The sequence below is a fragment of the Peromyscus eremicus genome, chromosome 19, assembly GCF_949786415.1.
Source record: "Peromyscus eremicus chromosome 19, PerEre_H2_v1, whole genome shotgun sequence".
Lineage (NCBI taxonomy): Eukaryota > Metazoa > Chordata > Mammalia > Rodentia > Cricetidae > Peromyscus > Peromyscus eremicus.
In genome coordinates, this window is record NC_081435.1 from 24,168,811 (window position 1) to 24,733,867 (window position 565,057).

Here is a 565,057-nt window from a genome sequence, read left to right on the forward strand (position 1 = left end):
TGAAATATGAGGCTGGGGCTTGGAGGTAGCCTTGGTTTAAATGTCAGCAAAGGCCAATCTAGCCCTCTGGGCTCTTTGGAGAGATAAGGCCAGGCCTACACATGTGATCAGCCAAAGTATGTGGGGTTGGCTGAGGATAAAAGCTCTCTGCCCTTTCCCCTAGAGCAGCCTTTGGGTTTCATGGCTCCTGGAATTCACTAGAAAAAAAGGCTGGGTTTGCTGCTCCCATGAGTTGGGAGGCAGTCTTCAGTACACCAAGGAAACCTGAAAGGGAGAGGGGTAAGCTCAACCACAGCCTGAGATCACTTTTGGGTGGATAGACTGTGTGTTCATACACACACACACACACACACACACACACACACACACACACACGTTCAATGCATTCATCTACACTCCTTATTAGACCCACAGGATGCCAGACCCATCCTGAACTCTGTGGCTATCCTGATAAACAAAGCTTCTGCCTCGCACGTCAGCCTGCTGCTGGCTCCGGAAGTCACTGGTTCCTCAGTAATGACGCAATCAATGTTCTGTTCCGAGGGGCCAGTAACAATTACTCGGGCAGCAGAGGTATGCAGACATGCCTCTCCGGCTGTTGCCCCTGCGCTGGATGGGTATACAGGGGCAGAAAGTCTACAGAATGCCTACGGCTCTCCTTCACACCCCTTTCAAGTTCCTGACCCCAAGGAAGGGTGTTCCTTTTACACACCCGGGCAGTGTTTATTGCCTTTGCAGTTCCTTCACATAATGAGTAGGACTTGGACGTGACAAATTCTTTCCAGACTGGTGGCGCAGGCTACGTAGGACAGGTTGTCCTGAAGTTCACTATCTGGCCATGGTTGGCCTGGCACTTGGTGTGTAGAACACACTTGCCTGGAATTTGCTATGTAGACCAGGCTGGCCTAAGGTGGCCTTGAACTCAGGATATGCCTGTCTCTGCCTCCTGAGTTCTGGGGTTAAAGGTGTGCACCACCATGCCTGGTGTTTTAATTGAGTGTGTACTTGTGGGCATGGTACCTGTGGGGAAATCAGACAACCTTGGCTATTGGTTGTCAGGCGTCATCTTCCTTTTGTTTTAGACAGGGTCTCTCATTGGCCTGGAACTCTGCCCCATAGTCTAGGCTGGCTGGCCTGTGAACTTCCAGGGGTACATTTGTCTCTGCCCTCCACCTCAGTCACCAGATTAGAGGCAAAAAATGTCTACCAAGAGCCTCATAGCCCAAGAGGTGCCTTTTTATTTTTTTGTTTTTTCTCTCTCGTGGGTTTTGTTTTGCTTTGTTTTTTTTTTGTTTGTTTGTTTGTTTTTTGTTTTTTGTTTTTGAGACAGGGTTTCTCTGTGTAGTTTTCGTGCCTGTCCTGGATCTCACTCTGTAGACCAGGCTGGCTCAAACTCACAGAGATCCTCCTGGCTCTGCCTCCTGAGTGCTGGGACTAAAGGCTTGCGCCACTGCCGCCCGGCTCTCTCGTGTTTTATTTTGTTTTTTAATTTTTTTAAAGATTTATTTATTTATTACAATATACAGTGTTCTGCCTGCATATGTCCCTGCAGATCAGAAGAAGTCACCAGATCTCATTACAGATGGTTGTGAGCCACTATGTGGTTGCTGGGAATTGAACTTAGGACCTTTGGAAGAACACCAGTGCTCCTAACCTCTAGCCCCCTCTCTGTGTTTTTTTGAGACAGGGTTTCTTTATGTAGTCCTGGCTGTCTGGGAGCTAACTATATAGACCAGGCTAGCCTTGAGCTCCTCCTGCCTCTGCTGGGATTAAAGGTTGCCCCACCACACCTGGTCCATGCCTGGCTTTTTATGTGCTGGAGCCCTAAACTCAGGGCCTCATGCTTACAAGGCAACAACGTCATAAACTAAGTTGTCTCCTCAGTCTCTTTGCTTTTTAAACTCATCATGTGACCCAGGCTGGCCTTCGATTTAGGGCAATCCTCCTGTCTCAGAGTCCTGAGTGCTGGGATTACAGGCATGCTCTGCTATGGCTCCCACTGTTAACTAATGTCTACCAAGAGCCTCATAGCCCAAGAGGTGCCTTCTTGAAGTGGCTGAGGAGAAACAGCTCTCTGGACACAAGCTGTGGTGTTCATCATCCCCAAGGCTCGCAACTGCTCTGCAGTCACATGGAGCTGGACAAAGACTGCATTCTTTCTCTTCCTCAGCTTCTGAGGACTTAGACGCTGATCTCAGGCTCTTGAGTGACAGGGCCATTACGGCTGTCCCTTTTGACACTGATGGACAGATGACGGTGAGGTACCTTGAGTCCTGTTCACTTGTTCCATGGCCACCCTATTAACCCTGTGGCCATGTAGGGCCCCTGGGATCAGGTTATGTGGCCAGGACACTTTTATAATTCCCAGAGGAGACTAACGCCATCCAGTCTTCTGTGTCAAAGGCTTTCTCACATGTGGTTCTTCCTCCATAACCCATTTTTTTGTTGTTCTTTGTTTTTTTGTTTTGTTTCTGCCTCAGGCACATTTTCTCTTTAATTTTTTGGAACCCAAATATAAGGGAAATCTCATTTGCTCCATTCTGACTCACTTACAATTAAATACACTTGTCCCCATCTGTGTCTGTATACATCTGCATACATTGAGCTATAGCATCACCCTTAATTTTGGAAAATGATGTGGCTGCTGTTATATTTTTATCCCGACTACCAAATTGGCTGTGAAGTCCAGTGGGCGTTCACCCACCCAGTGATGACCCACTCAGGCCTGTCTCTTGGGGAGGTGCTTTTCTTCCACAGACAGGACCTACAGACCCTCGGGCAAGACTGGCATCTGTGACTGCCTGGCTTAGGTGGGAGCTGGGCTTGCAGATTCTGAAGAAGGGTGACATGGACATAGTGATGCCAGGTCCCTGTGGCCCAGCCCCCGCCTAGCCAGACGAGCGGAGCAGACTTCATCGTTCACAGGGATGTGGCAGTGCCTGCCTCCCCTCTGTGCCTAAAAATACCACCGTGGTTGTCTCAAAAAGTTAAACAACACCTTACATTGGAAAGATACATGTAGTGAGACAGAGGTGCCCTTCAGCACACTTGAACCTTTGTATTATTATTTCATTGAATACTTTTGTTTCTATAAATATGCTACAGTAGAACTTGCCTGGTGAGAATCACAGGATTCAGGAAATAAAGTATCAACTACTTCCCATAAAAAAATACAAAAATAAAAAGAAGACAGGGCTGAAGAGAAGGCTCAGCTGTTAAAACGTTAAAACCATTTGCTGTTCTTCAGAGGACCTGAGTTCAACTGCAGCATCCATGACAGGTGGTTCAGAAGTTCCTGTAACTTCAGATCCAGGCGGTGTGATATCCTCTTTTGTACTCTGAAGGTACCCATACTTACCTTCACACACACACACACACACACACACACACACACACACACACACACGCGCGCGCGCGCGCGCGCGCGCGCGCGCGCACACACACAAACACATGTGTACAAAAAATTTAAAAATATATATATATTTTGGTTTTTCAACACAGGGTTTCTCTTTAGCCCTGGTTGTCCTGGAACTCACTCTGTAGACCAGGCTGTTCTGTCTGCCTCTGCCTCCCAAGTGCTGGGATTAAAGGCATGTGCCATCACCACCCAGATAAACAAACAAACAAATAAATCTCTTAATTAACAAAAAATTTTTTTTCCAAGGGAGGGTTTGTCTGTGTGATAGCCCTGGCTGTCCAGGCTGGCCTCTACCTCCTGACTGCTGAGACTAAAGGTGTGAGCCACCAAGCCCGACTTGAAAATATTTTTCAAACAGTTTATTTTGATCATATTCTTTTCCCTCCTCCAACTCCTCCCATATTCTCCCTACCTTCCTCCCCACACAACTTCATGTTCTTTCTCTCTCTTTAAAAACAAAAAACAGCCGGGCGGTGGTGGCGCACACCTTTAATCCCAGCACTCGGGAGGCAGAGGCAGGTGGATCTCTGTGAGTTCGAGTCCAGCCTGGGCTACCAAGTGAGTCCCAGGAAAGGCACAAAGCTACACAGAGAAACCCTGTTTCGTCGAAAAACCAAAAAAAAAAAAAAAAACCAAAAAACAAACAAACAAACAAAACCCAAAAAAAACAAAAAAACAAAAAAAACAAAAAACAAAAAATGAGAATCAAAACAAAGACCAATTAGACAAAATGAAACAAAAAGCACAGGAAAAAATATGAAGTCCAATTGGTGTGGGCATGGGACCCGTCCTGGGGTATGGCCAACACACCTAATGACACTCCATTAGAGGAAAGGGATTCTTCCTTCTCGGCAGGGATCAATTGCGAACAGCTTCTTGCTTAGGAGGGGGAATTTGTCTGCTTTCCCTCTCAGTGCTGGAATCTGTCTGGTCTGAACCTGTGTGGGTCCTGGGGGTGCTGTCATGGTCTCTGTGCGTTCATATGTCTGTCAGTCCCGTTATGTCTGGAAGATGATGTTTCCTTGGAGTCAGTCACCACATCTTGCTCTTACAATCCTTCTACCTTCAGCATAGATCCCTGAGCCTTGACCGGAGGGGTTTCATAAAGTCATCCCATTAAAGACTGAGTGCTCCCAACTCTCTCACTCTCTGCCCACTGTGCAGTTGTGGGGCTCTGTGATGATTACCATCTACCGCAAGAGCTTCTCTGATAGGGGCTGAACAATGCACTTGATCTATGGGTACAGCAGCACATCATTGGGAATCATTTTATTATTATTCTTTAGCAGAATAATAGTGGTGGGCTTTTCCCCTATGGCCCTGTAGTCTCACATCTTCAGCCAGGATAGCAGTGTTTGCAGTGGGTTCTATCTCACAGACTGGGCCTTAATCTAATTTAAAAAGTGATTGGTTACTCCCATAACCTGTGTGTCATTACTGCACCACTAAATCTTCAAAAAAAAAAAAAAAAAAAAAAGAGTTGGGCCTGAAGTGGGGTGTAGCTCAGTGATAAATAAAACCCTGGGTTCCAAAAAAAAAAAAAAAAATCAAACAATATTTGAGGGGCTAGAGAAATGGCCCAGTGGTTATGTTTTTGCAGAGGACCCAGGTTAAATTCCCAGCACCCACATGGTGGCTCACAACTATCTATAACTCCATTTCCAGGGGATCAACACCCTCCTCTAACCTGCAACAGACAGACACCAGGCACATGTCCTACACATACATACAAGCTGTCAAAAAACACACACAAATAAATAAAAATTATCTTTAAAAACCCCCAATATTTGAAGCAATACTTACTCTTTGCTGTCCTACAATCTTTTCTTGGGAAATATGGAAAGGGGAGTGTTGCTGCTGATAAACAGTCAAGACAACTAAGGGGAAAGGTGGGCTTCTGTATCTTCTTCCCTGCATCACTTCCAAAACCATGGAGAATTAACTGCACCCCGATGAAGAGAGAGTTTGGGATGGTACCAGAATTTATTCTAGAGTCTTCCAGTGGCTCCAGGTTTCTTTGGGCTGAGAATCCATGAGAACAAAATACAAGTCATTTTACCCAGTGTCTTTTTTTTTTTTTTCCAGGTTTTCAAGATAGGGTTCCTTTGTGTAGTCCTGGCTGTCCTGAAACTCACTCTGTAGACCAGGCTGGCCTCGAACTCAGAGATCTGCATGTCTCTGCCTCCCAAGTGCTGAGATTAAGGGCTTGTGCCATCACATCCAGCTGTCTTCTTGATGCTCTTGCCTTTGTAATGTGGGAATCACCCCAGGGTCTCACACATGCGTGCTAGGTAGGTGCTTTACCCAGTTGTCCCTCCAGTCCCAACGGTCTTTTTGATACTTGGTTATTTTGTGACTATAGAGAGTTTATTTCTTGGCCTCTATTTCCAGTACAAAGTTGTAGACCAATGAACTCCTCTCTTATGGTAGGTGTGTCAATACCACTGGGCGAGAATAAGACCACTACCACAATCTTAAGCCAAATCTGAATCGAGCTTTAATTAAATACTGGCTAGGTAGATGGACTCTGGCCAGGTCCACACCCAGATTCCCAGGAAAATGGCCATGAGTCACATCTTGCAGAGGCTTATAAAGGCAACCCCACAAGGCCAACTGTATTTCCCATCAGCTCCAATCAGAGGCAAGCACACATTCTGACATGTTACCTCCTGCCCACATGTGATCAAGCATATCCGGTGCACATGGGTCAAACAAACACAGGACAAACAGGAACTTTAAAAAAATTTTTTTTAAGATTTATTTTTTATTTTATGTGCATTGGTATCTCGCCTGCATGTGTGTCTGTGTGAGGGTGTCAGATCCCCTGGAACTGGAGTTACATACAGTTGTGAGCTCCTATGTGGGTGTTGGGAATTGAACCCCGGTCCTCTGGAAGAGCAGCCAGTGCTCTTAACCACTGAGCCATCTCTCCAGCCCAGGAACTTATTCTTACATTTTTCTTTTTTTTTTTTGGAGCTGAGGATCGAACCCAGGGCCTTGTGTTTGCTAGGCAAGTGCTCTACCACTGAGCTAAATCCCCAACTCTCCAGGAATTTATTCTTAACTGCAAACAGAGCTCTTGACCTGAGAGGTCTATTTTTCCAGTTTTGGTCTCACAAGTGACTGTGTATTTACTTTCTCCACTGATATCCTTTCCCAAGAGGCCTTGAATGGGATTAGTCCCAGCAGCTGCCACACAGCCATGAATGCTTGGTGGTTATGGTCAATCATCTACTCCATAAGCACCAAACCTTTTTTTTTTTTTTTTTTTTTTTTGGTTTTTCGAGACAGGGTTTCTCTGTGTAGTTTTGGTGCCTGTCCTGGATCTCTCTCTGTAGACTAGGCTGGCCTCGAACTCACAGAGATCTGACTACCTCTGACTCCTGAGTGCTGGGATTAAAGGTGTGCACCACCACTGCCTGGCTAGCACCAAACCTTTTATACGCAGGCTTTTTCCCTAATTTCTTGTTATGGGATATTTGTACAGTGCATGAAGATATATTGCTGTGATTGGTTTAATACAGAGCTGAATGGCCAATAGCTAGGCAGAAGGTATAGGTGGAACTTCTGGGCAGAGAGTGTTAGTAAGAGATGAATCTAGGTGTGGAGGAGACAGCAGGAGACATGGAGAGGAAACAGGAGGTACAAGGTGGAAGAGAGGTAAAGCCATGTGGTAGAACACAGATTAATAAAAATACGGGTTAATTTAAGTTCTAAGAGCTAGTTAGGAACAACCTAAGCTATAGGCCAAGCTTTCATAATTAATAAGAAGTCTCTCTTCTCCTTCTCTCTCTCTCTCTCTCTCTCTCTCTCTCTCTCTCATATTTATGTATTTTTTCAAGATACATAATCTGGCTGTCCTGGAACTTGCTCTGTAGACCAGGCTGGCCTCAAACTCACAGGGATCCACCTGCCTCTGCCTCCTGAGTGCTGGGATTAAAGGCATGCGCTATCATCACTTGGCTTCCTTGCGTTTCTTCACCTATAAAACCGGGGTGCCACACCGTACCTAATCACAAGCTAATCTACGTTGTTAGGACACGGCTCGCTATCAAGTATGCGGTATGCTTAGTATCATACAACTACCATGATAAGCTTTAGAGAGACTAGTTCAGAAGAGTCACCCAACAACCCTATGATTCAAGGAATGATTTCTAAGCTTAGAGTTGGGGAAAATGAAAGTTGACAAGGTCCCATAATTAGAGCTCTGCAGTCACAGGCAGTGCCGGGGTAGGGGTGGGCAATGCTGAATTCCCATCAGCTCTTGGCCGGTGCACTGAAGAGGTTGTTTGTTTTTAAGCTGGTCCTTTCTTTAGCAACAGCCTTTTTCCTCCTCATTATCAAAACTGCCATCATCTTCAGCATCATAAGCATCTTCCAAAATGGCTTTATTAAAAGCAACTAATTACCCATTCTGCTGTTCTATATTTTAGACAACAATAATTACAGAGACTTCTAGAAGCTTAGCGACCAAAGCTTGGATGAGCCAGTTAGGAGCGTCAAGGTAGCACACTAAGGGTACAGCTGTAGAGCAGGCCGCTCATGGTGGTTGCTGGACTAAGGCTCACTGACAGGATGAAACCCCACGCCCCCAACCCAACCTCTGTGAGATAAGGGTTGAGGATGGGCGTGGTGGAGTGAGAAACCCTAGCAGGCACTTTTTTGGACCTCTGATTGATCCTGCCAGTGTGGTAGTAGAACTGCTCCTGTATGCCTCTTAATGCCCTCTCCCACTCAGGAGTGTGGAGAGGAGGTGGTGACTGGCAGGTCACATCACTTCTTTTTCTGAGTTACCAGAATTGAATTGGATGTTATTTTTATTTTTATTTTTTTTGGTTTTTCAAGACAGGGTTTCTCTGTGTAGCTTTGCGCCTTTCCTGGAACTTGATTTGTAGCCCAGGCTGGCCTCGAACTCACAGAGATCCGCCTGATTCTGCCTCCTGAGTGCTGGGATTAAAGGCGTGCGCCACCACTGCCTGGCAAATTGGATGTTATTTTTTTGGTGTGGTCCATAGGGAAGGGCTACCGCTTCACTGTAGTATTAGGTTTACCAACCCTTCCTTCCATTGCTATAAAAATGACCACAGTTTCCTAATTTATGCTTCTGTAAACCGAGGAACAGTGAGGCAGCTGTTGTATCCTGGCTACCTGGGCTGTACTGGGCGTGGGGAAGCAAATGGGTGCTGTTCTTTAGGAACTCAGACAAGTCCAGCAGGTGCACTGTGATACAGCGAGGAGAGTCTTGACAGAGGTGTGTGCCAGGACTGAGTACCTGGGAGGACTTCAGAATTCGTAAGAAAAGTGAGAATAAACGTGGTGACGAGGCATGAATGACCAGGAGAGGATAAAGATGGTCGAAACTGAAAGAATGAGGGGCCTCAATTTTCAAGGCAGATCTAACGACCCTTATGGACCTCCATCTTCCAAATCCCAAGGAGTGAGTGCAGGAATGGAAAGGGATGATGTTGGAAATACTTGACAGGGACATATATTCATTTATTTACTCAGCATCTAAAAGGTGCCAATCATTTTTCTAGAAGTGAGCTAAATAGACAAGGTCATTGCTTTTAGGCCACACCCTGGAGGGAGAAGCCCAGCAACCAGCAAGTAGACAAATAATTTCCAATAGTGACATGTGCTATGAAGGAAATGTAATGCGGCGATGTGATAGGAATGGCTATTCAGATATCTCTGGCTGAGTGGCCCGGAAGGTCATTTTGAGGAGGCAACATCTGCATTAAGACCGTTGTGATAAAAAGGTGCTACTAACAGGTAGACACAGGAAGAAGAGTCCTCCCTGCATGCTAGGGGACTGAAGTGGAAAAGAGCAGAGTTTAAAGAGCCCTGTAGGCCAGGCTAAGTTACTGAGATTTACCTTATAGCTGAGACACTGGCAGCAGGACACACCCAGACTGCTCTGGGTTAGAAATCTCCCACTGGTCTCATAAAGACAGAAGCTGTATTTCCTCCTCACCCTCACATCTAGAGGTTCCTTGAAGGTCAGGGTAGGCAGAAGATACTTCTCATTACCAAATAAAAAGGTCTTTGGTAGCCGGGCGGTGGTGGCGGCGGCGGCGGCGGCGCACACCTTTGATGCCAGCACTTGGGAGGCAGAGGCAGGAGGATCTCTGTGAGTCGGAGGCCAGGCTGGTCTACAGAGCAAGTTCCAGGACAGGCCCCAAAGCTACACAGAGAAACTGTCTCAAAAAACAAAAACAAAACAAAACAAACAAACAAAAAGCACAAAAAACCAAAAAAGGTCTTTGGTGCAAATACCCAGACTTTTAGCTGAAAAAAGAAGGTAAGAGAAAAGCTTTAAGGGCAGATAGCAGGTAGGGGTGTGTGTGTGTGTGTGTGTGTGTGTGTGTGTGTGTGTGTGTGTGTGTGTGTTTGTGTGTAGGACAGCGTTACCTGAAGGAGTCAGGAGACAATCCATTGCTATCTGAAAGGACCTTGTATGTACTGTGTATTAAGAAGGCTTAGGAAATTGGGAGTGCTGGGGGGTGGGGGACAATCCCAGAAGCATGGATTATTTGTTTGACACTATAAGCAAATGACTGAATGACTCCTGCTGGTCCAGTGCACAGAAGCAGTAATGGGGTGGCAATTGTCACTTGCTAAACTGGTTTTTGCTTAGCTCAGAAAACATCAATAGGGATTCACGGAGGGCTTAACAGGTACTCTCAGCAGGATCTACTTCGTTAGATGAAGTGTGGAGCCTGTGGGATAGTGCCCAGTCTCCTGTCTACAGACAAAGCAGTTTCTAATGCTCATCTCTTCAGGTCACTATACTGTTTAAAATGTAATTCAGATGCTAGAGTGCTTGCCTAGCACATACAAAACCGTGTGTTCAATCCCCAGCATCACATTAAACCAGGAATAGTGCTGTTAATTTGTAATCCTAGCACTTGGAAAATGGAGGCAGGGAGATCAGAAGTAAGTTAAGATTATCCTCAGCTACATGGCAAGTTGGAGGCCAGCCTGGTGTACATGAGACCCTATGTTAACATCCCAAAGCTAAAATAGAACTCATAGAAAGCTGTCTAGCAGTTTCCGCTGCTGAGAAGGACATTTGAAAGATTTCCTTAGCACGGCCTGATGCTGATCTCACTCATCTTGCCACTCTCGTGGACCCCTCTGCCTTCCCATATTGCAGTCAGCCATACTTCACTTGCTGTCCCCCAGTACACTGTCTTCTACTACCCCATGCCTCTGACCAGGCTATGCTGTTGTTATGGGATGCTGCCTTTTCCTGTACAGTTCCTCTTCATTGGGCTAACTTCTGTTCCTCCTCAGCTCAGAAGCTGGAACCTTTCCCAACCCACAGTACTCATCCCCTAACTTCTTTTCCAGCATCTGGGCCTTCAGGTGCTAGCTCAAACAGTTTCTCCTGAATCCTCCCTCATTCATTATTCCAGGCTCCCTTCTTATACACTCTATTTCCCTTAACCACTCCATAAACAACAGCAGCAGAGTGCCTTATCGGTTTACTTCACCATTGTATTACAGCAGTTTAGAAGAGGAATGTTTACTACATAAACGAATTCTTTTGGACTCCCATAACACATGGAGGTTACTTATCCTTACTACAGCACTGTATTACCAGGACCCCACTTCTCTATCTACCCAGTTATCTTGTAAGTCCTTGTCTTCACTTTGCTTTCTATTGCTGTTATAAAACACTATGATTAAAAGCAACTTGGAGAGGAAAGAGTTTATTTTATCTTATACCTCTCAGGTCACACTCCACCACTGAGGGAAGTCAGGGCAGGAAGCTGGAGGCAGGAATTGAAGCAGAAACCATGGAGGAATTCTATTTACTGGCTTGCTCCCCAAGGCTTGCTCAGTCTGCTTTCTTATATAACCCAGGAATGGCACCACCCACAGTGGGCTGGGCCCTTCCAAATCAGTCATTAATCAAGAAAATGCCCAACACATTTGCCCACAGGCAGTCTGATGAAGCATTTTCTCATTGAGGTTCTGGAGCACGAATCTTAACAGGCCTTATTAATAAAAACAAATCCGGAGCCAGGTATTGGGATGAATGCTGGAAGAAACAAGCCACAGCTACCTCACCTTGCCAATTCCTCAGCTGATCCTGTTTCCTCAGACTGGAAGCCTCTCAGTCCTCATCCAGAATGAATCTCAGCTGAACTGTTGCTCAAAAGCCTAAAAGCTTAACCAGCCCTAGTTCCTGGTCCTCATGCCTTATATACCTTTCTGCTTTCTGCCATCACTTCCTGGGATTAAAGGGCTCACTTCCTGGGATTAAAGGCGTGAGTCACTATGCCTGGCTGTTTCCAGTGTGGCTTTAAACTCATAGAAATCCGGATGGATCTCTGCCTCCAAGTGATAGGATTAAAGGCGTGAGTGCCACCATTTTCTGGCCTCTATATCTAGTGGCTGTTCTGTTCTCTGACCCCGGATAAGTTTATTAGGGTGCACAATATTTTGGGGAACACAATATCACAAGGTTCCTCTTCCAAAATGATTCTAGCTTGTATCACTTTGACAAAACCTAACCAAGACACCCCTTGTTGGGAGGAAGACTGTTAGCTCACTGTCTGCCTGGTCCATTGCCTGACTGCTAGGAACTCAAAAAAGCAAAAACAAAACAATATGAAAATCCTTGTTGGATTCAACTGATTTCTCCCCTCCTGGAACAAGCATGAACTACATGTTTAGATTTCAATTTTGGGGATGGGGTAGAAGGGATAAGGGAGGGCATGGTGGCACGGGCCGTAATCTCAACACTTGAGAAGTGGAGGCAGGAGGATTAGGAGTTCAAAGCCAGCCTGAGCTACTTGAGACACAATTTCAAAAGACAGAACAAAAACTACAAACTGATCTTGTTCACTTAATCCTGCAAATGTTTCCCATGCCTGCATCAGAGCACTGGACCGCCAGGATTCCACTCCTCACCACCATGCAAGATCTTGTAGGATTTGGCTCCTGCCTGGTTTTCTGTTCTTATTACTGTTGGGCTTATCCCCATTCACTTCTGCTCAGCACACTAGCCTTGCCTTTGTTTTTTTGAGACAGGGTCTTGTTATGTAGCCTTGGCTGTCCTGGAACTCAGAGATCACATGCCTAGGTTTCCTTGAGTGCTGGAATTAAATGTGTGCTCACACTTAGTGCTCGTTTTTTTTTTGTTCCTCTGGACAGTCCTTCCACCGTGGGGCTTATTCTACAGGTCTCAGCTCAAATATTATCTTATCTTTTTTTTTTGTTTTTTTTTGTTTATGCTTTTTGAGACAGGGTTTCTCTGTGTAGTTTTGGTGCCTGTCCTGGATCTCGCTCTGTAGTCCAGGCTGGCCTCAAGCTCACAGAGATCCGCCTGGCTCTGCCTCCCCAGTGCTGGGATTAAAGGTGTGCGCCACCCCACTGCCTGGCCTTTAGGCTGGCTTTGAATTATCAGCAATCATCCTGACTCAGCCTCTCAAATCCTATGATTATAGAGGTTTGAGTCACCATGCTCAGCTTAAAAATATTTGATTGAGCAAATTAAATGGATAAATGAATGACTACAGTAGCCATTTGTGGCAGAGGGCAGGTCCTGTCATACTTACAATCAGCCGGAAGACTAATATATTGTGATAAAGAAATAAAGAATCTGGCCTGCTGTAGCTGATGAAGGGAGCCAGGATGAAACACGGCTTTGCCGGATTCCAACATCAACTCCCAGAATCTGGGACTCTCATGGCAAGCTCGGCTTGTCTGACTCCAGCCAACCCACAACCAATTTGAACATGGATGTACCAAAAATAGAGACTGCTTTGGGTTCTACCTTATGTCCTACTATATTCAGAGTGCCTATACTGGGACCAGGGGGCATGGGAAGATTCCTGACATACATGTGCCTGTGCTCTATTATAGCAGGCTTGCTTTTTCTTCAAGTTTCTTGGAACTAAGGGAAAAAAAATTGTTGGTGAGCAACAGAAACAATGAATGAAGACAGATGACTCATTTGCTGATGCATCTGAGATCTAAAATGCATTAATTTAATTCAGTTTATAGTACAATGTAACAATTCTTATTTTGATAGCCCTTTTCATACCCTGATGAAAAATCTGAAAATGCCATACAAAAAGAAATTTTAGAATAGTTGAATACACAGAGCCAGGTTTCCACAATAAAGCCCGTTGGAACTTCAAAAGACAGAAAGAAGCCCAGCCTCCCTCCTCCGTCTCTGCCTCCTTTATAATGACGTCTTTTTGGGTGTAATTTTGCTGTTGTCAGCCTTTTAACTTTCTCCCACACAGGTTCTCTACCCAGGCTGTTAGCAACAAAAATATGAACATGAAAGGGGAGGGAAGCATTTGTTTTTATGTACACATCTTTGATCACATCAGAGATGAAAGCGTGCATACCTGCTCCTGCTGCTTTTAAGAACTCACTCTTGAATCAGTTTTGTGAGAAAGATGAACAACATAAATAAAGAGATGCTTCCACATCTTCCCTAAGTGTCAAAGGCCCAGGTTGAACTCACCATTTCAAACCAGTGGTGTTCTGTTGGAGCAGGCCTAGAACAGATGTGTGGGCAGCTCTGCACTGGGTCCTCCAAGTCTCCCCCCCCCAAGCCTTCCCTGTCCCACCTCTTGACGCTGTGCACAAAGACAGAGTGTGTATGGCACAGCAATACACATTTCGATGACTCTCACAAGGGCATAGTCTTGGCATGAAAACTATTCTGAACGTGGCTTTACAATACATTTTAAAAAGTAAAACTGAGCTGGCAAGAAGGCTCAGTGGGTAAAGGCGCTTGCCACCAAATCTGATGAACCAAGTTCAATCCCCAACAGACTCTGCATTTAAAAAAAGTGCAACAGGCCAGGCGGTGGTGGCACGTGCCTTTAATCCCAGCACTCAGGGGGCAGAGCCAGGTGGATCTCTGTGAGTTTGAGGCCAGCCTGGTCTACAGAGCGAGATCCAGGGCAGGCACCAAAACTACACTGAGAAACCCTGTCTCAAAAAACCAAAAAAAAAAAAAGCAACACTGGCTGTCCAGAGACTAAGGGACTATTTGGGCAAAACAGCCATTTGGTTCTGGAGTTGGAGAGATGGCTCAGCCATTAAGAGCACACACTGTTCTCCGCAGAGGACAATTCAGTTCCCAGCACCCATGTCAGGTGGCTCACAACCCCCTGTAACTCCAGTTCCAGGAGGACGCAATGTCGCTGACCTCTTCCAGCATGTGCAGTGGCAAGGCTGGGCAGATGGTTCAGCAGTTAAGAGTATTTGCTGTTCTTGCAGAGGACGCGGGTTCAGTTCCCAGCACCCACATGGTGGCTCACAACCATTTGTAACTCCAGTTCAAGGAGATTAACTTCAGTTTCAGGAGCTCAGATGCTGTCTTCTAGCTTTATCAGGTACAGGCATGCATGTGGCACACACATATATGCAGGCAAACACTCCTGTGAATAAAGTAAAAGTACATAAATCTTAAAAACAAAACAAAACAAAACAAAACAAAACAAAAAAACAACTTCGCTTCTGGATTCTGGTCAATCCGGGTCTCAGTGCTGCTACATTATTAGTATAACCTAAGCCTTTGTTCTCTTACAGAGTGAGGAATATAATAGTAACAGATTCCATCTCAACAGGCTGAGTCAGCTTTACTGGAATATTGAGGAGCTTCAGTCTTCCTGCAGGATGAAGGTTGAGCACATTTAGAGGGGCTGAGGCCAGGTATATGTAGTGGTTAGCTGGTCTGTCTATGACCTTGAAGCACCACCCCTAGAGAGGCAGCAGGTAACTGCTCCACTTGCCTGTGACCTTGAAGTACATACCCCTGGGGCGTGGCCTCTCAAACCCCTAAGACCTGGGGTGCACACAGGCATCCCTCTCTCTGTTTTGTTTTGGATGCTGAGATGGATTAGGTGGAAGAACAGCATGGACCATAGCTTGGCTTTCCAGGAACTTATGATAAATCTCTTGTGCCGTAGTGAGTACTCATCCCCTAATAAATTTCTTGCCCTTTAAGCAGACTCCATGGATTTCTTGCATTAGGTATATACGTACACACACATACATGAGTAGCTACCAGGAAGTTACAGCTATTTCTTTGTGGTTTAACTGGGAGCTGAATGGGTTGTTTTCGACATCTGGGAATATTGTTTGTACAGGTGGTTGGGACAGGTCAGGCTGGGGCCAAGCAATTTTTTATGGCTAGGGGCTATTGCCCAGTACAGCCTGATTCAGTTCCTCATGACCTGAGGCTACTCTCCAACAACAAGGACACAGGAAACAAGAGTGGTTAGTTTTCATCATTCAGGGTAGTAAAACAATTACTATTGTAGGATGAACTCATTAATACATGCATTTTAAGCTTTTATGACTGCTCAGGCTGAGACAGTGCAATGAATTAGTGATTCTCAACTCTGGCTTAGACACCAGAGTCATCCTGAGAGACTTTAAAAAATGCTAGATCCCTCCTGAAGATCTGAATTTGAGCTGCTGGATGTGGGGCCCAGGTATGTGCTTTAAAAAGCTCACCTGCTGATTTAGTTGAGGATGACCTAGCTCTACAGACATGAGGAAAACATCCTGCTGCTACCTAAGCTGACAGAGGACTCTCATCCAAATCTAGCCTCTCTTGCTGGTTCTCCTGAGGGCCGGCTAAGAGGCCCTTTGGTCTTTTCTTTTGGGACTTGATGGAAGGTGACAAGTGACCACTTTTTTTGGGGGGTGGGTGGGTGGGTTGTTGTTTTTTGAGACGGTATCTCCTGTAGCCCAGGCTGGCCCTGAATTCATGATCCTCCTGCCTCTACCTCCAAGCGCTGGGCTTACAGGTGTGAGTCAACACACCAGCTCAAGATTTCGCAACTTTTACTACAAGCTGCAGAACTGGTTCTTGTTCTTTATCACTCTTGAATTTCACTTCTCATTCTGCCTTCCTTAGGGTTGTGGGTGTCTCAAAGGCAGTAACATCCAGGAAAGCGCTTTGTAAATTGTGAATCTATTTGCCAGCACGATGTAGGCAAATAATAAGTGTTCATGATGCAGAGCTTCTGTAAAATGGTCTTTGCTAGTTCATCTTTATTGACATTTTGATATTACTGTTTCCTTTTTTAAACCCCAAGAACAATTACATTAAGAGTTTAAGAAAAAAAACAGCACAGTTTAGGTTAAAATCCTGGCAGCTGCTAGGAGAGGCAGAAAGAAGTAGCTTATTAAAAGAGGCACAAGCACTCCTAAGAATGCAACTGGGTAGTGAATAAGGAGTCCCAAGGTCAGTATTACTGTTCCATTATATCCTGGACTCTTGCTGATTGACCCGTGTTTTTCTTAGTGCAGCATAAATAAACCTTGTGTGTGAACAACATTCAGCAAGGTAAAATCTGACGAACCCAGATGCCATCAATTGACATCAGCAACCAAGTCTGTGGTTTAAATGCCTGGTTTCCCTCCTTTACCCAGGGCCCTTCATCCCGTCTACAAAGCTCTTATTTGTTGCCGTACTGGGAAGCTGATCTGTGTTAGGCTTGTACTCTGCCATTAAGGTAAATTCCTCGCATCACCCCGCCCCCTTCTTTGTAGGTCAGTTGTTCTTGAATTCATAATCCTCCTGTGCTAGCCTCCTGAGGGCTTCGATTACAGACAGGAGTGCACCACCATAGCCATTTCCTTTTTTATCCCTCCCTCCCTTTCTGAGACAGGGTCACATTTATATCCCTGGGTGTCCTGGAACTTTCTAGGCAGACCAGGATGGTGTTTAACTCACAGCAATTCTCCTGCCTCTGTGTCCTAGGATTAAAGGTAGACACCAACAGCCAGCAAAAATATTATTGTTGAGACCAGGTCTTGCTATATAGCTCTGAGCTTGTGTTTATTCTGCTGCCCCTTTCTCCTGACCCGTGAAAATAGTCTTAATGTTTTTCCTTTTCATTATTTTATTACGTGTATTTGGCTGAATGCATGTCTGTGCACCACAGCATGCCTGGTGCCCATGGAAGCCAAAAGAAGGCATCAGATCTCCTGGAACTGGGGTTACAGACAGTTCTAATTTGCTATGTGGGTGCTGGGAATTGAACCTGGGTCCTTTGGAAGAGCAGTCAGTGCTCTTAGTCACTGAACTATCTCTACAGCCCCTACAAATAGCTTTAATGTGTATTTTATGTTCCATGGACTGTGCTGAATTATGGGGAGAGACTGAAAAACAAACATCAACAAACCAACAACCAACCAATCAAGCAGACAAGACAGTGTCCTTACGAAGGACCCTCCAATGGAGGAGAAGGCAAACTGCTGATGTGGGGCTGGCTCCATAGGTAAAGGGCTGGCTCCATAGGTAAAGTGCTTGCCGTGTAAGCACGAGGATGTGAGTTTGGATCCCCAGCACCAACATGAAAGTTAGGGGAGGTAGCATCTCTAAACCCAACCCTGGGGGTGGGGTGGATACAGGTGGATCCCGGGAGCTCACTCTCTAGCTAACCCAGTTAAATAGCAAATTCCAGCTTAAGTCAGAGACTGTCTCAAGAAATAAGTGGAGGGGCCAGTGGACATCTCAGCAGGTAAAGGCTTGACACCAAGGCAAAGGTCTGTGTTTGATTTCTAAGGACTCATACCACAGAAGCAGAGACCTGATGCCCCAAAGTTGTCTTCGACTTCCACACATGCACTGTGGCACAGCTCTCTCTCCCCTCAGAATAAAATGAATGAATGAATGAATGAATGAATGAATGAATAAAATGCCTGACTTCCACACATGCACTGTGGCACAGCTCCCCCTCCCCACAGAATAGGATAAATAAATGAATAAAATGTAACTTAAAAATATAAGATAAAAAGTGAGAAAAGATGCCAGGTAGTGGTGGTGTACACCTTTAATCCCAGCACTGGGGAGGCAGAGGCAGGTGGATCTCCGAGTTCGAGGTCAGCCTGGTCTACAGAGTGAGTTCCAGGACAGGCTCCAAAGTTACACACAGAAACCCTGTCTTGAGAAACCAAAAGGACTATGTACTCAAAATTATGATTTTATATGTCACAGGTAGGTGATAGAGGTTGCAACTTTAGATACAGCAGCTGAAAGGAAGTCTCGCTTGAGAAACCTGAGCAAAGACCTGGCAGAGACAAGGGAGTGAGTCAGGATGGTATTCCAGGCATTCTAGGCAGAGAGAAAAGGCCCTTAGGCGAGAGCCTACTCTGGAACAGTAAAGAGGCCACTGTGTCAGAGAAGTGTGTGGGGGCAAGTGAGCTCTGGAGGCCCTTATAAGGATCCCGGCTTTTGCTCTGACAGGTGAGAGCTACTGGAGGTTTGGGGCAGAGCTGGGGACAGTATCGGACGTAAGTTTTACAGGATCACTCACTCAGGCTAGATAGAATGAGTAAGGCGAGGGGGAGGGAGACAGGTTAGGAGTGAAACTCAGGCAGAGATGATGATGGCCGACTCGATTCATGACGGTAGCAGTGGAGATGGAGAAAGGTTGGTGGATTCTGAGTATATTCTGAAGTAGTCAAGTAAAAACATGCGAGAAAGAAGTCAAGGATAATTCCAAGATTTATTTTTTTAAATACATTTTATTTTATAATTATGAATGTTCTGTCTGCATATATGTATGTGTACCACATCTGTGTCTGATGCCTGTGGAGGTGAGAAGAATGTATTAGATCCCTTGGAACTGGGCTTATGGATGGATGTGGATTCTGGGAACTGAATGTAGGTCCTCTGTCAGAGTAACACACGCTCTTAACTGAAGAACCACCTCTCTAGGCCCCACGCCAAGGTTTCCGGACTAGAGTTTCTAAGGTAATGACGCCTGCAGTGGGGTAAGCAGGTTTGGGTCGTTATCAGAAAAGCAGTTTTAGATACGTCGTCATGTAAAGTTTGACATGCCTAAATGCCCATCAGAAGCCAAACGCAGAGAGCTCTCAGAGACCGGAATATGCTGAGTCTCAAATTCAGGGAAAAGATTTAAGGCGGTAATGTAATCCTGGACTTGTCAGCAAATTTATTGTCAAGTCTAGATAAGGTCATCATCAATGGCTTGACAACACATAGAAAAAGGCAGCTATGGGGCTCCAGGATACAGCAGTTCTTAAAGCTTTCTGAACTCAAGATCCCTTCAAGCTACTTTTCTTGTTTATTTATTTCCATTACTTGATGTTAACCACGTCTGGGCTGGTGCGACGTGAACCAGACTGGCCATAAACTTACAGCAGCGCTTCCTCAGTCTCCGGAGTGCTGTGACTACAGGCACATACCACCAATTCTTTCCATTCTTTTCAAGTTTATTTATGTGTGTGTGCACATGTGGGGGTCAGAAGACAACCTTTGAGAGTCACTTCTCTCCTTCCAGGAGGGCCCTAGATGTCCTGAAACTCTGTAGGCCAGAATTCAGAGAGCTACCTGCCTCTCCAAGGCAGTTTTTAATAATAAAGTTTTAAAAAAAGGTTTTGAGCCAATGGACTTTTTAACTGTTTTATTACTTTGAGCAAACAATAATTTTTTTTTTTGAGAAAAGTTCCTTCTAGTAATCCTCTTGCTTTAGCCTCCTAGGTACTAGGATTCTAGGTAGGCCAAACAAATATTTATTATGTGATTATTATGTTGACATAGCCACCTGAAGTAAGGGGAACACAGAACCACTGTAGTCAGAGGAGACAATGGGAGTCTGTCTTAGTTGGGGTTTCTATTGCTGTGAACAGACACACCATGGCCATGGCAACTCTTTTTTTTTTCTTTCTTCTCTGTGTGTAGCCCTGGCTATCCTGGAAGTCGCTCTGTAGACCAGACTGGCCTCAAACTCACAGAGATCCGCCTGCCTCTGCCTCCTGAGTGCTGGGATTAAAAGCGTGTGCCACCATGCCCGCCAATGGCAACTTTTATAAAAGAAAACATTTAATGGAGGTCTGCTTACAGTTGAGAGGTTCAGTCCATTATCATCATGGTGTGAAGCATGGCAGCATGCGGGCAGACATGGTGCTGGAGAAGGAGCTGAGAGTTCTACATCTTGATCCGCAGGCAACAGGAAGGAATCTGTTTCCACACTGGGGGTAGCCCGAGCATGGGAGACCTCAAAGTCCACAGTGACACATTCCCTCCATCAAGACAACAAAGCCACACCTCCTAATAGTGCCACTCCCTTCGGGGGCCACTTTCTTTCACACCACCAGAGTCAAAACCCCAAAGGTAGAAACAGAATAGAATGTAGTTGGACAAGAATGGCCTTTTAAATTTTCCTTTTGTAGTGCTGAGGATTGGACCCAGGGCAGAGCAGGTAAGCACTCTATCACCGAGACATCTCCAACCCACTTCTCTTAAAATTAAAATTGATCTTACTGATTATTATTGTGTGTGTGGGATATGTGTGCGGGTGAATATGAAACTGCACCAGAGTGGAAGTCAGAGGTCAACTTTGTGGCCTTCATTCTCTCCCAACTCAGGCTGCCAGGCTTGCATTGTTGGTAGGGGGCAAACCCTCTGACCCACCGAGCCATCTCCCAAAAGGCCAAGCGTAATGGTGCAGGCCTATAATCTCAGCAGCTGGGAGGTGTGCAGGAGGATCGAAAGTTTAACGGAAGCTGGCACTGGCCACCCAGCCCTGCAACCTGAGTTCAATCCCCAGGACCCACACGGTGAGAGAAGGGAACCACAAATCGTCCTGATTTCTACACAAGCACAGAGCATGTGCATCCCCCCCCCACCCCCGCCCAAATGTTTAAAAACAAAACAAAACAAAGAAGTTTTGGGTTATTCTTGCCGACACAGCTAGTTCGAGACCAGCTTGACCTACGTGAGACCCCACCTCAAAAATAAAATAACAAAACCAAAACAAACAGCACAAAACAAAAACAACAACAACAACAACAAAGTTTCTAAGAGTGGGATTCCCGTTCCACTCTCCTCGGGGAGAGCAAGGGGGTAGGCTGCCCCCTCTTCTGGGCGCCTCGGACTAGGGCAATAGGGTGACACTCGCCCCGGGAGTGAGCCCAGCGGGCCCCCGCGTCACCACGCCGGGCCCTGGGAGCCGGACGGGGCGGGGCCTCCCGGGGCCGCGCCCCGAGACTCACCTGAGTCGGGAGCCGTGACTCACCTGCCCTCCGCCCGCCCTCCCCGCCCGCGGGCTCTTCCCGGAGTCGCCGCCCCTCCTTCCCGTCGGGGGGGGCGGGTCCGGACGGCGCGCCCGGAGGCCACACGAAGAGGACCCTTGGGGGTCCCGGCGTGGAGCGGCCAGGCACCCCTCGGGGCGGGAGGCTCTCCCGGGGCAAGGCGCCGGCCGCGGCAGGCCGGGACGAGCCGGGGTGGAGGCCGCGGGAGGCGCCGGGAAGAGCGCGCGGAGGGAGGTGCCGGGAAGGGCGGGCGCGGCGAGGGGCGGGCCGGGGGCGGGGGCGCAGGGCGGCCCATTTCCTCCTGGGAGCCGGACGGGCGGGAGACAAAGCGGCGGCCGTCGGCTTGGCGCCTCCGGAGTCGTCCCGCGCTCGCCTTCGCTCGCCGCAGGTAACTCTTCGGACCTTCCCCGCGGCGCGCGCGGGGCCCCTGGTGGGGCGCGCGGGGGGCTGTCCTCAGGCCGGGGTCCCCGGGGGACGGCGCCGACTCTTCGGCGGCCGCCGCCCTGGGGGAGCGTCGGGCCCAGGGTGGCTTCCCGGAGCAGCCTGGGCCTGGGCGGGCGGAGCCGGACGCTCGGAGAGCGGAGCGACGGCCGCGGCGCTTCCTCGGAAAACTTTCTCCCTCTTGCTAAACTTTGTTCCCCGGGCGAGGCGCGCGCTCGCTCGCTCGCTCGCGGGGCCGGCGTCGCGCCTCCCTCGGGCCGCCTCCCCCACTGGGAGGGGACCGCGGCGGGTCCCTGGCCGTCCGGCGGCGGCGGCGGTGGGGTGGGTGGTGGTGGGACGCGATCGTGCCCCGGATTGGTGCCGGCCGCTCCCCTCCCCCTCCCCGCTCTCGAGACTTGGGGCGTTTGCGGGAGCGGAGGTCCCGGGAGCTGGCGTTCCCAGTCCGGCCCGCGGAGTCCCCGAGTCCTAGCTTCCTGTTCTCCGGGCGCTCCGGTCCTCCAAGGTGCGCCACGCCCGTGGGGACCTGTGGCGAGGAGTTTGTTAATCCCGACTTTCGAATTTACTCAGCCGCCTGCGCTGCCTCCTCACTCGACTGACTTCACGCTCGGTTTTCAGGAGTGGCGTCACAGTCTTGTCACTCACGGAGTTTGTGTTACCGAGAGCGGGTCTCGCCATACAGTAGCCCAGGCTAGCCTGGAACGCTCGGGCTCCCTGCCTCAGCTTCCCGAGGGCGGGCATTGCAGGCGTGCGATGTCAGTGCCCCGCCTTTCACTGTAAAAGGAACGTGTGTGTGTGTGTGTGTGTGTGTGTGTGTGTGTGTGTGTGTCTCAGATCGACGGTTGATCTCTCTTACGTTCTTCGTCTTCATAACATTTTTTTCTTCTCAAAACATTTTTATGTCTTTTGTATACAATTCACAATAATTTATAATGTAAACTTAGGCTTACATCACTGTATTGTGTATTGTATCTTTATGATATGTTTTTGAAGAGGATATTTTGTGCGTAGCACTGATTTTTTTAAAGACTACAGGTGGATGTTACTTTAAGAAACGGAATTTGTTGTTTACAAAAGGATGGACTGGGGAAATCATTTGAAGCCTCTGCTCAGTTGTTTATATACATCCTGACTCACTAAGTTAGAAAATAGGTTTTAAAAACCCTCTTTCTTTGAGGACCGGAAACTTCTCTAGTGTCTTACCCTTTTTCCCAGACTGGATCTCACTATGAAGCCCAAGATAGCCTAAGCTTCTTGAGTGCCGGCATTCAGACGTGTGCCATACGTAACACCTGTCTGGGTCAAATTGTGTATAATGCAAACGACAGACACTTGGACTAGGATGTTAATACGTCTATGAGAATAAGTCTGGGAGTTCTGGAAGGTGGGGGGCCTTTGAACTGGATGAACTGGACTTCACATGAGTTGAAGTCATGTGACAAAGTAGGGAAAAGCAGAAAAGGCCATGTAAGTGGGGTATCGTAATATTACTGTTTTTTTTCTCTTTACTCTTCACTCGCTCCTTTTCCTGCATGTGATTATATCCTGAGTACATTGGTTTTCAGTACCAGTTGTGTGATACTGCCTCCATTCCCATCAGAAACATTTTATATATTGATTAGAGATGAGGGGTGTCTTTTTTCCCCTAGTTGAGATTCGCTACCTTGTGCCTTCTATCAGCTGCGTGTCTCTCCCCCCACCCCCTTTGGGGAAACAAATCTAGAGCCTTGTTCATGCTAGTCAAATGATCTACCATTGAGCTGCACATCCCCTTCCTCTGCCGTCAACCTTAGCTGCTAGCATCCAGCTCCTCATTTTGAGTGTAAGATGTTTCTCCTGAGCCACATGGGTCTCCTTGTATATCCCACAGCTTCTCAGACTACCCATATCTGAAGTGAGACTTAATGCTGTTTCAGAGCTCTAAACCAGATGTGGAGAGCCAGAGTAACTGGTACCAACGGTCTTGAAGTTTTTTAGAAAGTCACATTAGTGACAGCACAGACCGCCCCTCTTGTTGAAGGTGGTGATTAAGTGTACTGGCTAAACCTAGACAGGAATAAAGGAATAGTGTCCCTAACAGGTGTCAGTGGCCTGAGTATTGGCACAGTATTTGAAGCCTACAGGTTTAGAGGCAATCTTTGTATTGTGAGTACTGAAGAAGGGAGGTCTCACCTAAGGTTGTCAGGGAAGGCAAAGGCCAGGTCACAGATGGCCATGTTTAAATTTTATTCTAAAGCTGTAAGAAGCCATTGTAGGGCCTTTCATGATCTGAGCAGCTTTTTATTTCTTGTTGGTGCTTAGAGATTTGAATTTGTGCGTGTCTAAAAGCAGGGAGTTGAGTGAGGAAGGTCATGTGGGTAAAGGTGATTAGGATGAGTGGAGCTGTGTTTTGGAAAGGACCGAAATAAAGATTGGTTTGGGGGTGGGGTCCAGGCATCTTGGTAAAGTTGGTTTTTAAGCATTGAGATCTCAGTCATGTCTCAAGCATTTCATTTCTGGTAGCAAACTGTGCTAAGTTTTCTTAGTAACTTTGGTTTGTGCTGTACCTTACTGATGTTCCTATCTGCCATCTCTGCTGGAAAGTGAGCCTTGTAAACCTATTCAAGGCTTGGTACCTGGCTAAGAGGGCCAGTTAAGACGCAGTATTGAATGAAGGAGGAAAGGTCTTTCTGGAGTCTAGCTTATGGTGGGTCACTGACAGGTGAGGCAGCTACTACAGTCAATCACATTGCTGCTTTGGGCAACACGAACTTTCTTCAACTTTCTCCCGTTTCTGTCTTTCTTCCCAGATCTCATCAGTGACAGAGTCCTCTCTAAAGTGTTTCATTCACATGCTTTTCTGGTCACATTCTTTGCTTCCACTCCAGTTTTAGACTTTTCTTGAGTGGTGGACCACTCAGTAGTATCTCAGTAAGCTGTTTAGTTGCTCGTCCTTATTTATTCATTTAGCAAAGGGTCTTGATTGAATTGAATGACCTTCCTGCCTCAATCTCTCAGATGCTGGATTACAAGTGTGCACCACCATGCTTGACTTTGCCTTCATTTTCTTTCCCCTGTGGTTTTCCTTTTGGACCATGTTGCTTTTTCTTAACCACCTGGCAAACTTACTATTTTTTTGAACTCCCGGGGTTTTCTCTTGGTGCTCAGTGTTTTGGTCTCTTGTACAGCTTCTGTAGTTGTATCTTTTATGCTGTTTGGTAAATATTTTCTGTGGATGACCTCCTCCAATCTGTCATTTCTTGGAAGTGGGGTGTGTGTGTCTAGATTTTATCTTTTTACTTTTATTCTTTTTTATTTCTTGAGACAGGGTTTCTCTGTATAGCTTTGTAGCCTGTCCTGAAACTCACTCTGTAGTCCAGGCTGGCTTCGAACTCATAGATATCCACCTGCTTCTGCCTCCTGAGTGCTGGGGTCAAAGGTGTGCACCACCACTCCTGGCTTAAGGCTTTATCTTTAATAGTAAGCCTTTTTGAAGTTGAAATACAATTAGAGAAAAATTATGAGCCCTGTTCATGAATTCTTATAAACTTAACACCATGTATATTCACGAGACAACAAATTGTTAGCATCCCAAGAGTTCCCACTAATAGTTGACTTTATGTGCCCTTCTGCCTCTGTGTTTGTTTTAAAACCAAGTCATACTGTGCTGCTCAGGGTGATTGAGCTCTTGAAGTTCCTAAAAGAAAAAAGAAAGCCCTTGAAAAAAATACACATCTTAAGCCGGGTGGTGGTGTCGCACACCTTTAATCCCAGCATTTGGGAGGCAGAGGCAGGTGGATCTCTGAGTTCCAGGCCAGCCAGGTCTACAGAGTGAGTTCCAGGCCGGTCAGGGGCACACAGAGAAACCCTGTCTCCCCCACCTCGCCTCAACAAACAAAACCACATTTTATTATTTTGTGTTTGTGTGCACAAGTGTGATGGTCAGAGGACACCTTGGAGAAGTGGATTTTCTTCTTCCAGTATGTGGGTCCCAGTGATCCTGCTGAGGTGGTTCCGCTGGTGCCTTTACCTGCTGAGCTACCCTGGCAGCCCAAAGCGTCCACTCTTACTTTTGAAACTCCAAACTGTGTAATCACATAGTGATTAGTTCTGGTTAGTCTTAAGGTGGGATTCAAGATCTTCTAAATTCTAGCTTTTACTTAAAATGTCAGACCAATTTTCTTTCATTAATTTTTTTTTCAGGGTGGGGGCTGATGTAGTGGCTCATACTGCAGAGGCAGAATTGAATTCAAAGTCAGCCTGATGTACATAGGGAGTCCCAGGCCAGCTAAGGCTGTGTGTGTGTATTAAGATTCTGTCTCGCCGGGCGGTGGTGGCTCACGCCTTTAATCCCAGCACTCAGGAGGCAGAGCCAGGCGGATCTCTGTGAGTTCGAGGCCAGCCTGGACTACCAAGTGAGTCCCAGGAAAGGCGCAAAGCTACACAGAGAAACCTTGTCTCGAAAAACCAAAAAAAAAAAAAAAGATTCTGTCTCAGAGCAAATTTTTTTCAGTAATTAAATTTATGATTTTGTGCATGTACACACACACACACACACACACACACACACACACACACACACACACGACAGCTTTTGTGAATTGGTTCTCTCTTTCCACCATAGGTTTATAGGTTTCCTGGGGATCTAACTTAGGTTGGCAGTCTAGTTAGTAACTGCTTTTACCCAATGAACCATTTGGAGGCCTGTAGTTCTTGTTTTTGAGACAGTGTCTCAGGTAGCCCAGAATGGTCTCACCTTTTATGTAGCTGCAGATGACCTTGAACTTCTGAAACTCTGGTCTCAAGGACCTGAGTGCTGGAATTACAGGATCCATCACCAGGTTTATGTGGTGTCGGGGATCAAACTCAGGGCCTCTTGCATGTTAGACAGTTACTTACTAACTGAGCTGTACCTTTGGCCCCCAGACTGATTTTCTGTGGTAAATTGTTCAAGACAGTGTTTCTCTGTGTAACAGTCCTGACTGTCCTGGAACTCGATTTGTAGACCAGGCTGGCCTTGAACTCACTGAGATCCGCTTGCCTCTCCTTCCCAAGTGCTAGGATTAAAGGCTTGTGCCACCACTGCCTGGCTCCTTTAGAATTTTTACTTTATGTGTATGTGTGCACCTGACCGTATGTCTGCATCATATGTGTGCAGTGTCCATAGAGAGGTCAGAACAGGTGTTTGACCCCCTGGAACGAGAGTTATAGACAGTTGGGAGCCATCATGTGGGTGCAGGGAGCTGAGTAGGTGTTTTGTAGTAAGACGTGCACAACTGAATTTACCTGTGTGTGTGTGCTCATTTACTCTAAGTCAGTACACATTATTATGCAGTCTTCTGTCTCTAGGGCTGTTTTCACCTGTCCAAAGTGAATTCTGTACTCTGTAGCTTTTCATTCACCTTTCTCTGGATCTTGGCAGCTAACCATTCGGTTTGTCTCTTTGAATCTGACCATTTTTTTTTTTTTTTGTGACCTTCTCTTTTCCTCGTTTTCTTTTTTTAAATTAAGTTTTAAAATTCTATGTGTATGGTTGGTTTGCCTGCATGGATGTCTGTGCCCCATGTACTTGGTGTCCATGGGACAAGAAGAAGGTGTTGGATTTCTGTTGGGAGCATAAAGGTCCTTGCGCTCACAGATAGAACTAGGGAAACCAGAATGTTAAGCATTAAGGGTTGTATTTTGAAAGGAAAAGATGTCTAACCTGTTTTCTGCCTAGAATGCTGGGAATGGTGGCTAATAGCTTAGGTGATCCTTGTGCTATCTGTAGGGCCAGGCCATACTAAGCTCCCATAAGTAGGACCAGAGATTTTTTTTATTGTCTAGGTAACTTTTGTGTTACTTGTATGGCCAGGGGTGCCCCAAGCTCCCACAACCAGAACCAGAGCTGGCTAGTAGCCCAGATGACTTCTGTGTTGCTTGTATGACCAAGACCACACCAGATCCTCCCCCAGGCCCTTAAGATAACACTTGTAGCCTATTTCTAGAACCCATCTTCATGAAGAAGTGACTTGTACTCTGAGAAGAGTTTGGATGTAATTATGCTTCCTTGTTTACAAGGCATTGTGTGACACCAAGAAACTTTTATTCTAAATTGTACTGTATTTAAATATGCCTCCAATAAACTAGCTAGTATTAGACTCCAGAAGTTTGAACCAACCGGCTCCTGAGTTGTATTGAACTGGATTTTCTTCTTCTTCTTTTTTTTAAATTTATTTATTTTTATTTTATGTGCATTGGTGTTGTGCCTGCCCGCATGTGTGTGGGTGTCAGATCTTGGAGTTACAGACACTTGTTAGCTGCTATGTGCTGGGAATTGAACTCGGGTGCTCTGGAAGAGCAGTCAGTCAGTGCTCTTAACGGCTGAGCCATCTCTTCAGGATTTCCTTCTTGTCCCATGTGGATTGTTGCTCTGTTGGCCCTGGTGGTTGCAGAAACCTTCCAAAGATTTCCCTGAAATTGGCAAGAGTTAAAGACCTCTGTGAGCTACCACGTGGGTGTTGGGAATTGGACACACAGGGTCTTACACATTCTAGGCCAGAGCAATACCACTGATCAAATCTCTAGCTTGGACTTTAAAAAAACAAAACAAAACAAAATTTTTTTTTTTTTTTTTTTGTAATGTGCTTAAGCTGTAGGTTTTTGTATATTCTTTTGTTGTTGCTGCTGTTTGTTTTTTGAGACAGGGTCTCTTTCTATATGCCTGGCCATACTGGAACTCCTTATGGAGATATATGCCCGCCCTTGCCTTCCTCAGTGATAAAGAATATATATATTCTGCAGCGTAATCCCATATCAGAGAAGTGATCTGTAAATACTTTCTCTGCTTGTCGTTTTACTTTCTGGTGATTGTGCTCCTTTGTTACAAAGTTTATAATTTTGATGATGTATAGTATGTGTTTTTGTTTCCTCTACTTTTGGAGTCATAGCTAAGAAATCATGAAATCTAAAGACTATTTCCCTTAGTGTTTCCTTTCCACCCCTCTCAGCTAAATGGTGAGGAGATGGTGAGGGCAGAAATTGTGTTATTCTAGCCACTTTACCTCTGTTCAGTGAGCATTGAAGTTTAAAAATATGCTGGGCGGTGGCGGCGCATGCCTTTAATCCCAGCACTCTGGAGGCAGAGCCAGGCGGATCTCTGTGAGTTCGAGGCCAGCCTGGGCTACCAAGTGAGTTCCAGGAAAGGCGCAAAGCTACACAGAGAAACCCTGTCTCCAAAAACCAAAAAAAAAAAAAAAAAAAAAAAAAAAAAACCAAAAAAACCAAAACAAAACAGACCCTAAAAAAAAAAAAAAAACAAAAAATGTAATTGCATTTCCTTTCCTTTTATTTTGAGACTGTTTCTCTAACTCAGGCTGGCCTTAGACTCAGTGGCTATTCTTATCACCTCAGTTTCCCCACCATACCTGGTTCAATAATAGAATTCTTAATTTTTTAAAATTTTACTTGTGTGTATATGTGTGAATGTATGCACACTGTGTGTGTGTGTGTGTGTGTGTGTGTGTGTGTGTGTGTGTTTGTGTATGTGTGTATGTATAGGTGCTCACAGAGGCCAGAAGAGGGTGTCCAGTCCCTTGGAGCTGGAGTTACAGGCATTTGTGAACTGCCCAATGTGGGTGCTGGGATCTGAACTCTGGTCCTCAATGATTGAGTAGCAAGTGCTTTTAACTACTGAACCATTTTTGCATCCCCTTAGTATATAGTTCTTCTAAGGTTAAACTAAACAATGGAGTTAGGATTTAGTGATGAAGTATTTCTTGTTGCTAATTTGTCATTGATTATATGTCTGTTATCTGATGAATTAGATAGTATGCTCTTCAGAGTTTTTAATCTTGTGAGATTTGGCCTCATAGTTTGAACTTTGTCATCTGTCTAATGAATAAGATGATTTATAAAGGGTGTTTATTTTAACTTCTGATGTGATAAAATGCTAATATAGTCTTTCTGTTACGCAGTGCTGGACAAGCTGTATTTTTATCCATATAAAGTGGCTTTTCTTAGGGGCGAATCAAATTTATCATTTAAATATTACTGTGTTGCTAACTTGCTTTCATTAAAATAATGATAGTATCAATTATTTCGCTAGCTGCTGTGCTAGATGGTAAAGTTCTTCAGGTCAATATGTTCATGTTCATCTTTCTGCTTCCTGTGTACCAGACTTGTTTCTTTGTGCATAGTAGGTACTATTCACTAAATGCTAAGTTACTGGCTTGGGTGATAAAGTGTTGCTGCATAAGTGTGTAAGCGTGAGTTCTGATTCTCAGTACTCATATAAAAAAGTGGGCACACTAGCATACACAGTCTAGCAATAGGAAGAGAAAGGGAGGCATGCATCACCATGCCTGGCTGCTTGTATATCTTTAAAATTTTTTTGTAATTTTTTTTTTTTATATATTGAACCGTCACTACCACCACCACCACACACATCCTCCTGAAGGCAGCATCCCTGTATCTTTTTGGTTTTGAGACAGGGTTTCTCTGTAACAGCTCTGTCTGGCTGTTCTGGAGCTTTGTAGATCAGTTGGCTCCGAACTCCATCTACCTCTGCCTCCCGAGTGCTGGGATTAAAGGGATTAAAGGTGTATGCCACCACTGCCCCGTGCATCCCTGTATCTTAATGACCTTTCATTAGACCTTACCTTTTAAATAAAGATCTACCCTCCCCTTTTGAAGATAGAGTCTCACTATACAGTTCAAGCTGGCCTTGAACTAATAATCCTCCTGCCTCAGTCTTCTCAGTGCATAGTAGAGTGCTAGGGATTACAGTCATTGTCACCATGCTGGGGACTTACACACTCAATCCATATGTAAAAGTAACTGAGGATCAGGAAGCACCACACTAACATTCTAATTACCTTCTTCCCTAATGTGATTGCTTCTACATTTTTTAAACCTTGTCTCCCAGAAGAGAATAAAGAGAAAAATTAAGTGGGAGGGGAGAAAGGTATTGGTTCATTACATTTGGGGAGGAATTATATTTAGCTGGAGGAGAACTAGCATTAGCAGAAAGAAGTGTAGTAGTGGATGTTCTTCTGTTTCTCTATCTCCCTGATTAGAAGCACTAATTAGCAATAAGAATACAATTCCTCAGTATCTGGAGGGCAGGACCCTTATTTGTCCACCTGGCAAGCTGTTCCTGTAACATGTGCCTGGCTCGGGGGATAGAGAGTTGCTGCTAAGCAAAGCTAAAATTGAGTAAATTTATCCAGTTTGCATATGGTTCAAGCCTTTCCCTGGAAGTTTTAGGACTTTTTTTTTTCCCCCCTCTCTGAGACAGGGTTTTTCCTGGCTGTCCTGGAACTCTGTAGACCAGGCTGGCTTGAACCCAGATCTACCTGTCTCTGCCTCTTTAGTGATGGGATTCAGGGCATGTGGGACCACATCTGGCTCTAGGACTTTTAATACTTAAGTGTTATAAAGTAGTTAAACCAGATAGATTCTGCCACTGTAATTTGTCTAGGTGATAGGAGTATTGGTGTTTCCTATAACACTGTCTTCCTAACACTTCTTCCAGAACTTTCCTTTTAAAGTTGAGTATTATTACATGGTATGTGTGTACCACATGGTGTGTATGTGTGGAGTATATATGCAGGTATAATATGTGTTCAAGTGCAGTTGTGTGTATGTAGTATGCATGTATGATATGTGTGTAGGGGTGTGTGTGTGTGTGTGTGTGTGTGTGTGTGTATGTACGTACACGTGTGTAGGCCAGAGGGCAACTTTTGGAGGTTGGTTCTTGTTTTTCACCCTTGTTTTGAGGGAACATGCTCTCTTTAAATTCCTTCCTTCCTTCCTTCCTTCCTTCCTTCCTTCCTTCCTTCCTTCCTTCCTTCTTCCCTCCCTCCCTCCCTCCCTCCCTCTCTCTCTCTCTCTCTCTCTCTCTCTCTCTCTCTGTCTCTTTCTTTCTTTCTTTCTTTCTTTCTTTCTTTCTTTCTTTCTTTCTTTCTTTCTTTCTTTCTTTCTTTCTTTCTTTCTGGTGTATGTGTGTGGATACATGCATACCATGAGTGTGGAGGTCAGAGAGCAAATTATGGGGATGATCTGTTTTGTCTCTACAGAGTGTGGGTTCTGAGAATTGAACTCAGACACCAGGCTTGGTGGTTACCCAGTTAACTATCTAGCTGGCCCTCTCATTGTTCTTTCTGTCGTGCTTAATACTCTAGGGTAGCCACCCTGGAGCTGCGGGTAGGTGAGTTTACTTCCATCACTCTGTAGGACTGCTGGGGTTACAGGCACACTTCACCAATTCAACTTGAAGTAGTTCCTTTCTTTTTTTTTTTTTTAAAAACTTAACAATCTTTAATGACAGTTGTGTGTGTGGTGCCTCTACTCCTTCATCTTCTCAGTCGTGTTTGCCCTTCTCCTTTCCTGCTGTCGAGACTTAGCTGTCCTTTCCAGGATCTTTTGGTGGTCTCTGTCCAGCTTTAGCCTGGTGATAGCCACCTTGCTGGGGTGGATGCCCACATGGACAGTTGTGCCATTAGCCTTTTCTTGCTGTACTCGTTCAGTGTAGATGACGTATTTCTTCCTGGACACTTGGACCACTGTGCCAGTCTGCTGGCCTTTGTAGTGTCCTCGGACAACTTGAACTTCATCATCCTTTCAAATGGGTATAGAGCGAACATTGTACTTCTGCCTCAGCTCTTTGGAAAGAGGGGAAGACATGATCTTTCTCCTAATGTGAGAAGGTGCATTGAAATGCTGTTTATGGTTCTTGTATTGGTCAGAAGTCACAGAGGGATTGAACTTCATTTTGGCAGCTGTGATCCAGCGAAGGCTGCAAAAGGAAAGAGGTCTATACGCCAAAATAATTTCTTTTCTTTTCTTTTTCTTTTTTTGGAGCTGAGGATAAAACCCAGGGCCTTGAGCTTGCTAGGCAAGCGCTCTGCCACTGAGCTAAATCCTCAATCCCCAAAATAATTTCTTACATTACATTTATTTTGTCTATGAGTGTTCCTGAGTGTGTATGTATGTGCACTGCATGCAGGTGCCCACTGCAGCCAGGAGAGGGCGTTGGATACCCTAAACTGCAGTTACAGTTGGCTGTCAGCTGCCTGATGTGAGCGTGCGCCCTAACTGCTGAGCCATCTCTCCAGCCCCTTCGTTAATTTATTTTGTGTGTATGTGGGCGTGACACAGGTTTGGAGATAAAGGACCACTTGCAGAATTGGTTCTCTCCTTCTGCCATGTGGGTCATGGAGATTTGAACTTAGGTCACCAGGCTTGGTGACAAGCACTTCACTTGATATGCTCTCTGACTGCCCCGTGCATCTGGCTTCTTACTTCTGGGGATTGAACTCAGATCACAAGGCTTGTTAGGCAAAAGCTTTTACCCACGAGCTGTCTCCTTGGACTTTATATGCCACGTTTTGATTATCTGTTCATTTGTTTGGGGACATTTGGGTTACTTATAAGGTAAGCTTTTTCTTAGAGCTTTAAAAACTTTTAGAAGAGGCATAGTGGCACACGCCTTTAATCTCAGCACTCAGGAGGCAGGTGGATCTCTGTGAGTTCAAGGCCAGAATGATCTGCAGAGTGAGTTCCAGGACAGCCAGGGCAACAAAGAGAAACTGTGTCAGGGGAAAAAAAACCTGGGGGTTCGGGGGGTGGGTGGTGGGTAGGTGGAGAGAAAGAATGGAATTGTGGAATTTACCTTAACTTTCATTTTTAGGATTTAAATTTAGTTTTTAGTTTTATTTACTCTATGTATATGAATGTTTTGGCTGCATGTATGTATGTGTACCATGTGTGTTCCTGGTACCATCAGAGGTCAGAAAAGAGGGAGTCAGATCCTCTGGATTAGAGTTACAGATGAAAGACTGAAAAGACATTACAAAATATCTAAATTTAGTGTTAGAAGTTTTTAATGATTAATCCAATTTAATCTTTTTTTAAAATTTATTTTTATTTTATGTGCATTGGTGTTTTGTCTGTATGTCTATGTATGGGTGTCAGATCTTGGAGTTACAGATAGTTGTGAGCTGCCATGTGGATGCTGGGACTTGAACCCCGGGTCCTCTGAAGAGCAGCCAGTGCTCACAATGGCATAATTTATAGTTTATCTCATTTCTGAATTGCTAATTTAAAGACTAATTCTTATCTGGATTACCTAATTTTCATTTCCTTTCACTGTATAAAGCTGTGGGTTTTTCCTTGTCTTTTTTTTTTTTTTGAGGTTGTGTTGTTAAATATTGGCAAAATAAGTGGAATGTCCATTGTCATGAAAATGTTTTAATTGCTACAGCTTGTGTTACTTTATTAGTGTTTGATACCAGAATTGAAGATTTGAGTTGGAAACCTGAGTAAGATGAGGTGATACAGTTCTGTACTGGTTTATTAGCTAGGTTAAGCTGCAGACTGTTTATTATGTATACAGTGTTCTGCTTACATGTATCCCTGCAGGCCAGAAGAGGGCACTGGATCTCATTACAGAGGGTGTGAGCCACCATGTGGTTGCTGGGAATTGAACTCAGGACCTCTGGAAGAGCAGCCAGTGCTCTTAACCGCTGAGCCATTTCTCCAGCCCGCAGACTGTTCTTGGAGCTGGAAGTGCTGTCGTAACTCAGGAAACACACTCAGTGTGGCCTGTTTCTGGAGACACGAGGGAGAGGAGCCTTTGCTAATAGTACATTTGCCCCGTGCAGTTGGCTCCAGTACATGCTTTCTTTCCAAGTAATCACACACCCTTACTGTTTACTCACACCGTGTTGAATATTTCATTATATTATACATTCCATTATTAATCTGGGCTCTTAATCACAGTTTATAAAGTATGGTGGAGTGAGGAACCCAGAGGCTGAAGGGAGAGCCAGGAGGCAGTGTTTTAGGGATTTTCTCTTTCTGCAGATCTCTAAATTGACAAAGGTTTCTTATAACCATGCGTTACCTTTTCTTTCTTTCAATGACCTGGGGGTCATTTGGTTCTCAGAAAAGCTTTAGACTGACTTTGAGGTGTATCTTTAAAAACCTGTCGTTTTACAGAGATGTGGTCAAATGAAATGTGAGTTTGATCCCTTGGGAAGGGGCGGAGTCCAAGGAAATGGAAGATGGTAACCCTGAAAAAAATGTAAGCTTATTTAAGACTAGAGAGAGAGAGGGGTTTCTAGGTATTGTTACTGAGTCTAAGGAAGTGCAATGCTGAATGTCAATAACATTTGGAGGGATTAACTTAAATACAGCACCTTCATTAAAAATCTGCCATGAGCAAGATGCTAGAGATGTTAAGCTTCCAGCTAATGAGATTAGCCCCGGTAATATCAGTGATAGATTGGGGTTGCAATCTGTGTCTATTTTTGCTAATCTTACTCCTTATTTCTTTCTGCATGTCAGTATTGCAAGATGAAAACTAAAACAATTTTGAGTCAGTTCAGTTAAACATAAAAAGATTACAAGCATGTGTCCCTCCTCCCGGCTAGAATGTTATTTCAGTTGAATCAGAAAAGTGATGGTGGGCCAGAGAGATGACCCATCTGCAAATGCACCTGCCTCCACGTAGGAGGACTTGAATTCCTGGACACTACAGAGTGGACAGGAGAGAACTAATAAAGTTGTCCTCTGACCTTCACTTCCCCTGTAAGACCAGTTGCTAAACAGTCCTCTCTCTCCGGAGCCAGATATTGGGGTAAAAAACTGAGATCAGAGAAATAGGACAAGTCATAGACAACCTCACCTCATTGACACCTCAGTCTCCAAAGAGACCTACTTCCTGTATACCCACCCCTATATGCCTTTCTGTTCTGCCATCGATTTCCTCTCTCCGCCCAGCTACCTCACTTCCTGTCTGTCTGTGCAGACCTCCAGACCTCCATGGTTAACTAGTGGTGGAATTTAAGGCATGTGCCACCACACTTGGCTCTGTTCCCAGTGTGGCCTGAACTCACAGAGATCCAGAAGGATCTCTGCCTCCTGAGTGATAGGATTAAAGGCGTGTGCTGCCATTGCCTGACCTCTCTGTTTAATATAGTGACTGGCTTTTTCCTCTGAGCCGCAGATAAGTGTTATTGGGGTTCACAGATAAAATATCACCACATTCCCCTGTAAATAATTTTCTCCTCAAAGGTAATTTTTTTTTTTTTTTAAACTGACGGTTTGTTGGTTGTGTTGGTACACACCTGCAATCCTCTTATCACTTGAGTGGGAGACTGAGGCAGGAAGATTGCCTGTGTTTGAGGCCACCCAGGGCTTAATGGCAAGATCTTGTCTCAAAATAAACAATGGAGATCCACGTGTGTTCACAGTGGCTCTGTTTTATAGTGCCTTGTGGCAAGTTCTGGGGGAATCTAGAGAAGTAGGGATAACCCTTTCTGTGAGGCAGAGGATGGGATGTATCTGAGTCTTGAAAGAAGGTGAGTAGCTTTCCAGTTGAAAAAAATCTGAAGGTGCTCTTGGCAGAGGAAAAGTAAATGTAAAGCTCTGGAGGCTCACCTGTTTCCATGGGTTGGAGACTGGGAAGGCTAACAGGCCAGTGCAGGTGAAGCTGGCCCTGTGAGGTTTTGGCTTTATCCTGTTTGTTCTTCTCAGAGAGGAGTGACCCAATGATGGCGATAACCAGAGCTGCTTGGAGAATAGCTGGGAATGTAGATTCATAGGTAACACGCCTTTCACACACACTCTTTATAAGCAGTTCTGGGAATGGAGCCCAGGGCTCAGCTAGTGCTAGGCAAGTGCTCTCTCTGTCACTGAGCTCTAACGCTGCTGGCTCACTCGCATACCAGACGGGCGATAAGACCCAGGCTAGATAGAGCTTGCAGAACAGTGTGTATTGTATCAGTAGGAGGATTATGCCATTAGTGTTGACTGAGGTAGGCAGAAAGAGGGAAGGGAAAAGAACCTAGAGTCTCCTTGTAGGGACCTGGTTGGTGGGGCTTTGGTCCACAGAGATGGGGAGGCCATAGGAGTTGGTAGGGGTAGGATTGTGAAAGGGGTGGGGTTGATGACTATGAAGTCTGAAGAAGTCAGCTCTGCAGTTAAGTGCTTGGAGAGATCCTGTAGACTTGTAGAAACATAACCGTAAGGACATTTTCTACTCTTACTTAAGTAATGGAAGAGGTAGGATTTGCTTGTACTATATAGTTGGACTCTGGAGTGTCCTTCAAAGGCCCAAGTGTGTGGGCATGGCTGTACATGCCTTGGCACTCAGGAGACCAAGGTAGGTAGATAGATCTCTTGAGTGCTAGTTCAGCTAGGGCTACACAGAGAGACCCGGTAGAAGCGTTTAGAACAATGGCTCTCAATCTTCCTAATGCTTTGAACCTTTAATATACAGTTTGTCATTTTGTGGTGACCTTCAACCATAACATCATTTTCATTGCTACTTCATGACTAATTTTGCTACTGCTATGAATCACAATGTAAATATTTTTGGAGATAGAGGTTTGCCAAAGGACTTGCAACTCACAGGTCAGGTGGAGAACCACTGCTTTAGGAGGTGGGTCCTAGTGGGAAGTCTGTAAATTACTGGAGGCACGCCTTCCAAGGGTTTATAGGTCACTGGAGTGTCCCCTGCCATTGGCCAGCAGACTTTATTTCACCATGTTTTCTTTGATGCATTGCCATAGGCCAGCCAGTTACAGACTAAAATAACTAAAACCGTGAGCCAACTTTTAGAAGTTGGTTATCTCATGTATTTGCTATAAACCTGACTCTGTATAGACTACTTTCCCCTTTGGTAAGGAATTGTTTTTAGCATTTTTCAAAATAATTGTTATAAACAGTGAGAATGGAATGGTTCTAGAATATTTTAAGTAAGGAGGAACAAAATTCAAACCTCTCTAATGGCTTATACTTTCATAGGTTTTGTTTTAGTGGTGGCTGCCTCCACCCACTCTATTTTTCAGTTATGCTATGGTTGCTAGGAGGCGCCTGTGTTCTTCACAACCTGAGACAACCACTTGCTTCTGGAGTGATGTCAGGTCTTCATTAGGCCTCCTCGATAGCTAGGGGCACCCTCTTTTATGCTTTAGAGCTTTTTCTTGTGCCCGAGTGAGAACTGGACAGCTTACCACTTTCTGTTGTGTTGTAACTGTACCTGGAGCATTGTTCTTTTCCTTCTGTTTTTTAAATTTTTTTATTTTTTGAGACAATAGTCTGTCTAGCTGTCGCAAACCTAGAACTCTTAGTAGACCAAACTCACAGATCCACCTGCCTCTGTCGCTTGGGTGATCGGTGCCACCATGCCCTGCTTTCCTATAATGGCCTTCTATTCCACAACTTTTGAGGGGAAATTTCCAAACCTAACAGAAGAGTTACAAGATAAGTATTAGTTACTTTGCTTATTGCCCTGACAAAATCCCCGACAAGCAGTGTAATGCAGGAAAGGCTTGTTTTGGCTTATAGTTTGGGAGTGTAATCATCACACTTGCTATATATATAGCACAGGTGAAGTTCTGATCTTCTTGCCTCCACCTCCCCAAGTGTGGGGATTTTAGACTGGTCTAGGTTCAGTTTGGCTGGTTCTTGACCTCTGTGGTTATTAAGAGAGGCCGGCCCTCTATGGACCCCGCCTGCTTGTATCATTACTGTAACTATTTTCCTCCTGGTGCTCACAGCATCTTACTTGTCTACTGCTTATGCCATCACTGCAGTGGTTTTTGTTCGTTTGTTTTGTTTGTTTTCTAGTCCAGGCCTGTTCTTTTGCCTCAGCCTCTTGTGCTAGATTCCAGGCGAGAGCCACCATACCTAGTCCTTTTTTAAGTATTCACTGTTGTCTGGAATAGTGTTCTAGGAGGAGGCACTCAAGTGTTTGCTGAATGCATGCTGCTTAAATTTTTGATTGATACTGTTGGATTTAGATTTATTGTTTGCTTAGTTCTCTTTGTAACCAGTATGTTTCCTGGTTTAATTTAACTGTTTTCTTTAGTATCCTCAAGAAAATTATAAAAGGGAAGATATGAATGATGGGAGTGAGTTTTTTTAAATGACTATTTTTTTTGAAGATTAAGTCAAGTATCTTTTTTTTAAAATCACAATTCTGTATAAATTGCAAGTAGAGTGACATCTATTTTATATTATATGAGCTATATGAGTACCTGATAGAAAATATACACTCTGGGTTGATCACGTAACATACGATGGACGACTCATTCAATCCAATTACTCTTCTATAGCAGGTAGGAAACTTAATTTTTTTTTTTTATTTTTAAGATTTGTTTTCTGTGTATAAGTGTTTTTCCTGTATGTGTGTGTGTGTGCACCACCTGTGTCCCTGATGTCTGCAGATGTCAGAAGGCCTCAGATCCCCTGGAACTCCAGTTTTGGATGATTGTGAGCCACCATCATGTGGGTGCTGGGCTCCAAATCCAGGTCCTCTGGAAGAACAGTCAGTGCTCCAGCTCCTGGGAAACGATGCCAAGTTTTTATATTACTTTTGCTTATGTGTATATGAAGGTATGTGCTTATGTTAGTGTTGTTGCCCACAGAGGCCAGAAGAGGGTCAGAAGTAGGGTCCCTGGAATTACATGTGGTCATTGTGAGCTTTGCAACCTGGATGTTGGGATCCGAATTCTTGGTCCTCTTCAAGAGCAATACACTCTTTCCGGCTGTATGAGAACTTTTTACTCTGGTTAGACCTAACCAAGATGATGATACTGAAATTTTAATTAGGAATATTGGCTATAATTATGAGTAAATAATTTTTGTTTATGAGGACTATCCATTTAAAACTTAAATATTTTCTTACTGCTTCCTTGATCTTAACTAGTTTATAGTGTGAAAAAGGAAAACTGGGGTTTGGAGATTTAGTCAAATAAAATTTGGTTTTCAGAGTAAGTTAATGATAAGGATTACCTTGTTTTGTTTTGTTTTTGGCAGTTACCAAGAGATTTTGGAGCTGAGGTTCCTATGGCTGTGTTAAGTCTGCTTAATGCGGATACAACCTGACATACCTATGGCTGTACAGAGTAATCCACAATCCTGGATCTTGTGCAGTGTGACAGTTAATGTTGCTTTGGGTACTTTTAATTTCTAAATCTCCTGATTTACATTTAAATGAACCATCCTAACATTTCATTAACATAACCTTGCTGTTTAAAAAATTGGCATTGACTAGCATCCTAAGGATAGAAAAGCTTTGGCAGAGACACATTTTAGGAATGATGTGACCATTCTGTTGTAAATGAACTTGTAATGTCTTGTGAGAATGTCTATAGCTCTTTCCACAAAGAGGCAGTTTGCCAACAGTCCGCTCCCTTGGGTTCTGATGGGACTGTGCTGAATTTCCTTTCTTGCTTTTCCTTTCATACAGGTTGCTAGACAAGCAGTTGAATCTCTTTCTGAATTTGTAGCGATATTTTGCTTTATAGACAAGATTACTATTTTTAAGGTAATGAAGACCGAATAACTGCATTTTAACTTTTCATTTCATGCCATTAAGTATAATTCCTCCTGGAAAAACTTGAGGTTGCTGTTTTTCATTAAGGCTGGCCAGCTCTAGCAGATTTTATAATAGATCTTGGAAAGGAGTGCTCTGTAAGTTAATTGGAAAACTGGAAGCTGCCAAGAGCTTTAAAAGTTATTTGTTTAGCTATTCTAAACAATACCATTAATTGTAAATAACCAGGAGAATATGACTAAGAGTAAGGCAAGAATTTTTTTTCTTGGTAGGCTTGTGAATATTTTCAAATGGGTTGCATAAATTCAGTTCTGCTTACACCGCTGTGCCCTTTAGAAAGTACTTTGCCAGGACCTTGTGGAATATAAAAATATCTAAGTATTGTTACCTTAAAACATGGAACACATATTAAGCTTGAGAAAATTAAGTTTAATAAAACAATTCAAAGGCTGTTGAGATAACGTAAGTCAGGGTTCTCAACCAGTGAGTGGTTCATAACCCCTTTGGATCATAACAACCCTTTCACAAAAGGTTGCATGTCAGATATTTACATTATGATTCATAGCAATAGCAAAATTGCAGTTATGAAGTAGCAACAAGAATAATGTTGTGGCCGGGCGGTGGTGGTGCACGCCTTTAATCCCAGCACGGGAGGCAGAGCCAGGCAGATCTCTTGTGAGTTCGAGGCCAGCCTAGTCTACAGAGTGAGATCCAGGACGGCACCAAAACTACACAGAGAAACCCTGTCTTGAAAAAACCAAAAAGGGGGAAAAAAAAAAAGACTTTAATTTTAGGTCTCAAAGGATGTAGGATATGAAATTTAACCTCTTTAAAATTAAAAATACATACTTTTATTTTATAATTAAGTGTATAAGTGTTTGCTGTATGTGCAGCACATACATGGAGTGCCTGGGGAAGTAAGGAAAGGTCATCAGATTCCTAGCCTGTAGTCACAAGCAGTTGTCAGCTGCTGTGTGGGTGCTGGGAGCTGAACAAGAGTTCTCTTAACTGCTTGGCCATCTCTCCAACTTTTAAATTTCTTTTATTACTTTTATTTACTGTGTGTATATATCTCTGTCTGTCTGCCTGTCTATCTGCCTGTCTGTCTGCCTGTGTGTGGCACCTGTGAAGGTTGGAAAACACTAGAGAGTTGGTTCTCTCTACCATGGGGGTTGTGAGGATGGAATTCATATGCATCAGGCTCCTCAGGAATCTTTATTGGCTCATCTATCTCACTGGCCTGTAGTTTTCTTTCTTTCTTTCTTTCTTTCTTTCTTTCTTTCTTTCTTTCTTTCTTTCTCTCTCTCTCTCTCTCTCTCTCTCTCTCTCTCTCTCTCTCTCTCTTCTTTCTTTCTTTCTTTCTGTGTATTTTTGGAGACAGGGTTTTATAGTCCTGGCCAGTCTTGATTGATGACTCTTTGGCTTTGGCTTCCTAAATTCTGGGATTGCAAGCATATACCACCATGTGGCCCACTCTTGTTTTGTTTTGTTTTATTTTGTTTTTCGAGACAGGGTTTCTCTGTGTAGCTTTGCGCCTTTCCTGGACCTCACTTTGTAGCCCAGGCTGGCCTCGAACTCACAGAGATCCGCCTGGCTCTGCCTCCCAAGTGCTGGGATTAAAGGCGTGTGCCACCACCGCCTGGCTTTTTTTTTTTTAAAGATTAAATTTTTAAAATTTACTTCTGTGTGTGTATGTATGTCTGTGTGAGTGAATGCTACAGTTGTGTGGGTGTCTACAGAGGTCAGAAGATGATGTCTGATTCCTTGGAGCTGGTGACTATGAGCTGCCTGATGTGGGTGTTGGGAACTGTACTTGGGTCCTCTGCAAGAACAGCAGATGCTCTGAACTGCTGAGCGATTCTTCTCGTCCTCCTCTTCTCATTTTGCAGATGAGAACGTTGAAGCTTCAGACAAGAGAAATAACTTCCCCAAAGTCAGAAAATAAGTTAGTAGAAAAGCTAGTGTCAGAAGCTGGTCTTCCTTCTGGAATATGGTCTTTGTAAATTGTAAGATCTATAATTTTGTTTGTGCCTTTCTCAGCAGTGGGCCATCGAAGGGCTGACTTGTTTCTGTAGTATAACTTAATATTGTTTGAGGTCACTTTTGTCAGGAGTGTGTGTGTGTACATGTGTATGTATGCACATACCTTTACTTACTGTGTATTTGTGTGGTGTGTGCACCATGGTGTACATGTGGAAGTCAGAGGACACGACTTTGAAGGACCCAGTGGCTCTCTCCTTTTACCACGTAGGACCTGAGAGTTGAACTCTAGTCTTCAGGCTCGCTGGTTGCTTGGCAGGGCTTTTGGTTAAAGATGTTGCTTGCACAAGATAAAGAAAATAGGCCATGAACTTGAAGGAGAGAAGTGGGGGTGGGTGGAGGTGTGGGGTGGGGAGTAATGCATGGAAGGTTCGGAGGGTGTAGTAGGTCTTTCTTTGAACTGCCGGCTCCCAAATAGTGACATGGAGACTTATTAATTGTGGAAGCTTGGCCTTAGCTTAGGGTTGTTCCCAATTAGCTTTTTAATTAATCTATTTATATTAATCTACTTTCTGCCCTGTGGCTTGTTATCTCTGCTCAGTACTGTGTTTCCTACTTCCTCTGAGTCTGGATGGTGAATTGTGCCTCTCTTCTTCCCAGAGTTCCTGTCTCTGCATGGAAGTCCTGCCTAGCTTTTGGCCTGTCAGCTCTTTATTAAACCAATCAGAAGGTGCCTTTTTGGAGACACATCTTCACAGCTTACAAAAAAGATTATCCCACAACAGGAGGGAGGAAAGGAAAGGAAAAGAAGAAACAATGTGATTATAATCTCAAAAAGTATTAAAAAGAATGAACGACAGCCCTCCACATTTTCTCTAAAGCTTGATATTTTTCTCATTTAATTGTGACATAATACATATTTATCTAGTGTCTGTAGCCTCTGATAAATTTACAGTTATTCATATTCTGATTTTTTTTCCCCCCCTGAGACAGGGTTTCTTTGTGTAGCTTTGCACCTTTTCCTGGAACTCACTTGGTAGCCCAAGCTGGCCTCGAACTCACAGAGATCCACCTGGATCTGCCTCCCGAGTGCTGGGATTAAAGGCGTGCGCCACCACCGCCCGGCCATATTCTGATTTTTTTATTCAAGGTTTGGAAGGTTGTGTTATGGAAAATACTTTTCAAGTTTATAAAATTGAACAAAATACAGTGTTATCTTTTCACTAATCTGTATAATTTGTAGTAATGGACTTTTTATTTCCAAAATTGATACTGTCAGGTCCAGAAGAAACCCAAGTCAAGGCTCACTCAGTGTTTGTGGCTCCTCCTAGCACTTCTCACCCCACCTCCTACCTAAACCTGGCTAGCTCAGGGGACTGAGCGTCTGTTCCCCAGCTTCTGATGGCTGTAGAAACCAGCCACTTTTGGCCTCGCTGCTCTGGCTCATGGCTCCTCTCTTGGTCGGCGGCTTCTTTCTAGGTCAGCTTGCCTTCTTTCCCCTCTCTCTCTCTCTCTCTCTCTTCTCTCCCCTCTGCTTTCTCTTTTCTCATGACCTGTTTAATCTGGATGCTTCCAGATGCCCTGGGCTGTTCTTTCTCTTATATCTACAATAAAACCCTTCTCCCCGATCATACCTAGAAACATTCATGTCCTCATGTTCATTCAGATACTTGTCTATTTTTATTCACCTGTCTATGGCTTAATACTTCAAAGTCAAACAGCCTTGAAATTATTTTCCTCATAAATAAAACTTTATTTTATTAAAAAGTTCTACATTAGGCAGCCTGCTTCTATTACGGTTTTTTGAGTCTTAGACAAGTTCTGTTTTCAAGTTCTCTAATCTGTTGTTCTCAGTGTGTGCAATTGAGTAATTTTCTTCAGCCTCTTTAATTAGGGTGAATGTCCATGAAGGAAGGCGATCTTCTTAGAGACTAAGAGTTTGTAGAATTTGGAACTGGAGATTGGGGAAGTTGTTGGTAACAGTTAAATTTGGAGATTTCAAGTAGAAATCTGTATGTCTGGCTTCTCTTAAATTCAGATCATTCTAAATAACTGAGTCTGTGATAATTGCCGGGAGTTGATCAGTTCGGCACAGCTTTTGAGTTGGTCTTTTTTGTAGGTCTGTTCTGTCCATCCCCCACCTGGAGAGGCCACGTGTCATTTTCATTCATTGTGTTTATAGTCCGCCTTTGGCATTGTTTCTGAAAGTAGCACAGCCTTGGCTTTCTCAGTGGAGCTCACTCTTAACACATGGGAAGCTCTGGGGCTCTGAAGTGTCAAAATCAGGAAAACAAAAGATTCAGAAGATTTTGGTTTTTTGTTTATTGTTTTGAGACAGGGTTTCATTCTATAGCTCAAGCTGGACTCAACTCAGTATCTAGGATGGCCTTATGATGATCCTCCCGACACAACCAAGTGTTGGCATAACAGGTGTAGACCACCATTTCCACCTTGTTAAAATAGTCTAACTTGGGAGCTGGAGTGCTTGCTGCTCTTCTAGAGGATTTGGTTTGGTTTCTGGTGCCCATGCAGCAGCTTATCTAGTTCCAGGCGATCCGATGCTTTCTTCTGGCTCCATGGGCACTCTGCATGTATGTGGTATGCATACATACATAAAGGCAAGATAAAACATAAAAATAAATCTTAAATTAATTTCTCTGTAGGTGTGGTGGTTCACACCCTTAGTCCCAGCACTTCAAAGGCAGAGGCAGGTTGATCACTGTGAGTTCCAGACCAGCCAAGGCTACATAGTGAGACCCTATCTCAAATAAAACAAAACCTTAAATGCCAAAACTTTTTTTTTTTTTTTTTAAATTGGTTTACCTGTATCTGGAAAGCATTTTATTTCAGAAAAATTAGAAGAATTTCTTTGGGAAAGTGAATTGTTGTTAGTAGTGGAGTAACAGACTCGCTTGTGTCGGGCTCTGGGTTCATTTCCAAGCACTCCTACCCTCTCCCCCAACAGTGGAGTGTGTTATGCTTGCTCAGAAACTACGAATTGCTTTAAATGCCCACTTAGAACTGTCTTTACTTAACTACAGGGTCTAGCCCTCTAATCCTGAAAGGTTCTTATTTGTACTGAAGCGGTCTCTTTGAAATGTTAGGGAACTAGGATCCACAGGGCAAACAATTTCTTGTGAAGTGTCTTATCTGTGACATTTGATGACATTTGCTTGAGCTGTTAGCACTCTTTAACAATCTAGACCATCCTCTCTCTTAAGGCTTACTGACTAGTGGACAAATAACCTTTAAAGACCGAAGTGCATAGGCTGGGCATAATACAAGCATAGGGAGCAAGTTCTCTGGAAACTGCTTTTTGTGTTGTTAGATTAGGCAAGTCTACCCCCCCATTCGCATTATGTGATTCAGTGTTTTATTGGTGCTTAATTAAAGTGAAATGGTGAAAATTTGGAAATTTAACATCAATTATTATGCTTATTAAAAAAGAAGAATCCGCCGGGCGGTGGTGGCGCACGCCTTTAATCCCAGCACTCGGGAGGCAGAGCCAGGCGGATCTCTGTGAGTTCGAGGCCAGCCTGGGCTACCAAGTGAGTCCCAGGAAAGGCGCAAAGCTACACAGAGAAACCCTGTCTCGAAAAACCAAAAAAAAAAAAAAAAAAAAAAAAAAAAAAAAAAAAAAAAAAAAAAAAAGAAGAATCCATTTTCAAATTTTATCTTAGGTTTCTTGACCTTTTCTTAATTTTGTGGAATATGCCTCACTGTCAGTTAGTCTGATATTTACTTAATATTAGACTGAAGTTATGTAGTTTTGTGATAAAGTACTACAGAGGCCACAGGTGTCAGATCCAGTGGATTTGGAGTTATAGTTGTGAGCTGCACGATGTGAGTGCTGGGTGATTGAACTTGGGTCCTCTGGAAGAGCAGTATGTGCTGGCTTCGGACTCACAGAGATCGCCCACCTCTGCCTCCCAAGTGCTGGAAATAAAGGTGTGAGCCACAACCATGGCAGTATTTACTTTTAACTGCTGAGCCATCCCTATAGTCTCTAGAATAATATTTTGTCTTTCCTAATGTATCATGACAAGAGATACATGGTGTCAGTTTGTCCTCTGTTACTGATGTTAATGTTGATAATTTGGTTAAGGGTGTGTGGTCCATGTTTTTTTTTATAAGGTAAAGTTAGTGTTCTGTCATAAATAATCTGGGTTTCTATGTCACCATGTAGTTATTCAGTATTTCAGTTACTGTCCATCTACTTGGTTTTAGGCTTTTTTTTTTTTTTTTTTTTTTTGGTTTTTCGAGACATGATTTCTCTGTGTAGTTTTGGTGCCTGTCCTGGAGCTCACTCTATAGACCAGGCTGGCCTCGAACTCACAGAGATCTGCCTGGCTCTGCCTCCCGAGTGCTGGGATTAAAGGTGTGTGCCACTACCGCCCGGTTTAATGAACATTTTTAATGTGGTTTTTCTGAATTGGTTATTTCGTAAGTGTAAAGTAATACATGCTATATTTTGAATACTTGGTGCCTAGATAAAATATCTCTAATAAAAAAATATATTGATGCCGGGCATTGGTGGTGCATGCCTTTAGTCCCAGCACTCAGGAGGCAGAGCCAAGGTAGATGATCTCTGAGTTTGAGGCCAACCTGGTCTACAGAGCGAGATCCAGGACAGGTACCAAAACTACACAGATAAATCCTGTCTCGAAAAACAAAAACAAAAAAATCTAAAACAAAATGAAATGAGGATACTGCAGTAGATGTGGTAGAATAATAGAAAATTTTCTGTATTAGTTTCTGAAGAAATTTCCTTCCTTCCTTCCTTCCTTTTTTTTTTTTTTAAATCAGGGTCTCACTATATAGCTTTGGATGGCCTGGAACTCAGTATGTAGAACAGCCTGGCTTCAAACTCATAGAGATTTGACTGCCTTTGACACACCCGCCCCCCAAGTGCTGGGATTAAAAGCATGTGTCATCAGGCTTGGCAGAAATTTCTTTCAAAATACCCTTCACTTTAGCTTTTCATGCTGCACCATTGTTGGACTGGAGAAACTGGAACTAGAAGTATCTTGGTATTAGAGAAGTCAAAATTGAAAGGTTCTCTGTGCTCAGGATTGTCCTTTAGTGTTTTTCGACATAAAATTGTTATGTACTAGAGGTCATTTTCAGGTTAGTTACAATTATTTCCTCTTGTAAATTCTTCTTTACTGATAGAAAAGTCTTTGTTAGAGGTTTATTTTATGTTTCTGTTTGACATTTGCCTGACTTTGGCTTTTTGTTTCTTAGAAATGACTGCCGTCCACACGGGCAACATAAACTTCAAGTGGGACCCCAAAAGTCTAGAGATCAGGACTCTGGCTGTTGAAAGACTGTTGGAGCCTCTTGTTACACAGGTAAGAATCTGGAAACGCAAATACACAGTTGTTCTGTCATTCTTTTGCAATAGGCCTGGCTAACAGACTCATGACCAAGGTTGTTAGCTCAGAGTCTTTATTGAATTGGTTGAGTTTAGTTAGTTGGATAGTACTTAGATGATTTGGCTCCATTACTATCGACACATATTTATTTATTAAAAATTATTTATTTTTATTTTATATGCATTGGTGTTTTGCCTGCATGTGTCTGTGTGAGTGTGTCAGATCTTGGAGTTACAGACAGTTGTTAGCTGACATGTGGGTGCTGGGAATTGAACCCAGATCCTCTGGAAGAACAGCATGTGCTCCTAACCGCTGAGCCATCTCTCTAGCCCCACATACATTTACTTAGTTCTTTTTGTTACTGTTTTTGAGACAAGGTTTTGTATCACCAAGACTGGTCTTAAAGCTCCTTAGGTAGCTGAGGCTGAACTTGAACTCTCTTGATTGCTGTCTTCACTGTGTAAATACTGCTTGGACTAGAGCTATGTGCCACCATGCCTAGCTTTAGTTAATTCTTTAGACTACAGCTGCTACCCTTTTCTAAAGTCTTACTGCTGGTAGTAAAGGTTGTTAGTTTGTAGTGCACATTTCCAAATGTTTGTGCTTTGCTGATAACGTCACCCTCCATTAGAGAGGAAATCAAGGAAGATGGAACTTGATTGTCATGGTGCCTCATTCAGCTTAGTCACCTTTCGTCGTGTAGGGTTAGTTGGCAGGTAACTGAGTTTGAGGGTGTGGGTTTGGTATTTTCTGTTACAATACATGTATCATAATGTGATGGCATTTAGTAACAGCAGCTAGCTATATATTTTTACTCTTGGCATAGCTAGTATATGTGTATATTTATGTATTAGAGGAGAGAGAAAATGAGAATGGCATTTACCGTCTTAAAAGATTGCCTTCCAAGTCATAAACTATTATTTTATGTATCTATATGTAGCTGTGTGGGGGTTAGGTGGAATATTTGCTTTCTTGAACCCAGTATATTCTGTACCTTTCAGGTCTGTGTTTGGCAGGTTTATACTGTAACAAATCTTTAATCATCTTCAACCTACAGATCATCTGGTATATTAAACTTATTAATGATGGCTAAAGTTCTGGAACTTTAAGCATCATCACAGTAGGCTTCTGTGGGCAATCTTCTTTTCTTTATTAAGGACCTTTACTAATTAATGCTAAGATTTGTGTTAATAAGCTTGAACAGACTTCAGAAGTAAGTTTTCTTAAAGCATTTTGCAGATTGGTAACAATGACTTAAGTAGCCTTCTGGTAAAGCGGAATTCATCATTCAGCTTTTTCTGGAATTTCTTCACTAAAAAAAGAGGCATTGCATTTATCACTAATCTTAGTTTCAGTCCGTGAAGTTATTCCAAAAACTAATGATTGTTTAAGAAATTAAAATGCATTACATTTCTTGTCTTACATATTAAGAAATAAATTGTTTTGGAAACTAAACATAGCATCATTTTTCTGTTAACAAATCTGGAAAGAATTGTGTTATGCTTAGCAAGCTCTCTAAATCTAAGTGTGATGCCTTACTTCCTTATGGACATAGGCTTGCTGTCTTTAAAGATATTAGTCTGTTAGTTTTCATTTTAAATGATTAATTTTTTTTTTAAACTTAAACTCTTAGGTGACAACCCTGGTAAACACCAATAGTAAAGGGCCCTCTAATAAGAAGAGAGGCCGTTCTAAGAAGGCCCATGTTTTGGCTGCATCTGTTGAACAAGCAACTGAGAATTTTTTGGAAAAGGGGGATAAAATTGCAAAAGAGAGTCAATTTCTCAAGGAGGAGCTTGTGGCTGCTGTAGAAGATGTTAGAAAACAAGGTAAGTCAATAATTGCTTTACATATGAAGAGAGATATGTCTTCCTAGAAATTCAGTAAAATTTAAAAGTTACATTTATTTATATCTGTACACGGACCTGTGTTTGTACTCAGCATGCATGTGGAAGTCTGAGGACAACTTGTGGGAGTTAGTTTTTTGTTTTTTGTTTTTAAAAAAAAAACAAACTGTGTGTGTCCTGGGGATTGAACTCAGGTTGTCAAGCTTGGAAGCAACAGCCTTTACTCACTGAGCCATCTCACTGGCCCTGATTGGCTTTTTTTCTCATGGGTTACTCACCAGGGGGAAAGTTGGCTACTGTGACATAAGAACACTCTGGGAGTTCTGTAGTGAGGAGGTAAAGCCATCAGCAGACTTTTCAAAGCATATGAGTAAACTACTTTGCAAATAGATATCCATTTGTCCCCTGAGGAGCGTACATGTTCCTTTGAAGCTACCATTGTTTTTTGGATGATACATTATTCAGCAGAAGAAAATATGAATTCCTTTCTCTAGAAGGTCTTTAGTGGTCCTAAGCCCTGATGTTACTTGTTTTACTAGTATATTAAATAAATGCTTATCTAAGAAAATGCCTTGTTGATATCTGTGGAAATATCTTGCTCCTAAAGGTAGTGTAAGGTATGTTTGCTCTGTATCAGTGTTGACTACTTTTGATTAGATAGGTGTTTCTAGATTTTTTTGGTAAAGGGCCAGATAGTATTTTAGTTTTACTGGCCATAGAATCTCTGCTGAAACTATTCAGCCCTGCTGTTGAGTTTAGAAAACAGCTATGGAGAATATATACACAAATGCACAATGTGTAATCTGATAAAACTTATAAAAGCAGAAGGTATGCTGTTTTGATATACAAAATACAATTTGCTAATTCCTAATCTAAGATTTTTCCTACACTGTTTAAAAAAAAACAAGTTTGCCATATTCAAAGAAGTATTTGTTTATACATTTATAATAAATACTTTTGAGTTCTAAGTCAGACCTTCTGTGTTTGGGGTTTGTGTGTGCCCTGTGCTTTCTTTTCTATACAACCATAATTAATGAACGCATACAGTTTTGTAGCATAAATTTCTTTCTGTATTAGTCCCTTATATGAATAACATGTATGAAAATTTGGGTACCTTAAAACACTACCTGCCATAATGCTATAAATGTGTCAGAAATGCCCACATTCATAAACTCGGGTCCATTTTCCCCTAGGGTAGTAAAATGACCAGGTGAGCCTCCTGTGGAAAGTGGGAGTCAGTTGTTAATTTCAGGACTTCTAAACTCCTATGGTCTCGGGTTGCATTATAATGACAGTCTGCTTAGGCTAGGTGCTGAGCCTTGTACAGGCTGACCCATACTGGTGTTTCTCATATGTGCCCTTTCTTTGATGAGGTCAGTCTTAGCTTTGTTTTTGTTTCTGTTTTTTTTCCCTAGTTCTTTTTATAGTGATAATTAAATGGGTTGCCCTCCCCTTTGCAGTTTATTTTGTAGTCTGGTGGTCTTTCTCTGTGGTACCTAACATGGTACTGGTTTGTGATAGGTACATGTTTTAGGATAAGTAACTGTTCCCTAGAGAGTACAATGTGAGTCTGTATTTCCTTTCTCAGAATTGGAGTGTTGTTTTACTTCTCGTTGACAAATATGAATGCTCTCATGTAGGTGAAGAATCATAAAAAGTTGATACAGTGCACATGGTGTAAGAGTTATCCTTTCAGTGTTTTTAGTATATTCACAGGGTTAAGCAGCCATAGTTGCTGTCTTTTTTTTTTTTTTTTTAAATTTTTTCTCTTATGGTTTTTATTTTTATGTGCATTGGTGTTCGACCTACATGTCTTTGTGAGAGAGTCGGATCCACTGGTCCTTGAGTTACAGACAGTTGTGAGCTGCAATGTGGGTCCTCTGGAAGAATAGCCAGTGCTCTTAACCACTGAGACATCTCTCCCCCCCATGGTTACTGTCTTAGGTTCGGAGCACTTCTGTTACCCACAAAGACACCTTTTACTCATCATAGGTCACTGATGTCTTGTGCACACAGTAGGTTCTTTTCTTTTAATTTTAATTTTTACAGATGGGGTCTTGCTACCTGGGTCATTTTGCCTCCATTTCCCAAATTATCATAACTGTGTGCCATCATGCCTGGCCCTATGCATATGTATTTCAACAGTTCATACAGAGGAGGTCTGCCTCTGGTTACCTTAAGAGTATTTTATGAGTCCTTGAATAGTAAGAGTTCTGACTAGAAAAAGAAAGCACTTAGCTGCCTCTGGGACATTCAACAGACAGATGAGAGGATTTAAGTGATTGCAAAAGGAGAGCTGGCGTGTACCATGGTCCACATTTAGAGTAGGTCTTTCTCAGTTAACCTAATCTAGATAATCCCACATAGATATTCCTGGAAATTTGTTTCCATAATGATTCTAAATCTGAACAAGTTGCTACTCAAGATAATTATTACATACCTTTTAATGGAATAGACTTTTACTTGATGGTTGTTGTGAGACTTGCCTGTAATCTTACCTCTTAGAGAGCTTAGGCAGAAACCGGGCGTTGGTGGCACATGCCTTTAATCCCAGCACTTGGGAGGCAGAGGCAGGCGGATCTCTGTGAGTTCGAGGCCAGCCTGGTCTACAGAGTGAGTTCCAGGACAGGCTACAAAGCTACAGAGAAACCCTGTCTCGAAAAACCAAAAAAAGAGAAAGCTTAGGCAGGAAGATCGAGTATTGCACCTGGGATACATAGTCAGCCCTTATCCTTAAAAATAAAGAACTAAGCTAAAACAGCAGCACTTGTAATATTGGGCCCCATTCAGCAGTTGGCTTTCAAAAGCTGATAGTAGGGACTTGTTCTAATACCAGCAACTTCTTCCCTGCTGCCCAAGCATCCACCTGGGTGAAGACTCAAAGAAGCAGAGGCACACCTTTGTATAATCTTTTATTGTTTCCAATAACATTGTTTTTCAGTAAAGAGGCCAAGTAGCTATCATGGGCTACAAAATGAGATGGGGAGGCGGGGTGGGGGGGGCACCGACAAAGTCCAGAAAGAAAATGAAAGAGGATTCAAATAAATAAATGATTGGGTAAAAGTGAATCTTCTAGGAAGAATATATGTTGGGGAAAAAGAAAAACCCAACAGAATGAGACTGGCCGGTTGATTATGTGTGTTCCTCTGACAGGGGAGACACTGTTCTAGTAGTGTCTTAGTTGTTTGTTGCTATACAGACACCATGACCAAGACAGCTTACAGAAGGAAGAGTTTATTGGGGACTTACAGTTTCAGAGGGTTAGCTAGAGTCCATGATGGTCATGGTGGGGAGCGTGGTGGCAGGCAGGCATGGTGCTGCTGGAGCAGTAGCTGAGTGCTGCATCCTTACTATAAGCATGAAGCAGAGAGAGAGACACTGGGAATGGTGTGAACCTTTGAAACCTCAAAGCCCATCCCCTGGACACTCCTCATCCACACCTCCTAATCCTTGCCAGACAACTCCACCAACTGGGCCAAACATTCAAATATATGACCTGTAGAGGCAAGTCTCATCCATGCCCCCAAAGCAGAGAGGCTGTTTTTTCTGTTTTGTTGTAGAACTTATAGTTGGGACAAATGGGTATGAAACATAAATTAATAGAATGAATATAGAAAGAATGATGAGAAGGTAATACCAGGTTAGAAATCTTCCATAATGTGTTAGAACATCCATTGGATCTTGAAGTGGAGAAGAAAAGGAGAATGTCATCCAGGGAAGCAGGAGCACATTCAAGTCATGCCTGGAGAATGGTGAGGACTCCTACTGCAGGAGAATGTTAATGGAGCACTGCTGATAGGAAAGGTTAGGAGAGGCTGGAGGGGAGGGCTTGGCTCACATGGTAGAGTGGCTGCTAAGCATGCACAAGGTGCTAGGCTGGATTCAGAAAACACACTTCCCCCTAAATAGTCTAGGAAATTATTTCCTGTGCGTTTTTTGTTTTCATTCTGTTTTCAGGCCCAGGCTGGCCTTGAATTTACCTTTCAGCCTCTCAAATAGCTGGAGTTAAGGGTGTGCTCTTGGCTTAGGGCACTGTTTTAGAGAGTGGCTTGGAATGCCAGGTGTGGAAGGGATGGACTTTTAGGGAATGATATAGAATCACAGGATTCTATTGTTGGGACAGGTTTACAGCTTCCCATATGTTCCAGTACATCAAGTGATGCAGGGCCCACTCCCTCGGGAAGCAGCTCTTTCCAGTATTGGTTTGTGTTTATTTTTAAAACTTAAAAAAAAAATTAAACTGAAATGTTTCTTTAATTTTAAGAAGTTCTACCATCTAGGCAACATCACATATAAGGAAAAGTGGTGGTTCGTGGGAGATTAGTCTCTGAGCTTTGCACAGGAAGGTTAGAGAGGTTGAGAGGTAGGAGAGAGTAAAGGCAGGACCCCGAGTCTGGACACCATTGTCACTGCTGCGTGGTAACAGGAGCGGAGGGAGAAGTGCAGAGCAGTAAATTGTCATGCAGGTTAACTCTTGTGCAGATAACTATTCTTTTAATAGATAAATTAAGGGACTTGCTACATGAAATACTGTGTAGTTTATTTTCTTGTAACCTGAATGGTGGGTGCTAAGAACTGAGGCAAATTCTTTTTTTTTTCTTTTTTAAGATTTATTTATTTATTATGTATACAGTGTTTTGTCTGCATGTATCCCTGCACACCAGAAGAGGACACCAGATCTCATTACAGATGGTTGTGAGCCACCATGTCGTTGCTGGGAATTGAACTCAGGACCTCTAGAAGAGCAGTCAGTGCTCTTAACCACTGAGCCATCTCTCCAGCCCCATGGGGCAAATTCTTTAAAGTTAGAAGTATTTGTTCCAGGAGCTTGGGTTGTAGCTCAGCTGGTACAGTGCTTGCTTTGCGTGCTTGAGACCCTGAGTTTGATCTCAACAGCACATAAAACCAGGCAGAAGTGGCATTCTCCTGTAATCTCAGTACTCAGTAGGTGGAGGCAGGAAGTTCTAGGTCATCCTTAGCTACATAGTAAATTCAAAGCCAGCCTGGGATACATCCTGGGACACATGAGACTGTCTCTGAACAAAAAAGAAAAGGGGGAAAAGCCCTCATCTCAGCATAGAGCCATTTGAATTCAGCTGTGCCAATTTCTAGTCAAGTTAGATTTCTTGGCAACATTTAGTCCAGTAATTTAGTTATACTAACAACAGTCAATTAATAGGTTGCTTTATTTTAACTTTTTATTTTGAAATAATTATAAATTCACTGGAAATTATAATGATAGTGGAGAGGTCCAGTGTACACTTCATCCAGCTTCTCATTTGTTTACATCTTTGATACTATGTATAATAGTGTGATTTCAAAATCAGGACACTGACGCTGGTTCAATGTGTATCTATAACTTTCCTTTTTATTACATCTGTAGATTTTATGTAACTACTGCTGCAGTCAAGATACAAGGAACCAGTTCATCTTCTTGTTGCTCATTCATGCACCTCTTCTCCTCTTTCCTGAATCACTTTGCAGTTCTGTCCCTTTAAGGATGCTACACTCATCTTTTGAGATTGGCTTTTTCTCCGCTGAGAACACTGTCTGATTTTGAAGGCCATCAATATAGGTGTATGTAACGAATGTTTAAACTTTTTTTTATTTTTTTATTTTTCAAGATAGGGTTTCTCTGTGTAGCCTTGGCTGTCCTGGAACTCACTCTGTAGACCAGGCTGGCCTCAAACTCACAGAGATTCTGCCTGGCTCTGCCTCCCAAGTACTAGGATTTAAGGCGACCACTGCCTGGCACATTTTTTTTTTTTTTTTTGAGGTTGTTTAAACTTTTAATTGCTACCCCATGGCATGGTTATAACTTATCCATGGGAAAGTAGAGATGTCTCTTGTATTTTATCCTCTTAACAGGGTTTTTTTCCTCTTTTGTTCATAAAGATTTTATTTTATTTTGATTATGTGCATATGTGTATGTGTCTGTATTTATGTATGGGTATATGTATGTTGGTCTAAGTGTACTTGAAGGCCAGAAGAAGATGTTGGATACTCTGGAGCTGGAATTACAGGCAGATTTGAGCTGCCTCATATGAGTGCTAGTAACCAAAATTGGGTCATCTGCTAGAAAAACCTGCAATCTTTTCTATTGAACCATTTCTCCAGCCTTTTAACATCTTTTCCCCCTACAGTAAAACTTTAATTTTGATTAAGTCTACTGTATTGGTTTCCCACACCATTTATGGATCTAAATTCTTCACTAAGTCTTAGCTCATGAAGATTTTATGTTTTCTTTTAAAAATTTTCATTATCATTCCATCCATCCACCCACCCATCCATCCATCCATCCATCCATTCATCCATCATCCCTCTATCAGTCATTGGGGGAGTTGAGACAGGGTCTCTCTATGTAGCACTTGTCCTAGAACTTACTATGTAGACCAGGCTGGTTTTGAACTCAACAGAGATTTCCCCCTGCTAGGATTAAAAGCATGTGCCACTACGCCCAGCTCTTTTTATATTTTTAAGTTACGTATTTAAATCTGAATTGTTTTTGGGTTGTATTTTTTATCAAGTGTGGCATTTAGGTCACCCTCCCCCCCCTTTGCCTATGCAGAATCCAGTTGTGCCAGCATTGTTTGTTGGAAATGTTGTCTTTTCTCAATCGGATTAATTTTGCACATTTGTTAACAATCTATTGATTATACTTGTGTGGAGTTAGATCTGGGTTCTGTATTTCCTTCCATTGGTCTTCCTTTTCCTTCTGCCAGTTCCACGCAGCCTTGGTTGCATAGTTCAATTACTTTTTACTTTTTTATTTCTGTGACTGAAGAAGAAGCGACTTAAGTGGGGGGGGAGATATTTCACCTCACAGTTCCCCGGGGTAGACAGCATCCTGTGGGGGCAGGGTGAGGGAGGAGGACTGCTCACAGCTGTGGTAGTGGACTCTTCTGGCATCTGGGTGGATCAGGAAACAGATGAGTGCTGGGGCATCCACCTTCCTCCTTTTCCTTCCTATTTAGTCCTGAGTTCCAGCCAGTGAGATGGTACTACCCAATCTCAGGGTGTTTCTCTCTATGTCACTTATCTCAGACATGCTTCTTAGGTGAGTTCAGATCCAGTCACGTTGACCACACATTAGCCATCACAATAGCATATTAGCTTTAGAACTGAGTCTTCTATGTTTACTCTTTTCTGAATTATTTAGCTATTGTAGTTGTTTTAGCTTCCTGTGTACATTTGGGAAAAATTGACACTTTTGCTAAATTGAGTGTTCAACCCACAAACAAGGTATTCCCTGTTTTGTTTTGATTTCTTTTGTCAGTGTTTAGCACATGAGTTCTCTATATACTTAGATTTATATGTGAGCATTGCATTTAAAATTCTTCAATTTTTTTTTTTTTTTTAAGAATTTTTTCTGGATGGTGGTGACACATGCCTTTAATCCCAGCACTCAGGAGACAGAGACAGGCGGATCTCTATGAGTTGGAGGCCAGCCTGGTCTACAGAGTTCTAGAATAGCCAGGTCTATACAGAGAAACCCTGTCTTGAAAAACAAAACAAAATATGTGTGTTGATGTTTTGTCTGCATATATGTCTGTGCATCATTTGCAAGACTGATGCTTTTAGAGGTTAGAAGAGGACTTTGGATCCCCTGGAACTGGAGTTACAGATGGTTTTGAGCTGGTGTGTAGGTGCTAGGAATCTAACCTGGGTTCTCTAGAAGAATAGCCAGTGTTTAACCACTGAGCCATTTCTCCAGCCCTTAAAATTCTTCAGAAAACTCCTTTATTTGTACCATGTAGGTCTTTGGGGAAGGTTTCAAACTAAATAACACTAATTATAGGTATTTAATTAAAAAAATATTCATCTGAGAGATGATGGTGCACTCTTTAATCCCAGCACTCGGGAGGCGGAGGCAGGTGGATATCTTGAGTGGAAGGCCAGCCTGGGCTACAGAGCAAGTGAAACCCTCTTTGGAAACAAACAAACAAATATATGTGTGTATACATATATATTTATTTATTAATTTTGTAGTGCTGGAAATTGAACCTTGAGGCCTTGTACGTGCTAGGCAACCACTCTACTATGGATTCACATCCCTATTCCTGGCTAGACCCTTTCATTGTATCATCTTCTTCCCATGCTACTAGATTTAAGATTAATAACATTCTTATTAAGGCTTTAAAAATATTGTGTATGTATATGTGTATGTTGTCTCTGTGTGTGCACAGGTATGTGGGTGCCTGCAGAGGCCAGAATTGTGGGATCCTCTAGAGCTGCAACTGTATGCTTTTATGAGCTGTCTAGCAAGGATGCCATGATAGGAGTTTGGGTCTTCTAGAAAAACTGCAAGTGTTTTTAATCATTTCTCTAGCTCCAAGAGTAATAATACATGTTTTTTTTTTAATGTTTTGAGTGTGTGTATGTGTGTACATGTGTGTATGTGTGTGTAAGAGATATACTCCTGCAATTGTGCACATGTGGAGATCAGAGGACAATTTGCAGGAATTGGCGTTCTCTCTCAGGGACTGAATTTAGGTCCTCAGGCTTGGTGGCAAGTTCCTGTACCTCATCCATTTCCATGGCCCAGCATTCATTCATTCATTCATTCATTCATTCATTCATTCATTCATTTATTTATTTATTTATTTATTTATTTATTTATTTATTTATTTATCTATTTATCTATTTATTTATTTACTTATTTATTTATTCATTTATTTGTTTGTTTATTATTATTATTATTATTATTATTATTATTATTATTTGTTTTTGCTTTTGTTTTTGGTTTTTCGAGACAGGGTTTCTCTGTGTAGCTTTGCGCCTTTCCTGGAACTCACTTGGTAGCCCAGGCTGGCCTCGAACTCACAGAGATCCGCCTGGCTCTGCCTCCCGAGTGCTGGGATTAAAGGCGTGCGCCACCACCGCCCGGCTTATTATTATTTTTATAAAAATGTTTTATGTGTATGGGTCTTTTCCCTGTATGTATTGCCTGGTGCCTGTGAAGGCTAGACAAGGGTGTTAGATCCACTGGACAAGTTACAGATGGTGTGAGCTGACGTGTAGGTACTGGGAATAGAACCTGGGTCCTCTGGAAGAGCAGCAAGTGTTCTAAACCATTGAGTTGTCTTCAACCTGGGGCAGAAAATTTTTAAAAAATAAAATGTAATAAGATATGAAAAAAAATACATAAATTCAACATACAGCTTGGTGAACTATATAGCAAGTTTCCTGAGGGGCATTGTTTCTAGGAATTTAAAGGATTTTTTTTCCCCCTCTTCCTTTCAAGATAAGAGTTTCTCTGTGTAGCCCTGGATGTCCTGGAACTCACTCTGTAGACCAGGCTGTCCTTGAGCTCACAGAGATCTGACTTCTCTGCTTCCTGAGTACACCACCATGGCTAAAGGATTATTTTGTAAATCCCTTTCTAGAAGAGTTTTATGTTCAATTTGGTGATGTTCATATAGCCTTAACTGTGTGCTATAGAAATTCATCTCAGACTTGTTTGAACTAGGAGGAAATTTGAACCTTTACAATCGGGATTCCTAAGAGTACCTCTTAAGTTTAGTTGTTGGTCAAAGATTCAGGGCCTTGAGGCCATAGGATTCTCTAACTTCTAGTGTTGGTAATTTGATTTGCCTCTGTTTTCATATGCACTGTGTACATGTACTAGTCAAGATAGTCATCTCAGTTAGGTCATCAGCAGAAAATCTTTCCTTCCTCAGTGTCTATAACTGGCCCAGCTTGACTCATGCTCTGTCTGGAATAGGTTTTCTGTTGGCAGAGGACAGTGAAACAAATCTGCATACATCTTTATTCCCCCCCCCCCCCCAGGACACTGGTGGAGAGTTCTCTAGAGGATCATGTATATTCCATAAAGTGATGTTATATAGGAAAAAAATGTTAGTCTTGATAAGTGCTGGGATAGTCCCATTGGATTTTTTTCTTTCGTAAGTTTAAAATGTTTCCTTTAAAAAAATTGCTCTGGGGCTGGAGAGATGATTTAGTGGTTAAGAACGTTTGCTGCTCTTCCAGAGAACCCAAATTTATTTCACAGCACCTACACTGTGCAGCTCACACTTGTGTGTAATTCCAGCTCCAAGGGATCCAGCACCCTGTTCTGGCCTCCATGGACTTGTACACATGTGACATACATACACATAAATAAAATGATAAAAATAAAATTGAAAAAATTGGTCTATTGGAGCTGGGGTGTAGCTCAGTAATTAAATGCTTGCTTAGCATACATAGAGGTCCTGAGTTTGATCTCCAGCAGCAGAGGAGAACTGCACTATTTGGTGGTACATGTGAATGCTCCTAAGGCGGTGCTGGCTGGCTGTAAACGTTAGTTCTCATTTGTTGATTTGTTGAAGCCTTTCCTTTTCTTAGTAATTGCAAATCTATTAGTTTTTTTTTTTAATTTACTTTTATTTTTTTTTTTTAATTTTTGGTGAGAGGGGGGAGGGGAAGAACAGAGGACCATTTTCAGGAGCCATTTCTCCTTCCAGGTAGAGTTGGAGATTGAACTCAAATTATCAGGCTTGTTCTGCAAGCACTTTTAGTTTAGAGTCAGGGACTGACTAGACTGGCCCTTGAACTCCCCATATGTAGGAAGTTGGCCTTGATTCCTGATCGTTTTCCCTCTGCCTTCTGAGCCTTGGGTTTAAAGGCCTGCACCACCTTGCTTGGCTGATAATGACTTTGTGACTATTATATACTTCTGTATGTACTGTTGTTCTTCTGGTGAGCATCAGAAAAACATCTTGATAAGTTAACTCAGCCTTTTCTCCAGTATCAAAGTAGTATGAACTTTAATCTCCTCCAGATGGCTAGAAGGCGAAGAGAGTTTGTTTAGGAAGTGACGGTGTCCAGCAGATCTAAAGAGAATGCTCTAATTGGCTTGCAGTATCCTTCTCCACTTCATGTCTATTTGTGTTTAAGTAGTAATTGTCTTAAGATTTGGGGGGAATTTCTTAAGTTCTGGCATTTGTGTCAGTATTCCATTTTAGATAAGTTTTGCTAATAATGCCATGCATTGTAGAGATACGATTTCAACTTACTGGAGGCAACCAAAATTGTTTTCTTCTGAGTATCAATCTTTACATGAATCTCTCCCTCCCTCCCTCCCTCCCTCCCTCCCTCCCTCCCTCCCTCCCTTCTTTCTTTTTGAGAAAGGATTTTATTAGTTCACACTGGCTTTGAACTCACTATATAGCTGGTTTTGAATTCTTGATCCTCGTCCACCATCTCCTGAGCTGTGAGGTAATAGGTATGCACCACTGTTCTAGTCGGTGGAGTAAGCCCTTTTTATGTAAAACATGACTGATTAGTTTCAAAGCAAGAAACTTTGTCTATCAAAGCGCATGACTTTGTAAACATAGTTGATTTGTGAACTTCTCTAATGGCTTAATTATTTCCAGGTACTTTTTTTTTTCCTTCGAGACAGGGTTTCTCTTGTGTAGCTTTGGAGCCTGTCCTGGATCTCGCTCTGTAGCCCAGGCTGGCCTCAAACTCACAGAGATCCACCCGGCTCTGTCTCCCGAGTGCTGGGATTAAAGGTGTGCGCCACCTCCGCCCGGCTCCAGGTACTTTTAAGTAGAAATCTGAAAATTTGTCTTAGCCATTATGTAGTAAGATGGGGAGCATCTTCCTTTTTTCAGTTTGAATGATTTGTATGTAGGGAGTGTTGTGTGCCATTGTATGTGGGCTTTGTTTGGTTTTGGAAGTATATCTGTGTGTTTGTGTGCGTGTGTGCGTGTGTGTGTGTGTGTGTGTGTGTGTGTGTGTGTGTGTGTGTGTGATGGTACATATGTCTCTGTGTTCACATGGGTGTGGAAAGCTCAAAGTTGACTTTGGGTGTCTTGACAGATTGCTTTCCAGTTGAGGCAGGGTCTCTTCCTGAATCCAGACCTTGCCGATCCAGCTAGTGCAACAAGGCAGTCTGCTCTGAGGATTCCTTGTCTCTGCTAAGGCTTGTAGGTTCTGGGTATCTGAACTTCAGTCTTCATGCTTGCACTTTACTCAATGAGCCACTTTCCTAGTCCCGAGATTTTTTTTCTTTTTAATAATTTTTTGGCAAGGAATTTTAAATGATGTATTTCATTCCTGACAAAAGGGATATTGAACACAAGCTGTCTGTTTCTTGAGGTATATGAGATATATTTCTTTTTTCTTCGGGGAGCTGACTAAAGTCACTTTTGAAGGAAGTGAAAATTGGGTCTGTGTCCAGTGTAGCTGTTGACAGCTTCAGACTGATGCTACCCACATCTGTGTAAACAGCCTGGATGATAGATGATCGCACATGTGATCAGGACAGAATACCTGTCAGTGACTGCTTTGAACAGGGTTTGAGAGAGAAACAGGAGTCAGGATGAAGTCTGACTTTGCTGAATTCATGATGTAGAGACAAAACAGCTACTTGTGTGGGTATGTGGGTCTTTTTAGTGAGGTGGAGGTGGTGGGCTTGATCTTACACAGGGGCCCTTTCTTTCACAGGAAACAATTCACAAGTGTTTTTACCTTGGAATGTTGATATGAGTTTCAAGACATGTTAATGATGCTCCTGGAAGAGCATGAAAACCTCCAGCATTTGGAAAAAGATGAAGGTTAAGTCAGTTATGTTTTCAGATTGGTGCAGTACCTTTTTCATTAGGTCCAATAAGTCAGCTGATTTTTCTCGTAGTCTTAGTGTTCTGACTTGCTCTTCACCTTTTTCTCTTTGCTGCATGGGTAAAATTGTCCAGCTTTTTCCTTCCTTTGTGTGTCTATCTTTATTTGACCTTTCATACCTGAATCTGTTAGAAGTACATCCATCCCATTTCCTACCCTTCATGTGTTCCTGAGGCCTATGATTAAGTAAAACGGAACAATTCTTCATAATGCCTCATGCCTCCAGTTTCATGACTTAATTTTTCTCTTGCTCTTCACTTTAGTTGAAAGCAAGAGGGAAAACAAAATATAAATTCTGGGAAATCACTAACTGGTTGTCACCTGGAAGCTTTATGTCTTAAGTTTTATGTCTGTCTGTCTCAAACTGTAAGTCTCTAGGGTTGAGACTACTCTCTGACTTGAGATGTGTCAAGGATGCTGTCTGCTTCTGGATCAGTGCCCTTGTGTGAGCATATGCTGCTCTGCAGAGATTCAAGTGCTAATGCAGCCAACTTGTAAGTGAGGAAAGAAGAGTGAAATCATTAAATTCTAATGTTTCTTACCATTTTGAAATGGTTCCTCTTTTTAAAGATCTGTCTTGTTAAACTTACAAAAGTAACACCCACTGAGATAATGGTCTTAAGTTATAGCAGGTAATATTACTGTCTTCACACATTTGCACAGTGCAGTAGGGGCAGTTATCCTAGTGTTGTTTTTAAAGATTCTCTTCTTTTTTAACACTTTTATTTTATGTATATATGTATATACATTTGTGTGCTATGTCATGTGCTACTTGGAAATCAGTGGACAACTTCTGGTATTTGGTTTTGTCACCTTACCCTGTTAGGTCTAGGATAGGAGTCAGGTCATCCAGCTTCATGGTAAGTACTGCTACCTGCTGAACCAGCTTGTTGGCCTCTTAACATTTTGAGATAGGGTTTTATGCCAACAAGACTGGACTCCAATTGGTTGTGTAGCAGAGGATGATCTTGAACCCTTGAACTTCTTACCTCTTGTCTTCCCTAGTGCTAAGAGTACAGGTGTGTGCCATTACATGGGCTTGGTTTTGTATTTGGAGATGGACTCTCATTCTGTAGCCCAGGCCGGCCTCAGACTTGGATCAATCCTCCTACCTAAGCACCCCGAGTGCTGGCATTACAGGTGTGCACCACCATACCCAGTGTAATTTAAGTGTTAACATTTGCCTTTGGCGTGACTTCAGGCATGATGTTGCAGTAACTTGCTTTCTACTAGTTAATTTCTTAAAGAAAGTGATTCCAAGTTGAAATGCGTGTTGTGCATTTATTTGAATGTGTAATCAGGAAGCAAGTGTCTCTCTTTGGAGTGTTTCTGAATAGCAGCAGGGCACACTTGAATTAGTAAGGAAAATGAGAACATGAATATGTGTGGTACTCTATTTTAATTTAAAGAAATATTCTGTCAACTATAAAAAGTGGAAAATGCACAGTTTCTTTCTGTGCCACCAGGGGTTGGGAGGAGGTAGATTGAGAGGTTTCTAGGCTCTGTGGATTCAGATTTAAATGACTTGGTATTGACCTGATGGGTTTGGGCTCACTTTCAAAAGATAAAGTGTTGTGAAAAGTACCTGCCAGAGATTTCTGGAATTGTGTGTTGTGTTTTCTGTAGTATGGTGTCTCCAGCGGTCCAGGGTCTCCTCAGATGTCCTTCAGTGAATACAGGGTGAGGGTGGAGGGTCTGGTGTGGTGGTAGGACTGACTGATTCCCTCTCTCCCTTCCCCCTCTTCCTCTTTCTCTTTTCTGAAATTCTCCATCTTCAGGTGTTAGGATCTGTGGCTTATGTATAAAGATGTTAAACTCTTAGGTATAGGATACTTTAGGTAGTGTTTTCTTTAACGTTCCTTTCTTACTACTCTGTTTTTTTTTTTTTTTTTTGGGGGGGGGGTTTGAGACAGGGTTTCTCTGTGTAGCTTTGCGCCTTTCCTGGAACTCACTTGGTAGCCCAGGCTGGCCTTGAACTCACAGAGATCCGCCTGGCTCTGCCTCCCGAGTGCTGGGATTAAAGGCGTGCGCCACCACTGCCGGCTTCTTACTACTCTGAATAGAATGAAAAAAAAAAAGATGGTTCTTTTTGGGGAATTGAGAGGAAACAAAGTCTTACCTTGTAGCTCAGGTTGGCATTGAATTTGTGATTTTTTTTCTGCTCAGCTTTTTGAATACAGACATTGTAGTCATGTACCACCATGCCTGGGCTTAATAAAAGTGTCGTCCGTGTCCCCCCCCCCCCCCCCCCGTGTGTGTGTGTGTGTGTGTGTGTGTGTGTGTGTGTGTGTGTGTGTGTCTGAACCTCCTAAATGCTGAGGTAACAGGTTCAGGCAGGAGGAGCATAAAATTGAGGCTAGCTTTGACTAGATAATGAAACCCTATCTGAAAGAAGAAAAGAAGAAATTAGCAATTTCTAATTTTGCCTTCTCAGTTTTAAAATGAGCTAGCAGCCATAAGAAGATTTTTATACCTTAAAAACAAAAATCTGAAACATATATTCATGTTTATATATATTCATGTATAGACACACACACACACACACACACACACACACACACACACACACGAGATGTTTGAGACAGGGTTTCTCTGTGTAGCCCTGGCTTTCCTGGAACACGTTCTGTAGACCAGGCTAGCCTCAAACTCAGAGATCACTTGCCTCTGCCCCCCAAGTGCTGGGATTAAAGGCGTGTGCCACCATCTCCTGTTGAATTTTATATATTATACACACAAATAACAGATATTTTTTTATTTTTACCATTTATATACCTTTTACTTTCAAAAAATATATTCATGAGGCTGAAGAGATGACTCAGTGGTTAAGATTACTGATGGTTCTTCTAGAGGACTTGGGTCCCAGTACCACCTCGTGATGCACAACCAACCATCAGAACTCCAGTTCTAAGAGACCTGAAGCCCTTTTCAGGCCTGTGAGGGCACAGGGCATACACTTGGTACACAGATATACATGCAGACAAAATACTAATAATATGTTATAAAATTGTAGAAAATCATCAGGAAAAAAAGTTACTCATCAAGCCCTACTACCTTTGGGTATAGACAGTCAATATTCTGGCATGTGTTAGTCTAGTTCATTCTTCCCTGTGGTATGCATGCATTGTGATCCCCCTTTCCACTGTGTAGCACTGGTTATTATATACCTGTTGTTTCAAGTAGAACGGAGAACAAATCTCATTAATAAAGACACTTGGGGCAGGAGAACTGTAATTTGTAGCCATGTTCCTCTACTGACCAAAAAAATGGGCATTCCCCCCTCCTACCTTGCCCCCAACTTTTCCTGTGCATCCCCCCTTCTTCCTGGACTTGAATATAGAAAAGTTCTGGTCAAGAAGCAAGCTGTAAGTATCTTTAAGGGGCTGGAGGGATGGCTCAGCCATTGCAGAGTACTTCCTGCTCTTGTGACCTGAATTTAGTTCCTCAGGAAACACTTGTGTCCATGCCTCACTACTGCCTGTAACTCCAGCTCTGGGGCACCAGACATTCTCTTCTTGCCTCCTGGGGCACACACACAAATACACATAAATAAAAATTAAATATCGTTAGTATTGTTTCAGACATGATAAACTTTGTTGTAGTTCTTGGAGTATCTTGGCATAGATTGCAGGTTGAGGGGGTGTGAAGTTGTTAATGAGATAGGTCAGTGAGGGAGATGAGAACTGGAGAGAATCTCGGCTTGGAAAGGCCTTTTTAAAATGCGGAGAAGCTGTTGAGTTGACTCAGCAGATAAAGACACCTGTGGCTGAGTTTGGTTCTGGAACCCATATGGTAGAAGGGAGAACCAACGTTGGCAGGCAGTTTTCTGACTTCATGGGTAACGTGGTGTCTGCATTTTCCAAATAATTAAATCAATAAATGTATGTAAGAAAACAGTGAAAATGTGGACAAACTAAGGGTCAGTAAGGTGAGTTTCTTCAGACTGATGATTCACAGAAGGACCAGCTTCGTTTTTAAAAGTGACTTTCTGTGCTGTGCAGGCGGAGTGAAGGAGGTGGCTGCTGCAGCATGTCCTGCTAAAAGCCAACTTGATGCTTAAGAAACTTGCAAGCATGACTGCTTTGTTTTTCTTTTTCTTTGCTCTTTAATACAGGGCCTCATGTATCCCAGGCTGCCTGGAACTTGCTATGTATCCTAGATTGGCATTGAACTTGTGATTCTCTTGCCTTGGTTTCCCAGACCGTGGGATTAGACATGTTGGGAAGTGGGGTAGCTCTGTGTGTCAGAAATTCAAGATCAGTCTCAACTACATAGCCAACCTTGTCTCAAAACAAAGAAACCAGCACACAAAGTACTCCCCACAGAAGTTAGCAAACAAACAAAAAACTTAGTACAGCATAATGGAGTCTCTTTGGCAGCTTGAGCCTCTAATCCTAGCACTGTGGGGGTGGAAGAGGCAGGAGGATGGGGGAGTTCAAGATCATTTTCAAGTATGTAAGAGTTTGAGGCAGCCTGGGATATATGAGACATGCTTTTTTTTTATTTATTTCTTGAAAAAATTGTTTTATGTGTTTGTGGATGTTTTTGTCTGATTGTTTGTCTGAATGTGTACCACTTGCATGCTTGATGTCCTTGAAGGAGGTAGAGATAACTGTAATCTGCTGTGGGTGCTGGAATGGGACCTGTGTTCTCTGGAAGAGCAGCCAACATTCTTTATCACTGAGCCATCTCTCCAGCCTGAGACACATACCTTTTTTTTTTTTTTTTTTTAAATTCCATTAAAAAAAGAAAAACCTAGCCACCTCCTTTTATAATCATTATCCCTCCAACTTCCTTTTCTACACTTGTTTGATTGCTTTGAGAGGATATAGTTAAGGTAATCGATCTTTCAGAAAGGTCTTGATCCTAACACTCAAGAGCCATGGGCTTATTTGTGTTTCTTTTCCCTCTTTCGTTTTCAACTCCTAGAGGAGCTTAACTCTTATCTTTGAACCAGAAGAAAGCGTATCGGGGCAGCAGATCTGGATTCATGGTAGATGATGGAATAGGAGAAGGGCCTCCCTTTTTTAAATCTTTAGTTATTTTTTTCTTCCATGATAGGGTTTCTTGCATGTATGTAGCCTTGGCTGCCCTGGAACTTGCTCTGTAGACCAGGCTGGCCTCAAACTCAGAGATTAGCCTGCCTCTGTCTCCTGAGTGCAGGGACTAAAGGCGTATGCCACCATTCCGAGTAACTGCCTTTTTTTTTTCCCCTTTAATTTTATGTGTTTGGGTGTTTTGTCTGCATGTATATCTGTGTGTCGTGTATGTGCCTGGTGCCCTCAGAGGACAGAAGAGGATGTCAGGTCCCCCGGAACTAGAGTTGGACGGTTGTAAGCTGAGCCAACCCTCTCTCCCCGAGGAGGATTCTGATGCTGGAACTCAAGTCCTTGTCTTAAAAGCACTTTGGCTCTCTGAGCTACCAAGTGCAAAGTTCTCTTAAGTTTAGTCTCCTTTATATCTTAGTAAATACCACGTGTGGTATAATTGACTAGGAGGTACGGGGAAACAGGGTAAGATTCTCAGTTCTTATTGTTGACCATGTGATCTGGGATAACTTTTTGTTTATGTGTAGGAAGAGCTTTGATCTCTTAGAAATATACTTTAAAGACTTACTAACAATCTGTTTTTATTCATTTATTTTGAGACAAGGTCTCACTGTATAACCCTTGATATCCTGGAACTCACTAATTAGGTCAATCTGGCCTTGAACTCACAGAAATATAGCTGCCTGTTTTCCTAGTGCTGAGACTAAAGATGTACACCACCACTTGATTGACTTATTTGTTTGTTTTTAAGCCACAGGGTCTCATGTAACCAGTCTGGGGTGAAGTGAACTTCTTATGTATTCAAAGCTGACTTTATGTTGCCTTCTCAAATCCCAAGAGAAAAATTATTCTTATTTATTTATTTATTTATTTATTTATTTATTTATTTTTTAAATTTTTCGAGACAGGATTTCTCTGTGTACTTTTGGTGCCTGTCTTTGATCTCACTCTGTAGACCAGGCTGGCCTTGAACTCACAGAGATCCGCCTGGCTCTGCCTCCCGAGTGCCGGGGTCAAAGGCGTGCGCCACGGCCGCCCGGCTATTTTTATTTATTTTATGTGTGTTGTAGGGGGAGGTGTATAAAGAGGCTTGCCTGTGTCGTGGCATGCGTGAGGAGGTCAGAGTTTGACTTAACGGGAGTTGGTTCTCTCCTTCCATTAGGTGGGTTCCAGGGATTAAATTCAGGTGGTCAGTTGTGGTGGCAAGTACTTCTATCTGCTGAGTCATCTTGCTGGTCTGCTTTAAGAATTGCTGATTAACTTTTTGCTTTTAATTTTTAAAAAAAGGTGCTTATTAAAATCTTACTGGGCTAGGGAAAAGGGCCAGTTAAAGTGCTTGTACTGCAAGTGTGGGCTTGAGTTTGGATCCTCAGAACCATGTGAGGTTTGGATGGATGTGGGGTGCCACTGTAGTTCCAGCACTGGGAAGGCAAGGGTAGAGCTCCAGAGTACGCTGGCTAGCCACACCAGAGCTCTGGACTCAGTGGAGAGACCATATCACCCACAACTCCCACCCCCACACGCGCCCCCCACATGTGAGAAAGAAATTAAAATAATCTTATTTATCTTACGGGCATGTTTTTTTACAGGGGTCGATTTTAAGTGGTCATTTGAACTTAGTTCGTTAGAGGCTTATTTATATATCTATTCATCATTTTGTGAATACAGAAATTGTTTTAATTAACTGTTTGGTTTTATTTATTTACTGGATTTTTGGGAGGTGAGTGATAGGGAGACTGGGTCTGACTTTGTAGCCTGCCAGCATTTAACAAGAGAGTCTTCAACTTCAGGAATGCTGGGATGACAGTTATGGGCCACCACACTCAGATGTCAGTGTGACTTGAATTTTTGTTTTGTTTTGTTTTTTTTTTTCTTCCTAAAAGGCACCTGATAGGAGATTAAGGAGTTGTTATGGCTGAAAGCTAGAAGATGTTACAGTTGATATAAATGTTTATCTGATTTTTTTCAGTCATTTGCTGTTATTTGATTTTCTAATATTTTTTTAATATCACCACTCTGCTTAGCTGTGTCTTTTTTTGTGTGTGTGAGGGTGGTGTATATTATCATTTAGTTAAAGGAAGAAGTATTTTTAAGCCTTTCTGTCATATAGTGTCTAGTCACTTTCTGGGTTTTATTTCTATGTTTTATCAGTGTTATATGAGGATGTTCAAGTGATTAGTACAAACTACAGGGAGAAAACAGAACAGTGCTCTATGTGATATCACGAGTGTGAGCTATTTTACCCTTGACATAAAGGACTTTATTATTTATTTTTGGTTTTCCGAGACAGGGCTTCTCTGTAAAATAGCTCTGGCTGTCCTGGACTATTTGTAGACCAGGCTGTCCTCGAACTCACAGATATCCCTCTGCCTCTGCCTCCTGAGTGCTGGGATTCAAGGCGTGCACCACCATGCTTGGCTTTATTTTTTAATAATAAACTATTTGGGTTAATTTCCGCTGGTTTTGGTTTCATTCTGCTAAATAGGAGATTTGATGAAGAGCGCTGCCGGGGAGTTTGCGGATGACCCGTGCTCTTCGGTGAAGCGAGGGAACATGGTACGAGCAGCCCGAGCTCTGCTCTCTGCTGTTACTCGGCTCCTGATCCTGGCTGACATGGCAGATGTCTACAAATTACTCGTTCAGCTCAAAGTTGTAAGTTTGGGTCTATGTCTAAAATGCTTTTTTTTGTATGTTTCATAGTGAAGGTGATGCCGACCATACTTAGTTTAGGATTAAAATTTAGTTTGGTTTTGAACCAGTGATGGCGTTGTTCAATTTCTTCTTCTCTATTTCAAGTATAAATACGATACTCTGCCGTAGGCCACTGTAGGCCACTGTAGTCTCCGTGTAACTGAAGAAACTGTAGCAAAGGTGTTGACTTTGACTCTCCCTTTTTGTAATACCCATTATATGTTTCTGTGTACTAATAATAGCGTTCTATAATTAGAAAACCAAAATAGAAACTGATAGGTGCCCCCACCTCCTTCGAAGCACACGTGTAGTAGGAGGGTTTATCAGCTACATATATTTGCTTGGATTGCTTGCTGAATAGTTGTTAAAGAAGACGGAGTCTTAGGATTTATTCATTTTATCTATAGATTTGTCTGTCTTGGAATTTTTACTTTTGGAGTTGTGTTTTTTAGGTGGAAGATGGTATATTGAAATTGAGGAATGCTGGCAACGAGCAAGACTTAGGGATACAGTACAAAGCCCTGAAACCGGAAGTGGACAAGCTGAACATTATGGCAGCGAAAAGACAACAGGTACAGGCGTGATTTGCAGACATTTTGTAATGTTATGTATTTCTTATTTCTTTGTTTGTTGAGACAGGGTCTTACTATGCAGCCCTGGTTGACCTCGAACTCACTATATAAAACAGGCTGGAGAGTATTTTATTATCTAGTGGAGAAGACCTGGTTTGCCCAAGTTTTCGAATGGTATCATGACTTTCCCCCGTTCATGTGGTTTCAGTAAGTGCTTAAATTAAGAGATACATTTTCAGCTTGGCTGCAGTGGCACACGCCTTTAGTCCCAGCACTCGAGAGGCAGAGGCAGGCGGATCTCTGAGTTTGAGGTAAGCCTGGTCTACAGAGTGAGTTCCAGGACAGTCAGGGACACATAGAGAAGTCCTGTCTTTAAAAAAAAAAAATATTAATAATTTTAGTACTATGCCAGTAGCAAAGCTATAATTAACTTTCACTCAGATTTTCATAATATGCTTCTGTTTTAAGTAGTTCAAGGCTGGCCTTAAACTTGTGATCTTCCTGTCTTATATATTCTCTCAAACGTTTGAGTGCTGGGATTAAAGGCATGCACCAGGATGTTTGGCTAGATGCTATTCTTGAGGTAAAACATAGCAGCAGTCCAGAATTTGTGTCTAATTGTAGAAACTTACTAGAAAGTAATTTTGCCTGAGTTAATTTTTCTGTGCCCTGAGTCCTTTAGGAGAGTTCCTTATATGTTAGTGGTTCTCAACCTGTATGTCTCCACCTTTTGTCGGATCTCTAGTTCTAAAAATATTTACATTACAATTCATAACAGTAGCAAAATTACAGTTATGAAGTAGCAATGAAATAATTTCATGGTTGGGGGTCACCACAACATGAGGAATTGTATTAAAGGGTTGCAGTATTAGGAAGATGGAGGACCACTGTTATACATGATCTCAGTGTATCAAAGAGAAATATCAGTAAAATGTTAAATGTTCTTGAAATAAGGTACCAGGAAATCTTCGTTTCTCTGTGTCTGTTTTCTACCCTTGTTTGCTCTTTCCTGCCTCAGGAACATAACCTGTCTGGATGTACCCCCAAGCTCCCTTTCCTTGGCTTCCTGTTGAGGTTTGGCCAGTGGAAACATGATCAGAAAATAGGAAGAGAAAGAGAGACTGAGGTGCTATGTATAGGCCCCGTTCCTGCTGCTCGTCCTAAGTGGCTAAAGGCACAGATTTTGGTGACTGCCACTGCCTCTTGTTCCTTCAGACCTAGTGTTCCATTAGCCTCATATTACCCCTCACTGTACATCTTCTTTGGAGCAGTCTTTATTGTAATTTTTCATTAAATTGCCTGTTTTCCTGTTGGGATTTTGAGTGATACATGCTTCATTTTCTTGGGTTGTCACAGATTATGCTGAATTCACCCTGTCCCATCCAGGGATTGGATTTAGGGTCTTGGCAAGGGTTTTACACTCAGCTACATTCCTGAATGTAGTTTGCTTAGTTCTTTAATTCTTTTACCTTTAGATTTGTATTTGGCTCATGGTTCTGGATGTTTGGGATGTCCAAGAGCAATGTGCCATTCTCTAGCAATTGAGAAGGTCCTTCTTCCTGCATTGTAAGCAGGCAGCCAGCATCCTTTGTCAAGACTGCTCGGGCCTATCTCTTCTTGCCTTACAAAGCCACTAATGTCACCATAGGGGTTTCACTTTTCATGAAGTATTTGATTTCTGTTTGCTTCCCAAAGGCCCCATCTACAATATTAATGTCATTTGGGGCATTGTTTCCAAGATAGAAACAGAGGGGTTGGGTACATGACTACCATAGCAAGAGTAAAGGTGAGGGCAGAGGGAAGAAGGACGGGCCTGTGCAGTTTTGTAGAGAGTGCCCTTGGGCCTCCCTGTTAGCTGTGCTTCCTCAGCATACGGAGTGTGTGATGTTCAAGTGTTGCCCGTTCAGATGCTGAAAGCTTTTTGAGATCTTTAGGAGAACTTAGTGCCTCTTACTCCTTAGCTACTTTGCCTACTCTGACTTGCGTGATTGTTTTCTGAAACTCCCGACAGCTGTTTGGTGATGGTGCTGTGGGTGTTTTACTTGTTAAAATCTGTGCTCGTTGGGCTTTTGGCACGTACCAGGTATAGTCACTTTTATCCAGAAACGTCTCGTCAGATGTATCGATGGCTACAGTTCTATGTGGTCAAGAGGGAAACGGGAAGAAAGTCTCACTTGGATTTCTGGTTCTTTTAGTAGAGTCTGTTAGATGACTTAGAGGTTAGCTTTTGTTTCTTGTTCCCAGTGTGTGGGATGGATAAGTCAGATTTATGGGAAGTAGTTTTTCCTGTGTATGTTTGCTAATTGTCCTTAGTTTGCTTGAGCTGTAACCAGGTTGGTGAAGTTCAGAAATCACGACACAATCGAGAACAGAGTTCTTCTGTAAGTAACTTGTCATGTTGCTTTATAGCTCACTCTTCACCAAAATTTATATTATTAATCAGCACTAGATAGCTTGAAGAATACTTTTTGATTGATTTATTCATATTACAACACTGATACTCACATTAGTGTCCATTTTCCTGTCTTTTAAGAAAAGCTTTGGGGGTTAGGGATTTAGCTCAGTGGTAGAGTGCTTGCCTAGCAAGTGTAAGATTCTGGGTCCGGTCCTCAGCTCCGAATAAACAAACAAACAAACAAACAAATAAATATATAAAAAAGGGAAAGACTTTTCTTTCTTTCTTTCTTTTTTTTTTTTGGTTTTTCGAGACAGGGTTTCTCTGTGTAGCTTTGCGCCTTTCCTGGAACTCGCTTTGGAGACCAGGCTGGCCTCGAACTCTCGAACTCACAAAGATCCGCCTGCCTCTGCCTCCCGAGTGCTGGGATTAAAGGCGTGCGCCACCACCGCCCGGCTGTTTCCTATCTTTTAACAAAAACCTTGTACAAGGTAGAAATGGCTCTAAAGAGGGAAAGTAGAACTTTAGAACTAGGATAAATGAGATTTGGTTGTTATTCTCTTCCTTGTTTAGAATTTATCCCTGATGCTTGGCAGATGAGAGTTTGTTCAGAAAATGTTCCCAGAGAAAATACATTCCAGTTATTTCAGCGTCATGATTAGCCAGGTGCCTCTTATACTTGATTCTTGAGATGATCACCAACTCTCTAAAGCCACAAGATAATTTTTTAATATTTAGCCTAATATAGTCTTTGGAAAAGTGGAAGTTTATGGTCCTAGACTAGTCAGTGGCTTAGGAAGGTACCTGTAAACTTTAGGTGACCGTGAGTCTGTGATAGCCTTTGTAAGGGACTGTGCTGCTGTATCTTTTTCAGGCTGATTGTACAGTACAAATGCTTAAAGGGAAATATGGCCCTAGGAGGCTTAAGAGGTTCTTGGCATTGTGGTGAGAGCAAAACATTTAGAAAATGCCCACAGAATGTTCATGCCACATGTTTAAGCCCAGTGTTAGCCACAGCCCCTTGTCATAACTTGGGCACTCCAAATAGGGTCCTGTTTCTGACTGTGTAGCCTAATGTAGTAACTACAAGTCATTCAGGGTGCCGTGAACTATTACTCAAATATTCAGGTTCTAAATGAGAAAAGAGTTCTAGGTAGAAAAATAAGCTGTCATTGTGCGAGGTTTGAATGAAGATGTAAACCCCCAAATGGAGATGAAGTTTCAGAAGAAACCTGTTTTTGTCACAATGTTTACTTAAGAAGTCATCTAGAAAAGAGAGCCATTAAATAGCTAAGTCAGACTTTTGAGTAAACTTAACTTTTCTCTTATTGTTCATACATGTAATACTAATCTTAAAATCCTTTAAATTAGCCGGGCGGTGGTGGCGCACGCCGAGTACCCAGTACTCGGGAGGCAGAGCCAGGCGGATCCCTGTGAATTTGAGGCCAGCCTGGGCTACCAAGTGAGTTCCAGGAAAGGCACAAAGCTACACAGAGAAACCCTGTCTCAAAAAACCAAAAAAACAAAACAAAACAAAACAAAAAATCCTTTAAATTTGTATTCTAGTATTTAGTGTCAATACTGAAAATTTAGGTTCATATGTAAAATACCGTTGGAGCATATTTAGAGTTTGGGGTTATTTCTTCCTCTGTAGTGATCCAGATTTATCAAAGATTCCTGTGTTTTTAAGTTTCAGTAATGAGTGGACGCCAGCAATGCTCCTTCCTGTCTTGTGTGTCCTAGTTACCTAGCACACCCATCCCACTTAGTGTTCTAGATGTCATTAGTCGGAACAATGCCAGCAGCCTCATGTCCTTGTAATTATGGGGTAGAGGAAATGAAAAAGGACATTTTTCACTTAGGACCACATTTACAGAATAATACTATCGTGGATTGAAATCATGGAGCATATGAGCCTTTACTTTGTGACTTAATGGCCAGTGACCTGATTGATCTTTCTTTATGAAGAGAGTATTGTTTTGTATTCTGGAATGTTCCTCTGGGTAGGAAAAAGGGAAGGAGGTGTTGTGTACTTAAGAGAACAGCTGGTCATATCCATCCCTAGTTGGTTTGCAAAGTTCATACACACAGAAATTTAGTTGTGTTCTAAATTTCATAAAATTCTTATAATGAACTTAGATAACTTAAATTCTCTTATTTTCTTTTAATATGTCTGTGGGGACTTGTATATCTATTTTAGTTATATGGACCTGATCAAGATGCTAAGTAGTTTTATGTTGTGACTTTTATTTCATGTCTTTTAGTACTTACTTGGTTCTAGGTGCTTTATATACATTATCCCATTTTATTTCTTAAAATGCTAAAAAAGCTATCGTACTGTTCCTGTTTTGCATAAGGAAGAACACCACAGTTTACAGTCGGGACACAACAAATGGCCAGGAAAAGGTAGGCTGAGATTCAGTCCAGGCTTGTGATGTCAGAGCATCGTCTTAACCTACTTCCAGGCTAGTTAACGCGGAGATGTCTTGATATGAGTGAAACTTGTAAAAACCCTCCAATTTTTATTTTATTATTTTAGGAACTGAAAGATGTGGGCCATCGTGATCAGATGGCTGCAGCTAGAGGAATCCTGCAGAAAAATGTTCCAATCCTCTATACTGCATCCCAGGCATGCCTACAGCACCCTGATGTTGCAGCCTATAAAGCCAACCGGGACTTGATATACAAGCAGCTACAACAAGCTGTCACAGGCATTTCTAATGCAGCCCAGGCTACTGCATCGGATGATGCCTCCCAACACCAGGGTGGTGGCGGCGGAGAGCTTGCATATGCTCTCAACAACTTTGATGTAAGTTATATTTGGGAGGAAACTTTGGGCTCTTCACCAGCTGCCAAAAGATAACTGGTTCCTGGGGAAATATAATCAAGGCTTGTGATGAAAGCCCATTTTTCAATTAAATTTGTAATCTAAGTAGAAAAAAATTGTTATGAGTCATAAGTGTACTTTATTGTAACTTGGCTTAAAGCGTTTTTCTTTTCTTTCCTTTTTCCAATGTGGTTAAACTTCTGCATTCTTTTATGCAACTTACGTTTCCTTGTGTGGTTGTTTTTTCCTTTTAATATGGTCTTTATTGAGGCTGAGTCTGGTTCATTCCAACCAGGATTTTGACCATCTGGCAAATGGACCTGGGATAGATACAGAAGCAAACAAAGTGTGTGGAGGCTTCGTCTCTGGGGAACTCATGGTCTAGTGAGAGGTGTAGATAGATTATACTGCTGCCTTCTTAACTTTACCTGACTCTGTAGATAGGTGGCTGTTCTCTGTGATTTGCTTTGAGCCATGAACACAACAATTTATCCACGTTGAAACAGATTTGAAATTCAATTTTTTATCATAATGCTTTTATAGATGATGCCCTAGATCTCTCCTGTGTATAGATGTGTACCTACTATCCTTGGTTCTCACATTAATGTATTGTGCTTTGTTTTTAATTCTAACCCAGAGTGAGTCATGACCTCCAGTAGGTGGCAGTAGTTTAAGGTTGTTGTTTTTTTTTCTTTTTTTCTTTTCTTTTCTTTTTTTTTTTTTTTTGAAATTGGGTCTGGCTATGTAGCCCAGGCTGGCCTCCATTCCACCACCCTGCCTCAGCCTCCTCATGCATCACCATGACTAGCTTTGTTTTAAACCAGTTGTTAGAAAAAACAGGTATAGATATCATCTTTCATAATTGAAATGTTTTGAAGTGTAGCATCAAGGTGACAGAATGTATTTTGTTTTCAACAGCTTTTTTATTTTTTAAAATTTTTTACTTATTTGTTTTTTGGCTTTTGTATCTTCTCTGTATTTGAGCATGGGTAATTGGCTCTTGCTGATATGCAGTGATTCAGGCCTTTTCATAAAGCATGAGAATAGAAGGTAGTGTTATGCCTAAAGACGATTGTATTGGAATTGAGCTTTTACATAGAGTTTTATTTTTTTGTATTGCAGAAAATTAAACTCAAGGTCTCATCCATTCACGCTAGGCAAATTCCCACTGAATTTAGCGTCTGGTTCTTCTCTCACAGAATTAAACATGAAATGACCTTTACAGTTGTTAGGATACATCTTGTAACATACTCCTACTATTGTTTTCTTCTGCTTCAGATTTGGTAACATTAGTTATTTGTCTTTTCAAGGTACTAAGGACCATGTTTGCACTAAATTGAATAGTAGATTAGAAAACCCCATTTTTTTTTTTTTTTTTTTTTTTTTTAGGGTGACAATGTCTTCATTTGTAAGATGAGGGGGCTGTACTAAATAATCTCTACATTATAGTTCTGTGACAGTGTCACAATCTGTGACCATTTCTCCACTGTTGTGGTCCAGAAGGTGTTGGGTCGTTCCTTCCCCAGGACTTGACAGTGTTAGAGGTTAAGTGCAGGGCCTTGCACATGCTTTGGCCAGTGCTCCACTGCTGAGCTACTTCTCCAGCCCTGTCTGCAACCTTGATCAGATAAGTCCTCTGATAACCAAATCCAGCAAGAAAAACAGTCTAATAATTAACTGGAGGTGTTGCATGATCACTTTCAAAACTGGAAGGTTCTTTGGAAGGAAAGAGAGAAATGTTTACTCTCTGAAAAATACCAAGCTTTTGGCAGGAAAAAAATTGGCATTTAAGTTGAAATTATTAAGGACATACTCTATGAAGAAAAGAAAAAATTAAAACCAAAAATATTTGTGTAGACATTTATTGATGTGAAGGTCAGTTGCATTTAATGGGCGTGTGAATAATTGATCATAAGTTCATTATAAATGCATTTCTTCAGGAGCAAAAGTCAGTATTTTAATTGTTTAAAATTTTTTATGCTCAAGCAGTTCTGTCTTATAGCAGTTACAGACTGCACATAAAGAGAGTTCTTATTTTCCTTATAATCATCATTTGATAATTTTAATAACCAATACTATGCAGGCTGACCTTTAGATGTTTAAGGAAACTAGTATGAACATGATACATTGCGTCTGCATTTGTGATATCATACTTTATTCAGGCCCTGTTTGGTTAATAGTGCCCTCTTTGTGATTGCTGAATGGGTTGGCAACGTACATGGGATGGCCTTTGTTATGAAGAACGAGTTTTAGGTGTTGGGATTACATCTTGATATTCCTGATCAATACTTTCTTTGCCTTTTGAATAACTGAGGGAATAGAAATGAGTATTAATATCAGTAACACTTTCTCTGTAGAAACAAATCATTGTGGATCCCTTGAGCTTCAGCGAGGAGCGCTTTAGGCCTTCACTGGAGGAGCGTCTGGAAAGCATTATTAGTGGAGCTGCCCTGATGGCTGACTCATCCTGCACGCGTGATGACCGGCGTGAGCGCATTGTGGCAGAGTGTAACGCTGTCCGCCAGGCTCTACAGGACCTGCTCTCAGAGTACATGGGCAACGTGAGTGTCAGAACTTCTCTTTGAACTAAGATGTCTGAAGAATGTTTTATTTCTGTTGGTGGCTTCCCAAAAAACGTTCGTTCGTTCGTTCGTTCATTCATTCATTCACCTAGAATGATGTTTTATCTACACGTGGGGCTGGAGAAATGGCTCAGTCTTTAAAGTCTTGCTATACAAGGGTAATGACTTGAATTCAGGTCCTTAGCACCTATGTAAAAAACTAGGTATGGTGGTGCTTGCCTGTAATCCCAGATCTGGGAGGTAGAGGCAGGTGGATATCTGGGTCTTATTAGCCAGCCAGTCTAGCCAAATCTGTGAGCTCCCAGCTCAGGAAGAAACCTGTCTAAAAAAGATAACCTGGAAAGCAGCTGAGGAAGACACCAGAGGCTTCCACACACATGGGCACATCTGTGCACCTGTACATCAGAAAGAAAGCAATGTTATAAAATTTGACTTTTTTAACTGTAGAAATACCGTAACTGTTGATTTTCTACCTTTATATGCTTTTCCTTCTCCTTCCCTTATACTTCTGCCACTCCAATTATTTAGTTCCAGCTTAAGATTACTGTTATTTAGACTGAATACCCAGTATTTTGCTGTTCTAAGGAAGGAATAAATAAATAAAAGTATCTTAAAGGATCGCCTGTGCTCCTACTAAACGGACTGCCCCATGCTGACACTACTTTGCTTTGTATAAATAACAGTGGATCTGAGTCTTTGGCTGTGGTGTGCTGAGAATGAATGACCTCATCCTTGAGCACTTGATATAGTGAAGATATTGTTACTGTGTACAATAGAGAACTGTTTCATTAACTATTAATACATTTTAATATTTTTCAAAATAAAGTGTTTTAAAGGGAGAAGTGATGAAACAAATTAGTTATTCCTAGTGGTTTTATTTTTGTTTTACTTATTTAATGAACACTTTTACAAATAAAGCTATTGGTCAGTGGTCTTTTCTCATATGTTCTTTGCTACACGTTTTGTTTTGTTCACTTACATGCCTTTATAAATGAAAGGGTAACAGTGAGCCATGATGCTGTTCCTCGTGTGAAGATGAGTGCTTTTCTGTTGTACCTAATTTAACCATGTTGTGAAGTTGGTGAAGTGTAATATTTTAAGTTGTTGCCATGCTTTGATTGTAGGGGGTGTGACTAAGAAAAATGAGATTAGAAGTTGAGTTAAATAGATAGTGGTTGATAGTCACAGTGGAAATATGGGATGCATTAAAAACATGCTTGTCTGTGCTTGAACATAAAAATATGAAAAAGTATATAGGTTGAAGAGTATCTGATAATGTAGGAATCATGAACCAGAGTGTGTATGTGGATCATCTGTTGTTTTGTATAGTGCTGAAGGTCATGTAGAAGTGTCTAGTGCATTTGTGATTAGGAAACCACTTTGAATATACTCCAATAGAAGTATGATAATATAGAGCTTTCTAAATAGTCTACAAAACAGCCCTTGAATTATGGGATTGCTCAGACTCTCTCCAGTCACTCTGGTCATGAGTAATCTGATTTCTTCCTTGGTTGTCATGCAAGTAGTGTTACTTTCTCTTTATGCTATGGATATAGGAAAATGTATGAACATTTATACTGAATATACACTCAGACTACAATGAAGCACTCTTAGGTGGGCACTAGGATAATACTTGATGTTTAGGCTAAAATTTAAGTATTGTAGTGGGGTCATGAAAGAACTTTTCTTGAGATTCAGATTGGGAAATGATGTTTGGCTATTTCTTTTCCTCATCAGTTCATGTAACATGGAAAGGCTCAGTCTTGTCAAGAGTTAATAGAAAGCCAGGAGCGATGGCCTACTCACTCTATAGGCAGTTGAATCTCTGAGTTCCAGGCTAGCCAGTAATACATAGTGAGACCCTGTCTCAAAATTAATGGAATTAGCATTGAAAAGAAGGCCCAGTTAAGTGTTGTTTGTTTTTTCTCTTTTGCGGGGGTGTGTGTTGAGGGGTGCTCACCACTCAGCTCTAAAATAAATCACACATGGAGGCCTATTCTTACTTATAAATGCCTGGCTTTAGCTTGGCTTATTTCTAGCCAGCTTTTCTTAACTTAAAATTATTCTATCTTTTGCCTCTGGGCTTTTCCTTTTCTATTCCAGTGTACATTTCTTTGTTTCTTACTCCGTGGCTTACTGTGTAGCTGGGTGGCTGGCCCCAGATGTCCTCTTCTTTCTCTGGCTGTTGCTTCTTTCCTCCCGGATTTTTCCTTCTATATATTCTCTCTGCCTGCCAGCCCGCCTATCCTTTTTTCTGCCTCGGTATTGGCTGTTCAGATCTTTATTAGACCATCAGGTGTTTTAGACAGGCACAGTAACACAGCTTCACAGAGTTAAACAAATGCAACATAAACAAAAGTAACACCTTAAAATAATAATCTACAATGATTAAGAGTGGTTAAGAGTGTTTCCTACTCTTCTAGAGGACCCAAGTTCAGTTTCCAGTACTTGTGGGCAGCTCACAGCCACCTGTAACTCCAATCTGATGCCTTCTTATAGTCTTTGAAGGCATTGCACTCAAATACACAAATCCACATACAGACACAAAAATGTACACATAATTAAAAAATAAAATAAAAGGTGGGGTTGAGGTGATGGCACATGCCTTTAATCCTGGCACTTGGGAGGAAGAGGTAGGTGGATCTCCATAAGTTCCAAGCCAGCCAGAGCTACATAGTGAGACCTTGCCTCAATAAAATCAAATGAAATCTTTTTAAAATAAGGAATCAATGTAGATAAGAATTAATGTGGTGAAGATAAAAGAGAAAGGCAGTGGAGCACATTGGAAGAAGGGAGAAGTGGCCCAAAGAATTATAAGCAACTGTACATAGGCTTTGCTTATGAAACACCTGGAAATATTTAAAACCCCTAAGAACAATCATAATTTAACTGGCCAGTTTTATATTAACATATGTTATATACAGAGCAATGTCTTGAACATCATGTAAGAGGAGATATGAGACTCTTGATTCCTCCATTTTGAAACAGACTGGTTCTCTACAAGGAGATAATAAGAATGTCATTAATGGCATAGTAAACATTTTATAGGAATTGGGGCCTGGAGAAATGGCTCATTGGTTAAGGGTGTGGGCTGCTCTTGTTGAGGACCCAGGTTTGATTCCCAGCACCCAGATATGGCTGATAACCATCAGTAACTCCAGTTTCAGATGATCTGAGGCCCTTGTCTGGCCTCTGAGGGTCTCTGGCATACACATGACAAGCAGGCAGGCAGACATCCATATAAATAAAAACAGTAAAAGAAAAAAATGCTAAGTGCTTAATTAACACCAGCACTCTCCTAAGAAAATGTCATAGGAATTGCAAGGAGGTTGAGAGTTGCGCCATTCATGCATTATACAGTTAAAAGTACTTATGCTCTTGCAGAGGATGCAGGAGTTGTCCATCACCCCTACCCCCGTTTCTTTATTTTAAACTGGCTTGAGTTTCTCCGTTTCTCTCTTTGGCTTGCTGGGTCAGACAAAGCCGAGCCTGTGTCTTCACTAGGACGTTGTTGGTTGTGTTGATGGAGTTCCCATGTTTCCCTCCATCTCTAGCTGAAGACAGTTTTAAACTGTACCGTTACTTACTATCTCCTCGGTGCTTCCAGTTTTGCACCTAATTGTATATATACTGCCTTGAGTTGTTACTTAATTGTGTTTCCTTTATTAACGTCATTTCTGAAAGTAGGTTTTAAACTTTTGGAAGCCTTCTGAACTATTAAAAAAACTCTTATGGTCTGTATAATGCTAGAAGAAGTACTCACTGAAAGGATGCTTAATGAATTCATGCTGATTTGGGAGAATGAGTAAAATGAACAATTTTGGATATTCATAGTGCTAAGAATTTGCATGTGTGGAAAAAGAAAAAAACCTCAATCTTACTCTTATAGAACGTGTGTGTGTGTGTGTGTGTGTGTGTGTGTGTGTGTGTGTGTGTGTGTGTGTGTCTTCTTGAATGTCTTGTTATACAGGTAACATTTTTTTTGGCGAAAAAATTAAACCCAAGGACTCTGAAGTAGGTAATGAGTAAAAGTAATGTCTTAGGTCAGAATGAGGTCAAACTTAAATTAGGTGACTACCAAATTCTGCGTTAAAGGCTCTAAGGGCAAGGAGGCCAGCAGCCTGTTTGCATCGTAGTTTGAAGGGATGAAAGGTTAAGTAGTCTTGTCTTTCTAGTTCACTCACTGTGTAGGCTGCAAATGATAGATAGATGCTGATGTAAAAGTAATACAGCTGACTCTCTTTCCATGGAAATGCCACAGATGCACGACAGTAGAGGGTTTAGAGTAGATCCTGGTGGTTTTACAAATGCCTGCTCAGTTCCATTAAAGTCAAACCTGCTGAATGCGGGTCAGCTTATTTTGCTTCTCATCTATCAGCCTAAAGTTGCACTGGGTATGGAGGTTCTAGAGAATAAAAAAACCAGCTTTGGATGAGTGTCATAATCTTTGAGATTTCAAAATAAGTGCATTGAAACAATTAAGCCTGGTGTGGCTGTGCATGCTTTCATCTGTCTCAGCGCCCAGGAGACTGATCTGCAGGAGGACTGACTGAGTTTGAGGCCAGTCTAGGCTATATAGTAATAAAACCCTGTCTCAAAGGAAAAAAAATTTTAAACCTTAGTACTTGGTTCTGTATATAAGCACAGAATACTTGCTTAAGTAGGATTTACAGTTTGCTGTCAGGTTAGTTTAACACAATGTTTAGGGCATAAAGGACACTCAGTTTTTGAAATGAAATCCCTTTGATTTTATCTTCAGCAGTCTTACTCAACAGTGTGTGGTCATATATAACTGGAGTGAGGGCTTGTAAAATTGGTGAGAATAAGCTTTATTCTGTGGACATACATAGCTCTAGCTCTGTGCTTTTTCTTGTGTTAGCCATTTGTATAGCCAGAATACTTGAAATTTGACAGATGATATATCTCTATCTATATCTATGTCTATCTGTCTATCTATCTATCTATCTATCTATCTATCTATCTATCTATCTATCTATCTATCTAGAGAGCTATAATGTATGTATAAACTGAATACTAGATTTCAAAGACTTAGTATGCAAAAAGAATGTAAAATAGTTCATTGATTAGTATCAAAATAAGTAAAATCTTGTTTTATTTTGTGCTTTATTAAAAATGAGCATTAGAAAATTTAAAGGTATATGTAGTGTATGTTTCTGATTTGCATATTATATCTGTTGGATAATTCTAATTGAATAACCAACCAGCTAAGGTGGGTGATTGTCCAGAATGGTACAGTAGTCCATGTATAATAGCCATTATACCTTGTATTTCCTTAAGCTTAGAACTTTAGTTTTAGGTTGCAGGTCTGTGTTAGGTCAAAGATGGTAAAGACATGTTTATTTGTATCTGTGTCTGCTTGCCTGCCTGCCTACCTGTCAGTCGGTCAGTCTGTCTTTCTCTCTTCTTCTTCCTTCTTTTTGTTTTAGTTAGTTTTACCATATGTTGCCCAAGCTGGCCTTAAAATTTAGGCATTCTTTCTGCCTTGGCCTCCTAGAGTACCGGAATTACAGATGTGAGCTACCACTGTGCCCAGCTAAGACGATGTTTTTTAAGGATACATTAAAACAAACAAACAAAAACCCTCAAGATTTATTTACTTTATTGTACGAATGTTTTGTTTTCATGTATATCTGTACCATGTGTGTGCCTTGTGCCCTTAGGTCAGATGAAGACTTAGGGATCCCCCTGAACTAGAGTTAAGAATGGTTGTGATCCACCATGTAGGTGCTGGGAATTGAACTTCTGTAAGAACAAGTGTTCTTGACTACTTGAGCCGTCTGTTCAGCCCCTTAAGGATACATTTTATCTTTGTTTTTTAAATATTTTTGTTTTATTTTATATGTCTGAGTGTTGAGTCTGCATGTATTTCTTTGTACCCCCTATGTCCCTGGTACCTGTGGCGGTCAGGAAGAGGGCATCTGATCTCGTGGAACTGGAGTTAATGGATGCTGTTAGCTACCGTGTGAGTGCTAGGAATTGATCCAGGTCCTCTGCGATAGCTACAAGTCCTCTAAACTACTGAGCTCCAAACTCTCTAGGCTTTATCTTTGTTTTTGTTTTAAAATGTGGTAATTGTAAGATCTCAAAAGAAGAACACAGTAACTGGCCATTTTTTGAATTGAACTGGACGCATACTGAGGAGACTTCATTATGCTAATATATCAGGCAGAACATTTTCATTTGGTTTGCTACTAGTTTGGTGTGGAATGCATGACTATAATGCAGTTAATATTCACTTTGCCTTATAGTAAGGGGATGCACTTAGTTTGGGTGTTAATCCCTTCTCAGTTTTGCAAATTTTTTCCTGGAATCACTCTCGGTCTGCCCCCCACTCCTAACCCCGTGTGTGTGTGTGTGTGTGTGTGTGTGTGTGTGTGTGTGTGTTCCTAACTAAATACGTAAGTACAACTCGCTCAGTCTGTATAATGTTACTTGTATGTATGTTTTCAGGGCTGACCATTTAGTATGGGATAACCAACTGGTGTCTCTTTCCTAGGTGGTTTTCTCCAGCTCTCAGAGTTCCTTAGTTGCCTGTAGTTCTTTGTGTGGGTGAAGCCTTGTGGGCTTTCCCCATCTGGTTATCATGGTTTTGTTCAGCTCATGTTTAGGCAGTCATGTTGGTGAGACTTTATGGTGTAGCTTGCTTCTGACATTCCTAGGAGACACAATTCCACAGCAAACTTCCTATTCCTCTGGCTCTTACAATCTTTCTAACCCCTGTTCTGCAACGAATCTCTAGCCTTAGGTGTGGGAATTGTATTATAGATGTATCCTTTGGGTCTGGCTCATGTTCTTTCTCATTCATTTTGGTCCAAGGTAGCTTTAGCTTTTGGCAAAGCTGTCATATATTTCTAATAATTTATTTAAAATCATGTGATTGTTTGAATATAACAAATTTGTGGTTTGGGGAGGCTACCTATTTATTTTATCCACAATGCCTTTATATGACAAGTATCTGAAACTAAAAGCTTGCTGGCTATTGTGTTTCACACTTACTATTCTATAACCCTGAAGAGAGAAACAGGAAGCTCACAAGTTTGAGGCTCACTTGGGCGACCTAGTAAGTTCAGACCAGCCTGGGCTACACAGTGAATCCTAGTCACAGCACACAAATATGCATTGTACATATAATATGCATACGTGACTGATAGCTTTCTATACTAATTTCTTTTGTTCATTCATCTAAAAATCTTACTTTTGAATAGTGAGGTGTTTTAGAGGGCTTAAGATAGTAGTACTCAATAAGATTATGGTTTATTTTATTTTGTTAAGCAGAGCTTGATGTAGGAAATGATGACTTTGAACCTTGAACTTCTGATCCTCCTGCTTTTACCTTCCGAGTACTCTTAAAGGATGATTGGGCTGGGATTAATAGTTCTTGTCAGTGCTCAAGCCAGCCATGGTGTGTGTGTGTGTGTTCTTTCTGATTTAGGGTGGCGTGCCCCTCCCCCAGTTCCCAAAATGCAGTTGTTTAGAATTGCATGTTTAGATGCTTTCTGACAGGCAGTTTCGGTTCTTCTGTAAGCACTGCTTCAGAATTGTCCTTCCCCAGGACAAACAGCCTTGTTTTTCAGGATGTTTCCAACCCTGACTTCAGGCCTATTGAAAATTGCCTTCTTGGTTGACACATCTTTGTCATAATACAAAATTAGAAGAACAAATGTTTGCAGAGTATAATATTTTTCTACTCTTGAGTGCATGTCCTCATTTTCTTGAGGTGGGATGTCTATGGTCACCTCTGATGGTTGCTAATTAGTCCTACCTGCTAATCACTAGCTAGCTTGTTTATTTGAAAGTGGAACACTTGGCATATTGAACCAAAGAATGACTGTTTCTTTGGTCATTCTCAAAAAATGGCTGTAAGGCCTTTTCAGAATGGGATGACCTGGAAGCTCACAAGGAAGATGTTTTCTTTAAGTTTGCTTCACGCTAAAGTAACATCTGACCATTAAGTTGTCTTGCAAATTTTATTTTCAGACATGTTGGAACAATCAGCCTGCTGTGTGGTTTTATAGTTATACATATTCTAATTTCTGGTTTTGTGATTATTGCAGTTTCTGTTAGTCTGTGAAGTAGAGTGCAGTGTGTCATCACATGCCATGGCTTCTTTGCTAATTACTCTTTAAAGTTAACTTTGAATTCATGGTTGGAGTTACTTTTCCCTGCATTGAGTCACATTTAATCTCAGAACTTGAGAGGCAGAGGCAGGTAGCTCTCTTGAGTTTGAGGCCAACTTGGTCTATATAGCAAGTACCAGGCTATACTGGAGTAGGAGGTGAGGAGGGGAAAATGCTATATTGTTGGTGAAAAATTGGACATGTAAGCTGAAATAAACCCTTTCTTCCCCAGGGTGCTTTTGGTCATGCTGTTTTATCACAGAAACCTGACTAGGACATGTTTGGGAAATCCCATTATGGAAAGTTAAGAAAATGATGTTGCTCATCATTATTGTGGTGGGCTGTCATTGTATTAGATGTTTGAGGATGCTGTTCTTGCCATCATTTTCTTCCTGCAACCACCAGCAGTTTTTATTTTACTCCTCACTTGGTGGACTTGCTAGTACCTGTGATGTTTGAGCTAATTCTCCTGGGATCTGTGTGCACATAGCAGGATGATGTTTCAGGGAGCATTGGACACCAAAGGGGAAGAGATGAGCAAAGTGAGGTGATGAGAGGCCGTGGGGAGCAGCAGTGTGAATGAGAAAGATAGCAAGTGTCGTCGTTGTCGTGTCCCGTCCCCCCCCCCTCCCTGTAGCCAAGGCTGACTGCATGCCTCATCTTCTTTCTCTACCTCCCAAGTGCGCAGACCACAGGCCATGTGCTGCCATGTTGCATTGTCACATCCAGCCTTAGTCATGTTTTTAAAGATCTACTGTCTGTGCCAAGAGGCGTGGATTTATTTGACTGTAATAATTTGTGGTCTTCATTTTCGTTATGGTTTACTAGATTTTGAATGAAATTTAATAAATGATAGTGATGGGGTAAAAGTTGTTATTTTGGGTAGCTTATGCCTTATGAATTTTTTTTATTGAGAAATTCTCACAATTTTAGGTGCTTTAAGCATTTAGGGGTGGGGAATATTATGGAGGTGTTGGGGATTGAACTGAAAATCTCCACTCATGCTAGGCAAGCACATTGCTCCGAACTACATCCCAGACCCATTGCTTTTCTTTTCAACGTGATTTTAGAGTCTTTGCTTTGGTTATTATTAAAAAGTAACACTCTTAGTTAGAGGGAGCCTTATTTGATAGCAAGTATCCCATGTGCAACTGTACTCATATTTGATTTCATTTCCCCATTTTGGAGCTCATTTTGGGGTACAAAATAAGAGTGAAGAACTCTGGCTTAAAACAGATAAATTAGTACAACAGAGGCAGTAAAGCACATTGCCATTCTAAGCACTGGAGCAAGTACTGAACTGTTGATTCTAAATAAGATTCACAAAGAGACAGAGGGTTGGTATTGGGAGGAGAGTGAAGAGGAGAATAGTAGGAGATAGAGTCAGGAAATCTCATGATCTAGTTAGCAAGTAACAGCAGCTATTTGGATTATTGGGAATTAAAACTATTTTACAAGCAAAACTGGCTAGCAGTCCCTTTTCTCATGCCAGTGAGTAGCTCACCAACAACATCGAGAGACTTTAGAAAATCTCTGTGGGGTTGTTTTCTTTTCCCCTTTCTTTAATTTACCTCTCTACAGAAGGTAAGACTGACACAGTCTAATGAAAAAAGGATTGGAAAGAGAGAGATGTTTTGATCGTCATTGTTATTATATTACAAAATTGTAGATTGCCAGCTTTCTTCTAGGGAGATTTAGTCTTTAATGCATTTTCTGAGGTCCAAGAAAATGAACTGCAGAAGTAGAAATGAAGGAAACAATTTCATTTATCCTCTAGACAGTGACACATTAAGGACTAATGACTGCCAAAAGGAAATGTCAAACACTAAGCTAGTCTACTTTTTTGGGCAGCCAAGAATCCGGTGAATCCACAGTTTTAGTGTGTGTGTGTGTATTTTAATGTGGGTGAGGAAGAGAATGTCTAACATTCCTTTTTTTTTTTTTTTTTTTTTTTTTGAGACAGGGTTTCTCTGTGTAGTTTTGGTGCCTTCCTAGATTTCACTCTGTAGCCCAGGCTGGCCTGGCCTCGAACTCACAGAGATCCGCCTGGCTCGGCCTCCCAGTGCTGGGATTAAAGGCGTGCGCCACCACCGCCTGTCCAAGAATGTCTAACATTCTTTAAGGTCCTGTTTAGATCACTACAGTTGGACTTGGAGCCTGTTTTTACTTTTCTTTTCTTTCTTTTCTTTTTCTTTTTTTTTTTGGTTTTTCGAGACAGGGTTTCTCTGTGTAGCTTTGCACCTTTCCTGGAACTCACTTGGTAGTCCAGGCTGGCCTCGAACTCACAGAGATCCGCCTGGCTCTGCCTCCAGAGTGCTGGGATTAAAGGCGTGCGCCACCACTGCCTGGCTGTTTTTACTTTTCTAAATGCAAGAAAGGCACACAAAACAGAATAAAGGTGGTTGTGGGGTTTTGTGGATGAATAAGAGAGCTTCGTGGATAAGAAGCAAGCCAAGAGGACCGGACTCCGAGTCTTAGAATCTGTGTAAAAGTTAAGCATGACTGTGTTGTGCCTGCAATCTCAGCATTAGAATGTGGAGACAAGTGGATCCTGGGAACTTGCTGGCCAGCCAGTTTAATTGAAATGGTGAACTTTAGATTCAGTGAGAGACCCTGCCTCAAAAAAATAAGGTGGAGAACGGAGGAAGAAAGTAAGTATCTGACACCCTTCTCTTGCTCACAAATACACACATACAGGTACCCACATCTCCATTCCATGTATACATTCACACACTTACACTCACGCGTGCGCGCGCACACACACACACACACACACACACACACACACGCATAGTAATATTAATAAAAAATCTAAAAGTAGATATTTGGACCATGCATGGTTAATCCGATCACTTGAGAGGCCGAGGCAGGCAGGTCTCTGTGAGTTTGGTGCTAGCCTGGTTTACATTCTGTTCCAGGACAGCCAGGGCTACATAAATGAGACTCTTGTGTCTGCCCCCTCTCCCACCAAAGGTAGGTATTGTGTAGATCTTTTTGGATAGGCAACATTTTAAACTTATTTATGGATTTCAATGTGTTTTTATTTAGTTGTTGGTAGATCTGAAGAAATGGTTTGTTTATATGTATGAAAACCATGTTCAAATATTATATGAAAAAAATACCATCAAAGCTGAAAGTGATAGTCCATGCCTTTATTTAGTACCAGCACTCAGGAGTCAGAGGCAGGCAGAGCTCTATGATTTTGAGTCCCGTCTAGTGTGACATTTTCTATAGGAATTCATGCAATTTGTCTATCCTGTATGAAGTAGAGAATTTTTTTTCTATTCTGAATATTACCCAAATCTGTTACAGACAAAATTATATGGGTAGTGTTTAAAGCCTGCATTGTGTGCAAAATTGGTCTACCTTTGTTTTGAATACAATAACAGCCTACAGTTTTTGGTAGCTATATAAATTATACAAATGTTGAGTACTTTTAAAAGTTGCTGAATCAAAAATTGTTCCTATCAGGGCAAAAATAGTTCAAGATAGCTCAGCAGGTAAAGGTACCTGCTGCTAAGCCTAAAGACCTGATTTTGTCTCCAGAACCAGGAGAGAAAAAATTCCCACAAGTTGTCCTCTGACCTTCACACCCACACTCTGGCATGAGCATGCCCTACACAGATCTATACACTAAAAAGTAAATAAATATGAAAAAAATAGTTCATGAACAGAGAAATCAGAAGTCTGGCTGACTGGTTTTCATTTATATTTTGTCTCCCTTGTGAAAGAGTGGTGGACTTGTAAAATGCAAATTGTTTGCCTTTAGAGTATTTTATTAAAAATTACGATCTTGTGTATGGGCATATGTGTGCCTATGTCTGCATGCATATAGAGGTTAGAGGTCAACTCTGTAGCATTGGTTTTCTTTTTGTAGGTTCCAGGAATTGAATTCAAGTTTCTAGGATTATATACCACCTGCTTTTACCTGTTGAGCCATCAATTAGACCCAGTTGCCATACTTTTAAATGTTAGGTTTTAAATAGAAAATTGTGTATATATTCACCTAGAATTTGACTGTAAAATTCTGAGAGCTGTGAAAAGGGCTTACCTTTATTATGTTAACTACATAGCTGGATTTGAGATGGGGCAGAGAGTGAGTCTAGAGATTTGGATTGAAATAGTGGTGCCTACTAGAACCTGAAGGACTTGGAAAAAGTGTATACTAGAGGTTGTGGGTTTAGTCTCTTTTGTCTCATCAGTGGTCCTTTGTCGATCTTTTTCAGCTAGCTCTGCAGGCCTTGTTTGGTCTTTATGATATACCCATGGGACTCCGTAGTCTAGGACTATCCAGTTAGGTTTGGTGTTGTCCAGTAGACCTAAGAGGCCATCCTGTCAGCTGTGCTAAACCCAAAGAGGGAGCCCCTTCTTTAATGGAGTAGTGGTTAGTATTGGCAGCTTCCTTCCCAAGCCTTTGTCACATGAGTTTGTTCTGTCTTATAAGATATTCTGTGTACATAATGTAAATATGTGTATAAATTAGAGAAACCGTTAATAAATATAAAAAGAATAGTTGCTAGTAGCAGGTCATGTTAACCATAACTAAATATTGCTAGGATTTCTTCATCAGTATTAACCTGCTCCATGCTTTGAAAAATTGATCTGTGGATGTTTAAAACCATACCAAAATTTATAAATTCATATTAAAGGAGATTTAAGAAAATTATTCCAGGGCCGGGCTGTGGTGGCGCACGCCTTTAATCCCAGCACTTGGGAGGCAGAGCCAGGAGGATCTCTGTGAGTTTGAGGCCAGCCTGGTCTACAGAGCGAGATCCAGGACAGGCACCAAAACTACACAGAGAAACCCTGTCTTGGAAAAAAACAAACAAACAAAAAACAACAACAAAAGAAAAAGTCAAATGTAATCCCTCTTCATTATTGCTTTATTGGAGTGAGTTCTCTCTCTCTCTCTCTCTCTCTCTCTCTCTCTCTCTCTCTCTCTCTCTCTCTCTCAAAAAGAAGCTTGATGGTATTTTTAGTGCTCTGGTGGGAAGTAAGATCTGTTTTGGTTGAGATTGGTGTGGGCAAGTTCTTATGGAGCTTAATTTTGAGGATGGACATCTCAATCGACATCCTGCGAGAAATAGCATGCTAGCATGCATCCTCGTTGGCCCCAAATAAGTCCCAATGAGCGATAGAAGGAGCCCGTGGCTTCAGTTCTGGGGTGCTGCTGCTTAGGGCTGCACACCACTGGCATTTCCTCTTGTAGGACCAAGGATCCGAAGGTAGAACTGAAGATGGCAGAGCCTGTGCAGGTCCGTGTGTCTCTAGGTGGTTGTAAAGCTGTCAGGAGTGCTTACTCTTACCTGTGTCTCTAGATAAAGCACGGCCTGGAGATGGCTCAGCCAGGGGAAGGCCTTGCTACCAAGCTGATGATCTGAATTAGGTCTCTGGAATCCAGAGAATAGGATAAAACCAATTCTTGACATCTGCATGCTGCACTATGGCATGCACTAAATAAATAAATGTAAAAATAGGAAAATTCTAATAAATTACATGAAAAAATTCACTTTGCCTTGGTGTCTTAGGGTTTCTATTGCTGTGAAGAGCCACCATGACCACGTCAGCTCTGTAAAGAAACAACATTTCATTGAGTGGCTTACATTTTCAGAGGTTCAGTCCATTATCATCATGGGGTGACATGGTGGCGTGCAGGCAGACATGGTGCTGAAGAAGGAGCTGAGAGTCCTACATCTTGACCCACAGGCAGCAGGTAGTAAACTGAACTAGGCACTTGAGCTTAGTGGACCTCAAAGCCTGTCCTCACAGTGATACAGTTCCTCCAGCAAGGCCACACCTACTTCAACAAAGCCACGCCTAATAGTGCCACTTCCTGTGAGTTTATGGGGGCCAGTTATGTTCAAACTGTCACACTTGGTGAGATTAGTTGGTTTTGTTTATGGGATAAACACACTCTCACTTTGAAGCTTTGTTTTCAGAAATGTTTGAATGACATGTTTATAAATACATGTGCATTATATTATTGTAGGAATAGTCTGTGGGGAGACTTTGTTCTGATGCTTGATAGCTACATTGAGTATGAAAAGTTACCGAAACTTGGTGAGTCTCTGTTGCTACCTCTGCGCATGACGACAGTGCCCATGCACATTACATGTTGTGAGGCTGGAGAGCTGCACCAAGGGCATGGCCACTCCTTTATAACATTGCTCCAGTTACTGAAACTGATCACTTGCTTTATAACTGAATGGTTCAAACATCAAGTCCTCTTTGTGATTTTAAACTTAAGATTTCCAAAGGTTATGTAAAATAATTGCATTTAACGTTCTGTTGGTAAAAGAGCGTATTCTCTTGATCCACTCCTTTGCTCTGCTTCAAGCTGTGGTCATTATGTGGACCCTGGGAATAAAGGCTGAAGACTGTATTAATTTTAGGAAGTATGTCCCCACTGACTATTGCAGAACTTATTTTATTGCACTCCGCTATCTTGAGTGAAGTGGTGGCCTCGTTCCCAGATTCATCTTATGTTCTTACTGTTAAAATGTATATTTTGCTGGAGTCTGGCATACTCCATAGTTAATTCTGAGTTATCGGTCATAAAGAAGCGAGACTGATCATCAATGTTCAGTCTCTGAATTGAGTTTTGAATAGGCTTGCTTCTCTGTATAAAAATCTCTTCATTATTCATTCCTACTCCTTTTTTATTTATTTGATAATTGAATTTGAAATGGACTTGCTATTTGAATACTATATGTTTCTTTTCTTATTCATTTTTATAGGTTATATTTGTATTTGTCCCAGTTTATTTAAGAAAAATCTAATGCTAGTAGGAAAGCTATTATGAACAAGCTTTTTTTCTGATTAAAAAAAAAAAAGCCCCCTGTACTGTTTCAGGGACTCGATAGCTGATTGAGTAATTAGTCACATATGATTTTAAACATGGTCTGTGTTACTAAAAGAGACAGTGGAAAGGCAGTATGAAGTCTGGAAGGTCGTTCTCCCTTTTATGTTATAATGAGTCTTTCTCTCTAAGGATTTTAAAAAGACCAGAGGAAGATTTTTTTTAAGAGAAAGTAGTATAGTTAGGTGGACTGACTGAAGGTGAGGCTTGTGAGCTTGCTGGTATCATCACTCTCTGCTTTTGAAATATGAACGCTTGCTGTCAGGTGTTATCTGTGCATTTATTACTCAGTGGTTAGTTGCTTTGGTAATAATACCCAAAACTAAGAATAATGGTGCATTTTCATACTTTGATAAAGATTTCAGTTTTTAAGCTGAGATTTTTTTTGTTATCTTCTCCTCCTCCCTCCATTTCTCTCTGAGACAAGGTCTCTGTATATATCCCTGGCTGGGCTGGAACTCAGAGAGATACACCTGCCCTTGCTTCTGGGATTAAAGGAACACACACACACCCCATGTCATTTCATTATACTGGTAAAACATTAAAAAAAGCCTTAAATGACATTCATTTATTGTGTTACAGCTTTCAGTTTTCCCCTTCCATCAAATTTGGGCCACAAAAGGTGCTTGGTGGCAAGCACCTTTACTCACTGAACCGTCTTATTGGCACTGATAAAAAATATTAAAAAAAAAAACCTTTAAAATTGGCATTGTATTTATAAGTTTGAAAATGTGAAAAGTAAAAAGAATATATAAAAAGAAGTCCTTTCTTTCTCCCCCTTTTATAGCCACTTATAGGTTTTCTATTTAGTTTCTTGTATCTTCGAAAATTATTTCATGTAGCTGTAGTAAACCACATGCACATACACACAAGTAATGCAAAGCTATTTTTTAAGAGGAAAATATATTTCCTTGAACTGCTTAGGTCTTTCTGTTCCTGTATTTATTAAGACATGATTTCATTGTGTGGTCAAGCTTGCCTGAGCTTGCAGCTCTCCCCCCAAGTCCTCTGGAGTGCAGGAACCTGTACACATGCAGCGCCACACCCAGTTCCTAAAGATACTTGTATTTTTTTAATGTCTTTTGGCCTCATAATGAGTCATTGATTGTCAAACAGATGTTATAATTTGAAGAAATGTTTTACTGTTCACTTTTTTAGGGCACTGAATTTACTCTACATCCCCCTCTTATCTAAAATGAGTTTCCCCCAAAGAAGCTAATTTCCATCCTTTGCTTGTCTGCTTTTGTGTTGGATGTTTGGTCCCCATGCTTCACTTCCTGTTCTCTCAGTTTATAGTCTCTTAACACAATGAACTATAATGGTCACATGTGGAATATAACCATTTTGTCTTCTTTCACATCTGAATTGTTTTTTTGTCATGTCATATTGAGTGGCCTTACGCTTAGTGATCTATTATAGATTGTTCTAAGTCATGTTGATACTTCTTAACCAATAATTAATAATCAATTTTAGTGTTATCTTTATAGCTGTTAGGCATATTCTTTCAGATGCTTTTCTTGAGGTGTCAGATCTGTTTACACTTTATTAGTTTATTAGCCTTTCTCATAAGTTGAAAGTTTTTATTCACTATAACAACTTTGGAAGTTTTATCTTTTTGAGTTTGCCCATCTGCTATAGTCTTTAACTCCTAACCCTGGTTCTTGTACATAAATGCATCATTGGTTTTTTCTTAATTTTTGGTTGCTATTACATCATCATTATAGCACAAACAAGACCCCACTCCTGTCTCATAAGTCCTGCTTTGTGAGTGGTGGCAGTGTCTGCCCTCTAATATTGGAATTACAGCTCTAACTACACTAAAAGAGTTTTTGTATTTGGTTTAGGGGATACTGAAAAAGTCATGAGAGAAATTGGATACTGTGCTCTAAGGAGAAAGAAGTGTGTATCAACAGAAGGTATTTTCTGCCATGTGCCAGCTGGTATCAGTAAAAAAACATGCAGTATAAATCTCACCAGTGATATGTTCAGGAAGTGGAGATTTAGGATAATTTCACAAAACGTGTTCTGTTTTGAACATGGCATTGATAACTAGGAGATAGGAGAACCTGCATTAACCCTTCCTTCTTTTTCTTTCTATTTATGTTGTTGGGTAGCAAACGTAGGGCTTAATGCATACTAGCCAAAATGCTTGACTACTTCCTGAGCTACATCTTAGTCTGCCTTCTTCAGTCTCTATTTGGGGACCTTGTTCTGTTCTGTTCTGGATGCTACTATGCCTGATTTCTGACCACAAGTCTTCTGGAATCCTTGACCTTACATTCTCTAGAATCAGTTCTGATATTCATGGCAGTTGAATCTACTTTGCCTGTGGGCTGTGATTACACGGTAGGGAAGAAAGGGTAGTTTCAGTCTCTAAGCTGGAGAGATATTCAGTATATGTCTATCCAATTAGCCTGGGGATCTTGATTAGTATTGTCATAGTACTGGACCAAGTTTGGGGTGGGGGGGGGCATCTATTAGGACTGCCACCAAAGCATTAAGTGCTTGAGTGAAGGGTGTGGACAGTTTGAGTACTTGTAAAGGTGTCCCAGTGTACTCCATGAGGTAAGCTTTGCATGTGAGACTACAGGGTGAGACTACATTTGACCTTTCTGCTTCCAGGCTCAGTTGAGGGATGTAGTTTTCCTTTCTTGAGCAGTTTTCCACAATAGTGATTCTAGCTTCTTTTCCATAAACATTCTTTTAATTAAGATGGTATCATTGCTTATTATCTTGCATGTTATTATTTAACAGCACTTGATGGAAAATGTTTGTTTGTTTGTTTTAAAGATTTGCTTATTTTGCTTTATGTGTATGAGTGTTTTTCCTGCATGTGTGTATATGCATTATGTGTGTGCCTGGTGTTCATGGGGTCAGAAGAGGCAAACAGATGCCTGATGCCGTCAGTTATGGGTAGCTGTAAACCACCATGTGGGTGTTAGGAGTCAGATCTGGGTCCTCTGCAACAGTGACAAGTGTTCCTAACCTCGGAGCCAGCTCTCCAGCCCTCTTGAGAAGACTTTAAAGTCATAGTCTTATTGCTGAGTATGGATTTATTTATGATTTACTAAAATAGAGTATTTTAACCGACAGTGTGGGTTTACTGTAAATTATTTAACTACTACTTTTTTTGATGAACATTTGCTTTTTTAATTGTTTTAAAAGATTGTGTGTGCTGTAGTAGTGATTAAGCTTGAAAGATATACTCTTGTATTTGGTGCTTTTATTTTTACATGAAAGATTCCCAATTTTATTTTTAGGGAGATATTTGAGTTGGGGAGGGAGGAGAAGAGAGGATTATTTTCCATAGGGGGGCTAAACCTAGTAGCTGTTGTACCACCAGTGTAAGAAAATAACTTCCATGCTCTCCCTAATAGTAGGTGTTCATGCTTTTATTTTGCCTGTGTGCCATGTGGTTTTTCTCCTCTGTCAAGTACTTGTAGTTAGCTCCCATTTTACTAATAGTACATAGATCTTTTTTTTTTTTAGAAGTGATTGAATATTACAGCTATTAATCCAGTATCCGCCATTTATTTTATATTTTCTCACCTTTTTTGTTGGTAGATCTTAAACAGTCACATTAAACTTTTGTTATTTTCATGCATTTTTGCTTACTTTTTGTCCTCTGGTAATGGAGTTCCTGTTAAGGATGAAAGCATCTTTCTCAGATTACTTGGCTGCACACATTTGAGTCCTTCATAGTTAAAGCACAAGGAGAGCCACATGGAAAGGGGTGTTGCACGTGCATGCGTGTATGCGTGCGTGCTTGCGTGCATGTGTGATCTATTGTAGAGATTTAATATATAATCATGGAAGTAGATTAAAAGTTTATATGAGGCTGTACTTTTATATGTCTTTTATAAAAGAAAAAGGACTTTTAAGCTTGGTGTTTCTAGGAAAGAATTGTCACATTTAAATGAGTTTCATATAAATTGACATATTCCAAATATAGATTCCTCTGAAAAGTGTCATGGTTGAATACAAGGTAGTAATTAATTGCCTCATTTTGAGTTAGATTTTTTTTTTTTTGGAAACTTCTTTTCACATAGACCTTTTAATTGTTTAGGATCAAAATTCTTTGACCTTGATGGCTGGAAGAAGCAGCCTAGTTATTTGTGAGTTGTTTTAATGATGTTTTTAGAATCTTTTCCTTCTGTGTGATAAGTCTTCCTTTCTAGCTCTTATTGGTACCACTTTTGCAGGATTTTATACATGTAAATGGTTTTTCATTTTTTTAGTTTTATGTGTGTACACTTGTGCATACACATGTATCCTGAGGCATCTCCTTGGCCTGACCTATAAATAGTTTTACTATTTAATTTTTTTCTGTCTATATTGGCAGAATTTTTCTGCACATTATTTATGGTTACACAAGTGCTGCCTGGAAATAGTGAATGCGACTACACACATATACATGTTAGGTGGATATTTAAGTGAATAGTTTTGTCTAAGTATGAGAGTCAGTACTAGATTAAAATGGAGATATTGGGGAGGGGCTGTAAAAGAAAAACTAACAGGAAGTGAGCTAAGTAGTGGGTTTCTCTTTGGCATTAATTGGGTTTTCGTCTTGATCAGTTTGCATCCCCTCTCTACTCCCTTAGATTTACACATTTGCATATATGATCCTGTTTTCCTTTCTCCCTCCCCCTCCCTTCCTCTCCCCTCCTCTCAAGTTTGAGTGGAAAGTATAAATTCTTGAGAGTTCTCAAGCAAAGAAAGACAAAGTGAAATGCTGAATGAGTGGGCTGCCAGGCATCACCAAAGAACTGTTGTAGGGGAGGAAGAGGAGAGAACAGTTTGGTAGATTCCTCAGATTGCAGGTGACTAAAATACAGAGCTTATGTGGGCATCTGAAAATAGGATGAAGGATGGTGAGAGCATAATTGATTTGACCCATTAGGGCTTTCTGGGAGAGAAAAATGCCATTAAGTCTCCATTTTTCAATTCTTTCTCTTTGGTTAATTTTTTCTGATACATACTTTTCCTTATTCTCTGTAGGTACTGTTCACTAAAAAGGGAAATAAATGGCTTATATAATAAAGTCATTTTGCATAAGAGTAATAAATACTCCGTGGCATATACTTTTCAGTGATTTTCCCTTAGTATTGGGAATGTATTTTGTATTGATACCATAGCTTTGAGACTTAAGTATGACCATTTGCAAGTACTGTCCATTTCAGAGAAAAACAAAGCAAACAAATGCAGAAGAAACATTGGGGTTTAGACTGTAAAGAGCAAAACTGGTTCACACAAAGACCAATCTCATGACTGGTTTTTTAAATGAGATGCATGAAATAGGCAGGGCAGGGATCCAGCTCCTGTGTTTCCTACCTGCATATACCATTGTAGATGTAGGGAAATGCAATTAACCATTAGAAGCCCTTGAATAGTAAGTGAAAGAAAATCTGATCATACTGGACCAAACTAAACCACCTCCCTCCTAAATTGCTCTTTGGTGAGTTATTTTGATTGGGAAGAAGAGGGTTTAGTTAGATCTTAGAGCAGTGTTTCTCAACCTGTGGGCCATGACCTATTTGTAGGTCAAATGACACTTTCACAGGGGTCACCTAATGCCACTGGAAAAACACAGACATTTACATTATGATTCATAACAGTAGCAAAATTATAGTTATGAAATAGCAATAAAAATTTTTATGGTTGGGCTCACCACAACATGAGGAACTGCATTAAAGGATCACAGCCTTAGGAAGGTTGAGGACCGCTGTCTGAGAGTGCTGCATGACTCATGTCCTAAGTTCCTTGTCATTACCTAGTGTCCAGGTGAGGCAAGTCCTCAATAATCTCCCTTACCTAGTTCTGAATGCTTGGGGGAGCAACAAGAATTAATTTCTGTTAAGTGGTCCTTATTTGGGTTGGTTAAATTTGAAGTAGAGTAGATTTTTACTGTATGGCCCTCTGATAATTTTTGTTTTGCCTAAGTAGAGAAATTAGAGTTGTGAGCTAGTCCCGATTTTAATAAAAATGTGGAAAGAAACTTATTTGAGTTGTTAAAGAGCCACTACAATTACAATGACTTCTGAATATACACGTTGCAAAGAAAAAGAAAGCATTTGATAATGAAGATAATTAGAGACAACAGAGTTAAATTTCAGTAAGGAATAAAGTGATTTTAAATCCTGAAACGTGTGGCTATTATGAAGTATAACTGTAAGATGTAATTTCCCAGTCTCGATTTCTGTTATTTAGTTGGGAGGTAGATAAAGGCTTCAGGCTTTTATTAAAATTTATACAGGTGGCCACATCACATCACATAATTTTATGTATATGGGTGTTTTGCCTGCATGTATGTCTGCACCACACACGTGAAGTGTTCGTGGAGGCCAGAAGAGGACGTCGGATTCCCATGGAGTTACAGATGGGTGTGAGCTGCTGTGTGGGTGCTGGGAATTGAACCCCAGTCCTGGAAGAGCAGTCAGTGTTTTTAATCACTGAGCCATCTCTCCAGCCCCATAATTTTTTTAAACAAAACCAGTAGTTCACTGAGTTTTGTAAGAGTGAAGCTGTTAATGTCTTATATATTAAAATATGCCTTAAGCCTTATAACAAGGTTCTTTAGTAGAAATAGAGAAGGAGCAAAATTAGTAGGTTATCATTACACTCTGCTGCTGCGCTCATATTTAGTGTTTATATCACATTGGGGAGAGCTAGAAGCTATTGCTCTAAAAATTTGAAACTTTATTTTGGAAATACTATAAGAACACATGGTTAAGATAGAAACCTAGGCTGGGCGGTGGTGGCGCACACCTTTAATCCCAGCACTCAGGAGGCAGAGACAGGTGGATCTCTGTGAGTTTGAGGCCAGCCTGGTCTACAGAGCGAGATCCAGGACAGGCACCAAAACTACACAGAGAAACCCTGTCTGGGGGTGGGGTGTGGGGGAAGATATGGAAACTAGTAGGTTTTACTAGGAGAAAAGGACTAGACCTTTTCCCCCTGTCTCCAGAACATACTTTACAAAGTAGACATTTGCTCTGTCTTTCCATGTGAGGCTGTCCTTACGAGAACTGGAAAAGAAAGCTGGAAAAACGGAACTGTCTTCAGAGACTATGTTACGTGTCTTTTGCAGGAAACAGTTTTAGATTGGAAATGAATAATCAACACTGAGAGTTAATGTAGGGCTGAATGTGGTGGCTCATCCCTGTGATCCCACCACTTAGTAAGTGGTTCACATTGAAGGCCATCCTGAGCTACATGGTGAGTTCTCGTAAAAAAAAAAAAAAAATGACAAATAGAGAGCTGGGCAGTGATGGCGCTATGCCTTTAATCCCAGCACTCAGGAGGCAGAGGCAGGTGGACCTCTGAGTTTGAGACCAGCCTGGTCTACAGAATGAGTTCCAGGACAGCCAGGGCTACACAGAGAAATCCTGTCTCGAAAAGCTAAAAACAAAAATTAACAAGTAGAGACAGGGAAGATGGCTCAACTTTGTTAAGATCACCAGATGTTCTTCCAGAGGACCCAAGTTTGATTCCCAGTGTCCACATGGTGGTTCACAACTGTCTGTAACTCTAGCTCCAGTGGATCCAATACCCTCTCTGGCCTCTTTGGGCATTTTATGCATGTGGTACACAGACATACTTGCAGGCTCATACATAGAAAGTTTAAGAAAAAAATTAATTAAGAAAAAACAATAGAGGTTGGAAAGATAGCTTTGGGGTTAAGAGCACTTGATGCTCTTGTAGAGGACTTTGTTTTAGTTCCCAGCACCTACATGGTGGCTCACAGCCATCTTGCCACTCCAGTTTCAGGGAATCTGATGCCCTCTGCTGGTCTCTACATGTATCAGGCATTCATGGTATACATACATACATACATGCAGGCAAAATACTTATACATTAAAAAAAATCAGAATTTCTTTGTACAATTTTTTTCTTTGTACATTTTGATAAATGAATGATTTCTTTTTTTTTTCCCCCAGAGCTGAGGACCGAACCCACGGTCTTGTGCTTGCTAGGCAAGCACTCTACTCCTGAGCAAAATCTCCAGCCCAAATGAATGATTTCTTACATATTTCCTCCCCCAGTGCCTCAATGTTTTAAAAATCTTTTAAAAAGTTCTTCCCTTATTTTATTATTTATCATATTCTCTTTATGTGAATGTACACACATACATACATATACATTTATACATATATATACACACATGTTGTGTTATTAGTATGGGTGTGTGCCTATATGGATAAAGGTTTGCCTATGAACGTATTTGGACGGAGGCCAGAGGGTTATATCCTGTGTCTGTGCTCAATTGCACTCCAGATTTATTTATTTATGCATTTTTTTCTTTTATGTATATGGAGTGTTTGCTTACATGTATATGTATGTACTACATGTTTTCCTGGTCCCTATGGGTGTCAGATCTCCTGGAACTGGAGTAAGACAGTTGGGAGGCTGCCATGTGGGCACTGGGAACAAAACCTGGATTGTCTGCAAGAGCACCGGGGTGCTCTTCTTAACTGTTGAACTATCTCTTCAGTCCCATCCAACTTTATTTTTCTATACAGTTTCTAGTTGTATCTGAGCTTCATTAGTTTGACTAAGCTGGCTGCTAGCCAGGGAGCTTCAGGGATGAGAGATCAACCTCCTCCCATATTTTTGGATTTATTCTCTTATATTAGTTGCTTGTTAAGTGTTTTATTTTTGGTTAGGTATAAATTCTTGAGGGGAAGTATCCTAGACCTCTGAATTTTATATATTAATTGTATAGTAGAGGTTGAAGAAGGATTTGTTGAATTAGTTGAAAATATTTAGTAATATTAGCATAACATAATAAAGGAACTTCGTCTTCTTCTGTATCTACTGTGTGCCAGGAATTATAAGTAGCTATATATAGTTTCATCTCATTTTTAAAGTATGAATTGGGTACTGTTAAAGCATAGTGGTTCAGTGACCAGTATAAGAACCACAGCTAGAAACTGGAAGTGTTGCATTCTGAACCAGGACGATCCCAGAATTTCTGTCCTTAACTATCATGCAACATTTTATGTCTTGTTGAGAGAAATAGTGTGTTAGATTGCTAATATTGTAAATTACAAAAGTAATATTTTCTGCCATCAATACTTTATTATGAAACACCCACATTTAGAGAGAAACTGAAGGAACTATACAGTGAACACACATTTTCTTTTTTGTTAAAGTTTGGTACATTTACCTTATCACATACTTAACTACCTTGTATCCACTTTTTTGGGGGGGGGGCTGCATTTCAGAGTCATTGGACAACATACAACTTGAAACACTGTAGCTTAGGTCATTAGTGAAGTTTTGTTTTGTTTTTCTTTTTTCCTATGATACTGGCTTGGTTCATAGCTAATGGTGCTTTGTAAGGTATTGGATCATCAATACTGACCCATTTGGTGGATTCATGATTGGATGATTATTGGGAGGTGGTAGAAACTAGGAGATGGGCTAGTTGGAGGAAGTAGGTCACGAGGAGTGCTCCAGAACACTAATGTGGTCGGGGGGGGGGGGGGGGGGGGGCCGCCCCGCCCGCCCCCCCCCCCCCCCCCCCCCAGCTGGTCTCTGAGTTGAGCAGCCTTCTCTGCCACATGTTCTTGCTGCCTCACCACAGGCCCATCCGCGCATGGCTTGAAGTCCTTTAAACCTCTTATTTTCTCAGGCTTTGAAAACTAGGTATGTAGCTAGTTAGAATAGTTGCCCAGCATGCTCGAGGCCCTAGGGTTGATTGTTAATACAGAAAGGGGGGGTTGGGGATTTAGCTCAGTGGTAGAGTGCTTGCCTAGCAAGCGTAAGGCCCTGGGTTCGGTCCTCAGCTCCGGTTTAAAAAAAAAATACAGAAAGAGGTAGGGTGGGGAAGGGTCCTCATCTCCATCAACATAACTAAGGTAGGGAGACAGAATGAGACGTCAAGTTTGAAGTTAAAATTTTGGACTGGTCAACTCGGTGATTGCTTTATCGATTTAAACGTGTTCTTTCTTGGGAAATTAGTTATCACCTTACAGATTCTTAGTCAAGGAGATAGAATGTGTATGTGTGGGAACCACATAGTTTAAGATGTGGCAAGGAAGAAATAAATTACTTACTCATTCTTGTAGACTTTTTGGGTTCCACCATGGCTGATCACAAAGCGTGTAGCACGAACCACTAGGCTGCTTACCAAGAACTGACCTGAGGAACAGGGCTGTTGATTTTCTAAAACCTCCTGAGTGGTTCCAGCTGACAGTTCTTATTGTTTCTACATCAGACTCCATTTATTTAGACCTTTGCATGTAACTCTTTCCTCTAAAGAAACCATTTGATTCTCTCTGTCTCTCTCTGTGTCTCTCTGTCTCTCTGTCTCTCTGTCTCTCTCTCTCTCATTGATTGATTGATTGATTGATTGATTGATTTGAGATAAGATCTTGCTCTGTTGCCCAGGTTGGCCTCTAACTTGGAATTCTTTTGTTTCAGCTTCAGAATACTGGGTTTACCATTCACCTGGCTAAAGCCTGTTTCTGTACCAGATGAAAGTTGTTTTTGCCTTAGTCACTAGGAAGACCAAGTCCAAAATCTATTTTATTGTTCTGTCAGTGCTGCCTAATCCTTAATTATGAATTACTTAAAAACACTCTAGGATTCGGTTTAATCTTTGCAGACACGCATAATATTGTATTAATTTCTAAAGGTTCTTGAAGTCTGTGAATCATATTCTGGACCTTTCAGGTTTAGAATACTGGCTTTTTAATCATTTGACATCCGATTTAGCTGTTCTGCACAGAAGAATGTATTCTACCATCTTGATTCTATAGAATTGGGCTCTGTAATTATAGCCGCATTGTTTTTTAAAGTTCTGGGCGCCGACCACTTGGCCTTCATTTGACAGCCACGACTGTGGGGCGGGAGAGGCAGCCCTTTCCCGTGCTAGGCAAGTGGTCTGTAGCTGCGCTGTATCCTGAAGGGAAAGGCTTTGGTTTTTCCACAAGAAGTTTTTGGCCCCTAAAATAACAAAACATGTTAGTCAGTATAAATCGCTATTAATTCTTACCTGATCATTTTTTAGAAAAAGCATTTGTAGCTTTGGTAACTCTACTTTAACTATAATTACCAGAGTCTAGGGTAGAGGTGTGCTCCCCAGGCACAGGTGTGAATGACTGTGCAGTGTAGTTTGTCCTTAACTACCACTCTTTCTGCACATCTTCCCTGTGCTTCTAGGTACAGTCTGTTGAAATTTGAAAAAAGGCATTGAGAATTGTTTCTGGAGCTGTGGCTTTAAAATATGGTTCCCACGGAAGAGATGAGTCACTGGCCGTTGTCAGTAATGTTGTTCAAGGTGCCGTTACTGCTCATTTCTAGCAGGGATTCCTTTGAGGCCTTCGGTTAGGCTTTGTTGCCAGACTGGGTGGAGGGCCCGGGGTTGGGAGGGGTGGAGGCATAATTTATGGGCTCTGCAGGTTAAGATTCTTCATTATACTTGCCTTGGAGATAGTGGAAGGAAGGCTAAAGATTTGTTTACAAATTTTTCTAAAACATCAGTTGGGGAAGAGGAAGGTCAAACTTGCATGGAGGGAAGCTGTTTAGAATAGTTAACACCTCACCTTTTCTTTCTCTGTAAAGATAATTGGTTGTGCATTTTGTGCAAGCATATTTGTACCTAGTTGGTCAGGCACATTTTTATAGAAGGAGTGTGGGATCACTTTAAAAACATTGAGAGAAATACCTTCTTTGTATTTCAGTGGGGACCTAAAAGTCTGTGGTCATCCAGGCAATCTGAAAACAACCGAGAGAAGTCAGGTGTGACTGCATGGGGATTTGAGGTTAAAATAAAAGAGAATTGTATTAATAAGCTCTATGTTTAGCGCCGTAAAGTATGGGAATTTGCTCCATCTGTAAGATGTAAAATCACCATTACTGATGCTAGCTAGTGTCAGTGGAATTATTCTTGATAGGAAAGTGTATGCTGTGCGTGTCCGTCATCCCCCCCCCCCCCCCCAGTAGTTACTGGGTTTCTGCCGTGAGAACTCTGAGAGCCTCTGCTCCCAAGAATCACTGAGTGTTGGGGAGGAGTTGGCTCCCCTTTGTGTATGTGGAGGGGTAGTGTGGTCTACAAGGTGATGCTGGGATCTCTCCACTCAGGTGGAGGCCAGGTTTCTCTTTGTGTGTACACACACAGAGGCAGAAGAGGCTGTGGGTTGTCCTTTTCTCTCTCTGCCTTGGACTTCTTTGAGGCCAGGGTTAGTTTTGAATCCAGAGCTAAGGGGTTTTTGCTGGGCTGACAGCCTGTAAGCCCTGGCAATTCTATCTTCCCACTTCTAGTGCAGGGGTTACAGGTGTGTAACATACTTGTAACACATGTGTAACATGCTTGGCTTGTTATGTGGTGCTGGGATCCGAACTCCAGCCCTTGTAAATGGCAACTCTCCAGCCCCAGGTTGGGCAACTCTGTCAGCCTTGGGGCTGGGTGAGCAGGAGGTTCAAACAGTGTGAGTCATTCATGGCAGTTGGTACCTAGAAGGCAAGTTAGTTTCTGCGTTAACACTGCCTAGACATAGCAGTCTGTCTGAGGTTATTTAAGCCAAACAAAATCACCAGTAAACAATCTTCTTTTCCCATTCATACCTCCTGAGCTAGCATCTAGGGTAGAGGAGGCCACACTGAGGCTAACATTCCTAGCATGGTTAGCACCTATGGACTGCAGGCAGGAGTGGTGTGCAAGGTGATCTGGGCATTTGTCCACTGAAGTACAGGCCAAGTGTCAGTTCATTAACACGTACTAGGGTGGCCTTTCAACTGTTTCAGGCTGTGGTAGTCTGTTGTCCAGGAGGATTCAGAGGAGCAACCAACCCCAGGGCTTATGAGCCCTACTTCCTATCCATTGGTTAAGGCTGTGATAACTAGATTTGAGTGGCAGCTTTTTAGTGTGGTTGGTTATATGTTGTGTCCCCCTCCCCCCCGCCCCCATTTCTTAGCCAAATTTTGCCTCTGAAAAAAGACAGGTAATGATTAGCTGCCCTTTTTTTCAGCAGACCCTTTTGACACTGAGAAACAGCATGGTACAGAACAGTTTGGTTTTTTTGTTTTGTTTTGTTTTGTTTTTGATTTTTTTTGGTTTTTCGAGACAGGGTTTCTCTGTGTAGCTTTGCGCCTTTCCTGGAACTCACTTAGTAGTCCAGGCTGGCCTCGAACTCGCAGAGATCCACCTGGCTCTGCCTCCTGAGTGCTGGGATTAAAGGCGTGCGCCACCACCGCCCGGCTCAGTTGTTCATTTTATTTCTGTCTCAAATGCTGCCTATTCAGGTTTTCCCTGTCAGCACTTGCAGATTTCAGGGGAAATTATAAACAAAGGAGACATTTGTTTTTTACAGTATACACAATTTTAATAACAAAACTTTCCTGTACACTGTATTATGGTTTCCTCACCCCGATTCCTTGTATAATAGTGTCCCCCCCATCCCCCATGGCTCTAAAAGATAATTGAACAAATGTGTTTGGACTGTACTTTGAGTTTCTAGTCCCATGTTCATAGATTCACCAAACATTCCATGTATCATACTGATTTTAAAAACTCAGGGAAGAAAAGGTTAGTTGAAGGAGTTGGAGACGTTTCCAGATGTCTGCAATAGTAGAATGAGAAAGCTTCTGTGGTCGTTTTCTGGTTTTGACCTTATTCAAGCGCTGTGAGTTTGCCCCAGGTTAGCTAAAGATATACTGATTATCTATAGATGACCCATGTTGTCTTAAAAACAAACAAACATCTTCTCTGGTTCAAGCGCTTTAACTGAGAAGATAGGAAGAATGTGTCCCAAACAGACTTGAGATAGTGCTGCCACCAGATTGCTGTATTAGGAAAATTATCATGTAAGTTAGCTGTTAAAATATTCTTTAAAATTATCTATAGGAGAGAGAGAGAGAGAGAGAGAGAGAGAGAGAGAGAGAGAGAGAGAGAGAGAGAGAGAGAGAGAGACTGATTGATTTATAGCCCCACCTCCTTAGAGCTACGTGTGGGAAGTATGACTTAAGAAAATAAGACTTTCCTATTTCAGAACCCAGACTAGTACTGCATAGAGCTTGCCCTTATTGGAAAGACGGGGTCTAGCTTTTAGTGACTAGTGTTATAATAAGAGATGGATTTTAATAATTAGTAGAATTAGGAAGTGCAGTCAGTTCCATTCATTGAATTGATACAGAAATTAACTTAGACTTATTAAGAAATTACATGTGGTAATGCAGTTTTTTGGCTTAAAAATTAGCTCCTGCTTTTTGATGCTGGCAGTAAGTATTGTGAGTTTTGTGTGGATTTTCAGACTTAACCAGCCTGCTCTTTTTTCAGAAAGGTAAACTTGAATTCCCTGTAGGCTACAGAAATGAGTAACAGAAGTTGCAGACTAGTTCTTAGTTCCTAGGGAGATACTTCATTTTTTCTGAGATGTTATTTTTCTTATTTTTGATGGTCATTTTCCACTAACCTTTAAAATTGGGGAGAGGGGAAGTTGGGTGGTAATGCTTAAGAGAATAAAACTCTACCCCAAAGCCCTCACATTTGTGACTTAGGAACTACATATGGTTTTATTGTGAGGCAGTTCTCCTCTGGCCAGTTGGTAGCACAGATACTGTAATACAGATATATATATATAATCTCAACTAAATGGACCCCTGCTTTCTGGAGGCAATTAGAAATGGCAATTTGTGCTTTAACTATTACCAAACTATTACCATTACCAAAAACATGGGAGGGAAAAAATAAACAAATAAATAAAAGTGTGTTCCCCCTGCCCCCATGCCTCAGTGGCCTTAGCACTGCTCTTCAGGTGTTAAATGGCTTGCTCTGCTACATATACTTTATTAACTATGCCCTTTAAGATTAATTGGAGTTCCTAGTTAACATTGCTTACATTTTAACTCACAGTTTGAATTCATTTTGGTTGTGATTTGAAAGGATGAAAAACACTCATCTTTTAGGGCCATTGGAATCTTGTATGCTCAAAGCTGTACTGGGAACAAGCTGTCTGTCACCTGACAAATGGCAGTGGTCACCATGATGCATGAGTTGGTAAATTTTAGCCCACCTTGGTAGGGAAGCAGTGTGCTGTGCTCTGTGCCGGAAAACCAGCATCTGTCTTGGCTCAGACAAGCCCAGCGTCTGGGTTATCAGGAGATGAAATGCTTGCCACTCAAGAGCAGTGGAATTGAACTGCTCTAAGGCTTTGCCAAACTAATCTCTCCACCTTAAAAAATAGAAAGAACATATATTTTCACTGTAACCTGAATATTGTCTGCTTTTTGCTAAGAGATTTGAAATGTGGGTGTCTTTTTCAGTGCTAAAGGAGGAAAATTGTGATTGAATCTAGGTCTGTACTAACATTTCAATTCAATCTTGGGGAGAAAATAAGCTTTAAGGGAAGGATATCGTGATAAACATACTTGTTAAGGAAAGGATGCCTCTCTTTTTATGTTAGTGACTTTCTTTAAGGTTTCATGCATTTTTTTCCACATAAGAATGCTTGTTTTTTTTTTCTGAACTCAAATTCATGATTTAATTTTGATTTTCTCCTATACGTGGAGCCTTCTTTGTAGAAAAATTCTACATGAATCGATTCCTTGAGTCTAAATGCCCAATATGCCATCGTTTGCCTTAAAGAAGTCACAGTTGAACACTTGGGTTTTCCTCGTGAAAAACTGTGGTGTCGCTGTCATTTGCTGATAGGACTGGAGTGTTCATATTTATCCCGAACATATTAGAGCCTCCGCCTGTATCGTATGGGTCCCTGAGCATCGCTTATGTGGTGCAAATTGTGCATAATCACATTTGCTGCTGCTTAACTTGCACTGAGCTGAGAGTCGGGCTTCCAGAACCTGTCTTTGCTCTTTACCCCTCTCTTTCACGCTCCCTTCACTTTCTGGTGTGTGGCTACAGGGCCTCTGGCAAGAGTTCTGCCTTAAGATTTGCCTCAGAAATAGGTTGGTTCTGTCTCAGAGGGAGCTAGCAATAGAAATGTGCATATTTATGAAAGGGCAAGCTTTAACATCACATTTTGAAAGTAATTTTTCATTGTTTCTTTATAACAAGAATCAGTGTTAGGCATCTTTAGTACCCAGTTATTTTTAATTTGGGTCTTTGAGGTTTAAAGATCAGAAAAAGGCAGAAGGAAGAAGCTTAGACAGTTTGTCAAGGCATCTTTAATCATGAGAGGGGATGTATTTTCAAACTGGATGGAGTGTATCAGGATTGTTAAGTTGACTCAGTTTTTCTCTTTCCCAAATGCAAGTTTTCACATAAGTATAGGATTTAGTAAGTTAATTAGTAAAATGGTAATTTAATAGTAGTTTAAAATAATAGTCTAAATGCCACAAAAATCATCATGTCCATTAAAAGTCAAACTAGAGTTGTATAAGAAGTCAGTGTAATGATTTAGTATTGATTTATTATAATGAGACCTTTTTTTTTTTTTTATAATTGCTTGGGTTTTATTGTTGAAAATTAAAGAGTCACCCGGTCTTATTAGAGTTATATAAAAGGTGCTGGTTTCATGATGTAACTTAGATAATGTCTATCAAACCAGGCCAAACTCTGAAAGAAGGATGTTTAATATTTACCAGTCTCAAGCACACATGTAAGTCCACCTCTCATCCTGGCAGTAAATTATAGTTGGAGTAAATACCACATTATCTTACAAGAGAACTTTGCTGTCTCCTTTTAAGCAGGAAGCCAGTTGTGGTCCATGGGATGGAGAATAATAATCAAACAGGTTTTCATCCCTGTCTATTTTTGTTTAGTAGCTTCTTTCGGAACTGTTTTCAGTAGAAAAAAAATAACATGGAGACCTTAGTGTAAATGTTTACATACAATAGTATATAATACATACATGAAATGTTTTATATTGAAGTAAGCATTTAGACTTTCCAACAAGAGTGCAAATTAATATGAGCATTGCTTCATTTAACACTTAAAATATGTTTTCATTAAAAAAATTAAAAATACTTCAACACTTCAAAAACTCAAGTCTCCACTTGGTTTGGAAAATTAGGCTTAATGTCACCATTGATAAAAATTAGATATGTATTTAGCCCCTACTATGTAAAATAGGTTACTTATCTGATGTGATTTTTGATGATGAGTAGATATTATACTTCACATTCTTTGTATGGCAGCTGCTGACACTTGCACTGTCCGTAACCATTAATGATGATGAAAGGTTCTTCATGGGTGGGTTCATACTCATTATACGGTCCTTGGTCTGACATATTTGACATATGGAGTCGTGTTTGGGATCGGAGCTGCCTGTGGTTCTGAATCATTGAGCACTGCCTAATTCTTCTTAAAGTGGGAGGGCAGCACTTCCTGGAAATGAACACTATAAAAATAATAAAAAAGAACGAAAACAATAAAGCCATTGTTCCCGTAATTACTCGCTGAGTAAAGATGGCATTGTCTGGTTCAGGAAAGTGTTCCTCTGTAGTAACAGCTATGCCTGCAGTAGTTGGAATTTCTTTGTCTCCTACATGGTAACTTGATGAGCTTATTCTTTTTGTATATTCAGTGGTTGGATCTCTATAAGTTGTAGCCATGGCCGTGACAGTGGTTGATAAATTCCAGCAGAGCTGAAACCCGTGGACTGCATCTAGAATATCCTCTCCTTGGGTGTGGTCAGGGCTATGGCATAGGATGGAATGCTCCCACCGACCTTGGAAACTGCCCAGCCAGGAGGCCAGAGCACATACTCGGGGGCTGCATTCCCACAGATTGCCTGAGAGGCCAACGGTTGTGAGGGATCTCAGGGAGTTTAAGATTTTGGAATCAAGACTGTTTAACTTGTTGTTATCCATGAGGAGTATTTTAAGATTAGGCATGGTTTCAAACACTGTTAAGTCGATGGCTTTGATTTCATTTCCAGTTAGGTCTAGCTTTTCTAAAGTGCTCCAGGTCCACTCCATTCCACACGTCAAGTTGCTGATTTTGTTCCATTGTAAGAAGAGTGTGTGCAAACTGCTTAGCCGGAGGAAATGAGCAAAATTAATCTTTGTCAGCTGGTTGTGCTCTAGGTGAAGCTCTCTCAGTTTGATTAATCCTGCAAATCCATTGCGAGCCAAACTTCGCAAACGGTTTGTGCTCAAATCCAGAAACTCTAGACTACGACAGTCCCAGAACAGGCGTACTGGGATAGTCCGCAGGGAGTTGGAACGCAAATGCAAGGTCTGCAGCTTCCGAAGGCCATAGAAGAGCTCAGGATGCAGAGATGACAGCTGATTAAAAGACAGGTCCAAATTTTGCAGGTTAATCAGTTGGGTAAAAGTTGTGTTTGGCAAGTAAAATATTTTGTTGGAACTTAAGATTAACTCCTTAAGTTTATATAGTCCTTGGAAAGCATCTTCTTTTACTGTTGAAATTTGATTGTGATCTAAGTGGAGCCAGGTGAGTTGACTGAAGCTGGCAAATTGATCTCTTTCAAGCGCTGTGATGTGATTGTGCCTCAGGGACAGGCCCAGAGAACCCTTGTCTGTGGCGTTTGGCACTGAGTGGAAGCCCTGAGAGTCGCAGTAGAATAGCAGCTTCTCACAGCGGCATTTGGGTGGACACGCCATACCCAGGGCAGGCAGCATTTTTAAAACCACACTCATTGCATATATTGCTGCCAGCATAGGGGCCCCTAATGGCCACTTGAAATGTAAGCCTGCAGAATATAATTTAAGGAAAACAAGAAGATAGGATATGTTTCAGCAGAACACAAGGACTGTTGAAAACAACAACATTGTAACATCATAATGAAAGATTTTACTGCAGGGAACATTTTTCATTTACTGCAGAAAAATTAACCTTGTATACTGGAACACAAAACTTAAACCCATGTATAAAAGACATTAAAACATGTCCCTTTCCTTAGTGTTATATGCCTTTACGTAAATCTTAAAATCCAAAAGCAAGTGATTTGCATCATAAAATAGGAATTCACTGGCTTATTTTATAAAAGCGTGATTCCTCTTTGATTGCACAAGAAATGCCATAGAAATGCATGGACTTACCCATTCTTCTGAGCACATTGGAGGCTGCATTCAGTCGAGGTTGTCAGACTCAACGCAGTGAGTCTGTAAAAGGCTCTAACATGCAGGAGCCTTTGACCGGTTTCCTGTTTTCTGTGTCCCAGGCTTTCCAAGTAAAATTCAGATCTGCCAGGGTGAACTGGTTTTTCCTTAGGATATTCCTCTGGATAGAATCGGTTTCATTTTCTGTGGTGCTCTGATCCCCTAAATCAGCTTTGATTATAAGTTAATAATTTCCTCCTCCTGATTACTGCTGATCATCGGAGCTTCAGGCTTTCCTTACCGCAGCTGTTAGTTCTCTCGGTCTTAACTTGTTGATGGCAGATGGGCGGCTTGTTGCAGAGAAGAGCTTCTGGAGCAGCATGAGTGCATTTACTGAAAAGCTTTTCCGAGAAACGGCACAAGAATGGATTTGCTTATGTGCTGCGACCACACAGGACTGTATATAGGCTGACGTCACCGGGTGACGTGTCTTTTGTTTGGGTTTTCCAGAAGCTTTACTGTTAAAAGGCACTGTGCTTTGTAACAGTGTCAGGGTCGTTACAAGACCCCCTGTTTACAATAAATTGAGAAAGAAGAACTCCCGACTTAAGAATTTGGTATTCCTTCAGTGTAGGAAGCAACAATGAGGTTGTAATAAATGCTGCATTCAAGAAGACCCATCTGAACAGTGAGTTGGTCTAGCAGAGTGATGGTTTTTAATGCGTGTGAGAGCTAGTGTTAGACTGCCGATTCCGCATAGAGATCATCTAAATGGGCACGATTGATTTATGAAGTGCTGATTGAATGCCAGCCTATGCAAGGTACGACGCCTCTGCTCTGGTAGTTCGAAAAGCTGCTCAATTGCCTTGTTGTCCTGCTTGGTAAAAAGCAAAGTATGACTGCGTTGGTAAACTAAGTGGGCTGAGGTTTTTTGTCATTAAGAACTTAACATTATAAAGCAGAACAAAGGGTAGCTTCCAAAAGAAACCATTTTGGCTTTTTTCCCTCCATTCAGAATTTCAAGGGAACTCTAAATAATCCTTTTCTGCTTATTATATAACAATGTTTTATTACCACACTGATTGGAAAACAGTGCAGAGTTGATCTTTGGATGTCCTACCAGAAGAGTGGAGCAGATTGACAACCATCATTTTTATACACGTGACCCAGATGTTAGCAGTGGAATAGACACAATTTTGAACAAGTATTATAGTGTGCTTAGATTCTGACACAGTCTTCAGGATTTCTACTTCAACATCTCACCTATTCCTTCACTGAAAGCTGCAGTTGCTGCTGAGATTGGAGTGTTGTAAAACCAAAATAACAGAGCCTTTGCACACTATCTCTTACTGGCACACTTATGAACTGACTTTCAATCTCATAGCAGCTCTTGAATTCCTCTCATGAATATGAAAGGGCATTTATATCGAAATAGGATTTTGTTTTGGTTGTTTTTGCTGGACAACTCTAGCTTCTCCCTGTTAGATAACTCTTCAGACATGAATGTTTATGGTTGTTGTTATATAAATGCATAAGATGTGTCTAGCATGTATCGGGGCTATATTTGCAGGCCAGACTAAGGGACTGCCTTTTACATATCTTTGTCTTGCTGATCTGGCTGCATGAACTTATTTTCCCCATACCATTACCACTTACCCTTAGTGAGCCTTGTTTCAAATCTGAGAGCAGAAATCTCAAAAAGTATTGATGTCCATGAAATAAGCACATCACTGCTCTGTGGTCTTCTGAGGACTTCATTCCACAGTGAATTCTAAGAAGGCATTATCTAAAGAGATAGAGTTTTGTGTGTGTTGGAATAGGGCTACCCTGGGGATGACCAGAAGACTCTAAGTCTCTTACTTGGGGTCATGTGTAAAGGTTTTGTGGAAACTCTAGTAATGCAAATATGTCCTTTTCAGCTTTTCTAAAAGTGACCCTAAGATGGGTTTAAAAGTGTAAGAGTTTTGTTGAAGGCAGTGAATGCCTAGACAGCATGAGAGAGAAGGCAGCCGTAATACTGGAGGGGTCAGTAGAGTCTTTAGACCACACGGCACATTGACACCAGTGAAGGGAGAGGTGCACAGACTGTCAGACTGCGATGCACTCTGTTTCCCTGGCCACGCTGAAGTTATCGTTCTCAGGGGTGAGCTTTGCTTCACAGTTACGTGTACCACCACGATGCCGACTTCTGTTGCCCTTCATCTTTCCTCTAGTACCTTTCTGTACTCTAGTGTTTCTTAACCTTGCTCTTTGTGTAGGTGGGGCTATAAAGTGTTGTTGCTGGTTGAGTTTTCTGTCGATATATTTTAATCAGATCCTACTGAGTCTGTGAGCCTAGGTTTCAGAAACACTGTTCACTGTGAGCTTGGCCCTAAAAGTTGCAAGGCATCATTAGTAGTTGAAAGGAAGCCCTTAGGATGTTGTCAGTGTCTTACTGAAGTCTGGCACATTCTGATGAAAACACGTACTATTCTCACGGGTCACTAACTGCCTTAGCTGTTTGGGTAGAAAAAGCATGTGAGTTAGTTAGATTAGATCATCCGTAGGAATGAGTTGTATGTGAAAACTGAGGAGGAGAAGTGTTTCCGTACTCTTAAACTCTGTAACACTTAGTTCCTTTCTGATTTTTAGTCTGTTTGACCTCCTGTTAATGTATTAGTAAATTGAAACTATTCAAATTCTATTACTGCCTATTGATGTGCCTAGTGAACTGAAACTTTTTGAATTACATTGTCTCTGCTGTTCTGTCAACTTTTGAAGGAGGGTGCTTGCTTAGACTTGCAATAGAAAGTCATGCTTTTTGTTTTGTTTTGGTTTGGTTTGGTTTGGTTTTTTGTTTTGTTTTGTTTTTAAGTAAACCAGCCTCCCAAATAGCTGCTATTACTGGAGCCTGCTACTACTCTGAAGGGGTGGGCATTCCTACTTTTTGCATCAGAGTGACTGAGGAACACAGCCTTTTCCAACCCAGCTTGTTTTTCTCACTTGCCTACTTTTTGGGTTTTGAAAGCTGAGGTTGTGGCCCAAAGACAGAATATTTACCTTAAAATTGATATGTGTGGCAGAGATATGCAGATGTCTGTGAGTTTGAGGCCAGCCTGGTCTACAGAGCTAAGTTCCAGGACAGCCAGGACTACACAGAGAAACTCTGTCGCGCGCCGCCCCCCCCCCCCCCCCCCCCCGACAAGCCAACAACAATAACAAAAAAACCCAACACATACACATATACATATGTATACGTACCCACAGGTCTCATTGATAGATTCATTCATTTTCCTCCATCTGGATATCATTGTTCTTTCTTTAAAAGATTTTTTTTTCTTAAATTTTATGTGTGCCAGTGTTCTGCCTGCATGTGTGTATGTGAACCCAAGCATGCTTTGTCCTTGAAAGGTGAGAAGGAGGGTGTCAGATCCCCTGGAACTGGACTTACAGTGGTTATTCATTGCCGTGTGGGTGCTTGGAACCAAATTCAGGTCCTCTGCAAAGAGCGGCAAGTGAACTACTGAGCTCTCTCTCCAGCTCCACCCTTGTTCTTTCTGAACTAGACTTTTTCTTCTTGACATGTTAGAGTAGCTTTATTCTGAACATAGATGCTTTTGACAGTGGCAGCTCCACTTCTGGAAGATGGTATTTATGTACACACCACTTCTGACTTCTTCAGATGTTAACATCAGGGCAGAGAAGGCAGAGATTAATCCAATGCTCGCCTATAAAGTGGTTTTAAGGAAACTCAGCAAGTGGTGGTTATAGTTACTTGCATTCTTCCGTGTGAAAGTTTGTTTTTAACAAATACGTAGATGATTAGAGAGATACTTTCCTGCTTGGAGTGACATACAGATATATAACACCATTTGTTTAATTGTGCCCGTCTTAGGGTTTCTATTGCTGTAAAGGGTGCTGCGGGCTATGTGCTGTGAGAGCACTGTCAAGGGACAGGGAACTCGGAACTTAGAGTTGAGGTTGGCCAGTGGAAGCTTCCAGAAAGAGATGACTTCTGAAGGAAAGATAGGAATCAGAATACAGTAAGAGAGAGAATGTGACAGATTTGGAGAACCAGAACACATATGGATAGATCATAGCATGGAGCATGGCAAGGTGATCTTAGTTGTCAAAGTATTGGAAATGGCAGGTTCCTGCAGGGATTGTATGTAGAATAAGAAGATGAGAGCTTTTGGCAGAAAAGCCTTAAGAAGACCATTATAGGTTCTTCAGCTGGGAACATTTCCCCCTTGTCAACAGAGGGCTGTTTTGTACTTAGGTTGAATAGGTTTGCTTTGAAATTTACAGACTAAACTGTGCCTTGAGGTGCTACCAACAATGTCAAAGCTTTTTGTTTTTTTTGCCTTTGTGGCTGTTGTATTTTTCATCCCTTTCATATCACGAGAGTTAAGAGTGGAGTCGATACCTGCTGGGTTGTGGTGGTCCATGCCTCAAGTGGTGTGGAGTGAGGCAAAGGCAGGTGGAGGACAGCCAGGGCTACGCAGAGAAACCCTGTCTCGAAAAACTGGTTGGGGATGGAGTTGAGTATGTAACTTTTTCCTCAATAAATTTTGACTACTGCTCTGACGTGGTATTTTATCATTAGGAACATCTATCATAGCACTCCATGATACTGGATGTTACTGAATTAGGCATTGCTCTGAATTATTATTGTTGTGTTATTGCTATTATTAATTATTGTGAGGCTGGGTCTCACTATATAGACCAGGCTGGCCTGGAATTCACAGAAATCTACCTGCCACCTGAGTGCTCAGATTTTTTTCCCCCCCAAGACAGGGTTTCACTGTGTAACTTTGGAGCCTGTCCTGGAACTTGCTCTGTAGACCAGGCTGGCCTCGAACTCACAGAGATCCACCTGCCTCTGCCTTCGAGTGTTGGGATTAAAGGCGTGCACCACCACCACCACCACCACCACCACCACCACCACCACCACCACCCGGCCAGAATTATTTTAGATTCTAAGTCCTCTGTGAAAAGAATTATGGTTGGTCTTGCTCATTTTAGGAGTATGAAGTAGGCATGGGAGTTTGTCTGAATAAGTAGTAGTTTGTGACATAGGAGGAAGTTCTAGCAGCTTCTCTGTTTGATGAGATGAATTCCTAATTCCTAATGAGAATTGTACTGTTAGAGATGGACCCAGCTAGTAACCTTTGCCTCTCTTCAGCTCAGCTGGTATTTACTTGCTGAAGGGAGGCTTTATCCTGAAGCCTGAAATATGTCTGTTTTCTCAGGAAGCCCTTTGCCACGGCTAAACAGAGATACCCATATCAAAATGAAGCAAACACCCAGAGTTCTTCATGCAGTGCAACACAGTTTCCCAGTAGCTGAGAGCTCAGGATGCTTGCTTTAGTTTCTTTGTTGTGATAATCGGCACACAATTTCAACATCCTTAATCCAAAAACTTTAAATTCTCCTGAATCCTAAAGTTTTTTGTAAAAAGTCTATACAGATATTTCAAAATCTAAAAGAAAAGAGTTCTGAAATACTTCTGGTGGCTGGCATTTTAATAAGGGATAGTCTATGTGTGCCCCCGGTTGCTTTTCTTAATGTTTATGTTTGAGTTACTTTATTTTATAGATAACAATTCACAGCAACTCAAATTTAAAAGAACAAATCCAATTTTATAAAGCAGTAAGCAGTTTTTTTGAGTTTTTAATTTTGTATGTGTAAATGTTTTCCATGCATACCGAGTACCTACTGAGGTTAGAAGAAAGACTCTGATCCTCTGAAACTACACAGATGGTTATGATCCACTGTGTGGATTCTAGGAACTGAGCCTGGGCTCGGCAAGAGCAGCAAGTTTTTTCTCTTCTTAACCCCTTAATCTCTCTGCCTTCAGTAAGCTGTTTTTTACCAAGCTTAGTGTTCAGGTTGTGAGTGGTGTGGATGTATGTGTGTTATATCCCAATTACGTTTTAGGGGATGACCGGAACCCTAAATGTGCAAACGGACAGAAAACCAGCAAAGAAACATGTTGACTTAAGCGCTCTGTCCAGCGCATTCTCCAAGGGTCAGTAACTGCATCCGAGCTAACTGGCCCTTTTTAGTTTTGTTTTGTTTTTTGAGATAGGTTTCTTTGTGTAGCCCTGGCTGTCCTGGAACTCACAGAGTTCCACCTGCCTGTCTCCAAAGTGCCAAGGATCAAAGGCGTGTGCCACCACCGCCTGGTCTGACAAACCTTTCTTGACTGAGGAGGCGTAACCTTTTGTTTCTACAGTAACAAAAAGACAGATGGACTTATAGTTTAGCAAAGGCAGAATTAAGATTTATGATGTGTGGTGGCATTGAGTCTTAAAGTGGGTGCTCCTGTGTCTATGTAATTTCCTCAAGTCAGTTCATGGGTGTGATTTTTTTATTTATTTATTGTTTTATGTGGATGGGTATTTTACCCACATATTTATTTGTGTGTACCTCATGAATACTTGGTGCCTTTGGAGACCAGAAGATGGTGTGGAAATGGAATTGCAGACAGTTGTGAGCCACCATGTGGGTGCTGGGAATTGAACCTGGGTCCTTTGGAGGAGCAGCAAATGCTCTTAACTATTGAGCCATGTCTCCAAACCCACATCTTACTCTTTGGAGATTGGGAAATGCCTCAGGTAAATCACTTGCTGTGCACACTCAAGGACCCAACCTCAGTTTGATTCCCAGCTCTTCTGTAAAAAGCCAGGTTTGGTGGTGTACTTTTCTCATCCTAAAACTGAGGAGATGGAGACGGAGAATCCCCGAAGCTTGCTGAGCTAAAATTAGCCAGCCTAGCTAAGCCAGTGACATATTCGGTCACAGAGCTGTCTCAAAAACCAGTGTTTGGGGCTGAAGAGACGGCTCAGCAGTTAAGAGCACTTGCTGCTCTTGCAGAGGACCCTGGTTGGTTTCCAGCTCCCACATGACAATTGACAACAGTCTGTAACTCCAGTTCTAGATCTGATGCCCTCTTCTGGCCTCTGGGGGTAAATATTCAGACAGAACACCCTACCCTTAACAATAAAATAATTTAAAAAATTTAAAGCCCATTTTACTGTTGGTTCTTTTTTATTTCAGCATTGCTTTAACGCTAAATAGAGACTTTGATTAAGATTTCTTGAAGTATACTCACACGAGCATCTCTTTATTCAGGCTGGACGCAAAGAAAGAAGTGACGCGCTCAACTCTGCAATAGATAAAATGACCAAGAAGACAAGGGACCTGCGCAGACAGGTATGCTTTACAAAAGTTACTTTTATTTCCTAAGTTCTCAGCTTTAGTTTTGATGAAAATTCTAATAAGTATAGGCTTTCATTTTTAATTAAGGGAAAGAGTAAGTCTTCAGAAAAGTGACTCTTTCTGTTCGGTTGCTAATAAGCTTATTAATGTCTAAAAAAATCTCAGATTATGTTGACTATTATGTTCCCTCTGGGGTGGACTGAATAAATTAGCTCCAGTGTGAAAAGAATGTATAGGCAGGAAAATCAGTTTCAGATGACTTGGGGACCTGTAAAAACAACCTCAGATGATCTCGTTGTGTTGGCTTCCATCCACTAGATTCCAGTTACTCACATGTCCACCCATTCTGTGTATATATTGTCAGTTTGTTCCCACTGCTGGAAAAGTCTTTCTATCTCAAGGACAGTAATGTTGGAGATACTGAATTTTTCATGTTAGTAAATTTAAAAATCTGTTCCTTTAATGATACATAATTCCCATTAACATTTTGAAGTTAAATTTTGTGTTAAAGTTTTTAAAAGAAGATAGAGTTGGCTTTATAAATATGTAATATAATGTATTAAGACTTAAGTTATAGTGAGAATTCAGACAGTTTTCAGGAATTAGTAGAGACATTTTATTGTTCATAGCAGATAGAAAACAAAACTAAAAATTGATGTGCCTTTAGTGAACCAAGTGTCAGCAATGATTAGAAAGATCCTATAGTGTAGATAAACAAGAGAGTGCTCTTTTTTCTTTTTTCATTTAATTTTAACTAATTAGGCTAATTACATATATTCTAAAGCTATGTACCAGTTCAATCCAGAACAGTGTTTTGATCCCATTTAGTATTGTAAGTTTTAAGGAAAGAAAAAAGGTCCTGTTGTGAGAACTGAAATTCTGCTGCTAAAGTGCTGAGTGTAGCGTAAAGCATGATCTCTGCAGTCCTTTCTTCAGGTTGTTCCAGGGCATTGCTTACATGGGGGACCTAGTTGTGTAAGTCCTGCCTGTCTTTCATAGGCTTCTATTAGATGTATTATACCACAGTTTAACTTCTTAGTAGAAATAAAATCAAATTTATACAATTGAATTATTAGCTTCGCAAAGCTGTCATGGACCATGTATCAGATTCTTTCCTGGAGACCAACGTCCCGCTTTTAGTACTCATTGAAGCTGCAAAGAATGGAAATGAGAAAGAAGTTAAGGAATATGCCCAAGTTTTCCGTGAACATGCCAACAAACTGATTGAGGTAAGTGCGTTAATGGTCTGTTTAACATAGGTAACTTGGTGAGTCGTCAGTTTTAATCACATGATTTAATTAGCTCTACGTTTTCAAGGGCTCACCTAATACACAACATTTGCAGTCTTTCAGTTATCACTGGGTCTCTATTAAATCACTACTGTTTGTCAGTTTACATTGATTACATGGATAGCTTTTGTCCTAGAAGCTTTTAACAACCACCACTTACTGGTAATGCAGGTAAAGTGAGACCACGATAGTAAGACTTACACAGTGCAGAAAGTGGCAGCAGCTGCGGCCTGGTGCTCTGCTGAGAAGAAGCATCAGCCGGGCTTCCATCCCAGCAGCTCACCTAATATATTCTCCTTAGTTCCTATGTCCTGTCTATAAAAGGAGGTTACTTATAATACCATGTTCTGAGGACCGAAAGAATGATAGGTATGTTAGATGTTTCACCTTATGTTCAAGGTAGACTCCGGCTCAGTCCTGTTTTAAGAGTAAACAAGCCCAACATCAGTTAAATTAGACATACTTTTATACTAGAAATGTGTGTGGAAATGGTTGGTTTGTAAAATAATTAGAAATGGTGAATTGCCACTTAAAGTTTCTTCATTTGTTAAATGAATTTATATTGATTAATTAATTAATTAGTAGTATAGACACACAAAACATAACATTAGTACAGAAACGAATAATTGATAAATATTTCAGAGGCCCATTGGTAAGTAAGTGGTCATTATTTAAAAGCAGAGTGTAAAATGTGATTTATAGTAACACTGCCCAAGTTAACACTATAAAAATACTCCAAGGACCTGGGTGGTGGAGCACGCCTTTAATCCTGGCACTTGGGACGCAGAGGTAGGCAGATCTCTGAGTTCGTGACCAGCCTGGTCTATGCAGCGAGTTCCAGGACGGCCAGGACTACACAGAGAGACCCTGTCATTCAAGGAAATACCAGTAATCACACTAAACACCTTACTAACTTTACACCTCATTTTCTTTGAATATCGACTCAAGTGTTTTTCTGAGCAGAATTATGTACAGAATGCATAGGTCAGCCTGTCAGTCAAGTTAATGATTCTGACATTTGGAACTAAAATTGGAGAGTTTCATTTGTATCTCCATCAAGCATAATTTGGTTCACAGCAGTCATGTGACAGTATGAGACGTAATTTCCAAGTGGACAGAAATTATGTTCAGGAAACCAGTCTCTTCTAAGTAGCCTACTTATTATAGAGTTCCTTTGAGTGATAGGCATCAAGGCCTGGGACATCAGTGTTTGGAGAGAGGGCAGCTCTTTTCTGTCCCCACATGGAGGGCCCTTTGTTAGGCCAGTTACCTCATGCTCTCTCACCAGCCAAACATAGTTGCTATTGGATGAGCACCTGTGGTATACAGCACTGTGTACTTTCTGTAATCCTTTTCACGTGGAAACAGGCTTGAAGAGCTGCTCCCAACTTGTACACCTCTACTGTGGCGAGGCTCTCCAGCAGAGCAGCTCCTGAGCTCATTGGTCCAATGGACTAACAGATTGGGAAATAATACCTCGGCTGGGCAGAGTGGTGCACGCCTTTGATCCCAGCACTCAGGAGCAGAAAAGGCAGACCTCTGAGTTCAAGGCCAGCCTGGGCCACAGAGTTAGTTCCGGAACAGCCAGCAGTACATAGTACGACCCAGCCTTGAAAAAAACAAAACGCAGTTGTGGGGAGAGAGGGAGACTATGAATCAATCATTAACTGCACTTGAGAGACTTTGGAAACTTTTCCAGACTCAAACATTTCATTTTGTTCTGCACATAGTCTTGGGAAGGTAGAATGTGCTGTTCCTCAGCACAGCTCAGTTCTAACCCCTTCTCACCTCTCTGCCCGCTGCATGCCCTCTACGCTCATTACCTTCTCCATCTTACCTGTATATTAAATGACACAGGATTTTCATTCCTTGAGGCATAACCCCAGGCTATGTAGTGCCGTTCTGCAAACAGTTATGATTATATTTATGATAATTGAGACAGTAAGATATATAATTACTATGTCCATGAAAAGGAAATTAATTTTTAAAGTGTTAGAAGCCTCGGATTCCTAACTCAAGGCAGAACTTCTTTTTCCATGACAAGACTTCTCCTCCCCCTACAACCTTTGTATTATAACGACACACCTTGAACTAATCAGAGCCTTGGTTTTTTAGCAAAGGTAAAATGCTTTGGTGTGTTTTATTAATCCCCTGATTTCATTTCTTTTCATTAGTTGCCTTCTAGCTGAGGTAAATGTCTACAGGCCAACTTTGATGTGAGGACCTCCTTTCCCTGTTGGTTCAGCAGAATTAAGAACAGTGTATAAAATATATACATGGCTGGTGGTGTATGCATATATATGTAACTGGAAAGGAGAAAGTCAGCTTCTACAACCACTAAGAGTATTTGTGGGTGTGTTTGGAAGGAGTGACTTTTCTGCAACAGAGTTCTGACACTAACTGCCAGGAATTAGTGTAAACCTGCAGGGTAAGGTCAGAGGCCCCAGCAAGATAGGGCTCCGAGATATTACCACACTGACCAGCTTGCCTCAAATCCTAGGTATTTTTATAACCTATTTCTGGCTTGATAATTGACTAGAACAACACATACATACAACATTTTATTTGAAAGGCAAACTTTTAGTCAGGACCAGTCAAATTAAGAGACACATAGGTTGGAGCTCGGGAAAAATTTTTGTCCCCCACAGATGGCATTGGGGCATTCCACCCGCCTGTGGCACTGGTAGGTATACCAACCTAATTGCTCCCATGAGTCTCTATGTCCAGAAATTTTGTTCAAGTTTCGTTATGTATGCGAGTATGTGATTGATGGATCGCACTCTCACTCTCTCCAAGTCAAGCTGGCCTCAGAAGCTCCAATTATTTAATCAGAGGGTTGATTCCCTATCCCAAGTAACCCCATTAGTGTAAACTATCAGTTTTGGCATGGGTAACTGAGGGACTACTTTTATAAATTCCAAAAAGTTGAGGAATATTTGGATTTTATGATGAATCAAAAGTAAAGCCAGGCACATTACATAATACACGGTACTGTGTGCTTCAGTGTACTGTGAAGTCACGTCACATGCATGGTTTTAGTAGGTATCCTGAGCACACAGTCGGCCTAGCCTGCTACATAGAAATCCCACAGCAGAGGTGAAGGCTGCTGAGTTTGTTTCCTCCCCAGGTCCATTTTATGATCCTCACCTATTTCCTTACTACTTCTCTTCCCTGGCACGATTGGCTTTGAGCTTTGCTTTCCTTTGGAGTTTCTGACTTTTAACAGTCAGATTTACTCTACTCTCCAGGGATCAAGTGGATTATTCAGTGTTTACTTCTCATCAAATCATAGGTTTTTATTCAGCCGTGTAAATCCCTTTCTGTGTAGCCTTTTTAAAGCATCATGTATGCTGAGTACTTGGGAGGCAGAGTCTAGGACTTCAAGGTCAGGCTGTTCTGTGCAGTGAGTTCCAGGCTAGCTTGGGGCTACACAGTGAGACTCTGTGTAGTCTATGCTTCCCTCCCCCGCCCGCAAGCTAAAACTCATGTGCCTTCTGGGACTCCTTCCGTCTTTCAGTCATAGAAAAGTCACTGTCTTCAAAGACAGTGTATGCCACTTGTGGAGTGTTCTCTGACTGTTAGGAGAGGGAAGCTGCCATCTACTCCAAAACCTCACTCTCCATCTTCTTACTGTTAAACACTTGGGAGTTGAAAGTATTTTCAGTATGAAATATATACTTTTAATAATATGAAAAAATATGAAAAAAACAAATTAGTTTCATTTATTATATGTTCAAATGATAACAGCTTTAGATTAAATGTATTTCACCTTTTTAGTTTTTTACGTCACTACTAAAACTTTCACAAGTCTCTGCTGGACAGTGCTAGATGATTTCCAGGCTTTTTGGGAGCGTTCTTGATCCCAGCTCTTCCCCGAGTGTCCTCCATTCAAGGCCAGCTGTCAGTGCACACCTGCTCCGGGGGCAGCAGACGTGGTATGGCAGTAGCCAAGGCCTTCGTCATTCTTCGTCATTTCATCTCTTAGGTAATGGTGGCGATGTGCTGAGATTCCCACTTAGTTCACAGTCACTTAGAGCTCCTAGGTTTTCCCTGGAGAGGGACCTACTCCATAATGGCCATCTACCAGGTCCATTTCTGTCAGTGTGGGTGCATGTGGGCATTTGTAGTTTTGATACTCGGTCGTTGTAAACTTAGATCTGGTCTAACCTTTTGTCAGAATTGCTGCTGTCATTGCTCTTTATATTATCAACTTTCCAAATGTGTGTCATTTCTTCTATCTCTGCTACTTAGTTTTAAAAAATATGTATCCTTTCTCCTTTCATCTAATCTGATGTCTTTAAAATGTTGTCTAAGATAAAGCATAAGATAGAACCTTTCAACTTGCCACCAGAAATCTCCTGATAGAACAGGTCTTGTGTATAATTGGCCTTTCAGCCAGTCAAGAATCCTTTTATTTTTATCTTGCTTAAGACATCTAGATAGGACAGGTCTACACTGTTCCCCTCATGTCCCTTCTAGTATTGAGCATGAGATAATTATATAGTTTCTCTGTGGCTCTATGCACCCTGTATTCTTCCTAGAACAGGTTCCTCTACTGTCCTGTCCAGTTTTCATGTCATTAAAAGTCCGTCTAGAAAATGAGAAACAGATTTGCAGGAGTGATAGAGAGCAGCCTCTACACAGTCCTATCCAGTTGGAGCAGAACTCATCGGTGTCGCCACAGAGCTGATGATCTGGTTCTCCTCTATGCTGAGCAGCATTGGTGTGCTTCCCAAACGTTTGGACCTGTTGAAAGTTGAAGCTCTTCGCTTCACTTTGGTTTCCCATGAGTACTTGGGTACTGCTGCTATGCACATACTGGGAACTGCCCCTGGAGTCAGAGGACAGCATCTCACACCTAATTCCTGAGATGTACAGCCTGATTGCTCAGGTTTTTAAAGAAATGTGCTCCAGATCTGGTATGGTGGTGTCTTAGGATTTCTGTTGCTGTGATAAAACACCATGATCAAATAGCAACTTGGGGACAGAAGGGTTTATTTCAGCTTATAGTTCACATCACAGCCCACCACTGAGGGAAGCCAGGGCAGGAGCCTGGAGGCAAGAGCTGATGCAGAGGCCGTGGAGGAGTCCTGCTTACAGGCACTAGCCCAGGTGTCCCCTCCACAGTGGGCTGGGCCTTCTCACATCAGTCATCGAGCAAGAAAATGTACCATAGGCCAATCTTGGTAGGGCCATCTTCTCAACCGAGGATTTGCCTCTCCAAAAGGTTCTTGGGTTTGTTTGGTTTTTTGTTTTGTTTTTCGAGACAGAGTTTCTCTGTAGCGTTGGAGCCTGTCCTGGAACTCGCTCCGTAAACCAGACTGGCCTCGAACTCACAGAGATCCACCTGTCTCTGCTTCTTGAGTGCTGGGATTAAAGGCTTGCGCCACCACCGCCTGGCCCCAAAAAGATTCTTAACTTCTGTCAAGTTGACATAAAACTGGCTAGCACAGTGGGTAGAGTGCTTGTCTCTGCCTTGTAAGCCTGCCTGCCTGATCCAGTCCTCCAGACATCACACTGAAAGGAGAGAGCCAACTCCTTAAAGCATCCCTCTGATTACAGAGCGGACAAGGTCGTCATACTGACGCAGCTGTTCTGTGATTACTGAATCGTAGGGTCCAGGGCACTAGCCAGGGTGTGCCTACACTTGTTTATGGCAGTGTTCTTAGACATAGTCTCCCTGCCCTCCAGGTTTTTTTTTTTTTTTGTTTTTTTTTTTTGGTTTTTTTTTTTTTTTGTTGTTGTTGTTGTTGTTTTTGAAAAAGTACAAGTCTCTGGAAGCCTGTAGATCTAGCCTGGTAGCTTGGGAATGAAAGTGCCGCTTTAGATGAGGTACATTTGTAGGACACCAGTGTTTTAGAATAGAACTTTTATCAGTTCAGTTTTAGAAACTGGGATGAGATTTTGAAGCACTAAAAAGAAAACACTGTATTAGAGAAATTCAAACCTGATTATGTTTTTCCCTTTTGTTGTTGTTACGTATACAAAATTGATCCCATAGTAGGTTGGCTGGTTGTTTGCTAAGGCAAATGATACTGTAACGTGCTGAAACGTAACTTGTCACCTCTCTCCTGTTACGGCCATTGCATGTGTTGTAGTGCACAGAGCACACCATTTTAACAGTTGGTTATTAGCTGTCTTTTTAACCAGTCCCTGCCATGAGGCTAAGTTGCTGTCTTGTGTACTTTTATTTTGTTTGCTGTCTCCTGCTCAGCTTCTCAAACCCAAATTCTAAGGCCTATTCTCAAACCTTTCCCCAAGTTCCAGATCTGACCAGTAAACTCCCATTTTCTTGGTGTTTAATTTGTGTGATCACATCTGTAGTATAACTGTCACCCTGTTGGATTTCTGCAGCAGCTCCTAACGGGCATTTGGCTTGCACTTTGATTCCTATCTAGCTTCTTTCCTGAGAAGAAAGCCAGTATGATCTCCTTAAATCAGATCATGCTGTTCCTTTGCTTCCGAACTTTTCTCACCTACTTTTGCCATGACTTCTAGGGACAGATAGGATACAGTCTGAAACGGCAGTTAACCATAGCTCACGAAGTGTCCTGTCTGCATTTCCAGCTGCCTTTAGTCCTGTGGGTCTCCTTGCTGGCCAGTCACACCTTTCTCTCCTGCAGGCCTGGATGTGCTCTTTGCCCAAAAGTCACCTCCCTAGATCCCCTCAGCTTATGTCCTTCCCAGCCTTCCTTACTATCTGAAATTAGTGTATTTACTTAATTTTCTTATTTATCTAGCCCTACCCACTCTAATATAATGTTCTTTTAGAATATGGGCATAGAGTGATGCCAAGTACATACTAAGTTCCAACAGCTATTAGACTAGTGAACTTTCTGATTCTCGTTAGCAGACGTTGTGCAGATGCTCTCTTTGGATTCAGCCAGCATCCAGACTCTGATTCAGTTGTGTGTAGACAGCTGATAAACACAGAGCTCTGCATTATGAATTTTACTAAAATCATCTTTGTACACATAGAACACTTGTATGTGTAGTGTGTTTATGTTTGTGCACACACAGAAGCCTTGAACCCCTCAGAGCTGAAGTTAGTGTGTCAGGATGCCTGGCTTATCAGTAGACCCAAAGTTGGGCCTTATGATCAGTGGCAAGCACTGATCTGTCTCTCCAGCCTGAATAAGATCTTTTGGGATGTGAAATTGAGAAAAATCTGGAGATTAAAAAAAAAGTTGAAATGACAGATTTAAGCAGTATGTCATTTATTCTCTTTTTTTAAAGATTTTTTTTTTTTTCTTTTTTGGTTTTTCGAGACAGGGTTTCTCTGTGTGGCTTTGTGCTTTTCCTGGATCTCGCTCTGTAGACCAGGCTGGCCTTGAACTCACAAAGATCCGCCTGCCTCTGCCTCCCCAGTGCTGGGATCAAAGGTGTGCGCCACCACCGCCCAGCGTCATTTATTCTACTTAGCTTCATTTACACTTTCAAAAACCTAAGCAAATTTTTTTATAGATTGAAAGAGCGAAAAAAAATGTAGAAACATTATGTTAGCAAACAGTTGTGGACTTCGTAAGCCAGGCATGGTTGGTCACACCTTTAATCCCAGCATTTGAGATACAGAGGTAGATGGATCTCTATGAGTTCAAGGCCAGCCAGGGCTACATGGAGAGACTGTCTCAAACAACAAAACAAAGCAGAGATGTAGCACTAAATAACAGAAGTCCTTACCTATGTGGATATTATCTTCTAGAGAGAGAGAGAGTGTGTATGTGTGTGGGGTGGGGGGATAAAATAAGTGCATAATTTATGTGGTATATAGACCTTGTATAATGCAGTGTGAAGTGGACTGAAGGAATATTTTAAAAATTTTATCCATTTTATCAGTGTTTGAAATAGAAAACTATTGAAAGTTTGAATTCAAAACTATTCTTTCAGTACTCTTCAATACATGACCAATATAAATTTGGAGCAGAGCAGATTTGTTGCCTCTTAGAAATCGTGTGTGTGTGTGTGTGTGTGTGTGTGTGTGTGTGTGTGTGTGTGTGTGTAAAATTTCTCTTTACAACATTAAAGGTTATAAAATAGGATACAAACTTCTTTAGTGTGGGAATGTCCTGTAAAGTTCTTCAAGTGGTATTAGTCCTGATATTATGGCTCCATTTGCTCAAAGGAGGGAACATCCTGTGGTGCCCACAGCAGACACAGTACGTTAGGAACACACAAGATCAGTTTCAGGTTTTAGCAACACAATTTAACTTCTCCAGTTTCTCTTAATGAGTCGTTACTGAAGCTCTCCTTGACTTGACTCTAGTCATAGTCGAGAGCTCTGTTGTGAGACCTCCCCACTGTTAGTTCTGAGGGCCGCCTGGGCTCTAGGGCCGACTCCCCACTGTTAGTTCTGAGGGCCGCCTGGGTTCTAGGGCCGACTCCCCACTGTTAGTTCTGAGGGCCGCCTGGGCTCTAGGGCCGACTCCCCACTGTTAGTTCTGAGGGCCGCCTGGGTTCTAGGGCCGACTCCCCACTGTTAGTTCTGAGGGCCGCCTGGGCTCTAGGGCCGACTCCCCACTGTTAGTTCTGAGGGCCGCCTGGGCTCTAGGGCCGACTCTTGCACTGTGGTTGTCACTGTGGCTGTCATTAGTAGAGCTTGTGGACCCCCTGCAGCATGGCTAGCCATTTTTTAATAAAATGTACATAGATGTCGTGTGTCCCCAAGGCTGTTGATGGGGAAGGAGGAGCAGGGGTCTGGAGCTGCTGAACTGGGTGACTTGTGTTTGCAGTATAGCACAGGGCCTTCTCTCATCTGCCTGTAAATAGTGAGGTAGTACTTCCAGGCAAAAAGTACCATTTCTACGTTTCCTCCCATATCAAGTTAATGATGTCTTCTTAAAAACAATTTATTTTTATTTTATGTGCATTGGTGTTTTGTCTGCCTGCATGTCTATGTGAGGATGTCAGATCTTGGAGTTACAGACAATTGTGAGCTGCCCTGTGGGTGCTGGAAATTGAACCCAGGTCCCCTGGAAGAGCAGTCAGTGATCTTAACCGCTGAGCCATCTCTCCAGCCCCATTAATGATGTCTTTATGTTAGTCTTTGACTAAAAGTATGCGAAGGTGGAAGGTTATTTGTTGTCAGAAATAGTAACCTTTTGTCACTAATGCAGCATCTGTGTGTCCTCTCTGATGACTTCCACTTTGTCCTCCTTCCTGCCCTCTTTGGCTGTGAGCATCAAGAGCTGAGGAGCAATCAGTATTTTTCACTTTTCTGAGTTCCTTTTCAAATTTATAACTTACGAGAGAAAAACAAGATGTTTCTGGTATCCTTGTCCGTTCAGCTTCAGATAGTCATTAAAATATCTTCTTATGATGGTGAATTTGCTGTACTCAGGTTACATCTCATTTGCTGCCTTGTGAATTAAGAGTTACAAAGTGAATGTAGCTCTTTTACTATTGAGATCCCTCTCTCCCACTTTTTTCTTTGTGTGGAACATCTTAGGGTATAGCTGCATTAGTTTGAAATGTGTATTTTTTTAACTACAAATTGAATGATCTGCATTATTTATTTGATTATTTTAAGATTTATTTATTTATTATGTATACAGTGTTCTGCCTGCATGTATGCTTGCAGGTCAGAAGAGGGCACCAGGTCTCATTATGGGTGGTTGTGAGCTACCCTGTGATTGCTGGGAATTGAACTAAGGACCTCTGGAAGAGCAGTCAGTGCTCTTAACCACTGAGCCATCCCTCCAGCCCCTATTTAGTTGATTTTTGTAGTGAATTCATATGTGGTAATATGGATCAAAGTGTCCTTGAAGGGTCTGTGAAGAATTTGTATTAAACATTGATCTTATATGACTGGTTGTGTATTTTCTCAGTGCTTCTGCATGATATGGCAGGCTGGAACTCTAGCAAGTAACAAATGAAGTTTCCATTTTCTGTAATTGTCGTGAAGTTGCATGAAAGAAGTGATGTGTCCGAAGAGACTTATGACCCTGGATTCCAGAAGAATTCTTAGTGTTGTGTGCTTACCCTTCTCATATTTTCCAGGCGCTCTAAGTTCTGCTGAAACTTAGCATGAGACTAGGGTGTCTTACTTGTTCCTGGGCCAGTCTTTCCCCTCTCCAGACTTGTCACCTTGTCAAGTTAACAAAGCAGACCCACCCTCCCTCCCTCCCTCCCACCCACCCACCCACGCACCATTTATTTACATGTTAGGGCTCACTTGCAGACATCAGAGGAAAACTTAGAGCAATGACACTTTCCTTTTACCAGTTGGGTCCCTTAGATCAAACTCAAGTCATCTGGCCAGGCAGCAGGCGCCTCCACCCAGTCATCTGAACTGCCCCAGAAACTCTGTTCTGAATGGGCCTCAGCATTTTCTTTTCTCTTGCAGCCTGGTAGGAGTGATAGAAGAACACTTTGCCCAGCCTTGGCTATGTTACAGTACAGATTAGAGGCCTGCCAGGCATGATTGTTCAGGCCTAGAATTCTAGTACTTGGAGGTAGAGGCAGGCAGATCCCTGTTTCAGACTAGCTCAGTCTACATAGTAAGCTCCAGGCCAGCCAGAAATGTATAGTAAGACCCAAAGAATGTAGGGACTCCAGTTTTCTCATTGGGAGAGGGGACTAATGATATCCCCCCCATGTTTAGTGAGGCACCATTTCTACGTTTACTCATAGATTAGGCAGTTAGGTAGACTAGAAATAGGGAACTTTAAAAATAATTTATCATTTAAGTAAATTCACTGTTATAAATCCTATTTTGTGTTTGTTACTAGTGATACTTATTTATACTCTGATTCTCCCTAAAATTAGATTAGCATGACTTATTTTGAACAAATATATATATATATATATATATATATATAAATGAAGTTATATGTGGAAAGCTAGGACCAAGTAAAGAATAGCAGGCAGTGTAATTGTCTTGCAGGAGTTTGGATTTCATACTGAACTACTGGGATTGGAGTGCTAAACAACCATGTAGGCTGAGGAATTCATGATGGTTTTTTTCCTGGGACATAAGTCCATCCAAAGACTAATTTCAGAAAGAAACCTTTCATGAGATTTGTAGATGAGGTGTCGAATGATTGATGTTCAACACTTTAATAATAAACATAGGACAAGTATTACTCATTAATGGCAAGGTCATGTGCTACCAAGCCACCTATGATGTGCAGAACTATCCAGTATGTGCCTTTATGTGAAAGAATTGAGAGCATTCATTACCATTGCTGATAGGTGGATTCATTTGTGCCATTAGTTTTTCCTTTTTCTTTCTTAATCCTGTTCATCTGTCACTCTTTCTCTATTCTTAACTCTTTTTTGATTGTGTTCTGTATTTTCCTCTTTTGTTTTGATACCACATACTTGCTGTTTTATCAGTAGAACCTGCCTCAGGCTTTCTGTATAGAAGGTAAATGCTCCCATGTTTCTTGTTTGTGTTTTTTTTATTCAGACTTCAGATATTCTTGACATCGCCCTGATACATACCACTACTGTGTTGGGATTGAACCCAGGACCTCACACTTACTACGTAAACACTCTCCACGAGCCATCCCCACTCCCAAAATACACACTTTGCTTTTACTTTTTAAAGATTTGAAAAACAGGGTCTTACTAATTTGCCCAAGCTATTTTTGAACTTACTGGGATTAAAACCTACGCCTTTAGGCCATGTGATTTGAGACAGGTTCTTTATTGTGTAGCCTAGACTGGCCTGGAACTCAGGGTCTTCCTACCTCAGCTCCTTGCTGCTGGGGTTACAGGGTATGCACTGCTGTACCTGTCAAGCTAAAGACTTCACACTGGTTTTATTATTTAATGGGAATGGGTGTTTTTGCCTGCATGCCATGTGCATGCCTGATGCCCCCAGAGGATGTAGATCCTCTGGAACTAGAGTTACACCATCTGAGCCACCATGTAGGTGCTGGGAATCAAACTGAGTCCTCTGGAAGAACGGCCCGCACTCTTCTAATTGCTGAGCTGGGCTGTCTCTCCAACAGACTGATTTTTTTAAAGTTGTATTGACTGCTGTTCCAAATCTAAAGGTGCAGATTTTCCTCAGTAAGAGGTGTGAAGGATTTCCCTCCCTTACTCCCTTTCAAGGTACCAGGTCTGGCACTGGGATATGAGTCTAGCCTCTCAGAGAGCTCTGGTTGAGATGTTGTATTTGCACATTGGTCATCGTGAGAAGTGAGTAGTCCTGGTCCTGGAGGGTGTATTGAAGCTTATTCATCCAGAAAAGACTGCCAGTGACAGGCGTCACTTCCCCTTCCCAGGCCTTCTAAAACAAACACTGTCCTCTTGTAGAGCATTACTGCTCTGATAGATAATACATCGGAAACATTTTAGAATAATGTTTTAAAACACAGGAGAAGTCGTCCACAGCCTTTGTCTTAAGATTTGTGTCAGGAAACAAGTGACTTGAAGAATTTAGCCGTTTTAGCCTTACCCCTCACTATTTTGTATTGGAATTCAGTCAAGAATATAGTACTTTACTTACTAATTTTGAAAATATTTGTAAGTTATAAGATTCACAAAATTGAGATGGTATAAATTGAAATAAATTGTTAGTGATGCGAGGGGAGAAAACTTAATTCTTTACTGAATGATTGTCTGAGGGCCACCTAGAGAGGACAGGGTGGGGCTGTGGGTCTTTCTGTGTCACCTCCCCAGGGCTTTGTGGTGAGCAGCTAGGTTTTTCTTTGTTTTCTAGAACACCCTCCCTTTCAGGTTGGTTTGTTTGTTTGTTTGGATGGTTGTTTGGCTGATGGGTGTGAGATAGGGTCTTCTCGTATAACCAGACTGGTCTCAGTCCTGTAATGCTGCCTCAGCCTCCCATGCGCTGGGATCACCGGAATTACCACCACTCCTGGCATCAAATACATTTGGAGTTTTAAGTCTTAAGTTTATTTTTTCAAAGTGTTCTGATAATTTGCAATGACTTTAAACAAATGATAATCTATAGAGCGTGAGCTTTTAGAGAAATACTTCTTTGCTCAGGTCAAGTTGATCACAGAAGGTGGAATTGTAAGCTTCTGGGATCTAAAATGTTATACTTGATGTGATTTTTAAAGGTTCTGGGAATATCAGAGACCACTTTCCAATTTTTATTTTGAAATTGCATGTTACTTCTGTTTTTCCTTGCTATTAGGTAAAATAGGATTCTGGTGCTTAATAGATAATAGTCTTAACTGTAATACTGCCAACAGTAGCCATAATAGTCACAATTTTCCTGTGCATCTATCCCACTGCCCGTGCCTTTATCATTCATACTCAGTTCATAGCTGAGATGAAGCTGTTTCTCAGCACTATGTAGTGGGCCTGGCATGGCTAACGGAACTGGCAAGGTTATAACTGTCTCAGCGTCGCTGAAGAGCGACATTCTCAGTGTAGCCAGAGTACTTGCAAGCTAAACTTTGACACAGCCTGTAAAAATCACTTCTGGTTATGTCAGCTGTGCTGTGGGGACTGTTGGGAGGGAAGGGAAAGATTTTCATTAAAGTAAACCCTGCCAGACAAGAAAGTCCAGCACCAGTGTCCTAAGAACTCAGCTGAAGGAGGCTTTGTTCATGTCTGGAGTTTCATCACCGTTTCCTTCCCATTTTTATGAGAGTGGTGTTGGATCCATCTTTTGTTTGTTTTGTTTTCGGAATGGAGTCTCACTATATAGTTCTGGCTGTCCTGGAACTCACTCTGTAGACCAGGCTGGCCTTAAACTCAAAGAGCTCCACGTGTCTCTGCCCCCTGAGTGCTAGGATTAGAGGCATGCTCCAGTACTCTCGCTCTTGGGTCCATCTTAATGTCACCTTTACGATGTTTTAAAAATCTTCTTAATTGACGTGTATTCAAATAAAACTTAACTTTATTTCTACATATGACAGGGAGAACAGCAGTTTGGAGCCATTTTTAATTTCCTTCTTTCAAGAACAGCTACAAAATTGATGATTTGTGGATACTGACAGTTCCTTTCTTGGTGTTCCTTGATTTTTCTTACATAATGTCTATACTAGACATCCTTATAGACTGTGTAGGCCAATTGAGCTCCTTCAGAGCCTGTGAGCTATCTCTTCTGATACCAGCCTACAGTGTAACATTGTGAAGTCCTTACTGTTAAAAGTGTGTCCTAATAAACTGTAATCAGTCTGAGAAGTGAAGCTCCATGGTGCTTTTGTTATCTCTCTGTTCTGGGAAGGCCAGAGTAAGAGGTAGGTACTGGCCTGTTTTCCAATCAAAGAGAAAAATGCTTACAGGCATTTTTATGTTCTTTTCTCTTGCAGGTTGCCAACTTGGCCTGTTCAATCTCCAATAATGAAGAAGGTGTAAAGCTTGTCCGAATGTCTGCAAGCCAGTTAGAAGCACTCTGTCCTCAGGTAACGTATAGCCAGCAAGCTTACAATATCTCCAGCGTGGGTTTTAGTAGAGTGGATGTGAATTTATTTTGTTAGGTTTGCTTGTTTTTCTCCTTCGTTTTCCTTCCTTTCCTTTCTCTTTTCTTTTTAAAGTAACCACTTTTTTTTTCTTTTTAAAGATTTATTTATTTATTATGTATATAGCATGTATGACTGCAGGCCAGAAGAGGGCACCAGATCTCGTTATAGACAGTTGGGAGCCACCATGTGGTTGCTGGGAATTGAACTCAGGTCCTCTGGAAGAGCAGTCAGTGCTCTTAACCTCTGAGCCATCTCTCCAGCCCCACTTTCCTTTTCCCTCCCCTCCCCTCCCGTCCCCTCCCCTCCCCTCCCCTCCCGTCCCCTCCCCTCCCCTCTCCTCTCCTCCCCTTTCCTTTAAGGGATTTTAAACAGAAATACTGATACAGATAAACCACATAGCTTGGAAAAATTTAAGTATCGTTTTCTCTTTATCATGTTCTACTGCCTCCTTGCCTTTCATTTAAAGTGCATACGAGGGGTCACCAAGATGGCTCAGTTCTGCCGAGTCTGATGACCTTACATTAACCTCTCTGCATGTCTTAGAAAACTGGCAGTGGCCGTAGACTAAGGGGGACACACAGAGGAACTGTAGTAATGGGCCAGCGGCTGCAGGGATAAGGTTTCTGTGTGAAGTCTGTAACCCTAAATGCTCTGGGACACTCTCACCGTGGCTCTTTCACGTGAAGGAGTACAAAAGACTCTGATGGACCAGTTACAAACCCCTACTGTCTGATAAACATTTCCCCAGCTTTATACAGTCATAAAATTTTCAGTCACTGATTGCTATGCAGATAAGTAACCCAGTAGATTTAATCTACTTCCAGGGTGACCAAATTGTATGAAATAAATTTAGAGTAGATTCTAAAGAAAAGACTTTCTTCCCTCAAGTTTGCCATTTTCTCCTCCCAACACTTTCATATCTTTGGTTCTCTGTTTCGTTTTAAAATGCTTGAAAAGCGACAATGCTTCCACATATCTTCAGAAACAGATGGTAGCATGCGCCGATCACACCTACCGGGAGTATTTATATAAATGATCTTAAAGCCTAGGGGAGAATCCCAGGGAGAGTCTAGTCAGTCCCTGTGACTTGCCCCGAGTCGCAGCACGAGCTTACTGCACAAAGCTTTATTTTTCTCCTGTGCAGTTTCACTTAAGATGGACACAGCACCCAAGCCACACTTGACGTTAGGGGTATGCCCTGAGTAAAAGGCCTTTTCTGGGGGTGATTGTTCTTTATACATGCAGAGCTGGGCAACTTCAGTATTGGCAGATAGAAAGTGGACAGTGTGGGCTGTTTATCTCTTTTAAGTTAATCCTAGTTATCTAGATAAATTGGCATTTCCCTGATGGCTAAAGGTGGTAAGATTGTTTTTCATGTGTTTACTACCCATTTCTGTGTATCTTTTGGAGAAAGAACTCTTCAGATCCTTTCACATATTCACTGAATGCAGTGGGAAATGGATAGTATGAAAATGACCTGGCAGAGAGACAGCAGGAAATGAGGAAGAGATGGTTAAAGCGCGTTATAGAGGGGAGTGGGCCGAGAGCGCGGCTCAGCAGTCAGGAGCACGGACTGTACTTGCACAAGACCCAAGTTAGGAGACCACTGGCAGTTATCAAGACTAGTTATCAAAAACTAGCAGTCAAAGAACACTCTGTAGGTAGTGTAGGATCTCTGTGACAGTGAAGATGGGAACATTGTACATCATGGCCCAAGACTAGGGGCTTTAGCCTTGAGGTGAGAAAGAAGACAACCATTCACTTTGGGGGCGGGTAACTTAGTAGTTAGAAGGTAGGGATGAGGAGGGAAGAGGAAAATGAGGACTAGCGAGTGCTTGCTAATACATTTTGGACCTTCTTTTTGGAGTGAAAAAAAAAGATAAAATTGAATCTGGTATCATTGTGACTATAGTTAAGTGTCATTGAATTTTATGCTTTAAATGGATAAATTGTATGAATTGTATCTCAGTAAAGTGTCTGTGTGTGTGCATGCTGTACTAAGGCTGGGATTTAGATCCCTGTACATACTAGGCAGGCGTTCTACCAGGGAGCTGTGTCCCCAGCCCTGTGTTTGTGCTCAGATGAACATGCTATATATTTTTATGGAGTTTTTATGAGTCAGATACACCTTTGTTAAAACGACAAAGAAAAAAGTCCTTGGAATTGGAATACAATACCTTTATCATGAATGAATTCAGGTAAGTTTGGCGTGTCAGGTACTGGGCATTAGTATGCATTATTGGACATTATTGCCACTTTTGTAATAGTGATGGATAACTGAGATGAGCCTAAATATCTCACAGCAGGAGAGTAACATGAGAGACCTATAAAATGGAATACTAAATAATGTCTTAATGTGTACTTAATGATATTGACATATTTAAAAGAAGGAACCGGGAGAGTTTTGTATGTGGCCTATAATTTTATTTTATTTTATTTATTTTGTTTTGTTTGTTTTTTTGAGTCAGGGTTTCTCTGTGTAGTTTTGGAGCCTGTCCTGGATCTCGCTCTGTAGATCAGGCTGGCCCTTGAACTCACAGAGATCCGCCTGCCTCTGCCTCCCAAGTGCTGGGATTAAAGGCACATGCCACCGCCACCTGGCCTATAATTTTAATTATGTAATTTTTTGATGGTGCATTTGTATAATTGAGGTTTTTTTTTTTTAAAAGCCTGAATTTAATGTCAAAAATTACAGAATTGCCTTCACAGATGGAGAAATTGGAGGAGCTTTCATTTGTTTTATAGTTGCCTGTTGTTTCCTAGTCAGACTTGCTGCTTTGGTGGTAAAGTCTAAAGTCTTATGTTGAGTATTTCCCCTTTGTACCAATTATGGTGGAGCACATGGTGTTTCCCAGTGACAGGGGCTGTTGCTGCTCTGTTGACCCAGTCACCCCATGTGATTGATCTCAGTGGCTTTGAGATAGAGTGAACCATGTGCTTTAATCTCTTCTGCAGGTTATCAATGCCGCATTGGCCTTAGCAGCAAAGCCACAGAGTTAAACTGGCCCAAGAGAACATGGATCTTTTTAAAGAGCAGTGGGAAAAACAAGTCCGAGTCCTCACAGATGCTGTTGATGACATTACTTCTATTGATGACTTCTTGGCTGTCTCAGGTAATGAACCTGGTTCGCTAGAGTGGCATGTGTAAGTATTGTCCAAGTCGGAATCACAGACAAAACACTTCAAATCTGGGCAAGTGAATTCTATCAGTAACATTCTGGTTTCCAGTTTTCTGGAGTTCTGACCTGTGTCCTGTGCAGGGGAGTTGGAACTGGAGCTGTTTTCCTCATGGTGGGGCTGATGTACATCCTGGAAGAATTAGTTACTGGACTAGCAAAACCTTTCACTGCTGGAATAGACTGAGACCCTCTGGCTGTGACCTGTGTAGCGTATAACATCCACCCCTCTTAATACTTCAGTTTAGACCTATGTCCTAGTGTCGTTGGTCACTTATAATGAGCCCGTGAAACTCAGGAGGAGCCTGCCAGCTAGTTTATTATAGAGAATCCTCTTTCCTTTCTTGGAAAGCTCTGTCTATCAGAAGTGATCGTAGTTTAACTGACTACTTCCCCAAAGACTCTGTCTGCCTGATACACAGAGAGAAAACAGAGAGGAAATATTTAAGTGCCATTTAATTATGAACTTGGAAAAAATAAATCTGAGTAATTCACCTCACAAAAACAGTTGATTTCATTATATAAACATAAACTGGTAATGACATAGTAAATTGCATTCATATAGAACATGTCTGTCAAATGCAATTTCGTGTTTATCTCACAGAAATAAATTTCAATCCTGTCTCCTTAGAGCTGAGTAACACTAAATGCATCCTCTATTTAACAGGGCCTCTGTTGCCCCTGGCTGTGTCTTCTCCTTGGAAATGCCAGGCTTCCTGAGGCTAGTGGCTGTGGGCAGATTTAGTGACTGGGTTCTTTTCGAGCTGAAACTACCTGTCACCCCGGGGAAGCACAGGCTGGAATGTGGAAGATGTGAGTGGCAATGGGGCTTGAAAGAGAAGCAGAACTTAAGTACATGCACAGCGCAGTCCTCCAGCAGTGACCTATATAGGGGACACTGTGTTCTGCATACCCAATGTGTCCCTGTCTTCGCTTTCTTTGGTTTAACTTGAGAAAGTGGGGTGTCGGCTGTCTGTTAGCTGCAGGAAGACGGGGGTAAACCGTGTTGCTGCAGGATTGCCAAACTGCAGATGCTGCCGGCTTTAAAACAAAAAATCCATCGTCCGGGGCACACTGCTGCAGGTGCCAAAGATGCAGCAATGGCCTTTCTGGGAAATCTCGGCCTTCTGTTGTTTTTCCCAATGAAGTGTGGAATCACTCTTTTTCATAGGTTTAGGGAAAAACATTCCCCTTCATAGCACATTTTTAAGCAAACAACGAATTTGGAAATCTAAATGCAAAGCCCCCTCTGGATAAATACTACATTCGTACAGTTTTTTTGGAATTAGGTTGGATATGTTTACCAGGCTGAGTCTCAAGGAATTTTCATTCTTTCTTATAGTAAAGTAGAATATAATAGAATCAAAATGTCCCTCATATAACACTCTTTAAATCAGACAATAGAAGGGATTCACTAGCAGCACTTAGTGGGATCCAGACAGGATTTTTAAAGTTATTTCATATAAAACAGAAGACCAGTAAAGAGAAATCAAATTCTTTAGCAGGCTCACTTTTATCTGATGAATGTAAATATGAGTTTAAGAGAGGACTGACTTAGCTGGGGCGGCAGTGGTGCACACCTTTAATCCCAGCACTCGGGAGGCAGGGCCAGGTGGATCTCTGTGAGTTCGAGGCCAGCCTGGTCTACAGAATGAGATCCAGGACAGGCACCAAAACAACACAGAGAAACCCTGTCTCGAAAACCAACCCCCCAAAAGGGGGGGGGGCACTCACTTAGTGCAGAGCAGTTGAGCCGGTTTCTATTTAGCAAATTCAAGCACAGAATTACTCTCTTGAAGAAGTAGTGGTATTTCAGAACATCTGAACTCTGGCTGTCTACTGGTGTGTTTTTCTATTGTTCTGTCATAAGCTTGCTGAGGGATGCAAGTGATTAGTAATCAAGGTGTTTTTTAGAGGAGTTGTCAAGGGCCGAGCAGGTGCCTGGGTAGAGTCCTCGTGTAGTCAGCAGTTAATTTATAGTACTCAGATCCACAGTGACTTCCCTTCCTCCGGAATCTATCAGTAGCCAGTAGTCTGGGAAGGCCTTGGGCACTGCAAGACCTTTCTCCATCCATGATTGACTCTTGACAGGCCCAGTGCAGGCAACTGCTGTGTGAGTTCATTGTAATGGCTGTCATGACCAGAAGATCGCGTGTCACAGGCCTTTTCTCTGTCTTCTGGCTCATACATTCTTTCGGTCCCCCCTTTCCATGATGTTCCCAAGCCTTAGAGTGGGTTGTCCCTGTTTAGGGCTGCGCATTCAACCATCCCTTGTTCTCAGCACCTTGAACAACCAAGTGTCTGTGTCCACTACTGTTCATTTCGAAGAAAAGGTCTTGTCTGTGTAATATAAACAAGCGTTGAGAAGGCCGTGTGATACCAGTTTAACTAAACAACAGTAGTGAGTTCCCCTTGAGGGGCCCAGAGCTCCTTAGCCATGGACTTTTGATTGGGTTTACACTCTGCTTCTTACTCAGTCTAAGACCCCAGATTGCCCTAGTGAGATGGGTCTTCCTACCCCCGTTAGCCTGATCCAGGCGATTACTCATAGGTGTGCCCATAGGCTTGTCTGCGTGATGAGTCTAGATCCCTTCCAGTTGACAGTCAGTGTTAGCCATCATTAAAACGTCTGTTCCCTGCCTTGTCTGCTTGTGATACAAAAGGACTTTGGTGCTTTTTTTTTCTTTTAGAGTAAAATAAGCAAAACCGTCAATGAGAATTTTTCTTTGGAGGAAGCAGTACAAGTATAGCTCAGTGACTAGAGAGAATATTGGTGTTTTTTCTTGCTGATGTGATCAGGAACCTGGATAGAAGCTTAGGAGGAAAGGGTTCAGAGTTCAAGGGTACAGGCTATTATGGCAGGAAAGCCCTAGCGGCTGGAGTTGGAGGTAGCTAGCCACTCTGTATCTGTAGTTAGGAAGCAGAGAGTAAATGGACTCAGCTCCCTTCCTTCTTTTCTTTTCTTTTTTTTTTTTTTTTTTTTAATTTTTATTGTTTTAAGATAGGATTTCTCCTTGTCTTGAAACTGGAACTTACTCTGTAGACCAGGCTGGCTTTGAGCTCACAGTGCTGGGATCAAAGGCATGCGCCACCTCTGCCTGGTTCCTTTCTCCTTTTAGTCCAGGCCAGGACTCAGCCCAGGGAATGGTCCACCTACAATAGATAAAACTTGTCACCCCAGTTAACCTAATCAAGGTAATCCCTCTCAGGCATGCCCAGATGCTCATCTCCCATGTTAGTGGAGAGCTCATCACACTGAGAGTGACACACATTCACCTTCTTTAAATGGATTTCCTTTGTTGCTAAAGAGTGGCATGCATAACTTCTCTGATGTGATCACAGATGGGGAAAAGTTAGGATGAAGTTATTAAAGTTGGAGCTTATTTTTGTAAACATAGGTATCTAGGTGATAGGTTTTGTAGAGTACATCACTGAGTCTGAGGTCTTAACCCCCTCTAAAGTGTTAACCACCCTAAAACAGGGATAAGAATTAAAAGAAATAAATCGAACAACACTGGTTTGTAGTTTTCTTAGAAGAATCTTTCCTTTTCTTTTGATGTTCTTACTTTGTAATACAAGATATATCTTCCACATTTACCTTGTGTTGGTTTCAGAAAAAGCACTTTCAACACTGAGGCCTTGAATGATGGACAGGCTTGGTATACATTGTTTAGTTGGTGTTAGTATGTGGGGGTTTGGATTTCAGGTCAGTTCCATTTCTTCTTCTACTTGGTATAAAGATCCTAAAATTTATGGTAGAAATTCTCTCTCTCTCTCTCTCTCTCTCTCTCTCTCTCTCTCTCTCTCTCTCTCTCTGTCTCTCTCTCTCTGTCTCTCTCTCTCTCTGTCTCTCTCTCTCTGTCTCTCTCTCTGTCTCTCTCTCTGTCTCTCTCTCTCTCTGTCTCTCTCTCTCTGTCTCTCTCTCTCTCTCTCTCTCTGTCTCTCTCTCTCTCTCTCTCTCTCTCTCTCTCTCTCTCTCTCTCCTCTCTCTCGTCTGTTTTTTGAGACAGGGTATCTTTGTGTAGCCCTGGCTGTCTTGGAACTCATTTTGTAGACCAGACTGGCCTTGAACTCACAGTGATCCTCCTGCCTCTGCCTCCGAAATTCTGGGATTAAAGGCGTGCACCACCACATGTGCTTTCATAGCGGGAATTCTTACTGTTTGTTTCGTAGCTTTCCTTGGAAAGACTTTTTGGAAACCAACCCATTTTAAAATTTTTCCCCTATCATTAATTACTGCTTTTTCCTCTTCTCCTCTTCCCCATGGTGTTGGATGGGATCCAGGGCTGTGCACAAGATAGGCAAGGGTTCTAGCATTACTAACCCTTGAATTGATCTTACTAGTTAGCCCAGGTTGGCCTTGAACTTGGCAGGCCTCCTGCTCCTGCCTCCTGGGCGCTAGAACGACAAGTAAGTGTGCACCAGTGTGGTTAGCTGTTTCCTTTTCTCATTTGTGAGTGTTCACTTTACACTATTAGTAACTTCTAAACAAAGACACCGTTGTAGTGCCCGCCTGCACGCTGGTAGGAAACTGTCAGGAGGATCCTGGTGTCCGGAGTCCAAAGTGTGACACTGCAGTGACTTAAGTTTGCTGAGTACCATTTGCTGGCTCACATCTAGAGGAAGTGTATAAATACTGTGTTTTAGTGTCTTAAGTCAGGTTGTTACCTCCTGTCCAGACATAGTCATGTGTAGCTTGGTTATGTGTATTAGGAGGGCCTGGGAAGGAAAGAATGATAGCTTCTACAGGTACTTAAAATAGAAACCGGTCCTGGATATTGACCTTTGGAAGCATAAATGGTGTGTGCCATCACACACACGGGGCCCCAGTGTGCTGCCTTTTTTTTAATTAATTTACTTTTTTTTTTTTTTTTGCTTTTGAGACAGAGTTTCTCTGTGTAGCTTTGGAGCCTGTCCTGGAACTCACTCTGTAGACCAGGCTGGCCTTGAACTCAGAGATTCGCCTGCCTCTGCCTCCCAGAGCTAGGATTAAAGGTGTGTGTCACCACCGGCATGTGAGGGTTTTTTTGTTTGTTTTGTTTTATTTTATTTTAGTTTTCGAGAAAGGGTTTCTCTGTGTAACAGTCCTGGCTGACCTGGAACTCGCTTTGTTGACCAGGCTGGCCTCGAACTCACAAGTGATTCACCTGCCTCTGCCTCTCAAGTGCTGGGATTAAAGGCGTGCACCACCACTGCCTGGCCCCAGTGTGCTTAAAACAGATTGCATTTGCTACCTATGTTCTAGCTCTTCTATAAGAAGCTCTCTCCACATGCTAGCCATACACTGTTGTTGGCAGGATACCATGTCTTTAACCGAAATTAACTTCCAAGAGCTGTTATGTGTCCCAGGAAAGGAGGAGGTCAGATTGCTGCCCAGCGCAGCCCCATCGTGTGTGCTGGTAGATCTGCTTCACCCTCTTCTGGTCTGTCCGTACAGTTCTGCCTCTACTGTCATGGTGCCTGTGTGCAGCTTGACGGTTCCCCTGACCCTTTGGCTTGCTTCCCCTTTGCTGTTACAGATGAGAACTTGCTCTAGGGTTTCTGAAAACAGTGTCAGGCTTTGAAAGGAAATGGTCTGGGGTCTTCAAATCTAACTTGTGCCTAGTAGGAGCTTCTTGTCAGTTAGCTGGATGTAGCACGAATCTTAAAAGGTCTTATTAATAAAAACAAATTTGAAGCCAAGTATTAGGGTGAATGCTGGAAGATCAGAGAAGCAGAACAAGCCACAGCTTCCTCATCTCACCAGTTCCTCAGTTTCCTCAGACTGGAAGCCTCTGAGTCCTCATCCAAATGGATCTCAGCTGAACTGCTGCTCAAAGCTTAATAGGAGTCTAGTTCCTGGTCCTCATGCCTTATATACCTTTCTGCTTCCTGCCATCACTTCTTGGGATTAAAGGCGTGAGTCACCATGCCTGGCTGTTTCCAGTGTGGCTTTGAACTCACAGAGATCTGGATGGATCTCTGCCTCCAGAATGCTAGGACTAAAGGCATGTATGCCACCATTTTCTGGCCTCTATGTCTATCTAGTGGCTGTTCTGTTCTCTGACCCCAAATAAGTTTATTAAGATGCACAATATATTGGGGACACAATATCACCACAGCTGGATTCACAGGTTTCCCTCTCTAGAGATTACAGATGTATTCTCTCAGTGCCCAGAGGGTCAGACCTGCCTTTCAGCACCCTCTGATTTCCATCTTGCTGCCTCCTAAACACTATTGGCATCTCTTGGAAGGCGAGGAAACTGGACAGGTGCAGCCTGGGATCGAACTGTTCTCCTGCCATTTGTTCAATGACAGTCAACAAGGAAGCAGTTACTGAAGGTGGTGGGCTTGTTTTTATTCCATTGCTCACTTGGGTGTGGGTACTTGGTGCCATGGGTGTTTTGGAGGACAGAGGACACCGTGCAGGAGTTGGGTTAAACTCTAGATTCTAGCTCCACCCTCCTGAGTGCCAACATGCAGTGTGTGCCTGTGCCCAGCTCTGCATGTAAAACTTTCGGCACCAAGCCTGCCCACTGTGCATAGAGCATGCTACGCTACACTGTCATCCTCTGTTAGAAGACCTGATCCTTCATTCAGCTTTTTGCTTGTTCCTCAGAGAATCACATTTTGGAGGATGTGAACAAATGTGTCATTGCTCTCCAAGAGAAAGATGTGGATGGCCTGGACCGTACTGCTGGCGCCATACGAGGCCGGGCAGCTCGGGTCATCCATGTGGTCACCTCAGAGATGGACAACTACGAGCCAGGAGTTTACACGGAGAAGGTTCTGGAAGCCACCAAGCTGCTCTCCAACACAGGTCTGAGGACTGTCCCTGCCCCAGTGTTCTCCCTGATCCCTACCATGGCTTAGCTCTGACATCATTCCACATCCTGTGGATTGCACATACAGAACTCAGCTCTGGTTTTACACACACTAGGTGGTTCATTGTACTAGTGAGAAGTTAGTTATTAGTCAGCTCACGAACACATTTTCCTCTGTGTGTCTGCGGTGAACTTCCGAGTTGTCTCCTGTTAGTGAACACACAGGAAATTAAGGTGGGTCCCTCCTCTTGCAAAGTTAGGGATTGAACCCAGAACCTCTTACATGCTAGGCAAGCACTCTACCACTAAACTACTATCCCAATCTTAAGGTCTCAAGGTAGTTAGCATCATTTCAAGTTCTCCCGAGTCATCCAATCCTAGCTCAGAGTCTAGTAAGAAGATGATTGAGTCCGTAAGTCACATGTGAACACTGTGGTTTATTTCGCTGGTGAGTACTGGGCACAAGAGTGGAAACACAGAGGACCTTTGTCATGAACCTGACTCTTCTGCCTGGTGGAGGAGTGCTTAGCTTCTGCTTAGCGGGACCTGCCTGCCTCTTGTCTCCATAGTCATGCCACGGTTCACTGAGCAAGTGGAAGCAGCTGTGGAAGCCCTCAGCTCGGACCCAGCCCAGCCTATGGATGAGAACGAGTTCATCGATGCCTCCCGTCTGGTGTACGACGGCATCCGCGACATCAGGAAAGCAGTGCTGATGATCAGGGTGAATAACCACATCCGGGACATTTCAGCAGCTTCTTTTTATCATTTGCTAACTTGAGCAATGCGTCATTCTGAAACTCAGCAGATACAGTGGCAGTATATTAGACCATGGGTCTAAGAGTGATAGAATGAGCTAGAACCCAAACATGGACCAAAAAAAGACCTAACATGAGTTGGGCTTGATGAAGGAATTTAGGGAATTTAGTTGGATAAACATAGAATAGTTTGAGTTACAGGGGAAACTACAGAAAATAGTCTCTTAAATTTCAGAGAAGGAGCTTTTTCTTAAGGTAGGTAAAGTTACTGTACTTCTGTCCAGAAGGAATGCTCCTCTCCTTGAAGGGAAACCCAGGCAAGACGTTGGAGTCTTTGTTCAGGATAAGGAGTGGCAGCCCCTGATCTCCATGGCTCATGGCCAAGTGGAAGTACTACCTCTGAGTCTTCTGTCACCCACCTCAGAAAAAGTGGCAGAAAGTCCTAGACCTCCCTATGAACTGGGGTGGGGGTGGGGTTCTGAAACTGCAGATTCTTCCATCAAACATGTCTTGGGCCTGTGTCTCCCAAACTGCCTTTTCCATAGGGTCTCTTGCATGTTGCTCTTAAGGTAAAAGAGCAGGGACCTGGGTCTCACTATCATCCTCCGTCTGTGTGCCCTGAGCTGTGCGCGCGCGCGCGCGTGCACACACACACACACACACACACACACACCTGCACGCTCTCTTCGGTGTTGGATTTACTCTTAGATTGGTCCCACTTGTCGCTTTTTACTCAGCTCTTCGGGTCTTTTTTTTTTTTCTTTTTTTTTTTTAATACGTTATTCTTGTGTGTGCATGTATGGAGACCACAGGACAACTTGTGGAAGTCAGTCCTCTCCATGTGGGTCCCAGGAATCAAACTCAGGTTGTCAGGCTTGGCAGCAAAGTGCCTTTACCCACTGACACATCTTACCAACCCAGGTCTTAGTTCTGAGACATCTCCTTTTCTTACACTTTATTTATGCAGTCTTAGTGTCTCTCATTTTCCTGCTGAGCAAAAACCCGATCAACACAGCCGTTCTGATGGCAGTTTCTGAGGCGGGACCGGGAAGGCCCTTGGTGTCCTGTTGGTTAAGTCACTCCTCCAGCTCTCGTCCTAGAATCTCGAACCTTCCCCCACCTGAACCTCTAACCCTGTGCCCGATCTTCCCAGTCCCAGTGGAAACACCAGGCCGTTGGACTACCTGTCCCCTGCTGCTGTGCCCTGTGGCCACTGCTTCCTTCTAGGAAGAGGTCCCCGTCAGTGTTGGTGGCTGAGGTCTCCCGGCACTGGATACGGCTACAGCGTCCTTTAAACCTGCTCGCTGCCTCTGGCTCCTTCCTATCTATATATGCTTATGTTCCTCATTTTAGGGGGGGGGAGACGGCAAAACTCTCAGCCCCTTGGCAGGGAAGCCCTGGCTTCTTTGCCTGCATTTCTTTGTAAAAACACGCTTTCTTTAGAGGCTGATTTTGCTAAATTCCATACTTACATAGCTAATTTACAACTTTTTATCAGTTACTGTGCCCAAGAGTGAGCCCCAGCCTCTGAAGCGAGATTACTCAGCAGTTAGCTCCTCTGCTTGCTCGGGTCCTCCCTGTGGCTTCCCCAGATGAAACACAAATCTGATAGTCTTTATCTTCCCTCTCGGGAATATGAATGTGTTCCCACCCCTCTGCCTGAAGGTGCCTTAGCCCAGGGCATCTAGGTCAGCCCCTGGAGCCACGTCAGATTGTGTCCTCTGCTGCTCCACACTCTCCTGAGGTGTCCACACCACTTGTCATCTGCTGCTGCTCTTCCCTTGGCTCAGAGTCACCTGACCTGGGACCCAGCCAGTGAGCCGGACCATCTTCTTTTCCTCTTTGCTCCTCCCTCAGGTTGCTACCCACCCTCCCCCACCTGCTCGGTCCCTGTCCCTGTTCCAGTGGGCACGACAGCTCCATTTGTTTATGGCGCTGCAGCGTCATGTCGTTGACTCAGTCTCTGCCATTGCTGCTGCTGTTCCCTGTTAGGATAGGTGGGGGTGAATGAACACAAGAGCTGTTCTTGGCAAGAACAGTGCTTAGGACCCAAATAGGCCGTGGGCAGGAAGGGAGCATGTCAGGTGCTGCTTTGGAAACCGCCCTGGACTTGGCACACCAGCAGTCTGTGGCCAGAGCTCCGAGGTACCGACAGGGTCTTTGTGCCTCCTCTGTGATCCTCACCCACTGCTGTTCTCACTTCTCTAGGGGCAGGCCAACCTTGGCTTGTCAGAACCCAAGCTCATGTCACTGAGTGCTTCCCACATGTTCTGTCATGTTGAGCTTCACAACAAGGCCCTGGGCAGGGCTTGACTTAAGGCCTAGTGAACAGGAGGCCTCGCTGCCCTCCTGTCATCCCTTCTGATAACTGTCAATCAGTAGCTAATCAGGAGAGGCTGGTAGGTTGTACTAACTAGTTACAGCAGAGAACAGAAAACAGCAGTCGTCCCTTTGGTGGCCACTGAACTCTCTCTCACTGCTGTGTTCTTTTGTCCTTTGATAAAAGTAAAATAAGGCTGTAGGAATACTATATTGCTTTGTTTTATTCCTCAAAATAGCCTTTGGCGCCCAGAGAGAAAGCTCAGTATTAACTTGTCCTTTTCTTGTTGTCCTAAAGTGGGACTTTCATGAGATTGCTTTATGTGGTATAAACATCCCCACCTGACGGGCTTCTGGCCCAGGGTGGTTTTTACCTTCGTGTGCAGGTGCGGAGCCCTTGGGAACTGCATTAAAAGTGAAATCTGTTACAGCAAGCCTTCATTCAGTGGTCAGCGGAGCTCTGCACCCTAGGAAACGAGCTTTCTTTAAAAAGTGAGGGTGTGGAGGCTACGCAGACCACTCTCTGGTGACCAGAGTCTGAATCGGGGCCTCCATGCTTTGGAGTTTGGAGACGTGGGACTGTGTCTGATTCATAGTCTTTTGTCTTGGCTGCAGACCCCCGAGGAATTGGATGACTCTGACTTTGAGACAGAAGATTTTGATGTCAGAAGTAGGACCAGTGTTCAGACAGAAGACGACCAGCTGATAGCTGGACAAAGTGCCCGGGTAAGGACACTCTCTTTGGTCCTCTGACTCGTTCTGTGAGGCTCCCTGGCCATTCTCTCTTTCAGGATATTCAACAGTATATCAGGGTGCCATTCTTACCTCTTTTTGGTGGTATGACTGAAATGAAATCCTAAATCATGGCATTCCGAAAAAATGCCTCTTCAGCTAAGGAGCAGGGCAAGAACCTGGGGGCCTCGACTACCCATTGGGCTGCCAGTTTATGGTACCCTGGGTCAGGAAAGGCTGCCAGTCTAATCAGAATAATGTTTGCTAAAAAGAATTGTGAAATACTCTACTCACTGCATTGATAACCATGGGAATGAACTCTTAATTATTCATGGCCCTTAAAAACTGAACAAAACCCCACAAAACCCATATTCGAGAAAACCAGACGGCACCATCGCATTGGGGTCGTTACATCTTCAATCGATAAGGTCCCTGCTTTTGGAAGGATGTCAAGAGATATTGCTAAGGAGCCTATTTTCTCACACCATGGAAATCTGTCAGAGAGCATGACCCTGATTTAGGCCTTACTGAGTCGGGAGCATTTGGAGAGCCTAGAGGATGGAGCCCAAGCTGTGGGCTTGACTTGGCGGCTGGTCTCCGAAGTGCTGCTTGTCAAGTAGCTAAGGTGTATGTTCCTCAGAGACTCTCTTCCACGACTACCTCTGGTGGACCTTTCACACTTGGACAGGTCTGTTCAGGGCTCCGCCCACACATCCCTTTCTCTCCTTTCATGTTGCCACAGACAGCAAGCTTGAAACTTGTCAGTCAGTCAGATCAGCTCAGGTGCCTGCCCAGCCTCCGAGTGCTGTCTCCCTCCACATTCAGACGTGGTTTGGAAAGTGGGTCGGGGATTTAGGTGCAGTCAACTCCTGTAAAGATGAGAAAATAACCCTCCAGGCAAAATGCAACCATTAAAGCCTTACCCTCGCTGGGGTGTAGATTGTGTTAGAAGTCTTCTTGGCTAATGCACTGTGAGAACTTCCTAAGGGTGCTTTGGCTTGTGATTGTAGGCGATCATGGCCCAGCTTCCTCAGGAGCAAAAAGCAAAGATTGCCGAACAGGTGGCCAGCTTCCAGGAAGAAAAGAGCAAGCTGGATGCCGAGGTGTCCAAGTGGGATGACAGCGGCAATGACATCATCGTGCTGGCCAAGCAGATGTGCATGATTATGATGGAGATGACCGACTTCACCCGGTGAGCAGAAGACCACCCCACAGGCTTCTCAGAGAGGGAGTGCACTTCCCCAGGACCCTGGTGCTCTGTAGACAACCCTTTCTCCATTCACCTCCAGCCAGGAGAGGCTTCATAGACAGGATCCTGTTCTCTTTTCAGAGGCAAAGGACCACTTAAAAATACGTCAGATGTGATCAGTGCTGCCAAGAAAATCGCCGAGGCAGGGTCCAGGATGGATAAGCTTGGCCGGACAATCGCAGATCATGTAAGTGGCAGTCTGTCTGAAAACCTGGCATCACTAAATCATGAAAGCCAACCTCTACTGTGACTCTTCAGGTCCGTCCACCCCTCCCCCCAGTCCCCCCTCAGAACTCCAGTTCTGGGCAGAAGCAGAACCTGCCCGCCCCAACACTGGCACTGAGGTGTGGGAGCCTCTTGCTGAGGTTTCTGTAGGACCTGGGAGCTCTGGGCATCTAGCGGGGCACAGGCTTCTCTGTCTCAGCACTGTGGCCTCTCCCCTCCAGGAAGCGTCCCAGCACACTCCTGTGGTACCAGGACTTAAGCTGTCCCTCACTACTCAAGCCAATGACTACTTCGACAGTCATTCTTGACTGCCCAGTAAAAAACTTTGTGGACCTGGTCCTTCCTGTCTGAAGTCAGTAGCTCCGTTGATCTACTGATCACCCGCCTGGACCACCGTGGTTATTACCTGTTATTACCTATTCTTTTCTCCAGTCTGCGTACAGCCACAACACTGTCATTATAAAATGCAAAGCAGACTTGAACCTGCCCTGCTTTGGTGGCATCTTAGAAAAAAGTTAAAAGCCTTCAGCATGGAGTATAGGCCCCATTTTATACCACACTACTGCTCACTTCACCCCCCACCCCACCCCACCCCACCCCTCGATGGAAGCAAGTGTCTGTTGTAAACACATCTGAGGAGACCCAAACCCCTGGGCTTCGGTGCGGTCTAGACAGGGCTGCACTTGTAACTTTGGGAACCGTCTGCCTAGAGTGTCTGTCGTCGGGGCTTGTTTTGGGGACCCTTGGTGAGCAGTGCCTAAGCCGAAGAAGTAGGTCTTAGGATGGTTACTTTACAGAGCTCAGAGCCCCGACTTACTTTCTGTGTGAGCAGGCCCTTTCTCTCACCTTGGAGGGCTAGGAGCTTCGCCCCTAGGGTGGAAACTAGGCGTAGGGCAGTAGTGTGCGACTGAGTGGAGGCTCAGGAAGTGTCACTGCATCCTGAGGCGGGGCTCCAGGAGTGACTTGCCTGGGGTGTCATAGACCTAGAGAACAGAACACTTCACCCCACCCCCTCACCCTTTGCACCTTCAGGAAGGGAGGAAGCATGCTAGTGTGCACAGGGAGCCTTTGAAAAACAGCCCTGGGAGCAGGGGATTGTGGGAGTGGGGCTGGGAGCAGTCAGAGCTGAGCTTCCTGTTCCGTCAGTGCCCAGACTCGGCCTGCAAGCAGGACCTGCTGGCCTACCTTCAGCGCATCGCTCTCTACTGCCACCAGCTCAACATCTGCAGCAAGGTCAAGGCTGAAGTGCAGAACCTGGGCGGGGAGCTTGTCGTCTCTGGGGTAAGTGCTGGCCAGGAGAGGGGTGGCCATGGGAGTCTGCTGACCTCTGTCTGCCGTGAAGGAGACTTGTCCCTCTACATCACCCACCTACTCCAGACACAGAAAGTATAGACAACAGAAACTGCAAGCCCAGCTGGTTCCTGGAACCCCACAGACCACACGCCATCTCTCTGAACTACAGCTCTACAGTAGCATGGCCTGGTTGGTGACAGATGGGACCATTACCAGGCCTCGTCTCTTCCTTCACTAGCTGTTCTTTGGGAAAGGGTGTTTCTATACACACACACACCACACACACACACACACACACCACACACACACACACACACACACACACACACACACACACCCCCACCCACACACACACCCCTAGAGTAATTAAGCCTGCTCAGAAATTACCAAGTAGAACTGTGCAGGCCTCAGTTTCTACCCACAAAGAGCTGAGTCGTAGCAGTTCATCAGGTCACAGTTCTGGGTCCTTCTCACCGTGGGCAAGAGGAGGAGACAACATTTCTCTGTGTCTGGAGAGAGCACGTCTCCATATTCTCTAATGGGGAACCAGACCCCATACCTGAGATCACTAGAGTGGGAGTTGTGGTGGGTGGACGTGACTTCATGTCTTCTCTGTTGGCGGGGCCGCTGCTACACAGCCTTGCAGTCTCTCAGCACGTCACGAAAGCCCCCAGCCCCAGGGGGCAGGGATGGTGAGGTGGTCCTCTGCTTCACTGGTGTCTCCATTCCTTCTCAAAGCCAAGTATTTGCAGGTTACGTGGATCAGGACTGCCATTGAGAGAGCAGTCACGGGATTCTGGAGACCCTCAGGCCTTTGTTCCTGAGGGGGGAAGGCCTAGCTGCTCTGGCCAGGCCTGCATGTATGCAGGGTTCGAGTCAGGCTCTTCACCACACCATCTGTCCCTTGTAGGTGGACAGCGCCATGTCCCTGATCCAGGCAGCCAAGAACTTGATGAACGCTGTCGTGCAGACAGTGAAGGCTTCCTATGTGGCTTCCACCAAGTACCAGAAGTCCCAGGGCATGGCCTCCCTCAACCTTCCTGCCGTGTCATGGAAGATGAAGGCCCCCGAGAAGAAGCCCTTGGTGAAGAGAGAGAAGCAGGATGAGACACAGACCAAGATTAAGCGAGCCTCTCAGAAGAAGCATGTGAGCCCTGTGCAGGCCCTCAGCGAGTTCAAAGCCATGGACAGCATCTGAGCTGCTCCACCGTGGGGCATTCTCCACATTCTTCACTCAGATGTGTCTGCTAAGTAGAGAACACTTAGATTCCACAGGGAGGTAGCAGATTTCCAACTTAACCAGGTGGTGAATTTTGCAAGGACATTTTTGTGTTAAAGCTGATTTAAAAAAAAAAAAGCTTTAGAATTCAGAAGTATATTTCTAGCTATATTTTTATAAGCTTAAATGGAAATAAAAGTTCCATAACCAAAGAGTACCACACAAACTTCTTGGTCACATTTCAGAGTAGGATGAGCTGTCTGCTTTCTAGGTAGGGGTGAGGGCCGGAGGAGAGAGGTTGCCTTCAGCCCTACCATTGAGCAGTATGGAATTAAATGACTAGGCGTGACCCAGGGTAAGCCACTGGGCATCCTAAGAACAGTCTGGAGAAGGAACCTCTTCTGAAGAATAAACCATAGGAAACAATAAAACATAATGCATTGTGTAGGAAATTGATTGCTTTCTTTATGAAACAAAATGGGAATTATAATGCATGGCTACAGTTACTAATGTGCTCTGCTGCAGGACATTAATAGACTTGCTTTTTCGGGCTAGAAAGATGTGATGCTGTAATCAGAACACGCTCCCCCTGTTATTCCAGCGTCAAATGCAAATTCATCCTCGGGCTCACTTCTAATAACCACAGTGTTTCCTGCCTTGAGCTGTCAAAGAATTCTGACAGAATAGTGTTTGCTTAGGCGATAATTTAGACTCCACCTTCTTTGTGATTACTAGAGCGATTACCATAGCTACAAGGTAAGAGTTCACTGTCTTATTTAAATTTTGTGAATCTAACTTTTTTACACTAATTTTCCCAATAAAGTCCACTATGAAACCAAGAATAAGAAGTTGTTTCTTTGCCTTCAAGAAGAGCCGCAGGCCTGTGTTCATCATGCCTCTGGGCCCCCCAGAGCCCCGCCTCCCAGGATAGTTGCCTAGGGAAGGAAGGTCAGGTCGTGTTCAGCGGCCCAGTCTTCAGGGTTCAAGTCACATCAGCACTTGACCATGACGTGGAGATGGCTGTCTCCATTCCCTAGCCTCACTTCCTGTCCCTCTCCAGTAGACAGTCCCTCTTGGGGCTCTTTAAGGAGGTGGCTGTAGCCGTTGTCACCTTACCGGAGTCTCTTCTTTCTGCCATTTTAATCAGCTCTTGCCCCCTCAGTTGCTGTCCCCTTGTCAAGGTGACTGCCTTCCCCAGTCTATCAGACTGGCCCTTTGTTCCCATCCTATCAAACCTGCTTGTGAGGGGGACACACTTCCTGAACACACTTCCCTCCACTGTGCCTGCACACACACACACACACACACACACTCACACACACTCACACACTCACACACACACACACACACCGCCCACACACGTCTCTGCACCTGGGGTGCCTGAACCTTGTCCTCCATGTCGCTTTTCTGATCTTACCCAGATGCCTGGCTTTAAATGACTGATGTGGTTGTTATTGGTTCTCTGCTTTTGAGCTTGATACTCGTAGATGCTCAGCCTGGCCAGAGAGCACCTGCTGTCTGCCCTCCATACCTCAAGTCCCTGCTATTTCCCACCTTGTCTGCGCTCCCAGTCACCTTTTCTCCGGCTAAGTGCCAAACTGAGACTGCCTTTAAACCGTGTGCAGGGTCTGCAGTTGGGACCACCCCTGCAGTAGTCTATTACCTCTTAGCAGACTTCCCCGACAACGCCTGCAGGTCATGACGTCACGCCGAGGGCGGGGTAGGCTTCATGGGCTGATGTGCTTCCAAGCTTGCTCAGGGTGCCATTGACAGGCCCAATTTCTTGTCGCACGGACCCTTCTATAGAGTGACTCACATGGCAGCCACCCGCCACCCCCCAATGGTCTAGTGTTCTGGAAATCCATTTCCCATCATCCCTGCTGAACTGTGCTAATGACTGACAGGGACCTGTGGGGATGCATTCCAGTAGGCGGGCTGCTGTTAACAACACGCCCCTCCCCTCTCTGGTTCCAGAGCAGTCATCCCTGTCCCAGGGAGCGGGAGGTCTGCACAAACCTGCAGGTGACTCCACGTCACCACATCTAGTCCTCAGTAATGGCTGTCTTCTCATCCCACTGGCTTCTCCACGCTTCAGCGTTCTGCACACATCCCTGGCATTCCTTCAACCTGCCAGATGCATCCTGATTTTGCCTGTGTACCGGCAGTTCCTGGGTAGAGTTCACACACACACACACACACACACACACACACACACACACACACCAGGCACCCTGTGCGTTATTTCATTTCCTTAAGTATACCAAGAGTCACCAGTGAGGAAGCCTTACCTGCTCTCTTTGTCACCACAGTGAACATGTCACCGTGCTTGTTTCTGCTGTTCACATGGAGTGACCTTGTTTGGATGACTAAGACCTAGGTCACTTGCTGCACATGGTAGGCTGTAGGGAGACAGGTCCCTATTACTGACACCACCAGAACCCCTGTAGTTTTTGTAGTTGTTTTGAACAGATCTTGCCTCAAGTTGGTTTGTAAATACAGCATAGGCCACCAACCATCTGCAAATGCTGTCCAGGGTCACACCAACACCAGTTCGTCTGCCTGGACCTTGGCAGGTGGTTCTCTGTGGGCTCACGCTGGAGCTGGAGCCTTGGCCTGGGTTTGGGCCCTGGGCTTTGGTTTGCAGCACCTGTGACCCTTGGCCATAAGCAACAAATCTGCTTCCCGAGCTTGGGGTGGGTGATGAGATCGGGGGTCAGTGAGGCTTACCTTGGGCTTCACAAGGGCATTGACGGCCTCTGCAACTCCCACCCCTTCACATCTTTTGCTTTTTAGTAATGAAGCACGTTCCTCAGGAACTTGAGGTCGACCCCTTAGAGATCCATCTGTGTGACGGGTTTCTGGATCTCCTCTCTATGCTCTCAGGACTGGTCGTGTGTGGTGTAGTTCTTGACCAGCTCTGCACTGTGACCTTCAGCACCCCAAGGGCATGGGACTGGAGGAGGAGGAGGAGCCTTGTATGTTACTGCCATAGCTTGTCAGCTAAGCTCTGCATGCCGTCTGTCCCCAGCCATTTCACTTGCCACACCCCAGCGAGTCCCCAGTCCCTATATCCGGTCTGCTTTCCAGCTCTGGCATTGCCATAGCCAAGTCCGAGGGCTAAGCAGCCTGCGGCCACACGGATCAAGGCCAGCTTCTGCATCAAGCACTTTGTGAGCCCGTGCACTTACCACCCATGTCTTGTGTCTGAGACTGGGGCCCTGCCATCTGCACCCCCACACTGCTCTCTGGGAGCCCACGGGTGTCACTTCATGTGCTGGCACGGTCTCTACTGTGTCCCCTGTCAAAGTTCTGGAGATTTTTGTAAAAAGCTAGTAACTGAAGAAGCCAGACCAAGATCTCGAAACATTTGGGATTCTTTGCAGATCCTCGGAGTGTGAGATAGGACTGTGTGGGGACTTTGTGATGATCCCAGGGAGGTGCTGGTCCCTGCCACCTGACATTCCTCAGGACACCACCCCTGCCTACATGGCCATACTCCTGATCTGGGTCCAGAGAGACATGCTCCTCTTGACCTGGTGCGGCCTGAGTGAGCAGGACAGAAGCCCCTATTCTGCATGTCACCTCCCTGTCACCTCCCTGTCATGCTGCTTCGCCCCTCTGATCTGCTCCCCACAACTACCTGTAGGGACACCGCAGAGCACCCAGGCCTCTCTCCCCCCCCCCCCCCCCCGCAGGGTCTGCATTCCACAGGCTGACTACACTCTAACCACCCTGCCACCTCTGTGCCCTGTCCCCAACTTAACCTCTGTGCACCACTGCTCAGCTGCCAGGCCGCAGGAAGGAAGGAGCTGCTGTGCCGAGCATACCAGAGTCCACGTCCAGTCCTCAGCATGTCACCACAGCTACAACATGGCAGGCGACATGTTCTCGTGTTCTCATCTCTTGAGCCCGCGAGCTGAGGAAGCAGATGCAGAGGCCAAGCCCCTCATCCAAGGCACCTGGCACCAAGTTGCTTGACCCCACTACCATCTTTAAGGTAGTCCCACCAACACACCCAGGTTCCAGCCAGCCCTGAGCTTCAGTTACGGGGTCCCTGCTCTAGGCCTTTGTGGTCTCACAGGCTTCAGATTCCTGCTCCTTTCTCAGCTCATCCTTGACACGTGGGCTGTTGCCATGGTACCGGACTCAGCCCTGGGTCTGCCGCTCCTGTCTGCCCCACCATGACGGCATACAGGCCCGAGGTGCCCACACAGTGCCCGCTGCTGGAATGTCCAGGGCAGGGCCAGGAGAGGCTCCACCTCTACACTCCATCATTTACAAGCAGTAAAGCATGCCTTGTCAACTCTGCACTCTCGGACCTCAGCCAGCCTATGCCGCCACCAGCAGATGACGTGAATGTTGTCTGACATTTCTGTTGACCTATTGGTCAGTGTTGCGGGGTCAGACGGTCATCACTCAGGGTGCTCCCTGCAGTCCCTCTGCCACCAACACCGCTGTACTCACACGTACGTTTGACCGGCAGTAACGTCTTCTGCCTTTTTTAAGTTTTGAGATGGTCTCGCTCTGTACACCAGGCTGGCCTGGCACTCACTATGTAAACCAGGCTGGCCTTAAACTTTGAACAGCCGGGAACTCCCGACTCCCGAGTGTCAGAGTTACATGTATGATGAGCCACCCTGTCGACCATCATCGCTTTCTTAGAGTCCAGCTTCCGTCTATGTATGGGGTGTTCCAATTTCTCTGGAACAGGTTCTGTTACGTCAGATTCCTGTCTGGTCCAGAGTGCTGTCCTGAACCAGAGTTGGGAAGCACGGCACAGGACCCCAGGCTGTGCAAGTCACCCCGAGACAGGGTGAGCAGCCTCCGGAGCACAGCATGCGGAAACGTAGCAATGGGAAGGAGGAACCTCCGAGGCTCGCTCTTGTTTTTTGCTTTTTAAAAATTTAGGTTGGGGTGGGGCTGGAGAAATGGCTCAGTGGTTCAGAGCACATTTGGGGTTTGATTCCCAGCACTCACGTGGGGGCTCATATCCATCTGTAAGCCATTTCAGGGGATCCAGCACCCTCTTCTGGCCTCTGCAGACACTAGGCACACACAATATACAGACATACATGCATGCAAAATAACCACATACATAATAAATAAAATTTTAAATTTTAAAAATAGAATTAAAATGAAAAAGGTTGGAATTTACATGTAGTAAAACCTACTCTTTTGGATGTCACAGGAAAGTCACACACTTCTTGTGCTATTCCAAGATAATTCCAGCACACCCTTCCTCTCTAGTGCCTCTACATAAATGAAATCCCCTTGTTCTTGGCCTTTGTCCTGTTACATTTGCATAGTGCATCTCGGAGCACGGAGCCTTTGAGAAGCACGACTCACTGTTGTGAGCACCTTTGCTCAGTTTTCAGTAGTGAGTAGTATTCCGTTAGAGTGTGCACAGTGTGTCCATTCATCCCTCCTATCAGGGACGGGAAATGTTTCTAATTTTTTTTTAATACATACATTTTACAGACGCATTTGAGCACAGGCTTTTGTATAAACAGATTTTTGTTCATCTCAAGTAAACACCTAGGAAGAAGGTTCTGTCATAGTAATGTTCAACTGTAAGAGACTTGCAAACCTCACAACATCACTCTGCGCCATTTTGCATTTCGCCAAGCAGCAGTGTGCCTGCCTCCAGCTGTTCCAACTCTGGCACTTGGCGTGCCCAGGCTGTTGGGTATAGGCGTACGGTATGTCTCAGTGTGGTTTATGTGCATTTCTCTAACAACTAAGGCTGTCGAGTGCGCCCGTGTGCTCCTCAGCCATCTGTTTCTTCGGTGAAATGCCTTTTCAAATCTTTTGTCTTTTATCGGGTTGATCTACAGATGGGCTCTGAAAGTTCCTACATATTCTGGATATAAACCTTTCATTAAATGTGTGATTTGTAAAGGATTTTCTGTTTGTGGCTTTTTTTTCTTAATTTCTTAATAGAAGTTTTTACTTGTAGTTCAATTTATGAGATTTTTAATTTTCTGGATGATAAATCCAGTGTTATATCTAAGAACTCTTTGCCTGACTCTAGATCATAAAGATTTGTCTATTTTTTTTAAATAAAAGTTTTAGATTTAGGTCTGTGATACACACATTGAACTGTGTATTAGTGGTGAGGTACAGGGGTCCACAGAGGTCCAACTGCTACAGCACCACTTATAAAAAGACAATCTTGGGTCTGTGAGTTCGAGGTCAAACCTGGTCTATAGAGTAAGATCCAGGACAGGCACCAAAACTACACAGAGAAACCCTGTCCCCCGCCCCCCCCAAAAAGACAATCTTTTCTCAACCTTTGTACCTTTGTGAAAAGTCAGCTAGCTGTGGTGACACATACCTTTAATCCCAGCACTGGGGAGGCAGAGGCAGGTGGATCTCTGAGTTCAAGGACAGCCAGGGCTATCTATATAAGAGAGCCTGTCTCAAAAATGACAAACAAAACCACTTGACTGTATGGCATTCCCTCCTCATTCAGTTTGCTTTGTCTTCATTTCAGTCACCCTTGGTCAACCATGGTCCAAAAATATTACATAGAAAATGATAGGAATTAATATTCTGTAAGCTTCAAGCTGCATGCTTGTGTAGAGTAATGGAACCTCACACTGTTCTGCTCCATCCTGCTGCGGTGAGCACTGGCCCTGAGCACCGGCCCTTTGCCCAGTGTATCCACACAGCATCTGCTACATGCTCATTAGTCACTGACTAACTGGTTATCAGAGGGCCCCCAGTCATGGTAATGTAGCTCTTATATTCAAGTATCACTTACTTTTACCTAATAATAATGGCTCCAAAGTGCATGATGGGTGAGAAATTCGGACACACCTCCAAGAAGCTTATCCAGTGCTCTCTGCACATGAAAGGCGATTCTCAACTGGAGGAAGAAAAACCACTAAGAAGCTGTGGAGGAGAATGAAAGAGGTTCTCATTCTACCAGTTAAGTCTCAAAGTTGCAAATCACAGCCATAGAACAGAAGTGCACCACTAAGACAGAGACAGGCAACTCTGTGAGTTCAAGTCCAGCCTGCTCTACATAGTGTGTTCCAGGCCATCCAGGGTTATGCGGGGAGACCTTGTCTCAAAACAAAACAAAACAAAACAAAACAAAACAAAACAAAACAAAAAGATAGAAAAGGCACTAGATAGAAAGGAAAGGAAGGGGCAGCTTTAGAGAGTTAGGCAGGTTCTGTGCTTCAGGCAGACTGGAAGGTCAGCCCTAACCACAGGGGGAGCTATTCGTGTTGGTGTCTGATTTATTGATCTCTATGTCTATTCTTTTTTGGAGACAGGGTCTCTCCACATAGCCCTCGCTGTCCTGGAACTCACTATGTAGATTAGGCTACCCTCAAACTCACAAAGATCCACCTGCCTCAGCCTCCTAAGTGCTGGGATTAAAGGCCTGCATTACCATGCCTGGCTATGTGTCTATTCTTTGATCAAAGCCATGTGGTCCTGATTCCTATGAGCTTGTAGTCTTAAAATTAGCTAGTGTGAGCCTTCCTCCTCCTTATCAAAATTACTTTAGCTATTCTAATGCCTTTGTGTTTCTACTTAAATTTTCGAACCAGACTCCTAACATCTAAACATAAAATTAACTTTGCTGAGGCTGACACCCCAGCTGCACTGAGCCTTCCAACCTAGGCGCTCAGGATGTCTCCCGCTTCTGTGACTTTCCTCTTTGGTATTTTACAGCAGCCGGCATGGATTCCTGCACCTTGGCCACCATAAGCTACACATCAGGTTTCTGCTACAGCTGTCAAGTGCCGCTTTCCAATTTAAATGTCTAATCATTTATGCCCAGTATAAAGACACACTGACTCGGTGCAGAGACCTTGCACCCTGTCCTTACAAACGTAGTAACTCCAGGAGACCTTCTTCTGTGGAGTCTGTGGGGTTTCACACACTGACCATCTGTCACCTGTGAACACCGTACAATCTTTTCTTCCTAATCTGTCGCTTCTCCCTTGTTTTGCCCAGGACTTCAGCACAATACTGGGGAGTTGTGAAGACGACCTTGGGGTTGATCTTAGAGGGGTGAAGTCAGTCTTTCCCCACCATCTGAGGATGGCAGCTGCAGGGTTATGTGGAGATTCTTACTGGTCAGGCAAGTTCCTTCTTTTCGTTATGGGTGGTGTGGTAGGGCTCCCCAGAGGGATGGAACGGGTAGGGTGATGTATGTACACACACACACACACACACACACACACACTTATTAAATCAGCTCACTTGCAAACAGCAACAGCAGCTGCCTAACCCCCAGGGGTTGAGAACCTGCTAACTGCTGGGCGCCTCAGCAGTTCTAAGCTGGTGCCAAAACCCTGGAGGTTCCTGGAGAGTCCCTGCCCCCAGTGATGGAAGCATGGAGATGCTGCTTCTGGTAGCAGAGGACTCAGCAGCAGCAACACCACAGATTAACCCGGCGGAGGGTGGGAAGGCCCAGGAGCAAAGGGCCAGGATCTGGCTTTCTGCCCTGCCCTTTTTTATTGGGGTGCTACCAGACCGTTCTGCCCACATTTGGGGTGGGTCTCCCCGCATCAATTGAGGCAGTTCCTCGGGTGAGGGTCCCTACTCAGGTGACTCTAGTTTACAGTAAACTGACATTAAAATCAACCCAGGCAGATACAACTGGGCTTTGTTACGTGTTCTCATCTATGAGGCAATTCCGGGGCCTTGTCTTCAGTGTGTGAATATGGGAATCAAACTGAACCCACCTTGCTGTCCGCGAGGCCCTGGCTTTGGCACCCAACCACAAGCAAGCACCCACAAAGTGGCAGGCAGGGACAGACGTTTTCAGAGTGATGCTGTGTAGGAGGAGCCTGGCTAGCTTCCTGTGGCTCCGAAGCTGGGGAAGGCCTGGGCACAGGCCCCGCCGCATCGCATGACACCTTGATTTTTGCTCCGTGAGAACTGGGTCAGACTTACAACCTATGAAATTGTAAGAAAGTAGACGTGAACGTTTAGAGCCCGAGTTCATGGAGATTTGTTGCAGAGCAATAATGGAAAGCGGCACAGTAAACCCATGCTTTCGAGGAACGGGCCGGCTGTTTGCTCCAAGCTGTCAAATGGACTGGACAGCGTGTTTATTTAGAGTTCTTGGTGGTTTATCTGCTTCTTACCTTTAATGCTGTGGATTCACAGTGATGGCCCCTTTCATCTCCAATATTGGTGATTTGTGACTCCTGTCTTTCACAGAACCATTTCTTAGCTTCATTCACCTTTCTCTATACCATTTGTTTTCAGTTTTATTGGTTTCTTTTTCTTTCTTTTGGGTTTTTGTTTGTTTTTTACTAATTTACAAAATTACCATTGACTTTTTAATGTATTACTGAACCATAGGTTATAATCATTGAATTAGTTAATTAGGGTTTGGTTTTGTTTTATTTGAGGCAGGGTTTCTCTGTTGTGTATTTCTGGATGTTTGGAACTCACTCTGTAGACCAGGCTGGCCCCGAACTCACGGGGAGATCCACCTGCCTCTGCTCGCCTCCCTCTCCGGCTGAGTGCTGGGATTAAAGGTGTGCATCAGCACCGGCTAGCATCACTTAATTGACAACAGAGGCTGTTTTATCCCCAGCTAACACATTTGTGACTCATGGGTTCCGTGTGGGTCCGGCCCTTCACCTCCTGACAGGGCTCGGCTCCCTGCAGTGCTCATTTGCCTCCATCTTGCTCAGCACAGGCCCCTCCCACAGCGGTAAGCCAGAACGTGTGTGCAAGACCTGAATGAGCGAAGGAGGGGCCTCAGCTAGGCCACTCCCCACTGTGTCAGGAGGAAGGCATGCTCCACGACGACGGAGTGACAGGGCACTGGGTCACCTGGTCCTTAGTGACCCACATGACCGCACCTTAGGCAACCAGGCCCTCTCACCCTTCCTCCAGCAACTCCAAGTGTGGGTTTCTCAAGTAAGCCCCCCACCTCCTCAGACTCAAGTCCTCTCTACCTTACCTGGGCTATTCTTCAAGTCTCAGCTTGGGTACCATCGATGTCTGGGGGGCTTTCTATGACCAGGTCATCTCAGAATCAGTCCACACAGTTTGGATGAAAAAATGAAGCAGCAAGTGAACGGATACAGTGGAGTCACGCACAGCTCCAGGGGTCTCAGCCTGCGACAGAGGTGGGCGGCACTCGGTGGAGGTGGTCACAGCCTTGGTCAAATCCACCAGCCTTGAGTCCTGGCCATGCTCCCTGGCTACCAACCCCAATAGCACGGAACGGCAAGGCAAAGAAGGGGTTTTCTACAGACCTGAAGACCCAGCCATTGCTGACCGGGGGAACAGGACCAGAGTCTACCCATGAGAAGCCTGAGCAGAACCCTGGCTTCCCACTGCAGTCCGGGAGACAGACCTGTGTGATGCCAAGCAGGCTACAGACTGAGCCCTCCTCCGAGGATGCCTTCGAGCCTAACTGGGTGGGGTGTGGAGGACTCCCCTACCAGGCCTGTGGCTCAGCAGCCGAGCACTGGGTCCGGCCCTGACCGCAGTCCCCAGAAGCTATTTCCCTGCCCCCAGGAGTCACACCCCAGCTGCTCTGGAGGTACAGATGTGCTCATCTGTGCATCACACACGAGGGCAGAAGGGACAGTGGGGACCTAAATCAAGCCTTTAGTGGTGGCACTCCTTTCTCGAGGGCTCGGTGTGTATGCTACCCCACAGGGGCCTGGCTGGGCCTCCTTTACAGCTCCCTGTGTTCCAGCCAGCCCTGTTCCAGCCTCCTGATCGTGCCCCTTTCTAAAATCCACTCACAGACGCTCTGAGCACATCTCCAAAGTGTCTGTTGACCTGGTCCTGGCCAGGTTCCGGCACAGCCCTTCTGAACCATGCCCTGCTTGTGGCCAAGACAACATCGCCCTTCTGAGCTGCTTCCTGGGACCACATGTATGTCTGCTCAGGCAGCACATACAGGCTCCCCGAGTCATTGTTTCTTCTCTGGGAAATACAGTACCACAGCTGTGGGTCTTTAAGGCCAAAAGGCAGTGGTGCCCAGTGGTTGGAAGGCTGAATTCTGATTCCCACAGCAGCATCTGTTTCTCTAATGACCAACCATCACTGCTTCTTTGTGGCTAGTGTGGGCAGAGGAGGGCTGAGAGGAAGACGCAGGAAGGGACTGCAAGGAAGGAGGCCACCACTTACCCCTGGTTTCTCTGGGTCTGTGAAGCTGAGCTTTCTAAACCAACAGTGACCTTCCCAGCTTCCCTTCCTGGGGATGGAGGGCCTCAGGAGCCAGCCTTTGGTGCATTGGGAAAGACTGAAAAACAAACTCACCAGAATCCAAATCAGGAAAGCCCAGAGCTGGGGTTGCCATGGCAACTTGCAGCAGGCTCCCAGCCTGGCACTCAGCCTCTCTGGGGTGGGGGTCGAGTCTTGCCAGGCTGGGTTTGCCCCTCCTTAGACTTACCCTGGACACTGGAGGGGTAAGGGCACAAGAGGGGACCTCCTGTTTAGCAGCCCAGCAGCTCTGGCTTGCCTGAGCATCCACTGTGAGCTGACGCAAGATTCCTTCTCTCCCAGCTCAATACCCACGTGCGAGGGCCACCCAGTATCCCCCCACCAAGCGGCTCCAGCAGCATGGGCCCACTCGCTGCCTGGTTGACAGGGCAGGCCCATGTGGACATGCTCTCAGGCCTCACCAGTGCCAGTAGCCTCTGGCCCGCGTAAAAGTATGAGATGATCCTCAAGGCCATCCTCATAGCTAGACTAGGGAAGGGACGAGCTTGAGTGTCCAGTGCTAGCACGTGCTTTATGCACATTCCCTGTTACTAACAGTGTTCTTTTCTTTTTTAAGATTTATTTCTTATGTACACAGTATTCTGTCTGAGTGTATGCCTGCAGGCCAGAAGAGGGCACCAGGTCTCACTACACATGGTTGTGAGCCACCATGTGGTTGCTGGGAATTGAACTCGGGACCTCTGGAAGAGCAGTCAGTGCTCTTAGCCTCTGAGCCATCTCTCCAGCCCCCTAGTATTCGTTCTTATCTCAGAGGTTAAATGACTTTCAAAGTGAAGTAGCCAGAGGTTGCCAACTCTAAGACCAGGCCTCTTTTCAGAAGCCTGTTACTGGAAGCCCTGGGTGACCAACATGTCCCTGGGGGCCATCGCCAGTAGCTCATATCCTCAGGCCTCCCAGGAACGGTGCCAGTCAGAGGCTAAGCCTGATGTGCACAGACAAGAGACAGACCACGGTCCTGATGTCTCTGTTTAATAACCATGCCAGCTCTGCCCAGATAAAGCTCATGCTCCAGTAGGGAAGCCCTCCCTCCTGGCTGATGTCCCCTGAAGAGCTCACCCAAGCTCTCACTGGCATCAGCCCAGTCCACTCCTGGTATCAGCGTGACAGCCTCATCTCAGTTCCTTCAGCAAGCTGTTGATGGAGGCCAACAGTTCCCGGAAGTAGCCCTCATCTTCGCCCTCCTGGAGTTCCAGTGAGGCCAGTGCTTGGTACTCGGCTTGGAGACTGCCTAGTGTCTGGCTGAGCTGGAGGTCTTGACGGTAGCGATCCCGGCAGGTGGCCAGGAGGGCGCCCAGCGTCTGCAGCACCTTCTCCCGAGCATCATGCTCTGGAAGTGCCAGGAGGTGGGCAGTGATCTCACACCAGCCTTGTTCCCGCAAGCCTGGTAGGAGGTGGACCTGGCGGTACTGCTGCAGCTTCTCTGGAGATGAGTCCTGGGTCAACTCTGCCTCCTCCTCAGCAAACATCTGCACAGCCAGGACCGGGGTGGGGGTGGGGGGGTGGAGAGAATGCCGACAGCGGTCACCTTCCCCTGGACTAGCTCTTCCCATTAGGAGATGCTTAGCTACTTTCTATGTGACTCTGGGCTACCTGGGGCCTCCAGGGGGGCAGTCAACTGCACTCTTGGCTTTTCACATGCTCCCTCAACCAAGTGGGTGTCCATCTGTCTGCCCACTCATACATTCATCAAAGCACCAGCACACAGTGTTGGGAGCTGGAGAAACCAAAATGGAGACCCAGTCCCCGCTCCCAGCATCTAGCAAGTGAATCAAAATTCCTACAGATGGCTGGTGAGAGGGCTTAGTGGATAAAGACACTAGCTCTGGAAGCCTGGCAACAGGAGTTCCATTCCCAGAACCACATAAAAGTGAATGGAAAAAAATGAACCCAATTACACATTATGCACATGCACATATATATACCACTACCCGCACTATTAAACAACTCCTAAAAAGCAAGAGTTTCTGTGCACCTCGGCCCAGTCCTGGGCTGGTGGACACCTAGGAAACCCTTGTGGAAGGAACCACAGGTGGGGTCAGCTCCATGACCATCAGCTCAGGCAAGCATACACCCACACAGAGGCCCAGACACGAAAGTGCTGCACTCGGTAGAGGCTCACCAATTCTGAGGCAGAGGAGGAAAAATCTGGGCTAGCTGCTGAGCCATCCAAGGCCTTGAGGTCTACATGGTAGTCCTTCCAAGCAAGTAGATGATGTCATCCTTAGGCCATTCTGGAATACCCACCCCACGTCTGGCTCCAGTTCTTTCTTTCTTTTTTTTTTTTTTTTTTTTTTTTGGTTTTTCGAGACAGGGTTTCTCTGTGTAGCTTTGCGCCTTTCCTGGGACTCACTTGGTAGCCCAGGCTGGCCTCGAACTCACAGAGATCCGCCTGGCTCTGCCTCCCAAGTGCTGGGATTAAAGGCGTGCGCCACCACCGCCCGGCCCAGTTCTTTCTTTCTTAGGGACCACATGAGGTTCTGAAGTCCCCTGGCTCAAAGTCACCACTGTCCTCCCTGGAGAAGAATGGCTGAATCCACAGCATTTACAGAGGAAACCCCAGAGGAAAGAGGTCTGTTCCTCCCTGGCAATGTCAGTGTGCAAGCTCTCCTCTGGGCCAGCAGGATGCAAACGAAAAGCCTTATACTTGGCTCTGAGCAGCACAGAACTAAGAAACGAGATTCCAGCAGCTTCGAAGGACAGAGACACACAATGAGAAATGAGACAAGCAGAGAAGGAGAGGGGGAGAGAGAAGGGAAGAGAGAGGAGAGAGAGAGGAAGACAGAGAGAGAGGAAGAAATAAAAGGGAAGAGAGAACAAGAGAGAAAAGGGGAGAGGAAGAGAGAGAGGAAGAGAGAGAGGAAGACAGAGAGAGAGGAAGAAAGAAAAGGGAAGAAAGAGAACAAGAGAGAAAAGGGGAGAGGAAGAGAGAGAGGAAGAGGAAGAGAGAGAGGAAGAGAGCAAAGAGAAGAGAGAGGAAGAGAGAGAGAAAGAGGAAGACAGAAAAGGGAAGAGAGAGGAGAGAGAAAAAGAGAAAGAGGAAGAGAGAGAGAGAGAGAGAGGAAGAGAGAAAAGGGAAGAGAAAGGAGAGAGAGGACAAGATTCACTACTTAGAGGAAAGATGGGTGGGATGGGAAGGCCTGCAGCTTCCAATGGTATACATCAAGCCCAGGACTAGCCAGCCCTGTCCCACCAGTCAGCAATGGGCACAGAGGCTAAACAGAGAGCCCACTGCAGAGGCCAAGAATCCCGGCCAACTTCTCTCTTCTCAAGATGCCTCCTAGGCTTGCAAAAACCCAAGTGGACTGGGCACCAAGTCTCCCCCAGGTAACAAACCATTGGGGTCCATCCTGAGCCCTTGCTCAGAGCCAGAGCTCCCAGAGGAAGTATGTCCAGGTTTCTAGAATCCTAGAGTTAGCAGCAGCCCGGCCTAGCTCTGGTCTCCTGGCTGCGGCATGCTCCCAAGCTCTGCTGCTGCATTCCTCCTCCGCCTTCCTCCTAAAGCCTGCACACTTGGCACTGACCATCGCTAGCACCTCCTCCCTCCCTCCCTCCCTCCCTCCCTCCCTCCCTCCCTCCCTCCCTCCCTCCCAGCCCTCGGGATCCAGCTGAGGTGTCATGTCTCAGATGACAGCGTCTTTGATACACATCTTTGCTCCCCATCCATTCACCTGTCCATCCACTCGGCTGGACAGAAGCATGGGGGGGGGGCGGCGCTTTGGTCCAACCACCAGAGGCGAGCACGGAGCAGAGCAAAGGGGATGGCAGAGCGGGCGCGGGCACTCACCTTCTCTGTGACCAGGTCATAGAGCAGGGTGACCACACGCACGGCCAGGACCTTCGCCGTCTCCTCTTGCACGAGACTCCTGAGGACCTGCAGCCCCCCGAGCTTCAGGAACTGCTGCTGGGCATAGGGGAAGTGGCGCAGCAGGGAACACAGAGCGAACAGGACCTGGGAGGCACAGGCTGGGGATAAGGGAGAGCCACACAGATCTGTACCGACTACGGATCCAGCCCAGCCTCCATTCTTCCTGGACTCTTTATTCCCTTGGGTCCATCTGCGCCCCAGAACTCAGGGTGATGGAAGCCAGGGGACTTTAACAAAACTGAGCAGGCAAATGATGGACAAACAGCATGGTTCAAGGGACTCTGTGTGTGTGTGTGTGTGTGTGTGTGTGTGTGTGTGTGTGTGTGTGTGCAAAGCCACTGAGCCACAGCTGTGCCCGGGCCTCCAGATGACACTGCCATCAGCTTTAGCTGGTGTGAGCTCTCCGTGACACCGGTGGACAGTGCTCAGGCCCCATGTATGGCATAAGTTGGAAGGAGTCTTTCCCCTTCGGGCCCTGCAGGTGTGCCAGCCACCGGGTGGGGCCGGGGCCAGAGACTTGCCTTCTTCTTGGCAGTGAGAGGCTGCTCTGTGGCCAGGATGACCAAAAGTTTCTGTAGCGCTCCGCCTTCAATGGCTTCCACCTGGACCTTCGGATTACTGTGGGGAGAAGAAGAAACTGTGATTCTGGGCCGGGCGATGGTGGCGCACGCCTTTTATCCCTGCACTCAGGAGGAGACAGAGGCAGGGGGACCTCTGAGTTTGAGACCAGCCTGGTCTACAGAGTGAGTTCCAGGACACTGGGAAACCCTGTACTGAAAAAAACCCAAAACCAAAACTCAAACCAAACCAAACCAAAACAACAAGAAACCGGGCTGCTTTACTAGGTCCAGGATCCAGGGAGAGACCTAGGGGCTAATACCACACCAACCTCCCTTGGAAGTGTCAAGGAATACAAAGCATGGCTCTTATCCTGGACAAGTATTACTCAGCTGGGGAAAAAGAGATAAATGTGTGCAGACCCACCTAGGTACAATGGGCTATGGCAGAGATAAGAGGACCAAGGGCCGCATGCCGGCCTGCTGCTCCCCAGAAGCCAACAGACTAGGCGTTCTAGGAGAGAAATCACGTCTCCCACCATCAGGCCATTCTGAAACTGAAACAGCACCCAGACGTGCTACTCCCTGTCCCCGCTGTCTGGAGCCAGGGTTGGGAGCTCCATCTCCCGTGACCCAGGCAGTCACCTACGAGGGAGAGCTAGTAACAGCTCTGCTTCCCAGGTGCAGAGCTGGAGGCCAGGCCCAGGAGCCCATCGTCTACCCATTCAGCACTCAGAACCTGCTAGAACACCACCTGGGAAGAAGCAAAGCAAGAGAGACCAGAGCCTCCGAATGCAAAGAAGATCTCCGTGCAGGACTACCCCGCAGTTCCACAGCAGACTCCACCAAAGCAGTTACCGTGACCGTCTCTGTCCCCAGCTCCTCCATGCTCAGCACAGAGCCTGCCACACTATGGCGCCTAACACACAGGGAGGGAATAAACAGGTACACCACCACGGACAGGCTGAGAATCTGGGAGGCATTAGAACCACCATCTCCATCCCTGGGATGAAGAGCTGGCTCAGCGCCCGTTTCTCTTGCAGAGAACCCAGGCTTGGTTCCCAGCTCCTACCTAGCAGTTCACGCTTGCCTGGAGCTTCAGGTTCAGGGGATCCTGCAGTTTCTGGTCTCCAGGGACTACATGTACATGTTGCGAACATATATACACGCGGACAGTCACACATATACAGAAAATAAAAATAGATAAATCCTTAACAAATATTTCAATCCCAGTCCTCCTGGATATAAGAAGGGTACCAGGCGGGGGGGGGGGGGGGGGGGCATGCTGGGAAACCCAGATAATGACATTCTTTCACATTTTCCCCTTCTTTTCCTCCTTTCTTTTCGAGGCAGGGTCTCTCTACAGAGCCCTGATTGTTCTGGTACTCACTATATAGACCAGGCTGGCCTTGAACTCACAGAGATTCACCTGCCTCTGTCTCCCGAGTGCTAGGATTAAAGGCATGCGCCACCATGCCTAGCACATTCCTTTGCTTTCTTTTATGGTTTTGGTTTGAGGCAGTGTCTTGCTGTAGCCCAAGCTAACCTCAACTCCACTGCAATTCTCCTGCCTCAGGCTCTTGAATGCCAGGATCACACACATGCATCAGGGTCCTTTGGTTTCTAAGATCACATTAATGACCAATTACGGAGCATGTACCAAGCACAGAAGCCTATATGGTCAGGCCCCTAGGCAAGCTCAAGGTTCTCCCACTCAGAGGCTCATGCAGGACTCCCCCGAGTTTACAAGTGTCCAGCCAAAGGTCAGAGAGACACATACACCCAGGCAGCCCATAAAGGGGTTCCAACATCTCCAGAAGTCTCTGGCTGGTTTAAGTTCATCACGGGGAACAAGTACCCCGGAACCTCCAAAGCACTCGCCACTCTCAAACTCTGAGTTCCTAGTCAGGCAGCCTCACAGTGTCCCCAACAGTGTGATGGGGCACAGAGAAGAAAGGACAAGTTGGAAGAGTCAGCTTCTGTCCTGGTCCAAAGTCCAGAGAAAGGAGGAAAATCAGTACACCACACTGCTGCCTTCAAAGAAGACCCAGCATCACTGGGTGCTCTTCCAGAGGACCCGGGTTGAAGTCCCAGCACCCACATGGCAGTTCACAACTATTTGTAGCTCCAGTTCTAGGGGACGCAACTCCTTCACACAGCATAGGTAGAGTCAAAACACCAGTGTGCACTAAATAAATACGTAAATCTTAAAAAAAAAAAAAAAAAAGAGGCCCAGCACACAACCAGTAACCCCAAAGCTGGACAGATGGAATGCTAGGGGTCACGTCATCCCCCGAAATGGCCTGGCCCTTCTGCTTCAAGGCTGAGAGCAGAGCTAGCACACAGTTTTCTTTCATGCCTCTCTTCTGGCATCCTCCCATCAGAAAGCATGTATGGAGCGTGCTGGCCAGTCCCATGACAGCTCCATCCTTGTGCATAGGGAGCAGCCTGGAGGGGAAATAGAGTTGTCCCAGGAGATGGCAGGCTGACAGTTCCTTTCCAGACAGGCAGGCAGTCTGTGTTGGGGGCTGGGGCGGAGCTTCTTCCGGGCCTCCATTCCCCTACTTGAGACAGGCAGCTGCTTCATCAATGTGTGAGCTAATTAGGGCCATTTCTGTCATCATGTGGCTGAGGAACATTCACCCACAACAGACAGGGTCTATGAAGGGAGGGCTGCCATGCTGGGAAATTCACTGCCATCAAGTGCTGCCTCCCAAAGAAGGGGGGGCTGCGAGGCCCGACAATGTACCAGCCCTAGAAAGCACCTCAGAGGCGCCCCATCCCCGTGGGCCCCAAGCAAAATCTGCCACAGAACCCACCGTAAGGGTCTTGGCAGATCAAGCAGGGTTAAGCATCAGAGCCCTTCCACGTCACACTGGACGCAGAACAAAGAATTCGCTCCTCAGGCAGGCTGCCGTAAACCAGGAACCGCTACAGTTGAGCCGACCACAGCCCACCCTTCCCAGGGAGCAAAGCCCATTTGGACTGCAGGGAGAACAGGGCTCCGAACAGAGATGAAAACCAGAGAGAAAGAGAAAGCTGGGGACTTCTCGAGTGGGCAGCAGGCCCACAGGCGGTTAGTTACACATGCCTGTGGCAAGACGCCGCATGGGCGGCCTGGGCCTGTGTGCTGCCCAGCCTTTCCATGTCCACATGAGATAAGGATCTACACTAACTCTGGGCCCCACCCCTGGGGTCTCATGCCCTCGGGGTCCCACGAAACACTCCCTAGAATGGGACGTTAGTGCTTTCCAGGCAAAGGGCTGAGGAAGCGAGAAGGGGGAAGGATGGGCCTGAGATTTCAGGTGGCTTTAGACTGTGCAGGCAGGGACAGACAGACAGTAGGACAGCTGTACAGACAGCAGAATGGCGTTCTGCAGTCAGCCCCGAGCAGAACAGACCTTCTCTCCAGGTAACCCAGCATGGGTCCTCAACGTTCAGAGCTCTGTGTGCTCTGCGGGAGACGCCTATAGCTCAGACTAAGCTCTAAGGATATGCAAGGGCCAAGGCCTGGAGGAAGATCAGAGGGGATATGTTAACAGTGGCCGACGACCTGGATTGGTCCCTTGATCGGTTCCTCACCTGGAATCAGAGCTGGGCCTAACCTCATTTTAAAGACACAGTGACTATTGAACATCACAATACTAAATAATGTGTTGTACCAAGACTATGATCACAGTGGACTTGCTTCACAAGGAGACCTGACCAAATCCTTGAGAGCAGAGCTGCATCCACGCCAGCTCCATCCCACTCATCCCATGGGCTCTGGACCAGAGTTCTGCCTGAGCCTGGAGAAGGCCAGTCCTGGTGGCTGGAAGGTGGTGTCCTCCAAAGGGGATCTGAGGGTGGTAAAAAGTTAGAAGGCTTCCTTGCCCTTTAGTGATGCCAGGACACCAGTGTACTCAAAGACAACAGAAGGACACTGAGATGGAGCTCGTCTACGCTGTGGCTGAGCTGGCCGGACTGAACAAATACCATTAGCACTTGGACCGTTGGGACGCTCACCAGCGAGTCCGCCGGCTGTGTGTGGAGGGCCGGCAGCAGCTGCTGCTCTGTAAATCTTAAGTGGGACAGGTAGGGAGAAGGGTGGATCTCAGAACTGGAAGTGAGTGCATTTGCGAAGACCAAACAGTTGGGTCAGGTGGCAGCAATATGCCAATTTGGCACAGGCCATCATTCATATTTTAGCTAAGCTGAGCAAGTGTCTGGCTGTCCCTGACTTTAAGAGCAGCCGGGCAGGGCCAGAGACCCCGTGAGAATGCTGCCTGACACAGTCTTCTTAGGCCTTGACCTTCAGGACTGGCGGCATAATTTTCAGGCCCAGGTAAACATGAAAATGTGGGCTCCTTCAAAGATTAGCAGTTTCAAGGTGGTCCCAGGAGAGCACTGGGTCACACGTGGGCCCTGTTGAGTGTGGGCTTCTGCGTCACTGCACTGGTCTCCAGGCCACCGTGTGGGGATACACAGAAACCCTGCTTGGGGTAATCTGACTGAAAGTGGAGTGTGACTCTGCAAAGAGAGAAAAGGTGGAGGAGGCAGAAGTCTGGGATGGGAAGTGGGGGAGGCTGACAACGGATGGGGCCAGAAAATGCTCAGGTACAGCCTGGAGCAGAGCTTGCAGCTGCTGGATTCCCAGATGGAGCATGGGCATGTCCACAGGGCACTGGACACACGCCAGGGCTCTGGGCATGTCCACAGGGCACTGGACACACACCAGGGCTCTGGCATGTCCACAGGGCACTGGACACACACCAGGGCTCTGGGCATGTCCACAGGGCACTGGACACACACCAGGGCTCTGGCATGTCCACAGGGCACTGGACACACGCCAGGGCTCTGGCATGTCCACAGGGCACTGGACACACACCAGGGCTCTGGGCATGTCCACAGGGCACTGGACACACACCAGGGCTCTGGGCATGTCCACAGGGCACTGGACACACACCAGGGCTCTGGGCATGTCCACAGGGCACTGGGCACACGCCAGGGCTCTGGGCATGTCCACAGGGCACTGGGCACACACCAGGGCTCTGGGCATGTCCACAGGGCACTGGGCACACACCAGGGCTCTGGCATGTCCACAGGGCACTGGGCACACACCAGGGCTCTGGGCATGTCCACAGGGCACTGGGCACACACCAGGGCTCTGGGCATGTCCACAGGGCACTGGGCACACACCAGGGCTCTGGGCATGTCCACAGGGCACTGGGCACACACCAGGGCTCTGGGCATGTCCACAGGGCACTGGGCACACACCAGGGCTCTGGGCATGTCCACAGGGCACTGGGCACACACCAGGGCTCTGGGCATGTCCACAGGGCACTGGGCACACACCAGGGCTCTGGTCATGTCCACAGGGCACTGGGCACACACCAGGGCTCTGGGCATGTCCACAGGGCACTGGGTACACACTAGGCTTTGGGCATATTCACAGGGTACCGGGCACATGCCAGGGCTCTGGGTATGTCCACAGGGCACTGGGCACACACCAGAGAAATGTGCTGTCTTATGGGGCCTTGAAGCACTCTGAAGCAGGGCAAACATTTCTTCTTTCCACTGTGTTCTAGAATCTGGAGATGTCATATAGCAGGGCAAACACCTGAGGAGGTTGTCCCAGTCTGGAGCCTGCATGGTTTTGCCTGTTGGAACCGTGCATTCATTTCCCTGCAGACAGTAAGGTTCTTTCTCTGGTGTCTTCACCGGGCCTAAGCCCGATCCGTGGCCTGAGCATCTGTGAAGTACTGTCCTCCACATGTGCAATCCTGTAAATGTGGGGAGCAGGAAGGAGCCATGCAGGCCAGTTAGGGACAAGTTAGGTGTGTAATCAATCACACAAGACACAGTCACCTGGGACATCTCTTTTTGTATGTCATTTCAGATAAGGCGCTGCAAATTACAGAAAAATAAGCCATGCACAGTGGCATGTACTATGATCCTAGAACTCAGGGGTTAAGGACAAAAGAGTCCTTTGAACTCATGGGTTCAAGACCCCATTTCAAAACAACAGCAACAAACAGAAAAGTAATTCCTTTTTTTTTTTTTTTTTTTTAATTTTTTGAGACAGGTTTTCTCCATGTAACAGCTTTGGCTGTCCTAGAACTTGCTTTGTAGACCGGGCTGACCTCGAACTCACAGAGATCCGCCTACCTCTGCCTCCTGGGTGCTGGGGTTAAAGGCATGAGCCACCACCACCCAGCTCAGAAAAATAGTTTACAGAGAAACTTCCCATCCACACACCCACACCCTGACCTGTGGTGGGTGAGGGAGCTGATCCTCCCTCTCACCAGCTGCAGCACTCAGGAGAGTGGCCCCTGCACCTTGCCTGGGCAGCACAGTAGCGCTGGCCCTGCTGACCCTGGTGTGGGAGTGAGCTGTGGGCCTGAAAGCAGGAGAACCGGCCCCGCCCCTTGCCCATCGCTGCATAGGATGAACTAGCCAGGGTAATGCTGAAGAGCCCACCCTGGTGGTGAGGACAGGGGAGCACTAGCCAGCTGACCAACACTGCAACTACCCAGGCTCAGAACCAGGGTTATGAGTTGGCCCACCCCAACATCCACCCCATCTGTGATCGCTGGAGCATGTGGAGGGGCCGGTCCTGCAGATCCAAAGTGGCAGGATCTCTACAACACAGGGCAACAACAAGATATCCAAGAGGAGTCCCAGTGAGGGCCCAGGATCTATGCGTAGCAAAAACCAGAGGCCTCGAACCAGACCAATGACTCTTTGCACACTTGCAAGTGAAGATCTGTGGACTAAAGGGTTTACTGCGTGACTCACTGTGTCACACTACAGCTTCCATGATGAGATTGAGTTTTCCCTTTTTTCTTCTTCTTTTTTTCTCTTAAATTTTATTTTATTTTGTGAGGGAGGTTGCAAGGGCAGAGGGGAGGATACCAAGGGATGGGGAAATGAATGGGATAGAGATGCATGATGTGAAAGACACAGAGAATAAATAAAAAGAAAGTTTAAAAAAATAATATAAGAAACAGCTCCCATCGACTCTCCGTTGTTAATGTGATCACATCAGCTTCTGTTGTTGTGCCCTCCCCTCCCCCTCCCATTCTCCCACTTGTCTTCAGTGCTGGGGTCAAACCAGGGCTTTGCACATGCCTGACAAATCCTCTGCCACCGAGCTGTACCCTAAGACCTCTCTCCTTAGACATTACACAGAACTTTCCCGATCATTTGTGAGCGGGCTGCAGACATGACATCCATTTACTCCTAAACACATCGGAATGGGTTTGGGAAGGACAGACCGTACAGATGCCAGGTCAGGAAACGAACTCCGATACAGCGATGTACACGGTGTTCAGTTTCCGCCAACCATCCCAAGAATTTCCCTTTTAGAAAAGCATTTTTTACCCCAGGTCTAGTCCAAGCCCACAGTAGTAGCATATTTTACTAGTCTCCTTTGCTCTGGAAGTCCTGTTTTGTATGACATTGACATTTAAGAGTGCAGGCCACTTGTACAATGTCCCTCAGTTTGGATTTATCTCATGATTAGACTGAGGTTATTCATGTTGGCAGAAATATCACAAAAACCATGTTGTTTATTTCTCAGTACATCATATCAGAGGACACGAGATGTCAATCAGTCCCACAGCTGGTCATGTTCACTTCGAATATTTGATTATGGAAGCGCTTGTCAGATTTCTCCACTGTGATATTATTTATCCCTTAGAAATTAATAAAGGTTGTGTGGAGACACTTGGAGATAGTAAGACAACCTTACTCATTGGTCTTTCACCGCTGGTTCTAGCGCTCACTGGCAGTTCTTGGCTAACTAATTAGTTCTGTGTTGTCCAATGAGAACTTGTACACCCTGCCATGGCTTCCGTCTTTGGCTGTTGGCGCTGTACCTGTGACAACTGGTCCGTCTGCCTTCGTTTGTTCAGTTACAATCAGTACGGGTTCAGGGACTCTCGTTTCACCTTTGTCAATATGCGATGCTCACACCATCCTTGAACCCATTACAGTCCTTTCACCATGCAGTATAGCTTTCCGACACGCCTGCTCTCTTGTTTGTTTTTCAGACAGGCTTCTCTGTGTAGCCCTGGCTGTCCTGGAACTTGCTCTGTAGACCAGGCTGGCCTCGAACTCAGAGATCCATCTGTCTTTGCCTCCCAAATGCTGGGATTAAAGGTGTGTCCCACCACCACCTAGCTCTGATGTGCTTTTCTCATTCTTTGCATTTTCTGACACAGATACTTTTATTTGAAATACTGTATTTCTTCTGCAACAGACATGTTGCAGTGATTTTTCTAAGGAGCAATGCTTTTGGGGCACTTTTTGAAAATACAAAATCTAAACCCTACCTTCAGATACTAAATTACAGTCTCAGAAGGTATCAGCCCCAAACCCTACATTTCTGTGTGTTTTGTTGTTGTTGTTGTTTTCCAGAGCTAAGGACCGAACTTAGGGCCTTGCACTTGCTAGGCAAGCGCTCTACCACTGAGCTAAATCCCCAACCTCCAAACCCTGCTTTTCTATGTGTGTTCCACCTGTCTGTATCCTGAGAAGCAGCGTTTGTGATAACTGGCCCGAAGCCTAACCGGTGGTCCTGTACATCACCTCTGATAACCTGCTGTCTAGTACGTGAAGATCAGGAGAGAGGTCGCCATCAAACAAGACCACTGCATGCCGGAGTTACTTCAGCTGCTATGAAACAGTCTTCTGACGTGGAGCTGTAGTCTACGCTCATAAGGCTTCTCCCCACCAACCCCAAGTCTGCCCTCTCTAAGTGGAAGGCGCCGAATTCTGCCATGATGACCACAGCCCTTCTGAGGCTCGGGGCACCAAATGCCCAGAGAAGGCTCCCACCCCGGACCTGGTACCACAGGGACTCCTGCCGCCCTGACTTCCCACAGGTGCTCCATGAGATGCTCCTCCATCCACGCTCAGGGACTCCAGCTTGGTCAAATCTCTCAGAGCCCAGTGGGCCCAGCCATCTCTGTTACAGTGTCACTCTGTCCCTAAGCTTGAGGCTACCTCTATGTTTATGGCAATACTTTATAGAACTGACTTTGCTTAGGTCAACTCCCTGGAGGCCGGTCACATGATCCTCTGATGAACCTGGGTTTTCCCAACATGACCCAGGAACTAAACATAAGGCTTTTCAGTTAGCCTTATTAAAGAAAAAAATGTTAAATGTATGTAAGCAAACATCGAGTTACAAATAGTATGAGTGTTACACCACATACTTACTTCTGGCGGCCAAGTTTTCTCTAAACAATGAATACAGGTTATTATATGTACTAAATAAATTGTTTGTATCATTTTACTGGCAAAATTAATTTTTTGAGATAGGGCTGAGCTCACCATGTAGCTCTGGTTAAGAGACTTGCCTGCCTCTGCCTTAGTGTTAGAATTAAAGGCAAATATTACCACACATGGCCTCTAAATTAAATGATTTTAAAAGATTATACCACAACAACAAACAGCATGGCATTAAAATCCCAAAGGTACAGTAATGGTACACATGCCTTGGCAGTAACCAACAGCTCTCTAATTGACTTAAGACCTGCTCAACAAAGCTGGGGGGTGGCACACGCCTTTAATCCCAGCCCTCAGGAGGCAGAGGCAGGCGAATCTCTGTGAGTTCGAGGCCAGCCTGGGCTACAGAGTGAGTTCCAGGACATCCAGGGCTACACAGAGAAACCTTGACTTAAAAAAAAAAAAAAAAAAAAAAAAAAAAGACCCACTAAACAAGTGAGAAACCATGTCTGGTACTGGAAACCTAGCCTTCACCCAGGGCTTTGAAGTCCCAGCTCCTGGAGAACTGACGACTGCCACTTTATAAAGCCAGAATAATCCCCAACTACATCTAAGGATGTGTCCTAACACCCACAGATGTGTAGGTCTCACGTCTCAAAGACACTTACTTCTCTTTACAACACATGGAGGCCATTATGGAAAACCACAACCAATCAAAACGCAGAGCCCAGTCCCAATGGACTCATCTACAATACAACTCACTTCAAGGCTCAGGGAATACTGTGGAAGAGGGCAGGAAGACTGTAAGAGCCAGAGGACCAGGGAGTTTGCTGTGAGCATGTCTCCTAGAACTATCAGAAGCCACACCCATAAAGTCCCCCACATGACGGCCTAAACAGGAGCTGAAGGACAGCAGCAATAGACACACAACGTGGATTGGAGCAGGAAGCCCAGGAGGCCTCGACTCCACAAAAACCAACAGGCAATCAAGGACTGCTGAGATTGAGCGTCTCCTAGGGAAGGACCCACCACTGGCTACCCAATACCAAACAGCCAGCCCTGAAAACATACGTAAGTAACATTACACAGATCAGACAGGTTACCCTTGTGTGTTTAGGAATACACATACACAAAACGTACACACACACACACACACACACAACGACAGTGAAAAAAGAGGCCATGAATTTGAAAAAGAGCAAGGAGGGGAGGGTTTAGAAGGAGGAAAGGGAAGAGAGAAATGTTGTAATTATATTATAATCTCAAAAAGGAAATAATCTAAAAATATGTTTTCGTTTTTATGTGTGAGTGTTTTGTCTGCATGCATGTCTGTGTACCACACGCACGCAGTGCCTTTGGAGGTCAGAAGAGGGCGTCAGATGACCCCCCCCCCCCCCAGAACTGAAGTGCCGCCCTGGAACTGAACCCTGGTCCTGTATGAGAGCAAGAGCTGCGCTCACTCACAAGCCTTCTCTCCAGCGGCCTAAAGTTAAAATTTTAATAGCAAAATGTAAAACATCTCTTTGCTCCTGGAGTCTTTCATCCCAGCCGTCACTTGGATTTTTTTGATCTTCCTTCTGTCATGGATCCAACATGCTAATTATTCACTTCTTTCTGTGGTATCTGTTGCCATGCCTTAATAAAAGCACCAAAATGAGGGAGGGAGGGAGATGGGAGGGAGGGAGGGAGGGAGGGAGGGAAGGAGGGAGGGAGGGAGGGAGGGAGGGAAGAGGGAGGGAAGGAAGGAGGGAACGAAGATTCAAAACTCAGACTGGACAGAGTGTGACAGGCACATTCCCCGTGGTGAAGGCCCTGCTGACCCCGAATCTCTGCTACAACTCTACACCGTGACCATCTTTGCTGTGTGCGTTAGATTACACTGGGACTCTAGCACGTTTTCTAGCACGTTTTTCATAAATGCAGACTTCCTCTGAGGCTCTATCACTGAAATCTCTTAGCTGGCAAGTTCCTCTGAAAAGGAAATTGAACGTAGGAAGGTGCCTGAGGGCGACTCCTGTAGAGACGGTCTGAGGTTTCTTGAATCACATCAGTGGCTGGACACGGGTATGTCACGTTTTGTTCCCGTGTTGTATGGATTGAGATCAATGAAACTGATATTTGTTTTTTTCATAAACAGAGTGGGAGGAAAGCGGGGAGGGAAGTGGGAGGGAGTCAAACATTAAACTGATCTGCAGGATTTGGTCTCCCTCCCCCTCCCAGTCCCCAATCCATCATAAAGATTCACGCGCACACAGGCCTCATGAAGATGGTCTCAGTTTTCCGTTGACATTTGAGTTTTCAGACTGTGATCCGGAGAAGCCAGAGGCTTGTTTGCTCAGATGATCTCATTTGCTCACACTCTTGACCTCCAGCTCCTCCTGGCTGTGGTTGCCTACTTTTTCCAGCAAAAGGAAGCCCGCTGCCCTTGAAAGAGAAGGCAGAGGCCAACGAGAATCATGGCCGCCCACCACACAGAGTCATGTGACTCAACAAGATCTGTGGCCTCCTGTACCCCTCTCTCAATGTCAGCCCCGCCAAGTCTCCTCGCCGTTCTTGCTCCTGCCTCCTGGCCTTACCCGTCCGGCTACTCCTGACAGGTTCTCAGAGGTATGTTGCTTTCCTACCTTTTCAGTTTTTAATCTTTTCAATGAACCCCACCAAGCCTGTGGGAACCTCAGGCAGCTCCTTCTGCCCCTGCAGCAATCACTTGGACTCTATTTACACAGTTCAGTTTTCAGACTGAGTCATTCTGCTGTCCAAAGGTCTGGTTCAGACATCATATCTACTTTTTTCTGGGACTTTCTAAAATCTGCTTTCCCTAAAACCTGGAGCCAGGGACTTTCTGCATCCCCCTTGGCCTCTCCAAACACAGTTTCTGCAAAAGTTCCCCAACCTTTCATTGCATCAAAGAATTCTTTTTGTTCACAATACAATTTCAGTGGGGATTTCTTCTTTGCTGTTTTCTTAACCTCCTGAGAGATGAAACTGTCAGAGAAGTGAGTTTAATTTGTGAGCAAGTTGGCCAGGGATTGTAGCTCAGATAAGAGTGTGTGCCTAGCCAGGCACTGGTGGTGGCGGCGGCGGCGGCGGCGGCGGCGGCGGCGGCGGCGGCGGCGGCGGCGCACGCCTTTAATCCCAGCACTTGGGAGGCAGAGGTAGATGGATCTCAGTGAGTTTAAGGCCAGCTTGGTCTACAGAGTGAGTTCCAGGACAACCAGGGCTACACAGAGAAACGCTGTCTTGAAAACCAAACCATGTATTGCCTACAATACATGAAGCCCTAGGTTCAATCCTCCAAATCGCATAAACCAAGCTCAGAGGTAGAAGCAAGAGAATCCCATGTTCAAGGTCATCCTTGGTTTAGAGTGAAGAGTGAATTTGAGGCCAGCTTGGAATATAAGAGACCTTATCTCAGGGGGAAAAAAAAGGCAAGGGTTGATCAGGACCTGTTTTCTGCAGAAACAGTTCTACCTGTAGATCCTCACGGATGCTTCTGAAGCAGGTTTAACCTCATTTGCGGTGAGGGCATAGAGGACAGTGATCCCAGCTGAGGGCTGATGAAAGCCAATGATCTGGACTTTTTAATTTTTCAACTCAAATCCCAACTTCAGCGAGCGAACTTAATGGAGAACTTAACTGGTCTAGAATTGGAGAAACCTGGGTTCGAATCCTTCACCCCCCCAGCATTTCCAGGCTCTATGTCCTCCACCCTTCTGGCATCATTGGTGATGAAAGACAATTAAGTTCTACGACATCCCTGACAATCACTGCTAAGAGAAAATGCCTGGGTCTTCTGGCTTCTCCGAAGTGGGAGGCTCTACCTGTGGCAGGGAACAAGGAAGAAGTATAGCTTCCAAGCAATGGACGTTTCTCATTCTCAGCTTCGGTGGCTGGACAGACCAAGGCGGTACTAAAAGAATCCAGGGGGGTGGGGGAATGTAATTAACGAGCTAGAGGGAAAGCCTGGGAGGAAGGATCAAAGAAGCTAATTAGACCGTGCTAGAGGGACACCACAGGGTGGGGAACATGGCCGAGAGAGGGCTGAAGAGAATTATCTGTGTTCTCTAATTATTCCAGGAAGTCTCCGTGCAATTGTCTCTGGCAGTGAGGGAGGTGAGGTAGAAAAACAAGGTTAAGCAGAAGAAAATTTAGGCTAAAGCATGGGGGAATTTTTTTTTTTTCCCCACACTGAGATTCTCAAGTTTAGTAGAGAGCTCAGAGAAGGTGTGCACTTAGGCACTTAGGTTATTTATACCAGGCAGTGGTCTGCCACCCCACAGGTGCTGGCGGCCGGAGGCACACGCTTTGCCAGCATGAGGCTCTTCCCAGGAGACTCTCAAGTCACCCTGGTCCATGCTACAGCGATCCCGTGTGGCTCAGGACAGATTCCCCACTCATCCAGACCTTGTTCTCAAGAGTTCTGAGATGTGCTCTGCAAGCCAATCCTTTCCCTTCGTCCCCTCCCCTTCTCCGCTCTGAAAAACTCGATAAACATAGCATATCTCAGTGTATGAAAATCGTCTCAATAGGAGTTGCTTTTGCTACACAACTGTAGAAATGTTTATGAATGAGCCCTCTCCTAATAGCAGAAGAAAGGCAGCAGCCGTGGGATGGTCTACAGCTTCATTTACAAGATTTGGAAGTCATATATCTACAAATGTCTCTGCTGTGCAACATACATAACAAGCCTCAAAATATCCTTTGTTTGCTGAGGTTTTGCTCAGATATTTAAGGTTTCTGACAGTTTAAATATGGTGAACAATATGGTGAACCATCCAAATATTTTACATCATCGGTATTGGAAGGATCTTTATAAACAATGAGTTCAGGTTCTGAAAGGCAGGCTCAGCACTGGGTTCCTGGTTTCCCATGGGGGTGGATCGACGTGGCCTCGGTGGCTGGCTGCAAGCTGCGAGGATGGTCTCACAGTTCCCACTGACATGGGTTTCCCATGCACCTTTGCTCACGTTGTAACAGAGGAGGGCACTGGGTAGCATGGCTCCATGGCCTCCCCACCCTGGCTCAGGGATCATGAGGAATTTGTTCTGGGTTACAAAGGATAAAAAGGGGCTGGAGAGATGGCTCAGCAGTTAAGAGCACTGGCTGCTCTTACAGAGGGGCTGGGTTTCCCAGCTCCCACATGAATGCTCACCTGTAGCTCCAGTTCCAGGGGAACTGACGCCCTCTTCTGGCCTCCATGGGCACCTGCGCACATATGGTGCACATACAGACAAGCAGGCACACATGCACACAGAAATAGTTTTGGAAAAGATGGCTAAAGAGCTCTCTTTCCTCTCTCTGTTTCTGTCTCTGTCTCTGTCTCTCCCTCTCTCATTTAGTGCCAAGGATTGAACCTACAGCCTTGGGCAGCTAGACAAACACTCTCCACTAGATCACACTCCTAGGCCCACAGCTCCCTTACATGCAGGAAGGAGGCCTGACCTTGCCAGAGGCCCCTTCCCTGATTCATCACACTAGGAGCCTAGAAGGAACAAAGGCTTCGGATTCTGGAGAAGTCCTCTAGAGACAGAATAACGGATGGTTTGGTTAATGAACATGCTATTTGCGTGGAATTCCTGGGCCAGTCAGCTGTTTTACAAATAGTGACTGAACTCGGCATGCAGTTAAGGATCTTAGGTCCACAGCAAAGAATGGAAATAGTTCCTGCTCCCATTAGGAAAAATCAATAGCTAACAACAGAGGTGTGTGGAGAGAAAGGGCTAGCTCATAATGGAATCATTCAGGAAGGACAGTCTTGGCAAAGTCTAAAGTCATTAAGAGCAGAGGAGAAAGGCTAAAATTCTGTTAACATTGTCCATCTGAAGTCAGATGAGATCTAGTTTTTGCTGGGTTTGGTCCTGCACGCCTTTAAATCCCAGCACTCAGGAGGCAGAGGCAGGTGGATCTCTATGAGTTTGAGGCCAGCCTGGTCTACAGAGTGAGTTCCAGGACAGCAGGGCTACATACAGAGACCCTATGTCAAAAAAAAAAAAAAAAAAAAAAAAAAAAAAGGAGGAGGAGGATCTTTTTCTTCTTAAGAAAATGTTAAAAATTGCCTTCCATAATCCCTTTAACTCTGTCTCTGATAAATCATTAAAAGGCCTTCTGCAAAGATCATTCTAATGTCAAAGAAAAAGTTACACTCATGAAATAGTGTCAGAATGTGAATGGTTTGTTTAAGATTCAGCAATTGTCACTGAATCAAATACAAAATCTCTGTGGCCCGAATAGCAAGGCAACAAAGGCTTGACATTTTAGTGTTCCTTACCGACTGAATTTCAGATCACAACTTAAAAAGAGAAAACATTAAACCAGTTCAGAGTGGACTGGCATATGCATGGCAGTTTTCAGCTGCCTGCAAATAGGACAAGGACAGCCTGCCTGGATGTGACTTGTGCAAACCATGGCTGGGCCTGGGCCCCAATCCCAGCACAGCCCAGGATCCAGGGCAGGGCCTGATGTAGGCAAAAACCTAAAATGGAAGACCCTAGGGAACCGGGATCAGGGTCCCACCAGGAGTTGAAGGTGGCACTGTGGATAAGGCCAAGCCTGGAGTCTGTTGGTGGGGGTGGAGGGTGGGGGTAGGGTGGTTAGGGAGCTCTGCCCTTTCTTGCCTTGTGTGTCAGATGCTTGAATGAAGCACAGTGGACACCTGCCCCATGGAATCTAAGTGCAGGCACACTGACCCATAATAGCCTTCAAGTCTGACCTCCCAGACAGGATTGTGGGACAATGCTCTTATCCACTAAGCCACAAAAGTGCTTTAAATTTTACCCTCTGGGATTGATTTTGAGTCTTATAGACACTTCAGTCTTTCAGGGCACCCTAGTAAAATGCCACTGCCCCTTAGTTGGGAGGAACAGTCACACTTAAGTAGGGTGGTCATATAATTTATTGATTATATGACCCACTCAAAATAACCCTCAGGTACCACGCCTCCTGGCCTCAGATTCCCTACACTGACCTCCTCAGCTCCTGGTGGCCAATGCCATGTCTACAGGGTAGACCATAGGGAGAAGTGACTTTCCAGTGATCGAACCCCATTCCTGGGGCCCTGGACACTGTCTGGCAGGCAGTGGCACACCCTCCTTAGCTCCTTGGGCTGCTGCTGCTGCTAGAAATGCAAGAATAGAGGCAGTGTGCTTCAGTCCTGAGGAGAATGGTTGCTGGGGAACCTCCATTCAGTTACTCTCAAGTATTTCTCAAATACTAGCTCATGCCCTCCCGTGATAACTCAATTAGGCAGAAGCTACTGTTCCCATTCTACTAGCCCACAAACTGAGTCACAGAAAGCCAAGTCATTTTCCAAGGTCACATAACTAAAAAGGGGCGGAGTCCTGAAAGCCCCAGCATGAGAGCTCAAAGGATTCTAGCAGGCATTCATGGTAAGCTGCTAAGCTGGAAGACCAAGAAGGTGGTGTCTATCTTACCTGCACCTTTCTGTCAAGACGCCAAGCTACTTCACCAGGGGAGCACTGTGAGTGTCACACGAGACGGGAAGCGGAATCACCGCACAGCACGGTGGCACAACTGCCAACTTCACCCATCGTTTCGTTTCAAAGCTTGACCCAGAATGGGGAGAAGGGACCACTGGCATGTCCTGCTAATCTACCTCTCCAGTTCTGACACCAGGCTTGAGACAGACGGCTCTGGAGCACGGTTCTTAAAGTCTGCTCTCTGGCCAGCAGCACTGGCAATATCCGGGAACCAGGCAGAAATGCATATCCTCAGGCCTCAAGCCAGCTTCGCTAGATCAGTAACTGTAGGGAAGGGGAGCGGCCACGGGCACTTCCCAGGCCATCCGGGTGCTTCTGATGCCTGCCTTGGACTGAGAAGCACTAGGCAAGAGTATCCCGACAGAACAAGCTGGGCTCTCATGCCTCAGGAAAGGCTAGCCTCGGGGCTGGCAGCAGAGCCCAGTTCTTGCAGAGACCAGGCTGTGAGGGCCACTGCCAAGAAGATGAAAAGCTCCCAATAAAACCCCGACCCACATGGCCACACTGATCAAAATACAATAAAGAAGAAAGTGAGAAATCTGACCAAAGGAAAACGCAGCTTCAGTGGAGGACACAATACAACAATCTTCCGTGGAGATGGGAAGCATAAAAGGGATGTTAGATGTTCAAAGAGCCAAATGTTGAAATGACAGAAAAACAGGAGAATAAAGACAAAGTGTGGACATCAGTGCCACACAGGCTGCAGTCTAATGATGGCAGTAGCAGGGAACGGCACCACCGCCCTCCCAGACTCGGCTTCCCCTCCCCCACCCCTCAACATGACAGCCTGTATAAATAGAGTCTTGAGGGAAAAAATACCAGCAATTAGTCACTGAATCCTGCTTGTTAGAGTGAGGGGAATTTGGAGAAAATCACCAGAGACTCTGATGACAGGAAAAGCGTGGCTGAGGCGGCCATGTGGCTGGGGCAGGAATGTGATCCCGAAAGGGTGAAGGCCTGTGGGCTGATCCTGCGGCCTTTGATGCCTGCCAGATTTTAACCAGAAAGGGAAAACTGGAGGGCCTAGCCACTGGGCCAGAGTGAGCTCCAGCCTGGTCAAGTCCTGGTTGGAAGTCCTTTAATGAGGGTTGAGGCACGCTGGAGCGTGTGTGGATAAGGGAAACCCAGCGACGCCAACTGAGCAGAGGGCTTGGTGGGGAGGCAGCAGAACAGAACCTCAGCAGAAGGCCTCCCAAGGAGGGTGTGCGGCACACTTCACTTCTCCTGGCCTGAGGCGTGGGCCCTGGAAGTGGTGATGGTGCAGGGACTCTGCTGAAAATAACTGTCAGGATTGTGAGGAATGGAGTGAGGGAGGAAGGCCTCCTTCTCCCAATGACGGCCTCAACTTCAATATGCTGGGCTCTCTGCAGCAGCTCCCGTCAAAGCCCTTACCTGTCCTTCTCCCTGGTTCCATCTTCAGCTGTCTAGTTCCTATTCCTTCAAGTCTCACCTCAAATATCACTTCCACAGAATCACAGTCAAGGACCATGTGGTCCTCACTGCAGCCCTGCTACGCCTTCCTGATGCCTTTACTCTCCTTCAACACTCTCAACAGTCCGATCGGTTAGCTTTGCAAACTATAAATTCCCTTGAAAATATGGACTGTGCTTTGTTGACTCTTCATATGCAGCCACGCAGCCTCGTTCCAGGTGTCCAGCCCAATGCAGGGATGTGGTAATGAGCCACTTAGAGAGATGACGTCACGCCTGTATCCTGTCTCCACTGAGATAACGAGAGCTGGAGTGTCCAGCCTTGTAAACTAGGTATGGAGATGGGTTTGTCACATGATCGCCCTCCCTTGCTGAATGCCTTACCACTCTGTGAGCTCACTGAAGACCATCCCAAGCAATGTCCTGAATTTTACCTTCTCTTCCCCTTCTCCTCCTCTGATTCCTTCCGTCAGACTCCTCATGTGCCCCCACCATCCTTGATTCCTTGGCTGCTTGAGAAAAGGGATACAGGATCGCTGTCCAACTGCCAGAGTACTACTCCTGGGAATACCTACATTTGCAAAAACTAATATTTAAAACCGATAAACTGATTTCTAATCATACTAATAGAATTTTAGGCAGGAGAAAGAGAAGCAAAGACTGGGAGGCTAGTAACCTCCACATGGCTCCAGAAATCATCTCTAATGAATTAAATGGCTGCCTCTGCCATGTAAGAAGGCAGCTGTGTCTCAATCCTATGGGTAGGCAGTGCACACACATGCCCACAGGTGGCCACTGTCACCCCCTTTCAGCCTGACTTCATCTGGCTGGCTGGTCCCCGATGAGGGCTCTCAGTGAGGGTTGGAGCTGTGCCAGAACGTCTGCTTCCTTTCTGGCGCCCCATCAGACTCTCCAGACATCTCTAAGGTCAGCTCGCACTCAGGGGTGGCTCCTTGGCCCTCTTCTACCAACCACCGTTCTAAGAGCAACTCGAAGTCAGCTTTGCTTGGGTTCTGACTGACTGACTGAGGCAGGGGACCCACTGAGGTGGCGGCACCGGGCCATACAAAGAGCAAGAACATCGGCAGAGGGCAAGGTCAAGTTGACAGATATCACACAATGGGAAAGAACTGCATGGACTGCAGAGGCATAATGTAGCATAACAGATGGATAATTAGATTTATTCCGAAAGCTGTAAAAGTAAGTAATTAAATAAAAATATGGAACAATGAATCTGCCACAGAGAGACAACTAACAGCTTCATGAGCGCCTTGCAGCTGGCACCAGCAGCCTGGGAGAGAAGCGGGGTCAGAATCCCTCACATTTCCCTGATGTTTAGGCACGATAAAGTAAGCACCAGCTCAAGATGGGTACAGGGGGGCGGCCTGGTCTGAGAGAGAGAGAATGAATGAATCATCCCCTGGCTACAAACAGTGCTATCCCATGGGAAAATGGTCTCTTGTCTACAACTAGAAGACCATGGCTGGATGGAACCAATAAAGTCCCCTCCATCAGTGTGGCTGGCAAGGTCCTCACAATGTAAGACTGACTGAAGTAGAGGCAGAGAGGGAGGGGACACACCCAGGAACAAATGACTGGATCCGACTTTCATTTCTTCCCAGAGCTGGTAGCAGATGAAGCTCAGTAAATACCTAAGGAACATGAAGCAAGTATCCACTGTGTGCAGGCCACAGACTAGCTATGAGACTGCACCAGGAAACAGATTTCCTGCACATGATGTCTGACAGTCGGGAGCAAACCAATCATCTGGAATCTGTTTTAAACAGGGCTATGGCTTAGTTGTTGTTGTTGTTTCGGTTTGGTTTTTTGAGACAGTTTCTCTGTCAACAGTCCTGGCTGTCCTGGATCTTGCTCTGTAGACCAGGATGGCCTTGAACTCACAGAGATCTGCCTGCCTCTGCCTCCCGAGTGCTGGGATTAAAGGCTTGTGCCACCACTAGTGACTAGACTAGATTCACAATCATCTAAGGACAATGGAACTTGCTGGGTCCCATCAAAAGGCAGGATGACAGAAGCAAGCACAGCTTATGTGAAACGAGAGGACCCTCTCAGGCTGTCTCTCTAGGTTCGGTTCCCTCTGGCCGCTTTCTCCAGGCAGGCATGAGTCTGCCGGCCACTGGCACTCACACACCAATCCCAGCGTAAGTGAATTTTCCTTTCCAGGAGAAGGACACTGGCGTTGTGGGATATCTGTACACTGTGTGAAGATGTATTGCTGTGATTGGTGTAATAAAAAGCTGAACAGCCAATAGCTAGGCAGGAGGTGTAGGCCGGATTTCCAGGGAGAGAAAGGAAGAGGAGGGAGAAGTCAGGAGACATGGAGAGGAAGCAGGAGGTGCAAGACGGAGGAGAGGTAATGCCACATGACAGAACGTAGATTAATATAAATGGGTTAACTTAAGTTATAAGAGCTAGTTAGAAACAAGCCTAAGCTACAGGCCGAGCTTTCATAATTAGTAAGAAGTCTCCATGTCATTATTTGGGAGCTGACTGGTGGGACACAAAAAGACTCGTTACACATAGACCCTGTTTATATCGTGTGCCCACCCTGGGCCAATCACTATACAAATGAATGGGAGTGAGGGGCGAAGCCCTATCTGGCAAGTGGATACACAGCCTCACCTGACCATATTGTGCTGGTGAGGACACTGTCAAAAGAAGGAAAGTATTGTTTCCCAAAGGGATAGCATAGGAATGTGTAGAGACCCAAACCTGTATTAATGAAGAGCCTTCAGAGGTCACATTGTTTTATACCCTCCAAACCAAGGTTCTAACTGGCCATTTGGGGCTTAGATTAGGAGGCAGGTCAGGGCTCTAGTTGCAGAGATCCAGTTTGACCCTAGGACTTGGAAGCATAGCAAAGGTCTTGCTGTTCATACTTTCAGTAGCAGCCTATCCTTGCAGACCTGACCCCAAGGCTCAAAGATAACACTTACATGGACAACAAATTATTCACTTAGGAAACTCATACAGTACTAAAACACTGGGGGGGGGGGCAGGTAGTCAACTCCTTGAAGTGCTCACTGAATCTCCTCACAGAGCACTGACTGCAGAGGAAGTCCTTCCTAACCTGTGAACATCAGCACCTTTGATAGAAAGGCAGAGTCAGGGTTAAGTTCCTCCCATCCACATCAATGGATCCATGGTGTTGTCTACCTCTTTGGAAGAAGAGAAGCCCTATCAAATTACCAATACACAAAAGTTGCCCTTTTCTTTAAAGTTTCTTTAAAACTGTAATTAATTAGAGTGGGGGTATCTAAGTGTTCATGTGGAAGGACAACTCTCCTTCCACTATGTAAGTTCTGGGGATTGAACTCAGGTCCTCAAGCTTGGTGGCAAGCACCTTTACTCACTAAACCATCTTGCCTGACCCTGTTTTTCTTCTATGATATAGGGATCATTACAGTATGCAGCCCAGGGTAGCCCTGAACTGACAATCTTCTAGCCTTAGCCTCCTGAGTGCTATGCTTACTAATAGTGTGTGTCACCACACACAACTTAAAAACTACCATTTTGCTCAAAGGGCTCACAGTGGGGTTCTCCCTGCCCTCGAGCTCAAAGGCAGAGATGATGCAGGCCTCCCTCAGCTCCAGCACCTAACACACACTCTAACTCTCCTGTCAGACTCCAGCCAACAGCCTGCCAACCTACTTAACAAAGCACCTTCCCTTCAAAGGTCTTCAGGGACTTAGGCCTAGCTTCATACATTACAGAGACACCCTTCTTTCAGCAGCTCAGAACAAGCTTATGGCTCTCCAGGAGCAGAGATGTTCAGGAGGCCAGCTAGAGCCAGGGGGGCATCTAGAGGCGGGGCCCAGCGGACTCAGCTCCGCATAGTCTTCAGTGATTTTCCAACTTCACTATGAACCTAGGGTCTGTCCTAAGGGGTGGTACTAGCCAACACCTAGCAAGCAAGGCCTTTCTATTGCCATTAAGCGTCCTCTGAGGCTTTCCCTAGAAATGCAAGAATGTGAAGCTAAGCGCTAGCATGGAATAATTAAATGCTCTGGCCAGACACTTGGAGTCACACTGCAGGGTCTGATTCAAAGCAGCTATCCGAGTCCTGATGTAAAAACCAGGGACTGGGCTGAAGGGCAGCCTGTGCGTGGATGGCCCTCTGGCCCCAAGTCCTCCAAGCTGGCTCTGCTCCGGTGCCGCTGACAGCGCTCACTGCTGCTGGTTAAGCTCTCCCCCAGAGACAAGCAGGTTCACACTCCCACTCTGCCCCTGGCCTTCCTCAGAACAGAATGAATCACTAGCCAGCGTCTGGAGTGAATCTTAGCTGCTATGAACCCCAGACTGAGTTCCTGAGCTAAAGCTTTTTTTTTTTTTTTTTCCCCAGCCAGTCCTGGAAACAGTTTAAAAGGTAGCTAACCTTGTTTCTTCAAAACCACTGAACTTGGGACAAAAGGAAACATAAAAACAGACTGAATTAAAACTTTAATAATCCTTTCTAACACAGCTGAGGAGTGGGCTGTGAAGTTAACAGCTGGTAAGGTAGGTCCAAGAGACCCTGACAGAGGGCTCCTGGGTCCCTCAGCTTGGGAAGGAGGGAGGCAACCTGGGGGCCGCACTGTGAGGAGGGAGGAGAATCCCAGTAAGGAGCACACCGCTCTGAGGTGCGCCTGACCACACTATCCCTGAGTAATGTCTACCTGTCTCCGGGCTGCCGGGATCTAGGCAACTGTTGAGTGCACCCCCAAACTCAAGCCAAATTCAAGGCTGTGGCACTGAGAGACCATGAGAGTGGACATGTAAATTCAAGGGACTCACGCCGGAAAACCTAACGGCATCTTTTACTTCATTTTACTACCTTCTATCTTTTAGTTAGAAAACAAGGTAGGTTCGTGCCATATAAGGGAGTAAAATAGAAAGAAAAAAATCTTATCCCTCTTTTTTTGTTTTGTTTTTTTCAAGACAGGGTTTCTCTGTGTAGCCCTGGCTGTCCTGGAACTCGCTCTGTAGATCAGGCTGACCTCTAACTCGGATCCACTTGCCTCTGCCTCCCAAGTGCTGAGATTAAAGCCCAGAGCCACCACACTCAGCTTTATCCCTCAATTAAAAATAAATACAATATACATTTATACCAAAATATTTGCCCATTTCCCTTTGATATGGGTCAGCACTATCCAGTACTTGTCAATCTAAAGACCCTACTTCCCAGGAGGGGAGGCTCCTCACACTCCCCAGCACAGCTCCTCAACACCAAAATGAGCAGCCACGAAGGACGACAGTGGTCAGCCACACTGTGAAGGACTCCAGAGGATCTGACATTCCAGAACCCAAAGTGTTTCTCCAGACAGTGTGAGGTGGCGTCAACAGGATCTCTCCCACTGGCCTGGAGGACAGTGAAGGAGTCTGTAAACAGACTGTGTGAGGTGGCGTCAACAGGATCTCTCCCACTGGCCTGGAGGACAGTGAAGGAGTCTGTAAACAGTTCCTCCCCGCATCTCTTGCCTACAGTGGGCAGCTCTGCTTGTCCCCGGCTACCCAAGGGCTCTCACTCTTTACTGACACAGATGTCACCACTGGTGTCCTTCCCTCTCTGAGCTGTCCTGTGGTCTCCAAGTTCCTCTGAGAAGCATCACTGACCGCGCTGAGCAAACTGAGAACAGGAGATGACCTCATGTTCTAGTGCCAACTCCCAATTACTTGTCCTGCTGAATAATTGAAAGAGGAGAATAATCCACTCAGCTGATTTGGGAAGCCAGCCAGTCACCCAGATGATCCCAGAGTGAATTATTCACACGAGGGATAACTGGGAATTGCCCGAGCTCCTGTCAGAGGCTCAGGCATCACATGGAAGGACACTGAAGATGGGAAGTAGGGATGCTAGAACAGGGAAGAGACCTCACTGCTGGGCTCAGGTTTCCTTTACGGTCGTGGTAACTTGCTGCCCCCTCTGCCGATGGCATGATGGCACTCAGTAGGCACGAAATGAACATCTGTTACGTGAGTAAAGAATGAGTACTGGGCATTTCTGCTCTGCAACTGAGCTACATCCTTCTACAACTCCAACTTCTTACTTCCACATCATTTTAATGTTTGAAAAGCTTATTCAGTGTGTATAACTTGTAAGGTCAGAGGAATAATCCAAATGAAATTAAAAAGAATTATGTGCAGAGAAAACAAAACTCTCATGGTTATGGGACTTTCCATTCTGAGCTGACTGAGGAAATGTTAGGGTGAACATAGAAAGGCAGCAGCACTTACGTTCTGAGCCCCACCTGCCAGGCACTCATCTGGAAGCTTAAATGCATCAATCATTAGATCTCCAAACACCCAACCCTAAGCAGATGCTATTGCCCCATTTTACAGATGCAGAAATTGCCTGCAAAATTGAAGTTTTCTCAAGGCTGCGGAGCTAATGATTGACAGTTCAGATGCAGCTTCCAGCCATGCAGCCCCAGCTTTGTATCTTACATATCACATCATACGGCCTCTCAAGAGCTACCGGGAGCCATAAAAAGAGCAGATATCAACACTGCTGTGGGGTTGTGCGTCTCCAAAATAGTAGCACCTGTACTACCCGATCCTGACCTCAGAGAAAATGAGTAGGTGTGCTGGGAGCTGGTGGAGACAGCAGGACTGCTCTACTCACCTTAGGGCCATGGCCAGAAAACCAGGTAGACACTACGGTCCTGGGCCTACCAGCCATATTCCTATGACAAAGTAATAACCCACAGAGACATCTCCTAATCTGGCAAATAATAACCTTCCCAGTCATCAAAGGCATCATAGCCATAAGGTCTAACACACACCTTGGTGAGAGGGTGACTCGAACTGGGTACCAGTAGAGAATTTACTAAGAGTGGAGCAAGGCTGGAGCCTAGACAGCGAAGGCTTCTGTCCACAACACGCTCCAGACTGTTTTAGCCATGAAAACCACATCTTACTACTCTCTTCATCATCAGACAATGCCCTGGTCTTGAGATGCACCGACTAAATGTACCGTTAGTTTCTTTGGATCACACATCACTCACTGGCTGCCTCTGACTGCTGTATTAGCTGGTTCAGCTTGTCCTTCCTCAGACCCTCCTCTGGCTGTCCCCTCTGCTTGGAAAGCTTTTAGCTTCACCATGTACACTGGGTCCAGAATGGCATCTCTTCAGAGAGTCTCCTTAACTAATCCATCCAGGAAACCCCTATATGCTCTACTTTCTTCATACATTTCACTACTGGCATTTGAAACAGCTTTATTGAGATAAGATTCACATATAAAATTTCCTACCTCAAGTATACAATGCAGGACTGGGTACCGCTCAGTGGGAACACTTCCTAGCATGAGACTGTGGCCCTGTCCCCAGCATCAGCAGAAATACTAAATACAGGGGCTTTTAATACATTCACAAGGTGTGCTATTTTTCTCACATAGCCTGCAAAAAACAAACAAACAAACAAACAAAAAACCCTTCTTTCTCTTAATAGCCACTCCCTTGGTCTCCTCAATCCCACCCTCCAAGCACCAGACAACCACCAATATATTTTCTGGCTGTACAGAGCTATATATTTTAGATAGTTCATATAAATGAATTATAAAATAAGAATCTTTCACAACCAGTTTCTTTGACTTAGTGTGTTTAAAAGTTTCAAGCATGCCAAATTTCAGAGCACACTTCAGTATCGGGACATCCTGCTGCTGACTGCCATCCTACTGTATGGATAGACACTGTAACCTACATTGTGTTCATCAACTGATGGTAGTCAGGTGGTTTCTACTTTGGGGCAACAATGAACAATGCTACTACCCACATTCATGTACATAGTTTTCCGGGTAAGGCAGCATATGTTTTTTGAGTTTTTTGTTTTGTTTTTTGAGACAGAGTTTCTCTTTGTAGCTTTGGAGCCTGTCTGGGAACTTACTCTGTAGATCAGGCTGGTCTCGAACTCACAGAGATCCACCTGCCTCTGCCTCCCGAGTGCTGGGACTAAAGGCGTGTGCCACCATTGTCCGGCTGTTTTTATGGTTAATAGCAGAGCCAGTGGAATGTTTTTCAAACTGGCTCTCTCATTTCCCATTCCCACGGACCATGTACAAGGTCCCAATTTCTCCACATCCCTGTCAACACTTGCTATCAGCTGCCTGTGAGCTAACAGAGCCATCCTACTGAGGAGAAAATATTATCTCAAACCTTCCTTGATTAGTTGTCTACTCAGATTCTCTGCTTTAAAAATGGGTTTGTCTTTTCATTACTGACTCGTGAAGCCGTCTCTACTGATTTGCAAGCATTCTTTATATATTTTAGATACATGTCCCTCATCAGATACATGTTTTGTAAAATTCTTCTCTGATTCATCCTACCAAAAAAACAAAAGAATAAATAAAAACAAGGAAGTATTTATTTTTGATGATAAAGACTTAAGAATTAATTTCTGATTTAAAGATAAGCCATAGAGGAAGAAGACCTGCTTTTCACCAGTCTGTCTTTGGTCAACAAAAGCACCTGGCACAGGGTAGACATCAGCACATAGTTTCCTCTTTTAAAGACTTTTCCTTTTTAAATTACGAGTGTATGTGTCTGCATGTGGGTCTGTGAACATGTGCAAGCTCACAGAAGTCAGATGAAGGCATCACAGAGGTGGAACTGGAGTTAACAGGTGAGAGGCCTCAAGTGACTGCGGGGAACCAAAATTAGTGCAGCTCTGAACCACTCCCCCGCCTCTCCAGCCCTGGCACATGGGCTTGAATGGATGGAACTTAAGGGCAAGCGAGGTGAGTGCTGCTATGGGCAGGGGTGACTCCGATGACGTCGAGGATTGTTTCTGGTCCAGAGACTCCAGTAGGAGAAAGAGATTATGGTCTCTATGGGAACATGAGAAGGAGCATGGAGGTATACTAGATGCAACATCTCTGGGAAGCAAACCTCATCATAACAAACTCATTTAAATGCTCAGGCGGTCACCCTCTCTTTGCAGCTATTCCCCAGTGTGAACAAAAACAAAACAATGGCTCACAGGTGGGGAAGGCCCAGGCTGAGTGACCTAGCCGCAGGGGAAGGTTCTCTGCAGATCCCTAACTCTGTGCCACAGCCCTGAGGCAGGCCCTAGGTTCCTTCAAACTCAGGCCTTGCTTCATGTAGCTGACAAGGGCTGGTTGTTCTGACCGGGAAGGCAAAAGCTGGCTTCTTACTTCCCTCACCTAATTTCTGCTAAGAACAGCAGCAAAAACCATCTGCAAGGCAAATGTCCAAGCCAGGGCTCCTTAGCAAAGCACCTCACAGATCCTGGACTTGACTGCTGGGCAGGCATTTCATCAGCCAGGCGAAGAGCTAGGAGGAGTGATATGAACTCAGGGTGAACTGAGTCCTGAACCTGGCAGACAGCTTAGATAATGTGCTCCAAGCCCTCAAGCCAGGGGAGGGTAAACCTAACAGAGGATGGGGTCCGAGCAGAGGTCTGGGAACCTGTCAGTGGCAGATCGGAGAGATTCAAAGACAAAGGGCCTTCCCTTTGCCCTGGCGCCCGCTGACTTCCATGTTACCGTTTCTGCCCAGCGCCGGGGATGGAACACAAAGCCACCCTATGCCCATGGGAAGCACCTGCTTCACCACTGAGCAGTAACAGCCCCAACAGGACATCCATCACCTCTTGTGCTAACAAAAGACACGGGCAGTGTGTGAAGTTCTGAGGCAGAAGTACATTTTCATGCACATGGAGTTGCCTCTGGGAGAGTAAGCAGATACTCACGAATAGTTCAGCGTGTGAACAAGGGCAGAGACGACAAATGGTACCAGTTAAAGAGAAAGGGTGGGTCTATTTTTAATGTGGTCGAAAAGCGATAAAGGATTGCCCCTCCAAAGTACCGCACTTGACTGGCTCGCCCACGGCTCCGGTCCTCTTCTTGCTGGGCAACAACAGCGGACCCCTCTCCTAGTGCCACGGCCTCATGCTTGCCTGAGGCTCACCCTGGACACCTGACGACAGCATAAGGGTATTTTTTGTGAGAAGCATCCGAGACTCCGATGTTGAAGCTGAGCTGGGCACTCAAATCCCAAAGGGAGCCTCAGTGAGTGAGCGGCGAGGAGAACGGAGCACTCCAGGACTTCAAGGGACAAGTGAATCAAGAAGGACAGGAGAACCCCCAGCTACCATCCCCAGGGATCAATCCAAACCCACCTCACAGCAGGGGTGCTTGACAGGGGCCATGCCGTGGGCTTGGGGAGCCACTGACATCAAGTTTCTTATCTGGTGCCCACTTGTGATTCACGGCCTGGGGTTTTCCTCCTGAGGGATATGCCCTGCTGCACACGGCAATAATGGACTGGATAAGCTGTTTATGACTCACAGGCAGAGAAAACAATAGGAATTCACATGAGAGGGGCCAGTTACGGTAAGCATGGGGTACTCTCTGGCTGTATCTCAAATACACGAACGACTGTGGAAGAAGACCATGTGTGGCACCCCTCCTCGATATTTACCACCACTCTGCATGACACAGTGGCAAGAGCTTGGCTTTAAAGTCACACTGCCTGGTTCCCGTCTTAGCTGTAGCACAGGCCATCTACGTACCCTAGTCAAGACCTCCTTAAGCCTCAGTGTCTTCATGCCTACAGTAGAAATGATAATTGTACTTCCTTCACAAGAGTATTTACTTGCCCTGATTCAACGAGAATTGTGGCAAATGCCTTGCTTTGGTGCCTGGCATATAGGTGCTCATATTTCTAAGCATTCTTCATTTCTTTCTCTAACTCTAAACATTTTGAAAGCAGTAGCTGTGCCAAGTGCATTTTCCTATCTCCTGAGAGTGTAACAGAGATGCAATTCAGTAAACATTTGTCCGATGAGCTGGCTTCCCTCAGCCTGTGTGCCGTGAGCAGTAAGCACAGTGACCAGATTCCTTCTCCTGCCCACAGCTCTGGCCGCTCACTACCTCAACACTTCCTCTACCCAGGAGGAGGTTTGCGGGGAAGGCAGCTTCTGTCCTGCAGGCTCAGGGACAGGGGAGAGTCAACAGGAAAACAAACTGCATGGGCAGTACAGCAGCTCCCCCGAGTACTGCCCTATTGATTTCCAAGTGTCACTACTAATAACACCTGGCAGAGACGGAACATTCCTCTTCCAGGAGAACTGCATCACTTCAGAGTGGCATCTCCCCTCCCCACTGCCCCAGCAGCTGTAGTAAAAACTTCCCCGTTGCCTAATGAGAGTGTGAGAGGCCAGGGGATTTGGCCAAGGTTGCGATCCTAGTCAGTGAGAGCCTGGTGTTTTTAGCCCTTCAGTCCCTCTGCATCCCTGGATGTCATATCTGCAGTCCTGAGATTTTCCCAGTATGGTTTTTTAGGGACACTTGTGAACGAAACTGTTTAACAAATACCCATGGTGGCAAACAGCATCCGGTACAATTCTCCAAAGCATCTAACTCGGCGGGAAGCCCTTAGTCATGACTGCAACTTGGCTGAGTCCTCCCCTTCCTGAGTCACATTCACCAAGCAGCCCAGAGGCCAGAACGCTATGCAGAAAGGGAGCAAGGCAAGGACAAGGCTGTTTTCTCTATGAGACAAAGACAGGAACCGTCTGTCATATGCTCGCCCGTCCTGCAGCCTCAGTCTACCCTAATGAGTATCCACCTGGATACAACAGAGAACAGTGGTCCAGAAGAGGATCAGGGAGGCCAGGAAGGACTGTGCCTGCAGATGCTAACAATGCGCATGCAGAGGGAGTCTCTCACACTGTCTTCTGCCAGGGACCACAGACAGGCCCCGACTACCATCCTATGAGAGTGGCCTCTGTTGGGAATAGGGCACATGGCAACTGGTACATATCTTGCCCACAGACGGGGGGGGGGGGGGGGGGGGGGGACAGGACAGGATGGCTATGAGTTGTGTCACCCTGGACTCCAAAATAAAAGGCTTTTAAAAACACTGAACTATACTGGAGGACTAGAAAAGGTAGCTAGAATGCTCTTCTGACCTAGAGAACCAGTTCCAATGAAGGCCCAAGAAATCAAAAGCTAAGAAAAACACCCCCCCCCCCAAATCCTCTTGCACTTTATATAACCAACAGAATAAGGAGTCTAAATGGTTCTCTGGTCCCTGCAAAGAGCAACAGCATTTCCACAACCCCAGGAGAAACAGCACCCAAGGCAGATGGAAGATAAGAACCAGGCTCACAAGGAAGCTCCCTAGACCCTGGATGGCAAGGGTTTCATGGTTCTAATGGAAGACTGATAGCGTACCACCAAGCTTCCCTCTCCGCTGCATTCTTGAGGCCTCCGAGTTCTAGGCAATCAAGAATAGCATTGCCATGCTCCCTGTCATTCCTTATACCCAGACAAAGCAGAGAGAAAAACCCGAGTTGCTTATTCTTGGGGCCCAGGTGAGGCTGTGACGGGGTCCCATTGGACTGAGCTGGAGAAGGACGCGTCTCTCATCTGGGCTGTCTCACACTCAGGGATTAGATACTTCTCAGTGCTATTGTTCACAAAAGGGACCTCAGCAAAATAGGCAAATTAAATTCCATGGACAATACAGTCAGAGCAGCCAGTGAGGTCAAGATAGCGCAGGACATGGCAGTGGAGACTGGAGCTTCACTATGACCCAAGTGTAACAGTCCCCAGACCGTAGCACAACTGACGCCATGATGGCAGTGCCATTCAGACCTTGAACCCGCATGCAGGCAGCACCACCCACCAAAATGAGAACAAAGACCCAATCCGCCAAAGTCCACAGCTCTGCGAAAGTTCTTAATGGACTAACCTTGCCTTTTGGCTTCTGTAGTTCTGCTTCTGGCTGTTTTTGTTAACCCAGAATGTGGTTTTGGGGCTTAAAGCTCACCCTGAGAAAGACTTAGGACTGTATTCAGGACCCAAACACCCAATGTAGGCACTGGCTGGTTAGCAAAGACTTTCTATTGTCTTGAACCTGTCTGTGCTCAGGTTGTCTTCTCTGGGAGATGCCTCACAACGCAAGGGTTGGGCATGGGTCTTGGTTTTAACACTGCTAATTCAGGAGCAAGGAACCTCCCCTCCTTCCCTGGGGAATACTGCCTTTTAAGTGTGCTCAGTGTGAGAAACAGCAGTGAGGATGAATTCCCCCTCGTTCTTTCTCCTTTCTTCCTCTCTTCTCGCCCTCATGTTGTGCTACTTCCCATCTAGGGGTAAGTGAGATCCCTTGATTTCCACTGACCTGCCTGGTTAGCGATTCAACAGGAAAACACCTCCCACCACAAAATGAAAGCAGACTTCAACTGCTTTCCTTCTGGCTGACTCTTATGTAAATGAGCTGCCTGCAGCCTGACTCACAGGAACTCAAAATGGAAAAAACGCTGAGAAAAACAGCATAGTTCAAAGGTAGGGGTGAGCCTTGCCTATGCAGCGAGGCTTTACAGGCTTACAGCCCTACGCTGCCAGGCCTTGGCATGGGGACCAGCACTTGAAAGACACCTCACTCACTGGCACATTTCTGGGGCCAGTAAGAGCCTTAGCTATCAAGTTCTCTTGTTTTTTACAGAAAAGAAATTAAAATCCCAGAGAAATAAAACGAGAACGTATCATCGGCTTTCTGTAGAACTGAGTCTGTACCCCATGTCAGTCTTCTGAACTCAGATCAGAGTCACTCTCAGGGTCTGGGCCCCTGTCTCACGGTCCATCTGTGAAGACTGGTCAGTGATGGTGTGCTAGGAGGGAATATGTGGCTTCCTCCCTCCCGCAATTCTGCCTGGCTATGAAGGCAAACACCAGGCTACCTAGCTCACCAGACAACGTTTGGCATTAACAAGGCCTCCTAGCGAGACCCCATGGCACCCATGGTCCTAACAGACTTGGTAATTAACATGACTGTGATCCCTACAGCATCAGGCTTTCTCCCTGCTTTGAAGGCCCCCACAGGCAGCAGCTGTCCTAGGTGACTGTTCGCTCCAAACATTAAAAAAGAACACACCCATCTATTCACTATGGAGAAGAGGCAGTTATTTTGAATCTATACATTATGCATCCTGCTGGGAGGGAGGGAGGGAGGGAGGGGGGGGAGGGGGAGGGAGAGAGAGAGAGAGAGAGAGAGAGAGAGAGAGAGAGAGAGAGAGCGAGCAAAATTACATTACAATCCTCTCTGGCAGATTTCTGCCCCCAAAGACAGAAAAGCAATCTGGAATTAAACACAGTTCCAACTCCAGGCAGCTCTCAGCTCTCAGCTCTCCTCTCCCCTGCTCCTAGCTGGACAGCTCCAGATGTGTCTGAGTTCCAGTGATTTACTCTAATGATAAAGAACCCTCAGAACAAATCATGGGCTCTGATTGATCCAGGAGACAACTTGCTCAAATGCCTGTGATCTGGCTCTAATCGTGTTTGTTTCCATTTCAATGATCCTGCACCAAGGGTTTAAAAATGGGAACTGTCTGCTGCATACATCCCGTCCATTTTAGTAGAGAATGAATCTAGGCCACGGTGCCCTTTTCTCTCCTTAGGACAGCACCAGACGTCTCAAGGCTCTGATTGGGCTGGATCAGCTTTAACTCTATTCCACTCTTAAAGGATCCAATTAATCATAAAGCCAATTCCATTCTGGGCTCCATCTGTCTTGCCTCCTTCAGGGACTAATAATCACTCACTGTGTGTTTTTACACACTAGTTGAACTGAAATTAAGACTGATTTCATCATGGTGTACTAAAAAAAAAAATATATTTCTTGAAAAAAATTTTCAGAGATATTTTAATTTTTTGTTTGGATAAAGATACTTTTAAATAAAAGAACTTTTTTTTTTATTATTTAAAAAGAAACCAGAATTCTTGACATCATAATTCTGCCCCCACCAAAAACAATCTCGAAGAGGAAGGCAGACCCTTGGAGAATCAGTCACTCCCAGAATTGAATGAGTGTCAACCCATTTTGATGGATGGATACATGGATACTCCAAAAAATGTGAGGGAAAAAAATGGAGCTGATTTGATATTTTATCCATTATTTTAAGAAATCTAATTAGTCATCATCTTGGGACTAGTGGACTTGATTTACATAAAGTTTAAAGTTACCTTTATTTTAAATAATCTGTTCAGGAGGGGAAGAGGGGACATTGCTTTAGCACTCAGGACCTCTGAAGTCCCCAGCTGGCCCCTGGGAGTCTCAGCCCTCCCACTCCTCTACAAGACAAGAAATACTGCCTTTCCCTTATAGAAGCAGCCTAGCTCTCCCCAAAGCAGCATTAGCTCTTCTGACAATACTTGGGGTCCCCCCAACTCATCCCCTAATCCTGAAGACAAGCAGAGAAGCAGCCAGGGCCTAGCCAATCAACCTTCTGGGGCTGAGAAGCACGCCTAAGTTACCAGTGGGTTTCAACAGGAAAAATGCACATCACAGGGCTTTTCACTCTTTTTCAGCTACGAAGTCCTAGCTCATGGCCTGTCCAGAGTCTACAGATCATGGTGGATGGGTCTACCTCCATGGACCTGCACTGGTTCCTAAAGAATGGTCCAGAAGGATTCAGTGCAGCAAGGAAGCCTGGCATGTAGCTTCTTTATGCCTTCACAGTTTTCAAAATAAGATCGTGAATTACACAAACTCCCAATCAGAACTAATGACAGTCATTCCAAACTTAACATCAAAGATGCTTTGTGAGTCATACTGGCTTTAAAAAGCCACCAGTAATCATTTCATAGACACAACAATCAAATACCTCCTTCATCTGAACAATAACTTTTGCCTAGTAATAAGTCTAATTAATTAGAGCACTGTCATTTTAAAATGTGTCAATGTAAGCATTCTCTTAAAAACTTCTAAGACATTTTATAATTACAAAAAAAAATTACCTCCTAAGAACATCTCCATGGATTGATAAAACATGACGTTCAAAATATATAATGAGGCATTATAGACTCAAGTCTATAAATGAGCAAACTACAAGAGTATATATAAGAAAATACTAACACAAAACTCATTATTTTGCACACCACCTAAAAAGTTAATTAAATAAAAAGAACTTAGTAACAAAGAGGAATCGTGTGTTTGCCTTTTATGTAGAAATGACTCAAATACGAATGAGCATCTCTGGCGGAAACAGCAACTGTTGGTGTCTTGAAGAGAAGGGACCTGGTAAGCTCAGGGCAGGCTGACTGTCAGCACACCCCTTGGTGCCCTTTGCCCTTTGAGCCATGTGACTACATTACCAACCAGAGTCGAAGATACAACGTTTAGGTAAATTAACTCAGACACTAATCAACCACAGTCCACGGGGAAAACAAGTCTTTGACATCTCTCAGCTGCACGGCTTTGGTGAATCTTCATGTACAGACTTCAAGAACACAGGATCAAGGGCAGCCACAGCAAGAAGACGACGTCCCTCGTGGTTATTAGGCCTATCTGTGGACAGGCTGTAGCAGCAAAGGGGAATATGGAGACCAAAGGAGGAGAGGGGCAGGGAGGGAGAGATGGAGAGAGGGGAGGCTGGGAACAGACTGAACTCTGTATAGCATGCCCAGCTGCCCCACTAAGCACCCCCTTTCTTGATCAGCCCCCAACAGTTTCTCACCTTTACAAAGTAAACATTCCTAGTGAGTCACAGGGCTTGGAAGGGGCTTTGTGTGATCCTTAGGGACACATCCCTGCAGATCCCAGGGGTTCTCTAACTGGGCAAAAAATGCCACATGAGAGCCAGAGCCTAGCCTGAAAGCTGGGCTTCTGACTCATCTCTGCATTCTGCTGCCAGCTGGCTCAGTGGTTTTGAACAAATCTCTTTAGCAGAGGCACTGAGTGGGAAGTGAGGCCTTCCACCCAGCCACCGATCAGCTGTTCTCAGCTCTTTGGCAAAGGCATCTAGGCAACCAGGATTCCATATTAAGTGACACATGTATGCTCCAAAGCTTACCCATTCGCGTCGTCTTCCTGGCTGAGAAATGTTCCACAAACTTACTTCTGGGCCATCCTCTCCTTGGCCTTTGCTGCTTCTCTTTGAATCTTGGCTCCCATTCTAAGTAGGGTCTACGCTAACCCAAAGGAGTTTCCCCTCAAAATAAGATTTTAAAACGACACTTGCTTAGAGTGTGGGTGCCAGAGTAAGCACTATGGTGTAGGCCCTCTAGGATCCCCAGAACTCCCAGTCTTTGGTCTCAATGTCCTGTTGTGGAAACGAAATGACTAGCTAATTACAGAGGTAACCGAGAGAGGGCTCCTGGGAACTGGACTGTAGCAGGAATCTTAAAGAGTTCTTATTAATAAAATCAAACCCAGGGCCAGTTATTGGGGTGAAATGCTGAATGGTCAGAGAGACAGAACAAGCCACAGCTACCTCACCTCGCCGGATCCTCAGCTGGTCTTGCTTCCTCAGACTGGAGGCCTGAGTCCTCATCCAGAATGGGTCTCAGCTGAATTGCTGCTCAAAAGCCTGAAAGCTTAACCAGGCCAAATGCTTCTAGTTTCTGGTCCTCAAGCCTTATATACCTTTCTGCTTTCTACTACCACTCCCTGGGATTAAAGGCTTGCTTTCTGGGATTAAAGGCATGATGAGTCACCATGCCTGTCTGTATCCTTGAACACATGGATTTCTGCCTCTGGAATGCTAGGATTAAAGGCATGTGTTACCACTGCCTAACTTCTATGTTTAATATTGTGGCTGCTCTGTCTTTGACCCCAGATAAGTTTATTAGCATGCACAATATTTGGGGGAACACAATACCACACTGGACAGGTGGTTTCATTTTATTTTTCATATGCTTTCCAGCTGGTTTTTTTGCTTTTCTTTTGCTTTGTTTCCTTCTAATAAGCTCACAGTCTTCTGTACTCTTCTCATTTTGTGGGTCTATGCAGAGAAGACTCCAGGAGAGGAGTCTCTATGGTCTAAATCATCTGCACTCTCCAGTCACAGTAGGATGGCCCACAACAATGTGCTTTCTGGCCTGGTGACCAGAAGCTCTGGGTGGAGGCTAGAGTCCTGGGGTCTAGCTATGACCTTTTCCCAGCAGCCTGGCTGTGTGGTGATGGAGTCACAGTAACTGATTAAATGCAGAGTAAAAGTGGAGAGAAAATGGAACAGAAATCAATTGGCCTTAAGCCTCAAGGTTGTGTATGCAAGTGAAATGCAGTGGGGGAAAGAGCCTGGGAAGTCCTCTTGGAGAGTTCTCTGAAACGAAGGGGATTATGGGTTGTCCAGTATAAGGATCCTTCTGTTCTGTAGTCACATGCCGGCCTCTTTACTCAATGCTGCTCATTAAACACACTGTACTTCTGATATAATGGGATACAGCCAACTTCCAGAAACGGGGGCTCCCCCACCAAAATGTCAGTGCAGGGCTGAAAAGCACGACGCTGATCCGCAGGTCACAGGGTCAGTATTTCCTGCCATCTTTTAATTACTGCCCTCTCCCTGGCCTTCACCATTCCCCTCTCTCAGTAACGGACACTGTTCCTGCAGGAGTGGAGTTGGGAAGGAAACTTTTAGCCGATCAGAATTGAACAAGTAAAACCTTAGGAAGGCCTTGACAGCATACTCCGAAGTGCACCGCCGGAGTCCCACGTACGGCCTTGGACTCAATACCAGAGAAACGCCTCTCAGAAGGGACATGGTGTTTATAAAGACAGACTTGCTCCAGTCAAATCAGGGTTATTTCTCTCTTCCCACGTGTGTGTGTGTGTGTGTGTGTGTGTGTGTGTGTGCGCGCGCGTGCGCGCGCGCCTTTATTTTTGAGACAAGGTCTCTCACTAAACCTGGAGCCCACTTAATTCAGCTAAGCTGGCTGGCTGGCAAGCCTGGGATCCTCCTGTGTCTGCTCCCCAGACCCACAATGCCATATCCTGGCTTTTTACATGGTGCTGAGGATCTGAACTCAGGTCCTTGTGCACATCACCACCTGAGCTACCTCCCTGGCCCCCCAAGAGGCTGGTCAGGGCTGTTTTCAGTGCTGACCTCCAATGGGGAGAGCCTGCACTGATCAAGCTGCTAATGAGGCTTTAGTCTAAGAGCGGCTCACCGTCACCTCCTGCGCTGGCTGGATTTAAGTCAGCTTGACACAAGCTAGAGTCATCAGAGAGGAAAGAGCCTCCACTGGGAAACTGCCTCCATGAGACTGGGCTGCAGGCAAACCTGAAGGGCATTTTCTTAATTAGGGATGAATGGGGCAGGGCCCAGCCCATTAGGGGTGGTGCCATGCCTGGGCTTGTGGTCTTGGGTTCTATAAGAAATCCCAACTCTTCTCTCTTCATATCATTCTCCATAATCTCCCAGTATCAGATTCAAATGTTATATAACCAATAAGGACATAAGAGACCTCATTCAAAACACTCAGAGGAGCGTCCGTCCCTCTCTGTGAGAGTCTGTCAGATCTTCACACTACACAAGAACATGGGTTTGGTCATCTGAGTTTACAGTTAACTCTTCCATAAATTACCTGTGGGCCTTTGATAATGTCCTTCTCTGTCAAACCAGGACACTGTTACCTCAGGTGGATACAGTGACTAAATGTCGTATTATACGGAAAGTCCTCACTCCACCCTCCTCACCCGCCTTCTCTCTAGAAGAAGAGAGAAGCAGCAGCCTATGAGGGGAGAATGTCTGGTTTACAGCTTACGCCCATCACAGTGGGAAGATCCGGCTGTAGTCACACTGGGTCTGCAGTCAGGAAGCAGAGAGATGGATAGTGACGCTTAGCTTACATTCTCCCCCCCCCATGGCTGCTACCACCAAATTCTGTGGGAGTCTTCCTCAGTTCAATCTCTCTACAAACACTCTCACAGGCACCCCCCAGAGGTGTATCTTTTGGGCGATTCCAAATCCAGTAAGAGTTGATGATGAAGATGAACCCTTATACTGGTAGAACATGTACTTGGCATAGACAATGCCCTGGGTTCAATCCCCAGTACTGGCACTAGATTGAAAAAAAAAAAAAAAAGAAGAAGAAGCTGAGTCACTGATAATGCCTTACCTTTTCAAATTTCAAAAACCAGGTAACTTTATGACTTTTTTTTTCAAAGCACAGAACAAATAGCCCTTATTTTACTCAAAGCTACATGCAGTAGAAACTCTCAGTGGTGCCCATGATCTGTTTCTGCATGTCTCCACAGTAGTAAAATTTTTGCTGAACAGATAAAGACTTCATTTCTTTCTCAACTCCTTGGCAGCTAGGGCTGGCCATGGGACTTAGTCTGGGCCAATATGACACAATCGGAAGTATTGACGGTCTCTGATACCCTCCCCAAGAGACTCTCAAGGGAGTCTCGTCTGTAGCTCTCTGCTTTCCTGATCTCTGGAGGAAAAGGAAACTTCTCAGACATGGCACCATAGTGTAACTGGAAGGAACTGAAGACCCCAGGGTCTACCTGAGAAAGAGCTACCACCTACCCTGGGTATCTGACCTAAAGGTGTTACACGGGAAAGAAATAAACGTTTTATTTATGCCATTTTCTATCACTTGCAGCCAAATTCATAATGTCTAGATTGAAACCATACATCCCTATCTAGAGTATGATGTGTGACTTGCCTCTAACTAACAGAACATAGGAAAGGTGACAAGATGTCTGTGATTATACTGCAAAGACTAATGGTCTAGTTACTGTCACGTAAGCAGGAGGGCCTGGATTTGATACCTAGCAAGCACATGACTACTCATGGTGGCACACACATAATCCTAGTGCTGGGAGGTGGAGACAGGAGGCTCCTTGGGTCTTACTGGCCTCATCATTGAGTCCCAGGGATGCTAGTGAGATGCTATACCAAGAAACAAGGTGGATAGCTCCTGATCAAGAACATTCAGGGTTACCACTGGCCTCCACAGGCATAGATGTACACTGCACACATACATGCACCATCACATACAAGCACACATATCTGTCTTGCTGAGAAATGCTATTCCTTAGTGGCTTTTTAAAAAGATGCCTTTTAATTAAATTTGTGTGTGTGTGTGTGTGTGTGTGTGTGTGTGTGTGTGTGTATAAGCATATGCATGTGATGAGCAAGGACAACTTTTAGGAGTTGGTTCTCTCCTTCCAGCATGGGTCCTGGATATCAAACTCAGGCCCCTGGGTTTCCACAGCAAACACTTCCACCCACTGAGTCTTTGCAACAGCTCACTGACTATTTGAAGAAACAAACTGGCATGGTGTGAGCAGGTTATTGGGGTGACATGTGACAAGGAGCTGAGAGAACCTTCCAGCAAGAACAAAGCATGCCGTTAGTCTGACAATCTATAAAGAACTGAGTTCCGCTCACAATCACACAAGCTTAGAGGAAGATGCTTCCCCATCAAATCCCACCTAAGACTCAAGCTTCAGGAGACACTCTGGGCTACAAAAGCTCAGAGGACATAGTTAAATCGGATGTGAACTCCTGACGCACAGAGACTGTGACAGAATACCTGTGCGGTGTTTACAATCCCTAAGTCTGTAGTTACTTGATAAGTAGCAGTATACAACAAATGTAACAACCAAGAACACTCATTACCAAAATGTAGGGACGATTCTCTGTTAGATAATATAGAAGTAAGCTCACCAAAAAGAAGGCACAGAAGTATATTATATTATAATTGATGGGAAAATAAATAAAATTCACCATACATTCCTAATATAGCCCCTTGATGAAAGTGAAACTGATGCATGCGTGCATACACACACAAACTTTATTATACCTACCTAAGCAAATATAAACACATATACAGATAAAGCACACACACAAACACAATTAAATGCCAGCATCATGCCCCACCATTAGACACATAGAAATCATTCTTGTCAAGAACAGATATAAATAAAAGTGCCTGTTAGGACCACTACAGTTAAAATAGGGTTTAACATTGCTTGTAGATATTATGAATCAGGTAAGTTTAAAAAAAAAAAAAAAACTGGCCGGGTGGTGGTGGCACACGCCTTTAATCCCAGCACTCGGGAGGCAGAGGCAGGCGGATCTCTGTGAGTTCGAGGCCAGCCTGGTCTACAGAGCGAGATCCAGGAAAGGCGCAAAGCTGCACAGAGAAACCCTGTCTTGAAAAAACAAAAAAAACCCAAAAAAACAAAAAAAAAACAAAAACAAAAAAAAAAACTGAATAGATACTAGAAATAATAAGACCAGTAATGTAGCTAGTGGTGTTTGATTTTTGTTTGATTCTTGGGCTTTAATTGTTTGTTTCTATCAATAGCCAATGGCCATTTCCAATAATATGCAGACACATCTATCTTTTGAAAAAAAACATGGTGTATATCTTTTAATGTTCTCATTGAGAAGTAGCATGGAAAGGCTGGAGAGAGGAGAGAGACGAGAGGAAAGGTGCACATAATACAATTACATTTTAACTTAAAAAAGCCTTTGCTTTTGATACATTCCAAATAAAGTCTTGCTATGTAACCCCCTCAAAAAATCTTCTCAATAGCATTAAAAAGCAACAAAATTCCCATCATACTGGATGCTAATGCAGGACTGACTGAACATCTGAGGCTAACCCGAGCTCCGTAAACAAGATCCTGTTTCAAAAAAGAAAAGCAACAAACCATGGAACCCACTAGACCAAAAGTGGAGAAAGAGGGGACCTGGGAATGGAAGGGTAGAACTGAAGCCGCTCAGGCCCGGGCAGTCAGAGTCAGTAAAACTGATTTTGGGTTTCTTCAACCAAACAGAGAAAAAAGCAAATATCCGAAGACAAGAGTCCCTTCCCAACACGGGACTCTTCTCCACATTTATCCTAGAGTTTAACGACTCGGGTCCTAGTTAAAGGTGACTCAGAGCAGCCATGTGAGCAGTAACTGGACAACAGGCACAGAGTGGGTGGAGGGCCCAGACCTGAGGTGAGCCACTCAAGCTGCCTCCCTGTGGCCTTTCCATCCCTGAGCGCCCGGGGAAGCGGCAAGCTGTGAGCTTCATGGACGACTGTCCTGGATCATTAACTGCAGACACCGGACAGAAGACAGCATCAATCCTTTCTAAAGGAAGAATCTTTCCTGACTGGCTTCAGATGATTTTGGTCAGGTGTGGCTGCACAGGCCTATAATTCCAACACCAAGGAACAGCTGCAAGTCTGAGGCCACCCTGGGCTATATAGTGAGTTCAAAGACAGCCTGCGCCTCAGGTCTAGACAGTCTCAAAACACCAAAAGGACAAAAGCAAGCAAACAAAAACTGAGCAGAAGGGAAGAATAAGCACAAGGGGGGAGACGGCATGGTGCAAACAGCGCCGTGACAGGAGACCCATGCTCACTGCCCTCCACGCAGGCAGCCTCGTAAGTGTGCACAGGGAACAAGAAGCCATGAAAAAGACACCAGATTCCGGCAAACAGAAACAAAACTTCTAAATTTAGAATTATAGCCCATGGCTAAATATTTAATGGACAGATTCCACAGTAGATTTGACACAGCGAAGGGAAAGTAAGTAAACAGAAAAACAAGCTACACAAAATTATCCAGACTGCATCAGGGATATGCTATAGAAAGAAACTAAGGAAACCCGTTAAAACACAGGACAACCAAGAAAGAAGGCCCAACATACAGTTAGTGGGAGCCCCAGGGATAAGAGAAACACAGAAGTGATGTTTGCGATGGCTAGGAATAATCTAGAAAGATGAAAGAAACACATTCAGACTGGGGAAGTTTAACAATTTTCAAGAAGGAAATACGCATTAGTTACAACTACACATGTAGTCATGCAAACTAACAGAAACTTCTGGAGAAAGGCTTCAGATTCATTGTGGGAAAGTGTCTTTCAACAGGAATAATGGAAGGAAGGCACAATAGAATGCATGTTACTTGTTAAAATAAATGCCATTTCTAGAATTCCATAGCCAAAGAAAATACTCATTGAAGAACAAAATTATGACATTTTTACACAAATGGAATTAGACACCTTACATAATATGTGCATTTCTACATGTAGTGTGTACATAATAAATATGTAAACATATATATACATGGATACATATATGTATAACACACACATAGGTTTGACTTACATATAGGTTTGGCTTACATTTTAACAAATCCGTTCTAAATTTAAAAATGTATTTAATAACCATATTAACAAACAGCTAAGTCACAACGTGAACAACTGCTGATTATCCACGACTGCCTTGTGACTGGGGGCTGGGCTTGCTGCTCAGGAGAACAACGGTGCTGTACCATTCGGCTAGCTGTACCAGGGTAAGGAAAATAAGACTTCACAATATGAACCATGGTTGGCATAAATGCATACTGTTTCTACACTATCACCAAGCCTTAACTTATATGGAAGGAAGGGGGTTAAGTGAGACGGAGATACTCTGTTCTCAGAGAAGTGAACGCACATTCTTTTTAGACATGTATCCTTAGGACATTTACAAAAAAGAAGAATTTACACTATTAGTCAGTCACATTATTATAATGAAATACCCGAGGGAGTCAATTTATAAAAAGAAAAGGGATATTTTGATTCATAATTCTGGATGTCCCAGTCTACCATTGCTCTCAGTCTCTGGTAAGTACAAGGCACATGTAAGTGGAGCAAACCACTGAACTTATGAGCCAGGAAGCAAGCAGAGACGGCATGTGGTCCTACAATCCCCTTCCAGGGAACATGTCAAAGGCATTACTCATTACCTGTGGCCCCACAATCCACTTCCAGGGAGTATCTCAATGGCATTGCCCACTAGTGCCCCCCACCAAGGGTTGACTACTTCCAAAGAGTGCCATCCTGCTACCCAAGCCTTTAATACGCAGACCTTTAGGGGGCATTCATCCAAACCATAACAGAAAACTAACCATATAGAAAATTTCAATCTATTTCAAATGACTAGTAATTAAGGGCAGTTATCCGGCTACAACCTCAATGTTCATAACAAAAACACTGACTAGAAACTTTCCACTGTATTTGGAAATTGAGAAATATAATTACATATGAATCAAAGAAACCACAATAAAAATTTAAATCATTTTAATTGAACAATAATCAAAATGCTACATAGTGAAATTTTCAATTCAATTGAAGCAATAATTAGCAGGAAACTCCCAGAAGTGAAAAATACAGTCATCTAATACTAAAAACTTCATGGATGTGATAAACACATTAAACACACTTCAGAAAAAAAAATCTGTCAAGTGAATGAAATCATCCAGAAAGACATAAAGACAAAGACACTTAAAAAGAGATCCTTTTGTGTTTCTAAGTGCGATGACTGGGTTTTCATGCTATTGTGTGAGATGTGTCTCCTCAAACTTTGTTATGATGTCAGCACATTATCCATCTGACATGGGAAAAGGAGGAAGGAAGAACACTTGAGAGATGTTAGAAGCAGATGGCCTAATATCATCCGCAAATAGAGAGTATGGGGGAGAGCCAATGAAGCGCACAGCACTGGTAATAAACCAGAAAATTTCCATAGCTGAAGCCTGCAGATTAAAATAGCACATGGAGAGCCAAAGAGGACATATTAAAACAAATCATACTTGGACATATAATGATGAAATTTGCTGATAATTAGATATGAATAAAAACATTTTTAAAAATTGTAAAACTAACTGCCCTTAGAAGGCAAAATCACAAAACTGGCAATATGCTCGTCCTGGTGGTACATGTCTGCATCCCCAGCCCTCAGAAGTGGAGGCGGGAAGACCACAAGTTCACAGCCACCCTCAGCTACAGACGGAATTTAAGACAGCCTGGCCTACATGAGGCCCTGTCTCAAAAAATGAAGTGGAAGGTTGGAGAGATGGCTCATCAGTTAAGAGCTCTGTTGGGGTCAACCCCCAGCTCCTGCAAGGCGGCTCACAACTGTGCCCCTCCAGTTCCATGGGATCCAAAGCCTTCTCCTGACTTCCAAGAGCACCAGGCACATGTGCTGCATGTGTATAGGAAGATAAAACATTCACACACACAAAAAAAAAAAATAAATTGATCTTAAAAATAAAAATACAGCTGAGAACCACTGAGGAAGACACCCAGGGTCAAACTCCAGCCTCCACAGGCATAAGAGTGAGCACACAAGAATGCACAAACACATTTATAGCATGTGGTCATTTGAGTAAGAATGGCCCTTAGGCTCCCATATTTGAAGGCTTGCTCTCCCCTCCCCCACTTGGTGTAACTGTTTTCAGAAAGATTATGAGGTGTGGCCTTGTTGAAGGAGGCATGCCACTGGAGTGGACTTGGAAGTTTCAAAGCCCATGCCAGGCCTAGTCACTCTCTCTCTCTCTCTCTCTGCTTCCGACTTGCAAATCAGGATGAAAGCTTTTAGCTACGGCTCCAGCACCAAGCCTGCCTGCCTGCCGCCATGTTCTCCACCATGATGGTCACAGACTCACCCTCTGAAATTGTAAGCCAGCCCCCTATTAAATGCCTTCTTTATAAGTCATAGACTCTTCACAGCAACAGAAAAGTAAAACATACCACATACACATATCTACACACACAAAGTCTAACTACGTGCTGTAGAATAAAAGATGTATCTAGAATATAATGTTAATAAAGACTGAAAGAAAGATGAAGAAGATATACCCCCCAAAATACAAGGTTAGTGGATGTATTAAACATCAAACTTTAAGACATAAATAGCTTCATAGGAGCAAAGATACTTTTAACTAATGATACAAGCTACAGGCATGAAGTTACTAGAACCATCTGTATATACATTTAACAATCATAGCTCAAAATAGTGGTTCACTTCCAGACTATAAAAGGTGCGTGGTCCTCAACAGAAGTGTATTCCAGAGCAGGCCTGGAAATATCTCTCATTGTACTCAAAGCCAAATGAACAACTCCTTTTTCTGCTGCTGTTTTTGGTTGGTCTGTTTGTTTTTTAAGACAGGGTTTCTTTGTGTAACAGCCCTGGCTGTCCTGGAACTCACTCTGTAGACCAGGCCAGCCTCGAACTCACAAAGATCCAACTGCCTCAGCCTCCCAAGTGCTGGGATTAAAGGCGTGTGCCATCACTGCCTGGCTGAACAACTCCTTTTGACTAGAAGATTTCATTTTTTATTCTCTCATTCGGAGGTCCTAAATTTTGTCTCCTGTAACTTCTGAGCTGAAACCGGAAGCTCTCGGCCACTAGAGGATGGCAATGTCCCTGAGGCAGCTGTCCATTCCAGTTTTCTGTGCCTCCTGGGATTTCAGTTTTATTTGGATTTAGGATTTCTGTACTTTCTTGCAGAGCCACCACAGAAAGGTTTGATGTTACTGATTTCCCCGAAGTTGTGCAAAGAAACTGTCCTACCATCTCTTGATTGCTGAAGTGAGCATGTAAAGAAACATTTAAATATTTAATCTAGCATTTCTAGGTATTTGAATTCTTAGAAAATTTATTAGATAAAGAAATCTCCTAGGTCTACTCTGCTTTGTTTTGTTACTGTTTTAATTACAAAAATAACTTATACTTAGTAGAAACAAACAAACAAAATGAAGTGTAGACAATGGTAAGTCCCCTGCTCTACGTGACTCCATTTTCCTCCGATTTTTAGTGATTTTAGTTTTTGTGTCAGACCATTCAAGCTTGAAGCCGCCGTGTAGACTTACGTTCTCTAAAGTGCTGTGGACTTGGGTTCCCATTCCTACTCTTCAAAGCATTCATTTTTGTTGAGGAAATAAATGAGGAAATAAATGAGAGAATTAGTGAGCTCCGAAGAAGTCAATGTATCAGAGTCAGTTTAGGTGTCCAGGCAACAGATGCTAATAAGACTGAAGATAAAGAAAAGAACCTTGTGGGCTGGGGCTATGGAAGGAAGAAATGAAAAGAAGTACTCAACAGTGAAAAGTCTGCAGGCAGCGAAGAAGAACGTGGAGGAGGCAGGAGCACATCAGAGACGGATTCCAAAGAAATCTGAGAGGACAAGTTCATTAAGCAAATAGTGCCTCCTTCCCCAGAACGAAGTCTTGATTTCTTCAGAACTCCAGGCAGCTGGTCAGGCTTAGAGCTCATTTCCATTGGTCATTAATTATCATCTGAAAAACACTAACTAGATTTTGAATGCAGCTTAGGAGCCACGGCTCTCCAATCGCCTGGGCCAGTCCTGGTTATTACACTAATCGATTTTTTAGAGACATGCTGCGTGCACCTCCCTTGCCACTGGAGGAGTGTGGAAAATTAAGAACTTGAGGCAAAATGTCAGATTAGTACTATGGGTCACATTTAAACTTTTATTTAAATGCTGGCAACTCCAACGTCTGACCTCATCCTAATCTCTAGTCGTCTATGTTCTGGGCCTTCAGCCAGTGGGGTAACACACTCATTTCCAAGGCTTTAGGTTTTAAAGGGTCAAGGTATGGCATCTGAATCATCCACTATTACATCATTAATAATAAAAACCACACTCTCCACTCAGCCGCATTCATTATCTCAGAAATAACTCATTTCCATTCATTTGTTTCTTCATTTACTCTTCCAATAATTATTTCCTGACCGTCTAGTTAATGCCAGGCCCTGTGTTATATAACAATGAGCTAGCAAAGTTCAAGTGTAAAGTTGCCTGTCCTCTCCAGTAAGGAGTCCACGTAGAGAAGCAAACAACTCTAGAACGGCAAACTGAGACAAGTACCTTGAAGAAGCAGAAGGAATACAACAGACTTAAAAATCTGAGAGGGATTTTGGATTATCAATATGAATGTAAGTTCAGTTACAAGGATCAGTTCAGAAATTAACTGTGATTTTAAAAAAAGACATTCAACTACCTTTCACAAGAAAGGCTGAAAATGAGTATGTCCAAATACCACTATAGTGTGTGTACACCATCAGGAAGGACACAGGCTCCTCCTGTCTTCTCTCATCCTCAGCTTCCTGGCTGATTCTCATCTCACTGGTCCCAGGCAGCTGCTGGGGCTCCAGGATAGAGGCAGTCAAGGCAAGAAGCAATGGGTGAGGCCTCCCTCTGAGCTTTTGACTTAAGGAGTAAAATCCTTCCAGAAGCTTTCTAACTAATGTCTCTCTATGCTGCATCAGTCGGAACTGAATCGTTTGCCCATCTCTAAATCAATCCACATCCATAGAGAAAGTGATTACCATGCTTGGTTTAGGTAGTCATGGCTCATCTCCTAGCACAGGGGAAGGAGCTCTCACTCTGGATAAGATTCTCTAAAGTCAACGAAGAAGAGAAATGGTACAGGAGATAGCAATAGGGAGATGAAACCTGCAAGCCCTGTTCACCGGCAGGAGAGTGAAGGGAGAGCACACACTCACACAGCATTCCAAAGCTTCAAGTTGGAGTAACTACAATCATTGTGACAAGAACAGACGAAAAAAAAATGTGGGAAGAAAAACATAGTTTGTGGAAAAACAAACAAACAAAAAACAAAAAAAACAACAACCAATAATGAATTCAATTTTCTCCTCTTCGAGTGTGAGGTTCAATCAGTATGGTGGAATCTAGGATGAGGAAATCTCAAGAAAAGGACTGGACTTGAATGTAGACTTTGTTGTGACTCACAATTAGAGGGTATTTGAAAGAAGAGGAGAAAGAGTTACTAGCAGAGAAGCAGAAAGGACAAGGCTGGAAGAATCTTGATGAGTAGCTACAACTGGAAGACAGCAGAGGAATGATGTTGCCGTAGAAGAAAAGGTGGACTGGGGATGTAGCTCAGTAGTAGAGCACGTGATTGGTATGTGTGAAGTCCCGGGTTGGATCACCAGCACAGAAAAAAGGAGGCAAAACGCTCACTTATGGACAAGAAAGTATAATGACGTATAGTTTCCAAGGAATGTCACGGCTAATACTGTTGACTGAAATAGGTGTCAGTGAAGGCAAAGTCCTCTTGATAACTTTCATGGATGGAGAAACAGAAACCAGATTGTAAAAACAGTGGGTTTGAGTATATTAATATAATGCAGCTCATTGGTATCCTATTTTATTTATTCTTTCAAGAAGTCTGGAAATAAGGGGAAGGAAAATAAACATTGTTAAGTTGTGCTGGAGGCAGAACAGAGTCAGTGTGTACTGAACACCGTGGTGGACGAGGAGGAAGATGCCTTAGAGGGGAAAAGCGTGAGGAACATAGGCTGCGATGGGCAAACGCACGGAGGGTACAGTCAGTCCACAACAGGGACAACAAGCATGGCCATAGGAGTGATGGAGACCTAAGACATAGAGAAGAGACATGGCGGCGGCTGAACACTAAGAGATACCGAAAGAAAACAGGAAATAAATTTCCAAGTTATCTACTAGATGACAGGAAGTAAAACAAATGGTCAATGAAACTGACAATGTTGGTCCAAGTGAGCCCACAAAGCAAGCCACCAGGAAGAGAAAGGAGAAGAGCCAGCCCAGCACAGAACTTCACTGAGGGATGCAGGGACAGAAACAACCTAGGAATTAAAGGCTAATGACAGAGATGGGTCATGGTAATAAGATACTGGCCAAATAGTTGAAAATTAATTGGTAAATAGGGCTGGAGAGCTGGCTCAATGGTTAAGGCCCTTGTCGCTCTTCCAGAGGATCCAGGTTTAGTTCCTAGCACCCACATGACAGCTCACAACCATCCATAACTCCAGTTCTGGGGAATCTGAAGCCCTCTTCTGACCTCCATGGGCACCAGACATGCATGTGGCACACATACATGTATGTGAGCAAAATACTCACACATACAATAATCTAAAAAATCATTTTAAAATAATTAGTGAAACACTGGGAAGAGCACAGGCAACAGAGCATGGTGGGCGGCATATGCAATGCTAGGGAACACATTCGTTCTCCAATGTCTACAACCCCAAATCTGCAGGGAGGTTCCAAGGAAGATACCAAGGAGAGTGGTTATGGAACACACCCTCTATGGCTGATAATACATGTATATCCCTTTATGTACTAGGTTAAGTTTCATTACATCAGACACACTATGGACAACTCAAATAAAAGCATTACATATGAACTTTTGTAAATGTATAAAAATTCATACATGTGTAAATATGAGTATGGGTCTGTTGTGTGACATTTTGTTTGTGTTCTGACAAATAAAGCTTGCCTGGAGATCAGAGGGTGGAGCTAGCCACTAGTTAACCATAGAAGCCACACAGTGGTGGCACACACCTTTAATACCAGCACTTGGGATCTCATGCCTTTAATCCCAGCACTTGGGAGGAAGAAGCAGGAAGATCAGGAGTTGAAGGCCACTCTGGGCTACACGAGATTAAACCAGTCTAAAAGAGAAACAGAGCCGCTCAGTGGTGGTGCACGCCTGTAGCAGAATATTTTAAGGTGTGTTACTTTTGTTTATGTTGCATTTGCTTAACTCTGTGAAGCTGTGTTAATGTGCCTGTCTAAAACACCTGATGGTCTAGTAAAGCTCTATTTTTTTTTAAATTTTTTTTTTTTTTTTTTAAGATTTATTTACTTATTATGTATACAGAAGAGGGTGCCAGATCTCATTACAGATGGTTGTGAGCCACCATGTGGGTGCTGGGAATTGAACTCAGGACCTCTGGAAGAGCAGTCAGTGCTCTTAACCTCTGAGCCATCTCTCCAGCCCCTAGTAAAGCTCTAAACAGCCAATAGCAAGGCAGGAGACAGGATAGGCAGGGTTGGTAGGCAGAAAGAATATATAGAAGGAAAAATCTGGGGAATGGAAAAGGAGCAAGGAGCCAGAGGAGGAGGAGGACTCCAGGGGCCAGTCACTTAGCTACACAGCAAGCCACAGAGTAAGAAACACAGAAAGGTATACAGGAATAGAAAAGAAAAAGCCCAGAGGCAAACAAGGTAGAAGGGATAATTTAAGTTAAGAAAAACTGGCAAGAAACTAAGCCAAGCTAAGGCTGAGTATTCATAAGTAATAATAAGCCTCCGTGTGTGATTTATTTGGGAGCTGGATGGCAGGCCCCCACAAAGAATAAAATACCAACAACACACACCTTTGATCCTGGCACATGGGATCTCATGCCTTTGATCCCAGCACTCGGGAGGTGGAGACAGGATCTGACGCCCATTCAGTTTGAGGATTCTAGAGGTAAGAAATCTCTAGGTGGCGGCTGCTCCACTTTGCTGATCTTTCAGCTTTGCTGATCTTTCAGCTTTCACCCTAATATCTGACTCCAGGTTTTTATTGTTAAGACTAACCTGCCTCAGGCTTCATGGGTCATTAAAGACAGATACAAAACAACACGTGCACGAGAAGGGGAGGTGTGAACAGCAGAGTCAGTCTCACTGGAGCAATCACACCAGTTTCTGAGTAGTTTAACTCTGGTAGAGGCTTACAAAGAGAAAATGGGAAAGAAAAGCAGCCAACCAGTTTGCTGGGAAGAAGCCAAACCAGATTACAGAAAGCTGTATGGCTTCTGAAATGCACAAGGCTTTCTAAAACGTCTTTTCTACAGAAGCACAAAGGACTTGTCTGAGACTCTGGTAGGTCGGATTGTAGACAGACATTAACAGGTGCTACTGTGGAATGAAATCAGGTCACAAAAGGCCAATGAAAATCACTTACTTGAAGAAGAAAGGGACTTTTAAAAGAAAGTAGCTATGAAAATATGAATCTGCTAATGGTCAGCATACACATTTCTGCATAACTCACACAGAACTTCACCTACCTTATTATACATGGGCAATACACAGCAGAAAATGAGTATGTGTGACCTTCAATTGGGTGTTAATCATGTTTAAATAAAGGAACAAATTTGATTTCAGTAGCCATGTCAATTATGTTTCTGCCATCCTTTTTCTTGATCTTGGAATAATTGATGTTTAACATTGGGGAAGAGATCTCTTCATCCACAGAAATGTGCATGAAAGAACTTATCAAGCAATTAACCCAGGTAGGCATACGAGCACTCCCTGAAGCAGCAACATTATCAGCAAGAGATGTGATGAAACATAAACACCTTAACAAACTAGAGATGACAGGGCTTGTACTATAGAAATAAATGATGGAAGAATTGCCCTGAAGGAAAACTGATATTAAAAAAGGACCCACTGTGATGAGGTAATGATGATGTGGATGCCACGCTATTATGGGCAAGTGCTTATTATATATTTTTATTTGCTATTCACCTTTATGAAGGGCACTGGGCACCAATTATTGTTCCCAGTTCAAAAGGTTGCCTACAAATGCCTGATTCCAGGATGTTATTTCTAGAATGTCCTTTGAGCAAAGAGCAAGCTTATCTAATCACTTCAACTGCACCTCTGATGGAGTCTCCAACAGTGAGGGAGGTGCAGACTCATCTTACTTAGGACATCGTAAGTAAGTAATGCATATCAGACAATACACCGAAGCCAGCCTCTCTGCACAGAAATAGTCTTCCTTGTGTCAAGCTTCTCTCTACACAAACCTTGACATTTTCCTGGTGTTCAGAAGCCTGCTGCTGGCTTCCAAAAGCTCTGGCGCCATACCATGCTGTCACTGTGACAGCCCTCCAGTGAGCTATCAAAATCCCAGCTAGAACATTTTGACTACAGTAGTGCGCTTGCCATCAAAACACTAAATAGCAATATTTTATATTTGTCTCTATTAATATTAGTGATGCTGTGTGAACGCTAATACGGTCTTACACTAACATAGTCCAGTCATGGAGATGTCATCAGAATACCACATATTGGCACAGCACGTGGGCGAGGTATGGTTTGCTAAGAATGTCTAAATGCATGCTTCTCAAGTCACTGAGTCCCCTTTAACAAGGAAGTGGTATGAGGATGCTACTGTTTTTCCAGAATCTATTTCCAGAAGCAATGGCAAGGGATATGTAGCATATCACATTCATACTGGAAATATTTTGGAATAAGACAGATTTCAAAAGTGAGTCTAGATAAAGGGGTTAGAATTTGACTTAATTCACTTCTGGCTTGAGAAGCAAACAGTGAACCTAAGTTCTCAAATCTCTACAGCCCTATGAGGGTGAGACCCTGGACTGAAACCACAGCTGTGTCAGTGGCTGGACAGGAGATTCCTCTGGGCTTTTTGGAAACACTTTGGCTTTGGAAAGTGAGACCGACGGAGATGTAGTTGTCCTGGAAGTGGGAGCCTAAGTGTCTACAGCACTCCACTCAGGACACCTAGACCTGAGGTGGGCAGTGATAAGGGAGCAAAGGCTGGCTAGCTCTTAGCTTCTCCCCCAGACAACTGTCCTTCATTTTGCTATGAAAAGAAAGGATCAGATTGAGATTCTGATTAAATAAGTGTAAGAATGGATAAAAAGGCAAAGTGTTTGCAAACAAACTCCACAATGGCATTGAGACCAGCCTTTCTCCCACCTCACCACAAACTATCTAAGCAAGGCAACATTAATAGTCAGGACCCTTGAGGCAAGAATCAGACTATCTGTTCCTATTTTAGGAATATAGATGACCTTATGAGCAGATTTTTTAAATGGACATAAAGACAGTATAAAGACATACTGATCTTTTTAAGTGAATACAATGACTTGATACCAACGTATTTCTCCACATCCATTCTTTCAAGGTGTCTGCTGCTTGTCTTGCCTTGTAAGTTTTCCAGCAAAGACAGACTAACTGAAATGCTAAAAAGACTCTCTCTAGAGAATGCAATAACCTGACTGCATGTTAATTGGTTCTATTGTGAGAGCCAAAGTTATATCTTAAGTTTTAATTACTGTGCCTAGGTGATCCATAAAACAAAAATTCTTCCACTCTGCAAGCCTCTTGCCCAAGGACAGATAGTTCCTGAAATTCTGGAGTCTACTGTTTATGGGAGATAACAAGCCACATTTTCATTCCCCTAAACAAGCTTGTTTGATCCATCTGTGCTGGATGGGCTTGATCATATATGGGCAGAAGGTTCACAGGCAGGAAGTACCTCAGGATGTATGCTTGCCCCTGATTGGACCTGATGGGAATTATGGGTTTTCCTTCTTAAGCCCTTGTAAAACTTGATTCGGGGCCATTTTTCTGGGGAACCAGAGATGGACCTTTGCAGAGCCCATCAACCTGGCCAGTATTTGATTAAAACTTACTTCAAATTTGGCTTTAAATTGTGGTAGTGGTCTTATTCTCGACTGGTGGGATTAATTCTAGCAACTAGGGGAAGCCACATCCCTCTCCAAAGGCCGTTCTTGGTCAGATTCACCCCTTATTCACTAGCTGCAGCTTTACTGTCCAAGGGATCAGCTCCTGGAGCTTCTCTCTCTTCTCACTACTTACTATATGTGGCTGATCCCTTTATTCATTTTTTCTAAAAAAGAGAATGTGACCTAAGATCTGCTCCCAAGTGTCCATATATACATAGGATGGAGGGGAAGACATCACAGAACAGGATAGCATGGGTGAAAACGGCTATTTAGAATAAAGTCTGACTCAAGCCTCAGCTTCATCAGCACCACACTGACCTGCGGGCAGAGGTATGGGTGTAACCTCTCCTCAAGCCAGTTAGACCAATGGCAATCCGTCCTGCTGCTCACCTGGAAAAGGCGGCCCCCAACACAAAGGCAGCGTACTCCTTCACCAGGGGTTCTGTGCTGTTGAGCCCGTTAATCACCACCTGAAGACCACCGAAGGACAGCAGGTCCTGTGCGTTATCCATCTGCAACGAAGGCACTGCTTAGTACAGGCTAGCCATCAGGGGAGGAAGCCTCTTCTGAGAGTTCTTCTTCTGGTGACTGGCCAAAACCAAAGGTAAAAGGCAGCAGAGGCATTTCTGAGTAACTAGAAAGGGTGTATAAACAACCCAAGTTTTAAAGTAATCTTACACTGGAGAACTTCTCATTCATGTAGCACCATTTATGAGCACCTGCGTGGGAATCGGCGGAAATGGCACCTAGCTCTTGCTAATGCCAAACATGCCTCAGAACATTCTAACGCTGCAATGAGTCACAAAGCTTACTCCAAACACACAAGCTGTTAACACAAAGAATCTGGCATCATGGCACCACCTAAACAGTGCCGTACTTCCTGTGGCTGTACAAACACAATGGGACCAGTGGAGGCTAAAAAAAGAGTTGACTTTTAATTAGAAACCAGGGACTATAAGAGGGCAGGGTGTGTGGGTGGGTGGTGGGGTGGGGGTGTTCTACAAGAGTGCTGGGAGAGAAGTAACGATATTATCCTTTTTTTTTTGTAATGTTGACTGAATCTGAGGACATTTATTATAAAATCTGTACAAAAGTCAGTTTCCCAAAGGCTTTAACCCAGGTCTGCTTTACTAACTAGGGGCCTAAATGCCAGCAATGCAGACTATTTCTATCATCACATAGCTGATAAGCTGAGTGACTTCTAACAATGAACCCAAGTGATTATAAAAATGTCTCATTACAATGAAATCAATAATTACATAGATGTCTTAGAAATCCTAGTTTGAGATGTAACAGGCATGCTGACTTTGTGGCACTTAGATTATTATTTTAAATTGCTATTAAATAACTATTTAGCCAGGTGATGGTAGCACACACCCTTAATCCCAGCACTTGGGAGGTAGAGACAGGCAGATCTCTGTGAGTTTGAGGCCAGCCTGGTCTACAGAGCGAGTTCTAGGACAGCCAGGGCTACACAGAGAAACCCTGTCTCAAAAACAAAACAAACAAACAAAAAAACCCCACCAAATTAAAAAAAATTATTTTACTAGTTAACTTACTAAATCCTATATTTGTGTATATATATGTGAAAAGTCAGATTCTTACTGCCTCCAAAAGGTGACCTCATCTCCACATGACATCACTCTACAGCAAACCGGGAAGGCTCAGAAGCGAGAGCCCAGCAGTGATGTAATGAATGCCTACCTTTCCCACCTAGAACCCAGAATTGGTTCCTTTCTAACTCTGTCCTAGCTTCTGCCTCCAAACTAGAAAGCAGGTTCTGAGAGAAAAAGCAGGCACAAAGCTTAGCTTAGTCTGACTCTGCCCATGCTCTTGGGTGGGCCTGGCCTACTTTCAGTACTTGGATGAAGACAGTCATACATTGACAGAACTTCCACAAGAGCAGGGGTTTCCATGCACTGCTATAGTCCAGTGACTAGATGAGTGAGGAGTGTGGAACTAGTGTGCCATGATGAACCCTGGAATTGAGAAATAAAAATTTGAACTATTCTCCATAGAAAACCCTACTGTGAATTTAAAAAACCAATCTATAGCGTCTGTGCCAACAGGTGCATGGGTCCTATTATTGCAAACCCAAGGAAGCCTCCATCCAGGCTACAGTGCAGCATCAGGTCTGGCTGCCAAGGGTTGTCCAAAGCCTCACAACCTGTCCCTGTGCAGAAGGATGACTACAGTCTCAAGGCCCTGCTAATTAGGAAGGCTTTAGAATGAGGCACTTTGCTGATATAGACATGCCCCTCCTTTAAAAACTTATCAATTCACACCTATCTTTTGATCCTCCTTGGGCCGGGTTTCTGTTGAAAACCCCATCAGGCCACATGTGAGATAGCCACTTAGCCAAACCTAGCAGGAGAGCTGCCCTTCTGTTGACCCCAAACCAACACAGCCAGAGTTACTGCGGATCTGTTCTAGATTCTGCTTATCTACATGGCAACAATTCCAGGAGATACAAGTTGCTTTTACTTCTGCAAACACTTCAGCCTTTGAAGGTATCCTATCATTATTTGACTAGGAATGAGAAAGCAAAGGTTCCTTCCGGCCCAAAGCTGGTTCTTCCCAGAGCTGCAAAGAAGACGGCAAGTTTAGAGCCAGAACTTTTCTCAGGCTGCCTCCAGGATGGCCAAGACCAGTGGAGAGGCGTGGAGGGAGAGAGCATCAGGAAGGGATGGAGGGAACGAAGCCAACACTCGGAAAACTTTGGAGCACTACAAGATGATGAGAGACCAGAAATCTGAGAAAGAAAGGTGGGGTAAATAATGGAGGAGTCACAGGAGAAAAGGCAGGTACTCTGCCCAGGGCAGAAGGGGCAGGCAGAGGCCTTTCTCATAAATAATTCACAATCTGTTTTCTACACACAAGGTTTTGCTTTTCACATATCCTGTTTTAATAATTAAACTACGGCTGCAAGGAACCCTTTGGCAGATCCAGTTCAAGTCCTTGAAGTACATGGCTCTTTAAACCTCTATTCAGTAAATTTAGAGTGGGAATCGATGGAAGGGCCTGGCTAGAAAAGTTCTATTTGCCTCAGAGTTAGCATTACATCACCCAGTTCTCCATCACAACCAGAAACCAGGCTGAGCTATGTATTCTGGAATCTCCCTGAGAAATCACAACTTACCAAGGTCATATGGTACCCTAGTAGACAAGCCCGAGTCAATGACTCAGAACACGGAGGGCATTTTTGCCAACAGAGTGGGTTTGGCCTTGACCAATGGAATGTTTCTGTGATGACCTCTGGCTGAGTCTGGTGATGTCCAAGGAACTGTGAGAGTGGAATGAGATGCCACCCTGGGGATGACATTGCCAGATGGGACCTGCAGGGAGAAGTTTTGTTGTTGTTGCTGGCTCATTGCTAGCTTAGCCTTTGTGTAACTCACTGCCTTCTAGGCATGGTAAGCCTTCTAGTGATTTTAGCCTTTCATGTGACCTAAAGCAAGACCCTCCAGAAAGCTGATACCTAAAGAGCTGCCCAAGGGTGTTAAAGATGAAAGAGTAATACAAGCTGTCAACATCAGTAACCCCTGGAAGCCTTGATTCTTTAAGTATCTCTAGTGGAAAACCAGGGAGGGGGTCCTTTTCACCCTAAAGAAAGGACTAGGAGGGGGAAGAGAACCCAGGTTCATTTTATCACCTCAGAAGAGGATCACAGTCTTGCTGTTTGGGGTCTGAGAAAGAGTGAGCAGGGGAAGAGGACGAAGTAACCCCTGCAGACAGCAGGGTGGGGTGAGGGGACAGGATGAGGAGGACACTGAGGCTCTATTCCGTAGGTAAAGATCTCATGCCTGAGATTATGACTGCACAGCCTTTTGGGCCTCTACTCCATTAGCTGTTTCCACCAAGGCTCCCTATCTCCAGTCAAATTCCCAACAACAGTTGGAGGTGTTTTTCACACCACCCTCTGTCCACTGCGCTCCAATCCCACTTTTCCATGGCCTAGGAGGGTCCATGGTCTCTTCCTTTTCTTTTTCTCTTTCTTTCTTTCTTTTCTTTCTCTCTCTCTCTCTCTCTCTCTCTCTCTCTCTCTCTCTCTCTCTTTCTTTCTCTTCCTTCCTTTTCTTAATTGTATAAAATAAATCTATTTTCTTTTTAAAATTTATTTATTCTATGTTCTTTTACATCATATATCTTGGTATCATTTATTTCCCTGTCTCTTCACATCTGCCTGCTGCCTCTGCACACTGCCAAATAAGACAAAATTTAAAAAAGGAAAAAAAAAAAAAGTAAAAAAGTAAGGGAAAAACTTTAAAATGTTGTCATGGAAGCTGCTGGTGACACGGTGAGTCATGTCATGAACCCCTCTGTCCATGTATCTTTAATGCAAGTGTTCATTGCAGAGTCATTGGTCTGGTTCAAGGCCTCTGGTTTCTACTACCCTCTGGATGATGGGCCTTGCTAGGACTCCTCCTGCATATCCTGCTGCTGTCCTGTGTTGTGAAGATCCTGCAGCTTTGGGTCTCAGGTCAGGTCCCTTCACATGCTCCAGCAGATCATATATAGGGTGGATGATGGAGTGGGCCAAGCCATATCCTTGGGTCTGGGCCTGGGCAGATGTAGGGTTGGTCCGCCAGATGTGAAATGGGGACAGCTCTCCCATGCTTACAACTTTGAGGCTGGATCACCCACACCTGAGCAAACAAGGTTGGCTCTACTGTACTACCCTGGCAAGATGCAAGGCCTGCTCTCCTGAGTGTTGCAGCTGGTGGGGGTCAGGGATAGTTCTCCTGTTCTTATGACCACAGGGTCAGCTCTACCACCTGCCGTAGATGTTGATGGGCTGTGTGTGTTGGGGGCGGGAGGTGGGCAGTTCTCCCATGCCCATGCCACCACAAGACAGATGGGTAACAGGGACAGTTCTCCCATGCTCACAACTTCGGGGCTGGCTCACCCACACCTGCACTAACAGGGTTGGCTCTGTTGTGCTGCCCTGGTGAGGTGCAGGGCCTGCTCTCCCAAGTGCTGCAGCTTGAGAGTCGGGGATGGGCCTCCCACATTTATGACCACAGGACCAGCTCTCCCACCTGCCACAGGTATTGATGGGCAGGGCTCTTCCTTTTAGCTCCAGTCAGAGTCAACTTGTATTCCTTGAATATACTTGTCATGTTCCCACCTCCTGTCTGAGATGCTTCTTAACACTACCAATTTCTATACTGTTCTTCCTTTTACTTTTTCATAGGTTATTCCCTTTCAAACAAATTATTTGGTAAATCTGCCTATCTGCCTCTGCTAGAAAGTAAGCTCCAATCTTGTTCATAAATCTATCTCAAGTGCCTGAAGAAATGAATGGTTTGCCTTAGCTCTTCTTTACCTCTATCTTTTGATCCTCATGTAAAAGGTACCAGTGTTCCATGAGATGTACACTGGTCAAAAATCTAAAATCTTAGGATGTAGGGTCAGACTGATCTTGTTACAAATCCTGTCTCTATCATTCATCAGCTTGATCTTCACTGTCCTCAGTTAAAGAGCGGGAGCAGTCAGTCAGGGTTTGCAATTCCCACTATTCAGGACCTTGAGGAGAGATGAATCCCTGGAGCCTTAAAATTTGAAACTATCCTGGATAACACAGAGAGACCCTACCTCAGAAACAAACAACAAACAACAATAAAAATGAGACTTACTTGAATCAGCAGACAGTGAAGACTGCTCAGTATTAGCTATTGCATGTCTGAAGGGTCACCATGGAGCTTCACACTCTTGGCTGAGTCTCAGGATTATGGGCACGATCCCCAAGAGTAAGAGGGTATCCCCAGCTTTCCCTCTCTGGCTCCCAGCATCTCTCCTCCCTGTCTGTGGTCCAGTCACCCCAGGCTTCCCAGGCCTTCCACCTTACCACGCTCATCTCTGCCCTAGAGTCTGGACACAGGTAACTTGCTCTGCTTTGAGAGCTCTAGTACATGGACTAGTAAACTTTTCTAAAGTTCCTAACAATAAGGAACTAACTTTCTCCAAATTCTTTTTTTTTTTTTTTTTTTTTTTTTTTTTGAGACAGGGTTTCTCTGTCTATAGCCCTGGCTGTTCTGTTTAGGAGCTCACTATGTAGACCAAGCTGGTCTTAAATTCAGAGATCTGCATGCCTCTGCCTTCTAACTGCTGAGATTAAAAGCATGTGCTATCATGGCCATCATCAAATTTTAAAAAATAAGTAAAACAATTTTACTAATTTTTGAGAATTTCATATGTGTATACAATATGATCCCCATTCTCCCCTTAACCATTCCCAGATTCACCCCTACCACCTCCCAATTCCAAGTCCTTAAAAAAAAAAAAAACAATAACCCAGTGAGTCCAGTTTCTGCTTCCCATGTATGATGGGTATGGGGCGTCCACTGGAGCACAGTTGAGCCACTAGGGACCACATCCACAAAGAAAATTTCCTCCCCGCCCTCAGCCATCAACTGTCAGTCGCTCCTCAGCCAGAGGTGGGGACTTGAGTCCCTCTCCTGCCATGCTGGACTGCTGACTGGCTCAGTTGTGTATAGGGCTTGTGCAGGCAACCACAGCTGCTGTGAATTCATGAGTGTGAGTACAGTCTTCTGTTAAGAGGACACTGTCTCACTCCAGCTCTCTCTGACCTCTGGCTCTCATGGTATTTTCATCCCCTCTTCCATAATGTTCCCAGAGTGTTCTGGGGAAGGTGAGTAGAACAGAGGTGATATGGATTAAGCAATAAATATTTTTGACTTTGCAAACATGGTCTCTGTCACAACTACTCAACTGTATCACCATAGCATGAAAATAATCATAAATACTGCAAGTGGGTGTAGCTATCACAATACAATGATATTCACAAATACAGACATTACACCAGATTTGGCCCCTGGGTAACAGCTGCCACCACCTTTTTAAGAGTTCCTCTTCTTCATCTAGCCAATTCCTATTCCTCTGAGAAGCCATCTTTATTGACTCTAACTAGTTAATTAGTTCTAAGTCCCCTATGGGACACTCCTACATCACTCTTTGAAGCCCTATTACAATCTTAAATTAGCTCATTATTTGTTAATTTGCTCAGTTGTTCATTATATCTGCTTCCCTTTCCAGACTATAAGTAACACAAGATTATGGTTATTTTGTCTTAATGTTTAAAAAAAAATAGGGGTAAAAGTTCAGCAGAAGGGCTGGAGAGATGGCTCAGAGGTTAAGAGCACTGACTGCTCTTCCAAAGGTCCTGAGTTCAATTCCCAGCAACCACATGGTGGCTCACTACCATCTGTAATGAGATCTGGTGCCCTCTTCTGGCCTGCAGGGATGTGTGCAGGCAGAACACTGTATACATAGTAAATAAATAAATTTAAAAAAAAAAAAAAAAAAAAGAATAAAAAAAAAAAAAAAAAAAAGTTCAGCAGAAAAGGTTTGTCCTCGCCTCCAAGAACACATCCAACTACCGTAGACATTGGCCTACACTGAAGTGTCTGTGCCATGAAGTAACACTGTTGACGCTGTTTCTCAATGTTTAGGGTAGGGTTTATGTTTGGCGTTATTAATTAAAAAGTCAGATTTATGGGCAAGGAAATACAATACCTGATGGACATAGTACTCAAGATCAAAGAGGGCAGCGACCTTCTCTTCTAGGCTAGAGCTGGAGCTGTTGAACTTGTTTATCAGCCGTACCATAATCTGCATGTCAGTCTCGAGAACAACATTCAGCTCATCAAATTCCTTCTTCAGCTCCTCAATGGGGCGGAAGAGCTGCTTTACCGTGGCCTGCCTTGCCTAAAGAGAACAGCAAAGACATGATTAATGGAAGGGGCTAGAGACATTTCCCTAAGCTCCACAGAGTCTGCTGTGGATGCCCATCCCTGCAAAACTGCTGTTCCAAGACTGGGGATCTAATCTGTTTCAAGAGAAGCACTGACACTTTCCAAGAGACTTAGACTTGGTTGGGGATTTAGCTCAGAGGTAGAGCGCTTGCCTAGCAAGCACAAGGCCCTGGGTTTGGTCCTCAGCTCCGAGGGGAAAAAAAAAGAGAGAGGGAGACTTAGAGAAGCCATCAGAATCTACCAGATAGGGCTCTGCTCCAAACACACACCTAGGACATCCCCAGGCATCTTATTCGAGTCTGGAAGAATCAGCTTGGTGCCGTCGCTGGGGGCAGGGGAAGCAAGGTGAGTTTACTTTCACCCTCGACCTCACAGGACGGCTGGAGTGAAGGCGAGAGGATTTACACCACCGTGCTCTGTCTTCCACAGTCACAACACCCTGGCCGAGCGCTGCCCAACCCAGTCACATTTTAGGGAAACCCGGATGTGGGAAACTGTGAGGAAGGGTTGTCAGAGCAAGAACAATTTGACAATGAAAATTAAATCACTGTCATTACCGTCAATCTAACCACAGGTGTACAATTTGTTCAACTGTTTGAAATGGCTAAATTACTGTATGTACTACACTCAAATCTCAAACAGTGTTCTCTCAATCCTCCCCACCCCACACACATACAAAGATTTTTAAAATGAAGTTACATTGGAGGTGAATAAAAGACTTTAATTGGGTATTTTATACATGTGGCACTCCACTTTCTCCCCAATTTTAGTGGATAGTGCTTTTTATAAAGAGTCTGGGAGGTTGCAGTGGTTTATGATCTATCTTCCAAGAAAAATTAAAAGGCATGGGTATTTATAAAAAGCAGGATGATGAGCACTTGTCAGCTCCAAATTACTCATCTATTACCTATGGTTTCTCTCCCCAGTGTAAGTATTCTATAGAAATACCAACCAAAGGTATGAATCAGCCTCTTAAAAAAGATGCTCCAGCAGAGTTATCACATTTATGAGGTACCATACTCCATCTTTGGGCTAAAACCCTGAGAAATGCTCTTGCAAACCTCAGGTAGAGATGCCTGGATGGTGAATAATGCCAGCGAAGAGGTCTGGGAAGGCTAAGGCACTTAGAGTCCTGGAACAGTACAAGCAACAGACAGGGGAGCATAACAAATAAGTGACCTCTCGGGTGGATCTGAGTTCGAGGCCAGCCTGGTCTACATAGTGAGTTCCAAGACAACCAGGGCTACAGAGAGAGACCTTGTCTCAAAACAAAACAAAATAAAACAAGTGACCTCTGCCTTACAAAGATGATAGTTCCTGGCTCTAAAGAAAGCCTGTTAAAGAAAAAAAAGGGCGGGGGGAGGTGGGAAGGAAGAAAAATTTAGTCTGAAATAATTATAAGCTCATGGGAAATATAAAAATAGAGAAAGAGTATCCTGTACTCTTTACTAGTGACATTTTATATAATGACAATCTAACATCAACAGCAAGAAAAGGACACAGGTACAATAGGTCTTATAAGTTTTATAACAGGTCTCATAACACAGTAGAAGAATTATATTGCACTACCTTTACATGTACACTTTTGCATGTATATTGCATGTATATATGTATCATCCTATACACTATACAGTTTTATTCAGGTTACAGACTTACGTAGCCATCAGTACAATCAAACTATAGAACTGCTCTACCCTACAGAGGAACCCACTGTAGGAGCTCTTTATAACTACATCTTGTGCTGCCACTGTGTCCCAGCCTGAAGCCTTGATAACCACTGATTTCTGTTCCCCAGCTCTGTAATTCTGACATTTGGGGAATGTTATATAAATGGAACTACACAGATTGGCATTTTTTTTCACTAAGCATAATGCCCTTGAGATCTACCCAAGATACCGCAAACATCAAGTGTTCGTTTCTTTTTATTGCTGAGTATTCCATCATATCTGTACAGTTTGCTTAATCATTTACCTGCTTAAGAACGTCCAAGCTGTTTCTAGGTTCTGGCTATTATAATACACCTGCTCAGCAGGAGAGATGGTTCAGTGGGTAAAGCACTTGCCACATAAGCCTGACAACCTGAATTTGATCCCTAAGATCAGGTGGAAGCAGAGAACCAACTCCTGAAGGTTATCTGCTGACCTCCATATGTACACTGTGGCATGGCACACCTCCTCTCTCTCTCTCTCTCTTTCTCTCTCTCTCTCTCTCCCTCCTTCCCTCCCTCCCTCCTTCCCTCTCTCTCTCTCACACACACACATCATATACACGATAGACAGACAGACAGATGGATAGACAGAAAGAAAGAAAGAATTGCTATGAACATATGAAGCCTACAGATTTTTTGCTTAAACATATATCTTATTTTTCTATGATAAATCCATAGAAGCACAATTGCTGCCTTATATGGTAAATATATTATGTTGCATTAAAAACTGGCAAACTGTTTTCCAGAGAGTATGCACCATTTTACATTCCCATAAGCTATGCATAAAATACTCTAGTTTAACCATATCTTCACCAGTATTTAGTACTATCATCATTTTTATGCCCTAATAACTATTTACTAGTATGTCTTTGTAGACTTAATTTGCATGTCTCTAATGGCTATGATGCTAAACAGGTTTTCATGGCTTTTCTACCATCTACACAGCCGCTTTGGTAAAATGTTTTATACTTTCCCACTTTCTAAGTAGGTTTGTTTTAAACTGTTGGAATTTTGAGGGTTGTTTATACATTCTAGATGAAAGTCCTATGTTGGGCTTGGTATATGGTAGGGCACTTGCATGGGTTTAGCACACCCAAGGCCCTAGGGTCAATGCCCACTACCATTAAATACATGGACTTCGTTAGATACAAACAGTCCCTCCTTTACATAAGCTTTCACATTTCAGCTACTACAGTATATTAACTGCAACTACCCTAAGGACTAATTTTTTAGGGTTGAGGATGTAGTTTAGTTGGTAGAGTGCTTGCCTAGCATGCATGAGGCCATGGGTTTGATCCCTAACACCACATAAATTAGATATGGTAGTGTACACCCACAATCCTAAGCATTCAGGAAGTGTAGCGGAGGGCCAAGGTTCAAAGCCATCCTCAGCTCCATTCTGAGTTTGAGGCCAACTGAGATACATGAGGCCCTGTCTGAAAAATAAACACTGGGATCAGAGAAAGGGCTCTGCAGGTAAGAGTGCACACTGGTGAAGTGGTGGAGCTTTTCACACCTCGCTCAGGAAGCAGAGCACGGGATCTTTGTGAGTTCAAGGCCAGCTTGGGCTACTCAGCAAGACACAGTCTCAAGAAGATTGCATATTGCCCTCCCAAAGAGGCTCACAAATACCTGTGACTCCAGTTCCCGGGGATCTGAGGCCTTGTTTTAGCCACCACAGGTCCCTGCACTCACACAGACAAACCCCCACACCTCCACACAGAGACAGACAGACACATAGACTCTCTTTCTCTCTCTCTTAATCAGTGGTTTTCAACCTTCCTAATGCTGCGACCCTTTAATACAGTTCCTCATGTTGTGGTGACCCCAAACCATAAAACTATTTTGTTGTTACTTCATAACTGCAATTTTGCTACTGCTATGAATTGTAATGTAAATATCTGATATGCATGGTATCTGATATGCAACCCCTGTGAAAGACCATTCCATGCCCAAAGGGGTCGTGACCCACAGGTTGAGAGCTGTTGCACTACATAAATATGTGTTTTAAATTTAAGAAGGGCTGAATATGTAGCTCATTGGTACCTATGAGGCCCTTGGTTTGATCTCTAGTACTGAAAAAGAAATAAATACATTCATAAAGTGACAGAAGGACAGCCTTCATGTCAGAGAAACTCTGAGAAGTTCCACAACACTGAGAGCTCGAGAGGTAAAATCCTAGAAGCTGATCCATGCTTAGAAAGGAGGTGACAATCCGCCAAGGCAGGAGAGACGCTTGCTGTATTTATGTCAGGTTCTATGATACAGAGCCAAGCAGCACAGAGACTGCGCTGCGCTTTGGGAAAGGCTTTTGTTTTTGTTTTTTTAAAACCAAGAAATGAAAACTTTCATTTTCAATGATTTTGGTATTTTAAATCACAGTGCTAAGGAAATATCGGTAGTACTACTTTTTCATTTCTGTATACACTTATACCTGACAGGAATTACTAGCATGTGTGAGGCCCTGTGGTTAATTCCCAGCACCACATAAACTGGTGGTAGCAGCTCATGCAGCTCTCAGGAGGCAGAAGCAGGAGATCAGAAGTTGAACTGGCTACATGAACTGTGACGACAGACTGACCTTACCCCACCCCCGCAAAAGAAAAGCTTGTAATGTTTCAAAAACCTGCTGGGATACTGACAGAAACTGCACTGAACTGACATATTTACTATGCTGAACCTTCCAGTTCATGTACACCGTATGTCTACCTATTGAAGTCTAAGTTACATCATTGTTCACCAACTCTTAACTTTCTGTATAGGTCCTATGTATGTCTTCTTGGCTTTATACCTAAATATTTTATTTTGGAGAGAAATGGCATTTGTGATTTTTTATGTCCATTTCCAGATATTCATAGCTAGTATACAGAAATACAACTGGATTGTGCTAGTTTTACACCCTGAGACTTAGCTGAATCCACTAGAAGGGTGTTTTGTTTGTTATGGGTTCTCTGGGATTTATACTTAGATGATCTCTGTCATCTGGAAAGGAGAGTTGGATTGATTCTGTTTTTCTTTTCCAGTTTAAAGGCCTTATATCTCCTCTCTTTGCCTTACCAACTTGGTTAGGACTGTTTTAAGTGAGTGATCTATTAGGCAGGGTTTTTAGAAGAACAGAACTTATAGAATGACTCTCTCTCTAGAGAGGGTAGGGGGGTTATCGGAATGGCTAATAGGCTGTGGTCATAGGCAACAGAAGGTCCAAGAATCCAGTAGTTGTTCAGTCCACAAGGCTGGATGTCTCAGCTGGTCTTCTGTATACACCAGAACCCTGAAGAAGTCGGCTGCAATGCTAGTGAAGAAATGGACTTGCTAGCAAGGGTGAGGAGCAAGCAGGCAAAGAGAGGGCCCGCTTTCTTCATTCATGTCCTTACACAGGCTTCCAGCAGAAGGCGTAATCCAGATTAAAGGTGGATCTTCCTATCTCAAAGATCTAGATTACAAATGGTCTTACCACTTCAAATAATTTAATTAAGAAAAAAAATTCCTCACAGGTGTGCCCAGGCATTTAGGTTTTAGTTAATTCCAGATATTGTCAAGTTGACAACCAGTAACAGCCATCACAAGTGGTGAGTGAATAGTCTTGCCTTGCTCCTGAGTCCACTGGCAAAGTAGTTAGCCTCTCACTGTCAAGTATATTAGACAAGTTTTTTTTTCATAGTTCTCTTTATCAAATGGAGGAGGGTTTCTATTCCTGGGGTTTTTAAGTTTTCATCATAAACTGGTATTGAATTTCTGTCACAAGTTCTTAATATCTCAACGGATATAGGATGAGGTAATTTTTCTTCTTTAGCTGTTGACTGGTGGTTACAGGGATTGGGTTTTATGTCCTGGTTTGCTTGTTTCTGATTTTTTTGAGACAGAATCTTGTTATACAGGCCAAGTTGGCCTCCAATTCACAACTGTCTGTACTGGGACTGCAGGTGTGCACCACCACACCCAGTGTGACTAGTTCAGTTACACAGAATAAAAAATAAGTTGAGGTACTGTTTCTCTATGCAGCCCTGGCTGGAACTCTATGTAGACCAGGCTGGCCTCGAACTCACAGAGACCTCACAGTGCTAGGATTAAAGGTATGCGTACTACGTCCAGCTAGAATCAATTTTTCATCTGTTATAAACCCCCTTCAGTTGTGGTGTCTTATTCTTTTTGTAAATTGCTGAACTTGATTTGTCTCTATCTTATTAAGGATTTTTGCATCTATATTCATGAGGAGTGTTATTCTGAAGAGGTTTTTTTTTTTTTAATACTTTATCTGCATTAGGTAGAAGTATAACAGCAGCCTCAAAATAAGCTAGCAAGTATCACTTCTGCTTCCATTTTTGGAAAGACTGTGCATAGTTGATGGTAATTACTTTTCAATGCTTGGTAGATATTGGCAGTCACACTATTTGATCCTCAAGAATTCTTTCTTGGACCATTCTCACTACAAATCAAATCTCCTTAAAGGATATGGACTCTGCAAATGGTTTCCTATGGGAAAGTAGAGGCAGCACATACTTGATTTCTTGCAGTGCTGGGGACTGAATTGAGAGCTGTGAGTGTGCGAAGCTTCATCCCCAACACTTGGTTTTCTGAAATGGGGGTCTCTCCATGTAGTTCAAGGCTGGTCTTCCACCTGCACTCTCCTGCCTCTGCCTCTCAGACACTGGGCTTACAGGGGTACCACACCTAACCAGGTGTATTTTCACTTGGGCTCAGTTCAACATGACTTTTGACCTCCCTTGAGACTCTCTCTTTAACATAGACATCTGAAGATATTCTTGCCATTATGGGTTTATACTTTGACCCCTGGATGAGCAGAGAGAATACTCTGTAAATTCAATTCTCATAATTTTGTTGAGATTTGTTTTATAACTCAAGGTGCAATCTAACTTGGTGACTGTTCCTGGATACTCGAAAAGAATGTATCTATACTGCCAGTGTTGGGGAGGACGCGCTACAAATAGCACATTGTTCTGGCTGTTAGTCAGCTTTTTCATGTCCTTTCTGGTTTGCTTTTTTAGAAATTCCGAGAAAGGGATGATGAAGTTCCTAAATGTAACTGTAGATTTTTCTGTTCATTCCTTTTAATTCTGTCAGGTTTTGCCTCAAGCATTTTGACATAAAAATGAAAAATACTAAGATTATCATGTGTTTTAGTGGACTTCCCTTTTATCATTATGCAGCATCCCTCTTTATCACTGGTCATCCTTTGCTTTGAAGTCAGTATCACCTGATGTTAATACAGCTATTGTCTTTTTGAAAAAAGTAATGCTTGTGTGATATACTTTCCATTTTTTCATTTTTGACCTACATCCTTTATTCTATTTGAGTGGGTTTCCTGTAGGAAGCATATGCTTGGGTTGTTTTAGTTGGTATAGACTATTCACATCTCATGTAATTAACTATCAGATTTCAAGTCTGCCATTTCGAGTTATTCTGTGGGTGTCCACTAGAGGTGGTGGTGGTTTGTTTGGGGTTTTGGTTGAGACTGTCTCTGTAGTCCAGACTGGCTTCCTGCCTCTACCCTCTCCAGCGCCGGTCTTTGTGCTTTAACTTTGTTTACCTTTCTTGTCTTCCTGTGACAGGCAACATACATTTTATAGAATCCACTTTGGTTTCTCTGTGGTGTTTTTGTGTGGATACTGATTTCTCTAAGTACTGCAATATACCTAAGTAACTGACTTGCTACTGGCATCAGGATCTTCATCTCTGAGTGAAGTACAGAAACTTGGTTTCCAATTACGTCACTTCCTTCTGTAACTGTCTTAAAATATTCCCAATGGGCATCAGGAACAGATCAAATGATATCGACAATGCTTGCTCTGAGTATCAATTTTACTATTCAAAAAGAGAGAGATCATATCTTTCCCTTGTTTGTGTTTGCTGATCTTTCTCCCTTCCTGATGTTCCCAGTTTCCTCCTGTGATTCCTTCCACCTGTAGAAAACTTTGTCATTCTTTTGGGGTAGATGTACTGGCAACAGATCCCATCATGTTCCTTTGCTCAGAATGTCCTGACTTTCCTCTCACTTCTGAAGGACATAGTATGGGCTACAGAATTTAAAAGAACGGTTCATTCTTTTTGTACCTCTGAAAAATGTAACACATACTTATAGTCCCTAAGCTTTCGATGAAAACTCACATACTTACAGTCCCTAAGCTTTCGATGAAAACTCACATACTTACAGTCCCTAGCTTTCGATGAAAACTCATTGTCCCTCAGTCAAGTTCCCTCATATGTGCAGTTCCTCTGTTGCTGCCTTGAGGGTTTTTCCTTCTTAGTTTTCAGCAGTTTTACTGTGCTGTCTGGGTGCCGGCTTCCTCAGTTTACCTCAAGGAGTCCACTTGGCTCCATGAACCTGTGGTTTTATGTCTCTCAATACATTTGAGAACTGGTTAGAATTTGTTACTCATGGTTTCTTCGGCTTGTTTCCCAGTCCCACACTCTTTCTCCTCTCTGCTCGGAAGGCCAATGACACAAACGTTAGAGCTTTTGTTGTCCCACAGGAACAGAACACTCTCTTCATTTCCCCCAATCTACCTGTAATCTAATCACTTTATAATTTTATTATCTCTTTCTATTCACTGACTATTTTCCCTGACACCTTTAATCTGTTATTGATTAATCCAGTGAACTTTTAATTTTATTTATTGTATTTTTCTGTTCAATTCATCACTTTTCAGTTACTCATTGTAACTATGGCACAAAGGTATTAAATAGAAAATTCCAAACAATTCCTTCTTTAAAAAATATTTTAGCCAGGTGGTTGTGATGGTGCAGGTCTTTAAACCCAGCACTCAGGAGGCAGAGGCAGGTGATTTCTGAGTTTGAGGCCAGTCTGGTCTACAGAGTGAGTTCCAGGACAGCCTGGACTACACAGAAAAACCCTGTCTCGAAAAACAAAACAAATAAGCAAATAAAATATTTTAATTATGTATGTTGTGGGAGATATATACTTACTCTCTCTCTCTCTCTCTCTCTCTCTCTCTCACTTCTTTGCTGACGCTCTGAGCTTTGATTCATTTCAAGAGTGTTAATAATTACTTGTTAGGCAATTTAAAAAACTGCTTTAAAAGCTGCTTTAAAAATTGTTACTAGATTTCTACTTTTGAGTTATTTCAGTGTTAATGGCATCTTAGTCTGCTCAGGTTACTATAACAAAATACCATAGATTGAGTAATTTAATAAACTTTTTCCCTCACAATTCTAGAGGCTGAGAAATATAAGCTCAACTTGTTGGCCAATTCAGTTCCCAGTTGAAGGACCCTTCCTAGGGTGCAGCTAACACAAGAGAAAAGAGGGCTGATCTCTTCTTATGAGAGCTGCACCCCACACTCATGGCCTACGCTTAATTATCTCCAAAGCTGTAGCTCCAACTGAGAGGATATTGGTGGTTAGAACTTAAACGAGTGCCTTTGGGGGGGGACATAAACATTCAATTCATAATACTACCAGTGTACTGTCTCAATTCTAAATTGTGGTTTTTCCAGGTTCTTGATTAGATGAATGATTTTCAAGTATATGCTGGATATCTGAGGTATGAGGTTATGGAACAGTCTACTTAATCTTCTTTATTAGTAGGCAGTCAGTCACCTGCTAGTTTTTGTGTGTGCTGGTTCTAGCATCCTTACCTGGGCTATGACTCACATGACAGTAGTTTTCGATGCTAGTCTGGCCTGTTTCCTTTGGGCAGACTTCCCCACTGTAGTCTAATGCTCAACCTTTCGCTGTGTAGAGGCTGCTGGTCAGTGTTTTCTGGAGATAAATGAAAGGTTATGTCTAGGGCTCATATGTATGTTTTAACTTTTCAGATTTACTCCTTCCAGACCAATCCTACCCTTCGGCCTAGGGTGGCGGGAGGGGAGGGCAAAGAGCATTCGGCTGCGCTCACTGGATGCAGGGTCTTGCACATGGAAGAGTAGTCCCCCTATTGGCCTCTACTGACACCACCCTTGTAGGGCAACTGGACGCTCCTTTTCAGAAAGGAACAGTTCCTGCTGTTTGCTCAGTTTCCCCACTGACCCTACCCCAGAGGGCTGTGTGTGTGTGTGTGTGTGTGTGTGTGTGTGTGTGTGTGAAATCAGGCTCCATGATTGATCTCTGCTGGTACACCAAGAAAGGATGCAGAGAGCAGCTACCAGGTAGAGGATAGAAACTGCTACACTCTCATAGACACCACACAGATGAAACACATTAATATTACCAACTGCCATTGCGATCGGTGCAAGTTCAGTCTCCCCGGTTAATGTCTGCTGACTCTGGTACAGGAATCAGAATACATAATTTTATAATTCTAGACTCTCTTACTTATCTTCTACTGGTTATGAATTTATATTATGGGGTGGCAGTCAGGGTCCCGTGGTTATAAAAAAAAGTTTGTTTTTTTTTTTATAGACTACTTACTCCTTTTCTAGCCAGAAAGTTTCTTTTAGTGTTTTAAACCTGCGACCTAAGCTAAGCTTAGCAGCACATGCCAGTACTTGGCAGGCTAAGGCAAGTGTATCACATATTTGAGTCCAGCCTGGGACACAATGCACTCCAGGTCACCCTAGGCTATGTACTGAGAATCTGTCTTAGAAAAAAATATCTTTTAAATTATCTAAAACCTGTTGGCATTTCAGCCTGAGATTCTCCAGTCCAGGGTGGAATATGTGGTGCTAAAAGAAGACCCGGAAAGATGCTGACATGCCACTCCTAAAGCTCCAAGGTCCCTGTGCAATATGCCACTTTCTTACCACTTTTTAGAAATCTCCATATTGCATCTATGCTTACATCCAGGGGTTATCTTGAGTGGGGCAGTAGAGAACTCGAGCCAGTCATAGAGTTAAAAACTTGAAGTCACACCATTTTCTAGTCACACTTAAACGTTTTTACATTTATTTATTTAATGTGTGTATATATGTGTATGGTGATATTTTACTTGTGCTGAAATGTGATTTTATTTGTATGTTAATAAATAAAGTTGCTGGGGATCAGAGCTAAGAGCAAGCCATTAAGCAGAAGTCTGGCGGTGGTGGCACACGCCCTTAATCTGATCACATGGCAGGCAGAGTCTCTGTGTGTTCAAGGACACAGCCACGCAGTGACCCTAACCTTTAATCCCAGTATGAACCATAGAGACCTGGAGATCTGTAGAGACAGGTGGTGATGAGGAAATCATGTGGTTGCGTTTAGAGCCAATGAGAAGGCAGAACAGAAAGGCAATAAAAAGAGAGGTCACGCCACGCCTTTAATCCCAGCACTTGGGAGGCAGAGACAGGCGGATCTCTGTGAGTTCGAGGCCAGCCTGGGCTACCAAGTGAGTTCCAGGAAAGGCGCAAAGCTGCACAGAGAAACTCTGTCTCGAAAAACCAAAAAAAAAAAAAAAAAAAAGACAGGTCACACAGGAGAGGTCTCTCTCTCAGGGGAAGAGAAGGCAGCGGCTGGTAAGCTAAAGGCTATTCGCTAATGCTCTGATCTCTTAGGCTTTAACTCTGTATTTGGCTCTGCGTTTCTTATTTACTAAGACCGTTTAGAATTTCATCTACATATGTGTGTGTACATACATGTATGTCATGGCATATGTATATGTGCATGCATGTGTGTGGATCAGAAGATAAACTTGCAGGATTGAACTCAGGTCATGAGGATTAATAGCAAGTACCTTTATATACTGTGGCATCTTGCCATCCCCGAGACAACTTTGAGGAGCAAGAAAATTCATCTAAATGTATTAAAGCAGCTATCAATTCAAGAGAACGGATACCCTTTCTCCTGCAGATTTCATGTCAAATCTGAGAAACACAATTGAGAGATATACCAATATCTGACAGGATTGTTTTTTATAGACAGAGCAAGAGTGTCACCCTGTTTCAACATAAAACAGACTTAAAAACTAATTAGCTAACAGTATGAATGGCTCTGTAGCCAGGAACAGGAGACCTGTAAAACACAAAACAAAAACAACAAACCCAAACTATTTCAAGCCAATCTGCTTGTTCCAGAGCCACTGCTGACAGCACACGGTCAATGAACTGAGTCAGTCTAGACCAGCTCCACACGAAAGCAGAGGACCCAGTTCCAGTACCTCTGTGCAAAGCTAACAACTTGACTCGACTTCAGCCTCCTGAGTGCTGAGATTCTAAAAAGGGGGAGGGGGGGTTTCCGCCCAGCAGCTACTAAAGTCTTGCTTTTAAGCTGCTCTGTGGATCCCTTTGCAGATGGGAATGGATTCTTTAAACAATGGAAAACTTACGATCTTTGCCCTTACATTTTTCAAATTTTTCAACAATTACTCATAGTTTTCCACACTAATTAAACTCTGAAAAGAAAATGTCACTGTCTGAGAAGGAAATTTCAATTGCACTTACCCAGGAAAGCCGAGAGAAGTAAGGTTAAGTGGGTTTTCATCCACAGAAGAATTGGACCCACGTGATACCCAGAGGGAAGGTGACAAGTGAGGTCTAAAGCCCTGGCCACAGGGACACCAATCTGGAACCCAGGCTCCCAGACACAGGCATTCTCCCGGCCTCTCCTTTACTGGGTGGCACCTTCGCTTCTCTTCACCTCTCTCTGGCCAACCAACGCAGCAGGAAGGCAGAATCCCGTGCATCGCTTTCTCTCACATGCTAAAGTGGTCATCCTTCCTCTTCCTTATTTTTTTAGATTTATATTTATATGTGTGTATGAGTGTCTCACCTGCATGTACATATGTGTACCATGTGTGTGCCTGGTGCCCACAGAGGTCAGAAGAGGGCACTGGATCCCTGGGACTGTAGTTACAAAAGGTTGTGAGCCACCATATGGATGTTGGGGATCAAACCAGGGTCCTACACCAAGAGTAACAAATGTTCTTCTCCACTGGGCCAAGTCTCCAGGGGGCTCCTTCCTTCTAACACACACTCTCTAGGATGGACATGTGATGTTGGTAAGCTAACTAAAGACATGAAGGCTTTGGGGGTTTGTATTGGTTTGGCTTGGTTATCTGAGACAGAGTCTCTATACAGCCCAAGCTGGCCTGCAAACTTCCTATGTAGTCCTGGTAAGCCTAGAACTCAAATGCTCCTCCTGCTTCAGCCTCCAGAGTGCTGGGTTTACAGCACTGGAGTTACAGGAGTGTGTCACTGTGCTTGGCATCTCATCTCATTTATAAATCTCTCCATTTTGACTGTTTTGGCCCTACGAATCTACAAGTGTTTTCAAATACATGAAGTCCTTGCTGACTTTTACTGTTGTGTTCTACAGATTAGCATACTGGTGTTTTGACATCTGATAAAATGCATTCTGGGTTAGTTTATCATCAGTTTTGTTAGATGGTCTTTGAAAGGAAAACAGTTGGATGCTTCACTGGGTTCTGAGGACAAATGTTGGGTAATACACAGAAAGACTCAAACGTCATAATCTTTTGCCTTGGCCTCCCTGAGATTACAAGTGTGTGCTTCAGTGTATCATAAGTAGGTCGGCACTGGCTCCACTCCGAAGGTTCATTAGTCTCAGAAACACTTCTAAAGAACCTGAAGGATTCCTGGGACTCACGTGGTAGAAAGAGAGAACCAATCCTCATAAGTGGTTCTCTACCTGTGTACATAGCTCGCACCTCCCCAAACATCCAAAGTAAATACATAAATATAATTGAAAACATTTATAAATCTAAAGGACTTAAGCCATTCTGAACTAACATACAAACTGTCCAGAACCTAATGCTGCCCTTTTAAGACTCTCCCAGTGTTCAAGAGAAAGCGCCAAGAGGCAGTCAATGGCAAACAGGGTCTGTGAAGAAGAAAAAGAGATCTACAAAGCAGCTGTTAAGGAAAGTTCTTTCAGGGCCACCAGGTCCCAATGGGAATACACAGAAATGTGCTGTGATATTCCCTGGAGAGCATGTGAACTCATGGTCCACACCAAAGTATTATTTCTTCTTGGCGTAGCTGTATCAGTGAGCTCTCCCAGAAATCAGGGGCACGAATTCTTCTGCTTTTCCTTCTTATACCTTAGCCTGTGTGGAGATTTAGGGCTAGTTGTTAGTAGTCATGTGGGTGCTAGAAACCGAACCCAGGCCATCTGCAGAGGCAGACAGTGCTCTTAACCACAGAGCCATCTCTCCAGCCCTATTAAAACAAAACAAGACCCAAATTTGTGTCTAACCTCATTGTTCAGTGAGGGTTCTGGGTTATAATCACTTCTGTTTTATTCTACAATTGCTCCAAACATGCAGAACATTGGATCCTAGCCTAAAAAAGAAATGCTCTGAGCAGTATTTTATTTATTTATTTATTTATTTGTTTATTTATTTATTTGTTTATTTATTTATAAGATTTATTTATTTATTATGTATACAGTGTTCTGTCTGCATGTATGCCTTCAGGCCAGAAAAGGGCACCAGATCTCATTACAGATGGTTGTGAGCCACCATGTGGGTGCTGGGAATTGAACTCAGGACCTCTGGAAGAACAGCCAGTGCTCTTAACCGCTGAGCCATCTCTCCATCCCTGAGCAGTATTTTAAAAATATAAAGATATATTTAAAAGTATATAAAGATGGTGGGCAGTGGTGGTGCACGCCTTTAATTCCAGTGCTCAGGAGGCAGAGGCAGGCAAATTTCTGAGTTCTAGGGCAGCCTGGTCTATACAGCAAGTTCCAGGGCAGCCAGGGCTACACAGAAAAACCAAAAACCAAAACAAAACAACAACAAAAAAAGTACATAAAGGCTTTTTTTAATTTGTCATAAATCCCTTTTCAAATTATTTTACATTACTCTAGGCCTACTACAAAAGCTTCCAGGAAATCAGTCTCTCCTGGCAAAAACTAACAAGAAAGACCATCATATACCTGCTCATCCTTTGACTTCTCCGTCTCCACTCCCTCCTTGAATTTGGCCAGTGCACTCTTGAGGTCCTGAGATGTGTAGGTGTTGGTGTTGATGTCCAGCCTGTCCACACAGAAGCCGAGAGTCAGAAGAGACGCACTTCTCCAAGACGGACAGTGCTGACTGGTGATTGGCTCCCAGTGTAAGCTTGGCCAGCCCAGCTCTAACTCTTAGTACACTGTCCTACCTCTGCCGTGGGGCAGCCAGAGCCCAACAGGATAACTGTACTTGAAGCCAAAATGGGGTTATTTCACAAGACAGAAGGAACGGAGGCCTACACTGGACTACTACTGGCTTGTAACTAGCTGCTCGGGGCGGAAGCCAGTCTGTGCTGCTGCCTTCTGAACCTGGGTCCTAGCAGAGTCTCCGGGGGCAATGGATTCAGACACAGGAGTAACAGGCACCCCATCTACAATCCTCTGGGAAGCAGAGCAGGGACCCGAGACCTCCAAAATATCCCAGACTTGATTTGACAAGCCAACTTGTCTTGGATAATGAAATGGGTAGATTCACACATTAAAGCCAATGTTTGAGCACAGAGGGGGCATATCTCAGTTCAACAGGGGAACAGAGACCCAGGAGGAGAATCACCAGCCACCTTCTCCAATCATCTCCAAGAAGATGGAGTAAAGGAACCAATCTGGCAGTGATCTCAAGGACCAATGGAGACGACAGCGGTTTCCTGCCAAAACCCCCAGGGCTGACTGGCTTCAGCCAGCCATCCTGACTGGAGAGAGAGCCTCTTCGGTGGGAACAAAGTGAGGTCCCATCCTGAGCTCTCAGCTCAGTCAGTGAACAAAGGCCAGATCAAGTGAGCTGACCTTTTGCAAGACTGTCCAGCTGTGGTTAGATTAAAGACACAGCAGGACACTTTACTGGTTGAGAAGGGGAGTACACAGACATCAGTTCTTAACACATGTACCCAAACTCTGAAGAGTCACACATTGTGTTCATGTACCCAAACTCTGAAAAGCCACATGTTATTTCTCTTTGAACTTAGTCCAGTGATGTTCCAGCCTCAAACTTGACAAGTTTTCCCTAAGACCTCACATAACAATCAAATGCTCACGATCCTCAATTCCATTGACTTACAATTGTATGTCACACACAGTACATACTCAAAATTTCCACCATTCACAGCACATTATCACAACTGTTAGGAAAATGGACTGCCATGACAGTTCTGATGGGGCAAGGACAGAGGAGTAGATTTTTGGGAAATGGTTTTACTAGAAACACGAGACCAGATCTAACTGAAAATATTCCAGACACAAATGCACAACTGAGATTCTGAACTGCGGTTTAATGTGCTTTGTGTTGTAGGACAGAAAACTAGCCCCTCTATGGAATGTTATGGTGATCTCACCAAACAATCACAGTCTCTCCTGATTCAGTATCCTGCTATTTTCTGGTTTACCAAAAAAATAAATGAACAGTGAATGGTTTAACCTCTTAAAAAAAGCATTTACACTTTAAAAATGGGATGGGATAGGATCCCCCCCTTCTAAAAATGTTTCTAGAGCTACTAAAAAACTCCTATTTACAAAACAGTTGATAAAAACACTCCTCCGGATTATACAAGAGGGGAGGTGGGGCCCGCTGACGGACAGGATGCACGGCGGGTCACACTCGGCTTCTTTCTCTTCTACTTGTGAAGCTGGCCTCCAGTTTTCCTCCTCTCCGTTTCCTGCAGGTAGATCTGCGGTTTGCTAGTCACCGCTGCAGACGGTCTGCCCTTTGCTCCCTCTTCCCTTTCGTTTGCACTGTTCTGTCTGATGATTTACCCTTCCCCTCAGCTTTTTCCACTTGCAGCCACCTCAGCAGGGGTGGGCTTGGCCAACGGCCTCATGGACGGAGTTGGGCTCCACCTTTGCCTCTCAGTCCATGCTGCTAACCTTCATCTTGGGCATCGTGGCAGCACAGGGTAGGAGGCATGTGCAATGCTGAACCTGCCACAGAATGCATGGCCTAGCTGCCTAGCTGCCAGCCATACAGAACTACTGGGGCAGTGAGAGAACAGGACATTTCAAAGGAAGGGGAATGGCTACTGTCCTGCTCTATTCCAGATTCCAACAGATCTCACTCAACCTTTATTAGAAGGACGTGTGTTCAGGACTCTCCTCATTCAGCTTTGATTCATCATAGAGTCCTTAGGGCTCTGAGGAAAATACTTGTTTTCTCTAAACCCCAGTCCCCAACTGAGTGGTACTATAGCTAACCACTCCCATTTCTTGAGCACTAACTCATGTCAGCAGGGGCTACTCCTTTAAAGGGCATTTCATTCAAATGATTAGCACTGTCTCAAAGTAGGAGAGATACAAGGTTCTCTCCCTCCATTGCCAAGCACATGAGAATACCACTGCTCTGTCTCCATCCTTGGGAGCTAAGGATTCAGGAGCTGCAGGAGGAACAGACACTCCTCCTCCTCCTTGACTTGGCAAGACTAATCCCATTTTTGCCTTGCATCTAATTCCTGACTAGCACATGAGAGACACAGGCCAACCTGGTCTATCTAGCAAGTTCCAGGCCAGCCACAACAAAACAAAAGACAGGGTGCCTCACTCTGTAGCTTTGGCTAGCCTGGAACGTTGCAATTAGACAAGGCTGGCCTCAAAGCCAGCCTGGAGCTGCCCTGTCTCCGCCTCCTGAGTGCTGTTTTGTTTTCATTATTTTTCTTCCTGTTTACATTGCCATTGCTCTAACGCAGATTCTGTCCTTACCACGCTGCTAACACTGTTCTGTTTCTGTTGTCTGTCTTTTTGGGGGGCAGGGTCTCAGACTTCTCAAGCTGGGCTCAAACATGCTGGGAAGCTCTGAGTATGATCTCGAACTTCTAATCCTCCTGCTTTTATATTGAACTAGAGACAGCCCCACAACTTCATGCATACGAGACAAGCCTTCCACCAACTGAGTACATCCCCAGCCCCTTACCCGCTGTCTAACACTGTTCATCCACTTACCTATGACTGATAGTTAAACCCAATGGATTCCCCACTTACTTCACGTTCCTCTACCAATCAGCAGCATCTGACAGCTTCTAACTCTCCTGGTTGTTACTATGCTAGCCTGGTCCATCATTCCCCCTCCTCCTCTTTACAATGCCTCCTCTCCTACCTAAAACCCTATATGCTGCAATGCCTCACAGTTCCGTCCTGAACAACCTTCTGTTTTTATCTCTAGGGTGAGGGAGAGGTGGCCATGGCTTGTTCCTTTGTTTCTCTGATCTTTCAGCATTTACCCTGATATATGGCTCTGCGTTTTTATTAAGACAAATTAGGATTCGTGCTACACTAGAGTGAGACATTAAAATATTTATCTGACAGTGATGCCCACACTAATATCTTTAGTTCAAACCCCTCCCCTCAAACAGCAGGATCTTATACAACTACCTGCTAGGATTAATCTTGATTTTCATGATTAATTTTCAACTTTATTTCATCAGGTTGGGTGGGCCCAGAAGGGGAGAGTGCTGAGGGGAACTGCTAGGGGGAGGCATTTCAGGGTCAGGCAGAAGTCTGGCACGGGGGAATCTCCCAGGAGTCTATGAGGAGGACCCCAGCTTTGACTTCTAGCAATATTAGGTAAGTAGCCTGGACTGGCCGTCTCCTATGACCAAATTGATGCCTGGCCCAATTGTCAGCAGACAGGCATCATCCAGCAACTGATGGCGGCAGATGCAGAGACCCACAGCCAAACATTAAGTGGAGTTCTGGAACTCTGAAGAGGAGGAGAAAGGATTGTACGAGCCAGAGGGGTCGAGGACACCAAGAGAAGGCTCACAATCAACTAACCTGGGCTCATGGAGCTCTCAGAGACTGAATCAACAACCAGGGAGTCTTCATGAGACTGACCTAGGCATTCTGCATATATGTTACAGTTGTGTAGCGTGGTCCTCTTGTGGGACTCCTAACAGTGGGAACAGGGGTTGTCTCTGACTTTTGGAACTCTACTTCTCATACTGGGTTGTCTTGCCCATGGGGAGGTGCTTAGTCTTACTACAACTTGATAGGCCATGTTTTGTTGATACTCATGGGAGACCTGTTCTTTCCTGGATGGAGACAGAAGAGGAGGGGATTGGAGGGTGGGAGGCAGGGAACAGGGGGCAGGGACAGGGAAGGGAAGATGGGGAAGGGGCGACAGCCGGGATGTAAAATAAATAAATGAATTTAAAAAAAAAAAAAAAAGAAATACCCAGGGGATTTTGCATACCTGTGAGTGTATCTGTGGACTCTGCTAGTGGCGGTTAGCTACTGAGGCCCTGTCCTAACCAAGGGCCTAACTTCTTGATGGATTTATAAACAATGGCACTTGGGGAGGTGACAGAGGTAGATCCCTGTGAGGGAGGCATGTCCTGAGCTATCTCTTCCTGTACCTGCCCTGCTCTCCACCATGTGAATCACTCTGCTCTGCCATGTCCTCCCTACCACAACGGTGTGACACTTCGAAACTTCAAGTCCAAATAAGTAATTCCTTAAGTTACTTCTTTCAGTGTGTGCTCACAGTAAGGGGGAGACTGGCTACTGTATTACCTCATGCGTCTTTGGTCTCAGAGGTCTTTTGTTCAAAAACACAACAATAAACACCCACCTACATTAATTTACTTGGGTACAGGTGTGGTTCCACAGCGTGTATGCGGGAGTTAGAAGTCACAACAATAAACACCCACCTACATTAATTTACTTGGGTACAGGTGTGGTTCCACAGCGGGTACGCGGGAGTTAGAGGACAACTTGCCGGTTCTGGTCTCTCCTCCCGCCATGGTCCCGGGGATAAAACTCAGGTTATCAGGTTTGACAGCAAGTGCCTTTACCCTCTGAGCCAGCCAGCTAGCCCATCCATGTGAATCTCAGATGTTTAACACATACTTCACACTTACTTAATAAAAAATATCACTCATGATACTCGTCTCTAAAAATCTGGCCCAACTGCAACTTTTCTATTTCAAAAAATAGCACTTCTAAGCACTCAATGGCTCAAACCCCCCAAACGAGGCCTTATTCCAAACCTTCTCTCCTCTTCACCCTCTACATCTGAGTCACCAGCAAGTCCTTTTAGCTACACTTCCAAACTAACTCTAAATTCACCCACTCTATATCATGATGCCCTGGACTTAGTCACCACTGGGTCTGGTCCCACGAAAATGGTGACCTGGTGGCTTCTGCTTCTTTCTCTGGTTTCAATCTCTTATCCAGACACAACGATTATTCTGGTAAGCTACACTAAGCCACTCTCTTGCCTAAAATGCTCTAGTTCCTTCTGCTATACTTAGAGGTGAATGGAGAGCATTCAGAACATTCCCTAACACTCCACACACTGTGTCCTGGCCCCACACATCTACCGTTCCATTCCCATCTCCTCTCAGTCCCCCAGCGCCTCTTCCTCTAACCATTTGAATCATTTTCCTGTTTGTCAAACCTGACAAAGCCTGGGGCTCTGCCTTTTGTTCCATCTGCTTGAAATGCTATAACCCCCAAACTTACAAGCATAATGCTTTGAGGGATTTAAATTCTCTTTCTTTAGCCTTCAGTTCAAATATGCTGATGAGGTCTGCCTTCCCAAATCATCCTATCTAACATGGGCTCCTGCAGAGACTCATTACCTTGGCTCATTTCTTCCCCAGAACTTATTATAATTTGTAATTATCTTACTCATATGTTTATTTTCTTGGTTTTCTGCCTCCACTCACCTCATGGAGGTTACCACTTGTCTGTTTCGTTTCTTACTGTTTCCCCAATGCCTGTCACAGGCATTCAGTAGTCTTTGTGAAATGAGTTAGTTCAGCAGGTAAACAGCTTGTCTTTGGTTTATCTCTTCACCACTATAGCAACCACAGCATGGCAAATGCCTGACCAAGGTGGTACAAGTCAATGGAGTAGAATCTGTCCTTCACTCCTCTAACATAGGAGGAAGTTTCAAAGAAGATTCCAGGGCAAATAGATGTTTGTTCTATGAAGATGTTGACAGGATGTAGAATAAAACATGCCTTTCATGCCTAAAAATATGCTTGAAGTCAGGTAGTACCAAGAGTACATGCCTTCTGAGATAGCCCTAAGGCAGGGTCTCTGCGCCAGGCTTAGAGCCCACAGGCATCATAGCTCTAAGTAGCAATGTGACCAGCAGGACTAGCGGAGAGGCTTGGCTCCCCTAAGTCTCCAGCCCAGGGGTTTACTGACTCATCTGAACAACCTGATGATAGAAAGCTGCATGCCTTGTCTTCCACAACACACTAATCAGATAACCAAAACACTGCCAATGTCAGGATGCTGGCTCTTACATCCTAAGCCTCTGTCCCCAGGCCACTGCTCCACAGTCAGGAAGATGCTGGGAAATGAGACTGGAGAATGTGGGATGAGGCTCTGTCTACAAAGGCTGCAACAGTTGAGAGAAAAAGAAATGCCCCGCATATCCTGGGGGATTCTAGGGCAAAGCTCTCAGAAGCAGTTCACAGGAGACAAGCAGAGGGAAAAGTGGGAACCAGTGTTCCTCCTCCTTATGGTGTCTCTACAGAAGGCTTCTGCTCTAGAGCAGCGATTCTCAACCTTCCCAACGCTGCAACCCATTAATACAGTTCTTCGTGTTGTGGGGACCCCCAACCATACAATTATTTTGCTGCTACTTCATAATTGTGATTTTGCTACTGTTATGAATCCTAATATAAATATCTGATATACAGGATATGTGATCTGTGACCCCTGTGAAAGGGTCATTCACCCCCCTCCCCCCCAAAGGGTCAAGACCTGCTCTAAAAGCACTGCTAAAAGGGGCACAGACAAAGTAGAAAGCGCTCCTTCTGAGGACCTGCAGTCGGGGGAGGGGAGGTGGGAGGCCTACAAAACAACAAACCAATAGCTCTTGATTAATCAAGTTCCGGGGTCAATATTCTTAAGCCAAGAAGGAGGTTGGCTTTTTCATTAAAAAGTAAGAACTGGACTAAGTGTGAGAGAAGAGTTCAAAGTGCCTTGATACACTGAAGCATGTGTATACGCATGCTTTCTGGAGGGGGAAAAGGTTAACAGGGTTGTACAATGATATCTGATTATTCTTATACGGCTGTGAGAAAGGAATAATTGTATGATTTGGGCCACTGCAGGTACAGGCCTATATGAAGAGAAGGGAAGAAGGAAGAACTTTCCTCTTCAATTAAATGCCTCCACTTTAATGTAAAAACTGTCCAAATCTGCCCATGCTCCTTTGTGGGTTTTGTGAGTGGCTCTTGACTAATCAAGCACACAGACCAGCTAAATCTCTTGGTCAGGTATGTTAAGGAAAGGTCTTAGAACTGGAGGGAGGACTCAGCAGTTAAGAGAGCATCGCTTCTCGGCCTTTTGGCTAAGATCAAGTGTAGCAGTTAAGAGAGCTTGCTGCTCTTGCAGAGGACCTGGGTTCAGTTCCCAGCCTCCATGGTGGGTGGCTCACAACCACCTATGACTCTAGTTCTAAGACATATGACACCCTCTCCTGACCTCTACAGGCACCTCACACACTCCACATATATAAACAAATACACATTTTTTTTAATGAAACAAAAAGAAAAAAAGAGTAGGGTAGTGGTGCCACAAGTATTTAATCCCCACACTCAGGAGGCAGAAGCAGATGATTCTCTATGCGTTTGAGGCCAGCCTGGTCTACAGAGTGAGTGCTAGGACAGCCAGGGTTACATGGAGAAACCCTGTCTCAAAAAAAAAAAAAAAAAAGAAAAAGAAAAAGAAAAGAAAGAATCAGATCTCTAACATCCCTTTATAAAACTGTAAAATTTACTAAGCTACTAATAATCAAAAAGCTGAATAGGACCTATTTAATGTACAATTAATTCCAAATAATTTACATGTTTCAGAAGAGGGTCCACACACTCCCTGTAATAACCAGTTAGTACTTTAAGCTTTAAGGCTGTCTCGACTCCACCATTATAGCAAGAAAGCAGCCACAGATGACATGTGAACAAAGGAGCATCTGAGTTCACATCATTTCCACAGTCACGACATACTCCTCATGGTTTTTCTAACCATTAAGATAAGAACCAACTTAATTCGTTGGCCATACCCAAACAGGCAGCAGTTCCAACATGCACAACCACAGGTGTCTGGTTCCTGGGTTAAAATGCTACATATAAATACTGAGAGGTCTAGAAATCCCAGCCACCACGTGCCCAAGTTTCCTTTCCTCTCTTTCAGGAAATACCAAGCAAGGGAAACTTGTTAATTCGAGGCAATTAACAGGAAAAATAGAAACTGTTAATTCTCTAAAATCAAATCGCTTGAACTGGTTATTAAAAAGTTAGGAACCCTGCAAGCACTGGGAAAGTGGTAGTTTCTACTCATGTACTACGAGAAAGCCTATTTTAACACTGACTAACGAGAGGAAAAGTTAGTCTGAATTAAAGACTTCTAAAGGCAATTTTATTGTTCACCAAGGAAGTATCACTGAAAAGCAGAAGGCCTAACAGGCCTGTTTTAATGAATAGATGACTCACTGGTAATCAGCACATTAATTGTTGGGATTCAAAGGGGTGCTCTTAGAGAACTGGGAAACAGCTTCACTTTGAAGACAGGTTAAGCATTCCCTACAGTACCTATTTTCTTTGCAAGATATTTCTTTCCAAAGATGGTGGAAGTAAATTCCATAAAACCCTGACAATTTTATCACAAACTCTACACTGTTAAATTTCAAATAAAAATTGTAACACACCTAGCCAGTCATGGCGCATGCCTTTAATCCCAGCACTCAGGAGGTAGAGGCAGGTGGATCTCTGATTTCAAGGCCAGCCTGGTCTACAGAGCAAGTTCCAGGACAGCCTGGGTTACACAGAAAATCCATGTCTCAAAATAACAAATAAATTCACACTCATGAACAGGGTAATATTGTTAGTATTTCCAAATCAATGTCATCACTAAGCCTCCTAGTCCCTAGGACCAATACAGTACCTTTTGCCTTTTTTAAATCCTTTCAAATTATTCTGGAATTTGTCTTCTTGTTGGAGTTTCACCTCTCTTGCTCCAGTCTGTAGATTCAATCGTACATGAGATCCTGCAGGGACAGCCTGACCTGAAAGTCAGGAAGAGAAAAGTTACATGGGGTACAGGAACCTTGGCGGGACAGTGGGGTGGAACGGCTGGTACACACCAAGAGGGCTGAGCATTTTCTGAAGGTCAGTTTACCTCTTTGACCCAGCTCTCTGTGTCCTGGCTCCCACACTCTACTCACAGACTCTTTTCCTGTTCTCTAAAAGAGTCTACAAGACGTTAAGATGGTCAAAAGGACCCACAATCTTAAGATCAACATCTGCTTATTAGAATGTGATTATGAAGTCTACTTTGTACCTTCTGTGAGCATGGCTAATAAGCTTTGCTGTATGCAGTGGGTAAATGCTGGATAACTGCTTAACCACCGTCACTACATGGTGACATTACTGTCTTTTTCTGTTACACCTTTCTTGCCCCTCCCTTGAAAGTCGCACAGCATCCAGGATATCCCAGAATGCTACCAAGCTTTGTAGCTCATCACCCTCATTTTTAAAACCAGGCTCTTTTGCACCTCTTTCCCCTGATCATAGGAACTGTATGACAGCCTGTATGCCAGAGGTTGGTATATAAAGTATGTGGTTCATAATACTCATGCATAAGAAAAAGGAAGCTGCCGGGCTTGGTGATGCAAGCCTTTAGTCCCAGCACTCTGGAGGCAGAGGCAGGCAGATCTCTGAGTTCAAAGACAGCCTGGTCTACAGAGGGAGTTCCAGGGCTACACAGGGAAACCTGCATCCAAAAAAAAAAAAAAAAAAAAAAAAAAGCAGCAAGATACAGCAGCCAAGGAAGCAGGCAGCAGAGCTAAGAGAAACTGAAAAACTACGCCCACTTATCTCAGAGGAACAGATCCATTAGCTGGGGAAACAAGTGTTGTAAATGGACTGGCTATGTGTATGCAATGCACAAAAGTACCCAGGGATAGTTTACAAGCAACTACGCCAATATCAAGTGCTACAAATAGAACATTACACTCATTCATTCAGTCATTCAGGGAAAATTTACCAGGCAACTATTACACACCAGACCACCATGGTAGCTTCTAGGAATATGAAAATAATTTTTCTGTAGGTTCTAGAAATAAAAAAATGATGTATTGTTCTCACCATGTAACTAGCTATCCTAGAACTCATTATGTAGCCCAGGCTAGCCTTAAACCCTTAATCCTCTTGCCTGAGCCTCCTAAGTGCTGGGATTACAGGCTTGTACCAAAACATCCAGCACGCCATCATAGAGATGATTATCAATGGCTGCAAATATTGACAATTCATAGAAGGAACTTTTTGGAGACTGGAAATTTGAAACAAAAATGATGCTCCTAAAACTGGGGGTGGTGGCACACACCTCTAACCCTGGTATTCAGGAGATAAAGGCATGAGATGAATGAGAACTTTTCTTAAAAAAAAAAAAAAAGATTAATTCTGACACTTGGTCTTTGCCTGTTTTCTCGGCCAGAGGATGGTCCTGTGTATTGGCACTGAGCTTGATTCCGGAACACAAAATAGAAAACAGGCATGGTAGTAATACCTCTAACCCCAACACTTAGAGCCTGAGGCAGGAGGATTTTGAGTTTGGGGCTAGCCTGGGTGCTCAGTATGAGGACACTCTGAGCTACATAGTGAGACCTTTAAAAGAAAAGTGACAATCTGAAAAATTCTTTGTAAGGGAAAAACAAAACAAAACAAAACATAGCACAAGCCCTCTTAAGATGGTCACAGGAACCCGGAGACTAAACAGTACTGAGGCAGCAGAGTTTGAGCGTTCTCAATGGTAGCAGGACCACAGTAGACTCTTGAGTGACTGTAGCCACTCTGCCTCTAACCAAGGAACTGGGACCACCACACTGTGACGTGTCCTCTCCATCCTGCCAGTCCACTGCATAAGGAGCGGCAATAGCGCTGGTTAAACACACAGAACCTACGGTCCACCTAAGCATCTGCTCTAAGGACAGAGTGTATCCAAGTCAGAGCAGGGAACATCCTTCCTTGGAGAAGCTTTCTAATAGACTTTGGCTGGGATCCCACTGGGGAAAAGGGATCCCAAATGAAAGGACCCCGTGTGCAAAGGCTTCCATCACAGAAACTGTCAAGGGCAAGGCTGTGGGATTCACATTGCTCCTCTATCACGAGGCCTGATTTCTCTTGCTGGAACAGAGAAATAAAACTAATGAGCTGAGTGTGATGGCACTTGTGAGGCAGAGGCAGGAGAATTGCCACAAGTCCTAGGTCACCCCGGGCTACACAGTGAGTTCCAGGCCAGTATAGGCTGCAGAGCGAAACTCTGTCACAAGAAAAAATTAAAACAAACAAAAATCCTAATGACATAAGATGGTTCCGGAAAAAGGTCAGGCTAAATACTGGCAAAAGCAGAGAAAATGTCCATTTCTATTCCTAACAGGTAATCCTTTATTATCCCTTCCTGAGCACAGGAGGGAGAGACGGTACTTCACCCAGAGAGATCTCAAACTAATAAACACAACGGTCCCTTCTGGGTACATATTACAGAGATTTAAAACTCACAACACAGCCCAGTTCGTTCCCGGCTGTGCGCTACGCAGACCACCTTTGATATGCACGTCTGTTTTACCATCTCCAAAACCTGTCCAATTTTTCTGCTATGTCTCGGTCTGTCTATCTGTCTCTCCTCTCTCTCCCTTCCTGCCCACTTTCAGTTTTATGAGACAGGGTCTCACTATATAGCTTTGGCTGTCCTGGAACTCACTCTATAGATCAGGCTGTCCTGGAACTCACTCTGTAGACCAGGCTGGCCTGGAACTCACTCTGTAGATCAGGCTGGCCTCAAACTCAGAGATTTGCCTGCCTCTGCCTCCTGAGTGCTAGGGTTAAAGGCATGCATCTTCAGGCCTGGGTGATAAATCTAATAAAATCTATTTATTTATTTGTTTATTTATTTTGGCTTTTCAAGACAGTGTTTCTCCGTGTAGCCCTGGCTGTCCTGGAACTCACTCTGTAATCAGGCTGGCCTCGAACTCACAGATCCACCTGCTCGGTCAACTGAGTGTTAAGATTAAAGGTGTGTGCCACCACCACCTGACTAATAAAAAAAATCTTTAAAAGGAAAAGAAAATTCAAAAATCAAGAATAAAACCAACTCCTCTTCTTCATCTTTCCACTGTTGCTTTGTCCAGACTACCATCATTTTTCACCTGGATGCTATCATAACTTCCCAACAGGCCTGCCCCGTCCCACCCTTCTGAGTGTGTGTGTGTGTGTGTGTGTGTGTACACACGTGCGCACAGACAAAGAGAGATGAGAGGGACAGAGAGGAGAGGAGAGGGAGGGAGTCAGAGAGAGAGAATTAACGAGTATACTCTCCACTTCAAACCTGATGGTTTCCTATTGTTCTTAGGAGAAAAGAGAAAATCGTTACCCTAGTCAGTGAGGTCCACCAGTGACCCCCATGAAAGAATACATACTCCCCATTAGAGGGCCATTTTACCTGCTGTTCTCTTTGCCTAGAACACTACGTCTAGTACCACCTCCATCTCACGGCTCCATCCGAGCTAAGGGTCAGTCACCCGCTCTGAGCAGCAGTCTGCTTCCTCAGACCAGATCTGTCTATCCAAGAGGTTTCACAGCACCACAATCATGTTATGGCATGCACCACAATCCATATTTATAAGTTTTTGAAGTTTATCTGGTTATATGTTCACCATTTTCTTCCTAGGGATTGCCTCATGCTTCAGTATACACTGAATGCTCAATGACTATTTGTTGAGTGAAAATTTTAATATAGAAAGAGGAATCTTTGTTGACTGAGAGCCTTTCACTGGAGCAAACAGACTCATAACAAGTGGTCATGTTAAGAGTTATTTTTGTAATAAAGTACTAATGTTTATAATAACAATAGTGACACCTTAATTTTTTCTGATTTTTGGTCTCAGTTAGAAGTAGGATAAAGAAAGGACATGAATATATAAGCTTCAGACATAATGGGTGGAAGAGAAATAGGATCTTATGTGAATAATTATTTTATTTGGAGAAAATTCCAAAATTGCTCTTTTCACATGAGCAGCCACAGGGGGCAAGAAGAAGCACAATAGTGTTGATCCAAACACAGGTTGAGCTCAGTTAGTCTACGAAGCCAGTTGTGGCAGCAGTCACGGGGCAACGGAAAACAGAGCATTTCAAATGTTTCCACCCCGCTGGGAAAAATGCCAAGTTGGAATGTGATCTGACCCGCATCTCCCAGCTTCTGTAAAGGAAGGAAAAAATAGCAAACAAACCAACCAACCAAGGAAGCACTGGGAAGAGCAGAGAAGTAACAAGACAGCCAGAAAAAGAGAGAGGCGATGGATGAAGAGAAGACAAGGGCAGAAGACTGGGATCCCAAACCCGTACAAGCCCCCAAAGCCTCCGGGGGCTGTTACTCCACCACTGACTCCTTGGAGGCAGATCCCAGCCTTATTAGCTCAGCCCACGGAGACCACATTTCTACAGAAAGCACCCACGCTCTCCCTCCCGAGACCGTCACTGTGCCATCACTAGGACCCAGGTACATGACGCCCGCTTTTCTCCTCTGGATCACAACGTTGCACCCATTTTCTCCCTCTCTGCCTGCTACTCTATACTATGTGGCCCTGCACGTCTTCCTAACTAAGGGCAGAGTGGACTTGCCAGTGGACTTGGCTTAGGAGATGCTTTGGCTAACAAGATACTACCCAACACGCTGTTTGGAATAGGCTTTTGTCCCCTGGTGTCCATTACCACCATAAGGAAATTTGTCACTCCTAGACTTCTGTCCAAAGCAGAGGAGAGACCCATGGAGCCAATCGTGGATGCAAACTGCAGGCTGGAGGTAGATCACACTAAGTATCAACATAATCAGCCATGTCAAGCTGAGCTGTAGGAATTTACTTGAGATAATTTTAAATTTGTTTAAAAAATTGCAAAAAGAGTACAGTTCCCACATATTCCAAATACCCTTTCCCAAAGTTAATATCTTACAGTCATAGGAAAATTAATATTAGTGTTAACTAATTAAAGACCCCCTTTAAACCTTACCAGTGTTCCCACTACCCAGTTGTTTCCTTGTTCTAGAAGTTACTATTGGGTTTTGTTTTTTTTCTTCCTCCCTCTTCTCATGTATATACATGTGTGGTGTGTATATCCATACATGCATGTTCACAGAAGTGTGGGTACGCAAGTGTGGAAGTCCAAGGTTAACATCAGGACTCTCCCTATTTCATACTCACACCTTACTCTTTAAGACAGAGTCTCTCAATCAAACCCAGAGCTCACAAATAAGGATTGTCTCAATAGCTAGCTTACTCTGGAAATCCCCTGCATATTTTGAGCTAACTCAAAATGGCCTTTTTTAATTTATTTACTTTTTATTTATATGCATTGGTGTTTTGCCTGCAGGTATGTCTGCATGAGAGTGTCATGTCAGATCTTGGAGTTGCAGTGTTGAGCATGTGGGTGCTGGGATTTGAACCTAGGTCCTCTGGAAGAGCAGTCAGTACCCTTAACCGCTGAGCCGTCTCTCCAGCCCCCAAAATGGCCTTTTGAAACTTCGAAGCCAGAGTGGCATACTTCCCTCAGCGAGGCCACACTTCCTACCCCTGCCTAAACAGGCACAGACTAGGGACCAGGTATGGAGGGCATCTCATTCAAACCACTGCAGCCAGTGTCCACCTTCCAAGGCTGGAGCTGAGGGGAGCCCCCAGGCTCACTTCATTTACCCGGACTCTGGGGCTCAGAGCTCTGCTTCTGTGGGTTCTGGGGAGCAGACTCTGCCTCTTGCTTAGGTGGCCCTCTCTCCAGCCCAAGAGGAGCAATTATTTTGCTGCTCAAAATGTTTCAACTTTAACAATGAGGAGGAGTTCCTTTGGTCGGCTCTCACGTTATCTTACCAAGTACCTGCTTCCTCAACACCATTTTCTTTTTCAAAGTATTTCTTTACTTTCTGATTCCTCAAGAAGTTCCATGTTCACCTTATAGTTTCTTTTTCTCAGCTCTCCTTTTTTTTTTTTTATTGGAAAACAGTGTTTAGAAACCAAGATTAATGCTAGAGTTGTTCATTCCCACTAGGGAGACGTCGCTTCTAGCACCTCAGAGGGACACAGATCCCTCATCCATGTCTAAGTAGAACATATACCCAAACACACCGATACTTCTGTTATGTGGGTGCATATGCTTTTGTGATAGGGTCTCACCTAGGCTGACGATGACTTGAGCTTCTGATCCTCCTGCCTCCCTTCTGAGTGCTGAGGTTACGGATAAGTGCCACAATGTCTGTTTTATATGGTGCTGGGGACTGAACCGGTGCCTCATGCTAGGCAAACACTCTACCAGCCCTTACCTATATATATTTTGAAACTTACAAATTTATACAAATACCACAGACTCCAGTCTAACATAACAGAATCATCTGTCTTCTCACTTTCCTTATCTATGACGATTTCTCCAACCACGAGAAACCTGGCTCTCATTATCTATGACACATTTACAATATATTAAACTCCACAGTGTAAAGCCGTGAGTTTCAAAAATGCCAACCTATGGGCTAGCAAGAGAGCTCAGTGAATAAAGGCACTTGCCCCACCCCTCACAAACCTGGGTTCAATTCCTGGGCCCCACGGGGTGGGAGAAGAGAACCAACATCTCCAGCTGTCCTCTGACCCCGTACAGGAGCTGTGGCACGTGTGTCACACGTGCACAGGCACATACCAATAACATATACCAACAAAAAGCTGTAAACAAAAATTTAACGCCAATCCATGTCTTTTTTTGATTGATTGTTTTTCAAGACAGGGTTTCTCTGGGTAACAGCCCTGGCTGTCCTGAAACTCTCTTTGTAGACCAGGCTGGCCTTGAACTCACAGAGATCCGCCTGCCTCTGTCTCCCAAGGGCTGGCACTAAAGGCGTGCGCCACCACGCCCGGCTGCCAATCCCTATCTCTATGAGAAACAGTTTCTCAAACTAGACCTTAGCATCACTGTGCAGCACTTCTGTCACTGGCTCTACACACACAGTCTCTTGGGTTGTCGTTTCTTCCCAACCTTCTCTGGCATTGTTCTGTACTGAATCTGTAATAGTTGGCTCGTTTTTGGTATTTACATTCCTTTTTGTGCCCCATCCCTCTGCATCCTGGCTGCTGCTTTACCTGTTTCTCTTGGGGGCACATGAAGGGTGTGTGAGCTATGACTAGTTCTAAGAGTCAGAGCTATACAAGAGGGAATTACTGTTGCTTTAAGCCGCCAAGCTTTGAGGTGTTTTGTTTATGGTGGCAATTCATCCCAATGGTCCTGAAACACGAAAGTTATGAGCAACTAATAAAATAATGATTCTTTTTAGTGTTAAAATGTCCTTTTGCAAAATGTGATAATGATGATGATAGATGCTAGTCGGTTTCTATGCTAAAGTCTTTAACTCAGCAGAGTAAAAAGTTGGCTTTTGTCCCCAGAATTTTCATTTGAAGTTTTTCTGCTCCATGGAACATCACAGTCTAGAAACTACCCTTGTATTCTGCCTATCTTTCTTAGGACATTTGAGAATTATTCCCACTGTACACTTTAAATGAATGAACTCGGTGGTAAACTCTCAATAAATTTGTTAAAAATTTTTATTTGTTTAGATAAAGACTACTGTCCTTTCAATCTTTGAGAAGCGATCAGTTTATCAGATGCAATCCAATGACAACAACTATTTCTAGGGGCCAAGGCAGCCTTTAAACTCAGAACTTAGAGACAGTCCCAGGAAGGCAGTTCTGGGAAGGACAGCAGAGTAAGAGTCAGGAAGTCTAAGACCATGAAGACCTGGGCAAAGAGACCTGGGAGAAGAGCAGGTAAGAAGAGTGATGCTAGCCGGGCGGTGGTGGCGCACGCCTTTAATCCCAGCACTCGGGAGGCAGAGGCAGGCAGATCTGTGTGAGTTCGAGACCAGCCTGGTCTACAGAGTGAGATCCAGGACAGCCAGGACTACACAGAGAAACCCTGTCTCGAAAAACCAAAAAAAAAAAAAAGAGTGGTGACCCAGGGGTAGGACACAAGTGTCCATGGGGTAAGGCTGGTGAAGAGAGAGAGAGAGAAGGGCCATCTGTGCGAACACAGAGAATGGCCGGGCCTGTGAAAAGTGCCCTTTCAAAATGCAGTCAAATTTGAACATCTGAAAGCTAAACAAAACATAGCTATAAATAGAATTCAGCCTACAGATGCCAATTTGTCACTGCTGGAAAAGATACATTTCACCCATTAACAAATGTTGCCTGACTCAGTATTTGTCCTAGCTCTTCCTAGGGCCCAGTGATTAAAATTTGTCCCTCCAGGGCTCAGAACCACAGAGACCTCCTCAGGCCATGAGACTGTGGCATCAGCTGGCTGCCCAGCCTCAGCAGACACAGCACCAACTAAGATGGATGCTCTTGTGCCTGCCTGGCAGCAGGTGTTTCTGTTTTGTGGCTTCAGGAGGGAAGAGGTATGAGGTATATTCTGTGGATCCTGCAAAGAGGTTCTCCACACCAGGGTTTTTAGATATGCCTGGATACAGAGGCATAAAGCCAAAAGGCTGTCCCCATTGGCACATCCAGTGAACTGTTCGTTTGTTTCACTCTTTTGGGGGGGGGGGCCTGCCACCCAGCTCCCAAATAAATCATACACAGAGGCTTATTCTTAATTATGAATGTCCGGCCTTAGCTTGGCTTGTTTCTTGCCAGCTTTTCTGAAATTTTCCCATTTACCTTTTGCCTCTGGGCTTTTTCCTTTTCTTATGTCTGTAATCTTACTTTCACTCTTTCTCTGTGGCTGGCTGTGTAGCTGGGTGGCTGGCCCCTGGAGTCCTCCTCTTTCTCTGGTTGCTTCCTTCTTTCTCCTCCCAGATTTCTTCTATTTATTCTCTCTGCCTGCCAGCCCCACCTATCTCTCTCTCTTGCCTTGCTATTGGCCGTTCAGTTCTTTATTAGACCATCAGGCCATTTTAGTCAGGCATAGTAACACAGCTCATACAGTTAAACAAATGTAACATAAACAAAAGTAACACACCTTAAAATAATATCCTACAACAATAAACACTTACAAAAACAACAAAAAATTAAGAAAACAAAAATGGAGTCACTGGCCTCAACATCCTGACATCAGAACATGCTGACATCCGAATGAGCACCTGGGTTTACCAGCAATGCCTGGGAGCCATAGCCAGTCAGAAGCAGGAACCAAAAAGTCAACAAGGACAAGGTGAGCCTCTGAAGGGCCCTAAAAACCCAGACTCCAAGCAGCTCAACAGACTGGTCTCTGTTGTAACTCAAGGCACACAGCCCCACACTTTAGCAACAAGGGACAGTTTCAGTGACTGCCTCTCCCACCAGGACGCCCTACCATTGGCCTGGCTCTGAACTTGGAAACTGCTGAGTGTCTGGGACTCCAGTTGGCCTGGCTAAGCACAACTGAGCCTTCTGTCTCTCTCAAGGAACATTCTCTGCCTTTCCCCCACCAGTAGATGTGGACGCAGCGGCTCGGTAAGCCCTGGGCAATCGGACTTCTAACCTGACCCTCTACCCACTGTTGGTGAGTGAATCCTGCCTCCAGATATTGGTTGCATCACTTAGTGCTAGATTGTTAGGTTGTTGAATTCATTTGCTGTGTGCTTTCCCTCTCTCTGGTGTGTGAACAATAAATCATGCACTTGAAAGAGACAACTGACCGCCTGCCTCTCTGTGACAAGTAAGTTGTATTAAGACACCACACTACCATGGGCCCTGAAACGCTGATACCCACGCAGGTTTGTCTTTGGTAGCCAGATACATTTAGCCAAATTCCTTTATCTTTCTGAATCTTTGTACCTTTATGTAACAAATAAAAAGAATTTACCACATCTGCTTTCCCTAATGTGCTATATGTTCAGAAGAAGTAAAAAGTACTTCAGGAAAGCAACCTGAAAGTCTCCCAAAAGGTAAATGTCAACCAAGATGAAACACACTTTATTTTTTTTTAAGGTCTTCAGGTATATATTAAGAGTAAAATCTCCCCATTAAAAACCTGAATTTCTGAAGGGCAGGGACCAATTACTCAGGCCCACAGCTCAGGCTCAGCTCCAGGGCACACAGTAGGCCTCCAGAACACCAGCTCCTTCTGCTACACCAGACAGAAAGGAATAGAAAGAATGTGCCACACCACACGCTTCACTGGGGCCGCCACCGCCTAACTAGGGCTGGGCAGCCCTGAGACAGCCCAGGCCTGGTTGCCATGACTACCACAGCCCTATCCTCCGGCTTTGCCTTTTTATTCAAACCCCAAACAAGCCCTGGCAAGGTCCCTGCTGCACACAGATGAGCATCTCTGTCTCCAAGGCAGAAGTTGAACTGAAGAAGTGACAGACAGGAATGTGTGCACAGATCTCTAGGGCACTGAACCCTGAACTGTACGTTATGCTGTTATTTCTTAAGTGGTTTACAAACAGAGACTTTTTTTTTTTTTGAAACAGCGAAACACTTAATGAGATATTCTGGGCTGTGGTTATACTGACACATTTTTTTAAAGGACTAAACAATGACAAACAGAGAAAAATAAAAAATTTCACCAAACTGATCTTTTACTCTGAGCCATAGACTCTAGACACTGTGTGGGGCCTCACAAGAGTCCTCTGAGATTGCTTCCAAGTGTGAGCAGAGCTCTCTGGGCTGCAGTAAAGCCCCTCAGAGAGCTACCTCATCACCTTTCGTGATCCTTCCAGAAAGAAGGTCCAAAAATCTCACTGCTGTCCCCACACCACTGTCTCCTTTCCAGGGCCCAGGCAGATGACAGCTGGTCTCCGACCTCTGTGACAAGCAGAGTTCACAGAAGAACATTCCTGAGATGGCCATGCTTGCCCATGCTTGCTAGTTCTACAGTAGAACTAACTAGAAACCCCAGGTTCTGGGCACACATGTGAGGGATTCTGCCTTAAGTCTGGATCATCTGAGGTCAGAAGACCTTCCCTAAATCAGGCCACACCTTCTGCTGACAGCCTATGTAAGGCTAGGAGAGAAAGAAGCTCCTGCTCCTGGCCTGCTTGCCCTTGCTCTGGATTCCCTGGCATTAGAGCCTGCTTCTTCAGGATTCCAATGTACACTGAAGAGCAGCTGAGACACCAGCCTCGTGGACTGGGGACTTTCTGCTGGGAGACAGACATTATTGGGTTAGCTGGACCACAGTCTGGAAGGCACTCTTAAAAAATCCCCATATATATAATATATACATTATATATATTATATATATATTAATTCGAGCAGTTCTGTTCCCCTAGAGAACCCTAACACAATCTCCAAGGACAAGTACTATGGAAGTCCCTCAGAAAACTCTCTCAGGGCTGAGGAACAGCTCCATGAGTAAAGATCTTTCTGTGCAAACATGAGCACCTGAGTTTGGATTCTAGCACTTCATAAAAAGCTGGGAGTGGTAATGGGCTTCAGGACTGGCAGAGGCAGAAGCAGGAGGATTCTAGAGGCTCATGGGATAGCCAACCTAACCAAACAGTAAACTCTAGGTTCAGTGAGAGACTCTGTCTCAAAAAAATGAGGTGAAGAGAAATAGAGGAAGAACGACCAACATTGGTCTCCATGGATATACATGTGGGCACATACAGCCACACACATGGGTACACTACACATACCACCACCAACAACAACAACCATAACAAAGAGAAGATTTCCTGTTACAACAGAAGTGCTGGAAACAGACAAGGGCTCTCCTGAGCATAACTGAACATAGTGAGCCCCCCCTCTCTACAACTAGCTTCTCAGTGAACACTTACTGAGGCCTGGGCAAGTGCCTAATGCTTTCTAGACATTCCTTCCATCACGGTCTACTGTGTATGCTCTGGATCACCTGTGTTGGTACCTACTGGGAGGGACATACCCATAAATAAGACCAATCTAGTTACTGAGGCCTAGTAAGTAAATGGGAGAGAGCGGTAAGGACACTTAAAATCCAAAACCTAAAGAATGCTTTCCTGAAAGCAATATCTGAGCATGTTTGAAGCACCTGGAACTCAGCCTGTAAACCTGGAGAATTCAAGGAGCAAAAGGCTGACAGGCCGGAATCACTGCCACTGTCCTCCCAGACACAACAGAGCTGGAATCACCACCACCGTCCTCCCAGACACAACAGAGCTGGAATCACCGCCACCGTCCTCCCAGACACAACAGAGCTGGTATCACAGCCACCGTCCTCCCAGACACAACAGAGCTGGAATCACCGCCACCGTCCTCCCAGACACAACAGAGCTGGAATCACCGCCACCGTCCTCCCAGACACAACAGAGCCGGAATCACAGCCACCGTCCTCCCAGACACAACAGAGCCGGAATCACAGCCACCGTCCTCCCAGACACAACAGAGCCGGAATCACAGCCACCGTCCTCCCAGACACAACAGAGCCTGAACTTGGGGAATGGGTATGAAGTGAGGAGACTGAGCAGTAATAAGGACCAGAAAAACTAGGATTTCTGCCACTGTCCCATCAGCATTCTCCCACAAAAGCATCAGACCTTTAAGCACATGCAGTAAGTCTTCCCATCAGCCCCCAGGGACCTATGGCAGCCCCACATTTAATAATTCAGGGGTGAAATAAAGGAGACTGGGATGAAGAAGGCAAAGAAGCCCATAGTACACATCTGTACTTAGTTCCCAGCCAGCTCACTGCTTATACCTCATCTCTCTGCCCTCTTTCCTGCTTACAGGACCAGGCAAGGAAGACCAGCAAGCACAGCAGCACCCCGTGATCTGGGCTCATGGCCTTCACCCTCACGTGGGGTATCTGGTTTTCTGGAAAGTTCACCACTGACTGCCACATCTTTTTGTAAGGTACAGTCCCCATCCACTCCTTGTTCCCTTATCTTTACAGAAACTGAACTTACTCAGACTTCACGGGAGAGGGCAGGGAGGGAGGGAGGGAGAGTTGGGGGTAAGGAGAGAAAAGACTAAAAAAATTAGAAAAAAGGAAAAGGTCTCATCCACAGACCCAAGGAAGTTGGGAAAAACCTGCTTCAAAGCTACTCAGTAAAATAAAGATCATTTAAAAAATTCTTGCCACAACTGAAGTTAAGCATGATACAGTAGCAACAAGCTTCATACATAAGGCGGAGGTGAGAACCAGACAACCCAGGAGGGAAGGAGTTAAACGTGCCTGTCTCTCAGGGATCAGAGGTGTCAGGTTTGCTACTGCTCATTTGCTGGAGGAGACTCCTGAGGACTCCGGAGTGCAGGCCTTTCCCACCCAGGCACAATTTCATTAGCAGCTCATTAGCAGGAACGACACAACCATTTCTGACTCTTGTTTCTCATAACATTCATTGGTTAATTGACACTTTGAACACGGGCTGACTGAGAACCAAAGAGTGCTAAACCTGCTCATTATCCAGTGTAAAGCACACAGGCCGCATTCCGCACATGTGTTTTGTCCTCATTTGTTTTCCTAAAGGAGAAATCATAATTTAATAAGAAGGTTAAAAGACCAAAGGGCCAAGGTATGGAGATTTCATTTTTAATCTTTTTCCTCTCCCTACCACATCAATCCCCAAGGAACCTGTCACCATAATTGGCACAGTTTGTTCTCTTCATAGCACATGTTACTTCCACAGCCAATGGTTCTAGGAATCATTTCAAAATAGTACCAAGTACTACTGACCCCTGTAGTTTCTCTACCACAAAAGCCCCTCAGTCCCTCCACTTGTATGCGAAGGGAGGAGCTCCATAGGGATGACTAGAGGGGCAAAATTCCCAGAGAATTTTTCTCTGGATTATCCATAAAGGAGAGGGACACCCGCCCCTCACTGCTGTCGCCTTGGGGTACAAGCCAGAGTAGGAAAAGAAGGCGGGACAACAGGTACAGTGTGGAAAAAACAGCCACCAAAACAGCTGGTCACAGATCCTTGCCCTTCCCATGGCAGGACCTGGAACAAATGATGTCAGCAAACTCAGCCTTCCTTCGCCTACAAGCATGAGGGGGATAATCCCAGTGTGCTGCTTCTTATCTCGACAGTTCGGACTACGGGTACTGAGAGACCCACTGAACTGTGCTCCATTTTCTCTTCATCTACAATGCTGGTTTCACCAGCCTGAGCTGCAGCGCTGAGCCATGCGGATGACGCCAATAAGTGCTCAGCCTAGGCGGCAGAGGAACCACTTGTGAAGACCCTGCTCCACCACTTGATAGCTCTGTTAGTCTGACATCTTGTACTAGTATGCTCTGACTCATCTACAGAGCAGACATCATGCTATCCATTTGACAGGGTTAATAAAGTTCACCATAAGGAGTAAAAAATACACATTGGAGACGCTTAGGGCTGACATTAAGGAGCTCTCAATATGGCGTTTTCTTTGTTGTTGCCTGATTTGTTCATTTTCCCAGCTATGAGCCAGGGACTAGAGCCATGATCGATGCTCAAACTGTGTTAACAATTCTCAACAAACACCTGCTTAAGTTCTATAGAATAGAGGTGAGCACATGATTTTTTGTAGCATTTTCATGCCAAACTGCCTTATTAAGGCTACAAAAAAAAATCAATAACAATGAAAGCTACAGGATATCCGAAACGAGAAGGCAACAAATAAGCTAGATAAGCCAAGCCAAGACAACACTGGAAACAGTACTACCGCCTCCTGCAGGTCACCAAACCTATCCAAAAATCAAAGAGGTCAAATCCAGCAGTATAGCTTACATAAATGCAGGAGTGAGGACTTACACAAGAACAAACGCCAACACCAGGGGAGAAGTTTCATGTTTCCCACTAAGCTTAGCTCAATCATGAGCTTCAGAGAGTTTTGTAACAGCAAACCAGAGAGACTAGAAAACAGCTGCCCGACTTTGGCTTTCTGCTCCTCACTGGGTAGTGCTGGCAGGTGCCACCCAAGCATGGGCAAGGAGGCCTGCATATTTCAGGCCAATGGGCACACAGGCAGTAGTCTAGCAGACCTGCTGGCATGCAAACCTCAGACAAGCTGTCCGCTTCACACCACAGGGCAGCTGCACAGGGGTCTATCCTCCAGTCCTCTGCAGCCTCACACCACAGAGCATCCGCACAGGGTCTATCCTCCAGTCCTCTGCAGCCAACACCACAGAGCATCCGCACAGGGGTCTATCCTCCAGTCCTCTGCAGCCAACACCACAGAGCAGCAGCACAGGGGTCTATCCTCCAGTCCTCTGCAGCCAACACCACAGAGCATCCGCACAGGGGTCTATCCTCCAGTCCTCTGCAGCCAACACCACAGAGCAGCAGCACAGGGGTCTATCCTCCAGTCCTCTGCAGCCAACACCACAGAGCGGCTGCACAGGGGTCTATCCTCCAGTCCTCTGCAGCCAACACCACAGAGCGGCTGCACAGGGGTCTATCCTCCAGTCCTCTGCAGCCAACACCACAGAGCGGCTGCACAGGGGTCTATCCTCCAGTCCTCTGCAGCCAACACCACAGAGCGGCTGCACATGGGTCTATCCTCCAGTCCTCTGCAGCCAACACCACAGAGCAGCCACACAGGGTCTATCCTCCAGTCCTCTGCAGCCAACACCAACGCTGCAACTGTTGTTTGATGGCAGACACCAACCTGTCGCGTACCTCAGGTCCCCTACAAGAACCCAGGCAGTACGCCATGTCCAAGAAATCCTCTCCACAGCACCTTCTTTCACCCTCCCTTTTCAAATTTATAAGAAAGATGTCGAGTTTCTCCAGTGACCCCAGCGTCCTGGGGAACAAGCCCGAGAGATCATGAGACCCTAATCCTTACTAGAAAGGTAAGTTTTTCGTCCTTGTACAACACCTCCTGATACTGCAGTCACATGACACATCCCGAGGGCAGCTCTGAGGGCGCCCCTTCCTCTCTCTTCCAGTCTCCTCGCTGTCCTCTCACATATCAGCACCCCTGCTAGTGTTCAAGAAGATGTCAGTATACAATTGTTGTTTTTCCTAAGAAGGTCCATATCTTTCACTGTCCCTTAAAGAGAGATGAATTTAAGTTACTCTCCAAGTATGTACATAAGCATGCATACCTTGGGCTTTGGCAATACAGACAGGGCCTCATTGCAAGACCTTGTCAGTAAGGATAAAAATTAGTAAAATGCTTTTGAGTATCTGGTAACATTAAACCTGACTACTTATTCATTGGATTTAGGGGGCTCCACTTAGAGTTCACCCAATACAAATGCCCATAGAAGTTCACAAAGATACTTTTAAATGAAAAATGATTTAAAAAAAAACAAAAACAGAAATGAAGTACTACAAGTCAAATAAGAACCAGAAATGAGTCACAACAGAAAATACCCTCTCAAGACTAAATCAGTGAAAAGGAGTAAAATTGGAAAAAAATACAGAGCAAATGGGGGGTAGAGATGTAAGTCACAAACAGGGCCTGGAGAGATGGCTCAACGATTAAGAGCACTGGCTGTTCTTCCAGAGGTCCTGAGTTCAATTCCCAGCACCCACATGGTGGCTCACAACCCCGTCTGTAGTGAGATTTGACGCCCTCTTCTAGCATGCAGACTGAACACTGTATACATAATAAATAAATCTTAAAAAAAAAAAAGGCTAAAAAAAAAAGAAAGTCACAAACAATGAAGACAGGCAAAGAAGACACAACAAAGGAAGGAAATCCAGATCGAAGTGGATCCCTAAGGCCATGTTTGTTTGTTTGTTTGTTTTTTACAAAAGTTCAATAAATCTCATTTCACATAAAATGAGCAAAAAACTTCCCTATGGTTTGAGAAAACTTTTCTAAAATAAAAAAAAAATATTTAAAATAGCATAATGCACACCTAATACAATGCCCGACAAGACATATTCTAGGAAATCATTGAATTTTAAAGAAAAAATGGGGGTATTAAGTAGAAAAATAGTTACTTCTAACAATAGGTTGTCAAGGGTGATTTCTGTTTGCTTGTTTGTTTGAACAGCAACACCTACTACCAGCGGGAGAGGGAGTATTTAAAGAAAGATATGCGAGGCAAGCCACTTTTGTATGAACACCACACTTAGACACAAGACCATGGGTAACGTTGTCTCAATGAGCCCCTCCTAAGGAATTTATCGGGAAATATACACTGTCAGACAGACTAGAACTGGTGGTGAGCATTACTTATACTTATTTGTAGAAATGAGATGAACTGGGGGTTAAAAAGAAAGTACACAAACACACTGACAGTTTCAATTCAGTACAGCTGCTTAAGAACAATGAGAATGCACAGACAGACAGACAGACAGACACACACACACACACACACACACACACACACACACAAAGAGGTTTCAAATTGTTTTCAATAATCTTGTCAGAGGAGGTAGTACTGCCATTCTGAAACTCTTTGTGTAGAATAAGAGAGCAGATGAGTGATTTTTAGATATTCTAATTGTATAATTCCTGTGTTCATAATCAAGACTTGCCAGAGAAGACATTAACATCAAAGAGATTAAATAAAGACCCCATAGTCCTGAATATAAGTAGGAAGTCCATTTAAATGTCTTACGGTTTTACTAGCACCTGGCAAAAGAAAGGCTTACACATTATGGCCAACATGGTTATAAAGACCTATCATAATGGCTAGAATTTACTCTTAAGGTATCTACTCTAAGTTTCTCACTAGGAAACTGAGGCTTTTTAGAGAAGAGGCAAGAAATAGACAAGATGAACTTAGAATATCTTGATGCACTTGACAGCAAGAAAGTGACCAGAATACTAGGGCAAGATCAAATGAGCCTACCTGAAAACCTTAAGCTGGTCCAAGATGGGACCATTTGAACTTCAGTGGTAGAGCACTTGCTTAGTGTATTCATATGAAGCTGTGGGCACAATCTCCACCATGCATGTGCATATAGCTAAACAAATGAATAAATAATTTTAAAGTAACTGTGATGAAATAAACTGAAATATGCCTAATTCTTTGGGTTTATAAGAAGAAAAAAACTTAGGGACTCTTCAGAGGATGATGAGGGACCTACTCATTACCATAAAAGTTGGTAAATAATGTGAGATGGTTTGAATAAGAATGGCCCCCATAGGCTCCTATAAATGAATGCATAGTCACCAGGGCCGGCACTGTTTGAAAAGATTAGAAGGATCAGGTGTGGCCTTGTTAAAGGAAGTGTGTCACTGGGGATGGACTCTGAAGTTTCAAAAGCCCAGGACAGGCCATGGTCTCTCTCGCTGGCCACAGATCAGGATGTAGCTCCCAGCTACTGCTCCCCAGCTTGCCTGCATGTTGCCGTGTTCCCACCACGGTAAAGATAGACTAAACCTCTGAAATGGTAATCAAGCCCCCGTTAAACGCTTGTTTTCTTTGGTTGCCTTGGTCATGGTGTTTCTTCACAACAAGAGAAGAGTGACTAAGACCTAAGGGACTGGAGAACTAGCTCAGCAGTTAAGAGTGCTTGTTATTCTTTCTGAGGACCTGAGTTCCATTCCCAGCACCCATGTAAGGCAGCTCACAACTGCCTATAAGATCCAGTCTGATACTATCTTCTGCCTCCATGGGTATCTGCACACATGTGACATGTGTGTACACACACATACACACACACACACACACACACGAAAATAAAAACAAGGACTGGGCATGATGCCTTTCATTCCAGCACTCAAGAGGCAGAGGCAGGCAATTCTTTGTGATTTCAAGGCCAGCCTGATCTAACTACATATAGAATTCTAGGACAGCCACTCTATACAATGAGACCCTTCCCCCACTTCAAAAACAACAACAACAAAAAACCACCAAAAAGCAAAACTATCAAACCAGAAAAAAAGCCATTTATTCTTTTCTTTCCTTTATGAACAGCACTAGTGGGTAACGAAATAGTACATGAGGGGAAGTACCTTCCTTATAAAAAAAGTAACATAGCCAAAACCTTATTTTAAATGATAGGTTTCGATATCATCATTCTTCAATTTCACAAAGTAGTTTCTAAAACACCATGTACTGCATAAAAAAATAAAAGACCTCAAACTACATATATTCTTACCAAGGGGACAAAGCTTGAACCAGACTGAGCCTCAGATGAAGAAAACAATTTGCAAAGAATGCCGACATCCAAAGACAATGTTGATGTGCGCCATGAATATGAAGCAACATTTAGTTTGGGAAGTGACCTAAGTTATCCAACAGACAAACTGTAAGAAGAAGAAAGGGCTACAGAGTCGGTACGCAGATTCAGAGACTCAAGATCTACTACAACTTTTTAGATGACAACATTAAATTACAGTCTAGGGTACACATGTAGGTGATAAATTACTTGAAAAATGCAAAGAAGTGGTTACTGAAAAAAAAAACTAATAATAAAAAAGGACAGTGTTTGCATTTGGAAGGAGAGAAATATAGTCCATATGGCCATGAGAGGGACTCAGGAGCCCTTAGCAATGTTCCTTCCCTCTTCCTCCTCCTCCCCTTCTCTTTCATTGCTGTTGATGGAACCATGGACTCCCATATGCCAAGCATATGATAAACGACTGAGCTGCAGCCTCAGCTCCCAAAGTTCTATTTCTTGACTTAGGCAAGGTTTTAAGAAGGTTCCTCAGAATAAAGGAGGGAGTGTGGGGAGGGACAACTAACACTCAAGGACCTTTGAAAAGCCGTAGGAAACCTCCTACCATAGATGCTTCCTAAAACATACATACATGATAGGAATTTAAGATTTCACCACATAATGAAGAAAATAAAGCCAACCAGACATCTTATGCTATCAAATAAAAACTCCTCTGCCAGGAATGGGTTACATCTTGTTGAATCATTGGTCCAAGGGTCCTATGGATCCCCTGCAAATATCACAGGCTAGTGCCAAGGTTACTTTACTCTCCATAACACGATAGGTAAGACTCTACTGGTGAAAACATAACTTACTTATATCATCAAATATGGAGAAATTGAGCTTTTGCCCAACTAGAAGCTTCATCCCTACTGACTAGTGTTTATGTTGCTAGAATGTACTTGGCATGTTACTGAAGGAGACAAGTAATCATCAATATCTCAGCTACAAACCCTGACACCTACAACAGAGACCTGCCAGTAAGACACACTGGTGCAACAGTAACACAAATGTCATGGGGGCAAACAATCACTTTCTGACGGATTCAAGGCCCACTCCAAGAGATGGAACCCATAAATGACACTGCGAAAATGACCAAGAACTTGAGACTAGGTAAGTCATGGGACTAGGGGAAAACCTACTACCATTATTCTGCCAAAGGAATATAGCAATAAAATGACTCCTAACAACATACTAGTATACCTATAGATCAGTGCATTGCTCAAACCTCATCAAAGAAGCTTCTTCTTGCAGTAGATGGGAATTAATATAGGGACTCACAAATCGACAATGTGCAGAGAGTCAGACTTTGAAGCTCTCAGCCTAAATGAGATGTCTTCATCAACCTCTCTCCTCAAGGCTGAGGGATCTATGAAGGAGAGGAGGTAGAAAGACTGTAAGAACTAGAGGTGACTCCAAGGAGACAGCATCTTCCAGGCACAACAAGCCTGATACACATATGAATCAGAGAGACTCTGACAGCACACACAAGACCTGCACAGGTTCAAACCAGACAGAATCCCAGCACAAAGGAGAGGAAGCAACACATGGTCCTACCTCTAACCGAGAAGCTATTTGGAATTGTTACCTGATGGGAAAGGGGAAATCAGTGTTCTCCAATGGAATGTCACTGGGTCGATCAACCACACTCCAGGAAAGGCCCCATGCTCAGAACTACTTGGCCAATATAATACTCCATGCTTCTTGTGAAATTTTTGTTTGGTCTTGGTATTCTTTGTCTTAGTGGTTTTCTTTGTTTGTTTTGATTTTTGTTTGGGAGTATTTTTGATTTTGTTTTGTTTTTGAGAGAGAGAGCAAGAATATGAAATTAGGTAGGGAGGGAGGTGGAAAGAATCTGGGAGGAGTTAGGGAAGGTTAAAGGGTATGATTAAGACACACCACACATAAAAAACTTTTAAAATAAAAATTTATAATGTTTATCTACTCATTAAGCTGAATACCTTCTAATTGTCTATATTTGTTCATAGTTTTATAATAATTAATCGGGGCTATAACTCAATAGTAGAATAGTGTAGTATATAAGAGGAACTAGGTTCAATTCCTAGTAATGCACACAAACTAAAATAAAATGGCATTTTAATAGACTATGCACAAACATGTCTCTGGTGAAAAAACTGGACTTAAAAAGATTTTTGCTTCCAAAATTATGTTTCTATTGTTATGACTTTTAATAATAAGCATCTATTACTGGAAATATTGTAAACTTTTCATTTATTTAATTTTGTAAGAATTTTATATTGTTAAATATATGTCCTTATGAACAAAACATATAAATTATTTCAAAACTATGAAATACAAAATTTGACATATTTTGCCGGGCGGTGGTGGCGCACGCCTTTAATCCCAGCACTCGGGAGGCAGAGCCAGGCGGATCTCTGTGAGTTCGAGGCCAGCCTGGGCTACCAAGTGAGTTCCAGGAAAAGGCGCAAAGCTACACAGAGAAACCCTGTCTCGAAAAACCAAAAAAAAAAAAAAAAAAAAAAAAAAATTGACATATTTTAAAAAGAAAAAGTAAAAGAAGTAGCTGTAAAGAACCAACCAACCAATTGTTTAATCTCTCTCACTAGGAAAGATTCATTTTGGCTTCTTAAGATAAACTATTATAGAGGCTAAAGAGATGGATCAGCCGTTAGGAGCACTAGCTGTTTTTCCAGAGAACCCAGATTCAATCCCAGCACCATGTGGCAGCTGTCTGTAACCCCAGCTCCAGGGGAATCAACACCTTTACACAGACATACATGCAGAAAAAAACAACAATGCACATAAAAATTTTTAAAAATTTTAAAAGATAAACTATTATAGAAGCCAGGCATGGTGGCACACACCTTTAATCCTAGCACTTGGAAGGTAGAGACAGGTGGATCTCAGAGTTCAAGCCAACCCGGTCTACAAAGTGAATTCCAGAACAGCCAGGGCTACATGGAGAAACCCTGTACTGAAAAATGAAACAAATAAACAAACAAAAAGATAAACATATGTACATTCTAAAATGAAGAATGACTCAGAATATAGAGGTCATAATCAATATATACCACTAAGACAGATTCTAGCACATCCTGCTAAATAAAGATAATTCCAAGTGGTCACATGTAAGAAGCATGTTTACAATGAAGTGCTTGCCAGGTATCTTTCTGGGTTATGGCTTTGCAGGGAGATGGTGCAGACATCTGGGCATAGCGGTCTTCCTCAGATACTAGCCTCAACAATCTCAATCTCTACTCCCATATGACTTTGGACATGCCAATCAGTCCATTAAATCTTCAGCAGGGAAGCCTGGTGAAGGTGGATTTGTCCCCATATTGGCAGTGATGTGGTCAGGTAGGTTGGAAAATTGGTTCTTTGTTTGTTTGTTTTGTTTGTTTTATTTCTGTTTTGGAGACAGGGTCTCGCTGTCTAGCCCTAGATGGCCTGAAAATTGTTATATAGACCAGGCTGTCCCTGAGCTGAGATATGCCTGCCTACATAACCAGAATGCTAGTATTAAAGGCATGTTTGCTTGGTTTTAGATTTATTTTACTTTATGTGTATGAATGTTTTGCCTGCATGCATGCATGCATGCATGTGCACGATGTGTGTCTGTTGGATTCTAACCACTGGGCCATGTCTCCAGCCAGGTTATTTGGTTTTTTAGACAGTCTCTCAAGTAGCCCAGATAGGCATTTTAAAAATAGAACCTTCTTCCCTTTATCCTCTCTTGCCTTCAGAGCTAAGCATCTCTGGCTTATATATAATGCTAAGCACTCATTCCTACTAAAAAACAAACAAACAAACAAATCATCAATGAGAATCTATAGGAATTATAAAATCTGATGGTAGGGTGTTCTAATCAATCTAGTAGAGCCCAGTGTATTTCTGCCTCAAGAAAGATGGACGTAAGCATGACTTTTTAAAAACTTCCAGCCCCAAGAACTTTATGTTTCATCTGCAGCATGAGATATCTCAAAACCAGGATTACGGGTCCAAACTGCTCTAAAGAGGGAAGGCAGTGATCTGAGAACGTTCTCAAGTGTGCAGCAGCCAGCGAGATGCACGAAGCACACTACAGTGTGCTTAGTCTCTGTTTGTCCTAACTGTGCAATAATAAAACAATTCCCAAAGCCAACCTGCTCCTGGGTGCCCTCAGCGTCCCCTCCACTCCCCTAGTGCATCAGACGTCAGTGACAGCACATCTCAGAAAATAAAACACACTCGTAAGATAATGCCACATAAACACTGGAGTGTTTATGGGGAATAAATGTCAAGGTAAGGCAGGAATGTTTATTTGCTGTGTGGGAGGTGGCGATCCTGTGTGTCAGTGCTACATTATGCTGAACTGATTTTAGTTTTAGTAAACGACTAAAAATTTCCATATTCATCATTTTCTATGGCTATGACTATCATAGTGACAGACACTTCAATGACCTCCCATGGGTCTGGTTCGCAGGCATCTGAACTTCATAATCTCCCCCATTCTAAGGTTCTACTTTTCCAGAACAGACACAGTGGCACATGGAGACCTGGGAAACTAAAATTTCCAATGGAGCTCACTAGATGCCATTCTTTTGATCTCATGACCTACCAGGAAATCTAGATCCCACGTCCTTCTAAGGATCCCAATTTCCTGTTACTTAGTCATTTCTGCAAGTTGCTTAAAGTGACATAAAAGAACAGCTAATTTACAGTCCTATTATTTTAATCTGACCAACCAGATTCTCATAGACATCAGTTTCTTTCCCTTCATATCAGATAGAACAGTCCTGGAGTCAGTGCCAAGGCAGCAACTCACTCTGCTGACATTTATAAACTGATCCTATTTCTCTCTTGTGTTTTATGTTATCAGCTAAACCTGCCAACTTAAATGATTGCCTTGTAACAAAATCAGAGTTATCTATTACTCCAGGATGTGTACATTTCTGAAGCGTTGTACTTATATCAAGTTCTGCAAGGGTAGGAAATAAGACCATAAATAAACAAATGGGAAACAGAATGTGTTACCATTACTTCAGCAACAGAAGCTAAAAGTCAAAGGCATTACATGGAAAGCCACTAAAACAGCTGAATATACAGACCCTGGGAAGAGCAAAACTTGATACTGATATAGTCATTTACACACAGTCCCATCCCACAATCAATCTCTTCAGCCCCTGTGCTATAGTACCTCAGAGTGCTTCCATTTAGAAGAGGAAATGATTGGTCTAGGGTTTGTGACAGGAAGGTGGGCAAACTAGGAACATGATGTCGAAAAGGTCAGATTTATAACTGCCCCATTATTTCACCAGCACAGTGGACTAAGAAACCAATTTCCTTCCAATTGATATGGCTAATAGTCATAGTTACTCAAAGACCACTGTGACCCAAAATGAGCACTGGAAGAGTCACCAGAAAGAAGTAAGAAAGCTAGTCATCCCTCAGGGCTAATTCCAGTTCTTTATTCCTCCCACATACGCTATAAGATGTTTCCTATGTTTTTCTGGGATTTCACGTTGTTTAATACACAGTATTTTTATGTATAAAAATCCTTCATTAGTTCTAAATAGCTTCAAAATGACTTAAAAATATGTCACATATTTCAATCCTCTCTCTCCAAATTTTCTACTATCCAATCCCTAAGACTATTCAATAGTTTACATTTTTAGATACTTTATATGTCCCAGTCTCTAACAAAATTTCATCTTCCTGAACTGTTCCTGTCTAGATCTTGATACATATCTACCAAATATTCTCTCTAGGAATTTAATGTTTAGTCCTTAGCCTTTCCCACAGCAACCACCATGCCACCTGAGCTCAGAAACTGACATCTCACCACACAGCAAGAGGAATTTTCCCCAAAGACACCTCTCCAAATGATCCTGCACATGTCCTGCGAAGGCAAACAGTGGGCGCTGTCTTATACGGCGGTATCAAACCAGCAAGATGCTGGGATCTAAGAGAGCAGAGTCACCTGATGGGCGCTCGATCATCCCAGTCAAATCTTCAGAGACTGTTATGGAGAATCATGTAGTGCACCTTGGGAGGAGGGGAAGGCAGTGTGTAAGGAGTGAGGAATGTGAACGTACATCCCCACTGCCTTCGATCCCTCTGACACACACAAACTAAACACAGGGCAAAGAGGCACCTGGGAGATGGAGATATTCGGTACATGGCCCAGGCTCACGTGTACAACGTGAATGTGCTTTTCCACATCATCCCACACTTGCATTTCTGGACACACGGGCAAACAATGCTTGGTTACTACAGGTTACTATGTACTCTTGTGTCTCTAATACTTAGCTAACTCACTGTGCCTGGAAAAAGTTATCAAAGTTTATAAGGGATCAAGTTGTAATGAACAAAAAAAGCTTCCCAATATTTTCCTGACATTTCAGAAATCTAAAATAAAAACTCAATTATGAAGTCATCTTAACACTCCTGGAATATCTGTGGATTTGATTTTTATAATATATGGCCTGAAAGCCAAGCATCTTCCCAAATGAACCTCCAGATTTTACCAGACCACTTTTCCCACACCTCTCTGTGAGGGCAAGTCAGAGCAGCAGGCAAGGCCAGCCTACAGAGGCAGTCATGTGACTAGCTCAGCTTTACCACCTGCATGACAACTATCACCACAGGACACACATGAAGTCAAGGCGGAAAACCTGGCACAGGCCAACAGCTTTAGTCAGATGTATTCATAACTTTACACTTACAATATTATTTGTTTGTAACGAGTCTCCTTCTGTCCTGCCAGCCCAGCTCCTAAATAATGACATGGAGACTTCTTATTAATTCTGAGAGCTCGGCCTATAGCTTAGCCTTGTTCCTAACTAGCTCTTGTAACTTAAATTAACCCTTTTATGTTAATCTACCTTCTACCACGTGGCATTCCTCTCCTGCATCTGCACCCTCTGTTTCCTCTCCGTGTCTCCTAGTGTCTTCCGAGTGTCTCGACTCTCCCTCCTCTTCCTTTTCCCGGAAATCCCACCTATACCTCCTGCCTAGTTATTGGGTTCAGTTTTTTTATTACACTAATTACAGCAATCCACCTTGACACAGTGTACAAATATCCCACAACATTTGTTTGTTTGTTGAGATAGGCCACACTCTCTTTGTAGTGAAGGCCGGTCTTGAACTCATGGCAATCCTTCCATCTCAGCCTCTTGAGAGCGTTAGGACTCAGGCATGAGCCGTCACTCCCAGCTCTCATTTTTTTTTTTAATTGTTTTAGGATAAGCTCTCATTTTGTTGGTGGACTGTCTTTCAATTCCTGGGCTCAAGCAATCCTCCTGCCTCAGCCTCCTAAGTAGCAGAGACCATAGGACATTTAGTAACTTAAACTGAGCAGCTAAATGGTGATGATTACCAAGCAACTACTAAAGAAATTCGTTGCAGGGAGAGGAGGTTGTGCTCCACACCAGCTATCAATGAAGGTAGACCAGTGTCAGGCATCCAGTTTCTAGACCAGTAATGCTCAACATAACTTTCTAAAACAACAGAAGTATTCTATATCCACACCATCTAGTACAGTAGTCCTTGGTCACACATGGCTATTGAGCATTAGAAATGTGCCCAGCTCTCCAGACACTCAAATCTGAGTTACAACACTGAGCAAGTGCCTCCTGTGAGTTCCAACTCAAGGGATTCTGAACCAGAGTAAAGAAAAGCAGTGCTCTCCAGGGGAGGTAGACAGGAGACCAGTGACCCCGTAGTACCACGTCCCTTCTGAGAACAAAAATTATGGGTAATAATGCACCCCCTCTCTAGAGCCAATTGTTACTACAACAGACACCTAACTCCCTGAAACAAAACTGCCCAAGAGCCATCTCCACGCTGGAAGGAAGGTTGAGTATAATTGAATGCAAAAGTAAAGTCAGATGAAAACAGTACCGAATTCCCTAACCTCCCAAAGAATTCAGAAAGCCCTTTCAGGGGTGGAGGGATAGAACTTACTAATGAGGAGCAAAGGGGCTGGCCTGGACCTTTTCAGTCCCTGGAGCAGCCAAAAGAACACCGCAAAAATTATATTCTAATGAAGAATGTCTTATGCGTCTAACTAAAGCCAAAAGATTCAACAAAGAAAACCACTTCATAATCACCTTTTTCGTATGAAGACTAGCGATTCCCCATTTCTGATGTGTGAAGGAGTCATATTCATTAGCAAACAAACACTGGCTATGGCAACATTTTCTGATGACTGCCTTTCTTTTTTAAAAGAGATTTATTTTATGTGTAAGTGTGTACCTGAGTGCATGCAGTGTCCTTGGATGTCAGAAGAGGGTGGTGGATCTCTAAAATGGAGTTCCAGGTGGTCATGAGCTGCCTGATGTGGGTGTTGGGAGCTGAACCCAGGTCCTCTGAAAGAACAGCAAGTGGTCTAAACCTCTGAGCCACCTCCCTGGCCCTGACTGCTGTTCATCCTCGTACCCAACTTCATAATCCCAAGAAAAGAAAAAGAATGAGGAAATCTGAAGTTTCTACTTTTTCTCATATAGCCATAAGCAACATTGCTCAACGCATTTCCAAAGTCTGTACTTACACTTTTGATCTTTAATAAAATAGTATGTGTAATTGAAAGCAACCATGTTTAAAGGTCATGGTATCAGGTGAGAGGAGAGAGAAGATGTCACAGTGCTGTACTTGGCAAGAAGCTGTAAATGATTTACTTTACTCAAAATGAAACTATACATAAACATAAAACTTGCTGGATACAGATTATAGCACACATTGGACAAACCAATGGAAAGTTAAAAAAAATCATCAGACACTTTTTTTAGTGTGTGTCTGCATAAGTTTATATATACCACCTCTGTGTGGATGCCCATGAAGAGGGTGTCAGATCTGCTGGAACTTGAATTACAGACAGTAAATGAGCACCTGATGTCTGTGCTGGGACTCAAACCTGGGTCCTCTGTAAGAGTGATACATATTCTTAACTGCTGAGCCCTCTCTCCAATCCCAATTATTAAACTTTTGTTTTGTGTTTCTACAAGACAGGATCTTGTATATAGCCCAGGCTGGCCTTGAACTGATGATCCTCTTGTATCAACCTCCCAAGTGCTGGCTGGAGTTACAGATATGCACTACCATAGCGGGAAGACTTAAAATTTTTATTCCGATAACTGCACGCATGTGTACAATGTGTCTTGATTGTATCCACCCCACTTCTCCCTTCCTTTCTGCCTCATCCTCACTTTCACAATCCTCCTCCTGCCTTCAGGCCGTTTTAATATGTAACTTACTGGGTCCCATTAGTGTCACATATATGCACATGTGTTGTTGTTTTTTGTCTCTTTTTGGGGGGTCCGCCACCCAGCTCCCAAATAAATCACACACAGAGGCTTACTGTTAATTATGAATTGCTTGGCCTTAGCTTGGCTTAGTTTCTAGCCAGCTTTTCTTAAACTATCCCATCTACCTTTTGTCTCTGGGCTTTTCCCGTTCTCTTACTTCTGTAAATCTTACTCTTACTCCGTGGCTTGCTGTGTATCTGGCCTCTGGAGTCCTCCTCCTCTGGCTGCTAGATCCCTTTTTCTCTTCTTCCCAGTTTTCTCCTTCTATAAATACTCTCTGCCTATCCTTTCTCCTGCCTTGCTATTGGCCGTTCAGCTCTTTATTAGACCATCAGGTGTTTTACACAGGCACAGTAACATAGCTTCACAGAGTTAAACACGTGCAGCATAAACAAAAGTAGCACACCTTACAATAATATTCTACTACACACGAGGGTGTGGGGCCACTCACCAGGCATAAGGTAACCCAGCAAAGGCTACACCACCAGAAGAACATTGACTCTCTTCCCCAGCAGCCATCGCCTGCCTGCCAACAGTTCTTCAGCTAGAGGTGGGGGCTCAGGGCGCCCCGTGCCCATGCAGGAATGTGACTGGCTTGGTCTTGCACATGTGGCCATATGGAGCTACTATGAGCTCATGAGTGCAATGACCGCATCATGTTCAGAAGACAGCACTTCACAGCCCTCCTCTCCAGCCTCTGGCTCTTACTTTCTTTCTGAGCAATAAAAAAATCAACCTGAGTTCATTTTCACATTGCCATATTACATATAGAATAAAGACAAATTGATCATTTCATATAAGGAGCTGTGGAGTGGGGATAAGGTTGTTTTGAGAGACAAAACACTGGCTAGCTGCACTGTGCCAAGTCCTGGCTAACGTTTTCGATCTTAACTTACTATTCAGTCTCTGCCCCTACCTCAAAACAACAACAATCAACAACAATCAACCTGACAGAATGAATACTTTAAAAACAGTCAAAAGGACAGTTCTCCACACTTCTCCATTCCTCTAAGTCAAGTCTCCATTATACTATCTGCTAAGGCAATCTGATACTATACTCCACTGCCAATTTAAAAAAGAAGAATGCTCACTAGATTTGTGACCCTAAAAATCAAACCTTTAGAATCATTACTTGTATACCCTGAGATTTTATTAGGGATCTATAAAAGCATCAGATTACAAAACAAAAAAATCCCCGCATTTTCTGAAGCAATGTTGTTAAAGACATTGTCCAATACATGGCCTCATGTCTGTTATAAAAATGCTCTTAGATCAGATGTTACTAGGACCGTGAAAAAAAAGCTTCTTTCTCAGCAATCAATGTAACTGTTGACTGCTTAGTAGATGATAATTATGTACTTCATCATCTTATTTCCCCTTTGCTCTTGGCCATGAGGATACTCAGAGTATATTTAAGGCACAGGTCCTATAAGGAAAGTAGCCAAAATGGTGACTATATTTCCCGCCCAATCCCATTGTTATGGTTTGGATACGAAGTGTTCTCGTGCATTGGAAACAGTTCTGGTAACTGTTGGAGGTGGGGCCTCGGGGAAGAAGTGGGTCAATATGGGGGAAAGGCATGTTCTTGGGCTGTTTCTTGTCCCTGGTCCCTTTCCACCTCCTTCTTCCTGTCTGCAGGACATGAGTAGCTTCTGCTAATGTTCCTCTGAACTGCCTAACCCAGCACCAGTGGAGTCAAGGATTATGGACTAAAGCCTCCAAAATCACCAGCCAAAATAAACGCTCCCTCCAGATTACATCAGCTATTTTTTCACACTCACAAACAGCTTAGACTAAGAAGTACTCTATGTATGTTCTTACCGTCAAAAGCCACTTAAAGTCCTTCTTATTAGAAGGCAGCCTCACAAAGAGTAAAGTACAGTACTAACCAGTGTTATCACAACATGGGCTAGTAATGATTCACTAGATTGGAACACCAAGACTTATGTCCAAAGAAAGTGAAATGAATTGAGGCAGGCTGCTGGGAAGAATGAATGCTATGGTTTAATATCCCCTGAAAGTCTTTTGCCAGTATGTATGTATACCAGGTGCTTGTTTGATACCCAATATAAATATAATTATCCCCTGGAAGACTGAAGAACATAGTCTCAAGGTAATGATACCAGAGGTAGGGGAACTTCAAGATACAGGGAAGGTAGGTATAGTAGTAGCCCATACCTGTAATCAAAATACTCAGGAGAATGAGGCAGGAGGATTGCCATGAGTTTAAGGCCAGCCTAAGAAATACAGTGAGTTCCAGGTAAGCATGGACTAAAGAGTAAGACAATATCTCAAGAAACAAGGGGGCTGGGAAAATACCTCCCACAGTGAAGTGCCTACCATACAAGCGTGAAAATCTGAGTGTGATAACCCAGGACCCACACACAAACGTGGGCACTGAGCTTCATGCTTGTAATCCCAGCACCAGGAAGGCAGAGACAGGTGTCCCTGCGGCTTGGTGGCTAGTACAAAATGACTCAAAAAAAGAAAAGAAGGGATGAGGGAGGGAGGGAGGGAGGGAGGAGAAAATAGGAGAAAGGAAAAAACAGAAAGGGCAACATTTGGGGAACAATACCCAGAGTGGACTCCGGACCTCCATGTGCACCTGCACACCCATGCATGTACACCACAACACAAATAAGCTTGCACATACATTAAACAAAACACAATGTCCCACCAAAACAAGAGTGGGACCTAGGAGAAGTATGCCCTTGAAAATGATGGTGAAAGCCCAGCCCCAACTTCACCCTTACTTCTCAGCAGTGAAATGAGTGGTTTTATCCCATGTGTGCGTCTATTACTATGTGCTACTCATTACATACCCCAAGCAAGGGAGTCAACCCATCATGGACTAGAACCTCTCTAAAATTGGACACCCAAATAAACCTTTTCTTGTAAATGAATTATCTCAGGGATTTGTTACATCAACAGAAAGCTGCCAGCACACAGAGTAGCTCAGGAACAGTGGGGCAAAGGGATTTTCGATTCCAGTCTTTCAAAAAAGTAGATTTGGACTGAAGAGAAATTCTGGACAGGACCAGAATTGCTTTTTGTAGTTTATGGAGATGGGTGAGAGGGGGCTGGAGAGATGCATCAGCAATTAAGAGCACTTGCTGCTTTTGTAGAGACCTTAGTTCAATTCTATCACCCACATGGCAGTTCACAACCACCTGTAACTCCAGTTCCAGGGGATCCAATGTCACCTCTGGCATGCTTGGGTACCAAACAAGCACCTGATATACATACATACATACATACATACATACCAGCAAAAGACTCATACATCAAATCAGAAAAAACAAAGAGGGCGGGAACAACAAGCTCTAACCTGCCTGTGTCTTTGCTCTTTCCAGTGTCCCACAACATGGTGCCCTGATGTGAAATGGAGCTCCCACAGACCTGGTAAGCGGTTACAAGGACCTTAAAAAACAACTCGAGATGAGACAGAGGTCACATTTGATAAGAAATGGGTCAGCCCAAGCCACTGACACTTCCACTCAGTATGGGCAGAGAATGTGAGAAGACTTCTGACCTTTCAGGAAGGAAAACGGAAGAGGGCAGATGAAAACCAACCAGTAGACACTCAGTACTTCCCGGCGCTGGGAACTGGAGCTAATGTATATACACAACATCTAAGCCAATTTTCACAGAAATTATATGGAACGCATATTTCCATTTTATAAATGAGAATTCTTTGGTTACACAACTAATTACAAAACAGACAAGACCAATACCAAATTACCAGGCATCCTGTAACCCACAGCAGTGTCTGCCTCAAACAGGCTGGCTAGAATTGGGTCTCCATCTAGATCTGTCTAGCTTCCAAAACAGTTTTCCATTACCTGCTACTGTTTTCTCTGTGTCTGAGCCAGACAAGGACAGAAAGGTACTGACAGTCTCTCAAGAACAACCAAAGCCTAATTAGTGGTACCGATACCCTCCCCTTTCTGCTCCAAAGTCTCACTATGTGCTACAGTCCTTCAATACAAAGACAAGTCCATGCTCTAGTACTGGCCCTGGAGAGTCTATAAAGCAAATATCAGTGGATCTCAGCAGAGACACCATTGGGGATAGGTAAATAATAGGCCCAACCAACTCAGTCCCTTTGGCACACGACAGACTTTATTTGCTTGCTTGTTTGTTTGTTTAGTAAAGATAAGTTCTCAAAATATAGTCATGGCTGACCTGGATCTCTCTATGTAGAACTAAAATGCCCTAAACTCAAGAGAGATCCACCAGTCTCCACCTCCTGAGTATGAGGATTAAAAGAATATGCCACCATACCCAGTGTGTAGGTGATTTTGATTATCAAGTTGACTGGGTAGAAAAGTGCCTAGGATAATAGTAAAATGGCTGTGTCTAGAACAGAGTACATAGAGGAGCTTTAACTGATGGGGGAGACCCGCCCTGAATATTGGTGGTAGGTACCATAAGCTTGAATGGGATAAAAGGAGAAAACCAGCTACCACAAACATTCCCATTTATATTGATTCTCTAACACCCCCCAACTTGTGTCCTGGTAGCTCTAAGGTGAATTCTGCTCCATCATGACCTCCCTGACATGACTGAAGCTTCTAAATCCATCAGCCAAAATATATTCTCCACTGGTTTTTGTTTGTTTGTTTGTTTGTTTGTTTTGGTTTTTCGAGATGGGGTTTCTTTGTGTAGTTTTGGTGCCTGTCCTGATCTCACTCTGTAGACCAAGCTGGCCTCGAACTCACAGAGATCTGCCTGGCTCTGCCTCTCGAGTGCTGGGATTAAAGGCATGTGCCACCACTGCCCAGCCCTATTCTCCATTGTTAACCAATGGTTCCTCTTTGGTATCTGGTCACAGCAATGAAAGACTGATAAAAACAAAACCAGAACAAGAGATGTGGGGTCATCACTGTGATTACTGACAGAGTGGTGCAAAAGTCTTAGAAACTCGTTTTCAAGACAAGTTAGAAAGGGCTGGATATTTTTGGTTGTGAGCCTAGTCTTCCATCCCAGCACTAAGGAGGCAGAGCCAGGCGGATCTCTGTGAGTTCAAGACCAGCCTGGACTACAGAGTGAGTTCCACGAAAGGCGCAAAGCTACATAGAGAAAACCCTGTCTCAAAAAACAAAACAAAACAAACAAAACAAAACAAAAGAAAGGTCTGGAGACTCGGGTTAGAGATGCCCTAGACTGCTATAAGCAGAGCTTAAAGTGGGCAAGGAGATAGCTAAGTTGGTAAAGTATGTCACATAGGCATGAAGACTTGAGTTCAGATAGTTAGTATTACACAGTAAAAAGCTAGGTAATCTCTAACTCTAGAGCTGGGGACAGAGTCTGGCAGATCCCTGGATCTCAACGGTTATCAATGAACCAATCAATGAGTGCCAGGTTCAGTGAGAGTCTGTCTCAAAAGAGAAGGTGAAGAGTGATCGTGGAGTTGGAGACCAAAGGTAGACTTGAGGTGTCTCCTTGTCATTGTGTCTTTGGAGTAAAAACTTGTTTTTATTTTATGGGGGCTGACAGCTAACTCTGCCTTGAGTCTCAGAGAATTTTTTGCTTGTTTGTTTTGTTGTTGTTGATTTGTTTCTCTGTGTAGTCTTGGCTGTCCTGGAACTCACTCTGTAGACCAGGCTGGCCTTGAACTCAGAGATCCACCTGCCTCTGCCTCCCGAGTGCTGGGATTAAAGGTGTGCGCCACCACTGCCCAGCATGTCTCAGAGAATTTTTAAACAATATAGGAACTGTTAAGACTATGGAAACTCTTGGAGATGCACTGAACATACTTTACATTTTGAGATGGATATGAACATTCTGGAGATAAGAGTGGAAATTATGATACAAGGAAATGTATCTAGTTATTCAGTTGACAAGGGGTAGACTTGTGGTGGTCAACTTGATTGTCAATTGTATTGGATGGAAAAGCACATGTTTATTTTCTTATTTTACAAGAGCCCTGCCTTCTGGTGTATCTGTGTGTTTCCTGAGAGAATCAACTAAATGGAAGACCAACCCAGACTGTAGGCTAGGGGCCTGGATGGGATAAAAGTAAAAGGAGAAAAACATCACCAGCTAGCATAGTATTCATATTCATTCATATTCATCCTCTCCCTCTCTCTCTCTCTCTCTCTCTCTCTCTCTCTCTCTCTCTCTCTCTCTCTCTCTCTCTCTCCTACCTATCATAAAAATCTGTCCCAACAACAACACTATTTATCCGCGTCTGGCTGAAAACACACACCAAAATAAATTCTTCCATTTTACACTTGTTTTTCTAGGGTTATTTGGTAACAGTGATGAAAAAGAACCAACAAAGTCAGAGACCTTTCTGTCACTCCTCATGGCAACCCTGCTTTATGTCTTGAGGGACTGCTGAACTGATTACTCTAATACTAGGTTAGCATCTAGGCTGCTCTATAGAAGTAGATTCTCCTCAAGATCAGTAGAAACACACAGGGATTTCCAATTATATCCCCATCAATCATAATCAATGGGATCCTACTCAGGAAGCTAATAAGAATTAAAAGCTCATCAATCAACCCCATCAATCATACAGCTCTGGCCAGAGAAGGTGCAGAGTCTTTAATCCCTCCTAAACTACATGGGCATGAAGGTCCCACAATACCCAGATATGCCCTGGGGCATGGCAGCCTATTCAACAAACTCTTGCGGAGCAATTGCCTATCACAGGCACTAGGCTGAGTCCTGCAGGGGCACAGGAATCCAAATGACACAGACTGCTCCTGATTCACGGGCAAGAAAAGGGAGGCAACACAAATCCATAGTCGACTGCAAGTGAGACTGCAACTCTTCTTTTTCTCCTACGTTTTTTTTACTTGCATTATCTTTCTGGTTACTATAGAACTAGATGATCATTACGTTTTTTAAAGTATTAAATATCACCCTAAAATCTCTTAATTACTACCTTTCTTCAAGGATAATCATTAACAGGGCATAGTTTTGTAAAAATTTTCTCTTTATACGTTCATCTACATGTATTAGTACTAATAATTTAAGAATGAAATTACACAGTGTTGGGCAACTGCTTTATCACTACAACATGCCTTGAGTATCACTTTGGCAGCACACATCCATCTACCTTCTTTGCACACTGTCACAATAGTCATTCCACTGCAAAGAACACACATCCATATGTTCTTAACAGGTAGAAACTTCGTAAACTAAGAGCCTGGAGAGAGAAGTGAAGCAGCAGCGTCAGGACAGGAGCAACACAAACATAGGCAGGGAAACGGCCAAGTCCAGGATATCATCGGGGGAAAAGAAACACATCCGTAACTCCAAACTGAGAGAAATGATGTGCTAGCTAGTTTTTATCATCAACACGACACAACTTGGGAAGAGTTAACCTCAACTGATGGGGTGCCTAGACCAGACAGGACTGTGGCCATGTCTGTGGGGAATAGTCTTGATTGCTGATTGAGGTGGGAGGACCACTGTGGCAGCCGTATAAGAAAGCTAGCTACGAGCGAGCCAGAGAATGAGCCAGTAGCAGCTTTCTCCATGTTCCTGCCCTAACTTCCCTCCGATGGAAGTACAAGCTGAATAAACCTGTCCTCCCCTAAGCTGGCCAGTGTTTATCACAGAAACAGAGAATAGAAAAGCACGGAAGGATTATAGGAAGAGCAGAGACAACAGATGTGGGACTTGTAGTCCAAGCTGAGAAGCCACAGCTTAACGCTCTAGATAGTGGGAAACTATCAGGACTTAGAACAAGTGACGCAATGGCAAGTGTGGGTAAGCTACAGCTATCAGCAGAAATGTGTGGAGCTACGGCCACAGCTGAGAAAGAACTCCCAGGATGGGAACAAGAGAAGAGAGCGCTCCAAGGGGAGCTGGGAACGGCAGGGCAAGGTGACCGACGACCGACCGAGAACCCGGAGAAAGGAGGAGGAACATCCCAAAGCTTCCAAGTGAGGTGCCTGGGAAGATGATGATGCCATAGTTCAACAGGAATAAATCTAGGGGGAATTATATTTGGTTTATAAGGCTATCTATAGTATCAACAGAGCAGATGGATATATTAGGATATATATTAGGCAGCAAAAATATGGACTGGCGTCCAAGGGGTGAGTCTAGGCAGAAAACACCCAAGTTTGGGGTCATCTGCATGGCAATGAGTTGGCGCAGGTACTAGGGCGGAAAGTAACAGAGAAGAGACGATGTTCACAACCACCTTGATAAACATCTCCACCTAAGAAAGAGGGGGGGAAAAAGGAGTCAGGAAAGAGAGAAGAATGAATGCCAGTGGAATACCATGAAGCAGTAACTATACACTGGCTCATGCCTGTAACCCCAGAGGCCAAAGCAGGAGAGCTGTTAAGGGCAGCGTAGGCTACATACTGAGTTCCAGGCCTAGCAAGGCTACAGATTAAGGACATGTCTCAATTCACATGCACCAACTTCATAAATGAGAGTCATTAAAAGAACAGAACTATATTTTTCTTCCTTCTCCAACCTCCCAGTCTCAACCAGACTCAGGAACAGGAGTAATTAGACACCAATACCTCAAACTCCCACCCCATGGCCATTTTTGTGTTTCTAGTCTAACATCATCCCTTGGTCCGAATTTTTTCTCCACAGTCCAGTAAGGTGAGGAAATGGAGGCGGCTGACAACCATGTCTTGGAAAGGAAAGGCCCCTGCTATGTGGGGAAGACCACAAAGACATTGACACAAATAAGAACCAAGACAAGGGCTGATGGTCACAGACATGACCTGGAAGGTAACACAAGCTGCAGGAACCGGCAGAGGTGGAGAGTGGGGAGTAGGGAGTAATTATCAATGAACCAGAGTGTGAGATGGGCTGCTGTTTTCAGGTCTGCTGAAGGAGGGAACAGGAGGAAGGGCCCTGAGGCTTTGTGAGGAAGCTGCCAAAGGGAAGCAAGAAGCAACTAGGTCTCTGAAGATTCTCAAGACACACAAGGAGTAGACCAAAGAGAAACTCTTATCCCTTGTACCAAGGTCTCAAACAAGTGAGAGGAAAAATCCACTCCAGGGAAACGTTAACAGTCCACACCCTCCACTGCCCAGCTACATGTGATGGGAGTCGGGTTAGCCGTCCATTGCTGAACACCCACTCTTCCCTCCCTCCTCCTTCATGCCAGCTGAGGCAGTTGGCATCCATGGCTACTGTAACTGGAGTAGCTCCGCTCCACCCTGGAATGCTGTCTCTGCTCCATGTTCTGTCCATCACCCTCCCTTTCTATGTCGAGCAATTATTAAAATTCCTGTTGAGCTGCTACTGCTAAAGAGCAGACTCCTCTGAAAAGATGACACAGACTCTGACCCTCTGCTTCCCGCTGGTGCTCTTCCCACAATGGTCCTTTCATTGACTCACTGAGCAAATATTTGCTGACTGCTGACTAGGTGCCCTTTCTCTTCTGTCAGCTAGCTGACAAAGAACAGTGAAATCAAAAACATCATGAAACATTTTCAAACTCCAAACCTGGACAGTTGATTGGCTAAGAAGAAAGCCTTTCTAATAAGGGAGATTTTGTTCCCCATGGGAACACATGCCCCTATCCTCAAATGCGATGGCTCAGCTCATTCTACCTGAGAAGCAGTGTGTAACTCCTGCACCAGCCCACCTCGCTCCTATTAGCTCATTTTCTAAGAGCAACTTCAGAGGTAGTGGAGGAAAGAGCCCTTCTGAAGTCTACTTCCCATGTGTCCCAACCCCAAGCTCTCCAGCCGGGCTCCCAGCTACACTGCCTCTACCATGGCAGATGTATCCAGGCCCTTTTCAAGAGAAGACCTGCACCAGTTAGCAGGCAGCCTGCAATTTGTCTGCCTCTGCAATAGAAAGCTACTTTGCATAGGGTTGTGACCTTCTGAGCAAACTATTAAGTGGTGACTAAGCCAGGTATGGGTATAAACAACTAAAACCATTTCGGTCAAATGTAGGCAATCCAAAAGACAAGATTCACTCCAGAATATCTCAATGGGATGAGGCCAAGGAGTCAGCAGATTTACATCAAGTCTGACTTCTTTATTCAATTCTGCTCCTTCCCTTTTTTCATAGGGGCTGATCCTTAGGAAATAGGCCACACCCCAACTATCATCTCGCCATCTGCTTCAGGAGAACCCATGCCCCAGTTACAGGACACTCTACACTTGGAACAAGCTGTATGTTGTGTTCTGGTTGATGTAGACCTCTAGACTCTGGTATGATGGAACATCATCACAGAAGAAGGAAGTAGCAATAATAAACATCCTTTCTGTGTCTATACAACTATGCAATATGAGCAGGACCTCCTAAAAGACCTTTTGCCAACTGAAATAAACAGCGGGCCAAGATTAACAGCATCCAGTATCACCCACCAAGGACGACCATGTCCATGTCTTCTAGTTAACACACACTACTCACTCCCTAGTTTACAATCTCAGCCTTTCTGCAGAACTTCTGACTCTAAATTACACTGAGAAGCACCGAGTAGAAGCCAGGCCTCTGTACACAGAGCTGATGTTGTACCCATTTCACGAAACCCCCAGAGACCACCGAGAAGCTGGTTTCTGATGCCAGCACATAAGGGTCCTTTATTGTCAGGTTCAACCTGGGCCACTGCCAGGCAGAAGGAGAGAAATGCAGTGGTTGCCACGGGCCCAGGGTTAGAGGGCTTTTATAGGGAAAAACCGCAAGCCGGGAATTACATGCTTTGGCAATTTGGGATTGGGTAGAAGGGATATGTGGCAAGGTGATTTTTTTTGAAACTATTGGTCTACACTTTGGGTGTAAAACCACATTTGAAACCATGGGGTTAGACTTTTTGGTGGGGAACCACAACTTACTGAGCAGGATTACCTGGGCTACTCAGCAGAATTATCTAGATAGCTTCAAGGGTCATAAGCCGCAGACATAATGTCTGCAAGAGCATACTGCCCTGTATCTGTTCAAGTTGTCATGGCACATTCCTGGGGTCCTTCCTGGAACTGAGTACAGCAGGTGGTCTAAGATGGTAGCCCTACCCTAAGATGGAGTCTGTATTGCCTTCACAACAGAAGGTAGTACATGGAGTCTTCTAGGCTTTCTACTTTCAAATGAATGTGGCTTACATTTCTAAGAACCTTTTTTCCTACCTATCCTCTCTCCTCAATCTTGTAACTGGCTTTAAGTACTAGAGTATTTCCCATCAGCATTTATACATGGTCTCCAGTTCTTTGTTTTTAAAATAAAAGGTTATGCAGAGTCCATTAGCAGACGAATGGACAAATAAGTGTATTCATATAATGGTATATACATACAATAAAGTACTGTTAAGCATATAAAATGAACAAAATATTGATATATGTTACATCATGGATAAATTTTAAAAAATATAAATGAAAGAAGCCAGATAATAGAAAGTCACATGACTCCAAATAGAATATGAAATACCCAACCAATAAATCACAAAAGCAGAAAGGAGCTTGGTGGTTACAAAGGAGAGTTGGTTAGAATGGGAGGAACTACTTAATAAGGATGAGATTTTCCTTTGTGATAATGAAAATGTTGGAGGCAGTAAACAAAACTGTATACATACTAAATGCTATTAGACCATTTGCTTTAGAAGTTAATTTTGTTATAAGAATTGTATCTCAATTTAAGAAAAGAAAGACAAAGAAAAACCTCTCTGGACGTCTTCTAAGCACCACCTTTCCTTACTTCCCTCCATTTCTCTTTGTCTACACTTGCAGCCTTCTTCTCCTCACCTCTCACTCACCCAGACGCAGGCCACTCTGCTCAGCACCCAAGGACAGCCACTCCGGCTTCTCACTCTTCACCTCAAGAGACCTCAGGCAGCCCCTAACCCAGAGAGTAGGAGCTCAGCCCAGAGGCCTGCACTTCTGCACTGCACGGCACTGCACTTCTACAGTGCACAGCACGGCACTGCACTTTCTGCACTGCATGGCACTGCACTTCTACAGTGCACAGCACGGCACTGCACTTTCTGCACTGCATGGCACTGCACTTCTACAGTGCACAGCAAGGCACTGCACTTTCTGCACAGCACGGCACTGCACTTCTACAGTGCACAGCACGGCACTGCACTTTCTGCACAGCAAGGTACTGCACTTCTGCACAGCGCTGCACTTCTGCACAGCACTGCACTTCTGGGCTGCACTGCACTTCTGCACTGCACTTCTGCACTGCACTTCTGCACTGCACACCTCAGAGCATCCATTCCTGCGACACTCTTTTCCTGCCAGGTTCCTTGCTAGTGCATCCTTTTCTAACTGACCTTTGAGAACTGCAATTTCTTCAAAGTCATCCTTGGCTCTCTTTTGGTGCTGAACAGATCTTACATCCCCAAACCCCTCCCACACACACACACACACACACACACACACACACACACACACACACACGCGCGCACGCGCGCACACACACACACACACACACACACACACAACTACAGCACAGAAATAAAACCAAAAGAATTTACTATCTAATAAATATGTTTCAAAGACTCTACACTCAAAAATGGTTTGGTTTAGCACTAGAGAAGATAGAATGACCAATGGAACAAAAGAAAGTAAAAGCAGACTCAACTGAATATGGAAACTTAGTGTAAAAAAAGGTAGCATCTAAAACTTGTGGGAGAGGGACTGCTCTTCCAAAGGACCCTGGTTCAATCCCCAGTATCCATACACAGCTGTCTGTAACTCCAGTCCCAGGGGATCTAAAGCCTTCTTCTGGTTTCCTTGGGCACCAGGCACACCTGCGGTACACAGACATATATGCAGGTAAAACATCCATATACACATAGGTAATAAAATAAATAAAATAGAATCTGTGTGAGAAAGGACTGACTTTAAAAAGAAGGATCTACTTATTCATATTTGTGTGTGTGTGTGTGTGTGTGTGTGTGTGTGTGTGTGTGTGTGTGGTGTGTGGTATGTGTGTGTGTTCATGCAAGCACATAAACATAAGCCATGAGGGTACTATCACTCCTCACTGATTCCTCTGAGACAAAGACTCTCGCTGAGTCTTTGTTTTCTTAGCTATGCTGGAAGTCAGTAAGCCCCAGAAATCGTCCTGTATCTTCTTCCAAAGCTGGGGTTATGGGTGTGTACAGGACACCTTGTTTGTTAATTAGATGACACAGGGATCTGAACTTCCATCCTCATCATTGCATAGCAAAGTATTCTAAACAGAGAATGATTTTTCCAGTACTGATCAATTTTCTTTCTTTCCTTTATTTTTGTTTTGTTTTAAACATGGTTTCTCCGTGCAGCCCTGGCTGTCCTGGAACTCACTCTGTAGACCAGGCTGACCTTGAACTCAGAGATCCACCTGCCTCTGCCTCCTGAGTACTGGGATTAAAAGCTCATGCTAGCACCACCTGGCTGCACTAGTCAAACTTTTAATGAACAGTGTTAGAATAATTTCATTGTTATACTGGAAAGGGTACCCTTAATTGCATTCTTTATGTCTATACATCAGAAGAATGCCAAGACGAATAAGGTTTTTAAGTATGAATAATGAAACCAGGAAAAAACACAGGTGAACCGCTCTACTACTTGGGAATAGAGCTTAACTTTACTAATTATGATTCAAAATCCAGAAGCAATTAAAAATAAATTTGCATACACAAAATTTAAAAAAGCAGAGATCTGTGGAAAAATATCATAAGCAGTATGAAAGACAAATGACTAACTGGGTAAATTATATATTATCATAGATAAAATTAATAACTGGCATAAAAAATTTTAAATAAGTATAACAACTTTATTATAAATAACTGGATATATGAATAGGCATTCCACAGAAAGAGAACTAGTACTATGTCTTTGTGATGGTCAATATTGATTATCACCTTAACAGGATCTAGAATTATTTAAGTGGCAAGTCTATGAGCATGCCTACAAGGAAGTATCTAGGTTTAATTAGGGGGAGACCTGCCCACTGTAGGTGGCACCATTCCCTGGGCTGGGAGTTTAGGTAAGAAGATAATAAAAAGGAGAAAGTGAGCTGAGTACCAGCGTTCATTACTCTCTGCTTCCTGGCTACAGATGCAATGTGGCATGGTGGGGAGAGCATGGTACCCTGGAACTGAAGTGGGAATAAACCCTTCCTCCAGTCACTCCTGCACAGCAATGAGACGAGGAACTAACACAGCCATTTAAGAACATGAAAACAGGTTCACTTTGCACAAGGCCAGAGAAGTACATGAGACTACAACAGCATATGCTATCCTAACCTCAGAAACGGCCACTGGCACACACAGTACTTGGGATACAAAAGGATCCACCTCACAGCAGGGAATTTAAGGACGTTATAAAACTCTGTGTTTAACTTTGACCCAGTAACTGACTTCTAGGAATCAGTTGCAAAGACAAGCTGACAACAACCTGAATAAGCTTGGAAGCTTATTCCCCAGAGCCTCCAGAGGGGACAAAGCCCGGGTTAGTTTTGGTTTCAGGATGAGAGGCTCTCAGCTAACCACACCTGGACTTCCCACCCCCACGCAGGGAAACCACACACGGGGTAGGGGAAGCCCCCGAGCTTGCGGCCCCTTGTCTGCAGGCTGTAATGAGCACGGTAACTGCCCTGCACAAAGCTCAGGGATGGGAACCGGCTGTGTGTGACCTGGGCCATCTAGCATGGCTGCAGCATCAGGAGGGGCTATGTGCTGTCGGGTTTCCTTGCCGGACTGTCCACCGACGTGGGAGAAGAAAGAAAGGGAAGGTGTCGAGGTGGGAAGCCCCTGGCCTGCTGACTACAGGTGAATTCAGAGCACACAATCACTGTGACTTCCAATTTACCTGCGAGCATTTCTAAGTATTATTGTAGGGGTTTGTTTATCTCCCTCCCTCCCTCCCTCCCTCCCTTCCCCACTGTCTTTTCTAGACACCCAAACTTCAAACTGGACAGCCCTGAAAAAGGAAAAGAAAACAGCCTTAACAAAAAGGTAGTCATTATTTGGTACAAATTTAAGTTTTCCTTTTATGTAAGTCTGTTTCTACAGATAATTGAATCCAACTGTGATATGTGAATACTTTAGGGAAAGTACATTCTATTTTACTTGCAAAGGATGGGAACCCTTGGCCTCTTCTGTAAGATAAGCAAAATGGAAGGGCTCCAAAGATGCCCTGCCTATTTCTCTGCAAAAGGAATCCAACCCGAGGCCTAGCCCAACTCCAGTGCCCTGCAGGGAGCAGGCCTCTGTTTAGTCTGCACCCCAGGGGTGGCAGGCACAGCACCAAAACCAGAAGGCATACCAGCCCCATTCCTAAGCTCAAGACAGGAGGAAGGTGAAAACATCAGGAGCTAACAGTGCACTGTATAAGAGCTTTTATCCTCTGTTACTGACCAGGACTTTATTTAGGCCTCAGATCATATGACTCCACTCTTTGGAATGAACGCTTCAAATACATTATGAGATAAATAATGTTCTAGCTCAGGAAAAAGCAGGTGCTATGAACAGACACAGCCAGCAGTCCAGAGCTCAGGGACCTTTCTCCTGAAGTACTAGCCCACTTCCTTTTCCTGAAAAAACTGCAACAGTGTAATCCATCTACCACCACCCCTCAATAAATGTATCAGGGACACCATAGGCCCTCCTGGCATGGGCACTGGAGGTAGAAGCCATAGACCTTTCTCCATGATGATCAGTGGAAATCCTCCGAACTCCTTTCCCAATGCTTATCCATTACACTATCACCCCCACACTGTCGCAAAGGATGTTTACATCCATACTTTGAACTACATATTTATTACTATGTGAGGTATATTTTCTTTAGGTTGTCCTAAATTTAGTCCACTTGAGATTAGGTGGTTTTGTCAGGTTCTGTTGGTTGGATTTGTCAAACCTAGTCTCATTCCCAGTATCTTTAGTGCTCAGCACATAGAGAAGCCCAATACATGTATGCTGAAACAATATTCCTTCTCTGGATTTCTTCTGAATCAGAGAGACTCATTCCCCTTCCTCTACGTCTTTAAATCCACAAATAGTCCTACATCTGTCATGGCTGAACTGGAATCAGGAAGCCGACCTGGATCACCATCTTAAATCATCACTGGAGGGAGGTATGCCTGCTGCATAAATCAGGAGGAACATTTGCTGCCAGGATATTAGTAAATGAACCTATGCATTGCTCTTCCTGCTGATGGGGTGAGTGTGCTGGAAGAATTTCTGACCTGTCTCCAGTAGGACTTGCATTTCTATGCCTAGTAAAAGTAAAAAAGAAACCAGGGTCATCTCCCACCCCACCATTAAAACTGAAAACAGCTGGAAATCTCAACAGAAAAAGGAAGACACAAACACAAACTCTCAAATTGCTTCAGAATACATACAGAGGACACTACTCTTTCACTGGTGAACAAATATTTATTGATCATATGTTAAAAGCTGTCTTAGTTATGGTTTTTATTGCTGTGAAGAGACACCATGACCACGGCAACTCTCACAAGGAAAACATTTAATTGACAGGGCTCGCTTACAGTTTCAGAGGTTCAGTCCATTATCATCATGATGGAGAGCATGCAGGCAGACATGGTGCTGGAGTAGCTGAGAGTCCTACATCTTGCAGGCAACAGGAAGTCAACTGACTGTCACATTGAGGGAAGCTTGAGCAAGAGAGACCTCAAAGCCCATCCCCACAGTGACACACTTCCTCCAACAAGGCCACACCTCCTAATGGTGCCACTTCCTTTGGGGGCCATTTTCTTTCAATCCACCACAAAAGCCAAGTACAGTCCCTCTCCCTGAAGAAGCAAGATGAAATGTCCTCTCAGAGCTGACACCCTAATGTGAAAACAGACAATAAATAGCTAAAGTAAAATATACAATGTTGAATCGTACATGCTAAGGAGCAGAACAATATAAGCAGAGGCATGAATGTCAGTAAGAGATAAAACAAGCCTATGACTCTAGCACTAGAGATCTCAAATCCAAGATCTGTTTGAGCTGAGTAACTTAGTGAGACCCAATCTCCAAAAACAAAAAAAATTTTTAGAGAGTAGGCTGGGAAGCGGGGCATTGTGACACATGCCTGTAATCCAAACGCTTGGGAGGCAGAAGCAGGAGGATCATGACAAGCTCAAAACCAGCCTGGTCTACATATTAAATTCCAGGTCAGCCCGGCCTACACAGTGAGTCTCTATCTCCAAACAAAACAATCGCTCACACGCTCATACACACGCAAAGGAGATGAGGCTAAGAACACAGCACATAGCTCAGTGGTAGTATTTATGCCTAGCATGTGCACGGCCCTGGGTTCAAGCCCTAGCACTTCCCAAAATCTAAATGAAAAAGTGAAAGGAAGTATGGAGAAGATAGCAGGCAGAGGGAAGAGGCCAGCTGAACGTGGCCAGCAGACTGAACTGCACGATGAGAGGAGAGAGGGCAGGGAGAGGAGGAGAGGAGCCAAGCTAGAGCACGGATGGCCGAAATGGCAGGTTACACAGGGATCAGAAGCTGAGGGGAGGGAAGGGAAGCCCTTGCGCGGGAAGTTTAAGGGGGGGATGTGGTGCGAAGAGCTAAGAGGGGCTTCAGGGACTGAGTGAGACTTGTCCTGGCTTTGAGACCTAACACACTGCTGCCGTATTACCTTACCCTAACACACTTGTCAGAACAAGAGGGCAGCACCAGCATGCCATTATACTCTGTCCTTGTTCAGCCCTAGACTCCAACTCAGAAGACTTAGATGCTTATGGCTTCTCTGGTCTGTGATAGCTTCAGCCTTCGCTATCCATGACCGGGACTGAGGAATAATGGCTTACTGTTTTGTAGCACGGCCCCTGACATAGATTCAATGTCTGCTGTGATAAAACATCCTGACCTAACTTGGAGGAGAAGGGTTTAGTTTATCACAATTCCAAGTTACAACCTATCACTGTGAGGAAGTCAGAGCAGGAACTGGAAACAGGCATGCCACAGTCAAGAGCGGAGAGGTGACTGTGCAGCTCAGTGTGAGGTCTGGAAGAAACCAGTGACCAATGGCTAGTGACAAATTCAAAGTGGATGCTGGCTACCTCCCAGCACTTCTCACCCCACCCCCACCCTAACCCTCACCAGCACCGCCCCTCCAGCTTCGCTTCCCTTCCCTAGCTTCCCTGATTCCAGTTTAACCCAGCCATTTTGCCCAGATGCTCTCTTTGTTCCTCTCTCTGTCCGTCAGCCCTCTCTCCTCTTCCCTCTCTCCCCTTCCCCTCTCTCTCTCTCTCTCTCTCCCTCCCTGTCCTCTCAGCCTGATCTATTCTGCTGGCCATGTTCTGTGTGGACTCTTGCAGACGCCGCTGGCTGTTCTCGCCCTTGTATCTACACCACCACCTTCTCCTCAAGCGCTCCTAGGAGCGGCTGTGTCCTCTCTCTGGTCCACTCAGCTCTTGCTCAGTCCAGGGCCCCAACCAAGGAGTGGTGCTGTCCCTTCACCCTGGCTCTTCCCACATCAATCAAGACACTCCTCCATAGTCATGCCCATCATCCAAGCTGATCTAGACGATTCCTAATTGAGACTCTCTTCTTAGCCGATTTTAGGTTGTGTCAAGCTGACAAAACCAAGGGGCTGGAGAGGTGGCTCAGTGGTTAAAAGCACTGCTGCTCTTCCAGAGAACGCAGATCCAATTCCTAGCACCCATATGGTGACTTACAACCATCTGTAACTCCAGCCCCAGGAGAGCCAGTGGCCTCTTCTGGCCTCTGCAGGCGCGAGGCACACATATGGCACACAGGCATAAACGAAGACAAACACCATACACAGAGCTAGTTCATTCTTTTTCAGAAACCAACAAGCCCTTGCTTTGCTGTGGTGACACTTACTCATGGTTGTACTGCTGTCACTAGTTTTGAGAAGGCATGCCACAGAAGTAGAGCATCCTCGTTCTCTCCTAACAGTGGTATACCATACTTGCCCAACAACACTGGTGATGTCACCAGTGACCTCTTGGTATTCTTGATGCATACAGTAGTCACCAAGTTTCTACAGTTGAGTCACTATTTAACCCTTTCTCAGATCTGCTCTGTGGAGTGAGTCACTAAGTCCAGCCTACTCAAGAGGAGTAGGAATAGGTAGTATCTCACTGACTACTGGATTTCCTCTTGGAAAGTCTTACCTTTTATCCTTCACTTATTTATTCAATCATTGATTTGAGTTTGGATTAATAAACATTTATTTTATACTTTGGATTATAATTCAATACTATTGATATATATGGTCTAGGTATGGCCTACGAGTGTCCCTGGTGGGTGTAGTGACATACGGCCTTTATTCCCAGAGTTAGGAGTCAGGGAAGCAGAGGCAGGGGAATCACAAGTCTGAGGCCAGCCTAGACTATATAGCAAGTTTCAGACTAGCCTGAGCTACATAGCCAAGACTTTGTCTCAAAAAAAGAAAACAAGAAGGAAGTTCCCCCAAAGCTGGATGGCTAAGTTGTCAGCTTGGTCCCTAGTAGCAGTGCTCAGTGATGGTGGTGAGATCTCCAAGAGGTAGGTGGTTATCACAACATGAAGGGCTGTCCTAGGAAGAAGTTAATGCTGTTCTCTTGGGAACCTGCTTAGATGGTTGCTATAAAAGTATGCTATAAAAGAACAGAACTCTTTCTGTTCCTTGATTTCCTGTCTTGCCAGAGGACCTCTCCCACTCAAATAAGCTTCCACCCTCCATGAAGTCTTTGCCAGAACACAGCTGAAGCCAAAGCAAAGCCTTGAACTTCCGGAACTACAAGGTAAAGTTCTCGGGGTTTTAAGTTTTGTTTTTGTTTTTTTGTTTTTTTTTTTTTTTTGGTTTTTCGAGACAGGGTTTCTCTGTGTAGCTTTGCGCCTTTCCTGGAACTCGCTTGGTAGCCCAGGCTGGCCTCGAACTCACAGAGATCCGCCTGCCTCTGCCTCCCGAGTGCTGGGATTAAAGGCATGCGCCACCACCGCCTGGCGGAGTTTTAAGTTTTCTTGCTTTGATACAAGGTCTCAGTTAGCCCAGGGTGGCCTAGAATTTGCACTGTAGACCAAAGAAAGATTCCTTTAAACTCCTGGTACTCCTACTTTCACCTATACAGTGCCAAGATGATAGGCATGTGCCACCATGCCTGGTTAGATTCCTTTCCTTCTTAGAAAGAAGCTTCTTTTTAAAAATTTCCCTTTCATTACACTTCATCTTATGGAGGAGGTATGTGCATGCTGCAGTATGTATGTGGGGGTAATAGGACATCTTGTGGGTTGTCCATCTCCATCATGTGGGTCCTAGAAATCAACAAGTCATCAGCTTGGTGGCAAGTTCCTTTACTCAGTGAGACACCTTGCCAGCACAAATTTCTTTTCTTTACCCAGCTTTATGTATTTTGATACAGTAACAGAAAACTGACTAATACAACTACCTTGGTTATTTTGTTCCATAAATCAATTCAGTTTCTGCTACTAAAAGAGGTCATTTCTGAGTGAAGACCTGAAGGAAATGAGGGAGCCAGGCACAGAACTATGTAGGAGAGGAATACTGTGTATCTCAAGGTTGGTGGGCTGGGTGTGTTCTAGGAACATGAGAAAGCCAGGGTCACTAGAGGACAGGGAATGGAAGTGTTAACAACGACAGGGGTGATGGTGAGCCACATCACAGGGCTTTGTGGGCCAAGGAAGGAGCCAACTCTTTATGTAAGAAGGGACATCAAAGGCTATTTTTAAGCACAGGAAGATATGACAAAAGGAGCACTGGCTACTGTGCTGAGAACTGGCTGCTGATGACAGGGGAGAGGGGATCCTTAGGAGTCTACCACAATACTCTGCTAAGAGACGATGGTAGTTATACAGAGTGATGAGAAGCAGTCAAATTTGGGATGGATTTTGAAGACAGTTTTCAGGATTTGCTGTCAGATACATGTGGGATGTTAGAGAAAGGAGAGAGAAGAGAAGGCTGGAAAACTTCTGATGTGAATAATAAAGAACAGAGAGTTGCCATCAACTTAAGTGGGGAAAGTTACAGGAACTCACTTGTAGACACAATAAATTTTAATCACCCACTGAAGTAGAAATTGTCTAGTAGACAGAGAGATCTGGAGTTCACAGAAGTCAGGCTTGGAGATTTGCAAATAACTAAGTTGGGAGTCATCGGCACACAGACATAAGGCCATGAGGCTAGCTGGGCTCCCCAGGGCATAGTATGGACAGACAGACAGGGAGTGTGAGGATGGCCCTGGAGGCACCGTGCTACTGGAAGAAATGAAGGCTTTAATCAAAGGCAAAGGTGGAACTCTCTTCTCCCCACATTCCTACTACAGCCATGGATCCCGTAACTCTGAATGCTGTCACTATGCAACCTTAACTTTGCCCTGGTCCCTTAGAACTCTCTGCCCTCACTCTGCTCCTGTATGGCTGTCATTATTAAACAATCATTACTGCCAGTACCCGCATGGAAAACCTTCTCCAATCCATTTCAAATTCCAGCTATTCTTAGGCCACAACTATTATCCTATCTTCTCTCTGAAATTTATTTTAATCCAATGAATGAGCTTCTTCTCCAATACAGCCTTAGTGCTATAATGACTATCAATCCTACAGCATTTTGTATCTATAAGTCACTCATTACCCTATATGGCTAGTGAATTTACCTAAAACTGTGGCTTCTCTTAAGGAGAACAGCTTTGGGTGAAAGGGAAGGAAGGACAGGAGGGGGAAGGGGGAGCCAGCATAGCTCAGGCTAGATGTATAAAACACCTATAATGCTAGCACTGGCGAGACAAAGGCAGGGGCCAGCCTGAGCTACATAGGTAGACCCTGTCTCAAAAAGAGCAAGGTCTGGAGATGTGCTTTAATGATACAGCACTTGTCTAAATATAAGAAGCCCTAGGTTTGATCCCCAGCATGGAAGACAGAAGGAGTGTGAGAAAGAGACAAGCAGGGGAGGAAGAGGAAGGAAGAGGAGGAGGAGGAAGAGGAAAAAGCCTTTGCTGTACCACCATCCTCCCTCCCCTCAACAATGGCCTCAGTTAGGACCTACAACATAGTGAGTGCTCATAAACGAGTAGGCTGTATGTCAACTCTGCTACCCAGACATAGCAAGATCTCTGCGGCAGGAACCTGTTTGTAGCTCCCTTCTGTCTGGTACTGGGTCAGACATGTGACCAGGCACTCAATAACTGTTTACAGTCAAATAGGTTGATAACAATGTCTCTCTCCCTGGGGACATTACAATCTTGGCACAAGACAGTGAAGACATGTATTCTGCACTTGCTGCTCTGTCTCATCGGAAGTTAGCTATTTCCTGGTCAAAGAAAAACAATCTAGAGACCACACAGAGACTATATCCCAGGGAACCTGATGTGCAATGTGAAACAGGTTAATACTCAAAACCCTGTATATGGGTAATACATACACAGCCCAGAAAAAAGGTGTGGTAGTTCGAATGTATTTGGCTCCCACAGTCTCATAGGGAGTGGCACTATTAGGAGTTGAGGTTTTGTTGGAGTGGGTGTGGCCTTGTTAGAGGAAGTGTGTCACTGTGGGGGTGGGCTTTTAGGTTCCTATGCTCAGGATACCGCCAAACGTCTCAGTTGACTTCCTGTTGCCTGCAAGATGTAGTACTCTTAGCTCCTCTTCTAGTGACATGTCTGCCTCCACCATGATGATAATGGACTGAATCTCTGAAACTGTAAGCGAGCCACCCCAATTAAATGTTTTTCCTTTGTAAGAATTGCCATGTGTTGGAGGTCTCTAGCGGAGTCCCAATCCACCCTATGGTCTCACTCCTCCCATTACAGACCCCACCCCTCAGAAAGCCCGCCAAGGGTCAGCCTCTCCTCCTGGGCTGCTCAAGACCATGCCTACAGGCTATTTAAGACCTGGTCACCAAACCTGCCCCATGTTCTCGTGCTCTCTCTCTCCTGCTTTGCTCTGCTCAGATTAAACCTAGACTTATTAATTCGGCCTGATCTGATTTACTGAGTCGCAGCATTACTCACTACCAGGGAATTTTTTCCTATCACCATGGTCATGGTTTCTCTTCACAGCAATAAAAACCCTAACTAAGACAAAAAGTGACCCTGCTGAGATGATAGATAGATAGATAGATAGATAGACAAACAGATAGATAGATAAGAGAATACAAGTGCTTCTACTCTGGTATATCCTTTCTAAAGACTTAGAGAATATATAAAAACATATACAAGAATGTTCACTGAAGATTTATTTACAAGGTGAAAAGCTGGAAGCTATCTACCATCCAAAATCAATAATCAATTCAGCATAATTTATACTAAATTAAATGCCATGTTTATACACACCCAGAAAATCTTCAGCACATACTTAATCATGTACCAGATGCGTTAACCTTCAAAATTCTGTCTCAGGAATGAAGAGATGGTTTAGCTACATTAATGGATAACATCTGTTGCTACTGCAGAGGTCTGGAGTTTGATTCTCAGAACCCATGTCATGTGGTTTACAACCACCTATAACTCTAGTTTCAGAGGATCTGACACCCTCTTCTGGCTTCCTCAGGCATGCACACACACACACACACACACACACACACACACACACACAGAGAGAGAGAGAGAGAGAGAGAGAGAGAGATAAAATCTTTTATAAATATCTCTCTTGCTGGATGGTGGTGGCTTGCACCTTAATTCTCAGCACTTGGGAGGCAGAGGCAGGCAGATCTCTCTAAGTTTGAGGCCAGGCAGGGCTACACAGAGAAACTCTGTCTCAAAACAAACAAATCTCTCTCATTTTATTACATTCATTTATTTATGGGGAAGAGCTGCTAGTCCATGGCCTGGGTGTAGAGATTAGAGGACAACTTGCAGGAGTTGGTTCTCTCCTTCAATCAAGTGGGTCCTAGGAACTAATCCTTCTCACCAGCGCTTGCTTTGCTTTCTTGAGATAGACTCTCATGTAGCCTAGGCTGGCCTGGAACTCACTATGTAGCTGAGGATGATCCTGAACTTCCAATTCTCCTTAGTGCTGAGATTACAGGCATACATGACCGTGCCCAGTTTATGCAGTGCTAAGGATTAAATCCAGGGCTTTGTGCATGTGAAGGAAGCACTGGCCTGAGTTCCTGAACCACCACCACCCCTACTCCACCCCCAGCCCCAGGCCTGCCCCCTGCTTTTTTCTTTTTGTTCCCAGGGTGGCCAGGAGTTCAGGATGCAGCTAGCCCAGGCTGGTCTTGAGCTCATGAATAATCCTCTGGCAGCCTCCCAAGTGCTAAGATTACAGCCACCAAGTTTGGCTGAAAAAGCTCTGCATCCATCAAAGGAAAGCATCAACGTCAAAGTTCTAAGTCCAGCACGAAGGCACTTTTGTAAACACAACCGGACGGACCAACAGTGCCGTGGCCAACAGTGCCGTGGCGCTGATTTCACAGTTGTATAGCAGGATTCGGGCAATGTTGCTGTTGTTCTGTTACTGTTTTCCCTTTGTGCTTTTCTGTTTTCTGCTTTGAATACTTTCCCACTGAGGGTGGGAGAGACAGTAATTTTAAGAAACAAACATATAAGAGCCAAACTCTCAAGTCTCTAGGTATCTAACTGCCAAGGGGCTCCTACTTCCATATAAAATGCAAGCATCTTAAGATCCAGCCTCTCCCCACGCCCCACCTCCACACAGCCAACTCAGAAACAACTGGTGACTCTCCGGGATTAGAGTTTCCAAGAAGGACAAGATAGTCAGACCTCTGAACTCTGATACTCGGCACCCAGCTAAGCACATACCCTGGTGGTCAGCACAGGGATGGGAAGAAGGTGCTGCAAACAGAAGATGAGCGTTACTGGTACAATGCCATTGCCCACCCAGTGCCCCTCTGCCCACTCATCTAGGACTGAGCCCGTCCTCTTCTGTCTCTTGGGCATTACACAAACCCTAGGAGCTTAGAATAGATCAATGCCGAACTGACTGTGCCCAGCAGCATTCATCTTTTCCTTTTCCTTTTTCTTTCTCCCTCTTCTTAAAAGGTGATCTTGCCTTTCAGCTAGTACAATGTACTGCACTGAACCAGTGTGCCAGTCAGTCTGCAGAGAATCATTGAGAGAATGAATTTGAATAATAAAAACCAGAACAAGGCAGTACCTTGGAGAGAGCCTCGGTATAGTACCTACAATTTAGAACCTCATTTTGCTGCCTAATGTAGTCACTGCAGACATTAGCCTAATTCTTGCTAGGAGAGTCCAGCAACACAGCAGTACTAAACATGGGCACAGAGGACTGTGTTCGGCTCAGAGACAGAGTGTGAAAAATGAAATTAGACACACTTCACTCCTAGACGAAAGCAAGTCCTCACTCCCATCCCCCAAGCCATTGCCAATCATGTTTAGAATGAAAAACACAGTAATTCGTAGGGGAGTTAGCACAGGTATTAAGTCAGGGACACGGAAGACTCTCCCATGAGCACTTATGAATATCTGGAAAGCTAATTTCAAAGGACATTCAGTAACTGCATCCCTATAATTGCCAAGCCAGATTTGCTGCAGGCCTAGGAAGGCTCCAGAACCTGCTAGCAAGTCAGTTAGCTGAGGCCAGAAATGGGAAGAAATCCTACAGAAGCCAGTGTGGAGAGAAAAATTCAGCTTGCTACCTCCACTGTGCTGACCCAACCACACCTATGTGGCTTCTACAGGAGCTTGCCAGTGGCTCAGCTGAAAAAGAAAACACCATGTCTGGTCCTGCAGCGAAAGAACTGACATGCAGGGAGAACTCAGTATCACCAGCAATGCACGTCCAACACCATAAGGCCTCAGCGACCTTGACATGTCCACACTGTGAAAGGAACTGGAAGGACACTGGAAGTCGGACTGTGGGAGTGGCTGCTGGTAAGACTGTCAGCTTGTTGTCTGAACAGGTCCCCAAGGGGGCCAAAGCATTCTGCTACACCTTCACTGCACTTAACACATGACAAGCACTCAAATAAAACACCTCCAGCTGTCAGCGGGAGTCTATCAATGAAGTCCCTGGAATATATGAAACTGTCCAATTACTAGAAGTCAATCCTGGAAGAGAAGAATCACTGCTTGGGAGGGGAACCCAGGAAACAAGAAGCTGAGTCCCCTAGACTCAATCCAAGAGGCATATAAATGCAATAAAGGGAACCACACCAAGATGAAAGGCAGGGCTCGCTCTTCATACACACAGCATGCTTGCATGGCAGGAATTCTCACTGTGTGGGCGAGGATTGAGTCATGTTATGAAATTTCCCTTTTCTAAACAGCATGTGCAAATTTTCTCCATTTCAGGAAGAAAAGGTGGGGAGCAGACGGTGATATGTGAACGAGGTGGTGGTCTGCAATGTGAAGTACAATTTCATTCCAACGTTAGAGGAACCTCCACAAAAGACAGGGAATCATTCTGGAAGTAGCTATGAGGTGGGGGTAGGGCGGCTGTGGCTTTAGACGGAGGGAAAAAACCACTGCTGTGAAACTGTGTCATTACAATGTTGATAATTTCCCTGTAAAAGGAAGTCTTCCCATAACTATAAATCAATCCCTCACTGAGATTTTAGAAATCTACCCCCTCCCCCCCAAAAAAAAGCTATTACCAGAAACTCTAAATGCTCAGCACTAGAAGTATAATTAGGGTAGATTCTGAACGGTGCCCTGAGGCAGGCCATACAAGAACAGGGTAGGCAGGAGTTGTACACTTAGGAAGCTCATTTCGAGAACGGGTTGTTGAGAATGCATGCAGGCCCTGGAGTACGGACTCTCCCTGCCGACTGCCTGCTCTCAGGCAGGCTGCAAGCTGCAACACTAGCAGATGGCTGCCCCAGTGGCAATTGTGCATGCTCCAATGGCCACCTCTTCCGTCCACCCTTGAGCTCAGGCTTTGTCCCCACAAGGGGCGGGGAGTGCTAGCAGACAGTCACACTAAAGAACAGTGCCTTTCCCAGGGGAAAGTAAACATTCCCATCAGAAGGCAGAAGCAGCCAGCAGAGGCAGTTTCTCTCTGTGCTGGCAAAGGGAGCTGCAAACGGAAAGCTGCTCATTCAGAAGAGACAGATGATCTCTGGAAGCCGCAGTGCCGAACGTCTGTAAAGGGTTTGCACGTCCATCAGCACAAGTGGCTGTGGGCGGAGGGAGAGGCAACAGCAAAGAAGAGCATCTCAGGGCTCTGCCCTCAGAAGCCCAGGAGAGAGCTCAGTCAGTCTCCCGGCTAGTGGGCTCTGGCCTGAGCAAAGGTACAACAGAGGGGCTGATTTTCAGTGGCTTCTCTCTTCTACCCCAGGCATTTCCAACTCTCCCAGTCACCCCAAACCTGGGAACTACCGTTCAATCTTGAGCTGGATTTCTCCCTCCCATCATCATCCCCTATCTTCCTTTTAGTGACATGTACCTAAAAGAGAAATCACAGTTCAGCAGTCTTATGCCTAAATAACCTATACAGGAATAGAGTTATGAACTCCTCCATGGTACAATACATAATTCAGAACCCAGTCATTTGTCATAGTATTGAGTAATCTGTATGCATCCCAAGGGTCTGACAATAAAATTTGTAAATCAATAACAGAAAGCAGAACACCTCAGCTACTCAGCTAAAATATAAACAACATTTTTTAGCATTGATTTTTTTTTAAACTTAGAAAATATGAACTGCTATTGGTAAATACTTGTAAGGGAGTTACGGGCTAGAACGGAAATATATTTTCCATACCCCCCTGACAGCTGACTTCAAAGCAAAAACAAAAAGCAAAAGACTCACATTCTCCCAGTGATAATACCGGCTTTCTTCTACACACCCTGCTATTAGTGTGGGAGATGGCCACATCAGTCTTAAGAAGAGCACATGTACCTTTTGCTCTCCAGAAAAGCAAGCAAAACACCTGCTTTGTGCAAGAGCAAGGCACTTAAAACAGGAAAGAAAATAATAAATTATTGCAAAGCTGGTTTGAACTTATCTTTCTTTCTTCTGGATGATCAAACAGTGAGCGTAGGGGTAGGAACTGTAATCTGAAAACATATTGCCATAGTGACTGGGTGCTTAGATAGAGGGATAAAACAGGCAGAATTTAAATTATATTTCAAGGAACTGAGACAAGTGCCCTGATCGCTCAGATCCACAGAGCTCTAATGCTAAAGGAGTGCCCTCCTCACCAGCTGATGTATGGCATGGCTACAGGATCAGACTGAGGTGTACGTCTACATTGATATCTGACCAGTTACCTGCCCAGAGCAGCCATCGCCTAAGGACACAGGAGGTGTACAGGCACAAAGGAGGCTGCTAGTGGCCCTTTACTGTGAGCCTCACTCTGCCATGGGGACGGGATGGAACCAGCTGTCATTTGCTATACAAGTGACAGGGCTATGTTCTGGTCAGTTTCTTCTTTACCAAATAGATCTCCTGGACATGTACTTACTGTACTTTAACTTTTTATTCTAAAGTAATTTTAGACTTTCAGAAAAGTAGTCAAAAAAAAAAAAGTACAGTTATCACATACCTTTCACCTGATTCCCAATAGTAGTATCTTACACAACTATAAATCAATTACCAAAACTAAGAAATTAGCATGGATAAAGCAGTGGCAATTAAACTACATTCTTTATCTGTATTTCACCAACTGTCCACTTTTTTCTGTCCCAGAATCTAATCTATGACTCTGTATTTGATTATCTTGTCTTCTTAGTGTCCTCCAACCGGTATCAGTCCCCCATGTCTGCCATTCTTAAGATTTAGTCGTGTGTGTGTGTGTGTGTGTGTGTGTGTGTGTGTGTGTGTGAATGTATGACTGTATGTGTGTGCAGGTATTCACGCCTATGCATGCACATTGACCAGAGAGGGCCCTGGCTCCCTCAGAGCTGGAGTTACAGGCTGGTCACACAGGTCACGGGACCCAAACTCTAGTCCTCACGATGGCTCAGCAAGGACTCGTAACTGCTGAGCCATTGCTCCAGCCCAGCGTTTGCCATTCTTTCTCTTCTTGTTGTTGTTTTGGGGTGTGTGTGTGTGTGTGTGTGTGTGTGTGTGTGTGTATACATGTTTTCCTGAGGCACGGTCTCACTAGGTAGCTCTAGCTGTCCTAGAACTTACCATGTACACCAGGCTGGCCTCAAACTCACAGAGATCCGCCTGTCTTTGCCTCCTGAGTGCTGGGATTGAAGGCGTGCGCCACCACACCTTCCTCACATTTGGCAGTCTTGACCTAAACACCTCAGCATTTGTCATTCTTGGCTTGGACACATGTGAAGAGTCCTGGTCAGCTGTTTTCAGAGTATTCCCTACTCCATTTTGGAACCTGTTACTATTTCCTTTAGTGCTGAACTAGGCAAGCAAGCGCTCCACCACTGAGCTACCCCTCCAGCCCTTGCCTCAATTTTGATTTGTCTAGTATCCACGCAATTTTAATACAACTGAAACAAGAGCTGCTAATATTTATTATGACAATATTATAAAGTATTTACTAAAGTGCCATGTTCATATTATTTTCTCAAATATTTTTAAATAAATGCTAGGGTTTTTATTGTTTTGTTTTTTACCGTATCTATTTTATAGATGGGCATCTTCTGTATTTCTTCTTCTGTGCATGTGTGTGCCTACATGAATTTATGTGTACCATGTACATCAGGCACACACACAAGCAGGCAGAAGAACAGGAACTGGAGTTACAGGCAGTTGAGAGAGGCCTGATATGCGTGCTGGCATTGAACTTGGGTTTTCTGCAGGAGCAGTAAGTGTTCTCAAGAGCCAAGCAATCTCTCCTCCACCATCACCACCTTCTTTTTTAATGAGAACACATTTCATTAAATTGGAGTGGAATTAAGTACCCTGCCCAAGGCTACGCAGCTGTAGAAGACATAGGTCAAAGTCTGAACCCAGGCAGGCTGTGACATTCAAGGTACTGCAACAACAACCAAATACCAAATACATCCCAAGCTCTGCCCCCTGGCCACTCCTCCTCTCAAGAGCTTGAGGAACTCAAAAGGGCGGGGCGTTTGCTTTTCTTTTCCAAAGGAGACAAACTTCATTTTACTTTTGTCTTCACAACCAGAGGATTTCTTTCTCTTAATAAGAAGCAGATTGCTAGACTCGGTCTAAGAGGCTATTCTCTGAGACTTCAACTGGACTGGTACAAGGAAGAGGAGAAATAAAATAATGATAATGAAGCCATGCTTAATTCAAGAGAACTCTTTTTTTTATTAAATTTTAAAATTTATTTTACATACCAACCACAGTTTCCTCTCCCTCTTCTTCTCCCGTCCCCTCCCCCCAACCTCCCTTCTACTCCCCTCCCATCCACTCCTCCTCAAGAGAACTCTTGGCAAATATATGGCACCATGGAAGTCACAGGATTTAAAAACATGAGACACACGGGAGAGATGGCTCGGCACTTAAAGCACTTGCTGCTCTTAAAGGGAAACCAGGTCCCGTTCCCAGGCCCCACACCCACACCGGGCAGCTCATCACCTACTGAACTTGTGTCAGGAGATCTGAGTCCTTTCCTGGCCTCCCCAGGCACTCTGTACGCACATGCTACACATACACATAGTCAGGCACACACTCATACACATGAAATTAGTGAAGGTTTTTAAAAGGAAAAAAAACCCTCTGGAATTGCTGTTTTCCCATGTCATGGCTAGAAATAGCCAATGATGGGCAGTCCAGGCAACTACCCCCTCTTCAGCCTGAGGTTCTTTAAGGCCGGGCACACGCCATTCATACAGAACAGGGGGTATGCATGAAGGGACCTGGCCATGGGAGACAGACTAGGAAATATTCCATCTTCACTTCAAGATTTGTTTTTAATGCTATGACTTTAGATTACTCAGTTCCACCGACTTGATTTTCCCCAAGTACCCTCTCTGGTAATGCTAATGTGTTTTTCCTCTCATTCTGACTGATCAGTGAAATGCATGGCTGGAAGGACTGGCTTGGAAGTCATTTCTTTGATGCTAACAGAATTGAGAAAGTATTCCCTCAGCTGCACACATCCCAACTATCCCTCCCTGGCCCCTGCCACTCAGCTGCAGGTAGCAGCAGGTCATACAGCAAGGAAGGAAAGGAGGGAACAGCGGCAGGTTCCGAGGGGGAGGGAGACAAGCTGAGAGCATGAAAACCAGAGGGGTGCCGGGAGATGGCTCACTCGATAAAGTGCTTGTTACAGGTATGAGTTCAAATCCCCTGCCCCCTCATAAAAGCAATGAATGATGGTGTCTACAGAGCAGCAGAGACAAGCAGATCCCTAGAGTGAACTCCACACCAGTGAGAGACCCCGTCTCACAAGTTCACGTAGAGGAGCTGCAGGGAAGAGTACTTGCTGCACAGCATGGGGACCTTAGTTCAAATGGCCCGCACCCATGGGCGTGGCCACACGCAAGCCTTTAACCCCAGCACTGTGGGAGGCCAACACAAGAATACTGCTGGATTTGCCGACCTCCAGCCTAACTCCAGGTTCAGTGAGAGACCCCATCTCAAGGGAATAAGTCGAGAGTGACAGAGCAGGACACCTGACACCCTCCTTTGGTCTCCACACAGGCAAAAGCAAACATGTATGTACACCACACACACTCTCATCCACAAATATATATCCCCACACCTGTACAGACACACCACACACACACACACACACAAACAAAAAACAGGAAGAAAGAGGGGCATTTTGTCCAGTCACCCTAAAACCACGACACTGACTGGCCTCATCACAGTCAGATAAAGTTTTAAAACAGGAGGGAAAATCCTAGATTTGAAGGCAAACAGCAGTTCTCTAACCACCCTGCAGAGGGCGCCACCTACCCCACTGTGTTTGGGATCATCTGGCTCTAACCCGAAGATGGAGTCTAGAAAACCAAGGAGTGCTGAAGCCCCCTGCATCTGCCTGAGTGACTGCTCCCCTCTTCATATCAACAGGCTCCAAATGTCACTCGGTTCTGTTCCCACAGGGTCTTCACGGGGACTGTTTTCAGGGTCTCTCTCCACAGGTCTTTTGTTTTTCACTTCTTTGCTGTTTGGAGACAGGGTCTCATATGGCCCAGGCTGGCCTGGAGCTCCGACTCACTATATATAGGCAAGAATGACCCTACTTGCCCAGATTCAGGCATATACCACCATACTCAGCTGACGACTCTACTTTAAACAATGTTCACAAAGGACTTAACACAAGGAAAGCTTTAAGAAAAATCAAGAAGTAAAAAGAAAAAAGTTTTCTTCGCTATCCAATTGCTAGACTAAAATTCCTGGATCTTATTAACTCTCAATTATTCTTAGCCATGAGAAACATAATAGACAACCTCTGCTCTTCTGCCTAAAAGCCAGAGTTGGCAAACCCAGGAAATGCTAAGAGAAGGCTAAGCGAAGGATGTTCTCGAAACATCTAGGCTGTTGCTAGGGCGAGGCCCAGGAGAGATTTCTGTCTTTCCATGCTCCTGGAGTGGGAGGACTTTTACAAATATACTCTATTACTATTCCATAAACACTCACCTCTGCCCTGATAAACTAATTATGGATACAGGTAATCAAATTTCAAATTTTTTAATCCAAAGAAATAGTTCTCATCTTCTTAACAACAGCATTACACAAACTGTAAACATACTTTTCTGGGAATTTAAAAAATATTAAATAAAGTTCAATTTTTGGTTTATTCAAAATAACATAGTATGGAAAATAAAGAAATATCAACAGCCTGTCAATTTATAAGCAGTAACAGTGAAGCCTTAACATGAGCAGAAACACAACCTGCCCAGCTGCAGCACAAGCAACATGCACACAGGGCCGCCTCCAGCACTGCCGTCTCTGCAGGCATCCCGGAGAAGCAGTGGCTGGTGCAGATGCCACCGCCGAGGCTCTCAACACATCCCACGGACTTGCCCTGTCTTCAGAAAAGGGACGGTCAGAACTAGTTCACAGAGGGCCTTACAGCTCTGCAGCCGACCAGAGCTCTTCCTCTCACAGGCCCACAGATGATACACACACAGCATCTTTACCAACCCAGGAAGAGAGGTCTGCCGATTACTCCTCGGCGGTCAGCACCTCACTCGGTAGCCATCCACTGTCCAGAGCTTGCTTTTAGTCACCAACCTCTCACGTATCTACTAGGCCCTTCCGTGTGCTTGGAGATGCTCAACTCTGACCACAGGCTCCCCAAGTTCTCACAGTACTCCTTGCTAACCCTATCTTGTCAAGCATACAGTCAAGCCCCTCTTTTTCATCACTCAAGCAGAACCCGCCCTCAGTTTGGCTAATATAAAGGAAGCTTCCTCAGCTTCTTCCAGATTTCCTCCCTTTCCGTGTTTCCTGAATTTTTTGTGTTGTTTTGAGACAGAGTCGCTCTACATATCCCTGGCTGTCCTGGAACTCGCTCTGTAGACCAGGCTGGCCTCAAACTCACAGAGATCTACCTGCTTCTGCCTCCCAAATGCTGGGATTAAAGGTGTGCTCCACTACGCCTGGCGTCCAGCCTGGATTTTAAATCCATCTGTACGGGTTCTTTCCTAACACATAAAAAATCTCATCAAGAAGCCTCAGTGACTCTGTCCTGTTATGTTGTCATAGAGTCACATCCCCATCTAGGGTCCTCTCCATACCGTAAGCTCACACAGGCAAGCCTCGGCTACGCCTTCATAGACTTCCTGACATCAAACACTGTACTTGGAATGCTGCAGGAGTTCAACTAACGAAACACGAAACAAAACAGTTTCTGACATGGCTCTCTCTGAGACCACACTTCAGGCTTCAGACTTGCTCTCAAACCCAGGCATCTGCACTGTCCTTCTCTACCTCCTGTCTGCTACCATCACCCCTGGCTGGCTGGACTCAAGGACAGATTCATGGGTTATATGCACTTTCATACATTGGAAATCAACCAGCTACTGGAGCTCCTCACTTCTTGTCTCTTAAAGGGTCCTCTCCATAACACAACGGACACTGCCTAACACTACCACGCCATTATTTCCCAATACACCTTGCCTTTCTAGGCAAGGAAGGCAGTAAGTCTGTGCTCACATTCAGGTCACTGTTTATGGGGTTCCCCTCCACTCGTGCCTCCTCCCTTGTCCCCTCTCCTCCTCATCACTAAGTTACAGATCAATCCCTACGTGTGCTCTGCAAAATCTAAACATGCAGCAATTCCAGCTCTAGGCCAGCCCTTGAGAGCTGTTCTAAGCACTGCTCAGTCCCCTTGAAGATGGCTCAAGCTATGTCACCAGCAGGGTGACGCCAATCCTAGAGAAAGGAGGGCAGCTGGAGCTACCCAGAGTTTCTGAACTGAAGCGGAGTTCTTGGTCGGCACTGGTACTGACAGCTAGTTTTCCATCATCCCTGCTCAGTCTAAGTTTTCATCTCAGCCACTTGGGGAGCTGACCTTTGAAAGCCGAGGCTCTGCTACTCTGGTAAGTACTCTTGATTAAACCTTGGAGAGAACAGGTGGACGGAAGCAGAGGAAGGAGGGGAGAGGGACAGAGGGCAAGCATTAAGCATACAAATACTTGTTAAAAAGAGGCTGGCCAGCAGCTGCTCTCGATCACACTCAAGCCCACAGATTGCACCCTGGACACTGTCCTGTCCTACCCAGGCAATAAAACCGAATCCTGAGCAGGTATCTTCTAGTGGCAGAGCTCAGCCGACAGTCCAGAGTGCCCTCAGCCTTGGCAGTACCTGCAGCGGAGGGGGCAAGGCTTGTTGCCTGGGCCTCCCTCCACCTGTCCAGGTTGGCTGCTGAGGGGCAGCAGAGCTATCCATGCAGGCTAGAGAAGAAACTGGCCTACATGAGAAATGAAGACATTGAAATGTCTTCACCGAGTCCTCTAGGATCTTCATATACGTTAGCCCGCCATTCTTCTTCTAGTGCAGCCATTTGTCAGCCTAAAGAAGCCTGCCATCCTGCCTTCCTCAAGAGAGTCCTGATAAACCAGTGCGGCTTTGTGCACTCCCCCAACCCAGGCCCAAATCCATCACCGCCACTTGCTATGGCAACTGTGACAGCCAGGGCTCAGAGTTCCTTATCTCCGAGCTTTCTGGCCACTGGGTTCAGCTTAGCAGGGATTCAAATGTCTTTGGGAATCAATAACATTGAAATATTGTTTTATGTTGTTCTGCTGTATTGAAAAGCTGGCTCTGGAGTTGGAAAGTTTCTGTCCTATGTCAGGTGAGCCGCCTGATTTGTGACAGAAAAAAAAAAAAAAAGAGCAAGGTAGAGCAGCTGGAAAAAAAATCTAGACTACTGGTTTCATTTAACTGCCTAAAACTTTTGCTAAACCTTATCTCAAGATTTGTAAGACTATTATACAAACTTTCTGTATCTCAAGATTTTAAGTTTACTAGATAAGGTTAAAAAATCTGTAAAACGGTAACAAAAGTTGACTTAAAACTTATAACACAGGGTTAATAATTAGACATTTATACATAGGTAGTCTTACCATTTAGGCTGTAAAACTCAGCACATAGAACCACCAGCCAAAAATAACAACAACAACAAAAAAGTCCATCAAAGTCCATAGTTCTGGGAAAGTCTCCATATGTATTAGCCTTGCTTTTTAACTCCCGTAGTTCTACTTCCAGTTAACTGTTCTAGTTAACTGAAATATGCCAACCCAAAACATGTTTAAAAGCTCACCCAGAGAAAGGCTAACGGAGACTGACTTAATGCATGTATGTCTAGCATCCTTGTCTTTGCTAACTTTGTTAAGCTTTAGCTGTTTTGATAAACTGAGTCATACAAGGAACTGTGATATTCTTCAATGGTGCACTATAAAAAGACCAGGGAAGTAAATGTGCCAGCCTCTCTACGGACTGTATTTATGTTGTAAAGTTTTATTTTATATTAAAAGAGCTTCGGTTCAAAAATGGTAATTTTTTTAAAGGCTAAACTTAACAAGGATAAAACTGTAAAATTCTTATCTTATAAAAGCTACAAACTTGCTATAAACTGTTAAAGATAATTAAGACATGCAAATTAATAATCACCTTATAAATAATCAAATTCTTTAATATGTTCAACACTATACTCATAGTCATGCTAAATACAAATGTAACTCATTTACAGGGACAAGCTTTATTTAGCCTCCTGTATGTGTTTTCAATGTTAAACCTAAAGCAAGTAACTAAAAACAAGTAAAGTTGATTTAAAATCAAGTATACTTAATAGATGGCCCTCAAAACTTTTCAGAGATCTGCCGAATATGGCATTTAAATGTTTAATTAAAAAAAAAAAAGCTTTCTGTGATAGACAGAAATGCAGACTCCTAGTGGTGACCCTAAGGTCTCCATAGAAAATGATGGGGCACAGACCTGAATGTGGTAACACTAACCACTGGGCAAAGCCACCAAGACATGCCCAAACCGTGGACACTGTTGGGTTGACTGCCCTACTCTGCCTTGTCAAAGTTGGCAAGTTTTTCCAAGTTCCTCCTCCACAGGAAAATCTTTCAGACCCTCTGGTCTGGCAGCCAAAGGCCCATGCTGTCCTGTGCAGCAGCTGAAGTTAAAATGCTGTCCTATGTGATAGCTGAAGACTTACAACCTCTGGCCCCAACAAAACACTCAAGACCACTACGGGAGCCTAGGGTAATCGTCCAGATAGCTGGTAAGTCTCTGCCATTTTAATTAATACACAGGCCATTTGGATTACACTTCCTGCTATAATTTCTCCTTCTTAGATCTCTGATGGTATTGGTGGCTAATTGTAGCTCTGTTGCTTTTCTACAGATATAAGGTTTCCTGCTGAAAAAGGCAGACACTGCTTACTTCATACTAAAAGATAAACTCACAAAACAGGTTTCAACATAACTTTTACCTTTCTTTTTTTAATAACTGATTAAGTCAATTTATTAAAATAGTTGACTTAGGCAACTGCAATAGTGACTTCCTTCACCACAAGGTGTTTCTCTTGTAGAGATTGTCTTGGTAGGCATGTGCACCGTTCTTCAGCACCTCTGATCATGACAGCACACATCCTCTCCAGCAACTTCACACTGAGGCTAGTGAGCATGATTCGAATTCAGTGAATCACCTCGGGTTCCACTAGCATCTTTCTGGTATCTTTAAAAGCCATGGCTGCAGTGCAGCTTCGGACTGCAGTGAGTTACGATGGAAGCAGACTGAACAGAGCTCCACTGCATGCACCACCTCGTCTCAGAAAGTTTTTACTATTCTTTTAATTAAAGTAACTTGCTCTCCAAAGACTACTCTCAATAATCAACCACTTACGTGTGTCTAATGATAACCAACTGGATAAAAAAAATTAAAGTTTATGCAAATTATCAAGGTCTAAAAGTAATTTAAGTTATAAACATCTACAGATAAAAAAGCCTAAATAAGCTGGGCGGTGGTGGTGGTGCACGCCTTTAATCCCAGCACTTGGGAGGCAGAAGCAGGTGGATCTCTGTGAGCTCGAGGCCAGCCAAGGCTAGAGAGTGAGTTCCAGGAAAGGTGCAAAGCTACACAGAGAAACCCTGTCTCGAAATACAAACAAACAAAAAAAGCCTAAATAAGTTATGAGGGCCTAATAAAATTATTTCATATATGTAAATACAAATTATAAATTTGTATATAAAATATATATACAATATAAAAATATTTTTATATAAAATGATTTTTTTTCTTTTGGTTTTTTTCAAGACAGGGTTTCTCTGTGTAGTTTTGGTGCCTGTTCTGGATCTTGCTCTGTAGACCAAGCTGGCCTTGAACTCAGAGATCCACCTGGCTCTGCCTCCTGAGTGCTGAGATTAAAGGTGTGCACCACCACCACCCAGCCATAAAAAATGATTTTAAAATGAGAGCTATTTCATATTTCTTCCCTCCTCTATGCTATTGTTATACTAACTCTTCAAAAGTTCAAAGTTTAACATTAATCAACAAAGTTCTAATAAGATGGAAAATCATTAACTGCTATTATCAGTCACAAGCTCAAGATTTTAAAATTCCTCTAGTTGTCTTCAAAATATAGATGCTTCTCATCATGCTAAAACAAACAAACAAACAAACAAACGAAAAACTCTGTCCAATCTATATACCCAGCCCTTTGGACAGAAAAAAAAAGGTTCATGAATTTTAACCCAAAGCCATAGCTTTTGCTATGACTCAAAGATGTGAGTCTACTTCAGCTGTTCTGGACACCTGTCAGCTGCTCTTTCCACATTAGGATTTCAGTACCGACTACAAACAACGGTAATTTAAGTTTGAGACAATTGAGAAAGTCATAACTTAGATCCACCTCTCACAGGCCAAAGGGACTCCAGATAAATACTCCTGTCAATCAACAGCCTACACTCCCCACCTATTGCCTATTCCTGAGGGGGAAGCTCCTATAAATAGAAAAGGTTCCTTCAAGTTCTTCAACTCCTGGCCCTGGTCTGCATCTGTCTTGTCAGAGTTCCAATTGGCTGGTAGACACCATCCAGGAATCAGCTGTGGACTACAAACTGCTCCAAAGGTGACCTACATCACACCAGCCTCAGGTAGTCCTACAAAACAGGAAAGCCCTGGACTTGTTGAAAACTGATGTAAACTAGTCTAGCAGATGTGATTGCTTCCTGACTCTTCAGTTGGGCCAATAAACCAGATGCTTTTGATAAATGCCCCATTGTCCTAATTGCCTCCCGACCTCTGACTAACATTCCAGCCCTCCTGGGCCCTGACAAGAGCATCCTAATTTCACCTGAGAAGCAGCAGCAGAAAAGAATACATCATCCCTATCCTCAACAGAAGGCTGGAATGTTAGATCAAAAGGAAACTCCCTTGCAAAGGGAAGAAAATGGCTACCTACAGTACTATTAACACCTACAGTACCATTAATACCTATAGTACCATTAACACCTATAGTACCAAAATTGTATGGCCTTTAAAAATTTGTTCTTTCTGCGCTAACCAAACAGATACAACAAACGAGCAGGCCATGCATCTTTCAATGTGTTACCAATTTTGTTTCCCTCCAAATAAAGACTGCTAAGATCCTATCAAGGATTTGATAGGCACACATAAGACAAGGGGCTACGATAAACCAGCCTGCCTCCATCTTGGGCTTGAGAGCCATCTTATAGTAAAGACAAACTAAGTTTATTCCTGTTTATGATTAAATCTGTTTCTCAAGGACTGGGCTATGACCCACCTGTAACCTTAACTACAAATGGTTCTGTACTGCCTGTTCTAGGAAACGGCAACCATGCCTTTGTTTCAAAAGGCTATTATGACCATCTTGTTACGATCTCATGTTATTATGACTGCCTTGTTACATGTTATTATGACTGCCTTGTTATGGCCACCTTGCAACCATGTCTTTGATTCAGGAGGTCGCTATGACTAATTTGTGATGCTTATATGTTCTGCTTCTGTAACCCCACCACCTACTCCTGAACTATAAAAACCCTTATTTTCCCCGTGTCTAATGCTGATCTCCTGAACCTGCCTTTAGGGAGAGACAGCCCATGTACACAAATTTTAAAAAAGCTTACTATAATTAGTTTTGCCACGATGATTTGGGTCAGTGGTCTTTCTCCTCACATCGGTGGGATTAACAATCCCCTCCACCCTGACAAACTTGCATTAACAAGAAACAAAGCAGATGCTCAGAGCAGACAATGCCTAATCAAGGCTGGGAATGTGACAGTATTAGAGGAAGGGAAACCAAAATGTAGGTAGAAAATGAATGGATTCCATTCTTAGTGAATCCCTAGAAGACTTGAAAGGCCCTAGACTAGGAAAGGAAAGCACTGTACAGGTGAATGAACCAAAGATAGGCTCTTCTGAGCACCTCATCTTGAAAGGTTGCTAGGGGCAGCAACTGGGGCCCAAACAAAGGTAGAGCCAAGTATGAGGCACACACCTTTAATCCCAGCAGTTGCAAGGCAGCAGCAAGCAGATCTCTGTGAGTTAGAGGCCAGCCTGTTCTACATAGCAAGTTCTAGGCCAGCCAGGGCTACACAGTGAGACCCTGCAAGAGAAAACAGAACAAACAAAAACCTCACAAAGCTACAGTTTCCTCTCTCCAGTCCCCTCCACATTTTCAAAACTACATTTAAGCCAGAGTGAAAGATCATCCAACAGATGACCTTTCCTTTACACCATTTCCTCCTGATGGCAACCAACAAGTCCCATAGCTCCACTCTGGTAAGGCACATATTTCAGGTATGGACTGGCCTTAGTCCTGTCCTAGGCTCCCACCCACTGCTCATGGACACCCCATGCCCTGGGGATATATACTGTTTCAGTGTGGGATGGACTGAACAGGAGAGATGAGGCTTTTGGAGGCATCCTGGAGAATGTGATAATCTGTAAGGATGGTCATTTTGCCTCTCAACCACAGACCTGAAGAGGCTGCAGACATACTAGAAGGTCTGAACTTTAGTCTCACCTCAATTGCAACCTGTGACATGCATAAAAAACCCTGATCTTTCTTTGCCCTGCACCCCTCATCACAGTGCTTCTAAAATGTATAAAATTTCCCTAAGTGACAAGAGACTTCTGTTATTCACAACCAAGTGCCTTTCAACCATGTCAGAATTTATGCTAATAAGTGACTCTTGGTGGGGATTCAGGTAACTTCAGCATGGAGACTGGTCACCAGAAGGACTACTTCAAAATTTGAGGGCTGGAATTTTAAGAACCATCCTCTTTGCCTGGGGAGTGCAGGGGGACTGAAGATTGATCACCTATGGCCACTGCTTGGCCATCAATCATGCTATGTAATGCAACTTCCATTTAAGGTCCTAAACAATAGGCTTCGGAGCTCTTCCTGAATGACGTTTGAATTGGAAGATGGTAGATCCACAGAGGGCATCAGAGCTGGGCAGAAAGACCACCACATGACTCTAAGAGTTCACTGTCTGAACCTCTTCTTAGCTGCTCCTGAGTTGCATTCTTTGTTTTGTTTTTGGGGAGGTTTGGGGTTTTTTGCTTGTTTGTTGTTTTTTGTTTCTTTTCAAGGCAGGGTTTCTCTATATAAACCCGGCTGTCCTGGAACTCACTCTGTAGACCAGGCTGGCTGTGTACTAGAGATCTGCCTCCCGAGTGCTGGGACTAAAGGCGTGCGCCACCACTGCCCGGCTCTGCATTGCATTCTTGAAACCAGACAGATATACTTAAGTAGTGTGTTCTGAGTTGTTTTTTTTTTTTAAGGTTTGTTTTTATTTTAAGTGTATGTATGTGTTGTGAGGATGCCCTGGAAGGGGAGTTAACAGACAGTTGTGAGGTGAACTGTCATGTGGGCACTGGGAATTGAACCCAGATCCTCTGGAAGAGCAGCCAGTGCTCTTAACCGTTGGGCTATCTCTCTAGCCCCCCTGAGTTTATTTAATTATCAAAATTATCAAACCTGAGGAGAGGGTGTGAGAATTCTGGGTAGAAAGAGGTATAGGTAGCCCAAGATTTAGAAGTGGCATCTGAAATGGGGACAGTCATGGGGGAAACCGAGCCTTTAACTTGGGGGATCCAATACTAATCCTTAGTAACTAGCACTAGAATTGAACTGATTCCTTGAACATAGAACAAATGAACCACACAGCCCCTCTGAAGCTGCAAAGGATCAAAGGCCCCAGAGGAACAGCCTTGCTGTCACCCTTGACTAGGGTCAGATGCTCCTTCAGACAGCTGTCCAGAGCCTGGAGGAAATCAGGCTCCTCTTTTAAATACTGGAACCCAGAGTAGTTGGTGCACTCTAAATGAGGTTTTTAAAATTCAATTCCCTCTTATTGCTCGTGTAGATTTGAAATGATCTGACCAGATGGCTGGTGCTCTATAATTCTTGGATTGCTCTCATCAGTTGTTGATTTCCATTTTTTTTTCTCTTTTTCACCCATCACATAAACGTGTTCCTGCACAGACTTCCTGCATGCTCCCATTGACTGGGCTCTAATACCATTATTTCAGGGATTCTCACAGCCGCCTTCAAGTCAAATCAGGTCATAAGAAGTCTCAGGTTGAGCTTGGCTGTGCTTTCCTGAGCCCAGAGGGGCCAAACAGGTAGGACTGGGGTGGCCTGTGTCCAGGTGTCCTCCTCTCCTCTTTTCTTCTGCAAGTCCCCAAAGAAAGGGAGCAAAGGTGTAGTTTTTAAATGAGAACACATTGAGTATGTCCTGTTTGTCAGGCCCTTTGAGAAACAGCTTACACACTTACACACACACACACACACACACACACACACACATACACACACACCTTGCTTTATTCTCATACCACTTCTCTGAAGTTATTACTCACATTCCTATTTTCAGATATGGAAACTAAGGTTTAGAGCCTCTGAGCAACCTGAGCACCCACAAGCTCAGGCCCAGTATCATACAGTTAGGCCAATGGCCCCACTGAGTCCTCAGCACTAGAGAGGGCCTGGCCCGCCCCACCAATGGCCTTTTTGTTGTTTCTGTATTGTCCGAGAGCCTGTAAGCTCAGACACAGGGCGGCTTCAGGTCTATTTTGTTCCTTAGGAAGACCGCGTGGCACAGGGTTTAAGCTGGGCTTAAGTTGTCTGCATTTTGACTCTCCCACTTGTCGTCTGAGTAATTTCCTCTCGCTGCGAATGAGCTTTGTCTGTAAAAACGAGGGTAGTCACAACATCTACCCTCAAGGGTCACCAGTAGAGTCAAGGCTTAGTAAATGTGAGCTCTTATCAATATCTCTGCTACAAGAATAGCACCTGGCACCAAGTGGGATCTCAGAAAACGCTCAGGGAAGACAAGCCATGGGAGCTGGCTGTGACCAGTGTTCTACACTAACAAGTGGCACAAAATTCCGGGATCCAGGAGTCCTCGGCTCCAGGACAAATGTCTCAGTTCCCTGCCCGCAACCAAAAGGACCTGCCAGCAAACAGCTTTCCCCTGCTTGCTCATAAGCAGCTGTTGCTGGATCCACACGCAAACGCTTGTGCTGTGCCTCCGCTAGGTGAGGCAGATCCCAAAATAGACCGAAGACAGAGAGACAGAAAAACCCCTTCCAGGAACAGCAGCTTCAGGGACGACACTGACAGTAGTAACCGAGGCAGGCAGGCTGCAGGGGCAGTAGCTGTCTCAGTGCCGTGTGCTGCTGGGTCAAGTTCCCACCTGGCCTAGTGGGAAGACCTGAAGTCATGTGCTATCCCCGGTGCGCCAGGCTGCAGCAGGTAGTCTGGCAATCTGCCTTCCAAGGAGCCTAGCCCATAGCTCAAGTAGCCTCTATACTCTAGTATTCTTCCCTTTGAGGCAAAAGGAAATTAGAGGTACAGCCTTTCCTTGACAGGCCAAAAGTTCTTTGAACAAGAGCGCAGAACTGGTAGGCCTAGATAGGATCAACAACTATCTATATAAACTTACCATTTTCTTTAAAATCCCCCGGAGTACCCACCATCTTCCTGTGCCTGCCTCTGGCTCTCAAGCAAGAAAAGGCTCTACTAAACTTTGTTTGTGTTTATCCCTACCCTCTTCAAAACTGCTATTGGAGGAGAAAGGGAGAGCATTTCATAACCATCAGTCTTTCCTTCACACCCTAAGTCCCCCTCCCCAGGTAAAACCACTAGGAGAAGAAGGCTGTGTGCTCATGCACCCTCAGAGGTGTCCAACTCCACAATTGGACTGAAGATATGTGCACGTGAAAAATTGACCTCAGAAAGCCAGAACACCGAAGTGATGCCTTCATGACATGCACTGGGTAGAAGACGACTTTGTATCCACAGCGTGCTCAGCTGCATCAGCCTTTACAGCAGCTTCAAGAGAATTTCGTACAGAAGCGTTTACAAGGAGCTCTTGAGAAACTGCGGGGTAGAGGGCGTTGTCAAAGGAGCATCAAGTTAAATGTAAGACAAGTGCTTCTCTCCAGTTCTCCTGAGGCTCTCAGAGCCCACTCCTCACTACAGTCACACAGTCTCTGGCTCTTCCTTCCGAGTATTCATGCAGCAGCTCTTGAGCCATTAGCCACAAGCAGCTCCACTAGGGCTAGGCAAGTCTCAAAATCAGAAGTATGAGCCCTGTTCTGTTCGCAGTATGGACCAAAGGCTTGAAGGGTGCTACTGACCCAGCCAAAGGAGCAGAGTCGAAGTAGGAACCCAGAACATCAGCCCCCATCTATCCAAGCACTTGCCTGTTGAAAGAATACCAGCAACTCACATAAAAGCAGAGGACATAGCCACATCTTTTACCTCCCCACTCCTGAGAGCCTCTCTAAGCTATTCCTCAAAGACCAAATTCTGCTCCCAGAGAAGCTGAGAGAGGACAGGCAGAGTTGGACCTGCTGAATCAAATGCCTCTGTTCTTAAACTTCCCTCTGCCTGATGCCATTAGCTCCCAATTGGCTTCTCTGGTGCTTCGGCACTCTTGGGTGGCAGCGACTACCCACATGCAAGCCTAGCAGGAGCGACACTGCTGGCTGGCACAGCGAATGCTATCCCTGGCAGCACAGCAGCATGGGGGCCGCGAGGACACAGGGACGGATTCAGCAAGGACCTGATGAAACTGCACTACGTCTACTACCAAGACTTGCCGTCCCCAGAACACCAACAGCTTGCACCTGAGAACAGCCAAGGGCAGCTGGAAATGGGAAGGAAGTGGGAAGAGAGCGGACCAAGGCTCTGAGGTCAATGACATACGACAAGTTAGATAAATAACAGGACAAGTTATCCGACCTCTCTGACCCTCAGTATTCCCACTGGGTAATAAGGACAGTAATAATTGTATTACTATGAAATCAAAGACCTCACACCAGGAAGTCAGCCACACACCTGAATATGTCATTTCCCAATTGCAGACTACTGTCATTATTACCTGAAACCCTTGACTCAGGTTCATAAAAGGGTTAGAAAGTTGTTCCTTCTGAAGATGCCCCAATTATGATCAGGGAAAGGACCAGCCCCTTCTTTTCCTTGGCATGGGTTCCTTTAACAGAAGATTTGGGTCCCTGCACCAGTGCTCAGGATTCTCCCGTGAACACTATTTCAGCAGCACTGAGCAGAGCAGCAGAGCCCAAAATAGCATTTGCAGAGCAAAGCACATGCCACTGCCTCTCCTGTGCTTCCGAAGTGCAGGGAGACAAAGTTTCCCATCACTTGCTCAGAAAGCGCGGCCACCCACCACAAGCCTCCCTTCCAGGGCACTCACATGCCACAAACTCTGCTAAAAAATGACTGTCCCCAGGCCCCACTCTGATGGTCACCACGAGAATGGCTGCTCCCAGCCTTCAAGAACAAAGGACCTTTGTGTATTTCAAAGGAACAGAGCGGGTCCAGTACCTGGTCGAAGAACCTGCCACTCTTGAGTCGGCTGAAACACCTCCAGGATCTCAGTGTCTAGCTCCTCTTCTCCTCTGGTTTCCTTTGTCTCTGATTCCTTGTGGATACTCTCCTCTGTGCTGATGAGTGCAAAATTATTCTGAGAAAAGAAAATAGTGCATGACCCACCACTACAAGGGCCCAGGCAAGAAGAAAGCAACAGCTTGAGGCCCTCCACTCTTCCTGTATGCACCTCCCACCTTCAGACACGTTTAGACACTTGCAGTTCCTTTCACAATGTCAGCCTCAGAACCAGCATGTGAGGCGATATGTTTTGGGGTATATTCAGTACTTTTATACATGTATAAGGACTACCACCAGAAGATTCCATACTTTCTTGAGGGGGTGAAAAAATGCCAGGGAGAAGGTTAACACAGTCGTTACTTTCTATTTAACTTCTTGCTACAGACAAGCTGGTTGGTGGCTGAGGTCTAATTGACTCCCAAGCGTTCTGGTAGACCCACTGGGGACCAATAGGGCATAAACGTCCTGAAACATTCCAAACCATGGAGTAAGAACTGCAAGTGGGAAAGTGGGTTCTAACCGGGCCAAGGCGAGACCATGTCCAAGATGGAAACTGCTTCCCCAAACATGCTTCTTTCTAACCATGACACCAGGGAAGAATAAGACGGAGTCTGTGGAGCACTCGGAGAGTGGGAACATGAACACCAAGTATTATTCATTTTGCTTCTTCCTGGTATCCCTTTTTTTAAGTTTATTTTTATTTTATGTGTATGAGTGTTTGCCTGAATGCACGTGTCTGCGTGTGATCAAGTGCGCATGTGTGCCTGCAGAGCTGGCCTCTCACATTTAAACCTGTATTTGCAAGAAAGTAGTCATGTGAGCCTCAAGAGCCTGGAAGCAAAAGGTTCCAGAGCTCAGGGCAATTATATCTGGGACAGTAAGGGAGCCCACACCAGCACACAGGAGGTTGTCCCTGCCTCCCAGCTCCTGCATTACTCTTCATCCCTTTCCCATGGATTTCTTCAAGTCTTCCCTTGAGCCATGTCTGTGCTTGAGGACCTCACTCACCTCAGTTTGATTTCTCAACCATACTAAGCCTCCTGGGAGGTGTCATGTGCATGCACTCCCTCAAGCAGCACCCCAGCACTAGGAAGGGACTCCCACCTGCCTGGGACCCACAGTGTCTCGTCTTTAATTAGCTGTCAGAAGAAAGGTTAAGGTGTTAAGGTATTGCTGATGACAATACAGAACCCTTCTAAGAATTTTCACATTTTAACTAGAAATAAAAGCATGAAATTTAGGTGGCAGAATTTCACACCTTGTTAAGGACCAGAAAGGAAAATATCTTGGGCAAAAAGAGGCTCTTAAATCATTTCACAATTAATGAGATCACTGACTACGGCATAGAGGTAAAGAACTCAAGCTCTCTGTCATATAACACAAAATTCATTTTTTTGTGTGATTCTGGGAAAGTTATTTAACTTTTGAAGACTAGGTTTCTGCATTTGTAAAGTAGAAATAACAATCTCTAGTTTATATTTTAGATGAGATACTGTAACGCAAGCACTAGCCCTGACAACTTTGTACTTATCATCATCACGTTCAAGCCCAGCCTCAGTTATATAAGCAAGTGCAAGGCCAGTGTACACTATACAAGACCCTGCCAATGGGAAAAGGAAGAAGGGTCAGGAGAGAAAAAAGTGGGTAGGAAGAAGAAGAAATAAGAGACGGAGGGAGAGAGCGAATATGAATGAAGAACAGGATAGTAGATGTGTCGTGAGACTACAGAAGAGAGCCTGTCAGGAAGATGTGGCCATTCGGGATTTCCAACTGCCAAGACTCCTGGGGCAGGTACTGGGTCCATCTATTATCACTGTATGCCCAAGACCTAGCACCCAAGACTTAGTTCATAATGGCTGAGTGAGTGAGTGAACGAATGAGTGAATGATGAATGCATGACACTTCATAGGCAGGTGTGACTTTGGGGCCTTAGAATAAGGCAATCCCCAACCCCTGAGTCTTCTGCAGACAGGTAGTAAGCAGTACCATATTCTAGAATAAGACTACTTTATCTAAGTACCCAGAACCTATATACTCTAGGACCAAGCCATACTAGCTAGCCTCTGGCCAAAAGCACTAGGAGACAGGATTAGAACAATATTAATAAAAATTACCTCCGAGCTGTATAGATCAAATCCTCCAGAAGCCAGGCAGGAATGGCTGAAAATGAGTGAAGCAGGCCAGGTGGGTACGGCAGGGAGCACCAGGCTGTGAAGCACAGCCCTCCCCCTTCACCAAGGCAGCTGCCACTCCTCCGTCCAGCCCTGGCACACAACTTGAACACACAGAAATCTGCTCATGTTCAGAATGTAAGACCAGACCAAACGCCCAAGTTTTAAATTGCAGTTTTGCTTTAGTTACCAAGAGGTAATTCCTGGATGTGTGACAGTGAGCAGGAGAATAATTCTCATAACCTAGAGAAGCAAGAAGTCCTTTGTTGTATGACAGACATTTTGTGGGGAGATGCAACACACAGGTCCACTTGTGTCAGAAAAGGAACCCAGGACAGACAAAGTAATGACTGCGTTGAAGTCCCATTTGGTGAACCAATGAGTTTTTTTTTGCTGAGGTTACCGTCAGGAGTATTGGGGAGGACTCACTCACTATAAGGAGTGGTGGTAACTCAGAGGCAGCGGCATTACCAGAAATCCCACACCAACAAGGGTGCCTACTCCCACAAAACCTGCAGCCCTGGTGCCCTCCACACAGCTTATATGCACCTCCACAGCCTCGGTCTTTTTGTGCAGTCTGGGTGGTCAGTCTCCACCTACACCCACCCCTGAACTGCTCATTCCCTTTTACACTGTGGTAGGGCCCCTAAGAATCTTCCAAGTTTTTATTCTTCCTCTATGTGTGACCTGTTTACTTCCTCCAGCCTCCCCTCCTTGGGCAAATGCTACAACTTGGAGGGGATGCTATAATGTGGAGGAATATGCATTTAACACCCTTTAAAGTCCAGGCAGGGCTAGTACTGTTCATGCTGATGGCTGGGACATAGGAAAAGCTGCTTTTTCTGGATTTCATTAGCAAAGGTAACAGATCAGGTTCACCAGCAACAGAGCTGACTACAGGTACCTGACATGCTTTCCTCCATAACAAAGGACCGGCACGTAACAATAGCTTTTGCACTAGTGTTCCAGGCACAGACTTGAGTGTGGTGGGGATGCGGCAGAGACATTAAAGAATGGAGATGCATCCTGGTCTTGTTAAGAAGGGAACCAAGTATACACAATCTACTGACCCTCTCAACTAGAACCACTTGGTGGGGAAAGAGCAAGCAGGAGGCCCCCACAGTCCTCGCTCAGGCCACTGACCACTGACAGACACCTGAAGCACTGACTGACTGCTGGAGAAGCCTGTAGCTCTCACGGGTCCTGAGCCCAGTCTGGAGAGCTGTCACTGAGTTGCCATGGAGAACGAACTCAGCCATCCTGTGCCTTCCTCTCCACAGGCTCCTGTGCTGTCTGGAGACTTTGCCCTCTTAGGATCCTGGGAAGCAGTTAGCCACAGTTTAGCCAACTCGGCCCTGGAGGCAGAATGACAACCAGCACTGAGCAATGGAGCTGGTTAAGCTCTGTGGGCCTGTCACCGTCCTGCAGCCCCAGGAAGCAGCTAGGCTGTGCATTCTCGGAGTCTCTGCCTCCTGGAGGCCCTGAGAAGCACACACACAGCCTACCTTAAGCAAGTGGTCCTTTGAGGCACTGTCACTATACAACCATTGATCACATTTACAAATACCCTTTCTGGGCCCACTGGTGCAACCCGGCGCCTGTGGAATGCTCAGACACATGGTCCTTGCAAATAGACAGGAACCATGGTTCTGCTGCCATGCTTCCTGTGTGCAGGCCCTCTAGAGTAGCCCAACTCTCATATGACCAGCAAAAACTGACGGGCATTCCACACCCACAACCAAATATGCCACACCCAGAGCTGCCAGCAAATCCACCTAAGAGAATTTAGGTGCAATCCACCAATTCCTGCAGCCTAGGCTACGAACACACCACGGACATCACCTATATTGATTACAGCTGAAGAAGCTACATGCTCTAAAGTACTCATCTAGAACCAAAGTCAACACAACCTATGCTGTTGGTATCCCAGCACTCACTGTCAGGGTTGCACACGCCTGTGATCTCAGCATTCCAGACACTGCAGTAGGAGAATCTCAAGTTTAAAGTCAGCCTGGGCTACAAAGCAAGACACTATCTCAAAACAAAATAAAACAACAAAACAGAAGCTACCCTGGGTGGGATGGAGAGATGGCTCAGTGATTATGAGCACTGCTTGCTCTTCCAGAGGACAAGTTCAATTCTCCACAACTCACAACTGTCTGTAACTCCAGTTCCAGGGCACCTGACCACCTCTTCAGACCTCTGTAGGCACAGAGTACGCACAGAGTACACAGATATAAATGTAGGCAAAAACACTCACACAAAAATATAAATATTCCTTTTTAAAAGCTACCCTATAAAATTAGTAGAAGTGCCTAGTGTGGTGGTGCACGCCTTTAATCCCAGCACTTGGGAGGCAGAGGCAGGCAGATCTCTGAGTTTGAGGCCAGCCTTGTCTACAAAGCAAGTTCCAGGACAGCCAGAGCATCCCTGTCTCAAAACATGCCCCCCCCCAAAAGAAGCAACTAAGCCACCAAACGCACAAATATCAACGTGGAAAAACAAGCAGAATAAAAGCAAAAGTAACACCATGGCTAAAATGGAACAAAATAGCAACAAACACAAGGAAAAGGAAACTAATGAACCACCTGAAAAAGAATTCATGATAACAGTCTTAAAATTTAATGAGATAATACAATACAGATATCACAACAAAATTAGGAAGACAATTCATCACATGAATGATAAACGCAACAGAGAGACAGATTAAAAAGAAACAAATCTGCAGCTAGAGAATTTAACAAGTGGATAAGAAACATAGTGGAGACAGCCTTAGCAATCAGGGAAATGCAAATTAAAATAACTCAGATATTCTATCTCACCCCAGTCAGAATGCCTACCATCAAGAGAAATGACTGGGGGCTGGAGAGATGGCTCAGAGGGTATGAGCACAGGCTGCTCTTCCTGAGGTTCTGAGTTCAATTCCCAACAACCACATGGTGGCTCACAACCGTCTATAATGAGATATGGTGCCCTCTTCTGGCAAACATGCAGGCAGAATACTGTATACAAAATAAATAAAATAAAATAAATCTTAAAAAAAAAAAAGAAATTGAGACATTAAAAAAAAGAAAGAAAAATGACTGGGTCATATGGCAGGTTGTATGTTTAGCTTTTTGAGGATTCTCCATCCTGATTTCCAGAGTGGCTGTACCAGTCTTCACTCCCACTCACAGTGAATAAGGGGTCCCTTGTTCCTCAACAACACTTGTTGCCAGTTGTTCTATCTATTGATCTTTGCCACTATGATTTAGGTGAGATGAAATCTCAAAGTTGTTGTGTGCTATTTTGTTTGTGTTCTGACAAATAAAGCTTGCCTGGAGGTCAGAGGGTGGAGCTAGCCACTAGTTAACCATAAAGCAAGGCACTGGTGGCTCATACCTTTAATCCCAGCACTTGGGAGGCTCACACTTTTGATCCCAGCACTTGGGAGGCTCACGCCTTTAATTCCAGTACAATTGGGAGGTGGAGACAGGAATATGAGGCAGGTGAAGAAAGGATCTTAAGCCCTTTTGGTCTGAGAGGTAAGAAGTCACTAATGGCTGCTCCTTTGCTTCTCTGATCTTTTGGGTTATTATCCCGATATTTGACTCCTGGTTTTTACTGATAAGACTAATTAGGATCATGCCTCACAAAGTTGTTTGAATTTACATTTTCCTAATTCTGAAGGATGATGAACACTTTTGAAGTATTCCATAGTCATTTGTATTTCTTCTATTGAGAGCTGCCTGTTCAGATCCCGAACCCGTTTTTCAATTGGTTGCTTTTCTTGACTCTTGGTTTTTTGAGTTCTCTGTATATTCTAGATATTAATCCTCTGTCAGGTATATAGCTGGTAAAGATTCTCTCCCTTTCTGTGGGTTTCTTCTTTCACTCGACTGATTATTTCCTAAGCTATACAGAAGCTTTTTAGTTTTCTGAGGTCAATTTATCTATTGTTGGCCTTAATTCCAAAGCAAACAAAGTCCTATTTAGAACAATAATAGAGCCGGGCGGTGGTGGCGCACGCCTTTAATCCCAGCACTCGGGAGGCAGAGGCAGGCGGATCTCTGTGAGTTCGAGGCCAGCCTGGTCTCCAAAGCGAGTTCCAGGAAAGGCGCAAAGCTACACAGAGAAACCCTGTCTCGAAAACCCCCCCGCCAAAAAAAAAAAAAAAAAGAACAATAATAGGATACTGCCTATGTTTTCTTCTAGCAGTTTTAACATTTCAGGTTTCAAATTGGGGTCTTTGGTCCAGTTGGAGTTAATTTTTGTGGGGGGTGTTAGATATGGATCTAACTTCACTTTTCTGCATGTAGACATCATTTTCTGAGAACAATTGGTTGAAGAGGCTTTTCTCCAGCATATGTTTTTGGCCTCTTTGTCAAATATCAGAAGGCTATACCTATGTGTACTTATGTTAGGGTCTTTATTTTTATTCCACTAGTCTATGTGTCTGTTTTTGTGACAGTTTCATATTGTTTTGATTACTACAGTTCCACCATATGACTCACCTACACCACTCCTTTGCATATGCCCAAAGAATTTGACGTCCTATTCCTCAGGTACTTGTTCAGCACTGTTAACTCCTGCCCTGTTCATACTAGACAGGAAAAGGAAACAGCCAAATGCCCTCCAATAAACGAATGGCTAATGAAAACATAGTACATAAACACAATAGAATAGTATTTGAACCAAAAGAAAAAAAAATACTGGGTGGTAGTGGCGCACGCCTTTGATCCTGGCACTTGGGAGGCAGAGGCAGGAGGATCTCTGAGTTCGAGACCAGCCTGGTCTACAGAGTGAGTTCCAGGACAGCCAAGACTACACAGAGAAACCCTGTCTTGAAAAACCAAAATAAATAAATTGATTAATTAATTAAATTAAGTAGCATTTGGCTGCAAAGTAAAACAAAATCATGAAATTTGAAGGTAAATGGGTGGACCTAGAAAAGATTATATTGAATGATGTAACCCAGATCCAGAAAGACAAATGTCTCATGCTCTCTCTCATGGGAAGCTCCAAGCACCAAATATTCAGATGTGAGTACATAAGTCACCACAAAACCCAGGAAACTATAAAGGGACCATGAGAGTGGGGGTGCTTAAGAGGGGAACAACAAGACTCAGGTGATATGGAGGGGAATGGGAAAAATGGAGAGGGGCACTGGAACTGGAGAGGAGGGAGGACCAATAATATCAAGGTTGTTTGATAAAGGCTGACAATGTCCCCAACAAGAACCATAGACTACCTGACAGAAACCCCAGTGCCAGGCATGGGAACACTCCATTCAAGTTGTTAGTCAGGGGAGTCCAAGTGACTCCCAGAATAATGTGGCTGCTGTTGTCCTTGGCTGCCTCTCGGGGTCAGAGGTAGTAAGTCCCTAATCCTGAAGACATCACATATTTAGGACACAGGGATTGGATAATTTGAGCTGGATCTAACATAAGTCTCCTATCGGTGGTCTAGCTTCCATAGTACCAGAAAATCTATGCAAGTTGCCAAGGGGGAGTAAAGATGAATAAAGAAAATACAGTATCTAATTAGATAAAGGAGTTTTATTCAACTGTAAAGAAGAACGGAATTTCATTACTCATAGTATTAACAAGAAAACACGTTGTTGGTAGGAAAATAGAGCTAGATATCATCACTTTAAGTAAGATAAGACAGACTCAGACAAATATCATGATTTATCTTTTATGTAGAGCCTAGACTCGTGTGTGTGTGTGTGTGTGTGTGTGTGTGTGTGTGTGTGTGTGTAGAGACAGAGAGACAGAGACAGAGAGAAAGGGGTGAGATGAAAGTAGAAAAAGGGCCACAAGGGGGAGGAACAGGTCTAAAGGGGAGAACAAAGAGTAATGGAGTACATGTGATATGAAAACAGGAGAAGGAACTATTTGGTAAAAGAATACCAACAAGAATGGAGAAAGGGAAGAGCATATGGGGTGCAAATAAAACTAAAACAGAATGACGTGTATGAAAATGTCAAAATGAAACCCACTAGTTTGCTAACTGAAAAACATAATTTCAAAATCTACCACAAACATGAATAACCATGAGTATAAATGGATTGAATTCCCCAGTTCAAATATACAAACAGGTTGACTGGAGTTAAAAATAAGACCCAAGGATATGCTGCCTACAAGAAATTCATTCCACCAATAAAGTAGACATAGACTAAAGTGAAGAAATGAAGGAAAAATTATCATGCAAACAGAAAAAATAAATGAGCAGGAGTAGCTACACAGCTATTAGATAAAATAAATCAAATACTTTAAAACACAAATAAGGTCACCAAAGAATAATAAATGACCAATTCAACAAGATGAAACAGCAGTTATAAATGTATATATACCCAAAGCTGGAATACCCAATTGTACAAAGCAGGCTCTGCTTGTATGCAATTATACATAATCATGGGGACTTTAACACCCACTTCTGTCAAAGAAGAGATAATAGGCAATCTGTAAAGAAACACTGAAGTTGAATTATACTGTAGGCCAAATAGATTAACAGAGAATTACAGGACATTTCATCTTACAGCTTCAGGTTACACATTTTTCTTCTTAAGAAATATGGAGTTTTATTCAGAATAGATTATATGTTAGGCAGTAAGTCTAAAAACTGATGATAAAAACTAAAACCTGAAATATCCTGCATTTTTTCTGCTCACAATGGAGTAAAACTAGAAATGAACAAGAGGGACTCTAAAAATTATATAAAAGGGGCCACCAGGATCGCTCAGCAGGCAAATGCACTTGGCCCCAAGGATGGTACCTTCATTCAATCCCTGGTGTTGTGGAATATTAGCTGAAGATGTGTTACACTTGCTTATGCTGTGGAACATGTGTTTAATGACGCAAAGATGTGTTGCACTCTTATGTTGCATTTGTTTAACTCTGTGAAGCTGTGTTACTTTGCTTGTCTAAAACACCTGATTTTTAATCAAATTTACTTGAACCAAGTGTAGTGATGAACACCTGTCAAGAGTCAGGAGGATCAGTACAACAAGATCCTTCTCAGCTACACAGTGATTTCAAGGCTACTCGAGAACTCATCAAGAAACTAAATAAAAAAACTTCTTGAAACAAATGAAAATCAAACCATGACGTATCAAAACCTTGTGATGGAATAGGCAATACTACTAAGAGAGGTTTACAGCAACACCTGCTTGTAGCTGGAAGTTTTCCTGTGTCCCACAGCCACTCAGTCCCAAGTAAACACACAGAGGGTTATATTAATTACAAACTGTTTGGTCTATGGCTCAAGCGTCTAGCTCATTCATCTTAAATTAACTCATATCTATTAATCTATGTATCGCCACATGTCTCATGGCTTTACCTGTCTCATTACATCTTGCTTCCCTGGGCGGCTCTCAGCGTCTCCCCTGACCCCGCCTTTCTCCTCCCTGTATCCCTGCTTGGATTTCCTGCCTGCCTCTAAGCTACCTTGCCATAGGCCAAAGCAGCTTGTTTATTAACCAATGGTATCAACACATATTCACAGAATACGGAAAGACAATCCCACAGCATCTGCTCACATTAAAAAAGACTTCCAACAATGTAACAGTGCAACTCAAGGAACCAGAAGAAACCACAGGTGGTAAAATGTAGGGAAAACCAGAGCAGAGCAGAGCAAAGATACAGACTGAAAAAGGGAAAAAAAAAAGTATCGGTAAAAAGAGTTGTGGTTGGTTTTATGAGACTTAATCGTATGTAGCCCAAGCTGGTGGTAAACTCACTATGAAGCCAAGGCTGGACCTGAATTCCTGATCCTCCTACTTCCATCTCCCCTGCGCAGAGATTACAGAAGCATGCTACTTGCCCAGCTGTGGCGAGTTGGTTTTCTTGTAGATAAACCAAATGGACAGAATATCAGCTAGACTAGTCACAAACGCTGTGTTTGACCTTAAGTGCCCTCCACAAGCTCATGTTTTGAACATCTTTTCACTCACTCATCGTACTGCTGGAGGCTCAGGAACCTTTACGAGATAAGGTTTCTACAAAAAAAAAACAAAGAGGAAAAAGCCTCTGGAGACCATAGATTCTGGTTGCCATTCCTCCTCCCTTTCCGTTTCCTGGTCCACCACAATGTCAACAGCCCCCACTGCATGCTCCTGTCACCAAAGTCACTCCCCCAGGCCATCCCTGCCATAATGGATCCAAAGTCCCTGGAATCATCATTCAAAATACAATTTCCTTCTTTTTCTCTATCAGGTCATTTGTGCACAGCTAATGTAATTAATACACTGAGAAAAGAGAAAAGAAACAAAGTGAAAGGTTAAAAAAGGAGATTTACAACAGACACTACTACAGAAATAGAAGTACTATTATGCACAACTAAATACTAAAAATTGGAAACTCTAAGAAATGGATCAATTTCTAGACACACAACCTATGAAGCTGAACATGACATAGAAAGCTGAATAGAAAAATAAAGGACATCAAACCAAAAAAGAGATCAAACTACCCCTGTCTACAAATGACATGACTTTCTATGTAAGAAAACTTAAGAGCCCCGCCTCTCTCTCTCTCTCTCTCTCTCTCTCTCTCTCTCTCTCTCTCTCTCTCTCTCTCTCTCTCTCTCACACACACACACACACACACACACACACACACCACTAGAACCAAGAAGCAAATTTAATAAAGTTACAAGATATAAAGTCAATATACAAAACCAAATACCTCTTTTATATATCAACAACCAAATTGCCAAGAAATCCTATTCATACAATAATACAGAGAGAGAGGCGAGGGGACGGGAATTTAGCCAAGAAAGTGAAGAGTCTCTACAATGAAAATTATAAAACCGCAATAAAAGAAATTGAACCTCCCCTCCCAGGAAAATGGAAAGTCATCTTATAATCATAGATCGGACTTATTAATGTCAAAATGTCCACAGTACCCAAAGTGATTTACAGAGTTGATGTAGTTTTACAGAATTAGTTTTTCTCAAAGACTGCTAAAATTTGGGCTGGCTAGATGGCTCATTAGGTAAGTATGCTTGTCACAAAGCTTTACAACATGAATTCAATCCTCAAGATTCAAATGGTGGAGACATCTGACTCCTGCAAGTATTCCTCTGACTTCCACACATCATGAAATACACAAACACACACACACAAAATAAACAAATGGGGAGAAATTACCTGCAAAGTTTTTTATGGCACTTAATCGGCTGTGGTGGCGCACACCTTTAATCCCAGCAGTTGGGAGACAGAGGCTGGTGGATCTCTGAGTGTGAGGCCAGCCTGGTCTACAGAGTGAGTTCCAAGACAGCCAGAATTATGTAGAGAAACCCTGTCTCAAAAAACAAAACACAAACAAAAACCCCAAAATTGTGTGGAGCAACAGAAAGCAAGCAATCAGCACAAGCCTGTGTTGAGGGATATTCTGATCGCACTGTGACACTCCAGACTGTCAAAAAAGTTTATCTTGAATCGGGGCGAAGCCAGCAACTAAAGCTGGCTGGAATTAGCCAATGAGAAGCCAGCAATTTGGATGGAGAAGACACACAGGAGGGAAGGGGTGGGAAATAGAGTTGAGCTTCCTTTTGACTCTGGGACTATGAAGAGAGGGGTCTTCTGTGGTGTCTCTGATCAAAAAGCAAGGTCAGCTAGTTGCTACTCAACCTCTCAGAGCTAGCAGGTTTTCACCCCAGCTTCTGACTCCCAAGACTTATTGATAACTAGAACGATAGAGACTTAATTTAAACCTACATATCATAGCCATAACAGAGACGGGGCCACAGGACCAGAAGCCCCTCCAAGCTGCGGCCTGAGCGGCCGGCAGGGTGCTGACTTTGGGGTCAGACAATAATTAAAATATTAGTAGATTCATGTATAGCCACTAAGCAGACAGAAAAACAGCAATCCTTAGCAAACAAACAAACAAACACTCCAAAAATCTGGTGAGGGCTGGGATGTATCTCAGTTGACAGTGATTATCTAGAACGTATGACGGCCTGGGTTCAAACCCTATCACCACATACACTTGATATGGTAGTACATACCCGTAATCCCAGCACTAATGAGGGAGAGGCAGGGAGGTCAGAAGTTCAAGGATATCTCAGCTAGATAAGGAGTTGAAAAACAGCCAGGCTACAAGAGACCTCACCAAAAAAGGGAGAGGAAGAGAGAAGGGAGAGAGAGGAGGAAAATAAACTACAAAAAAAAAAAAAACTATAAACAAAACCATGGGGGAAACACATTAGGACACTGGTCTGTGCACAGGGATTTTGTGTTTTATATGATCCCACACCACAAAACTCAACCTCTGGTATTACATCAAACCAAAAGGCTTCCTCCACACAGCAGCACCTCAGAGCAGACAACCTCAAGAATGGGAGAAATGGAGCCAGAAAGAAATCTAGTTATTAAAGCGCTTTCAGGGCAAAGCCTAAGGATCTGAGTTTGACCCCTAGAACCCATATAAAGGACCAACTAAGCTGGACTCCCCACAGACAACATCATACACACAATAATAACAAAAAACTATGGAACTGGAGAAGAACATTTGTAAGATTCTTAGCCACCAAGGGATTACTAACCAGAATATATGTAAGGAGACTAAACAAATCAACAGGAAAAAACATTTTTAGTGAGCAAATGGGACTGGGATGTGGCTCTATGGTAGAATATATGGTAGCTCTTGGCTAGCATATATGAGGACCCTAGGTTTCATCCACAGCATTGAGCAGGGGAAGGAAGGGGGAGGGGCATCCTAGAGTCACTGGGTTAAGGGCAGAGCTCAGTAGTAGAGTACCTGCCTGCTGGACACAGCCCTGGATAGACACAGCTAACACGTCTAAAAAAACGTTCTGCATCACTGTGCTGCTAAGAATACGAATGACCACACAGGCTCTTATGTTGAATGCTGGGTCCCAGTTGGTGAAACTGTCCCAGTCAGTGAAACTGTTTGGGAAGTATTAGGAGGTGTGGCCTTGTTGGAGGAGGTGTGTCACTGAGGGCAGGCTTTAAGTTTATCCAAACCATTCTGGAGTGTGTGTGTGTGTGTGTGTGTGTGTGTGTGTGTGTGTGTGTGTGTCTGTCTGTCTGTTTGTCTATCTCTCTGGAGGTTTGAATAAGAATGGCCTCCAGAGACTCATATATTTGAATGATTAGTCATCAGGCTGAGGAGGTGTGGCTTTGTTGGAGTAGGTGTGGCCTTGTTGGAGGAATATGTCACTGGGGGTGGGCTTTTGAAGCCCAGTGCCCCTCTGATCTTTCCCTCTGCCTGCAGAGCAGGATGTAGCTCTTAGCTATTGCTCCAGCTCCATGTGTGCCACTATGCTCCCCCATGATGATAATGGACTAACTCTCTGAAACAGTGAGCCCCAGATGAAATGTTTTAGAAGAGTTCTATGGTCACGGTGTTTCTTACAGAACAATGACCGCTCGCGCTCGCTCTCGCTCTCTCTCTCTCTCTCTCTCTCTCTCTCTCTCTCTCTCTCTCTCTCTCTGTGTGTGTGTGTGTGTGTGTGTGTGTGTGTGTGTGTTTCTGTCCCTCATGCTTATGGATCAAGATGTGAGTCATCACCTGCTGCTCCAGCACCGTGCCTGCCTGCACACTGCCATGCTTCCTGCCATGATGGTCATAGACTCACCCTCTGAAACTGTAAGCTCCCAATAGAGTCTTTCGTTTATAAGTTGTCTTGGTCATTGTCTCTGCACAGCAACACCACCAGCAAAGTACAAAACAAAGCCACAATGAGTTGTCTTTCTACTGAGTTAGAATAGCTGCTATGAAAAAAACACATACAGAAAAGATGCTGGTGAGGATGTAGAAAAGAGAATTTTAAACACTGTTGGTAGAAATATAAAGTAGTGTAGTCATTACAAAAAAATAGTTAAGGGTTCCTCAGAAAAACTGGAAATAGAACTGACATTGGATCTGTCAATCATACTACTGATCATATACACAGAGAACTGAAATCAGTCTGACAAAGAAGTAACTGCACCCATGTTGACCGCAGCACTATTTACAATCCTAAGACACAGATCAAGCCAGGTGCCCATCAGTGGTCAACAGTCAAGAAGAGATGACACACAGACAATAGACAAATTTTCAGCAGCTTCATGGGGCTGACTGGAGGGGCTCTGCATGAAGTAACTCAAGTCAGGCAACAGAAGGGGGAAGCAAACCCAAGGCTATGGGTCAGCATTCAGACTTGCTTCTTGGAATCCTGGCCGGCCCAGCGTCCTGATGCCATCCTACGCTCCCTTTAAGAAAGGACTCCTTGCCAGGCGGTGGTGGCGCACGCCTTTAATCCCAGCACTCGGGAGGCAGAGCCAGGCGGATCTCTGTAAGTTCGAGGCCAGCCTGGTCTACAAAGCGAGTTCCAGGAAAGGCGCAAAGCTACACAGAGAAACCCTGTCTCGAAAAAAAAAAAAAAAAAAAAAAAAAAAAAAAAAAAAGAAAAAAGAAAGGACTCCTCCCCTTCGCTCCCCCAACACATACACTTTGCCACGAGGTAGTACACACCTCCCCTCCTCCTCTCCCTCCCTCTCCCTCCCTCTCCCTCTCTCTCTCTCTCTCCCTCTCTCTCTCTCTCTCTCTCTCTCTCTCTCTCTCTCTCTCCCCCCCCCACCAAATAAAACTCTCCACTGAGCGCTGTCTGCATAGTGGCTCTGTCTCTCACCCGCTATGAGACACCTTGGGTCAAACTTGCCAAGGACTCTCTCTCCTTATCACAGCACTAGGCAAGAGCTCAACCACCAAACTACATCCCTAGAGCACACAGAAAGACCACATGTTCTTAAAAACATTGAGGACAAACAGTTACTTTCATAATAGGAACAAAGAAGGGCACTTGGGATGGAGAGATGGTGATTAGTGGATACAAGTGTGGTTAGATAGATAACTATGTTTCACAACTGTTAACTGGATACTTCAAAATAGCTAGTAGAGTTTGAATGTTCCTGACATGAAGGAGTGATAAACATTTCAGGTTAGAAATAGGATAATTACCTAACCTGGCCTTACATTGTACACAAGTACTATACCTCATAAATATGTATAATTACTGCACTGAAGAACAAAATACATCCAAAGAAAGAAACAACATGCTTTAAGCCAGGGAGGCCTAACATTTTCAACAATCTTTTTTGCTCAATGTGGTTTTTTTTTTACATCATCTCTTAGTATCTTTGAATCAGATTTTAAGATACCTCAAATTTTAGTGGAGAATGATACAAAATCAGTGCTCTCATGTTTAATCTGTTCTCTCTGTTGGCCAGATCTGGCCCTGAGTGACTAGACATCTGCCCGGGTCGTATCTGGCTATTCTCAAAGATCAAGGATTCAGAATCACAGAAAGCAGTGACATCAACTTCCCTCAGACTGGACAGTCATTCAAAGGGGGAGTTCCAGAAGAGACTTTGTGGAGAAACAGCATCGTGAGAACAGGGTTATAATGATCATGGCAGCTACCATTTGTTAGGCCCTGACCAGAGGCTTTCCATGTTTCAACTCAACTGAGTCCCTTGTGAAGTATACACTACTCCTACAGTACAGATGAGGTGAAGATACGGTCTATTCATAATCAACACTATACGGCCTACTCATAATCAACACTGCTCAGAAAAGCAGAGCGAAGATTTAGTTCTGGTCAGCATGGCTCCAAAACCCACGTATGAAATTCAGACTCAAATGTCTTAATTAATGGTTGTTCCCACAATGCTGAGAAAATACAGCTGGGACAACAAGATAGACCACTTTATTACATCTACCAGCACACCCCTCTTCCCAAGCAAAGATGTTCATGGGCCAGGTGAGACCACAGTCACAGAAAAAAACAAACAAACAAAACAGTGGCTTAACTAAGAGAGGAACCAAGAGATGAGACAGGCAGGCTGACCTTGGTCAACTCTAAAGTAAATCTCCTGTGTTCCTGTGCACTTGCAGCTGGCTTCTCAAGACTCTTTTCCATGCTAGATCACAACTCTATCTCCTCCTTACCATATCATTCCAAATATCAATGTCCTCTCAACTGACCAGCAAGAAATCCCAGATAAGGTGTTAGCTGACAACAGCTACCAAACCATACTTTGTAGAGCTTGTAGACAAGTATGATAATCAGTCTCAAAGGCCAAATAGAACCTTCAAGATCAAAGAGAATGAGTAAATCCTAATCATAATTGGTAGACACGGTGAACAAAAAGTTCTAAAAGAAGATGCTTCTGGCTGTGAAAATTCCCCAAAGGAGTCTGTGTCTGCACAAACTTATTGGCTGATTAGAATTTCAGTAGTGTGGAGAGACTGGAATGTCCAAGTCCTGAGGCTAATTACCTTATCTTGGGTTAGTTCTGGCCCTCCAGAACAGCCATGCCTTGCTCCCCACCCCACATCCCCACACATCAGAACTAACATCTTGTGACAACAGATAAAAACCTTTCAGAATTTATTGATTAGCAGACAATTAGCTTCTACCAATCTAAAAGCTAAGAGTGTCATCAGACAGCATCTTGAGCCTATAAGAAAGCTTCACCCATCTCAATGTAACTGCATCTCTGATAAACCCACCAAAATATTTTCAACTTGCCTTGGTTTATGACCTGTCCATGTTGGAACATGGAATTTTGGAGAGCTTGAATCTGTGATCCTAGGCCATGGTCTCTCAAAATGGCTCCCAAATAAACTAGCTCTTACTCCCTCTTAAGAAGAGAGCTGTGGTTTTTGTGTCCACACCACGACATATGAAGACTTCTAGGGTAGCACATTAGGAGCCTGCTTGAAAACTCAACCACTGGAGCAGCCACTCCCATACTAAAAATAATAGCTGGTATTTCCTGGCCACACTGTGCTAGTGCCAATGCTAAGTATTTATCTATGTAACCACATTTAATCTATAAGAAGTTTTGGAAAATGAGCTAGCAGCCAGTGTCTCAGCTGAGAGGTCACATTGTCAATGAGGCAGACAAAAGAGAACATAAGGGCTTGTGCTCTTCCCACTGAGCTCCACAACCTCCCCACTCACTCACCACCTTTTCTGAAGACAGGTATCGCAGTCATAGTCCTACAGTCCTTACACCCTCTTAAGATGTGGCATCCCAACTTAACACTTGTGTTGTTGTAATAAAACACCCAATAAAAGCCACTTAAGAAAGGGTGGGTTCATTTTCGCTAGGGACTTAAAAGGGGATACGGTAGTCAGTGGCCACCATGGGGGAAGGCAGGCAGCAAGAGCTTCAGGTAGCTGGTTTCACTGTAGCCTCCTCGGTCAGGAAGCAGAGAGAGAACCACTGGTACCGTTGGCTTTTTCCTTTCTATGTAGTCCAGGACCCCAACTCACAGAATGGTGTCATCAACACCTAGAGTGGGTCTTCTCACTTCAGTTAACCCAAACTAGAAAGTCCTTCACAGACATGCCCAGATGTTTATCTCCTAGGTGACTCTCGATCCTGTCAGGTGACAGTGAGCCTTAACTATCACACCAGAGAGGTACTACAGCCGGTGCTGAGTGGAGAAGATGTCCCCAGATCATACTGACACACACAGATACCCTGACCTGGGTAGGTATTAACCAGCACAAACACCTTCAAACAGGCCAATTCCAGGTCATCAAGAACACTTGCTTGGACCCCAGGCTCTGGAGAAAGGATCCTAAGCACCCTGTTCCATTTAGGCTACTGGGACGGTGGCTGCTGCCTAACTTAGATTTTAAATGCCATCAAGGCAGCACTTTTATGGTATGAGAGAAAAGATGCTTTAACTCCTACTGCTCTTAGCACATGATGAGAGATTATGACAAACAGACACAGCTTTGGAACAGACAAGGATAAAAGCAGCTTCTCCCGATGAACGTCAGTATTAACATTTTTCTGAGATGAGACTCAATAGAGCTAATATAAATGGGCCAGAATAATTATGGTTCTGAGAGCTCATCTATTTGGTTAGACTATTATCCAAAAGGGACTTGCTAACACACAGTCCTTAAGTAAATTCATCAGCATGCTTTGTTAATTGTGCATCTGCTAAAGCTCTCAACAGGGAACACAGGGATCCTCCTGAGCTCTCAGTTGAGAAGGGGACACATTCCTGATCTCTCAAGACTACTGGGTGCCTTTCTGGGCAATTTTTATTACTAAGCTGTGTCAGAGACAGCCCCAACATCATGCTGTAACTAGTCCTATCCCCAGGAATCCTGGGAGTCCATTTTCATTGCCCTTGAAAAGCCAAAAAGAAAAAGAAAGAAAGAAGAAAGAGAAAAGAGGAGGGGGGCAGAGCAGCACCAACAGGATCTTAGTCAGGGAACATGAAAAGCTCAGAAGGATTCGTGACTCCTGACTATACATTCCCCACTCCACAAAGGGGCAAAGAAGGCAAACAAATGACTTCAGAGAGAAGGTGGAAGCTTGCCCTGAGCCAGAGGTGAACCTCAGCTGAGCTGGATTGTTATTAAATTCATCACAATTGTCATTTGCACTTCAAGGACCTCTAGTTCCAAAGCTTTACCCAACCTTTACTGAGAGCCCTGGGGGGCTGGAAAAGGGTGGCCAGAGAGGGTAAACTGTGGGAAGGGAGATACTTGGAGCTGGTCAAGGGCAGTCTATTGCTAGGACAACCCAGAGAAAAAAGGCCCTGCAAGAGCTTGAATATGCTGCAGCCAGGCCAGGCTTCTGTGGACATTCCCTATCGACCTGTGACCACACTGCAGCCAGGCCAGGCTTTGGTGGGCATTCTCTACCTGTGACCACACTGCAGCCAGGCTAGGCTTTGGTGGGCATTCTCTACCTGTGACCACACTGCAGCCAGGCCAGGCTTTGGTGGACATTCCCTATGTACCTGTGACCACACTGCAGCCAGGCCAGGCTTTGGTGGACATTCCCTATGTACCTGTGACCACACTGCAGCCAGGCCAGGCTTTGGTGGACATTCTCTATCTGTGACCACACTGCAGCCAGGCCAGGCTTTGGTGGACATTCTCTATCTACCTGTGACCACACTGCAGCCAGGCTAGGCTTTGGTGGACATTCTCTACCTGTGACCACACTGCAGCCAGGCCAGGCTTTGGTGGACATTCTCTACCTGTGACCACACTGCAGCCAGGCCAGGCTTCTGTGGACATTCCCTATCTACCTGTGACCACACTGCAGCTCTAAACAACGAGGTCTAGGTTAACCAAGAAAGGCCGAGAAGAACAGGAAAAGGAGACGTAAGATCTGGACAGTAGAGAAAGCGAGAGGACAAAGCAGAGGAGGAAGCAGTCTGTTGGGGAGCTGGTATTCTCATCCACCTTGCCATCTAGTTCCTCAGGATAATCCTGATCCCCAAGCCCCGGCCCAGCTCTTTCTCACATGGCTTGTATGATTCTGACCCTCAGTCTCTTCCTTTTCAGAATGAGAATAATTATAGTTGCCTACTTCATAGAGTTTCTGGGATGATTACATAAGAAGAGATACAAAACATTTAATATAATACTTGGTGTGTGGAAGCTGATTATTATTTTATTATCTTCATTGTTATCGCCATTTTCCCCCAAAGGGAAACTGCCATGACCTTTAAACAGACTAGAGGAATTAGAAATGAGAAAAAGGAGACCACATTCCCACAAAAAAGAAAAACAAAACAAAAAAAACAAAAAACCCTCCAAGTCCAGCCCGGCCCACAGTGCTCTTGGAGACAAGGAGGCTCTCTCAGGCCTCCTCCTACTGCTCCGACCGACAGGAAGACACTTACTGAGTTCTGACAGCTGAGGCAGGAAGTGACCCAGGAAGTCACCAGCAGCCCAAACAGCAATCCTAGAGGAGCCCTTCTAGTGGAATACAGGTGCTGAGGAGCCATAATCAGGACCTGGGGGACAAGCACAGGAAACAGAAGGTCAGTGCCTGGTTCCCCATCATCATGACCCCACACCAGCATTTCCTGCACAAATGTCAGACATTGCCTGCACAGGAGTACAGCAGGCCTTCTACCACTACTAGATAAACCTCTTAGGCTCCCAGCTCCTGTAACTCAAGTGATGTGCCCCGATTAGAAATGCACATGCCATACACAGCCTGGCCCTCCCTTCCTCATTAATAGTACTTGGGCTTGTGGAAAGTATTAGTGGCTACACTGGGAAGAGGGGAAATTAGCCACCTGTGGGGCACGTGGACAGATATGGATCAAGTCCATATAAATATCTGTAACCATCTTCTTTTAACCATACCCATTATCGCAGCTAACGACAGTTAGCATCAGCGCCCTCTAACTAGCAAAGCTCAACCCTTCCAAGCCACAAAATTTTGTGCACTACTTTTTAACAAATCATAGCGTAAGTATTAGCAGATGTTAACAATTCTAAAACATAAGGAATGAAAGACTTCCTGCCGCACAGCAGTGGTGCAGGCCTTTAATCCCAGCACTCGGGAGACAGAGCCAGGCAGATCTCTGTGAGTTCAAGGCCAGCCTAGTCTACAGAGTGAGATCCAGAACAGGCTCCAAAACTATACAGAGAAACCCTGTCTTGAAAAACCAAAAAAGAAAAAAAAAAAAAGAAAAGAAAGACTTCCTATATTCATGAATTGCAGACAGTATTGTTAAGATGACAGCCCTAACAAACAACACACGATTTCAATGCAATTGCTACCAAACCCCATGGTGTTTTCTGCAGAAATGAAATTTACCTAAATTCATATGGAATATTAATGAGCACAGAAAGCCAAGACAATCAAAAGGAAGAAAGATGACTCATTTTTTTAAATCTACAAACTCACTGTAAAGCTACAAGAATCCAAGGTGTGGTATTAGCATGAAAAAAGCCACACAGACTAATGAAATAGAAGTAAGAGCACAGATACGACCACATATACGGTCAGTTTTCAACAAAAGTGTCGAAACTACTCATTTGGGAAGAACAGGAGTGAGTCTCTTCAAGGAAACAATGCGGAACAACTCACTATCCATAAGTAAACAAATTAAGCTAGACCCTTCCTTTATAATACACACCAAGATTCACTCAAAAATCAGTACTAAAAGTAAAAAGCTTTCTGTTGTTGTTGTTTTGAGACAGGGTTTCTCTGGGTAACAGCCCTGGCTGCTCTAGAACTCACTCTGTAGACCTGGCTGACCACATTGAACTCACACTGAAACAAAGTCCTACGTAACCCAGCTGTCTTCAAGCTCACTATGTATCTGAAGATGACACTGAACCCCCATCATTCCTGCCTCTGCCTTCCAAGTGCTGGGATTATAGGCATGCCATTCCACACCTGGCAAAAAGCATAAACTATGCCAAGAAAACATAGGTGCAATCTTTACGATGTTGGGTTCTGGCCTGGGTCCTTAAAGGTGACACCAAAAGAATGAGCAACACAAAGTATAAACTGGACTTCATCAAAACTAAAGAGCTCTGTATCTCAGGGGACTACATTAGTATAAGGTTGGTAATATAGCTCAGTTTAAATCATTTACTTAGTACGCATGAGGTCCTGGATTCAATTCCTACCACCACACACATACCCTCAGAGTACACAAACATGCACACATACACAAAACCATTCAGCGTGAAAAGACAACCTACATTATGAAAGAAAATTTTTTCAAATCACCTAAATAATAAAAATTTAATGTCTAGAACAAGGCTTGAGATTTTACTTAGTGCAAGATCACTTTCCTAGCATTCATGAAGCCCTGGGTTCAATTCCAGCACATCAAAAGAATACAAAAACTCAGCCAAGGTACTTACCACCAAGTCTGACCAGCTGAGCTCAATCCCCAGGACCCACGTGGTAGGAGAGGACCACTTTCACAAGTTGTCCTCTGACCTCCACACACAAACCACGGCACGTCACAACCACACACACAAATCAAGATTACATATTTTTATAAATATAAAGTTCAGACTGTATCAAAACTGTCTGGGTTTCAATATAAGGACAGGACAATCCAGTTTAAAAATGGGCAAAGGTGTCAAGGGAGTGTAACTCAGCCAAAGTAAGCTTGCTTAGCATGTCTGTGGCCCTCAGATCAATCCTCAGTATTCTCCAACATAATAATAATTAAAAATTTCCCAACAACAAAGAACTAATAGCTATTTCTCAAAAAGGAAAAAGAAAGAAAGGGAAGGATGCACACACGCACAAATAGCCATTAGGAACAGGAAAAGATCCTGAGCATCATTAATCATTATGGAAATGAGCATTAAAATCACTTCGTACCCAACAAAGATGGTTATATCATTTTTTAAGTAAAATAACAAATATTGGTAAGGATTAATGAAGTCATCATAACTATTGATGGGAGTGTAAAGCAACACGGCCACTTTGTAACACAGTTTGGTTTTTCAAAAGACATGTGGGCCAGTGAGATGGTTCATCAGGTAATAATACAATTGCCACACATGTGACCACTTGAGTGTGATCCCTAGAACCCACACAAAGGTAGGAGAGAATTGATTCCACAAAGTTGTCCTCTGACCTCTGTACATGTACCACAGTATGATTGTGCCCTCCCAACACCATGATTTTTAATTATTTTATTTATGTATATGTGTGTGGTATTTTGCCTGTGTATATGTCTGGACTCCACATGCATACAGTACCCTCAAAGACCTCGAAGAGGGCATCAGAACCCTGGGACTGGAGTTACAGACAATTAAGAGCTGCCATGTGGGTGCTGGGAATCAAACCTAGGTCATCTGGAAGAACAGCCAATTCTCTTAACCCCTAAGCCATCTCTCCAACCCCAACTTAGAATAAATAAAGTTTTTTAAAGCTACATGTGCAGCCCGAGAAATGACTTAGAAGTTAAGAGTATATATTGGCTAGACATGGTGGCTCCATGCCTTGAATCCCAGCACTCAAGAGGCAGAGGTAGGAGCATCTCTTGTGAGTTCAAGGCTAGCCTGGTCTGCTTACTGAATTCCAGTCCAACAGAGTTACATGGTGAGACCTTGTCTCAAAAAAAAAAGCCTGTACTGCTCTTGGAGAGAACTCCATTTCAGTTCCAGCACCCATGTCAGGCGGCTAACAATCACCTGTAACTCCAGCTCTGGGAATCCACACCATCTTCTGGCCTCTCCAACACCTACACTTGTGTGCACAGACCCACACACTGACACGTAAGTACACATGGTTAAAAACAAAATAATCCAAAACAAAACAAACAAAAAATCTCTACATTTAAGCCAAGCAGGAAGATCAAGAGTTTAATGCCAGCCTGGACTGCACAGTGAAACCTTGTCTTTAAAAAAAAAAAAAAAAAAAAAAAGCTAAAGAAAAAGTTGCTATATGGCAATTTTGCTCCCAGGAGTACACCTAAAGGAGGCAAGGGGCAGGAATTCAAGCAGCTACTTGTGCATCTGTGTTCAGAGACACGATTCACAGTCCTCAAAAAGTAGGGCTAACCCAGGTGCCCAACAACAGTGGTGCACGGCTCTCACACCAGTAGCCGGGAGATACAAACAGAAGGGTCAGGATCAAAGCCAGCCTCAGCTATAAAATGAGTTCAAAACCAGACTGCATATGTAAGATCCTGTTAAAAAAAAATAAGCGCAAATTTTTAAAATCTATTACATACACACAATCAACCATTACTCAGTAATACCACTTAGTTAGATACCTACTGCAACACAAACCTCAAAACATTACATCAGGTGAAATAAGCAAGTCACAAAAGGACATACATGATCCCACCTTCATGAAGGATCTAGAAATCATAAAGAAAGAAAGTGGAATCATCGTCAGGGGTTAAAGGAGAGGGAGAGTGGGGGATTACTGTTTAACAGGAAGAGAGCGTATGTCTGTGCAGCAGTAATAAAATCTGTAATCAAAGTTGGTCAGTACACTGGAGTGGACATCCAGGTAACTCTACCCAGACTAGCACATAATCTAGAGAGGCAGAAAGGAAAAAATTAAACAAATACAACAAAAACTTCAGGAGAATTCGTCATGTGTTAGCCAGACTCTTGGAAAAGGTTTCATGCACAACCCTCGGCCCTGATGCAGCTCACTGAACAGTTTACTTGGCAGTAGTATAACTGAATCAACTACAGAGGAATATTTCTGAAGAGTATGATGTTTATACTTCTCTGTCCTATCCCGGCCACACACTGCCCTGCTCCAATTCACTGGTCCTGTGACATTACTGTCCCAAGATGGACTCCAAGCTCTGCCTGGACCTACTCTCAGAAGTTATTACCCCTGTGAACAGCCCATGTCTTCCTAGGGGCAGACAGAAACCTTCCCTAAGGACATCTGCAGCCTTGAAAGAAAACAGCCCTGCTGGACCAGCACTGTGCTAAAAAAGCCCAGCCAAACGGAAAAGCAAAGGCTTAAGACTAAAAATAGCTGCTACACTCACCCAGCAGCAACAGCCTTTGCTTTCTGCCAGTCTCCCTCTCCATTTTTTATCACAAAATGGAACTGCTGAGTGCCACACAAGTTCCTCCCAGCATCCTGGCTTCCTGGGGGCACCAATCACACTGAGAGACAGAGAATCAGTTCACAGCAACTGCACTGTTCTGAGCAGGTGTCTGCCCATGTCCAGGGTGATGGAGAGGGGCCAGGCTGGCTGAGGATGAACAAGGGAAGGGGCTGCCACATTAAGAGAGGCTAGGGAGGCCCAGGGAGATGGGTCTCAAGAGGACACAGCCCTAGAGCTTCCAAATGCTTTTTATCTTTCTTATCCCCGCAACCTTGACTGAGAGGGACATAGCACTATCAGAACATAAAACAAAAGAAAATAGCCAGGCATGGTGGCTCACATCTGCAATCCCAGCCCTTGGAAGGCTCAGTCAGGAGCATCACTACAAGGCTGGTCTGCTGGACCACAGAGTAAGACGCCACCTTAAAAGAAAAGAAAGGAAGGGAGAGAGGGAAAGAAGAAAGCAGCACACTGACCCCAAGCCACACATGCCCTCCTCATGTGACAGTGCTCACGCGTATATGCACGTGCACACGTAGTCGGTGCTCCCTTCCAATAGCTGGGGATAAATAAGGGGCTGGCGATGGGAAAGGCAATGAGAAGTCAAGGGCAAACGACACCTGAACAAGAGGCCCAGAGAGACTGAGGCACGGCGGGGCAGGGACAGCCGATGCACACGCAGCAGCTTCACGGCGGGGCAGGGACAGCCGATGCACACGCAGCAGCTCCCTGGAGCAGGAAGGGAACGGAGGCCACAGAAAGGGCTGCTCCCGCAGGGCTCTCATCAACTGTACCTCCTACGCACACTCATGCCAGCAGGAACATCGGCTGCCAATACGAAGGAGGAGAGATCAATTGAAAAATGGATCCTTCATCTCCCCTCAATAATTCCACGAGGACCACACACCTGACCTACTTATTGCTTCCATTCGCTTTCCCACAAAAGACAGTAGGCATGGAGTTAGGAGGGGGCTGCTGGGGAGACTGAGGAGAGGTGTAGGTGAAGTGAGGTTAGGTCAAAGGAATGAGTTTCCCATTCTCAGGCTTTGCAGGGACCCCCCAGAGAACACGTACAAACTCTGAGGCATGTAGCAGGGCTAAGCGTCTGTCCTTTAAGGCCTGGCTTGCAGCCAAGTCACTTGGTTTTGGTAGAGAGAATGCCAGCAAAGCTTGTCCTGAGCTTTGGCTGAAGACAAGGGAGGAAGAGCAAGTGTGAGCAGCACAGAGCTGCTCTCTGCCAGGACGATCTGAGAACCACAAGCAGGACCCAGGCAGCTGGGATCACAAAAGAGAACTTGAACATAAAACCAAGTTCATGGCATCCCACTAGGCCTGAGGAGAGCACCCTCCCAGAGCATTTGCTGCCCTCAGTCCCGAGTTCACCCTGCACGGCCTGCCAAACAAAGCCTCCCATCATGCTTGGCCTTCGCAGAGAACAGATCTGCAAACTTCACACTTTGGCCTTCATCCAGTGTAAGCACCACTCGGTAAAGGAAAGGGGAACTGTGTCAGTGGCTCCCAATAACTCCTTCCTTAAGTACCCTTGGGCTGAGACAAGGGAGTCAGGAAGACACTTGAGATGGCCATCTCTAGGTGGTGCCTCTGCTTAGACAGAGGTCAGGTGCTCTCGGCAATCTGTATTGTCAGTTTACTGTAGTCCAGAGCAGATGCCTGGGCAGTGCTGGGGAGAGGCCTCCAAGCTCCTCCTCCCTGGTACCTCATGCAGCTCTGTCCTCCACTCCATTCCCAGGGACTGGAGAAGAGGTCTGGGCCCTGTGTAAACAAGACAACTCCAGTAACTTCCGTCTTTTCTGAGGAAGGAAGACAAGCAGCCAATAACGGGAAGCAGAGGGGCCTGCTGGGTCCCAGGCACATTCTGACATGGCTGGCTAACACAGACAGACAGACAGTGGCTAACACAGACAGACAGCAGCTGCCCCAAGTCTCAGAACAGTGCTGGGGAGAACACGAGAGAAGGCTGTAAATGTCAAACTGTCCGGGGCAAGGCAAGCCCTATCAGCAGCCACCTCAGACTCTCTGGAGCTTGGTCCCACCTACAGTATACATACAGATACATATTGTTTTCCTCCATCTTCTAGAAAAAAGTGAAAGGTCAAGAATTTCAAATTTTATTTTATAAGAAGGAAACTGGAGAGACAAAAAGATTGGGTAGAAAGCATAGTACAATGATTTAGAGCCAGACAAATCTCAAAAGATCAAGTCTGACCAACTCCTAGCTACATGATCTTAGACACAACTTGAGAAAGCCAGCAGGATGCCTCAGTGGGTAAGGGCACTTGCCAGCAAGCCTGATGATCTGAGTTCAATCCCGAGAACCCGCATGGCAGAGGAGAGGACTCCCATAGCTGTCCTTCACCTTCACACACACTGTGGCCTACAGACGCCCACACAATACAAACAAATAGATGTAATAAAAACTGAAAGATGACTTTGCTAGGCTTTCCTTTTTTCACCTATAAAACGGTCATAATAAGAGTCTCTACTCAAAGAATGGACGGGAGGATTAAGCAAGCAATGAACGGAAAGTACAGCACCTGGTACTTAGTTATCCCTCCATCAGTGGGAAAGTAATTGCTGTGATCCCTGACCCCAGTCAATGAGGGCAAGCCAGGAACCCCAGAATCACATTCTAGAGCCCACACCTCATGGTTCCAAGATCTGCACAGTCTCCAGCTGACACACAGGCTTTTGCTGGGTACCTGCTCCCGGGAGGTGAAGACAAAAGATGTTAACGAAAAACCTCCACATCTGAATGTGGCCCGTTCTGAGCTGAAATCCCAGGCAGACCCAATCCACTCAGAGCTTTCTCAGCATACTGCATCCAGAGAGCCAGGCCCAAGCACACAGAACTGCCAGCTGCAGAAACAGCTGTGAAGTAATCCCGTGCTTTCAAACTGAGGGTTAGAGGATGAGCTCTTCCCACAGACACACATTCATTACTATTTATGGGCCGTACAAACGCGCACAGTCACTCACCTCTTCACAAACAGAAGCTACCCACCTAATTTAGACAGACAAATATGAAATGCAAAGAGGGCACTGAAGGACAGCCCTGGCGTGGAGGAGCAATGCACGAAGGCCTAAGAAAAGAAGTGGGATGTTAAGAATAACGAAGGGCAAGAGAACTAGGTTTGGAGTGGTCAGACAAACAGGCTTTTCCCCAAGACACAAACGAAGCAGAAAGGCAAGGAGGAACAGAACAGAGTGTCCGAATATCAAAAGAGATGTGGTTGCTAACTGCAGTCCACCCACTAGCCGGCCAGACTGGACTCAGAACTGGCCATTTGTGCAATAGGCACTGTATTTTCCCCAAGTAGAAAGGTCATTCCTAGGTGAAGCAAATAGAAATTCCTCTCGAATCCAAGGCAGCCAAGAGCAGTAGTGACAGGAGGCTGTTGGAAGACACAGGTTCCTGTGAACACAAGCCAGCTCCTGGCCAGAGAACCACAAGGCCAAAGGCCACTCTTGCAGTCCTCAGGAGACAGTCCAAGAGGCCTTTCCAACAGCAGCACAGGGCAGGCTCTGGCTCTGCCAGAGAACAGGAGCCAGGAGCGCTCTATGGGCCGCACTGGAACCAGAGCCCCGAAGGAGAGCGAAACCACACGGACAAGTGAAGGGCAATGAAGACACACTCTTGGCTGGTTTTTGATCCTTTGTGCCCGCAGAGGTGGGAGGACATGACCTACCCCATACCCACTCCGGCAGAATGAAGTCCGTATTTTCAAGAAAGTAGCTAAATAGACTACCGGAAAATTGCAGTCTCAGAGACAAAAGATAATGGCTATATCTAAGAGCAATCAAGAGACAAGTAAAGTGATTGAATAAAAGAAAGCCTCGCCTGTCCCTCTCCAGACTGGCCACGGCCTTCAAAGAATCTGAATGCTGGAAGCTGAAGCCCAGTCTTCATTGGATGGTGAACCAGACGACAAGGCGGCTGCTCCGTCAGCACAGAGCACAGCAGCAGACCCATGAAGGTTTTCTTGAAAACAAAGAGAAAGGGGAATGAGTAGGGCAAGGACTTTGGTGCCATCAGAACAGCAGTGAAGACCAAAACAACAAAAGTAGAGTCACTGTCTTGTGGAGAAACCTCAGAGGGCAAAGGACAGCAGGCCAAGCACCGTCTTCAGTGCCCACTGCAGGTTAGCGACCACAAGAGCAGCCGTACACCAGTGTGTAGACTACACAGTCCAAGAGCAGAGACGCCACGGATGCGCAGCGCTCCTCTAGAAGCCATGGGTTATTAAGTGAAAATCCCAGGGCCAAGTATGGGATGCCTGCCTTTGTCAGGGAGACCCCAGAAACACCCAAAACAACACGGGCAAGTGCTAGTGCTCTTGGTTACACGCCTGTTGCACGAATCCTAATTGGTCTTATAGTAAAACCCAGGAACCAGATGCTGGGGTAAATGCTGAAAGGTGAGAGGAAACAAGCCACAGCCACTTCTCACCTCGCCAACTCCTCAGCCGAAAGGGGAAGATACCGTCTCCAGGAATCCTCAGACTGAATGCCCCTGAGTCCTCAGCCAGAAGGGCTGAGTTCCTGTCTCCTCCCGCCTTACATGCCTTTCTCTGCCCAGCCATATCACTTCCTGTCTCAACCTTTCCAGTGCTGGGATTAAAGGCATGTGACTCACAAATACTGGGATTAAAGGTGTGTGCCACTACTGCCTGGCTTCTATGTTTAATCTAGTGGCTGGCTCTGTCCTCTGATCTTCAGGCAAATTTTATTTGTTAGATTATCACCACACATACCAAAACAAGATGGTAAGACCCTCATGCTAAAGACATCACACACTGGATATAGGACACAAAAAAATTAAACTGGAATTGATCTGAGAACTTGCTCCATGCTGGCTAGCTGTCATACTGCTGCAAGGTGCTATGGGAAAGAATCATCATCAATGATCTTATCCAACAGTAGACTGAACCTGAGTGTTATAAAACCAGCTTGCCAGGCAAGATGTAGCCACTGTGGCAATGGTGGCATGACTAGATGAGAGTAATTAACTGCTTTCTGACTGGATCTGAGACCCACTCCACAGGAGGGAGTTAGTAACTATACTGGAAATCTAAAGAGGTCATAGGCCCTAGTGGGGAATTTACTGCTGTGATTTTAGAAAACGGACCTGCTAGCAAACTGCCTTTATATATGTTTGCATCCACAGATTAGTGCTGGTCTCAACCTTGATCAGAGAAACTTTTTGCAGTAGGCAGCAGTTAATGCAGACTCATACCTGGTCAAAGTGCTAAGAAAAAATGAATGCTGTTGAACGCTGTTGAGTATCCCTAAATGGGACATCTATCTCATACACCCGCACACACTCCCCTATGGCTCAAGAAACACCACCAAAGATGGGGCCAACAAAGTAAATAAATAAAGGAGCCAGAGGATGGGAAAGAGTGCTGTGAGACACTCTGTGTGGACATGGGATAAGGCCATTGCACCCACGGATTCACAGCAGCTGTGGTTAACTGCATAAGACCTACATAAGACCAAGCCAGTCAACTCCACCATGGATGGGAGAGCTGCTCATGAGGCCCCACCCTAGCTGAAGAGCTACTGGCAGTTAACAGCTACTGGAGGAGTTATTTTTCTTCAGTAGTATAGCCAACCAGTAAGTTACCCATGTTCTAGTAAGTAACCCAAAATCTAAACTCATACAGCTATATGAATATTATATCATCTTATAACCAGAATTAAACGGAGTCATAAAAAAAAAAAAGACATGAAAGTAGGAGAGAAATATGTTGGGGAGAAAAGGGAATCCAGAGAAAACAGAAAGGGGTAAAAATTGGTAAGGAGGGGTGGTTATAATCAAAATACATGTCTTTGTTTGAGACAGGTTTCTGTGTAGCCCTGACTGTCCTGGAACTCACTTTGTAGACCAGGCTAGTCTCAAACTCACAGATATCTGCCTGTCTCTGCCTCCCCAGTGCTTGGAAAAACTGTCAAATAATTGTGGGGCGTTAACCCACCAACCCCACAGCTCCCCAGAGTTTTCTTGAGTGTGAGCATCAGGAAATATTAGATAGAAGGATTTATATTGTGGAGATAAATAGATAGAAAATACAGGATAGCCTCGAGAGGGCCTGGAACCTTTTCCAACGGGCCCCAACTGTCTCTGCCCCAGGGTATTTATAGAGACGCCAAGGGGTGGAGCAAAAGACCTCCTCCCCCAGCACAGCCAAGAGCAGACCATTTCAGACACCTGCACTCAGGCCCATGGCCCTAATCATCCTCTATTCGGACCTGCTGGGTAAAGCCACGAGGAACCCGAAAATGGGCTCCCACAAATAATAAATTAAGATATTTTTTAAAGGCTAGCAGGAGGAGGTGCTGGAAAGATGGCTCTGCAATTCAGAGCACTTGCTGTTCTTCCAGAGGAGTTCAGTTCCCAGCACCCAAGTTAGACAGCTCAGAACAATCTGTAGGCCAGCTCCAGGGGTTCCTGATGCCTCTGGCCTCCGTGGGCACCTTCACTTACATCACATGCCCACATGAAGATACATACACCTAAATATAATTAAAAATAATAAAAATAAATACAGTTTAAAAAGAGAGCAGAGAGGCCGGGCGGTGGTGGCACACGCCTTTAATCCCAGCACTCGGGAGGCAGAGCCAGGCGGATCTCTGTGAGTTCGAGGCCAGCCTGGACTACCAAGTGAGTTCCAGGAAAAGGCGCAAAGCTACACAGAGAAACCCTGTCTCGAAAAACCAAAAAAAAAAAAAAAGAGCAGAGAGAATCACAGAAAACTGAAGCTTCGGACAGCAATGCCAAGAGACCAATCTACATTAGGAGGAGCTGATAAGTTGGATTTGGTAACGGGGCAGCAAGAGGGCCGTTCAAAGAGGAGCCACATGTAAAAATAAAGTTTAAAACCAAATGGAGGCCAAGGTAGTACACTTGGGAGTCCAGAAATTTTCAACATTCCACTGGAGCCTTAATAAAAAAAAAAAAAAAGGAATCCAATAGTATGATAGACGGATTCTCCAACGCTATGGAACAGGTTCCTACAACAATATCCAGCCATGTCCCAGGGCACACATTCCCAGGACAGTGAGGAGCAGTCACACCACTGGAGAAATGGGGCAGGGAAGCAAATTCTCCAAGGAGAAACTCACGTCAAGACATAATTCTCTTACTCTGAGCCCCCACTCCCGTCCCAGTCCACGCAGAAGCTTTTGTTCTTTGTTGAGTTGTACTGATTACAACTGTAGCAATTGGTGTGGAAGGAGAACACTCAGTCAGACTCCTTCCCCCGGTATTCCAATGCAGTAACCAAGCATCCCAGAGGAAAATAAATTCTGCCAAATAATAACTACATCCAACGTTTATAGACACTGTCTATGTTCTAAGCAAAGTGCGAAGATCATTTACTCTCCACAACAACCCTCTGAGGTGGTTCTAACACGCTGCTCATTTTACCCACGAGGGGACCAAAATTCAGAGGTTAAGTAACTAGCCAGAGTTCATGTAGCCAGAGAGCAATAGAGTGAGAATTTAAAGCCAGTTGGGCCCCAGAACCAGGGCTGTTGCCATAGGCCATGATGTATCTCCAGTGGTCTGTGAAATCAGCCACAAAAACTGGATCCATTATTTTATTTGTTCTGAAACAGTACAAATAAAAACTCACATTTTGTGCTATGATAGAAATTTTTAAATGAGCCTGCTGGGGCCCTCTTGTAGACAGACCTGCTTCTATCATGTCCAAGCTACTGTGTCTCACACACACACACACACACAACCACGGAGCAGGGGCAGGGGTATTGTGTCAGCCTGGTCAATATGCCTTCCACTAGACAAGCTTTTAGTGTGGAGCGGCAAGAAGACTCCTTTATCATTGTTCCTTGGCACTGCCTGAGGTCCTGAGAGTGACCAGTTAGTGCTAATAATAACAATAAAAGTTACAAGAAACTCTACTCCATCTCATCTCTACTCCAATATAAAGACTCTGGATTGGGTCAGGCATGCCTGACTAGCTGTGTGACTTTGGGCTAGACGATTAACGTTGTCAAGTCTCAGTATCTTTATACATAAAGAGACTGGATAATAACTCCTTAGTAGTATAGCTATCAGATTAAATGAGATAACAAAACAGAACAGTGCCTGACACAAAGTGGAATTCAAAGACTCTTATAGCTGAGTTGAGCTTGGTGGTGCAAATCTTTGATCCCAGCACTCAGGAGGCAGAGCCAAACAGATCTCTGTGAGTTTGAGGCTAGCCTGGTCTACATATCGAATTCCAGGCCAGCTAGGGCTACATGGTGTGATCGTTTCTTAAAAAATGAAAATAAAAATGAAAAAGCTTGTAGTTAAGTATCTATTATTAGAGAAAATTCTGAACAGAACAAAGTAGTAAGGACTCTGTCATCCTCCAGGATTGCCTCTGCTTGCCAGTCCAGCCGCTGCCTGGAGCCCAGTCCTGAGCCACAAGTTACCCACAAATCTGGACTATACAATGGGTGGGCACACACAGAAACCTAAGTGATCCTGGATGCCTCTGATTCAAGGCCAGTTGATCAAAAGCAGAAAGACGCTTTGGAGTCCAGCTTCCCAATGACTCAGTTCTGTCTCCACATCCCTGCTCTTGCTCTTCGTCTCTAAAGAGTACCAGGGATTTCAGGAGCAGCCACAGCAAGCACAGAAAGGCAGGAATCAAAATGCATCATTCCTTCTCCTAATGCTGCTAGGCTTCGAGAGGACAGCAGCATCTTAGTGGGACCAGAAGAGTCTGGAGGAAGACAAAACTTCCCATTCATAGCTCCAAATAACATACCAACGCTTATTGTGTGCTGGTATGGGTTATAAGTACTTGCTAGTCATACTCACATAGATACATTTTATATTTTTATTTATCTTTATTTTTTATGTGTATAAACGTTTTGCCTGAATGTATGTAAGTGCACCACTTGCATACAGTGCCCTCAGAGGCCAGAAGAGGGCATCAGATCACCTGGAACTGGAGTTACAGACACTTGTTAGCTGCCATGTGGGTGCTGGAACCAGGTCCTCTGCAAGAGCAGCTCATCTCTCCAGCCCCACATAGACACATTTTAGCAATAGCCTCAGTATCCCGAACCTAGTCGACTACATTCCACAGAACAGAATATACCAAAGCTACCATTACCGACATCAAGAGGTTTCAAATTCTGCTCACAATCAACAGATAATGAAGCTTTCCACATTTAAGGCAGTACAACTATTTAAAAGAAAGTTCCCTGGGGGAGATGCCATGAGAAAATACACACTACTACACAATACAACTTTGTAATTGTAAGACAGGCAATAACCAGGGTGCTCCTTAACTTATAGAGGACGGACGGGGGGAGACACACACACACACACACACACACACACACACACACACACACAAAGGTATTTACTTGCAAAAACACTTTGTGGCAATATGAGAGGATAGGCCACCAATCACAGAACTTACAACTATCCATGTTGGCTATGACTGTCTTCAGGTAACTGAAACATTATATTTTATTCTTAAAGTGCCTAAGAGCCCACAGCTATTTATAATACCACATCCTTAAAATTTGAAAGGGAGATGAATTTTAAAACATACACATTTACATACGTGGGCAGAAACACAAAAAATCAGATGCCTCTCAACATAATTCAGAGAGCCATAACTCACGGGTTTCACAGTCCCACCCAACACCCAGAGAAAATCAGGCATCTTCTCCCAAAGTTGGTGGGAGGCTGGGTAGGTAGCCAAGAAACAAAGAAACCTAAACTCGGCACTTGGCACACAATTAGGGAGCAGAGAATTTTAAATGCATTGTTTCTGACTCTAAATATATCTACATTTATTACCAATTTGGGATCAGAAACTACATTTAGTTCTGCCGTGACCACACGCTAAAAATATTAAGCGGAGTATTGCCGAGGAACAGCAGTCCTCTAGGCTGCTGCAGCCTGAGTGCAGCTACCCCTGCCACGCTCCCAGCCAAGGCGGCCTGGGCTTTACCGAGATCCTCACTGTAAGTAGAACGGCCACTATTCCGCCAGACTCCTTCGCGTCCCAGAACACAAGGACGGACACAGTGGTGTAAGCCCGTAATCAGAGCACTTAGGAGACCGAGACAGGAAATTTGAAGTCAGAACAGATTATACATTGAGTTCTAGTCAAGATCATTACAATAAAAAGATGGGAGAAGAAGGTGATGGGGTGAATATGATCAAAATAATTATATACACGTATGAAAATGACAAAAGACCAATACTTATGTATAATATATGCTGATGTACAGTTTGAAACATTAAAAGTGACTAAAGTGGGGTGGGAGGTAAGACTGTAATCCCAGCAGAGCCAGGAGGCAGGAAGAGCACACCCTCAAGGCCAGCCTCAGAAACACGAGTCTGTCAGAGACAGAGAGAGAAAAGGGGCCTACTCAAGGTTTCCTAGTTAGCATTCACTGTCAACTTGGCACACCCTAGAATCACTTGGAGAAGGTCTAAAAAAGTGTGCTGTTTTTATCAGGTTGGTTTGTGTGCATGTCTGTTCCTGTCTTGATTGTTAACTTATGTGGGAAGGCCACTGTGGGCAGAACCATTCCCTGGGCAGGTAGTCTTGGGCTCTATCAGGAAGCTAGATAAGCAAGCCAGAGAACAAGGCAGCAGGCAGTGTTCTTCCATGGTTTCTGCTGTATTTCCTCGACAGTGAATGAGTTCCTGGATTGGAGGAAATGCTGTGTGAAATAACACGCAGTCTTACTTTCAGTTTTTTGACCTAACTCCCCTCAGACAGACTGTGACCTGGAAGTGTAAGATGAAATCCTTTCTTCCCTTAAGTTGCTTTTAGCCGAAGTATTTAAGCACAGCAATAGAAAGAAAACTAGAACACTGTGCTCTCTTGGGTAGTCAAGTTCTGTCCAGGTGAAATCCATCTGACTGGCAAACCCACAGGAGTTAGGGACAAGTGTCTGCCTAACCTTTATCTTCAAGGTCCAACACTACCTGGCACTCAAAAAAGTATCTGTTGATTGAGAAAAAGTAAAAACATTTAAAAAAAAAACATGGAATAGAAAATTTAAAATGAATTAGCCATTTTAAAAATTGTTTAAGGTATTGGAGAGATGGTTCAGCAGTTAAGAGCACTGGCTGCTCTTCCAGAGGACCTGAGTTCAATTCCAAGTACCCACATGGCAGCTCACAACTGTCTGTAATTCCAGTCATAGTGGATCTGACGCCTTCTTCTGGCATCCATGGGCACTGGCACACACATGGTATCCAGACATACATGCAGGCAAAACATCTATACACACAAAACATATTCTTTAAAAAATGTCTATTATGATCAATAAAAACAGGTACATAAAATATTACTGATGAGACAAGTCAAAAGATCGCTGAAAGTTCAAGGCCAGCCTGGTCTACCTGGAGAATTTTAGGCCAGCTAAAATTCTCTACATAGTGAGACCCTGTCTCAAAATGCACCTCCCCCACAAAATACAGAGTAGAAGAAACAGAGCTATTATATATATGAATCACTAGTTTAAACAAAGCATTGTGGCCACCTCTACGATCATATATAAACCTGGAATTATGAAAAGCTGTGCTCAATGGAGCCTTTTATCCTGAAACGTTAAGTACACAAGAAACATTTAAATAAGCTCTCTTTTGATGACCTCTTGGATAACTTAGAGGCCTGTTCAGCAAGTCCAGGATCATCCATTTACCAACCCTAGGAAACAGAACCCACGGGAAAGCTACAACCTGACCCTATCTGCCAGAGCAGCCTCCAGTCTGAGTCTCAAGAACCACCATGGGACTGGCTCCCCGGAAAAGCAGTCGGGACAGAAGTGTCAAAGCAAGTATGAAAAAGTTGACTTGACCCAGCGTCAAGGCTAGAGCTTCAAACAGAGAACTAGACAAAGGATGCCAAGACCTAGGGCTCAGCAAAGTGACTGTGAAGAACGAGAGCCGTGGGCAGGGAGACGGCGCAGTAAACAGTGCTGGACATGCACCCATGGGCACCTGAGTGTAAATTCTCAGAACCCACGTTTCAAAACAAAAACAAACAAAACCCAGCTGCTGGACATGTCTGTAATCCCAATGCTCCTGTGCAGGGATGGGTGACTTAACACTGTCAAAATGACAATTCCACTCAAAGCAATGCAGATTCAACACAATTCCTCTCAAATTCCCAGTGGCATTTTTTACGGGGGAAATATATATATATTTCATATGGGATTCTTAAAGGACCCTGAATACTCAAAACATTCTTGAAAAAGAACAAAGTAGGAGACAAAAGTTGAAGAATTTCTAAGTCCCGACTTCAAAACTTACCACAGAGCTCCTTTAAAAATAAAGAACCGACACAGGAAACACATATAAACCAATGGGAAAGAACCGAGAAGACAGAATACATCTGCAGACAACTGACTGTTACAAACCACTGTGTCTCTATCCGTGCGTGCACACATACGTACATGTACCAGTGCCTGTACCACAGCGTGTGTGGCTGGCAGAGGACAACCAGGTGAGTCCATTCTCTCCCTCCGCACATGGGTCCTGGGGACTGAACTCAACTTGTCAGTCCTCACAGCAAGCACCCCCACAGCTGAGCCATCCCCCAGGCCCTCAGCTGACTTGTAACAAGGCCTGAAAATGGATCAAAGACCTAAATTTAAAGCTAAAAACTATACAACTCTCAGAAGAAAACAAAAGGCAAACTTTCATGAGGCTAATCTGACAATTGCTTAAGTATAACACCAAACTCATAGACAATCTGAGAAAAGAACAGGTAAGCTGAACTTTAAACACCTGGAGCTAAACAGATGACTCAATGGTTGAAACTGGTTGCTCAGTTATGAGAACAAGAGTTCAGAGCCCAGTACCCCAGACAGCCCACAAGAACCTGTGACTCCTCCAAGGGATCCAGGGCTCTCTTCTGGCCTCACATATACATATGCAGACATTAATTCACAAAGCATATACACATAAATTATTTTTCAAATTTTTTTCTGGGCCAGGCAGTGGTGGCACACGCCTTTAATCCCAGCACTTGGAAGGCAGAGGCAGGCGGATCTCTGTGAGTTCGAGGTCAGCCTGGTCTACAGAGTGAGTTCTAGGACAGGCACCAAAAACTACACAGAGAAACTCTGTCTCAAAACCCTCCAAAAAAATTTTTTTTCTGCATCAAAAACATAAGATTGATTTTAAAAAACGGTTTGGGGATATAGCTCAGTTGGTAGAGAGCTTCCTTAGCATGTGCAAGGAAGGGCAAGGAAGTACAGGAGAAAGTGTTTTGCAGATCATATCTAATATCAGAATACATAAAAACATATCCTACAACTCAACAACAGAAAGGAAAACTCTATTTGAAAATGGTCAAAGAAATTAAGCTTTGAACTTCTGATCCTCCACTACCACCTCTATGTGATGGGATCTAGTCCTTAAGTCAAGGCACACCTAAAGCTTAGGTCTTATGCTAGGCTGAAGGAGAATGTGATATTAGTTCCCAACTTTAAATGTCTTCCCAATCTCAGAGCTATTCCTACTATCCAAACAGCCTCACTGCAACCCTGACTGGCAGGCCCAGCGAGAGCTTCCCCCATTAACAATGCACTGCATCAGCACTACAGCGCAGAGTGCAGCACGGGGAAACAGCTGGATTATGTCAGCAGCTGTACATTGTGCGCTGTCTCTTCTCCAAGTCCAGGTTCAACATGCCCCATGCCTCAGCATTGAACCTGCATTTGTCCAGCATCTACGTCAACTACAGTAATCAAACTTAAGTTCCATTAACAGTATTAAAAACCACCAACTAAAATCTCAGCACTCAGGAGGCCGAGCCAAACAGATCTCTGTGAGTTCAAGGCCAGCCTGGTCTATACAGTGAGTTCCAGGAGAGGCTCCAAAGCTACACAGAGAAACCCTATCGAAAAAACAAAATACCAACTAACTGATAGTTTATAAACTTTAATCTGAACAACGTATCCTTGGACAATAATACAAAACACACTGCTCTGAGGAGTCATCCCCAGGCCCTGACCTTGGCAAGATATAGAAGGAGAAAGATGCACTGCATATTCCTGAGGAAGCCACCAAGAGTTGCTCAGGTTTTCTAAGGAGGTAGCTTCTCTTTAGAGCTCTGCTGGTCTCCATAGGACAGCAAGAACAAGACAACATTCTAAGCATCAAAGGCAGTTACAATTTATTTTTTAAAGTGTCCTTTTTTAAAGCACACATAAACCCAAGAGAGTTATTTTTCCCATCTGGTATCTGTTCTTCTTAAGAGTGGTGTATCAAGGAATAGTCATGCATGTGAATAAGGGGACACAACAGGATTTCTAACAGCAGGTAGGGTCAAGGGGCCCTGCAAGATTCCACCAACCAAATCCCAGCCTGCCAGGAGTCATCAGCCTGCAACTGACAGAGGTCCAGCCAGCCAACAGCAGCACCAAGATGGGAATTTGCAAAGGGACTCTGGGTTCCAGTGAGTGAGCCTGTGATTGGGGTGCCAGCAGGACCCTTAAGTCTCTCTTGCCACAGTGAGCTCCAGGGGGATGGCTTGCCAGCTAGCCTTCTCCTTGAACTAGATTAGCTGGAAGAGAACGGCATGCCACCTACCTGCCAAGGTAAACACATCCTAGAAACAGTGCACTGTACCAACTGCTTCTAGACAGTATATCCTGGCTGAAAATCAGAAAGCATTTAACGCCTGTAGTTTAGGCTTGTCGTGCTCCAACTCCAATGGGTTATAAGTAAGACATCTTTTTTTTTAAATTTTTTACTCTATGTGCATAAATGTTTTTGCTTGCATGTATGGCTGTGCATCACATGCATTCCTGGTGCCTGTGGAGGACAGAAGAGTGAACTGTATCCCCTGGAACTGAAGTTACAGATGGTTGTGAGCTACCACATGGGTGCTAGAAATCAAACCCGGTTTTCTGGAAGAGGAGTCAAGTGCTCTTAACCACTGAGCCATCTCTCCAGCCCCAAGATAGCATCATCTGAAGAGTTAACAGGGTATGAGCGATGCCCAGTCAGTCCTCTTTATAACAAGTACCTCATTCGTTCTAGTTCCCTACAGAACCACCACCTCAGTCTTGGTTGAGCATGCTTTTCTGTCTGTCGCTCAGGCTCTCCCAACACCCTTCTCTAGTTTGCCTAAAGAGCTTGTCCTCTCAGAGTCTTCTTGTAGTGAGTGATTCTCACACAGCAGCAGCAGCCTCTGGTAATGCCAAGAGAAAATACTAGGTTCAGGAAGTTTGGTCAATACTGCAAGGCTCTCACCATGAAAGGCAACCATTCCTATAAACAACCCATAAAGACATAAGCCCTGACTTCAGAGAAGCCAGATGTTTGACTTATAATTCACAGAGATGTGGAGAACATCTGAAAAGTACAAAGAAATACTATGTCTACACAGCACTGATGCACAGTCTACTTACTACCTGAGGTTTACACCCACACAAAAGCCATTTCAACCCCAGATAAGCAGTTAACAGGCCAATCCAAAAAAAAAAAAGTATTTTTGCAAAGACACTATTCAGCCAAATTAGAAAGCTGTAAGAAGAGCAAAAATCCATACATTGGGAAAAGGAAAAAAAAACTGCAACATTCATATCCAGGTGTCACTTCAACACATCCAACTGAAAGATAATACATCCTTCCATACATATCTGTTAAGGCCTGGAACATCCTCAATATGTACTAGATGCTGGGGGTGCAGAGAATAAATGAACAAGGATGTTCTTCCCTAGGAGCTCCCAGAAGGGCAAAGGTTAAAGAGCCCTGCAAAGATAGCTCTCAGGCAAGAGTGCAGATGTTTCCACCATGGTGTGGGGGTCATAGAGGGTTTACTGGAAGAAGTAGTAAGCTTGGAAGATTAAAAGAAGTTAGTCAGAAGACAATGAAGGGAGCGTCTCAAGAAGAGGCCATGGTGCTTTTTGAAAACCCGAAGGCCCCAAACTAGGCACATGCATTTATTTCAACAAATAAATGCTGGAGCAAAGAGCTGACGGGCAGCGAGCATCATGATACACAAGGATCTGCTTTTCCCATGCAGATTTGGTAAGTTCTGAACACAGAGCTCAATGTACTGTCCTAGCAAATCTCTGGAATCTCTCTTTTCAGAATGGTCTTAAAGGAGCAACAGGGATCTAAAATGAAGCCTTCCATCTAGATAGGTGGATCATCATAGTTTGACTCTATCCATGAACTAACTCATTCCTTGGCCCTGTAAGTCAGTAGTTAGCTCTTAGAAACCCCTTGTTTCTATTTTTCTTAATAGGAAGTGGTAAACAGAATTGGAGTTGGATCACATTATCTACGCACAGAGACAGACTGCAGTGAATAATTTGAACATGAAAGCAACATGAGATTTTCAGCATAGCCTTCGTGCTGCCAGAAGGATAATTCTACTATAGTCTCCTGTATGTTTCACACTCGGGTCCCAAACTAAACCCTGTTCTTCACTCTATATGCCTGATCCTCCTCTAGAGCTGCCTGGGGGCTATCCTACCCAAGTCAGACAAACAAGCTCTGGATACCAATGTCCCCTTTCCTCTACCCCTACTTATCAACTACTATCAGTCTATTGACCAAGCTTTCCTAGTCTTCAGGTTCCTGTTCAAATCCCTAAGTGCTGTAAGCCATTTTCACCTTTTACGTGAGGTCAGCACCTATAGGCTTTCAACAGGTCAGACCCAGGCAGAACATCACACTGAGGAAGCAGAAGTTACAGCTTTTACTTGCTCCACCCAGAGTCACGGGAATAACCAATATCCACTTCCCTGGACCCCTTTAAATAGCTCTCAATAAGACTCACTTCTTCAGATAAAAAAAAGCACTCACAGAGCCCATTCAACAGAACAGGCATCGGAGAGCAGGCTTCAGGGGAGAGCTGGCTCTGCATAGGTTCTTTAGAAATGCTTTAGGAGTCCAGAACCGGAAAGGGAGGCCTGTGATGATGGAACTCAAATCCCAAGCAAAGAGAGCTCAGCTAGACACACTCCCCTTCACTGCCCGTGGAGGCGGGTTCCAAGGATAGCCTGATCTGGAGGCTCCACTCCTCTTCCTCCGCCACCCTACACCACCATAAGGAAAACCAGTAAGTGGAACATCTGCATCTGCCAAAGCAGATGTGAGAAGGCAATTTTCAGAAGGATGTTGGTATTGATAGTACCCTGGAACTCTGTTTTCCAAAATAAAAGATGAAATGTAGGAAGATAAATCATGTCTCTCAGCCACAACTCACTTGGAAATGTTCCCTTCACCCTACTCCCTGAAACTGACCCCCAAACCACCTCAGAAGGAATAAATGTATGCTGAATGAACAAATGGCAGGCTGAGGGGCCAGGAGGAGGAGCAACAGGAGAGGAAGAAGATCCTAATCAGACCACCTTTCATTGATTCCAATTCCTCTGAACACTATCTACCACAAAATGCTGGGAACACAGAGGTGTGCCCCAACTGTGAAAGAAAAGAGCAGATAGAGAAGCACTCCCTTTCATCTCCCTGGCATGGCAGCTTTCCAAATGTTCCCTGACATTAGCCATGCCTAGCAGCATACACGCAAATAAAAACTTCACTGTTTACCATAGCTAGTGCTTTGGGGCCTTATGATTTCTCTTCTAAGGAAAGCCCTGTCATTCATGTCCTTGATTAAAAATTGATTTAATTTGTCTTTCATTAGGTAGGTACAAGGGAAAAACAGAGATTCCCAGAGATAACTCGCCCAAAAACAGGACTGTGCTGAGCCCCGTGACTGCACAGTTGGGTCCCAACCCACTGCCGATGAAAGAAAATTAAAAAGCTCACAATGTGGAGCTGGAGCTGCAGCCAAAAGGAATTATCTTCCCACAAGCATCTCTGTTGGATTTTTGGTTAATAGAAAAAACTTTTTAAAGGAAAGGAAAAGAAACCCCAAGGATATTTAACATAAAACTTAGAAATTCTATATTTTTCAAATTCCCTTGCAGGGAGAAAAGGCAGAGAGGTCTTTATTTCTCAGTCCTACTTTTCAAAACTTCTGTTGATATGAATGACATTGTCGTAAAATTTTTCAATTTGTAGAGAGCATGGCTGAGGAATTTTAAGCTGCTGTGCAGGCACTCTGCAGTGAGAGCCGAGGGCCAGAAGACTTGAGAAGAGGGAAGAGCAGTTGCTCCAACATGGAACACCAAGTGCTCAGCAACACTGCCTTGGGGTACTGGGCTGAGATCAAACACCAGACCCTCAGGCCCGTGGCAGGCCACCTGCTCCTGGCTTCAGACTCCCACATACAGGTGGTAATCTGGAAAAAAGAGGTAACCTTCATTGCTCAGTCAAAGGGTCCTGGGGCACCAAGATCAGCAAACTACATGTACACACCTTGATTAAATGTCAATGATATCACTCAGCAGACATCATACAAGTTTGACCCTATCTCCTGCCCTGCTGAAGACCTGTTTTTTCCTGTGACCCACAAAATACAAGCTGTGATGGCTATTCTTGGTTGTCAACCTGACTATATCTGGAATTAGCTAATGGGGCACGCCTGTGAGTGATTTTTGCTTAATTTGAAGTGGGAAGATCCACTTCTAATATGGATCTTTGAGGCTAGAAGACACAGCTTTATAATCCAGATTTTTGAGGTGGGAAGACCTGCCTCTAATCTGGCCATGCCTCCTACTGGAAGCCTATATAAGGACATGGAAGAAGGAAGTTTGTGTTCTTTTCCTGCTTGCTTCCGCCTTGTTAACAAATCCATTCCTTTACTGACATTGCAGCCTACTTCTTTGGGATTCCAGTGTACACTGAAGACCAGCTGAGACATCTAGATTTGTGGATTAAACAACCACTGAATTCTCAGATTTTCCACTCAGAGGCAGCCATTGTTAGATTACCTGGACCACAGCTTATAAATTATTCTAATAAATCCCCTTCCTATATCTACAGAGACTCTTTCTATCAATTCTGTTACTCTCGAGAGAGCCCTGGTTCTTCTTTGTCGTCCTGCCCTTAGACAGGCTTTTCTCCACTGCTCTACAACACCCTATCTCCCACCACTAGGCTTTTGCACATGCCACTCCCTTTGCTTAGAACGCCATTTCCTCCTCCTCTCCACCTGGCCAGTTCAGTTCCTACTCAGGTTAGAAGGTGTTTCCTCTAGGCTCCTCCAATCCTCTCCTCTAGAGGAGATTGGATGACGCTGTCAGAGCGAATGTCTTTGCCTCATCACAGAAGTGCATTGCGTCTCCAGCTGACCGTCTCCCTGGTAGACTGGGAGGTTAAGGATGGGGACCGCACTGATTCTGTACTTAACACTAAATATACCTAATGGTCTGGACTACCTTGGCAGTTGACACAAAAGAAATGTCAGCCTCCCTTCTCTGTCCTGTCTTGATTCACCTCCCGAAGCCAGTATGTATGCGCTGTCACCGTCAACACCGTCACCACAGCCCCCAAGCCCTCACACTTCACTGTCCGTAACAGGCTCTTCACCAGCAGTCTATATGGCACCTGCTAAGCGGCAGACATGGTGTTCCATAACTAAGTAACACAGAGACTGGGCCCCCTCCTGCCTTCTAGAACACAAAAAGGACATTTAGAAGAATACTCACCATGTAATATCAGAAATATTGCTGGGCAGTGATAGTGCACGCCTTTAATCCCAGCACTCAGGAGGCAGAGGAAGGTGGATCTCTGTGAGTTCGAGGCCAGCCTGGTCTACAGAGTGAGTTCCAGGACAGCCAGGGCTACACAGAGAAACCCTGTCTCCAAAATCCAGGAACAAATAAAAAGTACCACAACAGAGACGGAATGGAGGAGACCGTAAAAGTAGCCTAATAATTAAGCCAATCTTCCCAGTACACCCCAAGCTAACTTCCTGTCTCTCTTCACTCTCACAGACACAAATCCTCCAGTATCTGCCCCTCAAAACCCCAAACCCCCAACAGTTGCTAATCCAGATCACACCTTACAATCTGGGTTTGCACCTGTTCTAGATGAATTCACATTCTTTTTGGCTTCTGCTTTCTGACTCTTCAATTCCTTTCTCAGGTATCTTTCACAGATCTCCCCGCTTCTGCCCTCTCCTGAGCCAACCCGTCCATCTCAACTGCTGTAGATGACCACGTGCTCTTTATTTAAAATCTGCTTGTATACAGAATGGTGATGTAGCTCGGGTGGTAAAGCGCTGCCCACCAATGGGAAGCCGAGTCCAGTCCCCAGTGTGATGTGACACAGCTGAAACCCCAGCACTTGGGAAGCAGGAGGAAGAGGATGACAAGTTCAAGGTTTCATACCCAATTCAAGGCCAGCCCTGGTTAGAGACTCTGTCTCAAAAAAAGAAAAAAAAATCTTCGTTTATACAGAACCTGAGTATCAGTTCCAACTATAGTGAAGAACAGACACAGAGGGGCAAAATACCAGGAAAAATTAAAAGTGCAACAAACCACCCTCTCCACAGCCTTTTCCCTACTGCTTCCTTACAGATTCAAGTGTTAAGGGAAGCATGGCTGTGCTGTCAGCTTGACATAACCTACAATCACCTGGGAATAGTTTAATTGAGGAACTGTCTAGATCAGGTTGGGCTGTGAGCATGCCTGTGGGAGAGAGACTGTCTTGATTATTCACTGATATTGGAAGACCTAGCCCACTGTGGGCAGTACCATTCCCTTGGCAGGAGATCTAAAGCAGAACACAGGCAGCACTGGTATATCCATTTCTTTCTGCTCTTGGCCATGGATTTGACTAGCTGTTTGAGTTCCTGCCTGGACTTCCCCTCAGTGACTGTAACCTGGAACTGTAAGCCAAATAAACCCCCCAGTTCCTTTTGTCAGGGTATTTTATCACAGCAACAGAAATGGAACTAGAACAACAGCCCTCAAGAGGATGCTCTCAGTTCCACTACAATCCAGGGAGATTCAGAATATACATACCCATTCACTAACATCCAGGGCATTGACTCTACAGGCCTGCCCTTGGGTCTCTGAATGCTACAGTTACTCTATTTAGCTACCCACTCATTTAATCAATATGAACCTCTACGAACCAAAAATCCTGTTCCCTATAACACCATGCTCAATGTCCTGTACATAACATGTATGATCAATGTTTATGACTGAATCCTTGGTAAGAAAATCAAATAATCCTCTTCTCCTGCTCAGGAATTTCAATGCAATAGCAACAATAATAAATTCTCCAGTGTAGCCTGAAGTCAGGCCTGCCCTTCCCCCTCCAAGCCTCTTAATCAATTTAGTCCATACTACAGAGACCTTTACTCGTATAAGGAGGTGCTGACACAGTCTTTCCGCTACCATGCCCAGAGAGAAACCAGTGTTGTAAAACATCCTTTTAATGAAGGAACTTATTTCCTGTTGTTATAGATTGAGGGGAAAAATTTCTCAAGGAACTAGAAATAAATGGAAGGGAAGAAAAGAACAGAAATTAATGAATATTGTAATTATCCCCTGAAGTTGCAAATCAGAACACTTCTCACTAGAAGACAAGTATGAAAAACAAGATAAGATGCTTCTGGGATGCATTCATGAAACAGCAGGTAACAGAACAGATAAAGTGTATTTACAGTAACTCACCAGGGACAGCTACCTTTTGCTAATAGCTAGCAGACACTGAATACCACTGTAAAAATGATATTCTTCCTTTCTTTATAATGGAGTTACAATTATCCATGAGAACAGAGCAACATGGCCATTTTGAATGATAACTAGGAATAATTTTATATCCTTGCTTATTCCTAAATGTCTAGGCACAAGCAGATCAAGAGCCAGATTATACCTCCCTATATTAGATTGCTTCAGCTAAAACAAGAAACTACCATAGACTAGTGTCTTAAATAACAAACACTTATTTTCTCAGCATTCTGGAGGCAAGAAGTTTAAGATGTGGGTTGTAGACAATACAGTTTCTGGGGAAAGACCTCAACCTAGCTTGCAGACAGTGTTCTAACACAACCTTCCCCAAATGCAGCACAGAAAATCTGAGAGCAAGCACATACAAGGGAAAGTGACTGAGTGTATGCATGCAGACTCACTGGTGTCCTCTTACAGGAACACTAAGCCAATGGAATCAAGGCCACACCCACAGTTAATGATTACCTTTCTCCAAACAGGCCCACAGTTGGGACAAGGCTTGCAATGCATGACTTGGGGGGAAACATATCCACACTCTAGAAGAACAGCCCACATACCAGAAAAGAAAGAGAAGGCTGGGAAGAAGTAACCTTGGAGACACTTGCTTATGATGGGAGTGACCATGAAGTGATGGCCAAAGATTCCAAGTATCAAGGGGGCCATGGTGGGAAATGAGTTTGATAACAATAAATTTTTTTGTTTTTGTTTTTGTTTTTTCAAGACAGGGTTTCTCCATGTAACCCTGGCTGTCCTAGAACTCACTCTGTAGACCAGGCTGGCCCTGAACTCAGAGATCCTCCTGCCTCTGCCTCCTGAGTGCTGGGCGTTTTTTTTTTTTTTTTTTAAAAAGACAGTGTCTTACCATATAGGCCAGACTAGCTGCAAACTCTCAAACTAGTATCCTCTTGCCTTACCCTCTGTCCTGGTTAGTTTTTCTGTTACTGTGATAAACAATGACCAAAACCAACTTGGGAGAAGGAGGATTTGTTTCTTATGCATTACAGTCCATCACTGAGGGAAGCCAAGGCAGGAACTGAAGGCAGGAACTGAAGCAGAGACCACAGAGGGACACTGTCCCTTGGCTTGTGCAGGCTGCACTCTTAAACAACCCAGGACCACCTGCCCTGAGATGTTACTGTTCACTGGATTCTCCCACAGCAACCATTAACCTGGAAAACGCTCGACAGACCTATCTAATGGAGACAATTCCTCAGCTGAGGTTCCCTCTTCCCAGATCTGTAGTTTGTGTCACACTGACAAAATTAACCCGAACACCCTCTCAGTTCCTGGGATGACAGCAGTGTCCTACATGCCCAGCACAAATATATACTCTTGGATTTGGGGAGGAAGACAGAGTTGTTTTGTGGGCTACTTTTCTCTTTCTATGTAAGGTTAATTTTATTATATTTATTTATTTTTTTGTATGTGCGCTACACATTAGTAAGATCCTATCTCAGAAAAAAAAAACTAGGGCCAGCACAATGGCTTAGTGGGTAAAGGTGCTTTCTCTTAAGCCTGATGACCATGTTCCATTCCTGGAACCCACATTGTAGAAGAGGAGAATCCCCTCTTATAAACGGTTCTCCTGCCTCCACACTGTGTTATAGCCTGGGGGTAGGGAATGGATGTGCACAGTCCCTCCTGTTCCAGCACATGCTGAGAGGTGAGGGATCCAGCACCCTCTGGGACCCTCAGAGGACTCCACTGAAGCTTAGGAGCTGTAATTTCTGACCAAAGGAACTCTGGTGAAATCTAAAAGCCTTCCTATTCTCCAAGACAACTCCACAGTCCTCAGAGTGAGGGACCCAGCAGCCTCCTTAATAAACCTTGAAGTGGAAAAGTCCTCCTCTCCTGGCAAGCGAGGATCTCTAGCCAAGCAACTATTAGTGAAATCTGAAAGCCTTGGACAGCCTTAGCCTGTGAAAGAGAAGACTTTTTCTCTCTCTCTGCTCAAGCACTGTTGGGAGCCGCTACACAACCTACACACCCTTACAGCAGGTACTCCCTACAGCCTACACTTTCTCTTCCTCATCTCTCTGGACAACTGCCTAAGACTCATGGCATTATCTGAGGACTTCCCCACAAAACACACCACACTGAGCCCAACAGCTACACCTCCAGATAAAGACTTTCAGTCCCCATCACCCAAAGCCCTCAGTGCTCTTAACGCCCTGGGCCAGGCAACACAGACCTTCTAATAAACAACCCCAGATATGTGTCTCTTCTCATAGCACCCCCCAAAGAGTCCCAGTCAGATTTTTTTTCTTTTTCTTTTTTTTTTTTTTTTTTTTTTTTTTTTTTGGTTTTCGAGACAGGGTTTCTCTGTGTAGCTTTGCGCCTTTCCTGGATCTCATTTTGTAGTCCAGGCTGGCCTCGAACTCACAGAGATCCGCCTGGCTCTGCCTCGCGAGTGCTGGGATTAAAGGCGTGCACCACCACCACCACCACCACCACCACCACCACCGCCCGGCGAGTCCCATTCAGATTAACGAGTGACAGAGAGGACTGACATGCCATCCCTGCACAGCTCAAAAAGGCTACTGAAGAAAAAACCCTGCAATTAACTGCCCGAGACTGGCTTTGTTGCTTTATGGGGGAGAAATGTGGGAGAAGTCTCGATTGGTGTCGTGGGTCAAGGACAGGGTTTGGAAGAGGACAGGGGGATGAATATAAGGATAGGATCAAGATACACTGTTGCATTAAAAAGACGACGACGATGACGACGACCGAACCGACCGAGGGTCCGGAAAGGAAACAAGTCCTTATCCGGAAACTCTACAAGCTAAGCCTGGTCCAGAAAGCAAACCCACCAAAGAAAACAGTGCTTGGTTCCAGTCAAACCGGAAGCAGCTGAATGACGTAACTAGACACTGTCAATAAAGTCTCCAGCACTCTTTACTAGAGCTGCCACTCTAGGAGCCCAGCCTCCATCCGGAACAAAGTGTCAGCCAGCCAGGACTTCCTTCATCTGCAGAGTGGGAATAGCACGGGGCTGAGGGACTTCCCAAACTTGGCTAAAACAGAAGAGTTCCAAAATACCTCTGGGTGCTCCCCAGCCTACTGTCTGAGGCAGGTGGTTCTTCTGGTCCTGCCATGCCTGCTACATTCTTGTGATATGCTCAATACATTTGCTTCCTTCTAAAAGAGAAGAAAAAGAAAAAAGAAACAAAGACTAGGAAGATGGTGACATGAAGACAGATTCAAAAATGCTCCCTGTGAAGACTAGAGAGATGGAGCCACTAGGAACAGAGAGAAACGAGGACCGGCATCTGCCCTCAGCCTCCAAAGGAAGCACAGCCCCGCCAACATCTGGTTTTCAGGCTAGTGATAACCACTTCCGAGAAAACAGAGCTATGCTGTCTCAACAACCACAGGAATCGGGAGCCAGGTAAAGCCAGGCTCTTAGCCTGGTCCCTGGGACTCCAAGCTTGTACTCTGGAGCACTATGTGTTACTCCTTTTCTGCAAACAGCCTTCCCCAATCAGACTTCACCCGTGAGTGACTCTGCCAAGAACGAAGCAGCCAGGACCGACAGACAGCTCCTCCACTGCAGGCCTGCAGAGGAGCCTCCCCTTTCCTCCACGTCACAGCCAACACTTGCCAGAGGCTGAGCCAACTTCTTGGTGTTCGCCTGAGTGCACACGTACCCACGTATGTATGAGTGCCTCACGAAAAAGCGCCTGCAACTGCCTAACAAAGGTTCGCATCTAATGTATTAGTTGGCACTTCACTGTCACCCACAGCAAGCAGCCCCATCTAGTCCACAATTTATTCTTCTCCACACAGACATGTGTGGGAAGGAATATCAGCCCCCGAAGGGCACTTCACCCTTCCTTCTGCCCCAAAAGAGATAGTTGTTCACTACTTCTAGACTCTAAGGAATGCGAGGTGGCCCAAGCTTTCAGGTTGAGTGCCAGTATGAGGAGACTGGCGCAGAGGTGTCTCAAGCCCCTCTGGAATTAAGAAGCAAGCTAATAAACACAACGTGTCAGGACAAAGATATAACATCCTAAAATGCATTTTTGAACTAATTTTGACAAATACAGTTCGGCTTTAATTATCTATAACACTTCAAAGTAAAACCACACACGGTAGTGTACACTTGTAATCCCAACACTTGGGAGGTAGAGGCAAGAAGATCTAAAGTTCAAGACTAGCTCAGGGTACATGAGGCCCTGTCTCAAACAAGGGGGGGGGAGCACAAAATACAGCAAGTTTTGTAAAACGTAATGTTCTGGGGGAGGACACTATGGGTGCTACAGCTATTGGTTCTTTGCTGAGGACCAGTTTGGGCGCCTAAGAGACATCAGTTTGGTAAACCAACAAGGGAAGACCTGGGATTTACTAATGGAGTAATGGACAGCTACCAAAGCACTCAGAATTCTAGTCTTCCATCTTGCTGGATGCTTTTCCTTGTCCCCAGGCCCCTACCTTCTCTAAGAGTCTTCCCGCTACTTTCGACCATCTTTTCTCTTGCCAAAAAGGATAGTATTAGTGCGTGTGGGGCTGCTACAACAGAATACCGGAGACTTAGTGATTCGACAGTTTTGAAGCTGGGAAGTCTAAAATTCGGAATTCAGCACCTGTTTAGGGCCTTACTGCTGTCCTCACACGGCAGAAGAAACACACAGATAAAGCTCAGACATGCTCCTTAATCAGCAAGGCACTCCTGAAGAAACAGCAGTAAGTCATCATACGGGCAGGGCGCTCAGGACCCAATCACTTCTCAAGGGCTCCATCCCTCAGCACCGCTGCGCCGGGGTGAAGTTTCTAACACACCGACTTGGGAAGCCACGTGCAAACCACAGCAAGGTTTGTCTCCCCCAACAGCAATTAAAGCTAACATACAGGGTATTTACTCAGCATGTGCTAACTCACACAAGCCCATATCATAGGTACCATCATTACCCTACCACTGAAGGGGAGGAAACTGACCGACTCAGAAAGGTTAAGTCATTTTCTCAAGGTCACAGTGTTACCAAGAACCAGAATTAGAAAGCAGATCTGACTCTGAAATCTAAGCTTTCTCTCTCTCCCTTCCCTCCTCCCTCCATCCCTCCTCCCTCCATCCCTCCTCCCCCACCACCAAGACTAGCTTGAATGGACTGCAGAGATGGCTCAGAGATGAAGAGCACTTGCTGCTCTTTCAGAGCAGTATCCACATCTGGCAACACACAACTGTCTATAACTCCAACTCCAGGCAAGCCAATGCCCCTTTCTGGCCTCTGTGAACACAGACACATACACAAATAAATAAATAATAAATCTTAAAAAAAAAAAAATTGTCACCAGGCGGTGGTGGCGCACCCTTTTAATCCCAGCACTTGGGAGGCAGAGCCAGGCAGATCTCTGTGAGTTGGAGGCCAGCCTGGTCTACAGAGTGAGTTCCAGGACAGGCACCAAAACTACACAGAGAAACCCTGTCTCAAAGAAAACCAAAACCAAAAAAAAAAAAACAAAAACCTGTCTACATACATTTCAGGAGAACAATGGAACAATGGGCTGGAGCATAACTAGACACTGCCTGTCAAACCTTTGTGTTTAACAGTTTTGAGACAGTCTCATTTAGTACACTGGCCTCAAACTATGCAGCTAAAGCTGGTCTTGAATACCTTTCCTCCTGCCTCCACCTCTCAAGTGCTGGGATTATAGATGTGAGCCAACACACCTAAAGCTCTTAACTCTATCAAACTGCCTGCCTGATTCACAGGAGCTAAGGGGAGGCGCTTAGTACTAATATACACAGACCTTAGAGACAAATGCATGGACGGAGCTTCAGTTTGAGTCTCTACACTGTTCAAAGTCTCACAGACTCTAACAACTGCCAGAAAATTTCTTCCATTCCTCACAAAAAAATGATCTGAGAAATACTTAATGCCCGAAAATTTGTGGGGGAGATCGAGCTTACCCCTTCCCCAGATGACCTAAGTCTCTAGTACCTGAAGGCAGTCCACCCCGCTTCCTCCCCATCTGAAGCTCACCAGGCCTGACCAGTCAGATTCTTATTCTACCACAATAAAACAGCATAAGTCCTCAAATCCAAGTGAAAAAAAAAAAAAAAATCAAATTAAAAAGGAAGGAATAAGAGAGCAAAGTTCAAACTGCTGTTTATTATGTATCAGGAGGTTCTGGGTTCTTAAGCTTCTTATTAAACATTCTGGCTTCACATTCATTTTCTTTGCTTAGTCCTAATTACTGCTTGAGCTCTTTTCAAATGGGTCCCCAAAGATGTTGAAAAAATGAACTGAAAGGTCAACTTGTTCCATGGGAACTGCAAGGAGCCTCCCTGACATCTTGCTCTGAAATGATATTTTGTAACTTCATAAGCTGATACTCCAAATTAATCAAGGTAAGGAATTCGCCATTTCCCCTGGTAACAGGGCTGTAGAGGGGCAAAGGGAAAGAAGAACTATCCTAATGGGGCAAGGATGACACAAATCTCCCATTCAGCAGCACAAGAATAAAAACTGTGTGGTCACACACACCTCTAATCCCAGCACTTGGGAGACAGAAGCAGGAAGACCTGAGTTGAGACTAGCCTGGTGTACAAGTTCCAGGCCAGCCAAGGCTACCTACATAGTGAGACCCTGTCTCAAATAATAATAATAATAATAATAATAATAATAATAATAATAATAAAATAATAATAATAACAACAACAGCAACAGCAATAATAATTTTTTTAAACCCTAGCTTCTAAATTCTCCCCAAATCAAGAGACCAGAATTTGCACCATCAACATTCCAAAGCCACATGACACAGCAGGAGGCTGGCCAGGGAGGAACTAGGGCAGCAAAGCAAGCGACGCAGAAGAAATACAAGCCATAAAAACTAGGACCGGAAGTCCTGCTGCTTCTCCTGCCAGCAGCTGGCAAGGAAGGCCTGAGTCCAGCTTCGGAAAGGTTAAGACCATGAAAGGGGATATTAAAATAAACAGAGAGAAAACAGAGAAAGATCAGAGAAGGAGAGTCTGGCTGCACCAGGGTTACAGTTTGTCTGCTCTCGGAGCTGCAGCTCTGAGTACCAGATTTGTTAAGGTTTATTTTAAGAGTGTTGAGGCCTCTTGTGGGGGCGGGGGAAGAATTCACTAATTCTGTCTTTCAAAGTCTCTGGATTTTGCTGCACAGGAAGGCATTTGCATGAGCGTGTGCTCCCTCTTGGAGAAGGGTCTTACTCAGAACGTGGCTGTGCCCATGCATACGTGAACACATGTGTAAGGGACATCCAGAGCTGTTTCCACAGCAGTCTATCATCCAGCAGGGTGTGGGAGCAGAACACGGAGAGCAGGACACGGAGCAGGGCTGAACCTGTCCTCCAATCCTGTCAGGACACAGGTTGAAACTGCTTTTGGAGCTCTCACCTGAGAGTTAATCTCAGAACAGGGAATCAATGCCACCCAAACAAAGATGTGCAATTGTTTCCTTTAACAACACAACAACAAAACTGCGATCCAATTTAAGAAAATAGAAAAAGAGTAAAATAGAAAGCCTGATTTGCTATCACCGAAATTTAGGCTGCTGTCACCCTGAAGGTGAGAAGCATCTCCTGTTTGGAGACTGGCTAACGCACTTTTACATACTTGGAATCCTGGTTAGTCAGAATGGAGTGGGAGATGCATCTTCCCACCCCAACCACCTTTCTACAATCAAAAAAAAAAAAAAAAATGTTATAACCTCCAGAGTGTGAAAGACAGAACAAAATATATTACCTAAACACTCTGGTCAGAAAACAGCTATGAAATCTTCTGAAAACACTTCTTTGAAGAAAAAACTGCAGCAGAAACACAGGGCTAGGAAATGGGTTAGTAAGAAAGGATGAAAGGAACTGGGCCCACCTTTGAGCCTAGAAACACCAGGAGGGGGTAAAAGATTTTTTTAAGCCCACCCTCTGGCTCCAGAGCCTCCAGATACCTGTCCTGCTCACTTCTACCTGATATTCTTCCATTAAAAGGGAGAAAGGAAGCAAGGCTAAAATGAACGTCTAGAGCAATTTAAATATAAACTGAAGCCTACCCCAGACAAAGAACGGTTAGTGGCTACAGGACTGCAGAGCGAGCACTCCGGGTCAGCCACAGGCCTCCAAAGGGAGTAAAGAAGGGCCCCACCCAGAAGACGGGTTCACCTGACAGACATAAATAAACCAACATCTAAGTCAGGCTAGGAAACGTGCTCTGAAAACAGGACGAAGTGGCAGGAACATGGCCATGGCTCTCGATAACCACAGAAACTTCTAAGAAACACACACTAACCTCTACTGGCTAATTCCGCCAGACACTCTGTTGCTCATATCCACCCACGGATGTTTTATTCCCTAAGGCCACAGTTCCACTGCCCCATACTCTACAGGGTTGGCGGCACTGCCCTTGCCAAGCACAGAAAGGAACTGCTTTGTGTTTGGGATGGGCACACCAGCTCTAGGCGGCTCCCTATGGTCCCTGTAGCCCCTCTCCAGTCGCCACAGCTCCAGAGAGAACAGTCAAGCTGGCCCAGGGTTTCCCTCACGAGCCAGTCTCTGCAAATCCCCTGCACTGAAAGCAGCAGCCTCTTCCCACGGCTCCCCGCCTCACCCTGCTACCACTCACACTCTGGAATGAATGTGCTTCTACCTGGCCACTGTCAATTTGTCAATTCTTGGCTAACGACCTTGTCTAAGAACTCCAGTAATGTTGCAGAAAGTGTCAGTAGAAAATCAAGAGGGAGATAAATTTTCCACGTCCTGGTGTGCTTTTGTTTTTGTTTTATTCCAAGCAAACACATTACAGCTTGCTTCCTTATAACACAAAACCTAAAAATCAATGCCCAAAGCACAGCAACTATAAACTCTTCTTCCAATAACAAACGTCAAGAAGGAAAAGAGTTACATAAAATGAAGCAAGGAGAAAACAGCATCTCCTCAGACTGAGCCCATTACAAGGGGTGGGGAAAGCACTTAATAAATAATGAACAAGAAAGAGAGCCATTTTGATTACATTTGTTTAGGAAACAACACAGTATGAATATGAACACTTGTAAGCCCAGGTTCTGAGGTATAAAAGAACATTCTCATTTACGAGCTCATTCATTCAGCAAATGTTAGTCATCTACTCTATGCCCAGCACTGCTCCTCACAGTAAGTATACAACTGCAGGACAGATAGGTATACCCACTGGACAAGATCAAGTGAAGGGAAGGAGGGCAGAGTCTACAAGAAGTAATCAAACAAGACTATCGGGGGATGCTCTGGTTTTGAATACGATTAACCTCAGAAAATTTGGAAATTAACATCTGGTAGCTGGGGCTGGAGAGATGGCTTAGCAGTCAAGAGCACTGGCTATTCTTCAAAAACTCAGGTTCGATTCCCAGCACCCACATGGCAGCTCTTGACAACCCTCTGTAACTCCAGTTCCAGGAGACCTGATGCCCTCTTCTGGCCTCCACGAACCCCTGTGTATATGTGCATGGAGCACAGACGTACATTTAGGCAAAATATCCAAACAAATAAAATAATAAAAAAGTACTGAGAAATGGAAGGCCTGTAAGAGGTGTTTAGGTCACGGAGGCACAAGCTTCTCGATTTCTCAGACTTCAGACTATTAGCTAAGATAAACTTCTGTCCTTTACAAATTATCCAGTTTTAGGTACTTTGCTACAGCAACAGAAAATGAAACTTGTCGTTTCATACTAGATGAAAGGGAAGGCCCTTCTCAAAAATACAGCAGAACTGAGATGTGGCTGACAAAGAGCCAATCACATAGAAATACGAAAGTGTTCCAGGCTAAGGATATGGTCAGACCACTGGCCACGATCTTGGAGGCCGAGGCTGAGGCCAACCTGGGCTACATTACAAGACCCTGCCTCAAAAGAAAAGAAAGAACAGCAGCAACCTTCTTTATTTCAAAACTTACTGCAAAGCTATGGTAATCACAAGTGTGGTCATAGAGGCAGCCTGGGTCCTCATGGTCCAGGCTCCCTAAAAAGCCATCCCCAGGTGCCCTGCGCCCCAGGTGGATGAGTGCCATTATGATGAGCAAGTATATGGTGGAGAAATGGGAGAGAAGGAGAGGAAGAATAGTTCCTGTGCTGTGGTAAAAGAAAGATCTGAAGAGGTGAGGACTGTGAGGAATAGGCTGATGTGGGTGGCCTGCTTGCCACCCAGAACCAGGGTGATGTCTGGGCCTGGGCTGCTGCCTAAGGCCATGTCTGGGTCTGTGGACTTACTGCAGCCAGGGTCTGTGCTGACATCCACTACCCATGTTGCTACCAGGGCCACAGGGATGCCCGGGGTCTGTAACCACATTGGTGTCCTAGGGCCAAGCCTATCTGAGTGACTTGCACAGTTACCTGGGGCCATGGTATCATCCAGGCCAGGACTGCTGCCAGGGGCCATGTCTGGGTCCGTAGCCCTATCATAGCAAGGGTCTGTGTTGATGTCGGTGGCTTCTGATACCATAAAAGACCATGCCGAGGCCAGGGGTCTGGGCCACCACCTGGGACCGAAGACCACACTGTCATGGGAGTCATGCCAATCTGAGTGGCCTGCAGTGCTACCTGGGGCTATGATGACATCCAGGCCCAAACTGCTAATGAGGACCATGTTCACGCCAAAGGCCACACAGATGCCCGGGGTCTAGGTTGCAACCTGTAGCCATTTTGGTGCCTGAGGGCCATGCTGCCACAAGGGCTATGCAAATCTGGGTGGCCTGTGCTACCACACAGGACCAGTTATTGTCCAGGCCAGAGCTGATGCCTAGGGCCATGTCTGGGTCTGTGGCCCAGCAGCAGCCAGGGTCTAAGTTGATGTCTGTGGCTCCTGTTACCATGGAAGGCTGTGCACATGCTTGGGGTCTGGACAGCTACCTGAGACTATGTTGGTGTCCGAGGGCCTTGCTACTGCTGGGGCCATATTGATCTCCATGGCCCATGCTGCCACCAGGGCCATGGTGACATCCAGGCCTAAGATGCTGCTGAGGGCCATGTCTGGGTCCATGTTCCTGCTGCAGCTGGGGTCTGTGATGATGTCCATGGCCTGTGTTGCCAGAGGGGGTCATAGGAACCATGCATGTTGAAATCTTAGGGCCATGCTGAGCTGGCCTCCTCCTCACTGGCCCTGGGATAGCTGGTCCTGCTCCTTGCTGGACACTGCAACTGGACAACTGGCCCCTGCACTTGGGAGAAATGGTCACCCCTCACCATGGGCATGGGAGAGATAGCCCCAATGGCATAGGCCTAGGAGAGCTGGCTCTGCACCTCACCTGAGGAGGGCAGCCCCAGTGGCCCAGACCATCCAGCTCAGCTACCACCAAGACCACATCCTGGGCCTTGGGTTGGCCCACCCTAACAATTACCCCATTTATGACCTGCTGGAGTGCATGAAGGGACTGGTCCTGCGAAACAATAACCGCAGGATCTCCATGACTTGAGATAACAGCAGATATCCAAGAGGCATTTTGATGAGGGTCCAGTGATGATGGTGTGCCAGAGACCTTGAACCAGATCAACGACTCACTGCAATGAACATTTTGTGGGTGGGGCCATTGGACAAAAGGGTAGGACTGGGGACCCAATGCCGCTATGATGAAGGAAGAGTGTGGGTGGGGCCAATGGACAACAGGGTAGACTGCGGGACCCAATGCCGCTATGATGAAGGAAGAGGTGTGGGTGGGGCCATTGGACAACAGGGTAGACTGGGGACCCAATGCCGCTATGATGAAGGAAGAGGTGTGGGCGGGGCCAATGGACAACAGGGTAGACTGGGGACCCAATGCCGCTATGATGAAGGAAGAGTGTGGGTGGGGCCATTGGACAACAGGGTAGACTGGGGACCCAATGCCGCTATGATGAAGGAAGAGGTGTGGGTGGGGCCATTGGACAACAGGGTAGACTGGGGACCCAATGCCGCTATGATGAAGGAAGAGGTGTGGGTGGGGCCAATGGACAACAGGGTAGACTGGGAACCCAATGCCGCTATGATGAAGGAAGAGGTGTTGGAAAGTTGGAGGAGCCAGGTGGAGTTTTGTTTGTTTTGTTTTGTTTTTAACTGATTTTTTAGGGGGGTTCTTTGGGGACTGATGTAGGGATGAGAAGACGATATGGAGGGACTGGGAGGTAAGCAGGATTGGGGTGCAAGATATGAAATTTCCAAAGAATCAATAAAGAATTATATTATAAAAAAAAAAGTGTGGTCACTGGGCCAGAACTAAGAGCACAAATTATCACACAGTCCAAACAGGACAAAGATTAAATGATAACACTCAAGAACAATTTTCATTGACTGTCTTCTGCCTTCCAGCTACAACAGGCACCCAAGGTTCTGAGTGATCCCGCCACCCCAGCTGCTAGGCTAACTCACATCACAGCTTTCAAAAGGAGGACTCTGGTGCCTGCTTCTCTCCCAGGATGAAGCTGCATCCTGTTGGTTTTACCGTTCTGAAGTCTAACTCAGGCGGTCAGCCCAAGTCTAAGGGCCGTTCTCCTAATCACCACGTTGAGCACAGCCTTCCCTTATAAATGAAAGAGGTAGTGTGTAAGCCAAAGAACCACTAAGGAAGGGCCCCGAGGGACAGGGGTCTGAAACAGCCCGCCATTCACTTAGCAATTATGTGGCGGCATGTGACACTAACCCAGTTTCCTTTATAGCACAAACTCCTCCTGCATCTACTTCTATCTTCCTGGCCACATAAGGAGAACGATCCCAGCTTGTTTCTGGCCTTGCAGACATTAGCTGCTGCCAGGAAAGAACATGCACCCTTCTACCAACTAGAGGCAAATGTCACACAAACTGTGACACTGCATCTCAGGGGGTCACCGGTGCCAATAGCTAAAGGGGTTCAAGGTTAAAGCAGCAGCTCCCAAACAGAAATGACAGCTAACAGAATGCTAGTGACAGCAGGTTACAAATGGCTTGGAAGTTGTCAGACATTAGCAAGCGACAGATCTAAAAACTCTAGGTCTTCATCTAGGCAGGCAGAATGATGCCAAATCAGGCCACCATGTCTGCTGAGTGGCCAGGTGGCCCTCACAATACACTGACTCTGACACTGAGAGAAGGCCTGGGTCAGGAGGAAAGAATACTTTTTTCTATTCGTTTTAATATAATTATTAATGCATATTAACTATAAACTTTAGTGGGGTTTACCTATTAACATTTACATACATGAATATCTTGTGCTTTGATTACATCTTATCCTTCCCTCTTTCTCCCCAGGTCTTTCATCCCTCCCCCAAGTAGTCCAAAAATCCATTTACAGATGGAAGAAAAATAAGCAATCTATTACAATAATACTCCTGCTCAGAGCCTCATTCTCCTCTTCATTAAAACCCACCCAATGTATTAGAAATCCAATCATCTCACTCCACAGCCACAAGCCCTCCTAAGGCACTCTTTCTGCACACGAAAATTCAAAGGGCCTTGCATGGCTGCCCTGTCTACGTGGACTCACATCCTCTCCTGGCAGCAGTCGATGTCTAGAGTGTCAGAAATGAGCTGGAGCTGGTTGTTCTCCCCAGTATATGGTCAGGAAGACTGAGGGAGGCAGAGGAGGGGCTTGTAGTAAACAACAACAACAACAACAACAACAACTGGAGTAGAGTCGGCGGTACCAGGCCAACCCCTGCAACATCCCCTGGTCACACACCTCCTTTCACGGAATTTGAAACTCTGGGCTCCATCTACACTCTCAGCTCCTCAATAAGCTCCATACCCCTCACTGTGATGACAAATCTTTGCGGGGAGGGAAGGAGTAAGAGTGTCATGTAGTCAACACTAGGCTTGAACTCCTGATTCCCCTGCCTCCGCCTCCCAAGTGCTGGGACTATAAGCACGTACCACCTCAGCCAACTGTGATGGTAAATCTTACTAGACTGACTCAGCCACTTGTGATGGTAAATCTTGGTTGTCTACTTACTAGACTGATACACAGGAAAATAGTAAAGCACACTGCTGTTTACATGTGTGAGGGCGCTGATCTAATTAGTGATCAAAATCTAAACAGGCTGAACACAGTAGTACACGCCTGTAATCCCAGGAGGCTTAAAGCAAGAGGCCTACTACAAGCTTGAGGTTAGTCAACTACACAGCAATACCTTGACTCAAAAGAACAAAAACTAGCCAGGTGTGGTGGCTCATGCCTTCAATCCCAGCAGAGAACAGGCAGATAGATCTCTGTGACTTTGGGGCCAGCCTGGTCTACATAGTGACTTCCAGGACAGTCAGAGCTACATATTGACACCTAGTCTCAAAAGAACAAAACAAAAGAACAGAAACGAGGGAGCAGACAAGATGGTTCAGCAGATATAGTCATGTGCTGCCAAGCCTAACCACCTGAATTCCACTCTCAGTACAATGAGAATCAGCCTTGAGTGCTGCGGCGCGCGCGCGCGCGCGCGCGCGCGCGCACACACACACACACACACACACACACACACACACACGCACACACACACGCACACACACAAATAGGACCTTTGGGATGGCTCAGTGTAAAAGTGCTGTTGTATAAGACAAGCCTGGTGAGCTGAGTTTGAGCCCCAGAGCCCACACACAAAGGCCAGGAGTGGTGGCACATGCTTACAATTCAAGCACTGGGGAAGCAGTGACAGGAATTTTGTTGGGGCTCACTGGCTGTCCAGCCTAGCCAATCAGTGAGTACCAAGCCAATGAGAGACCCTGTCTCGAGAAAACAAGTGAGTAGTACTCGAAGAACAACACTCCAGACTGACCTCTGGCCTCCACATGCACCTGCGCGCGCACACACACACACACACACACACACACACACACACACACACACACACACGTGCGTGCGCATTCTGAACAGACTACTGGAAGGTGGGCCCTGAGTGGCAGGAGGAGGTCACCGGGAAGAGTCTTTAAAGAGCACATCTTGTCCTGACCACTTTTGTCCTCATCCTGCTTCCCATCCGCCATGAGATGAGACGCTTCCGACACATGCCTTACCACATGTCCTGCTTGCCACAGACCCAGAATCAACGAAGCCAAAGACTATGGACGACAGCATCTAACCTGGTGGGCCAAAATTAACGGTTCTTTAAGCTGTCCTTCTCGGGTACTTGTCATAGGAACAGAAAAAATGACTGGGGCCTGAGCAAAAGCTGGGCCCTCGCCTGAAATGCTCAACTCCATGTTACTCTAAGTAGGAAGTAATTGTGTGTTCCTCACAATTTCACTCAACCATTACCTCAGGATAGCCTTCCTTGATGCAGTCTTTGTCCCAGGCTATCCTAATCAAATATCCCAATGGTAAGCCACTCCTTTCTCTCAATACACTGTTACAGTTTCATATGTGTGTGATTGGTATTTGACTCACGTGGACATTCATAAAGACACTCTAACAGGAAATGTATCTGAATGACTCTCAGGGCCTCCGAGTATTAGGAATGTAACTGATGTTCTATATGTTTATTATTAAAAAGGCAAAGCTTCAGAGACAGGAAATGAAACCGTCCAAATCAAAATATTCTACTTAGAGAAGCTGTTCTCCCTAAATGACCTGGAGTCCAATCACTTCTCCCTCCCCCTTCTTTTCCAAATTTCTTACAGAAGTTACTTTCTATGTCCTGCCACTCTTCCAAGGGCGGTAGCCATAGTGACAAGCTGGCCTACTGCCAAAAATAGTCTAAAAAGATATCACCTTGTCTGTGTGCTCTATCTGGTTTTCCAAAATAAAAGTCCACAGCAGAGGCCAAAGCAGAAACACAAAATCCTGTACCCAGTAAAGACACAGAACCCAACAACCAGCACCCTTGCAAGAAATGAATGCTCCCCAGGACAGGCAGTGCCCCCGGGTGACCTATCCAAAGGAAAGGGAGGAAGAAAGGCCGCAGAAGCAGGCACACTGCTCCCCAGAGGACTTCAAACCCTCTTTACTTCTTGTAGAAAGCATAAATGTACCCAAACACTAGATATCAAAGTCTCCCCTGATGAAGCAGCTTCAGAGGATGAGGCACTACAGATCATGGCTCACAAAGCAGCAGCAGCCGCTGAGGAAGTTCATATAAAGCTCTAATTGAGGCCTAAATTCTCCTCTACAGAAGCAAAAGGACCTTCTCCCTGCCTTTCTCTTCTTTAGATGACCGGGGTGGGATACGGAGACACAGAAATATTTACTGAGCACCACACAGCGTCAGGCATAGGGAAAGATTCTTTTGATACAGGGAAATTAGTGCAAATCAGGGGCACAGACATGGATTTTTGATATATTGCAAGGTTAAGCAACGAGTCCAATAGCAAGGCCAGAAGACAAACTAGCTCACCCTGGATCCAAATACTCTTAGCTCATGCTGCCTTCAATGTATCTGCTCCTCAACCCTTCACCACCATCTTCCCAGACAGAACTGGGAATGCAGCTCTTGACAAGTCCTTGAAAAGCCGGTCCTCTACACCAAGACCACAACATTGGTTTAGACAAAATGCAGTTCACCTGCATTCCCTAGGGTAGTTCACCATAGGAAGCAGAGTTATCTGCAGCTATGGGGATACTTTAACTCCTTCCTGGGGAGATGTAAACATCATCTACCCTCTCCTTACAAGGTCCCAACAACAAAACAAAGTTCACCCTAGGGAACCAACGAGTTTACTGGATTTTCTTACACATCATGGATAAGGAGTTGTTCACAGGAACACAGACTAACATGTAGCAACCACACTAGAAAGTCTTCACCCAGATGCGTGATGGCTTCCTATATTCATGTAGATGGAACCTCCTTCAGCTAACCTTCCTCAACCTATATACTCTGGCCTCTCCCAAGACCCCACATGCAATTAGATCAGAATTGCATACAAATACTTGGGAGGAGAGGCTGAAACCTCAAGCCCCTCGATATGGGGTAACGTCAACCACAACAAGCTGGGTCACTGGGATGGTCATTTACAATCAGGCACAGCTGATCTAATTGAAAATGCAGCCACTCTACAACAGTAGAGGAAGCTGGATTTCTCTAAATTCCCAAATGAGGGCCTGGGGGAGGGGAATTACATCGTGATTTAGGAAACACACTGCTCTTACAGAGGATGCAAGTTCTTCTTCCAACATCCACACAGGACATCTCACAACCACCTGAACTCCAGCTCCAGAGGGATCTGATGCCTCTGGCCTCCACAGGCACCAGGACTCTTGTGTATATACCAACACACAGACCCACACATTTACACATGTAAAAATAAATCTTTTTTAAAACCAGATGTAGTGGTGCACAACTTTAATCCCAGCACTCAAGAATTAACTTTAAAGACAGGTGGATCTCTGTGAGTTCAAAAGCAGCCTGGTCAACATAGCAAGTTTCAGGCCTGCCAGAGCTACACAATGACACTATGTCCCCAAAATAAAACAAAACCACAATAACCAAATGACATCCCAAAGAAGAAGTCGGCCTTTCCCAGAAGCCACCACTGCTGAGCATCGAGATGATAAAGCTATAGTCCAAAGCACCTCAAACAAGTGTCCGCTGTGCTCCATCACTTCTTCAGAAAGCACTTGCAGGGTATACAACCCTACCTAGCTCAAGTCTCCGTAGCTCTTTCACCTAGTGTGGTGGTTTGAAACAAAATGGCCCCAAAGGGAGTGGCACTATTAGGAGGTGTGGCCTTGTGGAGTAGGTGTGGTCTTGCTGGAGGAAGTGTGTCACTATGGAGGCGGGCTTTGAGGTCTCATATATGCTCCAGATACCGCCCAGTGTATGAGACCACTTCCTGTTGCCCACAAGATGTAGGACTCTCAGCTACTTCTCCAGCACCATGTCTGCCTGCACACCACCATGTTGCACCATGATGATAATGGACTAAACCTCTGAAAATGTAAGCCACCCCAATGAAATGTTTTCCTTCATAAGAGCTTCTGTGAAACCCTAAGGCACCTATGTAGGGAGGCTAGCAACTCCATACCTGAATTGTCATCGACAAAGCATCTCCTACAAGAAATAACACCCACAAATTGTGCTGTAGTTCAAGGTTAGTAGAAAGGGTAGCAATTCCACGGCTGAATCTGTCTATACAGCATCTCCTCCAAGGAATAGCACCCATTCATTGTGCTGTAGTTCAAAGTTAACCCCTCCCCCTGCACTTATTTCAGAATCTGCCTCTTATCAAAATCTGCCAGCTGATTATTAAAATGATAACTATTATTCTATTACAATAACATTATTGTGCTTTTCTCCTGCACTTGACATCTGTTGGCTGATAGGTTTAACTGGTACAGAAGCAATAATTATGCCATGCCTTCTCCTTTCCAACCAAGCCCCTAGTGTGACTCTTTACAATAAATCCAACTACAGGAAACGATCAGCCCAAGGATGTTAACGGGGTGCATCTGGGACCACTCACTACGTTTCGGTGGTCACAACACCAGAAACAAGAGGCTCAGCTGGGTCCCTAATTGTCAGCATACCTGCCCACTCTCCCAGGAAGATGAAGGAATTTGAGGAAAACACCAACCAGGAAACAATTTATTGGAAACACCAATAAAGCTGGAGGTGTCATACACTATATGTGGAGGGACAAACAGTCCCAAATCACAATGTCACAGCAACAGCAAGAAAGGGAGAAAAGGACAATACATCCTCCACTGGGAGTTCTCAAATAAATGGTTCCCAGAGAGCTATTCTGCCTCCTTCCTCATACACATTTCTTGGCAACTTCCAGCGAAACTGGCAATGGGGGAAGAAACACAAAAGGCTATCTTCAAGCTCCTGTTTTGAAGCATAGAATCAGCATCCTGGCCACAGGGCCTTCTTTACACAGGGCCCACGAGGGGCTGGATGGAGGCTGGAGCCCAAAGCAAAGAAGCCAACCAGGAAGCCTGTCAGCCAAAGCCCCTAAAATTACCTGTCACACTATGATAAACAAGGTTGGAAAAGATCTGACGCCATGAGTGCAGAATATCAATATGTCTGAACTACACACCAGTCCTGCTAAAGCAAAGGCGACCCACAGCAGAGCTAGCTGAAAACCTAAGAAAAGAGCCCCACCAGGAGCCCAGGCTTGGCCTGCTTTGTTCTCTACCCCCTAAAACACTGGGCTTTTTTTTTTTTTTTAAGGCAGCGTGGGGGCGGAAGGTTATTTGAATTTAAATTACCAGTGAACACTATAATTTGTGTACAAGGAGAAAAGGGACATTCAGGAGTGCCAACAGTGTCCCACAGGCTCGTGGGACATGTGTGGCTGAGGCAGTAGTGGCCCTGGGGGCTTTTTCCTTTTGCTTCAACACACTGCTTTCATCTCTTGGGAGCAGGCAAGCCAGTAGGCAAAGCCCATGCAACACAAAGAGGCACTGTCCCCTCAGACTAGGGAGAAGATTGCCCTCTCAGGAGTAAATTCACAGACAACCACACAGAATGAGCAAGATTAATCAAAAGAAAGCCATCTAAGGAGGGAGTCAGAGAAGTGTTACTGAGGACAAAGACCACGTCTGTCTATTTACCACCAGCCCGTAGCCAAACAGCCTGACACACAGTGGGTGCTCAGCAAATAACGGGAGATGAACTGCTGACTAGAGAGGATATTGGGCTGGAGCTCACTCACACAATCTAGAATCTGTTACTAGAATCTGTAACAGAGGGAACATGGTTTGCAAAGAACAAGCGAAGAAGAGCCTGGAGATTAAAAGTGGGTATCTACAATAGCTGGTGTCCCAACAGACAGAAGGGTATGCTGGTCAGATTACAGACACAGCCCTTGAAGGGCAAGGAGGAAGACTGAAGAGAGAAAAGAGGGAACAACTGGTACAAAACACTGATCATGTGCCCGCGTACTATGTATACACCTGAAACTCCGGGGCTGCAAGGGAGGAAATCAGAGCAGAGGTTAAAGCACCTTTCAAGTCTCCCCGCTAGCACACGGTTGGAACCTGGGCACAGCCCACGCAATGACACAAACGCTTCCCACCGATCTCTGTCTTCATTTCCTCCAAAGGCAAACTCTGATGTTGTTTTTGTTTTGTTCTGTTTTGATGTGAGTCTTTACTGGCCCCAGCTACTTAAGGGGGATGAAATGGGAGGAGTGGGTGGCACCAATACCATGCCATCCATGCTTCACGGACTTGTGATGGAGAACTCCCCCAGGTAGTGGCCAGTCATCTCCGGTTTGATTTCCCCCTGGTTAAGGTCTTGCCATTGTACGTGTGCATGTGCTGCCTACCATCTTAGAATGATCGTGTCCCTCAGGTGGGTCTTCACCACCTCGGGCTTCTCCATGGTTGGCGCCTCCTTCTTGGCCTTTCTCAGGCACTGGAGTGCTGGTTCCGCAGCAGGCCACGGTTCAGGGGCCGCCTCCAGCAGGCGCTGTGCAACCGCATCAGCGCTCACAGGACAGGTCCTGGGAGCAGTCGGTCCAGCTCCATGCCGGGGTAGGTGAACTTAAGGTCTGCTTCTGCTCCACTTCAGCCATCTTGGCAGCTCCTCGGAACAGGAGGCGCTGGCCGAGTCTGCGCAGCTCTGGCTTTGATGTCTTAACAGAGAGAACGTTCTTACCAGTTCACACAAATCAACTTCAGTAACCACGCTCCTGGAAGTTTGTTAACTGGGACTATTCCTTCACGTGTTTATTTCAAATGCCTACGAAAGCCCTCAGAAACGAAAATCTGGGTGAGCAGCTAAGTCTGCAGAGGCCATACCTAAGCTATCAGCTGGTACATCTCTACACAACTCTTGGGCACAGCACGGCCCCACCTCACGGCTGGGGAGAAATAGTTTAGTTGTAAAGTGCCTCCTGCACATAGAGACCTCAATTTAAGCCCAAATTATCTACACAAAAAGCCAGGCCTACTGGCCTGTGCATATAATCCCAGAACAGGGGAGGTAGGTAGAAAAAGGCAGATCCCTAAGGACAGCGCCAGCCAGTCTAAGCTAACAGGCAAGCCAGAATCCAGTGAAGCATCCTGTCAAAAAAAAAAAAAAAAAAGGCAGTTGGGGGTGGGGAGGAAAAGGATAAGGGGCCATGTTTGGCACACCTTTAATCCCAGTACTGGGGAAGCAGAGGTAAACATATCTCTTGAGTTCAAGGCCAGCCTGGTTCACAGAACAAGGACAGTTCCAGGACAGCCAGGGCTACAGAGAAAAACCCTGTCTCAAAAAAAATAAAAAATAAAAATAAAAAAATGAATAGCTTCTGATAACAGCTGAGGGTAACCCCTGGCATCCACAGGCACATGCACCCTTACACATATGTACCAGCACACACAAGAACCATACATACACATACACACACACACACACACACACACACACACACACACACACACACACGAATGACCTCTACAAACAAGCCCCAACAAATTTTCTTCCAAGATTGAAAAGGAACCTCCCCAACTCCCAGCTATGTCACAGAATTAACTCTGAAAGCTTTAAATTCTGATTCAAGTAGAAAGAGCAGAGGTTACATGGCAGGGATTTCTGCTTGGGCCTTAGAAATAAACGAGCCTTCCCATCATGGTGCTCGTGCATCCCCAGAGTTTCCAGAGACCGTCACACCCTTGACCTCAGGAGTGGCAGAGTTATGAAGGTCAGGGTCATTTATAATGATTATTTCTCGAGAGACCATCAGTAAAGATAAACCAGTGTTTCTAACGGAGGTGAAACATCCTGCACAAATTCAGGGGCAGCAAAGGATGACTCAAACTCTGTCTGAGGGTGGTGGTTTATTTTGCCTTCTGTAGAAGGACTTCCATCATTTAAATCTGGGTTTGTTTTTGAAGCTTAGGAAGCTGATGATTCACCCAGGTGTACAACAGCTGCTGGAAAGACCTACAGGAAGAGGCTACCCAGCCAAGGAAAGCTGTGGAGAGTGAGAAGGGTCTCCGAGGAATGTCCTACATGCCAAGCCATATGCTGTCAGGATATTAATCCAAACCCATCTCGCACACTTTACCGTGTTTACTCTCTCTGGGTTGTGAAGCACTAAATCAGCATACCCAAGGACTGCATGAGCCCTTCCAATTCTATTCCACATGCACTTCTTTGCTAAAGAGATCTGCAGCCTGGAAACAGAGCCGTCTCCCTAACAGCAGCAGTAAGTCTCAGCAAAGACTAGGAAAGCAAGCTGTCAATTCAAACTCCCCTAAAGATACTACTGCAGCCCAGCCTTAGTTGACCTCACCCTGAAAATAAAGGAACAGACTGCTGACCTCCTCCTCTTCCAGGGGCCAATGGAACTTAAGAGTCCTGAACCAGGAAAGCTTGAAATAAAAGCAGAAATACAGCATGAGGCTTCTACTCCCGCCCCAGCTGAAACAGCTCTGGAAACACAGAAAAATAAGCTGACCTACCACAAGAATGAAGCACAAAGGATGCGGATGTGAGGTAAGGATGCCTGGCCAGTCACAGCACTAACGTTGTAGCTATGTGTCCTGAAGACTCTACAAACCCTATTTTTTACTATAATAAAATAAAGACGCTCTAAGGGTCAGATAAAATAGCATATATTTGTAAGTCTTTTCTAAAATAATGTGTTTGAAAGCCCTTCATAAACACTATAATTTGAAAATAATAAAATATTGACCATATTTTAGGCTTGTCATTTCCAAAGACCCCTGAATGACAAACTCCAAGGCAAATCTGTCACCTCTGAGCTTCAGTCTATAGTGATTGGGTCCATGTATTTGCAAAGAAATTTACATCTCAGGAATAAAACTGAGTGAAATCTAATATGGAAACCCTCATATAGATCTGTGCAGGTATATTTTTAAAATTAATGATGAGAGCTAAAGATGTAGCTCGGTTGGTAGAAAGTCTGCCCAGCATACACAAAGCCCTGGGTTCAATCCCCAAAAACTCATAAACCAGGTAAGGTGTTGTACACCTGGAATCCCAGCTCTTGGAAGGTGGAGACAGGAGGACCAGGAGTAGTTCAAGGTCATCCCCAGCTACAGAGCATCTATGAGGCCAGGCTTGGCTGCTGACTCTTATCTTTCAGAAAAAAAAAACCAAAAACAAAAAAACAAAAAAACCGTCAGGCATGATGGTACATGCTTATCATCTCAGTACTTTCAAGGCAGAGAGGCAGAATTCAAGGCCAGCCTGCTCTATATGAATTCTGGGCTATTCAGGGCTACACAAGGAAGCTGTCTCACAATAATTAATAATAATAACAACAACAAAGGCCGGGGAGATGGCTCAGCAGTAGAGGCACTCCTGCACAGACCTACTGTCCTAAATTCCATCCCTAGGACCTACAAGATGGCAAGAGAATGGACTCTAGAGTTACCTTCTGGCCAGCCTATGCATCCCACAGCACACTGGCAACTGCACTCTCACACACACACAAAGTAAAATTAATGAATACAAATTATCGATAACAGGGAGGGGTACAGTTCAAGGGCAGAGTGCACGTCTTGGGTCCAATTCCTAACACCAATAATACAAAATTGAAAACATATACAAAGGTGCATGTTAAAAAACTAAGTCTCCCTCCTTCCCCTGTTCCCAGTCATCCAGAGACATCATCTGATTTCAGTTTCTCACGTGTTCTTTTAGAGATGTCCCAATTGCCTCGGTCCTGCCTCGGTTGGGAATCCCATCAGGAGCAACACTCTCAATCCCAGCAGGCAAGGCCAAACAAGCACTTCCAGGGACTGCAAGAAGAATGAGAGCCAGCGGGGAAGATACGGCCCTGCAAAAGGTTCCGTGGAGGTACCAACTCCAGTGGGTATGCACCGCTTTGCCCTTCAGCTGGCCACATTTAGGCCATCATTTCACACACTGAACTTCCTTCATGTGTTTGTTCATGCAGGGCTCTTCATACAGTGCTCCCGGGACCTTATGCTACACTAGCCTCAACACTACAGTCCAAGAACTGTCAAGTGTACCTCAGCAGAGACTGGGCAAAAGAGCAAAACTTACAGACATCTCAGACACACCGTCTTTCAAAACTTGCTTTGGGGGCTAGAGAGACAGATGGCTCAGTGGTTATGAGCACATACTGCTTTTGCAAAGGACCTGAGTTAGGTTCCCAGCACCCACATCAGACAACAACTGCCTGTAACTCCAACAGATCAGATGTCTCTGGCCTCTGAGGGCACCTGCACTCATGGGCACATACCATACACAAGGGACACACACGTATACACATAGTTTAATATTTTAAGTTGCTTTTCACAACCCAGTAAAATCAGAATACGAAGGTGAATGGAGCATAGGACTTAAGTGATGTTCTACAAGACCAGTCCAGGAGACTAAGTTACTACCTATAAAAAATTAGACACTTAACCAGAGCCAAGCTTTCACCAAAACTTCCTCGAAAGCATCCAGGTTATGTCCTCTACTTTTTTATTCTTCTATGGAAAATCTAAATATATAAATTCTAGTTTCTACCCAAAGACCAGAACAGGTAGCCAATAGGTGGAAAACAGACCAAAAATGGGCTTTAGAATTCCCTAGAGACTTTATCAAAAAAAAAAAAAAAAAAAAATCTGTTTCCAGCTTTTCTTGTAACAAGAGATAATGAGGTCATGCGAGCCATGCTCACCCAAGACAATGAAAAGCTAACAAGCAGCTTCCAATCATGGACCACTTAAACGCTCCAGTCTGACACAGGCCCACCATTTGCTGCTTCATACTGACTTGGCCCTGACAGTCTCTAAATTGATGACTCCCATCCAGTGAGCGACAGAAGAAACTGCAACTGAAACAGACACTTAAAGCGACCAGACAGCAGGAACTCTGTTTTCAAACACCATCTCTGTGCCACGAAATGTGCTGAGGGAGGAGAACCAGAGAGGAATGAGGAAGGCAATCTCTTAAGGAATTTCTAAGCCAGAAAAACATAAAACATGAGTTAGATGTGGTGGTGCACTTGGAAAGCCGAGGCAGATGGATCTCTGAGTTCAAAGTCAGCCTGGTCTATGGAGTGAGTTCCAAGATGGCAGGGCTGTTACACAGAGAAACCCTGTCCAAAAAAAAAAAAAAAAAGGCATAAGACACAGTCTAAGAAATCAGCCGGCTTTGGATTTGCAGGGCTTAAGAATAGAGCACGGTGAACTCACCGTAGCTGGGCATCAAGGAAATGGAATTAACAGTGTTCTCAGTTCTTAGGTTTTCATGTATTAATTCAACGGCATTCATGGTGTCTATAATGTACTCAGCATTATGCTAGGAGACACAAAATAAAAGGATAGCCACGTCCTTGAGCAGCTCATACAATAGGGCAAGTAACTAACCAGAATAAGGATTCAATCACCGAGGTGTTGCTATGGGATACAGATGAGGAGTTAACGGGGCCAACCAAAGGCTGCTCTGCAGCAGAGAGCAGGGCATCCAGGTACTCTGGGAAAGAAGGGGCGGAGACACACGCATGCAGCATGCTCAACACACGACACAGACCAGTTTATCAGGAGCAGAAAGAGCTGTGACAACTCAGTGCGTCAGTCAAGTGGTGAGACAGGCGGGCATGGCCATAGGCAACTGTCCAGCAATGGAAGCCATGGAAGGGGTCGCATGTGTTCACTGCTCAGCACGCACATAGGAAGACTTGAAGCAGCAAATCAGAAGCAAGAAACAGGCCGTGGCTTCTGTAATGACTGAGAAGCACAGTAATAGGAAACTGAGAGAGCAATAAGACAAGGTAAGGAAGAAACCACAGAGGCTTGCCAGGAAATTTAAAACAATGGCATTTTCTTGAAAACTCTCTATTTCCATTTTTTTTTAATCAAATCAGACTGGCTTCCCACAGAATACTGAGGTTGCACCCTATTTCATTCAGTCAGAGGAGCAAGGCATAGGCTATAATTACAGTGCTCCATTTTAAAAATATGGTTTGAGATTAGTATAGTAAGAATAGCTTCAGGGGCATTTTATCTACTCCCATTCTACCAGTTATAAAGATTTTTGTTTTGGTTTTGTTAGCAACACACTCAAACAACTGATCTAACCAACCAGATCTGTTTTGGTTTATAAAACAGTGCCTTATGTAGCCAAAGCTAGCCTCAAATTCATTATGCAGTTGAAGATGTCCCTAAACTCCTCAGCCTCCTGTTGTACCTCCCAAGAGCTGGGATCACAAGCATGTGCCATCACACCCAATTCAGCTATAAATATTTCTTTGTGGGGAGAGAAGACTGAGATAGAGTCTCTCTGTGCAGTCCTGGCTGTCCTGAAACTAGCTTATGTAGACCAGGCTGGCCTCAAACTCAGAGCTCCAAATGCCTGCCCCCTGAGTTCTGGGATTAAAGGTACATGCCACCAGACCTAGCTCATCAGCTATAGATCTTAAAGAGAAACAGTCAACTTCAGTACAAAACTATGCCTTCCTAGCCTTGTACCAAGGGCCAGAAATGAGAACAGAAATCAAAGGGAAGATGTGACTGGGGTCCAGGTTCCCTTAATGAGATCACTGCTTCACATCTGGCTGAAGATCAGAACACAAGAGACAAGTACACTGTCAAAGGACCTCCTCCACACAGGCTAGGTCCAACGAAATCTCCATCCTACTGACTACTGACAGCACAGTGGACCAGAGGAAGTACTTTTCATATCTACTCTCTCAACACAGCTACAAAAGGAGGTACTGTTATTCCCTTTCTGTAGACCCAAAACTAAGGCTTATAGAAAATAACTTAAATCTGGTAGCTAGCAAATAGATAGCAGAACACCAAAGGCCCAAATAAGCCTGTGTTTTTAAACTATTCTGATATACATTCATTCTTCTCTCTTTCTCTCTTTCTCTCTTTCTTCCTCTCTCTCTCTCTCTCTCTCTCTCTCTCTCTCTCTCTCTCTCTCTCTCTCTCTCTTTCAGAGATGTAGTCAAGGTTTGTCACCAGATACAGTCCACTGCAGTCTGGCTAGAGTACTATTTCTAATACAGAGAAAGACTTCAAATCTTATTTCCTCTGAGGTAAGAGCAAGAAGGAAGACACTTCTATGTGAGCAGAAAACAAGCTAGCATAATTAGGAACCCCTCAACAGCGAGATAATAGATGAGGCATGTCTTGGAAAAGGAAAGGCAGGACTTTCTCCTTCCCCACAGATTTTTTTTTCCTGTCCCCAAGATTTTTTTTTTTTTTTTTTTTGGTTTTTCGAGACAGGGTTTCTCTGTGTAGCTTTGCGCCTTTCCTGGGACTCACTTGGTAGTCCAGGCTGGCCTCGAACTCACAGAGATCCGCCTGGCTCTGCCTCCCGAGTGCTGGGATTAAAGGCGTGCGCCACCACCGCCCGGCCGTCCCCAAGATTTTTAACCACAAAAGCATCTTACCTCTTTGCAATGCTTTCAACAATCCTACTGATTTCTCTGGCCGCCCTCTGTTGGCCCCCGGCTTGTGTCCTGCCTCTCAACAGCACTAGAATCCCACTATTGTGAGCAGCTTTTAAAAGGGTATGTGGCCCACTTTGATTCCCCTGGGGCTCAGTCTTGTCATCAATAGAAGAAGCCATCATTTGCAAAACTGACATTCTGGGCATTAAAAAACTAGAGAAGTATCTCCTGACTGCTGACCCCAAAACAAACTAACAAAAATATAAACAGGGCTATAGATATAGCTCAGTTGGTAGAGTATTTGTTTGATCCCCAGCACATCAACCACTGTGGCACACGTGAGAATCCCAATACTTTAGAGATAGAGGCAGGAGAATCAAATAAAGTTTTTAAAAGCCCAAGGTCATTTTCAACCTTGACTTAGAAGCCAGCCTGGGCTACATGAGACTCATCTAAATAAAATAACCATCAACAGCTACACATTGAATGGGAACCATACTTACAAGAGTCATCTCTTCCAGCTCCAAAGCACCATGGGAAAATGGGTCCAAGGATGGAAACTTTATATCACAAACACACTGAAACCCAACTCCCTATCAACTATAAAACTAAGGTTCCCCTTAAATACCTTGCTAAGGAGCTGGTCCCTGATGCTTCAGGATGTCTTTACCTCTGGGTACTGTTTCAGGCTTAAACGCCTTTAATCTCTGAGATTTCCACAATGGAAGCAGCTACTTGTCCAACCTCTAGAAAACTAGCAGGCTTCAGTTCAGTGGACCAGCATTGATAGGTCATACCTCAAGTTTAATTTGTTTTAAGAATTTAAGCCTGAGACAATACCCAGAAGTAAAAAAAATGTCCATCTGATTGAGGCAGGATGGCACACATCTATTTCCAGCACATAGATGGTTGAGACAAGAGAACAGTAAGTTTGAGGTCAGCTTGAACTCCAGGCTAGCAAGGTCCTGACAACAAAATATAAAATTAAAATTAAACCAGGCATAGTGGCACATAACTGTAACCACACCACAGAGAGGCAGAAGGGTCAGGAGTTCAAGGCCAATCTCACTATGTACCAAGTTCAAGGCCAATATAGGCTACATGAGACATAGATACATACATATTAAGTTAAAATCAGTACTTTTTAAGAGAAATGCCCATTTTTAAAGTCCTCACCAGACCTTTCGGGTGCATCCCAGGTTCTTCCTTCAGTTTCTAGAACTCTTACAAAGCAGAAGGAACAAATGACTTGAGAGAGATGGGAACGACCTCCATGTGAAGGTCAGGTCACCAACTGTGCTACTTCTTCTGTCAGTGATGATAAGTGACAATCAAGACATAACAAAGCAGCTACTTGGAGGATGCATGGCCAGGGACAGACCTCAGAAGCATGCCCGTCCCCATTTCCCGGTGGACATAAAATGTAACCTGGGCTAACCATCGGACAATGTTCCCTAAGGTTCCAATGTTCAGTCTGGGAACACAGACTCGGTGTGAAAACAGACGGCCCACAGGGCACCAGTGGAGCAGGCAGTAAATCAAAACACCTCACAAGTCCGAAGCTTAGAACAGAGACAGTAAGAACAAAGGCAAGTCCAGTCTCTTTGGAGGAGCCGGGGCAGGAATGACCTCTCCCGCCTCCTCTGCTGTTACCTCTCTTCAACTCTCTTACTAGCTTAAGGACTTTAAGAAAACAATCTGCTTTTATTGTTCTCAAGTTTGGAAACAAAGTCTCACCTTTTAGTCCAGACTGACCCCAAGTTTCTTATGGAGCCTGGCTGACCTGCAGCTCATGATCCTCTAGCCTCAGAGTCCCGAGTGCTGGTATTATAAGGACATGCCATCATGCCCATCTTAAAGATGACAGTCCCCATCAACTCTAAAAAGAACAACTTCTGTTTTGAAACACTAGGAATAGTCAAAGTAAAACAGAAATGTCTACCTTACAAACATTTAAAAGTTAAAGAGGAGGGTGGGAGAAATGGCGTAGCAGTTAAGAGCACTCTCTGTTCTTTCAGAAGGCCCGGGTTCGATTCCCAGCATCCACATGGCAGCTCACAATCATCTATAACTCCAGTCCTAGGGAATCCAACAACCTCTTCTGACCACCTCAGGCACCGGACATACACGTGGTACACAAACCCACATGCAAATAAAATACCCATAAACGTAATTTTTAAAAATTAAATAGCTGGAGTTCACCAAGCCTGCTGTACCCTTTTGGTTACAACCTCCAAGCTACAAACTCAAGGAGTACAAGCAGGTCAGCAGGTTAGAAAATGGAACCAGTAGGAGAAATCCACAGCTTTGACCCTCCTAAATTCCAAGAAACTAACTCTATTTCCATGACTGCCCTTAGCTACAGCTAGTCATCTCATTAAAAAAAAAAAAAAAAAATCCAAACAGCCCAGCACTGGAGACAGAGGCAGGTGGATATCCGAGCCTTCCAAGCAAGCTCGGTCTACCTAGAGAATTCCAGGCCAGTTATGGCAGCATAGTGAGACCTTGTCTCCAAAGAGAGTGGGAGGAGCAGAGAGAGAGAGAGGGAATGGGACAGGGAGAAGGAGAGGACAGCCTGAGACCCCAAAACAGGAAAGGATGGATAAGGCATTAGCCATAAGCCAGCTCATCTTTGAAAAACACCATGAGCCCCTTAGCCCCAGAAATCCTTCACTTTAATGTCTCCCGATACGTTCCACAGGGCCTGACACATGATAAGGCCTTGAGAAAGGTGAATGGAATGGTTGAACGTCCTGCTGATGACTGCCAACCCATGGGAAGAAGGGAATCAACAAGGGAAGAGAAACATGTGAGCTGGCTTTAACTCCTGGCTGCATCAAGCTTTTTCTAAAACCAGGGTCTTGCTATCTGCCCAAGCTTGTTTGTAACTCAAAGCAAGTCCCTCATGTAGACATAACAAAACATGTGCCTCCACTCCTTGCTTCTACCTAAGTAAAAATTATTTAATCTACTGTCTTAGTTACGGATTCTATTGCTGTGAAGAGACACCATGATTATGGCAACTCTTAGGAAACATTTCATTGGGCTGGCTTACAGTTTCAGAGGTTTAGTCCATTATCATCATGGCAAGACATGGCAGTGTGCAGGCAGACATGGTGCTGGAGAAGTAGCTGAGAGTTCTACATCTTGATCCACAGGCAGCAGAAGGAACTGTGACAGTGGGCATAGCTTAAGCATAGGAGATCTCAATGCCCATCCCCACTTCCTCCAACAAGGCCACATTTCCTAATAGTGCCACTCCCTATGGGGGCCATTTTCCTTCAAACCAGCACACCTACTAAGCCTCAATTTCTATTTCTATAAAATGGTATGATGCCTATCTTATAAGGTTGGTTTAAGGTAGGTAAGATAACATGTCTTTATTTTACTAATTTGTGTTTAAGGCACTGAAAAAGCTTGTGATAATAGCTATATCTTCTAGATGGAAAATGGGCCTTATTAACTATACTAGAGAAAAATTACAGGATATCATCATGGAGAGAGTGAAAATTGGCTTCAAGGGGAGAGAAATCTTAAACAGCACAATGATTTGCGGCCAACCCAAAGGCCACAACACAAACAGATATACAGAACATCAATAGTATTAAAATTCATGTGGGAACCAGAGAGATGGCTCAGTGGGTAAAGGCACTTGCTGCCAAGGCTAATGACCTCAGTTTGATGCCCAGCCCCACTCGGTAGAAGAAAGAACTAATTCTGGAGAGCCAGCCCCTTACTGCTACATGTGCTCTGTGGCATGTACACACAAATACAATGAGTAATTTTCTTTTATTCTAAATTTCATATAGGATATGTAAGAGGGAGGAGTCATTAAAACATGGTAAATAATGGGGCTGGAGAGATGGCTCAGTAGTTAAGAGCATGTGTTACTCTTTGCAGAGGACCAGGTTCAGTTCCCAGCATGCACATGGTGGCCCACAACTATCTCTAACTCCAGTTCCAGGGGAGCCACTGCCTTCTGAGCTCTGCCAACACCAGGCACACAAGTGGTGCACAATACATACATGCAGGCAAAACACTCACACACACAAAAGGTTGAGAAACACTTGAACCCAAAATGCGGGCCTAGCTGCTTGTGGGCATGTTACCGAGTTTGTGTACTGGTCATGGATAGAATGAGCAACTGTTTCCCTCTGCTCTGGACTTTCCTAGATTGGGCCCTGAAAGCCCTACATCTAAGAAGCTTCTCTGCCCTGAGAAAATTGGAATGGTTACTCCCTTTTCTTATGGGAGAGATTAATGAAGGCATTTATAGTTCACAAATGAGGGACACCCACATGATGGGCATAGCACTTTAGCAACATTCCTAAGTCTGGCACTTTCCATTGCCCAGCCCTGAGCTCAGAGCTCCCTGTCCCTCACCTTTAAGGCCTTGGCACAAAATACCATTCAGGCATTGACTACTATTTCCTTCTCAGTACCAAAGCCAAGGACAAGATGAGGCGGCTGAGGGCAGACTCAGCTGGACCAGCAAAACCACACCCTTGTCTATGAGCTGTGTGTGTGTGTGTGTGTGTGTGTGTGACAGTTTTCATTGTCAGCTTGACAGTCTGGAATCGCCTGGGAGAGTCTCAATAAAGAACTGCCTAAATCAAGTTGGCCTATAAGCTGACTGGGAAGGACTTTGTTCTTTCCTTAAAGTTTTTTTTAATTGTATGTGTATGAGTTTTTGCCTACATGCATGCATAGGCATGACTGGTGCTCTCCAAGATCAGAAGAGGGGATAAGATCCCCTGGAACTAGAGTTACAGATGGTTGTGAGGCACCAAGTGTGCCAGGAACTGAACCCAGGTCCTCTGCGAGAGCAGCCAGTGCTCTTAACTGCTAACTCTCTCTCTCCAGCCCCTGTGTTTATTATTTCTAATTGTGTGTCTGTGTGTGGTTATGTGCACCTGAGTGCAGATGCCTAAAGAGGTCAGAGATCTCTCTGGAACTGGAGTTAGAGGCAGTTGTGAGCCACCAGCATGGGTGCGCAGAATCAAACCCAGGTTCTATGCAAGAGCATTCTCTCTCTCCTCTCTCTCTCTCTCTCTCTCTCTCTCTCTCTCTCTCTCTCTCTCTCTCTCTCGGTTTTTCAAGACAGGGTTTCTCTGTGTAGCTTTGTGCCTTTCCTGGATCTCGCTCTGTAGACCAGGCTGGCCTCAAACTCACAAAGATCTGCCTGCCTCTGCCTCCCAAGTGCTGGGATTAAAGGTGTGTGCCACCAACCACCCGGCAAGAACATACACTCTTAACCACGGAACCATCTCTCCAGGCCTGAGAGGAATTTTCTTAATTGGGTTAACTGATGTGGCAAGATCCACTCTGAATGTGGACAACTTCAGTCTGACTTTCGCAGCCAGCAGAGTGATGATCCCCAGGAGGCAAGAAGGCAGTTTGGTTCAACACAACTCAGTAGCTGGTGGTAGTTTGATCTTCTGGAGTCTGACCCCAAGTAGTTATTTTAGGCATATTTAAGCACACCACAATTTGGTAAAAACTTATTCTGGTGATAATTAACTCAATCCTGCATTCACAACAAAGCATACAAAAATCTCTCTGAGGAACAAAGTAAGTTCAGAAACTCTTTGTAAAATCCATGAAGATAGATTCTACAGATCAACTGGGGAAAACAAATTTATGGTAAGGGTCTAGGGGAGGATCTGGTTTCAGAAAAGTCTCTAGCCACACAAATAGAGTAATAGTCATCAGGCTATTCCCTAGTGCTTATCTGTGAACACAAAGACCTCCCTGCCTCCTACAGACAACACCCATTTCATGGTCTGGACCATGAAGAGTGAGTGTGAGCTGGACAAGTAAGCATGCATTCAGTTCTCTCTGCTCTGGACTGCGAATAAGTGACTAGTGACTTAAATTTTGTCTTGACTTCCCCAAAATGAAGGACTGTAACTCAGAACTGTGAGTTAAAATGAACCACTCTCCTTTAAAGCTGCTCTTGCCAAGGGCAGTTTATCACAGCAACAGAAAAGAAACTACCTGAAGGAACTCCAAAGCCTAGCCTGATGGCGGTTCCCTCCCTACTGAGTCTCCTAACTCCAGGTTAGAAGTCTGCACAAGTGAGTGTCAAGACTCCTCACAAGTCAAGAAGAATCCATGCACCTGAGCAACCGGAATCTTTTATAAAGCTTTTGTCCCAAAGATAAGCTATTATTATTGATAACATGAACTAGGAGGGCCCATCATCTGAGTAACAGGCTATAATAGTAAAATCCATAAATGAAATGAAAAAACAGAGGGCAGAATATTTTCTCTTCAGACCACATGCAATTAAAATACAAAGCTCTCGACAATAGAAGACTAAAGCTTGAAGCTTAAGGCTCAGAAAGAGAAAAGATTAGCGCCACAAGGATGGGTCTCCAAATTGACACCCAAACTAGAAACTAGAAATGTTTGTGCTACTGAGCGTGAAAGAACACCAGCTGGGGTCCCTAGCAAAATCCTCAGGATTCCACAACCAAGGGGCAAACACTGTAAAGTGTTCAGACTGGCTCTCTGTAGAGAGGCCGAGTCAAGGACTGGCAGATGGCTCCATAATAGTCTCATTTAGGATAAAGTCAGTGTATGAATATACAAACATGAAAAGAATCAGAAAGCATCCACCTACTTGGGGAAAAGGTACAGCTTCTCTTTATTTCCATGTTCTAAATTTTCTCATTAACAGCAGATGTTCAGGGTAGGATGTGGTTCAATTGTAGAGTTATGTCTGGCATGCACAGGGCCATAAGATTTGGGTCCCAGTATAACAAAAAAATAAAATAAAGCCCAAAAAAACTTCCCTTGCTTTTTTTCATGTATATCACTTCACTTAACCATCCTTTTAAGTAGTATTCCCATTTTAAGGAGTGGAAAACTGAGCCTAAGAGGTGAAGAACTTGTCCAAGGTCATATGGCCAATAAGTGGTAGAATTAAAACTGCTGTTTACCACACTCCAAAAATCCATTGTGTCTACCTCCAAAAACCTGTTCATTCACCCACTGGGGAGGATGAAGCAGAAAGGTCACAGGTTTGAGGCCAACCTGGGCTACATAGCAAGTTTGGGGCTACCCTAGGTTACAAAGGAGACAGTGTCATTTAAAAAAAAAAAAAAAAAACCAAAAAAAAAAAAAAACATTTAAATTGGTTCTCTGAAGAGAGGCTTCTTTCTCAAGGACTAGAAGATAGTCTCCATAACAGTTTTATTTAGGATAGAGAGGGAGTGGAGACAGGAGGCAGGTGGTGGTGGTACACACCTTTAGTCCCAGCACTCAGGAGGCAGAGGCAAGAGGATCTGAGTTTGAGTCAGCCTGGTCTACATATTGAGTTCCAGGACAGCCAAGACTACAAGTGAGACCCTTCTCAAACAATAACAAATAATAATAATAATAATAATTCATCTGAAGACATGCCAGTGTCAAGGTTTTACAACCACGTGCCACTTAGGGCTTTTAGAAAGATATAGTGTCAGATGTTAATGAAACTGATCTCCAAAAATAATTTCCGGGTATAGGTTTTTCAAAACTGCTTTGGACAGTAGCCATATCGCTTGGATAATGCCCACCTCCACCCCCAAGCCCACACCTACACACACCACTGAAGGGAGAGTAGGAGAGTAATATTGGAGGTTCTAGTGTGTTTGATATTTCAAAATACATTTTGTTGTTTTTCAGTTTTACTTAATTGGCCTTTTTCCCTGTCATGAGACACACTGGGGCTCAAAGTTGGCCCCAGTAGAGATGAGACAGCCTTCAGAAAAACAACAGGAAAGAGGAAGAAAACAGCATTAAATATCAGGCAATTTTTATTTCTGAGCTGTCATATGCCTACTAACACGTTCTCCATCCCCATTATCAGTAAAATATGCCGTCTTTTCTATTGCCAGTTTCACTAAAACAGCACATGTATTAATACACAGACTGAATTTACTACCTTAATGAAAGGTTATGATAAATCTGGTGTGGCAGCAACATCTTAAGCACCCAGGAGCCATGTCCCAGTGGAAAACACTGACCAATTTCTGGACCATGTTACACAAATAGCAATCCTAATATTACATTATGGTCTCCATTAAAATTGTATCTAATCCTAGCCGGGCAGCGGTGACACATGCCTTGAATGCCAGCACTCAGGAGGCCGAGCCAGGTGGATCTCTGTGACTTCGAGGCCAGCCTGGTCTACAGAGTGAGATCCAGGACAGGCACCAAAACTACACAGAGAAATTCTGTCTCAAAAAAATAAAAAATAAAAAATTATTGAATCCCTAAATCTAACTTTTTTATCAGGAAAACTTTTGAGTGTAAAGCTAAAAAGGCTCATGCACATACACAGTCTCTCACACTCCCAAAACAAATACTGCTAGTATTTGTAAACATACCAGTTTCTTCTCTTAGCAAACATGGAGGATTCATTTTCTTCCTGCCTACCTATAGTGGGTTAATCTAATCATTCCTTCAAAGCAGTCTGCAGTTTTGTTTTGTTTGAGATGGGAGAGCCAGCTGGATTGGAAAGGAAGCCAAGCATTATAAATACATTTAGAAACTGATCTTACATATGGGTCACAGTGATTAGATACACAGAGGGCCTCAAGTCTTCCAGGCCAAACTGAAACTCTGTGTAAGCTGAGGATGACTGAAACTTCTGATGCTCCTTCTTCTACTCCTTAGTGCTGGGATTACAAGCAAACACTACAGTACATACACCTGGTTTATGCAATGGTAGGGATCGAATCCAGGGCTTCATCAAATGAGCTACATCTCCTGCCCTCATCAATACATATTTAAAGGCATCTAACAGTACAAATAAGTTCCTGCTGGTTTCTCAGCTGTTGGGCATTTCTGGAATCCAGTCTTTTCCCATCAAAAGGATGCTGGGGTCACCTGAATGGAAACACCTGAGATGTAAGCAAGTGCCCACACACTACTTTATCCAAAGTTCCTGGGAGAAGCCTAGAGATTAAGCACAAAGCAATTTGAAATCTCAACAAAGTTCATAACCTTATAACCTGTGCATTGAAGGCAAGTTTTACATCTACCAGTGCAAAGGAAAACACTCAGAAGGAGAGGTAAAATAACAAGGGGGGAGGACATAATTTCATGTCAAGAGACTCGGGAGGTTCCTAACCAGTTACCAAAATGTCAACCCTAGAGGTGTCTCTTGAGAGCAACACCTAATTCGCCTCCTTCTTTGGACAGATGTGGAAAAACTGAGGCCGAAAGAGGAGAATAAAGATGGAAAGTCAAAACAGATGTGCAGCCCAGAGCCACTGCCCCCTCTTCTGGCGCTGGAAGGGGGGGTCACTGCGTCGCTAAGTGGAAAATGACAGAGCACAGCTTTGGGGCGGCCAGCCTAGGACGCAGTTGGACGTCTCGCCCGCGAGGCACTGAGATGGATGTGGTGGGACCCGGAACACTGTGGGAAGGTGCGGAGAGCGCGGGAGGGAGGGAGGGAGGGAGGAGGCCGCTAACGGCAGGAGGCCGGGCCGGCGCCGTCCGCCCTGCGTCCCGCTCCAGGGCCCGGGGCCCCCACCTCCCCTACCTTCGGCTTTCCACCGCAGCCGAGGGGCAGACACAAGCCCCACAATTCCAGGCGGCTGCAGCGGCAACCAGCTCCTCGTGCGCAAACGCGGTGGCAGCGGCCGCCAGAACCTGAAGGCGCGTGGCTATTACGTCATCCTCAAGCTTGCCCAATGGTGACCTGCCAGAACAGCCTCCGGCCTCTCTCTCCCCACGCGGCATTGTTAGCCCCGCCTCCCTCGGCTGCTAAGTCCCGCCTCCTAGCGTCTCCCTCCGCGGCAATGCTGAACTTACGTTCGCGCCCCTCCGCTGGGAGCAGTGTCTAAAAAGAGATACCCGTGGGCCCGGTCTTGTTTCTCACCTAGACCTTCAGTTTCTTGTTTGATTTCCCAAGATCGTAATTTCTTTCTAGCGTAAGGATCTTCAGAAAGAAACCTGAGGGGGTGGAAGGCAAATATAAATCACGATGTTATGACTCAGTTTATGACACAAATTGAATCTCAAGCAATAAATAGTTCTTTGAAAATTTCATGCAAAATAGAGCACCCGTAAGTCACTCGCTTTATAGAGTGCGTGTTTTAAAATGATAAAGTATTTTAAAGATAAATAGGTCACCTGCATTTCTAATGCTGCCATACCACTGATTTGCCAGGTGATGCACATACAAGATTTCACAAGATTAGAATTGCTGTCCTCTTTTCTTATAAATAGACCAAAGCTCAAAGAGGATGTTCTAGTTCGCTTTCTGTTGCTGTGGGAAAATACTGACGTAAAGCAGCTTGGAGAGGAGAGAGTTTACTTGACTTACAGGTTACAGTTCATCATCCAACAAAGTCAGGTCAGGAACTTGAGGCAAGAACTGAAGCAAAGACCACAAAGAAATGATGCTTACTGTCTGTCTTTTTTTTTTTTTTTTTTGGTTTTTCGAGACAGGGTTTCTCTGTGTAGCTTTGCGCCTTTCCTGGGACTCACTTGGTAGCCCAGGCTGGCCTCGAACTCACAGAGATCCGCCTGGCTCTGCCTCCCGAGTGCTGGGATTAAAGGCGTGCGCCACCACCGCCGGCTTTTACTGTCTGTCTTACTCCAGTTTGCTTAGCTACCTTTTTTATACATTTCAGGCCCACCTTCCTTGGGATGGTACTGCCCACTGTGGTCTGGGCCCTCCTTCAACAATTACCTATCTAGAAAATGCCACACAGACATGCCCATGGGCCAATCTGCGATAGGCAATTCCTCTACTGAGGTTCCCTCTTCCTGGGTGTGTCAAGTTGACAACTTTAACTTTGGTGGTATAAAGGATTTATACAAGGTCATAGAATAAAAATGGTAGAAGTAAGGATTCAAAGTAGATGGGGTACCTCCAAAGTCATGTTTTCTTCGTACTATACCACATATATACAGACCCATGAAACCTGACTAGTAAAATAGTTACAAGTAACTCTAGGCCATTTGTGAGTGGGGAGAAAAATTATCCAAGCCAGTAGTGTCCTCAAATGGCAAATATTCCCCAAGATAACAACAATAACTGATTTCTGGAATTCCTTTCCCTTCTTCATATATTAGGTGAGATTCCAGCTTTCAATTTACCTTTTTAATTATGTTTATGTCAATCAGATGGGAAATTGACTTCATAATCACTAAGCAAAGCCGTGGGCACTAGCTAAGGAGGGAGAATGAGCTCCTGGGAAGTAGCTGAGTGGATACTGCCAGTTAATGAGAAATGATAAAAGTGTTTCCTTGAGTTCTAGATAGGAAAGATCAGAGAGCCGCTTATTCTCCTACGGCATACTCATGGGAAGAGATGGATCCAGGAGTAATTCTACCTTGTGTCAATGCCATAGTCAGTCAGAAATATTACAAGTCAAAACTGCATTTAAAGCTGGGAATAATGGATCAAACCCCAGCACTTAGAAGGCTGAGGTAGTAGGATTACAGATCTGAAATTAATCTGACCTACACAGTGAGACTCTATTTCAGAAAACCAAAAAATAAAATGAGAACTGCCTTTGATATACCTCCCCTACCAGCAGTAGCTTAGCAGTACACTGCTGAGTGTCTGCTGTTTACCCTGCTCTACATGGCTAACTGGGAGCCAATACTATTCATCACCTTGAGGGATGTAACAGTTACTCTCCATCATCAACTTCACATGACTTAGAATCATCTAGGTTACAAATTTCTTGATATATCTCTAAAGGTGTTTGTCTTAGTCAGGGTTTCTATTGCTGGGAAGAGACACCATGACCACAGCAACTCTTACAAAGGATAACATTTAATTGGGTGGCTTACAGTTTCCGAGGTTCAGTCCATTATCATCATGGTGGGACATGGCGGCATGCAGGCAGACATGGTGCTGGAGAAGGAGCTGAGAGTTTTACATCTTTATATGCAGGCAACAGGAAGTGGTCTGAGACACCAGGAGTGGCTTGAGCATCTGAGAGACCTCAAAGCCCGCCTCCACAGTGACGCACTTCTTCCAACAAAGCCACACCTCCTAATAGTGCCACTCCCTATGAGCTTATGGGGGCCAATAACATTCAAACTACCACAGTGTTTAAAGTGGGAAGGCCCACTGTGGATGTGGGCAGCATCATTCCAGGGGCAGGGAACTCAAACTGAACACGAAGAGGAAAGAGAAGAGCATCAGCATTCATCTCTTTCTGCTTCCCAACAGGAGACAAAATGTGACCAGCCTCTCATGTTCCTGTTGTCATGCCATCATAAAGGACAGCAAACCACAAACCACAATAAATCCTTCCTGCCTTCGGCTGCTTTTATCAGGTACTTGTCTCAGCAAGAGAAAAGAAATGATACAAGGGAATACGTTTGTTTATTTGTGTTTTGTTTTTTATTAAGACAGGGTCTCACTTTATAGCCCTAGATAGACTGGTACTAAGTTGGTGTGCCATCTGGCCTCGAATTTACAATCCTCCTGCCTCAGCATTCAGAGAGGCTGGAGAATATAGGCATAAGCCACCACACCCAGCTTGAGGGAATCTTTCACCACAAATCCTGCTGCCAGGAAGCCCCTCTGTGTTCTTAGACTGCTCGTGTGCTTGAATGTGAGCATCAAGCTACATGCCAGCCTTGGCTGTGCAAATGCAGTTGTATGTGAAACATTCCTTCTGAGTTCTTAAGCTCAACGAGCTCAGGGTCAAGTAAAAGACATGGAAATGTAAAGATCAAATCACAACAACCAGCAAGTACCATTTTGCAATAATATTCACAAAGAGCTCAAACTACAGTCAACTTTGGTCATACTGCAGTTGTCCAAAATCCCTTTCCTTATTTTTAAAAGATTTATTTTGCTGAGTATGGTGGTGTACATCTTTTTAATCCCAGCTGTCAGGAGGCAGAGGCAGGTGGATCTCTGTGAGTGTGAGGCCAACCTGGTCTACATAGTGAGTTCCAGGACAGTCAGGGCTAAAGAGAGAACCAGTCTCAAAAAAAAAATTTATTTTATCTTTAAAATTATGTATGTATGTGTCTGTGTGTCTGTATGTGAATATGAGCACATGAGTGCAGGTACCCACCAAAATCTGGAGTTACAGGCAATTAATTGTGAACTGCCCAATATAAGTGCTAAGAACTTAACTCGGGTCTTCTAGAATAGCAATATATGCTCTTAACCATTACTCCATCTCTCCAGCCCCCTCCTCCCCCAATCCCTTTTTGAGAAAAGTCTCTTCACGTACGGTATCTGCATCAGACACTCTTGTGACACAGTGGGGAAGATTTTGTTCCCCTTTCCGCAGAAACACAAACTCTGAACCCATTAGAGACGTGCCGCCCCAGCTGTGGCTTTTGAACACTACATTAGGGAGTACCTCGGTGCGAGGATGGGAATGCTCCCAGAAGAGCTAAGTCAGATAGCCAGTATGGAGAAGCAGGACTCTAAGGAGAATTCCAGAAAAGACCAAGGGAAGCACTCATATTCAGAACTGGAATCCACAACCGCCGGGGCTGTACTCAGAAGAGGTAGGCCCAGCCAAGGCAGGGTAAAAACCAGCTGGCCTTTCCCCAGACTTGGGCGCACATGAACCCCTATCACCAGCTTCACTGATGAAAGCCAAGAATTCTAGTCTCAAGCCAGCAAGATGGCTGAGTGGGTAAAAGCGCATGCTGCCAAAACAGGAGACCTGAGTTTGGTCCTGGGAGGCCCCTGCGGTGGGAAGAGGAAATGAACCAACCCCAATAAGTGATCCTTTGACCTGCACCTGCGTGAGTGGCATTAGCACACCCACACATGTGCACACACACACACACACACACACACACACACACACTAATAAATGAATAAATGTAATTAAAAGTAAAAATAAAACCAGGTTTCCTGTTTAATTCTAGTTTCTATACCCAGGACCCTAGTGACTGTATTGCTGAAGACCTCAAAGACAAGACAGGGAGCCGGGTGGCAGTGGTGCACTGTAGAGAGCCGTGCACGGCCGTGCCTCAAAGATGGCGCAGCGTCTGGCTTCTGCCTTCCCGATGGCAGATGCTCCTTATTTGGCTAAGGCTAGGATCTGGCTTGCCTCTGCACACCTGGACCTAATCTGGCTTGCTTGCGTATGTCTGACCCTAGCGGCATTGTCCACGTGGCACCACTGGGTTGATTGCCCAGTGGCTATAAAGGGCATGGGCTGGCTTTCCAGGAGAGTGACTGTGAGAGTGACTGTGAGATTGAATGAGAGAGTGGCTGTGAGAGTGACTGTGAGAGTGAGTGAGAGGGTGACTGTGAGTGAGAATGAGAGAGAGAATGGGAGAGTGAGTATGAGTGAGAGAGAGAGAGTATGAGTGAGAGAGAAGAAGAAGATGGCTTTTCCCGGGGTCAGAAGATTGTTCAAGGTTCCTGAATAAACTGCTTGGAGAAGAGCCTGGTGTCGCGTCTTCCTTGCTGGTCGAGGCGAACGCGACAGTGCACGCCTTTAATCCCAGCACTCAGGAGGCAGAGTCAGGTGGATCTCTGTGAGTTCGAGGCCAGCCTGGTCTACATAGTGAGATCCAGGATAGGCACCAAAACTACACAGAGAAGCCCTGTCTTGAAATAAAAGGAGAGAAAAAAAAAGACAGAACAGGGAGAGGGAAAAACCAGCACAGTATTTTGAGTCCTTATGAAAGGGGTGTGAGGACTTCTTGATGGCAGGCTCCTACCCGAGAGAAGACTTTGTCAGCTCCAAGGGGCTTGGGCCAAAGGAAGGTCAGTAAATCTAAACCGCACTAGCTCTCAGCTAAATAGGCCTTTCTGGTTCAAAGAAATGCATTAAAAAGAGAGAGAGACCCAGAAGACAGACAAGATTTAAAAGTATTTTCACCAAACATCACACCGAGGCTGAAGCAAAGCTCCAAGAAGAGCAGAAGGACTTCATCCACACATCTATTCGTGTACACAGACATCTGACAAAATGCACTGCCTGCGGGCACCCGCAGAGGCTTGGAATCGCAGGGATGCACACACGCTTAGGGCAGACAGCCTTAGCCCTGTTCAAGGTACTCACTGCTGCATAACAAAGCATCCTCTGCCTGTCTTAAAACAACAATAATTTATTTCGCAGTTTGGGCAGGAGACAGCAGAGAAGCATCAACTCTATTCCATGCGTTGCCAACTGGGGTGGCATGACAAGGGCCTGATGTTCAGTCATGGGGCTGGCAGTTGGCACTTGGAGACTCAGCAGGTGCTGTCAGCCAGGACACTGACAAACCTCTCCGAGTCGCTGCTTGGCCTCTGAAATCCATCTTGCATTGCTACAACAGAATACCACAGACTGGGTCATTTGTAATGAGTGGGAATTTATTTAACTCATGGTCTTGGATGCTGGAAGTTCAAAATGAAGAGGTGATGTATGGTGAGGCCCTCCAGACTGCATCATTCCTTCAGGCAGATGTGTGAATAAGCAAAGCAGGAGGGGTGGACTTGCTTTGTAACAGCACACTCTGGTATGATTAGTCCACTGTATCAATAAAAGCATTAATGATTCCCAATAGACCCCAGCTCTTAATGCCATTACAATGGCAAATAAGTTTCAACAGAGACAAACATTCACACCATAGCGCCCTTCCTACAAATTAGTGGCTGTTTTCCAAAACTAGCATTCCATCCAAACAAAACATTAAAAGGCACAGTGTTTTAGGATCTAGCCCCCCATGTAACCTCTTTACATAACATCACTTCTTCCATACAGTTTTGATTGAGAGAATCCCAGAGGTCAGCCCAAATCAAAGAGACCATCATCTCTTCATGGTATCTGTGTCAACATCCTGTTGTCAAGAAAACATGAAGAGGTCAGCTGTGGTGGCATATGCTTTAATCCCAGCACTTGGGAAACAGAGGCCAGCCTGGTCTACAGAGCGAGTCCCAGGGTAGCCAGGGCTACACTGAGAAACCTTGTCTCAAAGAAACAAAAAAGCAAGAAAGAAAACATGATGACAGATGAGCTATATCATGGCAGCTTCATAGAAAATACGATCTGACAGAAAGCCCCACATTCTGACACAAACACCCACACTTCTGAGCACAGCTTACACATTCAGCACATACGCACAGCACACAGACATGCCTACACATGTATGCAAATTAATAGTCTCCATTCACATACATGATAGGTCACATAATGATATGCACTTTACCACAGGTTTATTACCTACATAATTACATAGTTAGATGCATAGAGTAAAAGATACATAGAGAGATAGATATATATTCCTTAGAAATATATATTTTAGAAACCCAATCAAGGGGCTAGAGAGATGGACTGTTATTTTTATTGTCAACTTAACACAACCTGGAGTCACTTGGAAAGAGGGAACCTCAGTTGAAGAATTGCGTCTATCAGATTGGCCTGTGTCCATGTCTGTGAGAGATCATATTGAAGCACGAGGGCCCAGCCCACTGTGGCACTATCCCTAGGCAGGCAGGCTTGGGCTGTATAAGAAAGTTAGCTGAGCATGGGCCAAAGGACAAGCCAAAAGCAGTATTCCCTCATGGTTTTTGCTTCAGTTCCTGCTTGAGTTCCTGCCCTATCCTTTCTCAGAGGCCCTGACCTTGAAGTGTAAGATGCAATTAACCCTTTCCTTCCCTCATTACTTTTGGTCATGGTGTTTGTCACAGTAGCAGAGAAGCAAAGCTAGAACACCAGTCTTGCAGAGGACCTGAGTTTAGTTCCCAGCACCAATGCCAGCGGCATCCAAGGGCATTGCATTCATTTGCACAAACCCACACACAGGAACATGTATACATACATCTTAGTTACCGTTTCTATTGCTGCAACAAAACGCCATGACCAAAAAGCAAATTGGGAAGGAAAGGATTTATTCAGCTTACACTTCCACAGCACTGTTCATCAGCATTGAAGGAAGTCAGGACAAGAACTCAAACAGGCCAGGATCCTGAATGTAGGAGCTGATGCAAAGGCCATGGAGAAGTGCTGCTTACTGGCTTGCTTCCCATGGCTTGCTCAGCCTACTGTCTTATAGAATGCAGGACCACCAGCCCAGGAATGGCACCACAAAGGGATGGGCCCTCCCCCATCAATTACTAAGAAAATGCCCTACAGCCAGATCTTGTGGAGGCATTTTTCTCAGTTGAGGTTCCCTTCTTTCAGATAACTCTAACTTGTGTCAAGTTGACATTAAACTGTCCAGCACAACACATAATTAAAAATAAAATTAAAATTAAAAAAAGAAAGAAAAAGAAAACTAGTCAAAGCCAGGCATGATAGCACACATTTATAATCCCAGCACCCAGAAGGCAGAGGCAGGCAGATCCCTGCAAGTTCAAGGCAAATCTGGTCTACTGAGGGAGTTTCAGGCAGCCAGGGCTGCAGAGCAAGACTATATTTTAGAAAAGAAAAAGAAAGTCAGTGGTGGTGGCGCACACCTTTAGTCTCAACACTCAGGAGGCAGAGGCAGGCAGATCTCTGAGTTATTCCATCCTCTGAAGACAGAGACATGAAGATCAGAAAGTTGAGATCATGCTCAGCTACGTAAAATGTTTGAAGCCAGCCCAGGAGAAATAAGAGCCTGTCTCAAAAGAAAAACAGTCTGACTGGCTCAGATGGTTGAGCTCTGTGCTTCATATTTGGGGTGAATCAAGTTGGCTGTCATAGTTCTGTACAATTTTTATCCTGCTGCTCATACATACCTGGAAAAAGTCCTAAAATCCTGCCACTGCAGGGCTGCTGTTCAGCTGGACCTGCTCCTTGGATTAATCCTTGACTATCCTCCTATAAAAGCCAAGGCTACAAGGGGCTTCAGAAAGACTGGTGCCTATTGTGGGACATTTGTACATACACTGAGTGAAGATGTATTGCTGTGATTGGTGCAATAAAAAGCTGAACGGCCAATAGCTAGGCAGGAGAGTATAGGTGGGACTTCTGGGCAGAGAGAGAACTCTGGGAAGATAAAAGGTGGAGTCACCAGCCAGATGTGGAAGAAGCAGGATGGGCAGTATGGAGATGAGGTAATGAGCCTCATGGAAGAACATAGATTAGACAATATGGGTTAATTTAAGTTATAAAAACTAGATAGTAACAAGCTTAAGCTAAGGCCAAGCTTTTATAATTATTAATAAGTCTCCATGTCATTATTTGCAAGTTGGCGGTCCCAACAAGAAAGTACTACTGCAGGTGCCTACTGGGATCCTGGGCATGTTGGGTCCAAGAACTGAGCATGCCAGTACAGTTCAGGGCCAGCAAGCTAAGGATGGGAGACCCTTTCTCTCCTCTAATAGCATCCTTCAAAACAGTACCCAGCAGACTGGAGAGATGGTCTCTGGCAGTTAAAGGCACCTGCAGCCAAGCCTGACAACCTGACCTTGGTGTCTGGGACCCCCATGGTGGAAGGGGAGGACAGACTCCTGCAAGTTGTCTTCTCACCTCCACATGTGCATGGCACAGGTGCCCTGATGCACAAATCTGCACCAGATGAAGTGCGATCCTAATTAGTCTCAACAATAAAAACCTGGAGTCAGATATCGAGGGGGGAAAACTGAAAGATCAGAGCAGCCAGCCACTAGAGACTTCTTACCTCTAGGAATCCTCAGACTGAATGGCTGAGATCCTGTCTCCACCGGCCTTATATTCCTGTCTCCACCTCCCAAATGCTGGGATTAATTGTGTGTGCCACCATCGCCTGGCCTCTATGGTTAACTAGTAGCTAGCTCTGCCCTCTGATCTTCAGGCAAGCTTTTTTTGTCAGAACACAAACAAAATATCGTACATTTCCCTCTTTTTGTCTAAACAAAAAGTGATGGTTTTAACTAACATAGAAAAACTATATACAGTAAATACAATAACCATATACAAATATACACACACAATAATTACATTAACAATGTCTAGTCCATTAGCATTTAACAAATTCAGAGAAAATACTCCATTATCTATCCTATCTTGGTGAGTCAAAAGTGTTGTACCTAATTCACCTTCTATCCTAACTTACATTACCAACCCAAAATTATCTGTTGATGTCTCTCAACCTTATACACTTTACATCTCTTTTGTGAGTGACTTTTCTGAATTTGTTAAAAAGGAAAACTATAACTATACAGTCTGATCTCCAGGCAAGCTTTATTTGTCAGCACACAAACACAATATCATACAACACAAAAAATATGAGATGCCCTGCACCTCATAGCCCAGTACAAATTGTAGCTGTAATAAAAAAAATATTTTTAATCTTAAAAATAAAGGACTGGAGACGTAGGCCAGTGATAGAACACTTATGTAGCATGCATAAGGTCTGGGTTGGATCCTCAGAGGAGAAAGGAGGAAGGAGAGAGGTGGGGGAGGGAGAGAGAGAATATATATACATGTATGAGGCATTCCACCCAGTGCCTGACACACAGTAAAGGGCAAATTTACCTTAGCAATTGGTTCTACTCTTTTCCATGCCTATTGGCTATACAGGCATCAGACTAGGGGCTGAGCAAAGTCAAGTAGCACACAAATACGCATATGGGTACTTAGAAGATCACACAGGGGACTCTGCCTTACATTCCTACTTAACATTCCGAGCAATGATCTTACTTTCAGACCTAAACGCACAACACCCATTATACATTCCTCGGCTGTCTGGCAGCTTTTGTGCAAAGCCTGTAAGAAGGGGTATTACTCAGGTAGACAAACCCTCTCTCCGGAGACAAATGAGGCACAGAGGAAAGCAGAAGTATGCAAGTGTCTCTCAGACAGAGAGCTCCAGGGCATTTCAGGGAGCGAGTGCTGCGTTCTCTCAGCCAGGTGACGATGACAAGCTGAATGTGGTTTCTCTCAGGAGCGTCTTTATTACTCCATATGTTGGAGCACACAATGGGCTGATCCAGGCAACAAGGAGCTGGCTACATGCAACTCATCATTCTTATTTGTTCAGCCATTGTGGTTTCCTATTTCCCTACAGCCTCCACAGAGACACCCAGGGAGGGAGTCGCTGGCACCAAGATCATTATGGAATTATGAGTCTCATCGAACCATGATTAGAGCCACCATAAGGAAATAAATCTTCCCTAGCTGGAGCTTGATGGTAAAACCATAGGAACTCGGCTTCATTGTCCTAACACATGCTTCTCGGGAACAGGCTGGTGTAAGCACTGGGGAGTAGAAAAAGGTTGAGGACTCATTCTCTAGAGCAGGGCACTCAGAGCCTATGGCCTTATCTTGTCCCCATGCTGGGCAGGAATGACAACAATAACAACCTATCATTAAAAGAACATTATAGCTTATATATAAAGCTTTCTCATATCCCTTATATTGTTTAATTCTGTGAGATGCAGATTTTATTGTTCTTCATTAACCAAAATGGGAACTGAAGTTCAAATGTGCTGATATCTCTCAGTGCTGGGCACACAGCAGCCCCCAAATTAGAATGGGTAGCATAGCGTGCTCCCTAAGGTTCCAAGTAGACCTCAGCCTTGATTTAACTCACAAACTAATACTTTTGTATTAAAAGGAATCCGATTCCACCCATCATATCCATCCAAGTGATATGCTATGAACCAAAGGTAAATAGGCGCACCGAGTCCTGAGGTAGAGTAAGGATGGCCTCAAACTCTTTGCCACCCTATTCAGGAACAGGTGAAGTATATTTCCATTCCCTTTGAATCTCTGCTGACATGTGGCTGATAGAATTCAGATGAAGTAACTCTATCCCAGTATGAGCCTAACCTAAGACGTGCCTTAGCTGTTCCGTAATAACTGCAGCTACCCTAACAGACAGACAGCATACAAAGAGGGGCCTCACTGAGCCCACCTTTCCAGGCATACTGCCAAGACCCAGATACGTGATTGAAGCTGGCGCTCTGAACCAGACCAGCTCACTCTCCAGGTGAGCACACCTGAGAGATCAGTCAATACCACATGGAGCAGATTGGCCAGTCAAACCTTTCCTGAATTCCCGACTCATGGAACTGGGTGATGTTTGTTTTAATACACGGGGTAACAAACTTTTTTCAAAAAAGATCCAGGTAGTAAATATTTTCAGCTTTTTGGTCCATATACAATCTCTATCACATACTGTTTTTAATCTTTACTTCTCCGTGTCTTGTTTTACAACACCTTTTCCATGAAGATGTAAAAGGGTGAGACAACAAACAGTATGGTGTGGTGGCATGCAGCTGGTTTTCTCTCAGGACATAGGCAGCTAAGGCAGGACGATCACAAAGAGAGAAACCCTGTCTTAAAGACACACACACACACACACACACACACACACACACACACACACACCCCGCATAAGTGAAAAGCTTTCTTAACTGGCTAGCTCTGTAAGAGCAGGCTGTATAGCCATTCAAAGGCTGAGGGAGGAAGATCATTGAGGTCAGACAAGATATATAACAAGACTCTTTCTCAAAACAAAACCAGAAACAATCAAACATCAATTATAACAATAAACAGGCTCTGGGATGGGTCTAGCATCTGAGCCCTATTTTCATAAGTCCTGGTCTACAAAACGAGTTCCAGGACAGCTAGGGCTGTTACACAGAGAAACCCTGTCTCAAAAAAAACAAAACAAAAGATTTGTAACCTGCCAGGTGGTAGCTCACACCTTTAATCCCTGCACTCGGGAGGCAGAGAGGCAGATGTCTGAGTTTGAGGCCAGTCTGATCTACAAAACAAGTTCTAGAACAGCCAGGGCTACACACAGAAACCCTGTCTTGAAAATAAAAAAAAAAGAGTTCCAATTAGTCTAGATGTAGGGCATGGTAGTACATGGCTGTAATTCATGACTTAGGGGGTAGAAGCAGAAGAATAAAGAGTTCAAGGTAATTCTTAGCCACGTTTGAGGTCAGCCTAGGTTACGTGAGACCCTATGTCGAAAGAAAGAAAGAAAGAAAGAAAGAAAGAAAGAAAGAAAGAAAGAAAGAAAGAAAGAAAGAAAGAAAGAAAGAAGGAAGGAAGGAAAGTAAAAGAAGGGAGGGAGGGAAGGAGGGAGGGAGGGAAGGAAGGAAGGAAGGAAGGAAGGAAGGAAGGAAGGAAGGAAGGAAGGAAAAAGAAAAGAAAAGGAAAAACCTGGGTGTCTCCAGGTTCTTGGCACTCTTGTTCAAGAATGACATAAAAGCAACACAGTTTATGACATAACAAGAATTCTCTACCCAAAGCTAAGGGATGGCACAGATTACACAATACAGATCAACTGTTTGTCCCATGAAGCTACTCAAGGACCTTGATTATTGTCTGGGATTTCCTTTGCTATGGGTTCAAGAGAAGGAGGGGTTTGGTTACTGAGAGGTATAGTGAGAGTGCTTCTGTTTTGATTGACAGGTTAAGTTGTTTAGCCTTTTTTCCCTACTGTGCATGTCCTTTCTCATAATGCACTTGATTTTAATTATATACATACTCGGTTGTGCATAGGCAAAAGAGGGTAAATAGGGAATTCTCCCTGAAAGTTCACTTTAAGGACACAGCTTGCCTTATGGCACATGCACCCAAAACCAATCTAGGCCCAATGAGCACCCCCATCCTCACAGCTGGACTTAATAGAATGTGTCTTGGTCTTTTGATGGTTAAGGGAAGGAGAAAAGTATTCTATTACTTGGAGTGGAGTTTGCATGCATCTTGATACAAGCAGGGATCTTAGGCTGATAACAGGTCGCGAGGTGCATTGTTTGGAGAGGGGTTTCTGTACATAGTGATTGTGGGTAAGGTTCTCAGGCTGCAAACTGCATTATTAGAAATAGGCTGTGGGGCTGGAGAGATGGCTCAGCGGTTAAGAGCACTGGCTATTCTTCCAGAGGTCCTGAGTTCAATTCCCAGCAACCACATGGTGGCTCACAACCATCTGTAATGAGATCTGGTGCCCTCTTCTGGCCTGCAGGGATATGTGCAGACAGAACACTATATACATAATAAATAAATAAATCTTTAAAAAAAAAAAGAAAGAAAGAAATAGGCTGTGGAAGCTGGAGAGATGGCTCATCAGTAAGAGCACTGGCTGCTCATCCAGTTGATTCTCACCACCCACAAAACTGTCTGTAACTCCATTTCCAGGAGATCCAATGACCTCTTTCAGCCTCCGTAGACAGAGCGTATGCACATGCCCTGCATACAAACATGACAAACCACCCATACTCATAAAGTAAAAATAAAATGAATCTTTGGTTAACATTTTCAAAAAAGAAAAGAAACAGGATGTAGGCTCCTGAGACAGTTCAGTGGGTAAAGACTCTTGCTGCTAAACTGATGATCTGAGTTTGAACCCCAGGACCCATATGGTGGAAGGAGAGGACAAACTCCTACAGTTGTCCTCTGACCTCCACACACGTCCAGTGGTGCTGTGGGATGGTCTGTATGTCAAATGTGTTGTTGATTGGTCAATAAATAAATCACTGATTGGTCAGTGGCCAGGCAGGAAGTATAGGTGGGACTAACAGAGAGGAGAATTGAGAGAACAGGAAGCTGGGTGGAGGAGACACTGCCAGCCGCCATCAGGACAAGGAAGATGTAAAGTACCGGTAAGCCACAAGCCATGTGGCAAGGTATAGATGAATAGAAATGGATTAATTTAAGCTGTAAGAACAGTTAGCAAGAAGCCTGCCACGGCCATACAGTTTGTAAGCAATATAAGTCTCTGTGTTTACTTGGTCGGGTCTGAGTGGCTGTGGGACTGGCGGGTGAGAGAGATTTGCCCTGACCGTGGGCCAGGCAGGAAAACTCTAGCTACAAATGGCGCCCAACGTGTTGGCAAGAGTTTCCACCTAAAACCTGAGTAAAAAGATTCTAAAACGGAGCTGAAAACAGTTCCTAGTTGTCTCTTTCAAGTTAGCGGCAGCTTGCATGTTTGAGCTACTGCTGGCGGGTTCCTAGCGTGCGTGCTCGAATGAGGCCTCTGCAAGTGGCACATTAAGCTGCGTGGTGGATTTAGCCTTTGCTAGTACAAAACAAAAACAGAGGTTTCTGGGCTGCATGCTGCTTGGATAAAAGCATTGACCCATGATAGCTCCCAGAGCTGGTGGTAAACACGTACCACTGCCATGTTGGGAAGCTGAAGTGGGCGGAGCCAGCAGCCACAGTGCCAGCGCCGTTTCAGGCTTAGAAGGCTGCAGTTTAAAGCAATAGGCTCAAGCTAATATAAAAAAAATAAGCCACGTAAAGATGGCTACCACACAGATAATTTGGATTATGTTCTCTTTGATATTCGTAACTGAAGAAAAACATTTGATTACAAAAGCTGTTGAGTTATGCCAAAATGTATATTTTAAAGGTACCTTGACTTCAAAGTTTGGATGTAAGGATATGTTGCTTTGGAAAAGAGTCTCTTTTGTTTCCACAGAAAGCCAGAGGCTATGGATTTGTTCCGGATTAAGATACATCCAGTTTGACTAGCCAAGACCCCCTGAAAGGTCTCCGATGACCCCATGGCTGAGATGATCCAACATCCAGAATGGTTTGAAGGCAACTGGCTCAGACGATACACTCTCATGGACTATTCCATGAATAGTCCTAAAAATTTTCTTTGTATCCCCATAAGATACAGCGCCCCCCTCCAGCAGGAAGTAGTAAGAGAAGCTACGCCCAAATTCCCAAATATACCAAGCTGACTTTGGAGATGTGTAAAGGTTAAAACCTTCCTTTTTAAGAAAAGAAAAAGGGAAGTGCTGTGGGATGGTCTGTATGTCAAATGTGTTGTTGATTGGTCAATAAATAAATCACTGATTGGTCAGTGGCCAGGCAGGAAGTATAGGTGGGACTAACAGAGAGGAGAATTGAGAGAACAGGAAGCTGGGTGGAGGAGACACTGCCAGCCGCCATCAGGACAAGGAAGATGTAAAGTACCAGTAAGCCACAAGCCATGTGGCAAGGTATAGATGAATAGAAATGGATTAATTTAAGCTGTAAGAACAGTTAGCAAGAAGCCTGCCACGGCCATACAGTTTGTAAGCAATATAAGTCTCTGTGTTTACTTGGTCGGGTCTGAGTGGCTGTGGGACTGGCGGGTGAGAGAGATTTGCCCTGACCATGGGCCAGGCAGGAAAACTCTAGCTACACAGTGGCACACAAATTCACACACACACACACACACACACACACACACACACACACACACAATCAAATTGAGGGTGTGTCCACAGCACAAGCCAGATGGAGTCTGGGTTACTAACCAAGAAATGGCACGACATCTAGACCTGGTCACACTGGAGCTCTGTGACCGAGGCAGGTAAACAAAGGCAGGGCTACTCAGAGAAACCTTGTCTTGAAAAACAAACAAAAAAAGTAAATCATATTTTTTAGCATTGTTACAATGTTGCATACATACCGTTAATGCCAAAACATTTTCATCACTTCGAAGAGAAACTATTTATTTTTATTTCATACTTATTTGTGATTTATGTTTTGCCTGTGTGTATGTCTGTGTGAGGGTGTTAAATCTTGAAGTTACAGACAGTTGTGAGCTGCCATGTGGGTGCTGGGAATTGAACCTGGGTCCTCTGGAAGAGCAGCCAGTGCTCTTAACCACTGAGCCATCTCTCCAGCCCCAAGAAACCATTTTTAAAATTTATTTCTTTACTTATTCATTTTTGTGTATGTGTGTATATGGTGTGTGTGTGTGTAGACATATTCCTGTGTGAGAGTCCACATGTGGCACAAGCCCACACGTGGCAGTCAGGGGACAACCTTGGATGTTGTTTCTTGTCTTTTACCTTGTTTGAGGCAGGTTTCCTCACTGAGCTACAACTCCAGGCTAGTAGGTCTGAGAACTTCCGTGGGCGTGTCTTGTCTCCGCCTCCCATCTAGCCATAGGAATGCTGGGACTACACACACAAGCCATTGACTCCAGCTTTTAAATGGATTCTATAGATCTGAACTCAAGTCGTCAGGCTTGTGTGGCAAATGCTTTTACCTGCTGAGCAATCCCCCAGCCTCCAAAGAGAAATATGCTCCATACAAGTCACTCCCATCCCTCCTTCCTCCAGTCTCCAACAACCACTAACCTATTTCCTTCCTATATAAATTTGTCAGTTTTATCTAAACAAATGGAACATATAACAGCCAAGGCAAGCTTTGAACTTTCCAACCTCTTACACCAATCTCCTGAGTGGCTGGGAATATGGGCTTGTGCCACCAGGCCCAGTTCAACCTAACAGATTTAAACATAATTGACTTAAGCCTGAATTATACATTCTGCTTCCAGTGCAGAGGAGAGTTGATTTTACCAGAACCACAGAGACTGAAGAAAGAATTACGGTTCACTAGGAAGAAATGGGATATAGTTACCAGGTAAGGAGTAAAGAGCTCTCCGCGGCAAATCCGTAGATGGCCACTACAAATAACTAGGGATTATTGACTGTGGGAGCCAGGCAGAGTGTCAAAAGCACATGCCGTTTCATTTAGCCTTCCTTGCAAGCCTATGAAGATTGTACTTTTCCTGCTTTATAGATGAAGAGCTGTGCTTCAGAAAAGTTGACTCTGTCGCCCAAGTTTATACAGATAGGCAGTGGTATATTTCACCCATGTCTGATTGCCAAGTGTCCAAAAAGAAAAAAAAACGATAATTTTTTAATTGTGTTAAAACAATCTGCTAGAAGCCCTTTTATTTTGGGTACCCAATATTGCTGTTCTCAAAGAGAAGAGCCTGTGTGACCAGAAATTTCCTTTTACACCAAGAAGAGAAAAAAGCAGGTTTTTATAATGATTTAAAAAAAAAAAAAAACTGTTGACAGTTTTTTCCTTTAGGTTTCCAAGTAAGCATCCCAATTTTGTCAGTTGCTGCATCACTGGCATGAGATTAAATAGCTATATTTCTCCCAAGCTCCACTTCTTCTTGTACCACCCATCTTGTTCTAACAGGCCTGGAATTCAGCTACATTCTGCTGATGGGAGATCAGCAAGTGCAGAACTCTACACCACGCTCTCAGCCTCCTCCAGCTATGATTTATACAAGCTCCTAACTCGAGCTCATTGGTCCTTATGGTGAGGACTCAGGGCCAGGGATCTCTAACTACCCATTCTCTGCTTCCCTAGACAAGAGCCCAGATGGTGTGTGATGGGGGCTGGGGAATCAGATGATGTAAAGACTTGAAAGGTTATAGGAAACTGAATTTCCTTGCCTCTCTTCTCAGCCTATTTCCCAAAGACCAGCTTTTGGAGGACCATGGCAGAATAACTATATATTAAACTTTCTGCCGTATTAAACTTAATCTAAGCTTCAGGCTTACAGCATCACACTGACTTCTCCTTGAGAGACACCCCTTCCTGCTACTCCTTCCTCTACAGTACATACACATCTCCACCAAAGCAACTTGAATCCCAAGCTTCTGAAAGATTTACTGTCGGCACTGCAGACAAATAAGTGAATAACCAGCAGTCGATTCTAAAGACAGGATGCTCATTTGCATGAGTAGTTGTGCCTCATTTGCATCGTATTTGCATCCATTTGCATATCGTGTCCACCCTGTCAGAACGTATATAAATCCTTTATACTTTCACTTTTTTTATTTTCTAAAAAGGTCTACACCCCCACATCCTGCTCAGACTGGTAAAATTACAGGTTGAGTCTTGCTAGTTTGATTGTAAAGAGCTTATGTGTCATGTTGTGAAGATTTCTAACTGTAGCAATCCACAGGGATCTTGGAACCTCATTTGATAAATTTCACTTGTTTATTCAAATAAATAAGTAAATAAAACTTAAAAAGTAGGGCATGATGATACGTGCCTGTAATCTCAGCATTCAAGAGGTAGAGGCAGAAGGAACATCATTTGAGACCATCCTGGGCAACAGAGAGTTTGAGGCCAGGTTGAACTAGATAAAATACCAAGCCTAAGCTGGGTGGTGGCTGCACACACCTTTAGTCCCAGCACTTGGGAGGCAGAACCAGGCGGATCTCTGTGAGTTCGAGGCCAGCCTGGTCTACAGAGAGAGATCCAGGACAGGCACCAAAACTACACAAAGAAACCCTGTCTCGAAAAACCAAATATATATACCATGCCTTAAAAAAATAAATAATAAAATTTAATATTGTTATGTATAGCCTTTAAAAAATGTTTTATTACATTTATGTGTGCATGGATGGATAAATGGATGCATGCATATACCACAGTATGCACGTGGAGGTTAGACAACTGGTGAGAATCACCTCTCCTTCCATCATGTGGGTCTCAGGAATCAAACTCAAGTGCCTTTAACTACTGAGCCATCTCAACAACCTAATATAGAGTCTTTTCTTGAGACATGATCTCATTATGTAGCTTGGCTATCTTCAAATTCTCAGTCCTCTTGCCTCAGGCTTCCAAATGCTAGGATTACAGATGTGGGTCACTATACCCAGAAAAAAAAAATATTAATACTTGCCAAGTATATTTGTTCTAAATGCAGAGGATGTATCTACAAACAATGAAATAATAATAATTAAATAATCAAAAGCTATATGCTATATGTAGACCTGGGGCAGACCACCCTAGGCTCCGAGGAGGAAGTGTAGTCCTGCTCAGCACCATGGCAGACTGAGTGGGACAAGAGACCCACATTCAGGCCTGGGGCACTGTGCTCCAAGGAAAAACCCGGCCCACCTGGCCCCTTGCAGCACTGGGCAGAAGGGCACTATTATGGTGAGCAAATGTATGGTGTGGATGGAAGAGACAAAGAGACAGAATGGTTCATGTCCTGCGGACAGAGGTATATCTGAAGAGGTGAAGTCAATGAGGACCAGGCTAATGTGGGTGGCTTGATTGCCACCCAGGGCCATGGTGATATCTGAGCCTCGGCTGCTACCAGCACTCATGTCTAGGTTCACAGTCCTGATACCACCGAAGGCCAAGAGGATGGGGCTGTACAGTGTTGGCTCCACCCTCTCACTGGCTGCAACCCTAGGGAGAACTGATCCTGCCCCTCACAAGCTGAAGCACTCAGGAGAGAGGATCCTACACCTCACCTGGGCAGCACCATAGAGATGACCCTATTCGCAGGGGAAAGGGAGAGCTGGCCCCGAGGGCATGAGAATGGGAGAGCAGGTCACCCCTGCCATGTGGTGAGGGAATGATGCCTCCCTTCACCATTCACCACCTGCAGCAGGTGGAGAACCTGACCCAACCTCTCAGCATCTGCAGCACTTGGGAAAACAGGCCCTGCGCCTCACCTGGGCACCACAGTAGAGTTGATCCTGTAAACAGAGGAGTGGGTGAACCAGCCTTGAGGGTGTGAGGGGGGCATAGCTGGTACCACCTCCCTCATCGGCAGTGTAGTAGTGGGGGTGAGGGAAAGATGCCCTCCCCCCTCGCCCCTACCACCTCTAGCCGGCAAGGGAGCTGTCCCTCCCTCTCAACAGCTGCAGCACTCGGGAAAGTGGGCCTGGCACCTCGCCTGGACAGCACAATAGAGCTGACCCTACTGACTGGGGTATGGGTTAACTGCCCTGAGAATTTATTGTGGGAGATCTGACCCCTCCCCTCATCTGCCATATGGTGGTGTGGGCCGGGGAGACATGCCCCCTCCCATTGCCCCTTGCCACCTGTGGTGGGTGGGAGAGCTGTCCCTGCCCCTCACCTGCAACACTCAGGAGAGTGGCCCCTGCACCTTGCCAGGGCAACACAGTAGAGCTGGACCAGATGGTATAGGTGTGAGAGAGCCCACCCAAGAGTCTGAAAGCAGGAGCACCGGCCCCACCCCTTGCCCATCGCTGCATAGGATGAACTTGCCAGGGTAATGCTGAAGAGCCCACCCTGGTGGTGAGAACAGGGGAGCACTAGCCAGCTGACCAACACTGCAACTACCCAGGCCCAGAACCAGGGTTATGAGCTGGCCCACCCCAACATCCACCCCATCTGTGATCGCTGGAGCATGTGGAGGGGCTGGTCCTGCAGATCCAAAGCTGCAGGATCTCCATGACACAGGACAACAACAGGATATCCAAGAGGAGTTCCAATGAGGGCCCCGCATCGATGTGTAGCAGGAACCAGAGGCCTCGAACCAGACCAATGACTCTCGGCAATGAACACTTGCAAGTAAAGATCTGTGGACTAAAGGGTTTACTGTGTGACTCACTGTGTCACACTGCAGCTTCCATGATGAGACTGAGTTTTCCTTTTTTTTTCCTCTTAAATTTTATTTTATTTTGCGAGGGTGGGAAGGCGATACAAAGGGATGGAGAAATGAATGGGATCGAGATGCACGATGTGAAAGACACAAAGAATAAATAAAAAGAAAGTTAAAAAAGGTTAAATGCAGTCATTTCAGAAGATTATTTGACACATCCAACTAATAAATAGAGGTGCAACCAAGGGTGATTGCCCACACCTGTAATCCCAGTACTTGAGAGGTAGAAGCAAGATCAGGAATTCAAGGCCCACCATAGCTACACAGCAAGTTCAAGGCCAGCCTGGGCTACTTGAGATCTTATCTCAAAAAAAAAATCTCAAGTGCAAACCAAATCCCTAAAATTTCCTGAAAGTGCTGAGTCAGAAGGACATGTGGGTATTACACACCATAGTTACATTAAATAATAAACTTTTCCAAACGCCAAGGATTCATGAACCCTGGGTTTGGGAAACACCAACTGGAGCAGCATTAAAAAAAAAATCGAGCCAGGTGGTGGTGGCACACACCTTTAATCCCAGCACTCAGGAGGCAGAGGCAAGCTGGTCTCTGTGAGTTCGAGGCCAGCCTGGTCTACAGAGCGAGATCCAGGACAGGCACAAAGCTACACAGAGAAACCCTGTCTCAAAAAAAAAAAAAAAAAAATTCAAGGCCAAAAAGATGTCTCAACACATAAAGGCTCTTGCTACCAAGCTTGACAATCTGAATTTGATCTCTGGGCCCCACATGGTGGGATTAACCTATTCCACAAAGTTGTCCTCTAACTGCCACACAAGTGCCTTGACACGTTCGAGCATGCACACATGCACATACACACACTAAAAGAAAGAAAGAAAGAATGCTACAACAAATTTAAACAACAGTGGCAGAGGTTGAGTATTTCTGAAAGACCTGGGGCTTCTCTTCTGGGTTGCTTCCACCAGTCTTTTCTGGAGGCTCACCTGTCCTCATCTCTACAATTGCCACCACCACCCCCTAGCAGACACCTGAAAAGTAGAATTAACAGGATGTTGAGTGTTTTGGGTTTGGTTTTGTTCTTCTGTTTTGTTTTGTTTTCTGTTCTTTGGAATGACTTGTTTCCCAAAGCACTACTGGGGACTAGAAATGTTGTATTTGTGGTTGTTTGGGCTTTTATAACTGAAAGAGAATGAACATTTAGATTTTCTTCCAAAAACACAAAATGAAGCTACAGAATGAGGTGGCATATTCGAAGTCCTTATTGATAGGCCTTTGATAGACATGATCACCAAAATGGATTCTTTCTGTTCCTCAGGGGCTTCTTTTTGATGGTTGTTGGCTTTGTTTAAAGAGTGTCTGTTCTTGGATCCCTCCTAAATTTATCTGGAATTAGATAATTTGTAGATAAATTGGAGAAAGCAGCCATGTGGTATAACAGGTGAATTTGAAGACTCACTTAAAATATTGCATTTCTTGGGATTGGGAGCTGACTCACAGGTTAAGAGTGTATCTTGCTCTTGACAAAGATTCAAGTTCAGTTCCCAGCACCTACATCAGGCAGCTCACAACCACCTATAACTCTGTCTCCAGGGGAATCTGCCACGTCTGGCTTTCTCGGGCATCTGTACTCACATGCACACACACACACACACACACACACACACACACACACACACACACACTTAAAAATAATAAACATAGGTCAGGCGGTGGTGGTGCATGCCTTTAATCCCAGCACTTGGGAGGCAGAGGCAGGTGGATCTCTGTGAGTTCGAGGCCAGCCTGGTCTACAGAGTGAGCTCCAGGACAGGCACCAAAACTACACAGAGAAACCCTGTCTCAAAAAACTAAAACTAAAACTAATAACAATAATAATAATAATAATAATAAACAAAATCTAAAAGAAAAGAAAGAAAAAAGAAAAAGTAAAGATAAATGAGGGTGGGAAGGAGGGAGGAGGACAGGTAGCTAAGGGAAATTCAAGGAGACTTGATAGAGAAGTACAGAGAATGTATAGCATGGTGCTTCTCACCCTTCCTAATACTGTAAGCTTTAATACAGTTCCTCATGTTGTGGTGACCCCCAACCACAAAATTACTCCATTGCTACTTCATAACTGTGATTTTGCTGCTATTATGAATTGTAATGCAAATATCTGATATGCAGGATAGCTGATATGCGGCCCCCAAAGGGGTCAAGACCCACAGGTTGAGAACTGCTGGATAGCAGAAGCTGGGAGAGTTCCAAGAAAATCGAGCCAGCAAAATAAAGCACCAGGGAGAGGTCAAGTCCAAAAAAAAAAAAAAAAAAAAAACCTGGAAAGAAATTGTTGGATGATCAGCAGTTAGCTCTGGGTGTTGCCGTGATCCCAGAACTTGGAATATGGAGGCAGAAAGATCAGGAATCCAAAGCTAGTCTCAGCTACATGAAGAGTTCAAGGTCAGGTTAGGCTACCACGTCCCTGTCTCCGCAGTGCACAAGGAAAAGTGGCTTTTCTAAGAATGAACTGGGTGTTTAAGGCAGGGGCCCAGCTCCAGCTGCCCTGATAGGTCGGGCTTTGCCGCCCATTGCAACCGGCCAATTAAACAGACAAGTCTGGAGAACAGAGTGGAAGGAAGGGAAGTACACGGGAAGAACAACTAGGGGCATCCAATGGCCTCACATGGAGAAGCAGAGGCAGGAGGATTCCGACAAACTCAAGGCCAGCCTGGTCCATATAGCTAATTCCAGGCCAGCCAAGAACAAAAAGATTCCTATCTTTTTTTTTTTTAAGCCAATCAATGAAACAGCTACATAAAAATCATATGGAGAGCTTTTAAGCACACTATTTCTGGACCTCTATTCCTACAATATTCTGATTCAGTAAATGCAGAACAGAGCCCAGGGATCTTTCTTTTTAATAAGGAACTCGACTAATGTTAAAGCACCGATTTGGAAAATTGTTGGCACTTTCTCATGAAGCTAAGCTCTCTGACCTGCAAATCCACTCCCATTTTACCCAAGAAGGGGGGACTATATGCCCACAAAAGGACATGAAAGAGAATGCCCATAGCAGCACAATTCACAGTAGTTAAAATTGGAAACAACTCTACATGTCCATAACAAGACAATGGAAGAGATTATCAAGATTACTAAAGAGCAGTGAAGGTTCCAGTGTCTGGGAAATCAGACGCTGCAGCCAGTGACCAGGGTCCTGTGGTTTTCCCTGGAGGCAGGAGCAGCGAAAATGAACCTTGTCAAAGCTAGAATTAGAGTGGGAGGAATGAAATTTGAGGACGCAGAGGGGAGAGAAGTAGGTGTGGGAACAGAAGCAGAGTGACCGTCTTCATCTTGAGAACATGTCTGAAACTCCCCAATCCACAGGGTCCCTTTCGTTCTACCTACCACACTTATGTTTCATGCCTCCTCCTCCTCCTTGGATGTCCAGGTAGGAAAATCAGCCGACCCACTCTGCACAATGGGATGTTGGCTTAAAGGAGGAAAGGTGTGAGTTGTTACAGGCTGTGTTGAGGAGCACCCACGACACACGCAAAGGTGGGGTGGGGACCTTTGAGACGTTAATGGGACCTGAAAATCCAAGACAGGGCGAACCCTGTATGGTCCGGATATCAGGGCCTGAGGAGTTTGTCATCTGCAGGGTATAGTAATACATATCTGGTGGGCTGAAAAATTAATTAGGCTGTTCTACAGAAGAGTGGGGGAGGAAGGGAGGGAGAGAGAGAGAGAATTCTGTCTGAGCAGGTGTCATGCTAACTCGGCAGGAGGCTAGGTGCTGATTTGAATGTGCCAATATCCTCTCTTTTCTCTCTCAGTCACAGCTGGTTCCAAGCTGCTCTCTGGGGAAGGGCACCAGACAAGTGCAGTCTTGCAGGGATGTGAAGGAGGCTTTTCTAAGGAGAGAAGTCCAGGAAAGGAGAGCGGAGGCGGCTGTACCATTACAACTCCAACTTCACTTCCTCTGTCTCTGGAGACTCAGTAGAAGCCTGGGGAGAAAATCCAACACTTCTCAAAGGTCTATTTTCTGGCTAGTCCCATATGCATCCAAGATCATATCCATTCTTCTGTGCATGGAAAGTGGAGTTTGAAGGTAGAGAAGTGTCACATGACCAGTGAGGAGACAAAAGGAGCTCCAGTGAAGGTAATCATATCTTATTCTGAACTAAATTTTCTTGTTTGTTGAGGCTGGGTCTCATGTAGCCCAGGCTAGCCTCAAATTCCATATATAGAAATGCATCACCTTGAGCTTTTGGTGCTCTTGCCTCTACTACCTCCCAAGTGCTGGGATTGCAGCCCAGTTCTGAACTTTTATTTTTTTAACTATAATGAATAGAACAGTGCTTTCTATGTGTCCAGGATCAATCAACCCTACCATCAGGGCAAGAACTATAGAGTGCTAACTTGTAGGGTTCCATTTCCTCTATTCCTAGGCCACCGAATGACAGCAATGAGCAAGACCGTCAACCACCAGGAACAACAGGAACAACAAAGATGAGAGGTCTCACTAAGTGCTAAGCACAGTCTGAAATGTTTCATGTGCATTCTTTAATATTTATGCTCACAGCCCCATCAGACAGCCAACAATTATTCTTTCAAGTACCCATGGACCATATAAAGAAATTGATCACAAACTAAGCCAGAATGCATGTCTCATCAGGCAACAAAAAAAAAAAAATCAACAAACTGCTTTATCTAATCAATGGAAGTCAACAGAAAGACAAGGACCTCGAGTGTTTGTAAACACTACTAGACTCATGGGACAAAATAGCAATCAAAATGGAGACTTTTTTATTATATTTCTTTTTGCTACTTAGCCACAGCTGGCCTTGAACCGAACTTGAAGCCCAAGCTAGCCTCAAGTTATATGTAGTTCAAGCTAGCCTCAAACTAATGGCAATCCTCCTGCCTCATTTTCCCAACACTGGTACCACCATGTTCAGGCCCTCTTATTTTATTTCTAAATTGTGTGTGTGTGTGTGTGTGTGTGTGTGTGTAGTATTCATGGGAAAGCCAGGGATCAATATTAGGTGGTGTCTTTTTTTTTAAGCAAGGTCTGTCACAGAACCTGGAGTTCATCAATTAGCTAGCCTGACTGGCCAGTGAGCTCCAGGGATCTACTTGTCATCTTCACCCCAGCCCTGCATCTCCTCACCCCTGTCCCAAGCCCTAGGGTTACATGGACAGTGGGGATTGGAACTGAGATTTCTGCTTGCCTAACAGGAACTTTACCCACTAAGCCATCTCCGGGATTCAATATCTCCATTTAAAACTCATGCTTGTAATCTCAACACTTGAGAAAATGAGGCAGGAAGATTGCCATGAGTTTGGGGCCAGTTTGGACTACATGCTGAATTCAAAGATCAGCCATGGTTACAGAGTGGGGTCTTGTCTCAAACACACACACACACACACACACACACACACACACACACACACACACACACACACACGAGAGAGAGAGAGAGAGAGAGAGAGAGAGAGAGAGAGAGAGAGAGAGAGAGATTGAGAGAGAGACAGACAGACAGACAGAAAGACAGAGACAGTGAAAAAGACTCTCTGAAGCTAAGAATGGTGATAAATTTTATAATTTTGGCACTTGGGAGGCAGAGGCAGAAAGATCATGAGTTCAAGATCTCAAAAATACAAAACAGAGTAAGATATGATTTAAAGACACAGTGTGAATGGGGTGAGACAGGAAGCCGTGCATGTTTTTAGGAAAAGAGTTTACTAAGCAGAGAGATAAACAACTAAGTCTTGAGATCAGAAGATGGGTGACATGTTGAAGGTGAGTGAGCCAAGAACAAACTAGGTGACCAAGCTACTTGGAGAAGTTGGAAGGAATCAGATCATGAAGAACACTTAGTTAGTTAGTTAGTTTTTGAGACAGAGTCTCACAATGAGACCTTGAACCTATTTCATAATCCAGGCTGGACTCAAACTAGGTATCCTCCTGTCTCATTTTCCCAAGTGCTAGGAATACAAATGTAAACCACAACATTTGGCTCATTTTATTTTCCTGCAATTGAGGTAAAAGTCATGTAAAATACAATTTGTGTGTGTGTGTGTGTGTGTGTGTGTGTGTGTGTGTGTGTGTGTTTCTGATGATCAAACCTGGAGCTAGTGCCCTACCACTGAGTACCACTCCAGACCCATCTTAGCCATTTCATGTATGCATATATGTTTTTAATATGTGTGCACTTGTGCATGTGTGCAGAGGCCAGAAGCCCAGCCTCAGATGGCTTCCTCTGTCACCCTCCACCTTAGTCTTTGAGGCATGGTCTCTCACTGAACCGAGAGCTCACCAATTTGACTGGCTAGGCAGCAAGGCCCAGGGACTGCCCTGTCTCCACCGCCACCTCCCTGTACTGAGATTACAAGGAAGTCCCACCACAACCACTCTTTTTTCCATGAGTCCTGGGGACCATTCTCAGGTCTTCCTGCTTGAATGGCACTTTACCAACTAAGCTATCTCGCCTATGTTTTTTGTTTGTTTGTTTCTAACAGTTTTTAAATACAATTCAGTAGTGCTAAATGTATTCATGCGCAACCAATTCCAGTTCTTTGTTTTGTGTGTGCATCTTTAAAAAAAAAAAAAAACACAACAGGATCTCGTGTAACCTGGATTGGCCTCAGACTCACTATGTAGCCCAGAATCCTGAATAATGCTCCTCCTGCCTCAATCTCAACTGCTGGGGTTACCTATGTTGTAGTCCACCACATGAAGGGGCCTGCTGCTGAGCTCATTCTGGAACTGGTAAACACCAATAGCCAGAAGAAGAGGGTATGTGAATTATGGAAGCCAACAGAGCAAAACTCCCAAGGGGGAAGGTTCAGAACCAAAAGTTCCAGAGGAGAGGACAGGGAACAGTGTTTTGAAAGGCTGAAAAAGCTAAGAGGCAAAGCTCCCCAGGGGAGGGTGACAGGGGCCAGAGTGTTACATCAGTTTACCCAGTCCTTTGGCACCAACCTGTTAATAAGAAAGAAGAATAAGCTTGGTGGTGGTGGTGGTACACACCTTTAATCCCAGCACTTGGGAGGTAGAGGCAGGCAGAGCTCTGTGAGTTCGAGGCCTGCCTGGTCTATAAAGTAAGTTCCAGAACAGCCAGGGCAGTTACACAGAAAGACCCTGTCTCAAATCACCCACCCCTCAAAAAAGAAGGCACTGAGATGACTCTCAGGTAGTCAGGCCCCTTGATAATGCTGGCCACTCCCAGCAGAGGAAGATGCAAAGTCCAACAGCAGCCAACAGAAGAAGGAAATGTCCTTACTTTCATAAACCCTTACAAGGAAAGACTCTCTCAGCTTCGAGGGAGGGAGTCTGATTAGTGGAGGTAGCAGGCCCCTTACAAGGCCTTAATTTAGGAAGCTGATTCTATTGGCCCTCTCTACCTTGAGGCTGCTGCAGGCTAGGAGCTTAGCAACTCCAGGAAGCTACTAGATAGGATGGAAGGCATGGCTGATTGCTCTACAGGGGCAACGTCTGTGATCCGACAGTCTCTACTGTCCCTGCACCGTCTTCAAGGCTCAAGCTTTTCTTCATGCGTCTACAAGGTGGAACTGGGCAGACCCACCCTTAACCACCTAAGCTTTTGGAGGATATATACAACTTCCTGTTTCAGCAAAGTACAGAGTTTGAGTCCCTTGAGAGAGGGTGGATTTTCACCAGTATGAAACCTAGCTAAGAGTAGAGACCTCATATCTGTAGAACAATTTGTTTGCATGTCACACTGCAATTATCACATTGGCTCCAGACAAAGCCCAGTCACAATGGGGACAGGATTTTAAATCACGACTTTCCAGAGTCTCATTAAGTAATTGGTGCTGATCATATTGTTTAACGGGGAGCCGGAAAGCCTTCCTGTTTATATTACAACGGGCAGAGAAAAGGCTCAGCTAACCAGATAATTGACAGGTGGTATGGAGACCAGCTCTAAGGGTAAGGGAAAAGTAGGAGACTGGGAAGGTTTTGCCCATCTCTGGTTTTCAGCTTCTTACTAGTGATGCCCGCTTGACTGGATTCAGGAAAAATTGCCTTGGTCCTCATGAAAGCTTGGAGCTGTGCTTCCCAGAAGCCAGGCACTGAGATAAGAGTTGTCATTTAATAGGATTTTCTACAGCTGCCTAAATCGTTTGCTAAGTGAGCAATTTCGACCATCCTTCCTCCATTCACTAGCAGGGAATTAAGCTTGCTTTTCCTCTAGCCTGAGCCCCCACCTCTCACAGCCTCATTCCCTCCCCAACTTTTAGTTATGAAGACGGTCTTGGTTGAGACACAGAAGGTACCCACTGTAACAAGCCTCGCTGGGCCCAGCAGGTGCCAGCAGATCATGTGGCTGTAAGAAAGTCACGTGATTAGGGTTATGGCTCAGCTAGTAGACCGCCCTGGTGTTCGGCCCCCAACACCCCATGTACCACAATGCCTGTAAAGCCCAGCGCCAGAAGTAGAAGCAGGAGAATTAAAACTTGAAGATCATCCTTTGTAGTATGCTTTCTCATCAGACTGTCTTTGGACTGCCAGGCCACAAATAATGACACAGAGACTTATTATTAATTATGAAAGCTTGGCCTTTAGCTTGTTCCCAACTAGCTCTTACAGCTCAACTTAACTTGTCTCCATTAATCTACACTCCGCCATATGACTTTTACCTCTCTCCCATTCTGTATGTCCAACTTGCTCCAAGTCTTGCTGGCACCTAGATTCATCTCCAGTTCCTCTGCCTCCCCAGAAGTCCTGCCTAGTCTCTCCCACCCAGCTATTGGCCATTCAGCTCTTTAGTAAACTAATCAGAAGGCATTTTAGCAAAGACACATCTTCACAGTGTACAAAAAGATTATCCCACAACAATCCTTGAATACAGAGTTTGAGGCCAGTCTAGATTATATGAGATCCTGTCAAATGAAGGGACAGAAAGGAGGAAGGGAGAAAGGGAAGAGAAAAAGAAAGTCACAGTCCTAATCCCAACCTCATACACCCAAGATTAGAGCCCTGTTGGAGATACACATACACTCTCCATATGCCAGTATCTCCTGAATAGGAGCCAAAGTACAAGCCACTTCCATGACTGTAGATGTTTAAGGATGTAGCTTAGTGGATAGAGAACTTGCCTAGCAAGCACAAAGCCCTGGGTTCAATCCCTAGCACTTCATAAACTGGCCACAGTGGCACAAGGCTGTAGGTCTAGCACTAAGAAGGTGGCAGCAGGATGATCAGAAGTTCAAAGTCATCTTCAATCTCATAGTAAGTGTCTAGGCTAGCCAAGGCCACATGAGGCCTTGGTGGAAAATGAAATTCTTGTCTTTCCCTAACCTTCCCCTCGTGGTTTTGTTTTCTTGAGACAGTCTCTCTCTCTCTGCAACCATGGCTAGCCTAAAATTTTCCATGTAACCTAATTTGTGGCGTTTCTTCTGCCTCGGTCTCTGGAGTAGGATTACAGGGTTGAGTTTCCATGACTGGCTATAAACACACTTTTTTGTTTTGTTCTGGGGATTGAACTCAGAACTTCAAGCATGCTACACTAGCTACTCTACCACTGAGCCACAGTCTAAGCACTTTTTCATTTTGAGACAGGCTTTTCAACAGGGACCTTTCGTTAAATCTCACAAATCAAGGGATACTTGCTATCACTATAACTACGAGGTATTTGGAAGAGATACTAGAAAAAAAAATACAGGGATAATCATGGGACTGGGGAGCCAGGAGCTAGAGTTAATCAAAGACACAGCTGATGAGGAAAATTCAGTTTTCCCAAGATTCACCCTCTTCACTGGGCTGTGACTCTCTGACATCTGAATTCTCTGTTCTGTATGGATGACCATTCCTCTTCTCTCCTCTTCCTCATGCTCTTCCTCTCTTTGCATGCTCCTCCCTGCTCCTTTCTCTTTAGGACTGATAGGTTGTATTCCAGTGAAGTTGGAGGATGCTCTGGTTTGAATGTTCATCCTCTCCAAAGTTCACGAAATCTAATACTGTTGTGATGTTACAGGATGTAACATCAGGATGTAACTGAAGTATTTAGAGGCTGAGCATAGTAGACCATGTCTATAATCCCAGAACTGGAGAGACCAAGGCAGAAAGAGTGCGAGCAGAAAACATTATTATAGCTAAGATGTATGATTATTGTATTTTAAAATAATTCTTTATTATTATTATTATTATTGTTGTTGTTATTATTATTATTATTTTGTCTCACTATATAGCCCTGAATGGCTTGGAATTATGTAGACCAGGCTGGCTAAGAACTTTCTATAATCCTCTTGCCTCTGCCTTCCAAGTGCATTACTATACCTAGTTTTATGTGGTGCTGGGGATCGATCCCAGGGCTTCAAGCATGCTACACAAGCACTCTACCAACAGCAATATCCCAGGACCCAAAACTCTTTAAAAAAAATAAAAATTCAGATGGGATGGGGATGGGGGCAGGGAAACTGGAGGGGAGCAGGAGGAGGGATGGGGGCGGGTCTGTGGTTGGTATGTAAAATGAATAAAAATTTTTCTTAAAATAAAATAAAAGTTCAAGAGCTTTGCCATCAAACTTCAGTTCTGCCACCTGTTGACTCTGTGACATTAGGAACCTTAGTTTTCTTATTTGTAAAATGGGCATTAGGTCATTATGAGGATTGAGTACATTACAAATATGTGTAAAGAACCAAGCCTGGAGTAAGTGTTCAGCAAATGCAAGCCATAAAGAATAGTTAGAAACAGCAATTGAAGAAGAAAACCACAGCCAGTAGGTGGTGGCACATGCCTTTAATCCCAGCACTTGGGAAGCAGAGGCAAATAGGTCTCTATGAGTTCAAGGTCAGCCTGGTCTATAGAGTGAGTTCCAGGATAGCCAGGGCTACATAGAGAAACCCTGTCTTGCAAAACCAAAAAAGGAGGAGGAAGAGGAGGAGAAAGAAGGACCAAGAGTTCAATGACAGCCTGGGCTACATTGCAAGGCACTGTCTCTTCAGGTGTGGTGATGGCACATGCCTGTGATCTTAGCACTTGGACACTTGTGTGACTCAGGCAAAAGTGTCAGGAGTTCAAGGAGTTACCATATGGTAGGCTTATAAGGACATCACCAAGACCCTGACTTTGAGGTGCTGGAAGACAGAAGGATCAAACATTCCTGAAAAAAAAAAGAAAATCCTCCCAAATGAGCCAAGAGACACAACAGAATCATGAATAGGGTGTTTAGCGCTGAAGGGAAACACTTTAGATTTTAAAATTTAGGAGGAAGGCGACTTTGAGTTGGCCAAGATAGAAGAAGGAGGAGTGGACTCTTTTCCCCTCCCCTACCGTGGGTGACCAAAACGATGTGAAGCACCCTCTTCTGGAGAAAACCACACAGAGGCAGAAGCTTGAAGGGCAATTGTAGATGAGTTCCACCTGGCCTCTGTGGACACTGAGCGGGCATTCAAAGAGGAAAGCAGGACCTGCTCCTGGTGCACGGTAAGTAAGCTGGAACTTGGAAGCTCCTCCTTGCTCCCCTTAGGCCCTGCCCCCTCCCCCAACTCCCGCACCCCCCCCTCCAGCTCTAGACCTCCCTCCTACAAGTCCTCTTTTGGGGAACAGAACCCGAAGCTCTGTGGGTAGAGCATGCCGCCTCCATCACTCCTCCCTCTTAGTGACTCATTCCCAAGACTGGGGGTGGCAGGAAGTGCCAGGACCCGAGAACTGCAGCCCCATCCGGCTGGCAGCTCAGAGGCATCCTTTACTCTTCCCTCCTCCCTCCACCCCCGCCACCTCCCTCACTTCCAGCTCTGACTCTTGACATTTCTAAGTAAGAGACACCCACCTCCCCCAAAACTCATCTTGCCTTTCTGTGGCCTCCTCCGGTACTTCAACAGCCTCCTCCGGGGGCTGCTGGCTTGAAACAGCCTCATCCCAAGAGACGCAGGCACAACTCAAACCTGTGGCCCCTTTCTGGGGAAGGTGACTAGGTCTTTGAAGGGGAAGGCTCATGATATAGAAAGCACTCTAACTGACACTTAAAATAACAACAGAATTGTTTTACTACATGCTAAGCTCATCGCGCGCTCTGTCTCATTTATCCTCACATCAACTCTGTGGAACAGACACTATTATCACTGGCATGTTGTAAATGAGAAAAGTGAGAGAGAACTCACTGGGAGGAAGCAAAGTGGGGGCTCAAACCCACATCTTACATCCTACACCTAAGTCACAAGGCCCTCTTGCCTGTCTCGGGACCTCAGGACAATGTAGGCCCCTTTCAGTACAACCTTTGAGCAACTGTGGGTAGGTAGCACATCATCCTCAGACTTGGGGCCTGTGGGGGAGGGGCCCCAACCCTAACCTCTCTCATGATTTGGAATCATTCCTGTAGACCTAGCCCACTCTCCACTCCAGTGGGCTGGAAATCCTGAGAGCTGCTCAGAGAATATTCAACCCCCTTAATCTCCCTATTAACTTACAGGACAAGCAAACATCTGTGTGACTCTGGGGTGCCTAGGGACTATCTACCTAAAAATAGGACAGAGGGGAGCATTACATATAGATGTAGACAGCATAAGGAAGCTACAGACACACATGCCTAGGGTTATCTCTGAATTGCAGACAGAGCTGACATCTGTCAAACCAGAAACACAGAGATGGCCCACATGGCAGCAGAAATAATAATACCCTTGAAGTATGTAGCACTTGATAATTTTCAGGCACCTTACAAACATTTGATCCTCTAGATGACCTCCTAAGACCCAAGAAAGCAGAAAGCATCTTTTGTAAGCTGCCACAACCTGTCAAAATGTACCCCTAAGAGCAGGCAAGGTAATAAGTGAGTTAAGGAAACGGAAGCCTCGGTGGGTAATTGATAGTTTTTATGGTGACTCTATCCTCAGACTCCTTCGATGTCATATTTCCATTGGATTACCACATTTACATAACAGTGCCGGGTGAGACCCTGATAAATCTTCCCCGCGTGGGGATAAATACAGTGAAAATGTGCTTTTGTTGACAGCGATTCGTTTTCCTACACTACTGCCCTTCAATTTAGGGAGGAAGAGCAAAGCAATTGCTTTATGAAGGGAGGGCAGGAAGGAGGAGGAGAAGAGGAGGGGACGATGAGGAGAGCCCGAAATAGAAGAATGAATAGAGGGAAAGACACTGAGGGGAAAGAGGGCTTTATGCAAGACGGACAAAGGAACAGACAGAAGGAAGCCAGGGTCTCTTCAGCCAGGATTCGGAAGTGGAGAAATGTTATGGGTGTGCAGAAGCCAGGCTAGCTGCTCAGGAGTGTGAGAAAGAGTCCCAGGTGATCTCTGTGTTACTGTTGTTTGTGTTTTAGACAAAGCCTCACACACACCAGGCCAGACTGGAGTTCCTTGTATTGCTAAGATGAACTCAAACTCCTGATCCTCCTGCCTCCACCACCGAAGTGCCAGGATTACAAGGATATGCCACCATGGCCAGCTAAATTCCCAAGGTCTTTAGAAGCTGTGCCAGGCTCTCGTTTTTGTCCTTAGTTAGGAGAGGGTAGGAAAATAAGTAGAGGCACGAGACTCCTTTTGAGCTCCCTTTGGATGAGGTATCAAAGTCTTTTAAGGATTATACCCCATCACACCCCATTAACCCCCCTCTCCTCACAAGCCTTTGTTCAGGGAATAACTGTGTCTTCAGGCATCAGAACTGAGCTCAAAGAACCCCAAACTGTAGCTGGAGAACTTTTCTCCAGCTCCCGCCACCAAGTCCCGCCAGTCCCAGAGCCCACTTATAAAATAAACATATAAACTCTTACATTATTTAAACTGCTTGGCCATTAGCTCAGGCCTGTCATTGTCTAGCTCTTACTCTTATATTTAGCCCATTTCTATTAATCTTTATTTTGCCACATGGCTCGTGGCTTACCGGGATCTTCCCATGCGGCTTGTCATGATGGCGGCTGGCAGTGTCTCCCTCCCAGCCTTCCACTTCCCAGAATTTTTCTCCTTGTCCCGCCTATACTTCCTGCCTAGCCAATGGCCAATCAGTGATTTATTTATTGACCAATCAGCAACACATTTGACATACAGACCATCCCACAGCACCAAACACTAACTTAACTGAGCACATTTAATTCTGTAACCTTTCCAAGTCCTCCTGCCCACTCTCTCTGGGCAGCTCAGGCTGCCCTCAAACTCACAATCCTCCTGCCTCAGCCTTGTCAGTTCTGGAATTACACACATACACCATCTTTCTCACCAACCTTGGCTTCTCTGTAGATGAAAACCTATTTATCTGATAAATATTTATAGATTGTGTGCCTCACATTATGCTATAGGGCTGATTATACAATAGAAAACAAATCACCAGGCGGCGGCGGCAGCGGCGGCGGCGGCGGCGGCAGCGCACGCCTTTAATCCCAGCACTCAGGAGGCAGAGGCAAGTGGATTTCTGTGAGTTCAAGTCCAGCCTGGTCTACAAAGTGAGTTTCAGAACAACCCTGTCTCAAAAACAGAAAAAATAGGGCCGGGCGGTGGTGGCGCACGCCTTTAATCCCAGCACTCGGGAGGCAGAGCCAGGTGGATCTCTGTGAGTTCGAGGCCAGCCTGGACTACCAAGTGAGTCCCAGGAAAGGCGCAAAGCTACACAGAGAAACCCTGTCTCGAAAAAACCAAAAAAAAAAAAAAAACAGAAAAAATAAAACAAGTCTTTTCCTTCAAAGGGTGCTCAAGCTGGGTTGACAAAAGCAGCCAAGGGAGAAAGGGTTTGCTCTGTTTATATGACAGGACACGGTTCATCATGGTGGAGAAGGAACAGCAGCAGGCAGGGACAACATGGTGACAGAAGCAGCAGGCTGTTTGCTTTGTATCCACCTGCAGGAAGGGAAGAGGAAGTGGGACAGGCTATGAAACCTCAAGGTCCACCCTTCCTGACCTACTTCTTCCAGTGAGGCTCCACCTCCTTAAAGTTCCCAACTTCCCCACAGCACCACCAAGTGGAGGCCAGCTCCCAGTGGGTAAGCCTATGGAGGATGGTTCGCATTCAAATCACAACACTGTGGAAGCATAAGGACCTGAGTTCAGATCCCCAGAGCCCATGGAAAACTGGACATAGCAGCAAACACCTGCAGCCTAGTGCTTTGGGAGCAGACACTGTGAAATAATCCTTCTGTACACTGTGTGAATATATGTCGCTATGACTGGTTTAATAAACAAGCTGACTGGCCAATATCTGAACAGGATAAAGTTAGGTGGGAAAGCCAACCTGAGAATGATGGGAAGAGGAAGGGTGGAGTCAGAGGAGTTGACAGACAGACAGAGAACAAGTCAGACACACAAAATGGGATAGAGATAAAAGTCATGAGCCTTGGGGGTAATACATAGATTAATAGAAATAGGCTAAATTGTAAGAGCTAGTTAGTAACAAGCCTGAGCTATTGGCCGAGCATTTATAATTTATATTAAGTCTCTGAGTCAGTTATTTGGAAAGTGGCTGCTGGTTATTGTTGGGACAGGAAAACTCCCTACAAGCAGAGATGGGTGTTGCAAACCTTTAATCCCAGTACTCTGGAGGCAAGGGCAGATAGATGAGACACACCAACACACCAAGACAAAAAAAATGACTAGGAAAGAAAGAAAGATAGCAGAGGGGCATAATACTTGCACTAGGGAGGCAGAGACAGGAGGATCCTGGGACTTACTGACCAGCCAGTCTAGCCAGATCAGTGAGCTCCAGGTTTAATGTGAAACCCTATTTCAGAAAATAAACTGGAGAGGTAGCTCAGCCACTAAAAGCACTAGCTGCTCCTCCAGAGGATTTAAGTTCAATCTCCAGCATCCACGTGGTGGCTCACAGCTGTCTGTGACTCAGTTCCAGGGATCTGGTGCCCTCTTATGGCCTCTGCAGGCACCAGGAACCCACATGGTGCATACATATGGTTGTGAGCCAGTGTATAGGTGCTAGGAAGTTAGCCCAGTTCCTCTGCAAGAGTACTCAGTGCTCTTAAGCATCAAGCCACATCGTCTTCATCCCCATGTGCATACCTTTCTACATCTCCACATAACTGTACTTCTGCATCTGTTGTTTGACTCTTAGATGGCTTTTTAGTGAAGAGAAGAAAAAAAAAAAAAAAAAAAAAAAAACAGAGCCAGATATCAGAGTGAAAGCTGAAAGATCAGAGAAACCGAAACAGCCAGCCACTAGCCTATATCTATGAAATTCTCAACCTAAAGAGAATGAGTTACTGTTTACTCACGCCTTATATACCTTTCTCCACCCTGCCATATTACTTCCTGGGATTAAAGGCATGTGTGCTTCCCAAGCAAAGGCATGAGATCTCAAGTGCTGGGATTAAAGATGTGTGCCACCACTGCCTGGCTGTTTCTCTCCTATACTGGGTCAATCTCATGTACCCCAGTGTGGCCTTGAACTCACAGAGATCCAGACGGATCTCTGCCTCCTGAGTGATAGAATTAAAGGTGTGTGCCGCAGGGCGGTGGTGGCGCATGCCTTTAATCCCAGCACTCGGAAGGCAGAGCCAGGCGGATCTCTGTGAGTTCGAGGCCAGCCTGGGCTACCAAGTGAGTTCCAGGAAAGGTGCAAAGCTACACAGAGAAACCCTGTCTCGAAAAACCAAAAAAAAATAAAAAATAAAATAAAATAAAATAAATAAAGGTGTGTGCCACCACTGCCTGACCTCTGTGTCTAATCTAGTGGCTGGCTCTGTCCTCTGATCCTCGGGCAAGTTTATTAGGGTACACAATACATCACCACACGGGGCCCCAGTTGAGGCTCCTGACTGGAACAAATGAACCCCTTAGGCAGTACACAGGTTTACAGTTCTTCCCAGAGAATGTGGGTCTGTTGGAAGGTAGGCAGGAGAAAACATGGAGGGTTTGAAGGTTCAAGACAGTGTTGAGGTTGTTAAGCCTTTTCCTCTTCTTCTCCTACAATCTTAGTCTCACGGCCCAAAGAAGCATGTCCATCAATGTGTCTGCCCTTGCTTACCTAAGCACTCTGTCACGTGTCATGAATTGAGCCCTATTAACTTTCTCCTGCTCCTTTTTCTCTTTAGGACACTATGCCTCTCTCGGAGCACGTGTATGCCGAGTCTTTTCCCAACACCTGCTCCAGGTCTCCGACAGCTTTAGCTTCCCCATATTTGATATGAAGACAGTTATGAAGGACCACTTTGTTTCCAAAAGAACAGCTTGTGCAAGAACTTGGAGAGCCTGATACATTTTTATAAGTGGTGGTGTCATGTTTAATCTAGAAAATTATGTTGTAAGCGGTGGGAGAAGAGACAGCCAGGGCAGCCAGGTGAGACTGCCTTTGATTGATATGTTAGTCTGTGTTATGCTACTATAACTCAGTACCTAAGAATGGATAATTTGCAAAGGGCAGGGAATTTTCTAACAGTTTTAGAGGCAAGGTTAAAGGCTAATATCTGATGAAAGTCTTCTTGCTGGGGCATACCACAGCAGAATGCAGAAGGTAAGGAAGCATTGGAGGGCCGGAGATGTAGCTCAATTCGTACAGTATTTACCTAGCATGTACAAGCTGTGAGTTTAATCCCAAGCACTGAATAAACTAGGTGTGGTGGCACACACCTGTAATATTAGTCTTTAATCACAGCGCTTGGAGGGTAGAGGAAAGAGGGTCTAAAATTGCAAGTCATCCTCGGCTACATAGTGAGCTCAAGGATGGCCTCAGCTGCTTTTTTTTTTACTTATTTATTTTTTGACATTTAATTATTTTTCTTTTGTGTATGAGTTTTTGTCTATGTACGTGTACCATGCACATGTAGTGCCAGCAGAGACCAGAAGAGGCATCAGATCCCCTGAAACTAGATGATTGTGACACCCATGTGGGGTGGTGGGCCAACTATGGTGGTGGGCAACCTCTAATCCTAGCACTCAGGAGGCAGAGGCAGAAGGATCTCTATGAGTTTGAGGTCAGCCTGGTCTACATAGCAAGTTCCAGGCCAGCCTGGGCTACATAATAAACTCTGTCTCAAAAATAAGGATGGGGTGTGTGTGTGTGTGTGTGTGTGTGTGTGTGTGTGTGTGTGTGTGTGCGTGTGTATGTGTGCTGGAGAGGAACTCAGTCAAGTAAAGTGCTTGCCATCCAAGCATCAAATGAGGATATGAGTTCAGTCTTCAGCTGAAAAGCCAGGCATGGTGGCAGGCACTAGTAATCCTAGCGCTGGGAAAGCAGACACACAGAGACAGGTCCCTAGCACTCAGTGGCCAGCCAGCCTAGCCTAATCGTGAAGCTCCAGGTGCCAGTGAGAGAGTCTGTGTCTCAAGAAGAAGGCTGGAGCGGGGCGGTGGTGGCACACGCCTTTAATCCCAGCACTCGGAAGGCAGAGGCAGGCGGATCTCTGTGAGTTCGAGGCCAGCCTGGGCTACAAAGTGAGTTCCAGGAAAGGCGCAAAGCTACACATAGAAACCCTGTCTCGAAATAACCAAAAAAAAAAAAAAAAAAAGAAGCGGGCTGGACAGCTCCTGAGGAACGACAACCAAGGTTGACCTCTGGCCTCCATACACAGAGGCAAACATGTACACGTATCTGCATACACACAAATACATGCAATTACACAAAAAACCCCTCCCCTCCCACTCAGGCCTCTTCTGTTCCATCTCTTTCTCTCTTTCTGCCCTGCATGCTCTACTGCATTTGGCTGACACCAAACTCCCCACAGCACCAACAGTTTACAGTGAAGCTTCATTAGAGGATTTTTCTCTTCACATTAAGCTCATTTCAAGCTTTCAGCACCAACAGGTAAGGAAAGTGGCTCCATTAAATTATTTGCTCCGAGTTACAAAACAAGGAAGAAGCAGAGCCTAGTCTCTTAACCATTATGGTAAATGACTCATGCTCTCCACCTTTTTCTAAGCCTTTTCTTTGGGGGAAAAAAATTAGAAATATCTGTAGGATGCCTTTAGGTCTGGAGGCAGAAAAGAGAATAAGTTGGGAACTCGCCTTATTGTTAAAATTACATTATTCTGTGTGTATGTGTGTGTGGGGGGGGGGGTGCTGGCTTGCACTCGTGTGTGTGTGTGTGTGTGTGTGTGTGTGTGTGTGCACATGTGTGTGTGCGTGCTTGTGGAGATCAGAGGACGATCTACAAGGGAGTCAGTTCCCCCCACCACATGGGTTCCTGGGATTGAACTCAGGCCCCAGGGCTTGTTGGCAAATGCTTTTAACCGCTGAGCCACCTTGCTGGCCCAAGTAACTCGTTATAGAATAGGGACATTCAGATTTGTTCATTTATTTTTACAGTGCTGGGGATCAAATCCAGAGCCTTGCACATGGTAGGCCAGCATTCCACCAAGGAGCTAAACCCCCAGGGGGTTTCAGATCCTGATAGAACCTGTCTAGTCCAACCTTCCTTGTTTATCTGCAAAGCAGACAGTCTCTTTCTATTCTCCCCACCCTTTGCTTGGTCCCCCTGCTCGCTTTGGTCCCTATATCCTCCTTTACTTCCGTGGACACTGTTTGCACGCATCTTTTGGGCTTTGTGTGACATATTTGTCCCCTCCTTGCAGAGGGTGTTCATTCCTCCTCTCTCCTTCCTCGGCTCTAACAAAGGGACTTTGGTCTCATCCTTAGCTAACAAAACTCTCAGAGATTAGCTCCTCCGGCCTCATTTCTGTGCCCTCTCACAATCCAAAGATCTATAACCGCATTCTAGAAAATGCTCAGCTCCTGAAACCAGTAACATCTGTTACTATCCTCGCCTCAAAGGAGACCTTTCCTCCCAGTGACGTCATCACTCAGGTCATCACGTCCTAATTGGACTACTCCCTAGCTGGTCCCCAGGACAACTTTCCCTCTGCTCCTACCTTTCCTCTTTTATAGAAAGCACTCAGAGATTGTGGGTCACGGTGGCACTCCCTTTAATTACAGCACTCAGGAGGCTGAGGCAAACTGATCTCCATGAGTTCAAGGATAGTCTGGTCTACACAACGAGCTTCAAGCCAGCCAGGGCTACACAGTAAAAATCTGTCAAGAAAGACGGGCAGGAGGTAGGGAGAATGCAGAGTAATCTAAAATGCAAGCATAGTCTCATCACTTCCCTTCTTAAAATTCTTCAAAGCTTTCCCCACTCCTGTACAGTTTGGGGCTAGTCTGCCCATCCCTACCCCCTTCCCTTACTCCTTGCCTCCAGTCACAATTCCCAAAACCTTTGCTCAATTCTTTGAAACTTGCCTGTTCGCTCTTGACCCTGAGTGATACTCATTTGATCTAGAATCTTTCCCTCCTCTTTCTCCAGCTAAACTCTGCTAAATCTTTAGGTGGTTCTCAGCTTAAACTCTGTGCTGGATAGTTTTATGTCAACTTGACACCATCTGGGAGGAAGGAACCAATTAAGAAAATGCTTCTAGGGGCTGGAGAGATGGCTCAGAGGTTAAGAGCACTGGCTACCCTTCCAGAGGTCCTGAGTTCAATTCCTAGCAGCCACATTGTGGTTCACAACCACCTGTAATGAGATGTGGTGCCCCCTTCTGGCCTGGAGGCATATATGCAGGCAGGACAGTATATACATAATAAATAAATAAATCTTTAAAAAGAAAGAAAAAGCTGGGTGTTGGTGGCACATGCCTTTAATCCCAGCACTCAGGAGGCAGAGGCAGGTGGATCTCTGTGAGTTCAAGGCCAGCCTGGGCTACAGAGTGAGTTCCAGGAAAGGCTCCAAAGCTACACAGAAAAACACTGTCTCAAAAAACCAAAAGGAAGGAAGGAAGGAAGGAAGGAAAGAAGGAAGGAAGGAAGGAAGGAAAGAAGGAAGGAAGGAAGGAAGGAAGGAAGGAAGGAAGGAAGGAAGGAAGGAAGGAAGGAAGGAAGGAAATGCTTCTATAAGATAGGGCTGTAAGCCAAACACCAGGCAGAGCTCCAGGAGAGAGAGAAGAGGGACTCTATAAGCAAGTGCATCAGGATCATGATGGGGAAACCTGCAGAGATGACCAAACCAAACTAGTGGGATCCATGAAAGTTGAATCAATGGCTGCGGAGTCTGCATGGGCCTGACTAGGCCCTCTGCATGGCGAGGCAATTGTATATCCTGATCTGCTTGGGGGGCCCCCTGGCGGTAGGATCAGAATCCATCCCTGATGCATAAGGGGGCTTTTTGGAGCCCACTACCTGTGATCAGACCCCTCGTGCAGCCTTGAGGCAGGGGAAAGGGCTTGGACTTGCCTCTGCTGGATGTGCCTCCCCATGGGAGGCCTTGCCTTCTTGGGGGGGGGTGGAGTGGGGAGTGAGTTGGAAGGGGAGGCTGGGGGGGGGGCAGGAGGAGGGAAAAGGGGGGTCTTTGATTGGTTTGTAAAATGAATGAAAAATTTTTCTTAATAAAAAAATTAAAAAATAAAAAACTGAAAAAAAAGATGGGGCTGTAGGCAAAGCTGTGAGGCATATTCTTACATAGTGATTGATGGGGAGGGCCCAACCCATGGAGGGTAGTGCCATCCCTGGGCTGTTGGTCCTGGGTTCTATAAGAAAGCAGGCTGAGCAAGCCATGGGGAGCAAGCCAGTGAGCAGCACCCCCTCCATGGCCTCTGAATCAGCTCCTGCCTCCAGGATCCTGTCCTGACTTCCTTTGATGATGATGAACAGTGATTTGGAAGTATAAGCTGAGTAAGCCCTGTCTTCCCCAAGTTGCCTTTGGTCATGGTGTTTCAACACAGCAATAGCAACCCTAAGACAAACTCCCTCCCCCAAACAGCCTCTCAGAACTCTTAGACTAGGCAAGCCACCCTGCCTTCTGCTGGAACCAGGCTTAGTCCCAGTACAGTGCCGACCCCGATTGTTACCGCCTGCTTATTACTCCTCTGTCGCCCACAATCAACTAGTGCAGCAGTTCTCAACCTGTGGGTCGCGACCCCTATGAGGTTGCATATCAGATATCCTGCATGTTAGACATTTACATTATGATTCCTAATAGTAGCACAACTACAGTTATGAAGTAGCAATGAAATAATTTTGGGGTTGGGGGTGCCCACAACATGAGGAACTGTATTAAAGGGTCACAGCATTAGGAAGGCTGAAAAAGGTTGAGAACCACTGAACAGGTGTCTTCCACCTTTTTTTTAGGTTTTAGAGACAGGACCTCTCACTAAACATGGCTAGGCTGGCTGAGGAGCTCTAAGGCTCTGCCAGTTTCAGCCCTCCTGGTGTTGGGGTGACAGACGTGTGTACCGTCAGCTGCCCCGGCTTTATTTTACATGGGTGTTAGAGATTCAAGTTCTCATGCTTACTTGACATTTTACCAACTGAACCATCAGTCACTCATTGTTGTGTGTGTGTGTGTGTGTGTGTGTGTGTGTGTGTGTGTGTATCTAAGTGTACCACATGCATACAGGTTTCCTCATGGGCCACAAGAGGGCACTTGATTCCCTAGAACCGGATTTACAGGCCGCTGTGAGCCTCCCTATGAGGGGACTGGAAGTTAAACCTAGGTCTTCTGCAAGAGCAGCAAATGCCTTAACCCCAGAACCATCTTGACAGCCCCATTCACTCACTGTCTTTAATAACTCTTTATTGAGCCTCTGTTATGTGGATGCTGTGGACACAGGAGGGAACAAGATAAGACAGGCCAGGCCTGTCTTCCGACCGACATGCCAGTGGCACACAGTGAGAGCCCAGTGAACCCCAGTCCTACTGAGAAATCCCTTCCTCTCTGGAGATAGGAAACAGGGAGCGCAGGTGCTGGAGAAAGAAAGGGAATTCCTTTGGAAATCTCTGGACCTCCCTCTATCTGGGCTGAGTAGGGGCTCGCCATGGAGCAGCAGAAGGGACGGGGAGGAGCCCGGGGGAAGGGACTGAATCCCTGAAGACGAGTGATGGATTTGGCAGCCCAGTGCCATGGCCATTTCACTTGTTTGGTAACAAGTTTCCTTCCTTGCACTGGAGAAGAGCAGAGAAATTGATCTCTAGAGGGAAAGGCATAAAGGGGTGGAAGTGACAGAGAAAAAGGAAGATGAGAAAAATGAAAGGACCAGCAGGGAGGGGAAGAGCCAGGCACAGAGGGAAGACCTGCAGACTGAGAAGAAAAAGGAAAGGGGCAAAAAAGAGAGATAGAGAGATGGGAATTCAGTGGTTTTAAGCCTTGGAAATTCCCTAGATGTTTTCCAGCACCTTTGATATGTACCTCAAGTCACTCTGGTTGCATCTGGCCATCCCAGGAGTTCTATCAAGGCCAGCCACTCCCTGAACATACTCCCTGAAAACCCCTCACAGCCAGTAAAGGAAAAAAAAACGGATCCTGCAGCAACGTAGAAAAGATCATTTTTTTTTTTTTTTAAAGGCCCCGTGTTCACCATGTGTTTCCTGGCTGAGGGCTCAGGCCCTGGCTTCTGAGATTCCAGCCTGCCAGTATCCTCATTTGCAATCACAGAGCTGAAACTCCTACCTCAGGAGCCTCCCGACGCCAAACCAGCAGCCCTGTTTCCTCACAGGGCCCTGCCCTTGCCAGCTGCTTCAGCGGCTCGCTGCTGAGGTTACAGTGCCATCTGCTGCTCAGCGGGGGGAACGGGCCGGCTAAGGCTGCAAAGTCTAGGCTGAGCCGGGGAGGCGGGGCAGGCTGGTAGGAGGCTGCCTCTGGGCCTCCAGAGAACCATGTCTTTGTTCTGGACAAATCCAGTACTGGCCCTCAGGGACAAGGCAAGTGTTCTGATCCTTGTCCATCAGTCATTCATCTTAGACAAGGCAGGACGCCTATCTTCAACAAAAAGGAACCTGGGCGTTCTGAAAGGATAGCTGGGTATGCTCTGTCCTTCATAAAACTCTAGTGTCCTCTCAAGGTTAAATTACCCAGAGGAGTTCCAGTCTGCCTTTGAAATTCTATAGATTTCTTCAAAGTGATTTTTGTTTCTGTGCAGATTTTAAATGATTGCAAGTTGAGTTAATTGGATGGGTAAGACAATGAGTGCAGGCCTAGAAGAATCGGAGCTTTGAAAAAACAAACCTGCTCGTGTTGAATTGACAGAGGTTCTCAGCAGCTTTCTGAAGCTCCCTACCTGTGTTATTCCTGGTCTAGCCTCTTCCCAGAGAGAGCTGTGAGCGCCAGTGCGCTAAGGGCCACACGGCCAAAGAGAGGGTTAGTTTGAATATTTATTATCATCATCATCATCATCATCATCATCATCGTGTGTGTGTGTGTGTGTGTGTGTGTGTGTGTGTGTGTGTGTGTGTGTGTGTACATACGTGTGCCATGTTGTATATTTGGAGGTCAAAGAACAACTTTTGGGAGTCAGTTCTCTCCTTCCATCATAGGTTGTAGGTTTCAGAAATCGCTTTTACTCACTGAGCTATCCCTTGAAGAAGTTTTACCCACTGATGTCTGCCCTTGAAGATGTTTCTATAGACCAGCCTCTGCAGTGACCCCCAGTGACCCCCTTTTCAGGCATTTGTAATGCCTTTCCACGTGGTGTGGGGGTTGTCTGTAAGTGTTGTTTTTAAAATGATAAGCGGTAGCCGGGCAATGGTGGCACATGCCTTTAATCCTAGCACTCAGGAGGCAGAGCCAGGCGGATCTGTGTGAGTTTGAGGCCAGCCTGGTCTACAGAGCGAGATCCAGGACAGGCACCAAAACTACACAGATAAACCCTGTCTTGAAAAAACAAAAATAAATAAATAAATAAATAAATACATAAATAAATAAATAAATAAATAAATAAATAAATAAATAAATAAATAAATAAAATAAGAAAGATAAGCGGTGCTGGTTACCGTGTGGAAAGGTCATGAGGCACGAGCCACGACAAAACCCAGTATCAGAGCTTCCTTAGGAAGGGGGCGGGGGACAAAAGAACCAGGCCTGGGTGCTGTGTATATCGCTCTGTATAAATAAAATGGTGATTGGCCAGTAGCCAGGCAGGAAGTATAGGCCGGACAAGCAGAGAAGAGAATTCTGGGAACAGGAAGGCTGAGTCAGAAGCTGCTGCCAGCTGCCGCCATGAATACCAACATGTAAGATACTGGTGAGCCACGAGCCATGTGGCAAGGTATAGCTTTATAGAAATGGGTTAATTTAAGATAGAAGAACTAGATAACAAGAAGCCTAACAAGAAGCCTGCCACGGCCATACAGTTTGTAAGCAATATAAGTCTCTGTGTGTTTACTCGGTTGGGTCTGAGCGGTTGCGGGACTGGAGGGTGAAAAAGATTTGTCCTGACCGTGGGCCAGGCAGGACCAGGAAAACTCCAGCTACACCTGGGGAAGAAGTACGTGCAGAAAGCAGAGAGAGGGAAAGAGAGATCGAGATAGTCGGGGCAGAAGAGAACAGAGCAGAGAAAGAGGAGGAGTCTGTGTCTGCTTTTAAGGATTCCCGTGCACATGCACAGGTAGGCTTATGGAGCTATGTCAGTCACACATGCTGTGTGACCACGCTGCGCACACATAATCACCAGTGCTGCACTGATGACGTAAGATGCAAGACCCCTTACTTAGCTCCTGAACCGCACATGTGCCGTCATGCAGCTGGAGGAGGGGCAGAATCCTCACAGTAAGACCGACGGCACATGGCAAGAATCATCCCGTTTAATTTCCAGAATTAGGTTATAAAAGACACTGGTTTTCTTCTTGGCCACTCCTCTTGGTCTCATTGATCGTTTGTACTGGGGAAGACAGGTGCTATGTAGTAATCAGCCTTATGGAGAAGCTCATGTCAACAGCCATGTGTACGGCCTTAGAAACACATCCTCCCATCCTGGACAAGATGACCATCAGGTCTGGGGTTGGGGATTTAGTTCAGTGGTGGAGTGCTTGTGTACAAGCACAGACTCCTAAATTTGGTCCTCAGCTCCAAAAAGTACAAGATTACTGTCAGGTGACTGACTGCAGGCCTATTGGGTGCCTTGACTGCAGCCTCATGAGTGACCTTGAGCCAGCTCATCTCCCGCCTCCAAAACTTCTGAAGCAAACATTTGTTATTTTAAGCTTTTAAAGTCTTGGGATAATTTGTTTTGTAGCAATGTAACAGTCCTGCCATATGGCATTTTTATTGTATCATTTGTATTACATTCACCTCACTACCTTATTAATTTGGCTGCATTCTCTCCCCACAAGCTCTCTGGCCTCACCTAGCATGCTGCTGCCTCTCAGCTTGGTCTCACTATTGACTCAGCTCTAACTCAGGCCCTTGAATTAGTCTGTCTCTCGTGAGACAGAGGGTGGGGTGGGAGGTCAGTCAAGCTGGCTTTGAACTCCTACTGAAGTTGAAGATAACCTTGAACTTCTGATCTCCCTCCTCTCCCACCCACATTCTGGGATTACAGGTATGAGCTACCCCACCTGACTTATGCAGGGTAAAGGATGAAACTCGGGGCTTCACACATGTTGGGCAAGCACTCTGTCAACTGAGTCTCAGCTCCGCCCTTTTAGGTCTTTACTCAAATGCTCCTTGCCCAGACAGCTTTTTCTCATTTTACTTTTAGATTTTTTTTTTAATGTGCATGGATCTTTTGGCTGCACGTATGTCTGTCTGTTCATCACATGCCTGCTGTTAACTTCAGAGATCAGAAGACAGTATTGGACACCCTGGAACTGGTTGTCAGATAATCATATGGTGCTGGAACTAAAATAGAGTCTTTTTTGTTTGTTCGTTTGTTTGTTTTTTTCGAGACAGGGTTTCTCTGTAGCCCTGACTGTCCTGGAACTCACTCTGTAGACCAGGCTGGCCTTGAACTCAGAGAGATCTGACTGCCTCTGCCTCCCAAGTGCTGGGACCAAAGGCATGCACCACCACTGCCTGACCCGCTCCCCTCTTTTTAAAATTACATTTTATTTGTTTGTAGTGTGAGTGTATGCACAGGAATAGCAAAACGCACCTATAGAGGTCAAAGGACAACTTGTGGAAGTTAATTTTTCCTTCAACCACGTGCATCCCTGGGCTTGAACTCGGGTTGTCAAGCTTAGCTGGCAAGCCCCTTACCCACGATGCCATCTTGCTGGCTCCTTTCCCCTCTTAAATTGCAACCTTCATGTCTTCCTACCCTATTCTCTAATTTGTTTTTATTCTTAGCTCTTATAATTATATAATATGTAATATAAACTGACAATAAATATATTTTATGTGTGTATGTTATTTCTGTCCCTTCCCACTAGAATGTAAGCTTCACAAAAGCAAGAATTTGTGTTTTCATTAATGTTTATCCCTGCTCTATTTCCAGTACATCGAACAGTGTCAAAACATAGTGGAGATACATGTTTAGTTAACTAGGAAAAAAAATTGAACATCATAGTTTACCAGTTTATAGCATGTTTTCTAGTTCTGATATAATACATCGTATTCCATACTATGATGGGCCATGGTTACCTCATCTTTAAATTCAGTTCAAGGCAATTCAGACAGACTAAAACTATAAATAACTTTGAGCCGGGCATTGTGGTGGTGCAGGCAGTAGCTGAGGTAAGATCATGAGTTTGAGACCTGCCTGGGCTGTAAAGTAAGACTCCTATCTCAAAACAAACAACAAAGGAAGACCTGCTTCTGTTGTTTGATGATGAACTATGTGACTATCAATCAATTAGATATGTAAACTCTCTGAGCCTCAGTATTACTCATCTATAAAATGAGACTAATACAAATTGCCTCTCCTATTATAGCATAGTTGTAGTGATCAAATAAGGAAAGGAATGGGACAGCATTTTAGAAAAATCTAAGTGCTGGGAACAAAGAGGATTTCCCTAGCCTGAATGGAGCACTGGGTTTGATCCTCAGTAACACACAAAACTAAGTATTGTGGTGCACAGCTGTAATCCCAGCTCTCAGGAGATGAAGACAAGTTCAAGGTCATCATCTACTATGTAGTGAGTTCATGGTCAGCCTGGGTTAGAGACCATGTGTCCCAGAAATAAATAAATGAGAAAACGAAAAAGGAGAGGCTAGAGAGACGGATCCACGGTTGAGAGCACTGACTACTGTTCCAGAGGACCTGGGTTTGGTTCCAGCATCCACATGGAGGCTCACTATCACCCGTAACTTCAGTTCCAGAGTATCTGCTGCCCTCTTCTGGCCTTCCGGAGGCACTGCATGTATGTGGTGTACAGACACATATGCAGGCAAACACCCATACACATAAAGTAAAAATGAGAAACATATCAAGAAAAATCTAGCCAGGTGTGATGGAGCAAACACATTTCTGAAATTTGTTCCCAAAACCCAGCTCCAGGCTAAGTTCTATAAAGAACAGGAGAAAGTCTAAGAAGTCCAGGAAATGTGCAGTCCAGTATTCTAGTCTTCCTGATTGTTCACATCAGCACACTAAAGGTTTCCAAAAGCAGCCGGGCTTGGCTTGCTGTGGTGGTGCACACTCTTGATCCCAGCACTTGGGAGGCAGGGGCAGGTGGATCTCTGTGAATTCACGCCAGCCTACTCTGAATATCTAGTTCCAGGACAGCCAGGGCTACAGAGAGATCCTACCTCAAACCAAAAGTTTCAAAAATTCCATGCCTGAAAGTCTCCCCCCAAACACCTGCCTCCACATTGGGAAAGCTTGCACAAACAGAGTGTTGTCTTTGTGACCAGAATAGTCCAGAATAGAATTAATACTTTAGCTCTAGAAGGAAAGCCAATATTCTTGGAACAGAAGTCTTGGTAGAGTGGCTGATGAGCTCCAACAGCTGCCACGGAAGTGAGGAGAAAGAAGAGGAAAAAAAGAGTAATGGAGGAGGCGCGAGGAAGGAGTGAAGGAAAACGGGAATGAGAAGGAGAAAGGAGGAAAACATGGCTCTAAGAGGAGAGAAGTGTAACATTTAAGTCCCTTGTAACTTGCAGAACAAGGAGAACTGAACACTAGAGGGGAGCCTGGAATCCACTCGCTGACAATTTCAGCCTCCACTTGAAACAACTTCTTCTTTATGGCAGAGGAGGGAGAAATCCAGTGAGTCAAATCAGCAGCAGCTGCCAAAAGCAGAAACAAAATAACAAAACAGCTGGAATCCGGCGGCTCACGCCCTTAGGATGCAGAGGCAGGCAGATCTCTTGTGAGTTCTAGGCCAGCCTGATCTACAAAGTGAGTTGCAGGCTAGTCAAGGCTACATAGTGAGACCTTGTCTGGGAAAAAAATTACATTTAGCTTTTACATATGAGAGAAAACATCATAGTATTTGTGTTTCTGATTCTGGCTTATTTCACTTATGATTTCCAGTTCTGCTTTCTTGTGAATGTCCTTAATTTCATTCTCTATAGTGGAATAACATTCTACTGTGTGTATGTGCTACATTTTCCTTACCCATTCATCTATGGCTAGTTACATATACTGGCTATGGTGAGCAGTACAGTAGTAGCATGGGTGTGTAAGTATCTCTGTAATATGCTGACTTATAGAATTCTTTAGGCTTATATCCTGGGAGTGATACAGCAGGCTCATATAGTAGATCAATTTTTATATTTTTGAGGAACCTCCACACTGGTTTCCAGAATGGCAGAATCACACTCCACCAGCAGTGAATGAAGCTCTTTCTCCACATCTTCACCAGCATTTGCTGTACTTTTTTTGTTTTGTTTTGATAGCTATTCTGACTGGAGTGAAATGGAATCTCAAAGCCATTTTAATTTGCATTTTCCTGGTGGCTAAGGATGTTGAACATTTTCTCAAATATCTATTGGCCATTTACAGTTCTTCTCTTAAGAACTGTCATTTTTGATTCATTAGCCCATTTGTTGACTATATGATTTGGGTTTTTGGTAGTCATTTTTTATTATTCTTTATATAATCTAGATATTAATGCTCTAAATTTTTTTCTTTTTCTGGTTTTCTTTTTTTTTTTAAAGATTTGTTTATTTATTATGTACAGAAGAGGGCACCAGATCTCATTACAGATGGTTGTCAGCCACTATGTGGGTACTGGGAATTGAACTCAGGACCTCTGGAAGGGCAGTCGGTGCTCTTAACCTCTAAGCCATCTCTCCAGCCCTTTTTCTGGTTTTCTGAAACAAGGTTTCTCTGTGTAGTTTTGGTGCCTGTCCTGGATCTCACTCTGTAGACCAGGCTGGCCTCGAACTCACAGAGATCCACCCGGCTCTGCCTACCGAGTGCTGGGAGTAAAGGCGTGTGCCACCACCGCCCGGCCACTGTGCAGAAACTTTTTAATTTTATCCTATTTGTCAGTCCTTGAGGTTTTTCCCCTATATTGCTAGGACTCTTTTTAGGCGCCTCCCTGTCTATATCTGTATTTTGAAGCATTTGGCCTGTTGTCCTTGGGTAGCTCCAAAGTATCAGGTCTTTCATTAAGTCATTGGTCCATTTAGAACTGATTTTTAGGCAAGGATCAATTATTAGGTTGGTGCAAAAATAATTGCAGCCCACCCCAACACACACTTCACGCTTTTTTCAGATTTTGAGAAAGGGTCTCACTAAGTCGCCTAGGCTAGTCTTGAATTCACTGTATAGGCCAGGCAGGCTTTCAACTCCTGATTCTCCTGCCTCAGCCTCTGGAGTAACTGGTGTTAGAGATCAGTACTGCCAGGCCTGTCTTGTGCTTATTTATTTTTATTTGTTTGTTTTGAGATAAAGTCTCATTTTGTTCAGGTTGGCCTCAAACTATATAGCTAAGGATGGCCTTGAACTCGATCCTCCTGCTTCCGTCCCCCAAATGCTAAAATTAAAGGCATGCCCCATGAAGCCTGGGCTCAGTGCATTCTGTCACACTCCATTACATCACCAGCCTCACTTCTACAAACTTCATTTATTCATTTTGTGTGTATGTGAGAATGAGCACGTGTGTGTGCATGCATAGGCAAGCATGTACCAGAGCATATGTGGAAGACATTTCTATCCTGTGGGTCCCAAGGATCAATCAAACTCAGGTTTGGCAGCAAGCACTTTTACCCAGTGTACAGCCTCTCTGGCCCACCAACTCATATGTCTTTTAATTGTGAATATAAGGGTAGTATAGAATAGAGGAAAGAAGTGATATACATAGACATTTGTGTGGCCCACTATATGTGGTATTTCCTTTGATCCGTATAGCAACTCTAAAATGAGGTTACTGTTCCTCTGTGTATGTGCACATGCATGTTAATGTGTGTGTGTTCTTACATGCAGGTGCACATGTGTGTGAGAAAATCGAAGGACAACTTTAGGTATTGTTTCTCCTTAGGTGCTGTCTACCTTTTGTTTTGTTGGTTTTTTTTTTTTTGGTTTTTTTTCGAGACAGGGTTTCTCTGTGTAGCTTTGCGCCTTTCCTGGGACTCACTTGGTAGCCCAGGCTGACCTCGAATTCACAGAGATCCACCTGGCTCTGCCTCCCAAGTGCTGGGATTAAAGGCGTGCGCCACCACCACCCGGCTCAAATCATATTTTTTAAGTTAAAAAAGTAAGTTGGGGGCTGGAGAGATGGCTCAGAGGTTAAGAGCACTGCTTGCTCTTCCAAAGGTCCTGAGTTCAATTCCCAGCAACCACATGGTGGTTTACAACCATCTGTAATTCGATCTGGTGCCCTCTTCTGGCCTGCAGGGATATGTGCAGACAGAACACTGTATACATAATAAATAAATAAATCTTAAAAAAAAAAAAAAAGTTGGGTATAAGAGGTCACTAGTACTCAGCATGCTGAGCCAAAAGGATTGCCATGAGTGTGAGTCCAGCCTGAGCTACATAGTGAATTCCTGAATAACCTGGCCTTCAGAGTGACACCCACCCCACCCCATTTTAAAATAAATAATAAATAAAAACATTTTAAGTGAGAAGAGGTTAAACTGTGAAAAAAAAGTAGTCTTTTCTTTTTTTGTTTTTCTCTTAAGAGGTTGCATCTTGGTATATTGCCCAGGCTGTCTCCAAATTCTGGGCTGAAGAAATCCTCCTGGCACAGCATCTCCAGTAACTCCAGTGCCTTTAGGTACATGCAACCATTCCCAGATACTACGATTTATAGGTGAGGGAACAGAGGCCCAGAGGTCACTTATCTCAAAGTCAAACTAGTAATTTGTGAATTGAGTAGTCAGTGTTGGAATTCCTAGCCACTCCCCCGGCTACATGACCCCGCCTGTGCTGGCAAGAAGCTTAGTCATCCCAGGGCCTTACATCCTGTGTAATCTATGTGCTGCATGATGATGTAATTTGTGCGGAGCGTGATCATGTAATTAATGCGCATGCGTGGCGTAGCTGTAAGCCCATATGTGCATGTGCAGGTGGGGGAACCTATAAAAGTGGGTCCCACTTACCCTCCGCCTATGCACGTCCCTTCTGTTCCCTTCCCTTAACAAACTCTTAGAGTGGGTTTTGTTGTACCTCATGGCTTTTCTCACATGATAAACAGTGCCGCTTAATAAACAACATTGCACCGCTTAATAAATAACAGTCAGAATCAAACCTGTATCTGACTCCCAAATCTGTGTTCTGTCTACCCAGGGGATTACATGTCATAGGCAAGCCAAGGCTTTTGGTTTTCTTACCTCTTTTACAATGGGCTTATTTCCTAGTAAACATTACTATTTTCACATCCCCACTTACTGGGGAGTAAAATTCATATCAGAATCAGAAAGGTATAAATCTATTCCTCCAAAGCTTTCTGGTGACCAAATCCGAATTCGCTCTCCCTGTAGCCCTTCATCAGGCTGTGACTCCATCACAGCAGGGACTCTGCCTTTCAGCTCACCCATCCTGGTGCCTGAGCACAGGGCCTGCGGCCTGTGGCATGTTGAATAATGAAGTCAGAAAGAAAATCTGTGAGAAGCTCAGGTGTGAAGCTGGAATAAGGATTTAAAGGGCAACATTTAGTTTGAGGGGAAAAAACAAAAACAAAGGGAAAGGTAGCTAGCCAGGAAGAGAAGAATGGGGGACGGCAGGATAAGAGAACTCGGCACAAACATCCAAGATAAAAATAGCCTCCCAGCACTGTCCTTATAAAATGACTTTCTATATTTGAGCCCAAGTGACAAGTGAAATCTCCTCTGTAATTTCCCATGTGTTCAGTTTAATGAATTTCCGGCAAATGGTTTCAGTATTGGAGGGCCAATTTGGACATTGTGGGGGTGGGGGTGGTGAGAAAATGAGGGGTATGAAAATAGACTAACAAATTGAGTCTAGCAACCAAATGAAGGGGTGATTGGAGGCATGTGAGGGGAGCCAAGTCCTGGCACCTGCTCAACTCCGAGCACTGGGGATTGGTCTTGCTGTAGCTGATGTCACTGCTTCCCTGCTTGCAAGAGAAGGAGCCCAATGCCCCAGGCTGCCTTAGGACTATTATTGGCACCTGTCTCTTTATCTAAAGAGCTATATTTGTTTATATAGAGTAATAATGTAATTTCAAACATTGGCAAGAGTAAAACGAGACATTGGCTCTTTTCAGTCCTCGATGGTTTGTGCATAGTAGGTACATCGTACATGTTGAACTGAACCATCACAAGGGAGTTAGGAAGGAGAAGGATGGGAATGAGCGGAATTCTTCCAATCTGCCATGCTGCTGGCCCACATGTTTTCCCAGAGACAGGAAGAAATGCTGAGAAGCCACAGGACACATAGGAAAAAGTCCTTCCTAGTCCTTCAAATTGGCAAAAAAATAAAACAAAACAAAAATACAATGGCAGCCTATAATTATAAGCAGGGCTGCAGATTTTTCCAGTACCCAAGTCTTCTTCTTTTTTTCAAATTTGTTTTTATATGTATGGTTTTTTTAATGTATGTCTGTGCACCGCTCACATGCCTTGTGACCTCAGAGGCCAGAAGAGGGCATTGGATCACATCAGACTGTAGTTACAGAGGTTTGTAAGCTACCCTGTGGCTGCTGAGAATGGAACCTGCGTCTTCTGGAAGAACAGCCAGTGCTCTTAACTTCTGAGCCATCTCTCCAGTCCCTTTAGTATTCTTTTCATTGTTATTTTTACATCTTTATTGAGATATAATTCATATACCATATAATTCACCCATTTAAAGTATGCAGTTCAGTCAGTCACAGTTGTACACACCCATAATTCCAAAGGCTGCTGTAGGATGATCATTTAGAGTTCAAGGCCAGCTTGAGCTACATAGTAAATGTGAGCTCAGCCTAAGTTATATAATGAGACTCTGTCAAGAGAGAAAGGCTGAAGATGGTGACACGTGCCTTTAATTCCAGCACTTGGGAGGTAGAGCATGTGGATCTCCGAGTTCGAGGCCAGCCTGGTCTACAGAGTGAGTTCCAGGGCAGCAAGGTTACACAAAGAAACCTCGTCTCAAAGGGGGGGGGGGGCTGGAGAAATGCTGAACAGTTAGGATGCACTTCCTGTTCTTCCAGAGGACCTATTTTCCATCCCCAGCACTCAGGAGGAAGAGACAGGTAAATCTTTATGAGTTCCAGGCCAGCTTGTCTATATAGTGAGTTCCAGGTCAGCCAATGCTACATAGACTGTGGTGATATATTGTGTAACCGAGTAAAATTTGCCCAAAGATCAGAGAGACAAAGGAACAAGCCACAGCTACCACCTCTTACCTCACCAACTCTTCAGCCTGAAAAAACCTTCTAGCAGAAAGGTCTCTAGCTGAAAAGGGTTCCTCAGCTGAAAAGCCTTTAGTTCCTGTCTCCCCACACCTTATATAACCTTTCTCTGCCCAGCCATTACTTCCTGGGATTAAAGGCATATGTGCTTCCACGTACTGGGATTAAAAGTGTGTGCCACCACTGCCTGGCTCTGTTTTCTCTCCTAGACTGAGTCAATCTCATGTAGTCCAGGGTGGCTTTGAACTCACAGAGATCCAGATAGATCTCTGCCTCCCAAGTGCGAGGATTAAAGGTGTATGCCACCACTGCCAGGCCTCTATGTTTAATCTAGTGGCTTATTCTGTTCTCTGATCTTCAGGTAAATTTATTAGGGTACATAATATATCACCACAATAGACTGTCTCAAAATTGCTTTAATTACTTTTATTTATTGGGGTGGTTGGTTTGAGGAGAACACAGTTACACACACACACACACACACACACACACACACACACACACACGTATGCATACCAGAGCAAGCATGTAGAAGTCAGAGGACAACATAGAGTGGTTGGACCTCTCCTGTGTGAATCCTGAGGACTGACTCGGCTTGTCAGGCTTGGAAGCAAGTGCCTTCACCCACTGAGCCCTCAGGGTGCTGCACAGAATTTTTTGGTAGCCCTGTTTCCATTCCTTTGTGTGTACAGCTAGGCACAGCGGCCCTGATGAACTATTTGAGAAACTGCTCTATTCTTTTCGTTCTTTTTAAATTTTATGGGTCTGAGTGCTTTGCCTGCAATATGTCTGTGCACCATGTGCATGTCTGATGCCCTCGAAGGTTGGAAGAGAGAGTCGGATCCCCCGGAACTAGAGTTATGGACAGTTGTGAGACACCATGTGGGGGCTGGGAACTGAACCCAGATTCTCTGCAAGAGCAGCCAGTGCTCTTAACTGTTAAGCCATCTCTCTAACCCCACCTTTCTTTCTCTTCTTTTTTCCTTTCCTTTTTCTTCTTTCTTTTTTAAAATTAAAAAAAAAATTTTTTTTTGAGAAAAGATCTTTTCATATCACCCTGATGGTCTGGCACTGGCTATGTAGCTCAGGCTGGCTTCAAGTTTGTGACAACCCTCTCACTTCAAGGTGAATGTTGTGAACATAAGTGCATGCTACTGAACTTGGCTGTTCTCCAAAGCAGCCACACCATTTTACATTGCTACCAGAGCACATGAGAATTTAAATTTCCCCATATTCTTGCCAATATAACTATGCTTTTGAGAAATAATAGTGGCAATACAGAACCCCTATCTAACTTGGGTAGCTACTATTTATTTACCAGCTAGTGTAGTACAGAGATGAAAAAGAGTCTCCTCTAAACACTAGGGTCAGTGAGAGAGAATGCAGCCATCTCTAGAACACTCCCAGGCCATGCAAGCAGCCACAGCCCATATGTATAGTATTTGTTATTTCCTACTAGACTAAGCTTTGGACAAACAGAAATCTCTATCTCTCTGACTTTATCTGCATCTGTTGAATGGTTAACTAAACAAATTATTAGTATTTTTCTTTCTTTTTTTTTTTTTTTTTAGTATTTTTCTACTGGTGGCCCCTGTCGAGGAAGAAGAGGAAAAGAGTAGTCTGAATGGCAAAAGGGACCAAGAAAGAAATAAGTGGCTAGAGCTGGACAGTGGTGGTGCACACCTTTAATCCCAGCACTCGGGATGCAGAGGCAGGCAGATCTCTATCAGTTTGAGGACAGCCTGGTCTACAGAGTGAGTTCCAGGACTATGAAGAGAGAAACTACACACACACACACACACACACACACACACACAGAGAGAGAGAGAGAGAGAGAGAGAGAGAGAGAGAGAGAGAGAGAGAGAGTAGATAGAAAGAAAAGAGAGGAGAAAGGAGGAAAAAGCAAGAAGCTTGGAGACCTGGTCACTTCGGGCCGGACTTTTGTTCTGTGGCTTGCCGTCCCCACCTACCCACATTGTCTATATGGAAATATTCCTTCTTGGGCTACATAATGAGTTCATGGCCCAGCTGGGGTACATAGCAAGAGTCATTTGGTCTCAAAAAGCCAAGATCCAGGGTTTTTGGATTACAATAGTCTCAGCATTGTAAAAAAGAGGGGTGTTCCTTCTTTGCTTTTATTATTCTCCCTACGGTCTTATCTCTGCAAGTTTAAGAGACAAAAATATAGGAAAATGATGGTAGTACTGATAACAACAAAATAAACCTACATACACATAAATCAACCGCTACCATGATTTAAAAGGATGTATTAGTTTAAAGGATGACTATGAAGGACTTTTGTTGTTGTTATGAAAAGAAGAAATCCAGGGCTGGAGAGATGGCTTAGCGGTTAAAAGCACTGGCTGTTCTTCCAGAGGACCCAGGTTCAACTCCCAGCACCCACATGGCAGCTCACAACTGTCTGTAACTCCAATTCCAGGGGATCTGATATTTTCACACCAATGCACATAAAATAAAGTTAAATAAATTAAAAAGAAAAAGAAAAGAAGAAATCATAATCCAGGTTTTCCTTCGTAGGACACTAAATGGCCCATCTCTAAAAAATGTTGGCTACCTTTCCGCTATGACACGAGAACAGGGCTCACCACATGGCCATACTCACAATGACTTCACACGGTTCTTACCTTCTACTTCTAACCAGACTAAGTTGTGAATACAGTCAACACCAGGTTCTTGGTCTCTTTCTCCTCAGAGACCCTCACATCTCCCTATGTTCAATTATTTCCTGCCTCCTCTCTGAAGTCTCTCATAAACACGTGCACACACGGACCATCATCTTTCCCTTTCATGAATTCTTCAGGAAGTCCTGCCTTCTCTGCTTTGTGGGTTTGGAAGGGAAGACAGCAAAACACATGAGGTCCAATGCAATTTCTCCTTTAGTAGAGCTCTGCAGGACAATTACCAAGCCAATTTGCTAGGCTTTATAGGTTCATAAACCCTCCTTTTACGAATACACTGTGACAGCCTGACGCTGCATTGATTATGACAGCAGTCTTCAGCCACATTCCTTTTTAACTGCCCTGCTTCCCAGCCCAACGCTGACCACATGACCCTCAAATTATTGTATTTATGTAAGCCTTTCCCTGGCCAGGGGCAGTGTCCAACTCCATCAAACCTGGGGAAGAAGATTGGGGATTGCTACTTCTCCCGTAGTTCTTTGGCTCTGTAGCCTAGGGTCTCTTGTCTGAATCAATTTGGGGCACTGCGTGTTTTCAAAGGAGGTATGCTAAGGTTGGGATGCACAGGACCCCCCATCCCCTTTCACTATGAAGGAACTGTGGAAATAGATAACAAAACATGTTGGCAGATGCCAAGGACAGCGGCTGATTTCCTGAGGCTTGCCTGCCCATTATTGACAGGTGTAATAACTAACTGAGAGGCTAGGAAAGGAGGATGGGAAGGGAGTCGGAAAGCAGGATTTGAAGGAGTCACAAAATGGATTCCGGAATTACTGTTGGTGGACCTTACTCCTCTGGACCCCAGCATCACCACTTGCTCAGCAGGATAGAATCATAATCCTTAACCACAGGGGAAAGGAAATGTTAGTGTTCGAAAGAAATCCTGGTAAAGAAAGGTGTCTGTTCAGATCAAGGATAGGGCCTTCTTTAGCTGACTGCACAGGAGCAGCCCCAATCTGGCAGAGAAAGCCAGTTTTAGCTGCTGCCATTCAGTTAAGGATTTCACTGAAGGACATCAGGAATGTGGTCCAAAGGCTCTAGAACATGACCAAGACGACCTGCGTGGGTGGGGGCACCATTAACCGACTGACAACTCAGATGTTGAAAGATCTGCACTGGAGATCTGCATAAAAAGCGTGGGCTAGACCAGCAGCAACCAAAGGGCGCCACACGTGGAAGAGAAACGGCGACCGCAAGCCTTAGGTGCAGGTAGGTAGTCGGCCTGGCCCCACTAGGACACAAGGGGCTCTGTCTTTAGCAGCTGCAAGCCCAGGGCTCCTAGACATAAGGAATCCGGCAAATGTAGCCTTTGTTCAGAGACTAAGCAATCCTCTAACACAGGTCAGTGCAAATGGGGGGACTTCGCTCTCCTCTGTCGTCACTGGTGTGTTTCTAGCCCCGCCTTTCTTGGGCGGGACTATCGCCCCGCCCTGCACCCGCCCCGGGGCGGGGCTCCCGCTGGCTCCCGGCTGTCCTTTCCTCCGCGGCTTCCGCTGAGGCTGCTGTGTCCTGCAGAGCTCCCGAGCACGTGCAGGTGAGTGAGGGCCCGACCAGGAGAGATCCTGGAGGATTTCCCGACCTAGGCGAGAAGGAGGGTAAGAAGGCTCCTGCCTGGGTACGGGAAGGCTGGGGCTTGTTTTCCAGTGCCTCCAGCCTTGGAGGTGATCTTGAAGGGACTAGGGGAAATCGTAACCCGAAGAGTCGCCGCCAATGAGGTGCGGTCCCTCTCCAGCTAGGGAGTCACCTGGAATTCGTTCAGAGTTTAGCATTCCCGGAGCCCCGGGCAGGGACCGTGAACGGTTTGTGAGGAAAACGTGTCCGTGGGGAACCAGATATGCTTCAGCCCACGCCCTGAAAGGGTTTTTAGACCTGAACAATGAGGCCTACATTGGTTTTCCTGTTCCTTTAAATTGGTTGGAGTGGGTTAGATGTGGTTTGGGAATGGCATAAGTTTGGATAACTTGCCCATATATATGTGTGTGTGTGTGTGTTATAATGGTGTGTAAAACGTCAGATAATGTCATTTTGTTGTCCACTGAGTGTCCACTCTACACTTACATATCCTCTGGGGTTTTGTTAAGTTTGGCTTATTCAGACATGGGTCTCAGTGCAGTCTAAGTTGGTTCTGGAGTCCGTCTTCCTGCCTTAGCTTCCCACGCGCTAAGATTACGGGCATCAGCCACCATGCCAATGCACTCCTGGTCCCATCCACCTGATGTACAGGGTACTGTCATACTACTACTATTCTACAAATGAGAACTCTGAGACAGTTAGTTACTTGGTTCATGGACAGGCTCTTCGGAGACAGCTCCCAAAGGTATGTGGTTTCAGTACTGTTGTTTCTGTGGCACGGCCTAAAAGAAATGAAGGGAGTTTGAGCAGAGGGGTTTTGTTTTTAAACTGCACAGGTGTTGACTGACTCTAACCTGGGACCTTTTGCTTTTGTAGTGCCCAGCTGCCAATTTCAGGAGATGCCCTTCCTGGTGAGTACAGTTCAGCTAGTTCTCCTCGGCGCCAGCTGTAGGCAGCTACCTAGGTTTCCTTGTACCTAGGCAAGTGTTACACAGCTGGGAGAACAGCAGCCAACAGCTGGTTGGCATTCTGGGCCTGGTTCCTGCCAACTCTGTTGTTAACTATACCAGGATGTCAGCATAGTTGCTTGCCCACTGAGGTAAGAGCAAGTTCTGCAGGAAGAAACAAACCTAAGCACCGGGTCTTCCTTAGGGGTTCTGGTCTGACAGGTTACTTCAGTCACAACTTGGAAACAAAACAGAACAAAGGAAATCAAGCCAGTGAGGGATGAGGAAATAGAAAAAGATACGGTTTAGTGCCTGTTGACTAGTCCAAACTGGGCCTGAGACAGTGGAGGAAGTTACTAGAATGTGCTTTCACTAAAAGTGCATAGCTCCCTCTCCCCACAATAATAAAAGTTAGATTATGACACACACACACACACAACTTTGGTTTTTCTAGATAGGTTTTCTCTGGAACAGCTCTAGCTGACCTGGGACTCATTATGTAGACTAGATTGGCCTCGAACTCAGATTCACCTGCCTCCAGAGTGCTTGGATTAAAGGCATGAGCCGCCACCGCCTGGTTTATAATCCCTTTTTAAGGGATTTCAAAAGTAGGTGTCAGCCGGGCGGTGGTGGCGCACGCCTTTAATCCCAGCACTCGGGAGGCAGAGCCAGGCGGATCTCTGTGAGTTCGAGGCCAGCCTGGACTACCAAGTGAGTTCCAGGAAAGGCGCAAAGCTACACAGAGAAACCCTGTCTTGAAAAACCAAAAAAAAAAAAAAAAAAGTAGGTGTCCATGGAATGACCTCACTGATGAATCTGGAGTTGTGGCATGCAGGATCCTTTTAGATTATCTGGGCAACCTAGAAGCCTATTCTCAACAAAAACTATTAGTATTCTGTTCTAGCTCTTCAGTAAATTTTATGAGTATCAGTTGATCATGGGGTTCTGGGAACTAAGCTTAGGTCAAATGGTACCAAGTGAACAGTTAGGAACCTTTTGTTTGATTTTTTTTTTTTTAGATTATTATTAGAATGCTTATTTTCTAGGAAATGCCTCAATTTTAGGCAAATACAACATCACTTAGAATGAATCTGGTGACTATCCAATGGAGCCTACGTAGTTACTGCATCTGTGAAAACTAATATCCTGGTTCCCACAGGCAGACCCAACCTCAGTATGCCTCACCCATACCCTGAAGGGTTGGTGGCATCCTCTGATCTATGTCCCTCCTTTTTCTCTGTGCCCCTTTTGGACAGGGGTCCTTACCAGACTGCCTTAGTACCTCCTGAAGTTCCATGACTCAGCATATCGCTTTCTGGTTTTCTGTGCCTGGACACCCTAGAATTTGGATGGGCACTCAGGGATAGCTGGAACTGAGCTCTGCAAACAGGCCAGCTTCATCAATTTCCAGAAGTTTCTTACCCACCCCAACCCTCTGAAGGTTGTTTTAGGGGACCACAATAAGGCCTTTTGCCAGGCCAACCAATCAGCCCTGTGTGCATCTTCTGACACCCCCTCAGCGGCCTCCCCATTGGCCTCCCCATTGCTTTCTTCGTCTTAATCATGCTTGCCCTGTTCACCCCTTTTGCTCCTCAGTCCAATGCTGTAGGATTGGATCGTACCAAACCGATCAGTAACTACTGGCAGGAAAGTTTCTGCATACACTGCCCACTCGCAGCCCTCATCTATTATTCTGTCTTATCGCTACCTGCCCTTGGGTTTATACCCATAATTACTTTGTATTTTTTTTTATAACTTTTTAAAAGATTATTATGCATACAATATTCTGCTGGCGTGTACACTTACATGCCAGAAGAGGGCACCAGTTCTCGTTATAGATGGTTGTGAGAGCCACCTTGTGGTTGCTGGGAATTGAACTCAGGACCTCTGGAAGAGCAGCCAGTGCTCTTAACCTGTGAGCCATCTCTCCAGCCCTACATTGTATTCTCATGCACCAGTACCAGCTTAGCCCTGGAAATGTCCTCTAAACAGCGGCTTGCCTTAGCATTAGCGGTCCCTCTGCATTGGCCCCAACATAATAATACAGGTATCTGTGCTTGCCTTCCTGCCCCTCACTCTTCCCCTGACACCAATCCCACGTCTAACAACTTAGAATAACCTCACTAACTAAACCTTATTTCTAAACTCAGATAGCTCCTGTACCTAAAATAAAACTGTCCCCTACTACCTTGTTCTTGATCCATCTTTCAGGGAAGATGTGGGCTGCAGGTCATCAGGGTGTTCTATCGGTTCACCTGCTCTTAAAAAGGACTTGGGTGAGCCTTGAGTAATTATTCATTGTGAATAGACTTAATTGTGAATGGTCTTAGGACCAGTGATGAACAGAGGGCTTCAGAGGTAGTTAGAAAGAAGGCAAACAGTGGGACATAAATTACATTTATTTTGTGTGTGGAAGGACTCAGGATAGCTTGCAAGAGGCATTTATGTATCAAATAAGCAGTCTCAGTGAAGGACTGAACTAGTTATTTACAGTTGTAAATATATAATGCATTGTTAATGTTACCTCACTATTATGAATTGCTAAAGCTTACTTGCTTGCTTTTCTTTAGGATGACTTGGAAGTAGGGTGGTCTTCGCCCCCCTGAAGGAAGTAGTAACCCACAACAGTCCAAGTGTAGTTATCAGGTAAGTGTCTGTTGTAACATGACTACTTGATATGTATGAGGAAACAGTTTGGAAGCAAATTAGCTCTTGGCAGTGACTGTAGAATTTTGGTGTTTTTGTTTGAAGGGGTGAATGATCTTTGTGTCTGCCATTCCGAATGAGGGATACTGTGAGTCCTAGAAGACAAGTAGTAGAGTGTGTCTTGTTTTTGTTCACTGCTAAGAGTCTATCCAAGCTCAGTCCCTGCCAATGAATGGTAGGGATTGGAGTTGGATAAAACTGAAAGTGTAGAAAGTACGTCTGTTTTCAAGTCGACATCCAGCTGATTATGAAGTCTGTTCACATCGGCTCCCCCAGGGTCCCAGTGTCCATGAAGTGGGAAAGGGAGATTTTTTTCTGGAGTAACCCAACAGTTGTCAGCTATCCAGGCTGCATGGTGCCTGTGATTGTGTTACACTGTTGGGAGAGTAAGGCTGTCTTAAGGGTTGGCTCTGAGCGCTGTTTTGGTGTTCATGCTGACTACCTTCAGGCAGTGTTTGCATCCCTGAGAGTGGAAGGACTCCTTGTGGAGTTGGTCCTGGTCTAGGTGCAAACAATTTTTTTCATGCTAAAAGAAAAGGGATGGGACAGGAATACAGCTATGTGTGTGGGACACTTTGCTCATTTGCACTAGGCCTTGCACCTTACTGACAGCTTGTTACCTTTTCCTCCTTGAATTCTAGATCCGAATGGGGAATCTGCCTCCATCAGGACTTCAGGTTTCTGACAACACCATGTTTTGAGTAATGTATGTGGTCCCTGTAATGTTGAGGTCCTTATTAAAATACTCAGATGGGGAGAAAAGTTAGATTTGCTTTAGAGGATTAAAGAGCTGTGATAAAATTCCAGAAAATGTTTGCAAAGCCCAGGTATGGTTTGGGGCATGGAGCAGTAATGGAGCTCACACCCAAGGCAACTGAGATACATCTTCAGCTGTAATTTCTTTCTTTTTTTTTTTTTAAAGATTTATTTATTATCTCTACACAGTATTCTGCTTGCTTGTATGTACCTGAACACCAGAAGAGGGCACCAGATCTCATTATAGATGGTTGTGAGCCACCATGTGGTTGCTGGGAATTGAACTCGTGACTTCTGGAAGAACAGCCAGTGCTCTTAACCTCTGAGCTATCTCTCCAGCCCCCAGCTGTAATTTCTTAAGGCGCTAGATGATGGCTGTGTACTACATACAGCTGGCTACTTGTTAATTAGCTAGTGGTTTTGGGGTTCTATTTGGATAGTAGTCATTTTAGGACAGCTCAGAACATTCCAAAAACTTTGGGACATTGCTTTTTAAAAGCAAAGGTCTACTAGGTTCCTAAAATGGCCCAGATAGTAAATATTGTTACTATTGTCTTTGTTTTGGCAACTGTGTGAAAAGCAGATGGTGTATCAGCAAACGAACATGGCTATATTCCAATAAAACTCACTGATAAACACTGAGATTGGAATTTTATTGAAACTTTTAGGGTCAACATTCCCAAACGTTTGAAAGCTTTTTAAAATTTCCCAGGGGCCACTGACAAAGGTAGAAGAATAGAATTAGCAACATTTCTGACCTTTGAATGAAGTTCAGGCCTTGGGGATTGAATAGCATTAGTCACAGTATCAAAATGTATCTTCACACTTTATTTTTAAAATATTCTAACCCGGGCTAACCTCAAACCAGGAGATCTGGATCAACCTCCTGGGTGCTGGAGTTAGTCATGAAACACATGCCAAGCTTTTGTTTGTTTGTATTCCTTATCTGAAAAGAATAAGGTGACTAAATAAATTATCAAGAAGGAAAAAAAAATCTCCTTGAATTTATATGGTTTTTACATGACTTCTGTTGTATTTCTCCATCCATTTGTAAGGAGCTTAAAGAGGAGATTTAAACAAAGGTGTATGGCATATGTATGTAGATCCCCTGGAGGACAAAAGAGGGCATTGAATCCCCTGGAATGATTTGCTGAGAACCAAGTGTTCTAGAGAACCAGCAACATTGGCCACTGATGGGTCTGTGCAGGCCCAAAGCTTTGAGACAGTTCCTCATGTATGAGAGTTTGGCCTAATACTATCTCCATCCCTGAAGTGTTGGAATTAGTGAGGACTACCATACCTGGTAGATCCTGCAGCCTCTACTGAGTTATGGGGTTACAGGTGCCACATCTGGTTTATCCCATTTTTTTTCAATAGTCTTGTGTAACCAAGATTGGCCTTAAACTTTAGTATGTAACAGTAACTTCCCTGTACCTTGCAAGCAGTCTAATTACTGGCATGTACTTCTGTGCCCCTTCTATCCACAATTTTGTGAGTGTGGGCATGATTATGCTACTCACAGGACTGGGGAGGTGGAAGGACAGCAGGAGAGTTCATTTCTTTTTTTCTTTTTTGGTTTTTCAAGACAGGGTTTCTCTGTAGTTTTGGAGCCTGTCCTGGATCTCGCTCTGTAGACCAGGCTGGCCTCGAACTCACAGATCTGCCTGGCTCTGCCTCCCGAGTGCTGGGATTAAAGGCGTGCGCCACCACCGCCTGGCTTGGCATGTGAGTTCTGGGAATCCAACTCAAGTTGTTAGGCTTGGCAGCAGGCAGCTTTACCCATTAAGCCATCTCTTCCTGTCCTCTCTATGGGGTTAGTCTTGGACTGTCTAGGGATACCCATGAGCACAGACGTTCCTGTGGTGTTTTTCTTTCTTTCTTTCTTTCTTTCTTTCTTTCTTTTTTTTTTTTTCAAGACAGGGTTTCTCTGTAGCTTTGCGCCTTTCCTGGAACTCACTCTGTAGCCCAGGCTGGCCTCGAACTCACAGAGATCCGCCTGGCACTGCCTCCTGAGTGCTGGGATTAAAGGCATCGCCACCACCGCCCGGCTCCTGTGGTTTTTTTTTTTTTTAATTTATTTTTATTTTGCGTGCATTGGTGTTTTGCCATGTGTTGGGTCCTCAGAAACTAGAGTTACAGACAGGTGTGAGCTGCCATGTAGGTGCTGGGAATTGACCAGGGTCCTCTGGAAGAGCAGTCAGTGCACTTAACTGCTGAGCCACCTCTCCAGCCCCTGTGGTATTTCTTGAAAGAGGATAATACTATGACTATTAATTGCATGTATTCACTGCCTTAAGAGGTTTCAGTGGCATAAATAATACAATTAAAATAATTTAATGGGATTTCCTAATTGATAAGTGTAGTTAATTAGTCACTACTTATCCCAGCTGTCCTTTAAGTCCTGGTAAATTCAAGATAAATCAAAAAAGCTTTAAATTTTTTTAGGGGCTGGAGAGACTTCCAGAGGACCTGAGTTTAATGCCCAGCATCCACAAGGTGGCTCACAACCACCTTTAACTTCGGTCCCAGGGGATCTAATGGGCTCTGGGGACACACAAGCAAGCAAAACATGCATTCATGTAAAAATAAATAAAGAGCTTTAAAATTTATATTTGTTTTATGTGTGCATATGTATATGTCCTCTGCATGTCTGGTGCCCATAAAGTCAGAGGCCAGGAAGTCCCCCAGAACTGGAGTTAAAATAAGTAGCAAAGCTGGGTGGTGGTACATACCTTTAGTCCCAGAACTCAAGAGGAAGAGGCAGAGGCAGGTAGACCTCTGAGTTGCAGGATAGCTAAGGCTACACAGAAACCCTTTTTCAAAAATAAATAAGCAACTAATATTGCTGCCATTGATGGTCATTCATTACTATCACTTACCGGGTTTAGACAAGTGACATTAGATTTTTCTTGAAATGTTGGGCCAGGTCTTAAATCATAATTAGGAAAATAAAACCCAGGGGGTAAATTCTGCAGGTCCCAAAGGGACATGAAAAGGCCTCTCCAGTGCCTAGGAATTTACACAAAGGAAAAGAACAGGGTAAGAGCAACTAATTAAGGACTTGAAAAGAGTGGAAATGACTCTTGAGAATTGTGAGCAGCTCCTGTTAATGGAACTGTGGTGAACACTTAGGACAATTTACTGAGCTAATGAACTAATACTTGAGATTTTTGCCTAGTAGCATCCTTGCCCTCACTGCTATGAAGGAGATATTCCCCAGAGCATTTGTGAACCACCTCTTCTGGGTATCTGGAAAAGAACTTTTGATTTCTATACATGTGGGGGACCCACCCCCACTTTCTCCCCCCAGGATACTCTTTGAGGAGTGAGGGATATACTTTTGACTGCCAAGCCATCTCTCTAGCAACCTGAACTGCTTTTGTGTGTTTTTTAATAACTGCCAAGTGCTGCAGTTACTGGCATGGTGAGGCTGCGTCCAATTTAAGCTGATTAATGCAAAGCACACACTTTTTTTCTTCTTCTATTGTTGGGAATTGAACCCGGGACCACATGTTAGACAGCAGTGGACAAAAGTACTAGATGTAAACTCCATGGGAGGGAAGACCCTTACTGTTTGTGAATAAATTCATGGTGGATTGTATTAAAGATTGACAGTTAAGTGTAAAATTATTGTGATTTGTTTTGTGACATGGTCTCTAGCCAAAACTCCCCTCTACCTTGGTATATAGTGACTGAACCTCCTGGTCTTCCTGCTTTACAGGTGTGCGAGCACTGCTCCAGTTATCTTGTGTTGGGGATTAAACCCAGGATTAACCTACCAGCTGTGCTGCATCCCCAGCCCAAGACCTGTCAAAAATGATTCCCTCGGACACAAAAAAATAATTAGCTGGGCAGCAGCGGAGCGTGCCTTTACTCCCCGCACTAGGAAGGCAGAGGCCGTCTGCTCTCAAACTTGCCTCAATTGGGACGGCAGGCATTAGCCACCCTAATTAATGTTTTAATGCATTTAGTTCTACATAGATATGTAGCTAGAGTTTTCCTGCCTGGCCCACAGTCAGGACAAATCTCTCTCACCTGCCAGTCCCACAGCCGCTCAGACCCGACCAAGTAAACACAGAGACTTATATTGCTTACAAACTGTATGGCCGTGGCAGGCTTCTTGCTAACTGTTCTTATATCTTAAATTAATCCGTTTCTATAAATCTATACCTTGCCATGTGGCTCGTGGCCTCCCGGCATCTTCACATGCTGTTCATCATGGCGGAAGCTGGCAGTGTCTCTGACTCAGCCTTCCACTTCCCAGAATTCTTCTCCTCCTTGTCCCGCCTACACTTCCTCCTGCCTGACTACTGGCCAATCAGTGTTTTATTTACTAACCAATCAGAGCCACACATTTGTCATACAGACCATCCCACAGCATAGAAACATGCCTTTTCCTGGTAAGAAGTTCCTTATTGCCAGACCAGATCCTGAGCTGCCTCCCCCCACTTTTTTTTTTTTAGCTTGGCATTGAAAATCACCTATCTGTACCAGGCTTTCAGGCCTTCATTCTTTTTGGTTTTTCGGGACAGGGTTTCTCTGTGTAGCTTTGGCGCCTTTCCTGGAACTCACTCTGTGGCCCAGACTGGCTTGAACTCAAGAGATCGCCTGCCTCTGCCTCCCTAGTGCTGGGATCAAAGGTGTGCGCCAGCAGGCCTTCATTCTTACCATCCCTGGTGCAGGCCACAACACCAAAGCCTTAAGTAGAGAGTTCTTGAATTCTCTGTTCCATGCCTGGCCCTCCTTAAGGCCAGATTTCTTAGTCTGCCTCATCAGAGGACAGTCCTCCAGGGTGTAGTCTTTCCAGTCTTTCCATCCCCAAACTTCTAAAATGTGCTTTGTGAATACAGTCTCACAAATCTGTCTCTTAACTAGTTTGCCTTCCATTTCACTGCAGAGCATCAATAAATACTCAATTAAAAGGACTTTTGATTACATGTGGGGGACCCACCCCCATGTTCTCCCCCCAGGATACTCTTTGAGGAGTGAGGGATAAGAGATTTAGAAAGAAATACAGAGCGGGGAGAGACAGAAACAGGATAACCTTGAGAGGGCCTGGATCCTAGTCCACTGGCTCCTTCCGTCTCGTCTAAAGGGCTATTTGTAGGAATGCCAAGAGGTGGAGCAAAAGACCCCTCCCTAGCACAGCCAAGTGCAGACCCTTCCAAACACCTGGTGACCATTCACGTGATCAATCCATCCCCTTATGCAGCCCTGTTGGGTAAAGCAAGCTCAGATCTCATTAGGAAACCTCTGTGGGCCCCCACATATACAATTATGAGATGCCATTAGAGTGTGTAAACATTTGGTTAAGTGTATTGAGACTTGATAGGAAGATCTTAATATTTCAATGACCATTGGGTTTTGCTATCACTGTAATCTGGGTTAAAGCTTTCTTTATTCCTTGTCCTGTGATACACAGACAGGAATGACCCCCTCTTGATGTCTTAAGAGACATTTCTGTGAGTAACTTATATTGTAGGTTTTCCTCTTTGCTCCTTACTAAGATATTCTCTTGACAGTTATATTTAATAGCTGGGGCTTCTGTCACAGTAAAGTAAGCTTACCTCAGCTCTGATTTCTCTTGCTACACATTCTTCATTGAATGGGTCCTGTTTCCCTTCCATACATTCAGAATCTCTTATGCCCACGTCACAAAATCTTATTTTTAGTCTTGTTCTTGTTAACCATTGTGATTGACTAATTTTCCAAGTACTCCTTCAACTTTTGTTCACTTTTTTTGTAGAATGCCATGCTGTGAAGCATCTGTGGTGGATTGCGACTTCAAAGATAACTTTTAAGTTGTCTTTACATTTTGTCATTTCTCTTTCCCTTTGCTGTTTTCTTCACAGTGGAAGCAGAAATGTTTTTTCCAGGGTGGGAATATAGTTCTGCGTATATATCGTGGTGTTTTTTATGTTAATAACCAGGATTTGTGTCCTCTAATTCATCTCAGGCTTTACTTGACTACATCATTGCACTTGTAACCCGAGGAGAATGGCTCTTTACCACCTTCTCAGTCTTCTGCAATGTCACCTACAAAAGCACACTTTTACCCCTGGTTTTTCTTCTACCTGGGATTACTTCATTTTCTTTGCTGGCCTTACAGTTTAACACCAGACATTAGCTTTCTCATTCCTCAGATTATTTATGCACACTTTGGTTTCAATTATCTGCATGTATTGCAAGTTTCACCAGGACAAAGACTGCAGTTGTCACCGATGACCTTTTCTCTGAGGCCTAACTGAAAGGAGAAACACCAGTGGTGAAGCACTAAATTGAGGTAAAGTGCTAATTGTGACCCTGAGAGGTGGCTTTTGTCACCTGTCCAAGTGAACTGGTTATGTGTAAACAGCATTACCACTTCATAGAAAGCATCTTGTAATTAATCTTTGTATGAAGAGTCTCTGCCTTCCAAATTCTGAGTTCTCTGAGGGTGGTTGCAGCCTGACCCTCTTTTATCTCAGAGCGCACATTTTGCAGTTAACTGCAAAGTGTCGGCAGTGGTGGCGCACGCCTTTAATCCCAGCACTCGGGAGGCAGAGGCAGGCGGATCTCTGTGAGTTCGAGGCCAGCCTGGGCTACAGCGTGAGTTCCAGGAAAGGCGCAAAGCTATCCAGAGAAACCCTGTCTCGAAAAACAAACAAACAAAAAAAAGAGTGGAGAACTCAGTCAGGCGGTGGTGGCACACACCTTTAATCCCAGCACCCGTAAGACAGACAGGCAATCTCTTAGTTCGAGGCCAGCCTGGTCTACAGAGCAAGTTGCGGGACAGGCTCCAAAGCTACACAGAGAAACCCTGTCTGGGACCCCTACTCCGGATTTAAAAAAAAAAAAAGTGGAGAACTCTCAGCGATTACTCTACGAATACTCTTTCAGAGGACGGGTCTATTGCCAGCAGTCACGTCTAGTAGCTTACAGCTGGTACTCCAGTTCCAGGGAGTACTCACACTGTTTTGGCCTCTGCTCTTAGAGACCTCTTCAGAACCGCCAAATTATGCCTTTTTTTTTTTTTTTTTTTTAAAGATGGTGCGATGGTCTTCTTAGGAGTAGAACTGCTCTATCCACCCCTAATTAATTTCATGGCACCAGAGTTTGTAGGTAAACAGCTGAAACTATAGTTTCCTATGGTACGGATCCTCACCCGATAAATCGGAGAGCATAGAGGGGCCCGTCTAGCGCTGCATTAGTTATTTATTTATTTATTTATTTATTTTTTTGGTTTTTCGAGACAAGGTTTCTCTGTGTAGCTTTGCACCTCTCCTGGAACTCACTTGGTAGCCCAGGCTGGCCTCGAACTCACAGAGATCCGCCTGGCTCTGCCTCCCGAGTGCTGGGATTAAAGGCGTGCGCCACCACCGCCCGGCAGTTATTTATTTAGTTATTTATATTTGTAGGTGTTTTGCAGCATTATCGAGGTGGCAGGGCATTTTCTAGGGAGGTACACGAACCTGTAGAAGCTCGTGCGGCTTTTCCCGCCCTCTCGGGAGGAGAGAGACGGGCTCAGCCTTAGAGAACAAGCCTGGCCGCGTGCGTCGCGCAGGGGGCGGGGCCGAGCGCGGGCCGAGCTAGAACTGGGGCGGGGGGGTGGGGGGGTGGGAACGAGCGCTCTCGCGAGAGTGCCTTCTCGCTCGGTCGCCACCTCCTGCCAGCGCCGTTGCTGCGGGGGATTGTGGGAGCCTCCGCGTCCCGCTCGCTGAGAGAGGTATCTCTCCTTTTCCCTCTCCCTTCCCCTAAGGTAGGCGTGAAGCGGGTAAGAGCCCGGGTGGGTGGCCGGGGCTGTCCGCGTCCGCGGCGAGCGGGCCAGCCGCCGTGGCCGGGGCTGTCGGGGGTCGGCGGCGCGCCGTTCTCGCTTCGCTCCCGCTCGCCGGGGGCTGCCTCCTTGGGCGCTGCGTATGTGAGCCGCCCGAGCGGCGGCCGCCATGTTAGGAGTGCGGTGGCGGCGCGACCTGCCTCCCCGGGCGGCGGAGGTGAGCGGTTCCGCCGGGGGATGCGCAGCCAGCCAGCCAGCCAGCCAGCCAGCCAACGGCCCGGAATGCTGCAGCAGAGCCGGGGGGGTCCCGAGGTTTGCTCGGCCGCCGAACGTCCTGCGCCCCGGGCTGGAGGGGGGCGGGGGCGGGACGAGCCCGTTACACGCGGGCCGCAGCGCGGAGGGAGGGAGGGAGGGAGGGAGGAGCGTTGGAAGCCTGAGGGACCGACCGACCGACCGTCCGCTGGGGCCTGCCGTTTGGGGAGGATAGTTGAGCTTAGTAAAGTTGGCGGGAGCGCGAGTCCCAGGTAGTGCGTTTGCCGATTTCCCCCCTGGAAATGGACCCAAAATGGAGGACCTCGTAGGATGTGAAAAGCTTGCGTGTTTTGGCCGACGTTCCTTCCCCGACCCTGGCGTCAGCGGCCTTCTCGGCGTTCCTTACCCCATCCCTTCCTATTGCCCCATTCCCAGGACTCCCGCGTCCCTCACCCGCGCGCGATTTTAGCCAGACATCTGGAACAATCCCTCCCCATCCCCCCCAGTTGCGTAAAAATGGCCGAAAATGAAACGTTAACGCTTGGTTTTTGTATTGCCTCTCGGGCACAGCTTTCTGCATGCTACTGGGTAGAACATTTGTTTAATCGGTCACCTCACGTTTCTTTTCCTCTATCAAAATAGTCCAGGCTCCTCTGGACAGGCCCGTGGGTTGTGAGACCTTCCGGTTTTCAGACAAAGGGTTTGGAGGACCGTGGTGTAGTGCTTCAATCTTTCTTCTCACTGCTAGTGCTGTGCCATGCTTTTGTGTTTTCCTTTTACCGTAGGTGTTCTTAGGCGCTTTTCCTCGTCTGTGACTCTGTCTAAAGGATTAGCCCCTTCTGTGGAATATGGCTGTATTGGGTAGGTTACAGTTACTCCTCTAGACGTTTCTAGAACAGTTGTGGTGATTCTGAAATTTTTAGTCTTTCTGGAGCTCTGAAATTTTGTGTCGCTGATTTCATAGGAAGTGATCATGGGATTTTGTGTTGCTACTGCGTGTTGCGTATTTAAATAGGCTAAGTTGTCAGTCGATACAACACGCTTTGCCCTAGTAAATTTAGACTTGACTATGCCGGCAAAAAATTACATCGCAGGCGGTTTTGCATAGGTGTTGAAAAGCTTCTTAAAAGCTCCTAATTGTTGGGCGTAGTGACGCATACTTGTAATAGCGGCACTTGAGACCAACGCAGACCAAGAATTGCCATGACTTCGGGGCCAGCCTCGGTAACATCAAGATTGTCTCAAAACAACATCATTTTACTAACACTCTACGCATTATGTAGATTTCTTTTAGAGATCTTTGGAGGAACTCCATATCCTCCTGTCTCAGCATACCTGGATTACCTACAGGCTTGTGTCACCACGCCCAATTATCTTCATAACTTACACGAACATTAGTATTTTAGCAATCTAGAAGAAGGGAGTGGGGAGTATTTTATTGCCAAAAAAACCCCAAGGTTGCCTTTGCACGTAGATGTTTTTACAAATGTCACTGAAATACAGAAAATTCTTCTGGTTAGTTATATAATTCTTGAAAAAGATACATTACCCATCAGGTCTTGGATTGAGGTTCTTTAAGCTTACATTTCTTGGCATTTTACGAGTACTTAGTTTTTATACTTCCTATCCATAGAGGTAGCTTTTAAACATAATCTGATTTGGAAGTATTTAGCTTTTTACCTGATGCTTTTAGACCAAGAAATAATACAATAAGGTGATAAAGTTTTAAAAGCAGGAATGCAGCGATAATATCTTATATTTCACAAGTATCATGGTTCCCATAAGTGCTGTGGTAGAAGACAGTATTAAATCTTTTTGGATTGTTCTTTGTTTTTGTTTTGAAACAGGTTTTTTGTGGAACTCCCTCCGTATGTAGACAGGCTGGCTTCGCACTCAGAAGAGATACACCTGCTTCTGCCTCCTGAGTGCTGGGGTTAAAGGTGTTCACCACCATGCCCCTGTCTGAGTATTAAGTCTTAATTTTGTTTTGGTTTTTGTTTGTTTGTTTGTTTTTCGAGACAGGGTTTCTCTGTGTAGCTTTGCGCCTTTCCTGGGTCTTGCTCTGTAGACCAGGCTGGCCTTGAACTCACAAAGATCCTCCTGCCTCTGCCTCCCAAGTGCTGGGATTAAAGGCGTGCACCACCACCGCCCGGCTTAAGTCCTAATTTTATAGTGACCATGCTACCAGTATGGTCCTTGAAAATAGTTCTAAAATGGTGGAAAGGTTACACTTAAAGAAATTTATTCTAACAGTCAAATTGTGTTTGGTAATATTAATGGTAGGTGTTTTTTTGTTTTGTTTTGTTTTTGTTTTTGTTTTGTTTTCGAGACAAGGTTTCTCTGTGTAGCTTTGTGCCTTTCCTGGAACTCGCTTTGGAGACCAGGCTGGCCTGGAACTCACAGAGATCCACCTGCCTCTGCCTCCCGAGTGCTGGGATTAAAGGCGTGCGCCACCACCGCCCGGCCCTAATGGCAGTTTTTAAGTGTGGAATTTTAATTGATGGGAGTTGAGTGGTATCACTCTTACTTAGCATTCATTTGTGCACAGAGGCTCTGGATTTGTTGGTAAGCAATAAAAATTGAAAAATTTTCAGTTTGGAGGAGGGGTGTTTTATTGTGAAAATGGAAATCTATACAACTACTTTTAAATAATATTTTAAGAGGAGGGTAATATATTGGAAGCGATAATTACATGGAAAGTCAATATTGTTGCTGTCAACTTTGATTTGTTAAAGAAATGTGTAGAAAAATATGTACCCAAAAATATTTTCTCTGGGGCTGGAGGGATGGTTAAGAGCACAGACTGCTCTTCCAAAGGATCTAGGTTCAGTTTCCAGCACCCACATGGCAGCTTACAACTGTCTGTAACTCCAGTTCCAGGGAATCTGACACCCTCACACAAATATACATGTAGGTAAAACTCTAATGCACATAAAATAGAAATAAATAATTTGAAAAAATTTCAAATGTTTGTTTTATGTTGGGTCATGGCACAATAACTCAGGCTGACCTTCAACTCTCCATTCTCCTGCCTCTGCCTCCACATCCCAGATGCTAAGACAGCCACTAAACCTGCCTCCATTGCTTTTGTAATGAGAAAAAATGTGCATGTAGGTATAAATGGTAGAAGTCCTTATCAGATCAGATTCTCATGGTTTTGAGCATTTCATACACTTTTAAGAAGAATTAATGTAGTAGTAGACGAGCTTCTGGGTTGGGGATTTAGCTCAGTGGCACGCAAGACCCTGGGTTCGATCCTCAGCTCCAAAAAAAAAAAAAAAGACCAGCTTCTAACAAAGTCTGGAAAATGTAATATTCAGAAATGACAAAAAACTAGTACTTGTGCTAATAAGATCAGGTATCTGATAATTATTTGTTAGATATTCTTAGAATAGCTATACAGAACATGTTCTCTTTGTTCTAAAATTCCTTTTTTTTTTTTTTTTAAAAAACTGGGTCTCATTGTGTAGATCAGGCTGGCCTCAGTCTCAGAGATGCTACTGTTGCTGCCACCTGCCCATTACTAGGATTAAAGGCATGTAACACCACCCCCAGCTGTTCTGAATTCCTTAATAAAAAACTGTGTGGAAAACTATAGATAACTAAAAGTAGAACAGAAAGAAACTAGAATTAGCATTTTAAATGTGTAGTCTTTAAGGGATTTTATATATAACTTTTCAAATTGAAATGGTGTGAGAAGATTTGGGACTTTGGAGTATACCATACAGAAGTTTATTTTTATTTTTTATTTTTTTTTGGTTTTTCGAGACAGGGTTTCTCTGTGTAGCTTTGCGCCTTTCCTGGAACTCACTTGGTAGCCCAGGCTGGCCTCGAACTCACAGAGATCCGCCTGGCTCTGCCTCCCGAGTGCTGGGATTAAAGGCATGCGCCACCACCGCCCGGCTTCAGAAGTTTATTTTTTAAAAATCATTAAGGCTATCTGGAATGCATAGTATGGCTCTCTTCCTACCTACCCATTCACCCCCCAAAAAATCCTCTTAAGGTTCTCAGCTGTGTTTATCTTAAGTGTGATTATGTGAATCAGGAGCACGTTAGAAAATACAATGTTTCTGTGTTAGTTGCTTGTTTTTGGAAACAGGGTCTTGCTATGTAACTTCCTGGTATTTGTGTGTGCAGTAGTGAATACAGGCTCACATAAATGGACCCTCTACTATGTTTGAGGCAGAATCGTACCCCCCACTTTATACTCCAGGTTAACTGGCTTTCCATCTTCTGGGATTCTCCTCTCTGACTCCTTTCTCTCTGTAGGAGTGTTGGGGTGCCAGTGCCCGTGCTATGCTTTTAACTTGTCCTCATGCTTGCACAACAGTTTGTACCCAATAAGTCATCTCTAACCCTATGCTGGTAGCTTTTATTGAAGCCTTTTGTAAAGATTAATAAGTGACAAATTTATTTAAAAGATTATTTTTGTGACTCTAAGGATTGATCCTAGGACCTTACACATTAAGTGCTCCAACGGTGACCTACATCCAAGCCTCCAAATGAAAACTTGTTTTTAAGGAGTGATTATTTTATATAATTGAGAGCATAACTCGATGTGGCAGTAATAGATACCTTTTAACAGTGTTTTTCTTTTCTGGCATATTTTAGTTGTCTTTTTTTTTTAAGTGTGTGAAGAGATGTATAGGACAATACCAGGTGTCCTCAGAAATGCCATCCATCTTCTTTGAGAGCAGATCTCATTTGGCTTGAAGTTACCAATTAGACTACAATAGCTGGCCAAGCAAGCCCCAAAGACCTCTTCCTTGTCATGCCTCTGCAGTACAGGAATTATAAACTCCTACTAATATACCCTTTTTTAAACTCTAGTTCTGGGGATTGATCTCAGATTGTATTTGCAAGGCAAGCACTTTACTGACTGAGCTGTCCATCTAGACCTAGTATTCTTTATTTTTTTAAATAATTTATTTATATTTTATGCATGTATGTTTGTGTGAGGGTGTCAGATCCTCTGGAACAGGAGTTACAGACAGTTGCGAGTTGCTATGTGGGTGCTGGGAATTGAACCCAGATCCTCTGGAAAAGCAGTGAGTGCTCTTAACCACTAGCCCCTAGACCTAGTATTCTTGTAACTTTAAAAAAAAAAAAAAAATCCAGCCGGGCAGCAGTGGTGCACACCTTTAATCCCAGCCCTCGGAGGCAGAGCTAGGCGGATCTCTGAATTCAAGGCCAGCCTGGTCTACAGAGTGAGATCCAGGACTGGCACCAAAACTACACAGAGAAACCCTGTCTAGAAAAGTTCCCCCCCCCAAAAAAAAAATCCAATAAAGAATATTTAAGCCAGGTGGTGATGGCACATGCCTTTAGTCTCAGCGTTCAGGAGGCAGAGGCAGACAGATCTCTTGTGAGCTCAAGGCCAGCCTTGTCTACAGACCGAGTTCCAGGTACAGCCAGAGCTGTTACACAGAGAAACTCTGTTTTGAAAAACAGGACTAAGATGATGATAATAATAATAATATCTAATGCTCAGAGGGAAGTTGTGTTGTTAATTGATTAAATCAGAGATTCTATATGTAAAGATATTTTAATACATTAAATTTTTGATTATTGGGCTAAGATGGTTTTAGCTGAGCTTGACACCCAGTGTTTAATCTCCAGGACCAACATGGTGGAAGGAGAATATTGACTCCTACAAGCTGTCCTGACCCACACGTATAAAATACATTTTTGTTGTTGGTTTGTTTTGAGACAGGGTCTCGCTATGTAGTAGACTAGGATCCTCCTACCTCTGTCTCTCTAGTATAAATTTTAAATTGATTTTCATATTGTAATAAATTGCATTTGTTTATTTCTATGTGTGTGGTACTGGCAATTAAACTCAAGACCTCTCTCATGAATGCTAGGCAAGCAAGTGTTACCTTCCCCATCTACCTAAAGTGAAACTATAGCTCATGTTGGTAAGGTTCTTTTGTTTGTTTTCCTGGTTGGGGATGCTTTGTGTTTTGAGAGTGGAAGATTGTGCTTTCATGAGTGGGCATTTAGAATTTATGAATAAATTGTATTTTGATACTTCTTAGGTTAGTTCTCTGAAGAGAGCCCAGACATCATCAAACTCTTTGTAGCTGAAAATGTACTTGCATTCATAATCTTCCTGCCTCCACTCTGCCAGTGCTCTGGAAGTGGAAACAGGAGCATCTTGAGTTTGAAGCCAAGCTGGGACAGTGGCTTTATGCTAGGATCACAATCATGTGCCACTATTCCAGTTGCTGAGGGTTGAGTCCTGGGCTTTAAGCACTCTACTCATTGGGCAGCATCTTGAGCTTTCAACCCCCTAATTAAAAAAAAAAAAAAATGTACTTTACTTATTATTGGGGGTAGGCCACATGCCACAACAAGGATGTGAACAACACATGCCACAAGAAGAGAACTCTGTGGTCATTCTCAAATCTTTCTGTTTGTTGCAGAGATCAAACTTGTGTCACTGGTCCTTCTGCACAAGAGCCTTTACCCACTGAGCCATCTAGATAGCATAGCCCCCAGCCCTTGAATTTTTAATAAATCTTTAGTAATGAAGTACTGTAGCATTGTAATAACTTTACTAATGAGCAGCAGTTCCCAAGGAATGAGTCCTTTAAAAATGGCTTTTATGCCGGGCGGTGGTGGCGCACGCCTGTAATCCCAGCACTCGGGAGGCAGAGCCAGGCGGATCTCTGTGAGTTCGAGGCCAGCCTGGGCTACCAAGTGAGTTCCCAGGAAAGGCGCAAAGCTACACAGAGAAACCCTGTCTCGAAAAAAAACAAACAAACAAACAAACAAAAAAAAAAAATTGGCTTTTATATCTTAGATTATTGACTAAAAGTGCTAATAGCACTTTTCTAAGCAGTGCTTTCATGCTTTGTCTTCTTTGTTCTATTACACACTTCCAAGTTTTTTTTGAAGTGGAGTTCCAAGATGTCTTAGAATTTATGTGTGGAACTATGTATCCTCAAACTCAAAGGAGTTCTCCTGCCTCAGCTTCCAAAGCACTGAGATTATATTTATGAGCACTACTACTGGCCCAGGGTGGGAGTCTGGGGTGTGGCAATCTTTTTGGTTTGTATCAGTTAAAAATCCAACATAAGTTCTTTTTGCAGTAATATTACTTCTGTGTTCTGTGTAGCTGCATTTTAAGTTGAAATTAATAAAATGGTTCTTGTGGAATTGGACCTTGTCATAGGATTTATATTGTTTGTCCTCCCTTTTCTGAGTTTTTCTAACATCATTTTCTGTTTTGTCTTTTAAATTATCTTTTACTTTAACTTAGTTTTCCAGATCCACTGTTTTCATGTAAAGTACAAAAGTCTGTTTGATGGCTCTGTAACTTAATGATTGATTGTTGACTTAATTTAAATTTTTTATGCACAATACAATACCATTATTTCTCTGGGATAGGAATAGTTTTTTCAGAAGATAGGCTTTTGCATAATAGAAGGCTTTGGCTGTAACATGACCGTCAAAGCTGTGATAAATATTAACTAATGTTTTAAAATAACTTTTTTTTTTTAAGAAAAATAGTATATATAAAATGTAGACATTAATACCAATATTTGTAATATTTCAGCCTGTTGCTCTGTATGGCATTTTAAAGATACTATTTAAAAAAAAAAAAAGCCTTTCATCTACTGTTCACTAACTCTTCTCTTCATTAATCTTACCTTAAAGCTTAAGTAGATTACATAAGTGGATCTTGTCTAGAATTAGTTTCCTTGGTGTCTTTTCTCAAATTCATCTTTCTTGGTGTACAAAAACATCTGTAATTCCAGCTACCACTGATAGCATTTGTGTCTTACTTTATTACATCTATTTTTTTTTAATCTAGTCCAAATCTTTCTTGCCTGTACCTTTTTTTTTTTTATTCTTCCTCTGCCACTGTGTTCGTCCAGTATATCCTTGCTTTAATCTATCATTGATGGAATTGATCCTATAATTGACTTTTATTGGATATTTTCTGGGTTTTAGTGTAATAAAGTTTATTAAACTACAATGCTTAGATGGCTAATCAAAACAGACAAACAAAATTGAAGAAGCAATGCATCATAGTAGAAGTCTGGCAAATTGATCAGATTTATCTTGTATGTGATTGTGATTATAAAATTGTCTTACAGAAAACATTGGTTGTATTACGTCTTTTAACTAGCGCTTTATGGGAATCGTGTTAATACTTTGCACACTCTTATAACAGTTTTTGAGATGCAGTGCTAATGATTTAATGTAAGTTTCATCCGGAAACACATCTTGAAGGATCATAATCAGAATAAAAGTTTTCAAGCTATTGGGCTATTCTTGTGATGAGTTTGCAGAAATCTGTTAACAAGGTCTTAGATTTCATTTATGTGCTTTGAACTCTAGAGATGTATAGCCCTGAACATTAAATGAACAATAATAGGTGCTAACTTGGGAGTATTTCCCTTCTTTAAATCACCTGTATTTCCTGTACCTGGTTTTTTCTTGGTAGGTCTGTTTCTATACTGACCAAAATTGTTCTCCTTACCTTATAAGAGTAGGTATCAACTAAGCACTGCCTGGTATGGTATGGGCAGTTAGTTGTGTGGCTTAAATTTGGGCAGAAATCCTTAAAATTGTAGGAAATTTACTTATTTTCTTTCACATCTGTCTTCACCTCAAGTTAATTTTGCTGCATGAAGGTCTCAACTGTTACTTGATCTTAGATCTTACATCAGATACTTGACACCCTAAGCTTCATTTACTTGTGATTTTACTTGGTTCTTTCTGAAAGTGATAATAGGTCTCATTTTCTAAAGCAGAATACAACTGGTTCATCTTTGACTTGCTGACCTTTATTTTTTTTTTTAATTTTGATTTTTTTTTTTTTTTTAGTCTTCTAGAACTTAAGCATCATACTATAGAGTATGTTTTTATTCTTCTAAAAGAAGAAGCCCATCTATGTTTTCACTGAAATTTTGATGCACCCAAACATCTAGGCCTTGAATTTAAATGTTTTTAAGCCCAATATGAAATTCCCTTTGTTAAATTTCAGCATGAAAAGCTACTTTTTAAATATCTATATGCAGGCTCTGCATACATCTGGAATCTGTTTAAGATATGTAATGAATTCCTTGTAAGTTTGAGATCTTAAGTGGTTTTTTTTAAAATCAACATGATGCATAAGTTTTTTTTTCTTAAAAAACGGCATCTACTTAAAGGGATTTATGACTAAAACTGCTTATTTTTCTACAGAGTTGTCTGCTGGTTCTCAGCTTGAAGAAGATTCTACAGTCCTTATTGATCCTTTTTCTTGGCGTTACCATTTTTGAAGCAAAGTTAACCTAGCTTTCTAGTTTGAGCTTTCTTTTTGGCCATCTTTAAAAAAAATTTTTTTTTTGATCTATAAAGTAGACAAGAGATAGTTCTACAATGTCCAAGTCATTCCAGCAGTCATCTCTCGGTAGGGACTCACAGGGTCATGGGCGTGACCTGTCTGCAGCAGGAATAGGCCTTCTTGCTGCTGCTACCCAGTCTTTAAGTATGCCAGCATCTCTTGGAAGGATGAACCAGGGTACTGCACGCCTTGCTAGTTTAATGAATCTTGGAATGAGTTCTTCATTGAATCAACAAGGAGCTCATAGCGCACTGTCTTCTGCTAGTACTTCTTCCCATAATTTGCAGTCTATATTTAACATTGGAAGTAGAGGTCCACTCCCTTTGTCTTCTCAACACCGTGGAGATGCAGACCAGGCCAGTAACATTTTGGCCAGCTTTGGTCTGTCTGCTAGAGACTTAGATGAACTGAGTCGTTATCCAGAGGACAAGATTACTCCTGAGAACTTGCCCCAAATCCTTCTACAGCTTAAAAGGAGGAGAACTGAAGAAGGCCCTTCATTGAGTTATGGTAGAGATGGCAGATCTGCTACACGGGAGCCACCATACAGAGTACCTAGGGATGATTGGGAAGAAAAAAGGCACTTTAGAAGAGATAGTTTTGATGATCGTGGTCCTAGTCTCAACCCAGTGCTTGATTATGACCATGGAAGTCGTTCTCAAGAATCTGGTTATTATGACAGAATGGATTATGAAGATGACAGATTAAGAGATGGAGAAAGGTGTAGGGATGATTCTTTTTTTGGTGAGACCTCGCATAACTATCATAAATTTGACAGTGAGTATGAGAGAATGGGACGTGGTCCTGGCCCCTTACAAGAGAGATCTCTCTTTGAGAAAAAGAGGGGCGCTCCTCCAAGTAGCAATATTGAAGACTTCCATGGACTCTTACCGAAGGGTTATCCCCATCTGTGCTCTATATGTGATTTGCCAGTTCATTCTAATAAGGTGAGTTAAAGCAACAGATGCTTCTAATTTCTTTTACATTGTAGTGCCTATTCTGTATTTACCTATATCTTTTACTCTAATTCTGTAGTCTGATGACATTGAGTTGATCAAGAATTGTTATACTTTTGAGAACACTTTATTTGGAAGGTAATTGTTTTTTAGCAATATAAACCAGGGCTTTACATTAATAATACAGTCTACCTAGAATGCTTCTGGCCACAAAGCTGTCATCCACTGGGATTATCTTGTTGTTTTTTGGGCATCAGTTTGTTCTTCTTAATCATATTTAAGCAGGCTTTTTTCCCCCTGGTCTGCTTTGTTGAATTGTTTTAAGCATTTTTTTTCTGAAGTCAATGTGCTTTGCCATTTAGGATGCTAGATTTCAGCTTTCCATCTGTCTTGATTGCTGATTTGTATGTAGTCAAAGATATATTCTTGTACAATTCTCTTTTTTCCTTATCTGTGGCTACAGGGAAAGTTAATGTAGAGCCCTGGTGTGTGTTTCAGTATGTTTCATATTTTAGATTAGTTCATTCTTCCTTTTTTAATTTCCCTTTAACACAAACTCTCATACTATGACTGAAATTTTTCATCATTTTTTTTCTCCGTTTCCACAACTTCCTTAAACATACTTCAAAGCTCACTTTTTATTATCCCATATTTATTGCATCTGTCCCTTTAGAGACTTTGATAAATCGTTGACTACATTATCCAGCTCTGTGTTCCTTGTAAGAAAATTCTTTTTCTGACTTAGGCTTATTGTACTTCTGGAATAGTCATTTGTGGGGGGAAAAAAACTAATTCTCCTTTAATTATCACATCTGGCAAAATGGAAACCTTTTCAAAATGCCCTTTTAAATGTCCTTCTCTTTCAACTTTTTCAGTGTTACTCATTCTCACTGGAGTTTTTAAAATTCTATTTTTTCAGTATATATTGCAGTTGACTTAAAGTCAATGGTGCAGCACCCCCCACTAGCTTGATCTGTAATCTATGAACATCCATTTTTCCCGATGTGCTTTGTAGTAACCTATCTAACTGAAATAATTGCTATCATGAGATTGATTTTATGGTCACTGTTACAGGGTTTTTCTTTACAGCAGCTTCTGGGACATTTTCTTTTCATATCACTTTCTTTTAACTTCATTTTTTAGTGGTTTTTGTTTTGTTTTGTTTTTTAATCCACGAGACTGTTAAATTTTTTTGTGTTTTATTGTTCCCTTTACTGTGATTAGAGCTCAGCATTTTTATCTTTTTAATCTTTTATTTCATATCAAATAAGTTAACATAAAAGCCAAAGTTAAGTTTGTAGGTTTTTCATTTAAGAAATAGAACCGCTGGGCGTGGTGGCTCACGCCTGTAATCCCAGCACTGGGAGGCAGAGGCAGGTGGATCTCTTAAATTCAAGGCCAGCCAGGTCTAGTAGTGAGACCCTGTCTCAACAAAGAATAGAACCTGGAGCTCTTAAAAAAAAATCAACAAATCTTATTTGTTAGACATTTTATTTTTCCCAAATTTGTTAGCTACACTAACTATGCCATGTTTTTATTCTATACTAAACTTGAAGACTTAGTCTGGTGTAAATTAAAGCATTGAAAAAAGGTCCATTAAATTTGATTGGCTCCAGCTTTTCCTATGTTAGTTCTTAACCTCTTTACCAAGAAATATAGCAGAAATTATATGACTGGTGTTCTCAGAAAAGAGTTCTAAATTCCAAGGAATATACTTACGGTGATCAAATGAAAGTGATCTTAAAGAACTGCAAATCTTTGCTGTTGGAAGAAAGGAACACAAAAAGGAACCAAAAGAGGATTTGTCAGATTACAAGTTTCTATTTTATATAAAAAAAAAATTTTCCTCCAAATTTTACTACGTCCTAGTTCCAAAAGCTAATGATACAAATGAATCTAAACTAACAAAAGAGCAGTTTGAAAGACTTGATGATACTTTGGATTAAGGAGTATTTTTAGCTTATAAAAAATGCTTGGGTTCTAGTTTGCATATTCTTCAAAATATTAGGTATATTTAACAATTATTTTAGAGGACTTTTGCTTAACCATTGCATTTATAAAATTTGTGTTTGTAGGTTAGACCAATTGGAACACATTTAAGCACTTAGATTTTCTGTTTTATAGTTGCCTCAACTTAGCTGATTTACTTCAGCAATGAACTGTTAACAGATACAGATGTGACTTGTTAAAAAAATTTCTGTGGTGGACATAGACAATGAAAAAAATAAGTATCCTGCTCTCTGGTATTACTGCATAACTTGGAAAATCTGTTGTTTTCACTTAATGATAATGTTAAATGGCCTGCCTACATTATACAAAGTTCAAGTGAAAAGCATAATGTAACTTGTCATGATGGAGTGCCCTTTATATTTGTAGGCGATTTTTAAGTAACCGGCTTCGAGTTTTTTCTATGTCACTTTAGAACATCAAGTAGCTTATCTATACAGTCTCAAACTTCTTTCAAGTTCCTTTCACTTAAAGAAAATTGCCCACTGCGGCTTTTTTGTCTTATTACTTGAATTTCTATTTTTTTTCCTTTAGTATTACTTAGGTCTTTAAATTACATTCTATTCTGCCACTTTAGAACGATTATTATAAAATTTCAATGTTCCAAAGAACCTGGTGCCACATGTCTTTCATCTCAGTACTCAAAAAGCCATTTATGACCCTGCCTCAGAAAACAAAAAAAGATACCTGAAAGACATAAGTGTGAGTGTACGATTTTTTTCCCCCCACTAGACTTGTAAATTCGAAAAGTGAATCCCTACTCTTTATCTCATATAGGAATTATGTCAGAATAGAATCCAGAAGGTTTTTTTTTTTTTTTTTTTTTTTTTTAATCATTGGATTCTTAGTCCTTATTTTAAACTAGATATCAAGAGAATTAGGTACAGTGGAGCTGATTTATAATGGATGGGTTGGGAGGTACTTTACTAATTTTCTGATCTTGGCCTTCTTTCTAGTACTTGAAAGACCAGCTACATTTTTACCATAAACTTGAAACTTAGAGGACATGGGGGATTGGATATAATTTCTTTTCAGCTCTGTGCCCTTTCCATCTCCTATAATTCAGAAGCATTCTTAATAGGGATAACATTTATTCTTTTCCTTAGACACTGCTTCTTAAGGGTAGAAACTTGTAATGTATCTGAAGTTGTTCTGAAACTCTTTAGGTTGATGGATTCGTTTTGTCCCTTTTCTGAATTTGAATTTACCTATGGCGCCTCTTGCTTACAGCCATTTTTAAAATGGCTTCCAGAAACGGTCTATTGTGTTGCAAGTAGAAACTTTAGCCCAACTGATTGTATAACAGCTATGGAAATCTCTCAAGTTCCTATTAGCTTTTACTTTTGAAAGACAATCTAGTTTTCAGAGATACTAAGAATAGTAGTTGATAGTACCTCACATTCTAAGTACTATTTTATTTGGATATGTTCCATTTTAGTTCTTTCACAAGGTTTTAATTAACTTTCTTAGAGTATGAACTATACATAGACTGTTACAATATAAATCAAAATTAGGGTCCAATTTATAAAATGCCAAGTTCAGCCTTCTTAAAAGTCAAATTGTGTAATTTGATGTTATACTTTCATTTAGCCGAGGCTCTTTAATCCCCTCATTTGAGAAATATACATTGCCTGACCATGTCTATATTCTACTCAGACCTTTCAAGAACAGTAGCTATTTTAAATACTGTCTCGATTTGTGGAAATTGGTGAAAAATCAAAACGACTTGTAAAATAATGTGGACTTTTAAAACAGTGCAGTATAGATAACTTATGCTTGGCAGTGATCAAATAGTTTGCCTTTATTGTTTCATTGTTTTTTCACCACCATAGTGGAATTTTGTTGCAATGAATTTAAATAATTTAGACTTAGGAGTCATATCTACTCATATTGCACTTTAGGAAATAAACCAAGGCATTTTAACAGCAAAGCCAACCTTTCCTAACTCTTATATTGGATAAAAAGTTAACTTGATATTTTTCTTAGAAAAAGGAAAATTAATTTGAATCAAGAAAATGTAGTTAATGCTTTATATTTTAAACTAAATCACAAAAAAAGGAAATACTGATGGGATACATTGTTTCCCTCCTTCAAATTTGGAAAGACACACTCCTTAAATTTGATTCTGTTAGGGAAATATGGGAGCTTAAATTCCTAACAAATGGGGAAATTTTCTTAGATAAGCCATTAAATCTTGTTGACCTTTTTTGACAGTGCTTTTTTTGTTGTTGTTTCATTTTGTTTTGTTTTTGCTATAGTAGAAAGTATAGCATACTTGGAATTTGCCTAAAAGTCTAGGTGAAATTAAAGATTCTACTTTAAATTAATTATTCACACACTTTAGATATGATGATTTTGTTATACAGCGCATTACAAAATAATCAGTTCCAAAAATAGTGGATACTTGAGTTTGGTCCACAGCATTTACTGTGCTCAGTTGACCTCAAGGTCCATTGACTTCTTATCTTTACTGTCTACACCTTTCCACTGTTAGGTCTCAATTATGTTGACCAAATTAATCCAGTTTTTCCAAGAATGTGCATAGAGTATTTGAGGGCAGGATCAAGCTTCAAGGACTCAGAAATGGTTTTAACTTAAACCACTGTGACTTAACAAATGAAGAAGTGTTTTACAACCTGATACTGCATACACATTAATTTAATGGTTCACATAAATATTTTAGCTTTTAATTTTTGTTAATTATACTAATTTACTTTGCTGCAGGAGTGGAGTCAACATATCAATGGAGCAAGTCACAGTCGTCGATGCCAGCTTCTTCTTGAAATGTAGGAATTTGAAATACATATAAAGCATCCTTATCGTGAATGAGAAACAGCCATTAATTGGTTTGGGGAAGTTCATCATTTACTTATACATACATTGTTACTGTCACATAATCAATAATGTCAGATTAATATTAAATTTCAGATGAACTATATATCTTCATGAATAATAGATATAATGATGCTTTGTTACTTGGTTTTTAATTGCTAGGATAAATGCACATTGGCCTGTTAATCAAGAAATAATTTTAGCAGAATTAATGAAAAGATTGCAGTTGATAATCACAATCTATGATAGCACTTTAGTAATAGTTAATACATGCTATAGAACAAAAAATATAGAGGAATAATTGAAAATTAATAGAAACCAAGTCAGTTTCCTCATGGAAAGCTTTTGACATATGTGGCTTGTGTTCTGAACTTAGGCTGCTACATTGAAATGGAATTCAAAGAAACTGCTTACTATAGCAGATATTATCCATACATACCTAACTCCTTTGGGACTGTCCTTTCTGGTGCCACAGCTTAACTCTGCTTTGATACCTAATATTGGGGAAGGAAGTTGGGTTTTTGTTGTTGTTGTTGTTGTTTGTTTTCTTCATGTAACCTCCTTTCTAATTCCTTGTGCAGCACTTACCCTGCTTACAATTTAACAAATATAGGATCATTTCAGCATGTATCACTTAAATTTACAAGTATTGCAGGTTTATTCCATATCACTTGGTGTCTGAAGTTCTTTTTGAAATATGTTACATGCTTTTGAAATGTAGATTCTCACATAACTTTACTAATAAATCATCTCTGTTTTAGAGGCTTAAGGAGGCTACTTTGTGAAAAGAACCTTTTTATTTTAAAATTAATTTTCTGATCTTTTTAAAGCTACCCAGAATGGAATCCTGACAATGATACAGGACACACAATGTAAGTTTAAAAATTTTAGGCAATTGTTTATAAAGGAGCTCAATGTAAGGAATCCCAAGTTTAACTTCCTATGTTTCATAAGAATATTTTCTGTTTCTTCACCAAATAAGAATTTGGTAATTTTTTTTATATAAAAGTACAAGTGTAAGGAATTTTCAGAAAAGAGCATAGTAATAGTTCTTCTTTCACTGCTACAACATTTTCCACTAGTTACCTTGTTTATAAATACCTCCTACATCTTAAAATAGTTATAGTTATGTAAGAGTCGCTTTAATAATTTTATGTGATGAATCTCTTGATTGTGCTTCATTTATTTTGTTATTACTAGGGGTGATCCATTCATGCTGCAGCAGTCTACAAATCCAGCACCAGGAATTCTGGGACCTCCACCTCCTTCATTTCATCTTGGAGGACCAGCAGTTGGCCCAAGAGGAAATCTGGGTGATTATATGAAATTCATATTGCCTTTTCTAGTAACTAGCTATAATTGCTTTTAGTGTAAATGGTAGTGTCAGAATGTTCTTTTAAAAGGTCTTTTAAAGTAACATAGCATGAGAAGAGTCATTTACAATGTCTTACCATTTGTATTTGAAAGATGTTAATTTTTTAAACTAAACTACCTTGCTTTATAAAGTATATTTTTTGTAACTCTACAAATTTTTTTCCCCTGCACAGGTGCTGGTAATGGGAACCTACAAGGACCAAGACACATGCAAAAAGGCAGAGTGGTCTGTAATACAGCTATTGCTTTTATCATAATTGCTGTTGGGGGGAATGTGATTCCATTTAAATGCTTGTTCATTGAATCTTTTGAGGGTGGTGGAGGTGTTTCGAAGCACGGTTTCTCTGTGTAGCACTTGGCTATTGTAGACCAGGCTGACCTCAAATTCAGAGATCCACCTGCCACTGCCTCTGAGTGCTAGGATTAAAGGCATTCACCACCATCCTGGACTTTATTGATACAAATCTTAACCTTAGTCCTTATAACAGGGTGGGTATTTTAATTTGAAAACTATTAAGCTTGCTAGATGTGGCATGCGCTTAATCCCAGTGTTTAGGAGGCAGAGAGATCTTGATCTCTTTAAGGCCAGCTAGGGGTGACATAATGAGACCCTATCTTTATTTTTTTTTTAAAAAAAGTTAAAGCTGTCATGCTTTTACATGACTGGTAATAGTTAAAAGACCTTACCTTGATTTAGAACCTTAGGAACTTTGGTATCCAGTTGTGTGCATAGTTTTCATTAACAGAATCTAGGTTGGAAAGATGGTTCAACAACAGCAACAGCTGAATTTATTTGATTCTCAGGACCCATATGGTAGAAGGAAAGAACCAACTCCTACAAGTTGTTCTCTGACCCCCACACTAATACATACAGTGTGCACATGGAAATTTTTTTTCCCCCCAGACAGGGTTTCTCTGTGTAGCTTTATGCCTTTCCTGGATCTCACTTTGTAGACCAGGCTGGCCTCGAACTCACAGAGATCCACCTGCCTCTGCCTCCCGAGTGCTGGGATTAAAAGCGTGCGCACCATTGCCTAGAATTTTTTAAAGTATAATAAGGATCTGTAGAGAGACTTTTTGAAACTTGACAGTAATAACCACCATTTGATTTTTTTTTAAAAGAATTTATTCTAGTCCATGCAATGTGGCAAACGCCTTTAATCCTATCACTCAGAAAGAGAGACAGGCTGATCTGGAGTTTTAGGATAACCAGAGCTACATAGTCAGACACTGTCTGAAAAAAAGAGTGAATGAAATTATTCTGATAACATTTAATATGCTATGTACTTTAAATTCTCTAGTATGGTAAAAAATTATTAATAGCCTTTTCTGATTGGTTATAGAATAAACATTTTAATGCATAATGTGTTTTTTGCCAATTTTTTTTTTTTTTTAATTAGGAATCAAACCTAGGGCCTTGACTATGGTAGGCAAGTACTTAACCACTGTGGTACAGCCCCCTTACCCTTTTGTGTATGTTTTGAGAGTTGATCAGGCTGTCCTTAAACCCTGTTGCTGGGGGTCTCAGCCTCCCAAGTAGCTATACTTCCAGATCCAGCTTGCTTGCTTCTTTCTTTCTTTCTTTCTTTCTTTCTTTCTTTCTTTCTTTCTTTCTTTCTTTCTTTCTTTCTTTCTTTCTTTCTTTCTTCTTTTGGTTTTTGGAGACAGGGTTTCTCTGTAGCTTTGGAGCCTGTCCTGGATCTCACTCTGTAGCCCAGGCTGGCCTTGAACTCACCTGTAGCCTGCCTCTGCCTCCCGAGTGTTTTTCTTTTTTTTTTTTTTTTTTTGGTTTTTCGAGACAGGGTTTCTCTGTGTAGCTTTGCGCCTTTCCTGGAACTCACTTGGTAGCCCAGGCTGGCCTTGAACTCAGAGATCCGCCTGGCTCTGCCTCCCGAGTGCTGGGATTAAAGGCGTGCGCCACCACCGCCCGACGTTTCTTTTCTTTTTAATATAATATATTTTGATCGTCGTCAGACTTGGTAGTGCCTGCCCTTAATCCTGGCACTGGAAGCAGAACCCTGAGTCTACAAAGTGAGTTTGAGGACAGCCAGCACTGTTACACAGACGAAGCCTATCTTGAAAAACAAACAAACAAAGCAATATATTTTGGTTGTATTTCCCCCACCACCACAGACACTCCCCTCCCGATCCACCCAAATTTATCTTTGTGTTCTCTCTCACACACACACACAAAAAAAATCGAAACAGTTAAAAGACCAGTAGGGAGGATAAGCACAAAAACAGAAGTACTCCTTAAAATTTCATTAGTGAGGACCCAGAGATCCCTCAGCAGTTAAAAGCACATTCTGCTCTTAGAGGTGACCCAAATTTGGTTGCCAGCTCCCATGTTGGGTAGCTTGGAATGGTTTCTGATTCCAACTCCAGGGATTCTTACCCTCTTTTGGCCTCCACATGTTGGAGAATATTATTTTAAGGTGTGTTACTTTGGTTTATGCTGCACTTGTTTAACTCTGTGAAGCTGTCTTACTGTGCTTGTCTAAAAGCCCTGATGATCCAATAAAAAACTCAATGGCCTGTATAGCAAGGCAGGAGAAAAGGGTAGGTGGGGCCGGCAGACAGAGAGAATATATAGGAGAAAACTGAGTGAGAAGTAGCAGCCAGAGAAGGAAGACATCAGGGACCATCCATCCAGCTATACAGCGAGCCATGGAATAAGAAACAAAGAAAGGTATACAGAAATAGAGAAAGATAAAAGTCCAGAGGCATAAGATAGACAGAGTAATTTAAGGAAAGCTGGCTAGAAACAAGCTAAGCTAAAGGCCAGGCATTTACAAGTAAGAAAAAGCTCTGTATATTTATTTGGGAGCTGGGTGGCAGGCCCCCCAAAAGAGCAATAACAATATCCACAGGCAATTAAGTGAGAATACCCACACATAAAATAAATTTTATGTAAAAATTATGGGTGCACAAATGAGTCCTAGCTATTCGTGCTTACCACATGCTAAGTATATACTATTGTCATTGAAATATATATCCAACTCCCCCTCAAAATGCTTTTAAAAGGACTTTTATTGACTTTTTCTTTTTGCTTTTCCCTCCAATGGATAGGAAACCAGCCGAGTTGTTCACATTATGGATTTTCAGCGAGGAAAAAACTTGAGATACCAGCTACTACAACTGGTAGAACCATTTGGAGTCATTTCAAATCATCTGATTTTAAATAAAATTAATGAGGTATGAGTAGGAATATCAGTTATTCATAGTACTCATGTTAAAGAAATTGAATGGTTTTAGATTAATGGAAAATTCCGTGTAATTTGAAATATCAGAAGAAAAGGTATATCCTAATGTTAAATAGATTTTTAGTAAATGTATAATTTGTGAGCCCTAAGTAAAATATCAGTTTGCAACACTGATCTTTTTCATTTCGATTATTGAAGATGCATCCTATTAAATTATTAAATACAATAATGTAAAACCTATAAAGATTGGGGGTAAACTTTTTTAGAAATTTCTTTTTGTGTAATTTTAGGCATTTATTGAAATGGCAACCACAGAAGATGCTCAAGCTGCAGTGGATTATTATACAACTACACCAGCATTAGTATTTGGCAAGCCAGTGAGAGTTCATTTATCCCAGAAGTATAAGAGAATAAAGGTTAGTAGTAGCCTTTCATTTGTCTTTGTCTCTAGTTATATGTAATCAGCTTAATAAATCATTTTTATATTTGTTAACTTGGTTGTTTAAAAGCTAGGCTATTAATAATTGTAGCATACCTGCCAACCTTTAACTTGTCTTTCAGTTATTTAAAATCCCCCCCCCCTTTTTTTTTTTTAAGAAACCTGAAGGAAAACCAGATCAGAAGTTTGATCAAAAGCAAGAACTTGGACGTGTGATACATCTCAGCAATTTACCACATTCTGGCTATTCTGACAGTGCCGTCCTCAAGCTTGCTGAGCCTTACGGGAAAATAAAGAATTACATATTGATGAGAATGAAAAGTCAGGTAATAACACATGGGAAGGTTTTTAAGAGTAATTTTAATTTCTCAGTGTACTTTAAGATAATTTTACTGGGAGTGGATGTCAGTAGTAGAAATGCATTAGTTTGTGGGTTGAATATTATATATTACTTTAGTTAGATGTTCATGGTCAAGTGGTAAAGTTTTAAAAGTACAAAGTGGAAAATAGTTTTGTCTTCTCATAGTAGAAAAATAGTTTGCTTTTAGAGTTTCTTCTTAAAGGTTTTGTTTTTTTTGGTTTTTCGAGACAGGGTTTCCCTGTGTAGCTTTGCGCCTTTCCTGGAACTCACTTGGTAGTCCAGGCTGGCCTCGAACTCACAGAGATCCGCCTGGCTCTGCCTCCCGAGTGCTGGGATTAAAGGCATGTGCCACCACCGCCCGGCCCTAAAGATTTTACACATCTATAGACACCAAGCTTTGAGGATTTGGGTAGTGATTATGTTTTTTTTGTTTGTTGGGTTTTGGTTTTGTTTTTTCTTAAGCAGGACTTTGCTAGGTAGCTCTTTTTGATTTGTTTGGTTTTGGTTTGTTTCTTTGTGTTTTTCAAGACAGGATTTCTCTGTAGCTTTGGAGCCTGTCCTGGAATTTGGTCACAGAGATCCGCCCACTAGCGCCCAGTAATAGATCGCTCTTCCTGGCCTAAAATTTAATATGTAGCTCAGGCTGGCCTCCCATCTTTTTTTTTGTTTTTTGAGACAGGGTTTCTCTGTGTAGCTTTGCGCCTTTCCTGGAACTCACTCTATAGCCTAGGCTGGCCTCGAACTCACGGAAATCATCCTGCCTCTGCCTCCCAAGTGCTGGGATTAAAGGCATGTGCCACCACCGCCCAGCTGGCCTCCCATCTTTTAACAATCACTTCCTCTTGGCCTCTAGAATGCTAGACTTAATAAGTGTGATACACCGTGATAGCCAGCTCTTCAGAATCCACATTTAGTAGCTAAATTCAGTTTAGTCATATTTGATTTTGTTTTATGTAAAAAAATTCAAAGGACAGGATGAAACTCAGAAGTACAAGGCTTGCATTCAATCCCCAGAATCAGTCAGGAGAGTATTGGGGGGTTTTGACGCAGGGTATATAGTTGCTCTGCTAAAGATTGCATAATATAGAATAGCATTGTTTTCATACATACAGTTCTGTAGAAAATAATGTCATTGTGGGTTTCTCTCCTTCTTTCCCTCCAGGCTTTTATTGAGATGGAGACCAGAGAAGATGCAATGGCAATGGTTGACCATTGTCTGAAGAAGGCACTTTGGTTTCAGGGGAGATGTGTTAAAGTTGACTTGTCTGAGAAATATAAAAAACTGGTGCTGAGGGTATGTAGTCCTTAATAGTGTTTTTTTTTTTTTTTTTTTAAGCTTTATTTATTTATTATGTATACAGCCTACATGCCAGAAGAGAGCACCAGATCTCATTACAGATGGTTGTGAGCCACCATGTGGTTGCGGGAAATTGAACTCAGGACCTCTGGAAGAGCAGCCAGTGCTCTTACCCTCCGAGCCATCTCTCCACACCAGTCCTTAATAGTGTTAACCTCTTAGATGACAAGGTCTAATTATATAACCCAATCTACCCCCAGGCTACTGGGTTCAACTGATCTTACTGCTGTGGCTTCCTAAACAGCCAAGATTCTAAGTCCATGTGCCTGGCAAAAGACACAAAAGTGTTTCCCATCCACCTTTTGGGGAGGAGAGGCAAAGGATAGACTGGGTTTTGCTAAGAACCTTAGCTAGGACTCACTGTAAACCCCGCTGGCCTCAGACTGTCATTAGACCTTTTGTACACTGCTATCCTTTGTGTTATTTAGCCTTTTTTGCGTTTATTTTGTGGGTGTACAAGTGCCACTGTGCATGTGTGATTACCAGGTTTGGGACAGTCACCTTACCTACTGAGCCAATTCACTGGTCTAGTTTAATCATTTTATATACTACAATGTTTGGGGCTGGGGTTTGGGCCTAGTTAAAAGCACTTGATGCTCTTCAAAGGGATTATTAAAGTTCCCAGCACCCAAGTCAGGTGCTCTACAACTACCTGTGATTCCCTTTTCTAGCCTCTGAGGGTCCTTGGACTTAAGTGTCAGCACTCACACAGACTGGTAAATACAAATAAAAATAAATCTTAAGGGTTGGAGAGATGGCTTACTGATAAAGAGTACTTGCTATTCTTAAAGAGAGAGAACCCAGGTTCAGTTCCCATCATCCATATGAAGGCTCAGAACCAGTCCTCTTTGAGAGTCTGACCCTCCCTTCTAATCTGTGGGCATCAGGCATGCATATGATCACTCAAATACATGCAGACAAAAGCTGTATAAAATAAGAAAAATTTGGGCAGGGCATGGTGGCACACATCATTAATCCTAGCACTCAAGAGCACAGACAGCTGGATCTCTGAGCTCAAGGCCAGCCTGGTCTACATAGTGAGAAGCTGTCACCTCCCCACCCCCCAAAAAAACATAGGTGGTGGTTGTTATGGTTGTTGGTGGTTTTTAGGTTGTTATTTCTGTGCTGAGACAGGGTTTCTCTGTGACCCTGGCTGTACTGAAACTCAATCTGTAGACCCGGCTGGCTTTGAACTCACTGCATGTACCACCACCCCTTACCCCCAACTCCGTGCCTTTTTTTTTTTCCTTAAAAAAAGAACTTGGTTTTTCAGTAGAAATATTGTGTTTTGTGAAAGCATCTTCCATTTCTCTTTCCTGTTTAAAGGTTATTAGAGTTATACTACCAAAATGTTTTATTGCCCACTTTGTTAGTTTGGTGGTTGAGATGAATTTTTATTTAAACTCTTGGCAGATTTTCTTGTGTGTGGTTGTACAGACTGGGTGATATAAATTGATTATATAAAGGAGGGTTGCAGAATGTTACTTGGTTGATGTATTCTACCAATGGGTAAAATTTAATGTATTTAATTTCTCAAAACTTTTGTCTTTTAGATTCCTAACAGAGGCATTGACTTACTGAAAAAAGACAAATCCCGGTAATTTCATTTTGCGTATATCTATATACTACGTAATAATTACTAGTCTTTTCACTATGACAAAGTATCTGGCCAAAGCAGCTTCAGGAAAAAAGTTTATTTTTGCTCACAAGTTCAAATACACAGTCAGTCCATCAGTGGGTAGGAAATAATGGCAGTGAGAGTTTGAGGATACTGGTCGAATTGCATCTGTAGTCAGGAAAAATAAATAAATAATAACTATAAATGCTTCCATTCAGTTTACTTTCTCTTTTTTATTAAATTGAGGACCCCAAGCAATTCATGGAATGGTGCCACCCACATTCAGGATAGGTCCTCCCACTTCCCACCAGCTGATCTGATCTTAGATCTTAGGAAATTGGCAATCGATATGAACCATTCATACTGACATTAGGCTTTTATTTTTCGACTCGGCAAACAAAATGTGCATCTGTGTTGTTCAGGAAAAGATCCTATTCTCCAGATGGAAAAGAGTCCCCAAGTGATAAGAAGTCCAAGACTGATGGTTCACAGAAGACTGAGAGTCCAGCTGAGGGTAAAGAACAAGAAGAGAAGTCGGGTGAAGACGGTGAGAAAGACACCAAGGATGATCAGGCAGAACAGGAACCCAGTATGCTTCTTGAGTCTGAAGATGAGCTGCTTGTCGATGAGGAGGAAGCAGCAGCTCTCCTAGAAAGTGGTAGTTCGGTGGGCGATGAGACTGATCTTGCTAATTTAGGGGATGTATCATCTGATGGGAAAAAGGAGCCTTCAGATAAAGCTGTGAAAAAAGATGCAAGTGCTTCAGCAGTATCCAAGAAAAAACTTAAAAAGGTAAGTTTTATATTTGTTTTAATTAGAACACTAGGTCAGATCAATTTTTCCTGTAGTTTTTTTTTGTTTTTTGTTATGTTTTTGGGTTTTTTTGGGGGGGGGGTTTCTTAAACACAAAAACATTTAAAGAGGAAACTACAATAGAAAGAAACACTTCCTTACAGCTACCAAAAAAAAAAAAATAGTCAACTCTTTGGTGTTTTTCAAGACAGGGTTTCTCTGTGTAACGGTCTTGGCTGTCCTGGATCTCACTTTGTAGACCTGGCTGGCCTTGAACTCACTGAGATCCAACTGCCTCCCAAGTGCTGGGATTAAAGTCATGTGCCACTACTGTCTGGCTAACAGTCAACTTTTAAAGAAAACTTGTAACCAAGTATAAGGAAGACTTTAAACTAGGTAAGCTTTTGTCTTGGAGTGGTAATTATTAAGTATAAGGAAGACTTTTAAACTAGGTAAGCCTTTGTTTTGCAGTGGTAATTATTAAGTATAAGGAAGACTTTAAACTAGGTAAGCCTTTGTCTTGCAGTGGTAATTATTAAGCTCTGGTATGTTTGTTTTCAAGATGATGTTAGCCAGGCATAATGGCATATCCATGTGATCTCAAGCACTTATGGAGGTAGAGAACGGTGACTCAGAAGTTTGAGGTTCAGCTGCACAACGTAGTGAGTTCCAGACAACTAAAAAGATAGGGTTATGAGTTTGAAATTCAGTAACTCAAGTTCCTTTAACCATTTAAAAGCTGTTGTTGAATGCCAGATTTGACAGTACATGCATCACTCCAGGAGAAGGCAGAGGCAGGCATAATTCTGGGAATTCCAATACAGACAGACTAAGGCTACATAAAGAGATCCTGCCTCAAAAGCCTTTTTTTTTTTTTTTTTTTTTTTTTTTTTTTTTTTTTTTTTTCCGAGACAGGGTTTCTCTGTGTAGCTTTGCGCCTTTCCTGGAACTCACTTGGTAGCCCAGGCTGGCCTCGAACTCACAGAGATCCGCCTGGCTCTGCCTCCCGAGTGCTGGGATTAAAGGCGTGTGCCACCACCGCCCGGCCCTCAAAAGCCTTTTAAAAAAAAGAAAAGAAAATATTTTTGAAGCCTGCAGAGATGGCTCAGCAATCTTGATTTTCCAGAGGACCTAGGTTCAGTTCCTGTCACTATCAGGTAGCTTACAATAGCCTGTGACTCCAGTTCTAAGGGATCTGATGCCCTCTTCTAGCCTCCTCAAGTACCTACATGCACATGATACACAGAAAATCACATGCACACACCTATACACATCAAATATTCATTATTAATTTTTTTACTAAGTTTTTTGTGAAGTCTTAGATGTTTTTTAGTGGCTTTTAAGGGAATTACACTAGGAAAAAATGAAAAAAAGGCTAGAAATGTTGCCTAGTGGTAGAGTATTTGCTTAGTATTCACAATCCTCAGCACTACATAGAAACTACATAGTGGCGCACACCTGTGGTCCTGGCAGTCAGAGGCAGGAACGCAGATTCAGAAGTTCAAGGTCATCCTTAGTCATGTAGGGAACTTGAGGTAACCATGGAGTACATGAAACCTTGTCTCCCAAAAACAAATACCAAGATATCCTCTCGCCTTCGTTTTGGCAGGCACAAAATAATATGCTGTATCGAATAAGGAGTAATATAGTAAAATGTTGCCTTTCATTGAAGCCCTTGGGAGACAGAGGCAGGCAGATGTCCCTGAGTTTGAGGCCAGCCAAGGCCTCAGAGAAAGCCTGTCTTGGGGGGTGGGGGGAGGATTAAAATGTCTTGGTAACCCCTTTAGTGATTTTTTTTTCCCCCTTCATGGTATCAAGAGTTTTTGTCATCATTTCTATTGATTCATTCTGATATTCCCAAACTAGTATTTACTTTCAAAATTTTGATGACTTAGTCACATAACTTAATTTTTTTGCCTAGAAAATATAATTGTAATGTTTCCCTTTTAAGACCTAATGACTTGCTTGAACTCATGTTGTAATTTTTTTTCTAAGCTCTCTTTAGTCTTTATAATAACCATAGTTAATAGGTGGTATTATTATCCCCATTCCATAAATTAAGAATTTAAGCATGATTTCATTATCTTGTCCTAGTTCGTGACTCTTAAGTATCAGATCAACAGTGTCTGTCTGCTCCAAAATTGTTAAACCATTTCACTATATCAAGCTGATGTTTTGTTCTAAATGAAAGTTGTATCATAGGAACTATAAGTTCAGAGAACATTACTCAATTTAAGTAAGTTCTTTAACTCGTTTCTTAGACTATTTGTCTGAGAAAGTATAAAATATGAAATTTTTGTTTTTATTATTACTTATTTTACTGGTGCTGAGTATAGAACCTTGGGCCTGGCAAGGATTAAGCCAACTCTCTACACCGAGTCTTTTTTGTTTCCTAGTGATTTCTCTATTATTATTTTTTTTTTTATGTGCATTGGTGTTTTGACTGCATATGGTGTATGAGGGCATCGAATCCCATGGAACTGGAGTTACAGACACTTGTGAGCTGCCATGTGCGGTCTAGGAATTGAACCCAGATCCTCTGGAAGAGCAGTCACAGCTCTTAACCACTTTGCCATCTCTCCAACCTGAATATAAATTCTCTTCCATCTGATATTTTGTTAGATGAGGCAGGCTCTCCATTTGGTGAAGTATGAATTTTAGTGGGCTTCATGTCACTGAAGCTTGGTGGATTTGTTTTTCTAGGGGGTTGTTGTTTGTTTTTACATAAGGGGTTAAATTAATGGCAACACATTAAAAGAAACCACTTCCTCACTGAGCAACAACCCTAACCCCCATAATTTAACTTTATGACAAGCTAAATTGGCCACAATCTGTAGTCTTGCTACTGACCCATCCTGCTGTGCTGCTTAAGAGTTTCCTTTCTTTAAAAAAAAAAAAAAAAAAAAGCTGAGTTCTTTCTGAAGTCATTAATGAGTCTATCAGAAAATTTTCCTTTCATTATACATTCATTCTTAAGGATAGTGCTGAGGACTGGGTTGGGGATTTAGTTCAGTGGAAGGCCCTGGGTTCAGTCCTCAGCTCGGGGCAGGGGATATTGCTGAGGACTGACCCTAGGGCTTCATACAGGCTGTTGCATTTTTGGCCAAGAAAAGGCTATTTTGAGATAATGAATAAATACAAAGACAAGTCAAGCATAATAGGAAAGGGAAGCAGAGGGATTATGATCTCCAATTCGGGTCTCCAAAAAATAAAACAAATCGAAGGGGTACTGCAGGATTATTGTTGCAGAGTATATTTACCTTTCTTAACAGCGTCATTTCCCAAGGAATATGGAAGGTTTTGTCATTCTAGATGAGGTCGGTGATGAGGAAGAATCCAAAATTTAAAAAGTACATAAATCAGGCATGATATTTAAATCTGTTGACAAAAATGATGGTTTGGTTGAAATTAGGTGGAAAAGATGGAGGAACTTGACCAAGAAAATGAAGCTGCCTTGGAAAATGGGATTAAAAATGAGGAGAATACAGAAGCAGGGGCTGAGTCTGCTGAAAATGCTGATGATCCAAACAAAGACACAAGTGAGAATGCAGATGGCCAAACTGACGAAAACAAGGAAGATTATCCAATTCCAGATGAGTATAGAATTGGACCATACCAGCCAAATGTTCCTGTTGGTGAGCTTTAAAGACTTTCTGCTTTCTTTCTCTTCTCATTTCGCCCAAAAAATTTATTAAAATAAGATTTAAAAGTTGGTCTTATGTAAGCTCTGATAGTATGTAAAGTTATCTTCTCCCTCCCCACCATTAGTTTGTGAACTTACACTGACATTGCTCTATTTCTCTCTTCATGTGTCTCCTAATTTTGTATTATGTTACCATTCCACTATGTTCTCTCTTCTCATAATGATTTCTAAAGTTACACATTGCTTTTCGTTTTGTGTTTGTTATATTATTGTCTTCCATTTTAAAGATTACAGATAGGTAGGACCTTGAATATCAGTTAAGTAAAAAGAAAGAGTAATATGCTATTGTTTGTGTTTTTAGCTTAGGCCATACTGGACTTTTCACAAATATGTTGTCTGATTCAAGTTTTATTGTCAGGAAAAAAGATTTGAGAGTACTAAGTAAAATTTAAGTTTACTTAATTTGTAAGAATGTATGTTTGTGTTTCTAGGTATAGACTATGTGATACCTAAAACAGGGTTTTACTGTAAGCTGTGTTCACTCTTTTATACAAATGAAGAAGTTGCAAAGAATACTCATTGCAGCAGCCTTCCTCATTATCAGAAATTAAAGGTAAGGCTGAATATAAGAGGAGATTTATGGAAAACAAATGATTTATGGAAATAAATGAGATAAATAAGTAAAATGTGTGTATGTCCTTCGACCCATCATAATGCTTTATCTCAAAGACATTTTTCCTTAATTGCCTGTGCGTTAAGGAATTTAATGGGTTCTACGAACTTTTAGAGCCTCTTCACTCAAAACCAGATTTGCCAGGCGGTGGTGGCGCACGCCTTTGATCCCAGCACTCGGTGGCAGAGGCAGGTGGATCTCTGTGAGTTTGAGGCCAGCCTGGTTTACAGAGCAAGATCCAGGACAGGCACCAAAACTATACAGAGAAACCCTGTCTCAAAAACAAACAAACAAAAAACTGATTTAGTTGTGTACACCCATAATTCTTAGACTTGGAAGATAGAATCAGGAGGATGAGTAGATGACCTTAACTATGTAGTGAATTAGGAAGAAAGGAAATAATTTCTAACACTTTTTTTACATTATAATTTATTCAAGTATTCTCAAACTAATTTCTCAAATTTCATGGAGGTCTGAACATGAAACAGAAGAATTAAAATATTTTGAGTTTGTAGAGTACCGAGTCCCTGATTTATTTATTCATTTTTAAGACTGAGTTTCCCTTTCTAGGTCATCTTAGATTAGACTTTAGGATCATTCTGTCTCAGCCTCCCAAACAAAGTACTGGGATAATAAGTGTGAGCAACCTTTGAAGATCGCTATTCTAATGTTACTGATGCTCTAATTTTTGCCTATATCACAGCATAAATGAGTAAAGCCCAATGGGAAGTAAGAACAATTCCTACTGTTTTAGTTAGGAGCCTCTTTAAGGCTTCAATAATAAATAATACAAGCAAACCTGAAAGCAGTACTTAACTCAATTGTAGATGACTTGCTTTTCACACTGCTTCATTTATAGTGAAAAGTGGCTACTTGTTGAATATTCCGAATCTTGACAGTCTGTGATACTCCACATCTGGCCTAGTAACAGTAATAAATTGTAATCAGAATGCTGGTACACTAAAAATATTGTGTAAAGTTATTTTTAGAGGGCTCGGGAGATGGCTCAGTGATAAAACTGCTTGCTGTGAAAGCGAGAGGGCTGCAGAACTCAATTTAAATGCCGGGTTAGGGAGGGGTTGGGCTGTAGCTGTCAAAGGTGGAAATGGAACAGGCTGGCTAGTGAAACCACCTTTATTAGCAAGGTCTGGGTTTGATTGAGAGACCCCGCTTCAATGAATAAGGTTAGAGGGCAGTCAAGGAGGATGCCTGATGTCAGTCATGGGCCTAAGTATGTGTATACCTACTTATGCATGAAAGAAAGAAAAAATGAAATTACCTCTGAGGCATGGAGATGCAGCTCAGTGGCAGAGCTCTTGGTAGCATGTTGTCCTGGCTTTGACTCAGTAAGAAAAAAGGTAGAATTATCGTCTTTGGGCTGTTTCATGGTGCCTCATCCAAATCTGAACTCCCTAACACTTCTAATCCCAGGTTTTTCAAACAAGAAAAACTCAACCTGTGTAGCATTCAATTATCTCAGCACATTTCTGTGTTGACTAGTGGACAAAGAATTAAAATTCATTTTAATTCTTGCTTGTATCATTTGCATTGCTTTCGAATGTAAATCTATGTCTTTTACCATTATGGATGTAAGAAAAGAATGGTGGTCATTTTCAGTGCTAACAGCAATTTATTTTGGGAGGAGGATGAGTATGGCTTCATTTATACCCCAAATGCACTGTTTGGATTTTAGGCCATGTGGGGTCAAAACCATGTGTGTTACCTAGAAGGGTGTGCTTTATGACTTAAGTATTCAGAGAAAAGATGAATCAACTGCATTGAAAGGTATTAGGGAGTTTGTGTTGCTCAAATGATAAATTGACACTATTCTTACCTGTTTTGACACTTAACTAGATGTTTTGTGTTTTTTTTTTCTTTTTATTTTTTGTTTGTTCGTTTGTTTTCATTTGTTTTTTAAGGATATAATGGCTTTTAACCCTCTCATCAGTCTGCAATAATCAGTACTGATATATTTTAACCAGAAATGGAAATGGTTTTTAAATATGTTTGATATTCTCTTAGAGTATTAATAGAACTGTGTCTAGAAATTGTACATTGAAGATCATAGGTGACAGGACTATATTTTGTAGCCCAGCCACCTACTGTTGTAAATAAAGTTTTATTAGAGCACAGCCGATCATAGCCATAGTCTTTGGACTATTGTCTATGGCTCTTTTAGGTCAGTGAAATTGTTAACAACAAAGATCTAATAGAGCTATTTCTTCCTCTGTGATCATGTTCTTATGTTTTCTCATTTCTAAAAGTTAGGGTTAATTGCACATTGAAATATCCATTTTCCACATTTGCCATTTTTTTCACTTTTTATTGTTATGTCCTGAGCCAGTTTAGTTTTCTATGCTGAATAACTCATTCATAAAATATTAAGATGTTAGTGTAAGTCCCTAAACCTGGACTGAATATTTTATTTTATAATTAATATATATACTAAATGTCTCATCAGTTACTTAGTTCCTGTAATTCTTTTTTTTCCCCTCAGAAATATCTGAATAAATTGGCAGAAGAACGGAGACAGAAGAAGGAAACTTAAGATGTACAAGAAGCTTAATTATTTCAAAGAAAACAATGGTTCTTTGATTTTAAATGTTAACCTTTTTTAAATACAATACTGATAGTTAGAAAACTATTGTACTCTTTTGTTTTAGTGGAAAAATAATAGATGTCTGTTCATGTGTTTAAGTGTTATAGCAGAAAGTACACATACGGTTAAGTTAATGAAAATGTTTTTGTTTCATCAGAATGGCAACAGACAAAAGTACTTTGTAGAGATTGACTGTTGTAAGCTTTGGAAAACAACTTGCACCACTAAGAGAAAGATAACATAGAACCATTCAGAAAAATGAAATTTAGTAGTTTGAGGCTTCAAAGAAATGTCAACGTTTGATTCCATTCAATAAAGAACAAAACCAATTGTATTTTTTATTACTTTTCATCTGAAACATTCCACATTTTAATCTGAGCCTTGCAGACTTTTCATTTGACTTTGGAAGCTGTTTTGGTTGCATTTCATTTTTAGAGAACTTCATTCATGTGAGATTGGCAATTCAAATGCAGGTGCAGTTTTCTTTTAATGTCATGCTGTTTAGATGATAAGAAATATTAAGTAATTGGCTTTAGATTTGTAATTTTTTCCCTGAGTTCCTGCTAGGTTTCGTATTCTAGTAGTCAAATGTTATTTCAGTGAAATGTAAAAATATTCCCGTTCTCTTTGACCAGTATTAATTTCTTGAGAACCTATTGCTTGTCACTTGAATCCTGTAGCTGTCATACATCTCTGGTATAAGCAACATTTGATTTTTGAAGTGTGTAAACCATCTCTATATTTTCAGGATGTGATTTTACATTTCTGCATTTTAAAAAGAGTTTGGCCATAATTCTAGACGCACGCTTCTAATTCATGTACCTGCACATGTGACCTTTGTGAGCAGAACTTTGCATGTATAATCTGTGTTTACTTGTAACTCTCTGGTTATATACTGCTTATATCTGTGGATTCAAGTTACTGAAGTGAATACCAATAAAAAAAAAACAAACCTAGGCCATGTTGATTGGTTGGTTAAACATGTTTGGAATGTTAACCAAAATATTTGTCAGTTGTTACTTTTTTTTTTTAATTCACTGTTACATTTTTGTGCATGCTTTAACAATTTATTCATAAGTCTAGATTGGGTGTTCTAAAAACTACTAAAGATCTCAGTTTCGTCCTGGTGGATTTCTTGTTCTTGTTACATTACTAAAAATGGGGCTTTTTTTTTTTCTTTCTTTAAACTTACAGTTTTAAATGCTGAGATTAAAGAAATTGTAAAAGCTCATATTCAGAGATGCCCATGCCTTTAACAGTAGAATTGAAAATAGCATGGGAAAAATTAGCTTTGTCACTCTTTAAAATCAGGAAGAGATTTTTGGTGTATTTGATAACCTGAAGTCCAAAGAATAGTTTCAATTTAATTCAGTGACAAAGAATTATTAGTAATTGTCTTTCAAACTCTCCAGCCCAATTGTCTTAAAAAAGGATATTTTAAATATTGTTGGTAAAATTTTAGTCTCTTCAGTAATATGCACAAAAAATCCTTGCCGATTTTCTTCAATTTTATTTTAACTGTTACTAATTATTTACTTTTTTTTTTAAATCTAAACTGCAATTATTAAAAAAAAAAAGTGTGGACAAGGCCAGGCATGGTAGCACATACCTTTAATCCCAACACTTGGGAGGCAGAGGCAAGTTTGCCCTGAGTAGTTGGAAGCTAGCCTGGTCTACATGAGAATTCCAGGCCAGTCAAGGCTACATTGCAGAACCTTGTCTCAGAAGGCAAAAAAAAAAAAAAAAAAAAAAAAAAACAAACACAAAGAACATTGTGCACATAAGTGAAAACACATCCATCAGCAGTGCTAGCTTATTTTCTTATGTCCTACTGTGTGGAGTTGGCAACTTGAAGAATACTTTGATCCATTTAGCTTGATTTGTGGCATTAAGATATCAGATTTTTTTTTCCAGATTATGGCTATCTTTTTATTTTTGAGATGCCTGTAGATGCAGCTAATTCATATTGGCAGAGTACTTATCGAGCTTTAACCAAGTGCCTGACCCTATAAAGGCATACACTTTAATCCCATAACTCAGGAATATAGACAGCATCAGAAGTTAAGGTCATCCCCAGCAACATGAGGAGTTTGAGTTTAGTCTGAGATAGAGACCCTGTTTTACTCTATGACTGTACTTGAATTTGGGATCATGCCTGACCTTCTGTATACCTGATCACATTGCTGCTCCCTTCAGATCTAGTTTACGGCAAACCTATAAAAGGATGGTTTGGTTTTTATTGTTTTTTTAACGCCTGCTATAAATTTGAACATATTTCCTGGTATTCCAGTGAAGGTTTTAGAGATACCCTGAGTTTATTTTACAATCCTTTTTTACTCTGTTAGAAAGTTTGAGTTCTGCTAGTGTCGCTTTGCATATCCCAGAAGAAATTTTCATTTTGTTGTGTGCAGTAGTTCAGCCCTCTCAGGTGTACTCAAAAGTACCAAAAGTTAAGCTTCGGTTTGAGCCTAGCGTGAGCAGTGTAGATGGTCTGCGGTGAGGGGTAACAGGAAGATGAATTTCTGGATATAGCATATGGTAACATTCTGAGGAAGTTCTTTTTTGTTTTTCTGAGATAAGGTTTCACTATGTAGCTGTGATTCTGGAACTCAACTATGTAGACCAGGCTAGCTTCCATTTCCCAGAGAGCCACCTGTTTCTGCCTCCCAAGTACTGGGATTAAAGGTGTGTGTTTCCTTTTCAACTTCTGGCTTCCTCTACAAACTTTTTGTTGTTTTTTGTTTTGAGACAAGGTTGCTCTGTGTAGCACTGGCTGCCCTGGAACTCACTCTCAGATCAGGCTGGCTTCAAACTCAGAGATCCTCCCACCTCTGCCTCCTGAGTTATGGGATGAAAGATGTGAACCACCACCACCAGACCTTCTAAGAATTTTTAAGGTCATATCCACTGTTTGAGTTATCTAGGAGGAGATTTCCTTTCTACCAACACCCCTGCTTCACACATGATCTTACTGAGTCGTTGGTTATTGCAAGGCAAGGGATTCAACTAAGGGCCTTTTACATGCTGGATATAAACCCCCAACCACTGAGCTATATCCTTAACCTTTTGGGTGTGTCCCGGTCCCCATTTTTAGGGATTTTTTTTTTTTTTTTTTTTTTTTTTTTTTTTTTTTTTTTTTTTTTGGTTTTTCAAGACAAGGTTTCTCTGTGTAGTTTTGGAGCATATCCTGGAACTTGATCTGTAGACCAGGCTGGCCTCAAACTCCTGGCTCTGCCTCCCAAGTGCTGGGATTAAAGACGTGTGCCACTACCTACTGGCTGAATGTTCCTTTTTTAAGGTGATATGACAAGTTACAGAATTTGTTTAGCATTTTCACAATAAATGTTTTGGAAGTTAAAGAATGGCAGCCAAAGGTGGGTGTGGTAGCACCCGACTTTAATCCTAGCACTGGGAGGCAGAGGCAGGGGAATCTAAGTTTGAAGTCACCTTGGTCTACAGAGCCAATCCCTGGACATTAAAAGTTAAGCAAACTTGGGGAGTTGGGGCACACCTGGAGGTATGCACTTGGGAGGAGAATAAAGAGGTGGCTGGCTTGAACTACATGATATCCTTCATTAGAATCTTCCATAGCTGGAGATGTATCTTAACATGTCTAGCTGAGTTTAATCACTATAGTGTGGGAGAGCTAACCCAGGACTTTGTACATGCCACGTAGGCAAGTGCTATAGTACTGAACTATTTAACCCTTTGAGGATTTAAAAACAAAAAAAAAAAAAAACCATGGTATCAAACTACATGATAGTATTCGTGACTTCTAGACTTAAAGATGTTTCAGAAGCAGAAAGATTCCTACTTTGTTAAGGGGGGTTTTATTTTGTGGTATTGGGGGTTGAGTCCATTCCTTCAAGTAATAATGCTTTATGTGGACAAGATGCTATTTGAGTTCGTGTTTGCTCACCTTTGCCAAGACTTAAGTCAGAAATGAGGGTTTCTCATTGGTATTTGATCGGAGCCAGGGGCCTAAATGGAAGATTAGATAGCACTATAGTCATTACTTTGTAGTCCAGATTACTCAGGAATGCTTCAAGTCACAGATGAGCAGTTTGAAAAACATAATGAAAAACAATTTAAATGGAATTTTTTCCACCCTAAATTAGATTTGACTATAAATATGAGTTATTAACTGCTACCTACCAAGTTCTGTATTGACCTCTATCTTAGGTGGGATGTCCTGTCCTCTTCTATAATCTTAAAACCCTTGCCTAGCATGCCCAAGGTTCTTGAGTCTTCAGCACTAAGAAACCTGTGTGTCTTTGACAACCACCTAAATTGTGATGCCATGCAAACCTGTGAAATGAATTGCAGTTCAAATAATTAATGACTCACAACTCCTAATTTTCTGGTTGCACCTTGGTGCATGTACATTCTGTCTCTGGCCCTTTTTTCAGCAGCTAGTGAGTTACAGGAAACCAACCTAACCTGGAGAAGTTCTGTTTTTACAATATGGCACGCATCATCAGTCTGTCTCCCATGCACATTATTTTCCAGATCTCTTATTCAAACTATATAGAAATAACCCTTTTTAACTTGGTCTGCTTTTACTTTTCATTTAAAAGAGCTTTTAAGGAAAAAATGCTACATCATTACCCCACCCCCCACCCTGTCAGTGACTAGAATGCTGACACAGAGTTCAAAAGTGTTGACTAGCTGCACTCATTCTTGTAATCCTACCATTTGAGAGGCTGAGGCATGAGGGTCATTAATTGGAAGCTACGGAGCCATGTACTGAGCCACCTACCGAGACCTTGTTTCCAAAAAAAAAAAACAAAAAACAAAACATTGAATAGTGAAATCCCCAAGTTATTCAGAAATAGGTTTACTTCAATGATAGGTTCTATCATTAACTTTCACAAGATACAAAATAAGAAGTTAGTCATGATCTTGTGCAGACTTACCCTTTTTGAAACAAGATTTTTGTTTGGGGTGTTTAGTTTTGAGACAGGTTTCAATTATGTGTCCTTGACTGGTTTGGAGTTTGATATGTAGACTAGGCTGGCTTCAACTGAGACCTGCCTGTTTCTGTCTCCTGTGTACTGGAATTAAAGATATGTTGACACCGTGATGGATTTTTTTTTTTTTTTAGAAAGGAGTGGGGGGGTTTGTGTGGCTTAGGACATCCATGTGTTGCTGAGTATGATAAACTGATCTGAACTACTGATCTTCTTCCTGCTTCTACCCTCCATGTTTGTGTGTTCCACCGTGCCCAATTTTTATTTAGTGCTATGGATCAAACTCAAGGTTTAGAGCATGGTAGACAGACACTCAACTAAGCTACATCCTCAAGCCTCCCCCCACCCCCAAGGTGGAGTCTGTCATGTACCCATGCTTCTGAGTGCTGGGATTCTAGATTGGCATGCTCAGATTAGGGGTTTTGTGAAATAGTGGGGATTTAACCTAGGTAGGCCCTTTCATGTGTTAGGCTATACATTCTGCCACTAAACTATACTCCTTGCCTTTGTTTTTGCTTTGAGACAGGTCTTACTGAATTGCCAAGTAGGCCTTGAAGTTGGAATCATCCTACCTAAGCTTCCTTAGTAACTCATGATCCTCCTCACCCCAGTATTAGATACTGAAATCAGGGCCTCGTGTGCTAAGGATACACTCTGTATTCCCATACCTCTTTGCTTTTTATTTTGGGGCAGGGTCTTATCAGGGTTGGCCCTGCAATCTCAGTATAGCCCAAATAGACCTGATTTTTATATTTATTTATTTATTTATTTGGTTTTTGTTTTTCAGGGAAGGGTTTCTTTGTTTCAGCTGTCCTGAGGTTTACTCTGTAAACCAGGTTGGCCTCCATCTCACAGAGATCTGCCTGCCTGCTGGGATTAAAGGTGTGCACCACCACCGCCTGGCAAATTACTTAGTCTCCTGAGTAGCTGGGATACCAGACATGTGCCATTAGGTCTGGCTTTGACCTAATTTTTAGGGGTGTTTGGGTTGGCCAAATGTGTAGTGCCTCTTTTCTGTAATCTCACACTATGGATTTTGAGACAGAAGGGTTGCTAAGAGTTCAAAATGAGCATGAGCTACAGGGTGAAACCCTGTCTTGTGGGGGTGGGACTAGAGAGATGGCTCGGAGGGTAACAGTATATACTGCTTTTGGCAGAGGATCTACAGTCAGTTTCCCAGCATTCACGTGGAGGCTCACAGCCACCTTTTAATCTAGCTCAAGGCACCCACACACATGGCATACATATAGACATGCATGCACACTAATTAGAAATCTTTTCAAGTGCTGAGGTCAATTACAGAAGACGTAAACAAGTCTTGATTGCCTTTGTTCCTACCTTGGACTATTTTCCAGGTTCCTCACCAATACTGTGTGGTTTTGAGGCTCAGATGTACAACAAACAGGCTTGTTTCCCGAGGGCCAAGGTTGCAGTTGTACATCACTCCAACTGGCTATCATCATCCTTTGGATAAATCATAATCAGTCTTTTTCCTCTTAATAGTTGTATGCTTGCTCAGCAGCAGCAAAGTCAAACCTTCCCTTCCAGTTGGCTATAATTGTGGGGCTCCAGCTTAGTGGTTTGTGCACTTGCCTTGCAGATGAGAGGCCACTATAAAAAGTTTAGTATACAGTTCTGTAAATGTAGGTGAAGTAGTTGAACCATCCTAGACCACCCATGTTGTTTTCTTTGGGGCTTTGAACTGGCAAGAAATAAATACTGAGAAGGAGTAATCCCGCTTGTCACCACAATTGGCCCAGGTTAAAAATGCTACCTGACGGAAAGACAAAAGGCCTGCTTTTTTTTTTTTTTTTTTTTTTTTTTGCTTTTTTTTTTTTTTTTCTGACACATGGTTTCTCTGTGCAGCTTTGCGCTTTTCCTGGAACTCACTCTGTAGCCCAGGCTGGCCTCAAACTCACAAAGATCTGCCTGCCTCCGCCTCCCGAATGCTGGGATCAAAGGCGTGCACCACCACCACCCAGCTCCTACTGCATTCTTAAGGCAAAGGGAATGTCACTGATGCCAAGACCTTTGAGTACTATAGAAAGAGATGAAACCATGGAGCTGGTTGCAACTGTTTGCAAAAAAACCAAAAAACTCCAGAAGAATGTGATTGTTTCAGCGGATAATACAAGCATATGGGTTTTTTTGGAGGTAGGGGTTGGATTCAAATATTTCCAAGTTCATTTTTCCTATATCAGAGGAATGACATTTAATGGGGCTTATATGTCTTTCAAATCATACCCAGCTTTTCACACATCTTTATCTTGGTGTCATTGACACAGATCTTAACTTGTTGATGATGAAAGCAAGGACGTGATTAAGAACATATAGGCCGATACACTAAAGGTGGTTTTAAGCTTCAAAGGTTTGGGGGTTGGTTGGTTTTGTGGGTTTTGTTTGTTTGTTTGTTTTTTGTTTTTTTGGAGCTGAGGATCAAACCCAGGGCCTTGTGCTTGCTAGGCAAGCGCTCTACCACTGAGCTAAATCCCCAACCCCTGGTTTTGTTTTCTATGGCACCTGTGGTGGTCAGAGACAAGTTTGTGAAGTTGGTGCTTTTCTTCTACCTTAATGTGGGTCTTAGGGATGGAACTTGGGTCACAAAGCTCACACTGCTAGTGTTTAACTACGAAGACACCTTGCTGGCCTTTTTTCTTTTCCTTTGGACGAGGTCTTATATAGCAAAGGATGATCCTGTGTTCCTGCTTATTACATCTTCTAAGTGCTAGAATTACTGTTGTGGAAATTTTTGAGCCTTCCTTAGTTTTGTCTTAGTTCGCGCTAGTTTCCTGTCTTAGTTTCAAAGAGGCTCTGCAGCCTGCATGGGAACCATCTGCTTGTATTTTAAGAGGTTGTGAAGGTCTGTCTTTAAAGTGTGTGAGAATGAGTGCTTGTGGATCAGATATGTGCCTCTGATTTTGCTTTTTGCTTATGTCCGGATCTCAGTATGATATAAGTGCGTGTCTTTAGCGTGACAGTGAGTTACTTTTAGTATGTATATCGGAGTAGATTATTTGGATGACCCTCTTTAATATATATACTTCAGTCCATATATGCATACCTTAGTTCCCAGCTCCCATAGCCACAGAATCCCATCGTTCTGGTCGGGCGGGCGAATAAGGAGTCATATCTGTCTCAAGAGAGATCAACGGAACTAGAAAAACCCGAGGTGGGTCTCTGCTGGGCACCGGGAAGGCCTTTGCTCCTCCATAGAAGCACAACTCAGACCAGATCTCTGGAGTTTCCTTCTCTCTTGTGCACTCTAGTGGCCTAGCCAGGAAGCGAAGACAGAACGAGTGGGCGGGGCCGGCGGCGACGGAAGTGAAGTCACTTCCGGGCTGGGGTGTTTGTTTGGACTGGAGAAGGGAGGCGGCGGGCGAAGCGCACGTCGAGCGGGGGAGCGGCGCTGCCTGTGGAGATCCGCGGAGGCCGACAGGATTCGTTGGCTGCCGTCCCCGCTGCCGTGCACTGGGTGAGGGGCCCCCTCGGGCCGAGCGTTGTGAGGGCGCGACGGCCCCAGCGGTCGGGAGGCCGCACCTGGCCAAGGCCGAGGCGGGCAAAGGGGCCGCTCAGGCTGTGGGCCACCGAGCCCGGTTTGACCTCGGTTGTTCCTGGCCCATTTCCGCCGAGTCTGAGGGATAAGCTGGGGCAGGCTCCATCTAGCTCTCCGAGATGGCCGTAGCTTATTTTTCTCATTTCACTATTAGTGATTTCGAGCGCACAGCCCTCTGTCCGGGTCTTTCGTGGCGCGCGAGTGTTGCCGGGGTAGCGCTTTCTTGCGTTCCTCAGCCCTTTTATAACCTGTCCTGCACCTTTTCCCTGCGCCCACCGCCCCCCCCCCCCTCGCCGCTTGGGCAACAAAGCTCATTGTTTCTATCCACTTTACGCCTGCGCGTCGCCACGCGCAGCCCCTACTGCTGCGCCTGCGCGCTTCGGCCCAGGCTGGGGTTTGGGGAGGAAAGGGGCCGAGGGACTGGCAGACTGGCGGTGTCCCAGGGGAGCATTCTGTAACGGTCGAACGGCTTGTATCTTTCAACCTCAACATTTCTTCACCACGTCTACCCCTTTATTTTAAGCTTTATCACGTGCTCCAGATAGGGCCTTTGTTTGGGGGTGCTGGAAACCCTTAACACCAGCAAGGCGTTAGATAAACTTAGAAGGGCCCATTCAGTTCATATTATTTAGTTCAGGATACTAGCTCTCTTACCTTTCGGTAATACATGTTTATTCCTCACCACTAGTGCCTCAACGAAAGGAAGGGGGTCGTGGGGCTTCTAACGAAGTTAACTTTTAAAAACGTGTTGCAGTAGCCCGCGGGAATGTTCTGATAGGTGCTAAAAGGTTTGCTTTCCCTGATTGTGCAGCCCCCAACCCTTAGAAATAATTTGGTTTTCAGTTTTCTGAGAGCCTTTCACGCTTGTTTCTGTAAATGCTCGTTTTGCGTGTGCTGGCTGAGCATTTCTTTATCACGGTGGCACGTTTTTCACACGTTTCATGTAGTAGTTGATAGGTGTTGGTTGGTTCGTTAAGTAACATCTGAAGTTTCAGCTGTAGGTCTTCTCAACTAGGAAGAGAAACTGCACTTTAGTGAGATCCAGTACTTGCTGTTCTGTGGTTCTGTCTTTGGTTTGTGAATGACAGGATTGAGCACAGTCTCTGTGTTAATGACCTTGAACAAAACCATTCTCACAAGTATGTATCACAAAGATAGGTAACTTTCAAAAAAAATTATACCCTATTTATCTTTCTTTAGGGGATGGGGGGAATGGCGATTCACTGTAATGGTTAAAGCCTGTGCATATTGGTCCTTGAGAACTCAAACTGAGCTAGGTAATTTCTACCCTCTGGGACAGAGTAAGTTTACAGTGGTGTTTTCCTTCAAATAGCAAATCTTATTCAGGTTTATCACTTTATGACCCTAGATAGTGATGCCTTCATTTTAGTGAAAGTTATAAAATGTTCACTATTAGAGCAATTTTAATAAGTATTGTGGAAGAATGTAGTATTTAATAACCTTTTGCACTTTCACAACTTTTTGTAATTTATAAATATTTTTATATTTATCATGACATGTGAAATAGAGCAAGTTTTTTTCTTATCTATTTTAAAGTTGAGAAAACAGGGGCTTGGCAGATAATTTGGTAGTAGATATCATTTAATTATGCCAAGCCTTCCTTGGTCTGAGTACTTTCCTGAGTATTGATTATTTAAACTAGATGTGGTGGTTGGACTCTGAAACCCAGCATTCCTGTAGCTATTGAAAACTTGGAATATAAGGCCCGATATGGTGGCAAATGTCTTTAATTACCCCAGTCAGAAAGCAGAGGCAGATCTCTTGAGTTCAAGACCAGCCATGGCTACATGTGAAATCCAGTTTTGTGGGGGGTGGAGGGGACAACTTGAAATATGGCAGGTACAACTAAAGATCTAGAAAAGTAAATTTAAATTAAAATGCCTTTAATTGATACCATTGTGGATGATGAGCTGCCTGGAGGGTTTGAATTATGTCTTACATTTTAATACCTGGTTGAATAAATTAGAGTAGTGTTTCTGATATATTTGAACTTTTCCCTTATGATGGAGAATGGTGATCCATCCTTCTCCTACCGAATCGCCCTTATAACACTAGAGATTAGTGTTACAGCATAGGCTTGGATTTGCTTTTTGTCTGTAGTGCAACAACCAACATCTCCAGCCCTTGAAGCAGAGCATTGATAAATTGACCAGACTACCTTCCTCTCTGCTTCCCAAGTGGCTAGGATTTCTGGCCTGTGCCACCACACTGGCAGGTTCTAGCCTTTGATTAGGAATTTTCTGTGGCATTGTTTCACTTCTATAAGACCTGTGATTTTTTTAACTTGTACCTTGCTTTAGATGCTTGATTTTTCTAAATGATTAACTGGTTGTGGTTAGGTCTGGCTTATAATCCTAGCATTTAGGAGATAGAGGACAGTCTCAAAAATATAAATATATTATATTTATAAAATATAAATAAATATAGGAGGCAGAGGCAGGTGGGTTCTGTGAGATTGAGACCAGACTGGTCTGTAAGTTACAGGCCAGCCAGGTGACCCTGTCTATAAGTGAGTAAATTCCAGTGCTGGGTGACTGTAATCCCAGCACTCAGGAGGTAAAGGCAGAAGCATCAGGACTTCTAAGACCTTGTCTCAAAAAGAAAGGAGGTGGAGCTGGAGAGGTGGCTCAGCAGTTAGGAAAAGTGCTTGTTGCCCTTACATAGGACCCAGGTTTCAGTTCCAGAGTATCTGGTGCCCTCTTCTGACCTCTCAAGCACTAGGCATACATGTGGTGCGCGTACATATGTGCAGGCAAAACACATAATTTGAATCTTTAAAAATATTACTAGTTTTATGTCTGTGAGTGTTTTTTTTTCTGCATGTATGAATGTGTGTTATCCGCATGCCTGGTACTTGCAGAGATCAGAGGGTGGAGTGGGATCCCCTGGAACCAGAGCTAAAGATGGTTGTGAGCTACCATATGGGTGCTGGGAACTGAACCCTGGCTCCTCTTCAGCAAGTGCTCTCAACTGCTGAACCGCCTCTCCAGCCTAGGTACTTTCCTTAGTACCCATTTTACATGTGAGGGTGGTGAGACTTAGGTTAAATAACTGACTTGTCCATTACACAGCTAAGAAGAATAAAACAGCCTGGTGATAGCTAGTTTTTTGTTTTGTTTTTAATTTATTTTATTTTTAAGATAAGAGCTCACTATATAACCCTGGCTGCCGTGGAACTCAAGAGATCTGTCTGTTGAGTGCTGGGATTAAAGGCATGCACACCCAACACTCCCCCTAGCCTGAAGCTACTCTTTTTCCCCCCTTTTGAAAATAAGTCTTTCGTGCACATAGTACAGCCTGACCCTAAACTCCAGCTCCTCCCGCCTCAGCCCCAAGTGCTGAGATTCCAGGTGTACATCTCTCTGTTTGTCATTACCTTGTAGTGCCAAACATGAAGACAAACATACTGCTGCCTGAAAACTTCTGTGTGGAAAAGGACTGATGGAAATATTTTCCTCTTTTGTGAGTTCTGTTTTATTTTTGAGACAAGGTCTTATCAGGCTAGCTTAGAACTTAATATGTGGTCTAGGGTAGCCTCAGACTCAGGGCGCTCTTTCTACTTCACCCCTTGAGTGCTAGAATTACAGATAGGCATTGCCATGTCTGGTGGATATTTAGTTTTGCTTAACAGCTTAAGAGACTGGTAGACTAATATGTGTGCGTGCGTGCGTGTGTGTGTGTGTGTAATAAAAGTAATAGTACAGCTAAGCTAAGAAGTCACTGTAGTTTAGAGTATAGTTCTGAGAAGAAAAAATTAATGCCTGTGAAGGCAAATTAATGAAAGAACCAGAAGGTAATTCTATTTGAATTTTACTGAGAATTCTTTTTGGGTTTTTTTTGAGACAGGTTTTCTCTGCATAGCCTCTGCCTCCCTAACACTGAGATTAAAGGTGTGCTTCACCACCGCCCTCCTGGTTTAGTGAGAATTCTTAAGATGTGAAACTAGAGAAGGATGGTAAAACCATACCTAAAATTTTAATAGTGATATAGTGACACTGCTGGAAACCAATATGTGAGGAATTTCAGGTAGGAACAAAGAGATAAAGGACGTGCATGACCTAGTGAAAACAAACTCCTAAATCAAGGTGATTAGCTGATTTCTAAGCAGCATTAATAGGAAAAAAAATTACCAGCAAAAATCTAGTAAAATTTATGAATCTAAGTTTTAAAACATAGCCATCCTCCCTTGCCTCTCCTACTGAGGATCGAGCCTGTGTAACATGATAGTAAGTGCTCTAGATCCCCAGGTACCCCCCAGCCATCTTGGGGGTTTGTTACTTACCTTGTGGTATTGAGGATTTACTTTTGAGCTCCACATATAGCAAGCCCTCTGTCAGTGCTGTATTTCCAGCCCAATGGCCCTGATGAGTTGTGCAGGCTGGCCTTGAACTCATGCTGCAGCCTAGGCAGGCTACAGTTGACAATCTGATTTTCCTGCCTCAGCCTCCTTCATCACTGAGATTACAGGCATAAGGTGAAATTTGAAATAATTCAATGTGGATTATTGACTAGAAACACAAAAATCTCAAAACTTGATCCAAACTAAAGCTATTCAAATATGAAAGCAACAGATATTTTTTAACATGTATGTAGTGGTTTGGAAATGCATAATTCCAGGCAACCTTTAGAAAGAAATCCTCTTAAATTTAAGTTAAAGCAACCAGAGAGTTGGAGAGATGATTGTGATGAAGAGCACTAGCTGCTCTTCCACAGTAACCAGGGTTGATTTCTAGCACACACATCACAGCTCACAACTCTCTGTAACTTCAGTTTCAGGGGATCCAATGCCTCTGGCTTCTGCAGGCACTGGGCATGAATATGCTGCACAGCCATATACTCAGACGAAACTTACATATACATAAAATCAAATTTACCTTCCAAGAGCCCTGCGTCTTCATTTCTTAAGTCCAGCCTCCTGTGCATTAGGAATGGGTCCTGATTACTGCTGGCAGCTCCTGCAGAAAGTGCTGCTGCTGCATTGCTCCAGAGGGCCAAGTGCAGTAGCTAGGATCTGGGATTCCCTGAACCTCCATGTAAATAGGATGGCATACACAAACTTCAGAGGGTGTGCACGCACATCTGTGACCCATTCCCCTCATTCCTTTTTCTGTGAGGTATGGATGACAAATTCATGCGGACTAAATTAATAAAACTCAGATGTGTCAAGAGAAGATAATGTAAGAAAAAAGGATGGTTGTCCAGCATGGTGAAGCTTGTAAAGTCGGTTACTTGTGAAGCCCAGGGAAGAGAGTCTCTAGTTCAGGACCAGCCTAATTCACATAGTAAGACTTCTCAAAAAGAGGCCTGGGGCTAGAGAGGTAACTCAGTGATTTAGTGTGCTTACTGCTCTTGCAGAGGACCTGGGTTTGGTTTCCAGCAGCCACATGATGGCAACCAACTCTCTTGTCGCCAATTCCTTTTCAGACAAAGTTTCTCTGTGTATCTATCTCTGGCTCTCCTGGAATTCACTGTGTAGACTACGCTGGCCTCAAAGTCAGAGAATCGCCTGCCCCTACCTCCTGAGTACTGGAATTAAAGGTGTACATCACCACTGCCTGCCTTATTCTTGGCTTCTTTAACTTCACATATTTTTCAAAGATTTGTCTATGCCACAAATGAAGTATGTCTTTTTATTGCTGAATAATCCATTATGTAGATAATACATTGTAGTTGGTATTGTCTGTACCCTTTCCTATTGAGAATAATGCAGGTCGGAACATTTGAATGCAAGAGTGTTTGTTTTTGTTGGGAGGAGGTGGGTTGGTTTTTTTTTTGTTTTTTTTGTTTGTTTGTTTTTATTGTTTGTTTTACTTTTGTGTATGTTCAGGTACATGCTCCTGTGTGGAGACTTGCTGTTTAGATAGACCAGGCTGGCTTCAAACCCGGAGATCTTTTTATGTCAGCCTCCTTGGTGGAAAGGACAGACACAGTCAGCATCCTGCTCATCGTTTCTTGTTTGGGGTGGGGAGAGGGTGCATTCAAGACAGGGTTTTTGTTTGTAGCCCTGGCTTGCCTGGAACCCAGAGAGATCCGTCTGCTTCTGCCACCCGAGTGCTGGGATTAAAGGCTACTGCCACCATACCCGCCTGTTTGTTTTTTGTTTTTAAACAAGATCTCTCACCAGGACCTGGAACTTTCTGCCTAGCCTAGGCTGGCTGACAAGCCGCAGGGATTCACCTCCCCGTGCTGGCTTTTACAGCATATGCTACCACCTTCAGCTCTTTATTTGGGTGCTGAGAATGGAGGTCAGGTGCTCATGCTTCCAGGATAAGCACCGGACTAGTTTTTTGGTTTCTGATTTGTTTTTGGTTTGGTTTGGTATTTTGAGGTTTGTTTGTGTCAGGGTCTTGCTATATAACTGTGGCTAGTCTGGCACTTGCTATGTAATCCAGGCTGGCTTTGAACTTATAGTTGTGTGCACGCCCCGCCCCCCCCTTCCCAAGTGTTGAAATTATTTCATTTGTTTTCAGTCAGTATCTTGCTCCGTTAGCCCGGACTAAGTCTCATGCAGAGCCTCAGACAGTTTATATTCTTGGGGGTTAAAAAGGTCACCTGGGTAAAGTTCTCATGAGTTCAAGCTGTATATAATCACAAGAACAAGCCCCAGCTGGCAAATAACTGTTTTCCACAGGAATATAAAGGATCGTTTAAACATTTAATTGAATAACAAACAGCAGCAAGCAAATAATGAATAATTTGAAGTCAATCCACCCCTATCTGCTACACCTGGGAAGAAGCATGAACACACATTCCAAGAACAATTCCGTGCTTTAAAGAAACTGAGGTTGCAGGACTCTTGCTTCATGGAGTGTTCTCACAAGTGCTCAGAATTTCCTCTCATGACTCCATTCCTGGACTGTGTTCCAACATATGTACACATACACTTTTAATTCCTTAAGTATATAACTAGGAGATACAGTTACTGGGCCAAAAGATATGTCCTTGTTTAATCTACTAAGAGGCTGCCATGTTTTATAAAACAGCTGACATAATTTCCCACCATTGATGAATAATAGTTCTGAATTCTTCACGTTCTTAGACGTGTCTTTGGTTTTTCAAGACAGGGTTTCTCTGTGTAGCTTTAGAACCTGTCCTGGGACTCACTCTGTAACCCGAGCTGGCCTGGAACTCACAGAGATCCGCCTGCCTCTGCCTCTGAGTGCTGGGGTTGGTTGCCATCAACACCCGGTTAATGTTACATTTTTTAAAACGGTATTTATAGTTTTTTTTTTTTTTTTTTTTTTTTTAACACAAGGACTGTATAGCTGTGGTTGGCTTTTTTACTCGCTATTAGTGTTCTTATCATGAAGTCTCTCCAGCCAGCCCAAAAGTGTTTAGGATAAGAGTCTCATGTAGCCCAGGCTGGCATCAAACTTCTTTGTAGCTTAGGATGGTCTTGAAATTCTGATCTCCCAGCTCAACCTCCAATTATGTGTGTGGCACTGTGCCTGTCTAGCATGTTCTTGGAAGTCTTTGTGGCAGCTTCAAGATCTTGATTCTTCCAGATTGTGCTTTCATTCACGAGATATGCTTGTGAAGTGAGGTGTGTGTGTTTTTTCTAGTCCAAGCATCTTTCTCATGTCATTTTTCCAATGTAGATGTCTTTGTACTTTTTATGCAGTTAACAGTGTATTTCATGAAGTTGCAGAGGATTCCCAGCATCTCTTCTTATTTGATATATGGGAGTGGACACTTTCTGGAGGTGGGGGCTTTTTTTTTTTTTTTTAAACAGAGATCCACCTGCCTCTGCCTCCTGAGCACTGAGAGTAAAAGGCGTATGCTACCATGCTAGGCTAAAACTCTTGATTTGGTAAACTTAAAGCAAACCTTGTCTGTTTGTTTTTTGCTCTTTTGGGGGGCCCACCACCCAACTTCCAAATAAAACACTCACCTCATGGAGGCTTATTCTTTTAAGAATGCCCAGCCTTAGCGTGACTTGTTTCTTGCCAACTTAACTTTAAATTAACCCATCTATCTTTTGCCTTTGGGCTTTTCCTGTTCTCTTCTGTAAATCTTACTTCGTGGCTGGCTGTGTAGCTGGCCCCTGGAGTCCTCCTCCTGGCTACTTCTCTCCTCCAGATTTCTCCTATATATTCTCTGCCTGCCAGCCCCTCCTATCCTTTCTCCTGCCTCTCTGTTGGCCATTCAGTTCTTTATTAGACCACCAGGTGTTTTAAACAAAAGTAACATCACACCTTAAAATAATATTCCCCAGGGCTGGAGAGATGCCTCAGAGGTTAAGAGTCCTGGCTGCTCTTCCAGAGGTCCTGAGTTCAATTCCCAGCATCCATCTATAATGCATTCCAGTGCCCTCTTCTGGCCTGCAGGCATACATGCAGGCAGAACACTATATGCATAATAAATAAATAAGTCTTTTTTTAAAAAAATAATATTCCCCAACACTTGCCTGTATCAACAAAACTCCACACCTTTGTCTGAACTGCTAAGCCCCAAACATAATTGTTTTCATGAAAGACAGCATCAGCTAAATGTCCAACCTGAATTTCTTTGTCTGTTTTTAAATTGGGTTGTCTTTTTTATTAACACTTCTTTTTTGTTTGTTTGAGACAGGGTCTGACTGTACGGCTCTGACTGCAGCTCACAGTAGTCCTGGCTCAGCTACCAAATGCTAGGATTGCAGGTGGAAGCCATCATGATCAACTTTTTTTTTTTTTTTTTTTTTTTTTTTGGTTTTTCAAGACAGGGTTTCTCTGTGTAGCTTTGCGCCTCTCCTGGAACTCACTTGGTAGCCCAGGCTGGCCTCGAACTCACAGAGATCCACCTGGCTCTGCCTCCCGAGTGCTGGGATTAAAGACGTGCGCCGCCACCACCGCCCGGCTAACTTTTTTTTTTTTTTTTTTTTTTTTTTTTTTTTTTTTTTTTTTTTTAATGGTTAACCTTTTTTTCCCCTTTTTTTCTTTGGCTGTTCCTCTACAATGTATCTCATTTTATTTTGCTGTGAGAGTCCTATGGACTGATAATCTTGCAAGATCTGATTTTGCTGCATCCTTTTTTTCTCTTTAGAACATGGTTTTCAACAAGCCTTTAATTCCAGCATTCTGGAGGCAGAGGCAGGTGGATCTCTGTGAGTTCAAGGCTAGCGTGGTCTACAGAGTGAGATCCAGGACAGGTTCCAAAGCTACACAGAGAAAGCCTGTCTCAAAAAACCAGAAGAAGAAAGAAAAAATGGGGCCCCATATATCTGAGATAGGCCTTGAACCCCTGATCATCCTGCCTCCACCTGCTAAGTGTTGGATTATAAATGTGTGCCAACCAAGCATGATTAGTTGAGAATCTCTTAAAACTTTTTCTCCAGCCAGGTGTGGTGGTGCATGTCTTTAATCATAGCACTTGGGAGGCAGAGGCAGAAGCAGGCAGATCTCTGTGAGTTTGAGGCCAGCCTGGTCTGCAAAGTGAGTTCTAGGACAGCCAGGGTTGTTACACGAAGAAACCCAACTCAGGGGGAATAAAAAATTTAAACTTCATAATGGTGTCATTGGTATTCAGTATTGAGAAAATACATGTGTGCTATGTGGGATTGGATCCCTGCCTGAGCTCTACCCTGGATCAGAGACTAAATTTGTATTACATGGACAGCTGTGGGATTTTATTATACTTTATATGCACTTAAAAGTAAGGCCATAGTTGGGTCTTGGTGAGATGGCCCAGCAGTTACTGGCATTTACTGCTCTTCAGAATGTGTAATTTTCAGCATCAATATTGATCAGCTCACAACTGCCTCTAACCCCAGTTCGAGGAGATCCAGTGTCCTCTGGCCTCCAAAGGCACATGAACACATGTGGTACACATAAACCCAAGCAGGCACACTGTTTTAGTCACTGTTCTGTGGCTGCAAAGAGATACCATGACCACAGAGGCTTAGTCCATTAGCATCATGGTGGGGAGAGGCAGGCAGGCAGGCAGGCAGATGCTGGGGCAGTATCTGAGAGCGACATTCTGATCCATAAGTAGATAGACTCGGGGCTTGGCTTAGGCTTTTGAAACCTCAGTACCCACCCCTAGTGACACACTTCAACAAGGCCACACTTCCCAATCTTTTTAATCCTTTCAGATAGTACCACTCCCTGTTGACTGAGGATTTCAATATGAGCCTATGGGGCCATTCTTATTTAAGCCACACACAAATAATAAGTAATCTTTAAAAGGTAAATACATAAAATTAATTTTAAGGAGTCTGGCAACCCATAGAGCCGCTCTGTCCCCTGAACCTTACCCAAGTGAAAGTATTTTAATATATTTTTATTTGAGAATTTTATACAATATATATTTATTTTATTCACCCCCATAAAAGAATTTAACAGATCTTAGTTTTGATATTTTAATTGGTTGTGATAGCCAGAATAATAGGCATCAACGGAGTTTGGGGGAGGTGGGCTTGTTTGTTTATTGATGCAGGGTCAACGCTATAGCTAATTGCTCAGGCTACACTGGAACTTGACCTTGTCAGGTTGGCCTCAGACTCCCACCAGTTCTCCTAGTGCAGGAACTACAGGCCTGTGTCACCACACCAGGCTCTTGAGGCTCTTCTGTAGTGTACAAGGTGCATTATGTGTTCGTGGGTATGGATGTAGAGGTGTGGAGGCCAGAAGTTACCTGCGGTGGCTTCCTTATTGCACTCCACCTCTTTGTGCTGCTGTTTGTGTGTTTGGCTTTTTGTTTAAATTTTTACATCTTTTATGTGTATGTATGTATGAGTGTTTTCCCTGCATGTGCACCATATGCATGTCTAGTGCCCGTGGAGGTCAGAAGAGATTGTCCCTTGGAGCTGAAGTTAAGGATAGTTGTGTGTCACCATGTAGGTGTTGGAATATAAACATCGGTCCTCTGCAAGAGCAGCAAGTGTTCTTACTCCCCGGGCGGTCTCTAGCCTTTCTGCATCTTATTTTTTGGAACAGGATCTCTCACTTAACCTGGAGCTCATTAACTTGACCAGACTGGCTGGCCAGTTGAGCTCCAGGGATCCACCTGTCTACACCTCCCCGGTGCTGGGATTACAGATACGTACTACATGAATAGTACGTAAGACTTTTGTTGACCTGAACACACTGGTCTTCATATTTGCTTGGTAAGCAGTTTACAGACCTAAAGCCATCCTTACAGATCCCTCAGCTTTTTGGTTTTTTAATTCTGTCGTTTCTTTGTTAGGTTGTACAATTGCCTAAATTTGTGTACAGGTCACTATTGTTCTGCATCTCTTGAGCAATTTCAATCTTTAACTAGTAAAATAGTAAAGAATGTGAAATTCCATGTTTTAATTTTTAGCCTCAAACTCAGATCCTCCTGTCTCTTCATACAGAGTGCTAGAATTAAAGATATGCCACCAACCTGACTAGCCTAATTTTTATAGGTAATTAATTAGATTACAATAAGTTATTGGTTGTTGAGTAGATTGTGAAACTGTATCGAATATGGGCAAATGACTATCTTTGGTTTTGGAATAAAGGAGCTACTGATAATATAAAGCCCTAACATGTTAGTGAACGTGCTTGGGTGTTAGATGTTATATTTGACACTATAATGCATATAATACCTACCACCTCTAACCTCAACTAAAGTTACACAGCTAGTAGATTTGCCAAACTCCAATGGAGAGAATACATTGTGCTGACAGTAAACTGGATGATGACTTTCAAATGTAGTCATTGCACTTTCTAGGGTGTGTCACAGTGTGTCAATCACTGTGTGCTTGTGGAGGTCAGGGGGCAATCATAAAGACATAAAAGTCTGAGAGTCCATAAAGCTCAGATCCTGGAGTGTTGTTGTGCAGTAACACTGCCTCAACAAGACAGAAGAGGTCTACAGAGCGAGATCCAGGACAGGCACTAAAACTACACAGAGAAACCCTGTCTCGGAAAACCAAAAAAAAAGAAGAAGAAGAATTTTCTACTTCTATATCTTGAGCCCTGCCCTCAGCAATTTCTTAGTCATTTTGGGAAAGAAAGCTTTCCAACTAATGTAGCATGTGCCTCTAACACCTTGGTGGGTGGTAATAATAGCAAGTGTGCTCATTAAGAACCAAAAGAATGTTTGTATTCTACTTTAAAGGTTAAAAACGACAACGAACACCAGCCATGAAAGATCCAAGTCGCAGCAGTACTAGCCCAAGCATCATCAATGAAGATGTGATTATTAACGGTCATTCTCATGAAGATGATAATCCATTTGCAGAGTACATGTGGATGGAAAACGAAGAGGAATTCAACAGACAAGTTAGTTTTGTGTACAAACATGTGCCTTTTGTAACTTCATATCTTTCAAATATGTTCTTGGTCCTGGAGAGAGTCGGGGAAGAGGGAGAAAGTGTGTGTGTGTGTGTGTGTGTCTGTGTGTGTGTGTGTGTGTGTCTGTGTGTGTCTGTGTGTGTGGTGTGTGTATGTGTGTGTGGTGTCCTTTATATGCAGGGTAAGGGTTTATGTGCTACCACTCCTATTTTATTTGGCTGCCAGTTGCTGTCAGGCTTAACTGCTCATTGAAATTACTGGGGCAGCTTATTTCAGGGTCTTCTTGATGAAGAAGGATAGGGTGGAGCCTGGGACACGGAAAAAAGCTCCCAGATAGATCGCTGTATTACAGTGCAAATCCAAGAGAATTTAGGAAACTGGAGTAAACTGTCCTGGTGCAAAATTGATCTGTGTTTCACTTGAGAGTCTCAGTCAGCCTGAAAATCTGCTGCTTCTACTACTATTACTCTTTAGAGAATGCTGGTACACTAATAAATGTCATCTTTTATTCCCATTTCTACTATCTGTTCCGGTTTGGGTTTTGGGACTCAGTAGTCAGCCTAATTTCCCTGTATCTGGTGATGGCCATTGCAGTGTAAACAGTGCAGTCTCATTTCAGTAAGAATCAGTTGGGGGGGGGGGGAAGTGTTCGGGGAGAAAAGGGTTGTTTTGTTGTTTGGTTGGTTTTTTGTTTTTGTTTTTGTTTGTTTGTTTGGGGTTTTTTTGTTTGTTTTTCGAGACAGGATTTCTCTGTGTAGCTTTGTGCCTTTCCTGGAACTCACTCCGTAGCCCAGGCTGGCCTCGATGGATCAAAGGCGTGTGCCACCACCGCCCGGCTTTGTTGTTTGTTTTTAAGGCAAGGTATTTCACCCCATAAACCTGGCTGCCCTCAAAGTCACACACCTACGCCTCCCAAGTGCTGGGATTAAAGGCATGAACCATCGGGTCTGGCTTTAAGATTTATTTTTACTTTTGTGATTGTGAGGCTAGCCATTAATAGCCATGTGTGTGTGGGTGCAGAGAGTGGGCCAGAAGAGGGTGCTGGATCCCCTACTGCTGGAGTTTGTGAGCTATCCAACATGGATATTGGGAATGAGTCCTCTACAATATCCTCTACAAGAATAGCAAGTGCTCCTTACCACTGAGTCCTTTCTTCCAGCCTCCCCACCTTTTTACTGGGGCAGGAAGGTTCTCTGTATAGCCTTTCCTGTCCTGGAACTTGCTCTGGCTGGCCTTGAACTCATAGAGATCCACTTGCCTCTCAAGTGCAGGGAGTGTGTGTGTGTGTGTGTGTGTGTGTGTGCCACCACCTACTTTTTTTTCTAGGGCTGGGGGGGTTGTTTGTTTTTAAAAGATTTATTATGTATACTGTGTTCTGCCTGCATGTATGCCTGCAGGCCAGAAGAGGGCACCAGATCATTATAGATGGTTGTGAGCTACCATGTAGTTGCTGAGAATTGAACTCAGGACCTTTGGAAGAGCAGTCCAGTGCGCTTAACCTCTGAGCCATCTCTCCAGCCCCCTTTGCTGCTATTTTAAATCTCTACTCCTAGAGATTTTCCTGTAGTCTTTATGCAGGTTGGATTAGGACCTTGGTATTTTAAGGCTTCATGAGTAATTTTGATCAATATTCTCAAAGAGATCACTCCTTTATTTTTCATTTTTATCTTTTGGGGTTTTTGTTTTGTTTTGTTTTGTTTTTTGAGATGGGATTTCTCAGTGTCTTTCTGGCTGTCCTGGAACTCGTAGACCAGGGTGGCCTGCAACTCACAGAGATATTTGCCTGCCTCTGCCTCCCAAGTGCTGGAATTAAAGGTGTGTGCCGCCACCACCTGGCTCTGTCCTTACTTTTTCCTTGCTATGATGCCGAGATGATAGTTGTAAACCTCACAGCCAGCCACATCATGATTTGATTTGGTTCTGCTCTGTTCTGTTGAGACAGGGTCTCACTGTATAGCCTTGGCTGGCCTGTAACTGGCTATGTAGAATAGGCTGGCCTCAAACTCAGGTATCTGCTTGCCTGCCTCTGGAGTGCTGGGATTAAAGACATATATACCTTGCCCTCACAATATGTTTTCAGATGGCTTAGTTTAAGATATTTTAAGCCATATTTAGGGATGTCTTACTAGTTATGCTATAATTATCCCTTTTTGTTGTGACTAGATAGAAGAGGAGTTGTGGGAAGAAGAATTTATTGAACGTTGTTTCCAAGAAATGCTGGAAGAGGAAGAAGAACATGAATGGTTTATTCCAGCTCGAGATCTCCCACAAACTATGGACCAAATCCAAGACCAGTTTAATGACCTTGTTATCAGTGATGGCTCTTCTCTGGAAGATCTTGTGGTAAAAAGTCATTTCTCATCTTTTTAGACCCTACCTCATCTTTCCCATAAGTGGAAAATCCAGCTACACTCTTATTTAAGAAGAGTTCCACATCTCTTCCCCTTTGAAAATTTTCCCACTTTTTTTAAGAGTGGAAGTAGAGGCCCCCTAGTCTCATTTATATAGAATAACTCATTGTTGCTTCCAACATTGATGTTGCATTAAACTTAATGTTGCCTTTAGAGTATTTAAATATCTTGGAGTAGTCCAGAAACTTACAGTATTACCATATGACTTGATTATATCTTGATGGAAAGTTTTGCTCTTTGTTACCTAAATATTTGGTAAAATTTGGAAATTTTTATCTGATAAAATCTCTACGATCTCTTGATTGGGTTTCTTTGAGATATTTTTACAAGCTCTTGGCAGATAAAGAATGCAAAGCTAGATTCGTATTCTTACTTATCCTTGTCACTGGTGATGTGCCTGCAATAAAGTTCTCATCGTCACCAAAGTAGAACCTGATGAGTCTTTTACTAAAATTAAGATAAAAGATTTCTTGTTTCATGAGGTGGGTGGGTGGTTGAAACAGGGTTTTACTCTAGCACAATCCAGCCTGAAACGCAATGCTTAGCCCTGACTAGCCTCAAACTTAAAGCAGTCCTCATGCCCCAGTCTACCAAGACCTGGAATTATGAGCATGAGCCACCATGCGCCACAAGATTTAGAAATTACAATTTTTTTCTGGTTTTTCTGGCCAAGAGAATTGTCTGGAATTTCTCCATTGTTGTCTGTTCACTGTGCATTCATTTACTAAGCTGTTCATCATAGTCACCCAAACTTGAAGAATCAGGTTTTAAGCATCCCAAGGAGATACTTTAGAGTCATCCTCCCCATCAGGCTTTTGGAAACCATTCTGCAGCTAAAGGACAATACAGAAAGCCGTGAAGTTTACATTGTGGTATAATCTTTGTTGCAGTAAATAACAGTAGCTCAGCTGAACAGGTATATAATCTCAATCTGATCTCAGCATATTTGCTTATGGCTACATTAGTTGTGTCAAATAATACTGATGCTCTGATGAATAAAGGCTTTGCTAGGCTTAATATATAACCTAGATTTTGCATAAATCTGTAACACAGAAACTGATTTGTTTAACTCAGACTATTTGAGATTAATTCATTCTTAGACTTCTCTAGCTGCCAGAAGCTTATATAGTCAAGGCATCTGGGTTGTACGGTTAAACCATGCTCGCTCTTCTTCCTCTTAAGGGTTTTTGTTTGTGTGTATGTAATGCTGAAGGTCAAGCCCAGGCCTAGAACATTCTTTAATTAAAATGTAAATTTATTTCCCCTGTGGGAATAGAGACTATTTATCTCAATTTATCTAACTTATTAGTCCAATGTGTTATATAGTATTACGTTTTGGTCTTAAAATACATGACATTGGAATTAAATTCAATTTAAAAAAAAAAAAAAAGAGCCTACCTGCATGTCTACGTTTACCCCTGGAATCTCCTGGTTCTTTTTTATCAACTCCCAACTCAAATGTAGAGAATTTCCAGCTCTTTCCTTTACATTGACATGTATGCTTAGGAAAGTAGAAGTGAGGAACAGAATAATGCTGGTATGAGTCTCCAGAGTGCTTAGAGAGTGTGGTCTACTCCTCCGTTGTTTTCTAAGCTGATGTGGAAATGGAGTCTTGGAGAGGCTGATTTGTCCAAGCTTACACGGAAATTTGGAACAGGCAGAGTTGAGATTTCCAACTCAGGTCTTCTGTGTCCTGTGTAGTTTTCTTTTCCTGTTACATCCAGTATCACCTGTGGGAATTAGAAGGTAGCAGTTGTAGAAAGATAATTCCCAAGTTTTAGTGACACCAACAGCCAACAGTGCTCCAGCTAATCAAACTGTGACCATGTGTTTAGTGTTTGGAAGTATTTTCAGAGTATCAAGTACAGTTGACATAATTCTTTGTTCCATGCTATTCCTTATAGTTTATGTGAAGTTTTTTTTTATGAAGTTATGTGGGTTTGGGTTTTGGTTTTGGTTTTTTTTATACTTAATTGTAGCTCCTACTTTAGAAGTTAATATAAATAGGATATAGAGGCCTCGTGTGGTGACACACACATTCAGTCCCAGCACTTGGGAAGCACAGGCTTGTGGATCTCTTGAGTTCAAGGCCAGCCAGGACTACATAGAAAGAGACCTATATTTAAAAAAAAAAAAAAAAAAAAAAAAGATAGAGAACTTATATCTTATATCACATTCTTTCTCTGCCATAGGTTTTTGGGGTTAGGTGTAACTGTAGTCCAGTCTTTCTTATTTTTCTGAGATATTTTTTACATAAGGATCTAGGCTGAATGCTTCTGAGAATCCACAGCCAACTGTAATGAATTTGCTTTTTTTTTTTTTTTTTCCTTTTTTTTTCCTTATGTACTTATTTTTCAGGTCAAGAGCAATCTGAATCCAAATGCAAAGGAGTTTGTTCCTGGGGTGAAGTACTAACATATTGAGTAGACGGGCCCTCTTTTGGTGGATGTAGCACAATTTCCACACTGTGGAGGCAGTATTAGAAGACTTCATTGTAAAAGCTCTCGTCACTGTGTTACACTTATGCATTGCCAAAGTTTTTGTTAGTCTTGCATGCTTAATAAAAGTGCTGAGACTGTTACTAAGTAAGAAGCCGTCACACAGTTACTGAAAGTAGCATTGGCCCCATGGCTGATTGTAAAGACAGCAGCACCGGAAGAAGAAGCGCACCAGTCAGCTGTGACAAAGAACCAAATTAAATAACCTCCAACCCTCACCCAATTGTCTGTCTTTGAGGCTAAACTGGTCCCTAAGGATTGAGTGACACTTTCTAATGTCTGCACTTTGTAAAAAAATAAGTAAATGAGTAAGTTTAAATTAGGTTCTGAATTGTTAAGCAGATTTCTCCGTTGCATTTGTCCATCGAAAATAACCTTTTCTGAAGAAAGTCTGTTAACTAGAAGTAGATTACGCGAGAATGTCTGGTGGAGGTTGCGGTGGTGGGCAGATAAGAACCGCTCTGGCTTTTGCCTGGTGCATTATCATGTTAGGAACACTGGGTTCTCCCAGTGTGGACTTGAGGAAATAGGATTGGAGGTTGCATCTTCTCAGGATCGATTGTGTCATAGCCATACATGTGTGAAGTCGACCACAGGACCAACAGCAGCCCATACTCCAGTTGAAGTACTAAAAAGGTGGTAGTGTGAATTGAGTGGTGCTCCTTCTTCCTTGTCTGTTACCATCGTGACTATAGTCTGCAGCACACCTTTTCTTTTAACAAAGCTAGAACAGTTTTGGCTTCTTAAACTTCATATTTGGGTAGGTTAAGCTGCCATACGTGTTCAGTGTGAATAGTGTTTTAAGTTGAAAATATTGTAAAAAAATTATATTTTTTCAAAAATATTTAAAAAAATAAATAATAGTAGAACTGAGCTGATGCTTGTGTTTATTGGTTCAGACTACAGACTCTGCAGTGTTGGTACCTAGTGTGGCCCCGAGCCTCAGGTCACCCTGGGGGTGAGCATGCTCAGAGAGGAGGATCTGTTAGAACACAGTAGCCGTCAAGTCTCTTTCCAGGAATTTGACGTGCCTAATACTGCCGTGTCCAAAACCTTAGACAGCCATGGTGTAAAACTAGGGTTGTGCTGGGGATGTGTGTTACTGGTAGAACCCTTGCTTAGCATGTGTAACAACGTGGGTTGTTTTTTTTTTTATATATTATAGGGCTAAAGACGAAAACAGGCCATGTAGTCTTTTCTGTTTTTTCCAGACAGGGTTTCTCTGTGTAATTTTGGTGCCTGTCCTGGATCTCGCTCTGTAGACCAGGCTGGCCTCGAACTCACTGAGATCCACCTGGCTCTGCCTCCCAAGTGGTCTTCCGAGACACAGTTTCTCTGTGTAGCCTTGGCTGTCCTAGAATTCACTTTGTGAAGCCTGGCTTTAATTTTCTTTTTCTTTTTTTTTTTTTCCTTTTAATGCTGGCATTTTGAGAATACAGATGTTGCCTTTGTTTATTTACATATTTAATGTCAATGGATATTTTGTCTGCATGCTGGGAATTGAACTCAGGACCTCTGGAAGAGCAGCCAGTGCTCTTAACCTCTGAGTCATCTCTCCAAACCCCACCCCCCAGTTTTGTTTTTTTTTTTAATGTGTGTGAGTTTTGCCTGCTGGTGTATCTGTGTATCACTTTCAAGCCTGGTGACCATAGGGGCCAGAAGAGGGCATCAGAGCTCCTGGAACTGGAGTTACAGCCAGTTGTGAGCTGCTTTGTGGGTACTGGGAATTGAACCAGGGTCCTCTGGAAGAGAAGGTGATTGTTGGGTTTTGTTGTAACTGCTCAGAACCACGTGTCCCACTTGGGGCACCACACTCAGGCCAGCCTCGGTCTCATGCGTCCCCTCTAACAGCTCACATAGCAGGCATAAGCACCACTCGCAACCTTCATTGGAATGCTGCTTGTTTGAGAGAGAAAGCATTTGAAATAACCAGAGCCAGGTGTCTGCATTTTAGGCAAAATTAGGATTCAGAACTGCACACATTTTGAAGCCCTAAAGATAAATGATCACTCCCTTATGGGCTTGTACTCCAGATTTATGGTAACTGAAGTAATTGAAAATGTTTTTAGGCCGGACGGTGGTAGTGTATGCCTTTAATCCCAGCACTCGGGAGGCAGAGCCAGGTGGATCTCTGTGAGTTCGAGGCCAGCCTGGTCTACAGAGCAAGATCCAGAACAGGCACCAAAACTACACAAAGAAACCCTGTCTCAAAAAACAAAAAGAAAATGGTTTTAGTTTTATGACCACCAACACTGAAATGAAATAGTATATGTGGAAGGATTTTTCCTATTTAGTGTCACAACTTTAAGTGTAGTATGCACACCTGTAAAATTCCTGCATTTGAGAAGCTGGAGACATGGCTCAATGGATAAGAGCATTTGGCCTTCTGACAAGAGACCCCAGGTTTGATTCCCAGCACCATAACTCCAGTTCTGGGGATCCAATGCTTCTGACCTCTGCAGGCACCAGACAGGTGCATGGTGTTCAGACATATGTGCGGGCAAAACACTTATGTACATAAAATGAATTACCTTACAAAAGTTTTTTTTAATTCTTTCATTTTGAGAGAGGCTATGATAGGAGGATTATGAATTGAGAGGGGATGAGCTGGTCATGGTGGCTTATGAAAAACTACATATAGTATACAAGAATTCAAAGATACAGGCTGGCAGTGACTTCTTACAGACTCTAGTCGACCTGGGTGCTGCCTGTATCTGGTGGAGTTGATATTTCAACTTGTACCCATTGGTGGCCCCGACAGTTGGGAATGTCTGCTCTCATTATACCGTAGCTAAGGAATTCCACCCAAAATCCACATAGGACTTTTTTTTTTTTTTTTTTGGTTTTTCAAGACAGAGTTTCTCTGTGAAGCTTTGCGCCTTTCCTGGAACTCACTTGGTAGTCCAGGCTGGCCTCGAACTCACAGAGATCCGCCTGGCTCTGCCTCCCGAGGGCTGGGATTAAAGGCGTGCGCTACCACCGCCCGGCCACATAGGACTTTTTATCCAGCCTACTCTCCCTTTGAGGAAATTTGAAACAGATTACAAAAATGAAAGTAATTCAGTTTTACTCTTTGTTGAAACAGGTGTTTGGTTATCCACCCCCTACAAGAGCAGTAACACATCCTACCTTTCCTGGTTGGTCTCAGACCTTGGTGCACACAGACCCAGTTTCTGTGCTGTTTGGAGTGTCTTCAAGAACTGGAGGCTGAGTTTTTAACTGTTTAGAAAACCCTCTGAAGACTGGGCAGATAGGAATGCATCTGAAAAAGGCAGTCCTTTTGACCATGCCCATCCCAAAGGGGAAATCATAGCTCTTCAGACTGGCTGACGTGTCACTGTTGGCATGGGCTCCAGCTTTCCACTGTATCAGGCCTCTTTCCTCTGGGCTCCCTGCAAGAGGACAATGGGGTCATTTAGGAGGGTGACAACCCTGTGTTACTTCCCCTTCACACAACCAGTCCTAAGGCAGACTTCTAGAATCCAGTATGGGTGATTGGCATTGCTAGAATGGAGCCCAGAGCAGTTTTGCATGCTAGATAGGATTAGATAAGGCACCCTGGATGCCTTACTTGCCAGAGCTCTGAGAAACCCTGAAAGATTAATCCTCTGAAAAACTCTTAAAAGATTAATACATGGGGCTGGAGAAATGGCTCAGTGGTTAAGAGCACTGACTGCTCTTCCAGAGGACTCGGGTTCAATTTCCAGCACCCACATAGCAGCTCACACCTGTCTGTAATTCCAAGATCTGACACCCTCAGACAGACAGACAGACAGACAGACATTCAGGCAAAACACTAATGCACATAAAATGTGCAATATTGCAAATGCAATAAAAAAAAAATTTTTTTAAAGATTAATACTCTATAGCATTGCCTCTGTGCTAAATAATGTCATTATTTCAGAACACCCCTGGGAGGTATGTAGGCACTGTTACACAAAATTTGAGAAGAGACAGGCTAAGTCATTTTACTCTGTCTGAGCCGGGGCAATGGTGGCGTGTGCCTTTAATCCCAGCAGAAGCAGGTGGATATCTGAGTTTGAGGCCAGTCTAGTCTACCAGAGAGTTCCAGGACAGCCAAGGCACCTTACATTTTATTTCACTCTGTGTCTGAATATAGGGCTAGTGTATGCTGGAGTAAGGACATGGTTTTTTAACTTTTTATCACATTATCTTGTAGCCATGAGAGTGCAGAGCTCAAAGGATAAGTAAGCACAGGAAGTAGGTTCTCTTACTCCATCATGTGGGCCCTGGGGATTGAACTCAGATCATCAGGTTCAGCAAGTACCTTTCCTGCTGAGTCATCCTGCCAGCCCAAGGACATAGATCTCGAAACACTTTATCAGTATTAGGACTATGATTCTGCATTTGGGAAATAAACCTTTCTATGGTATGAATGAAAACCAAGCTAAGCAGGGATCTTCGATGGGGTAAGGGTGTGCCTATGGGGAGGAGGCCAGAGATGGCAGCTTCTCAGAAGGGCTGGGGCTGACAGACAAATAATGCCAGTTTAGTGGGAGGAGTGAGGGCAGCCAGAGCTAAGAATAGCCCAGAGCTGCTGTAGTCAGCCAGTGAATTTCAGGCTCTCAGCAGGGAGGGTTAGAGGCCCCAGGAAAGGCTGCCTCAAGATCCGTTGGCCAGAGTGGAAAGGGGAGAGCTATCTGCGTGCACGTGACGGTGGTCCCCAGGTCCCATTGGCCTCTGTTCCACCGCCAGAGTGAAAGCCTGCCTGGCCCTGCAGGGTACCTTCTTGCTCACAGCCTTGTCCTGTTCTCATGTTCCTCCTGGATGGAGCTGGCCTATCTACAGATGACCCTGGCTTAGTCTCAACAGCTTGTTATTTCAACCCAGTTTTATGTCCCATTTTGTGGCAGGAACTCCTCAAAACAAACTGTTTTGCACATCATCCTCAGTTGGACTCAGGGCCAAGCTGGTAAATTCCACCAGCTTTTTCTGAACTGTGTTTGACTCTCCCCATGAGGTATCCGTCAGGTATGGTGATCGATGCCTAAAATGTCAACACTGGGCAGATAAAGACAAGAGAATGGCAAGTTTAAGCCAGTCTAAACTGCCTTGTCTCAAAAAACATGGTTACTGACCACTGTCTTTATTGAGCTTTGCCCCATTCAGTTCCCAAAACCTGTCTGCAGAGGTTGTGTGGTCCAGAGGCTGGGAAAGAAGCTGGTGACTGTCGGTTTGCAGTTTAATGTTACTTTATGACTGTGGTCATGGTTATTTCAACACTGCTGATACAGCCCGGCCTGTCAGGTTTTGAGGATGGTGTGAGACTATTCCTGACTCATAGTGCATGCTGGCTGCCATTTAGATCTCATGGCAGTCAATTTTTAAAATATATTCGCTAGGTGTAGGCTGTCACATTTCCACATTCCCTGTAAAAACCTGAGCAGCAAAGGTTCACTTTGGGGGCTCCTTCTCTGTTTGTGTGGCAGGCTGCTTACATACTTGGCAGATTTTTTTCCCACAAACCAATGCTGCATGTTTACCTGTCCAACTCTGCAATAATAAAGATGCTTTCAGCCTGGTGGCTATAAAGAATGGGTGAGGAACTCTCCAGACCTCCTCACAACCCAGGGAATACGTCATGCCTCAAGTTCTTCCCTCCAGCCAGTGGACACTCCGCCAGCCCATCTGTTCCTGCTGCTTGCTGGCCTGCGTGGCATCAGGCCTGGCCATCTCTCCTCAGGAACCAAGCCCATCTGTTGTACAGAAGAGTCTAGCCTGGTTCTGTGCTTCCCTCCCAACCCTGGCCCAATACCTGGCACTGTGTTGTCCAGTATGAAAGCAAGGCACCCGCCAACAAACATCTCCGTGGTCAGCAGCACAGTTAGGATCTGATCCAGTTCAGGAATGCCTGCGGAATAAGTCGGGGGCTGATGGGCTAGTGGCCTTTTCTAGAAGGCTGTGATCAAGGGACTTCCTGCCTGTGTAGTCCACTGACTTAGAGGCGATGGTGGCCGTGGAATATTCCAGAGCCCTGACCTTTAAGCCTGTCTGTACCTCTGTCTCCCATCTTTGGGGACAGTCTTCTGTCAGCTGCTAGTTACTGACTTAGCACAACACTTAGCCCCTGTGAACTCATGTTCCTCTGAAAAACAGAGGTAATAATAGAATTTTGTGGAACCATTGGGAAAAATAAGTGAGCACATATAAAACTTGATAAATAGCTAGGCTCATGCTTGCAATCCAGCCTCATTACAGGTGCTAGGGAAGTGCTGTACCATTTAATTGGTTTCCAACCCATGTGTAAGAACTCTGAGAGACCACCCCACTTTCCCCCATCTCTCAAGACAGTAGAGAACAAAAGGTACCTGTGTTGATAGCACCTGGGTTGGAATCCAGGTAATTGGGCAGCGTGAGGCCAAAGAACATAGAGAATCCCAATACAAAGAGGTTGCGGGAGGAGTTCATGTCCACAAACTGCAGATTGGACAGTCCCACGGCGGTGATCATACCTGCCACAGCAAAACCACTAGACTGGAGATGCAGCCTGGCTAGATGGGGCCTGCCACTCTTGCTGGGCAGATATCCAACACTCACCAAAAAGGGTGCAGAACATTCCTCCCAGGATGGGGTCTGGGAGTGAGGCGAAGAGGGCTGTGAACTTGCCAATGGCACCCAGGATTAGCATGATGCCTGCACCATACTGCACAACTCGGCGGCTGCCCACCTGTGGGAAGCCAGGGGCTGGCTAGAGCCAGAAGCAGGGCCAGTTCCAGGGGGCAGGGTGTTAGGCCTACACACGGACTCCAGCACTGGGGGAGTAGGATGAAGGTGGGATGCTCTCACAGGGTGGGGCTAGGCCAAAGCCAAGACTGCTAAGAAAAGGAACGTGCTGCTTTGGCTGCTGGCATGGCACCTTAGTAATCCCTAGGACCCCAATGTTGGGGCTGGATGAGGTGGACCCGTTGCCTGTGCCCAGTAGCCCGGCGATAATGCAGCAGATGCCTTCAGTGAAAATTCCCCTGTGAAGAAATGGCGAGTGGGGTGTTGGTCCAGCCTCATTGCCGGTCTGTCCTGTCACCTGGGCCCGCTGCCTGCCCCTCTGGGACTGTGCAGACTGGCATCATCTATAGCATTCCACTCTGGAAGCCAGGAGTCGGTACCAGCACTGTGCCCCAGTACTTACTCCCTTGGACAGTGCTGAGCCTCAGTTCCTCATCTGTACCGTGAAGATAGTGAGGGTCCCTACCCCACAGCAGGGTTAGCCATTGCATAAGAATGCACCTAAACTGGGTACACAGTTGTGGGTAACTAACTGGTTTCCCTGGGACTCTCAGCAGTTCTAGAGTGAGTAGTAATTCCCCATTCCATACTCAAGAAAATGAGGTCTAGAGGTAAGAGTGACTTTCTTGCCCAAGTCTCTAACCGTGGGACCCAGTCCTATCCTACACTTGCTTTCGCAGTGGCCGCTCAGGTTCCGACATCGAGGTGGGCATACCTGTTGATAGCATGTACTGGAGGGGGCGGTGCACCAGCCAGCCGGGCACAAGCATAGTAATCACCAATGGACTCGATGATGCCTGCCAGGGTGGCACTGAACATTCCCAGAACTGCGGCCACCGTCACTGTGGGTAGGCCCCACTGGCCTGGGTTGGAGACAACAGAATAAGTTCTCGAGAAGACTATGGTGGGTTGGGAATCGATGGGGTTATTTGAAAGGGAGAGGGGCTGGTAGGGAGGTCTCACTGAAACACAGCTCTGGAATAAGGTTTGGGGGGTAAACACCATGTGGCACCCACAAACAGGGCTAATGCTAGCTGCGTTGTCTGCTGAACTGGGGTCACGAGGCATCTCACAGGAGGTTCAGTTGGAAGCAGAAGGGACCCGAGTGGGCCTGCTTACATGGGTAGGGGATGCGGATCCAGGGTGAGATAGCCATGATGTCCCCTCGGGCATCCGTTCGTGCCTGGAAGCCATAGGCTGTGGGATCTGCAGGCAGCACATCCGTCAGGGTCAGCACGTAGCAGAGCAGCCACACGGTCATGATGGCCAGGACGATCTGGAGCAGGTGGGGCGAGGAGGTGCTGCAGGCACTGGAGAGAGACCTGGTGCGGACTAACCAGCTCCTGTGGCAGCACCAGCCCCAGAACCCTGGCTGTCACTCAGCCTCTGCCTGGAGCCCCTGTCCTTGCCCCAGCCTCGTCCTGGCTCAGGTCTTCCCCTTTCCTAGTCCCAGCGTCTGCCAGCTCCTCACCGGAAACATCTTAAAGATCTGGATGCGGAAGAGGGTGAGACCCTTGCCCCATCGGTAGATGGGCAGCAGGAAGGTGAGGTTGCGTAGGTACTGGGAGAACAGGACGATCAGTAGAATGGAGCTGGGAGCAGAGACAGGAAGGGAATAGCTGGAGGCCAGGCTGGCACCTGGAAACGGGGCAGGAATGAAGGGGTTGGGAGCAGGGCCTAGGATTGGGCAGAAATAGTCCCATTGCCTGCTCACCAAGCTGAAATGCCCCAATGGGAGCCAGCTCGGTCACCAGCAGCTTGGAAAACAGAGAGACCAATGAGGGAGACAGTGGGGGTGACCGTGAGAGGCCCAATGTAGCTGAGCAGGGCCCCAGGCAGCCCCATCAGCCCAATCACCACCTCCACCATGCTGGACACCATGATTGCACCCTGGACCTAAAAAGGCAAAATCGGCTGTAAGTCAACCTTGACCTGGTCACTAGCAGAATGTTCAAATTTCTCAACCACCTCCTTGAATCAACTCAGCAGTATATACAAACCACCTATCTAGCTCCCCCCCTCCCCCGAGCCCAATCTCTACCCACCTCTCGAATCCGAGGATGCCAGATATGAGAGGTATTCAGGGGCATACTCCAGTTACCATAGATCTCCTCTGGGGACAGAGTCAGAGAAAACACAGTGCCATGAATTACACCCTGGTATCTAGACTCTGGGCAGCTGCCCAGACCTCCAAGACCTCTCTCCTCCGGCGCAGACATCAAAACTAAACTCACCTTCTGGGGGACACTTCCACCTCTCCAAGGCCAGGATAGCTTTGGCTGGAACCAGAAATGCAAAGGCACTGGCCTGGAACAGTGGCAGCCTAGACGGTGGTACAGAGTAGCAGCGGTGGGTGGTGGAGCAGGTTAGGAAAAGGGATAGAAAACCGGAGGTTTGGAGGGATGGTGGAGAGAGGGAAGGCACTGAGGCCTCGGGGGGGACTCCCATCAGTTCACACCCTGCGCTTTGTCTTCGGCCCTCCATCTCAGCCCCCGGGAGAGCCATGTGCTCAAGAGTGGACCCCTCCATTTCTACATCGGAGGAATGCTAACTCCTGTTCTCATCCACCACCACTGAGCCAACCGATTAGAACTGCTCATCCGGGACTAGGAATACCCCGTGTCCACAGAGATGCTGGAAGCCTGCTCACAGGGATGCGCAGTGGGGCGGGGAAGCTGTGCCCCTAGACTTTTGGAGTAGAGATCGAGGGAAGGAGACGCCCTCAATCCTGGACTCCTTAGGAGCCCAGCTCCCTAGCGCTAAGGCTGGCCAGGTAGATGGATGGTGCAGCAGACAGGGAAGAAACCAGCCACGCTCAGAGCGAACACCTGCTCTGCCGTGTGCAAGCAGGCAAGCGCATGCATGCGTGCTTGCGTGCGTGCGTGCGTGCGTGCATGCGTGCGTGTGCGTGCTCACGAGCCGGGGAGGGGCAGCTCACCGGATGCCCACTGTAGTCTGGATGAGAGTGGTGATACCCACACAGGTGAAGATGGTGCCGATGAGCTGACTGACCATGTGCTGGTCGCGGCCCACACACAGCGCCTCAGCCAGGAGGAAGGGCACAGCGATAGTGCCGCTGAAGCATGTCAGGTAGTGCTGAGGTGAGAGATCAAGAGGTGGCCCCACAACACGCACATGGAGGTATGCGCCCCAGGTCCACGCCCCGGACCTGGGCCACACTGACAGGGCGCTTACTCAAATGACATTACCCCCTAGAGGTTACCAGAAAGCTACTGCTCACCATTCAGGGGCCCCAGTCTCCCTCGGGTTATTCCTATGGCTTCTGTGGATGGGCCCTTCCTGTCTGTCACATGCCATCCACAATCTTCCCAGGTCACTTAACCTTCGTTGGCACTGCGGCTAGGTGACAGTCATTGTGCTGACCTTGTGTCTGTCTCTAGCCTGAAATGACCTTTTGTCCAGGGAGGGTTTGGGATATCTGGGGAGGACACTGTGTAGGGCTGGGGAGGCCTTGGGGAAACCAACCTACCTGGAAGCCCAGCAGGATGCACAGGTACCATGGCGGGACATCCTCAATCTTGTACAACATGTCAAACTTGGGCTCCATGGTCAAGGGTGTCTGCTGGTCCCTGGTGGAAGTCTCTGCTGAACCCAGGGACTCATGCTGGGGTAAGAGAGAGCCCCGGCTCAGGGCAGAGTGATGAACAGGCAAAGCCTATGCTGGCTGGACTAAGGGAGCCACAATGGCCACCCAGCAATTCAGTGAGGATAGGCTGGATTGGCCGCCCTCCCCAGCTGGTGGTCACCAGTCCTTCCCACATCCCACATCACAGTTTAGAGATGAAAGCACGTCCTGGCTTCTAGAGGAGTCTTTAGTGTTTCTAGTGGGGCCCTAAGTCAGAAGAGTGGGAAGTACCAGACCAAAAGGCTTTGGATAAACCCCATCTGTTCCACCTCTACCTCTTGGAGGTCCTTGAAGGTACCACACGGGGAGGAGGCCCAGCCCTTACTCACCCCCTAAGCCCAAATCAGCAAGCCCCCAAACTAAAGGCTCCCTCACCTCTCCCTCCACCCCATTCCCCCAGTTCCACTTGCAGCTCAGGACTGTCTCTTCTTGCATTAGAAATTTTGTCTCTGCCTTCCTTCCCGGAAAGGCCAGCGGAGGGCCGTCCCCCACCTGCCATGTCCCTGCCCGACTCCCCACTTCCCCCAGCACCTGTGTTGGGCTCCTGGGGTCCTCCTGAGCTCTCATCTCTGAGACACAGGTTTGAGGAACTTCTGAGGAGAGAAGAGGAAGGCTTTACCAAGGCCAAGGAGGACTTTACTCCACACAGCAGACATTGTTCGAAGTCAATCTGTAACTAGGTCCATAGCTCCAGATTGCGAAAGGGAGACTCGGGCAGAGGTAAGGTATTAACTCTGGCTCCGGTGGTAAAGGCCACCTAAGCACAGGGCACGTTTACCTTCTGAGTGTTCTCTGTCCTACCCGCATCCAAGCCTGGCACAAAGCCTGTCCTTGTGTCCCTAGGGAGGGCCAGAGTCTACAGGGTAAAGAGGGCACAGTCGGAGGATTGACACGGGAAAGACCGGACATAAGTCCTCACCCTCCTCACCAAGCCCTCTGCGATGATTAATAGAAGTTAATCTTATCATCATCACTGTTCTCCTTTCCGGAATACAATCAAATGCCAATATCTGTATTTGTACATGCACTGTCACATGTCCCCTCCGGGGCTGTGCGGTGTTAACTCTTTCACTGCTGAAGGAAAAAGACTTAGTAGTGATATGACCAAGGCCAGACAGGAAGTGAGGTTTCAGAAAACCAATGCTAAATTCAGGTTCGTTTTGGTCTCCTGCCCTGCCAGCCTTCACCGGATAGGGTTCCTGAGGCACCCACAGAGAGGCCCGGGTAGCCCAAGCCCAGAGTCAGGGTGAGGGTTCCCCATACACCTGTTAGCCAGGATGAACTGCTCAGTTTGTGGGACCTTGTGAAAATGAGAAGGGGGTTCTTGTTGCAAAAGTGTTAAGAATTTTGTTGGGTCTGGTGGCTAATGCCTGTAACCCCTGTGCTCAAAGGGCTGAGGGAGGCAGACGACAGTGAGTTCAAGCCCAGCCTGGTCTGTGTAGAGAGTTCTATCTGGGCCAGCCTGGACTATCCACTAAAAAAATAATACCTAACATAGCAAAACCCTGACTGAAAAGTAGCTTTCTGTTACTTTCAGGGCTAGCTAGATGGCTCATTAGGTAAAGGTACCTGCCACCAAGCCCAGTGACCCCAGTTTGATTTCTAGGACCTACATGGTAGAGGGAGAGACTTCTATGGTTTGTCTCTGACCTCTACCTGTATCCCTTTGGCACAAACACCCAAACTCAGACAACACACACACACACACACACACACACACACACACACACACGCTCATAATAAATAAAAGCTGGGGGCCAAGCCTGATGACCCTAGTTCAGTCCTCTCCCCAGGACCCACACGCTAGAAGAGACCTGACTCCTGCAGGTTGTCCTCCCCCGACACACCGTTGCAGGTACCCAAGCTCGCACACACCGAATATAATTTATTGTTTTTTTTTAAATAACAGAAAAGCTGGGTATGATGACTTACACCTGTAATCCCAGCAGGAGGGAGGTTCAGGCAAGAAGACAGAGAGTTCAAGACCAGCCTCAAACATCCTTGGCTACCTAAGACCCTATCTTGGTAGCTCATGTCTTTAAAACTCAGCACTTAGGAGGAAGAGACAGAGGCAAGCGAATTTCTGCGATTTCGAGGCTAGCCCGGTCTACAGAGTGAGTTCCAGGACAAGGCTACATAGTAAGACCCTGTCTCCGATAATAACACAGAAAAACAAAAAGTAAACAAACAAACAAACAAAAAATCCCAACTCTCTCGCTGGGTGGTGGCGGCACACACCTTTAATCTCAGTACTCAGGAGGTAAGGGCAGGTGAATCTCTGTGAGTTCGAGGCCAGCCTGGCCTACAGAGTGAGTTCCAGGACAGCCAGGGATACTCTGAGAAACTCTGTCTCAAAAAACCAAACCAAACCAAACTAAACAAAATAAACAACAACAAAACACCCAACCATCTGAAAGGGGTTAAAATGAAAATAACAGAACATTACACTGAACACGAGACCTTTTTAAGCACATCACTCCGTGTTCACTCCGTGTCTACATCCCTCTTCCTGTCTGGCATAGGCTAGAGCCTGAGTGTTAGCAGAGGCAGTCATGAGGATCCAGGGGCCTATTTAGCTGTCAGGAGCTGGGCCTGGGATTGGCACCTGCTCCCAGCCACCCCAGAGGCTACCTACTTCTGGGTTGCTGTGTCCAGGCTGGGATACAGGGGCACAGGCCAGGCCGAGGGCCCATGGGCAGCACGGCTCTCCAGCTGGGCAGTAGCTTCATGGCAGTTCAGAATGAGACTCCCTGTCCAGGTCCAGCCTTTTCCTCTGTTTGTTGGTCCACTCCTCTCTCTCCTGGTTCCTGCTCTGAGGTTCTCAAAGTGGTCTGACCTGTTGGGCCTCTGCAGCTCCTCCTCCCAGTGCTCTGCAGGTGGCAGAAAGGGAGCCCCTACCCCCACCCCACCTCCACCCCCCCCCCACACCCAACATACACACTTCTTCAATCATTACTCAATTCAGCCCAAACCTCACCAGGACGTGTGCACTACAAGGCTTGAAAATGTGTCCCCGTGCATGGGCCATGGCATTAGCACTCCAACAGTGATAAGTCTTTAAAACACTGTTAGGTAGTCTAACCTTAGAGGTCAAGGATGGACCCCTCTCTGGGGTAGCTTTGGACCCCGCCTTCTGTTTCTCTGGCAACACTAGGAAGATAAACATCAGCCTTGTCACTTACTGCTCCTTAAGCCTACTGCTTAAGAATAGAATACCAAGCCGGGCGGTGGTGGCGCACGCCTTTAATCCCAGCACTCGGGAGGCAGAGGCAGGCGGATCTCTGTGAGTTCGAGGCCAGCCTGGGCTACCAAGTGAGTCTCAGGAAAGGCGCAAAACTACACAGAGAAACCCTGTCTCGAAAAACCAAAAAAAAAAAAAAAAAAAAAAAAAAAAAAAAGAATAGAATACCTCTGGCCTGGGGTGCAGACATGGCATTCTGATCTGCTCCGAGGATTAGAACATTGCCTATTGTTTCTGGCATGGTGGCACATTCCTCTAATCCCAGCACACGGAAGGCAGTGGTGATAGATCTCTGTGAGGTCAAGGTTTACATAGTGAGTTGCAGGGTAGTCAGGGCTACACAGTGAGACCCTGTATGCTGGCTCTTCTTAGTGGTCAACTTGACGACACCAGGAATTAACTCAACCGCAAGTGGCTAGGTACGCCTGTGAGGAATGTTTTTCTGTCCTTTTTTTAATGTGCGTTGGTGTTTGGCCTGCATGTATGTCTGTGTGAGGGTGTTGGATCCCTTGGAACTGGAGTTATAGACAGTTGTGAGCTGTCATGTGGGTGCTGGGAATTGAACCCAGGTCCTTTAGAAGAGCAGTCAGTGCTCTTAACTGCTCTTAACTATCTCTCCAGCCCAAGGCTTTTTCTTAATTACATCATTTGAAGTAGGAAGACCCACTTTTATTCTGGATCTCCTGAAGTGAGAAGAGCAACCTTTAATCCAGAGTTTTTTGAAGGGGAAAGATCCCCCCTCCTTCAATCTGGACCGTACCGTCTGTTGGCAGCCTATGTAAAGGACATGGAGAACGAAGCTCGCTCTCTCTGCCTGCTTGCTTTTGCTCCCACTGACAAGTTCATCCCTTCACTGGCATTAGCACCTTCTTTGGGATTCTGGCAGATACTGAAGGGCAGCTGAGACATCCATGGACTGAACAACTACTGGATTCTTGGACCTTCCTTTGGTAGACATCATTGTTGGACCACCTGGGCCACAACCTGCAAGCCATTCTAATATGCCCTTTCTAGACAGATAGACAGACAGACAGATAGATAGATAGTCATTGTGTAAGTTCTGTGCCTTAGAGATCCTGACTGATACACTCTGTGTGATGGTTTAAATGAGAATGCTGCCCCCCCGCCCCCCCCACAATAGGCTCATGTGTTTGGATGCTTAGTGACCAGGGAATGGAACTGTTTGGGAAGGATTAGGAAGTGCTGCTTGTTGGAGGTGATGTGTCATTGGGGGTGGGCTTTGAGGTTTCCCAAACCATCCCCAGTCTCTGTCTGTCTGTCTGTCTCTCTCCCTCCCTCTCTTTCTCCTCTCTCTCTTTGGTGGTTTGTATATCAATAGCTTCCCCTAGGCTCGTATATTTGAGTGTTCAGTCACTAAGGCTAAGAAGATACGGCTTTGTTGGAGAAGGCTTTGAGTCTTTCATTAGCCCACACTAGGCCCAGCGTTTCTCTCTGCCTGCTGCCTGCAGATCGGGATGTGAAGCTCTCAGCTACTACTCCAGCGTCATGCCTACTGCTTCCTGCCATGATGATAATGGATTGTCTTAGTTAGGGTTGCTATTACTATGATAAAACACCACGACCAAAAAGCAAGGTGCAGAGGAAAGGGTTTATTTGGCTTACACTTCAACATTGCTGTTCATCACTGAGGGAAGTCAGGACAGTACTCAAACAGGGCAGGATTCTGGAAGCAGGAGCTGACACAGAGGCCATGGAGGGGTGCTGCTTCCTGGCTTGCTCAGCCTACCTTCTTATAGAACCCAGGACCAGCAGCCTAGGAATGCACCACCCACCATGGGCTGGGCCTCCCCCACTGATCACTAAAAATATATTACTGCTGGATCTCATAGAGGCATTTCCTCAACTGAAGCTCCCTCCTCTGATGACTCTAAATTGTGTCAAGTTGACACACAAAACCAGCCAGTACATGAACTAACCCTCTGAAACTGTAAACAAGCCCCAATTAAATGATTTCTTTTATAAGAGTTGCCTTGGAGGCCTGGTGGTGGTGGCGCATGCCTTTAGTCCCAGCACTCAGGAGGCAGAGGCAGGTGGATCTCTGTGAGTTCAAGTCCAGCCTGGTCTACAGAGTTCCAGGACAGCCAAGGCTACACAGAGAAACCCTGTCTTGGAAAAAAAAAAAAAAAAAAAAAGTTAATTGGAGCCGGGCGGTGATGGCACATGCCTTTATTCCCAGCACTCGGGAGGCAGAGGCAGGCGGATCTCTGTGAGTTCGAGGCCAGCCTGGGCTACAGAGTGAGTTCCAGGAAAGGCACAAAAACTACACAGAGAAACCCTGTCTCCAAAAACAAAACAAAACAAAACAAAACAAGGCCGGGCGGTGGTGGCGCACGCCTTTAATCCCAGCACTCGGGAGGCAGAGCCAGGCGGATCTCTGTGAGTTCGAGGCCAGCCTAGGCTACCAAGTGAGTTCCAGGAAAGGCGCAAAGCTACACAGAGAAACCCTGTCTTGAAAAACCAAAAAAAAAAAAAAAAAAAAAAAACCAAACCAAACCAAAACAAAAAAAAAGTTGATTGTGGAGGTGGGGCACTTGCTGCTGGGTTTGATCTGCATCCACACGGTAGAAGGGGGAAGCTGATTCCAGAAAGTCATCCAACAACTTCCACATGAGTGCACATGCGCACACACTGGGTAGATACACTTTAATCCAGCTGGGGCTGTCAGTCCCTTGGCCAAGAGTCCACCCCTCAGGAAGGCTAAGGATGGAGGAGTAATCATCCCCTTCATGAAACAACGTCTTTCCAGAAGCCAGCTCCTCAGTGCGAACACTCTCAGGGCCTCTGCCATAGAACCTGCCTGCTTTTCTGAGTCCTCACTCAGAAAATTATAACCCCTCCCCATTTTGGAGACTAGCCGAAAGCCTACGCGAGCTTCCCCTGAACTCCGAGGAGGGTTAATTACCTACAAGCCTCAGGTGTACTGAAGCTCTGGGCAGGAGAGTTGACCTGACTGGTCACACACATGGAAGTTTCTGGTAAGGAGACCCGCACACCAAAATCGCTGGCATCTACCACCTCCAGACTGCAGGGGAGCCGGCCTGCAGATGGACTCTTCCATCCCCAGTCACCCCTTCGCCCTCCTATAAAAACCCAAGATCCCACACACTAGATGCACAGTCTCGAAACTGCAGCACCACGGTTCTGATTAAAGAACAATTCTACTTCTAGAGAAGACTGTCGGCATTTATTTTCACGTTGCTGTCGTCAATCCCCAGCTAGCCCTTCTCCCCTTTGTAAATGCTTGCAAACCTCCACTGGGGAACCTACCTGCTTTCTTAGACCCGGACTTCAAAGATGTGGCTTCTCTTCCTCTTCTCAGCCTCCCTCTGCATCATCTGCTGAGATCTATAGCTCCTCTGCCTTGTTTTTCTCTCCAAAAACCACCCACCCCACCTCTTAGGAATGTGGGCGTCGTGTTCTTAAAATTACTTCCTGCTGTCTGGGGGAGATGGCATCTTTAGGGGATCCTGAAAAGAAAAAGTCGGGTTAATTGTCAAGTCCTGGGAGAGGTAGCTGTGTAATTTGTTGTCCAGTCTCTGCATAATGCGAAAGTGCAGGGCTAGAGCAGTCTGTGAGGCTGGATCATCTCAGCTAGCCATCTTGAAATTGTCCTGAGCAGTTTGCAGTTGAAAGTCAATCTTAGGGTGGTGTTTGCCAGCTTAGTGGTGTTATCATGGTCCTAGTGGAATCATCATTGTGGGGCCCCATCATCCTTTTGGAGACTTCAAAGTCGCTGTTAGGCATGGACATAGTTCACTGCAGAAAACTTAAACATTTTAAAGGTCATATGCAGCAGATCTCAAAGAGATTAAGGATCAATATTTGTTATGTATATCCAGAGCACAAAAATTTAATTCCTTAGTTTTCTGATAGAGACTCAAACCTGAAATCACGTACAGGAAGCTAGATGAAGCCTTTTTCTAGAATTAGTTAGTACTCTATATGACCATTAATATAATGACAAAAAATTTAAAATATACATATATATTAATCTTATAAATTTTGAGATAATATTTATACCTTAAGAAAAGCTTTGGGCTGGAGAGATGGCTCAGAGGTTAAGAGCACTGGCTGCTCTTCCAGAGGTCCTGAGTTCAATTCCCAGCAACCACATGGTGGCTCAAAACCATTTATTATGATGCCCTCTTCCGGCATGCAAGCATACACTGTATATATAATAAATACATCTTTAAAAAAGAAAAGAAAAGCTTTAAAGAGTCAAAATAAAATCAAAGGATTATGAGATTAGTGGCAATAAAATAGTCCCTAAATTTTTTTGTTTTTCTTTTGTCCCATATCAGGTGGCTCTTCTGACATGAGACAGAAATTTTGAATTTTACTTTAACAAGCGTGCTTGGGTTTAGAGAAGGAGAAAGCCACACTCCAACTCCAAAGCCAGCTTTAATTTTCAATTGAACTGGGACTACAAAAAGACCATTTGCATTACGTGTCTGTAGAGAACAGCAGAAATAAACCTTTGGGAAGATTTATGAAATTTTATCCTATTGGAGAGTTTCCTGATGGCAAAGGGTTATCTTGCCTGTTCCTCGTTGATCTACATTTGCTGGGGGATGTCTTTCTGTACACTGTGAATATATGTTGTTCCCATTGGTTAATAAATAAGCTGCTTTGGCCTATGGCAAGGAAGCTTAGAGGCAGGTGGAAAATCCAAGGAGACAGACAGAAAATAGAAAGGCAGAGTCTGGATAGACGCCAGCCTGCCACCCAAGGAGCAACATGCCAGCAGACTGGTAAAGCCATGGAACATGTGGCAAAACATAGATTAATAGAAGTGAGTTAGTTTAAGATGTAAGAGCTAGCTAGCAAGAGGCCTGCCATAGGCCATACAGTTTGTAAATAACATTAATCCTCTGAGCAATTATTTTATAAGCAGCTGCTGGACCACGGAGCCGGGTGAGACCCGAGAAAACTTCCAGCTACATACATTCATTAGTCCAATGTCTGCCTTTGCCACACCTTCTGCATACTCCAGAAGGGAGGGCATTCTGTTTGGGTTATTTTTAGGAAAACATTGTTTCTAGGAATGCCCTGTTTATAATCCCTTTTTAGGTGACCTTGTTTACCACAACTGAAACACCTGCCATTTCGATTTTTCTTGAAACCTTTGGAAATCACCTCTCCTATCCAAGCATCATCATGGCCATGAGATTCAATATTGACTGTATCTTGGATCCATTCCTCCAATGGTGAGGATCTTGCCTTTAAGGACCTAATTACCCTTTTGCATTGTTCATTAGCATTTTTAAAAGCCAGAGATTCAATTATTTGTCTAGCTTCTGAATTTGGTATCTGTCTATTTACTGATGATGTCAATCTTTATAGGAAACCAGTGAAGGTTTCTTTGGGGCCCTGTATAGCTTTAGTAAATGACTCAGTTTTCTTTCCTACTTCTTCAATTCTGTCCCAAGCATTCAAGGCTGCTGTGAGGCATAAAGCCGGGGTTTGGTTATCATATAGAGATTGCCTTTGTACATTAGCATAATCTCTTTCTCCAAGAAGTTGATCTTGGGAGACTCCTGTATCTCTAGCCCTACTTCGATGTTCAGTGATCTTAGCCTCATCTTTCCACCAGGTCCTCCACTGTAATTGGGGACCAGGCTCCAAGACTGCTGTAACAAAGTCTCTCCAGTCTTGAGGGATAATTCTAGAATAAGCTAACCACAAGTTTAACATCTGCTTCATAAAAGGTGAATGCATGCCATGTGAGACTATCCCTTCCTTGAATCTCCTTAAATCTAACATTTCTACAGGAGTCCATTCAGCTCTTACACAGCCTTGAAGATTTCTATTATTTGGCAATTCCTGTAAGGTCACTGGATAAATTAAGGGTGGCTGTTTCCTCTCTAACCTTGTAACGCAACACTGAGATTGGTTCTCTTTTAAATTCCTCTGTCTGGGTCTGAATATCTCTATGGTCTGTTTTAATAAGTTTTTCTAAAACTTGTATCTTAGTACTCATATTAACCAACTTTTTTAGTGATATAACAATAATGATAAAACCAATATTGTTTATAATTGACATTACATAAATCCCATCTAACTTAATTATCCTCTCATTCAATTGTTCCATTTTCAAAACGTCCAGAGTATTATCATACAGAGACCTAACTCCCTCCATTGTAATAGTGTTTCCCTTTTTTTTTTTTTTTTTTTGGTTTTTCGAGACAGGGTTTCTCTGTGTAGCTTTGCACCTTCCTGGAACTCACTTGGTAGCCCAGGCTGGCCTCGAACTCACAGAGATCTGCCTGGCTCTGCCTCCCGAGTGCTGGGATCATAGGCATGCGCCACCACCGCCCGGCGTTTTTCCCATTTTTTAACATGGGGAAAAAAAAAACCTCTCTTTTAACTAATTCCTCACTTTAAGAATTCCCAATTGTCTCACCAAATCTGCCAACAATGGCGATTCAGATAACGATGAAGTGTGAGGCAGATTGCTGCTGTACAGAGCAGTAAGAAGCCCGAGCAGATGCCAAGGCAGCTCCCTAGTTTGGCAGCAGCCAGAGGAGAAGGTCCAGGGAAAGCCCACAACCCACTGGGAAAGGGAACCCACTGAAAACACACACAGGAGATCGTGGGGGAAGAAACTCGTGGCTGGAGCTGCCTAAAGGCAGAGCTGGCCGGTGGTGAGGGGCTAACTCCGACAGCATATTGAGCCCACATGTCTGTGGAGTTTGTTGCAGAGAGGCTGCAACAAAAGCCTCTCCTGTAGGGTGGTGACTCTGGCCGTGTGCAGCTCAGTGCGGGTGGCTGCAAAGCCACAGGCAGGTGGCTTTTTCATGAAGTCATGCCCCCAATGTTGGATGCCAGATATAGCTCGAATTCTAATTGGTCTTAATAATAAAAACCCGGAGTCAGATGTAAGGGTGAAAGCTGATAGAACAGAGCAGCCAGCCACTAAAAAAGACTTCTTACCTCTAGGAATCCTCAGACTGAAAAGGGGGTGAGCCCTTGTCTCCTCCCACCTTACGTTCCTCTCTGCCGACCCATATCACTTCCTGTCTCCACCTCCCTAGCGCTGGGATCAAAAGTGTGAGCCTCCACTACCTGGCTCTGTTTCTCTTTTAGACTGAATCAATCTAGTGTAGCCCGGAGTGGCCTTGAACTCCTGATCTTCCTGCTTCCTCCCTCAAGTGCTGGGATTAAAGGCGTGTGCCACCACTGCCTGGCTCTATGACTAGCCCCGCCCTCTGATCTCCAGGCAAGCTTTATGTGTTAGAGCACCAAGTATCACCACACCACCTGGAAATGTTTTGCTCAGATTAAACCTGGATTTATTAATTTGGCCTGACCTGACTTATTGCATTGGTAGAGTTACTCACTACCAGGGGATTTTTACTTATCAGCAGGCAGACCGTAGGGAGGGGCCGTAACTAGGCAATAAAGATGCTAAACTTCCAAGATGGCTGACTGCTCCATCACCCTTTTGACCTGAGAAAAAGCGTTCCAGTTTAAAACAATAGGCCTTGTGGGCTTTTTCTCTTGCTAGCAGGCCTCCTGCTGATGAACTGGCTCAGCAAGGTAGATGCTGGAATTGTGTTAAACAACAGTTGATCAACCATCCTTTCTTTCTCTTCAAACTGACCAACTCTAAATTAGGGGAGGAAAACTCTTCAGAAACATAAAAGCCTCAAGAAGACTGGATTTTCAGCTTCCCAAGGCCCTCTGCATTTTGGAGGCTACTCTTCTCTATGTGGCTGCTGCATGTGTTTCCCTAACGCGACTTTCTACAATGGTGGATTCTATCTGCTTCAGCTTGCCGTGGTTCAGATTTCTCTGCTGTACCTGTTGCATTCAAGATTCCCCCCCCCCACACCTTTTAATTCTTTAACTGGAAGAGAAAAAAGACCTGATCAAGACCCCTAGATGCTATCAATGGGATGTAGGGTGTAGTGACACATTGTTATAAAGCTATTTCTTGATCCCCAATAGACTGAACTTTTGGCAATCCTTACAGCAAAGTTAACAATACCCCATGATGTCATTTAAGACTATGTAGTTAGCCGGCGGTGGTGGCGCACGCCTTTAATCCCAGCACTTGGGAAGCAGAGGCAGGTGGATCTTGTTGAGTTATAGAACAACCAAAGCTTCATAGAGAGACTTGTGTGAAAACAAACAATAAACACAGAGTCAAGCTCTCTGTCAGGGACAGGCACAGTTTAAGCACAAACACACACACCAGACAGATTACAGACAGATCGGAGACTGGACTGTGGACAGTTGGAAGGTACAAGCAGACAGAGAACTCAAACTTCGGCTCCATCTTGGTCAAATTCATCTAAGAGGCAGCTGCTGTGTTTTCATTCCTTAATGAATTAATTCATATCAAATTCTCCACAGGTACTTGCCCTGAGGAGCTTTCTACCAGGGTCCAGAACAGAAACTACGAGCGGCTAGGATTCTAATCTGAGGGATATTAAATAAATCTTAGCACACCGAGTTCTTTAGTCCATTCCTTTATTCTTCTAAATCAATTCTATCTACACAGCTTCTTTCCCGTTCTCCCGTTCTCACACTTAGCTCCTCTCTGTCCCTTCTTCCGCTGTTCTCTCATCGTTCTAAACTTAGGTCTTCCTCATCTCCGTCCTCATCTCTGTTCTTCTAAATCAATTCCCCAGGAGCTGTGAGGGAACCGATATATATATATACACAAGCAGTAATTCTTTTGCCCAGCAGTGCGAGGCTTGAAGTTTTCAGGGTGGCAGAGTGAGTGATAAGGATCCACACATAAGGCTATAAATGTCAGCCTCCAATTACAACCCAAAAGGGGAGTGATTAAAGGGGAATTCTCTGGTAAGGTCAACTAAAGGCTAAGATCAGTTAGGGAACTCTAAAAAGGAATTTGTGTGCTCAAACTATAATCTAGAAGTGGTTAGGTAAAATGTTAGGAGTCTATATACGTCAGTATAAGTCACTAGTAAAGTAAAACTGTCTTTTATTGTTAGGCGCTGCTTTCTGGTTGGGCGGGGGAACGTATGCTTGGTTGCTAGGCAACCTAGTCATAGCATGTAGCATTAGGTTAGTAAAAGCACTTTCGCTCCGAGTAGTTGCTAAGAAGGGAATCTGGGAATAGCACCTGGCTGAGATAAAAGGGGAGGATAAAATCTTAATTTGCACAAGAAACGAAGCTTGGCACCTATCTATCGCCTGCCTGGCCTTGTCAGCAATCTCCTGGGGTCAATGGGAAGTAACTACCTTAACTCAGTAACTAGCAGATGGCTACAACATCATCCCAGAAGTGTGAGCAGTAAATCTCTTAAGTTAGGGTCTTGTGTAAATAACCCGGGAGGAAGGTAAGGAGTTGAGGATTTAATTGTTAGTGGTTCTTTTCTCTTATCTGTAAGTGAGATGAGATAATCCTTATCTATACTTTTGTTCGGAGAGTGCCTCTGGCCAGAGGTTTGCTAATGAAGAGTAAACACAGCTGGGAAAAGTCATCCAATTACCCCAAATGTATAGGGTAAGTTGTGCCCAATTAATGATCAATCACACTGGAAGAGTCGAATGGGGAAACTATTATAGCACACAAGAAATTCATTGCAGGATACAGCTAATACATTCAAAAGCCAATATCATCAAGACTCCAGAAGTCTTGGTTTTCCGCTGGAAAAGTTTGTAACTTTTTCCAGGTAATAGCTTTGCCAGTATCAGCTGAATTCCTACTTCATATCTTTGCGGCTTCTAGCAGATCCACACAGTGGGATACTAGGGATCCAGAGCAGTACCCAGTACCCAGCGTAATGATAAATAAAAGAGAAAGGCGAAGTGGATACCTTTCGGCAGGCCCTGCCAAGGTATGCCGCTAAGCAAACACGCCACGGTTGACTGAGTTAGTGCAAGAGGTTTGTTGGGGGAGGGGAAGAGTGAAAGGCTCTGTTCAAGTGGGGACATGAGAGGCAGGCAGGCAGAGACTAGGGAAGAGGAACAAGAGACAAGAAAGGCAAGAGAGGGGTAAGACAGGAAAGAAGGGAGACAAGAAAGCGAGCTGTGCTCTGGGGGGCACTTTTAGGGGGTGCACGGGTTGAACTGATGGTGGAAAGGCATCTGATAACAACCGATGACGTTACTTCTTCGGTGGCAGAGGCAGACCTCCGCTGTGGCAGACACTAACACCCAGGGTCTAAACGTTCAGGCATGCTTGATGTCTTGCCCAGATCGCAGGGACCCCCAAAAGACCACCACAGAGACCGAATCCCGTATGTGAAAGCAAAGAGCCTTTATTTCAAGGTTGGAGCTTGGTCTCTTGGTCTGTCTGTCTGTCTGTCTGTCTGATGCAGAGGTGAGAGCAAAGAGCCCCGAGCCCGGGCGGGGTAGGGTTTTTTTTTTGTTTGTTTTGTTTTTTTTTTTATCATAGCAGAGGTTGAGGTGAGGGGATTTCCAGGGTTCAGGACCCTGACTGGGGATCTGGGTGTCGCCTGCCAGTAAGCCTGTCACAGCAGCTGTGTCTGGGCCCCTGTTATGGCAGCTGTGTGGTCAAGCTGTTTTGGGCCCCCCACACTTGAGACACCCCAATTCCTCCAGCAGCCAACATTGCTCCTACCTTTGAAGTCTGAAGCCCCTTCCAGCCCAGACTTTACTCAGTCTGTAGCTTGTCAGGTCCCAAAGAAACCCGGCCAGGGCTCACTCAGCACCCTTGGCTCCTCCCAGCACTGCCCACCCAGCTTCCCCTTCCTATATAAATCTGCCATCTTGGCCATGCCTTTCTCTTGGTCCTTGGCTTGTCTTGGTCTTCTGCTCTCGGCTCCTGGTCCCCTTTCTTGTCCCTCTCAGTGTCTGTCACTCCCCCCACCTCCTCTCATGACTCAGTTCAGTCTGGATTCTTCTCTACACCTCTGGCTGTTCTCTCCCTCAGATCTACAATAAAATCCTTCTCAACCATACCTTGGGGCGGTCATGTCTTCATTTTCACCCATCATTTAGATTGAGCCTCTGCTGTCTGAATGGGTGCAGACAGCAAGAAGTCCATGCCTCGGTGGCCACAAGGTGGCTGTCTGCCCTTTCCTTCTGAGGGATCTAAAGACCTGGACAGTTTGGTCCTGGACTGGATCCCTGTGACTAGATCCTTTCCTAGCTTGCTCACATTTCCAGCCATGCCAGCTCTCTTCTAAGTGGGTGGAGTGACATGTGTTTGGCCCTCTGTGGGAAGGACTTCAACAGAGACAGCAGTGTCTGTCCCACTGCCCCATCCCCAAACTCCTTTACAGAGGATTCACGGTCACTGAGCTTTATTTGAAAGTAGAAAGGCCTTACCGGTCCCCAGCCCCAGTGCCCCAGGGCTGGGTGGAGGAGCACTGACAGCAGGAGCCAGGCTTCCCCACCGCCACCTCCTACCCACCACTGCTGAAAGGCTAGAAGGGACAGGCTCACAGGCCCAGGACAGTCCTTGCAGCGCTTTCAAGGCTGAGGCAGGAGGGCAAGTTCAGGGCCAGCCTGTGCTACACGATGAGACCCTGTCTCCAAACAACCATTAATTTAAAAAAAAAAAAAAAAAAAAAAAAGGGAAGATCCACAGGTGTCTCAGCTTGTACTAAAGCTCTTCTCTTGGGACCCGGTTCTCCTGTGAGCAAGACCCCTGAGTGCCCCCACACAGCAATGCCTCCAGAGTCTCGTGACCTTGGCGGTAGGCTTCGTAGATCTGGTCTTCTCCAAAATCTCCCAGGTACTGGAAACATGTCATGGAGAGCCTAAGGGAGCATTAGGCACCTTGAACCCTAACCTACCCACAGGGAAGTTGGGGGGCAAACCAGGACTCCAGGGAGTCCTTTCCCCCACCCTGTCATTACCTATTGGGCCAGGGACCCCCAGTAATCATCACGCTGATGCTTGGCTCTGTCCCCTCACTAAGTCCTGGGCCCATGAGACGTTTCATCTGGTTGACTTCTTGGACTCCATAGCTGAGAGGGGTGGGAAGCAAGGGGTATAGAATCCATGGGGGCCTGGCCAGGGAGGGACTTGCTGCTAGTCTAAGTATACTGGGCATTTGCTGAACTCAGACAGGGTTAAATCCAAGGCCCAAGAGCTCACAGTCACCTTTCTGTGCTCATAGGCTCTCCTACTTGTTCCCAAGAGCAGCTCTAGCCCAGATTCCAGCCCAGCCAACCTCCTTCCTCAGGTCAGAGCCTCCGTGGAATGGGCATGTGGTGTCAGTGGGGGGAGTGGAGGTCTGTACCCACCAGCCTTTCCCCCTAAGGAAGTGGCAGGGGCCTGGGTTGGCAACTCACGACTGCCAGTTCTGAGAGCAGGTCTGGTCCAGGACATCCGTGTAGATCGACTCACTCAGCTCCTGCAGTCCACTGGAGTCTGGAGCATGAGATTTAGCCTCTGCTTTTGCCAGATGTTGCCCCATCTGGAATGAGGAGGTGTTGAGAGCCGGGACTTTGGGAACTGCTGTCAATTATGGGAACGGGAAAGGACAGACACCCAAGTCTCTGGGGAGGATGAGGTGGCAAAGGAGCTGTTGAGAGGAAACACCTGTGAGCAGGGCCCCCTTCTAGGCCCCAAAGCTGGGCTGGGCCAGTTCAGGCAGCACCTCCTTTCCTGGGGGCAGGGGAGGAAATGCTGTGTGAAAGACCTGGTCCCTCTTTTAGAGCACACTTGCCCAGTGGCATATGCTATTTTTATTTTTATTTATATTTATTTATTTATTTTGGTTTTTCAAGATGGTTTTTCTGTGTAGCTTTGCGCCTTTCCTGGAACTCACTCTGTAGCCCAGGTTGGCCTCGAACTCACAAAGATCCTCCTGCCTCTGCCTCCCAAGTGCTGGGATTAAAGGCATGCGCCACCACTGCCCGGCTGCATATGCTATTTTTAAACCACGAGAACAAGGAAAGCCAAAAAGAATGAAAATAATAATAAACAAATAAAATAACCAGAGCCCAGTCTTTAATAACACATGTATTCACCTGCCCTGTGTACACACAGAAACACGGTCACACAGGCATGCTTAAGAGGATCGAGTATGGTGGGTTCACATAGATACACATGTACCCAACATGCATGAAGCAAAAACACCTTAAGGGCCTGGGGAGAGTGTTGAGACAAAAAAAGCGTACAGACTAGGAATCTAAGAGGGTGAATGATTCCCTGGGGTGACAAGTTAAGATTTAGGCACCTTAGATAGTCTGCTCTTAGACAAATATGTAAACTGAGGCATGGTAATTCAAGTGAAGGGGGCTGGTAATGTCATGGGGAGCTTGCTGCTCGGGGCTGAGGGCTAGGGATTAAAGGCTTGGATGAAGCGGTCTGAGCAAGGACTGCTGGGGACAGGTGGAACTTACTTGGTAGGCCACAGCCCGGCAGGCATCACAGCGCAGGTGAGCAGGTATGTAAGATGCGAACTTCTCTTCATCATCCAACACTGGAGCCGTAGCTGAGAGAAAAGGCTTATCTGCAAGGCTTCCCAGGATAGCCTTGACCCCAAACAGCAGCAGCAATGGCAGGGGCAGCCTCATGGCCTCTGAAGCTACTTCATGGAGCATGCACTGTGGTTGGGGTGCAGATGTGCATTCGAATTATCTGTGGTTTCGGCCAATAGGGAACTGACACCTCACTGGTCCGCTTCCCTTCCCCCACGGCCCTGGAGATGCCACGTCTGCAGTTTCCACAGCGGGACCCTGGCTCCAGCCGCCTGAGCTCTGTTTCACAGGTAGGGGATGAAGATGCAAAGAGTGGATCTGAGGCTGGGTAAAGACACACGGGGGCTGACGCATCTCACGTACTGTGACCTGATCAAGTGACAGGGACTGTGCTGAACATCCTGTGGGGTGAGGTGGTTGGTTACAGTCATCTTAACTCTACTGCCGAGAGTGTGAAAGCTCAGAGAGAAGAGACAAATCCTCCTGCTACAGGAGCTGTGTCAAGAGTAGTCCCCAGTGCCTGTTGGTCACTCAGCCACCAGGAGGAATGTGGCCATGGTTGCGGTTGCCAGCCTAGAGCTCCCACTGTAGTGACCACAGTATGTGAGAGCATACATGGTCTCTTTCTCCAACCCTAGAGTCCCCTTCTCTCAGTCAGAGCCAGGCATGGAAGGGCTTCATGGGGGTTGTTTATGAGGCAGCAAGCTAGCTGGGCGTGGTAATGCACGTCTTTAGTCCCAGCGGGCAGAGGCAGGTGGATCTCTGAGTTCGAGGCCAGCCTGGTCTACAGAGTGAGTTCCAGGACAGCCAGGGCTACAGAGAGAAACTGTC

General features: G+C 44.1%; 7 protein-coding genes, 2 long non-coding RNA genes, 2 other non-coding genes and 1 pseudogene across 19 annotated transcripts; 6 read left to right on the forward strand and 6 right to left on the reverse strand.

Moving 5' to 3' along the window:
- Positions 1–21,751: 21,751 nt before the first annotated feature.
- Positions 21,752–153,623, forward strand: Ctnna1 (catenin alpha 1). The gene is given in 19 exon segments (XM_059246026.1): positions 21,752–21,857; positions 47,439–47,545; positions 49,203–49,398; positions 69,571–69,737; positions 70,229–70,348; positions 75,283–75,552; positions 77,928–78,131; positions 119,235–119,315; positions 120,398–120,550; positions 134,842–134,934; positions 137,950–137,991; positions 137,993–138,107; positions 144,769–144,969; positions 145,543–145,694; positions 148,663–148,773; positions 149,790–149,971; positions 150,110–150,215; positions 151,400–151,534; positions 152,457–153,623. Coding segments are annotated over 18 exon segments (2,721 nt in total). The 5' UTR covers positions 21,752–21,857; positions 47,439–47,440; the 3' UTR covers positions 152,745–153,623.
- Lrrtm2 (leucine rich repeat transmembrane neuronal 2) lies at positions 110,223–112,122 on the reverse strand. Its single transcript, XM_059246689.1, has 2 exons — positions 112,119–112,122; positions 110,223–111,769 (listed from the first exon to the last, which is right to left on the reverse strand). Exons 1-2 carry the CDS (start codon positions 112,120–112,122, stop codon positions 110,223–110,225), a joined length of 1,551 nt encoding a protein of 516 aa, XP_059102672.1.
- An 11,315-nt stretch (positions 153,624–164,938) lies between the features above and the next one.
- Sil1 (SIL1 nucleotide exchange factor) lies at positions 164,939–408,964 on the reverse strand. The gene is made up of 11 exons (XM_059246149.1): positions 408,839–408,964; positions 354,374–354,514; positions 345,847–345,960; positions 325,956–326,094; positions 252,602–252,722; positions 243,644–243,743; positions 228,905–229,096; positions 221,759–221,880; positions 168,372–168,468; positions 167,770–167,934; positions 164,939–165,451 (listed from the first exon to the last, which is right to left on the reverse strand). Exons 2-11 carry the CDS (start codon positions 354,503–354,505, stop codon positions 165,095–165,097), a joined length of 1,539 nt encoding a protein of 512 aa, XP_059102132.1. The 5' UTR covers positions 354,506–354,514; positions 408,839–408,964; the 3' UTR covers positions 164,939–165,094.
- On the forward strand, positions 211,586–211,687 carry LOC131896223 (small nucleolar RNA U13). The gene has a single exon (XR_009375389.1). It is a non-coding gene; the product is annotated as a small nucleolar RNA U13 (small nucleolar RNA).
- On the reverse strand, positions 392,098–392,529 carry LOC131895672 (small ribosomal subunit protein uS19-like; annotated as a pseudogene).
- Positions 408,965–467,807: 58,843 nt separating the features above from the next.
- On the forward strand, positions 467,808–473,280 carry LOC131895908 (uncharacterized). Its single transcript, XR_009375316.1, has 4 exons — positions 467,808–467,860; positions 468,775–468,809; positions 471,416–471,491; positions 472,193–473,280. It is a non-coding gene; the product is annotated as an uncharacterized LOC131895908 (long non-coding RNA).
- On the forward strand, positions 471,876–472,067 carry LOC131896257 (small nucleolar RNA SNORA74). Its single transcript, XR_009375416.1, has one exon. It is a non-coding gene; the product is annotated as a small nucleolar RNA SNORA74 (small nucleolar RNA).
- A 6,650-nt stretch (positions 473,281–479,930) lies between the features above and the next one.
- Matr3 (matrin 3) lies at positions 479,931–511,840 on the forward strand. Of its 3 annotated transcripts, none has more exons than XM_059246780.1 (15): positions 479,931–480,045; positions 489,511–490,599; positions 495,340–495,401; positions 496,278–496,319; positions 496,648–496,760; positions 496,995–497,047; positions 499,891–500,016; positions 500,315–500,440; positions 500,622–500,789; positions 501,987–502,118; positions 503,735–503,778; positions 504,222–504,591; positions 508,004–508,226; positions 508,726–508,847; positions 511,405–511,840. In XM_059246780.1, the coding sequence occupies exons 2-15, from the start codon at positions 489,688–489,690 to the stop codon at positions 511,453–511,455; spliced, it is 2,544 nt and encodes an 847-aa protein (XP_059102763.1). In that variant the 5' UTR covers positions 479,931–480,045; positions 489,511–489,687; the 3' UTR covers positions 511,456–511,840. The 3 variants fall into 3 exon arrangements, with proteins under 3 accessions (XP_059102763.1, XP_059102764.1, XP_059102766.1); XM_059246781.1 differs by having other exon boundaries at positions 479,991–480,012; XM_059246783.1 differs by lacking the exon at positions 479,931–480,045 and adding an exon at positions 480,564–480,584.
- LOC131896193 (uncharacterized) lies at positions 504,161–520,312 on the reverse strand. The gene is made up of 3 exons (XR_009375376.1): positions 519,538–520,312; positions 509,725–509,828; positions 504,161–504,538 (listed from the first exon to the last, which is right to left on the reverse strand). It is a non-coding gene; the product is annotated as an uncharacterized LOC131896193 (long non-coding RNA).
- Positions 519,810–538,074, forward strand: Paip2 (poly(A) binding protein interacting protein 2). Of its 6 annotated transcripts, XM_059246788.1 has the most exons (5): positions 521,266–521,300; positions 531,366–531,418; positions 532,117–532,280; positions 534,456–534,635; positions 537,062–538,074. In XM_059246788.1, the coding sequence occupies exons 3-5, from the start codon at positions 532,143–532,145 to the stop codon at positions 537,116–537,118; spliced, it is 375 nt and encodes a 124-aa protein (XP_059102771.1). In that variant the 5' UTR covers positions 521,266–521,300; positions 531,366–531,418; positions 532,117–532,142; the 3' UTR covers positions 537,119–538,074. The 6 variants fall into 6 exon arrangements, with proteins under 6 accessions (XP_059102769.1, XP_059102774.1, XP_059102772.1 ...); XM_059246786.1 differs by lacking the exons at positions 521,266–521,300; positions 531,366–531,418 and adding an exon at positions 519,810–519,948; XM_059246791.1 differs by lacking the exons at positions 521,266–521,300; positions 531,366–531,418 and adding an exon at positions 520,995–521,168.
- On the reverse strand, positions 534,105–550,324 carry Slc23a1 (solute carrier family 23 member 1). Of its 2 annotated transcripts, none has more exons than XM_059246784.1 (16): positions 550,227–550,324; positions 548,123–548,184; positions 547,436–547,570; positions 546,884–547,041; positions 546,180–546,268; positions 545,991–546,058; positions 545,660–545,841; positions 545,417–545,537; positions 545,065–545,221; positions 544,661–544,808; positions 544,079–544,184; positions 543,760–543,889; positions 543,531–543,674; positions 542,978–543,073; positions 540,331–540,593; positions 534,105–536,433 (listed from the first exon to the last, which is right to left on the reverse strand). In XM_059246784.1, the coding sequence occupies exons 1-15, from the start codon at positions 550,318–550,320 to the stop codon at positions 540,346–540,348; spliced, it is 1,938 nt and encodes a 645-aa protein (XP_059102767.1). In that variant the 5' UTR covers positions 550,321–550,324; the 3' UTR covers positions 534,105–536,433; positions 540,331–540,345. The 2 variants fall into 2 exon arrangements, with proteins under 2 accessions (XP_059102767.1, XP_059102768.1); XM_059246785.1 differs by lacking the exon at positions 550,227–550,324 and adding an exon at positions 548,370–548,475.
- Positions 550,325–562,362: 12,038 nt separating this feature from the next.
- Mzb1 (marginal zone B and B1 cell specific protein) lies at positions 562,363–564,342 on the reverse strand. The gene is made up of 4 exons (XM_059246761.1): positions 564,149–564,342; positions 563,093–563,217; positions 562,655–562,765; positions 562,363–562,555 (listed from the first exon to the last, which is right to left on the reverse strand). The coding sequence occupies exons 1-4, from the start codon at positions 564,320–564,322 to the stop codon at positions 562,399–562,401; spliced, it is 567 nt and encodes a 188-aa protein (XP_059102744.1). The 5' UTR covers positions 564,323–564,342; the 3' UTR covers positions 562,363–562,398.
- Between the last annotated feature and the right edge of the window lie 715 nt (positions 564,343–565,057).

Excerpts from the sequence above, each read along its gene's own strand:
- Slc23a1 (XM_059246784.1), bottom strand. The coding sequence starts at position 550,320 with ATGAAGCTACTGCCCAGCTGGAGAGCCGTGCTGCCCATGGGCCCTCGG. Across the intron at positions 546,269-546,883 it reads CAGACTACAGTGGGCATCCG|GCTGCCACTGTTCCAGGCCA; the intron begins GTGAGCTGCCCC and ends ACCACCGTCTAG. Across the intron at positions 543,675-543,759 it reads AATGTTCTGCACCCTTTTTG|GTATGATCACCGCCGTGGGA; the intron begins GTGAGTGTTGGA and ends TTGCTGTGGCAG.
- Paip2 (XM_059246786.1), top strand. The coding sequence starts at position 532,143 with ATGAAAGATCCAAGTCGCAGCAGTACTAGCCCAAGCATCATCAATGAA. Across the intron at positions 532,281-534,455 it reads AAGAGGAATTCAACAGACAA|ATAGAAGAGGAGTTGTGGGA; the intron begins GTTAGTTTTGTG and ends TGTTGTGACTAG. Across the intron at positions 534,636-537,061 it reads CTTCTCTGGAAGATCTTGTG|GTCAAGAGCAATCTGAATCC; the intron begins GTAAAAAGTCAT and ends CTTATTTTTCAG.
- Matr3 (XM_059246780.1), top strand. The coding sequence starts at position 489,688 with ATGTCCAAGTCATTCCAGCAGTCATCTCTCGGTAGGGACTCACAGGGT. Across the intron at positions 490,600-495,339 it reads TGCCAGTTCATTCTAATAAG|GAGTGGAGTCAACATATCAA; the intron begins GTGAGTTAAAGC and ends ACTTTGCTGCAG. Across the intron at positions 508,848-511,404 it reads CTCATTATCAGAAATTAAAG|AAATATCTGAATAAATTGGC; the intron begins GTAAGGCTGAAT and ends TTTTCCCCTCAG.
- Sil1 (XM_059246149.1), bottom strand. The coding sequence starts at position 354,505 with ATGGGTCTGCTGCTGTGCTCTGTGCTGACGGAGCAGCCGCCTTGTCGT. Across the intron at positions 345,961-354,373 it reads GCCAGTCTGGAGAGGGACAG|GTCCTGATTATGGCTCCTCA; the intron begins GCGAGGCTTTCT and ends CTTGTCCCCCAG. Across the intron at positions 229,097-243,643 it reads AGAAGTCAAAGGATGAGCAG|GCAAGGCAGGCCACGGTAAA; the intron begins GTATATGATGGT and ends TGTTCTCTTTAG.
- Mzb1 (XM_059246761.1), bottom strand. The coding sequence starts at position 564,322 with ATGAGGCTGCCCCTGCCATTGCTGCTGCTGTTTGGGGTCAAGGCTATC. Across the intron at positions 563,218-564,148 it reads GCCGGGCTGTGGCCTACCAA|ATGGGGCAACATCTGGCAAA; the intron begins GTAAGTTCCACC and ends TCCTCATTCCAG. Across the intron at positions 562,766-563,092 it reads TGCTCTCAGAACTGGCAGTC|CTATGGAGTCCAAGAAGTCA; the intron begins GTGAGTTGCCAA and ends CACCCCTCTCAG.